A 443,126-nucleotide genomic window follows, 5' to 3' on the forward strand; every position below is an offset into this window, starting at 1 on the left:
AATGGTTAGAAGTAAAGAACATGAGGAACACCCAGAAAAAGAGACTGAAAAGAAGTAATCAACAAGAACAGGAGTTAGCAAATTGTATACTTTAAACATGTACAGTTTATTCATATCAATTGTACCTCGATAAAGTGTTTAAGAAAGACTGGCAAGGGAGAAAGTACAGACAGGTGGTAATAGAGACAGCTCTTTTGAGGACTCAAACTACACAAGGAAAGGGAGAAATGGAGTTGTGCCTGGAAAGGCACGGGAATGTCAAGGTTTTAAGATGGGAGACATTACAGCATGCTTGTTCACTGATAGCAATAACCCAGTAGGGAGGGAAAATTGATAATACTGTAGAGAGAGGGGACAACTGAAGAAGCAGTATCCTTCAAAGGGCCAGAGGACATGGGATCAACACATGCAGGGGTTTGGCCTTAGGCAGGAGGGAAAACAGGAAGTGTGGGCACAGGTGCAAGGGTGGATGTGGTGTGGGAGTTTGGGGAAGGATTTTTTTTTTTTTAAGATTTATTATGTATTTATTTATTTTCAGCTGCATCAGGTCTTAGTTGCGGCACATGGGATCTTCGTTGAGGCATGCAGGATCTTTCGTTGTAGTGTGCGGGCTCTTCACTGTGGCACGCAGGCTTCTCTCTAGTTGTGGTGTGCAGGTTTTCTCTTCTCTAGTTGTGGCACACAGGTTCCAGAGCGCGTGGGCTCTGTAGTTTGTAGCACACGGGCTCTCTAGTTGAGGCACACGAGCTCAGTAGTTGTGGCACACAGGCTTAATTGCCCTGTGGCATGTGGGATTTTAGTTCCCTGACCAGGGATCGAACCTGCATCCCCTGCACTGTAAGGCGGATTCTTTACCACTGGACCACCAGGGACGTCCCAGGGAAGGATTCTTTTGATTTCTCAGTAAAATCAAAAGTAAGATCATCAGCCAAGAATGAAGAAGGGCAAGAGGTTTTGGAGATTTGAGAGGGAAATGTGTGAAATCGTTGTATTGGAGTGTAGGAGAGAGGGCAAACCTAGGGAAACAGCACTGAAGGCCCACTAGAAGAATGAATTTTCTAGTGAGACCAGTCTGTATGGTTGGACACTTTTCTTCATTCACATGTACTTGGGAAGTAGGTCTTGTTCCTTCAGATTCCTATCCATCAGAGGTTCTTGCTGGCCTTCATCAAAACAGCCTCTGCTCTGCTGCTCACTTGCTCTATCTCCTTACTCTTACACTTAGTGTTTTATATGCTGGTTTGTTTCTTGCCCACCCTTGCTATGTGTCTATACTTAGAACAATGCCTGGTACACAGTAGGTGTTGAAGGCACAAAGTCTGAGGGCTTCTCCTCTTCCCCACAAAAAGATTCCACCTATATACACCCTACATCTCGGCCAGTTTCTCCTGTTGGCCCCTTACACTTCTCCACCTTGCTGTGTCCTGGGAGACTGTACAATTACATCTATGGGCAACTTGCTTTCTGGCTTTGGTTGGGGCCAGTGGGGACCACTGGCCGGAGAGTGAGGTCACAGAGTTTATTCTCTTGCCTCATTCCCTGTGGTCACCTCAGGCTGGCTGCATATATCAACTGAAGGTCAAAAATTGGCTGTCTCTCCTTCCCTTCTCTCCCCTCACCCCTTCAGGGAGAGGAGTGGTAACACTTCTATTACTAGCCTCTGATAGGCTAACCTTTTGTGGTTTCCTTACACCCTGCTCTGGCCTATGTAAATAATCCTTTTATTAAATCCCCTTGGAATTATCCTAATTTGTGTGTGCCATCTGTTTCCTGCTGGAACTCTGACAGGACCCCTATCTGTAAATAATGATTTTAATAACTCTCTGAATTCCATTAGTGCCTTGCTACTCAAATGTGGCCAAGGGCCAGCAGCATACCATCACCTGGGAGCTTATAAGAAATTCAGAATCTCAGGCCCCACCCCAGACCTACCAATTCAGGATTAGCACTTTTAAATGATTCCCTGGTGATTCCTACACACGTTAAATCTAAGCAGCAGACATTAGAGTATTCTGAGTTTTACTGAAGCTCTTTTGGGTACAAAAAACCCAACTCACTCAGACTACCTCAGACAATAGGGTCTTTCATCCCAGGCAGTGAAGGAGACAGACTTGAACAGAAATCTAGGAATAGGACCCAGGAGAATGTGAAGGCTCATGGAGATGAGGGCCCAGAGAGTCAGCTTGGACCTTGGAGACTCAGCAAGGAGTCTGCAGGTCTTTACTGCTCTGGACCAGGTGCAATACTCTCCATGCATGCTTCACATTCCATGACCAACTAGATCCCTCACCATATACTCTTTATCTTTTTGCCAGAGTTCTAGTTCACTTGTAGCTTTGACTGACTTCTAATCTGAGCTCACTTATGCCCATGATGTGCTCTTGGTCTGTCTCATAACCTTATGTTGCTGACTACCTAAATTTCAGTTTCAGAGAATAAGAACATTATCTGCCCAATTTGTCCGTTTGGGCAGAGCTTTTTGCACTAGCTCTCTCACAGGTTAATGGCTAGCCTTTGGGTTAGCTGCCAATTCCTGATTCAGCAGGTGCTGGGTAATATGGTATAAAACCTGTCTGCTCTGGCCTGATCAGCAGGGGCTGTGGAAGAAAATCACACTATGATTACATGTCTAGTTAAAAATGGTCTTAAAAAATATGAAACAGGCTTTTCAAGACTTGGTTGCAGGCTCTTTCCCCTTTACCTGTACCACCACCCCCAGCCCCACCTTCTTCCCCACACTTCCCAGGAACATCTGCATCCTCTGGTGGAGTCTGACAGTCACGGAGACAACCTTCATGTTCAGGATATTTCAAACGTTGTATAACAAAATGAACTACATTTAATTAAACTTACCCATTTTTTATAGCCCCAAACAAATCTAAAATGCCATTAAGCTTATGAGAGCTTGTGAGAGGGCAGTCCTCCAAAGCACTCTGCTGCTGAGTGCATCTGCTCAGAGACTTACACATCTTAGGGATCGTTTTACATGAGTGAGTCTGATGAATGGCCTGCCTCAGTTAAGCATCAAGCAAGAATTGGTCTTCGGGTCGCAGGCCAAGAAACTACCCATATCCTCCATCCTTCCTGTACTCCAGTAACAGCTTTCTCATTCAAAGAGCAGTCTTCCTTTTCCTGCCTGCTCTTTTCATAATGCACTGAAATTATGAATTTTCTTCTCTTTTTCCCTTTACTACATGACAGCAGGGGAGGGGACTGCTCTATTTCTCTTAAGTACAGGGCCTGGCATACAGTAGTTGTTGTATTAACATTTATTGAATGAATGAATGAATGCTTTTGCTCATTGGTTAAGTGCTTCTCTCACCTTTTCCTGTGAAGAACCCCAAGTCTCAGTGAATTTCTTGCTCCACAGGACTTGGGCGGGGGGCTGTAGGTCTGTTTCACATGTCTTCTCACCTTGTGCCCAGCCTGAAGCAGTATCCTCTCTGGTCCATGCTGGTCTCAAGGTAGAAGACATGAGTGTAAGAGGGCTGATGGAAGCATCAGAGCACCTTAAAGCCTCTGCTTATAACACGCACATAGTCACTTCCACCACACTTCGCGGGCTAAAGTCAGTCACAGGCCCAAGCACAACGTGAGCAGAGTGGGAAACTCATGCTTCTCCAAGGGAGGGAGGGGATGGAGCTGCTGTCTGCTGAACAACAATGCCCAAGCTTTCTATCCGCACTATTCCCATGTTCTAATTCATTTTCAAATCAGCAAACTAAAATCCCCCACAACGTATATATTAAGTCAGGATCCATTCAGTTCCAGGAACAAAATACAATTCAAAGTAGTTTATGCAAAAAAGAAACTTACTGACCCATAATTAGGAAGTACAAGGAGCAGATACAGTTGAAGCCAAAGGGTTCAAATGATGCCATCAGGACTCTCTCTCCATCTCTCCACTCTGCTCACCTCACGGTGTTGGTCTTATTATTCTTTCCAGCCTCTCAGAAGCAGCCTCCATTTGACCAGAGAAAATTGCTGCCAAAGGTCCCAGATCGACATCCTCCCTTTTTAGGAATTCCCCATGGGTAAGGAATTTTTCTTTCATATTCTGTACTTTACTCTCAAGGAAGGAGTCTTTCTGTCCTTACCTGAGTATTATACCCATGTCTGGGCCAATCTCTGAGTCTAGGAAATAGCTTGGCCAGTCAGATTTAGGTCATGCGCCCCCAACTCCACCACAGCTAAAACAGTAACAATTTAGTCTACCGAAATATATATTTGTCACCTGAGTTTTCAAATAGCACTATTCTGATGTTTTAACCAGTTTTCAAATTTCAGCAAACTAAAGTTCCTTACAATGTATGTATTAGTCAGGATCCATTCAGGTCTAGGGACAGAATACAGCTCAAACTAGTTTATGAACCAAAGGCCTTGCAGTATATTTATTCAATGCTTACATAGATAGAGTAAAAAATAAGTAAAAATTCCTTATTTGGATTAGAAAAAACAAAATCTAAAACTGCACAGAGTGATTTCAATGGTAAACCTTTAGTTTTTTTTTTTTAATTAATTAATTATTTTTGGCTGTGTTGGGTCTTCATTGCTGTGTGCAGGGGCTACTCTTCGTTGCAGTGCATAGGCTTCTCGTTGCGGTGGCCTCTCTTGTTGCGGAGCATGGGCTCTAGGTGCATGGGCTTCAGCAGTTGTGGCGTCTGGGCTTAGTTGCACCACGGCATGTGGCATGTTCCTGGACCAGGGCTCACACCTGTGTTGCCTGCATTGGCAGGCAGATTCTTAACCACTGCACCACCAGGGAAGGCCAAACCTTTAGTTTATATACTCTTGCATCTTTTTGCCCTTTGAAAATATTCAAGAGATCCTGTACCAGCAACCTTAATTTCAAAATCATCCCAGGTTGTTATACCCCAAAATTCCTTTCTCATCTGTTTTCTCCATTATAGTCATTCTTGCCCATTATAGCCATTTCATCCAGTTCTCATTTCCACCATTTTATATCCTTCCCACCAGAGGTAACAGAGCAATGCACTACCACACACTTTCAAAAACTGTCCTGGTGTTTTACTGTCCATTCATTAATTCAAAAAGCCTTTATTGAACCTATTATAGGGCAGGTGCTGTGTCTGGCTCTGGGGATACACAGGAGGGATAAAACACATTCCTTATGCTCTCAAGAAACTTGTCTTACAACAAGGGCAAAAGGCTTATAAACAAATGTCTGCAACATTACATAATAAGCACTGCAACAGAAGTAAGAAACATGCCAGATCAATGCTATGAAGAGAATTCTGACAACATGGAAGATTGGCCTAGAAAAATGTGAGGCAGGAAGCACAATGACCAGTTAGGAGATCACTGCAGAAATCTGAGCAGGTCATGATGAGAATCTAACTCTGCCTGAAAGCAGAAGCTGTGAAGACAGAGAAGAAACAATGGAGATAAGAGAGTCATTATGAAGAAGAATCAACAGAACCATCAAAGTGAAGGGTGGGGAAAGGGAGAAGCTGAGGAGTCGTCAAGTTTCTCATTTTGAGGACTAAAAGATGCTGGTGTTGCTCATGAAGATACCAAGCAAGAAAGTAGGAGAAACTTTTCAGAGACAAATATGGACTTAGGCTGAGATGGAAGCAATTATGGATATTCCCTTCCTTGGATTCATGAATCATTTGTACCAGTAAGCAAAAATTATTTTTGTCTGTGCATGGAGTGGAAAGGGAGAGAATAAGGAGAAGGTGACAAATCTATGATCAAATCAGTGGTGTCAGGCCAAGGCACAGATTTCTTTCCCTGTGAAGAATTTGCCAGTTACTTATAACCAAAAGAGGCTCTGTCTTATTCTACTCATTATCAGGAACTGGCTCTGGGCAGGGATCTGTGGTACCTGCTGAAAAAGGCACTTGTAGAAGACTTACAGCATACTAGGTGCTAACAGATCTGGTTTTAGATCACAAAGTCTTCAGAGTCAGGATTTCTATTTATAAATGGCTACCAACTCTGCAAGTGTAAATTAAATGATATCTTTAGGAAGGCTAATTTAAGAATATGAAAGATTCACTGTTTCAGGAATTGGCCAAGCATTTTAATCTTAAGAAACTTCCCTTGAGAATGCTCTCATATTTCTGGATACAATGAAAGTATTAATATTTTATTTTACAGGAAATATGTTTATTATTGATCATGGCAAGTAAAAAATATTCATTTTTTCTCAGGGTTGGTCCATCATACCCATCATACTCTCTCTCTGAGCAATTCTGTTTAATATTACAGAGAAACTTCTGTATGGTAAGCAAAACAGGAATTTCCAACAATGAAACAAGGTCTCTAGAACTTGCCAGTAAAACAAAGGAAGCATTTCCAATGATAAGATGTAGGAACCCATGGATAAAATCTAACAGAGCACAGGCTGGAAAATGGGATCAGGAAATTTTATAATCCACCGTCACTGTGAGTTTGCTCTGGGATGGTGCAAGCATGGCCTGTGAAAGGCGCTCAGAGGTATGATAGCTCCTGTCTGAAGGACGGGTCCTTTGGGCATGGGACTCATGTTACCTAAGTGCCCCAAAGCCAACTGTTTTTTCAACTTCTTGCCCACATAATCATGACTAGAGGTTTCAAGGAGAAGACAAGAGCAAGTACTATTTAGCTTTGACTTTTGAGCAGATGTAACACCAGCTCTTCATCCTCGGCTAAAGACAGGCCTGTATCCAAAGGCTCTGAGGTTTCCCACTTGGTCTTCTTTCTGTCATGACTTGTGGGTCCCATGTCTTCCACTTCACTGTTGTTCTTCTTCCTCATTGCCTGCTTCCTCTTGGTATCACTGGTGGGAACAAATCCAATGATTTACTTTATAAATAAATAAATCCATTATTATGAAGTCAAACACTTAAAATAGAACAAAATTACCAATAACAGATACTTGGTAAAGTGATATTATTCAAGAGGGAAAGAAGCTATAACAACATCAGGCTATCTGTGTCATAGTAACTACCTTCCCATTAACAGATGTGGGGAAGGGGCCTATCATATACCAGGCACTGTGCAGGGTACATTGTATACACTGTGTCATCCAATCCTCACAGTAATTCTAGGAAGCTCTGGATATATCATTCACAATATGAGGACACCAGTTGGCCCACATTCTGGCTCCAGAGTGGCTCCAATCTGCGCTTGTCCTGTCACATCGAACCGTCTCTATATAGTTAGGTTATCATTTAGGTAGCAGTAATATCTGTTGTGATATACAGATCATGAATAAAACAGAACCTGAAATGTTAAGTTACAAATTACTTAAGACATCAAGTAAATCTGCCCCATTTAAATCTGTATCTAAGACTCACAAATGGTCTGAAGAAAACATAAACATTACTGCAGTATTCGGCACACACTTGAGGCACAGACCATAAAAATAAAACTAATTTCTGAAGGTAGAGAAAATCACTTCATACATTAAAATCAGAAGAAAAAGCAAAACACCCTCAAGGCATTTTAACGTACCATCATCATGTTCAAAGATGACCGAATTATTGGATACAAGTTTAAAACAAAATTAAAAATCCATCTAGTAGCAATGGCAGTAGCAACTATTTATTAAGGGCTTACCAAGGGTCTGGCACTGTGCTACATGCTTTACATAGCTTACAACATTTATCTTCATGACAATCCTTGGTGTGGTGAGCACTGGCCTCATTCTACAATGAGGTTAAAAGAAGTTAAATGACTGAACCCAGATTATGCACATGGAATTCAAACCCAGAGGTGAATTACTCTAAATTCAGCCCCAAAGCCAGACAATTGAAAGCAAAATGTATTCCAAGCATAGGATGTATTCCAAAAGAGAATAAATTGCTCAAGTTACAATGGACTCTATTATGCCTTAAGAAGATAGTGGGGATATCAAAGTGAATGTGCCTAATCAGCATATCCAGTTCTGACCAGCCTGAAGCAAAACTGTAAATTATTTCCCCATTCACCTCCCAGAAATGCCCAGTACTCTGACTCAGCAGCCATTCTCTCTCACCACTGGAGGAAAGACAAACTATGAGGTTACTTAAAGCTACAAATAATCATATTTTAAAAGGGTGGGTATGTACCTACAGAGGTGAACACGAAAGAGTTCCCTATAATGGGAATTCAGTCAGTAAAGAAAGTTACTCTTAGTGGAAAGAGGACTTTAAAAAAAAGTACTGAGTCCTAATCTGCTTGATTATGGCCAGTATGGTGCCAATTCCACTGGGCTAGAGTACCATGATTTATTTGGAACAAGTTAATACTGATTTTTGCCCTGCCTGTATTTCAAGTGCATCTAAGAGCAGCTCATCAGAAGCAGCCTAATTAGTGGGCTTTACTAATGCCTCATTTCTTAATGTGCTCCTGCACACTATATTCTGTGCAGGAAATAGCTGGTTCAGATACTAAAAAAAAAGACGGAAAATTTATGTAGATGGAAAATATTTTCAGAATTAGCAGCACTGCTGCTTTGTGGACCAGTTCAAATTTTAAAAAGATATTTTATACTACTTTCCATAGCAAAAAAAGTGGTAATTGGTAGAACAAATTAATTATTAAATAATGATTTAGATATTCTACAGGTAACTTACTAAAAAAGGAGAAAATGTTATGAATCTAGAAAACATTTGATTTCCCAAAAAGGGAATAATGTCATAAATCTGGTAAACATTTAGTCAGAATATGGTCAAAATTTGGTATCTTCAGAAAAGGACTCTTGGGGGGGACCTTCAAGATGGCGGAGGAGTAAGACATGGAGATCACCTTCCTCCCCACAAATACATCAGAAATACATCTACACGTGGAACAACTCCTACAGAACACCTACTGACACTGGCAGAAGACCTCTGACTTCCAGAAAGGCAAGAAACTCCCCATATACCTGGGTACGGCAAAAGGAAAAAGAAAAAACAGAGACAAAAGAATAGGGACAGGGCCTGCACCTCTGGGATGGAGCTGTGAAGGAGGAAAAGTTTCCACACATTAAGAAGTCTCTTCACTCATGGAGACGGTGGAGGGAGAACGGGGTGGGAGAAGCTTCAGAGCCACGGAGGAGAGCTTAGCAACAGGGGTAGAGAAGGAAAAGCGGAGAGATTCCGGCACACAGGATCAGTGCCAGCCAGCACTTACCAACCTGAGAGGCTTGTGTGCTCACCAGCCAGGGCGGGGGTGAGTGGGGCCGGGAGCTGAGGCTTGGGTTTCCGAGGTCAGGCCCCAGGGAGAGGACTGGGGTTGGCTGTGTGAACACAGCCTGAAGGAGGCTAGTGTGCCACAGCTAGCTGGGAGGGAGTCTGGGAAAAAGTCTGGAAATGCCTAAGAGGGAAGAGACCATTGTTTCAGGGTATGTGAAGAGAGGGGATTCAGAGCACCGCCTAAATGAGCTCCAGAGATGGGCACAAGCCGTGGTTATCAGCTTGGACCCCAGAGACAGCCATGAAGCGCTAAGGCTGCTGCCACTGCCACCAACAATCCTGTGTCCAAGCACAGGTCACTATCCACACCCCTCCACCGGGAGCCTATGCAGCCCATCACTACCAGGGTCCTGTGATCTAGGGACAACTTCCCCGGGAGAACACATGGCACTCCTCAGGCTGTTGCAACGTCATGCTGGCCTCTGCCACCGCAGGCTCGCTCCGCATTCCAATTATGACCACCGTACCCATCCCTCCTCCTGGCCTGAGTGAGCCACAGCCCCTAATCAGCAGCTGCGTTAATCGCCTCCTGGCTGGGCAGGAAACAGATACCTGAGGGAGACCTACATGCAGAGGTGTGGACAAAACAAAGCTGAACCCCAGGACTGTGCGAACAAAGAAGAGAAAGGGAAATTTCTCCATGCAGCCTCAGAAGCAGCAGATTAAATCCCCACAATCCACTTGATGTACCCTGCATCGGCTGAATATCTGAATAGACAACGAATCGTCCCAAAATTGAGGCGGTAGACTTTAGGAGCAACTGTACACTTGGGGTTTGCTGTCTGTGACTGATGTGTTTCTGATATTTATGTTTATCTTAGTTTAGTTTTTAGAGCTTGTTATCATTGGTGGATTTGTTTATTGGTTTGGCTGCTCTCTATTTTCTGAATTATTATTTTCTTTATGTTAATAATTTTTAAATATTTTCTTATCATTTTTTTATTTTTTATCTTTCTTTTCTTCTCCCTTTTCTTCTGAGCCGTGTGGCCGACAGGGTCTTGGTGCTCCAGCCTGGTGTCAGGCCTGAGCCTCTGAGATGGGATAGCCAAGTTCAGGACACTGGACCACCAGAGACCTCCCGGCCCGAGTAATATCAATTGGCAAGAGCTCTCCCAGAGATATCCATCTCAGTGCTAAGACCAGCCTCACCCAATGGCCAGCAGTTGGATGCCCCATGCCAAACAACTAGTAAGAAAGGAACACAACCCCATCGATTAGCAGAGAGGCTGCCTATAATCATACTAAATTGACAGACACCCCAAAACACACCACCGGATGCGACCCTGCCCACCAGACAGACAAGATCAAGACTCACCCACCAGAACACAGGCACCAGTCCCCTACACCAGGAAGCCTACACAATCCACTGAACCAACCTCATCCATTGGGGGCAGACACCAAAAAACAACATGAACTACAAAACTGCAGCCTGTGAAAAGGAGAACACAAACACAGTAAGTTAAACAAAATGAGAAGACAGAGAAATATGCAGCAGATGAAGGAGTAAAGTAAAAACCGACCAGACCAACAAATGAAGAGGAAATAGGCAGCCTACCTGAAAAAGAATTCAGAGTAATGATAGTAAAGATGATCCAAAATCTTGGAAATAGAATGGAGAAAATACAAAAAGCATTTAACAAGGACCTAGAACTAAAGAGCAAACAATGATGAACAACAAAATAAATGAAATTAAAAATTCTCTAGAAGGATTTAATAGCAGAATAACTGAGGCAGAAGAACGGATAAGTGACCCAGAAGATAAAATAGTGGGAATAACTGGCACAGAGAAGAACAAAGAAAAAAGAATGAAAAGAATTGAGGACAGTCTCAGAGACATCTGGGGGAAAAAGAAACACACCAACATTCGAATTATAGGGGTCCCAGAAGAAGAGAAAAAGGGTGTGAGAAAATGTTTGAAGAGATTATAGTTGAAAATTTCCCTAACAAGGAAATAGTCAGTCAAGTCCAGGAAGCACAGAGAGCCCCATACAGGATAAATCCAAGGAAAAACACACCAAGACACATATTAATCACACTACCAAAAATTAAATACAAAGAACAAATATTAAAAACAGCAAGGGAAAAGAAACAAATAACATACAAGGGAATCCCCATAAGGTTAGCAGCTGATCTTTCAGGAGAAACTCTGCAAGCCAGAAGGGAGTGGCAGGACATATTTAAAGTGATGAAAGGGAAAAACCTCCAACCAAGATTACTCTACATGGCAAGAATCTCATTCAGATTTGAAGGAGAAATTAAAATCTTTAGAGACAAGAAAAAGTTAAGAGAATTCACCACCACCAAACCAGCTTTACAACAAATGCTAAAGGAACTTCTCTAGGCAGGAAACACAAGACAAGGAAAAGACCTACAAAAACAAACCCAAATCAATTAAGAAAATGGTAATAGGAACATACATATCGATAATGACCTTAAATGCAAATGGATAAAAACCTCCAACCAAAAGACATAGACTGGAAGAATGGATACAAAAACAATACCCGTATATATGCTGTCTACAAGAGACTCACTTCAGACCTAGGGACACATTCAGACTGAAAGTGAGAGGACGGAAAGAGATATTCCATGCATGCAAATCAAAAGAAAGCTGGAGTAGCAAGTCTCATATCAGACAAAATAGAGTTTAAAATAAGGACTATTAACTACTACAAGAGACAAAGAAGAACGCTACACAATGATCAAGGGATCAATCCAAGAAGAAGACATAACAACTGTAAATATTTATGCACCCAACATAGGAGCACCTCAATACATAAGGGAAATGCTAACAGCCGTAAAGGGGAAATCAAAAGGAACACAATAATAGTAGGGGATTTAACACCCCACTTTCACCAATGGACAGATCATCCAAAATGAAAATAAATAAGGAAACACAAGCTTAAAATGACACATTAGACAAGATGGACTTAAATGATATTAATAGGACATTCCATCCAAAAACAACAGAATACACTTTCTCAAGTGCTCATGGAACATTCTCCAGGATAGATCATATCTTGTGTAACAAGTCAAGCTTTGGTAAATTTAAGAAAACTGAAATCGTACCAAGTATCCTTTCTGACTACAACACTATGAGACTGGATATCAATTACAGGAAAAAAACTGTAAAAATTGCAAACACATGGAGGCTAAACATACGCTACTAAATAACCAAGAGATCACTGAAGGAATCAAAGAGGAAATAAAAAATACCTAGAAATAAATGACAATGAAAACACGACAACCCAAAACCTATGGGATGCAGTAAAAGCAGTTCTAAGAGGGAAGTTTATAGCAATACAATACTACCTCAAGAAACAAGAAACATCTCAACTAAACAACATAATCTTACACCTAAAGCAATAAGAGAAATAAGAAAAAAAAACCCTCAAAGTTAGCAGGAGGAAAGAAATCATAAAGATCAGATGAGAAATAAATGAAAAAGAAATGAAGAAAATAATAGTAAAGATCAATAAAAGTAAAAGCTGGTTCTTTGAGAAGTTAAACAAAATTGATAAACAATTAGCCAGACTCATCAAGAACAAAAGGGAGAAGACTCAAATCAATAGAATTAGAAATGAAAGAGAAGTAACAACTGAAACTGCAGAAATGCAAAGGATCATGAGAGATTAATACCAGCCAACTACATGCCAATAAACTGGACAACCTGGAAGAAATGCACAAATTCTTAGAAAAGTACAACCTTCCAAGACTGAAACAGTTAGAAATAGAAAATATAAACAGATCAAACACAAGCACTGAAATTGAAACTGTGATTTAAAATCTTCCAACAAACAAAAGCCCAGGACCAGATGGCTTCAGAGGGGAACTCTGTCAAACAGTTAGAGAAGAGTTAACACCTATACTTCTCAAACTCTTCCAAAAAATAGCAGAGGGAGGAAACTCCCAAACTCATTCTATGAGGCCACCATCACCCTGATACCAAAACCAGACAAAGATGTCACACAAAAAGAAAACTACAGGCCAATATCACTGATGAACATAGATGCAAAAATCCACAACAAAATACTAGCAAACAGAATCCAATAACGCATTAAAAGGATCATACACCACGATCAAGTGGGATTTATCCCAGGACTGCGTGGATTTTTCAACATATGCAAATCAATGTGATACACCATATTAAAAAACTGAAGGATAAAAACCATATGATAATCTCAATAGACGCAGAAAAAGCTTTTGATAAAATTCAACACCCATTTATGATAAAAACTCTCCAGAAAGTGGACATAGAGGGAACCTACCTCAACATAATAAAGGCCATATATGACAAATACACAGCCAACATCGTTCTCAATGGTGAAAAGCTGAAACCATTTACTCTAAGATCAGGAAAAAGACAAGGTTGCCCACTCTCACTACTATTATTCAACATAGTTTTGGAAGTTTTAGCCACAGCAAGCAGAGAAGAAAAAGAAATAAAAGGAATCCAAATCAGAAAAGAAGAAGTAAAACTGTCACTGTTTGCAGATGACATGACACTATACATAGAGAATCCTAAAGATGCTACCAGAAAACTACTAGAGCTAATCAATGAATTTGGTAAAGTAGCAGGATACAAAGTTAATGCACAGAAAGCTCTTGCATTCCTATACACTAATGACAAAAAATCTGAAAGAAATTAAGGAAACAACCCCATTTACCACTGCAACAAAAAGAATAAAATATGTAGAGATAAATCTACCTAAGGAGACAAGAGACATGTATGCAGAAAACCTATAAGACACTGATGAAAGAAATTAAAGATGATACAAACAGATGGAGAGATATACCATGTTCTTGGATTGGAAGAATCAACATTGTGAAAATGACTATACTGCCCAAAGCAATCTACAGATTCAATGCAACCCCTATCAAACTACCAATGGCATTTTTCACAGAACTAGAACAAAACATTTCACAATTTGTGTGGAAACACAAAACATCCTGAGTAGTCAGAGCAATCTTGAGAAAGAAAAATGGAGTTGGATGAATGTCTCCCTGACTTCAGACTGTACTACAAAGCTACAGTAATCAAGACAGTATGGTACTGACACAAAAACAGAAATATAAAACAGGAATGTTCAATGGAACAGGATAGAAAGCCCAGAGATAAACCCACACACATACAGTCACCTTATCTTTGATAAAGGAGGAAAGAATATACAATTGAGAAAAAAGAGCCTCTTCAATAAGTGGTGTTGGGAAAACTGGACAACTTCATGTAAAAGAATGAATTAGAACACTTCCTAACACCACACACAAAAATAAACTCAAAATGGATTAAAGACCTAAATGTAATGCCAGACACGATAAAACTCTTAGAGGAAAACACAGGCAGAACTCTCTGTGACAATAAATCACAGCAAGATCCCTTTTGACTCACTTCCTAGAGTAATGGAAATAAAAACAAAAATAAACAAATGGGACCTAATGAACCTTAAAAGCTTTTGCACAGCAAAGGAAACTACAAACAAGATGAAAAGACAACTCTCAGAATGGGAGAAAATATTTGCAAACGAACCAACTGATAAAGGATTAATCTCCAAAATATAAAAGCAGCTCATGCAGCTCAATATGAAAACAGCAAACAACCCAATCCAAAAATGGGCAGAAGACCTAAATAGACATTTCTCCAAAGAAGATATACAGATTGCCAACAAACACATGAAAGGATGCTCAACATCACTAATTATTAGAGAAATGCAAATCAAAACTACAAGGAGATATCACCTCACACCGGTCAGAATGGCCATCATCAAAATATCTACAAACAATAAATGCTGGAGAGGGTGTAGTGAAAAGGGAACCCTCTTGCACTGCTGGTGGGAATGTAAATTGATACAGCCACTATGTAGGACACTATGGAGGTTCTTTAAAAAACTAAACATAGAGCTACCATATGACCCAGCAATCCTACTACTGGGCATATACCCTGAGAAAACCATAATCCAAAAAGTAATATACCACCATTTTCATTACAGCAGTATTTACAATAGCCAGGACACGGAAGCAGCTTAAGTGCCCATTGACAGATGAATGGATAAATAAGATGTGGCACATATATATAATGGAATATTACTCAGCCATAAAAAGAAATGAAACTGAGTTATCTGTAGCGAGATGGATGGACCTGGAGTCTGTGATACAGAGTGAAGTAAGTCAGAAAGAGAAAAACAAATACCATATGCTAACACATATATGGAATCTAAAAAAAAAAAAAGGTTCTGATGAATCTAGAGGCAGGAAAGGAATAAAGACACCGACCTAGAGAATGGACTTGAGAACACAGGGAGGAGGAAGGGTAAGCTGGGATGAAGTTAGAGAGTGGCACTGACATATATACACTAAGAAATGCAAAATAGTTAGTGGGAAGCAGCTGCATAGCACAGGGAGATCAGCTCAGTGCTTTGTGATCACCTAGAGGGGTGGGATAAGGAGGGTGGGAGGGAGACGCAAGAGGGAGGGGATATGGGGATATATGTATATGTATAGCTGATTCACTTTGTTATACAGCAGAAACTAACAACACTGTAAAGCAACTATACTCCAAGAAAGATGTGAGAAGAAAAAAAAACCAAACAAAACATGACAGCTACTTCAACTTAAAAAAAAAAATAATAATAATAATAATAAAAAGAAAAGGGCTCTTCTATAAATGGTGTGGCACCAGAGGGTGATGTCAGCAACATGGCTAAATGAGATATCCTCACTCATGTTCCCTCCCAACCACAATTTGGCATCCGTCCATGGACAAAAGTGCCTTTGTGGGAGCTGTGGGATCTAGCACTATTACACTAAGAGGCCGGGGAAGACTCTGACTCAATCATGTGTTGGGTAAGAGGTATACAACAGACCTGTCCCAGCTGTGAACCCTGCAGTGGCCCACAAACCACCACTGCAGTCCCTCTTGGCAGTGGAATAACAATATTTATATAATCAGCCACACATAAGTGAGCCTTTATGGAAGTCCAGGTCTCCCGTGGAGAAGTTCCAGCATACCAATGCAGCAAAAAAACACGAGTTTGGACACACTGGAGATGGTAAATGGAACAGTTTGACTTTATTCATATCAACCCTCCCCCAAGGTGGCACAGTTCAGGGCCAAGAAAGATCTTCTTGGCCTGTGATTTTTCCTGTGGGGGAAAGTGAGAACATATGAGTGAGTGAGTGCCTGGCTTCCCCAACTATACAAAACTTCCTCCCCATTTCTCTCTCACCCTATCCAGAGTACTAAATAATGAGCTGCATGGGGTGGGGACTGAGTGGGGACGAGGCTAGAAGAGTGGCAGATAGGACTCTCAGAGGTAATTAAAAGGACATGAATCCTACTAACTACACCATGAATTCCTTCAAGAAGCCCATCCATGAACTGCTGGAGATGCCCTGCATGTAGATCCCTCCAACTGGCCCATGGGCACCCCTAGGGCTCCATGGGCCTCACCCACACCCCTGTCCACCCTGTATCCAGCTCCCTGTAAGTGCTCCTGATGTTGGTGGTGAGAGTGAGCTTTGGCAGAGAGCTAGTGAGCATGACCCAAACCTGCAGGTCAGGGAGAGGCCACAAGCTCCAGCTTTAGTATCACCCATGGGAAAACAAAAGGGAAGCTATCAGTATGCATCCTGGTGCATTGCAGAATGAAGAGAAGGTACACAAGCTTAAGAATTCTCCTACAAAAGGGAGCAAGAAGCACAGAGCAGGCATATCTATACAAAGTCTGAGAAAGCCTCAGAATCCCTAGGAGGGCTGACAAAAGGTATTCTCTCCTGAAGGCAGTTAATAAAGACTGGAGAAGTTGACTGCTACTGCAAATGTGACGACAGCAACACAAAACCCGAAACATAAAAAATCAAGGAGGGCTTCCCTGGTGGCGCAGTGGTTGGGAGTCCGCCTGCTGATGCAGGGGACGCAGGTTCGTGCTCCGGTCTGGGAAGATCCCACATGCCGCGGAGTGGCTGGGCCCGTGAGCCATGACCGCTGAGCCTGCGCGTCCGGAGTCTGTGCTCCGCAACGGGAGAGGCCACAGCAGTGAGAGGCCCCCGTAACGCAAAAAATAAATAAATAAATAAATAAATCAAGGAAACATGACACCACCAAAGGATCACAATAATCTTCCAAAAACCTATCACAAAGACATGAAGATCTATAATTTACTGGATAAGGAATTCAAAATAGCTGTTTTAAGGAAGCTCAATGAGGTACAAGAAAACACAGAAAGAAAATTCAAGAAAATCAGGAAAACAGTACACAAACAAAGTAAGAAATTCAACAAAGAGACAGAAATCATTAAAAAGTACCAAACAGAAACTCTGGAATCGAAAAATACAATGAATGAAATGAAAATCTCAAAAGAGAGAATCAACAGCAAATGGATCAAAGAGAAGAAAGCATCTGTGAGTTAGAAGACAGGAATTTTGACATTATCTAGTCAGGGGAGAACAAAAAAATAATAATAAAAAGAGTGAGGAAAGCCTGTGTGATCTATGGTAAATTCTCAAAGGAAACAACTTGTGAATTATTGGAATCCCAGAGGAAAAGGAGGAAGAAGGGGTAAGAAAACTTACTGAAAGAAATCACAGCTGAGAAATTCCCTAATCTGTGTAAAGATATGGATACCCAAGTTCATGAAGCCCATGGGTATCCAAACAAACTCAACTTAAAGAGATCTCCTCCAAGACATATTATAACAAAACTGTCAAAAATCAGAGAAAAAGACTGAATCTTAAAAGCAACAAGAGAAAAGAAACTTGCAGCTTACAAGGGAGTTCCCATAAGACTATTAGCATATTTCTCAGCAGAAACTTTACAGGCCAACAAAGAATGTGATGATATAAACAAAAGTGTTGAAAGGAAAAAAACCTGCCAACCAAGAATGCAGTCATCCCCCACAATTCGCGGGGAGTTAGTTTTCAGGCCCCCCTTCTTCCCCCTTCCAGTGATACCAAAATCTGCAGATGCTCAAGTACCTATATGAAATGGTGTAGTATTTGCATGTAACCTAGTCACATCCTCCCATATGCTTTAAATCATTCCTAGACTACTTTTAATCCCTAATAAAATGTAAATGCTATGTAAACAGTTGCTGGTGCATGGCAAATTAAGATTTTGGTTTTTGGAACTTTCTGGAATTTTTTTTCCTTGAGTATTTTCGATTCACAGTTGTTTGAATGTGGATGTGGAACCCACTGATACAAAGGGCTGACTGTACTCTATCTGGTAATGTTGTCCTTCAGAAAGGAAGGAGAGAGAAAGAGTATCACAGACAAACAAAAGCTGAAGGAATCCATCACCACTAGACCTGCCTTAACAACAACAAATAAAAAATGCTGAAAGGAGTTCAAGTTAAATCAAAGGACACTATTTAGTAGATGAAAATATCCAAGACACTGGGTAAAGGTAAGTATACAGTTAAATTCAAAATATGCTACTACTGTAATATGGTGGCATGTTCAACATTTAACTCTAGTATAAAGGTTAAAGGGCTACAGTATTAAAAAATAACTATAGTTACAATACTGGTTAATAACTACACAATATAAAAGGAGGTAAATTGTGATATCAAAAGCATAAGAAGAGGGGAGTAAAAGGGTAGAGGTGTTGTATGTGATTAAAATAAGCTGTTATCAGTGTAAAATAGACTATTACCTATCTATAAGATGTCTTCCATAAGCTTCATGGGAACCACAAAGCAAAAACCTACAGCAGGTTCACAAAACATAAAGAGAAAGGAATCAAAGCATACCACTCTAAGAAATCATCAATTCACAATGGAAGGTAGCAAGAGAAGGAAAAAAGGAACAAGGGAACAACAAACAGCCAGAAAACAATACAATGGCATTAGTAATTCCTTACCAATCAATAATTATTCTAAATGTAAATGGATTAAATTTTCCAATCAAAAGGCATAGATTGGTGGCATAGATAAGACCCAACTATACGCTGCCTACCAGAAGCTCAATTCACCTTTAAGAACACATAGTCTCAAAATGAAGGCCTGGAAATATTAAAATGAAGGGCTGGAGAAAAGATATTCCATGCAAGTAGAAACCAAAAGAGAACAAAGGTAGCTACTTATATCAGACAAAATATACTTTAAGCTAAAAATGGTAACAAGAGACAAACAAAATCATTATATAATGACAAAGAGGTCAATTCATTAAGATATAACAATATATAATACACATATATAATATGTGTATGTGTATATATATATAACAATAATAAATACACACAGACCAAACACTGGGGCACCACAAGATATTAAATATTAACAGATCTGAAGACAGAAATAGACAACAATACAATAAGAGAAGGGGACTTTAGTATACCACTTTTAACAATGGCTAGATCATCCAGACAAAAAAAAAAATCAGTAAGGAAATATTGGATTGGAACTACACTTTAGAGCAAAGAGACTGAACAAAAATATACAGGACATTCGGCCCAACAGCAAAGGAATACACATTTTTCTCAAGCACACTCAGAACATTCTTCAGAAAGACTATATGATAAGTCACAAAACAAATCTTAGCAATTTAAGGAGACTGAAATCATACCAAGTATTTTTATCAACCACATGGTATGAAATTAGAAATTAATTATAAGAAAACTGAAAAATTCACAGTATGTGGAAATTAAAAAACACAGTCCTGAACAACCAATGGGTCAAAGAAGAAATAAAAAGAGAAATCAAAAAACATCTCAGGGCTTCCCTGGTGGTGCAGTGGTTGGGAGTCCGCCTGCCGATGCAGGGGAACGCAGGTTCATGCCCCCATCTGGGAGGATCCCACATGCCGCAGAGCGGCTGGGTCCGTGAGCCATGGCTGCTGAGCCTGCACGTCCGGAGCCTGTGCTCCGCAACGGGAGAGGCCACAACAGTGAGATGCCCAGGTACCGCAAAAAAAAAAAAACCTCAGAAAGCAGCAGAATACACTTTCTTCTCAACTGCACACAGAACATTCTCCAGGATAGATCACATCTTGGGTCACAAATCAAGCCTCAGTAAATTTAAGAAAACTGAAATCATGCATGTTTTCCAACCACAAAGCTATGAGATTAGAAATCAATTACAGGAAAAAAAATGTAAAAAACACAACACAAGGAGACTAAAAAATATATTACTAAATAATCACTGGATCACTGAAGAAATCAAAGAGAAAATCAAAAAATACCTAGATACAAAGGACAATGAAAACACGATGACTGAACCTATGGGATGCAGCAACAGCAGTTCTTACAGGGAAATTTATAGCAATACCATCTTCCCTCAAGAAAGAAAAAAAATCTCAAATAAACAACATAGCCTTACCCCTAAGGCATTTAGAGAAAGAAGAAGAAATAAAACCCAAAATTAGTAGAAGGAAAGAAATCATAAAGATCAGAGCAGAAATAAATGAGAGATGAAGAAAACAAGAGCAAAGACCAATGAAACCAGAAGCTGGTCCTTTGAGAAGAAAAAAAAATTGATAAACCTTTAGCCAGACTCATCAAGAAAAAAAGAGAGATGATTTAAATCAATAAAATTAGAATAAAAAAGAGAAGTTACAATGGACACCACAGAAATACAAAGCATCATAAAAGACTACTACAAGCAACTATACACCAACAGACAACCTAGAAGAAATGGACAAATTCTTAGAAAGGTAAAACATTCCAAGACTGAACCAGGAAGAAATAGAAAATATAAACAGACCAATTACAAGTACTGAAATTGAAACTGTGATTAAAAACCTTCCAAGAAACAGAAGTCCAGGAACAGATGGCTTCACAGGAGAATTCTATCAAACATTTAGAGAGGAGTTAACACCTACCCTTCTCAAACTCTTCCAAAAAATTGCAGAGGAAGAAACACTCCCAAACTCATTCTACGAGTCCACCATCACCCAGATACCAAAACCAGACAAAAATATTACAAAAAAAGACAATTACAGACAAACATCACTGATGAACATAGACGCAAAATTCCTCAACAAAATGCTAGCAAACCAAATCCAACAACACATTAAAAGGATCATCATGAAAGATTGGTTAAAGATGGCGGAGCAGAATGATGTATGCTCACTCTCTCTTGCAAGAGCACCAGAATCACAACTAACTGCTGAACAGTCATCAACAGGGAGACACTGGAACTCACTAAAAAAGATACCCTACATCCAAAGACAAAGGAGAAGCCACAATGAGATGGTAGGGGGGGGCGCAATCACAATAAAATCAAATCCTATAACTGCTGAGTGGGTGACTCACAGACTGGAGAACACTTATACCACAGAAGTCCACCCACTGGAGTGAAGGTTCTGAGCCCCACGTCAGGCTTCCCAATCTGGGGGTACGGAAACGGGAGGAGGAATTCATAGAGAATCAGACTTTGAAGGCTAGTGGGATTTGATTGCAGGACTCCGACAGGACTGGGGGAAACAGAGACTCCACTCTTGGTGGGCACACACAAAGTAGTGTGCGCATCGGGATGCAGGGGAAGGATCAGTGACCCCATAGGAGACTGAACCAGACTTACCTGCTAGTGTTGGAGGGTCTCCTGCAGAGGCGGGGTGTGGCTGTGCCTCACCGTGAGGACAAGGACACTGGCAGTAGAAGTTCTGGGTAGTACTCCTTGGCGGGAGCCCTCCCAGAGTCTGCCATTAGCCCCACCAAAGAGCCCAGGCAGCTTCCAGTGTTGGGTTGTCTCAGGCCACACAACCAACAGGGAGGGAACACAGCCCCACCCGTCAGCAGTCAAGCGGATTAAAGTTTTACTGAGCTCCGCCCACCAGAGCAACAGCCAGCTCTACCCACCACAAGTCCCTCCCATCAGGAAACTTGCACAAGCCTCTTAGCCTCATCCACCAGAGCAACAGTCAGCTCTACCCACCACAAGTCCCTCCCAGCAGGAAACTTGCACAAGCCTCTTAGCCTCATCCACCAGAGGGCAGACAGCAGAAGCAAGAAGAACTACAATCCTGCAGCCTGTGGAACAACAACCACATTCACAGAAACATAAACAAGATGAAAAGGCAGAGGGCTATGTACCAGATGAAGGATCAAGATAAAACCCCAGAAAAACAACTAAATGAAGGGGAGATAGGCAACCTTCCGGAAAAAGAATTCAGAATAATGATAGTGAAGATAATCCACGACCTCAGAAAAAGAATGGAGGCAAAAATCGAGAAGATGCAAGAAATGTTTAACAAAGACCTAGAAGAATGAAAGAACAATCAAACAGAGATGAACAATACAATAACTGAAATGAAAAATACACTAGAAGGAATCAATAGCAGAATAACTGAGGGAGAAGAACGGATAAGTGAACTGGAAGACAGAATGGTGGAATTCATTGCTGTGGAATAGAATAAAGTAAAAAGAATGAAACAAATGAAGACAGCCTAAGAGACCTCTGGGACAACATTAAATGCAACAACATTTGCATTACAGGGGTCCCAGAAGGAGGAGAGAGAAAGGACCCGAGAAAATATTTCAAGAGATTACAGTGGAAAACTCTCCTAACATGGGAAAGGAAATAGCCACTCAAGTCCAGGAAGCACAGAGAGTCCCAGGCAGGATAAACCCAAGGAGAAACACACCGAAACACATAGTAATCAAATTGACAAAAACTAAAGACAAAGAGAAGTTACTGAAAGAAACAAGGGAAAAAGGAAAAATAACATACAAGGGATCTCCCATAAGGTTAACAGCTTATTTCTCAGCAAAAATTCTAAAAGCCAGAAGGGAGTGGTATGATATATTTAAAGTGATGAAAGGGAAGAACCTACAACCAAGATTACTCTACCTGGCAAGGATCTCATTCAGATTTGCCAGAGAAATCAAAAGCTTCACAAACAAGTGAAAGCTAAGAGAATTCAGCACCACCAAACCAGTGCTACAGCAAATGCTAAAGGAACTTCTATAAGGGGGAAACACAAGAGAAGAAAAGGACCTACAAAAACAAACTCATAACAATTAAGAAAATGGTAATAGGAACACACATATCGATAATTACCTTAAACAAGAATGGATTAAATGCTCCAACCAAAAGACACAGGCTTGCAAAATGGACACAAAAACAAGACCCATATATATATATGTTGTCTTCAAGAGACCCACTTCAGACCTATGACACATACAGACTAAAAGTGAGGGGATGGAAAAAGATATTCCATGTAAATGGTAATCAAAAGAAAGCTGGAGTAGCAATTCTCATATCAGATAAAATAGACTTGAAAGTAAAGAATGTTACAAGAGACAAGGAAGGACACTACATAATGATCAAGGGATCAATCCAAGAAGAAGATATAACAATTATAAATATATATGCACCCAACATAGGAGTACCTCAATACATAAGGCAACTGCTAACAGCTATAAAAGAGGAAATCGACAGTAACACAGTAATAGTGGGGGACTTTAACACCTCACTTACACCAGTGGACAGATCATCCAAACAGAAAATTAATAAGGAAATAGAAGCTTTAAATGACACAATAGACCAGATAGATTTACTTGATATTTATAGCACATTCCATCCAAAAACAGCAGATTACACTTTCTTCTCAAGTGCACACGGAACATTCTCCAGGATAGATCACATCTTAGGTCACAAATCAAGCCTCAGTAAATTTAAGAAAATTGAAATCTTATCAAGCATCTTTTCTGACCACAACGCTATGAGACGAGAAATGAATTACAGGTAAAAAAACGTAAAAAACACAAACACATGGAGGCTAAACAATACGTTACTAAATAACCAAGACATCACTGAAGAAATCAAAGAGGAACTCAAAAAATACCTAGGGACAAATGACAATGAAAACACAATGATCCAAAGCCTATGGGATGCAGCAAAAGCAGTTCTAAGGGGGAAGTTTATGGCAATACAAGCCTACCTCAAGAAAGAAGAAAAATCCCAAATAAACAATCTAACCTTACACCAAAAGGAACTAGAGAAAAAAGAACAAACAAAACCCAAACTTAGTAGAAGGAAAGAAATCATAAAGATCAGAAAAGAAATAAATGAAATAGAAACAAAAAAACAATAGGAAAGATCAATAAAACTAAAAGCTGGTTCTTTGAGAAGATAAACAAAATTGATAGCCAGACTCATCAAGAAAAAGAGGGAGAGGACTCAAATCAATAAAATTAGAAATGAAAAAGGAGAAGTTACATCAGACACCACAGAAATACAAAGCATCCTAAGAGACTACTACAAGCTACTCTATGCCAATAAAATGGACAACCTGGAAGAAATGGACAAATTCTTAGAAAGGTATAACCTTCCAAGACTGAACCAGGAAGAAATAGAAAATACAAACAGACCAATCACAAGTACTGAAATTGAAAGTGTGATTAAAAATGTTCCGACAAACAAAAGTCCAGGACCAGATGGCTTTACAGGTGAATTCTATCAAATATTTAGAGAAGAGATAACACCCAATCTTCTCAAACTCTTCCAAAACATTGCAGAGGAAGGACACTCCCAAACTCATTCTATGAGGCCACCATCATCCTGATACCCAAACCAGACAAAGATACTACAAAAAAAGAAAATTACAAACCAATATCACTGATGAATATAGATGCAAAATCCTCAACAAAATACTAGCAAACAGAATCCAACAACACATTAAAAGGATCATATACCATGATCAAGTGGGATTTATCCCAGGGATTCAAGGATTACTCAATATATGGAAATCAATCAATGTGATACACCATATTAACAAATTGAAGAATAAAAACCATATGATCACCTCAATAGATGCAGAAAAAGCTTTGACAAAATTCAACACCCATTTATGATAAAAACTCTCCAGAAAGTGGGCACAGAGGGAACTCACCTCAACATAATAAAGGCCACATATGACAAACCCACAGCAAACATCATTCTCAATGGTGAAAAACTGAAAGCATTTCTTCTAGGATCAGGAACAAGACAAGGATGTCCACTCTCACCACTATTATTCAACATAGTTTTGGAAGTTCTAGCCACGGCAATCAGAGAAGAAAAAGAAATACAAATTGGAAAAGAAGTAAAACTGTCACTGTTTGCAGATGACATGACACCATACACAGAGAATCCTAAAGATGTCACCAGGAAACTAGTAGTGTTAATCAATGAATTTGGTAATGTGGCAGGATACAAAATTAATGCACAGAAATCTCTTGCATTCCTATACATTAATGATGAAAACTCTGAAAGAGAAATTAATGAAACACTCCCATTTACCACTGCAACAAAAGGAATAAAATACCTAGGAATAAACCTATCTAGGGAGACAAAAACCTGTATGCAGAAAACTATAAGACACTGATGAAAGAAATCAAAGATGACACAAACAGATGGAGAGATATACCATGTTTTTGGATTGGAAGAATCCTAAATGCCCATTGACAGGTGAATGGATAAAGAAGATGTGCTACATATATACAATGGAATATTACTCAGCCATAAAAAGGAATGAAATTGGGTCATCTGTAGAGATGTGGGTTGATCTAGAGACTGTCATACAGAGTGAAGTAAGTCAGAAAGAGAAAAACAAATATTGTATATTAATGCATATATGTGGAACCTAGAGAAATGGTACAGATGAACCGGATTGCAGGGCAGAAATAGAGACACAGATGTAGAGAACAAACGTATGGACACCAAGGGGGGAAAGTGGCTGGGGATGTGATGGTGGTGTGATGAATTGGGAGATTGGGATTGACATATATACACTAATATGTATAAAATGGATAACTAATAAGAACCTGATGTATAAAAAAATAAATAAAATTCAAACAAAAAAGGATCATCATGATCAAGTGGAATTTACCCCAGGGATGCAAGGATTTTTTTAATGTCCACAAATCAATCAGTGTGATACACCACATCAACAAACCGAAGAATAAAAACCATATGATCATTTGAATAGATGCAGGAAAAGTTTTTGACAAAATTCAACACCCTTTTATGATAAAAACTCTCCAGAAAGTGGACACATAGGGAACCTAACTCAACATAATAAAGGCCATATATGAAAAACCCAAAGCAAACATCATTCTCAATGGTGAAAAACTGAAATCATTTCCTTCAAGATCAGGAACAAGACAAGTATTTCCACAATTGCCACTATTATTCAAAATAGTTTTGGAAGTCCTAGCCATGGCAATCAGAGAGGAAAAAAGAAATAAAAGGAATCCAAATTGGAAACGAAGAAGTAAATTGCCAGTGTTTGCAGATGATATGATACTATACAAAGAAAACCCTAAAGATGCTAACAGAAAACTACTAGAGCTAATCAATGTATTCGGTAAAGTTGCAGGATACGAAATTAATACACAGAAATCTGTTGCATTCCTATACACTAACAACGAAATATGAGAAAGAGAAATCAAGGAAACAATCCCTTTTACCACTGCAACAAAAAGAATAAATTACCTAGGAATAAACCTACCTAAGGAGGCAAAAGACCTGTACTTAGAAAACTATAAGATACTGGTGAAAGAAATCAAAGATGACACAAACAGATAGAGAGATATACCATGTTTTTGGATTGGAAGAATCAATATTGTGAAAATGACTATACTGCCCAAAGCAGCCTACAGATTCAGTGCAATCCCTATCAAATTACCAGTGGCATGTTTCACAGAACTAGAACAAAAAAATTTTAGAATTTGTATGGAAACACGAAAGACCATGAATCGCCAAAGCAATCTTGAGAGAGAAAAACGAAGCTGGAGGAATCAGGCTCCCTGATTTCAGACTGTGTTATAAGGCTACAGTAATCAAAACAATATGGTACTGGCACAAAAACAGATCAATGGAAACAGGATAGAAAATCCAGAGATAAACCCATGCACCTATGGTCACCTAATCTATGACAAAGAAGGCAAGAATATACAATGAAGGGGACTTCCCTGCTGGTCCAGTGCTTAAGACTTCACCTTCCAATGCAGGGGTTGTGGATTCGATCCCTGGTCATGGAGCTAAGATCCCACATGCCTTGAAGCCAAGAAACCAAAACATAAAATGGAAGCAGTATTGTAACAAATTCAATAAAGACTTGAAAGAATATATAATGGAGGAAAGACAGTCTCTTCAATAAGTGGTGCTGGGAAAACTGGGCAGCTACATGGAAAAGAATGAAATTAGAACACTCCCAAACACCATACACAAAAATAAACTCAAAATGGATTAAAGACCTAAATGTAAGACCGGATACTATGAAACTCTTACAGGAAAACACAGGCAGAACACTCTTTGACATAAATTGAAGCAAGATCTTTTTCGATACACCTCCTAGAGTAATGGAAATAAAAACAAACAAATGGGACCTAATGAAACTTAAAAGCTTTTGCACAGCAAAGGAAACCATAAACAAAATGAAAAGACAACCCTCAAAATGGGAGAAAATATTTGCAAACGAAGCAACCATCTAGGTATTAATCTCCAAAATATACAAACAGCTCATGCAGCTCAATATCAAAACAAACAATCCAATCAAAAAATGGGCAGAAGATCTAAATAGACATTTCTCCAAAGAAGACATACAGATGGTTAAAGAGCACATGAAAAGATGCTCAACATCACTAATTATTAGAGAAATGCAAATCAAAACTACAATGAGGTATCACCTCACACCAGTCAAGAATGGCCATCATCAAAAAATCTACAAACAATAAATGTTGGAGAGGGTGTGGAGAAAAGGGAACCCTCTTGCACTGTTGGTGGGAGTGTAAATTGACACAGCTACTATGGAGAACAGTACGGAGGTTCCTTAGAAAACTAAAAATAGAACTACCATATGACCCAGCAATCCCACTACTGGGCATATACCCTGAGAAAACCATAATTCAAAAGGAGTCATGTACCACAATGTTCATTGCAGCACTATTTACAATAGCCAGACATGGAAGCAACCTAAGTGTCCACTGACGGATGAGACAGATGAATGGATAAAGAAGATGTGGCACATATATACGATTGAATATTACTCAGCCATAAAAGAAATGAAATTGAGTTATTTGTAGTGAGGTGGATGGACCTAGAGTCTGTCATACAGAGTGAAGTAAGTCAGAAAGAGAAAAACAAATATCATATGCTAACACATATATATGGAATCTAAAAAAAAAAAAAAGGTCATGAAGAACCTAGGGGCAAGACGGGAATAAAGATGCAGACCTACTAGAGAATGGACTTGAGGATACGGGGAAGAGGAAGGGTAAGATGGGACAAAGTGACAGAGTAGCATGTACATATATACACTACCAAATGTAAAATAGATAGCTAGTGGGAGCAGCCCCATAGCACAGGGAGATCAGCTCTGTGCTTTGTGACCACCTGGATGGGTGGGATAGGGAGGGTGGGAGGGAGGGAGATGCAAGAGGGAAGAGATATGGGGATATATGTATATGTATAACTGATTCACTTTGTTATAAAGCAGAAACTAACAGCACTATAAAGCAGTTATACTCTAATAAAGATGTTAAAAAAAAAAGTCATTCAATAAATGCCTACTCATCTGACAGACAGAAATCATGACCTTGTTGAAGGTTCTTCTGAGTCCTGAGAGGTACCGTTACTGCAATGAAGAAGGCAATGTTACATCAGACCTTGCTTTGGGAAAACTCCCACAGCACTCAGTCCGGTCAGTGGGTTCACAGGCGCCAGGCTACTAACCAATCCCGTTTTTAATAGCACAAGTTCCCAGTGTTCTAAATTTTGGCTTTGCATATGTTTTTCAAAATTATATAAATGGTCATGTTAAGGCTAAATTTAGTAATTCATTTTTCCAAACACATGACTTCTGTTGAGTTAACACCCAGTCAGCGGACAGTTAAAATTTTACCATTACTACAGCTTCCATGAGATGTAACGGGCAATCATCTAACTTTTAAGTACTTACAGATTCTCTACTACCTCCCTAATGGTATCTTAGTTTCCTCTTCCTTTGTCACCATTACTTAACTATCTATATTTCTAGGTTCCATCCTTGGCCCTTTACTATTCTCATTTTACATATTCATTCTGAGTATTCTCATGCAGTTCAGTATTTCAACTAACTTCCATAGTGCTAATGACTTATAAAGTATGCATCTTTATAGCCTAGAGTTCTTTCCTGACCACGAGGATCAGCATATTCAGCTGGATCCTGGAAATCTCTATCTGCATTTGCAAAGGCACCGCAAACTCAACATGCCCCTAACTACTACATGTTTTCCCCAGATCTATTCTTCCTCCTATGTTTTCCTTCTGGGTGAACAGTAATACCCCTACTAAAAGCCTGGAAGTCATCCTTTAACCACTTCTTCTTCACATCCTTAATTTAATTGATCATTTCTTCACTAATCTCTCTCAAACCCAACTAAGTCTTTCTAGTGCCTCTGTAACTATTTGTTATTCGTTCCCCTCCTGACTCAGCTCTGAGAAGCCTCCCCAGACCATCCTAGTCTAGGTTAAGTGCCCTCTTAGGTGCCCCCTAGCACTATGCACTCCTCCATTACACCCTACAAAATGCTGTACTAAGACTGTCTATTTTACTTATCTGCTTCATCGATTAGATTCCAAATTCCTTGAGGACAAAAACTGTCTTATTCTTTGCAGTCACATTGCCCCCTATAGTATCCATAGGCTCAATAAATACTTCTTAAATAAATGATGAATAAACCCACTAGGCTAAGCTTCTATACTGCTAAATATCTGACTGGCCCACTCTATTATCATACAAAGTTAGGTAATCTCTAACTAAAACCACATTCTTACTTTCTTTGTGAGTGAGTATATAAGTGGACACTAAAATCTGTACTGCATTTTTTTTTCAAATCGCATATCATTAATCCCAAAGAAATCCAGAAGATCAAAGCTACAGTGAAAATTAAAACATTAATGGCATAAGGAAAATAATATTAGAAAGAAGCACCCAATAACCTCAGACTCAATAAGAAATGAAACAATACTTCAATATTACAGAAGGAGTATAACTTGCCATTTTGATTCAACAAAAAAGAGTAATTTTGATTTTCTTTGAAACAATACATGTAACTTCTCTGGACTGTACATCTCATAACGTAAAGAACATCTTTTCCCCCCAGCATGTTTAATGTTGAAATGTCTGCCTTTTAAAATCAGTTACTTAACAGGTAGTTTTACAAAAATTCTGGTATGGAAGAAAGTGGCTTCGGAGTCAGACCTGACTGACTCAAATGTTAGCAAATGCCTAAAACTTGGGAAAACTGCTTAACTTCATGGAGTGTGAATTTCCTAATTTGTAAAATGTGATTAATATCTACCTCATGCCAGATAAGTGATATATGCATAGTAAATGCATTATAAATATTAATTATAGTATCTCCAAATCCCCTTGACGGGAACTAACTTCTCTCTTTTTTATTAAAGTATAGTCGATTTACAATATTATGTTAGTTTCAGGTGTACAACATAGTAATTCAATATTTTTATAGACAGTACTCTATGTAAAGTTACTATAAGATAACAGCTATATTTCCCTGTATTGGACAATATATCTTTGTTTCTTTATTTATATTATACCTGGTAGTTTGTATCTCTTAATCTCAAACCCCTATCCTGACCCTCCCCCCTGCCCTCTCCCCACTGGTAACCAATAGTGGTAACCATTAGTTTGTTTTCTTTATCTGGGTCCATTTCTGTTTTCTTATATACATTCATTTGTTTTCTTTTTTAGATTCCACATATAAGTGATAACATACAGTTTGTTTCTTTCTCTAACTTATTTCACTAAGCATAATACTCTCTAGGTCTATCCATGTTGTTGCAAATGGCATTATTTCATTCTTTTTTATGGCTGAGTAATATTCCACTGTATATATATTCAAAAAGAGTTGATACACCATCAACACATTATAACCTAAATAATTAAGCATAAAAATACATTCAAGTTTTCTCCTCTTATCCCCAATGAATGACATGGTGCTTTAACTCATAACTTGAATTACCTTTCCAGTCTTCAATTGGAGTAATCAGTCCATCTTAACGTCACTCTCCTGTTCTCATAAACTTCATGCTAGCATACACCTTTCTAATGAGTTGCCACTTTACGGACTAGAATAGCAGCTGCTTCTTATCCTCATCACCTTCCATGAAACCAATCAGAATCATAGTCGGTATAGACACATGGTTGAAGGATGATGGAATGAAAAAAAGCCAAGGAATCTCCTCTGGCAGGAATATACATAATTATATAGAGTCGCTATTAGGGTAACTATTTAAATTAAATATTAATTATTCATTTAATATTAATATTAATTTAAATATTTAAATTTTAATAATTGTCCAAGCAATTCATGGTTAGAATGTTAGGATGAATGATTCCTTCTTTCCTAAAGAGAAGGCTTTCAATAATTCTTCAGGTCTCACTTCAGAGTAGTTTTTCCTAACCACTTTATATAAAATAAAGCAAACTCTCCCAATTACTCTCTAGTTACCCTACATTTACCACTTTCATGGCCCTTATCACCATCTCTTCTCTTTACATTCCCTCACTGGAATATAAGCTTTATGAGGGCTGGGATCTAGTATCTCTATTGCTCTATGCCAAGCACACAGTAAACTTTCAGTGTGTTTAATTCCTGAATAATGGAAACGTTGAGGAAGAAGAACAGACAAGTGAAGACATTTCCCACATTCCAATTTGGTAATATGGACTCTTTATCCATATATTGAATAGGATATGTTAATGACATTATTTTCATACATCACTTCAACCTAGTCTGTAGGATAGCTTTGCAGACTGTTTTGAAGATAGGGCCTGCCATGTTGTGTATCTGAGGCTTAATGAATGACTCTGATGAGGAAAAGGAAAGCTGATATCCCAGAAGACATTTAATTCTATTCTTGTAAATGCATATACTCATTTACAAACTCCTGCTACAGTTTTGTTTTTAGTAAATAAAATGATTATCATATATTAATGACTCTACTACATATCATACTCTGCTTTCTTTTTACCCTAGTTAGATCTTCATGGTAACCTTGCAAGGTAAGAATTATCATCTGATAAAGACTGATGAAGAAAACTGAGGGTCAGAGAGGTTAAGTAACTTAACTTGTCCATGGTCCACAACTTGTAAAACAAAGTAACATTCAAATTTAGGTCTGTCTATCTGACTCCAAAAGTCACAATTATCCCGCAGGGCGAAGTAGCCTGCCTTTGTTCTAACAGACTTCATTTCACAAAACTCCTACTTCTCCACATGTTGCCAAGTTTAGGATACGGAATGTAGATCCATATTCCCAAACTATATGTGGTGGTGCATGTGGGCAAGTCATTCAGTCTCTGGGTTCATAGAACCATAGTACAGATGCATCTGAGACCATTCTTCCAGGAACAGACATACTTTAAATTCCTATGTATTGATACAGAAACGCAAAAGGAGAGAGCCTGATTCCTTGATATAATATTTTTCCATGTAGAGGAAACTACCAAGTCTTATTTGGCTTGATTTTTACAAATTCTCTCTCTGGCCCTTAGGAAGCTTTAGTCAACAGTCTTAACAGATGTAGAAAGGGATGGGACATTCCAACAAGAAGAATGTAACCATTAGTACCTGCCATGAATAGGAAGACTACTAATTGTTAAACAGCATACTTTAAATAAATGATGTGTGAATAAACTCCAATACAAGACATCAGAATGTCCTCTGTAACCTGGAAACCACATTCCCTGGGCTACAAGGGTGCTGAATTTGGAACTGTTGCTCCAAGTCTCAAGAATGTTCCAAATGCTGTCTGATATGATTGTGGCCAAGGCACTACAGAAGATTGGCTGGGAAAACTTTTCGACTTCTTCCCTGGTGTATGCAGGGTTTTATAGAAACAAAGTGTAATGGAGTGAGCACTAAACTTCCAAGGACACTGGGGCAAGCAGTTCCAATAATTAAGTTACAAAATGGCCACCAGAATCACCAGGGATTCTGTAAGCCTGATACTGGAAGACTGTGCAGCCAGAAAGCGTCATGATGCCATATGTTAGAGCTCCTTACTTCTGTACTGGCTGCCTTTGTTCATGCACAATTAAGGCTGTGCAAGTTGGTGTGTGCTACATCATAAAATGGAGGACCAACATCACCGTACAAGCCTGTTAAGAAATCTAACAAATGCCAGAACAAGGGGCTGCTGGAAGAAAGCACACTCCCTTTACTACAGTGTCTGTGCAGCTTTCAACCTCATGCTGTTTTCTCATTCTTTTTTGGAATGCAAAGGAAAGAAATCAGGTGAAATTGCAGACTGAGAAAGCTGCAAGGAAGCTGAGGACTGAGGTGGAGAGCGGAGTATTCACTCACACAGAAACCCTTGGGTGTCCTTTTACAACATGCTGCCAAACTGTGTGTGGAAAGCTACCAAGAGTTCAGCATCTGCATGTCCAGTTTGTGCCCCTATTGTATAAAACTCTCCTTCTTGCATTCATATCAGTAAATGTAGCTTGGACTTTTAAAGAATTTTAAGCTAATAATAAATGACCCTGGGATTGTTAAAAAATTCTCAGAGATCTCTATACCTACCCTTAAGTACTGGCACTCTGGTATTCAAATACGTTGTGCCAAAGACTTTCCCCTTATCATAAATTTTCATTTACAAGGCCACGGCAACAGTCCTAATGAAGATTAATTACTGCAGTACATTCCATAAAATCTGCCCAATTTTCTTCTGATGGTGAAGGCTATCGCATATAGAAATGGAACTGAAAATGTATCATGTCCTTAATGTCTCTTTTCTAGCTGCTTGGTACTAGAAACGGATCTGTAAAAACAATTTAGTCAAAGAAAAGATTGACTGGCTCAGCATTCATTACAAACACAACTGCAAGAGCAGATGATATCCTCTTAGATCAGAATTCTAATAATCAGAAAAGGTTGGGGATTGTGAGAAGGCAACAGTACACAAGGGACTGCAATCACACTACTGATCCATGTACATGTTTCCTTCTAAAAAACACAAACATCATTTGGGATGGGCAAAAAGTTTTGACTCCCCCAATCTCTATTTTTTTGGTTTATAAGCCCACTTAAGAATTTGATGAAAATTCGTGACGCTTTTTCCAGATAAAGGCACGGGAGTGTCTGCTACATGCACACCCAAACCATCATTTTGCATACAATTTCAAGATGTTTGAGATTCCCCTAAAGTTCATCCATAGAGTTCAGGTTAAGAACTTCTGCTCTGCAGCAATTTAGAAGACATACATGATTTCTCTTCTCCCAGATTAAAAAAAAATATTTAAACACTCATACAAGTTGGGTTTATGTTATGGATTTTTCTTGCTACTAATCTGTATGTAAAATATTTCTGCTCCCCAAAAGCACAACAGCTTTTCTCCTCAAACTACTTTCACTGATTAGTTTTTAATATTCAAGATCATCACCTACCCAATCATGTCCCCAATGTTCTAGCTATCTGGCAAAATTAAGTTTTACAGTTTAGACTAACTCATCATTAGTCCTTCAAATGATTTCAAGAGAGAGAAAACCCAATGTTCAACAAAGTTATCCATTAAAGAATTACTTATAATAGCAAAAACAAAAGAAAACAAAACCAAACAACTAAGCATGAGTATGACCTAAAATTCTAAAAGAGGAATGGATAAAGAAATTATGACATAACTAAATAACGTAATATAGTCATTAGGTATTAATGCATTCTACATGAAGCAATGTGAAGTAAAAAAAAAAAAAAGGGTGGTGTCATTCCCAAGGATGGTCCTGAAAAGTGTCATTTTCAACAGTCTTTTTGGTGAAAGCAAAGTCAACATGCACCATACTCAGGGCAGCAGCCAAGAGAACCCTACTAGGTGTTTCATCTACTAGGTGAACCTACTAGGTGGTTCACCTTGGCCTCATGGCATCCTGAGCCATTCATCCATCTTCTTAGAGATCCTAGTATTTCTGAAACATGACAAACCCAGCACTATCATTGAGTGACAGTTATTCAATGGGTGGCTAAATGACAGAGGGGTAGAAAGCACAGGGCAAAACCTGAGGCTGCAAGTAAGGTCAAGCTGAGAGCTTCCTAAACCTCAAATTTCTCAAAATGTGTTTTCCCCATCCCAACCCTCACCCCAGAAGATAATGCCTTCCTTCCTCAATAGGTAGCAACCTTTCCCCTAAGAGTCCCAAGACAAATAGTACTGCCTTCCCACTCCTCTCCCACCTGCCCCACTCCCCCCTCCCTGCTACCCCAACAATCTGCCTTGGAAGTTTGTCCATTCATGCTTTACATCACACAGGATATGCTTTTGTTTTGTTTTAGGGCAACGGCAAAAGGGGGAAAGACAAAAGGAACACAATTTAAAGAAAGTCAAGTAAATTAACTCTTCTTGTTATTCACAATTCATGTTAAGTGCTGATAAAAGCTCTATGAACTTTGATAGGTCATGAACTTTGTATTTCACAAAGGAGAAGAGATGATTGAGATTTTCTCTTCAAAGCTGCTAGGCATATTGGAATCAGAGATAAATCTCCTGAAGTTAAAAAAAAAAATAAAAGGAAAGAATGGCAGGCACACAATAAAGTCAATATATCACTGAGCTGAGCCAACTTCTTTCCATATCTACCACCCACAACGAGATTCACCAATGAACACGGGTTCAAGTAAGTGAAAACAATAGCCAATCCTATTTAACAATCACCTAGACTCTGAGTAAAAAAAAAATCCCTTAAAAAAATCATTCCCCTATATTTAGCGCCAACTATGCCACCAATTAATATAAAGTACATAATGTGTCATACTCAGCTCCAACCAAAACCAGTTAAGACAGGAAAATGCTTTCTGGGAATTTTCCTTCCCCCAAAATTTATCTTTAATGCATACGTATTTCTTTTCCAGGTGAAAAGTCTTCCATGTATTACAAAGCTGACTGTAAAGTCACAGAAGAGTAGTTGCTGGGCAAAATTTACGGAAGAGTTGTCACAGAACACTAGGAGAAACCATACAGATTAAAGTGGTTCATCTCCTTCATGTAAGAGATAACTTTCAAAGATGGGCAAGTTCACTCAAAAACATAAAACCAGTATAAAACAGATTTTTAAAACAAAACAAAACCCCCAAACAAATGGAAAACCAGACAAAAATCCTTGATCAGCCTTTTGATTCAGAGCTGTGTCAGGCTAGGCAAAAAGAACAGCTAATTATATTAGATGTGAAAATTTACCCTGTACAGGAAAAGGTACCAATCCATATAGAGCTTTTCATGTCTAAAATATGCCAACAGTCTCAGTACAAATTACACGTGAGTGGTCTTATACCACCTAGAATAATCTACCAAATACCCCACCATATAACAATTCTTTATAAAGCAATCTGCCTTAGTCAGAGACTGTGTTCTGTGAAGAAAAGATTGATACAACGCAGTAACAGTCTAACCATAACCTTTTTCTTTCCCTTTTTTGCTTGAAAAAGGTTAAGATTAAAAATATTGAAAACTTAATTTGACTGGATAATGATTATCTGGAACATCCAGCTGCTTCTTTTTCATCGTATTCAATACTTCGCAAATTTTCACATCATTAGCAATTCACATGAAGATGGCCATAAACCAAACATGATGAATGCTACTAGATATACAAAAATTAATCTTATATTACATGTTCAGGACCAAATCTCTCTCAGTTTGTGAGGCACAGCTAAAAGGAACACTTTTATTGAAAGAAGAGTTTAACTGGAATATGGTTAGACACTTGTCTCACTTCAAAGGCCATATTCTTTAGAAGGGCAATTTACCCTTCTCCCTGCTCTCTTACAACTTAAACTTACTTCAGGTTTAGCTTAGCCATCACTCCCTTCAGGAAGCTGTTTCTGGTTTGCCAAGCCCAAGCGTTAGGCACATCACTTTCGTGCTCATCCAACCCTCTCCCCACCACCTCCCGCAGTGCACAAATCACAGTACTTAACCACCATGTTGTTTTGTAATTGCTTGTTTATCCATCTGTAACCTCCACTGAACTAAAAGTTCTGTGAAAGCAAGAAAGGTATTTTTCTTGCTTAATGTTTTATCCTCTCTACCTGCACTATGCCTGGCACAGGATAGGTACTAAAAAAATTCTCAGTTGAAAGAATGGATGGAGGAAATGTGACAAGAAGCCAGAGACTACAGATCAAGGAGATATTTTTTAACTCTTAAATAATCAGAATGTGATTTAAATAATGCAGAAAGTTGCTTCTCCAGCTCTTGGCACCACATATAGAAGCTAGTAAAATACGTTTATTGTGAAAGCAGTATAGCTCTACCATATGGACTATTTGGGAGATTAAGAAATGAAAAATCACTTAGAAGCACAAAGATAATTACATGCTATATTTGAGGTCTTATGTCCTCAAAAGGTATGAAAGTCTGTATCAAAACTCACTGGAGACAAGAACACATGATTCTGTGTAGTTCCCAGCAGACCAATGAATTCTCTGATGTCACAAAGTCCACTGCAACAAAGAGCTAGGTTTCCTCCTAAATTTTCTGTCTATTTTAATAACAATAATAATAACAACAAACCCCAATATCTTGTATTAACTCTACCTATGCTAGTTCCATAGAAGGAATCAGAAATGAAAACCACAGAGTAAAACACAGCATGGACCAATTTATAAGATGGAAGAAGATGAGAAAAGAAAGCAGAGAGCATCAAAGCAAGCTCTCCCTTCTATACCTACTTTCAAAAATAGCACACAAAAGCTTAGAGCTTCCAATGGAATTCAGGCATCTGCTGCTGGCTAACCAGCTAACATTCCTTCTGTACGATGGGTAGACTACCCACTCCCCCTATTTCATAGCTCTGTTTCTAAGGATAAATGGAGCTATTAATGGCAGGATTATTAAAGTTCCTTAAAAGGAACTCAGGGTCATATAATTTTCATTGTCCCTGGGACCATATTATAAGCAAGATATCTCTTTTTGTCATGCTAACTTAAAGAAGTTGGATCTTATATATGAGAATCTCTTTTGAATCTCAGTGTTAGAGATGACAATTCTGATAATTCTACAGAGGGTTAAGGAAGGTTTAAATTCTACTGTGGCTATATACTGAGCTGAGGAGGAGGACAGAGGTACAAACTCTTTAAAATCCTATCAGACTTCCCTGAGGAGGAATTATTGACCCCAAGTTCAGTCGTTCTCCAATAAATCTGGCTCTCTTTTGCCTATTTCCTACTGACTAAGTGTCTTTCCATGTAGAGAGACAAATGTGTTACCTGTGCTGAATATCTATGGGTGTCACCAAAGTGAAGGAAAAAGAAACATAGAAAGGAAACGTTCAAAGAAATTAGCTCATACTAGTTAGTTTGGGACTAATAGCCAGTTTCTAATTGGTATAACCAGTCCTATACAAATTCATATCTGAAAATGCTAAATTAATATCCAGAGAATAGCCTACTGGCAGAGTGAGGATGACCAAGAGGCTGGAATACTAGCTGTCCTACAATTATTGAGCAGAAGCCAGAAACAGTGCACCAAATAAAACCTATGAACAAGCCAGGAAGATCCTCTAAAGCTAACATCACAAAATCTTAGCATTTGGTCATGTCCATGCGCGGCAAAGAAAAAAAGATGTAGCAGAACTGGAACAATATAGGAAGATAGAATTGGTGCTATTATTATACACAGCAGAAGCAATTACTACTGTCAAAATTCTAGTGTACGTGAATTTACTTGTGAATACCTCTTCTTATCCAAAACAATGTGGTTTTAGTTTACATGTATCTTTATTCATTGCCACTGAGGTAATTTCAAGAGAGAAGGGAACATTAGAGTATAAATAGAAACTTCACATGTAGACTATTACTTGTAACTTACCCTAAATACTACCTTCTAGTCCAGGAATGGAAAACAGGTTTTATCTTGTGTACCAATCCCGATTGATTGATGGACCCTGTTTGAGAAGGACTGCTAGGACTAAATGGAAAGGAATACAGACAAAGCCTATCCTGGATGAGGGATGGGGCAATTAAGCACTAGTAATACATTCTGCCATCCTGGGTCTAGTCCATTGGTTCTTAACTGTGAGAGATTTTGCTCCCCAAAGGATACCTGGCAATGTCTGAAGATACTTCTGGTTATCCCAACTGGGGAGGTGCTAGTGGTAGAGGATGATGCTAAACAGTCTACAACCACCTCAAACTCTCCAAAACAAAAAAATCATCTGGGCCAGAATGCCAATAATGCTGAGGTAGGGAAACCATGGTCCAGTCAAATCTATCCTATGGTTAGTCCATGGATCAGGTCTTCAGCCAAATAACATTACATTTGTCTTGAGGTAGTTTTCCTGAGCTACCTCTCCTAATGCCATAGTAATTCTATATAACTTGTCTGGAGGATTAGAACCAGAGGATCAATTTGATTCAGGCAGATCACACTGACCTGTCCCTAACTTGTATTGTGATCACAGACAAATTATTTTATCCCTTGAAGCCGTGGCTTTTTCATCTATAAGAGGAGGGGGTTGGACTAGATAATCACTGCACTCATACAAAGACAAAACTGCCAGGAAGCCCCTAAATGCACTAAAGGAATAAAGCCCTTGTTGATATTCTTTTCTACAACAAGATAATTTTTCTTCAGCCTAAGACAAGTTTATCAATTCCTTTCAATCTCTAATGTAGTTATCAGTTATGCCTTAACTTAAAACTATTTTAATTTTCATGTAATGCTTAAATATTTCCCATCTGAACGCTTGTCACTGAGTTAAGATGCTTTGGCATCTGTCAAGGTATTACTACCATCTTGTGCATCACCATTACACTATCGGAACTTGGCTTCTTCCAGTTCTCCAACCATCTATTCTGTCATCTCTGGTATCATTTAAGCTATTAGGACCAATTATATAGTTGCTTATCATTATGCTTCTCTCTTTTACTCTATAAATCTCCTTCATCAATCTATTAATCAATACAAGTATTTCAGGGCCTTTTTCTGTGCCTATGACATTAATGCTGGGGAGATGAGTAAAGGCTGGAGCTGAAAGTACTGGTATAAAAAGACAGATTTTCTAGCTACAAAGCATTTACAAGCTCATTAAGAGAATGAAACATGAAACTATTTGAGAACAAGTCATATTAACTAGGTGGTAGCAGGGAAATGTCACTATGAGGGTAAGAGATGCCAAAAGAATGAAATGAAATGTCTGCTGTACGTAGATTAAGGACGACCCAGAAACTATCATGAAAAATGTTAGAAAAAAATCCTTATGAATCAGATACAGAAGGATTGCTGACATCTTACCAGTGATTTCAAAGGTTGGCTCTCTATGTTTTAAAGGTATGTTAGACAGACGTGGAAAATATGGCCAAATAACAAACTGTAAGAATTAAAGTTCCCTTCAGAAAGTAAAATTACACAGAGCATTTGGAAGTTAATGATATAAAGTTATACATGTTAAGTTAGATCACATCTATCAAAATGGAGATCCCATAAACTACTCTGAAACAGGGACATTTATATAAGAATAAAAAGGGCAACAAACAACCATACTGACAGTTCAACACGGTCTGGACATGTGTACCAAGAAACTTTCTGAAGTAGAATATGCATATTTACTCTTAGAGGTCAATTTCTAAAGATTAGAATTATGCCTTGGACCTAAATTATTTAACCCTTATCATTTAAATATTTTTTCTAAATCCTAATAAATTATTTTCACCTGTGGTGCTTCTTGTGGTAGTAAAGCTATTACGTCCATTACCTAGTTGTCCAACAGCAAATGTCTCAAGTTTCTGGCATCACATGGGAAGACTGCATTTTGGATAAGTCATTTTCACTATTATAAAATAATACTATGTTTAAATGAGCACAATATTAAAATGAAGAGTAACTCTGAAATGATCTCTCTACAGCATTTTTCTCTTAAGGGGATAATCTTTTTGAGACCTTTTCATAATGTTCTTAGTTAAAACTGGATTATAGCTCTCTGTGGCCTATTTTTTCAACTCCAAACTTTTCAGACTAGCACTTGAGGGGTTCCAACAAGCTTCCTCTCCCCTTCAACCATATTAACTGCATCCATCATTAGTACCTCCCCCTTGTGCCTAAATAGGCTCATTGATTTAGTTCAATCATGAACCACGCAGTTCAATATTCTCAACTTTTAAATCAACAGAGTCTCAATTTAATCTAATACATAGTACTCTGAAAACAAGTGCTGAGCAAGTCATTCAATTCATTACATTTCATCTATTTTTGGCATGGCAGCAAGTAAGTCCACATTAAAATGAACAGATTCTAATTTGAGAGAATTTGTCAAAGGCTGTTTATGTACGAGTTTCCATTATTTTATGTGTTTCTTACTTAATTTTACATCAAAGAATGTGAAAGTATAACTGCCCTTTTAAAAAATTCAGGAAAAATTTTTAACAACAATCTCAACAGTGAATCAAAATAAAATCTTACCTCTGTTTGCACTAAATATACCCTAGTGCATCAAATACTTAAGCATAAAAGATTCAGAAAGAGAGAGACAAGAAGAGAATAGACCAAGAAAAAGATACAACTCTCATATAACCCATATATCTGTTAACAGGAATTAACAGAAACAGTAGAAGGGCCCCTAAAATGACGAGAAGAGCATGAGATGTTTGTCTCCACACATCTTTTGAAGTTATTAAAAGGAGAAGACCCATATTCTTAAGGCCACCAACGGTAGAAACATACCTAATTTTATTTTCCATATCTTCATTATCTGATTCTTCGGAGCTTCTGTACTTATCTGGATCTGGAAGTGTGCTTGGATCAAATCCATCATTATCATCAGTACTCCAATCCAGAAAGGCTTCTTCGTCATCTTTAGCCTAAGAAAACACAAGGGAAATTGTGGTTTAAGAAAACAGCTCATAAATAATCAGGTCTTATTTCTAGCCCCAAATAAATACCCCTAACTGAGATCCTCAAATTAGAAGCCTTTTATTCTGGCAAAAGCCTCTATGTGACTTTCAGAACCATAATCATTTGCACTGAGAAAGAAAACCCATGTCATTTCAAAAGTAAAACAAAATATGGTTCAAAAAGTAAATCACTATTAAGTCCCTTAAACACAATATGGGACAAATTTGACAGTTTAATTACTTCCATGTAACTCAACTATCAAAGAAATAAAGTGTAAAATAAATTTGTTTTAGTGCTCCTGTCCACTACGCAAGTTTCAAAACTACCAAAAATATTAGGTAAAAATGTAAAAGGCCAGAAGAGAGAGTACAGAAATATCTGTCTGATAATTTTTTGACCGCAATAAGTCTTAAAACAACAATCAGGTCTGTATAAGCTCACTAATAGTGAGGGGCCTTCTAAATTCGAATTAAGTACAAAGTCACTAAGAACAATTAAAAAATAAGATGGAATACCAAGATACAGAAAGTTGGGAACTATCCACTTTCATGCAAGTAGGTAGGTATTTAGGCTTTTTTACTTTTGTTTTGTGAGGGTTTATTTTTGTCAAAGAACAAAGTAATGCAATGTTAAAATAAATTTACTACACATTTATGTAATGAACATCCCTTATAACAAGTTTATTTCTGGCAGATTGGTTTTGTCACCTGGTAGGTAAGAAATACAAACAAACATTGTCACATGCATTTAACAGATTATAAGCAGTAAGCAGGACTAAAAAACAATTCTGGATGAATTTCTCTTAGTTACCCACTTTATAATTCTTTTTCACACCATATGAGACAAACTTCAATGATTCTTTGATTTCAAATGATTAATGCTGTTTCCCAGAAACTGAATAACAACTCAGCATAGCATAGCAACTGACTGTGCAGCCCTCTACTGAAGTCTGCTTACACTCTTTGTACAGCTCTCCCTTGATAACCTCAAAACATAGCCAAAGAAGGAAGAAGTAAAGAAAATAAGGATTAGTCACAACTGCAAAAGTCCTTTATTGCTTTCTTGGTAAAATTCCCTGCTAAAAATAAAAGGTCTGGAAACAAATATCAGAAGGGAAGAAGAAAAGGCTGCCATCAGAGGCAGTAAGCAGTACAACTCAACAGCATACTACTATATGGTCCACTTGAAAATAATCAAGGATGTCAACAAAAATTGAATGTCATCATATACTGAAGAACACTAATCTCCCAGGCTACAAGATATTTCCAATTTTCCAGTCTGGTGCTCTCAAAGGAATCTGTTATCTAAAGGTGGAGCCAGAGAATTACCAAAGTAATTCTCAAGCTTTTTTGGTCCCATGGCACCTTTACATTTAAATACATGAAGGACTCCAAAGAGCTCCTGTTAAGGTGGATTATATCTATTGCCATTTAATGTATTAGAAGTTGAAACTCAGAATTTTTTAAAAATTCATGAATTTAAAAGTAATAATAAACTCTACATTATTATATATTAACATATATGGTAACATAAATAGTGTTTTTATGAAAATAGCTACTATTTCCAAAACAAAAGGACTCTGTTTTACATTTTTACAAATTTCTTTAATGTCTGGCTCAGAAGAAGATACCCTGAGGCTCATATCTGCTTCTGCATTCAATGCATTGTTCTGGTTGAAATATACGAAGAAAATCCAGTCTCTCAGAGATAGGTAGTTAGGAAAGGGAAAAGTAATTTAACAGCCTTTGTAGAGAAGTGCAGTTACTCTCCTTTGATACTACAATAAACACTGATGAGTGGAAGTTTCTTAAAAAGTAGTTACAATGTGGAATCTGAAGCCATTATCAATAAACTTTCTGTACTCTGTTAACATGAAAATCCATTGGTCTACTTTGCACTTTGAATGGATCTTTTATCAGTGGATGATTTCATAACACTGTGCACCGGTCATGTGGAAAATACTGGTTCACTAAATTATGCATATCTTCCTTATGTGGATCTTCAAATATTAACACATCTCATTATACAATATTTTTAAAAATCATATTTCTTAATATCATGGTCAATATCATTTTAAATGTCTTTCAAAATATTGGGAAGCTACTGGTAGATATGTTTTCTAAAATTCTAATTTTTTCTTAGAAGCTTGAATTTTTTCATTAGCGAGAAATAATTTCAGTTTTTTCTTTGAAGTGTAGTAATAAGTGTCGTTTTCCTCTGGCTGCTTTCAAAATTTTCTCTTATCATATAGCAGTTAGACTATCATGTGTCTAAGAATGGTTTTCTTTGTATTCGTCTTTCTTGGGGCTCTGCAAGCTTCTTGGATCTATCAATGCTTTTCAGTAAATTTGGGAAGTCTTTGGCTATGATTTCTTCAAATATTTTTATGCCTCTTTCTTACCATTCCTTCCATGATTGCAAGAACATGTATAATGGACTACTTCACAGTTCTCTCAGTTTTGTTCATTTTTCTTCAATCTTTTTTCTTTCTGTTCTTTGCACGGGGTTATTTCTACTGGGTCCTCGGGTTTGCTGTTGCTTTCTTCTGACAATTCCAAACTGTTTTTCAGCCTGCCTGGCAAAAATTTTACAATAATTGTGCTTTCAGGCAGGTCTAATACCACACTTGTTTTTGTTTTGTTTAAATATAGTTTCCATTGCTCTGGGGAGGTTACTTATCTGTTTATTTAACCTATAATTTTCTTTTAATTCTTTTAACATACTTAAAATAGCTACATTGAAATCTATGTTAAATTCAAATCTGGGCTAACAAGAGTTTCTATTGACTACTTCTTCTTGGCCATGCATCGCAATTTCCTGCTTCACTACATGTTTCATATTTTTGTAGAAAACTAGACACTTTAGATAATATATTATAGAAAAACTGAATTCTGTTAGGTTTTTCTGAGGATTATTAGATTTCTATTCTAATAGACAATTACCTTGCCTGGATTCAAACTGCAAACTCTCTCTAACCCATGGTACTCAGCTACTTATATCTCATCTCTGTTTTGTTCTTATGGCTTCCAACTGCTGTTTTTTTAGCCTGGTTTCCTATGAGTCTTCCCTCAGCCTGTGAAATGTGACACTCAGCCAAGGATTTAGGCAGAGTTGGGCTCCCTGCTCTGTGATTTCCTTGCTTCTTGGGTTTTCCCCTAATCTCCAGTTGCTCTGTTGGCTCTGAGATCTGTACTCTGATATGTCAAGCAGAATACTTCAATTAATTGTATTTTAACACCTAGAATCATTTAATATTCTCCTTTAACCTTTACTATAAAGCAAGTGGCCTTCACAAAATAAGTACAATATAATACAAAATAAATTAGAAAGTGAGTTAGTATAAACACCTTAACTCAATATTCCACTATACATGTTTATCTATTTGAAGGAAAATACAAATTCAAAATGATGAAAACTTACTTTTAAATGGATAAAAAACATTATCTGGATTTGTATTACTATGACTCTCTTGTAATTGACAACATTCAGGTCTTGCTATTTCCTGATCTATAAGATGATCCCACTGTTGATGCCATACCATATTGTCTGTGCTGCATTATACTCCTCAATTCATGACAATGACAAATAAATTTAAGGTGGCAATCACTCCTTTCAGAAACACAATTTCAACCTACTAAAACTGTAGAGATGATGGAGAAAGACATTTTCATATTGATCTTTTTTGTCTTTTAGTTCATTCTTCGAAGGGTTAGAAACATATAACTATAAAAATGTATAATATCTGTATTAAAAAGTATAATGTGCCTCTATTAATGCCTTTAATCTATTAAAAATTTTAAAAACACTATCATCTACAACAAACACAAAGCATAAATAAAAATGACTAAGTAAAGAGGGTATTGCCATAATGAAAACATTCTGGAGAAAAGTACTGAGTTTATCGTTCGGGCAAGGTCTAGTTTAGAAGTATGCTCTTTCTAGTTAGATAAGGTGGTAAAGAAAAGGGACACTGGACATCTTAGCTGCTCTGTCTCTCTCTATCCTTGTGACTTCATGAACCATTTAAAAGCTAATTTATAAATATGGCACCATCCTCACTTTTCTCTCTCTCTGGACTCATTTTCATGAGAGACAGCACAAATACTATGATATACCTATCACCTTCCAAATGATTGTGACATATCAGTGTGTTAGAACATCATGGCTGGAAACTCACTGCTCTAAGTAAAAGGGAACCATTTAAGTATTTTAGCAGAAGACTAAACTTGTATCTTACAGATGCTGCACCCTGGCAGCAATGGGAAGGGTGGTTGGAGGGTATAAGATTTGAAGGTAGGATATCAGTTTAAAAACTACAATAATCCAGGTGAGGAAAGGGATTCAATGAAGGAAGTGGCAGGGGAGATGGAAGTGGGGAACAGGTATGAGAGATGTTAAGGAGGGAGAACCAACTAGAGTCTGTGGACTACATGGGTATATGGTACATTTCAGAGAATCATTATGTTCATAAGCATAGTTGTACATGATAAACATGGTCTAAGGAAGTTTAATAAGTATTATGAAGACGCTTTACAAAAATGCCTTCCTTCAATAAGTTTTTATTAAGAAGACATGTGACAGACATACTACTAGGTATTGGGGATGTAGCAGTGAATAAGACAGAGTCCCTGCCCTGATGATAAAATGAACTGTTCTAGGATAGTTATCCACATAAGCACTAAAATGAAAGCCATGTTCTTCTATTTCTGCGGAGCAGCCACTAACGAATGAATCGACTCCACTAGCCCTGCTAAATGCTTAACATCTGGTATAATGCAGCCTTCAACTTATGGATCCTGGCTGTCAACATGCCTCTTTCTCTTCAGGTACTTCCAGATTGGAAGCTGCAACCACTCCTCCCTCACTGACTAATCATTCTCTCATTTTTCTCTACCCTCCCAGTCCTACGGTCACACCCACACTCCTGTCTTAAGGTTCTGAGAAATTTTAGAAAAAAAGTAGTTCATATACACTAAGAGATCAGGGTCACCTCTATGAACTGGCTGTTCCTGAAATACAGTTTCAGAACCTCTGAGAAAAATATTTCACCAAAAATAGGAATACTTTTCCTAAAATACACACTTGGAAGACTCAGTTATTAAGTAGGGCAGATGAAAATATCCAAAAAAGAAATTTAACCCAACTAGCTTATATTTTGCTTTCAGTTTTGATGATGAGAAGAAATACAGATGAGAAGTGGCATTCTTCTACAACAAATTTATGAAGTGCTCTGACATACATTATCTTACTTCATCTTCAAACTCTATGAAGTAGGAAGAAAAAGAATTATTGTTCCCATTTTCAAAATTGAGACAATGTAAGTCAGATGACTAAATAGCTTAACAAGGTCACACAAATATGTACATATGCTAGGTCTTCTCCTACATCATCCTGAATCTCAACTTTCACCATTAAAGCTTTGAATTTGCTACTTGTACAATTATTTCTTCAGAATCAATAATATTTTATAAGCTTCATAAAACATATGGGGGTGCTTTCTGTGTCACCTTGTATGTGACCATCCCTACTTTCATGACCCTTGCTCCCAAGCCTCTCTTCTCTGTTGTGTGGAATATTGTACCAGCTTCCTAATGAGTCTCCCTGCAACCATTCTTCTTCTCATCACTCCAATTCTCTGTGTTGTCATTAGAATTTTTTTTTAATAAGTTTCAAATCTGATCATGTCTATCACCTGCTTACAAGCTTTGAAGCCACACTTTCAGATCCTGGAACAAGTCAAGCCCCTTCCCACCTCAGAGTCTGCATTACTGCTACTTCTCTACTGCAATCTTCTTCTACTTCCTTTTGCCTGGTTTGTAGTGTTTTCTGACACTAAACATGTGGTTTCTCTTCAACACTAAGTCTTCAAAGTCAAATGAGTGTCTATCAATTCAATTTAATTCCGACACTATGCAGAGTTAGCATAGACCCCAGGGGTAAAGGGCTCAGTCCCACAAGACTCCATACTCCAGATGCCAGCTGCAAAATGCAGTTGCCAAGCTACTTGCCATTCTACCTGGCCGACTACAAATTCAGGGATTCTCACGATCCCCTCCTCAGGTTTGATAATTCTCTAGAACTCAGGAAAGTGCTTTACTTATGATTACCAGTTTATTTATTTAAAGGGTATAAATTAGGAACAGCCAGATGGAAGAGATGCACAGGACAAGGTATGCAGTGGGGATGGGGTGCAGAGCTTCCATGTCTTCTACAGGAGGGTCACCTTCCCAGCACATCAACACATTCACCAATCTGGAAGGTCTCAGAATCTTGTTGTTCAAGAGTTCTTATAACTCAATTTCCAGGCCCAACCTCCTCCCAGGAAGGGGGATGGGGCTAATCACACGCTTAGTCTTTCTGGTGACCAGTCCCCACCCTGAAGCTATCTAGACATCCCACCCTGAGTCACCTCATTAGCATAAATTCAAGTGTGTTCAACAGGGGCTTCTTATGAACAACGAAACACTTCCATCACTCAGGAAATTCCATGGGTTAAAACCTCTGACTTCATTGTCAGGAACCAGGGACAAAGACCAAATATATATTCTTATTATACCAAACCTGGTTAACTTCAAGTAATCAGGTCTCAGATTAAACATTTCTAAACATCACTCCCTTAGTAAAACATCCTGTAGATTTCTCTTCAGTGCTATACCTAGAGTGAATTCATTATTTGTTTAATGTCTGCATCCTTTCTTAGGCAGTAAGTTTCATGAGAGTAGAGGCCAGGTCCTGTTATCATTATTGAAATAGATTTCTAGGGCTAAGATGGAGCTGATCCTGCCTGGGGTGCCACATCAGCAAACCAAAACTTAGACAACTTCCGTGTCCCTATAAATGTCCACTTGACCAGAAATGCTGTATGTCCTGTCAGCCAATCCCCAAACGCCAAGCCAACTCTGGGTCTTCTCACTCCAAACAAGGTTGATTAATGTGGCCCCAATCAATCAGATATCTTCAATTTTTCTCTTCTTTGTTCTTTATCCTATAAAAGCCTCCTGTCTTCTGCCCCATTTTGCAGTTCTCCAAAAGGAAACTGTCCACTTCATGAAATGTTAAAGTCTGTATCACCTAAACTATCTTCTTTAAACATTTTTAACATTGCTCACTACTGTAGTCATAAAGCACAGAGCAGGTCCTCAAATATTTGAGAAATAGATACTTAATGTGAAAATATTAAAGTGGAATACAATACTATTAAATATTTATTATTATTTATTAAATACTGAGTATAAACAATAAAAAATATATAAGTACTTATTATTGATAAGGGTTTAACACTAGAAATCCGATCATATGAAATTTAGATCTGATCATAAGATTTCTATTAATAACTGTCAACCACTTAATTTCCATCTCAGATTTCTCAAGTATAAAATTTACAGTATTTAGGTTTAAGGAAGCTTGTAAAGATTTTAATTAATTGCAGATGCTTGGAAAATATGCAATCAGCACCTTAATGGGAAAACAAATGAGTAGTCAGTAAAGAAAAATGAAGTGTGCAATACGCCTATAAAATAACAAATAAGTTATGTTTAAAATTCCCTCTAGAGAATCATGCAAGAAAACTTCATGTAAGAGTCTGTATACACACTGAGGGTTTATACATACACAAAGAATCTAATTATTTCTATACATATGGACTTATGTATGATCAAATTCATGACCATTACATGAATTTGAATTTCATTCAAAAAATATAGAAACCTCAAGCACTCCCTTCAGCTTGAATTAATAATCATTTGCTGAGTGCTTAGTATATTTAGCCCATAATGGGTGTGCAAAAGTGAATGAGTTAGGGTCTTACTTCTGAGAAGTTTAAAACTTTAGAATATTGTATAAAATTCCTCTGGTAGACAGGCAACAGAATATATCTTGTATACCTCATTGTTTCTCTAAAAGAGGTATAAATGTATGCTTAAATATGCTTCTACACATGCTATATTTCCCTTATCTCTTTTTCTTTCTGAGAGCATTCACAACTACAGCAAAAGCAAAAACAAAAGTGAAATTCTAATGTTAAAATTGAGTGAGCACAAAATATCTCAATAAGAAGTGTAACTGGGACTTCCCTGGCAGTCCAGTGGTGAAGACTTCGCCTTCCAATGAAGGGCATGCAGGTTTGATCCCTGGTAGGGGAGCTAAGATCCCACGTGGCTTGCAGCCAAAAAACCAAAAACATAAAACAGAAGCAATACTGTAACAAATTCAATAAAGACTTTTAAAATGGTCCACATCAAAAAAAAAAAAAAGACCGATTAAGCAAACTCTATAAATCAGGGGTCCCCAACCCCTGGTTGGTGGACTGGTGGTGATCTGTGGCCTGTTAGGAACTAGGCTGAACAGCAGGAGGTGAGCGGTGGGAGAGCAAGGAAAGCTTCACTGGCCGCTCCCCATTGCTCCCATTACCGCCTGACCCCCACCCCGTGGAAAAACTGTCTTCCGCGAAACCGGTCCCTGGTGCCAAAAAGGTTGGGGACCGCTGCTATAAATTACAACATTAACTAAACAATAAATGATTCTTTAAAAAAAAAAAAGGGTAACACTCTTGAAGCTGTATTAAAATTAAAAACAAAGTTATATAACTCCAGAACATCTCTGAGAAATGGAGAGGAGGGTTGATGTGAAGTGAAGGAGAACAGATTATTTCCTTGTACTATACAGAAAGTAAAGGATCATCCCTTAGTGCCACAGTAAATTTTGTTAGGCCAAAGATCTTAAATGTTTATAAAGTAAAAGAGAATGAGACAATTTCAACCACTCTACTAAGGAATAGAGGTGGAAGCCACATTGCATGAAATGGATTAAGGAGTGAATGGGCATTCTTGCTAGTCAGTCAGTGTTTGTTAGTGAGGAAATCAATTCAGTCTAAATATAGAGAATTATCTTTATTGCCTTTCTGTTTACCATATAGCATTCATAGAAATAAGCTTTAAGAATTGTATTTAAATTTTAGTTATTTAATTCCACTTAGGATTTTTTTAATGATTTTTTAAATTTTTATTTTTTTATTTTATTTATCTTTGGCTGTGGTGGGTCTTCGTTGCTGCGCGCAGGCTTTCTCTAGTTGTGGCGAACTGGGGCTACTCCTCATTGCGGTGCGCGGGCTTCTCATTGTGGTGGCTTCTCTTTTGCGGAGCACGGGCTCTAGGCACATGGGCTTCCGTAGTTGTGGCTCGCAGGCTCTAGAGCGCAGGCTCAGTAGTTGTGGCACACGGGCTTCATTGCTCTGCGGCATGTGGGAACTTCCCAGACCAGGGCTCGAACCCGTGTCCCCTGCATTGGCAGGCGGATTCTTAACCACTGCGCCACCAGGGAAGCCCCCACTTAGGATTTTTAAAAAGGAACCTCTCCATATTGTATGAATTAAAAGCAGAATGTCAGCTTTGGCCCCTCAAAATTTCACAAGGAGGGGAAATTCCAAAATTCATGATAAACTGTTTCTGATCCTGACAAAGAATATAAAGATTGTGAAGAAAAGAAAATTTTACAGAAAAATGAGGTATTCAAAATACATTCTGTTCTCATTAATAAAGCTTCAAAACAACTTTCTAAGAAAGCATTGGGAAGATAAAAAAATTCTGATTGCTATATACAGCCAACCATTTTCGATAGTTAAAGAGAGACTGATTTCTGAGATTTACCCAAGCTATAAATCCCAGGTACAAACTTAGAGAAGAAATTATTGAGAACATTTTTTATGAGTTATGAGCATAAAAAGATTAATGTTATTATTAAATGTGCCTGCTGAAAATGAGCATCTACCTACTAAGGTAAATGGGCAGAACTAAACCCAAGAGCAGCTGACAGAGCTGAGAAATTACTGTTCCTCCACCATAATGCTAAATTGTAATAGCCTGATTTCCCCTTCACTTTTTAATAATAATGTTATCATACTAATTAAAATATTTTTGAATATTTTCAGTTTATTTCTGTCTCCTAGAAATTTATTCCATAATGGTGACGTTTGGGTTTAGCTGAATACTGATTTAGTGATATAATACAACAGGACTAATAAAACAATGCATAGAAAAACAACTCAATGATGGCATCTAAACACTCTGGAGAGTGTATTACAAGCACTCTTACACCTCTTAAAACAGAGCCAATTAACTGTTCAAGCATTAGTACATTGGTCCCAGTATGCACTCTTTTTAATTACCCAGGTCGAAGCTTGCCTCTGTCAATCAGAGGATATATTCCAAACCTCGCTAAACATAAACTAAAAATTACTTAAAATTCCATCTTTCTCTTATTTTGAAATTGACCAAAATAGTCATGATCTGAATTGTAGGCCAGAGCATAAATGCCAACTACAAACCCAAAGTTCTACAAAGTTTCTATATAGAAGAAATTTCCACTTAAAAAAAAAAAAAAAAAGGAAGACAGTAATCATTTAATATTCTTTACAGCAGTAAACAAAAGTCTTTTCTTCTTCAAAAATGGAAATGAATTATAAATTGCTCCCAAGTTCCCTTAAAATTCCACAATCACTACTTAATTGAAAAGTCACAGAGTTGTCCTTTATTGGAAGTTTTATTTCTTTTAATGACAAAGTATTTTACAAAAGAGTATGTCTAAATGAGCAAAACACCATTTTCCAAAATGTTCTACATTTTGAATCCTATTAACTTGTTATTTCCCCCATGACACTTTGGCAACCAAATAATTGAGTTTTCACTTTAAAAAACTAATAAACCACTGCTAAGATAAGTAGATCTGTCGGAGATAAATCTACTCCAGTAGTCAAGTTTTTACTCCATTTCAGGCTTCTATTTTCAAATTTAGTTGAAATGAATTACACATTAAAACTAGAAAAATCATGATCTGCAGCACATAATAAACAATGGCTTACAATCATGAAAAGATTAACTCTCATTTAAGTTGTTTAAATACATTTTTAAAAGTTTACAAAAGAATATCTTAAGTGCCTTATATTATAGAAAGGCTGAATTACCATCAATTTCCTACATCTTTGCCACCTTCACCTTAAAGGAAATAAAAATATACAATGAAATTTCAAGTTCACTTACTATTTCCTAATTCTTACTCTTCCTATCTATAAAACTTCTCAGCACCAACCTAGTACCTCCTCTGCTAAAACATGACGTGTAGTCACAGTGTATTATTATCCTCATGCTCTCACAAATTTTCTTTAACTAAGAAATCAACTAGCTCATGATTTTAATAGCCAAATTAAAATTTAAAATACAAAATTAAAGTTCACTTGTGCAGTGAAAACTTTCAAATGCTGAAATTCTCTATTCTATTTCCTTACAGTTTGCCATACAGTCATTTATAAGTGAGTTTGAATAGAGGCACAATTAAGATAATCAATTTTCCATTCAGCAAGACAAAAGCAAAGAAATGTTTTGTTTACAAAGGAGAAACATACTTTGAGGAAATCACATCTAACTCATCCACTACATAAATCTGCATGAAATTTCTTACCTTCTATTACTTTCCCTCTTTGGAAAAAAATAGCTAATCTTGCATATCAATCTCTTTAATATTCTATTTAGCAATCAATGCTTCCCTGGTAAGAAACTAACAAAAAGCAATTTTTGTATATCATTTCAGATGTTGGGCTAAGATTAAATCACCTATCCATATATAATTATTTATAGATAGAGCTGAAACTACAATCTCTAGTGACCATATATCTGAAAGACAGTTTGTTTTGTGCAGCTTTCCAAAAGAATAAGGTAGGCAAATAAGCTAAGAAAAAAAAAGAAAACACAAACATTTTGGTGCATTTTCTAAAGGTTAAAGCAGTATAATTGGAAAGCCCATTATTTAAAGGTTAAATTTTAAAGATAAAAATAATGTCTAGAAGACAAATGTTTAATGAATGAACAAATGAATGAATGAATGAAAATTGTATTAAAATTTCACAGTTTACAGATAAGGAAATAGGATTAGATAATTTAAATATAGTCAGTGGTAGAGCCAGAACCCAAACCTTTGGGTTACAATACAAAATTAACCTAAAATCTTTCAAAAAAAGATAATTTAAACAAGTATCTCCCACCTTCATCCATAATCTGAACTACCAAGTCAGTGATGTTAATAATAATCTTCAAATCAACATAAATCCTAAACAATCCCTATACAAGAAGCATTATACAAATTTATGAACTCTCATGTGCACTTTGTCTTTTCTTTCCTTTCTTCAGCAAGTATTTATAGATTATTTACATAAGCCAGTTTAGTGAATGAAAGACTTCTAAATTGTAAAGCATCGGCTCATAGAGTTACTTTATTTGTGTGCACACACATATACAAATCTAAAAGAACAGAGAAGATTTCACAGAATAGATTCAAAATAGTCTTGAGAATGAGTCAGAATTTATAGGACAAAGGGAAAGAGAGAGGGGCAGGAAACAACACGGGGGTTTCAGGACCATGAAAGATGGGACAACAGTGGGTGCCAAAGCTAGAAAAGTAGACAAGAGCCAGCTTGGGAAGGGCCTTGAACGTATGCTAAGGAAATCTGGACTTAATTCTATGGGCCCAACACTATTAACATTTTTTAAAATAGGATTTTTTTTAAACCATTAAAAAAAATGCCTAGATTCCTCCATCCTCATTTCCCCCCATAATGATAGTAATTATTATTTTTGAGAATATATGCAATGACCAAAATTACTATAAATTGAGACCCTTTTAAAATGTATATTTTTACTAATGCTAATAGCAACTATATGTATGTTCAAATTAGTAGATCATATGTATGAGAATTATTCAGTTCAGGGTTTTTAATTGAGGTATTTTTTTTAAAATGCTGGCTGCACAGGCATTACTACAAGATGATGCAAATGAAGGTGACATCAACAGATGAGGTTAAAAATATAAAATTTCAAAAAATATATATATATAAAATTTCTTTAAAGGCAAAGGAAATGTAACCACATCTGTTCTGACTACTACAGAAAGCACCAGATGAGGCAACATACTCCCAGATACAGATGCAGGCTTCCCAGGCCTCCAAAGGTCTGTCTGGAGACATGCAGAAGATACTGGTAACATTTGAACAGATTGCAGATACTGCCAGGTATGAGAACCATATCTTTGCTAATTTTATAGGGGTTTTTATATCATCCTGGTAACTCTTCACCTCTCTGCCCCATACCCTCCCTCAAAATGTTCTGGAAATTTCTGGCTCCATACCTGCTGTTCGCCAAATTCAAGTAATTAGTAGCATAATCTTGGGCGTAAATTACTGCAACACTGGGTGATTAGAATTGTATAGTTGTAGAATGCTTTAGTAGACAGGTTTTGGGGCCTACCTGAGTTTCATTCCAGAGCCACAGTATGAAGTATAAGGTCAGGAGTAATGACATTATGAAAGGGACTGATTCGCAATTGTGCTTTGAGGTAGGAAAGTTCAGAATTGCAACACTTTTCTTCAAAGTCTACTTTTCCTCTGGAGAGTGGTTAAACTATCCACACAGCCATATATCTGAAAAGGTCCACAATGGAAAGCTCCAAATATTAAAGCCATGCTTTTTGCAAATACAAGCATTGACTAGATAGACAGACTTACTTACCTGCCAGTCATTCCTGACTTTACTGCCTACATTATAATCTCGGCCTTGTGCAGGCCCCTGTGAAGGATGCAGAAGGAGAATGAAACACGATGCCTGAAGAATGTTGGTGGCACAGGCACCAGTATAGGATGCTGATGTGAATAAAGGGAGCCACCAACAGACAAGCTTAGAAACATAAAAATTTCTCAGAATACTTAAAAATCTATCTCAAGAAAGCTGGCCGAAAACATAATTCCTGATCACCACAAAAGATGGGTGATAAAGAGTTGACACTATTGTACAGTGAGTATAACTGCTACAGAAGTCAAAGAAGGAATTCCAAGAGGGCTGGAACACACAGGGAAGGCTTCATGGAAGATGGGAAATGGATATGAGACTGAACTTTGAATAATGGGAGGATATCAGAAAGATAAGTGAACACACACACATACACGGAAATGTCACTAAACATGGGCACAGTTGGGGGAAGGCTGAAGTAGAGAGGATGCATGTTGGAGGGGACGGCAGAACAGGTGATATCTAGCAGTTCAGAGCTAAACCTTAACCTTAGTTACAGCAGGTATAAGCTGTGCATCTAAGTTTTCATCCCCAGTGTCACCTTCTGGGCTCTTTATTTCTGTATTTCCAAGGTTCCTCATTTCTAAATGTATTTATCCATTATTTTATCATAAGTAGTCTCAAGGGCTTCCCCAATCCTCTGTGGAATGGAACTTGGTATAATAAATTTGGGATGGAATTATAGGGTAAGGTCAGACTACGGAGAATCTGGAATGTTGAAAGAGTAGTTTAATGAATGAGGACGTCTACATGGGTTCTTAAACAGAGAAGTGGCATTTTTTTTTAAATGTGGTATTTGAAAAATTCATTCTAGCAATAAGCATCATGCTGAAGCAATTAAAATATTTTTTTAATTTTTTTTTTTAAAAAGGGGCAGGAGTAGGCAAGGGTGTTGCAGCGCTACAGGTACCAGGCGACAATCAGAAGACACTGAGAACAAAGCGGCAGCTCCAGAAGAGCTGAGGGCATTTGCAACATATTGTCCTCAGATCCTACACAGGCTGCACTTGTCGTTCCCAACAAGCCACTTGTAGGCGGAATGGACAGTGTCTCTCTCAGCTGCGGTTTATCATAGTGATATGGATTGACAGCTCCTGAAATGATGTCCTATTTCTATCAAATTATATTTAACCTTGTAGAGGACACAGTAAATTTACCAAATACTCAGAATAGTGAAATTCTCAAGGAAGGAATTTCTTTAAGGCAGCCATGCATCTATACTTTAGCAAATATTTAAGATCTATTGGTCTGTTCTGTACTGTCTGATCCTATGTCAAGTTTCATATATTTTTATCTTTTTAAGGAGATTCAATACATCTTTTTGAAAATCTCTGCTACAAAAGAAATAACACTGCTATTCCTTAACCTATTTAATTATTGAAAACTTCTATTTACCTAAGATTTGGTATGTTATACATAGAATTTTCGTTATAATGCCTCAAAATGTCAGAACGATCACTTATATTTACGATGTGCCTATACAAACCAAACAAGAAAAAAAATTTCTTCTTTCTCAAGCTTCTCATTTTCATTTTTGGCTGTGCTGAAACTGTGAGTTTGCTCTTTAATTCTCGTTTACTTGTCTCATAGCAACCATAAGCACACACAATAAATTACTAGTTATAACTAAATAACCTTTTCAAGGTTTCTTTATATATTGGTACAATTCAAGTTATTCTAATACAGGCTTCAGAATTTAGTGTCTTTTTTTGGGGGGGGGATTCATTTCTGGTTGCACTGGGTCTTTGTTGCTGCACACGGGCTTTCTCTAGTTGCGGGGAGCAGGGGCCACTCTTCCTTGAGGTAAACAGGCGTCTCACTGTGGTGGCTTCTCTTGGTGCGGAGCACTGGCTCTAAGAGCACGGGCTTCAGTAGTTGTGGCTCACGGGCTCTAGAGCACAGGCTCAGTAGTTGTGGCGCACAGGCTTAGTTGCTCCGCGGCATGTGGGATCTTCCCGAACCAGGGCTCGAACCCGTGTCCCCTGCACTGGCAGGCGGATTCTTAACCACTGTGCCACGAGGGAAGTCCCTAGTGTCTTTTCTATGGTCAACTGTGTTGTGGCTCAAATTTTATCAGCTGGAAGTACTTTGAAGTCATAAAAAAACTAAAACCTCCATTATTCAAACACAACTGGAACTTTCAATTAAGTAGAAATTGGGGACAGTGGACTTTTAGGTGAAAGAAGCAGTATGTGTTATGGGTCACTACAGATTCAACTCCATCTCTTGTCATTTTGATGCTGACAGGTTATGTAATCATAATAAAAAGTGAGGAAGATAACCTGGATATATTGTAAAATACTGAATTATTAAGGAAAGGTAATACCTATAAGAATTCTGACATCTATATAATCAATATACAGTTTACAAAGCACATTTTTTATGTTAACTCAATTCTCAAACAAATCTATTTGATGGGCTTTTATTTCTATTTTATAGACAAGGTACGTAAGACTTAGAGACCTTAAATATCTTGGCCTAAGGCCATAATGCTGGTGAACAGCAGAATCTGGACTAGAATTGGGTCTAACTACATATTCTATGTTCTTATCACTATATCATAACATCTTATGGTTCAGAAAATTAGACTTAAACCATAGAGATGAACACCAAGAAAATCTACTGGTTAGGCATCAAAACTATTTTTTAAGGGGAGAGGGGAGAGTGGTTGATAAATCTTGTCAAATATTCAACATCTATATCTCACTTCTAGTCTATTACCAGTATATATAGCATGTCCAACTTCCTCAGTAAAATGCTTTTGTTTAAATGAACTTAACCAAACTAGGAAAGTACACAGAGATTTTGCAGCATAAAGCCTAATCTAGAACAGCTGTATAGTCTTTCACAAATCTGTGAGTGCATACTGCACTTATGCAGAGCATACACAGAGACAGTCAAGACATGATAATATTAACAGCTATATTTGATTACAGAAGTGAAATGGCATATAAACTTTGCAACCAGAAAACAGTATATTTTACTTATACCATCACTTGGGTTTTTGCATAATAAATAAAAGAGTCGAGTGGCTTCTTTGGTCAACATAACTCAAGGCTAAGAGGGTGGAGGTATATAAATTAAATATGTGTAAGTACTTCCAGATAATTGAAACCATGCATGGTTCTGCAGATATGTTATTAGTAAATTCATGTTAGTTAGAATTTGATAGTATTGTTACCCCTTATTTGAATTTAATGACATTCCATAAAAACAGATGATTTTTACAGTTCAGGGCCTATAATACAAAGGGCTTGGTATCTTTATTTTCTAATCATTATCCCTCTGCTAAGAAGATTTGTCCATAAAGTGACTGACAGGGCTATTAAAACCCATGAGTCATAATCTTAAAAATAAGACGTATAAGCATAAAAAACACTATCTCAAACAAAGCAATATCTATTTCCTCTGAGAGAAAAAGTTATAAAAACCAAGAGTAATTTAGTAGCTAGAAAGTTAGGGGGGTGGGTGGTAGAAAGAACATTAATATATTTTTAACCAGTGTTTTTAGCTGACTATGATTTTCAGGTTATTTCAGATGAGATTTTATCCTTTGCATCAAGAGAATTCACGAGTGATCTGCTCAGAGCCTAACAAACTTGCTGTACCACAATCAGTTTTTCTTAAGAAAATTTTTTTAAAAATCAATGACAAAACTAGAACAAAACAAAAACAAGAATGCTTTTCTAAGCAACTGATTTGCCATACAGAGAAAAATATAAATGAGAGAAATATATATCTCTAAGGTTTTAAGAAATACTTCGACATTTTTCTATTTTGGAAATAAGTACTTAATTCTAAAGATTAATTAGTTCTTTGGTGATTAATAGCCTTGACTTTTGCATTGGGTAAAGCAATATATTACATAATACCCATGTACAATATAGCAGTAAACTCAGAAGCTTAAAATTACAAACAAGAAACTAATCTTCAATTTCTCTATCAAAATTAATATTTGCTATTTGTAGGTATTTCCAAAACTATAACACATCTTAGCAACTAGTATTGCATTTCTAATATTTCCAAGCAATATATCATTTCCCAAGAATTATATGTTTAATAAAAAAAGAAAGGAGAATGGTGATTAAGAGTAGCCCAGAAGATAAAATATGGAAACATTTCGTTAAGCTGAAACAGTGGTAAGAACCGGATAACCTTCAAATGTCCAGTACAGCATGTGCATCTTCTTCATGTACTGAATTAGTTTTATGTGGCTAATGGAATGATGTTTGCTAGTAAACAATAAAAACAACAAAAAATAAGAACACAGATTGAAAGAAAGATCAACTTAATTACTCAGTGGTTAAAAACTGAAAAACGTTTGTTTGATCTGTCTTGAGAAAACATCTCTCTTAGCTACCATCTTGTGGTTTTGATTTGTTTCATTCCAAATAAATAAAAGCTACTTTGTTACTGGTGTCTGACACTCTGATGTCACTGATATTTTCAGATGTCAAAAGAAGCAAAGCAGTGCTTAAATAGCGTTCAAATGATGATGGATTTTCCATGGCAAAATTCAGTAGTCCTCTCAAAAGAGCCCAGATTTTAAGGAGCTAGAAGCGTTTCACTTCCTGTTCACTAGAACATGAAGACAGAGAGACAGAAAAAGGGAGAAGGAGAGGGAGACTCAGAGAGACAGAAAGAGGGAAGGAAGGGGAGGAGAGGAGAGAGGTAAGAAGAGGGAGAGGAGGAAAGAGAGGAGGAAAGAAGAGGGGGAAGAGATAGAAAGGAAAACCATATGGGGATTTGGGGAAAGAATTATCGGAAGAGGGACCATCAAGTGTAAAGGCTCAGAGGCAGCAATGAGCTTGGTGAGTTCAAGGAACTCCTACCTATCGTTTTACCCAAATCAACTGCCATAAACTATGGTGGGGAAGGCCTGAGAGGTACAAATTTAGCAGAAACAAAAACAGAGATTTGTAAGTCAACAGTTTAGCTTGCATTTTCAACTCAAAATATCTTGCCTTTCCAGCTTTTCATCTAACTGCATTGGGTGGCATTAGTTAAACTTTTTCGAAGTACAATAGGTTTCAAAATTGTTGGAAGAATGGATTATCCTTGTCATTGGGTCTGTTTCAAAAATGATTTACTACTACTCTCTCTTTCTTTCACGGGGGACAGAAGAGAATACCTTTGGAATTGCCCATAAATGAAGATGATATGGGCAATTCCAAAGGTATTAGAACACATCACATAACATGCTCTTGTGCTTTCCCAGGATTGGAGACCATTTAAATTCTTTTCATTCCCTTTGGTTTGTTAATCTTAAAAGCTTATCAATTTCCTTGTTCAGCATTAAAGTAAAATAGTATGTTTAATCATCATAAATTTGAAATGCCTAACAGCCACCCAAATATTAAGTAGGCAGTTAAATATACAAGTCAGGACCTCAGGAGAGAGGTGAAGGCTAAAGATACAAATTTAGGATTCATAACATTGGAATGATTTGGGTGTTTTTGGCTGAAACTGTTTTTTTTTTTTTTTTAGAAGATGTTGGGGGTAGGAGTTTTTATTAATTAATTAATTGATTTTTGCTGTGTTGGGTCTTCGTTTCTGTACGAGGGCTTTCTCTAGTTGTGGCAAGTGGGGGCCACTCTTCATCACGGTGCGCGGGCTTCTCACTATCGCGGCCTCTGTTGTTGCGGAGCACAGGCTCCAGACGCGCAGGCTCAGTAGTTGTGGCTCACGGGCTTAGTTGCTCCGCGGCATGTGGGATCCTCCCAGACCAGGGCTCGAACCCGTGTCCCCTGCATTAGCAGGCAGAATCTCAACCACTGCGCCACCAGGGAAGCCCGAAACTGTTTTATTTATTTTTCAGGGGATGGGGATTAGATTAAATTGCAACAGGTTGAGTCAGTGCAAAGTAGCACAAACAGTAATGAGAGACTTTTAAATTGGTTCATGCAAAAAATTGTTTGTGGAATGATATTTAAAGTGCTGAGAATGAATGAGACCATCTGAGGATGAGCGAAGACAAAGAAAAGAGGTTCATGGACTGTGTTCAGAGGCATTCCAACAACTAGGAGTCCAGGAGTAAAAGGGAAGTTAGTAAAAGAGAGGCTTCCAGGGAGATTTTCAGAACCTGACAGTCTTAAAGTTTAGTAAAGAAAGGTTTTAAGAAGGAGAAAATGAACAAGTGGGTCAAGTACTGAGAGGTCCAGTAAAATGAAGACTGGGAACCAACCACTTGCTTGTTAAGATGGAAGTTGATGATAATTATGAAAAGAAAAATTTCAGTGAAGTGGAAGTAGTACACCCTGAGCAAGGAGACTGGAGAGATGAAGAACAAGGAAATGGTAACAGAAGCATAAAAAATTCTGTGGAGTTTTACTATCAAGGGAAATTGACAAAAATGTGACACAACTAAGTGCATCCAATATGTGACAAAACTAAGGGAGAATGCAAAATCTAGGAAAGGATGTTTTCCCCCTTATGATGAAAGATATAACATGTTTCTATGCTAATAAGAATGATCTGGTAAAGAGAAAGAAATTGATGTTACAGAAGAGACATGGAAAAATTCAAGAACAAAGTTCTTGAGTAGAAGGGAAGGGATGAGATCCAGAGCCCAAGTAGAGGCTGGCCTTGGATTGGAGATGGGACAATTTATTCATGGTAACAGATGGAAAGTCACAGATGCAGGAAGGAATATTACATAATATAAAATAACCTCTTGGATTATTACTATTTTCTCAGTAGTAATCTGAGAGAGTCTGTCAGTGATTGATCTTTTTCTGTGTGAATCTTTAAAAGCAATCATCATAGGCATATGTTCTATAGAAAAGAGGAGTAGCCAAGAACTGGGTTCAAGATCTGGTTCTACCAATTCACCACCTAAATAACACCCGCCAAATCTTCTTTCTCATCTGTATTATAATACCTCAGTTGCCCAACTTACCTTATGGAGTGTTGTGAATTCGAGTACAAACTATTTTGAAGTTATTTAGAAACAGCAGTAAGTGTTACAAATGTACATAGTGATCTGGCATGGGCTGTAGAAAATTTACATAGGAATACTTAGCAACTGATGTGGGCAGTATCTTGAGATTCTGAATGTTGTTTAAGATAGATACTTCTGTATTAGAAATTCCCATAATCACAGACTGTTTAAGTTGGAAGGCAGTATATTGAAGTGGTCAAATTATGAGTTTTAGAAGCAGGTGGTGCGTGGGTAGGGGTTGGTTGAATACCAGCTCTTCCACTACTAAGGGCTAATTACTTAATCTCTACTAGACCTCAGTTTCTTCTTGAAATGAGGTAGGGTGATAGCAGGACCTGCCTCATTGCACATTTGTGTAAGTATTCAAGATGTGTTAGCAACTGGTTGTTACCAAAAATAATTTAGGTCAACCTCCTTCTAGAAGAAAGGAGGTCACAGAATTGGGGGATGGGAATCTTCCCTAAGGTCACAGTCATGCAGCCCACTACTACAGAGTTGGAACATTTATTTCTTCAGTGCTCACTCTTCTAGACAACACCACTTACAATAAAGCAAACCTTAAGAAGGTGTCATATGCATATATTACCACAGAGGTAAAACACTCCAAAATTATTTGTATCATGTTACCTTCCAAGCCTATGTGTTCTCTGAAAGCAAAGAAGAAAACAGCATGTATCATACCCAGAATTTCATTCCATTATAGACTGATCTGAAAGGCAAAAAACTATTGATTTTCCTGTGAATCTCATAATTCCTAATATTACAGAGAAAGTAAAGTCTTGAAGTATAATCACTGCTCTTTTGAGTCATATAGGTAAAAAGTTATTTTCGGGCTTTCCTGGTGGCGCAGTGGTTGAGAGTCCGCCTGCCGATGCAGGGGACACGGGTTCGTGCCCCGGTCCGGGAAGATCCCACATGCCGCGGAGCGGCTGGGCCCGTGAGCCATGGCCGCTGAGACTGCGCGCCCGGAGCCTGTGCTCCGCAACGGGAGAGGCCACAACAGTGAGAGGCCGGCGTAGCGCAAAAAAAAAAAAAAAAAAAAAAAAAGTTATTTTCAATTCCCTTTGGTATTCCAACCAAAAATAATTAGCAACCTGCTGAGCTATAATTCAAGTTTTAATGCAAACTAGCACAATGTGTCCTTAAACAGAGAGCATATCAGAAAAAAAAAGAAAAAGCCCACAGTATATCCACCCACGCTTTTTTAAAACCAGTGTTTAGGATTTTAATGTAATCATTATTTTAAATGGTAGGAGCAACAAAGAGGAATTAATGCAGAGAAAGTCATTACAGAATTTTAGATGTGAAAGAAACATTTTAAAAATAAATGAGGGGGGGCTTCCCTGGTGGCGCCACGGTTAAGAATCTGCCTGTCAACGCAAGGGACACGGGTTTGATCCCTGATCCAGGAAGATCCCACATGCCGTGGAGTAACTAAGACCATGTGCCATAACTACTGAGCCTGCGCTCTAGAGCCCACATGCCACAACCGCTGAGCCCGTGTATCACAACTACTGAAGCCTATGCACCTAGAGCCCATGCTCTGCAACAAGAGAAGCCACCACAGTGAGAAGCCTGTGCACCACAACGAAGAGTAGCCCCTGCTTCTCACAACTAGAGAAAGCCCGTGCACAGCAACGAAGACCCAACACAGCCAAAAAAATAAAATAAATAAATGTTTTTAAAAAGTTAATTTTAAAATAAATAAAAATAAATGAGGAAATGTTAAAGACCCAGAGATTTTAAATGATTTGTTCAAGGTCATGTCACTGTCCCAGAACAAGCAAGAAGCATGGTGTCCTAATTCCAGACTACTGTTCAGAATCCTTTTTCATTATAATACTTTTGTACAATATTAGCTAAAACGCATTTTCTGTTATTTCCTAAAGTACTAAAAGAAATAAAATCAAGGTTAACAGACATACAAGAAACTTAAAAATCTGACCTCCCATCTATCAATGAAAAACGACAAATTTTTAAACTCTACATAATGGCTTAAGAGCGTGTTTCATGATACCTTATTATCTATACAATTGAGGATTAACTGCTTATATATGGATGTCACCATGAAATTATAATGAGGTTTTTAAATGTAGTCAAACAGACTGCTAAACTCCTTGTTTCACCCCAATCCTCATGGACTACGTACTTGCTCTTACTTAACCACTGCCTCCAGTTCTGGGTGAAATGCAGAATTAGAACATGAATGGAGCACCCTGAGATCATAATGGCTGAGAATAATCTTCAAACATTAGCACAAAAATTGGGTCCATTTCTACCTGCTCCCAGATTTTAAAAAATGGGATGGGAGGCAACCCAGCAATCCCACTACTGGGCATATACCCTGAGAAAACCACAATTCAAAAAGAGTCATGTACCAAAATGTTCATTGCAGCTCTATTTACAACAACCAGGACATGGAAGCAACCTAAGTGTCCATCAACAGATGAACTGATAAAGAAGATGTGACACATATATACAATGGAATATTACTCAGCCATAAAGAGGAACGAAACTGACTTGTTTGTAGTGAGGTGGATGGACTTAGAGACTGTCATACAGAGTGAAGTAAGTCCGAAAGAGATAAACAAATACCGTATGTTAACACATACATATAGAGTCTAAAAAAAAAAAAATACATATAGAATCTAAAAAAAAAAAAATATATAGAATCTAAAAAAAAAAAAAAGGTCATGAAGAACCTAGGGGCAAGATGGGAATAAAGATGCAGACCTACTAGAGAATGGACTTGAGGATACGGGGAGGGGGAAGGGTAAGCTGTGACAAAGTGAGAGAGTGGCATGGACATATATACACTACCAAACGTAAGGTAGATAGCTAGTGGGAAGCAGCCGCATAGCACAGGGAGATCAGTTCGGTGCTTTGTGACCACCTAGAGGGGTGGGATAGGGAGGGTGGGAGGGAGGGAGAGGCAAGAGGGAAGAGATATGGGAACATATGTATATGTATAGCTGATCCACTTTGTTATAAAGCAGAAAGTGACACACCATTGTAAAGCAATTATACTCCAATAAAGATGCTAAAAAAAATGGGATGGGAGGGGGCAGATTGTAAGCAACTACTACTATGGAGGATAATATAGAAAAGCAAGAAAATGACTTCAGAGAATTCTTGAATAACTGGGAGTGATTATTTCATCTAGTTTAGAGAGGATGGATGCTTTTAGGTTTCTTTTTCCCCCATAATTCATAATTATTCCATGGTTAAGCAACACTCATGATGCTCAATTCTCTACCGGGAAGTAAACGGAGTTAATAAAAATAAATTCGTTTTAGACCTGACAATTTGACCACTTGTTAGTGAATCTCCTAAAGGTTTACTCTTGAAGGATATGCTACCACAGGATAAAACAACATTTGGGAACTCTACATAGACTTTACTTATCTAAGATGTGTCCCTTATTATCATAAAAGGACTACTTTATATTACTTAATTGAAAGCATTAACACTGTCCAAATAATAACCCTGTTGTGAGACAGAGACAGAGAAAGGAGAGAAATGTTCCCAACAGCTTTATGAGAAAGCAGGAAGCCTTTGGTTGGGAGGCTGCCCTAGATGACATTTTGTTATAACCTAAATAAAACGTAAGAAAATAAAACCTGGTATAGCTAATACAGTAGGGGTTAAATGACAATCAGCTAGAGAAAGAGTTCTGAAATTAGACAAACCCCAGTTCAAACACCAACTCTCTGGGTTGTATAACTTCATTTAAATGATTTAATCTCTCTGAAGCTATTTCCTCTTCTGTCAAATTGGTATGGTTTCTAGGATGTCCTACGTTTGGAGAAAGAATTAAATGAGATAGTGCATAGGGAGCCCCTGGCCCACACAGTACACATATTTCATTTTCCTTTCTCTCCCCCTTCCTCACCATATTTAAAACAGGCAAAGATATCTGTAAAGTAAGGTCTTTATGGATCAGGCAAGTCTTTGGAAATGAAGTTAAGGCCTGAAATGTTGAGAAAAGTGAGTAGCCCTCAGATTAGGAAGTTGGGGGAGGGGGAAAACCACAAAACAAAATGAAAATAGTTCATGAGGGATAGCCAGATTTCTAAGTAGGAGCTTTAACTTTAACTAATAAGCAAAAGAAAAAAAAAAATGAAGATTCTTAAACAACAGACTAATACAGTGAGAGCAGCATTTTGGTAGGAGGAGTTTGACAGAACTATGCGAGGCTGGTTGGTGAAGGGGGTATCACAGGGCTGCTATGAGCTGCACGACTCCAAAAGGCATCATTAGCACTATATTGTATGTGAATCATACCTCCTAGAAAATAATTCTAAGAGTCTGGAGCCATTTAGAAAGTTTTTGTAGCAGTATAGTTTGCTACAACAGAAATCTCAAATTGGAGTGGATGGCAATGGGAAAGAAGACTAGAAAAGAAACATCCATCAGACTTAAGGAAGAAAGCACTGGGTAGTTCTGATAAATCCTTTGAGAATAAAATTAATGAATGAAACGCCAGGATAAATAAAAGGCTGTTTACAAAAAGAAAAAAATAAAAAATAAAATAAATAAAATAAATAAAATAAAATTAATGAATGTTCTCCATACCTGAAAACAACTCATAGAATCCTTGTTTCTAACAAGCAGGTGTTTAAAAAACTTGTTTGTTGGTGCTTCTAACCTGTTTGTAATTAATGAAGATAGACAATATTTAAACAACTCATCGAAAAATGATCCTAACAAGCAGAAACAAAAAGTTGCAGCAAAGAGCTAATTATTTATAGTTCTGCTCTCTAACAAGCAAAAACAACCTTTTCTCCTCTCTATCTAGCATAGGAGGATTTATTCAGAATATAAACTCTGATTCTGTAATACCCACAGTATAATATATTAAAATATCACACATGCGTAGAACTTAAAACGCTCTTAAGGGCTTCCCTGGTGGCGCAGTGGTTGGGAGTCCGCCTGCCGATGCAGGGGACGTGGGTTCATGCCCCGGTCTGGGAGGGTCCCACGTGCCGCGGAGCGGCTGGGCCCGTGAGCCATGGCCGCTGAGCCTGCGCGTCCGGGGCCTGTTCTCTGCAACGGGAGAGGCCACAGCAGTGAGAGGCCCGCGTACCACAAAAAAAAAAAAAAAAACGCTGTTAAGAAGGCATCCAATTCAATCCTTTCCCAGAAAAGATGGTGCCTAACCCCCTTCCCTGGAAATTTTCAGAGATTCCGCAGCTCTTGTGGTAAGGCTTTTCAAGGCATCTAACCTAATACCTTCCGACAAGAGCTTAGGCCCACAGACTCTCTTCCTGTACTAAAAGAAAATGGAGTCTATCATAATCATCTGAAAACTATACTTGTATATATTGCTGACTGTTTTTAAATCTTCCCAAAGTCTTTTCTCCTCTAGGTTAGGCCCTCTTAATTCCTTTGACCTTCTTTTATATCTTTATAAAAATAAGGTATATTTTCCCAGATTGTTTTATCTCAAATATCAGGCTTGCCATTATAATCACACTAAGTTCCTCATCTTTAATTCACATCTAAGGTTTCTATGCCAAACTGATCTATGAAAAAGAAATTTCCACGAAGCCAACCTTCCCACAGAAAGCAGCCATGAAGCCTAACAGCTATCCCATCTTGTAGGAGAGAGGAAACTACCATTAAGCTACCAGTTAGACTAACTATTTACAGAGCTTTCTTCAGGATAAAATACTGACTCCTTTTTGATGCTGTAAAATTTTGTGCTCACAATTCATGTGGTACATCAAGAAAGTGAGAGTTTAAAGAGCACTTCAAAAATGATTAACGGGAAGTTTTAAACACTTAATACACATGGCTTAGTTCAGAAAAAGCAAAAAGGTACATAAGAGTCCATCTATAAATATAGTGGTAGTGATAAAAATAAACTTCTTTCCCTCAGGTCAAAAAAAAAAAAAAAAAAAACCAATGTAAAAATGCTCTAAGCTGCATAAGGAAATTTGAATGTCAATATAAAAAAAGACCATGATACCATGGTAGAAGAAAGTTCTTCCCAGAAAAATAGTTAGAAGAACCACCTGGGCATAGCTTTGATTAAGTGCTTAAAGAATCAGGGAGTTCTACATCTATCTGGAGTCTGGACCAGATGACCAATGCTATCGTTCTAAAATATAAATCAGGTTATGTCAGAGTTTTCCTGTTTAAAACTCTACCAGGTTCACTGTTAACTACAGCTCAACCCTGAAGTGTGATGTTACTTCCTTTTCCCAGAATGCCTGTATTTTCTTTCTTCATAGCAAAGCTTACAGTTTTTTTTTATTATTATCCAACTAAAATGATACTGTCGTTTGAATACATCTGCTATCACACTTACTAGATAATACACTAATAATCTGTTTATACATTGAGCTTCCACAAAGAGAGAACCCCTTGAAGATTAAGATGAAGCCTAATTAATGTTCATATATCCAACGCAATGCTGTTATGGACTAACTTGTGCCTCCCCCACAAATTCATATATTTGAAGCCCTAACCCTCAATGTGACTATATTTGGAGATAGGGCCTTAAATGAGGTAATTAAGGTTAAATGAGGTAAAAATTAAGGTTAAATGAGGTCATGGGGCTCTAATCTAATAGGACACAGGCGTCCTTACATGAGGAGGAAGACACACCAGAAATTTCTTTCCCAGCATGCAAGAACAGAGGAAAGGCCATGTGAGGACACAGTGAGAAGGCAGCTATCCACAAGCCTGGAAGAGAGGCCTTACCAGAAACCAATCCTGACAGCATCTTGATCTTGGACTTCTAGCTTCCAGAACCATGAGAAAATAAATTTCTGTTGTTTAAGCTACCCAGTCTGTGATATTTTGTTATGGCAGCCTGAGCTGACTAATACCAAGAAAGTATTTTGGTCAAGAGTGTTTTTAAAAGCTAGTCTTAAATAATCCACAAATTAGTAAATTCCCTTCAATTACTGGCACATATTTTCTGGACAACATGTCAAAGTTGGAAAAGTATGCAATTATACCCGTAAAATCTTGGTCTTGACATGTGTAAGCCACAACAAAACATTTTGATATGGTAACCTTGAAATAAGGGACATTCTGACAAGGCTAATTTAATAAAGCCAGGTCAGAATGACCCCAATAGAAGGCAAAATCAATTTTTTTTATTAACAAGTATTATGTGCAGAGATAGTGATGATTCTTAATCTATTCCTGCCTGTCACCTATCCAGAGCTGGCAAGAGTGGTAACATTAGGAGGTGGTCACTGTTACCTATTTTACTGTCATAACTCAATAATAAAAACAGGGAAAGTACAGGATGTTGTTTATCTTTTTTGTACTTCACCATGTCTCTATATCAAACAGCCAGCCAAATGTTACATAACCATGTGCTTCTAAAGCCTACTGCAATTCTTATTACATGATCTTTCATCAGTAGGAGCGATGCTGAAGTTATTATTTTAGGAAGATCATATTATTTATGAATATGGTTCCTTCACAGGTATTTGAAGAGGAATCCAAGCTAGAGTATAAGCTAAATGTTGTTCATGTAAATAGGAAGCTGTTTATCTTTGGAATAATACAGCAAATTAATTAAACTCAGTGTTTAGAAGACTTAGAAAATTCTAATGGGAAAATTTTTTTCTATCCTTAATTCCAGTTAATGCTGAACATGGAACTCTATGAAAGCTATAATAAAAGCAAAAGTATTTCAGTTCTATTTAGAGGCTCTCCTCGCTTTATAAGTCAGTAAACTGAAGTTAGAGCAGTTAAGTGATTTGCCCAAGTTCACAGACCTATGAAGTTTTTGAATTAGGATGAAAAAACAAGTGTTTGTCAACAACCCCCAAGTTTTTTGCACTAAAACATGGCTCTGGCAACCAACTGACAAAGAAAGGCGAGTATTTACCCAGTCCTCAAGATAGAGAATCCCTTTGTAACAGTGTGCCAAATGAAGACATTCATCAGAAAAAAAAAGTGAAGTGAGACATTAGAGGAAGCTTTGTCATAAGACTTGAGGAGCTACTCTGGAAAAAAAGGGAGAATGATTTTCAAGTAATCAATAATTTCATTCCAAAAGGAAAACTGAAATATCACATTAGGGGAAGAAAGCAAGAAAAGAGAATCAGCGTAGAGCTCATTCTCCAGTGAAATAGTAGCTGACCAAGAGAAAGTGGTAAAAAAGCATAAAAAAACTTTCTGTAGCAGTCGTGTGATATACATCTATATCCACATAGCAATTTATAGAAAAGTTTGACATGCAATATGAAGTACTGAGACAACTCGTTCTTTATAATAGAATGTATCAGTGCATCTGACTTCCAGGGAGTAACAAACAAACACGAATTTCTGCCCAATCCACCTCTTCATTTTTTGCTTTTAAACTTTTCCATATCTGAAGTTGGAAAAATTATTACACTGTCTCATAAAAAAATTTCTTGTCCTGTATACAAATCCAATATGCCTAATTCTGAATAACATGGAGGTTCAAAAACAGCCAAAACTGGTATTTTACCTTAGAAATTATTTTCAAATAATAAGTAGAGAGAAAGAGAAAAAAAGCTTTCCATTAAATATCTTCCTTTTTCTGAAATAAAGGAGGACAGGAAGAGAGGATAAGAAGAGGGAGGGAAGAAGTGAAAAAGGAATCACCAAGGTACAAATAGAAGCAAGATAAAGAAAAAGAAACATTAGCTAGCATCATCTGGCAGTGCCTTAATAAGCTTCCTGGATGTAAAATTTATTTTCCTTGGGCTAGACTGTTTCACTTCAAATGATCAAATGAACTCTGCCAAATTTGGAAAGCTACAACAAATGGCAAATCAAATGGGAACTGCATTTTTTTCTATTTTCCAGCTATCAAGACAAAACTCTCCAAGGCAGGGAGTTATACAGGTATCTTCCACAGGATTCCTATGGTAATGTTTGTCTACCCAGGATCCTGAGTCCAGATCATCAACTGTATGCCTTTTACAAATCAAATGTGGACAATATAAATTTACCTTCAGAAGGCACTTCGCATCTCCTCCAAATCAACCATGCATAGCCAACAGCCAACTCCCCCTTCATCGTTAGTAACATAATAAATACCTAACACAAATTTTGCTTTATACAAATATTTTAGAAACCCAGTGAAGTTCTCTATGGTAACTATGCTGTAACAACAGACTGTGACTGAGATTTAGATATAATATGAAATCTCTTCTGGTCACTAAAATGAAATTCCACCTGTGCTGTCTATACCCAAAAGCATTACATAGCTTTAAAGAACTACAGCTACACATCACTTACTAGACTTCCTAGAACAATGTCTAGGTAAAAAACAAAACAGAAGACAAATGGTGCTGAGGATTTTCAAAGAATCATGAAAATAAAACAACCATACAGGTTACTTACATTCAAGTTTGCACATGCTTTAACCTAAACATTCTTTTGAAAAATTAAATACAGTAGTATGTAAAAACAGTCACAGGGAACAAGATTTCATCCACTTATGCTTTTCACAATGGGAGCTAGACAGTCTTGAGATTTATGGGAAAAAAGCAATCTTAGAAATATATTAAATTTTTGAATGTTCCAGAATATTTTGATGTTTATGATAACAACATGACAAGTGTTGGCCTTTTGCTCTTTTAGCTCATGGCTACCTCTCCAAAAAACGAGGAAAGTTTTTTGAGGTCAACTGGACTACCATTATTGAACCAAAAATCCCCTTTACAACAAAGGGGACTTTTATTTGGACACAAGTAGTGGTGGTAGTAGTATAACTTTTAACTGAAATTTCTCTAAAAAATTGTGATGAAATCTGCCATATTTTAACATCCATACAATAGCTGACGTGACTTTCCACAATAATATAAATAAATAAATAAATAAATAAATAAATAAATAAATAAGATGCATTTATTCTCTTCTGAAGAAGTGTGGTATGAAAGGGAAATAATTTGTGGAGAAACTCTTAGATGTCAAGCAATAACAGGTACTTCATAAATGTTATCTTATTATTTCTTTCAATAATTCTAGGATTTAGGTATCGATAGCCCCATGTGGCAGATGAAAAACTTAGAGAGTTTAAGAAACTTGTTCAAGATCACATACCTAGTAAATAATGAGATGGGTTTTAATCCAGGTCTGTATGACTCAAAAGTCAATGCTATTTTCCTTTCCTAAGTATTTTCTCAGCCAAGTTGAATATCTACAGTTCCTCTGCAACCATTCTTAATATCTCATGGCTCCAAAGTCCTCTAACCATTTTGTCCACTGATGTGGCATAGAGGGAAAAGAGGTTTGGAGGATAGAGATTTACCTGTTACATAACTTGTGCATTTTAGACAAATCACTTAACCTCTCTGATGCTCAGGCTCCTCATCTGATGAAAGAAAATAAAAACTGTCAGGTAAGACACAGTGCCAGTAGGAAGGTACCCTCAAAAGAAACTAAAAATGAATGAAAATAAGATAGTCTTCTAAGAGTCAAATGACAAAAATCAACATAAAGTAAATCAGAACAGAGCTATACAAACATGCCTATCAAAAGAAACTAAAAATGAATGAAAATAAGATAGTCTTCTAAGAGTCAAATGACAAAAATCAACATAAAATAAATCAGAACAGTGCTATACAAACATGCCTATTTAGTATCATTGAAAATTATTAGATTGAACCATGTGAAAGTTCTGTTGTTGTCAATGAAAGATTATCAGATATCAGTAATTTTTAAAGATTCAACCGATATTTAACCTCTCCAGGGCTCAATTTTCCTCATGTGCAGAACTGGGAGAACAACATTACTTACACATCATAGATTTGCTGAGAACATTACATTATATGATCTAGTGCAGATAAAGACTTGAGTCATTGAGTGGGGCTCTCTGAATCTAATAGGCTATATGAAAATAAACAGGAAAACTCATAGACCACCATTTGTCATCTCCAACCTCACCAACCACCTCCAGTTCCTACGAATACAACAGTAATTCCTATCCACCACCTTATTGGGAAGGCTAGTAGTGAGAAGCTAACCAACAGAGGTATGCCATGTGAAAGCGTTCCAGGAACTGGAAAACCAATGCGGACCTTAGCCACTGTTGTTACAGGTAACATCTGGCAGAATGCTAACTCTGGATATTCCCTGTGGAAATACTCTCTAATTGCTCTTCTGGCCACCTGGTCATTTATCCTGGAAATAAAGACTCTTTCAGCCACCTGGTCATGCATACTAGAATGTTACAGGCACTATTCTGCATCTGTGCACTTAATACATCAGCAGTTTCAAAAGGCATTCTGATGTGAGCTTAAAATCTGGAACAAAAAATCTCTTGCTGAGAGACCCTTCTGAGTTTAGAATCCCTGAAACTGTTCTATAATGACAGATAAGAGAGCCACAGGGAGTTCTAAAATTGGGATTGGAAGTACCTTCAGGGGCTTCCCTGGTGGCACAGTGGTTAAGAATCCACCTGCCAATGCAGGGGAAATGGGTTCGAGCCCTGGTCCACGAAGATCCCACATGCCGCGGAGCAACTAAGCCTGTGTGCCACAACTACTAAGCCTGCGCTCTAGAGCCCGAGTGCCACAACTACTGAACCCGTGTGCCACAGCTACTGAAGCCCACATATCTAGAGCCCGTGCTCCACAACAAGAGAAGCCACAGCAATGAGAAGCCTGCGCACCTCAACGAAGAGCAGCCCCCACTCGCCACAACTAGAAGAAAGTCCATGCACAGCAATGAAGATCCAATGCAGGCAAAAATAAATAAAATAAAATAAATAAAACATTAAAAAAAAAGATGAAGTATCTGCAATTTTTTTAAAGCTTCTGACCCATTCAGGCCCTCTGGTTTCCACCAGGATCTGCACTTTCAAACCATGACTCATTAAGCTCTCAGTGGAGACAAAGGCCTAAGGTACAAGAAGTCAAAAATTTTAAATACGTGCATTAAAACTTTAGAAAATATCTGTGTGGCAACAGACAACTAGCATAAATTGACCAAAATCAGCCAGTCTCTTTTCCTTTTAATCAGAATTAAAATGATGTACATAGTAATGAATCTTCCTTGAAACTTTATGTCCTTTCTTGATTTAGAGTTATTCCTTGAAATAAGCAAAACTACTTGCCCTAAACCTCTGGCTAAGAAACAACCTTTTATTGATTAACTTTAGTTGTGCTAATTTTACATGCATTACCTCACTTAACCCCCAAACAGTGCTATGAAATAGGTACTATTATTGACTTCATTTTAGAAATGGGGAATCAGTTCAATAAGTTGCCAAAGAATTCAAACCCCGGCATTCTGATTCCAGGCCCAGCCCTCTTTACCACTCTGCTCTACTGCCTTCAATAAAGGAACTGAGCTTAAGTACTGTACAATACTTTATTAATTTAGGCCCATTGCTTTCACATTGAGAGTTTTTTTTAAAAGTCCAACTGAAATTAACTGTTTAGCTATTAAGTAAGGCTGGATTTCTTAGGATGTTAAAAAGGTTTGAGCTACTAAACAAAGGAAACCATCTTCAAGCACCTTCAAATATCTCAGAGTACCTATTCTTAAATCCACTATCAGTCTTATAGACAGCTCTCTGCTACAGAACATGTTGTGTGCCTCCTCTGATCCCTCTCCAAGTAGAATCAACACAATTATGAGCTTTTGGGTGTCTTGATAGGCCTCAGAAGTTCTCTCATTCAAACTCCTATGTTGGGTAGGAGTTCCTAGCTTCATTGAGAATGGTGTCTGAAAGTGAGGGATACAACACTTTCCCCTTATGAGAGCACTCATTTCATTTCTCAACAGTTCTAATTGTCATGAAGTTCTTCCACAGGCAACCTTTATCACATACAGTATTTTTTTTAATTTCTTTTTCAAAAGCCATGTCATCTTCAATTAATCAACAACTTGCTGCACTTCCTGTGGCTGTAAAACATGTGGACTTTTTCTACTGCTGTGAAAACACAGTACTATCACCTAAATCAATACCCCTTCTGACTCTTAGCAATCTTGCAGGTTAAATAGAATGTACCGTTCTTCAGGAGGTCAGGCAAGCACACCTACTAACTGTGGACAGCTAGAACATTTAACAGAAATAGACCCTTTGGAGTTATTTGAATGAAATACAGCTCAGGTACTGTTTGATCCCATTTAGTTCAATACCCAGAAAAATAAAAGATGAATAAAGTAACTTATTTGGGATTGGTGCTGTATAATCTGTTTTGATAAAACTATACTGACAACTAACCTTTCTTATGAGGCAGCTTTGTATCATGGACAAAATATTTAAGTGAATGTTGTGCGTCAAACAAAATGCACAGGCAGTGTAGACGTCAGAGGGTATTAAGTCTGGATTCCCCTTCCTGGCCCATCAATCATTTAACCTCTTTGGAAACAGGTTTTATGAAAGGAATTTGAAATTCTTTATAAAGGAAAAAGAGAAGCATAGCCAGACCACAAAAGAGTTTGTCCCAAAAGGGAGGTGTTCTCTGGTAAATAAAAGTTTTCATGGTTGGAACACCCAGGACAATGTTATAAGACAAAGAAAACCATAGACTTGGAGGGAAAAAAATAGTTCTATAATGGTTCACTCCTATATAAAGGGGATATTCAGTCAGTCAGGAGGATAAAAACATATCTCTCTGACCTATCAGGTACTTCAAGTCTAGAGATCTAAAGCTGAAGTGAAAAGGAAGAAGGGAACAGAGACTGTAAGTTTTTTTCCAGGGGGATTGAAACAACACACACTAATCCCTGACAAACACCATGCTATTCAGGAACAGCGTGTCAAGTTTTCCTCAAATTTAACCTTCTGACAGTTCAAACACCCTTGTCTACCTATTTAGAAGAACAATACACCATGGCTCAATTTTCCAACCAAAAAAATGGCCACTTAGTCCAAACTTAAATACCAACGCAATGCTAACACAAGATGACAAGGCAAAATATCATGGTAACCTTCCAGTGATACATGAAACAGTTAAAGAATTGCATAAATCCTCAGGATGATTTCGCTATGAATTACGCCCATGATGTTTACCCTACAAACATGTACTCACAGAATTCATTCTAGGCCTCCTTCTGAGCAGTGGCTCCTGGTCTTAAATCACAATATAGGTCATATTTAATGAGGGCAATTCCTAGTTTTCAGAGCCTTTACAGTATGGGGGTAGAAGGGACGGGAGAGTGAGAGACTGAATGGGAAGGAGAATGAGAGAGAAAGAGAAATGGGTAAGAGAGTTGATAGGAGAAATTAGCATCCATATACTTTAGATAAACAACACACTGGAATTTGCACCAGAAAACACTGCTGAAGGGAAATACTGTCAAGTATTTCCACAAATTCAAACACACACACCCTACTAGACACCACTGAGTACAATTAACTTATAAGTTCTTCTAAAAGAAACAGAATGGTAATAGTGCCAAAAATAACAGAAGTCAGTTGAGAAGCTAGCACACTAAACCAAAATGGACTCATATTTTTGCCATCTAAACAAGTTTGTTTTACAAACCAAAGCTGTCTAAACCTGGGGAGAATATTATCTCAAAGTATCCCTAGTTTTGCGCAACTCAAATACTTTTCAGAGGCTACACCCCATCCCTCTACCCACTACGCTAACTTATGTAAGTGCTAATTTTAAGGAAATTAAAACTTAAGGTATGTTTTCTTAAGTGTCTTACGCTTATACCAATTTGCTTTTTTCTGAAAGAGCTGAACATAGTGAAGAAACTTCTTATTTTATAGACACTAAAATAGAACACAATGATCTTAAAGGATATTCAGTGCAAATAACCACTTAATGGAAAATCAATTATGTAAAATTAAGTTGACTTTGATTGCAATTAATCATCAATCTTTTATATATTTGTGATTTATTTTGTTGGTATTCAGAGGAACATTTGACAAGATGAGTTTTCAAGAGCACACTGTGCAAAAGTAAGAATCAAGATAACTGCAAAATAGTTACCTCACAGTACAAATTCAGAATGTTGCAATGGATGTACTGTAGTAAACCACTACTATTACTCCAATCATTTGTTAACTCAAAATTTCTTAGTACTTCACTGAAACTCTGTTATACATAAACAGGGGAGACCTATCATCAAAGCTCAACTTTTTTTCTTTAATTACTGGGACTAGTAGGAGGAGGATGAAGTGGGGTTGTAGGCAAGTGGATGGATAGTGCAAGGAAAACTGAAATTTATTTTAAATTCTAGAATAGTGGAGGGGAAAGATTACCCCCCCACCTCAGTGCTAAAGTGACGAGTAGAGTATCCTGGAAAGGAAAGGGGAGAGATGAAACAAAATGTGGCATGACTTTACAACTCATATTTTCTACCAGCAGGAGATTGTTTCCAGAGTCCCAAGCCCCCTTAGAGCTCAGGATGCCCTTTCACGTAGGTTAGGGTAAAGGCATCTTTGAGTTATAATGAAGGAGACTTGGGTTTGCCCAAGACAGCCTTAGGTTTGCCCAGGGCCAGCTGTCCAGGTGCAGTTATTCATTCCACTTATTTTCACTCTCTAAAGTATCCTGTTTGTATGGTACTTTATATGGTCACCCTCATCAACCCCAGTGTATGACATCTTTTCTATGGAAAAAACATGCTCCAGCTTACAACTGAACTTGGAGACATAAAGTGTACCATCAGAGATTTAATAATTCCTATTTGGCTCAATAACACTGCTTTCTACGTGCCCCCCCCAACCTTATTTTGTTTGGTTTTACTGTTTTTCCTCTAAAATGACCGTGAAATATCCACAAAGTTATTGTGCCTTCCAATAAATAGCATGCTATAATTATGCTACATCATGTTTTATAAGTGTAACAGTGAAAATAAGTAACTTCATTAAAGAGTTACTATTTCATTCACTCATTTAATACTGAGTGCCTACTATTTGCTGGGTACACTAGTCTAGGCACTGGTGATACACTTGTCATGGAGTTTGCATTCTACCTGGAATAAGACAAGAAACAACAGTATCTTTTTTTTTTTGGCCGTGCCACGTGGCATGCGGGATCTTAGTTCCCCAACCAGGGATCAAAACTGTACCCCCTGCAGTGGAGGCACAGAGTCTTAACCACTGGACGGCATGGGAAGTCCCAATGAGTATATTTTTATGTACTGTCTGGTAGAGGGAAGTACTCTGGAGAAAATTAAATCAGAGTAAGAGAGAGCAGGGTGGGAGGAGATGAGAGGAGTAAGGAAGCAAATCACATAGCTATCTGAGGTACAAAGGGCAAAGGACATAATCAGCTGATTTGAGGAAAAATAAGGAGGGCCTGATGTTAAAGGAGTTAGCGGCAAAACAGTGGAAGATCAGAGAAGGAGCTGAGAGCTAGATCATATATGTAGGACTTTGTAGTTCTGATTATGAATAAGATAGGGAAGCCCTTTTTGGGTTGGTTCTGAACAGGGAGTGATAATAATGTGACTTATTTTTTTTTAACTGAGAAGAATTTATTTATCTATCTATCTATCTATCTATCTATCTATTTATTTAGGCCACGCATGAGGGATCTTAGTTCCCTGACCAGGGATCAAACCCGTGCCCCCTGCATTGGGAGCACCGAGTCTTAACCAGTGGACTACCAGGGAAGACCCTGTGACTTACTTTTAAAGGCTCATTCTGGCTACTATATTAAGAATAAACTGAGGTGGGGGAGAGAGGCAGGAAGGGTAAAAGAAGGGAGACAAGTAGACTACTTAGAACGCTATTACAATTAACAGTCCATGCTAGAGATGATGGTGACTTGGATCAAAGTGATAGTAGTGAGGGTGTTAAAAAGTGGTTGGGTCTGGATTTACTAAGAAAGTTTTCATTTTTAAACTACTTTAGATTTACAGAAAATTTTCTAACGCAGTACAGAGTTCCCATATAATCCTCACCCAGGTTTCCCCAATTGTTAACATCTTGTGGTATATTTGTCACAACTAAGAAACCAACACCGGCATATTACTATTAACTAAAATCTAGACTTAATTACTATTAACTAAACTTATTAGACTGTAACCAATTTTCCTGGATCTATTTTTCAGGTGAAGTCAACAAGATTTACTGACAAATTGTGATGGAGTATAAAAATGAGAAGTCAAGGATGTCTCTAAGGTTTCACCTGAGCAACTGGAAGGATGGAGTTGTCATTTCCTGGGATGAGGAAGACCATGGGAAGAACAAATTTGGGAGAAAAAAATCTGAAGTTTGAATTTGTCTATGTTAAGTTTGAGACTCCCACTAAAAATCCAAGTGAAGATTTCCATATGCAGTTGATTATATGAACAGAGGTTTCAAGGAAGAGTAACATATTAGTTTGAGAGAGATTTTAAAAATAGAATTGCAGGAACTTGATGCTTAATTGCATATAATGAGTACAAAAAGCTAAAAATTCCCAGGTTTCTAGGCAAGAAAAAAACAGGTAAATGATGATACAGAAGTTTTTCAATTTTAGCCTTCTCTTAATTAATATCCACGTTTTACCATAATTCTCTATAATGAAGCTAAAAACTCTGAACTGTCAAAATGTCAGTAATAACCTTTTAACCATTTTACATAAAGTATTATTCTTAAAAAACAGTATATCATACTTTTCTTGGTAAAAGAAAAATTCTTTTGGCAATTTATAGATCAAAAAAGGACAAAAGTGAGATTTTGAAGTTTACCTGTATACAAATATATTTAAGCATTCATTTCTTCATTCTTTCATTTCAGACTGATATTGAATCTGCAGTCTGTTCAGAGTGAAATTTGGAGCAAGACTTATTTTTTAAATGACTTTCAGAGGGGTAAGGAATCCAAATAAATAAGATGTTAATGAAAGTTTATCAATAAAAATACAGATTAATCTATAACAAAAAGGAAGAATTCAGGAATATCTGTAACAATTCACAAATAGCAAAAGACCTGCTGACATGTCTTATTCCAAATGATATGTTTCTGAAGTTTAAATATCAGTATTTCTAGATTTGAACATTAAACAGTGAAAAATGCCTTCTCAATTCAGTTCCCTCCAAAGAGAAAATGAATGATGAAAACTATCATAGGCCATGACAGAGCATAATGGCAATTTTATACCCTGCCCTTGCTGGGTAAATGGGCTGGAATTTTACAATATAACCAAAAAACTATCTTACAAAAGACAAAATCAGAGTTAAGGATGTATGCATATGACTTTCTACATAAAAATAAATTCTTCAAGCAATTATTTGGGTTTTCCTTGAATTCTGCATCTGACCCCTCCCCTTCATTTCCATCACTGTCATTTCCTCTTGCCCAGATATTTGAAAAGGCCTGTTAGCTATAAGCTTTTTCTCCTGCTCACTGATCTAGCAGTCAGAAAAATTGAGCTTAATTCCTAACTGTGGCTTTAAACTTGAGAAAGGGCCTTACCTCTTTAAACCTCAGTTTCTTCATCTGCATAAAGGCGATACATCTCTCTTCTTATCTACTTCTCAAGGTTATTAATGGGAACAAGTTAAATAACGGATGTGAAAGTTATTTATAAACTATAAGGAGCTCTGTTAGGGTATGATCTTCATATTCCTGAGGCAAAGACATAATCATATTATCACCTTGACACAAATTCTTCAAGGACTTTATGTTGCCCATGAGAGATAAGTTCCTTGGCCTGGCACTAAAGAACATCTGCAATCTAACCACAATATCCCTCTGGCTTTACCTCCTCATAAAATAATCTACTTTCAAGTCACATTACACCAGTGTTTATCAGATTGCACATCTTAACTCATTAGTGAACCAGGAAGTCACTGAGTGGACTGTGACTATAATTTTTTAAAAGAAAACAAAATAGAAAATTCTGTGTATGACACATAGTAAGTATTGTTTTGTGAAATTTATCTTTCAATGTTGTTTATACACGTTACTAGGAAGAAATGTAAAACGTGTTTCTTACTCTAGGGTCTAGACCAAAAAAGTGTGGAAAACCCTATAGTGAGCTACTCACTCTTCCACAACCATAACTTCATGATCTTCAATCATCTAGTCTTGCACCCAGACTGCCCTTCTACCTAAACTTTCTGGGTCTTTTTTCCTTATCTGAAAAATGGAGGTAACACAAACAGCCATCTCACAGTGCTACTACGAGCAACAGATCAAAGTCCCTTGTTAAAAGGTATTGAGGCACCAAGAGCTTTTCTCTGCCCTTGCTTCTTTCCTGACTGTAAAGCCCGATGACAAGGTAAATAAGTAATGTCAGTAGGCTTAAACACTGGAGGCAAAAGAAAAATGAATCCAGTGAATACCAAGTTGTAATATCTATAAAATTAGGAGTTTCCTATTACCTTGGGTCCCAAGCTACTATTCATATGAAAGAGGTCTTTAAGTCAAACCATATATGAAGGGCTGCCTGAAGACAGAAAATAACAATATTTCCTTGATGTCTGAGGGCAAAAATTACAACCATCAGTACTGTAACAGAGTGGTGCCTTCTGGGTCTACTGAGATTCCTGAGGACTCTGTCCTAATACTACTGTGCTTTCAATAATGAGGTCTGTTTTATTAATAATTTTGCTATACATTTTCCTTATCTCATTTGACTGATGATAGAGGACAGGCCTTAAACAAACTACCTGTTCTAATTTGCTGTTTATCCTCTGTAGCCTCATAACCCACCAAATCATATTTGTCAGGACTGTGACTAAAATGCACATCAATGTGTAATGGCTGCAGACCTTCCCTGGAGGCAGACTGCATGTGCTCAGTGCCCAGATGTTGTGACTTCTACGTTGACTGCTCAGAGACTTTTGTTCGCTTCCTGGTTCTTGACTCTAGTCATCAGTTTTCAAATAAGTAAGGTACTGTATCAAGGATGAATTAGATTTCAATTTTTTAAATTAATTATGTGCTTAAATTTATACTTCACCTCCTAAGAAGAATCGAATCAAAGTTCCAAATTTCTACTCACACTGCTCAATATATGTATATACAAAACTACTAACACATGAGCTGACACATAAACACACATCCCTACATCTGCTCCCAACTCTTCACGGCTCTCTACCACCCACTAATAAAGGGCACTCTACTTATTAGAACATTCAAGGCCCTCTATGTCCAACCCCAACTTGTACTGCTCCGCTTTGAGAACCTCTACCCCTCAGAAAAAATTCTGCTGCTAATAACTTGTAACTTAATTCTCCCTTGCTTCTTTTTGATGCCAACTGGGTACATTCAACCCCACTTATTGTCAATATGGTTGTTCTATGGTCCATTACAATTAAAGAACTTTCAGGAAGACTTATTTGATTTATGCTTCAAGGCTTGACTCAATGGCCCCCTTTCCTGCAATCCTCTCTTTTTTGCATTCTACAAGTAAAAAATAATCTCTTCAACTTCTGAATTGTTTGTACCTTGTATCATTCATGGGTGGTGCTGCTACTACAGTTATGTCCATTATTTTATCTCTTTTACTAGATCTGCCTTCTAGAACAGAAGTTAAATGTAAGAATTTAGACCTAGATAGTCACTTACTGAATGTGAGTCCTTGGACAAATTTATTCAATTTCTCTAAGCCTCTGGTCCCTCCTATCAAATTGTGTTGAGAATACCTACATGTGAGTACTACTAAATAAAATGCCTTAGCATAGTGTACAGTACATAATAGTTTAATACTGGTAGCTATTAAAAATGGCTCTCTGTTTCAGATCTTTGTACTCCCTAAAGCAGTCAGTACCTGGTACCACCTTTGGGTACCAAGTTTTGGAAACCTTAGGGTAATCTTTGACTCATCTCTCCCAGCCTCCTCAGGCCCAATCAGTTATCGTTCTTTGATACCTATATTTCTTGAATACCTTGAATAAAATGTCCTTTCCTCACTAGCCTTCCTAGCCCTCCAATCCAACCACACAATGCAAACAAAACTAATCTTGGTAAGATCACACTGACATTCTAATTACCAGATGGTGTCTGTTTTCAGTTCTCATCCTAGTTTATCTCTTCCTAGCATTTAGCACTTTTGACTAGGTCCTACTTTAAATTCTCTCTCCATACTTCCTAAACCAATATACCAATTTTCCTTCCTCTCCTATCTTTCTGATAATATCTTCTCAATTGTCCTACCTGCCCCTGAAATGTTGCTGTTCCCCAGGATTTGTGACCTGGCTCTTGCTCTGTCATCCTCTCTCTGGAGTCAGACCATCTATAGCTTGGAATCTTGAATCGCTGTAGACAAAGAGGTGTACAACCCTCTATGCTAAAATTTCTTCATCTGTTAAATGGGCATAATAATATTATTGCCTATAATTTCAAGGGCTGAAATTTGTACACTAAAATAAATTTTTAAAAATTCATGGAAAATACTTACAATAGTATCTGACACATGGAAAGCACCATATAAACGGTTTTTTTCCCCTTTGTCTTCAACCATTATATTTGTAGACAATTCACAAAACTTCTCTATCATAGCATTCATTATATTGTGCTAATTACAAATTTCTTCCACTAGATTTATAGTTCCTTAAGAGCAGGTTAATTCTATCTTGGAGTTATAAAGGCTAATACATAGTAGGCACTCAAGAAATGTGCACAGAATAAGTGCATAAATCTTTCTAGGATCATCCTACTGCTTATGTTGGACCCCTCCTTTAATCTTCAGTGCATACCCCACATTCCTGAATCAGCCTAGATCTTTAACTAAGCATTTGGGATCGTCTATGATCTACCAACTTTCTCCAGCTCTAGCTCCTGTTACTCCTCTTGCATACCAGTAAATAGACCCTCCAAAATCAGATGCTTCCCCAAAGCCCCCAAAATGCCAATCAAATCTTTTAAACTGGAATGGTTATGGTCTCTTGCTGTATTTCTAACACTGGTGACCATACTACACAGAATAGACAACACACCTGCAAGTAATATTTGGAAGGTTAGAAAGGATCTAAAAATGACAGAAAATATTTTATCAGCTCTTGAATAAAAAAGGAAATCAAGTAGTAGCTGAAAGGGGCCATACAGAACATCTAGTCCAAGACAACTGCTCATGCCAGGTTACAAACTGACTCAAGAGACTGAGCTTGCATTTATCCACGTATTTCTAGTAGAACGACATTCTACCAAACCAAAAAATGGAAAAGGCTTATTATTAGCACCTGAGGGTTGTAAGCAAGTAAAGGTGCATATCTGGATTTAGACCACTGGCTCTTAATAGGGTGGTGGTAGTATCTTAATTATATACACATATACTGCATGAATACATGCAAATAAACCCTCTTCCCCAGAGATTCTGATGGGAGGAAGGTGAGGAGGGAAGAAGCTAGATATGTGCATTCTGAGACATCTTTCAGTAATCTGGATTCAACACACTCCAGTCCTGATTTAACCACTGGTTTAGATCCTGGGTAGTTCAGAATTTAGGCAGAAGTGTGTCTAAAAAGGCAACATATAGTAACATTAGAGTGATTCACAGCTTACCAAGCCCTTACACATTTATTATCTTCACAAGAGGCTGACAATGCAGGCAACATCACTGCTGTTCTTCTACAGAAGAGGAACTGAGGCTCAGGGGAAAGATGATTGCCATGGATTCCAAAACTTACTAGCAAGAACTGAACCTGACTCTTCTATTTCCAAATCTCATGCTCTTTTGGGAGAGCTCTAACCACCTGGTAGTTAATGATAAAAGCTGACCTTAAACCCCAAATCTATAATCTAACATTACTGATGAATTTACAGTGCAGACTACAGTATCAGTCAATCTTAATTTTTTTCTTTTACTTAGAGATGACTCAGTATTTTTCTCCCTTCTTTCACTTTCTATTATCCTCAAAGGAACACCACAAAAATACCATGTAACAGCTGTATGGAGAAGGGCAAAAATCTTAGGGTTGGATGTATGCCAGGAGGCAGCAATCAACAGCAGTTGTGTTTACAATTTAGATAAGACTCATGTTAAAAGCAATTCAATGACAGCTGAAGCTCTCCGACAATATTCTACTTTTCAAAAAAAGCTGCACTAATATAAACAAATGGATTAAGATTGAGAGTATATATCATTTCCAACTGAACGAAATGAGATGACTTTACAAAATCAAAATCAAATGTGTCTGTAGTAAAGGGAAAAACTGATGTATACAGCTAAAAATCAAGATTAGTAAAATAAAACAATTGTTCTTAATTCTAGCAGTGATTATCTTACAGTTCAAAGACAGACAAGCAATATGTTTCTTGATACAGGAACTTTTGGATCATGCATACACTATTTCTGCAGCATTTTACAACTTAACAGTTGAGATGGAATTGCAAGAAATTTACTCCCTCAAGTAAAGATAAAATGAGGCTATATTAACAGAAAGAGTCTACTTCCTCCTCATGAACACTGTAAGCTCTTACTACTGGATCAGGTACATGACAGATGTTCAGCAAGTACCTGTCAAATTGATGTTTATCTGAAGGTAGCAAAAGGAAAGAAGTAAATACTTAATTCACATAAGACATGCATGGATAATCAGAGTCTAGGGCAAGAACAAGATAAACTAAATGAAAAAAGCCTACTCATGGGAAGATAATCACTTCTTTGATTAGGATCCTTCAAGTTCTGAATATTTCTCAATTTCTGTGTCAGTTATTATTTCAATTTATGAAGTTACAGTAATTACACATAGGGACCATTCATACTAATGTCTGTTTCATTACCCTTGTGTTCCCTATTCTAAATAAAGTCCAATTCAATAGCTCTTACTACCATCTCAGAGGGTATGAACAGTAGAAACCTATACAACATTCTAAGGCCACAAAACCACCTCATAAATTTAGTGTAGAAACCAGAAAATTCACTGGCATAGAAAGGTTTCAAATCTCTGAGCAGCACAATGATTACTGTGCCTCTTTTAGAAAATATGCATTTTATTTTTTAATTTGCATGAGAATTAAAAGAACATTGATTTTCTCATTTGGGAGAAAGTGTATATTAAGTTTTAGGGGGTAAAATATCATACTTCTCAGAACAAGGGGATTTTTAAAAGAAATGTGCATTTGAGGAATATAAATTATTTTCTTTCATAGCTTTCATAAAACATGGATGACCCTAGGGACTAAGGTTCTTAATACTTCTAGAGTTACAAGAGTTACCTATAATACCCTGTATATTCCTAAATCCAAAAATTAAAACATCTAGGTTAAAAATACATATAGAGATCCAGTCTACCACTTCATTTTTTAAAAGAACCTTTTTTAAATTGAAGTATGACATAAATTCAGGAACGTGCAGAAATCATAAGCATACAGCTTGATGAATTTTCACAGAGAACACCCCCAAGTATCCACCACACAAAATAAGAAATCAGAACACTCCCAAGTTCTCTAGAAACCTGCCCTCATGCTCATTTCCAGCAACAACCCGTATTTTCCCCCAAAGGTAATCCCACCACCCTGACTCTTATCCCAAACGTTAGTTTTACTTAAAAAAAAAAAAAAAAAAAAAAAAACTTTATGTAAATAGAATACTATAGTATTTACTCTTTTGTGTCTGGCTTCTTTCACTCAATATTTGAAATCTGTCCTTACTATTGCGTGTAGCAATAACTCTTTCAAAACTATATACAGTTGACCCTTGAACAACACAGGTTTGAACTATGTGGGTCCACTTATATGTGAATTTTTTTCAATGAATACATATGACAGTACTACATGATCATGGTTAGTTGAATCTGCAGATGAGGTACTACAAACACAGAGGGTCAACTGTGAAATTATACTTGGATTTTCCACTGCGTGGGGGTTGGCACCACTAACTCCCATGATGTTCAAGGGGCAACTGTAATATTTAATTGTATTAAACACAAAACTTATCCATTCTACACTTTGAGTTATTTCCAAATCTGATGACTATAAATAGTGCTGCTTTATGAACATCTTTTGGTAAACATGTAGGCATTTCTCTTGGGTATATACCTAGGAGAGGAAGTGGGGGACACAGGGTAGGTATACATTCAGCTTAGTAGACATCACCAAACATTTTTCCCAAGTAGTTAAACTGCTAAAAAGGAAAAGTAAAGCTTATAGAATTATAGTGATTTTGTACCAAAATATACAGTGAGTTAGGAAAAGAAACAGAGATAAATTCAAGGTCTCATAATGTAATATTACTCCCTTCTGAACACTGCAGATAATGCTCAAGGCCATCAGGGTGAGAAGATATATTAATGTAAAATCTGAAGGAAAGAAAAAGAATGAACTCCTAAATAATACCAAAAGCATATCAGGTCCTGACACAGAAACCTGAGGTTTCTTTTTTTTAACCTACTAATTAGGTACATGACCTTAACCAAGTCACCTACCTAGCTTCTCCACAGTAAAGCTTTTCAACTGTCAGATAACTATAATGGCTTCTACTTATTACATAAATTGATTAATCAAGTGTGATAATCTTGATAAAAGCACTTTGAAAAGGATAAATGCTATGTGACATTACAGAAAATTTATATATATTGTCTATAAACAACAAATTCTAGAGTTCTCATCAAGTAAAGAATCTTTGAACCCTATAATATATATCAATAATAGTTAATAGGCAAAAGAAAAAATATTCCTGTACAAAATATTGCAGACATCTGGCTACATCTTTACCCAAAGCGAGAAAACACAGCAAACAGGAAATCATTTAATGTTGCTGATAATAACTGCAATAATAAGAGTAATAAAATTAGCTAAACAGAGCTCTATAGTTATAACACATTTCATATATAATTCTTTAGAGGATTGAAAAAAAAGATGTCAATGAGAAAAATAAGTCTTCTCAACAAAATTTCTGGTATATTTGATTACCTAAAGGAACAAATTCTTCTAGCCACTAACTTTTCTCTTTAGAACACTGGCTTACGGTGCTCTCCAACAGAAGTTATTATAACTTAAAGAAGGGGCAATACTCAACGCGCCTTACGCCGGGCGCCAGAAAAGGCCCTTACAAGGGCCATATCTCTTGTGCCTGTGGCCACCAGCTTCCCTGCACATTTGGAGCCATCCCGTGATCCAAGCAGTCATACCACCTCTGTGCCCTGTCCTCACTGGGGCACACCCAACAGCTCCAGGGCAGCCTCAGAACCAGACTCTGTGGGTGAACCACATGCAGAGGTTGGGATAAAACCAAAGCTGAACCCCAGGGATGGGATGACTAAGGAAGAAGATCGAAAATCTTTCCGTCAGCTGTACAAGCTGCAGGTTGAATCCCACGATCAGCTAGGTAGACCCTGCATCTATGGTATATATGAGTAGACAATGAGTGTTCCCACAAATGAAAACGGTCTAGCTCTGGCAGCTGTGGACTTTGGGGCCAAGCCCACACAGGAACTGGGCCAGATCAGAGTCTGAGTGGTTCCCAAAGGGCCCACAGCAGGTCCAGAGACCAGTCCAGAGGCAAACGAGGGTCTCTTGGGGAGGCGGAGGTGGGCTGTGGCTCACGGTGTGTGCAAAGACACCTACCCCAGGGAAACAATTACTACTATTAATTTTATTGTGTTTTGATTCATTCTGTTGCTGGTTCTGGCTGTTTTTTTGGTTTTCTTTTCTTTACCTTATTTGTTTGTTGTTGTTTTAGTTTTTTTTTTTTTTTTCATTTGGAATCTTCATGTTTCACAGCATTTTTTATTTTTACTTTTTTAATATATTTCTATTTTTATTTTGCTTTTCTCTTATTCTGTGTTTTTTTTTTTTTTTTTTTTTGTGGAACGCGGCCCTCTCACTGTTGTGGCCCCTCCCATTGCGGAGCACAGGCTCCGGATGCGCAGGCTCAGCGGCCATGGCTCACGGGCCCAGCCGCTCCGAGGCATGTGGGATCTTCCCGGACCGGGGCACAAACCCGTGTCCCCTGCATCGGCAGGCGGACTCTCTACCACTGCGCCACGAGGGAAGCCCTTTTAACTTTTAAATCTTCATGACTAGAAGAGGACAATTCTCTTACAGTGAACACTGGAAGTAGCTCTTAAATAACCCAAGATGGTTAAAAGTTCAAACCTAGTAATCCCCTTCTTCATTATCACCAAAGAAAGAAAGAGAGGGAAAAAAAAATTCAAAAACCACTCCATTAATCTCCAAGCAACCAAACCAACACTAGAATTACAATAAAAGCTACTTGGGTTTTCATTGCTAACTCAAATAGATATTAAAGGGAAAAAGCAGGCCTTCTAAAAGACTCAATGTTTATTTAAGAAGTAGAAGGACAGCTTAATGGGTCTTATTATATATAGCACTAAAATAAGGTATTATTTGAATAGTTTGCTTAGAGGAACTGAATGACTTCACTTAGGACACCACTGAATAAGTGATTGTATCAGTGCAGCAAACGGTGCCCTGGAAGAGTTCGGACCCTTCAAATGGGAGAGCAATTTACTTCCAGGGAGCACCTTTGCTTTCACTGGGAATTGGGACCATAAACAAACTTACATTTCCATTATCTTGTTTTTAATTTTATCAAAAGCTGTTTGGTTTGAAATAAACAATCCTCTAGAGCCCTTGAAATCCTAAACATATTAAGAACAAAGGAAGAGACCAGTTAAATATTTCAGCGTTATAAAATGCCAAAAAAGAAAAAAGGTGGGGGGCAGGTAGAAGGTTTATATGAAATATGTGGAATAAGGAGGTATTTCTCCACAAATTACAAAATACTAGTTTGGTGTCAGTCAATAAAGCACTGCTAAAAGGGAATAAATGCAAAGGCTGAAGACCTAGAAAAGTTGTGAATGACCATTACCAACATTTATCAATGTCTATTTGTAGCTCTACAAGGAGAGATAATCCTTTAGCAGATAAGCCTGTAGTAAGACATACTTTTTGTTACATATTTTGGCTCAGATCAAGGGGTCACCCAGCAATCGAGACACAGACTGCTTTCCAGTCTTAGTGTGGCGTTCTCTCCTTACTCAAGGTATTTGCTATTAGTAATTTTCTATGAATAGTTGTTAGCCTATGTACCATAGATCAGGGTTTTTTTTTTTTTTTTTTTTTTTTTTTTTTGCATTACACGGGCCTCTCACTGTTGTGGCCTCTCCCGTTGCGGAGCACAGGCTCCGGACGCGCAGGCTCAGCGGCCATGGCTCACGGGCCCAGCCGCTCCGCGGCATGTGGGATCCTCCCGGACTGGGGCACGAACCCACGTTCCCTGCATCGGCAGGCGGACTCTCAACCACTGCGCCACCAGGGAAGCCCCAGGGTTGTTTTTTAAAGAAAAAAAAATAGAAATAAAAGAGGTAAAAAGTAACATACAGAAACTGCATGGTGCAATAAGAATAACAGGAAATGAGGATTCAGGGAGCCTGAGTACACACAGCGGTTCTGCCATCAGAGAAGCCAGTGATGATGTTAAGTCATTTACTTGCTTTTAGCTTTAATTTATTTGGGTACTTTAAAAATAACAAGTATGAATGGATGTATGTATTTAAGTAGAACCATTATTTCAAACAAAAGTTTCCCTGGAAGCTTCAGTATACATAGAGAAACAAAGGGGGCTACTCTTATTGAAGACAAAATGGGAGCCTGGAGTCCTGCCCAAATAACCCTCCTGTATCCTGGGGGGGCGGGGAGGGGGGCTGGTATACCTCTGCAGAACCCCTAGGCTACTCAGTGCACTATTTAAAACTGCCGGAATAGATGAGTGGATGTTTCCATTCTTACATTTCATGGACCAGGAAAAGTTCAAAAAGATTTCGAAAGAATATAATATCAAAATAAATAAATTTAGCTTTGCTTTATGAAACTATTGCCAGCCAGAGAGAAAGATATTATAAACCAGCTTTAGGAAACACCTCCAGACCATCTCTCAGGTATATTCAGGTTCTAAAATTATACAACTTCTTCTACTCTTATCGTGAAACAACTAACCAAAACCACTTTACCTAAAACTATCTCCTAAGACTACTATTCATTAAGTACATTAATAAAGTGCCCCAGAGTCACTAAAATTTTTAAAAGCAATAAAACAGAAAGAGAAAATCAAGTTAAAATTTACAGTGGCTACATAACATCAACCTCAAAACATACATCATTTTAATTATTTTCAAAAAATTCCCCCCATGCCTAAAAAATAAAAACTATAAGCATCATCTGTAATATAAAGTCCAAGCAATGCTTAACTTTCCCATGTTTAAGTGCCTCTGAGCTGTTTCCCACTCTTTGCTCCTTCACACTCAGTGTTCAGTTTTATCAACCACATACTTTATTTCTTTACATTTCTGTAAAATCCTTCCAGCCACCAGAGGTTGGTACAAGCACTTGAGACCATCAAAGTAACATGAGGAAATTCGCTAGATAATGAGGTAAAGCTGTATTTCTAGGATTATGTAACCTCCCTGAATCCAAAAAGTAATGTGGTCTATTCATCATTGCTACAACTACTTTTTCAGATCTGTTTAAAATTTCTAACTTATAAGAACACACAACATCCCATTAGTTAAGGTAAAAGTCAAATATTCTTTAGCAGTTCAAATATTTCAATGCTAAGGAAAGTTTTGATACCCAAAGACCTCTCTCTCTCAAATCACTAGACATTGGGTACCCTGAAAACTTTCTTAGGAGTTTCAACTTCACATTTCTCTCCAACTCCTGACACTGCACATAATATATTCTAGGCAGATCTTAGATCTATCTTTCAACAAAAAGTTGCATCAGCTTTCTGAGAGGTCCGTTCCAACTTTATTTTATTGCACTCCAACTTCAAAGCAATTTTTCTTAGGAATACTTACTGTGTATTGGGAAGAGATAACCTCCAAGCATCATTTATAAAATTGAGAATTCACAATATCTTTAAACCTTCTCTTTTCTGGGAAATAAAGATAATACTATCAACTTTTATTCTAACATATTTTTCCAATTTTTAAAGCAATACTCTGTCTTCTATGTTCCTCCTCCTATAACATGATGTTTGCTAAATGAAGCACAAAACAAGGTAGAAAACTGTTCTGTGAGTCTCCCTTTCTCACACTTCCAGTTTCTATGCACTGATTTCTTGAAATAGGTATAAATGTGTAAGAAAACACCTCCGGTGCTATAGTAAGTCTGCGAACACCACTTTCTTTCACCACTAAGGTATCTTTTAGATATAGGTTCAGAGACTGAAGCATGCTCTGGATTGAAGCTGACCAGAAGGCCTCAGAAGGCAACAGCTTCAAGTCACACAATGACTATGTTTAGACATATTAAAGAGAAGACAAAGTTTACTCTAAAACTAAGACATATCCATAATTTAAAGCGTGCATGTGCATACACACACAAACAATTGGAAAACCTGATAATTCATCTCATATATTTCTTTTTAGCTATCACAGAACTCTGGGCCATCACCTCTTTACAGAGTCCCTCCAACATCTTCTGGGTCTGTTTCCAAAGGGGCACCTGAAAAGCTGTAAGAGCCTCCATCCTCTGTCTCTTTCATTTGAAAAGAAGCTGGGTGCAAAAAGGTTAGCCCAAGCTAATTCCTTGGCCTCCATGAGTCAGCCTGAATCTGTCACTGCTGTCAGTCCTTGGTGTGCTGAGGAATATTCGAGTCCTGGATACAACCCATCCTCTCATCTCTCTGCTAATATCACTCTTATAAGAGGAAATCCAAAAAAGAGGGAATATGTGTATATCTATAGCTGATTCATTTTGCTGTATGGTAGAAACTAACACAACATTGTAAAGCAACTATACTCCAAAAAAAATTAATTAAAAAAAAAAAAAGAGGGCTGCTGCCTCTGAGCACTCACACAGGGCTGTGAAATGGAGGCAGCTCGACTATTCAGAGCAATACTAAAACATCACCTCTGTCTATTGAAAGCTCCTGGCTGAGCAGCAAAGCCATGTCAGCTGTTCTTTTCTTTGTTCCCAGTACAGTCCTTAGCACTTATACAGAAATGAGACAACCTCTTGACAAAGAAGTCCTCCTCCTTTCCTAGACATCAGGAAACAAAACACACATGATAAAACAGGGGAAGCGGTCTGGAGTGGAGGGATGGGCTTGGCTTGAAGAGTTCAATTTAGAGGTCTACCCCAGTGGCAAAACCTAACTTTGATGGCCTTTACGGCTTTTCATTTCCCAGTTGGCACAGTATCAGAACCAAATACATACAGCAACTTATAGGGAAATAAAAGAAGAGGCACAAGAGGCAGGCTCAAGGGTGAGAGCAATTTCTTTCTTACAGCTTAAACCACTACAAAAGATGAAGCATACAGTATCAACAAGTATAAAAAATAAACCAGATTTAGTAATATACACAAATATGCACAAATCACAAAAAGGAAATACAGGGTTTTCTTTTGGCTCCAAACTGTATTGATACCTTTCATTTTATAATTTCATGTGCAGAAAGAAATGAGAGCTTCTTAGTAAAATAAAATGATTTATTTTTATGCTGAACACACAATACTCATAAATATCAACTGCTTTCATTAAAGTTAAGATTTCCTTCTTAAATTTAAATTTTTCCCTCTATAGTCCCTGAGATCTCATTTCCATGCCATAACAGCTCACATCTGCATTTTAAAAGCAAATGCGGAATCCACCACCTGATTTAGCAGTTAGGCTGCACACACTGTAGCTCTCGTTTTAGGGCACCTTTGAAGACAAAGTGATATTTAATACTGAATATAAGCAGTCTTTTCATCTTACACTGAAGAGTAATTGCTTCCCACTTCAGAACTATAGCATGAGTTATGATCTCTGACTTGCTCTCTAAGTGCTTTGGTCAGCATAGAAAAAAATGACAAAGAACATTACGGCTTTACTCAAGGGAGTCGGATCTTTTCTAACTGCTAAGAAGAAATGATGGCTCGTCAGGCATAGCACAATGAGATACAGCATGAGAAATGACATACATTTCTGTGCCCTGGTTCTAGGAAATCATTTCTACTAAATGTCCTCAGAATGCAGAAGCTGAACCTTCCTTGGTGTCAAACACACCAGATAAAAATTTTAGCTGCACATGGATGATGGTGTTTACAATTGTACATATATTTGAAAGAAACTGTACATATACACTTGCTGAAAATTTTTGTTTACAGAATACAGTGAAGGTGGGAGATACAGAGTGCTTTCCCCTAGGTTCTAGGAGTTGAAGCAACCAATACTTTCAGGGTTATCTGTTAGCAAGTTGGGTTCACATAGGCTGTCTCTCTAGTCTGAAGATGACATAGAATAAAATCCTATCAGGCCTGGCCCACAGAGTCAACCATCTCCTATACTCAATACACACAAAACATAATGGAAAAAGATGGTGAAGGTAGGAGGGCAAAGCCCAACAAACAAATTACCGTATGTATTTTTCATCCTGCACCACAGAGGAAACAAATGAATATGAGAAAGAAAATGATACACATACACGGACTTAAATCCAATTCAAATGACATGATGTATAAATAAATATAAATTGCATCTGGAAAAGAAGAGTATTTAAATTCCATTCAATGTTACAAACATTCTTCTCATTAAAATATAAACCCTTACCTTTGCTTGTTTCTTACTGGCTTCTCTTCTGGCTTCCCTTTCTTTCAGTCTTTTCTCCTGCAGGAAGAGGGGGAAAATTAATAAGTTTTCATAATCATTAAGTATGTGTCAAACAGATCTGGAATCAAATTACAGTTCGACCATTTACTAGCTGTGCAGTTTTGGGCAACTTATTCGCTACCTCTCATTTTCTCCTCTAAACATGGAGATAACAGGAGCACACATTTCATAAAGTTGGTATAAGAACTATATATAACAACATAAATGCTTATTAGCACAATGTCTGACATATGACTGGTTCACAGTGTTGGCTATTAAAATAAAAAGGAAGAAATGCAGTAATGATTATTTCCCTTTTCCTCTAAAAGCAGAATTTATAAAGGATATGAAATCCTCATCCTTGGGGTTCTTAGAAAAGTGGCAGTATTTTTCTCAAAAAAAAAACAATGGAAGATTATTCTTATAAGCACCTTATTTTACTGAACTGTTTTATAATTTCCCCATTAGTTTTCCAATGATCATAAAACAGGCAGAAAATGCAGCACTAATGTTTTCAAAATAAGAAAAATAAATATGCTTATTAATAAAATTCAAAACAACAAAATAAAGCTAAAGTTGAAAAGACTTTTGTTTTAAATAAAACACTTCTTTTCCTCTTCAAAAAATAAAGTGGTAAAACAATATAGAGGCTAGTCTCAATCCAGAATTCATAGCTAACTATTTTAAATTTAATGAACTACTAGATCAATGTAAAAAGTGAATAAACAGCAAATAATTCTTTCATGAAGTAATGTGAAACTGCGAGCATGATTCACTCTTACGTTAAATATCCACTAACATGAGAATTAACAATTTTTTCAGTCTGGACAATCTATCATTATCACTATGCTTCATACATAGCTTTCTCCAGATTGAAGAACCAATTCTAATACATACTCTAGAGACAGACCTGAGGCTGCTCTGTTGCTCACAGTTTTGAGAAGGGCAAGAAACTGCTACAATCCACACTATACACCCTATCTAGGTTTACAGACTTCTTTTTAATAAAGTGAGAACATAAATGTTAAAAGTTTCAAAGGGGGTTAAGTACTAATTAATGCAAAGAGGAGGGGAGTCCAGAGAACTTATAGATTCAGTTTTTATACCTTCAGATTGCACAGCAGGAAAGCTAAATTCTAAGTGAAACTAACAAAAATTCAAATTCAAATGGCAACTGTTCATGTGTCATACCCCTGAATAATGCATGATGTTAAATTATTCTTTTCTGTGATTATTATTCTTTTTCTACACTAGTTTTGGAGAAAATGGATTACTTTGACTTCCAAATAAAACATACAACTAAAAGGGCACGTAAAACTTAAACAATGTGCAATTATACAGAGAAACATTCTAAAGATTATTTGGAAGTTCTAGGATCAAGGTCAGGAGAAAAGGAAAGATGAAGAAATCAAAACTAAGAACGTGTTGTTAAACACATTCTTTTCATTGTCAAAGAGCTTAGTAAGTGAGAGACTGATCTCAAAACATGGGTCTCCGTATGCCAAGTCTAGTGCCTTTTTTTGGATACATTCTAAAAAAAATTAAAAGTCAGGATTTGGAGAATTTAACAGGTGTGACTTTAATAACAGAAAAAAATAAACTTACTATTATTTTACCAAGCAGCCAATGAATGCAATAGTTATTAAGATACTATACATGAATTGGTTCTCTAATGAGCTTATGAGAGTTGTTCTGCCACTAAAGTGAAATAATATCAGTGTGTCCTCATTTGTGGGAGGGGGGAAAAAGTTAATGGATGGCAGTTTGTAAACATCTGCACCCAAATTCTTCACAAAAGTTGGCACCAATTACTGATTCTCTATGAGTATTAGCAGACTACAAAATAAATGAAAGTAGCAAAATAATATTAAAGAAAAAAATTTTAAACCACTGACCATAATTATGCTTAGTTTGAGAGGTGGCTTTAGTTTGTGGATGAATGTATTTGTGATTTTCTCTCTCTTCTCTCTTTCACACATACACAATTTAGTTTCATTTTCCACACAAAGTTTTCATGTATGGAAAGTAAAATTAAGCAGAACAGTATTTTATGTTAGTCTACAAAGATCACAGTAACTTTTGAGTGCTGCACTGCTTAAACTAATTTTAAAGCTACATAAAATGTCAAATAACTAGAGAGTGATAAAACTGTACTTTTATACATATGCATCTGTTCATTAGCACATTATTGCTATTGTTATTTTCTTAATAACAGTAGAAGTACTGAATTATTAAAGATCAGCAGTGTGCTAAGCATTTTACATATATTTTTAATTCTATGTAACAAAACTTTTGAGGTATTATCATTCCCATCTTATAGATGAAAAAATTGAAGATCAAAGTGATGAAGTAACTTTCCTGATGTCACACAGCCAGTGTGATAGAGCTGAGACTAAAATTGGGTCTATGGAGTCAACACCATATGGAGTCAACTCCCTCAACTCCAGCACACATCTACACCTCTTCTCTCCTCCATGAGAAAGTTTACGCAGCTTTGTTAGATGAATAGTTTTTATCTTAACAACATGTTTCAGCCAAATGTTGCATTTCCTTTTATTATTAATAATGGTCGGCTACAGTATGGGTCTTTCATCCTGAGAGCACTTTTTTCCTGATAGCATTTTATGTACACTATTTAATTAATTTTTGCCTGTTTCCTGTCCAGAAAAAAACAGATAATTAACCACATTTAACAGTCACACAAATTGTTGTTGTATTTATTCAGTAACTGACCTTCACCCAACACAATAGAGCATCTGAAAATGGCACTTCAAAGTTCCAAAGAATAACCTCAATATGTTCACATCAGACAAACTCTCTAAACAAGTAAACGCAATCTCTTTTTTGGGGCTTTTCGTCTAGCCACTTTAATCAGAGCAGAAAAAAAAATAGTAACAAATTTCTACTACTATTGAACACCAATATTGACTCATTATAGTCAATGAAGAATATTTTAAATTTCAAAATTTAAATTGGCTATCAGAGTTCACATGTGCATGCAAGTAGAATAATTTTTCCTTTTAAGATTTCTGTCACAAGTCTCAGGTGGATGAGGGATATTCAAAACCTGTAAAATATGAAATGAACATGACCAGGACATGAAAATGAAGTATAATAAAAAGAACAAAGTTTTAATATTGGGTGACACAAAAAGAAAATTAGAAAACTTCTTTTTCTTATCTTAAAAAGCTATATTAGCACTCTATCTGAAAAGAGGAAAGAGTGAACATTAGTCTTTAAACAGAGGAGAATAGGAAATAGAATTATGGTAATCCAAAATTTGGGAAACGGATATAGGGAAGAAAGTACAATTTCTTCTTTTGCTAAGGCAGGAAAAGGGTTCTTTTCTTAAAAGAAGAGTATGTGGGGGCTTCCCTGGTGGCGTAGTGGTTGAGAATCTGCCTGCTAATGCAGGGGACACGGGTTGGAGCCCTGGTCTGGGAGGATCCCACATGCCGCGGAGCAACTAGGCCCGTGAGCCACAACTACTGAGCCTGCGCGTCTGGAGCCTGTGCTCCGCAACAAGAGAGGCCGCCATAGTGAGAAGCCCGCGCACCGCGATGAAGAGTGGCCCCCGCTTGCCACGACTAGAGAAAGCCCTCGCACAGAAACGAAGACGCGACACAGCAAAAATAAATAAATTAATTAATAAACTCCTACCCCCAACGTCTTCTTAAAAAAAAAAAAGAAGAGTATGTGAATCATAGATGGTATAAATGACAAGACATAAAAATAAAAGGTTGAATTACAATGACTAGGGGAAAAACATAATTGAATTTTATTAGATTCAGTAACCAAGGTTCCTCACCCCCCCACACACACTTAATTTTAGGTGGTTTAAATGCTTTAAATCCTTTCTTTTCCTATTTCATTTTTTAGGATTGGTACCAAAAGGTATTTTATGCCAACAAAAAGATGGCATAATTTTATGTTTAGTTCTGCCATGCTACAAATGATGAAGTATAAGAAGATCATGAAATTCAATAATAAAAATCAAATTCAAAAGAAAACAGAAAAATTACATTTCAAGGTACAAAATACTCCTTTATAGACGTTACTATATGTCTTTTGGCTTCTCACACACTACAGGTCCTTAGCTTCCAGAAAAGAAAGTACCATGAAATATGAATTTCAACATCAGTCAGGACTATGTATTTAAACCATTTTCATTCCATGGTGCTTGGAAATCTGTAGATTTGGAAATCAATATTTTTCAGGAGGTGGTGGAAGCATACAACTTATCTGAATGAGTCACAGGCAACTGTGTCAGTTTGGTAAGGAATGGAGTTCCCAGCTGTCACATAAAGAAGTAGGAGACATCGATCCTCATTTCAGTATTACAGGCACCTCTTTTTCAGGGCAGAAAACTGGCTCAACAAAAGTGAGTAAAAGAATGATTACAAGGATTTTTGGCCCTGAAGATACCTCCTGCCCTCCAAGAACAAAATCCCAGTAAGCCTAAATCCCTCCTGGGAACGAAGAACACAACAAGGTTCTCTGATCTGTTACCTGTTCTACAGAGTTTCATCTGAACAACATAAAAAATTGGGCTTCCATATATAAATCTATAACAACTACAGTAAGGATATGAAGACAGGGAGAAAAACAAATTTACACAGAAACACCGATTCACTAATCAGTTCCTTCAAACATTTGCTAAACTACTATGTTCCAGGTCCCATGGTGGGGTCTGGGTATATAGGGATGGGCAAAACAGACACAGCCTAGCTTCCCCACATCTTTGTAGTCTATGACCTAATCTTGTCAGATCCCTGAATTCCATTAGCACCAAACTCTGCCCCTGCTCCTCAACCTCTCCAGCTACTGACCATCAATCTAACAACCACCCCACCTCTTAAACAACATATGGTGTTTTTTTTTAAAAAAAAAAATCCACAAAACGAAGAACTTAACAATAAAAATAGAGATAATAAACAGGTCAAAGACTTGCCACAAAGTGGATAAGACCTATATAACCTTGAGTATTTATCTCATTTGGATGCTGGATATGAAAAAAGGCCCAAATACTCAGATGTTGGACTATCACAAGATGCTACAAGCTCATGAGAATACGAAGAGAAACCTCCCAGGTAGACATCTCTAAATTATAGGCAAAGGTTCTATAGTAATAGGCTGGTTCCTTTTTTATAATAAATCCGGTTGTGATGGTAGTAGGAAGGGAACAGGTAATAGGATGGTTGTTCAAGAAGAGAATCTCCTTTCCTCCCCTATAAATAAGCTTTATTCATAAAGTGAATTTTAGAATTAAGTATGGGATACATATCCCCCCCATGATGACATTTCTGACATTAGTAAAATTTCATAAGCTCGTATGAGCTAGACCAGTCTCTGACAATGCCTTAGACGCTTAAATGGCCATACCTATTTAAAAATGGATTATGGTACTAGTAACTATATAGCTATGCAATGAACATTCAGGGAAAGGTAATGTTAGTATGTGGTCCTAAACTAAACTACTAACCACAATGCTTATTTTACTCTAAATTTATTTGAGACCAAAGACCTTGCTCTGGAAACATGAACAATTTCTATCATGTGTCATTCCTTCTTCAAAATCCTTGTCTCCAGCTGTCATCCTCTACCTTTTGATTCATTGCTTCAGAGTTATCCTGTTGTAAGAGAATGGCTACTGGTATGAGATAGGTAGCAGCTACATAGTTAAAAACGGTGTGTAGAGAAACAAAGACCTTGGTAAGAGTCCCAGGGCTACTATTTTTAAGCTTTTATAAGCTGTGGGGCCTTGGACAAATTACTCGACCCTTATAAGTCTTAGTTTTATCATCAGTAAAATGAGGTTAACCCACTTATATCAGAAGTTAATTGTTAGCATATAATACGACACATAAAATATGCTTAGTGCAGGGCCCAGTTAACTAACTGCTACTTGCTATTGTCCTTCTTAACGTTCTTGTTATTATTATTCCTAACATGCCTGATTACAGCTTCCCTCCTTCTTGACTATACTAATAAATTTATGTTTAAGATACCTGGATTCCATGCCAACTCAATTCTGTGTAAACAACAACAAAACAAAACAGACTTTCTAAAAAGTCCCTTTAATTCTTTCTTAACTTTCTAATATTCATGCTAGTAATTAAGTAGAACCCAGAGCAACTTTGCAAACAGTCCAGAGACACATTATGACATGTCACCTAAATATACAATCCAAAATGAATAAAGCACTCAAAGCAAATTTCAAAGAAATGAAAAAGAATCTCATAATGAATTGCTTCTCTCCACTCTCAGCTGTTAACAGCAGATATTATCACACTAAACACAAGCTATCTTCCAGAGCTAAGAATGATGACATACACCACAGAGCGGATTTTCATTCCATTTAAGTAAAAATCTTTCAGTGATATGATCCATGGCCCATCTTTCACAGTTCTGACTGAACACAGTTTCTGTGCAAAAGCAGCGCTTTCGCCTTTACAACTTAGTAATTTACTAATGGTTTTATATGTAAAAATATAGCTTTTGCTACAATTTTACTTCTGATAAATAGTTTCAAGAGGTTTAGCAAAGAAAACAGTAACAGGCCTAATTAAGTATAGTTACTTATAAATTGCCAGGGAAAGAGAAAGACCAGAATGGTCTCAGAAGAAAATTATGCTTAATGACTACAATGAAGACTCATGAAGAGAAACAAAGCTATGGACTGGGTGATCCAAAGCAGTTATGCAAGGGCTCCTGAAGTCCCCAGAGCAAGTGGCTAAGTTCCAGCAAGAGGACAGCTGAGTTCCACTCGCAGTGATGCCATAAACTGTACTGCCTTTATTTTTTCTTTTGCTTTTTTTTTTTTTTTTTTGGCTATAAACTAGTTAAAATTCTATAGTTCAGTTTCTAAATCTTTAGGACAAAGATATTTACTTGAGTCACAGTAGAAATTACACAGACTTCAGAATTTGGTACATGAAAAATGAGTCAAGGACAGGTGTTATAGCATGGAGGAAAAACAGGTGGGAATAAATGAATAGCTGAGACCTACAATACAAAGACTGAGTGCATATTAGAAGCTATGGTGTGAGGCTGTTAATTTTAAACAGCAGGAACAAACAACTACTTTGAAACAGAATCATTAAGACTAATGATTATATATATTCACTTATATATAACATATATTAACTATCTTATCCTAATAAACCAAAAATATAATCATGAAATACAATTATTATAAACATGCTGAAAGATTTTTAAGCTCATAAAATCTTCTAAAAGTGATACATATTTTTAAAAATATAATATGTGTCATAATATGTATCAAATACAGAATTATGTTATAGATTTTATGGAGTTTTCTTTTCATATGTAAAGGTCTTTCAGGCACATTCCTCATTCATAATTTTGTGTTAAGAAAAAAATATGATTTCAAAACCAATAATGTGTTCAGGTAATGCAATTAAAATAAAATAAACTGTGCAGGATTAAGAATATATTTACTTTTTAAGGTAAAATTTTAGTAACCATTGGAAAAATAAGTGAACAAGAAGGAAGCCTTATCATCAAGCATGGAACCCGACCGGTCAGCAGGGAAAAATGACAAATTAAAATTCCATTTTTCAGACAGGAAAGGATCATTTTATTCTCACATCTTACCTATACACACAGAGCCAGAGGATCTCTCTGATCACTTGGTATTAACCCCCATTCTCACTCCCTCATTTTTCAGAACAGGAAAGTGCAATCCAAACTGGTGACTGGTGATCCCCAAATGGACTAGGTAATGCTAGACTCAGGGTTCAAATGCAAGTATTCCAACTTGTTATAGCACAATACTCTTTCCACCAAACATTATGCCAAATGTTAAAACTTGCCATTTAAAAAAGATATTCCATATGCCTTCTGGGTAGAAATCCGGTCCATTGCAGCTTGGTAAATAACTGATTTGAGCACCTGTATCGTATCGTATGTATGCTATTGTAATAAACATACTAAGTGCTCACAAACATGAAATTTTCACTCATTTAATACACAAATACTTATATGTGTTTAAATAATAACTTTACTGATGAAAATACCAAGAAATGAATCATATTTGTGCCAGGTAGCATTTACATTAAAGGTGAATAGAGAGAAGACTATTTTGGTTACTTCTTTGTGCTCTTTTAAGGCTACATAATATTTTCAACCTCCAATATAGAAAGTATGCCATGGGCCACCTTGTGCAGTATATACTTATTTTATATAAAACAACAAGCTTTGACTTGTTTTAAAAAGACCTTATACCTATTTTAGTTATAGAGAACTGGTTCAAAACCAGTAGCATGGAAAATTCTTGTGATTTCTCTCACAATTGTGTCAGCCCCAAACTGCTCTGTTCAACCTTGCTGTGAGACAATCACAGTGATAGTTTTAAAATCATATGCTATGTTTTAACAATGGTACAAAGGAAAGAAAATGATTTACATAAAATCTCAAAAATAAGTGAAAATGAAATAGTATAGAACAATCTACAGTATACTACCTTTCATGTGACAAAAAGAGAAAGCAAGAATATGTATTTCTATTTACTAGTCTTTGCATAAAGAAACTATAAGGATACATTAATAATTAATAAAAAGTTACCATGACAGGTATGGGCAGACAAGACTTCTGAATGTTACCTTTTTTATCTCTCTTGATTTTAGAAAAATGTAAAGATATTATTCATTTCAAAAATTTTAATGTAAAAAAATTGGGGCACAAAAATCTTCTGTGTGGTGACAGAATGTCCATAGTTAACTATGATTTAACTATAATAATCTTCCTGAGGATAGAGGAACCCATGTATTTTAAATATTCCATCTTCACTGCCTAAGGCAGAGCTTAGCACACAAACACTGTGTAACAAATATACAACAGTCAATTTGAAATTAAGTTCCTGAATTTTTCAGAAACAATATTCTACAACCTGGATACAGTAGTAACTTCCACACATTGGGAAAAGGGGTGAAAGGGAAGATAAGAAAGGGGAAGCAGGTTCAGGGGGGATTGGGGGAGGCTTTATTTTATGTAAATTCTCCATATTTCTTTTACTGCTGGCTACAATTTAAAGGTAAAATGTTCTTATGTTGGATACATACTCTAAGAAGACTATAAGCAGAAACACGGCAAAGCTGCTGACACTTAAAAAAAATTTTAGTAACAAATTATTAACACCAAATTTCCATTTAAAGTACTGTACTAAAAGCAGCAATACAGGAAATGTTTAGTTCTCTCAATAACAAATACCCCAAAACTGCAACCAGTATATTTCAGGTTCATTTGTTCTCCATATTTCTGGAACGTATTTCCCACCATTCGTTTCCATCCTTGAAAGCTATCTTCAATATCTATGTTTTCTTATTTATTAAATGCTACTGGGAAGCTGTATCAAATCTTAAAGAAATGAGAATTGCTGCTCTATTAAAAAAAAAAGTTTACTGGGTTATTAAGTACTAACAAGGTCAAACAGGAGTCAAAAACTATGAGAACCTTCCTCAGGATACAGTTAATAATGTCCATATCCAAAGGCTTAAAAAAATTTTTTTTTAATATTGGGTTGGCCAAAAAGTTTGTTCTGGTTCTTCTGTAACGTCTTATGGAAAAACTGGAACAAGCTTTTTGGCCAGCCCAACATTATAGCAGTGATTCTTGCATATGATACTGTGTTACCCTGAGATCATTCATTGTCTCTCAAGGGCATGCTGCAGAAACTTCTTAAAAAATGTAAATCTGTTTTCGTTCATTAACTGATTCATTTACCTAGTGAAATGTCCACTTTTAAATAGTATGAAAGGACAGTAATATCATGAGTGACCAGAATGGAGTAACCCTTTCTGTTTCAATGGTAGCTAAAAACTGCCAAGTTTAAGGCCAATGCCTTAAAGGGCATATGCCTAAGTAGAAGCACTCCCTCCCTCTCACAAGGTTTCCTTATTTTTTTTCTTAATATAGTAAATTTAATCTAGTATCTATTACCAAGTAATTGCTTATGGAAAGAAATTTAACTATTAAGTTGAAACTGGAAACAACACTAATGTTGCTCAAATGGGTGAAACGTGAAACAAACTATGCTTCATCCACACCACGAAACACTACTCAGTAACAGAAAGAATGGGGTGTTGAGTGAAAAAACCCAATCTTAAAAGGCTACAAACTACACAGTTTCATTTATATAACACTCCTGAAATGACAAAGTTATAGAAATGGAGCACACAGGATCTCTATTACTTCTAACTACTACGTGTGCAACTACAATTATCTCCAAATTAAAACTTTATTTGAAAAAAAAATCACTATAATTTGGGTCGCCTCAACCAAAAGCAGATTTAGGTGACATTCTCAGAAACTAGTTAATATACAAAGACTCCACCAGCAGAAGGGAAAAGAAGGACTAGAGAAAACAACAAAATAGCCACAGAAAAATAAGGTTAAAGAAAACAATAAAGTAACTTAGTTACTAAAGAATATCTAATGAACATGTACATATATTTAGGACATATTAAATTACACTCAGTATTAATTCAAGATGGAAAGCTTACCCGATGCTTTGCCTTAATTTTCTTCCTATATTCTTCTTTGTCAAATTTGTCCTCTTCTTGAAGCCTTTCCTTTGCTTTATCTAAGTTGATACCACCAGCATCGTCCTCTTCCTCAGTATCCTTGGAGACAGACTTCTGCACTTGTGGCCACTGCTGAACCAACTGCAGAGAGGAAAAAGGTGAGTATGGGGTAGGAGACAAGGAATAGTAACAGAACACCACTTTCCTTTGTATAATGATACATACTTTCTGCCTTACAACCTACATTTCTTAAACTTTCTAATAAGCTTTATAATAAAAGTGAGCAAGTCACAGAAAAGGCTTTCCCAGTCAGGATAAAGTAATGCTGCCATAACTCATGAGAGCAGGATTAAAGGAAATTTTCATTAAATAATTTGGAGGAGAAGGTAATTGCTTCAACATCACTTCAGTGTTCTTAGTATGCTATACTCCACCAACTCAGCTCCAAATGACCCGCACAGGGCGGTGGCCAGGCTGGCCAGAGTGCAGCCCCACCACTGCCATGGCACCTTGGTGTACCTCCTGTAACACCTCTCTCACCACACTGGGTTGTTTTACTTTCCTGTAAATTAATCACTAATCTCCTTGAGGGCAGCCATATGCCTTATTCATGTGTCCTCAGAACCCAACACATTATCTGGCACACATGAGATGCTCAAAATTGACTGAGGAATCACATATCAGCTGATGATACCGCACATACAAACTGAAAGAACTAACTTAAGTGTAAAGGAGAAAGTTAGTTTGGGTTTCACAAGCCTGCTCAGATCTACACAATTTTACACAAACTTTTTATGTTAGGAACAAGGTGACAAAGAAGTCAGAGCACTGATCTGGGAGTCAGGAGACCTGTCTGAATGTCCTGGCTTTTTCACTAGCCCAGTGCATAATCCTGAATGAATTACTTAATCTCTGGACATCTGTGTCATTACCTGAAAAATAAGGGTTGTTTGACTTAATAATCTTCCAGGCCTAACACGGTAAAATTCTCGACAGTTTAGACAAAAACAATTTTCTCATTTTGCCTAATAACTGGTCGCCAGGAGGACTTAAGCAGCTGCCAGTTTTTGAAAGACTGATGATTAAAGGGCAGGCAAATGGAAGTTGCAGGCACACACATCACAGGTATTAGTGCCTCCTCTCACTCCTGTCACCACCACATTGTTCAAGATGAGATTCCGACAGAGTTGCAGCTTGAAGCAACGAACAAGGGTCACAAATGCATGAGTAGCCATGCTAGCAGTCACTGGCACTGAGGAAGCAGTGACAGGGATGAGCTGGGACGGTTAAGAACACCATCCACTGCTCTGACTCTTCACTCCTTTTTCTATCAGAGTGAAAAAAATTCATCCCTCTGTGGGTTGAACAAATGGTAGCATTTCTTTCAGAGTTTTAGATCAGAAGTTTCAGTGCAGCGGCTCCCAGCCACACAGAGCTCCTATCAGCAATAAATTTACATTGAAACATTTTACAGTTAAGGATTTACACTCAACTTGAAGCTAATGGGTATAATATGTACAGTGAAAGTTAGTGGCACAGTAAGGAACCTCATTATGCTAACAGCACTCATCTTTTACAGTGAGCATCGATGTTTAATACTACAACTAACTATTTTCTGGTCTAGCCTGTTTCTCAGGTGCTGACTGACCTCTTCTCAGTAATTTCACAAAGATTCATATTTTCCAATTATACAGGCTTCCTCTGCAACTTCAACACGCTGAATTACATTCTATTTTGTTAGTTTTCGTATGGTTTATACACCATTTTACTCCGTATTACTAGTGCAAATTTGGGCTTCTAAAACAAAGCCCTCTTCCCCGAAGTAACATGCAAATCTTTGTTAACTTCAGAATTAAAAGGAAACACACTCCACTGAATATAGACTGTGCAGGAAGCATTTTTATTAATAATGATGAAATATCTGATGTGATACATTACAGTCAGTATAAAAAGCTCTGTTATTTTACTGGGGTATTAGAACAGACGTTTTCTGAGGGCTTACTATTTGTTAGGCACTATTCTAAGTGCAGAGGACAGAGTAGTAAACATAGCCAACAAATACCTTCCCTCATGTAGCTTTTCTCAACCCAGTGAAATAGAAATACCTTCCCTCATCCCACTGGAATGGAAGAAATGGACAACCACCGAATAAATACAGAATGTAAAGTCTCATAATAAGTGCTATGAAGAAAAAATAAACATAGGGCAAGGGAAATGAGATCATGGTGGACGTGGGGTGCTGAGTGCTGTATCAGAATGAACGGGGAAACCCGTAGGTTGGTGAGAGTGAAACAGAGATGATATTCAGAAGATCCTGCCATAATCACTGACTCTAGCCATCACTCCTTAGGTGAGTCACTTGACATTCTAGATATATTTCCTCTTTAAAGATGAAGATATTATTATCTAATAGAGTGATCTTTCATGAGCTATCTGTGAGTGGTAACCCCTTTCCTACTCTATTGGGATGTATTTACACTAAGACCAGGTAATGGTGAAATGAAAAACAGGCACCTATATGTCCGAGGTTATTTTAAAGCAGGGAATTCCTTCCCACAGCAGGCCAGTAAGTAAAAACATGCCAATATGGCATCTAAAATTGAGGAAACACAGAGCAGAGGCTTTCCAGAGTCAAGCAAAAGAAGCTGCGGCCAGTACTTGTATGACTATCCTTGAGCATTTTCCCATAGAGCATGTTAACAGATGGACCCCATGACATGAAAGTCTTATCTATAAAAACAGGATTTGGAAAGTCCAAAACCAACTCTGTTGTTATTACCAGAAAGTATCCCAGCTTACTGTCAGAAAGTCATTCCTGCCTACAGATGTAGAGCTGACCAATTACCTACAGTAACAATGAAAGGAATTGCCCGAGTGCTTTAGAGAAACATTATTTTTCTTATTAAAGAATGGCAAGTCAGCAGGAGAGTCAAACTCTTTCTAATACTTGGAATGTACCTCAGAAATGAAGCATTTACAGAATCTTACCTCTCCTTCATCAGTAAACGTTATTTTCTTATTTACTTTAAAATTTCTCTTCATTACTTTTTTTGCTTCTGCAACCTTGGTCACTTTTTTCTCCACACTGGATTTAGAAGGTTCTTTCTTCTGTGTGAGAATATACAAAAAAACACAGATGATTAGGTAAATGGCTGTTTTATATTAACAATTTAACACTGGCAATACACTTTCCAAAACTGAGTGTGTTTATTGCTCCTTGGCTAATGAGAAGCACCAAAACTGCTGTCCAGAAATAAAATTATTAGACTTATTAACTAATGACCCCCCCCAGTGCTAAAGGGGTTTAAGTTTGAATGTGAATGTGAGACGTAAATAACCTTAAATTTCTTCTGTTACTAAAACTGTGCTATCCCACAAACTACATAATAATGTGATAAATGGACATGTAAGATAAAGCAAGCTATCTTCCAGCTAAAAACAGCACATTTTAAAAATAGCTCTAACTTCCAAGTACACACTTAAAATTTTAGACTAGGAAAATGTTTCCCTGGAAAGCAAAATGACTCCAATACATTGTTTGTGACTCAACAATCTTCCTCCCATTGCAGTAATGCACTATACGAATACTGGAAAACATCCTATGATAACTAAGCTGTGTTCAAAGATGAGATGGAGTTAAGAGTTCTTGAACAGGAAGTTTGTCAACCAAAATAAGTTTCTCCCTGTAGTATACCTTGTGAACACAGGGCACTAATATGACTTCCTTCCACCCAGTCATTCCTCCTATACCTCTTTTACCCTGCAAACACCACCAATACAACCACCAGGCTGGAGTCTATGTTACTGACTCCTACTGGATCTTCTTGGTTTTATGGCTAGGCTGATTCTCAAGGATCCTGGGTTAGCTGATACTCTGTCACCAACCCTCAGCTTATGATAGAGAAAATGCTGATCAAACAGTGCAAATCTGAGAGAATCATCATGATGTAAAAATAACAATTAAACAGGAGTAAGTTATCACTTAAATAAAGCACAAAAAATACTGAGGAGCAACAGGAGCAAACTTTCTGGGGGTGATGATAATGGTCTACATCTCGATAGGAGTTTGAGTTACACAGGTGTATACACTTGTCAAAATTCATCAAATGTTACACTTAAAATTGGTGCATTTCATTGTATATAAATTTCTACCTCAAAGAAGAATCCTGTAAACAATACTGAACTTTAAGTTAATGCCAGGCAAGCTGAAGTATATGGAAGAAAGTGTAATGATATTAACAACTTACTCAGAAATGCATTAAATAAAAAAAGGATAATGAATGGATTGATGGGAAATTACACGAGAAAGGAAATATGACAAAAAGTTAACTATAGAATATGAGTGATGGATATTTTGGTATCCAAAGTACAGTTTTTCAACTTTTCTGTATGTTTGAAATTTACTGCTATAAAATACAAAAGCCCAGTCCTAGGAACAAGAGAAACAGTCAAAATAGCAAAGAGACCAAAAACTGTCAGAATAAAATAATAGTCAGTCAGAAGAATCAATCCTGCAGAGTGAAACCTTCGAGTGATGTGGGTCTACATCAAGAGCTTTAGGGAACTCCATGATACTACAGAAATTACGTAACAAAATTTGGGGGTATTTGCATCTCCGCAGTTTTATGATTATCATGGTTTCTAAAAGGGCTCTGTGATCTCCCCCTCCTCCCCACAAAAAAAAGGTTAAATTGTTTGTTTGTTTGTTTGTTTTAGGGAAGCCACTGAAAGAAGGAACAGAAATGTCAATATGGGTGAGAAGACATGTTTATTGTAATTTCCTAATAGGCTGTGGCTTTGCTCTGATACTCTAGAATTAATCCTCACTCATTCAAATATGCACTGTTACCAAAACACAAGATATCATAGTACAAACTGCCCCAGCAGTGAAAGACCCTCAATGAACCTAACTCTAACAATGGGGGGAAAAAACATTAAACATTAACTATTTAATCACAGATGTAGTAAGTGCACAGAAAAAATACAGAGGATGAATAAATCTTTAATAGGGTGCCTGCCCTAGCTAGTCTAGGGTGAGGAGAGGAAGTCAAAGAAAACTTCCTTTTGAGTGACAGATGTCTGAATGGAGTAGCAAACACCCAAACACTGCTGCATTACTGACACACTGGTGATGAACAAGTACCTTCTGTGTGTCCACTGATGGTGTATCTCACATATGGCTTATCTCACATATGGCTTATAAGAAAGTTTTAGTTCAATGTCATTCTTTTGAATATTAATTTTAGCAGGTAACACATGCTTATTTATTCTGTAAAGGATATTCAGTTAAAAAGCTGCATTTATGGGCTTCCCTGGTGGCGCAGTGGTTGAGAATCTGCCTGCCAATGCAGGAGACACAGGTTCGAGCCCTGGTCTGGGAAGATCCCATATGCTGCGGAGCAGCTAGGCCTGTGAGCCACAACTACCGAGCCTGCGCATCTGGAGCCTGTGCTCCGCAACAAGAGAAGCCGCAATAGTGAGAGGCCCACACACCGCAATGAAGAGTGGCCCCCGCTTGCTGCAACTGGAGAAAGCCCTCGCACAGAAACGAAGACCCAACACAGCCAAAAATAAATAAATAAAAATAAAGAATTATTCTAAAAAAAAAAAAAGCTGCATTTATGTCCTCTTCGGCTATCTCAGTTTATGCCCCAAGAAGCAAGCACTGCTACTAGCTTTTTCTGTACCCTTCCAGAGACATTCTACCCACATTCAGGTACATATAAAGAGCAACAAGTTACTAAAAGAGCCCTCCCTGCAATGAACAGTCTTGTATTTACATCTTCATATACATGTGTATTTATCTATCTAGGATACATTTCTAAAACTTAAAGCACTTGGTCAAAGAGTATGTGTATTTAAATTTTGGAAGGTATTTCCGGAGAAGTTATACAAATTTATAACCCAATCAAAAATCTGAGAGTAACTGCTTCTCCTTATCTATTCAAACAAAGTATTGGTTTGGCCAAAGAGTTCTGTAAGATCTTAGGGAAAAACCCAAACAAACTTTTTGGCCAGCCCAATATAATATTAGGCTTTATGTTTACCAGTCAACTAGGTGAAAAAATAGTATCTCAGCGAAGTTTTAATTTGAATTTGTATTTTAAACATAGCAGAACATCTCTGCAAAGGCATTTATTTTTCAGTGCACTGTATATATTCTTTGCCAGCATTCTTAATGAATTCCTGGAATTTCATTTATTAATTTGAGAAATTTCTTCATTGGTTAAAGATGCTTCAATACTTTCTCCCACTTCATCATTTATGTCTATACTTCTGCCATATAGGGTAATATTATTTTGTTTTGCTTTGTTTTTGGCTTTTGCCAAGCATATATTTTTAATTTTTATAAAATTAATTTTTTTAAATAATAAAATTTTCTGGGTTTTCTAGGTTTGTGCCATACTTAATACTTTTCCAACTAAAAGACTTTTTAAAAATGAATTTAACTCCTTAAAATGCAGGTCTTACTTAAGTTTCAACACTGTCTCTTGAACAAGGGGGAAAGTACTCATTAATATTTTACATTTCCATACATTGTCACAAAAAAATATAAATTATACCTATTGCTAGGCAAGAGTTATATTTTGACTATAAGCCTTTATATTATTGGTATAAGAATGAAATTTGCAGCAGTCAGAAAGTATAATGAAAGATTTCCTGACAAGACATAAAACATCAAAATGCAATTTTCATTTCTATTTGCACTTCTTCCACAACATGTATGCTATACTTTAAAATAAAATGCCAAGGGCTTCCCTGGTGGCGCAGTGGTTGAGAGTCCGCCTGCTGATGCAGGGGACACGGGGTTGTGCCCCGGTCCGGGAGGATCCCACATGCCGCGGAGCGGCTGGGCCCGTGAGCCATGGCCACTGAGCCTGCACGTCCGGAGCCTGTGCTCCGCAACGGGAGAGGCCACAACAGTGAGAGGCCCGCGTACCGCAAAAAAAAATAAAATAAAAAAATAAAATAAATAAAATAAAATAAAATAAAATAGCAAGAGGAAAAATGTCATAAAATACAAAGCTGATAAAGCATTCTCGATAGTGATAGCTGCAGCAGGTTGCCATGAATAACTTGGAAGATAAAAGAACAACGAGAACAGTTACAAACACAATAACAGTTCCTATCAAAGGGGCCACGTTAGTTAATATTGGCTACAAGAAGATTCAAAATACAATCAATGAAAAAAACCTACCTTAGTGTAAACATTACTAGATACCATAGAGGATAAAATAAAAGTATTATTGCAAAACGATGAAAAACAAAACCATAAGGAGATGAAAGTTAAAATTAAAGGGAAAGATACTCCAAAGAAATCATATTTTTATCTTTCCCTAAAGTAGCTCCATGTGTGTCAGTGAATAATTAATAGTTTATAATAGAAACTGTATGTAAAAGTGAATAAAACCAACAAAAATAAAGAACTATCAATCCTGGTAGGAACCTTAGAGGATACCTATTATGCCCTCATATTAAAGATAAGGGCCTTTTGTAACATTTATAAACACTGTTGCCCCAAAGTCCAAATGTCGTTAACTTGAGATATTTCTGCTGCCTAAATAACCAAACCCTACTAGAACTTGTTTATTACTTTTTTCTTAAAAAAAAGCAAAACTGCCTGCCATGTAAACTTAATCCTTAATCATTTTATATTTGCTGAACTACAATGATTCACAAATTTTAATTTTACAGTATAAAATAAGGATGTACTATTTGACAATCTATTTTAAAGCTATCTAAACTTCTCTGATGATGAGTGATGTTGAGCACATTTTCATGTACTTATTGCCTATTTGTATATCTTCTTTGGAAAAAAGTCTATTCAGGTTGTTTGCCCATTTTAAAATATGGTTATTTGGTTTTTCGTTTTTAAGTTGTATGAGTTCCTTATATATCTAAGATATTAACCCTTTATCAGATACATCATCTGTAAATATTTTCTCCCATTCTATAGATTGCCTTTTTAACTTGTTTCCTTTGCTGTGTAGAGCTTTTTAGTTTGATGCAGTCCCTTTGCTTATTTCAGCTTTTGTTGCCAATGCTTTTGGCATCTTAACCAAAAGTTCATTGCTAAGAATATTCTATTCAAATTGCAAGACCCCAACCCTACCTCCTTTCTGATGAGAATCATAGCTGTTATAGAATTTATTTGTATGAGATACTTGTCTCATTACTTGATATTGACACTTCATAAACTATATCTAAAAGATTGCCTAAATGATTCATTCTACAAATCCTTCCAAATTTTTAAATTTTATAAATAATGTGTGTTTATTCTAAACACAAAATCATATAGATGAGAGCCTACATAGCCCAACAAAGTTCCTCATTTATTTTAAGCTTAGATCAGTCCTTGTATATTAAGGAGCTTAATATACAATTAAGTCCATCTTATATTAAGAAGCAAACCATAAGTAAATGTTAATCTTTCTCTTTCTCTATTCTGTATGGTCAATAAGGCCATGCACTACTAATTTCACTGTAGTCTGTGAACTCCAATTTCAATGTATAAAGTAATGAGAATGGTTACTGAGCACTACAATATATTAAGCAGCAATGACAAAATTTTTTTTTTTCCTTTTTTTTTTTTTTTTTTGCGGTATGTGGGCCTCTCACTGTTGTGGCCTCTCCCGTTGCAGAGCACAGGCTCCGGACACGCAGGCTCAATGGCCATGGCTCATGGGCCAAGCCGCTCCGCGGCATGTGGGATCCTCCCAGACCGGGGCACGAACCCGTGTCCCCTGCATCGGCAGGCGGACTCTCAACCACTGCGCCACCAGGGAAGCCCCTGACAAAATATTTATTATGAAATATTTGTGATTCCTTTTTTAAAAAAGATATATAATAAACTCAAACTGGCCTTGGTACCTAGTTAGTTAAGCCAATTTTGACAGGGCATTTAAAGACATTTAAGAGATGCTGATGCCAACCTCCCAAACTCCCAAGACAAGGTAATCACTGCTACTGGTGGTAATAAACTAAGTTAAAAGACTTGGGGCAGCATTTATAAAACTACTAGAAACAATATGACACTAAGGTATACTCTCTTGGGGAAAGCAACTAAGCTGTCTACTTCTCTACCAGCTTCCACGGTTCCAGTGTCGGCCATTTTTCTAAATTGGTTAACGCCGGTAAATCACAAGACATAAATGGGATATATCGTAACTGAGAGAGAAATAATAAACATCACTACCACGTCCAGTCCAAGCCATGTTCACAACTACACATACATCAAGTTTCCAAGCTCTGCCTTCTGTTGTATACAAAAGTTAGCTAAGCAAAAAGTACCAAATGAAAGGTCAAAGGCCAGCCTACATGTACACATGTCAACAAAATGTGCTTGGATTATGTCCAGTCATTTAAAATTGGATATTCTTAAAAATACACCATTTATAAAACAGTGTTATGCAAAGCCATATAATGGTGATTTTAAAATATTGGCATTATTAAATACAGAACCTGGAAGGATGAAAAGGCCAAAATCACCTAGAAAAATAACACTGCATGAACCTGTATATGTAAAAGTTAAGAGGTTTTCAAGATCACACAACAATACCAGCAAGGTTAGGGCTGGAACTCTAAATCCTGGGGTAGAGGGATGGGCAAAATAAAGGGGATTAAGAGGTAAGAACTTCCAGCTATAAAATACATAAGTCGCAGGATGTAATGTACAACATAGGAAATATAGCCAATAATACTGTAATAACTTTTTTTTTAATTTTGACAGATGGTAACCAGACTTACTGTGGTGACCACTTCGTTATATATAAAAATACTGAATCACTATGTTGTACACCTGACACTAATATAATATTGTAAATCAATTATACTTAAAAACAACGAAAATAAAACCTATATTGATCACCAAAAAAAACAACCCCCAAAACCTAGTCTGTGATCTTACCTTAATACCACATATAACTAATAAAATATCTTAGAAACATCTCAGAGACCACACTTTCCTCTGAGAATCATAATTTTCCTAAACGATACTCAGAAACTCCATAAAATGGAAATCAAAAGCTGGCCAACAACGAACAATTTTCTTTAAAACGCAAAGAATTTCTCAAGGAATGCATTTTAAAAGTGTTTTTCTTTTTTTTTCTTTTTTTAATGGCAGGACCAGATATATGACTAAATCTGACCTCTATTTTTTTTAAAATCTCTCAAAAGCGTAACATCTAGAAAAAAGTATTCTGCCTCTCAATGTGCTTTTTTTTCCGGTAAATTGCATGCTGAGCGTGCAGTGATTAATATAATTTCCATCTACCCTCTTTAGCACTTAAACATTTTAAAAAGTTTGACAGCGACTGAAAGGTGTTGACAAATTCTTGCTCATTTGTTTATTTTTCTCCTACCTTAGAATGAGTCCCTGTTATTTCACTAGTAAATCTGTAACACTAAAATGTAATATTCTGGACTACCACTTACTAAAAACTACTGTAAACCACACTTCCCAAAGAAGTAAAATGAAATTTTTGCTAAGCTCCAAACTCCTTATGCTACACAGCCAAGCAACACTTTTTATTTTTTTAAATCACTCTTCTTCCTACTGTCCCATCCACAAACTAGAAAATGTAGGAGCTATCAATATGCTTGATGCACAGCAAAGGAAAGCATAAACAAAATGAAAAGACAACCTACAGACTGGCAGAAAGTATGTGCAAACGATGTAACTGACAAGGGCTTAATTTCCAAAATATACAAACAGTTCATACAACTCAGTAACAAAAACACAAAAAACCCAATCAGAAATATGGACATAAGACTTAAATAGACATTTCTCCAAAGAAAACATACAGATGGCCAAAAGGTACATGAAAAGATGCTCAACATTGCTAATTATTAGAGAAATGCAAATCAAAACTACAATGAGACATTCAACCTTACACTGGTCAGAATGGCCATCATCAAAAAGTCTACAAATAGGACTTCCCTGGTGGCGCAGTGGTTGAGAGGCCGCCTGCCGATGCTAGGGGACACGGGTTCGTGCCCCGGTCCGGGAAGATCCCACATGCCGCAGAGCGGCTGGGCCCGTGAGCCATGGCCGCTGAGCCTGCGTGTCCGGAGCCTGTGCTCCGCAACGGGAGAGGCCACAACAGTGAGAGGCCCGTATACCACAAAAAAAAAAAAAAAAAAAAAAAAAGTCTACAAATAATAAATGCTGGAGAGGGTGTGGAAAAGTGGGAACCCTCCTACACTGTTGGTGGGAATGTAAATTGGTGCAGCCACTATGGAGCACAGTATGAAGCCTCCTTAAAAAACTAAAATAGAGTTACCATATGATCCAGCAATCTCACTCCTGGGCATATATCCGGAGAAAAACATAAATTGAAAAGATACATGCACCGCAATGTTCATTGCAGCACTACTTAGAATAGCCAAGACATGGAAGCAACCTAAATGTCCATCAGTGGATGAACAGGTAAAGAAGACGTTGTGTGTGTGTATGTACATATATATATACATACACACACACAAATATATATACACACAATGGAATATGACTCAGCCATAGAAAAGAATGAAATAATGCCATTTGCAGCAACATAGATGAACTAAAGATTATCATACTAAGTGAAATAAGTCAGAGAAAGACAAGTATCACTTATATGTGGAATCTAAAAAAAAAAGATACAAATGAACTTATTTATAAAACAGAAATAGACTCACAGACATAGAAAACACTTACGGTTACCAAAGGGGAAGGGTGGGGGATAAATTAGGAGTTTGGGATTAGCAGATATAAACTACTCTATATAAAATATATAAACAATAAGGTCCTACTGTATAGCACAAAGAACTATATTCAATATCTTATAATAAACCGTAACAGAAAAGAATATGAAAAAAAATATTTATATACACACGCATATGTATAACTGAATCACTCTGCTGTACACCAGAAACTAACACAACATCGTAAATTAACTATACTTCAATTTTTTAAAAAATGCTTGAAATTCTCCCACAAAAGGAAAGTTTAATTTAAGATTCAACACTGGCTGTCTTTTGAGACCTTTTCTCACTTTCTTCCCTCGGTCTTCTGGTGATTATCTTTCATGGTTTTTCTTACACTCTACTTCTATTTTTAAGAAATTCTGCTACTTCTATTTTACTCCTCTTAGATACCACACCAAACTCCCAGAGGATATGGACTTTGTCTTACTCATTGTTCAATTCCTAGAGTAAGTGCCTAACACTGTACCTGGGCAAACCAATAATTATTTGTGAAGCTGAGCTGAGACTGGTCAAATCTAGACCAATTTTTGTTGGGAGCAACATTCATTCAAAGACTCTGAAATGCATTCTTCTGTTACCTATTCTGACATTAACTTACTTAAATAGCATAAAAATAAACAAACATGTAATATTTCACATTTGACACTTATTAGTTGAGAAAATGGATTCACTGACTCTGGACAATAAAGTATGATGCAGGAAGTAGAACTGTCTGTAAATGCAGTCAGGAGTCACTCCGGGTGCCCAGTCAGTGAGCTGGAATCACTCCTTCATTCCCTTCTCCCAGCAGGAGAGGCTGTGTGACCTCACTCAGCTTTAGACAAAGCCAGAGCTTCTTCCCTTAGCAGGGCAAACCCAACTTCCCATGGGCCCCAGGTCTCCACATGCTGGACAGATGAATTTCTTAGATGACTGCAGGCATCCACACTATTCTGTCTGATTCCCAAGTAGTCTGTGTGACAATTCACATATGAGGTTGATCTACCACGTATTCTAATACGTCAGAGAGAAAAATATATAGGACAGGATACCTTCACTAGAATAAATACCTATGCTTTATATTGAGCAGACTGTCAAACCTCTGGCATCCCACTGTGTGGAATAATAAAAGGATGGGAAACCCATGCCTTACCTTCTTCTTGCTGATCCTGGCTTTTCCCCATAAAATGTCACCTGTTCCCAATAAAGCCTATTCCTTAATCCATGCCATGATATTGTGAAATTTGTCCTAAGCTCTGATGCATGACAAGTGCCAATCCAGATGGACTTACCAGCAGATCAGAAGGGCACTAAACTTTTCTTTGAGAATTTTATAGAACAGCAGCTAATTAGAGATGCCATCTCCCAAGTACCATGCTAGATGTTTTACATTTCACTTACTCCTCACAACTTCCCTTTTGAGGTATTTCCTGCATCTTACAGGTGATGAAACTGACAATAAAATAAGTTTAACAATTATCCTGCTAAAAGAGATAGAGGGAGGTTCTAAACACAGACCCATCAAACTCAAATTTTATAATCTCAAACACTGAAGCTCATGCTCTTCTCAGGACTCTACAATGTCACTGATTAAAAAAACTTTAGAAACATTGTTTGTAGGAAACTTTAGTCTACTTTCCAAATGCTGGAGCCCGTAACCTCTCTCAGGGATTGAAATACTATTTCTACTTGAACAAATCCTTTGATGGCAAATTCACTAAATAAAGAAAACGTGTGTTGCACTGGGCACCTATTGCTATCTTTCCTACGTATTTTTAAAAGAATAAATTACATTAATAGAAAACAGCAAGGAAAATTACTCTTCTTACTAAATAATTAATGTAGTTTCCAAACCACATAAGCAATTAATATTGGTCAAAATCCCAATCTAAATGCTTTTTTCAAAGTTCCACTGTTACCCTTTAGAGGTCTCTTCTGGTAATGAAAACAAAGACAAATTGAATTTTCTTATGTCAATCTAGGAAAAAGAAAATAGTAATTACAGATAGAGGTGAAATAAAGTTGGGGGGTGGTAGAGAGCTAATAAGAGTTCTGTGACAAGAGTCAGGGAAGACTGGGGACAAAATAGACAACATGTATGGAACAATATAGACAAGAAAAAGGACAGCTGTGCAGAGTCAAGACAGTTACAGAAATAAAAGGAGACAATCTGAAAACAAAATCACAAGAAAGGAAGAAACAAGGGAAAGGAAAAGCTTTGAGAAAACAAATTCCTCTCACGATTTAGTGATGTGTTGCAAAAACACTGCACCATACAGCCAATTCACTTTTTTCCCCTAACAGACACCTAACCAAACTATCAACTCTAAATAGGGAAAACATACTGACAGGATGCATAACTGTCTTCCATCTCCCAAATATTCTCTTCCTTACACCAAAAGAAAGCCTGAGATATAAGAATAGAAGTGGTAAGTTCAAAAGAAAAGAGTACATTAAAACATGAAATGAATCTTTAGAACTCAGTGTGGTTATTTCCAAGTTAGTATGCTACCACTGACCAATACTATTTATAACATATCCTAAACCGGTTCTTCTCCAAAAACTTGAATTATTTAAATCATACAATAATTTGAAGGATTTGGTTCAATCATTAATAACTCAGTGATGATCATAATAAAAGATTTACCTAAAACTAATTTCAAATACATTCAATTTCAATCTAATCAAGTAAACAGGCTGAAGTGATGGGAATTTTCTCTATTAAAATGCAATTAATTCTCCACTCATGTATTAAGAATTCTGGAGTCAGCATATTATGAAGCTCACTAATAATTTGCTTCATTAGTTCTGAATCTAAGATGTTAGAGTCAAAACTTCCTAATAAAGACCACAAACTATCACAGAGTAACTTGATCAAAATAGTACTATTATCAGCTATTTATTTGAGCACCTACACTAAGCCTTGTTCAATGGAAGGCACAGCATCTGGATAATTTTTAACTTGCTTTGGAATGGACTAACCATTTTAAGAACAGTAAGTTGTAATTCACTGCTTTGTCAGAAATCAGCTGCCATACCTTGACAATCATGTTAAAGCAAGCTCCACCACCTTACTCAGAGAAGCATGCATGCATGTTTTTTTTGGCGGAGGAAGGCACAGAGGGAGGGAGCAAATATGAATGTGTCTGAGTAACTTATCAGTTTTTAGAGAGGTGCTTTCCCTGAACTTACCCTGGCATCATCTCTCCAGTTACTTAAGATAGGTATTGAGGGCTTCCCTGGTGGCGCAGTGGTTGAGCATCTGCCTGCTAATGCAGGGGACACGGGTTCGAGCCCTGGTCTGGGAGAATCCCACATGCCGCAGAGCAACTAGGCCCGTGAGCCACGACGACTGAGCCTGCGCGTTTGGAGCCTGTGCTCCTGCAACAAGAGAGGCCGCGATAGTGAGAGGCCTGCGCACCGCGATGAAGAGTGACCCCCACTTGCCACAACTAGAGAAAGTCCTCACACAGAAACGAAGACCCAACACAGCCAAAAACAAATAAATTAATAAACTCCTACCAACAACATCTTCTAAAAAAAAAAAAAAAAAGATAGGTATTGAAAATTGCCATAAAAAATTTATTACTTTATGTACTGTAGGACAGTTGTTGAATTGCAAGGAAAAGCTGTGTTTCTCTAAAGTAGAAGAATGTTTTCTCCATATGGAAAAAGTGTTCTTCTTTTCATTTTGGCACTTAAGACCTCAGAGCCAAATTCCTGATCCATATTAAAAATCAGGTAAAACCTTGCATGACCTGCATATTTAATTTCCCACCAGTCATTTCTATTCTATCTATATTTTGCATGCCTGATGTTTTCTACTTTATGACACTTAGAAGTATTTTTTAAGCCACTTCAAATTCCTTGTGGGATTAGGAGGGATAAAATATAATTAAAAGGAATAAAGGAAGCTCAGTTATTTATACATCAAACACTGACTAAGTACCTATTATATCCCAAGTCCTATCCTAGGCACTTAGGCTATAGTGAAGCTTGGATTCTAGTCGGAAAACACAGACACACACATACACACAAACACACACAGACACACACACACACTAATATGTCAAGGAGCTATTTACGAGCTAGAAACAAAGGCAGAGTAAGGGGCTAGAAGTGACTGAGTAGAATGGAGAAATTTCAGACAGAGAAGGCCTCTCTGAAGAGGGGACACCTGAGCAACTATCATAAGGATGTGAAAGAGGAAGTCGTCAGTAATCGACATAAGCTTTGCAGGTAGAGGAAACAATAAGTGCTGAAGGCCCACAAGCAGAAATGAGTTTATTATTTTCAAGAAACAAAAAATTCCGAGTGACCAGACAAGAGTGAGCAAGATGGAGGGTGATAAGAGAGGTAATCAGAGACAAAGGAAGATCTCTGATAGGCAAGGCCTTGTAGGACACTACAGTCACAAGGAGACTGATTTTACCCTGAATATGACAGAATGAATACAAGTTTCGAGCAAGAAAGAGGACATGATCTAGTTTACTCTTTTTTTATCCACCCCCCCACCCCACTGTGAAGATACCAAATTGTATAGAAGCAAGGGGGGACAAAGAAAAAACAAGAAAACCAATTAGAAAATTAATCTATCAGTCTACATGCAAGATCACAGATGGTTTGAATCAGAGTAGTAAGTGAAGAACATGGTAGAGTCTGGATATATTTTGAAGGAAGAGAAACAACACTTGCCAGAAGAGTAGATGTGGGAGGATTCAGGGATAACTCCTAGGTTCTTAGACTGAGTGACTGATTGACTGGTGTTAAATATCCAAAAGATATTAAACACCTAGTTAAAAGGAGTTTAAGTGAAGCAGAAGAGGTTCAGGACATGTATTTGGATTCATCGACAAATCCAAACGTCTAGGTTTGCCTAGAGAATGTATTTAGGTGGAGACCAGCTTAAGGCAGAGTCTTGGGGCACTCCCTCATTTAAAGATGGGGGAACCAGCAAAGAAAACCAAATAAACTAAGCAAATAAATAAGATTAAATTTTTGTAATTTTAAAGTGGAAAGTAACAAGCTTACTCCTTTTGACCTCATCTTCATGCTATAAGGGAGGGAATGACAAATCAGTTCACTACCATTCAGATTCAAATTAATAAGGAAAAGGAATAAAGCTGAGCCCAAAGAAATCTCATTATTTAAAGAGTTGTTTGATTGATGGTCCCGATTTTACAACCATTAAAGCAATTAATAAGCCCATTTTACAGAAGGACATCCAGGTCTTCTGAACATCCTAGAAACATTTTATGTCTGTCTCCCAGGGAGCTTTTGGATCATTAATAGTACTCATTTTTTTTTTTAAATCTAGTTCATCCAAAAACAATGGTAAGGTTCCATCTTACTTACATTGTCCATTATTTTATTATAAACTACCTCCCAGAATCATGCTAAGGGAAACTCATATAAATTTATCTAATGATTAATTGAGAGCTTCCTAATGTCAAATTAGATTTTGCCTCCCAAATCTAGTAGGGTGCACAGAGTATGGAAAGGTAACATGTACTGTTATTCATGAAGTTAATAGCTAGCTTGTTTTATTTTAATAACAGTGTTGTATTTTAAAAATCACCAACAAAGAAATTTGTTAATTTTTTATTCTTAATAAATATGTACAGGGATAAGAGAGTAACTCTACAAGAGCTACACAAAGACTTAATTATATACACTTATTGTGTGACCCAGCCTAGACCCAGCCAGCCAGCATTCACACAAGCATGTTAAAGGGGTGAACATTTTCTACAGTTAAGTCTAACAAATTAACAAAAAGATGAAAACTGGGTTTCTCTGGTGGCGCAGTGGTTGAGAGTCCGCCTGCCGATGCAGGGGACGCGGGTTCGTGCCCCGGTCCGGGAAGATCCCACATGCCGTGGAGCGGCTGGGCCTGTGAGCCATGGCCGCTGAGCCTGCGCGTCCGGAGCCTGTGCTCTGCAACGGGGGAGGCCACAACAGTGAGAGGCCCGCATAACACACACACACACACACACAAAAGATGAAAACTGACCCCAAAAACCTGCTTTATTATTAAGTCAGTATAAAGATTAAGCACATAAATTTTGGAACTACTTATTACTATGTCCAAGTCCTAGCTCTATCATTTACTAGCTCAAGATTTTTTAACCTCCCAATCTTCAACTTCCTCATCTGTAAAATAGGAACGACAATGTATTTTCGATAGGGCTACCTTCAGGATTAATTAGTAAATATGTCTTCACTCATCTAGTCTACTAACCTCAAAATTCATCAACCAGCTCTGATCACAGATGTGTCCTCCTACTCTGGTCTACCTCCTCTCATCATCCTACTGAGAATGGCATCTGGCTTTGACTGTCTGACCACCGAGCTGTTACTCTTTCAACTTCACTATGGTATCTTGCCACCTTATACTCTCTCATATATGCTACTGCAGACCTGGCCCCTATTTTCAATTTTAGCTCCCTTAAGTAGAAAGCCACCTACCATAAATCTGGCCAAAAATAAACCAGTCACAAGCTTGAACCTCTTGTTCCTCTACTAACACTTATTAGCAGTATTCAAGAAAATAAAGAAAATAATTTGTGTCCAATGTTAACTTAGAAACATTGACAAACATGTCATCTTTGTTTTTTCTAAACCCTGGCTTACATGTAACAAAAAGATGAATACTAATATCAAAAGACCAGCTAAAGTTTAACCTTTATACACATTATCTAATCTAGGTATAAGAGAAAATTATAAATCACTATTAATTCACTGCCAAGATAGGAAAGGTGGTTTTAAATGTGTAATATTTAGACTTCCAGTTCTGGCAACATTGTAGAAGCTCTCACACCATAAATATCTAGCAACACTGATAAAATATAACTAAATAGCTTTTCAATAATTAAATATATTGCTAATTTAGCAAGAAAAAATCCCCCAAGTCAGAAAAGGAAAAGGAAATTGGGTAGTCCTCAGGTACACTATCAACCCAAAAAAACCCCACAAATGCTATGGAACTGAGTATTACACTCACACTTGGCAGAAGAGATGCAGGAAATGAGAACAACCAATCTGCTATGAAACTCTCAAATGGCTGTATGCTCTGTGAAAGAAGGACCAGAAAAAAATACTGCTGGGGGCCCAAAAAGACAACAAGGAAGTTTAGATCAATTCAGGCTCTGAGCTCTGGGTACAAGAAAGAGACTAAGGGGAGGGAGATGAGTAAAAAATCCTAGAATAAAATAAAAAACCCAAGGTGGATTGCCCAAATTTACACCACCAGAAACCCCCAGGTTAATAAACAAAAAATAGTTTACATTTAAGTTCAGAATTTTGGGAAATCTGTAAAAGAGTAAGTGATGAGTAGCTCTATGAAATATTTAAGCTTATGATAAAGGAAAATATGCATATCAATGGAATGGAACAGAAAGTCCAAAAATAGAACCAAAATATATAAAGGTTTTCACATAGAATAAAGGTGGCACATTAAATCAGTGCAGGGCTTCCCTGGTGGCACAGTGGTTGAGAGTCCTCCTGCCGATGCAGGGGACACGGGTTCGTGCCCCGGTCCGGGAAGATCCCACATGCCGCGGAGCAGCTGGGCCCGTAAGCCATGGCCCCTGAACCTGCGCGTCCGGAGCCTGTGCTCCGCAACGGGAGAGGCCACAACAGTGAGAGGCCCACGTACCACAAAAAAAAAAAAAAAAAAAAAAAAATCAACGCAAAAGACAGACTTCAACAAATGGTGTTAGAACAAAATAGCTATCTAGAAAAAACAGTTTATTTTTTCCACACTTCACACCTTACAAAAGAATATATTCCAAGTGGATCAAAAACTTATATGCACAAAATTAAACCATAAAAGTACTGGAATAAATGCTGGGAGAAGTCTTTTATAACCTTAGAGCAGTGAAGGTTCTTTTCAACTTTGACATGAAACTCAGAAGTCACAAAAGACAAAATTGGCAAACTCAACTACATAAAAAATTTTTAAAACATGATCCAAAGTCAGAAAAACAAAAGATAGTCTAATCTGGAAAACAAAAACAAACCAAGAACAAAAAAAAAGCAAACTACTTGCAACTCATTAGATCCAAGCAAAGGTCAAATTTTCCCAATATAAAGAGCTAATACAAAAGAGTAAGAAAAAAGATCAACCTCCCAGTAAGACAAAAGATATGGATAGTTCCCAGAAAATGCAATACAAATGGCTCACTCATGATATGAGAAATGTAAATGAAAACTTCACAGAGATACCATTTATCTCCTGTGTAACTGGGAAAGATCAAATACTTGAAAAGATGCTGTGTTAGGAGAAAAAGTGGTATCATATATTACAAACAGAAATGTGAAATAGCCCCATTTATAGTATCTATCAAAAATTTAAACTTATGGACCCTTTGATTTAGTAATTTCACTTCTGGGAATTTATTCCATAGTTTATTTTTAAATGAAGAGAAACACACACTCAAATATTTTCTATATCAGTAAGGAAGAAAATACATATGGTTTTGGCTGGTTGTCTGTTTTCTAAAACATATATTATGAATTTTATAACAACTTAAGAACAACTTGGGAAATCTGTTCATAAACAGAGCAAATGTTTGCTCATGGCATTTTTATGACTTTTCATTATTATAATTTTAGAAGTATTCATTTTACATCTTTTCACACATGCTATAATCCATTTAGTCAACAGTTACTGAGAAACATATACAAGTAGATAAAGGGTGGTAATACCTAAGAACTACAAAAATGTAACTCAGTGTTGACTATTATCATGTACTTATAAATCAATGTAAGTAATAAGCTTACATGTCTATTTCATCAAAAATGAAGTATACTAAAATTCTCATTCACGTGCAGTTTTCTGAGAGATATAACACTATAAAAAGAATATTTAGGGAATTTACTTTTGAAAAGCAAAAATCAATTGAAAACAAAGGCAGCTAATTAATTGGCTACATAGGATATCAAACACAGCAAGATTTGATGATGTTATGTGGCAAACCTCATTTCAAAGGCATAATATCTGTGTATTAGTGATTTGCTTAATAAACCCTGAAAGATAACTGGATTTTGGAAAATATCTTATTTATTGATTTTGTTGTCCATTCCTCAAATTTTATCTAGTGTGTTAGGCAAAGCCTCTTGCAACAAGGCAATTAATGAGCAGATTAGTTGCAGCCATGACTGCAAAATGATCAATGATTTTACTAGAAGAAAAACAGAAACACAGTAACATGCTTACCTTTAACTAGTACCAGTATAAAAATTTTAGGATAAGTGAACATTATCAAAAAACATGAGGATCTTCTACATATATACAATTAAAATATATACAAAAAGAGTACAGCAAATGTGTATCAAAAATTGCCCATCTTATTAATTACCAGCTCTCCCTTTATCACACTTATAGTCAATTTCCCTTCCAGAAGTATCCTTTGCTCTATTAGTCCTAGCTAACTAAAATTCAGTAGGATCACTTGTCATTTCTAGGGCATAAAGGCAATGGGAAACTGGTGGACAGTTAATGAGAAAATATAACTGGGTGCTAAATAGATCCATACTGTCTTCTGAGGATTCCTTCCCCCTCACTGAAAGAGAAAACACATTCTATCTGCTCTCTAAGGTAACATCAACAATATGTCTAAGACATTTTTTTGTTTTGTTTTGAGTAAAAAACAGTATACAAATAATTACATTATAATATTTAAATTTAATTATGTGCTATATGCCAGATCATGGTAGAAGATGGTGAATAATGTTTTAGTGTGTTTCCTTTTTAAAAATAAATCCTAAAGGATGGGGGTAAAATCAGAGAAAGTCCAGCAAGGAGGCAGCATAAGGGCTCCTTTCCTAGAATATCCTTCCTTAGCCTCTATAATTTTAAAAGTCCAGTGCAAGGTCCACCTATGCCATGAAGCTGTCTCTTGCCCAATCCAACAGGATGATCTTTGATGAATTCCTACTACCATATAATTTAGCACTTAATTTTATAAGCTCTTGTATCATTTGCTAATTTTTACACATACTACCTATCACCACAATATAATCACAATATAATCATGTGAAGTGTGACAGGTTGAAAGTATATATAACCACAGCCACCGCCACCATCCCAACATAGACATACACCACACTGGCACAATGCTGAGTACGAAAAAGATGGCAACATAACTTACATAGTATAGATCAAGTGACCAAACTACTGACTTAGTCAACAAAATCTAGTGACCTCTTGTAGAAGGTGAACAGACAAAAATATCTTGTAAAATATATTTTGTTCACCTTTTTTGTACAAAGTGAACAAAATGGACAAAAACATCTCCCTTGGATATTACAGTCCATTGGAGACAGACAAAGAATAATGACTGGAAGGTATAAGTGCTATGGGAAAAAATACACAGCAGGGTAAAGGAGGAATGGCACGTGTGTGGTATGTGTGTTTGAGGGAGGTGGGGATCAGGGGTTGGTGGTTGTTAAAATTCCCAGAGCATCTAGCCATGCATTTGTGTGTGTGTGTGCACACATACACACACGTGCACGCATTATCACTCAAGTGTGGAAAAAATGCAAAATAAGACAAAGCACAAATTCCATGGAAAAGTGAAAGTTTGTACTTAAGAAGTTTATACTTTAATTGGAGCTTAGTGTCCCCAATTTAGAGATGTGGTCCACATCAGTCAATTCTAAACAATGAAAGTTAGCACAACTCAGAACACCATCTCCACTTCTCAATCAACCTGTCCTCCCTTATCGCCCCCCAAAACACACACACACACACACACACACACACACACACACACACACACACACCAGCCCTCCAAGCCAAACTTATAAATCATCTATAAATGCAACTGGGTAAAGTACATCCTACTCTTCTCCACATAGGTGGTCATCACTGCTCTCATAACTCATGTTATAAAACAAGATCAAGGAGCTTCCCTGGTGGCGCAGTGGTTGAGAGTTTGCCTGCCAATGCAGGGGACGCGGGTTCGTGCCCCAGTCTGGGAGGATCCCACGTGCCGCGGAGTGGCTGGGCCCGTGAGCCATGGCCACTGAGTCTGAGCGTCCGGAGCCTGTGCTCCGCAACGGGAGAGGCCACAACAGTGAGAGGCCCGTGTACCGCAAAAAAAAAAAAAAAATGTGAATTTAATCCAGAAATCTTTAAAATTAAAGCAGCTCATACTGGCATAAATAAACTGAGGTTGCAGAGGCAGGACACTGAGAAATTTGATATCTTTTATTTTAATCTATAGCCAAAATTAAAGGTCACTGTTCTAAGTCATTAAATTCATGATATCAACTGAGCAATGTAAAACAAGGCCTAGTATTAAGTAGGAGAAAAAATAAGAAAAGGTGAAAAAATTCAATGGAACAAATCTCATTACCCATTTAAATAACTGAGTAAGTTGAAGCAAAAAAAGAAACCCTAACGTTATTATGAAATCTAAAAATATAACATATTGCTGCTTTCCGAGAACATATAAATCTAAAAAAAATTATCCTCTATACATGTCTAAATAATTATTTTAATGAGACTTTTATTCAACCTAATAAGAAACTTATCATTTATGTCTGCATTGTTTGCTACTTCAAACAAAAGCAACTAACTATATTAAAAGTTTGATGACAATTCTGAAATCTTAATGAATAAAATGTGGAGAGAAAGAAATTCTGGCCTCTACTATGGAGGCTCAAATATATGTAGGTACGTCTTTGGAATGCTAGGGCACACAGACTGCAGGGCTTCGTGAGACAGACCTCATCCTTAGCTTGCACACAGTCTCGTCAAAGCAGAAACCATGCTTCAACAAAGTGCCAATCACAGTAATGGTCGAGCTTCAACACTGTCTAATCTAATCCCAGCATGAACATATTATATATAAGCAATAAAATGTACCATTTTTAATCACTCAAGGTTTACTTATCACCCATTTATTTACATCTTGCCTGCAGCAGAATGATCTGAAAGTGACTCTCCATGATCCCAACTCTGGTGTTCATGCCTTTGTGTAATCCCGTCTCCTTCAGCGTAAGCAGGACCTATGACTTTCTTCTAGTCAACAGAATATGGCAAAGGTAATGAGATATCACTCCCATGATTGTGTTACATTATATAAGCCTCCGTCTTACCAGCAGACTGGAGCTACAGACTCCCCTTGCAGGCTTAGTGAGGTAAGCAGCCACACTGGAGAAGCCCACATGGAAGGAGCTGTAGGCAGCCTCTAGGAAGTAAGGGTGATCACCACCCAGCCAATGGCCAACCAAAATCTGGGGCCTACATCATACAGCTGCCAAAGCCAAAGAAATTGTGCCAACAACTTGAATGAGCCCAGAATAGGATTCTTCTCCATTCAGGTTCCTAAATGAGAATGTAGACTGGCCAATACCTTGACTGCAGCCTTGTGAGACCCTGAGCAGAGAACCAGCTAAACTGTACCCAGACTCCAGAGCCACAAAAAAAAATGAGATAATAAATGTGTATTGTTTTAAGCTGCTAAATTTGTGGAAATTTGTTATGTAGCAATAGAAAACTAATGCACTGCCTTAGAACAGCTCGCTAATTTGATTTCATTTTTATTTCTTTGATGTACTTGGACTTAACACAACATACAATGCCCTCAATAAATGCCTACTGAATTAACTGTGAGAGTTTGATCTTTTTGGCCAACTTATATTTCAATTCTGTGGTAAAACAGGCAAAAAAAAAAAAGCTCACAAATGAGAAAAGATAGAAATTGCCTTGAAGAGACCCATTAGCAATGCCTTACTCTAAAAAGAGATGAGAAACTACAGAACTCAAAAGTGAGAAAATATCCCCAAAATGCAATTATTTCATGTGATCCTCACAGGTTAGCAAAAGGAAAACACAGTCCAGGGGCAACAACCAACGATATTTATTTCCAACACATGAGCATTTGCTTTATCTCTCAGTTTCTATTACCTAGAGATTACTTTATAAGCAAAAGATCATTTAAAATCAAAAACTTTCTGCTGAAATTAATATCTGAAATTTACTTACCTAAAAATATAAAAGAATGAGCATATAAAAATATATATTAAGTATATTTTATATGACTTCAAAATATAACTTTTATTTACATAATATATGCCTCAGAGATATAATGTGAACAGCAATGATAAAGAAAAACAGATCCTTAAAGGTTCTAAAATACTGCTCCTTGGTAATATTATTCATCTGGGTGGAAATGACCCTGAGTAACAAAGGTAGCAGAAAAACTTTCAATATTGAACCAAATTGGATAGATTGAAAGAATGCTGCTGGCAAAGAATCATTTGTTTGAAAAGAAAGAAAGAAAAAGCAGAGGAAACTGAAATAAACAGCCAAAAGAAAAAGAAAAGGTTGGTGGAGACCGCATGTGTCTGTAATAACAGAGTATCAGTTCTATAGAATAAATTTAAATTTGATTGGCTTTTCTAAGAACTATATTTTTTACTTTTTCTTAAATGCTGGATTTATAAAAATGATACGGACATCAATTTTATAGGTTGCTTCTGCTGACAGTACTTAGGAGCTGTATTTATATCTGAATCTGAGGGAGTGATATAATTAAATTTCAAGCCTAGAAAGATAAATTCATGAGACAAGTATCCTAAGTTAGCACTTTCTCATTCAAAAATTCACCTTGTTAATGAGGGGGGAGGGGTAATTTCCACTAAAGTGCACATATAAAAATAAAAGCATATACCTGTCTCTTTCCATGCAATGTAAGCAACTAACTCTAGGGATCTTTTAATTATCTTTTAAAAAATCTCATAAAGTTTCAGAAAATTACAAAAGAAAAACAACTTATTCTAAGCAATACAGAACCAGACTTGAGATAATGACATCTCCCTGAAGAGAAATAAAATGCTGCTGTCTTGTAAACATAAACTTTGTATAAGAAATCAGATACTTCTGGTACACAAATAAAAATGGATTAATAAAAATTTGAAAGAAATTCAAATGATGAAATGTGATGAATTGGGAGATTGGGATTGGCATACACTAATATGTATAAAATGGATAACTAATAAGAACCCGCTGTATAAAAAAATAAATAAAATTCAAAAAAATTTTGAAAGATTGCTTTAAAGAATTAAAAAAAAAACCTGGCATCTTTCGAGTAACAGTATTATTGCATTTAGTAAATTTTATATCACATTAATGCACGATTACTTGGATGTTCCAGACTTACCCACACACATTTCTGAGTTTTCTGAACAGAGAAGTGATGGGTTCCACTTCATCAGGCCACACAGTACTCAGTTCACACTGATTCTATTTTTTTGTTTGTTTTGACTACAAATACACCTACTAGAACAGTGTCATGTTGAGAATTTCTATAATTTTCTTTGTCAAGCTTCCTATAGCTCCCTTTTAATTAACAGTTATCTCTGAATAATAAGATTCTCAAGATCACCATTCTAACATTAATGATGATAAAAGAATGTTGATAGTTGATAGCATATATTTGGTTAATGGCACAAGCTCAGGGGTAAAAAGGACCTGGATTTGAATTCTAACTTTGCCATTTACTAGTTATGTTTTCATTTAGCAGTGTCTAGCACATTTAAAAAAATACTCAAATTTTTCATGAGGAAGAGGGTTTTCAAGGTTGGATGCATTATAAAGGGGCAAGAAGAATATGGAGAATGTATTCAAGCAGGAGAAAATGGGAGCTGGCTTAATGATACCCTATCAACCAAACACAGAAAGTAATGCCACTTCACATTTGTTCCATACAGGCTATATAAATATTACTGTGTATGTTTTTATTTGATTTTCACAACAAGAGAAAACTGAGGCTATAAGAAGTTAAGAACAAATTCAGGAAACAGAACATAATATAGTCAGGATTCACAGGTCTTCTGACATCTTAGTCCACTAGTGATGTGGTTTTCTCCACACATGCCAAGCTACTTCCAATCTTGGAATGGTTTAACATTTCACCAATTCAGACACTTTGAAAACATGTTTCTAATCAACCTCAAAAAAGCACACTTATCTCAAGCTTTAAGGAGAGGAGGAAGACAACACAACAGGACAGAAACCTACTGCTGATTCTACGGCAGTTAACAAAAGAGTGAATGTGTCCTATCAATCTTCATAGGCTAGGCAGGTAAGGAGACATGAAGACAAATTTTTTGTTTTATTCTAATACTGTTAGAAAACTTTGGTCTAGTTTAATATTTGCTTGACAAAAATGGAAACAATCACACTCTGGCAAAGAACCCATTCTGACACTCCAAAGTACATAATCTAACAACTACAGGGTCTTTTCCATGAAGAGAAGCTGTACTGTCATTATCCTCCAAAGTCTGAGAGAGAATTGATACCTCAGCATTGTCTGTGGTTCTGCCAATTCGAAGGATTAACTCTTTTGTTCTTGATGAACATAGCATATACTTGACAAAATGACATCAAATAACAACCAATATCTATTTCCAGCTCTACATACTGGACAGATAGGGGTGCAAAAAGAATGGAGGGAAATTACCATCTGGATGAGAAATCAATTCATAGAGCAAACACTCAAAGGGTAAGTAAAGTAATGTATAGTGAAAATTATCAACTGAGAAAATGGAAATAGAAAACACAAATTATAAATACTACAAAAGCAACATTATTATTCAAATAAAATTAAGCAAAAGCATCATTTCATACAATTTTCCGTGTAGCTGTCAATTAATCAATGGGTTTAATTTCTTCTAAATCTGACACTAGAGATTCCAAAAATCCATACCAACAGGAGCACTTAGCTCTATTTAAGCAGGCAAAGCATCCACAAGGAACAAGAAAATTGCTGAAGTGTGATATATAGACAAGTAGAGAATAGGGTAGCAAATATTAAGGTGCTCATTTAAGAAAGAAAGCAAATACAAAAATAAGTTTGAAAAGGGAATGAAGAACGTGGAGTATAGTCATGCTGAAAAAAATGAAGCTAAACTACTTTAAGGAAGTCAATATAATCCTCAGCATCTGTATCTATCTATATTCACTAAAATTTATTGAACATCGACACTATAGCAGGCATGGTGTCACGTACTGGGGTGTGAGAATATATAAGACAGACTGTTCTGTAGATGTCCAGCCTAAATGGAAAAGCTGACAAAAAATAACATATACTATACAAACAAATAATTCTAATATGACAAATGTTTCAAAGGAGTGTAAAATTTATGCAAGGGCAATAGAAGGAAACAAACTCAGACTACACCTTTTTTAGTGGGGGTCTCAAAAGAAAATTAATTCCTAATGCCCTAAAGTATCCATTGAAGGTAATAAATTAACTTTGTTCTTATACATCTAGAATGATAATATTCATACACCATCTTTACTTTTTTTCATACACCATCTTTAAAAAAACAGAAACAGTCATTCAAATCATTGAGTTCTGAGGTTCAGATAAGAAACCCTGGCAGAGAGACTTCCCTGGTGGTGCAGTCGTTAAGAATCCGCCTGCCAATGCAAGGGACACGGGTTCAAGCCCTAGTGCGGGAAGATCCCATATGCCGTGGAGCAACTAAGCCCGTGCGTCACAACTACTGACCCTGTGCACCACAACTACTGAAGCCCGTGCGCCTAGAGCCTGTGCTCCATAACAGAAGCCACCGCAATGAGAAGCCCGCGCACTGCAAAGAAGAGTAGCCCCCGCTCGCCGCAACCAGAGAAAGCCCGTGTGCAGAAACGAAGGGTCAACGCAGCTTAATTCATTCATTAAAAAAAAAAAAAGGAAACCCTGGCAGACAAAGGCTTCCATCAAATAGGGAGATTTCACCAGATACAGAGAAACAAGAATTGGGTATCCCAAGCAGGGAGAATCTTATTTGCTAGGCCAAGGAAAAGGTATGCCACATTTGGAGAATTCTAAGTCGTTTCGTTGAGATGAAGGCAGGGATGAAAGTGAGAAGGGAGAGAACTGGAGTCTGACAAGAAATAGGACATGGACTTAGTTTTGCACCAGCCTGTAAAACACTTAGTAGCTAAAGATTTTGGAATTCACATATAGAAAAAGACAGGGGCATACTCTGGAGGTATAAAGTGATCAGATTTGTCCCAAAAAACTTCTTAGGATGGTTCTGGTTCAAGGAGTCTTTCAGAAGACTATCATATTTGCTACACAGTAAGTAGAAAAAAAAAGTTCTGTCCAAATTGAAGACCGAACTTTTCTACATTGAAGACTGTTTTATTATATAACAAGAAAAGTAAACTTTGTCATGCACACACTTACCAATGACTAAGAGAACTCTAAAGAAACAACTGATTTTTCAGGTCATCTGGCTTATCATGAGTCCAAAAAGACATAACATTAATTTTAACAGATCTTCAGTGAAAGAACAAAAACAAAAAACATGTATCGCAAAGACTGCGAAGAAAAGATGATTCCTAAGACAGCAGATACATTATTGAATCAGTATGTCTATTAATTAGAAATAAACTTGGTCTGAGATGGGATTTTACTTAAAAAAATTTACGAAAACCCAGGCACTACTGAATACCTACAGGAAACTCAGTAAATGGGAAACAAGACTGGGGGGAGGGGGGTGATAAAATTTCTCCTCCACCCTCTCCCAGATGGGCCTAAGAATTAGACTGACACAAGACACATTAACAGGAGAAAAGCACACAAATTTTATTTAGTAATTCTTTTGTGTATCTGAAAGCCTTCACAAGGAAAATAAAGACCCAAAGAAGCAGTTAGGGCCAAAAGCTTATATGTGTGGTTGGATAAAGAGGAGTAAATTGTGAAGACTAACAAGACAAAGGGTTTGGGCTAGAGCAGTTAATTGTGGAAAAGTGACTAGGAAGATAAGGATTAGTAACAAGGTTTGTTTGTACAGATTGTTCCCAGCCTCTATTCCCCATCTCTAGTAGTAAGAATGTTTTCCTTTCACCTGATATCCAGAAGGCACCTTTTATATGAGAGTTTACCTCTTGCTTTCAAGAAGAAAAAGAAAGGTTAGAATGGCCTTCTTGCATCTGCTGTTTATGTGCCTTTGACTCAGAATAATCCTTATGCCCCAGTGGAATATTTGGGGGTGGCATATTCTGCTACCCTACACAAGTAGGGTAAGCAAAGTTGAAACTTTCAGAAGCCCCACAATGTTCCCCCCACCAGCCTACCTTCTAACTATAGTAATTCTTCTCACATATTTAATATTCTAACATCTTCAATCCCCTTCCCATAAAAAATCCTGCTCCTAAAAAGGGATCTGATATTCAGCCTTAAAAAGGAAGGAAACTTTGACACATGCTCCAACATGGATGAATTTAAAGACATTACGCTAAGTGAAATAAGCCAGCCTCAAAAAGACAAATACTGTATAATTCTACTTATATGAGAAATCTAGATTAGTCAAATTCATAGAAACAAAGTATAAAGATGGCTGCCAAGGGCTGGAGGGATGAGAAAAACTGGTGTTACTACTTAATAAATAGAGTTTCAGTTTCGCAATATGAAAAAGTTTTGGGGACTGGTTGCACAACAGTGTGAATATACTTAACAATACTGAACTGTATACTTGAAAGCAGTTAAGATGGGAAATTTCATGTGTGTTTTAAAATATTACTAAAATATTTTTAAAAATTGAGAATGAAATGGTGAATAACTGAGGATGAGTCCATGTCCCAAGGCAGTGAAACCAAATAAATCATTTACTGGGGATGAAGAGTTTAGAGTATTTTATTCTGTGAAAGTTTGGGGGCAAAAGAATGATATAATTGCAATGTTTTTAGCAAGATTAAAATGACATCAATATATTAAAATATATCAGATGGAAATGAGAGCTGGAAGGAGGGAGTCAAGAAAAACTGTTTAGAAAAATTGAAAGAAATAACATTTTAGGGATCAGTTCAAAGATGAAGTTGCTAAGATTTCTAGCATGGGTAAGAGGAAGGATGTAGCCTCAGTCTGCTCCCTTGGGATCTTTATTAAGGAGCGGCTGAGCAAGCAGATAAAGGTACAGTAAACTGCACAAGATCAGCCTCCAGGCCATTTATCAGAAATCAAAGAATTGCTTTATTGATTTACACCTTTCTTCATCTAAAAATATCTGAAAAGGTCACCAAATAACCACTGTTCTGTTACTCGCTGTTGGCCAAGCACAATGGAAGTATTCCAGAATTTGAGCTGCTGTGATAATGATACACCTCTCTTTACAAATCACATGATAGATGAAATTCTGAAAGATTTTATAAACAAAATTGTGGTAACTCCAGTCACATGTTAAATGTACTAAGTAAGCCCATATTTACTAGATAGAGCTTTATTTCCTAGAGTGGCTCTTTTCGTAATAGAAATCATTTATTTATTCTGTTAAATCCTAGTACGGATTCCCTTGCGTTCATCTCCACTGCAGCATGGGAGAAAGACTTGAAGTGAGGTTAAAATAAAGCTCTAAATCAGATAAATGTACTAAAAGAGCCCTTCTCCTTTTATATACCAAAAGAAAATGAGACCGGAATTACCTAAAGCATGTGAATCATAATAAAAATGTAAATATTTAAAACACATTATAGAGACAATTTTTTATTTAAAAAAGGCTAAATTCTCCATCCAAATAATGAGAATTCTCTTTATGCTTTTTTGTTTTAACGTACTATTGAATTCTATATGAGGCAGTTACCAGAACACTAAATCAACTTATGCTAACTTCCAAGATCTTTATTCACTATTACTGAGTCCAATTTAAATTAAGATTCTGTCAAAATGACAAAGATGAATAACAATAGTTGTCCCAAAAAGCATATTCACCTGGGAGGTGAAGGGGTAAAACACAAGTACACATTCAATTAGAACAGAAGGGATCTGTACTATAACGGTTATGAGGAATAAGGATAGTTCTGCCATCATAAAACAAAAAACATAAAAACAATGTCTTTATTGAAAATCAATAAACCCAAAATGAGCTCTTTGAAAGGTCAGTAAAATTGACAAGGAAAAAAGAGAGTAAACACAATTCACAATATCAAGAATAAAAGAACATCACTACAGATCATATAGACATTAAAAGGCTAATAAGACAATATTACTAAGAATTCCATATCAACAAATTCAGTAACTTAAATGGAATGGACAAATTTCTTGAAAGATACAAACTACTGAAGGTCATCCGAGAAAAAAATAGATAACCTGAATAGCCCTATATTTATTAGAGAAAAAGAATTCGTAGTTTAAAAACCTACCCACAAAGAAAATTCATAAGTCCAGATGGCTTCACTGGTGAGTTATACCAAACATGTAAGAAATAGATAACAATGCTGCATAAACTTGTGTAAAATACGGAAGAAGAAACAGGCTCCAAATCATTCTGTGAGTCAAGCATTACCCTAATACCCAAATTAGACAAAGGTATTACAAAAAAAGAAAACTAAAGACCAATGTTTCTCATAAACCCAGAAGTAAAAATCCTCAACAGGATATTTGCAAATTGAATGAAGCAATATATAAAAAGAATCATGGTCATGAGAGGTCTATTCCAGGAATGCAAAGCTGGTTTAACATTCAAAAATCAATACAACAGGGCTTCCCTGGTGGCGCAGTGGTTGAGAGTCCGCCTGCCGATGCAGGGGACACGGGTTCGTGCCCCGGTCTGGGAAGATCCCACATGCCGCGGAGCGGCTGGGCCCGTGAGCCATGGCCACTGAGCCTGTGCTCCGGAGCCTGTGCTCCGCAAGGGGAGAGGCCACAACAGTGAGAGGCCCGCCTACCGCAAAAAAAAAAAAAAAAAAAAAAAAAAAAAATCAATACAACATATTAACAGACTAAAATACCCCTGCCACCACCAAAGGAACCAAATGATTGTCTTAATGAAAGCAAAAAAGGTATTTGACAAAATTCAATATCCATTCATGATAAAAACTGGGAATAAAAGGAAAAGGAAATCCTTCAACTTGATAAATAATATCTGTAAAAATCCTAGAGATGACATCCTACTTAACGCTGAGATACTGAATGTTTTATCTCTAAGATCAGAAAGAATGCTGTCATCACTTTTAGTCAACATTGTACTAGAGTTCTTAGCCAATGCAACAAGGCAAGAAAAAGAAATAAAAGGCATACAGATTGGTAAGAATGAAGAAACACTGCCCTTATTCAAAGACTGCAAGACTTTCAATGTAAAAATTCCTAGGAAATCTACAAAAAGCTACTAAAAGTAATAAGTGAGTTAGCAAGGTCACAGGATATACGGTCAATATAAAAAGCATGTTTTATTTACATATAAAAGTAATACACACTGGAAATAGAAATTTTTTTAAATACCAATTATAACAGGACCAAAGAGAAATTTAGGGATGTGAGTCAATTGCAGCATACCTGGAATTAGCCCGAGTTGTTCTGCTAAAGTAAAAATGCACCTGTATGGTGCTGATCCCTGTCAAGACATGAAATGTGTGGCTTGATAGTGTTGCTTTGTACTGATGGGTTTAAGGTAAGTTTCAGGGTAGTTTGTATCAGACTGTCAACAATGTTTACTGATAAGTGAGATTTGGTGATTTGCATCTGGTCTTAGTGAAACACCACTGAGGGCTCTAACTTGGGGCTGGTTATGAGAAAGACTATGCCTACATGACCAGCAGAGTATAAGGAGTACCAGCCTAGACTCCATTAGGGGTTACATGGTTCTGTGCACACATCAGTGGCACCTGATCTGAGAGAAAAAGTGTGTCCATGTGATCAACAAAGAGGACAGTCAGAGGTCATGCCTAGCCCTTCTAAAGCTCTTGCAATGAGGGAACCTCTGGCTGCAACACATATCCTTAATGTTCTAATCCTGTTGCTATACTGAATCCTTTCCCTGCAATAAATTTCTAATTTTGGACCCTTTGAGTGTTCTTTAGTAACTGAACCCTATCTGGAATGCCACCATTAGTGCAAAGAATAAATTTAACAAAACGTGTGCAAAACTTATACACTGAAAACTACTAAACACTGCTAAAAGAACTAAGTAAATGGATATGCAAAATGAGAAAAAATACTATTTTAAAGATGTTACTGTCAGTAAATTAATCAATATATTCAATCCAATCCCCATTCTAGCAAACCTTTTCATAGTAATTAAAAGCTTATTATAAAATCTATATGGAAATGCAAAGAACCTGGAACAGTTAGAACATCTTTGAAAAAAGAACAAATGTTAGAAAACTTAACACTTAATGATTTCAAGGTTGACTATAAAGCTACAGTAATCAAAAGAGTATAATATTGGCACAAGGATAGACAGATAATCAAGGGAAGAGAACACATACTCCAGAAACAAACCCATATGAATATGGTCAATTGATTTTCAAGAAAGGTGCCAAGATATTTCAATGAGAAAAAGATGGTCTTTTTAACAAATGTTGTTGAAAATATATATATATATAGGCAAAGTTTTTGTTTGTTTGTTTGTTTAGATAAAACACAAAAGACATGAACCACATAATAAAAAACTGATAAACTGTACTTTGACGAAAATTATAAACTTTGTGCTTCAAAGGACACCATCAAGAAAGTGAAAAGACAACCCACGGAACAGGAGGAAATATTTACAAACTATATATCTGATAGGAAACATATCCAAAATATATAAAAAATCTTAAAACTAAGTATTAAAGAGATAAACAACCCAATCTTTTTTTACATGGCAGAATGACTTGAATAGATACTTTATCAAAGAAGATATAGAAATAGCAAACACACAAGGATGTCAACACGACTAGTCATTAGGGCTATGCAAATTAAAACAGCAATAAAATGCCTTTACACCCATGAGAATGGCTGAACTTAAAAAAAAAAAAAGACAGCAAGAACTAGCAAAAACACAGGGCAACTAAAACTCTCATACATTGCTGGAAAAACTACTTTGGAAAACAGGCAGGTTAAAAAATTAAGCATGTACTACCATATAACCCAGCAATTCCACTCTTTACTAGTGAAAACTGATGTCTACAAAAAGACTTATACTTGACTATTCATAACAGGTATATTTATAACAGCCAAAAACTAGCACAGAAACAAATTTTCCATTCTGAAAAAGGCAAAACTCTAATAATAGAAAGCAGATCACCAGTTACCAGGGACTAAGGATAGTGACAGAAGACTGAATGCAAAGGTATACAAGAGAACTTTGTAAAGTGATGTAACTGTTCTATTTTGATTGTGTTACTCTGAAAAGACTGCAAAAATTTGTCAAAATTCATTGAATTGTATACTGAACATTATTGAAATTTATGTACCTTATACTTCATCAAAGGTGATTTTAAAAAGAAAAACCTAGTCACTTTAAATACAAGTAACCTTCTTTTTCCCCCCATGATTTTCCAATATAGGCGGACTTGGCAGGGATGGCTCAGTCCTGCTCCACAAAGGTCAGCTTGGGTGGCTTAACTGGGGGAAGGATCCACTTCTAAGATCACTCACAGGGCAGGAAGATGGTGGGAGGTGGAAGCTTAGCAAGGGCTGCAGGGAAGGTTTTGGCTGGGCTCTCATCCACATCATGGTGACTTCGGTTCCAATACTAAGTATCCCAAAGGTACAGGCAGAAGCCCTATCACTCTTTATGACCTAGTCTAGGCGGTCACATTAGTGTCTCTTCCACCACAGTCAGAAGCCTGCCCAGATTCTAGTGAAGGGACACAGACCCCACCTCTTCACGGGAGGAGTATCAACGTCACAGTATAAAGCAGAGTATGTGAAATGGGAAATATTTTTATGACTATCTTGGAAAAGACAATCTAACACACTGACTTTTTATTCTGTAGGTAAGTGGTAGATAGGGCAATGTAAAAACATGATCCTATCTAAATTTTAGGATGATAACTCCAGAAGCACTATTATGGATAAAGTAAAACAGAGAGACTGAAAAACATATGGGGAGCAAAGGGAAGGAGAGTGAGGACCTTTTAAGATGGTAATTCGGAGTCAAAAGCAAAGGAGACCCTCAAGTGGCAGAATGTCTGTGAGCAAGAAAGAAGAGAAAACATGCTTGCCAGAGACGCTATACGAATACAAGTGAAATGTCTTGGCTGGAAAATGGTAACGTCATTAAGCAACACAAAGTTTAGAACGGATAATAACAAATTCTGTTCTGGCACATGTTGGCAGAGGTAGAATGTATCTGAAAATTTAAAAACAAGAGCACATGTTATATAACCCATGAAGAAGAGACTCAATTCTGATTGATCAAGAGTTGACTACAATCCTTAGACAAAGCAACACAGATCATTACTTTATATTTACTTAAAAGATAGATATTTATCTACACACCAAATGCCAGAAAGTATGCTTTAATACTCTTGCTTCCTTCCTAGCCAAAACATTTTCTTTGTAGTTCACTGGGTTAATAAAACTGCCTATCTGAAGATTTGTCTCTAAGGCAAGGGGTAGGAACAATTTACATAGCTTTTTTAAGTGATAATAACGATCAAACATGAATTCAAAACATATTATTTGTTTTTTACACTTTAAATAAATCATATGCAGCATGGCAGACAATATTGGCCTAATTCTTCTCCATTATTCCTTGCTAAAAGAACTCCTGTTTTCTTCAGCTATCAAATGGCCATAAACTTCACGGTAGCTGGGATTATAATCCCCAGGGTTAATCTTATTTGGTGTAACTCTGTTCTCAGTCCTAGAAAGCTGCAGGATAGAATCATCTGGGAACTTTTAAATGGACTAATGACTGGACTCCCTCACTTCCCCATAGTGATTCTCATTTAACTGGTCTGGAGTAACAGTGTCTTTTTAATCATTAGGGGACAAGTCTGAGGACAAAAGTCAACTCAGTATTAACTAAGAGCAGAAAGATAGAAAGAACCTTGATTTTGAAAACTTTGTTGAATTAACTGACAACAGAACTGTCTTTCATCCAGGTTTCTCATTATGTAATTAACAATTCTACTCATTTTTTAAGCCATTTCTGGTTGTATTTCCTGTTTCTTGCCATGAAAAGTATCCTACAGGCTACGCCTGGCAATACAATTTTCAGGATAAAAAAGTTTAGCTTTATAAACAGGAAGCAGAACTCCAGTCATTCTGCTGACAAAGGACAAGCTAATTTTACAGGAGCCAGCAAAAAATGATGTCATTTTACTGAAAAGATCTTCTCAAAGCTTATAAAATACATCTAATTTTGAATATTTGAACAGATTGTGCCTGCTCAATTGCATCTTCAAATGACTAGAGTTTCCTCTTTGAAACTGAATGATACAGTAGTATAAAATGTCAACTTGCACATATATTTTTCACAAGTATTTTAAGAGCTATCTCCCAGATATACCTATAATATTAGTCTGAAATGAATAAGGACATTCACAAAAACAAGAATGAAACAATACACAGATGACATTTCCTTCTTTGTTCTGCTCATCAATTCAAACTACCTAAACACAGTAAAAGCAACTGCTACCAAGCTTATGCTGCTGGTGTATACTCAACTTTGGCTCTGATTTAAGGTACAAAAGGAGAAAGCACCTGATTTGAAGAATTCTGCATTTCTTCTCTGAGAGAACACGTAACGGTGGATCATGGGCAGTGCTACGGAAAGGGCTCCGTGGAGGCATGGCAAAGGACAAGAAGTGGGTCCCTGTCACCAAACTAAGCTGCCTGGCCAAGGATATGAAGTAAAGTCCCTGGAGGGGATCTCTTTCTTCTCCTTGCGCTTCACAGCATCTGAGATCACTGACTTTTTTCAGGTATGTCCCCTCAAGGTTTTGAAGATTATGCCCATGCAAAAGCAGACCTCTGCTGGCCAGTGGACCAGGTTTAAGGCATTTGTCACCACTGGGGTTTACTACAGACCTACTGGTCTGGGTGTTAAGCACTCCATGGAGGTAGCCACTGCCATCCTCGGGGCTAGAGTCCAGGCCAGGCTCTTCATCACCCCGTGTGGCAAGGCTACTGGGGACACAAGATCAGCAAGCCCTAACCATCCCTTGCAAGGTGACTAGCCGTTGTGGCTCTATGCAGGTGCTCCTCATCCTCACCCCCAGGGGCACTGGCATCATCTAGGCCCCTATACCCAAGAAGCTGCTGCAGACGGTACTGAGGATGGCTAGAATGCTCCCTGGCAACTTCACCAAAGCTGCTTTTGATGTCATCTCCAAACCTACAGCTGTATCCCTAAGTCTCTACAGAGACCACTTTCACCAAGTCTCCCTATCAGGAATTCACTGACCATCTCAAAAAGACCCAAACTAGAGTCTCCCTGCAGAGGACCCAGGCTCCAACTGTGGTCACCAAATAGCTTTTATACCAGAAAAGTAAAGTGAATTAAACCTGTTTAAAAAAATAAAGGATTCTCTCCCTAAATTCACTTCTGAGTCAATTATTTAAACTTTTCTTCATTTCGTTCTCAAGGGAATGTGGACAGCTTGTCACTCCCGAAGCTCACCTCTCCCCCGTACCCTGGATTGGATCCTCCCACCCACCCTGAACCTGCTGCTCTCCACTGTCCCCACTGTCTTCCATAAGGTACAGGGCTCCTTGTCTTAGGCCTTGAATTATGTTCACACCTTCCACTTCTTACACACAGTATAAGACTCTGCACCTTATATTCCTTGCCCTGCCAGCTACGGCCTCCACTCCCACCCATGCCTTTACAGTCAACATCAACTGTGGCCACTTATCTCTTCATTTATCAACCCGCTTCAATATGGCTTCCACCTCTACTACTTGATTAAAATTGCTCTGGGAAAGGTCACCAATTATTGCCTCATTGCTAAAATTAATGACCCTTTTTGAGGGTCATTCTTTCTTGATTATTTTTAAGCTTCCATTAAAGCCAAACTGTGTTAGGCACTAGATGTCCAAGATTGATTAAAACAGTCCCTATCTTAAAAAGCTCAGTCTAATGAGAGAAATAGTCACAGAGATGATTTTAATACCTGGTAAATAATTTCAATGACAGAAGCCTATACATGATAGAGGGAAATCACAGGGAACAGGAGCTAGTAACAGTTTCAAAGAAGCAATGAACAATCGAAGTTTTACAGGTTTAACAGGAATTCATAATGTTGTAGACACTGAAAAAGGATACTTCAGACAGAGTATATATGTGTGAAAACTAGAGAAATGACCTTAACTCAGGCAGCATCAGTGAGCAGGAAGGAAGGGATGGATCTAGGAGAAATTAATTAACCTGTCAGGAAAAATTTGATATCACTGATTACTCTTCCTTTCTTGATACTCTTTCTGGCTTTCCTCCCATCCCACTCTTTTGTGGGATTCTTTTTCTATTCCTAAGTGTCTGTCTCCATCTCCCTCACACTTCAAATGCTCTCAAGAAGATTTGATCCCAGCCTCCTACTGGTTGGTAGACACTGAAAACTGGGTCACTATAAAAAGTTTTCATTTGCAACTTTAATGATGTACTGATGAGAAAAAGAATATTCAGTTCTCTCCACAGGATTAGTCAAATTAACTGCTTTCATAAAAGTAACGTCCAAACAAACATAGAAGTTATGAGGATAATATAGTGCATGAATAGTGGCCTCAGGTACACTACCGTAGATTAATAAAATGTATAGAACAGAAGCAAGCAGAAAGTGATCCTGGGACAACGAAACTGCAGAATTTGTGGTTTAGAAATAATCTAACTAGAATTTAATTGCAGATGAGAAAAACTGATGATACAAATTTTAACCATATCCAGGTTTTTAAAAACGATTGCAGAATGAATTAATGGGAGAAGAATTCTAGGCTTGTGCTTTCTCTGAAGAATGTGGGTGAGTCCTCTACATCCAAATTCAAATCTGAAAATCTTCTGCAGAATCACCTGTAAGAATCACAATTCCTAAGCAGAAACCTAAGAAACCTAAGAAAAAAGATGGTTTCTAAGGTAACCAAGCCCCATATACACACCATACATGATCCAATGTATCAAAGTCATCACCTGAGCTTGACAGAAATTAATTGGAAGAGCTGATGTGTTATATTTGTGCCCTAAGGCTGCAACCCTTTAAACAAATGGACTCCATGTTCCACATTAGCTGAAGAAAGAAAATGCACCTTTGTGAAGGTCAAAGAAAATGCACCTTTGTGCATTTTCAAGAAGGAAATGCACCATTGTGAAGGTCAAAGAGGAAAATGTGAGAATAATCTCTTCTGATGACTGTGCTCTTAACTCCCAATGGCCAATGGAAACAAAATCCTTATGACGTTACAGAAGCAACTTTTAAAAACTTTTGAAGAGATATTAAAAATAGAACAATTCAGTTGTCCTATTCATACTCTCTTGCTAATTTTATTTCTACCCTGAAAAAAAAAGTCTGAAAATTATTCATTCAAAAAAGGAAACAAACATTCGGGAGAGATTATTCTTTGGTTTGCAACTTGAACTACACTTTTAGAACATCTAATAACTGCAGCTCAGAGTCTTTGCTTCCCTTTTAAAAGAAAGCCATTTTAATTACACATTGATAGAACCATTTTGGAAAACAAAACAAAAACCCTCTTTCTTCTTTTACCCTCTACGGGTAAGAAGAGAGAAGAGAAGGGGTCAGTAGGAATGCAGTTAATCTCTTCATGAAGCTCAGTATCATAAATACCATTTGGTATATATCACAAACAATAATGTTATGCAAAGTTTTTTTTCTTCATTCAATCCAATTCCACTAAATGAGCTTATTTGTAAGTGGATCAGCTGTTACCACATTGTAAACTGCATTTAAAATTATTTTCTTTCCTCTTGAGAATTTCATTTAATAGGCTTATGTAAATTAAGGACCTGTATTTATTGCCCCATTCAAATAAAAAGAGAGCAAGTTGTCAATAACAAACATTCTGCAACAATATAACCCAGGCATCTACATTAATAAAATGCTTGAATGGAATGCTAAGACTATGTTATTTCAATGAGTTGTAATACAATAGCATCCACTGGGACACAGAGACAAGACAAGTACATTTATGGAGGATGTGGTAAACTAGGAAAATTACAAATCCAACTAGCACTTGATAAAGACCTCCAATAAAAAGCTTTTCAGATTATTCAAATGACAGCTACACTGGAAACAAACCAGATAATATAGTCTGCTGGCCTGAACAAACATACTAGACCTAAGCCGAAGCACAGAGGGAAAGAAAGTGTCCAGAAACCACCCCTCTAGGTCATCTCAAAAGATTTCCTTTTGATGCACAAACTAAGGAGGATAGGACAATTATATCTTTTGGAGACCTGATTCAGAACCAAATATGTATGCGGTAGTATTATCAAGTCTGTTCTTTCATCTTTAACTTCAGCTATGCTGTCCTGTGCTCTGCATTTTGTAGTTGTCCCTCCTTGTGTCATTAGTTACACAGAAGACCTATTAAAGAAAGCAATCCAACTGTAAATTGGCATTTTACTATCGGAAAGCAAGATGGCAAAACACATCAACAGCTATCATCATAATCCTTATCTCTTCATCTACCATTAAGTAACCTCTCTTTTCCCAGTGCTTTCTATAAGCTTTATAATTTAATGCTCAAACAACCACAAAGGACAGACTTTCTTAACTTTTCACATAAGATGAAAATAAGGCTCCAACAGGTTAAATTGCCACAGTCTCACAGCTAGTAAGTAGCATAGCAGAATGTGAACTCACATATCCCTCCAAAGGCTTTATTTCCTCTAATCTCTTTAACCTAGGAACTCTACCCCAAATTTATCCTAAGTAAATAAATCAATAAAACCAAAACACAGACTCATAAAAGATATTTTTGCTCTTTATAGCAAAAATAAAAAACAACCAAATAGCTAACATTAGGAGAATGGTACTTCAACATAATGAAATATTGTATAACTAACATGAAGACTATATAAATAATGTTTAAAGAAAAGGAAACCCTGAAATTAATATGGAGAGTTTTAGCTCCCGCAATGGTAAAATACTTTGTAACCTACCAGCACTCCCACAGATGGCAAATATAACCTCCAATCAAAATATGTAAAACAACACTTTGAAGGCACTGGAGGGCAACCAAAATCAAGTAGGAACTGAATAGGATTACCAAGAAAGAAGGGAATCTTGCTGGGTGAAATCCCTATTGTATTAGCTTTCAATTGTTGCAAAACAAATTACCACAAACTTAGCCATTGAAAATAGCATCATGGAGCTTGTGACCAAGATGGCGGAGTAGAAGGACGTGCTCTCACTCCCTCTTGTGAGAACACAACTAGCTCACAACTAGCTCACAACACAACTAGCTGCTGGACAATCAACGACAGGAAGACACTGGAACTCACTAAAAAGATATCCCACATCCAAAGACAAAGGAGAAGCCACAATGAGAAGGTAGGAGGGGTGCAATCACAGTAAAATCAAATCCCATAACTGCTGGGTGGGTAACTCGCAGACTGGAGAACACTTATACCACAGAAGTCCACCCACTGGAGTGAAGATTCTGAGCCCCACGTCAGGATTCCCAACCTGGGGGTCCTGCAATGGGAGGAGGAATTCATAGAAAATCAGACTTTGAAGGCTAGCACGGTTTGATTGCAGTACTGACTTCGACAGGACTGGGGGAAACAGATACTCCACCCTTGGAGGGCACACACTAATTTGTGTGTGCACTGGGACACAGGGGAAGGAGCAGTGACAACAGGGGAGACTGAACCAGACCTACCTGCTAGTGTTGGAGGGTCTCCTGCAGAAGCGGGGGGTGGCTGTGGCTCACCAGGGGTACAAGGACACTGGCAGCAGAAGTTCTGGGAAGTACTCCTTGGCTTGAGCCCTTCCAGAGTCCACCATTAACCCCAACAAACAGCTCAGGTAGGCTCCAGTGTTGGGTTGCCTCAGGTCACACAACCAACAGGGAGGGAACCCAGCCACACCCATCAGCAGAAAGCAGATTAAAGTTTCACTGAGCTCTGCCCACCAGAGCAACAGCCAGCTCTACCCACCACCAGTGCCTCCCATCAGGAAACTTGCACAAGCCTCTTAGATAGCCTCATCCACCAGAGGGCAGACAGCAGAAGCAAGAAGAACTACAACCCTGCAGCCTGTGGAACAAAAACCACATTCACAGAAAGACAGACAAGATGAAAAGGCAGAGGGCTATGTACCAGATGAAGGAACAAGATAAAACCCCAGAAAAACAACTAAATGAAGTGGAGATAGGCAATCTTCCAGAAAAAGAATTCAGAATAATGATAGTGAAGATGATCCAGGACCTCGGAAAAAGATTGGAGGCAAAGATCAAGAGGATGCAAGAAATGTTTAACAAAGACCTAGAAGAATTAAAGAACTAACAAACAGAGATGAACAATACAATAACTGAAATGAAAAATACACTAGAAGGAATCAATAGCAGAATAACAAAAGCAAGGCAGAAGAACGGATAAGTGACCTGGAAGACAGAATGGTGGAATTCACTGCTACAGAACAGAATAAAGAAAAAAGAATAAAAAGAAATGAAGACAGCCTAAGAGACCTCTGGGATAACATTAAATGCAACAACATTCGCATTATAGGGGTCCCAGAAGGAGAAGAGACAGAGAAAGGACCGGAGAAAAGATTTTAAGAGATAAGAGTTGAAAACTTCCCTAACATGGGAAAGGAAATAGCCACCCAAGTCCAGGAAGCGCAGAGAGTCCCATACAGGATAAACTCAGGGAGAAACACGCGAGACACACAGTAATCAAACTGGCAAAAATTAAAGACAAAGAAAAATTATTGAAAGCAGCAAGGGAAAAACAACAAATAACGTACAAGGGAACTCCCATAAGGTTAACAGCTGATTTCTCAGCAGAAACTCTACAAGTCACAAGGGAGTGGCACGACATACTTAAAGTGATGAAAGGGAAGAACCTACAACCAAGATTACTCTACCTGGCAAGGATCTCATTCAGATTTGATGGAGAAATCAAAAGCTTTACAGACAAGAAAAAGCTAAGAGAATTCAGCACCACCAAGCCAGCTATACAACAAATGCTACAGGAACTTCTCTAAGTGGGAAACACAAAAGAAGAAAAGGACCTACAAAAACAAATCTAAAACAATTAAGAAAATGTTCATAGGAACATACATATCAATAACTACCTTAAACGTGAATGGATTAAATGCTCCAACCAAAGGACACAGGCTTGCTGAATGCATACAAAAACAAGACCCATATATATGCTGTCTACAAGAGACCCACTTCAGAACTAGGGACACATACAGACTGAAAGTGAGGGGATGGAAAAAGACATTCCATGCAAATGAAAATCCAAAGAAAGCTGAACTAGCAATACTCATATCAGACAAAATAGACCTTAAAAAAAAGAATGTTACAAGAGACAAGGAAGGACACTACATAATGATCAAGGGATCAATCCAAGAAGATATAACAATTATACATATATATGCACCCAACATAGGAGCACCTCAATAAATAATGCAACTGTTAACAACTATATAAGAGGAAATCGACAGTAACACAATAATAGTGGGGGACTTTAACACCTCACTTACACCAATGGACAGATCATCCAAAATGAAAATAAATAAGGAAACAGAAGCTTTAAATGACACAACAGACCGGATAGATTTAATTGATATTTATAGGACACTCCATCCAAAAACAGCAGATTACACTTTCTTCTCAAGTGTGCACGGAACATTCTCCAGGATAGATCACATCATGGGTCCCAAACCAAGGCTCAGTAAATTTAAAAACACTGAAATCATATCAAGCATCTTTTCTGACCACAACACTATGAGATTAGAAATGAATTACAGGGAAAAAAATGTAAAAAACACAAACACATGGAGGCTAAACAATACGTTACTAAATAACCAAGAGATCACTGAGAATATCAAAAAGAAAATCCAAAAATACCTAGAGACAAATGACAATGAAAACACGATGACTCAAAACCAATGGGATGGGGCTTCCCTGGTGGCGCAGTGGTTGAGAGTCCGCCTGCCGATGCAGGGGACACGGGTTTGTGCCCCGGTCTGGGAAGATCCCACATACCGCGGAGCGGCTGGGCCCGTGAGCCATGGCCGCTGAGCCTGCGCGTCCGGAGCCTGTGCTCCGCAACGGGAGAGGCCACAACAGTGAGAGGCCCGCGTACCGCAAAAAAAAAAAACAAAAAACAATGGGATGGGGGCTTCCCTGGTGGCACCATGGTTGGGAGTCCACCTGCCGATGCAGGGGACATGGGTTCGTGCCCCGGCCAGGAAGATCCCTATTAAAAAAAAAAAAAAAAAACCTATGGGATGGAGCAAAAGCAGTTCTAAGAGGGAAGTTTATAGCTATACAAGCCTACCTCAAGAAACAAGAAAAATCTCAAATACTCTAACCTTACACCTAAAGGAACTAGAGAAAGAAGAACAAACAAAACCCAAAGTTAGCAGAAGGAAAGAAATCATAAAGATCAGAGCAGAAATAAATGAAATAGAAGCAAAGAAAACAATAGCAAAGATCAATAAAACTAAAAATTGGTTCTTTGAGAAGATAAACAAAATTGATAAAGCATTAGCCAGACTCATCAAGAAAAAGATGGAGAGGACTCAAATCAATAAAATTAGAAATGAAAAAGGAGAAGTTACAACAGACACCACAGAAATACAAAGCATCCTAAGAGACTACTACAAGCAACCCTATGCCAATAAAATGGACAACCTGGAAGAAATGGACAAATTCTTAGAAAAGTATAACCTTCCAAGACTGAACCAGGAAGAAACAGAAAATATGAACAGACCAATCACAAGTAATGAAATTGAAACTGTGATTAAAAATCTTCCAACAAACAAAAGCCCAGGACCAGATGGCTTCACAGGTGAATTCTATCAAACATTTAGAGAAGAGCTAACACCCATCCTTCTCAAACCCTTCAAAAAAACTGTGGAAGAAGGAACACTCCCAAACTCATTCTATGAGCCCACCATCACCCTGATACCAAAACCAGGCAAAGATACTACAAGAAAAGAAAATTACAGACCAATATCACTCATGAATATAGATGCAAAAATCCTCAACAAAATACAAGCAAACAGGATCCAACAACACATTAAAAGGATCATACACCATGATCAAGTGGGATTTATCCCAGGGATGCCAGGATTCTTCAATATATGCAAATCAATCAATGTGATACACCATATTAAAAAACTGAAGAAGAAAAACCATATGATTATTTCAATAGATGCAGAAAAAGCTTTTGACAAAATTCAACACCCATTTATGATAAAAACTCTCCAGAAAGTGGGCACAGAGGGAATCTACCTCAACATAATAAAGGCCATATATGACAAACCACAGCACACATCATTCTCAATGGTGAAAAACTGAAAGCATTTCCTCTAAGATCAGGAACAAGACAAGGATGTCCACTCTCCCCACTATTATTCAACATAGTTTGGGAAGTCCTAGCCATGGCAATCAGAGAAGAAAAAGAAATAAAAGGAATACAAATTGGAAAAGAAAAAGTAAAACTGTCACTGTTTGCAGATGCCATGATACTATACATAGAGAACCCTAAAGATGCCACCAGAAAACTACTAGAGCTAATCAATGAATTTGGTAAAGTTATAGGATACAAAATTAATGCACAGAAATCTCTTGCATTCCTATATAGTAATGATGAAAAATCTGCAAGAGAAATTAAGGGAACACTCCCATTTACCATTGCAACCAAAAGAATAAAATACCTAGGAATAAACCTACCTAGGGAGACAAAAGACCTGTATGAAGAAAACCATAAGACACTGATGAAGTTAAAGATGATACCAACAGATGGAGAGATATACCATGTTCCTGGATCTGAAGAATCAATATTTTGAAAATTACTGTACTACCCAAAGCAATCTATAGATTCAATGCAATCCCTATCAAATTACCAATGGCATTTTTTACAGAACTAGAACAAACCATCTTAATTTGTATGGAGACACAAAAGACCCCAAATAGCCAAAGCAGTCTTGAGGGAAAAAAACAGAGCTGGAGGAATCAGACTCCCTGACTTCAGACTATACTACAAAGCTACAGTAATCAAGACAATATGGTACTGGCACAAAAACAGAAACATAGATCAATGGAACAAGATAGAAAGCCCAGAGATAAACCCACGCACCTATGGTCAACTAATCTATGACAAAGGAGGCAAGGATATACAATGGAGAAATGACAGTCTCTTCAGTAAGTGGTGCTGGGAAAACTGGATAGCTACATGTAAAAGAATGAAATTAGAACACTCCCTAACACCATACACAAAAATAAACTCAAAATGGTTTACAGACCTAAATGTAAGACCGGACACTATAAAACTCTTAAAGGAAAACATAGGAAGGACACTCTTTGGCATAAAACACAGCAAGATCTTTTTTGATCCACTTCCTAGAGTAATGGAAATAAAAACAAAAATAAACAAATGGGACCTAAAGAAACTTAAAAGTTTTTGTACAGCAAAGGAAACTATAAACAAGACGAAAAGACAACCCTCAGAATGGGAGAAAATATTTGCAAACGAATCAACAGAGAAAGGTAAATCGCCAAAATATATAAACAGCTCATGCAGCTCAATATTAAAAAAACAAACAACCCAATCAAAAAATGGGCAGAAGACCTAAATAGACATTTCTCCAAAGAAGACATACAGATGGCCAAGAAGCATATGAAAAGCTGCTCAACATCACTAATTATTAGAGAAATACAAATCAAAACTACAATGAGTTATCACCTCACACCAGTCAGAATGGGCATCCTCAGAAAATCTACAAACAACAAATGCTGGAGAGGGTGTGGAGAAAAGGGAACCCTCTTGCACTGTTGGTGGGAATGTAAATTGATACAGCTACTATGGAGAACAGTATGGAGGTTCCTTAAAAAACTAAAAATAGAATTACCATATGACCCAGCAATCCCATTACTGGGTATATACCCAGAGAAAACCATAATTCAAAAAGACACATGCACCCCGATGTTCACTGCAGCACTATTTACAATAGCCAGGTCATGGAAGCAACTTAAATGCCTGTCGACAGATGAATGGATAAAGAAGATGTGGTACATATATACAATGGAATATTACTCAGCCATAAAAAGGAACGAAATTGAGTCATTTGTTGAGACGTGGATGAATCCAGAGACTGTCATACAGAGTGAAGTAAGTGAGAAAGAGAAAAACAAATACCGTATATTAATGCATATAAGTGGAACCTAGAAAAATGGTGCAGATGAACTGGTTTGCGGGGCAGGGATTGAGGCACAGATGTAGAGAAAAAACGGATGGACACCAAGGGGGGAAAGCCATGGTGGGGTGGGGGTGGGGGTGTGATGAACTGGGTGATTGGTATTGACATGTATACACTGATATGTATAAAATTAATGACGAATAAGAACGTGCTGTATAAAAAATCAAATCAAATTAAATTAAAAAAAATAGCATCCATTAGATAGTTCACAATTCAGCAAGTCAGAAATCTAGCCAGCATGACTAAGGTCTCTGTTTAGTCACAAGACTGAAATCAAGATGTTGGCTCAGCCAAGTTCTCGCCTGGAACCTCTGGAGAAAAATCTGCTTCCAAGCTCACAAAGTCTTCTGGCAGAATATAGTTCCTTGTGGTTATAGGACTGAGGTCCCTGTTTCCTTGATGGCTGTCAGCTAGGAATTTCTCTCAATTCCTTAAGACTGCATTCTCATGTGGCCCCCATCATCTTTAAGCCAGCAATAGTGTGTCAAATCCTTCCTGTGCTTTGAATTTCTGAGTTCCTCTTCTGCCACCATGCAGAAAAAACTCTAATTTTAAAGGATCTCATGTGAGTAGTGAGCGCCCCACCGCAAGATAACCTCCCGATCTTAAGGTCAACTGTGCTATATAACATAACATCATCACAGAGATGATGTCTCAACATATTCACAGGCACCAGGGATTAGTGTGTGGAGTCTTGAGGGGCCATTTTTAGCATTCTCCCTACCATACCCACTCACATGGCTTTTTCTCTGAGGGGACTCCCAGTCCACTCAGTATGGACTGCTAACACTAAAGCAGAAAGCCACTATCTATTAGTCTGAAGAGTCAGAACATATACCTCAGGCCCAGAGAGTCTAGAAATTAAGAAGAGAAATCCCAAAGCAGAGGGAGTCACAGAGATAGCTCATATATCTAAGTATAATTCTTCTAAAAACCTTGGTTGACAGCTGAAATGCACATGTTTAGTGACAAAACTCCTAGAAACTTAAGGAGAAACAACAGCTGGAAGACAGAAAGAGCTGAGTAGAGATCCAGCTGCTGTTCACTGAAAAAGACAAAATTTGGAGTCTCAGTCCCACCAAATTAGGTAAGTTTGGTATATACCTTGATCTTTCCACTGAAACTCCAGAAAGGATCCAGGACTAAGGAATGTGCCCCAAAACTAAGGATGAAACCAAAACAGAACTTCCTTAAAAAGGCCAAACATGAAGCCTCCACAAGTTCAAGGGGGTCTGTCAAAAACTTAACCACCTAGTAGAACAAAACACCCTTCAGAAGAAGATAACAAAATTCATAGCTTCTACAACACAGCATCTGGATGTACAATAATATACAATTTAAAAAAAAATTAGACATGAAAAAAATAGAAAAATGTGGCTCACAGTCAAGAGAAAAACAATCAATAGAGACAAATCCACAAATGATCCAGATACTGGAATTAATAAATAAGAATTTTCTATAACAAATATATAAAAGAGTCTACATAAAAAGGTAGACTTAGTGGGTAAAAAATGGATATTTCAATAGAGAATGAAATAATCAAAAAAAATCAAATGGAAAAGCAGAAATCCCAGATTTTGAAAAACAAATGTATAAAATAAAAAATTTATCAGATAGAACTGACAGAAAATTGGACACAATAGCAAAAAGAATCAATGCCTCTTAAGACAGGTAAACTGATATTATCCAAAAACAATTTTGATTAAATTGACAAGTAACCAGAAAACAAAACCAATTAAAACTAATACAAGAAGAAAAAAATCTGAATATCCCTATATCTACTAAAGAAACTAAATTCAGAATTTAAAATTTTCCCACAAAAATTTTCCAAGCACTGCTGGCTTCACTGGCGAATTCTATCTATCATTTAAGGATAAAATAATAACAACCTTAACAACATCAAACTTCTCTCATGAGGCAAACATAACCCTGACACCAACACCTGCTAAAGACATTATAAAACAAAATTAAAGACCAATATTACTCATGAACATCGATGTAAAAATTCTTTTAAAATATTAGCAAACTGAACCAAGCAATATATAAAAAGGACAGTACAGAATGACTAATTTGGGTCTAGCCCAGAAATGCAAAATCCATTAATGTAATTCACCACATTAACTGAATCAGGAACAAAAAGTGTATATTATCTTAATAGAAATAAAAAATATGCATGACTAAATTATGCCCAGTCATAATTTTAAAAAGAAAAGCACTCAGAAAACTAGGAAAAGAAGAGAACTTTATCAATTTGATGAAAGACAGCTATGATGTAGGTAACCAGACATTTGCTTAACTTCCTAGCTCTATCTCCTTTATGAGGTATCTCCTACCTGATAAAGTTAGTATGTCCATGACCTTTATGCTTACAGTAAAAATGATCCCTGTTGGTAGTCTGCATCTGGACTGACAGAACTACTAATAATCTGATAGGAAGTATAAATTCAAGCTTCTTTGTAATGGATATGTCCTTTGCAAGGACCATGTAAAAGATACCTATGGAGTTACAAAAAGACAGCAGCTCCCGAGGGGCATGAAACTCCTAACCTAGTATGGCTCCCCCAACCACTCAGTGGGGATCTTGTCTTCTTGCACCTGAAATCTCACCTAGGGTGGGGAGCAGTGGAGGGGACTGAATTCCAAGATTAACAAGACACTGAAGCCCAGTATGGCAATCACAGTTTTACTTCCCTTTCCGATATTTAGATGAACCCAAGACAAACTTTGGAGAGGCAAAATGGAATAAACAGTCTACACTCTACATCTATTTAACGGTGAAATATTAAATGCATTTGCCCAAAATCAGGGAAAAGGCAAGAATGTCTGCTCTCACGACTTCTGTTCAACATTATATTGGAAGTCCTAGCCATTGCAGTAGGCAGGAAAAATGAATAAAAGCGCAGTAATTGAAAAGGAAAAATTAAAACTTCTATTCTCAGAAGACAGAATTGTTTATGCAGAAAATCCTAAAGAATCTACCAAAAAAGAAACCTTAACAGAAATAACATGTAAATTTACCAATTTTACAAGATAAAAAATCAAAGCACCAACTGTATTCGTTTGTTGTACTAGCAACAATATAAATTTTTTTTCAAATAACAGTTACATATTATCAAAAATATCACAAAATACTTAAAAAGAAATTTACAATAGGGGAAGCATTGTAAAGGAAGGATTTTCAGGGCAGTGAAAATATTCTGTATGATACTATAATGGTAGATGAATGTCATTACACATTGGTCCAGACCCATAGAATGTACGACACCCAAAGTATACCCTAATGTAAAGTGTGTCCTTTGGGCAATTACAATGTGTCAATTTAGGCATCAGTTTTAACAAATATATCCCCCTGGGGTAGTCTACCCATGTGGGGGATAAGGGGATACATAGGAAATATTTGTACCTTCCTCTCAATTTTGTCGTGAACCTAAAACTACTCTAAAAAAATAAAGTCTTAAAAACAAATCATAAAATACTTTAAGGGAAACACAAAACTTTTTCAGAACTGTAAGAGAAAATTCTAAAACAACGATGTCAGCAATTAAAGCTCTGAAGAAACAAATGGAGAGAGAATTCATGCTTGTGAATTGGAAGATTCAATATTATTAATATTAATATATCAATTCTCCTCAAACTGATCAATGCCATCATCATTAAAATTCTAACATGTTTATAATAGAAACTAATAGGCATATTCTAAAATTTATATGCAAATTCAAAAGACTTAGAATAGGCAAAATAATATTGAAGAAAAATAAAATTGAAGGGCTTACATCATACCTATTTCCATGACTTACTATAAAACTACAGTAATTAAGGCAGTGTGATATTGGCAATAAGCATAGATACAGATTAAACAGAGAAGAATAGAAAGTTCAACAATGGACCCACAAAATAGATCAACTGAGTTTAGGCAGAAGACAAAGTAATTTATTGGGGAAAGAATAGTCTTTTGAAGAAATGGTCTGTAAGATCTGAAAATCTATAAGGAAATAAATATATATTGATCCCCACCTCATACCATATATTTTAAAAATCCATTCCAATAGAATATAAAACCTAAAACTATAAAGCTTCTAGACCAGGGGTCCCCAACCCCCAGGCCGCGGACTGCTACCGGTCCACAGCCTGTCAGGAACCAGGCTGCACAGCAGGAGGTGAGCAGCCAGCGAGCAAAGCTTCATCTGCCGTTCCACATCACTCGCATTACTGCCTGAACCACCACCACCACAGCTCCACCAGTCCGCAGAAAAATTGTCTTCAATGAAACTGGCCCCTGGTGCCAAAAAGGCTGGGAACTGCTGTTCTAGATGATAACCAAGAAGAGTATCTTTGTGATATCTTCGTAAAAGCAAAGCCTTCATAGGGCACAGAAAGCACTAGCCCATAAAAAGAAATAAAAGTAATAAACTAGACTCAAGTTGAAAGATACCATTAAGAAAGTAAAAGGAAAGCTACAGACCAAGAGAAAATATATGCAAGAGGTATGTCTGGAAAAGGATTTTGAACAAGATTATGTAAAAAATCCAGTTTTTCCATTGGACACGAACTGAAGAGAAAGTTTTGCAAAAGGTATAGAACACTTAGGTTGATTTCCATGTCTTTGGCTATTGTAAATAATGCTACAGTAAACATCAGAGTACAGATATCTCTTCAAGGTAGTATTTCATTTCCTTCAGATATATACCAAGAAGTGGAATTGCTGGATCACACGGTAGTTCTAATTTTAATTTTTTGAGGAATCTCCACATTGTACTCCATGGTGGTTATACCAATTTATAATACATTCCCACCAACAGTGCACAAGGGTTTTCTTTTCTCCATATCCTCACCAGCATGTTATCTCTTATCTTTTTGATAACAGCCATTCTAACAGATTTGAGATGACATCTTACGGTGGTTCTGATTTGCATGTTCCTAATGATTAGTGATACTGAGCACATTTTCATGTACCTATTGGCCATCTGTATGTCTTCTTTGAAAAAAAAACAAGTCTATTCAAGTCTTCTGCCCATTTGTATGTCTTCTTTGAAAAAAAAGTCTATTCAAGTCTTCTGCCCACTTTTTGAATCAGATTGTTTGACTTTTTGCTATTTACCTCTATGAGTTCCTTGAATATCTTGGATGTTATAATTCCTTAACAGATATATGGTTTGCAAATATTTTCTCCCATTCCATAAGCTACCTTTACATTTGTTGTTGGTTTTTTTTTTTTTTTTTTTGCGATACATGGGCCTCTCACCGCTGTGGCCTCTCCCATTGCAGAGCACAGGCTCCGGACACGCAGGCTCAGCGGCCATGGCCCACGGGCCCAGCCGCTCCTCAGCATGCGGGATCCTCCCGGACCGGGGCACGAGCCCACGTCCCCTGCATCGGCAGGCGGACTCTCAACCACTGCACCACCAGGGAAGCCCTGTTGTTGGTTTTGTTGTTGCTTGTTTGTTTTGTTGTGCAGAAGCTTTTCTGTTTAATGTAATCACACCTGTGTATTTTTGGGGTTTTTTGCCTGTGTTGTCATGCCATAACCTGTGTTTTCTTCTAGGAGTTTTATGGTTTCAAGTCTTAAATTTAAATCTTTAATCCATTTCAAGTTAATTTTTGTAAGTGGTGTAAGTTAGGGGCCCAGTTTCATTCTTTTGCATGTGGATATCCAGTTTTCCCAGCACCATTTATTGAAGAGACTACACTTCCATTTCCGTTTGTATGCTTTTGCACAGCAAAGGAAACCATAAATGAAATGAAAAGACAACCCACAGAATGGGAGAAAATATTTGCAAATGATGCAACCAACAAGGGATTAGTCTCCAAAATTTATAAACAGTTCACGTGGCTCAATATCAAAAAAACAAACAACCCAATCAAAAAATGGGCAGGGAATTCCCTGTCGGTCCAGTGGTTAGGACTGTGCACTTTCACCTGGGGCCCGGGTTCAATCCCTGGTCAGGGAACTAAGATCCCACAAGCCACGTGGTGCAGCCAATAAAAAATAAAATAAAATGTTAACTCGTCAAGGAAAAGAAAGGGCAGAAGACCGAAAATAGACATTTCTGCAAAGAAGACATACAGATGGCCAAGAGGCACATGCAAAGATGCTAAACATCTTTGCTAATTATTAGAGAAGTGCAAATGAAAACTACAATGAGCTATCACCTCACACCAGTCAGAATGGCCATCGTCAAGAAATCCACCAACAATAAATGCTGGAGAGGGTGGATAAAAGGAAACCCTCCTACACTGTTGGTAGGAATGTAAATTGGTACAGCCACTATGGAGAACAGTATGGATGTTGTTTAAGAAACTAAAAATAGGGCTACCATATGACCCAGCAATCCCAATCCTGGGCATATATGCAGAGAAAAACATAGTTCAAAAGGATACATGCACCTCAGTGTTCACTGTAGCACTGTTTACAGTAGCCAGGACATGGAAGCAACCTAAATGTCCATCGACAGATGAATGGAAAAAGAAGATGCGATACATATATACAACAGAATACTTATTACTCAGCCATTAAAAAGAATGAAATAATGCCATTTGTAGCAACATGGATGGACCTAGAGATTATCATACTAAGTGAAGTCAGTCAGAGAAAGACAAATATCATATGGTATCACATATGCAGAATCTAAAAAAAAAAATTAATACAAAGGAACTTATTTACAAAACAGAAACACACACAGACTTAGAGAACTAACTTATGGTTACCAGGGAGGAAGGATGGGGGGGAGAGTTAGATTGGGAGTTTGGGATTGACACGTACACACTGCTATGTTTAAAACAGATAACCAACAAGGACCTACTGTATAGCATAAGGAACACAGCTTAATATTCTGTAATAACCTAAATGGGAAAAGTATTTGAAAAAGAATAGATATATGTATATGTATAACTGTATCACTTTGCTGTACACCTGAAACTAATACAACATTGTTAACCAACTATGCTCCAATATAAAATAAAAATTTTTTAAACAATAAATAAAAATAAATAAATAAATAAGAACAACAAAACACAGTGGTTTATATTCCCAGGAAATCTGGATAATAGAATCATGTGATAGAGACTGAAATAAGTTTAAAATTTGTTAAACATATGAGAAGAAATAAACATAAGAAAAAAGTATATTTTTAAGGGTAGATTAGAAAAGAATCAAATATAACTTACTGGAATAAAAACTGGGCACTGAAATTTAAGCTTCAGTGGTTGGGCTAAACAGTAAATTAGATACAGATATAGATAGCAGAGAGGGATTCGAAGATAAATCTGAGCAATTAAACAGAAGGCAGCACAGAGATATAGGAATGGAAAATATGAAAAGGAGATTACAAGACATGCAGAACAAAATAAAAAGACAACATATGTTAACTTGGAGTTTCAAACAAGAAAATAATATTGAAAATTTTCCAGTATTGACAAAAGAGGCAAATCCTAAGATACAGGAAGTATGAATCCCAATCAGTGAACCCCCAGAAAAAATCAGAGGAGTCAAACTACTACAGAAGGATGACAATTAGACTAACACCAGCAACAGCACAAGCTGGAAGACAGTAGGATAATATCCTCAGGCTAACAAGGGTAACTATCATACCCAACCAAACTAACATTTACAGAAGAAATATTTACTACTATCACGTCCTCACTGAAATAAGTACTAAGTGGTATTTTGAGAGAAAATTAAATCAAAAAGAAGAAAATGGGGCACAAGAAAGACATCAGCAAATAAATAAATGTGCAAGTATAAATAATAAGTATTGCTACCCAAGAGGGAGAGTAACAATTAATGTTGGAGGCTTAAACTATGCAAAACTAAAATACTGAACATAGTAACATTGGAGTTGGAAAGGTGAAAAGTTAAAGTGTTCCAAAGGTCTCACACTGTACAAGAGGAGGGCAGAGAAAATGGTTAGCTTTATTTTTTTTTAATTTGTGTCAGATCAGCCTAATTCTTTTTATTTTTATTTTTATTTTTATTTTTGGCAGTGTTGGGTCTTTGTTGCTGCGCATGGGCTTTCTTTAGTTGCTGCAAGTGGGGGCTACTCTTCGTTGTGGTGTGCAGGCTTCTCATTGCAGTGGCTTCTCTTGTTGTGGAGCACGGGCTCTAGGCGCATGGGCTTCAGCAGTTGTGGCATGCAGGCTCAGTAGTTGTGGCTCGCAGGCTCTAGAGCGCAGGTTCAGTAGTTGTGGCGCACGGGCTTAGTTGCTCCGTGGCATGTGGGATCTTCCCAGACCAGGGATTGAACCCATGTCCTCTGCATTGGCAGGCGGATTCTTAACCACTGCACCACCAGGGAAGCCCCAAAATGGTTAACTTTAGACTTAGTTAAATTAAGTACGTGTTTATCCTATCAAGGGAAACCAAAAGTTTGAATGTTTAAGATAACCAGGTACATGTAACAAACTAAAATATACGACAGTATGCTGAAAGCCAACAAATATGTGTGGATACTAATATAAACCCCTCTGTGTTTCACAAACTCCCACTCTTCCTCAGAGTATTTCACACATTGTATATAACAAGTGCCCACTTGACATATGAGACAATGAGAGTGCCATTTTCGATCCATATAATATTGCAAAAACTTAGATTAATATTTTCTTCTTGTACCCCAATGAATCATCCTGCTCTTTACTTTGCCAAGGTAGAGATATATTCCCAGGATTCTACAGTAGGGACAGCTTCCCCAGATAAAATACTCCTTGACATAATAAACCGTGAATTAATTAAGCAAAGAACGGGTTAAGTGAAGTGTGTTCCAAAGAGATGTAAGAGCATGAGTAAAAGCCAAAGGGATAAAACATCATGGTTTGTGTAGGAAAACTAAAAACAGTTTGAAATTTGCAGTTCTGAACTGCTAGGGCACAAAGCTCATCTCCCTGGCATTCACTTCTAAAAACCAACAGGAGACATCCTTATCTCTAATGCAGGAGATAAAGCTGCCAGTGGATCCCAGTCTCTTTTCCACCTTCCTCTCCTCACAGTAATCAGTGTCCTGTACTCACCATATGTTATCAAATTGAAGATGCCTAAATTGGAAAGTAGACAGGGTTTTACTGCTTGGCCCCAAAGGAACATGAAATCTGAGTTCCATCTTATTGCACAAAATGAATTTCCATTGCACAGACGCACTTTTACAACGCCTTTTCTCAGAATGTATCTCAGTATAATACAAGTAATCAAGATAGTGACTTTCAATAAGTAGTAATACAATTCCATAGACTGCTGAAAGCATATATAGACTATTGGTGATACATAAGATGAGGTCCATATTGCTTAGTGCCTAATACTGCTTTCCCTTTCACTCTCCAAAATGAAAGCTAAAACAGCTGGCACCCCAAAAGTGGAAGTAAGATTCTCTTGCCCCAACAACTGCTTAGTAGACATCAGGCAATTAGCACCCATTACTTAATAAAGAGTTCACAAGTAATTAAGTTTTCCATACTCTTGAAGTCAAACTGAAGCTTTTAATCAACAAACAACTCAGATCCTAATGGTTGCACACCAGCCTAGCCAATTAATTACTCTGTACCAACCTTCTTAAATTGTATTCAGTTGTTTATTTATGTATTTGTTCACTCAGTCAGTCATTCAATTAGTCAATGAGTGTTAACTATGTACTGGGGTTGGGGGGAGGATTTCCCTGGCAGTCCAGTGGTTAAGACTCTGCACTGCCAATGCAGGGAATGCAGGTTCCATCATCCCTGGTCGGGAACTAAGATCCCACATGGCATGCAGCTCGGCCAAAAAAAAAAAAGAAAACTAGGCATTGGTGTTGCCATCTTGTGATGAAAACAGATGTTCCTTCCCAATACGACATAACACTTCCCCAGCTTGTTACTATTTAATCTCAAGAACCATGACTTTCATTAACTAAAATTCTCTTCATATTGTTTTGTTTAAAATTCTGAGTAATACAAATAAGACGCACACCCAAGTACCTATAACGTAAGTTTGCTCCAAATCTAAACAATTGGGATAAGAAAACACACACTTACACAGTAGGTGTTCAACAAATGTCTGTTAATATCAATTATGATCATAAAAAAGATAAAATACACAGTAATTAGCTTGCAATGGTTTTCAAGCAAGTGTCCAAAGTCACATGTGTGTAAAGTGCTACTTTTATCTAGATTATGTACTTGAATGAGGTAAGAAATTTTTTTAAATCCTACACTACCTTTGTTTCTATTTTAACTGTCATCATGAAAAGAAATTACAGATTTGTCATTATGAAGGAATAATCAGGACTATGTAATATTAGATACATGGTACTAAATGTATTAATTTACTTCTTTTTGACAAATACTGCTGGGTTCTGTGAGGGATACAAAGGCAAACAAGACATATTGATAGTTCTGCCCTCATAAGCTTATAATCTAGTGGAGGAAAAAAGATACAAAGATAACAGAAACAAAGGAAAATACAATCAAACTATAAATGTAGAGGTCCATGTATTATTATATTGAGGAAAATACCCAATTCAAAATCATTTTTTAAGTAAAGCTTTAAGTAAGTAACATCAATTAAATTTAAGTAAGGCTGTGCTGAAGTTAAGCATACAACTGTGGCTTCTCACTGATCACTAAATTTTGTAGGCACCTATGATTCAATACTCCAACTAATTAATAAGAAACTATTTAAATTTCCTTAAAACATGGTCAAATTCATCAACAACTTAAGGTTCTTTACAGCAACACCTAGCCCAATCTTCCACTCCATTCAAAACCCTCTCAGTGTATATAAAGGCAAAAGCACACAATTAAATGATTGTTGAATTACAGAGTTGACTTAATAGAAAATCTCACCTATTTAGGCACAGATCATCATTTTGTGATGCTCACATGAAAAATAAAGTATAAGAACAAATGTCAAAGATCATGGTTAGTAATATATTTTACAATGCAGAAGTGAATTGGCATCTATAAAATACAGAATGACTCCTGGATTTAATATGAGGTTGTCAAATTTCTCAAACTGCAGTCAAAATATTTTATTTCCTTTAGACAGCTAAAGTGAAACTATAGCTTACAAATATTTTTCTAGGCTTAACTTAAAGACAGAGCACCAAATTTACTTAAAAACTAATAGCACCTTGTCAACATTTCTAAAAGAGTGGTAATTTTCTAAAGCTACAGTATACAAAACTTGAATGCTAGTGTTTTTTTTATCCATATTCGAAGACTATGACTAACTGTATATAGGTTATTCAATGAAGGGACAATATGAGGATGTAGCATAAAACCAAAGCAGTCTACTTTTTAAATTCAGTAGCACTGTAGCTCTTTTGACACTTCCACTGACTTTAAGTAACAGATTGTTAAATTCATTGCCTCAGAGTCTCAGAGTCAAGGTACAAATCTACTTTGTGGAACTGGCAAAGTATTATAACTGTAGATTTCTCCATCTTTCAGGTCTACTAAGAAATTTTGCTTTCTTCAAAATATTTTAAATTACTCTGAAGGTCAATTACAATCTTTTTTTTTTTTTTTAGCCCAAGGAATATTTTTTTTTAATTTTTTATTAGTTTCTGCTTTATAACAAAGTGAATCAGTCATACATATACATCTGTTCCCACATCCCTTCCCTCATGCATCTCCCTCCCTCCCACCCTCCCCATCCCACCAATTACAATCTTGCATGAATGTTAATATCTTATGAAAAACAAGGAAACGAAAATAAAAATTTAAATTGCAATCCAAGTAGTTTTTTTTATTTGCATGTCCTATCTGATAGAATATATTATTAAAGAACATGCTTTTTATTCCAAAGCTAATAGAATGAATTTTAGGTTTAACTTTATGTTGTTATTTATACTAGAATCACCATAAATATGACAGTTCAAACGTCATTTAATCTAAGTACTTATTCATTGTTTATAATCAATTTTCAAATCATTATGGATTTTTAAGAGACAAAGTCAAGGAAAGCATACTAAAAAATGTATCCCATGCCCTATCTCAGTCCACTACAAATTAAACTTTTTATTTCTTATATTCATAGTATCAAGGTAGTTTTTTTGTTCTTTTCCCAAGCTTTGTTTTTGTTGTTTTGCTCATTGAGTGTCCTCCTAATTTACAATGTCTCCCTGCAAACATAGTGAAATTGATCTGTGTTGTGAAATTTTTAAAAACTAACTTCAGTATCCTATTTCTCTCTTCTCTCCCACACCAAAATGAATTAGCAACCCTTGTAAACGTCTCTCTCACTCTTCATCTTGTGTTCTACTTGGCTAAACAAAAAATTCCCTGGTAGGGGCGGGGGGCTTCCCTGGTGGCGCAGTGGTTGAGAGTCTGCCTGCCGATGCAGGGGACGCGGGTTCGTGCCCCGGTCCAGGAGGATCCCACATGCCGCAGAGCGGCTGGGCCCGTGCGCCACGTCCGCTGAGCTTGCGCGTCCGGAGCCTGCGCTCCGCAACGGGAAAGGCCGCAACAGTGAAAGACCCGCGTACCGCAAATAAAAAATAAATAAATAAATCCCTGGAAGGGATGATATTCCTTTGATGTTGTGTTTGACTCTTCCATAAAATTGAAAGAGGCAAACTTCATTTTGCTGCTCATCTAACACAATATATATTGCCCTGCAAAAGCAGTTCTCAAACATGAGTGTGGAGTTATGAAGATGCACTAAAATACAAAGTTTTTTATTCAAAACCTACCACAAGCTTTAGATGTTTTGCCTTCAAAACAAAAATGGTTTATTTCCACAATTCTCATAATTTTCACTCTTCTCTTTTTACTTAGTCAATAAAGTAATAAAAGCACCATATTTTCAATGGTTAATATTTATCAATTTCTACTTTCTGCAAATTTGAATGAGGAAATACAGCATATTCTCTTTGAATATCAGCTATTCTTATATAAAATTTTAAACCTGTTCAATGCAGTATTACTAAGTAGAGAATGTTTGTTGAGAATGGAAACCCTTTGCTTTTTACAATACATACATTTTGAGCAGAGTCAAATATTTTCTCTCCCATTTATTCCTTTATATCCACAATTAAAATAGAACCTACTATCCAATGATTCACAACTCAATTTAAAAATTCAATTTTAAAAGTCTACTGTCCTTCATGGGGAGGGGGAAGGGTAAGCTGGGACCAAGTGAGAGAGTGGCACTGACATGTATACACTACCAAATGTAAAACAGATAGCTAGTGGGAAGCAGCCGCATAGCACAGGGAGATCAGCTCAGTGTTTTGTGACCACCTAGAGGGGTGGGATAGGGAAGGTAGGAGGGAGACGCAAGAGGGAGGGGATATGGGGATATATGTATACGTACAGCTGATTCACTTTCCTTTACAGCAGAAATTAACACATTGTAAAGCAGTTATACTCCAATAAAGATGTTAAAAAAAATAAAGTCTGCTGTCCTTATACCAAATGACTTTGGCTATATCAAAGCACAACAATAAAACATTTCAAAAATACAAAGCTTTCTAGCCCATTTAAAAGTGAAGCTAAATAAATTCAACACTGGAAAAAGCATGGTGCTCACCAATACAGAAAATCCTTAATACGTGTGCATTGCCAAGTGTTCAGCATCCCCCATATCTCTAATCAGTCTTGTTTATTAACACATTGTTTCTAGTAATAGAATGCCTTATGGATACTTTTTTTTAATGTTTAACTTACTATGGATTCTTGTGAAACCAAGTGGAGAGAGACTAGGTAAAGATAAACCCAAGTGCAGATGACCTTCATAAAGGGCTGTGAAATTAGACATCAGTGCCATCCCCCTTCATCAGAGGAACTATCAACTTCTCAATATAACTGCTACAGTGCAGTCCAGTCTGGCAGCAGTGGAACTGAAACCAGAGGAAGAACAGCACTAGTCCCCTCTTTGAATCTGTTAACCGAGCACCTGCTCTGCCTGTCATGGCGATTTTTATCAAGGACACCCAGCTCCTGCTCTACCTTAGGCATGCACTACGGTGAAGGAATCAATGTGTTCAAGAACACAGAGGCAGCAAAAGATAAGAGAGAACAGGATCCATATGTATCACAGTTATTTTCTGACTAGAATTTATTTCTTTGAGGCATGATACTGAAACTCAAAGATACTTTAATGGGAATCAAATCATTCTATACGCAAGGAAAGAAAGCCGGCAGAACCTATTTTCAACATTTTAAGGAATCACACTGTTCTAAGAAAGGGAAAAGGAAAGGAATGTTCACTGGCAGCCAAATAGACAGTGTTCTCCATGGGAAGGTGGAATAAAATAATGTATAAAATGAGAGTAGAAATGCATGTAATTTTTGTATACATGTCCCCAAAAAATGAGACCACTGATATAGACATTACTTTGCTTTCTTCTGACTTTAATCAGGATCATTTACTTACCTCCAACAAGATAAGATCTGCCTTACCCACACGAGACCAATTTAAAGGTATTTTGAGAATTTCTGTCTCACACGGCCTTTAATTTAGTAATCAAGCTCCATTAGTCTAGAAGACCTCCAGTTGACCAGTAGGTTATGTCTTGCTTTCAGAAACTCCTGCCTAGGTTTTCAATCTTTGTTCCCCAGTTTTTAAGTCTGGGCTCCTGAACTAGACTGATAATACCCAATTCCCATCATAACTGTGATACCAGAAATGGAAAAGGATATATTTATTATCCTGAATCCCTGGTTTGTTTGTGTGCTTGCTTGTTTTCACAAAAACAGTATAAATGAACCATACTGTTTGCCTGGCAACACAACCCTGATAAAGGGGAAAGCAACTCAAAGAGGAATAACTACCCATTCTATTGAGTTTTGTTACCTAAATAGGGACTGCTGATATATTTCCACCTCACTGGTACACATCTGTCTTATATATTTGAGCATCTCACTCCACAACAAGTAAACCAAATAAAAATATCCCCGAGCATCGGAAATTTAGAGCAAGGAAGGAAGCTAAGAGATTATCTAGTCCAACCCTCTTCTGTCTTCTAAGAGTGAAAACAGAAATTAAGAGTCAAGTTTAAAACCTTAAATACCAATTTGATCAAGGTCAACAACAAAGTTTATGAACTGAAACTGGTATGCAAATCATACTTTGAGTAGTATTGCTTTAGAACAAAACAGACAATACTTTGGGGATTCCTAGTTTCTTTATCTTGCTACCAAAGATGCTCTGAGAATATCTGTCAAAAAGCAGAACACACTACAATTCTAAATAAGTCCCTGTATTTGTCAATCTAGCAATCCTATTCAGAAAATGAAATGAACTAGATTTAAAGTGATCCACACTGACTTCTAACATTCATTCCTTTTTTTACCCTATGTTGCTCACATCTATTTAATAAGATCTAGAATTTTCACTAAAGATGAAGGCTAGCTTGCCAGTTTTTTCACTGCCAGAATCTACCTCAATTTTTAAAAAAAATTTATTCACTCTGTGCCATTCTTCTAATTTCTAGCACTTTTAAAAAAATAAATTCTCAAGTATTATTCAGTGACTATGAATATACCAACAATTCTCTTTAAAAGCCAAGCATATAATTCAGTGATGCCAAAAACAACAATGCCTTCATTGTTTTAGGGAGAGGTGAATGGTATTGGGGCGGAGGGTGGGGGGCGGTGTGTGTGAAAAGAAATCCATGTACCACTCATATCTAGAAAATGGCAAGTTCCTGGAATAATACATTAATCCAAATGCTTAAGTATTTAAGTTTAGTTCAGTTGAAATCAGTTGAAATGGAAATATGTGGTAAATGAATGGAAACAAGGGTCATAAACTTAGGAGAAAGGCAGGCATTTTTAGACCAGTTTAGGTTTAAACTCACCAAATTAGACTATTCTTTAACTTTAAATAAAACTTTTTATCACAATAAAACAGTGTATTAAAACTGACTTCCAGAATTGTCCAAATTATTTTTTAACGTGATTTAAATTTTTTTCACATTTTTTTAACTGTCAAGTTTTCACTGGTTAAGTTTATCCAAAATACTAAACTTTCATTTTAGAACTGAGTTTGTACTTATACACCAGAGTGCCCCAAAATTGATCCAGGTTCACCAGGATGCCTTTCTCTAAGCCCCAATGGCTTATAACGTCCCTTCCCTTGCCCATAATTCTTCATTTAAATATATGCAGGCCTTCTTTTAATAATTTATGAAAACTAGGAACAGCAGGTTCAATCCAAAAGAAAGATTATTGTTCTAATCCAACTGAGAAACCCCAGTGAACAATAAACATCAATCATACACATTCTTAATGAGAGCAATGTCAAACTTTGATTTTTCACATTTCCATTACTACATAAAATATTACATACATTTACTTAATGATTTATTACACATTATCTTATTTTCCATTCTTAGTAAATCTGCCAAGGTACTAACATATTATTCTTCCACAAAATGGATATTCAAATTTCCTGCAATACACACACCTCTCCACACTAACAGTAAGTTTCACTTCTAATTACAAGATACTTCCTCTCTCTGATGGTCCTTCCTTAGGCTAAGCCAAATGGAAGAGGCCAAAAGATACACAAGTTGAAGCAAAAACAACAACACTACGGCTACTGAAATGTCTTACAAGAAGAAAAGATCTGGATTTATACTTGACTCTTTCTCTAAAACACTAACCTCCCTGATATAGTGGTCCGTACATGTTTTCTGAGTTTCCCAATGAACACAGAAGCAATACATGGTAATCTCTCTCTCTTTTTTTTTTTTTGGCCGCTTCGCAGAGCATGTGGGATCTTAGTTCCCCAACTAGGGATTGAACCCATGCCCCCTACAGTGGAAGCGTGGAGTCAACCACTGGACCACCAGGGAAGTCCCGATACATGGTAATCTCTTGATCACTGAGGACAGAGAGTAACAGGGAAATATAAATAGCAATCTCACCAGCCAGAAGTAACAGCATTGTAAATCAAAGAAATTTTATATTAGAGGGGATCGGAAGTCCAAAAGCTCTTTAAAAGTTAACATTAACAGACATTTAGAAAGAAAAGTCCACAATCAAAGAGGACTTTAATCCCACTTCAGTTATTGCCATGCAAAAAGGCCAACAAAAAACTGGAGAGAAGCTGCCTCTAAACTACTATTCTCCAAAAGGAGAGGAAGAGAAAAACACAAGCACATAAAATAACAATTTTCCTGACAGAATCAAAATACAATCAGGCTTTCTATACATCTTCCCTGCTTTGAGTATTCAACACAGTGGAAGAGATCTGCTGGCTCATTCCTTCTTGAAGGATGCTCATACTGTTGCCACAATAGGGAAAGAGGAAACAGAAAACCAACCAGGTCCTTAGAGGTCTTATCACCCTCCAAAATAAAAGCTTTCTGAAATGATGAGAGTTTGAAAATTGTTTTCATTTTACACCTTGCATTTGTTTCATTTTTTCTACAGGTGCTGATAAAGCACTACGTGTGAGTTAGGTTTTGTCACACAGCTAGAATTCCAACAGCATGTGCTTAGGTGACTGAATTACTTTGTTTATTCAATCTCCTACTCCCAAAGATTTTTCACATCATTTCAAAGATGATTTAGGTGAAAAGCCCTGCCAATCATAGAAAGTAACCATCAAAACGATCCATGAGAAAGAATTACATGGCAAAAGTTAAAATCAAACTTAAAACTCCTTTTTGAGACCAGCATAAAAGGAGATTTTTCCTATTCCTAAACTCTAGACTTCTACTTCAACAAGTCATTCATCTGTAAGTTAATGGGATACAGTCAGGATAAGGTAACCACCTTTCCTGTTACAGGCCCCAAACCCTTTTTTTAAAAAAAACAATACTATGTTGTACTTTAATAAAAACATATCCTAAATCAAATCTGAATGTGATTTCATAGTTGTACAAATAAATTTATTACCTGTAATCCTAAAAGATCAATTTAAGAACATTCTCACATGAATTAACATGAAAGCATACAGGAACTTTAACAAGTTTGGGGTTTTTTTTAATACATCCAATGTAGTAATCATTTAAAAATGTATAAAAATATAACAAGTAGAAACATTTTAGAATCTATGTCCTTCTGTCTCTCCGCTAGTTTTCACATGTCCACCCACAACCATCCCCGCCAGCTCACCCATCAAACTCACCAAGTCATCTAATGAGCTGTGCCAGTTTCCTGCAGAGATCTACTTCATGAACAACAGAACATAGCCCAATTAAAACGCAGCCCGGTACACAAAACAATTCTTAAAGCTTAAACAAACCCTTACTTAATGATAAGAAAAACCAACCTTCACACATACCACACAGATAACGTTAACGAAAAGGAAAACGTAAAAGTGAAAGTTCCAGATTCAAGCAAAGTAAACAACAACCAATGAGAAACATAAGACTCAAAAGACGCACCCGCTACTCACACATCCAAGTTATCTCTTGCACAGTCGGATAATCATATTTTTTTTGCAGTGAATCAGGGCAGGCAATCTCTCTAAATACATCAAAACTCTTTCTTTTGCAGACAAAATCAGCTATGCAGTGAAATGGAAAGAGGCTAGGCCAAGCATCCTCCACACAAAAATACCTGCTTTTTTGGCACAGCATGAATGCCTGGAAAATTCCTTCATTACCTTGTAATTTTGTAATAACACTGATTCCTGATAAAATATGACATCTGGAATAAGTATCTTAAATCAAAAGTCTTACTGCCACATCCTAATCTGAGCTATTGGAATAAAGAAATGTATGGAAAATCTCAGTCATGAGCTATTAACTGATGAAGAAAAAAGATGCAGGATGATGGTAATAAACCAAGTTCTGCTGACTTTAGTTTTGGAGTCATCAAAGCAGCCCTGAGACTGATGTAGTAGAAAAAGAGGTCTCAATTAACTAGAAATTCGCTGTAAGAACTTAAAATGTTGCATTTTTAGTTCAATGACAATCTAAAATGCTTAGTTTACATTCTGGATCAACTGGATGATGATCCTACAACCAAATCTAACATCTGAGTTCACTGGAGTCCTGACAACCGTACTGGCACGAAGCAGAAATGCTGGGACTGCAGGAGCAAAGGTAGAGAAGTTGGAGCAGAGTAGGAGCACTGACTCATCACACAACCCCTGCGCTCATGACTAACTCAAAACAGTATCACCCAGCTCATAAAATGAATGCTGTTTACTTGAAGTGCACTGGTTTTTAGCTTTGTTTTTTATTTTGTTTTGGTTTTACAGGTATATGAGAGCTCTAAGTATAAGGAACTTAGACACAGTTTTTTGTTAAGTTGTATCGTAATCAAATAATTTAAGGAAACAATTATATAGCACCTAAAAGATAAAGAAGTTAATTTTTATTGCATTATTTATAATTACTTTTATTAACCATCTAATACCAATCTTCAATAATGCAAGTCAACATGGTTGAGGGAAGAACTAAAAAGATCATGTGGATTATACTTTAACAGCATTACTAGAACTGGTATGTTTGTTAGTAAAGGCAATATATATATATATACACACACACACACACACACACACACACACATATATGTATATACGCACACACAAATAAATATACAAAATAAATATAAAACAAGCAATATTTCCTATTTTCCTTTCGGCTACCTTAAAGGCATCTTAGAGACACAATTATGACTTAACTAGAACAACTGAGTGGGATTTTATAGTCAGTCCCTGTGGTAGGTAGAAAAACACCATCCTCCCCCCCAAAAATATATGTCCATGTGCTAATCCCTCCAACCTATGAATCTATTACATTATATGGCAAAGGGAAATTAAGGTTGTAATTGGAATTAAGGTTGCTAATCAGCTGATCTTAAAATGGGGAGATTATCCTGGATTATCGAGGTGAGTCCAATATAATCACAAGGATCCTTAAAAGCGGGAGGAGGCAAAGAGGTCAGAGCAATGTGATGTGAGAAGAACTCAACCCACTGTTGCCGACTTTGAAGACAGAGAAAGAAGGCAGGAAGCGAAGGAACATGGGCAGCCTCTCTATAATCGAAAGGGCAAGGAAACGAACTCACTCCTAGAGCCTCCAGAAAGGAACACAGCCCTGCTGACACCTTGTTTTTAGCCCAATGAGGCCCATGTAAGACTTCTGAACAGAACTGTAAGAAAACAAATTTTTGTTGCTTTAAAGCCACTAAGTTTGTAATAACTTGTTAAAGCTGCTACAGGAAAGTAGTACAATCCCATTATTCCATTTTCCCCATGCTATATATATCTCTTGTCCTGACATTTTACAAAATCCAAAAGTTTCATTTTTTAAGTTTATTTCACTGTTTAATATGTATTTCCTGTGAGCTATTTCAAATCCTTTAAAGGCTGAGATGGTAAAAATTTTTTAAATAAATGATACAACATTGTCAAACGTCCAGAATACCCACAGTACATGAACTTGCAGTAGGTGCTGAGGATACAAAAAATGTATTATAGATTCACCCCTCGCTTACTTACCATGAACCAGATTTTCTGCCAGATGGTAGCTATTTTCTCTTTGGAGCCATTTGATGAAACTGAACAGGGAGATGACTGGTTAGGAGGCTTAGGAAGAGTAAAAATTTGATGTTGTCACTATGCGTAAGAGGAGGCGGAAAGAGCAAAGCCCAGCTGAGGTTGTTGTCACAACCCAGGTCCAGGCGTGGGGAAGGTGGACGGTCAGGTGAATTCCGGTATGAAGTCTGCTGGGCAGATGAGTTAGAAAGACAAGAATGCAATGGCATTAAAGGTACTGAAAGAAACAAAGCAAAAAAGAAAAAGTTCAATCGATCACAAATTAGAAAGCATACAGGAAGGAAATACAGGGAGCTAAGGCTGACAAATGGCAAGAAAATGTACTGACTTGGGGGCTAGAGATCAGGGAAAAGCCAGAAAACAAGAAGAGGACAAATAACAGATTATAAGGGCTGGAAGGTTAAGAAATCAGGGTCAGAGAGTATGACAGTTTCCAACAGGGCAATGGACAGATGGTTCCAGAAGGAACTAAAAAGTCAAAGATCTTGGTCAAATCTAGGCATAATAAAATCACAAGCCTATAAAGAGAAGCTTGATTACTAAGGTTGACACCGAGGAAGATAACCATGCTTTTTCAGGAAACCCCTGGGTGGGTCAGGCATTCTTGGCCACAGAACTCTTGGCTATTTGGATCCAGGCATTTCGATGAGTATGGAAATTATCATAATAAATAAAAAGAGCGTCATGTGCACACATCTGCTCCCAAATCCCATAAACAGTATTTAAAATTATAAAAATACAGTTACCAGTAAATATTTTTATCTGGATAATTATATAAAACTATAATTAACAGGTGTAGCTTACGTTACACAGACAAGAACACAAAAGGCAGAAACTGAGTTTCTAGAAATCAAATGATTTTGATATGCAAAATGAATCCTGGAAAAGAGAACAAACATTTCTTCTATAGAGACAGGAAAAGAGGAAGAGATGGAAATAAAGGTGAATGCAGACAGGCTGATGTTTTGGTTTAAAGAATTCTCTGTGGGGAGAGATGGGAGAGTTCTGTGATTGGGTTGGTGAAATTACACCTGAAATGAACGAGTGAAACCATAGACCACGGGCTCCAAAAAGTCATCCAGCTTCCAAGACAGCACCTTCCTCAGCAGTCTTACCCTCTATCAAAATATAGATCCGGACTAAAATCAAATGCTCTGTTATCTGCTGTATTTTTCAGATAGTTCCTAAGTCAAGAGAGATAATGTGTGTGGGTATGCTTTAGGAATTACAAGAGAAGATAATTCTACTTAATAAATGACTTTACAACACTTTCCTTCAATTAAGACCAAAAGAATCTGAAAGCAAGGTATGAGTAGACGGATGTTGATTGTAATTTCCAAAACATAAGAACTGCGTTTTTCTCACTGTAGGAATAGCCAAAAAAAAAGCCTAATGGCCATCACAAGCCATCAAGAAAGCAAAAATAGATACTCTGAAAACATCATGAGAATACTACCTTACTGGTTTTAGACAAGCTGCTCGGAAAGGAACTTCCAAAAGTAAGCAACCTGAAGTCTGCAGAAAATTATTCACAGCTCTAACTTATCTGTAGCTCAAAGAGCAAAACTAAAAAGATATTATAGGAACAAGGTTACTAGTTTCAGGACTATGTAAACCAAAGATCGGGTAAAGTCCGTAATATCCTAAATCAACAGACAAATCCAACTATACACAGTGAAGTGAGTAAATTAACTTGAGTGAAAATACAGGGTCAATTTCAATTTACCCCTCATCAATTCTGCAGCCTATTCTCAAGACTACTATAAATTTGAACTTCATTATGCTTGCAATATGATTAAAGCAGATGAAGAATGCAATTTGATCTCAGTGAGTTTGACATCCAGATGCATGAGGTCCACAGCACTAATGAATTCTCTATGTAAGAATCACCCAGTCCAATGAACAATTGGGTTGAATTTTATGAAGTCAATATATGAAAAATAAACAAGGATTAACCAAAAGAAATCACATTCAATAAAATTTACCACAAACTAACCTTCCTGTGGTTTGGACAAATATCTTTAAAGAAGAAAACTGTAGCAGCACTAACAAAATCATTGTATCCAGAGGCTAAGTATGAGGGAAGGTGCAAACGTCTGACATGATGTATGATCTTGGAATTGTTCCTTTTACCATTATATTTCAGATTTTAAAGAAAAAAAAAAACCTGTAGTGAAAACAGCTAACATTTATTTACCGAGCACCTGCCGATCACTAGACACGTTACCTAATGAATTCTTAGAACAAGCCTTTGAGCTAGTACTATTATTAGCCCTACTTTCCAGAAAGGAAACTAAAGGGAAGAGAAGTAATATTCCCCAAGTCACAAAATTGACAAGTGGCTAAAGCAAGACCTGAACTCACAAAGTTTTACTCCAAAGTCAATGTTGTTAATCATTCCACTATACTGTCTCATAAAAGGTAAGCTTCTCCATGGAAACATTAAAAAAAAAAAATCAAATCTGAGTAAAGAGAAACAACTATTCATAAAATATCTGCAAGATCAACTCACTCAGGGGTAAGCAAACTTTCTCTGTGAAGGGTCAGATAATAAATATTTCAGGTTTTATGGCCCACATGGCCTCTGTCATAACTACACAACTACTCATCTCTGCTACTGCAGCCAGAAAGTAACCATAAACAAATGAGCTCTGCTGTGTTCCAATAAAATTTATTTTAAAAGTTAAATTTTATTTACAAACACAGGTAATAGGCCAGATTTATCTCAGGGGCGGTAGTTTGCCAACCCAGGCTAGTTCATAAGCAGGAGATTTTAAAAGTTTCAGTAGACATTTTTTTTCTTTTTTTTTTTTTCAGTAGACTTATGACTCCTATATAAATCAATTACAGAAAAAAATCTGCACAGACGCTATAAGAAGTAACATCAGGACCTTCTCAAGGGCAAGTAGTTTTATTTGCAGAAAGATTTGTATTTTTAATTACATTGTTAAAATGCACTGTTTTAGTGTTTAGTGCAGCTTTTCTCTTTGCAGCCTCTCATGGACACTTCTAGGTTTTTCTAAATCCCCAGGGGGAGGCAGCACCTCCTGCCAAGAACAGGTTTTATAAAGCCACAGCCATTTGCACCAGGGCTGCTGCACAGCCTACATTTGTTCCTGGCCCACATTTACTCCCCATCAATAGCATCTGTACTGTTAGGGTTGGGGTCATAACATTCAGCCAACAAAATCTGATTTCCTGAACAGTAAAGGCAGGAAGCATGAGACTGCATTTCAGTAGAGTATGCAAATTAAACAGATATAAATGCATCACGCTGAAAATTCAACCTTTGCTGATGCTGACTTTCTAGTTTTTAACTGCTATCCTCCTGGCTACTCACCCAGTTAGGTACAGGGAATAGAACCATGAACAAGGTTTGCCCTCTGTTCTCATAGATCCCCCAGGCTAACTGAAGTTAGGAACAAGAAAATGGAATTTCTTTGATCCTTCTCTCACCCACCTTACTCTTATCTTACCTCTCACCTACAGCTAAAGGTTGCACCGTATCTTCAATTACTCCCCTTCCTCTCCGATTCCTAACATTGCCTCTCGAATTTAACTTTTACCCACCTATTATTTATTTAGTTTACAAATGTTTTCCATCACTTACACCTTTTAGTAAAAACATTTTAAATATGTACCCAATACACATTTTAACTTAAAAAATTTGTGTATGAATATATGTAGGTGTATATAAAATCAAATTATACAAGAAAAGTATAAAGGATTAGATAAGCAAATACAGGTTCTAATATTTTCTTCCTATATCCCAATGTTTCATCAAGCACATTCTACATGGAAGCTAGATTATGGCCATAGGTTCCAAACTTGGCACTACTAAAATAATCCTTGTAAAGTGAATGATATACTCAAACATATTAATGTATAAAACACTATGAGAACAGTGATGAAGGTATGGTTCATTCAGCTTGAACAACCCACCAGGGAAAGCATACAGTGAAGGTCATACTAAGACTGGGCCTTTAAAGTCATACTGTGTACTAGGAACAGTAAATAGTTCAGTGATATGATACATCCCAGCAAGAACAGCAGCGTCAAATGTGAACAAAAAAACAAGCCTGTATAGAGTCTATTACTTCACTACAACATAAATCAGCATCAAAACTAACTTTGTTAGAAACAAAATTTTTAATGAATGAGAATAGTTGTCAACACTGAATTTAAAAGGTAAACTGAGAGACTGATGTCTTGTATTGACTTTTAGGGAAAAGGCAGCCAAAAATAAATGTAACATATAAATATGTTACTTTATACATACACATACACACACACACACACACCCCATTCTGCATTCAGCATTTTACATTCATAAGGCATCTCAAGAAAAGTCTAAGAAATTTCAAGTCACTAAACCTCTTAATACTCCTATAAAAGCAAGTACTATCTGGCTCAGAATAATACTAAATCTAAAATTAAGCTCAATTATTTGATAACTCACTAATATAAAACTTTACTAAATATTTGCAAATTAATTCCAGGAGAATACTTTTGCTTAATTGTCCTGCATTCAGTATTTCCAATTTTTCATGATGCTTTTCACTTTCCAAATGAGAACACACCATAGGAACTACACATCTTACATGCTTACTCTAGCTTCCAACTTTGCTCTGAACCAGTTATTTATAGGAATCAATGCACAGAGAATCCTTTGCACTCATGATATATAAAAAAGTGTAACCACTAAAAACGTGACAGGTGGGGAATGGTTGGGCATTTCGAAGTAGCTTTAACACTTGTAAGTGCAATATGTAATAATACAGTACTGTTGCTTCCTTTTGGAATGTTTATCCATGTTGTAGTGGATGACTCCACTTTGTAGGTTTGTTTGTTTGTTTGTGAACAATCTAAATTTTAGGATGCCTCTGTTCTTTTTTTTTTTTAAACATCTTTACTGGAGTATAATTGTTTTACAATGTTGTATTAGTTTCTGCTGTATAACAAAGTGAATCAGCTATATGTATACATATATCCCCATATCCCCTCCCTCTTGCATCTCCCTCCCACCCTCCCTATCCCACCCCTCTAGGTGGTCACAAAGCACTGAGCTGATCTCCCTGTGCTATGTGGCTGCTTCCCACTAGCTATCTGTTTTACATTTGGTAGTGTATACATGTCAGTGCCACTCTCTCACTTTGTCCCAGCTTACCCTTCCCCCTCCCCGTGAAGGACAGTAGACTTTTAAAACCGAAAATTAAAAAACAGTGGCTCTATTTAGATAGACTTTTTCCAACCAAGGATAAGTGCGGAAGTAGTTATGCAAGGTTTGTGCCTTATGATTAAGACATAAATTTTTAATGAGCATTCCAGCTGTGCTGTTAGTCCATCTATAAAAAAAATTAAACAAATTTGGTTTGTACAAATTATTACGCATTATGAAGTCTCCTTTCTGAAATAAAGACTGCTAATAGTCACTGGTAATCGATATGAAACACATTTCTAGTTGATGTAAAGAGCTATACGTTTTCTAACATTATAGTTTGGCTACCAGAATTCAATATAGCAAATATTTATTTAGTACCTACTGTGCCAGGCCTCAAGGGACAAAAATGGAACTTTTGTGACATTCACTGTCTAGTAGTGACTCAAAATCTGGCATCAAAAACCAACACTGAATTGCCTAGGAAATATAAAAATTAAGGTGCTACTGCTCAAAATGGCAAAATGTTAGGCTATGTTTATAGTTTAGTGCTGGGAAAAATACTGTCTTGTAATTTTCTACCAATTCTATTTTAGAAGTGTATATAATATGAATATGACAAATACAAAACCATTTCAAATAGATATCACAAGTTTTCACCACTGTGATCATTCCACAGTGAATGAATATGACATGGCATATGATAATCCAATCTGGCTGTTAGACCAGAACAACAAAAACTGTTCCAACTGAGTCATGATATTCACCAGCTACCTACTCATTCATAAGCACACCAAGATGGATCCATGCTAGTGATGCAAAACATGCATCACATGCATCACTAGTTACTAGATAAAACACTACTGGATGTTCATGCTATCAGTGGTGACAGCTGTGAATTTAACCAAAGCTCTACATAAATTACTTGGTGAGCCACCTCTACCCAATTCATGCTACAAGAGAGAAAGTAAAGAGAGCAGCAGAAATAGGTGGCAGAAACCCAAAGCACTGCCATGCTGAAGGCAGCATTAGGACACCTTTACTTGTTTTTTCTATCTTGTGTTGAGTACACATCAAGAGCAAGAAGCAAATCAGCACGTTTAATCTTAGATTAAATTTGAAGGCCCTGCACAAATGTACTTCTAACACCTCCACATAAAAACTAGTCACTGCAAGCGAGTAGAAAAGTTGTTGCCTGGGGTTGGGAGATGAGGGAAAGAGGGAAAGGCTGGTAAAAGGATACAAACATTCAGTTATAAGATGAAGGTCTAAGAATCTAATGTATAACATGGTGACCACAGTTAATAACACTATGTCATGTAACTGAAATTTCCTAAGAGAGCAGAATTTAAATGTACACACACACACACAGGTGAGGTGATAGATGTGTTAATTTACTCTGTGAGAAGAATCCTTTCACAATATATATGTGTATCAAATCATCACACTATTGATGAAAGAAAGTTTGACATACTGAAGTATGGGGAGGTCATTCTGGCTTACTCATGATTTAACTTGAATTTTATGCTAACTAAAACAACCTGTCTGTAGCCTATCAAACATATATCTGCTTTAATTATTAAAGAAATGGGTGCACTGACCAAAAGTAAAGAATGTCCATGTTAAAAATAAAGATTAAATGCCTCCCTTCTTGAGAGGCCAACGCTGGTTCTCCTTTGATGATAAGACTCCCTTCCCAGCTGCCAAGGCCCTACCGACTTGCCGTGTACACGCTGATCTTTTTTTTTTTTTTAAACCTTGAAGGAAGGTATCCCTGACTTGTTCGATGTTCTTTGTGCTGAAAACCATGCTTCTCCAGAGCAGTTCCTCAGAGTTATCTGAGAGGATGTCTCCCAGGCTATTGTCCTCAGTTTGGCTCAAACAAAACTTAAGTCAAAATAAACATCTGGTTGAAATTCTAGACTTCTAAATGATCATTAAACACTTAGCTTCAGCGTAATTTCTTTCATGATAAGTCAATTTTATTAATAAAATTTTACACATTAAATGTGATTCAGCCACAATTTACTTCACACTGTAGTACATACTCTATATATACTGACATTTACAGAAAAAAATTATAGCAGTGACAACTCCAAGAAGCATGAGGAAGAAAACCAAGCATTTAAAGGAAGCGTCTAATAAAATTACATGGTTTCTCTCTTTCAAGAATAACAAAAGAGAATCAGTTCTTTGACCTTTAAGCATCAAGAGAACTTTTAAATTTGGCCTAATAAAACATGCAACCTTTCAGTAAGCTAACAAACTATTGAAGAGTGAAATAAATACGGCAGTAATCCCCCATTCCTGGAATAAAGATTCTCATCATTAACAGTGTAAACACTGTTAGTACGATAATTATAAGAATTACAGTACACCGTAACATATCACTATTTCATAAATTGTATATAATAATGGATGGAATTCTATTTCCTTTACCATTCTGGCCTTTAAAAATATCTACATGATTATATCTCAATAAAGCTAAGGAAAAAATCCAGATACAGATTTCAATATTCATATGTAACCCATTCTGTGTTCCTGTGTATTTCTACCCCACTATTTAAAATGCATATTCATATCAATATTAGCAATGAGAAGACAAAAACAGGTAATTAGCAAGGATACTCACTATCTTCAGGCTTTGAATGGATTGGGTTTCCCAGTATTTGGGGTCTTCCTATGTTTTACTGATTCCTATTTTAATTCAGTTGTAATCAAAGTGCATACTCAGTAGGAATTCAAACCTTTTAAATATATTGATGCTTATTTTATGACATAGTATACAATGTATTATGAAAACACCATGTGAACTGGAAACAAATAAATACTCTACAGTTGTTGGATGTATTGTCCTAAAATATCAGTTAGGCCTAGGTAGTTGACAGTATTATCCAGATACATTCTCAATGTTTTCATATGTCTATTGTTTTTTTTAAATCTAGTTGCTCTATCATTTGCTGACAAAGCAGAGTTAAATGGCCTTAAAATGATTTGGAGCTCTCCTTCTCTGGCTCTCTCTTCCAGAGGTCTCCTCTCACTCTGAGGGCCATAATTGCCCTAGCCCCACTCTTTTCCTCAGGCCAGTAAGACTGCATACTTCCTATGAGAGTTTTTCCCACTTTGTTACTGTGGCCCATCCTTAGGACAGAGGGGCCACAATAGAAAATCCACCCTGTGTCAGCCAGTCCTTTCTTGACTCCCCTCTAAAATCTGCTTACTTTTGCTCTCTCTCGAGTCTTAAGTTTTTGTTTTGTCCAAAACTTATGATTCTTAACTGCAGGAGGATCAGTCTATCAGACGCTTACTATACCTACACCATAGAAGCCCCTATGCAGACTTAAACTGTTTTTCAATGTTACTTTATGTGTGTGTGCGCGCAGGCTCGTGTGTGTGCATATGTGTTTCTGTCCGAAACCTAATAATGGACTCAGTGTACCCCAAGGTCTCAGGAAGGCCAAAATCCATAAAAAGTTTGATAGGATGAATTCCATGACTCAACTCTGGAGTCATAGTATATATAGCAAGAGGAAGATCATTAATAGTACTGATTAGATGTGCCTTTAATTAAAACAATTCTGATGGCTATGTTAGAGGATGGATTTGAGAAAGGAGATCGGTTAGGGGACTAATTTAACAGTCCAAAGGAAAGAATAGGGAGAGGATAGTGGTAAGCATGAAGAGGATGGGGACTGAGTCAAAGAAATTAGAAAGTATACAGGTAAGTAAGTAAGTTACCCAGAAATCAAAAGGAATGTCAGGGTAGAAGTCACAAACATTTTGCCCCCCCAGTATTATGCCATTTACACTTCTCTCCATGTTTCTTACATTCACTGCTATCACCTCAGTCTACCTAGAAATGGGAAGTAAGTATTGATCCTGTCAAAACTCTTCCATACCATATTAAAAGTGGGCCTCACTATTCAATCACCACATTCTGGCCCATTGAGCCAAACTGAATTTATCATTCTTTTCAATATAGAGATCCAGGTTGCCAACACCAACTTACCAGTTAGCATATAATAGGACACCAATCTACTATCCTTGATTTATATTTTGATCAGACTGATCTACCGAAAATGATTTATATATAATCAGACTAAACAAAAATATGTTAAATGATCCTTATTTACACTATCAAGATCAAATTCATATACTAAGCCTCCTAATCTAGCACAACCTACCTATCCAAATTTAGCTATGATTCCTTTACATGTACCTTCACAACTCCACCCAGTCCCCTTTCACAACATGAAATGTACATTTCTATCTGCAAGGCTTTGTTTATGCTATCACCTTGCTAAAAAATCCTTATAATCACAATTGTAGCTAAATTCTTTTCTTCAAGACTCAATTCAAGTTCCACCCTCACAGGTCCTTGCACTATTTCCCTCCAAAATATTTCTATAACACACCTAAGCTAACAGGTATTGTTAATCATCTTTTAATGCCTATGTTCTGTATACTCAACCAAACTAAAACAACATGGGTATAAGCAACTCACTGGTCATCAGGGAAATGCAAGTCAAATCCACAGTGAAATACCATTTCACATCCAGGAGGATGGCTATAATCAAAAAGATAGATGATAACAAGTGCTATTGAAGATATGGGAGGACTGGAGCTCTCGTACACCGTTAGTGGTACAATCACTCTGGAAAACAGACTTGCAAAAGGTTAAACGTTCTTGCTGTATGACCTAGCAACTGCAATCCTAGGTATATACCCAACAGAAATGAATACTTAGGTTCACACAAAAATTTGTACACGAATGTTCATAGCAGCATCATTCATAATTGCCAGAAGGTGGACACTGATGAAGGGATAAACAAAATGTGGTGTATCTATGCAGTGGAATATTATTCAGCCAGAAAAAGGAATGAAGTACTGATACATGTAACAATATGAATGAAGCTTAAAAACATTATCTCAAGTGAAAGAAGCCAGTCACAAAAGATCACATATATGATTCCATTTACACAGACTATCCAAAATAAGCAAACCTGTAGAGATAGAAAATATATTAGTGGTTGCTTATGGCTGAGGAAAAATGGGGGCTTGAGGAGTAACAGCTAAAGGGTGTGGGATTTCCTCAGAGGTAATGAAATATTCTATGATTGTGATGATTGTTGGACAACTCTGGAAACATACCAAAAGCTACTGAGTTGTACAACTTAAATAGATGAATTTTATAACACATGAATTATATCTCAATAAAGCTGTTATCAAAAAAGAGGGGATATGAGAGACATGCTGAAAGTCTTCCACTGAGAAGGGAATAACATGATGCATTAATTTCCAACATATCTAACCATATATCAGGTTTTCAAGGTCTAGAAGAGTTCAGTATCTGATTTAGTTATTTTCTTCTCACTGATAAAAATCACAATTATGCTAACTGTAATACTTAATAATTAAGACTACTCAGAGAATTGTAAAAAGGAAGACCAACTTTCAGAAGTCATGTTTTAAGATGAATCTGCACCAACTTTCCTTTACTTGATACTATGATCATATTTATATTTAAACTGCAGTAGTGGTCATAGTAGTGAACTTGGATAATACAAAAACATATAAACAGAATCACTCTTGACTTGCCTCATGGTTCCTGCAAAGCTCTTCTACTCTTCCAAAACTAATGACCCAAACTACTGCCCCCAACTCCGCTCATACCCCTTCCCTCTTTCTCCACCTATCAGATCCAACACAGCCTTTAGTACTAATCAAGTCCCACCTACTCAGAAAGATCTCTAAGACTCTAGCCCAAATTCAAAACATTTTACTTAGGTAAATATTTTACATTATCCTTTTTACATAGCTATCTTATATTGTTTTTTCATATAACATTTCCACATAAATGTCCTATATCTCCTCAACTCTGTAACTGTCCTGAGAGCTGACAAGTCTAATTGTTGCATATTTGGTACAGTAACATGTCCACATTAAGTGAGTAAAACAAACAAACACTTGATTAACTACAGGGGTAAACTGTGGCAGAAGATATTTAAGGCCAAATGACACAAACAATCCCAAATGCTCAGACTAACCCACTATCCCTAAAGGTTCAGTACTTTTATTCTTTCAATAGACTTTTGGGTCTGGGAACTATGAATTATTTCAGTGAAAGTAGGAATAAATAAATCCCTGAAGTGGCTATGGGTGTTTTTTACAGAGACCTCAACAGAATAAGACAGAAGCTGGTGTTCTAAGCAGTCTAGCAGGGTCTTTCAACCTGAGAAAACCAGAAACATAAATAGCCTCATTAAATGATTGTTTCTTGGCACATGCTAAGGCTCTACATTTCACACAATATGTGCAACTCAATACACACGGACACTACTGGAAAAATGTTTCCCCAGCTGCAATGAAACTACTCTTTCCCTCAACTTCTAATCTGAGGAATTCCTAGAAAACTATATAAAGCCATTCAAAATGATACTAATGAGGATATAATTAAGTATAAATGAATTGTAGATCTGAATTTGAAAAAACTTATGAATCATTATTCTCCTTTATACTGCTAAATACACTTTTTGCAGGAACATATAAACCCAACACAGATCTGCCAAAACAATTCTGTCATTTCTGGTTTAAAATAACTAGGTAATTTTGATTATTGTGCTTACTCATGTCTCAAAAGAGACAGCACAAGTACTGTCTAGTAGTGCTTAAATTGCTTCTCCAAGCTTCTTAAGCGTGGGGACACCAGGACTCAAGTGGTGCTGCAAATGGAGGAGCGTCTGTGCCAGCACTGAGAAACAGGAAGCCTGCCTCCACCTGCCTCTGCTAAGGTTAAGTCTAGGCTGAAGAAGTACACAACGGTGGGAAAGAGTCTTGCAAACTCTCCTGGAAATAGTGATTTAAACACACACTCTGCTCAAAACTATATACCCATCTAGACCTAAAACAACCCACTGATGGACAGCATTAGGATCAAACTGATCTCTACAAGTAAACTCACTATAAAATAAAATTACTGGCTGTTCAACATAAGAAGTTAGTTTTTCTAAAATATTTTCTCAACCATCTTTAGAAAAAGGTGAATAGCCAAAATATCACTTAAATTTTTATTTTTCTCTAGAACAACAGAGGACCACAGCAAGAAAACAGGTCCTAGAGATCAAAATAACCAATATGCAAAGAAAAGGATATGGATGAATTAAAGTCAGACTTAGGAAAGATTTCACACAAGGTATTTACTCTGTACCTAACCCAGCTTTTCTAATCCAACACAAGGGTCCTACCTAAGATTAACCCATTCAGGCAACAAATATTTTCTGACCCCCTTGTGTTCCCAGTACATTTTTCTATCAAATGGTACAGTCTCAAACTGGGGTAAGAAATCTGATTAAACAGACAAAAGATTAACCAGATTTGAATTTAAAAGGCTCTACTTGTTTATTTATTTATTCATTCTTATCATTCAACAAACAGCTACTAAAAACCTATTACAACGACAGGCAACCCTGACAGATATAAAGACACAAAAATGAATTAATATATATTCCCTGCCTCCATAAAGGTACATCATACGGTGGGGAAAACAAACAATGTGACAGTGCAGCATGCTCAGTGCTATGAGAGCAGGAGGCACACTCTGGAGCACCTGACTTGGTCCCAGGAAACATAACTACCCACTATTTTAGGCCTTATCAAATAAAAGCAACAGTTCTCACATGGAGGAATCTGTGTCTCTGGAATTCATGTTGATCATTTAAACTAGTTTTTCTACATTCTGATTTGGGAGAAACACACCAAAACAGAACCAGAAGGAAACAGTTCTGATTCTGCTGCTACCAAGCACTGAGAGATAATCATCTATGGGTCGCTCATGTTTCTGCACATCTTAAATCAGTTACTTTTCCAGATTATCTTTCAAGGATGTCAACATAGCATACAGCCTTAGAAGACAGAGATAGTATCTCCCCTGGGGGCAATTAACAGACTTCCTCCTGACCAGGTTAATAGAGACAATGTCTCCCTCTGGGTGAAGGCTGGGCAGGTTTGCTAGCAGTCTTCTTCCTAGCTCTGACACAAACCTACCCTGTGGACAGCTCCAACCTGGGGACACCTCCGCATGGCCCCTGTGGAACTTCAGAGGCAGGGGAACCAATGCAAACTTGAAGCTCATGCGGCCAGCTGTCCCATGAGTTGTCTAGCAACATATATCAAAATATGGCAGGCTAACTCATGGCAAGAAGAGTAGAATCTCAGACTCTTCATGGTTCTTGAAACCTAGAAATAATTTTTCTCTTTTCAGTAAAAGAATAAGAAAAGCCAAATTGACCTGCAACTTCCACCACAGAACAGGGCTAGTTAATGGGAGATGCGGAAAGGAAGAGAGGAAGAGTAACCCAGTATACCACATTTAATCCTGTAACTATAAATCCATTATAAATCTGGTTAGCTAAGCTGGTGTTAGCAGACAGGCTGGAAATTAGATAGGTAGGTAGGCTCCAGGACACTGATGCCATAGTCTTGGGCAGTATGTGAAGGGGGACAGTTAGAAATAGACTACTATTTCTAAAAACACCCACTGGACACCACTACTTTGTTCAAGTTATTAAAGAAAATTGTTCAATAGCTATTAAAACATGTACTACTAAGTATGCTTGAAATTGAGTCAACCTAAAAACACTTAATGGAAAACAGTAAGGAGAAAATAAGATTCACTAAAAGCCAGCTTTTCAGGTTTCTTAAAAAAAAAAAAAAAAAGTTCAGTCTCATAAGATTTGGGTGGGGAATAGAGATAGAGAACCTAATAGAAATTTACCTACTCTTTGATTTGTAAAGTTCTACTTTATGGAATGTCAGCAGACAGGAAAAACAGTCCAGATAGATCAAAAAATGCAAAAAAAACCAGTGCTGAACCAAACCACAGGAGAGAACATTATTCAGCAAGTTCTTACTGTTTCTGGAATATGCAACCATTTCCTACAACAAACATTCTGAAATTAGTATACCTCCAAAATTAGGTATCACAGCAAGGAAGAAAGCATTCCTCTGCTCTGTTGCTTCCTATGACATAAACCAGCAGACATGAAAATGTGTGCAGATGGAAGAATTATTCTAATTGTGATCACACAAAAGAAATAATGGGAAATATGCCATTTTAATTTAGAAAACAAACTCAGGTAGGAATTATTATTTGGAGGTAGGCTCTATTTTGACTGCCACTGAGAAATTAATTGATTTGTTTATTCCACCAATGTGAGGGGTGGGGAGGGAACAGACCAACAGTAAGAAAATTTTATCAAGAGCGATTATCCCTGAAAATATGAGCCGCATCCTTTATGTGCTCTCAGAAAAGTTGCAATATGTGACTTCTATCACATTTGCCAAATGCTTAGGATTTTCTTCATATATTCCAGGGACGTTTACAGTGCCCAGTATAGTAAGGCACTTGTTTCTGGAGCTTAAAATTAATGCACTGTAAGAATCACCACTGTATTGGCTTTATTAGAACTGTAACAAAATATCACCCTGTTTTCAATCATTTATTATGCCAAATAAAAACCAGCAGATTCTCTGCCCAACAGTATATCAGGTCTGTCTGTCACCTCTATTCTAACAGCCAGCAAGCAAGCTAAAAGAAGAAAAGAAAGGAAAAACAAACCAAAAACAGCAACAGAGTTCTTGGGGAGCAAATGTCCAGAGATTGATGGTCTGCCTCTTGCTTAATAGAGATAAATTTTTTATTCTATGGCAAAACACTCCCAGCTTGAAAAATAAATAAAAAATTTTAACTTCAGTTTATTAAAACTTCATCGTAGATGTTTCTAATTATGATTTGTTTAGGAAGAGCTACACTATTGTTTTCTTTTATTTTGATACTAAGGATGAAAGTGCTGTCAATGAATGCCACAGGAGAGGCTCATTGAAAGAAAATGACCCCACACTAGAAACAAGCATTCAGTGTCTACCATGTAAAAGATGCTGCAGAGAATGCAGCTACAAGCAAGAAGTGCTGGGATTTCCCTGGTGGTCCAGTGGTTGAGAATCCGTCTTGCAATGCAGTGGACGCCAGTTGGATCCCTGGTAAGGGAACTAAGATCTCACATGCCGAGGGGCAACTAAGCCCGCGCACCACAACTATGGAGCCCGAGTGTTGCAAATACAGAGCCCACGCGCTCTGCAGCCCATGCACCACAACTAGAGAGAAGCCGGCGCACAGCAACGAAGAGCCCACGTGCCGCAAATATGACCTGACACAGCCAAAAAATAAATGTTATTACCTGCTCTCAAGGAGATACATCTTACTACACATTTCTCTGTATAGTCAATGTGCCTACCAAAAGCCCATTTACCAATCATTTCTCCCTCTTAATCTTTCCTTGTTTAAAGTGCACAACTTAAACAAAGAACTAATACCAAAAAGGGCCAAGGAACACTCATATGCCAACTGTGGTGGTATCCTTTACGGGGCCAAATCCCATTCATCAAAAATAACCCAAAAGGCATGGAAGGGTTAAAGAGAAACTACACAGTTTTCTAAATGACAAACAGTATGTTCCATTCATTAAACATCATTCATTACACAGATACAAACACCCCACAACACTGTATACTATTATGGCCACACAAACAGAAGAAATGAGGAGAAACAAAAAAAAAGAATACAGAAAGAGGCTTTATGATCAAATAGTAAAAGAGAAAATAATCATCTAACCCAGAGAGAGAAAGAGAAGGCAGCAAAAAAGGTAGAGAAAGAAAAGAGCCAAGAAAACATTCATTTCACTTTTTTAGTAATTTTTCTTTATTTTATAACATTATTGTTGTGTGATGAATTGGAAATTAAAATGCTAGCCCTTCAGCAAACATAGCTTGAGAAGCACTGCCCTAAAGACTTTAAAATTTTAAACAATCATGAAATCACTATGCTAATCTTATACTTATTTTGTAAGTATGTAATTTATGCTTAGACTTTACTTTTACTGAAAAATAGGCCTTTCTTAATATACAGGCATCCCTGTTCCCACTGAACTTCACTGAAGTGCCACTGCTCTGACCAATTTACTTGCTAGCGCCTGCTCCCAAGAGGGTCTGAATTCTCCTTCCATTCCCCTACCAGGCCTAGCTTTCAAGTGCAATTAACCAACTGGCTATTCACAACACATGCTCAGGGTACCAGCAAAACTGGAGTATTTTAAGAAAAAATGTTTCTGAAATAACATATTCCAACAAAAGCAATGAAGTAGTCATCATGGAAAAAATAATAACTTGAGGACTCTGTTTTAAAATGTAGTACTCTTTTTGTTTCAAATTACATATGGGCAGAGGAAGCACCATAATCTTAAGTGCTTAAAACATCTAAAGGTCTTAATCTAGCAACAGTAGAAGAGTGCCTTACACACTCTCAGGGAGGTGCCTCTCACCATCCTACTATTTGAAATGCTACACCCCACCCCCTTACCGTGCTTCATTTTTCCCACAGCACATGTTTATAGTTTTTGTCCATCTCCCCTCACTAGAACATAAAACTCCATGAGGAGAGGGAATGGTGATGTTTCAATGCCTGGCACATGGCAGGTATGCAGTAAATATTTGCTGAAGGAGTGAATTTTTTTTTTATCTCATTAATGCTTCATTTAACAAGGCTTTATTTCACCTAAAATAGAAACTTTCATGATAGAAACAAAGCTTCACATCAAAGCAAATGTGATTTAACTCTGCCTGTCACCACCAGATGGCACTAGCTTCAACTGCTGCCTTGGACTTAAGACACAACATGGATTTTTGAAGCTGTGTTTCAAAAACATACACTGAAAAGAACAAAGTCAAAAGTGAAATACATTTGGACAAATTTAAGAGTTGGAAAGAAACCTGAACAGTTAAATCCACTGTCACCACAAAGACAGTCCTCCCATTAAAAAGCTTTAGGTAAATATACATATACTGATGGCTTAGACTCAAGAACAAAGGATCTCACAAAGAGCATATTGGAACTAACCTGTTCATAAGCAGAAAACCTGGCATATTAGTCTAAATTCTCTATAGTTATATTTGTTTTATATATATATATATATATATATATATACACACACACACACACACACACACATACACACACACACACACGTACACAAGCACCTGTTGATGACTTTGAAAAGCTCCTCATTTCTGATTACCCTAACAGTCAAGTTCAAGGGCAACTTATATGACCCGCTTCAAGAATAGCCTGTCCTACTTCAAATTTCTGTCATTACCTCCACTTTACCTTAAAATGAAGATAAGCATACCCTGATAAATGTAGTTCCTGAAATTCAGGCTATAAAAGTAGGTCATGAGAAAATCCAGTACTAGTCAGCAGTTCCTTTAAACATTGAATATGTATAAAACTAGGAAATGAAGAGAAACAAGTTGAAATATTTTTGAAACAATAATGATGCAGCATGTGAAAGAATAAACATCAAGCCAAAAACTTTTAGCTTTCCATTGAGAATTTACATCCTTAGGAAATCATTTGCATACAAAACTCAAATAGGGGAGAAAAATATATATATACATATACATAGCAACTCAGTATGTACATTTAAGCTTCAAGTCACACAGTAACTATTCCTTCTGAATTAGAATGAAGCTTACAAGAATTAAGCACAGGATGCAAAAAATAAAATAAAATAAAAGCACCTGTAAGAAGACAAAAGAACATATATACCAACTCTATTTGAGCTACTCAACATTTAAGATTGTGTTCCACTTCATGGTACCAAAAAAATTGAGAATAAAGTTCCTTGACTCCTAGGTTTTATTTTAAAGAGTTTTCCCTTCTGTTTAATTCAACAGCAATATATAAGACCCTTGCATACAAAGGTTATGACCATCTCAGGAATCACCAAGAGAAATGGAAATTAAGACATTCAAGTAGGTATATTATGAAGAGCCAAAAAGAAAAGTACTAGCAAAATAGACAATTGGAATCTGGAGGTCAGTGGGATAAGTAAGTAAAGAAAGACTTCAAGGAAGAGGCAAGCTCAGCCCTGAATCTTGAAAGATAAGATGTGAAAGGCTGGAGTGGTGAGAATATCCTAGGAAGGAATCCCTTCAGTGTAAGTGGAAACTCACACTGGGAAGAATGCACTGGACTGGTAGTTTAACAGGGAAGGGGCTAGCTTACAAAGCCCAACTGAAAAGGATGAAATGAAGGGAGGCGTGGAAGGTCAACCACATGAAAAAAATAGATCTGAGAGAGGTTCACAGGAAGATGACTCAGAAGAACAACATTTGGGACCCATTACGAGGCTTATCCCACACGCCAAGGCTGACGTGAAAACGGTGTGGAACAGAACAGTGGTAGTGCTGGTGGGAAGTAAAGAGGAACACTAAAAGTAGAGAGCACTGAAGTAAAGAAGAACTGCTAAAACGTAGAAATGACAGGAATCGAAAAAAGCACAGTCAAAAGAATCGATGAGCCTGGGCACAACGAATTCCAGTTCTGCCACTTCACCAACTGTGGGACATTAGGCAAGCAACAGAACTTTTCAAAGCCTCTGTTAATTAACCCACAAAATAGGGATAATACTGTGCAAGGTTGTGGAGAGTTTAAGCAATGAGATGCAATACTCAAAGGCATGACAGATTATAGAAAACCAAAAGATGTTCATCATTTCCTGATCTTCTTCTACAAAAACACAGTTGTCTGCAAGAAATTTCTGGAAATAAGTTAACATGGTTCATTCCCATTTTTAATTTAAATAATTATGGGGCTAAAAAAAACAGCTAAATCAGCACTCTCCTAAAGCAGCTCATCAGCATGCCCAATCACTCCCCAAACAGGGGCATTACTTTCTCTAATGCCATTTTTTAAAAATTTTTATTGGAGTATAGCTGATTTACAAAGTTATATTAGTTTCTGCTGTACAGCAAAGTGAATCAGCTATATATATACATATACCCACTCTTTTTAGATTCTTTTCCCATATAGGTCATTACAGAGTTTTCAGGAGAGTTCCCTGTGCTATACAGTAGGTCCTTATTAGTTATCAATTTTATACACAGTAGTGTGTATATGTCAATCCCAATCTCCGAGTTTATCCCCCCTTCCCTTCCCCTGCTGGTAACCATAAGATTACTACATCTGTGACTCTATTTCTGTTTTGTAAATAAGTTCGTTTGGACCATTTTTTTAGATTCCACATATAAGCAATATTGTATGATATTTGTCTTTCTCTGTCTGACTTACTTCACTCAGTGTGATAATCTCTAGGTCCATCCATGTTGCTGCAAATGGCATTATTTCATTCTTTTTTATGGCTAAGTAATATTCCATTGTATATATGTACCACATCTTCTTTATCCATTCCTGTCAATGGTCTAATGTCCATTTTTAAATCAACAGTCTTAAACATATAAACAATATCCATAACCTAGTATCTTCTATATAATATCTTCTAGAGGTATACTGCACAGTATTAATATCCACAAGAATACTGCCAGTTAACTGGACAGAGAACTCCACCCAGAAAAATATTCATATAATAATGAATTTCATTTAATGACTCCACATGAAATATCTACTACTAACATCATTTTTAGTTTTATTTATAACCAATCGATTCATTTCCACAGGGCACTGTGCTTGCCTAGTTATGATCTGATTATACCAAATTATAAGTTCTCCTTAAATACCTGGCTATGACATCACCTGACCTGTGGTATCAGTGTAGACCTTATCACTCTCCAGATCATTGCAGGACACTGAAAATGTGAAAACTGCTCTATCAACTATGCTAAAATCAAAAAGTAGTCTTGTTTCCTGATACTACACCTGGAATAAATAAAATACATCACTTTTCCTCTCTACAATGCGACCTGATTCAGAAAAAGCCTTTATTTTTCAGAACTACCTCGGACACTGCCTAGCCATTGCACTGGCAAAGTTCTATCAACCCTTTACCTGTATGTTCCTATTATACTTCATCAAGTAGAAATAATAGCTAATTTTAACCATGCTCCTTCTACATACACAAACTGTGCTGGTTGCTTTCTATCTCTAAGCATCACAATAACTCTGCCAGGTAGTAACTTTACAGAGATGGACACTAAGCCTCAGAAAGGCTAACTACTGAAACTAAACATCATACCAGAAATAGCTCCCACACTAAACTCACACTTCTTGTGAGTAAACTTCTTGTGGCCATGGTTTTGCTCATTCTGTACTCTCTGTTTAGAATGCTTTTTCCCCTTCCTATTAACTCATATCCATTCTTTAAGGCTCAACTTCTCTCAGGATGTCTTCTCTACTGTGGTGCCAATGTTAACACTTTAAAACATTTGGTTTCAAGAATCAATAAATGAACAGAAATCTAAGATTCTGTACTGAAATTTTGGTTTAATGGTCTGCTATGTTAACCAAAGTATAAGCTCTGAAATGTACTAAGAACCTAGCACAGCCCCTGGCACCTTGTAGGCACTCAGTAATCACTGCTGTGAGGAGAAAAAAAATGAAAGCGAGAAGGGAGTGAAAGGGAAAAGGAGAGGAGACAAGAGGCAGAAAAATCCCAGCTCCCAAGTATCGGAATCTTGATGCAGAACTTCTAATATATTTATAAGAGAATACTCATAAGCAACAATTTAATAATAAAATTACCTAACCTATGTTTTACCACCAACAGTGAGTTCTTAAAATACTAAGAATTTTGTGCCAAAATATAAAATTAAAATGTAAACAGAATACAGATTCAGCTCTAAGGACAAAGAATAATTTATGAGTATCATTCAAATCTTAACGAAGACTGATGTACGTTTACTGTTGAGAAAGCTCTAAAAGGACACTTGCTGAGCTAAAATAGAATCCACCTATCAGTCTCATTTCTAAACAACTGTAAAATATGAGAGAGAAAAGTATTTGCTTAGAGATTTCATTCTCATATTTAAGAACATGTTTTAAAATCATTTTCAATTTCAACATTTTAATTATATATTCACGCTCTTCTCTAACACTGTCTCTCTGGAAGCTAACTTTCTAGAAACCCAACAGCCAAGAAAGCAAGGCAAAACAAAAGTCCCTTCCCTATGGTGGGAGGTCAACCAAACTTCTCTTACTACCGTAGTGCCTAATCAGCCCAAGTGTGCTCTCTCCCGCCCATTTCTTTCATGGCTCCATCACTCATGACTCCCTCTCCAACGCTAAGGAGATCTGTTTCTCTGTCAATGCCTTAAACCTGTCATATGGAAAAGAACTGTGACAGGGCAGTCTTTCAGAATATATCACTTGCTCCTGGCACTCAGTACCTCTCTTCTCCATTTATGCCCAAGTTTAAAGAGGTAAACTTATCAATTCTGTATTCAAAGTGTCTGCACAAATGGGTTGCCCAAAATTATCTACAGTGCTGTCAATTACACTGGCACTACCCATTTACAGAAAGTAAACCACACACAAATGACGGTAGGCAACAGGATAAACAAGAAAGAGAATGTGATCTGACATCGGGGATAGATTGGAGTACTAACTCCACCACTGTAACCTTGGAAAAGTCACTTAAAAGTCTCTGAAATTTTAAATAATAGCATCTGCCTTTCCTGTCATGAGGATAAAATGAATACTTGCAAGGAAAGCACTGGTATATGGTAAAATACCAAAAAATATATTATTTTATTAATGATAATGATATGATAAACAAATTCCATGTAATCTGTAATCCAATGTGTTCCCACTGACTCCACGTCTCAGTTGAGTTCTACAACTGCTCAGAGGGAGCAAGAAATGAGGAAAAAGATAACAAGACAAAGAGAACAGCCTGTGATAGAGGTAATGAAACCAGTTCCCTTGCATGCCTGGTATGCTGTCCCTAAAGAAAATTCTAAAACAGGAGCAACAAAAATATTTGAACAAAGGCAGCAGTGTCTGAAAAAGTTTTGGGTTGGCCAAAAAGTTCGTCCAGGTTTTTCTGTAAGATGTTGCGGAAAAACCCAAACGAACTTTTCGGCGAACCCAATACTTAATCTCTCAAGAAGAAAAGATTCATTTATATATGTAAATGATAATATTATTTCCCATTTTGTGTAAAGTTTGTTTGGTTTTCTTTACTTTACCAGGTCTGTCCTTAAAAACAGGTAGTAAAAGAAAAAAGCAGCTTCCGGTAAGTGATGGCTGCAATGCAATACGAAAATATAAATTGCCAAAACAAAGGCTAAATAGGAAAGTCAAGTTGAGAGTATGGATACAAAACCACACTCAAAACCAAATGCCTTGAAAACATGATAAAGAACAACAACAACAACAAAATCATGATCTGATAACAAATAAGTATTGATTTTGAAAATTCAAAGGCAAATAACAGGTAAAGTTGACAAGCCTTTCTATTTCTATTTCAGCTAAAGAGCCAATAATTTTAACTCTACTTTTTGTGTATAGTACTAGGAAATGTGCAGGAAGATACAGAAAAACATTCCTTTATTGGCTTCTTAAAAATCCTGTAACTGCCCCAAAAGTTCCCTCACATTTGACACAAACACCATAATACTTCCAATTTGTTATGGTTTAAAAAAAAAAAAAAAAATCAGGTATTTTAAAGATAGAACTTTTTATAGTATGCTATGCAAACTTATCTTAGTTAACAGAATTTTACATCATTACTATTAGATATTTTTATTTACTATCTAAATTACAAAGCTTGGCCTGCACAGCTATATCATTCAAGTCAAATAAATAAGTCATTTCTGCTCATGTTTATAGAAAATTCAACAATACCTTCTGAATTATTGTAAGTCAATCAGGCAAATCATACTTAGTTTCAAAATATAGATTTCAGGGCTTCCCCGGTGGCGCAGTGGTTGAGAGTCCGCCTGTCGATGCAGGGGACACGGGTTCGTACCCCGGTCCGGGAAGATCCCACATGCCATGGAGCGGCTGGGCCCGTGAGCCATGGCCGCTGAGCCTGCGCGTCCGGAGCCTGTGCTCCGCAACGGGGGAGGCCACAACAGTGAGAGGCCCAAGTACCACAAAAAAAAAATAAATAAATAGTAAGAGATGGCTCTAACAAAATATGTGGTAAGACGCACATGCTTAAAATTATTAAAAAATGCTAAAAGATATTAAAGAAGGCCTAGATAAATGGAAAGATATGTCATATATTGAATTGGAAGAGTCAATATTGTTAATTTTCCCCAAATAGATTTATAGATTCAATGCAATCTCAATGAAAATATGCAAAGACTTTCTGTAAATATTAACTAGCTGATTCAAAAACTTACAGGGAAATGCAGTGGTCTAAAAATGCTCAAAATTTTTTTAAATATCAAGTTGGAAGACTAACACTATCTGACTTGAGATTTACCATAAAGCTATACTAATCGACACCGGTGTAATTTATGAAAGGGTAACTGTATAAAACCAAGTGAGTCAACACAGAGACCTACACATACATGGTCAACTAACTTTCAACAAAGAGTCAAGGTAACTAGAATGGAAAAAGGACAGTAATTTCAGAAAACAGTACTGGTTCAACTGGACATCCACATCGGGGGAGGGAGGCATTGGAACCTCGACCCTTACCTCACACCATACACAAAAATTAAATTGAAATGAACACTAGTCCTAAACTCAAGTGCTAAAACTATAAAAAGTCCAGAAGAAAACATAAGAGAAAACCTAAATCAGACTTCAAAAAAACAGATTATTGGTCAAGATATGATTAGAGTGAGAATACCTAGATTCAAACTCCAACTTTGTCAATAATTAATTGTGCACCTCATTATTTTATTATCTCTGTATCTCCGTTTTTTCCCTCTTACTTGTATAGAGTACTTACCTATAGGGTTATTCAAGGACCAAATGAGATAATGTTTAGAAAATGCCTAATACATAAAGTACTCAGTAAGTATGTTTGCTACTTTTAAAATTTTTATTTAGTTACTTAAAAAAACACCTATCCAGGGCTTCCCTGGTGGCACAGTGGTTAAGAATCCGCCTGCCAATGCAGGGGACACGGGTTCAAGCCCTGGTCTGGGAAGACCCCACATGCGGTGGAGCAACTAGGCCCGTGAGCCACAACTACTGAGCCTGCGCTCTAGAGCCCATGCGCCACATCTACTGAAGCCCGTGTGCTCTAGAGCCCGTGCTCCGCAACAAGAGAAGCCACTGCAATGAGAAGCCCACGCTCGTTGCAACTAGAGAAAGCTGCACACAGCAATGAAGATCCAACACAGCCAAAAATAATAATTAATTAATTAATTTTAAAAAACACCTATCCAAGTTTCATAGTTCAAAATTTAATATTTCCTATTGTGACTCTTAGAATTGTATAAAGAATAAGAGTTCAGGTTCATTTTTCATTCAATTCTCTCCAAAGAAATGATCAAGAATAAGGCATACAAAATTAAAACGAAAATAAGGGAAGGGTGGAGAAACATTTACTGTGCACCTATAAGCACCCCAGGAAACAGGTGCTTTACCTTGATTATCTCTTTCATTCCTCCTAGCAGGTGCCTAGTGAGAAACAAAGGACCTATGTGAAACTTAATAAACCTTCATAAGCGGCCTTTAAATAGAAGTGCTGGCTTTCTTTTTAAGATTCTGGATTGGTGCCCAAAACCAAATGTCTCATTAAAAGTTTAGAGAGATTGAATTGTTATAAGGAATATTTATAATTATTTAAATCAGAAAGTAGTATACTAAGAATCACAATGAAGGATCCTCACATCATAAACCACGAAACCCCATCACCTTATTACTTAATCTTATAATCATGAAACTGGCTACTTTTTAAAACATGCATCAGAAAACCAATAAATGAAAAGATTAAAGCTGTCAACCTCTTAGAAGTCCCAAAGTTATGAAAAATGAGAATTCTTAAGCACCTATTCAATCGTTAAAGATGGAGAAGGAGGGAGAGTTCACAGCAAAGAAAATCATTCTACCAATTTCTCCTGGTTATTTTCCCATAGCTCCCCAAAGGCAACAGGCAGCACGTGGTAAGCAGTGGTAGGAAATAATAGAAGATCCTCCACTAGGGGTAAACTTACCTGTAATGTTTTATTCTCTTTAAGATCCAACCCAAACACATTGTGCCTCTTCACCTTAAAGAAGTCAGCATTGAGGCCATCGTCCTCCTCGTCATCATCTCTGTCCAAGAACTGCACAGGAACTTCTTTGTTCTTCTGTGACTCTTTGCTGCTAGGGACAGACTGAGGTTGAGACCCTTTTGTCTTTCCCGGTTTCTCTTCCATTTCTTCTTCACATTCTTTCTCTTCCTCCTCTTCATCACTAACACCACTAGCCAGTCTGTACCCTGTCCCTTCTGGTATTTTCCCACCTTTCTGGAAAATAGATATTTTCTCATTGAAGTAGGCTCTAAATTCTTCCACTTCATCATTGGTGAGGGAGAGAGTCCTTGGCTCAATTACTTGATTATCTTGACTCACTACCAGTTCTCTGTTGGGTTGTTTTTGCATTCGCTGAAGAAATCTTACCCGTGGCGCCACAGCAAGACCAAGAGACCTTAAATATGAGCAAATGAAAACAGTTATCTCAGCACACTGATGGTGTGTTTATGAGTTTATTATGAAATGGTTTCTCAGGAGTTGAGATTTTTGGAACTTTTTTTTAAGAAAATGTTCCTCAGAGATACAACTCAATCTTGACACGTTAGGTGATCTAAAAGATAATGAATACCTGTCAGAAAATATTGGAGATACCCCATTTTCCATTAAGATGGTAACACAGTTAACAAAGTAAAGAGCATGAGACCAGAAACAAGGGAACAGTTCAACTACTAAATCTGCCTATTTCCAGTATAACTCTCTCAGCCTCAGCTTTCTCAAATGTGAGATAACAATAACTACCAGGCCTATCTCACAGTTGTTATAAATATCTGATGTACTAACTATATGAAAATACTTTGTAAAATATAAATACTAAAGCTGGAAAAGACATGACCATGAAAGAACAAAACACAGTTCTCTGCAATGAATGAACTCAAGTATTATCATCCTCCCTTCTAACACACATAATGTGGCACAATCACTTCTATAAAAATGGATTTTTATACTTGAGACCAAAAAAGAAAAAAAAATCTTATTTTCTCCTTCTAAGATCAAGATTTACTTTATGGTCAGGTCTTTCCCAGCTTCTAAGTTCCCACAGATGAATTGAAAAGAAACTCTTAAAGCAAGGCCTGCTATAATAAAAAGCTAACATTAGAAAATGGACCAACTGCCTTTTTCCTGTAAGACACAATTCACAGAAACTGAGAGGTGTGGTTGTAAAACCTGGATTCATAAATAGAACTGTTGAGTTTAAAATCCTGGCTCTGTCACCTATTAGCTATATGATCAAAGGACATTATTAAACCTCTCTATACCTCAGTTCTCTCATTTGCCAAATGGAATGACAAGAGTATCTACATTATAGGGTCATTATAAAAATAAAATGAGTTCACAGAGGCAATGCATCTAAAACAGTGCCTAGCACACAGGCAGCCACTACTGAGCACTTGTCATTATTACTGTTATAGCGGATACAGTTAGGATCACAAACTCAATACGCATCAGAGCATTTCTCTCAATGTATTACAGTTACATTTACACGTCTTTCTCTGCTACTAAACTTGGACTTCCTTTAAGGTAGAAGTACATAACCATACAGCTATAATTTTTTTTTTTTCTTTTGCAGTACGCGGGCCTCTCACTGTTGTGGCCTCTCCCATTGCGGAGCACAGGCTCCGGACGTGCAGGCTCAGCGGCCATGGCTCACGGGCCTAGCCGCTCCGCGGCATGTGGGATCCTCCCGGACCGGGGCACGAACCCGTGTCCCCTGCATTGGCAGGCGGACTCTCAACCACTGCACCACCAGGGAAGCCCCACATCTATAATTTTAATGCCTAGCTCAATGAACTAGACATATTAGGTATTTAAAACATATTTCTTTAATATTCAAAAAAGCATTTTACTAATATAAATAAATAAATAAAACATATTTCTTCAGTAAAATCGTTTTTTAAAACTTTATTTTATTCTACACACATAGCACTGTTTTAGGTATCAAAGGCTTCTAAAGGAAATTATAGATCAAGGAAATTATACATCTAAAATCCACAAAAATTAAATTAAAACACCAAGTTAAACTGTACCAGTAATTTAGGCTCAGAATTTAACTTTCTGCTTCCCTAAGCATCACCAACAAAGAGCAAAGGTCTTCAACGGTAAACAGATGAGATTTACTGGCATCTGTGGCAACAAAATGTCCTCTAAGTATGGCCCTGCAGCATTAAAAGACCTGTGCCTCTCCTGTTTGCTAATATCTCAGCTATGTCAATGAGAAAACCAGGAAACCAGGATAGAACTTCATGAAGCACAAAAATCAGCTAATAACCTAAACCATGAATCATATTCAGAAATTTTAAAATTCGTAAAGAGATAAGCAAACAAAAACATGTTATCCATGGCATGTGATTTTCCATCCATTACCTAAACAAAAAGTCAGTGACCTTACTTTGTTATCTAGCAAATTAAATGGCTCTAAAATGTTACAACTGACAAATTACCTGTTATAATGAACTTGCAATCTAACATGAAGAATGGAAAACAGCAGCTCACTCGGATACAAGTTTTTATTAGACTCAACTTAAAGGTAAAGGTACTCGAATTCCTGGAAAGCAGGCCAAATACACAGACCTTGCTTTGAAAGTACATATTTCATCACAGACTAGGAGATTTCAATCTGACATTCAAAGTATGAGTAACCTTAAAGGTGCTTCTATAGGATTCTGTCAATGCTTTTCCCACAGGTGGGACCCCACTGAAAAACAGATGCTCCTCCTTTATACCTGAAAAGGTTAGGAAAAAAAATCCTTCAACTACTAAGCCAAAACAAGACCAAGAGTTCCGTTTTCATATAATAGTAACCACAATTACGAAAGACAGACACTTTGCCATGGTAACTGTGAGCACCTGTAAGAAACACCAAGACACAAAGAATATCCAGGCAATAAGCAGCATGGGAAACCAATCTCCAATCTAAAAGAAGGGAAGAACTGACAAAGAGACTTGCATCCAAAGCATAAAAAGAACTACAGTAAACCAAGCCAGCTTTTTAGAAAACAAGAGGGCTATAGACATTTAAAGATGTCAAAGAATGCTTGTCAATTGCTCTCCATCTCCTTTAAGCCCAAACTACAGCAAACTGCCAGTGTAACTTTCAGGAATTCATACTTACAAGTAAGAAACTTCTTCCTGACTGAAATTCCTGACTGAACTGAATGCTCAACCAGTTTTCTACAGTTTATATAATCTTTTTCTCTGCAAATCTTCAACAGATTCTTTTAAGGTAAGGCACAGTGGTTTAAACTAAGACTCTCAAAACCAGGTTTCAAACAAATTCCCTCTAACTTTAAGGATTCACAAACAAAACTATAATATGAATACTTACAGGGCATATTCAGGTATAGGTAACTTGCTCACATCAAATATTTCTTTATTCTTCATCAGATACACTGAACGTATGTAAGAGACAAAACACTGTAAACATAAAAGGTTGAAGTGTAAGATATATACTAGTCAGAAATGGAAAATGAATTTTAACTGAGATAAAAAAATTAATCAAAGGGATAAATTCAACAGTAGTGAAAAACCTCAAAAATAGCTGAGTATATGTCATCCCACAAAAACAAAAAAACCTACCTTTTTCGAATTGTAATATTAGAAAAGATTTTAAATTTGGTTTCATCAAGCCAACTCAACGTTAAGACATAACCTTCTCAAAAAGCTATTCTAGAAGTTAATACCATTCAGGTGCATTAATAGGGAAAAACACAGGCTTTGGAATAATACAGTTGAAATCTGAGCTCCACATCTTACTAGCTGAGCAAGTTTCTCATTTCTCTGTCAGTTTCCTCATCTATCAAACATAATATAACAGAGTGTTATGAGAATTAAATGAGAAAATGCATGTAGAATACTCGGCATTTCTTCTGGAATACATTAAGTCCCAATGAATACCAGTTATAAGTAATAATTATTACTTGAAAACATCCTTTGACTACTACAACAAAATAAAATTTTACTGTACTTATATTAAGCTTAATAAAATCATAACAGGAAAAGTTTATTCCTAAAGCTTTTTCTTTTTTATTATAATTTCAAGTAATTAATTGTCATAATTTCAAGTAATCTGTCATTAACTTGTAATATTTTTCTTCTGTGTTAAAAAAAAAAAAGAAAGTAAGTAAACTATCTTTATACCAAGAGCTATTACAAACTAAAAAGTAAACATGGTCCTGGATCCTCTGTCAGTCTGTAAAATAAACAGGCAGCAAAGATGGTGAAACACATGTAAGCAGGAGTTTTATTTTTTGATTTTAAAATTAATTTTTGTAAAGTATATTTAATTCCCATTTCTATATTTCTGAAACTTCACATTTTCTCTAACTTTACACTAATCCTTTCTTCAAACAATTTACACTTATCTTCAAACCATTTTCCCTGTCTCCACAGGCATTAAAATGAATAATTCAAGGATAATTTTTTCCCCTACAATCCTCTACAAGAAATCATCCCAGCTGCTTATTGTTTTTGTTCTATCCAGATTATAATCAAAAGCTAGAAAATCGCTTCTATGAAATTAGATAGCTTGCTGCAGCTGACAACAGTTAGCCGTTCTGCTAAACCATGCGTGACACCCAGTAAATCACATCATTTATTTCAATGTGCTTTTCTATAATCTTATTCTGGAAGGCTCATTTGTTATACACAGAAACCAGTGAAACGACATCCTTCCAGTGTTTCATATTTCCTGATTCATAATAGAATGTCCTAAGTATGCACAAAGTCATGACATCAGAATTCATGTATATTATTTTCAAATGTGCATACTATTTCCAAAGCTTCCAGAAGATTTAACTCCTAGCTTAAAGTATGTCTGCTAGGCAAAACATGCACATAAATGTTTCCATGCCTAAAGATATGCCCAAAAACTAAGAAAAAAAAAATCTGTTTAAAGACCCTTTTCATTAGATTTCAGGTGAAGTGAGCTTACAGAAGTTTAACTACGCACAGTTCATTATTTGGTTCTCTTATACTTTGGAATTAACTTCTCCTGATGTATCATGGAAGTTCTGAAGAAAGACCTGGATTTAAATCTTAGGTCTGCCACTTAATAGCTACGTCACCCTGGACAATTTTTAATTTCCTCAGCTCCTATTTTCCCATCTATAAAGTCAAATCTATATCACCTACCTCGCAGGTTGTTGGCAAGATTAGATAACACAATGCATATCAAACTATCATGTAAAAAAAAAAACCAAACTGTCATGTAATCGGGTCATGCTGCAACTAAGTGCCTAGCACATACTAAGCATCTGAATTTTAGCTTTCATCACTAATGTTGGTATTTTAAGCACAGTGACAATAATTTGATAAAATATAACCTAAGTTAATTTTTTAAACATAAGATCTTCTCTTTAAATAAAACTTCTTTGCTTAGAATATCCAGTTTCAAAACCATCACACAAAAGACTGACTACTGACTTTCTGCTCAGGCTCCTCTGTCTACTGAGGATGCCCTTTCCATGCCTCCTCTTTATTTTCTTCCTCCAATCTCTGAATTCCTACTCTTCAACTCGTTGTTGAGTTATGGGAGATGCAGATGTAGATATCCTATGTAGATCTCGTAACTAAAATATAAGTAAACAAGTGCTGAAAATGAAGAACTTCATAACAGGGACTCAAATATTTGTCAATTCAAAGATTGGACAGCTGTAAGCACAACGCAAAATAATTTCACATCTTCCTTTTCTAAAGAATCTACCGCTGGGTACTCTAAGAACTAAAAAATAAGTATAACTAAAAGTGACAATTCTTTGTGCATTTGCTAATCAAGAGGATTTCTAAGTCCAAAAAAAGCAGTTTGGGAACACTGTCATACTTATAGATTAAAATCTCATTCCTAAAGAGAATTTACCAAGAGTGCTATGCTTTCTAGAAATTTAATCTAATATAAGATGTTAATTTTACAGTGAAGAAAGTGCAGTCAGAAGTTAATAATAACTTAACTGAAGAAATCAAAAGTTGAAAACTTTATCAAGTATATTAGAAATCCAGCCATTGTGCACTTAAAAATCATTGAGGATTTTCTATATGTCTGACAAGATTATGGACAAATAGACATTTTTCCAAGTTACTATAAGAAATATATACTTTTAGCACTTCCCTGGTGGTCCAGTGATTAAGACTCCACGCTTCCACTGCAAGGGACACGGGTTCACTCCCTGGTTGGGGAACCAAGATCCCACATGCCACGCTGTGCAGCCAAAAATTTTTTTAAAAAAAAGAAATACAGAATTTTTTCAAAGTTAAAGAATAAGTTAAACTTACCTGAACTTTATACTACCTGAATATATGAAGCATAACTATGCAACCTAGAAGTAGTAGAAAATGATACAGCGTAACTTTATTATATGCTCTATTCCACTGAAGGTATCAAATTCAAAAATGACTTACCCTTTGAGCTCTTTCTTTTAAATCTTGATCTTGAGCTAAAAACGATTCCAATTTTTTCTGAATGTCTGTAAGTTTTTCTGGATTGATTCTTTTGTAACAAAAAGATAAAGATTAAACTAAGACATCTCAATTTTAGAAACTGAAAACAGTACACAGCATTTTCTATTTTCCTCAGTATTTTTTAAATCTATAACATTATTTCTCATCTATGACCCAGATTAGACTGAAATTACACTAGACAGAAATTTGACTCTGCATATTTTGAATAATGCAGGAAAAAGAAATGTAAAATTGACATTTTCTCTAAACAACCCATGCTGAGTGAGTGAAAGATTAGGTTAACACCACAATTAGCAATGTTCACTTCTTAAGTCTTTAAGGATAGAAAGTAGCCTCTTGTGGGAGGTGGATCATCAATGAAATGGAATAAATGAAAGCAAACGTCATTTTTATACGATTTCCGTTTTCAGTCAAATACCATAAAACAAAAGTCAAATAATAAACAAGTAGCCAAGGATATAAATATTGTTTTCCTTAACTAGAAATCAGGCATAACATAATAGAATGGTTACTTAAATCTGCCCGGGTTTAGAATGAAAATTACAGGAAAGGATGTAATTCTTACAAGCATCCATTCTAGGTTTCACAAAGGAAATTCCACTTGTTTCCTTGATTTTAGACTGAACAATTTTGTTCCTGAAAAGCTGGAGTGGTAATAGGTGGTGGCAGATGAGGTGTTTTTTACTTTTTTTAATTGTAGAAAATATCAAAATATACAAAGGTAGAAAACTTTCACTCAGCCTCAACAACTATCAACTCACACCCAATCTTGTTTCATCTAAACTCTTATCCACTCCTCCACCACATCTAACCACCCTCCCAAGTTATTTTCCTCCAAATGAAAGCAGGGTGTTTCAAGGGCCCCAATATAAGTGAGACTACAATCAATTCTGCTGACACTCAATCTAAACATCTTCAATGACAGGAGAGGACAATCCTCTGAAATAGACAGACAACCCCAAAAATAAGTTCATCCAAGAGGTTTAATCCTTTCAACCATCAATGCCTCCTGATGCTAACAAGGTCTCTTTTTCATCTTGTTTTCTCCGATGACAGTCTTCTAAAAAAGTTGTTAAAAACAAAGCAAACAAAAAGTCCAAAATCATACAGCAGAAAAGCTTAGAGGGAGGAAGGAATTAGGTATACATAATTAGGCATAATAATTTCATGCCTTCATTTTTCTAACAATAATATCAAGACAGCAAATAGTTCTTACTTGATTTCCTTCACAGGCACTTTCTTCTGAAGAAGCTGCTGCACCATCCCTTTTTCTTCTGAGGGAAGCAAAATTAATAGAGCTTCACCATCCTCTTTGTACCTAAACAAAACACAAACAAAATCCCTTCCACATTAATGCAATCTGCACTTTACATTTTAACAGTTTGATCAACAGGTAACACGAAAGCAAGTTCACCAAATTAGTAAATATTAGGAATACCATTTTTTTAACATCTGTGACAACAGAAAACTAGGGCTCTTGAACACCTTTTTCAAAATCCATCACTAGTTACAATTCCCATTGATTTTTAGGCTATACCACAGTAGAAGAGACAAATCAATTAAGAAGAATTTCTTAAATAACGGTCTACCTATAGCAAGGAGACAATTTCTCATTCAAGTCACAAGACTGCTGTAATAAAATTAATCATTTAATAAACATGGCTCCCAATACATTAAGGAAATCTAATCATCTTCCCGGAAATTTTTCTTCTACCTTGGGAATAACATGGTTCCGAGTTCAGAGGCATCAGTTATAAGGGGATCTCTGCTCCACTGGAAAACTTACTACCTCTAATCCATGATTTCTCTTCCTTCACCTAGTATACGTGCACCATCAAAAATTTCTATGTAAGTGGGCCATAAGGCACCCCATAGTTACTTAAGCTTCTTGTGCTACTTATATACAGATTTCCTTGACACCTTAGATATTACATGCAAGCAGTAAGACAGAATAGAATCAGGTATTTGTAGAAATTTCTTAAAGTCACAAAAGAAAAAGTAATCTCAAAGCATTCTCTTCAGGGTTCATGCTATAAATATGAGGGGCAAATAAATTTTTATAGTTAACCAAATAAACTATTTACTGAGAAACTTTGTGCCAGGTATAAATTGTGAAGAACACAAATAAATAGAAGATGAATATCCCTGCCTTCAGTGATCCAACAATATGGTTACCAGAAAAGACAAACTCACACAAAAGCAATAGACTCAAAAAACAGTCCCAAAATGGTAAATCACCAAGTGTCAAAGGATAACCACTGGCAATGAAGCGCCATGAACTCAGAAGTGAAAGGAGGACACTAAGGGTTAGCCAGAGAAAAAGAGAAACATGTCACAGCAGATGGAATTTGAGGTGGGCCTTAGAAATGGATACAAAGGGAAAAGCTGAGGTATTCCAAAGAGGATAAATGGCATGAACAAAGGAGTGGGAACCAGAAAATACAAGACAAACACAGAGCAAACTAAAGACAGGAGAAGTTCAACCGAAGCCAGTGTATGTAAGTGCACAGCAGGAAAGATTGCCAGAAGGTACATGAGAGTCTGGTTTTAGAGGACCTTGGATAAGTCTCTAGAGAGACCAACTACCACTGTATATAAGCAGACCTTTATCACTGTACACTGGAGGAAAACTGACTTTGTTGACTTATTGTCAATCCAAAGACTGAAGAGCAATTTTTACCTCACATGTTGATTTCAAAATTCTATTCCTACACAAAAGGGTAAAAAAACTCCAGTGTAATACCATTACAAAAGTATGTGTGTTTATATATTTTTATGTATACCCAGACACACAGAAAAGTATGAAATAAAACATCAAAAGTATTAAAAGGTTTAAGTTAATTCATAAATTTAAAAAAATTAAGGGGCTACTATATACCAGTCACTGAAATAGAGTGATAAAACAGATACAGTTCTGGCTGTCACAGAGCTTACAGACTATTAGGGATAGACATAAAACCCGTAATAACAACAAAGTGATATGACTGCTACAGTAGACAGTAGACATACGGGAAGCTACAAGAACACATAACACAGAGCTCTACACAATGTGCTCTAGGAATTTAAAAAAAAAAAAAAAAAAAAAAACTGCCCTGAGAAAATGACATCTAAGAGCTGAGATTTAAAGAACAATTAGGAATTAGTCAACCGTTAGGGGAGAGTCAAGTTTTCCAGGGGAAAAACAGCATTTGAGAGAGTCCAGTGGGTAGTTTTGGCTACTTCGTGCTTGTTTGTTTTTTCCATGTTTTCTAAATGCTTCTGTATTAAACAGGGAGATGAGAGTAATTAAGCATACATTTACTCCTTTTACAAAGAATCTGTTTCACAACTGAAAAACTTCTTCCCTGTATTTTAATACAGGCTAGTATGACTCAAATGTTTCATCTTAATTTACTATGAAGAAATATGAATTGAAAGCATTTCCCCTAAGCACTGTTGGACTAAACTATCTGTGAGCAGAAATTATTAGTCTATAAAGTAGTGAGGTACCTGAACAAACAAGATATCTGAGAGACATCGCAACTACTGAAATTCTAAAATTTTACCAAGGACAGGGTGAAGGTCAAAGAGGACACAGATCAGTTAATACTGACTCACTATGTATGCACTTACCAAATACCCTCAAAGCAGCCCGACTCTTGAGGTAAAATCAGTTACCTTCATAAGTAAAAAAGCTTATTTCATGTGGTACAAAGAAAAACAATTAGGTATAAGGGAGATTAGTGGGTTGAAGGATAACAAACGCTTCTAACATCCTACATCCAAATTCAGAGATGGAGAGAGAAAATAGAAAGGCTTCCAAAGTCTACTTAGGCCAGAGCTGCAGCAAAGGGGTAACGAGAAATCTCTAGGATATCAAAAAGGAATCCAATGAAGATCTCGATCTTCAGACTGACTCATAACTAACCATCTACATCTATCTTATCTACCCATTCATGCATCCAGGGATAATCTAGGAGGATAAGTCACGAGTAAAGTCACAAAGGGGCCATATTCAAACCTTTAACAGAATATACCTAAGAGAATATACACATAAAAGGCTAAGGTTAAGACAGACTGCAACACTTAAATTTAGAAGAAAAACATTCCCAAAGGAAAATGGAAAAACATGTCCAAAGTCGAATCCCACAAAGCAAGCATCTTTTAATAAAGATCATCACTGGTTATTTTACCTATTTTACATCACACACATCTTTTCCCAGAAACAACGTAAAGCACAAATTATCTCCCACATACCAACACCCAAAATTTTCCAGTAAGCTTTTATTTCAAAAAGAAAAGCACTTTTAAAAAAGCATAAGCGCGTTTGCCCCCCTTTTTTAAAAATGCTTACAAGAATAATCTATTTACCCATGAGCTAGCTTTTATATTTCCAAAGCAATATCCAAGACCCAAGGCTAAATATATGCATAGAGAAATAAATGTTCTTCATAAGACCTACATTTTAAAGTTCTATATATTTAGACAGATTATTTTAAGAAACACTGTAGGCATCAAAAAAAAAAAAAAAAGCCCTGCATCTGAAACAAAACAAAGTCTCATTTTTACCATCAGTGTTAATACCATGTTACATTTATGTAACTCTTCAGAATTTATGATAAGCTTCATTTTACATTAATTTGCCAATCTTAAAAGCAAGCAACCAATAGAGGAAGCAAATAAAAAAGTTCCTGAAAGGCCAAGAAATTGGCCTAAATAAATAAATAATTAGCTGATGACTACACTTTCAATTCCATACTCCTTTTCAACTATACCAGAATTCTGTCCGGAAAGAAGCATCCTCAATAGATTGACCATAACTGTCTGATATCAGGAAACTTACTTCTATACCCTACAGCTCACTTGTATCTCTAGCTAAATTAGGAGATCCAGACCACTGACTCTTGGATCCCAATGGTGATTCTTCCATTGAAATAACCTTGAAACAGTATGGCCAGAGAAAGGGAAAAAGGCCTTGCCATTCTGGCAATAGTTTGCCTTCTACCCAAGAACCATTAATCCTCCAATTCAGATTCCTCAACACAAACTCCATTCTAGTTGAGTCTTTAAATGGCCCTTAAACCTTGCTCACTCCTACCTTCAACAACTGCTGCAGCAGGATCTGACAGTGTTCACAACTGCCACTCAGTTCTCCCAGCCTGGTTCTCCAGGTTATCAATCAGGTTATAAAAGAATGTTTATAATGATTCAACTTTTGTAATTTAAAAATATATATATACAAACATACACAAAAAAGAAATTTTTCTAGGTGGTAGAATTTGGGTGGTTTAACTGTTTTGCCCATTGTCTCAAATTTGTATAATAAATAAGCATTTCTTTTGTAATAAAACACAAGTTATTAAAAACAAGTAAAAACTTTATAAGCTTTAAAAATCTACATCTTTTATATAACTCTTACCTTGTTTAACACATCCTAGTACTACCAATATTAGTGTATTCTCTTATCTTGACCATTAAATTAACATGTATGAATTTGACTTTCAGACCTAACATATATCGTATGTACCTAAAAGCTGGTGACTAAATATTTGGTGGGTGAAAAAATGTGAACAAACCACTAGAAGTTGCACTAGCAGATCAAATACTGGATTTGGAATCAACAGAACTGATTTCAAGTCCCAGTTCTACTATTCATTAGCTTTATAACCTTGGACAATGAGTCACTTTATCACTATATATTGCATTTTCTTATTTATAAATTATGCAGTTTGAATGAGATGATCTAGGTCTCTTTAGGACCTTAATTCTACACCTGTGGCTGTATTAATATACTAGTCATTGTTCACAATACAAGTATGATCAAGAGGTGGAGAAATGGAGACAACTGTTGGTCACACTCTGCTATTCCACAGCCCTTCTCTCTTTTGTCCCTGCCCTCTGTCTGCTTCTATTCTCCCTATGCCTTAGCCTTACCTGTGGCAACCAGCCCCAAGAGTTCCTATCACTATGGGAGGACAGTACAGTCAGCCATACAGAGGCAGACAGACAGCCATAAGAATCAGAGTCCAATTGTTCTGCTTCTCCTGCACAACGTGGTATAAAGCAGAGCTTATTCCAGGATCTAAAGATACTACACTAGATTTAAAAAAGAAAAAGACAGACTGGGAAATATTCCAGGAAAGATGAAGTCATCTGCAGCCTAAGATCTCAGAAATACAAACAGGTATACCACATAGGCTCAACAGTTTGACAAATGAGGTTCACCATAAAACAACTGGAAAGAAACCAAGCTGGCTAACATGCGTTGCATGGAAAGCTTCTAGCAAACTGAGTAAGTATAAGGATTTATGAAGTTCACAGGGTAAGGGTAGAAATCATTAAACTCTGTCAACTCTGTCCCCAGAAACAATTTTTTTTTGAAAAAGACTAAAGTTTTAATAGATTAAAAATAGGGCTTCCCTGATGGCGCAGTGGTTGAGAGTCCGCCTGCCGATGCAGGGGACACGGGTTCGTGCCCGGGTTTGGGAAGATCCCACATGCCGCGGAGCGGCTGGGCCCGTGAGCCATGGTCATTGAGCCTGCGCGTCCAGAGCCTGTGCTCCGCAACGGGAGAGGCCACAACGGTGAGAGGCCCGCGTACCGCAAAAACAAAAATAAATAAATAAAAAAATAAAAAGAAAACCTATACAAAAGTGGTACTGATACTACCTAAAATTATACTTTTAGGAACCTGAGAGATATGATCAATCCCATTTTATAAGAGAAAAAACTGAGGCTTAAAGAGGTTAAGAACACAAGGTCCAAGGGTACATAGCCATCAGGTCCAAACCTAAACTTCTTGACTTTTAAGGACAGTGTTTGATCAACTATGGGATATCTGTCTCTCACAGTCCAAATAAAGAAGGAAAATGCATATATTTTTAGTTTATCCTCATGACCATGAATGGCAGCAAACTTAAATAGAACTATCTACTTTCCTTCTCCAAGTACCTGCCTTTCAGACATTCTAGAAGCCCTGCATGGAAGCAACGGCCACTAGACTTCATTAAATGAAAATGGCTAGTTTGGGGCACACTGACAAGAACATGAGCTGCAGAGTCAGAAAGACCCAGGTATAAATCCCAGCCATGGTACTTCCTGAGTGATCTTAGATACATTTTACCTCACAATCTCTGAGAAACAGTTTTTAATAAGAAGACCTCTCTCATAAGGTTATTATAAAGGCTAAATGAGTTCATTCATATGCACCCAGCTATGTGTTAGGAAGTGAATGGCTAAGCCACAACCCATCATTCACTGTGGAGGTGCAGAAGGGGGCAGGGAAGAAGCTACCCTGGCCAAAAAAAAAAGTGATATAGTCAAACCTCCTCGTAAACATACCGATGACAAGCCTCCTGGGAAACAAACATGGTAGATCTGCTGGCATGAGAGTCCTCATCTATGAGATACTAAGACGATGTACCAGGTTTGTTTACAGCCTATGCATTTAAGGAGTAGGTCTCTGGGGTCAGCTTTGTAACTACACCAGTGGCCCATCTGTGTAAATGATAAACCTCATATATCACTTAGAGACTCTGAGGTTAATCTGAGCCACAGCACACCCTGATGTGGCAAGAATGCACCTGTGGAGCTGTAATGGAGGTCCCAGACCTCTTCCTGCTTCACCTATACCGCATGATTACCTTTGTACTTGAAATTACATACTAGTGAAGTTTGACATTAGGTGTGGTAGGCAGCTTCTAAATTACTGGCTCCCAATACAGAAAGTTCCCTACACACAAATCTTCAAGTTGCGAACTTTCAAAGATGCGAACGTGCATTCGCATGTCCAATCATGTAAGTTAGTTCATGTGTCTGGCGTACATTGTCATGTGCATGCATCCTCTACAAGTGGTTGTGCTTTTGTGTACTTTACTGTACAGTACTGTATAGAGTACAGTAATACTGTACAGTTTCGTTATTTCGAGCTAGATCTGCAAGAGGATGACTTCATTGAACCCTTTGCTGTACAACATGAGGAGCTTACTAATGAAGACCTGATGGAATTGGAGGCCCAGAGAAAGGACCAAGAGAGAAAAGAGGAAGAAGAAGTAACTGAAGAACCAAAGAGATTCACGACGCAGGAAATGGCAAGGGGATTTTCTTTATTTGAGGAGGCACTGATAAGTTTTTCAGGCATAGGACCCTAACGTAGAATGGTACACAAAGGTTGCAGCAGCTGTTCAGAATGCAATCCAGTGCTACCAAGTCATCTATGATGAGAAAAAAAGAGCTACTATCCAGACATCACTGGATTGTTTTTTCAAGAGGGTAGAGAGAGTTGAATCCAACAAGGAACCAGAATCTGTGCCATCAGCGTCAGGCGTGAGTGAAACTGCAGCTTGCCCTCAGTCTCCCACTGCTGACAATCCTTCAGCTCTACCATCTCTCACCTCCTCTCCCTCCTCCAGTCAGTAACTCTTCTTGCCTGTTCACTCGATGCAAGCCCCTGGATGCCAGCTGTTGTACTATACTGTTGTACTCTTCAAGGTACTGTACTGTAAGATTTAAATGTTTTCTTTATTTTTTGTGTTTGTTTTTTATGTATTATTTGTGTGAAAAGTATTATAAACCTATTACAGTACAGTACTATATAGCCGATTGTGTTGGTTGGGTACCTAGGCTAACTTTGTTGGACTTACAAATTGGACTTATGAACACGCTCTCAGAACAGAACTCGTTTGTATGTAGGGGACTTAACTGTAAGCTGGGCCTCCTAGCCAAGATGAAGTGTTGACACTGCTCTTGGCAATGATTTTTTGTGTGTGACACCGAAAGCAAAGGCAACAAAAGCAAAAACAAACAAGTGGGACTACATCAAAATAAAAAGCTCCTGCACAGAAAAGGAAACCATCGACAAAATAAAAAGGCAACCTACTGAATGGGAGAAAATATTTGCAAACCATATATCTGTTAAGTTCTAAAATATTCAAGCAGGCTTCCCTGGTGGCGCAGTGGTTAAGAATCCGCCTGCCAATGCAGGGGACATGGGTTGAAGCGCTGGTCAGGGAAGATCCCACATGCTGTGGAGCAACTAAGCCCATGCACCACAACTACTGAGCCGGTGCTCTAGAGCCTGCCAGCCACAGCTACTGAGCCTTGAGTGCCATAACTACTGAAGCCCACGTGCCTAGAGCCCGTGCTCTGCAACGACAGAAGCCACCGCAATGAGAAGCCTGCGCACCACAACGAAGAGTAGCCCCCACTCGCCACAACTAGAGAAAAGCCCGCACGCAGCAACGAAGACCCAACACAGCCATAAATAAATAAATAAATTTATTTATTTTAAAAACCAAAATAAAATAAAATAAAATATTCAAGGAATTCACACAATAGCAAAAACCAAAGAATCTCATTCAAAAAATGGGCAGAAGACTTGAGTAGACATTTTTTTCAAAGAAGACATACAAATGGTCAACAGGTACATGAAAAGGTTCTTAACGTCACTAATCATCAGAGAAATGCAAATCAAAACCACTATAAGATATCACCTCACACCTTTCAGAATAGCTATTATACAAAAGATTGGAAATGACAAGTGTTGGCAAGGATGTGGACAAAAGGGAACCCTTGTGCACTGTTGGTGGGAATGTAAATTGGCGCAGTCAGTATAGAAAACAGTATGGAGGTTCCTCAAAAAAATTAAAAACAGAATTACCATGTAATCCAGCAATTCCACTTCTGGGTATTTATCCAAAGAAAAGAAAAACAATAACTCAAAAAGATATACGCACCCCCATGTTCACTGCAGCATTATTTACAATTGCCAAGATACGGAAGCAACCTAAGTGTCCACCAATGGATGAATGGATAAAGAAGATGTAGCATATATATACAATGGAATATTATCTGGCGTTAAAAAGAATGAAATTTTGCCATTTGCAACAACATGAAAGGACCTTAAGGGCATTACACTATAGAAAATATGTCAGGAGCCAGGTGGGGCAAAAATAGATTTAAAAACATAAGTGAAATAAGTCAGAGAAAGACAAATACTGTATGATCTCACTTATATGTGGAATCTAAAAACAAACAAACAAAAAACCAAGCTCATAGATACAGAGAACAGACTGGTGGTTGCCAGGGGCAGGGAATAGACAAAATGGGAGAAGGGGAACAAAATTCCAGTTATAAACTAAGTCATGTGGATGTAATGTACAGCACAGTGACTACAGCTAATAATACTGTACTGTATATTTGAAAGTTGCTAAGAGAGTAGACCTTAAAAGTTCTCATCACAAGAAAAAAAAATTCTGTAACTATGTATGGTAACAGATTAGACTTATTTTGATGATCATTTTGCAAAATATACAAATACTGAATTGTTATGTTGTACACCTGAAACTAATATAATGTTGTGTGTCAATTATTAAAAAAAAAAATGGAGGCTGACTTCTGAGTCCAGGTCATAAAAGACATTGCTACTTCCACCATACTCCTTCTTCCCCTCTCATTTGCTCTCTCTGATGAGGCCAGCTGCCACATTGTGAGAAGCCCTCTGAAGAGGAGGACCGCATGGAAGGAACTGAAAGACACCTCTGACCAACAGCCAGCAAGAGAATGAATCCTGTCAACAAGCACACGCATGAGCTTGGAAAGAGACCAACCCCCCGTTGAGCCTTAAAGTACCTGTGACACCTTGATTTGCAACCTTGTGACAGACCAAGAGCCAGAGGACCCAGATGAGCCACACCTGAATTCCTAACCCACAGATACCATGAGATTGGTTCTTGCTTCAAGCCACTAAGTTGTGGGGTAATTCATTACACCACAATAGATAATTTATGTTATCTCTGATTCATGAGTCTGATTTGAGAAGCTAATTGTGTTATCTCAAGTGCCTCCTCGGTTCCAGACCCTGTTCTAAGTGCTCTGGAACCATCAATTAAGTAGACAAACTCCTTTGCCTTTACGGAGCTTACACTCTAATGAAGAGAAAAAGAAAAAAACAATAAATAAAATAAGTAAATGCTCTAGTATATTTGAAGGTGATAAGTGCTATGGAAAAAAGATAATATAGAGCAAGGTGAGGAGGAGTGGTAGGGGCAGTGTAAAGAAAGGCAGCCATGTGGATACTTGAGGGAAAAGCATTCCAGTGGAAGAAACTTAATATAAAGGCTTTGAGGCAAAAATATGCCTGGCATGCAGGAGAAATAGCAAGACCAGTGTGGAGAACAAGCAGAGAATAACAGGAAATAAGATTGGAGGGGGGTTGAGTAGCATAGGCCCAGTAGGTCACTGGCTTTTACTCTGAGTGAAATGGGGAGCCATCAGAGTAGTCCCATGATCTGAGTTGTTTTTTTAAAGGATCATTCTGTCTGCTGTATTGAGAATAGACAGGAGAGCAGGGGGGAAGTGCTAGGAAATAAGAGACTCCTAAGAAATATCAGCCCCCTTATCTACCTCTCTAGCTATAGTGGTCATACTCTACCCCAGCTCAATGCTTTTTGATGCAAAATAAAGCATTGGTTTTGCCTTTTTGCTTTAAATCCTAGATAACAACAAAGGCAGAAGGCCATGTGAGGAAGCACCAGCCTCTATCTAGGAGGAGCTGAGTAAAGTTAGCATCTTCAGTCAACGAAGGAATCAAAGTAATAAGAATTTTCGCTAGCAAAGACTGTTCCTATCTTATACGTAAGATATACACAGTATGTTTCAGTAAATTAATGCTCATGGAAATTGTCTTTTCACTTTTATTATTTCAATTTACAAATCAATTGAAGACACTATTTAAAAAATTCTCATTATCTATTCCATAAAGTACTAGTATTTAACACAAACAAACCATGAACTCTGCACAGTTTATCACATTAGAAATTTTAACTACTTCCCATCTTCATATTTGCTGTTTTTAATCTAAACTGATGCAAGCCAGCGTGCAATGCAAAGAACTGGCCTCTGCTGCCCCCTACTGGAATCACATTTTGCTACCTAAATCTCCCACAAACAAAATCTGAGATCCACAAAATACAGCCAGGCAAATAAGGCTCGGTTGAAATACTGCTGGAATTTTACCACTACTCTGGAAAGCCAAGCAGTTATATATATAAAGTCCCAACTCTTATATATAAACTCCCAACTGTTTAAATATACACAGTTATATATAAGCTCCCATCTTCCACCCACAGACCCCTACTGCCCAAATAAAAGCATTTTAAAAATTAGGAGTATCTGATATGTAAGGACTTTCCATTCCCAAATCCTTCTTATTTTCAACTGGACATTTTTATAAGAAATAGAAGAGCTTGGTTTTATGAGTACTAAAAACTACAAGCCCTAAAGACATTCGCTTTTAAGTGGTAGAATGTATCACAGAACACGGCTTTTAAAAACGATATTCATATTCCTTGCCTCACTTGTCTCCTAAACGAGATCATTTTGTTAAAAGGGGTGTGGATAGTTAAGAAAACAGAAATTTCTCCCAATTGCTAAAGATCAAAAGAATTTTAAACAGGTGAATAAATTAAAACAGATAAAGCACTTAAGGCAACAAGTACCTAAACCACCCTTTATTTTTAGCTAAAACATAGAAAGGAAAAAAACAGATTCCCCAAACCTTAGCTATTTTGCCACAAAGCAGTGAATTCATTTCTCAATATTCATATAGTATAGTTCACTTCCAAAAGCAAACACTATCTGGCAACCTAGTTTTAATTCCAGCATATACACAGGATTTTAATTAGTTTCAAGCTTTAATTTAGCTTTTATTCAATTCAATTATCCAGTCTGATGGCCCACAAAATTTCTAATTATCTCTAAGCCCATTAATGGTAACTTTTAACTTTTTGCAGTTTTTTTTTTATTAGACTGACAAAGAAAAAATAAGCATTACATATCCTAAACCTTTCCACTAACTATACATCTAAAATAGTCAATTCAAAATACTTTTAACTGGTTACAAAGGGTCAAACAGGCTTGTACTTTAAAAGTTAATGACCATATTAGAAACTACATTATAATAGTTTTTCCAATTGGTATTCTCTCTTCAAACACAATAATTGTGATGTTGTACCTCCTCTTCACCTCCAGTCATTAAAACCAATTTAATGCTTACCATGGCATGTTCAACTACGTTAAGATTTTTAACGACTTCTCCAGGAACCAAGCACCCTGAAATATTTCCCCTTCTTGAAACTTTTCCTGATACACTGAGATGTCAAATAATCTTCATCTAGGATGAATAATTTTAAAATACTGCTAAATGTATTCTATAAAGGAATCAGTTTAACCTGTCCATGCCCACACCATTGGCACATCTAAACAGCCTGTCTGGCCTGGTCCAATACACTAATGAGAGATGATATCCACCAACCTCCCCTATCCAGAGGCCCACAGGGCCATGAAGTGCAAATGTTTGCATAGATACATGTACAAATTCATACATGCTACACATTTACTGAGGAGAATTAAACAGTGGTGAAATATTAATTCCACCAAGCACTACTAATGACTTCTCTAAATATCTCACTAGGAAAGACAATCCAAACGTGTACCCAACACAAAGACCACTGATGCACCATGTACCTTCTTACAAAATGGAAGACAAAGCTGCTGTTCTACTTATGTCCCATTTACTTAGATCCCACTAGAAACCAAAAGGTTACCAGTCTAAAGACAAGTCTGTCTGAATGTACAATGAAATCATACACAGAGCCTAGTTCTAACTCTACTACTTGCTCAAATTATACAATTAATTACAATAAAAAAGACTTTTAAATCCTCTAGTACAATCCTACTGTTAAATAGTTTTATCTTTCACTATTGTACTATTCTCTCCTTTCCTTCTTCATGCTGGTCAAAAGAAATGCTTTTAATTTAAATGAGTACATTTTGATCATAGCCCATGTTTAACAGCCCACAGGGTAAATCTGAATCAATCGAAAAATGTTTAAACATTAAAACAGTTTATGAAAATTAGAAAATTATAGAAAGAAGGAGCTCTATATCTTGTTAGGCGGTAGAACAGGAAAAACCTCCACTTCAACCGAAACAACAAAATTGACCAAATACAAACAAAAAAAGTTTTTCCCTTTAAAGCCATCCAAGAACAGTAGATACAAAGAAATTTAAGAGACTCAACTCCAAAGGGACTTCCTAGATAAGCAAAGGATAGAGGACACATTCAAATTTGAGGCCACTGGTTGAAATGGGTGCAGGGCAGGTAGAAAAGCAAGCCTGCTGGCGAATGACAGACTTTGCTTAGATGAGGATTTCTTTTTTTTTTTTTTTTAAGATTTATTTATTATTTATTTATTTTATTTATTTTTGGCTGCATCAGGTCTTTTAGTTGCGACATGCGGAATCTTCGTTGAGGCATGTGGGATCTTTCGTTGTGGCACACAGGCTCTTCGTTGCAGTGCACAGACTCTTTGTCGCGGTGCGCGGGCTTCTCTCTAGTTGCAGAGTGTGGGTTTTTTCTCTTCTCTAGTTGTGGCGCACAAGCTCCAGGGTGCGTGGGCTCTGTAGTGTGCAGCACGCAGGCTCTCTAGTCGAGGGGCACGCAAGCTCAGCAGTTGTGGCACGTGGGCTTAGTTGCCCCATGGCATGTGGGATCTTACTTCCCTGATCAGGGATCGAACACATGCCCCCTGCATTGCAAGGCGAATTCTTTACCACTGGACCACCAAGGAAGTCCCTAGATGAGGATTTAAATCTTGGGTCTTAAAGATCCTGCCATCCCTGGGAACTCATTAAATAGAAGTTGGTGGCTTAATAATCAGAAGTAACTTGGTCCATTTAAACCAACAGTTGGTGTCTCTTCCAGCATTAATGTCTCACTGACATCCATATTATAAATACTCATGCAGTTTTGATGAGAAAGAAAATGTAAAACCAAAGAGATAGTCCATCATAACCAATCACAACCTTATTGTGATTATATTTAGGTTGTTTCCAGTTTTCTTTTTTAAACAAAATATACCCACATTTGAAGAACCTCATATTTGAATCTATGTGAGGTAAAAATGCCTGTTAATAAGCTCACACCTCAAAAACCTACAGAAATCTCTGAAAGAAAACTTCCCTTTAGTTAGTAAGGGGGTTTATGTGACTCAGAAAGATTATAACCTCTCAGGAGACAAAAATGTCTATTTCTCTTTGCATGTGTAAACCTAAGAGAGTTGCCATGTGTTCTCATGACTGCAACAAAATTAGAGATAGGAGTAAATATCAATCACATTCTACTGAAATTATGCATTTTATTGTCTGTATTCCCTCCAGGTTTCAAGATGAACGAGGTCAGGAATCATGTCTGTTTTGCTCGTTTTATCTCCTACTATGTACAATGCCTGGCACTTAATATGTATTTGTTAAATCCATATAGAACAAATGAATGAGTGAATCCAGATTACTTTCAGCTCTAACGTCTTTATGATTTTCTATTTTATGGTTTTATTATATGAATCTATGGTTCTTTGGTTCAACAATTTTAAGCAAAATGTATTTTAAACATATACCAGTAGTATTCAATAGAACTTTTCACAATGATGAAAATGTTCTATACCTGCTCTGTTCAAGATGTGGTATTAGCAGTTTAAATGTGACTAGTGTGACTGAGAAACTGTATCTTTATTTTAATTTAATTTTACTTAATTGAAATTTAAATAGCCACATGTTGCAAGTGGCTGCAATACTGCATGGCACACAGACCATTCCTTAACTTTAGGGAACAATGTTTTACAGCTGACTAGGGGCTCAGTGTTTGGAGATGCTTATGGAAAGAATCACATTTTACGATATGGACACATAGAACTCTTGTATTTTCTAGTAGTCCCTCCCTCAAAAAAAAATTATCAAGAGTAGATGGGATCTGAGTCTGAGTTAAAATACAGAAAGATATATTATATAGCACATAGTTAACAGAGGAAGAAATATCTTGTATCAGGTTGCCTCCCAAGAACTTGTATCTGCCAATCAAAACTGAACCCAACTGTTTCTCCTCTGTGAAGTTTTCTTCTCTACTTCCGCAGGAGCTCCATAAAACTTCTGTCAATACCTCTAAGACTGTATATGCCTCTACTATAGACTGTTTTCAAGGTACTAGAACGTCCTTAATGGAATGGACACTATATCTTATTTTCATGCAGAAGCTCACACCAGGCCTAATCCAGTACCTCACACGTGGTTGGTCTTTCACAAATGGTTACTTAGTGAAAAAGAATGAAATCCGGGGTCAAAAGATCTGAATTCTAGTCCTGTTTCTGCCATATACTTAGTGATTTGGGGTCTAACACTTAATTGGTTATTTCCAATTCTTAAACATTACAAATGTCAGTAAAATGAACACCTTTATAGAAACTTTATTAAGATCAATTTCTGGACATGGAATTACTGAAGCAAAAGGAAGAACTCTAAGGCTTTTGATAAGTACTAACAAATATTACCCAGAAAGATGCTAACATTTATAATTCTACCTGCAGCACACATCTCCCAACTTCACTGCAACCTCAACAGCTATGACGTAGCATGTTATCCTTTTCATTCATTCATGTATCTTTCTATGCCCTTTTCTCCCAAATGACTGACTTTGCTATATTCTTTTCCAAATAGCTCCCCCACATTCATGAGCAAACACAGGATACTTTTACTGGGGGTGGGGGGAGGTGAAAAGGGAGTATTTGGGAGTGGCCTCCAGCAATGCCTCTAATTCCCACACTAGAAAAAAGGAAAAGAGAAATCTATGACTCAAAACCACCTAGTCTCTTGTTAGAACCTATAACAGCGAAGGTAAGAGCACAGATCTAGACTACAGGAGTCAGACTGCCTTGGTTCAAATCCTGGCTCTATGGCTTTTCAAACAAAATGTTTAACTGCTCAAAACACTCAAGTTTTGTCATCTGAAAACAGAGACTGAATAAATAGTCTTATACCTCATCAAAGAGATGATGTTCAGTGAGCAGTTCTAATGAAAAGCTTAGTAAGGGAAGAAAGTTAAAACAAAAACACTAAAAGAAAATTTTCATGGATTTTTCTCAGCCCTCATCATCAAGTATCGGCCATAATGACTTAGCAAGAGCTGTCCACTTGCTAGCAACCAACGTCACAAAAATGTCAAACCAGCAGTCACTTACCTGAATTCCTCCATTCTTTGTACACAGTTCAGAAAGCACGCTTTTTTGCTTAGATAAAACCAAAAGCAAAGAAATGGGCCAGCACACCTACCTGGCAGTTCTACCTGCTCTGTGAATATATGTGTTGGCATCCTCTGGACAATCAAACTGAAGAACCCAATTCACAGCTGGGAAATCTGTACAGAAGGAATATCAAGTTGAAAAACCAGTTCCAAGATCTTCCTGCTGCACTATTTTTTATAATATTGTTTGCTAGGGCTTTCCATCACATCAAACTGATAGATATCATCTGTGGACACTATTAAAAATAAAATTAACTGCATGAACCGAGAGATAATAAACACTTCTCTTCTTTGACAAACTGAACTAAAATTAATGACAGTGTTTGAATGTGAAGATTATTTTGTATCTGACAGAGGAGACAGACTGCTTTGTGTCAGATAATGAAATATCCTGATAGTTAATAACCTAAAAGAACCACTTCTCATGAGCTCCCAGTGAACTATGAAACTGGTTTATAAATTTTAATGAAAATTTACTTTTCCTGCTATTTCCATCTCCATTCAAATTAATGATGTCTTTTTAAATCCCTCTCCCCATTTCCTAGCAATAATTACTTCATATTTATTTCTGGCTGCAAAAGTTTCCATTCATTCCCAGAGATCCTGGTCTCAACAACTTAAGAGAACTACCTTTAGTCATTTACGGATTTTGCCATAAGGATTTCAGATCAATGTCTAGCACAGAGAAAAAAGCTAAGGGAGGGAGGGAGGGAGGGAGGAAGGAAAAAGAAAAAGAGAAAGAAAAAGAGAAAGATTTGGGAAGATAATGATACCTATGGATACCTATGAGCATAAAAACTATGAGCAAGTTATACAAGCTATTCAAAAGGGTTGAATCTATTTAAATGGGCATAACCCAAGAAAAACAGAAAAAAAGATATTTAGAACAATTCTCTCCCTTGGGACTTGAAGTAACCAGGTACCTCAGAAGGCAAGGATATATTTCAGGGTTGTAAAAAGGAAGATAGGTTGAAAGTAGCACTCAGATCCTCAGGTTCCCTCCAGGATCCTATACACTGGGTCTCCTGAAGAAAAGCGAAAGTCTTATTCTCGAGAAAGGCTTCAAGCCAAGACACCAGAGACAGTGGAAAAAAGAGGCACCAGAGCCAGAGTGAAAACACGGGTACTGAGTGTAAGTCTGAATGCTGACTGGGAGCCCTCTATGTCTACTTCCTTGCTAGGCTTCTAGACAGCCAGCAGCAAGCTTAATCCTTCTGCTCAAGAGGTTGAAGTATTCTTATCTGGAGAGACTGAATGTTCAAAAAGAATATACTTTAACATCTTAGTCCTCCACAAGATGACCAACTCCGTCTAAATCCCCTCGCAATGAAGGCGGTTAGTCAACAAGCCTCATCCACATACAAATCACTTCAAATAAGCTTCTTGATGCCTCACTGTTACATATAATAAAAGACAGTCAATTGCAGACAATCAGGAAAAGTCTCAAAAATGAAAAGACAGATAAAAGAGTAAAAATGAAACTCAACAGAAACAATGTAAAGAAAACTTTAACCTAGTATCTTCAGAGAGCTAAAACACTGCATTCATCAAATAAGAGTAAGAGGCTATAAAAAAGGAACTCTTGGTGCTTCATTAAAATTTTAATCAGAAAAGTTGAAATATAAAATCAAGAAATCCCCCAGAAATAACAAGAAAAAGACAATGAAATGGCAACAGAAGAAACAGGAAAACTAGAGGATTTATCAAAGAGGTCAAATACTCTTCCAGAAAGAGAAAATAAGGGGGGAATGAGAAAATGTTATAAAAAAGGTATGAGAAAGGAAACAAGCTAAGTACACAAATTCCCCATTAGTAAGCAGTAATTACATACTCAAAACAAATACTGAATATTTATTTAATCAAATCACCAAAGAAGCAATTTAGAAGTATATTTCCTGCAACTGAAAGACATGAGTCCCTATTGAGTGCTGCTCAATACTGAAGGTATTCAAGTTTAAAATTTAATAGAATTAATAACTCAATCTTTCCTCATTGCACTGGACACATTTTAAGTGGTCAATTGTCACATGTAGCTAGTAGCTATAGTATTAGACAGTGCAGACATAGAACATTTCAGTGATCAAAGAAAATTCTATTGAATACTGCTGGTCTAGATTGAAAAAATATACTGAATGCGCCTATACAACAAATGGGACCTCACACTAAGGCACATTATCATAAAATTTCAGGACTCCATAGATAAATAGAAAATACTAAGAACAGCCAGAAAAAGAAAAGGGGGCTACAAAAAACAGAATCAGAAAGGCAAAGGTCTTTTCAACATAATACTGACTACTGTAAGACAATGGAGCACTATCTGCAAAGTTCTAAGAGAAAATTATTTCAACCCAGATTTCTATTCTCAATACAACTATCATTCAAGAAGAGGACATTATGGGCTTCCCTGGTGGCGCAGTGGTTGGGAGTCCGCCTGCCGGTGCGGGGGACGCGGGTTCGTGCCCCAGTCTGGGAGGTTCCCACATGCGGCGGAGCAGCTGGGCCCATGAGCCATGGCCGCTGAGCCTGCGCGTCTGGAGCCTGTGCTCCGTGGCGGGAGAGGCCACAACAGTGAGAGGTCCATGTACCGCCAAAAAAAAAAAAAAAAAAAGAATAGGACATTATCAGATATGCAACAATTCAAAAAATGTACCTCCCATGCACTCTTACTTAGGAAGCTATTAAAGAATGAGCTTTAGTTTAAAAGACAATAATAATAATAAATCAAGAAAGAGGAAGGGGACTTCCCTGGTGGTGCAGTGGTTAAGAATCCACCTGCCAATGCAGGGGACAAGGGTTCAATCCCTGGTCTGAGAAGATCCCACATGCTGCAGAGCAACTAAGCCCGTGAGCCACAACTACTGAAGCCTGTGCGCCTAGAGCCTGTGCTCCGCAACAAGAGATACCACCACAGTGAGAAGCCCGTGCACTGCAACGAAGAGTAGCCCCCATTTGCCACAACTAGAGAAAGCCCACGTGCAGCAATGAAGACCCAAATGAAAAGTCTCACGATGACAAACGTGCATCAGGCTTATGGAGCAACCAGTCCAGATTAGAGCTGAAGACTTTTAAAAGGCTGCAACAAGGAGATCCCAAGGGAAAAAGAAACAGACTGTGTTTGAACTATTAGGAAACTAGGAATGTGACATCTGCTGGAATATCTGAGGAAAGTTAGAACAGGAAACACAAAACTAATTTTAACTCAATCATTAACTTGATATAAGAAATGTAGTTAGAAATATGAAGCTAAATACCAAGAGAAATAATGGCTTCTGGAGAGTAAGGAGGGGTAAAGTACGGCTTGCTATGTCTCATAACTCACTTTTACCCATATCGCATATTATTCATTAAGAAATAAAACTGAGAAAAATTAAGAATAAAGTTTAAAAAAGATACTAGTGTACTCTAAAGAAGTTCCTGGACATACTATGAGATACGCTACATAAATACACTGGAACTTTATACATTAACATGGAAAGCCTTGGAAAGCAAATCATAGACTGGTATGTATAATATTATTTTATACACTTCATAAACACATAATACTATATATTGCTCATGAACACATTCATATAAGCTTTTTAAAATAAACTAGAAGAGATTCTTGACATTTTTTGTGCCATAGTTACAACCTATGAACCCCTTCTCAGAATATTTTTAAACGCATTAAGTAAAACATATAGGAGTATAAGAGAAAGCAATTATAATGAAACAAACATTTTATTGAATTTTTTATATAGCAATGTATATGCTTATTTACTAACGTATTAAATAACACAACCTAGCTGTATATCTAATAACTACCATAATATCAAAATAGTACTAAGTGTGAACAATATTCCAAGATATCTACAGAAACTGTAATGTAAAATGATACTATGATTTTCAATTGATGCCAAAGTTACAGGTACTACCACAACAGTTCGCTGCTTACATTTATAATTGAAGGAAATGCTAAATCTCAGTAAAGGTTACTGAATATATGTAATTTTTTCCCCATCTAAGTTCACAGACACCCTGAATTCTATCACAGACAAGAAGTGAAGAGCCTTCAATTAAAAGGTTACCTACCAACTATGACAGTAAATATGTCTAGGGAAAGGAGAAGAGGGAAAATAGTGAGACTGGGAAAGGGTACAAAAAGGATTTCAACTACATCTACTAAATATTTGGTTTCTTTAACAAACGGCAAGGAAAATATGACAAAACAGTAATATCTGTTCATTGTGATATATCAATATACAGAATACATGTTATATATGCAATATAATTAATTGCTTATTTTGACCTAAACTATTTTAGGTTCAAAAATCGGGAGGGGAAGGGTGGAATCAGAGTGTAATATAAGTAGATACAAACATAACTAAAATGTTTCAAAACGGTACATTCAAAACAGTGATGAGGAGCAGGGGCTGGGGCAGGGTAGCTGGAATGAGTTATTGTGGAGCTGGAGAAAACAGCGTAGAGAGTTTTAAAAACATGCATACTTAACTACTGCTGCCAGTCACGTGGGAATGAACTTTATGATGACTGAGATATGCTTTAAAATACTCCCAGCGTGATGGAAGACAGGAGCTAAGTGGGTGGTCATGAGAAAGATAACTGCTCAAACTGGGTAATATGTATATGAGGGTACTTTAGACTCAATCTCTGTGTATGTTTAAAATTTACCATAATAATTAATGCAATAAAATTAGGTGTTTGAAGAATTCAAATTACCACTTATTTATCCTTATCTTTTGTTCTTGCCTCTAAACTAGTTAGCCTCTGTAATTACTTCCATACCCCATCCCACCCCCACAAAGCCATCAGTTGTATGATATTATAATGGCGTTTTGAACGTTTAAACACATTAAATGTAATGATTTTAAAATAAAAATTAGAATGGTTGGAGAAAAGATGTACTTCACTGATTTTTCTTGTTAAGTAAGTTATAGTATTTGTCAAAGTTTCCAATTTTCAAAGAAACAGTTTTTTTTTCACATCTTTAAATTTTTAATTCTCCTTTGATCCTGTAGGCTCCTCGGATTCTATGATGTAATTATTATCATGAAACAATAAGAGCACAAGAAGATGAAGACATTACAAAAATTTTCACTGACATATCCTTAGTGTTAGTCATCCCAGTTATCAATTTACTTAATTTTCTTTTATAAAATAAGAAAGCCCAATTATTTGAGTCAAACTATTTGAATTACTGGAATACACCCATTTATAAGCCCATGATCACAGAACATTTTCTCAAAAAAAGTTTTCTTACCCAGTCCCCTGGCTGCAAGATCAGTAGCAAAGAGTACTGCAGCTCTCTTGCCAACAAATTCATTATAGACTTCCATTCTTCTCATCTGCTGCTGTCGACCATGCAGGGCAAGGATAGAAATGCCAGGACGCAGCCGGCAGAATACTTGGTACAGATACTGAACCTAGGCATTTACAGAAAAATGATTTTGGTAGTACTTCTGTGTAGCAGCAGGAAGTAAGCTTGCAAGATGAACAGAAAAATGCATTACAGAGCACAGGTTCATCAATTAAAGTACAGAGCACAGAAAGGGAAATGTAGTCTAGAGCTGTGGTCTTCAAACAAAGCTGTGGTCTTTGAACATTTTTGCTCACATTATTTCCTAAAAGAATTTTGAAAAAAATATGCCCTCCTTACATTTTTAAGTTAGTATTTGACATTTTTCCAAATTTAAGTGGTTGCAAAGAATGTAATTTCTGGTATATTTAAATATATTTTAAAATAAAGACTTACCTCTTATAAATGTATCCAACTGATTCTAAATAGCACAGCAATATGATATCCACCACCAGCTATTTAAAAATGTATAAAAATAACGGGGAAGGCTACGCATGTGTGGGGCAGGACCCCTCGATTTTGCTGAGAACCTAAGACTGCTCTAAAACAAAGTCTTTAAAAAAGGAAGATTACTAACAAAATGTGAGGAACCTCTTCCTTAACAGAAAAATTTTACATCATTTCTTTTCTTCCTTGAATTCATATTTCTATTTCCTGACCTCACAGAATTTTATCTTGTTTTATGCTCGAAAGTCTCTTATTGATCACTTTATCACAATTTGTGATTTTCTACAACAAAACTATGTATATGTAAGTTTTAATTTTAATTTCCTATAGCCGTAAAGCTGCATTAAAAATTCTCAGACTCAGCTACTATTACAATTATTAGTACAGAACTGGCCGAAACAAAAAAATGTTAAAATTTGATTAAAAAAACTGTTAAACATAAAAAGTAAAATTCTATTATAAATATCTCTCTTAATATATGAGACTAGTAGAGCTGTTGCTTTAGTTTTATTTTTCTTTAGTTTACGTACTTATAAATGAATACCACTGGTTGCTATACTGAGGCAGAGTACAGCATCATTTTATTCCTATTTCTCTAACACAGGTGTTAAGAAAATCTCTTCATGAAAATATAGAAAATGGACTGGAAGGGACCTTAACTTTTTGAACTCCTATAAAATATGTCAAAAACATGATGATAGATTACAAATAATTTTATCTATCAGCTAATAACTCCATTAAGTCTTCCTTCGGATTTTGTTGAAAGTAAAGAATGGGAAACCAGCTAAATTGCAAAATGACTTGTTACTCCAAAATTAAAGTTATTCACTTTCTAAAACAATATTCTAGTGCTAGGAAGGTTCTCTGATCCTGAGACAATGCACCAGTAACACTAGGGATAGAGGGACTCCTGCCTTTCCTTTGTAAAGTTTTTAAAAGGGCTAACATGAAAGCGGAGATGAGAAAGGAGAGCCCACAGACCAGACCACAGATGTACTCTCAGGCAACCCAATCTCAGAAAAGCATATACGGAAATTGAAGAACTATTAAAATGGAAGATCAACCAAGAGGCTAAGAGAAAGTTAAGCACGGTTTAAACTGCACTGTAGCATGATGGGTGGTGAGAAGTGTGGTAAAACTAATGAGAACTGTCAACAGATTGAATATGAGTTGAAGACAAGCAAGAATTAAGGATTCGGTCATTTAATGAGATGGGGAAGAGTTAGAGGGAGCAGAACTTAGGGATAGGAAATCTTAAAACTGCTTTTCCTATGTTAAATTTAAGATGCCCTCTAGACACCCAACTGGAAATATCTAGTAGTCAAGTGGGTAAACAAGTCTGGGGCTCAGAAAAGAAGACAGGGCTTAGGATGTAGATTTGGCAGTTGTTAGAATACAGATGGCATTTAAAGCCATGGAACTAAAGAGGTACAGAAAGAGTATAGCTCAAGAAAGGGCAGAGTATACTTCGCCCACTGTGAAGAGGAAAAGCAGAGTATTACAGAGTAAAAACTTTAAACATTAACTCTTAAAATTATTTCCTTTTACACAGATACGAAAAGCTGAGATTAGAGACAGCTTGGTCCTCTATTCTATGTGGAGCCTCAGGGAAATGCCAGGACTCCAGAGAATAACTGGCTTCACGGAATGCCTAGACCTTCACTATCGGTCCTGGTCAGCTTCACTGACTCCCTGCATCCAGCCTGACCACAGAAAGGTCTCCTTAAGACTGGGGACCTGATGTGGAACACATGCAACCAAGTGACACCTGAGAAGCTTATCCAAGACCTAAGAGAGGAAAAAGACTGACAGAGAGAAGGACTTTCTGCCTGGCCTGAGATGACATTGCCTAAAATAAAAATTATCTCAAGCCTTAGGAGGTGTTACGCACTGTGTCCCATCACATTTTATATGTTGAAATCCTAACCCCAGCACTTCAGAATGTGGCTGTATTTGGAAATGGGGTCTTTGAAGAGGTAATTAAGGTTAAACGAGGTCATATGGGTGGACCCTAATTCATTATGAATGATGTCCTTATAAGAAGAGGGTATTTGGGCACAGACAGGCACAGAGGGAAGCCATGGGAAGACACAGGGAGAACAAAGCCATCTACAAGGCAAGGAGAGAGGTTTCAGAGGGAAATGACTCTCTGTACTTTGCTGTGGTGGCCCTAGCATGCTAACACTGCAGGGAGAAATCCAGCTGTATTTCATGCCCCTCTGTGTTTGAGGATGAAGCTTTGTACCTTCTACAAAAAGAAGCAGGAGGAGAAAGAAAAGGAGGACAATGAGAACAATTATCATTCACTGAGCTCTTAGTCTATCCTGGGGCACGTGTAAGCCCTTTCTATGTGTATTGCTTTTCTGTCGCTGTCTAATGAATTATCACAAACATGGTGACTTCCAGCTCCCATTCATGATCCCCCAGTTTCTGTAGATCAGGAATCTGGGCACAGTGGAAGTAAGTTCCCTACTCAGGGTCTCACAGGCTGAAATGAAAGCGTCAGTGGGCTGAGGTCTCATCTGAGGCTTGCAATTCTCTTCCAAGTTCATGTAGTTGTTGGAAGAGTGCAGTCTGTTGCCTCTGTGTCATCAAAGTCCTTGCTCTCTTGTGTTCTGTCAGCCAGGGACCATGTTCAGCTGACAGAGCCCCACTCTCAGATCCTTGCCCAGGAACCCTCCCTAAGACTGTCCATAACGTGTCTGCTTTCTTCAAGGCCCACAGAAGAGTGTCTGCTGCTCACCTGATCAGGTCAGGCCCCCCTAAGATACCTCTTTTTTTTTTTTTCTTTTGCGGTACGCGGGCCTCTCTCTGTTGTGGCCTCTCCCGCTGCGGAGCACAGGCTCCGGACGCGCAGGCTCAGCAGCCATGGCTCACGGGCCCAGCCACTCCGCAGCATGTGGGATCCTCCCAGACCGGGGCACGAACCCGCGTCCCCTGCATCGGCAGGCGGACTCTCAACCACTGTGCCACCAGGGAAGCCCCAGATACCTCTCTTTTGATTAAAGAGATTTTGATTGAAGAGATTAAAGAGATTTTGATTATCTCTTTCTTTAGAAGATATAAAATTCTAAAAATCTAAAAGAAGTCCTAAAAAATCTGAAGTCATTCTTTACATGGAAAAATAATGAGGTTCTGTGCTTTCCCCAAAAAACAGACCACTACTTATCTTCCCCATAAGCTGGAGGAAAACTCACTGCATATTTATCATGCTAAGCTATTGGCAAAAGCTATAAATCTAGAATCAACCTACTATATACCAACAACTATATGTCATGAGGAAATCTGAAATATAGAAGAAAAGTGACACACAAAATCAACCACAGTTTCTTCTCTTTAAGGGAAAAGACCAAGTTTTCTTATACATCACTAAATCCCCTACTTATAAGCATATGACTAGTGTTTAAGAAATGCTGATAAACTAAATAAAGATATAAACAAAACACTACAGAATGATAGAGGAAGGTGCAGTTCATTGTCACAAGGGGGTTGGGGAGTGTCAGAAAAGGACTTTCAGGTATAACATTTGAGCTTAATCTTAAAGGATATTAAATGTTCCTCCAGAATTAGGATGGAGGGATGCAGGGAGATCAGCATGAACAAAGATACGGAGGCATGGAAATAAATGGCATATTCAGATCGGTATTCACGGAGGGTAAGGCAGACATGAGGTTATAAAGACCTCTAGGTTAGTCTAGCCATTCAATTGTTGGTTCTACCAATATTTACTGAGGACCACTATGTCCTAAGTATTGTGCTAGGTGCTAACAATACTGAAGTAAACACGGACAGTTCCTGCCCTTCCTGATTGAGCTCACAGTCTCATCCATGGGCTCCTTTAAAAATGAAGACGCCAAGATTTTCATTACTACAAATCCCTCCACATTTAGCACTGTATTTATTAAAATAGACAAATAGCATTTTCTAATGGAAATCTGATATTTTAAAAGGGACAATTCAAAACGAATAACTTAAGAAAAATAAACACTAGGTACCTCTTTACAACTGGAGAAAAATACAATACTTTTCTTCTTCAGGTGGCTTCTCAAAAAGGAATACAGCACACTTATTTTTTGCTGCAGCTCACAGACTATGTAGTTCTGTTCCAAAGTGGCAGGGGTGCTTATGGAAATAAGAGGGAAAATGTTAAAAATATGCCGTGTTGGTAACTTTGAAATCCAGACCAAAAAAGAAAACAAATGTTAACAGTGGCATGCCTCTCAAGCAGATTTTTCAGACACACACACATACATACATACATACCCCCAAAAACAACCTCTCTCCTGTCCCTTAGGAAATGAATACAACACATGACCAAAATACAAACAAAATCCCTTATAGATTATGTATCAAAAATATACATGCAAACAGGGGTCACCTCTGCAAGAGTAGGGTCAAGGATCAACTTAAGGGCATGACGGAACTTGCTGGGCAGATGGTACTGTTCTACTTCTTAGCAGGGCCTTGGGCTACAGAGACATACACATTTACCAAAACTCAGTAAATGTACTCTTAATTTGTTCGTTTATTCGCATTGTATGTAAATCTTACATCAAAAAAAAAATCTCTATACAAATACTGAACTCTAGTTAGTGATACATGTACTAAAATATTTAGGGGAAGTGTACAGATGTCTGCAAATTACTTTGAAATGCATCAAAAATAAGATGGATTGATATACAGAGGGATGGGTATAGGGTTTTCACTGCAAAATTCCTTCAATTGTGCTGCGTGTTTGAAATTTCTCATAATAAAAATGTTGGAGAGAAACATACATGCATTTACTCTTTGAACTAATAAACCTACTTTAAGGATTCTGTTCCAAAAAATAATCTGGTAAAAACACAAAAAGATACAGTATTATTTACAAAGAAAAAAAAAAAAGATGGAAATCAACCCATATGTAGTAGAAAACTTGTGTAATGAACTATTGTACACAATAATGTATCATGCAACTGCAAAAAAAGGAATGAGGAATATATATAGTGCTATGGTGTGATCTCTAGGGCATATTGTTAAGTAAAAGAAGCAAAGAAGAATAGTACATAAAATTTGGTACCATTTATCAGAATGAAGGTATATATACATTCATGCACACACAGGCAACCCTGTGGGTGTGTCTGTTTGTATAAAGAGGAAAAAAAAGAGCAACATATAGCAATATCAAGGAAACACACTGGTGTACTTCTTCTACGTATACTCTGATATACAACTCAGAAAGATTCAATCCTGGTTTTTCTGGTCCTTTGTAATTTGAGAGTAAATATTCTTTTATGCCTTAAAATATTCTCGACCATAATCTCTCAGGATATATTAACCAAACCGTTAAGTTGCTAAAGGGGAAAATTCAATAACAATATTAAACAAAATTCACAATAGCATCTGCTTTTTATAGTGCTTCTGGTGAATTTGAAATTACAGAGTACTGCAGTCATTATCATATAACCCCCAGTTTTGTAAATTATGTTGCTAAATACCTGTCCTCCAGTATGTTTTCTGATAGTCACATTTTTTTACAAATGATGGAACTGCTTTCTAGAATCATTTATGAAATAAACAGTTTTTGCATTCATTTTTTTCTAACTAACTCCATGTTCTACAGATAATGACCAACTATTATCTACAGAAACTGGGAACAGGGATAATATGTACAATTAATTTACATTTTAGAGACCACCTAATGATTGAAAAATTAGTGTCAGGTAAAGACAAAAACAGGCAGAAAGGAAACAGCAAAGAGAACAAAGAATAAAATCAAAAGACCTAGACAGTCTTTAGATTATGAAATTAATTGTACCAAGAATTTCAAGAGCTGTCTCGACACAAATTTACAAACAAAAAACCAGTGTCTACTCAATGGTAAGCCAAGGAGGAAACTGTACCTCAAATATCTCTTGCTATCCCATTCCTAAGGAGTTCTTGATAACCAAAGCTACCAGAACTCAAGATTCTCCGAAGTTTATCCACTAGGATCACCTGGAAGCACAGAATCTAGCCTCTTCTCAAGCTTTTTTTAATCCTAGACATCTATTGGTTGAACAAGGTCAAGGTGGGCCTTAATGCCCATATTCCCTGTATTTAAAGACTTTCCAAGAGGATAACCCAATTTGTTTTCTCAATATATTTCTTTTTAGACTAATATTTCACAGCAAGAAATGAAAGTTAAGATAGAGATAATGGTAGAGGTGAGTCCATATTGAGATCTTCAATTTAAATTCACTGGAAAACATTTCTGGAAGTCAAGTATGTCCAGTCTGCATGTATGTGCGTATGACTCATACCAAACATACGTACACTTCCAGCATTCATAATATCTAAATATACTTTAAAACATATTTCCCCCAACCCATTTACACCTCTCTCTCTCTCTCTCTCACACACACACACATGCACACACCTTTTACTGTCACATAGACACACATACCTTACTTTCCAGTTTTAGTGAGACCAACACAAAACATTGCTGGAATGTTTCAAACAGAAAGGTATTTTGCTAAATATTAATGCAGTTGATAAAATGTGTTCCATGACACATTAGTCCTGCATAATACAGCTAAAAAGAATGATTCTGTAACAAAATAATTTCGGTAAATGCAGGAAGCTTTATTCATCTCTCACTGCTTTGAAGAATCACAATGTCCAAGAAAATATTAAAGGTTCTGAGAAGTCTTGAAGAACACTGCTTTACCTTAACTCAATATTTGCTATTTATCTATCTAGGTATGCATTTCCCCACCTCACCCCTATTTTATGGGGGGATTTGTTCCCCACACCACATTTTGGAAAATATTGCATTAGAATAGTCACACATTTAAAGGTGCATAGAGAATTTAAATAATTTTTACCAATATACTTACTATGCTTTGCATATTTAATCAACAATATAAAATAATGTTTTATTTCCTAGAAAAGTAGTATTAATTTGAAATGTCAAATTCTTAATCTAAAAAGAGAGAACACTGATTGTGATTGAATCAAATATCGTTTCAAATAGTACATACCTGTATTTTGCTTTTTCATGAACCCAAACATACTCAGGGTTTTTCAAACTCAAGCGTGCAAGGTCCTTTACAGATTTGGTTTGTGTAGCTGAGAAAAGCAAAGTCTGACGTTTCTTGGGAAGGTTTTCAATAATAGCATTCATGGTATCAGCAAAGCCCATATCCAAGATTCTATCTGCTTCATCAAGAACTAAAAAGAGAGATGCAAGTTGAACAACAATACTTAAGAGACACGTTAGGCTAAATGCGATATGGTATTCTGCACTGGATTCTAGAACAGAAAAAGGAAATTCGTGGAAAAACTGGTGAAATCGAAAAAAAGTCTGTATATTAAATAAATATGCCAATGTTAATCACTTAGTTTTGGCAAAGGTACCAAAGTTATGTAAGATGTTACACTGGGGGAAACTGAGGGACAGAAGCGCATAGAGAAACGTTCTGTACTGTCACTGCAACTTTCCCATAAATCTAGAATTATTCCGAAATTGATTTAAAAAAATACACATTAGGTAACATCCTAAGTAGATGCACCTTAAAAGATAACTCTTAGCAGTGTCAAATACTGAGGTGTCTAATTTCATACAGAAAAGAGGGCTTATCTCTTTCTATTTTGATTTTAAAAAGGTCTCAGTGAAAACGGTAATTCAAAAAGTTACATGAAGCAGAAACTAACACACCATTGTAAAGCAATTATACTCCAATAAAGATGTTAAAAAAAAAGAAAAAGTTACACGTACCACAATGCTCACTGCAGCACTACTGACAATAGCCAGGACATGGAAGCAACCTAAATATCCATCAACAAATGAATGGATAAAGATGTGGCACATATATACAATGGAATATTACTCAGCCATAAAAAGGAATGAAATTGAGTTATTTGTAGTGAGGTGGATGGACCTAGAGTCTGTCATACAGAGTGAAGTAAGTCAGAAAAAGAAAAGCAAATGCCGTATGCTAACGCACACATATGGAATCTTAGAAAACAGTACTGATGAACCTAGTGGCAGGGCAAGAATAAAGGTGAAAATGTAGAGAACAAACTTGAGGACATGGGGCAGAGGAAGGGGAAACTGGGACGAAGTGAGAGAGTGGCACTGACATATATACACTACCAAATGTAAAATAGATAGCTAGTGGGAAGCTGCTGCATAGCACAGGGAGATCAGCTCGATGCTTTGTGACCACCTAGAGGGGTGGGATAGGGAGGGTGGGAGGGAGGCTCGAGAGAGGGGATATGGGGATATATGTATACATGTAGCTGATTCACTTTGTTATACAGCAGAAACTAACACAACATTGTAAAGCAATTATACTCCAATAAAGATATAAAAAAAAGAAAGTCTGAGTTGTACTCTCTGGATTTAGAACCATATGCCAAAAAATTGCTTCAAGTTATTTCTCAGATTTTTAGTCACAATATTTATTCAATAAAATATTTCTATCATTAAAATTTATGAGCGCTCACTCCTAAGCCTGAGATTTTTTTCATTAGAGATATATTAGACTCACCTAATATCTGGAGATTGGTAGCATGAAAACATATCGTTTCATCCATGTGTTGAAGAAGCCGACCCGGTGTGCAAACAAGTATATTTATGTTATTGATCCTCTCAGCTTCGTGTTTCAGATCCTGAAAACAGTTGTTTCTTTTGATTACACAGACCCATCACTGAGCAGCCTGTATACCAAAACTATACAAGCCATCTGCATGTGGCATTTCATCATAGCAATGTAAATACTCTAGAAATAAATGTAATTTCTCCCTTCTATTTTTATAGCACATCCAAATTTCTGGGCTAAACCAAAGTCCTTAGTGAAGACCTAAAGAGTTCAGAGCCCCTCTAGATTCTTAATCATATCTGGGATTTTGAAGCCAAGAAAAATATATGACTGCTCCAAGTCTTTATTTCCTCCTGTGTCTGCCAGAACCTACTTAAAAACTAGAATTATACCCATTCTTTTAAGTCAGAACCCAGGGGCACTGAACAGGCTCTCTGACACCACTCACTGCACTTCATGGACTGAAAACAAGAGCTGAGTTCTCCACATTCTAGAATATCTCTCCTCAAAACAAGAGCCACAGAATGTTAGTTGTTAAAGCTGGGTGATAGGTCCATGAGTATGTGAGGGCTTGTGATACTCTTCCTTTTTTTGTGCATGTTTGCATATAACTTCAAGAACTCCTCACAATCTATAAGAGACTCTAGCCAAGACAAGTAGTCCAGGTAAACCAGAAGAAAAAGAAGTGGAGCAGCAGGCTTTACTATAACCTAAAATAAACACTCCTCAAAACTACCTTCTACCTTCCTTTCTTCTGCTGCTGACCCAGCAATATTCTGAATTATTCAACCTCCTAGATACTTTATTGAAAGGAACTAGTCTACATACTGAAATGTACCTTTTCCAATGAATATTAACAAACAGATTTACAGGCTAATTAGAATTAATTAGTCTCAGAGAATCTGATCAATCCAGATACCCTGACAAAACAGACTTTCTGGACCTGCAAAACTGACAAACATATTCTGGATGATAGTGACCACACCAGGATGCTGCCACCTCCTGTCTAGGGGGCCAGCCTCTGTTTAGATGATATCTCTACCTCTTCCCGGTCAACCGCCACAGTGCTCCAACATAAATAAGTTATAGAAGGAAAGAAGGACAAGGACAAAAAGACAAACCTTTCCGCCAATGATGAGGCCAGCTGAGAAGTCATGATTCTTCCCTACTTTTCGGAGAACCTCAAAGGTCTGATAGGCCAGTTCTCTTGTAGGTGATATAATCAGAACCCCCAGCCCATCTGTTGGGGTCCACTGCAGACGATACAAGCCTTCCAGCACCTCAAAAAAGAACAAATTCATGTTCAATAAGTCATTTAGAGAGGCAACTTTTTGACTCCTGAGTCAACCTTGCCCCCCCAAATCAAAGGCACCTTCCAAGCAGAAAGCATTACCTGTCATGAGTCTTAATCAGAAAGAAGAAACTGTTTGCTTTGTTTTTTCTTTTTCTTCTATCCACCAGAAGCATCCTCCCCCAAGTCATAGAGGAAAAGAAGCCCCATGGCAGTGCAGTTGCTACCAGAGACATGCCATGAGGAGATGGCAATCAGTGAAAGGTCTGTATAGCCCACAGTTCATTAAAACAGATTTCAGAAAAATATTTGTCACCATTTTCTGAACAGAAACCACATTAAAATAAACTCTGTGTAACTGCCGTAGTTATACAGTGACTGAATTTTCTAGTTGTAGAAAGATGTTGTTATAAAAACTAGAATTTAAGAGAAAAATGGTTTTTTAACACTTGGAACAAAAAAATCAAATGTGATTTTTCTGAGCTGATTATTTAGCAGGAATTAAAAATTACAAGACCAACTGCATAACAGATATAAGTGAATTCCTAAGAGGCTCTACTGTTTTACTGCTATAAAAGATAGATATCAATGTCCTGGAAAATTCTCAGTGAATGGCCCAATTTCCTTAAAGTGAGCAATTTCAGCTTTATCCTAAACAGGTGGCAAATATAAATGCGATTGGCAGGTTTACAAGGGTTGAGTACAGAAACAGCCTTCCCTGCCATGCCACCGGGCTCATTGCAGAGAAGAACCATTCTGACCTGCCACCCTGGAACACCCCACATCCTTCAGGAATTCAGGCTTGTCGGCACACGATAATTCATTCATTTAATAAGTTATTGAGTGCCCATCATGTGCAAGGTGCTGTGCTAGGACATGGGGGATACAATAGAGAACAAGACAGATGTGGCACCAGTCTGATAAAGCTTGCATTCTAGCCAGGGAAACCCAACATGAAACAACTCTTCACACAATTATTTCTATCTAGGCACAGAATGTTTTAAAATCATATAACAAAGGATCTGACCCAACATGAAAAAACTACTTACTGGAACAAGGAAAGCCAAAGTCTTGCCAGATCCAGTTTTGGCAGCTCCAAGGACATCTTTACCTTGCAATGCCAACCCAATGGTCTGCTTCTGTATCTCAGTTACCAAACGGTACTGCGCTTCTTGCAAACCTGCCAGTATGGACAGGAAGAAAACGACACTTTAGAGCATCCCTGTAGAACAGTACTATGGGCTGAATTGTGCACCCCCTCGATCCCAGAATTCACATGTTGAACCCCTAACCCCCAGTACTTAGAATGTGACTGTGTTCAGACACAGGTGATTAAAGAGGTGATTAAGTTAAAATGAGTCCATTAGGGTGGGCCCAAGTCCAATCTGACTGATGTCTTTATAGGAAGGGAAAATTTGGACATAAAAACAAACACTAGGGGTGTGAGTACACAGCGGGACAACTACTTTGAGAGGCAGCAGAGGGCAACCATCTGTAAGCCAAGGAGAGAGGCCTGGAACATATCCTTCCATCATGACCCTCAGAGGAAACCACCCCTGCCAGCACCTTTATCTTAGACTTCTGGCCTCCAGAACAATGAGAAAATAAATTTGTTGTTTAAGCCACGTAGTCTGTGTTATTTTGTTCTGGTGGCACTAGCAAATCAATACAAAAGGTGACACATTTTTGTTTGTTCTCTTGCTTATTTTAAACATTTTAATTATTCAGAGGCCCTGGCACCTTGGTTTTTTACTACTGTTTTTTTTTTAACCAGTCCAGAAAGAATGAGAATGACAAATTGGTAAAACTTAAATTAATATTGTTTCTTGCTATAGGTTTTCATGATATCAAAATAAGATTTTTTTTGAATTTTATTTTATTTTTTTATATAGCATGTTTTCTTTTGTTTTGTTTTTGGGTTTTTTTTGGCGGTACGCAGGCCTCTCACTGTTGTGGCCTCTCCCGTTGCGGAGCACAGGCTCCGGACGCGCATGGCTCACGGGCCCAGCCACTCCACGGCATGTGGGATCCTCCCAGACCGGGGCACAAACCCGTGTCCCCTGCATCGGCAGGCGGACCCTCAACCACTGCACCACCAGGGAAGCCCGCATGTTCTTATTAGTTATCTATTTGATACATATTAGTGTATATATGTCAATCCCAATCTCCCAATTCATCACACCACTACCAACACCACCACCCCCCGCTTTCCCCCCCTTGGTGTCCATATGTTTCTTCTCTACATCTGTGTCTCTATTTCTGCCTTGCAAACTGGTTCATCTGTACCATTTTTCTAGGTTCCACATATATGTGTTAATATATGATATTTTTCTCTTTCTGACTTACTTCACTCTGTATAATAGTCTCTAGGTCCATCTACGTCTCTACCAATGACCCACTTTCTTTCCTTTTTATGGCTGAGTAATATACCACTGTATATATGAACCACATCTTCTTTATCCGTTCATCTGTCAATGGGCATTCAGGTTGCTTCCATGACCTGGCTATTGTAAACAGTGCTGCAATGAACACTGGGGTGCATGTGTCTTTTTGAATTATGGTTTTCTCTGGGTATATGCCCAGTAGTGGTACTGCTGGGTCATATGGTAATTCCATTTTTAGTTTTTTAAGGAACCTCCATACTGTTTTCTATAGTGGCTGTATCAATTTACATTCCCACCAACAGTGAAAGAGGGTTCCCTTTTCTCCACACCCTCTCCACACGCTCTCACATTTGTTGTTTGTAGATTTTCTGATGATGCCCATTCTAACTGGTGTGAAATGATACCTCACTGTAGTTTTGATTTGCATTTCTCTAATAATTAGTGAGGTTGAGCAGCTTTTCATGTGCCCCTTGGCCATCTGTACGTCTTCTTTGGAGAAATGTCTATTTAGGTTTTCTGCCCATTTTTTGATTGGGTTGTTTGTTTTTTTAATATTGAGCTGCCTGAGCTGTTTATATATTTTGGAGATTAATCCTTTGTCCGTTGATTCATTTTCAAATATTTTCTCCCACTCTGAGGGTTGTCTCTTCGTCTTCTTTATAGTTTCCTTTGCTACGCAAAAGCTTTTAAATTTCATTAGGTCCCACAAAATAAGACTTTTTTCAGGTTAAACTTTCTCTAAACATTTTTCCATTTAAAAAAAGCATCAAGAAATCCAACAATATGTCCCAAGATCACCATGAACCTACCTTTCAGTGTTTTTTTGGACAAAGGGAAATCTGAAAATCTTGTAATTTCATTTACATTTATCTGAAAAGTAAAAGGGGACTATGTGAGATAAGGCAAAATAACATACTGCATAATTCACTTGTTTTACAACAAAACTAATTTTTGTCTACATTGTGCTGCCTAGCACATCCTTGGTACTGCAGGATTGAATTCAATCATCACTTCTAAGTAAAAACTATCATTCCTTCTGAAAAGAAATATGCCTTGAAGAAGCTATCATCAAAAATATAACTCTGGGGCTTCCCTGGTGGTGCAGTGGTTGAGAGTCCGCCTGCCAATGCAGGGGATACGGGTTCGTGCCCCGGTCCGGGAAGATCCCACATGCCGCGCAGCAGCTGGGCCCGTGAGCCATGGCCGCTGAGCCTGCACGTCCAGAGCCTGTGCTCCACAACGGGAGAGGCCACAACAGTGAAAGGCCCGCGTACCGCAAAAAAAAAAAAAAAATATATATATATATATATATTTATATATATATCTCTGTAACCATTTCAACTGGTTAAAAAAAAAAACTTCATTCACTCAACACACACACACACACACACACCCCTACCTTCAATATCTTCGAACACCTCTAAAATGTTAATAATACAGTAAGCCATCATCACATCAATTTTAGGAAGAAAATTTCCCTTCATCCCATCCTTCAAAGAATATCAGTCTAGGAAGTAAAGGGCAAAATGACTATAAACCACAGACCACGATGACAAAACTTCTCTTTACACACTTTGGAGACTAACTTGAAGTTAGGTGCAGAAATATATCTTGCTAGCACAAACCTTTCAAACCCAACCTGACAACTACTCGTTTGGGGGTATACTGGAGGAGGGGTATTATTTAACAATAACCAGGGAAAGTGTCTCTGTCATGATCTGAAGTCACAAAAAGTAACATTTTGCCCTTTAACTTTACATTACCTAAATGCTCATCACTGATGTTCTTCATTAGCATAAACCCAATTTTCTGAATTTCATTTTGGATGCTCAGGAGAATTATTTTATCATAGTTGCTGAAAGTAGGAACTACTCAGATCTGGGAATGTGCTGCCAAATTATTCATGATTTGCAAAAGGGGAAAGCTGCATTTGTAAGGTTCATTTATTAAAATTACACTCCAGGCAGTAAAGGGATGACAGCTTGCATTTCATTTTAGTCTACAGATTCTTAACGTGGTCCAGACAGGGTTATTCTCTGGCCTCAAATGATGAAAACATAATTATTAAAACATTGCCTTAATCCGTACAACTCATTCCAGATAATACTGGAGAGGAGGCAGAATCAGTGTACGAACAGTAGAAGGAGAAAACTTTATTCAAATAATATCCTGTCCTATCAAGGAACCTAAATTAGGAGGTAAATAATCTCCCAAACCAGACATTAAAATCAGGTGCAGTCCACCCTGCATTTGTGGTATTATCAGCTAAAAATCTGTTTTCACAGCAAGTAGAATGCTTACAGGAGCTAGACGGGCAACACACTCTTTAATCCCCATCATAGATACAGCCCACAGGCAAAGTGGGCTACTCAGACAAAAGAGTGCATATCTTTCTAAAGTCTATCAACCTCCTAAAGGGAAAGTCTGGAAGAAACAAACTATTCCAGTACTCTACCAGCCATTACAACATAAAACTGCACACTATACGCTTAGAAAGAGGTCACCAAAGAAACAAAAAGGACATTTTTTACTCCACTGATGTCTAGAACAAGGGTCAGCAGACTATGGCCCACAGGCCCAATCTTTTCCTCCCTGTTTTTGTAAATACAGTTATACTGGAGCACAACTACAACCATTCATTTACATACTGTCTATGTAGTTGTGCCAGAGACCATATGGCCCACAAAACTTACATTCACTATCTTAATATTCACAACTACAACCATTCATTTACATACTGTCTATGTAGTTGTGACAGAGACCATCTGGCCCACAAAACTTAATATTCACTATCTTAATATTCACAGAAAAAGTCTGCCCACCATGTTCTAGAAGACTGTCAATTATAGTCCAAGGAACACTAGGAAGCCACAGCAGAAGATGGCTATGGTTCCTACAAAAAAAATAAAACTCTCTTTCCCCTTCCCTTCATCCTTTTCTTTTCTTAGAAAAAAATCACTCTTAGAAAAATCATAACATCTCTATCAATCAAAACCTCTAAAAATCTGTATCATCATTCTTCTGAAATCAAAGAACAGATGTTTCAGTGACGGCACTTATTAAGAACGTCCCAGCGTTGGTGGAGAAGTTAGAGGGGCAGAGGAAAGGAGAACAGGGTGGATATTACTTAACCACTCTCTTATACTTCTTCCAACTGTCTTTTTTCCACAAATGTGAATGATGCTTTTACATCCCAAAGCAGGGAGGAAAAAGTATTTAAAACTTCCTAGAATGCTCCACCTATTGCAATCAAGAGAAGAAAAGCAATCTACTTCCAATTATACCAGACCAAATTCCGATTAAGGAAAAAACAAAATCAGATTAGAAAGCAGAGTTCCTAAATAGCAGAGCTGATTACAATAAAAAATCTAAATGAATCCTAGGTGCAGAGAGCTTGAGTCATTCAGCAAGTGAAAACCATTACTAAACAAATAGTTCAACATTTCTCCATAAGCTGCAATCCCCAGCTCTCCATCAGCCCCTCTAGAACACACACCCTACATAGTGGCCTTAGAAATAAGCCACCCAGAGTTCCCACTTGGGGAAGAGAGCTGACTGATAAATGCCAGCTGTCACCGCTCTAGAGCCACCACTGAAGAAGCCATGCCTGCCTGGCCTGCACCCAGTCAATGACCAAGCACAGCAGCAGTACCCATTCCCGCAGGACAGGGGATTCCTCTAATGCGTAACTTTGGTTTGAGGACATCCTATCAGGTTTCTGAAAACAGTGTTGCAGCCTGCGCGCTTCCTACCCCCTCCTCCTTCCGTCCTCTTTCCTTTCCCTCCCTATTCCTGTTCCCTCTCCTTTACCTTTACAGACACTTTCCCCCAATAAATTCCAATTCACTCAACCCCATCTTGGCATCTGCCTCTCAGAGGACCCAAGATCTAGGCTACACCAACAGTCTAGCCTCCAGACCCTTTACAGTTTGGATATATTCTCTAATTGTCCCCAGAAACTCACCACTGCTTCTAGATAAAGCTTTTAAAGGCAGCCTCTATATAAGTTTCCTACTGTTGCTGTAAACAAATTACCAAGAACAGTGGCTTAAACCAATATAAATTTATTACTTACAATTCTGGAAGTCAGAAGTCCAAAACCAGTCTCACTCAACTAAAATCGAGGTGTGGGGAGGGCTGCATTCTTTTGGGTAACTTTAGGAGAGAATCCATTTCCTTTCTTTTTCCAGCTTCTAGAGGTTGCCCACATTCCTTGGCTTATGGTCCCCTCCCATCTTCAAAACCAGCCAGCATGGACAGTCAAGTCTCTCACTTCACAGTGCTCCGACACTGACTCTTCTGCCTCCCTCCTCCACACTTAAGGGCCCTTGGATGATTACACTGGGTCCACTTGGATAATCCAGATCAACCAACACATTTCAAAGTCAGCTGATTAGCAACCTGAATTACCCCTTGCCATGTAACTTATTCACAGCTCTGAGGATCAGGATGCTGACATCTTTAGGAGGTCATTATTCTACCTACTACAGCCTCCAAAGCCATTCAGTCTACTGTCAACCCTCTTCTTCAACCTCATCTGAAGCCAGTTCTGGAACACATATCACACTCCAAGGAGTATGTCCCCCTCAAAGAACACCATGTATTTTCACATCTTTTTGTTATCTCCTCTTGTTGCTCCCTCCACCTACAATGTCCTTGCCAATCTTTTCCACCTGGAGAACACATCATTCAAGAACTGGCTCCACTCATGGCTACCACACACTGCTGTACAGTTCATGTCCTACCCAAAGGCATCTGGTAAGGCTGAGGTGTGGGAGCTGAAATCCAGCCCACTTTCAGCTCCACCAGCCAGGCCTGAGGCTGCAACCACCAGGAAGAAGGGTAGCGTGCCCAGAGGAAAAACCTTTCTCTAAGTCATCTGGCCAGAAAGGGCTCTGCACAGAATAACTCAACCTTTTTCCCTTGATTACACCATCCTCTAACTCCAGAGCACTGCACATATTTACTAGCATTACATCTGTCAAAATATATCAACCCCACCCCACCGCCCTTGAGATACAGACAGGTATTTTTTTTCCACCTATTTTTACCTAAGCCTCAACAACAACCTGTCAAAATGTTCCAAAATGTCTCTGAATCAAATTGTTCAGTATTTCACCAGTGAGGCTACTGAGCACCACCTGTGTACTGTCCACTGTAATAAAACTTCTGTGCACAAATTCTACCATCTGAGAAGCCATATGGTAGGGTCTGGCCCTTTTTACATACAATCTGCTCTGACTGTATTCTAGTATTGCTAGCCATGGCAACTGATTCCATACTGCATTTATTTCTTAACAAAATCTTAAGAAAATATTTCAAAAACTTAAAAACAAACAAACAAAAAACAGAACAATACTTAGCAGGAAAAAAATGTTCCTTCAACTTAGTGAAAAGATTGGGATTTAAACATTGTGCAACACAGTAAAGCATGGTGGTCTGGAGCCCTGGCATCAGACCTATACCTCCTGGATTAGAACTTTTCCCCTTACTATCAATAGCATTTTCACTTCCTGTTTAATGTAGTGCAAATTACTTACCCTTGCTGTGTCTTAAAGTTTCCTCACTTATATAATGGCAACTATCTCATAGGGTTGTTTGTTGTGAGGATATGGCAAATCAACATGTATAAAAGCTTGATAAATGTTAGCAATTATTATTAAAACAAGAGACCAAAAAGAACAGACCCACGTTACCGATCAGAATAAAGCCACCTGGAAAAGGTCAGTGTGCATCAAACATCTAAACACTAAAGGTCTTCTCAAGGACAAGCACTGTGGGACCCATCTTTGGGGAGAGCAAAGCAAGTATATCATCAATGGCCTAGTGGTAGAGTTGACAAAGAAGTTAAAGCCAGTCATCACAGCCTGCTGATGACTGCTATAATAAAGGCATATACAAAACGCTACGGACACACAGCAGCCCTAACCCTACCTGGGGAGGTCAGGAAGAGAAGTTGGAGGTAAATCTTGGAGGATGAGTAGGTGTCCCTAAGGTTGGGGAAATGGGACTGCTCACTGCAAGCAGTGGAAACATCAAGTACCAGGACAAGAAGCATCAAGGAGCATGGCCAATTCACAAAAGTGCAGGTTGTTCTTTCATGTGTGCCTACCACATACCACTTGGTTTATATACATCACCTCATTTTAGCCTTACAACACTCTGGGTGGTTAATAATCTCTGTTGAACAAAGAAACTGAGACACAGGGACATAAAGAAATTGGGCGAGTCAACACCTGAACTGAGTGAGATTTAAACCAGGTCTGCCTGACCACAAATAACTTACTCTTTCGCTGGACTAGAACACGCTGACACATTGACGTGTTTGACCACTTTCCTGAAAATAACTGTGAGCCAAGGAAGGGTTTTAATCAGGAGTAAAACAATTGGATCTCATCTTGGAAAGAAGCATTCCAGCAAATATGAAGGATAGATTAGAAGGCAGTAAGGCCTAAGGGACAAATCCCACCACCTGTTTTAGTAACTGAAGTTTTGTTATGCCCATTTAAGTATTTCCATGGCAAGCTTTTGTGTTACAATGGCAGAGATGAGTAGTTCCACCCTTACAACCTGCAAAGCTAAAACCATTTACTGTCCTGTCCTTTACAGGAAAAGTCTGCTGACCCATGTTACAAGCAATAGCTACTGTAGAAACCCAGGCAAGAGATGATGGAGCCTGAACTAAGGCATGGCACTGGGGATGGAGAAGCATTTGAGAAATTTAAGAAGCAGAGTTAATCACCACTGTGACTAACTGAATGTAACAGTGGTAAGACAGAGGCCTCTAGGGTTACTCCTAGGGTTCTAGCTCAGCAGTCTGCTTAGGTGGTGGGGCTAGGATGGGGTAGCCTAAATAATGGTCCCCAAATATGCCCATATCCTTATCTCCGGAACTGTGGATATTATCTTACATGACAAAAGAGACTTTGCACAGTGATTAAAGATCGTGAGATGGGGAGATTATCCTCAATTATTTGAGTAAACCCTAAATGTGATCAAAAGTACCCTTACAAAAAAAGGATAGGGGTAGATTTGACATAGAACAGGAGAAGGCAGTGTATCCATGGAGGCACAGACTGGAGTAATGCAGCCACAGGCCAAGGAATACATCCACCAGAAGCTAGAAGAAGCAAGAAACAGAATTTCCCCTAGAGCCTCTAGAGGGAGTGTGTCCCCACTGACACCTTGATTTCAGCCCAGTGAAACTGATTTCAGACTTCTGGCTTACAGAACTGTGAGAGAATAAATTCCTGTTGTTTTTAGACACCAGATTTGTGGTAATTTGCCATGGTGGCAATACGGAAATAATATACAGGATTGTGAATTTAGAAGAAAAAGATAATGAACTCAGTTTTAGATCTGCAGCGTTTAAGGTATCCTATGACACAAATAAAGACATCTAGCACAGTCAGAAAAAAAAAAAAAAAAAAGGATATGAACTCAGAACAGCTCTGGGTAGAATGCAAGAAGGAAGAGTCACAAGAATAAACCTTGGGATTACACAAGACAAGAGAACAGAGTGAGAAAAAGCAAGGGATGAGGCTCTCCTCCGGAAGCAATTCCAGTCAGATGCAGAAGAGCCCAAAATGCAATCTGACAGTAATTTACCTTACAGTGGCTTCTTGAGGTATACAGCAGCAGTAGTAATGTAACACGTAATATATGGAATATTTATGCGTCAGGCATTGTGCAGAATACTTTACATGCATTCTTACTAACTGCCCATAACTTACAAGGCAGATATTATTATGCCTTTTAAAGACAAGAGAAGCAAATAACTTGCCCAAAGTCACTCATCGGGCAACCAAAAGCCAGAATCAAATCATCATCATCTTAACTTAAAAGCCCAAAACAAACTCTAAGCTCCATCTAACCTTACTTTTGATCTAAGCGTTGTTTAAAGAAAAGCTATACCAGCATGACACGTGATGACTTTAATTCCACATATATCCCATATGTTAAATCCCCGATTATACTGCACTAGAAGGGGGCAATCACTGAAAGGCTAAGTGAGGTGGGTGAAGGCCAACAGACGTGGAATTTAGGAGGAAGGAAAAGAAGGGGTACTGGCAGCCACAAGGAGCGTGAGCTTGGAAGAGATCAAGAAGACAAAATGATAACCACGGGATAACTACTACATTCATCTGGGAACCTCAGCTACGTTGTGGGATGGCAGGTACCAGAAACAGACCATGAGTCCAGCTTTTCTATAGCAATTCTTGGATGGGGACATGAAACATGTATAAAAAATAAGCATAGGAAGGATGGTGATGAGAGATGCAAGACTAGCATAACGAATCAGAAAGACGTGAGGCTAGGTTCCAGACAAGTTTCTTACCCTCTTGGAGCCTCAATGTTCTCATCTGTAAAATGGAAATAAGACCCAATGCCTCGGATCAAATCAAATAATTAATGGGAAGCACATGGTGAGTGGCTTAAAATATGTCATTATTTACCATTACTGTTGTATTATTTTTATGAATATTTCTATACCTATTATAGCAATTAATCTCCCTATGCTTAAGTACCACTGCATTTCCATCATTTTATCAAGACAAGTGTGGTGAGCAGAAGAACGGCCTGGACGGTCAGGAGGCCTGGGTTGTGGCACCCAGCAGCCCACCTGTGGCCTCCACAGGGCCCCGGGTGGCACCTCTCACCCCACTCCCTTCTCCGGGACTAACGGCTTGCTCCCCAGGCAGGGTACCAGTGACAGGTCGGCCCCCTCGTCTGTGCAGCCCAGCGCGGCAGGGACATGTAGCCCCGTAGCCGGCCCGCGCTCCCTCCCCGGCGCCGGCCTCACCTTCTCCAAGTTCTGCGTGAGGCGGCTGATAACCTCGCGCTCGACCTGCCACTCGGGCTTCTTCAGCTGCTTCCTCAACTGTTTTTTTTGGCTCTGCTTGTGGCTGTGTTTCTTCTTCCAACGATTGAAGCTCCGCACCGGGTCGGGCCGAGCTCCTGGACCCTGAGAGGCAGAAGTTTTGCCCATCGCGGCGGTGGCGACAGCCCACACGGTGCCCAAACACGAGATCACGCCAGGAGGACGTACGGCACTGAGACGACGAGGAACCAGCGTGGGTAAAAGAGGACGACTGCGCGTGCGCGAAACCACGACCCGCCCCCGGGCTTTCGAAACGTGGGCACGCGCGGTGTTCACAGCTAGAAAAACGTGGGCGGTGATTGGCGACTCCGAATCCGCAGAGCGGAGCGGAGCAGGCTCGGGGGAAACGGAAATGGCGCAATCTGAGGAAGTGGGCGAGGTTGAGTGGCTCCTAAAGCACGCCGGCGCTTTAAATAGGCGCATGCGCGCTGGTTGCTGTTACTATGGTGAGGTCGTACAACTTAACACTTGAAAGGCCATTACTTTTCTCTGGGTTTCCCTTCGCGAACCGCGCTAACACCGCTGCGCGCCCTTCCAACCCCCGCCACACACACACACACACACACACACACACACACACACACCAACCCCCGCCACACACACACACACACACACACACACACACACACACACACACACCCATCTGTGAATTATAATTGTGATCCTCGTTTTGCATGTTTCAGCCCAGGGAGCCGAATGGTTTACCCCAAAATCAAACAGCTAGTTAACAACTTCTGATTTCTGTCCACTGCAGGGTACCTCCGTAGGAATAAAAATGAATATTCTGTATTCTTCTTATGTCCTTCTGGGTTTTCCCCTTTTTCTAGCCCATCAGACTGTAGCTGCAGCAGTAGGGAACTGGAGCAGAGTCAAATTGAATTGCCTTAAAAGGCTATCATGAAGACAAAATAAGTAAAAATAAAGAATTAAAAGAAAAGTTATTTGCAAGTTGGCCGTTTAAGTGAATTGGCTTTCAGTGAATTGGTTTTTCTGGTACATTTACCTAGAGCACAAATATACACTAGAGAGGGTTGAGGACAGAGTTGTGGCAAGGAAAACAGGGAAATTAAGTTCAAAGTTCACATGCAGAGTATCTGGACCCTCAAATTCCCCTTCCAACCCCACAAAGCCAGATGAATGCCCCAACCACGAGCCCATTCCCTAAACAGAGGATGGAGGGTGAGGGAGTGGGGGAGCAGGTGAACTGGAAAATCTCCACACTCAGAGTCACTAGATGTGGTAGAGAGTAAAGCTCAATATGGGGAGGTTATATAAAAGTACATATACATCCACTAAAAGTTAAAAATAGAACTACCACAAGATCTAGCAATTCTACTTCTGGATATACACATAAAAGAATTGAAAGCACGGTCTGAAAGAGACCTGCATTCCCATGTTCATAGCAGCATTATTCACAATAGCTAAAACGTGGAAGCAACCCAAGCGTCCATCCACAAATGGTGGATAAACAAAATGCGGTATATGCATACAATGGAATATTATTCATCCTTAAGAATGAAAGAAATTCTGACAATGCTACAACATAGATGAACCTTGAAGACATGAGGCTAAATGAGGTAAGACAGTCACAAAAAGACAAATACCATCTGATTCCACTTATATAAGGTACCTAAAGTAGTCAGATTTATAGAGATGGAAAGTAAAACGGTGGTTGCCAGGGGCTAGGGGGAGGTGAAATGGGGAATTGCTGTTTAGGGGGTAGAGAGTTTCAGTTTTGTAAGATGAAAAGCGTTCTGGAGGTTGGTTGCACAAGGATGTGAATATACTTAATGCCACTGAACTATACACTTTAAACTGGTTTAAATGGCAAATTTTATATGTACTTTACCACAATTTTTTTAATTATTTTAACTTTTTAAGGGTATATACAGAACAATGAGGTTCTCAACTCTAATTCTCACTTTTCTCCTAAATCTGAAGCAGCCAAGCATATACATGCCTCAGGCAAAAAAACTGGACCGTTTGTCTCTCGGGAAGCCGACTGGCATAAGAGAAAGACCTGGATATGATGGCATTTAGGCAGCGACCAAATAAATGGCAAGTTATTGACCTCCCCCGGCTCTTCAGTGAAACCTACCAATTAATAAGCCCTTCCAAACACTTGTTTCTGATCAGCCTTACTCAAATATGAAATAATAAGCAAACACCACCAAACATTTGAGGAAATCCTTTAACTAAAAAGTTGGAAGCTAAAACTAACAAATGAATGCAAAGAGCAAAATAAATCTTCAAAAATTAATATTTTTAGAAAGGTAAGACATGGTATCCATGTGTAAGAACAGAAACTATTCAGAGAATTAAATACAACTCAATGGAAATCATTTTGTTCATTATATATATCAAATTTTTGACATAAAATAAGAAAATTCGAAGCTTAATCATAATAAAAAACTCAATATCACATTCCAAAGTCACTAATGGATTTAATGATTTGTAATAAAAATAATTCACATCCTGATTGGATAAAATAACATTTTTATGATGGTTTCAATGCTTATTTACTCCAATAACCTGTTTTCTGTAGAAATGACCCCGAGACAGATGTTCAGTGACATTGAGGACATTAAATAGTTGTTAATACATTTTAATTTTCAGACTACATCCTCCACTACCAGCCAATATTCAAAAAGCTCCTGGGAATTCCCTGGTGGTCCAGTGGTTAAGACCCTGAGCTCCCAATGGAGGGGGCCCAAGTTCGATCCCTGGTCAGGGAACTAGATCCCTCATGCCGCAACTAAAGATCCCACATGCCGCAAAGAAGATCTCGCACGCAGCAACGAAGATCCCGCATGCTGCAACGAAGATCCGGCGCAGCCAATAAATAAATAAATACTTAAAAAAAAAAAGACCCCTAAAGGGCTAAAAAGATTTGGAAATATGCCTGGTAACTATTACTACAAATACAGGCAAAATTTCAGTGGAGGCAGGGGCTTTATTAAAATTTAGGGGGAGAAGGATGTAATATCAGTTCCTCATACATTATAACCCATTTAATATTATTCATCATTAGTTTCTATTTTAATTTTTACATAGTTGTGGTTGTTCATCATCAAAATTCTTCAAATTACGTATGTCTCTAAAATTTGAAAAGACCATTATATGCTTTCTGTATTTTAAAACTGTTTTTTAAAGATTATCTTATCTGCAAAAGCATAGAAGCAATGATACCCAGTAGTGATGAGCCCAACTGCCACCCAGATCTTGGTCTGTAAATATCCTTTTTTCCAATCAAATGAATCAGAGCTCTTTGGAGAAATAACTAATTCCAGGGATGGGGCAGGAAAATTACAGGATGAGCCTAGCATGTCTTGAGGCGCCAAAAATTTTTTAAAAAGAGTTCAAAGAATGATGGGAATAGAGGGCACAGTTCTATTTATTGACCTAGGTGCTAGTCATAAGAATGTTGTCCTCGTAATACTTCATAAGTTCTATAATTGTTTTATATAGTTTTCTATAAATATGTTATATTTTCAATAAAAATGGTTTAAAATATAAAATGTCCACACCAAAAGAGGCATACCAAAATAGTGCTGAGAAAATACATTTAAACCTAGGTATTTTCAAAAGTATATCTTTGGCTAGCATTCTAACCTTTATCCAGAAAATTTAGCTTTTAAAATATCGATAATTTAGGGCTTCCCTGGTGGCGCAGTGGTTGAGAGTCCACCTGCCGATGCAGGGGACACGGGTTCGTGCCCCGGTCCGGGAAGATCCCACATGCCGCGGAGCGACCAGGCCCGTGAGCCATGGCTGCTGAGCCTGCGCGTCGGGAACCTGTGCTCCACTACGGGAGAGGCCACAACAGTGAGAGGCCCACGTACCACAAAAATAAAATAAAATAAAATAAAATAAAATATCGATAATTTATAAAAGAGCATTGTTTATTGCCTCTAATTGAGTTTTAGTGACAGGATGACCTCAACTGGACTTTCACGTCGTTTATTTTTATAATGACTTCAAAATTAATATTTTAATACCCTTCCATGTTTCAGTGAACTAAAAGATAGATGTATAGTTCTTAGATGATATGAAAATTTCAAATGTATAAAAAAAAGATTTTTGCTGTGTTTTTCACCATTAAGTTTGAAGAACGTACAATAGGGATATGGAATTCTCTAGAATTACTTTTTGAGAATCTTCCTGTCAAAATCCATTTGGCTTTTCATTTACAAAATTGTGACACTATCATATCTCTGACTTCCAAGATATTAATAATAGTAGTAGTAGTATATTAATAATAATATCATTATTACTGCTGAAATTATTATTATTTGAACCAAATTTTTTTCCAAATATCAACCTATGAACCAGAAGTTACGTTTTTTTCTTAAGGATAGATCATTTTCAATTTGCCGTAACATCTTCACCTCAAAACTGTAGCATTTCAAACTTCAGTCAAGTAACAGTATTCTTTTTCACTGTCACAATTTCTACACTGCTGTCAGAAGCTTTTTTGGCATTTACTTTGAATTCAGCCTTCAGGGAAGCTTTACTTTGACCAACATGCTCTCATCATGGAGAGTATCATTACAAATCACAAAGATCTCTTCCCTTCACATGATTTTGGTTTCTGTTCTGTGTTTATAAGTAGCCCACTAGATATGTAGATCTGATAATTCTCCAGTTGTGTCATTTGGTGAGCAAAATCTATGTTCATATACAGAAAGAGTGGATTTTAGAAATCCACAAATCTAACAGTAATTGTTATCTCTTTTACATGGGTTCTATGAAGGTTATAACAAAAACAATTGAGCAATATTTAGCATATCTTGCCTTCTTCAAATAATCTCACGTAATGCATCTGCTATTGTGTTAATTATTTGGTTTTATATTTTACCCTCTAAGTATAGTCTCTATTCCACAGCACCAACAGTTGCATATATACTTTTCAAATCCAATTTCAATTTTGAATACTTAACATTTTGCTGATGTGCTTTTTCATTCTCTTTATCATTTCTAGGAACATATGATAAATGCGAGCCTTTGCATCCATTTGCATTTTTTTTCATTCTTTGATAACTTTTGATAAAAACATTCCTTCAAGGTACAATAAACAGAACCTAGTAAGTTTTCACTCTTTGAAAGAGTTTGCATTTTTTACAAAGTTTCCAAAACTTCCACGTGTGCTGTTTTTTATTGTTTAATTTTAGATTTCTTGCTTGTCACAGATAATTTCCAAGAAGAATGACCTATTCTTTAATATTCAAGTTATATGGCCATGTACCTGAGTTGGAAGAAAATACATGGGTACAAATGTATATTTCATTTTTTCTCTTCCAGTTTTTATTTCAATTCATGCGTCCTGATTGATATGGAGGTAAGTAAATTCCCACCCTGCTCTCAGTTCCACATTCTATGAAAATACTATTTTTTCCAGTACTGTATCCCCCCTATATTTTCTCAATTAACCAAATAATATTATTTCACTTTCCTCTATAATAGCTTCCTCTTTTTGTTTCCTGGTTCTATTAATATTTAAAATTATGTTTCTGATATCTAGTAAGAAATTATATGAGCTTTGTATTTTATCTCAAGATTTGTGAAAATTTAAAACAATATATACCCAAAAAAGCTGCTAAATTTCAACACTGATTATTTTTGCCTAATGACATTTTATAAGAACAAGGAAGAAGGGCTTCCCTGGTGGTGCAGTGGTTGAGAGTCTGCCTGCTAATGCAGAGGACATGGGTTCGTGCCCTGGGCCAGGAAGATCCCACATGCCGTGGAGCGACTGGGCCCGTGAGCCATGGCCGCTGAGCCTGCGCGTCCGGAGCCTGTGCTCCACAACGGGAGAGGCCACAACAGTGAGAGGCCCGCGTACCGCAAAAAAAAAAAAAAAAAAAAAAGAACAAGGAAGCATGTACCCTTGTATAATCACCTAATGCTTACCTAGGAATTGCTAAATTATTGTTATATAACATGTACTTTGGGGATCTTACTTATTTTGACTGCAGAATAAGAGGATCACCCCATTTTTTTAAACAAATCTGATAGTTTTAACAAATAACAAATGTTGGCAAGGATGTGGGGAAAAGGGAACCTTTGTACAGCGTTGGTGAGAATGTAAATTGGTACAGCTGGAAAACATTATGGAGGTTTCTCAAAAAACTAAAAATAATGAGGGAAGGGATGTGGGAACAGATGTATATGTATGACTGATTCACTTTGTTATAAAGCAGAAACTAATAAAAAAAAACCAAAAATAGAACTACCATATGACCCAGCAATTCCACTTCTGGGTGTACATCTGAAAAAAAAAAACAACCACTAATTCAAAAAGATCCATGCAACCCAATGTTCATAGTAGCATTATTTACAATTGCCAAGATATGGCAGCAAGCTAAGTGTCCATCAACAGATGAATGGATAAAGAAGATGTGTCATACACACACACACACACACACACACACACACACACACACACAATGGAATACTACTCAGCCATAAAAAAGAATGAAATTTGCAGCAAGATGGATGGACTTGGAGGGCATTATGCTAAGTGAAATAAGTCAGACAGAGAAAGACAAATACTGTATGATATAACTTATATGTGGAATCTAAAAAGCACTACAAACCAGTGAATGTAACAAAAAAGAAGCAGACTCACAGATACAGAGAACAAACTAGTGGTTACCAGTGGGGAGAAGGAAGGAGGGAGGGGCAATATAGGACAGGCGATTAAGAGGTACGAACTATCAATATTAGGTATAAAATAAGCTATAAGTACAACATAGGGAATATAGCCAACATTATATAATAACTGTAAATGGAGTATAACCGTTAAAAATTGTGACTCATTATATTGTATACCTATAATTTATATAACATTGTACATGAACTATACTTCAATTTTAAAAACCTGATAGTTTTACTATGTTATGTTTTAGAGTCAACTGCTACCAGTCAATTTTTTCCCAGGCACAGAAAGGATCTCTTCAATATTAGTTCTTTCTTTAAGTTTTTCTGCTCTCTATAATGTAACTGCCTCATACATTGCTACTGAAATTAAATATATTTAATTTCAAGAGAGTCCCATAGCAGCTGAATAACTTGGCCTAAGAAGCTAAAAGATGATTCTTAAGATAAGTCCTCTTGTCATGTAAAAAAGGCAAATAATTTATGGTAAATCAATTCAATTGTATGTCAACTTTTTTATTGAAAAGGAAATTAATAACCCTACAACAAAGTATATGTTTATTCAAATAAAGAAATCCCTCTTTTTCTCTTTATGCCTTATAAATATCATCAGTCTGAAGTCATTCTTAGGACACAATACCTCTATGGAATTTTAGAGGTTGCAGCTTAGGTTGGTTCCATCTTCTTTAACTCACATCCTCTAAAACCTGGCAGAGCCAACATGCAGCCACTTTAATCCCAGAGAACCAGAGTGTATGTAACATCTCTGAAATTTTCAACAACAAAAATATATTTGCCTAATTGGCTAGAACACATAAACTAGAAGGTCAAGAGGGTGGCCACCACAGCTGTTGTGTTTCTAACCTCTGCCAGGAGTCATGAAGCAATTAGTTTGTCTCTGCATGCATTTGTTCATTCATTTATCTAATTTTTGTGGGTGCCTACAGTGTACTGGATGGACATTGTTAAGCCTCAAGAATACAAAATGAATAAGAAATTGTCCTTGCCTCAAGGAGTTTATAACCTAGTATGATAGTCTCTGAAATTAGCTTCCTGAGAATCACAAAGGGAGTTTTTTTAGAAAATAGTGTTTCCTCAGTTTTACCCAAAAACATTCTGATTCTGCAAGTATGAAACGGAAACTAGGTAATCTGATGTGATCAGCCAGATCAATTGGTCTGCACATTGTTTTTTGGGAACCTCTGGTCTAATAGATTATAATTAATCATAATAATTGAAGCTGATTATAATTAATTATATAATTTGAATCAGTCCAGTTTAATGCCACTAAAATTACACAATAATAAAACTATGAAAGATTAACATATGAAAAGGAAATAGAAACGAATAAAGTCTCCATATGCCCTTGAATCACATTTGAACCATAGATAATACTACCAAGCCTAACAAAACCATCTCCACTCATGGAAGTTATCAGTAAAAATTAGCTCTCACCATAAAGATTCTGATAAAGAGGTCTACTAGTAAAAATATTTGAAAACTCAAGCCCTAATCATTTGTCTGAGATAAACTAAACCACTACCACTTTTTTCACTTAGTAAGGAATTGAACTTACAGTTAGTTCTTTTTAGTTGGTCATGGCCAGCAGGTGGCAGTTCAGGATAATGTACTCTCTTTCCCTTGGGATTAGACCAATTCAATCTGAGTTTTTAGAGCCACCAAGCAGTTGGTTTTCCTGTCAGTTTACCTGCCTTGTAACCATCAGCTTTTAGAACATGGCCTACAATTAGTACTCCTCAAATTCTCTGGAATACTTATGAATTCTTCCTTCCATCACATTATTTTCAAATAAAAGTAACTGCCAACATTTATTGAGCATCTAGTAAGTGTTATGTATTGCTAGATTCATAACATACATTATCTCTAAACCTTACACAGCCCATTTTTCAGATGAGATAACTGAAGCTTAGAAAGATTAAATAATATGCCCAGGGTCACCGACCTAGTAAATGACAGCACTGGATATTGTATCCCAGTTTGGCACTGAAAAAATTTTTATAATTTCCATCTGTTTTATCACTAGACAGCTTTCATCTATCCTGTTCTAGGAAGAAGTAAGAGCTTCATAAATAGTAGTTTATCTTCACCTGGAACTAATCTTATTATTTCTAACATGAACTGACTTTGGTTATTTAAGATGATCTCAAATCTAATTGTCCACTACTTATGTACTATTTCCATATATTTCTACGTCTTGCATAGATTAAATAAGAATCTTTATCAGGAGATTACCGGTTCACCTCTGACACATAGAGAGTTTGGACAGGGTAACTCGCATCCTACAACAACAACAAAAAAGCTGAACAAAGTGAAATCAATTACATTTCTTGGAACCGTGAGAAAACTGAGTTTGCAGGGCAAACTGCCACCCTGAAATCTGAAATACAGACAAACCCAAACACTCACAGCCAAGATCTGCCTAACCAAAGCAGAAGCTGCTGGAGCCATAAATAGGTAGGAATACTTGGATCATAATTTCGGTGAATTGTTGGACTTTGAATACAGATTAGCATAAGTAGGAGCCACAGTCTCAGGGTGGGTGGGTGGGAGAGAAGGACAGAGGAGGTGGCCTATCCCACCACGTTCTCAAAGTAAAGATCTGAGGGCTTCCCTAGTGGCGCAGTGGTTGAGAGTCCGCATGCCAATGCAGGGGACATGGATTCATTCCCCAGTCCGGGAGGATCCCACATGCCACGGAGCAGCTGGGCCTGTGAGCCATGGCCACTGAGCCTGTGCGTCTGGAGGCTGTGCTCCACAATGGGAGAGGCCACAACAGTGAGAGGCCTGCGTACCGCAAAAAAATAAAATAAAGATCTGAGAAAAATGCCCTTGTGTCCAGGGTGAGGGCTTAGAATAATTATTATGAAATATTCCCAAAGGCTTCTCCATGATAAAGGCCTACCCTCCAGGAGAAACAACTTTACCAGAGCCTTGTCCCAGATTCATGAGGGAAGGACATTCCTCTCACTCCAGCCCTTCCAGTCTTCCTGTCTTACCTAAAGTGAGGGAAGGACTATCTAAGAATAAATACTTGTGAAAATCACAGGCAAGAGACAAAGACCCAATAAAAGATTGACATTGAATTGGAAAATTATAGACCCTCCCCCTCCCCTACACTTTACCACCACTCCAGGAAGGCTCCAATGTAATAGTAGTGGGTTATAACTGAAAAAATCTGCAATACACAGGCTCTCTCTAAGGAGAAGAACTTAGGGAAGCCCAAGGTCAATAGAAGATATAAAACCAAGAACACTAGAGGAATCTGAAGCCTCTGGCACCTATAGCTACAGCAAACATTAAACAAAGCTCAACTCCTAGCCAGACTACCATAAACTCTCACACACCTCAGTTCCTAGTACCTAATACAGTGTACCAGGCTTCTGACAAAAAATTGAAAAGACACATCAATATACAAGAAAAAAGTCCAAAGAGGCAAAGCAAGCATCAGAACCAAACTTAGATATGAAGCAGATATTGGAAGTATTAGAAAAGGAATTTAAAATAACTATGACTAATATGTTAAAGGCTCTAATGTAAAAAGTAGACAACATGCAAGAACAGATAAATAATGTAAGTAGACAGAAAGATATTTTAAGAAAGAATCAGAAGGAAATGACAGAAAGAAATTTTAAGAAAGAATCAGAAGGAAATGATAGAAATCAAAAACGTTGTAACAGAAACTTTTTAAAAAATGTCTTTGATGGGTTTACCAGCAGATTTGACTGGTAAAGAATCAGTTAACTTGAAGGAAAGAATCAGTTAACTTGAAGATAGGTCAATAAAAACTCTCCATGCTGAACTGAATAGAGAAAAAATTGACAACCAGAAAAGTGAATTTAAAAACTGTCAGATAATTTTAAACATATAACATATGAACAAATGGAATGCCAGAAGGAGAAGAAAGAGAGAATAATAGAAATAGAAATATATGAAGTAATAATGGCAACAAACTTTCCAAAATTAATCACCCCAAACCACAGATCTAGGAAGCTTAGAGTTACAAAGTAGAATAAATACCAAAACCAAATAAACTACATGTAGGCATATGTAATCAAACTCAGAAAACCAAAGACAAAGAGAAAATTCTCAAAGAAGTCCAAGGAAAAAAGAAATACACTTTTCGTGTAGTGGAACAGGATAAGAATTACAGCTTCCAATTAGAAATCTTGTAAGCAAGAAGAGAGTTGGATGAAATACTTAAAATGTTGAAATAAAAATAAAATATATAAATAATTCTTTAAACTCAATGATAAGAAAATATCCCAATTTTGTAAATGGGCAAAAGATCTGCTCTGACATCCCATATAAGAAAACATAGAGAGGAAATTCAAGATGGCAGAGGAATAAGATGTGCAGATAAGCTTCCTCCCCACAAACACATCAAAAATACATCTACATGCGGAACATCTCCTACAGAACACCTACTGAATGTTGGCAGAAGACCTCAGACTTCTGAAAAGGCAAGAAACTCCCCACGTACCAGGCCATGTGGCTGACGGGGTCCTGGTGCTCTGGCTGGTTGTCAGGCCAGAGCCTCGGAGGTGGGAGAGCCGAGTTCAAGACATTGGACCACCAGAGACCTCCTGGCCCCACATAATATCAATCGGCGAGAGCGCTCACAGAGATCTCTGTCTCAATGCTGAAACCCAGCTCCGCTCAACAACCAGCAAGTTACAGTGCTGGACACCCCATGCCAAACAACTAGTAAGATAGGAACACACCCCACCCATTATCAGAGGGGCCGCCTAAAATCATAATAAGTTCACAGACCCCCCAAAACACACCACCAGATGCGCTCCTGCCACCAGAAAGACAGATCCAGCCTCATCCACCAGAACACAGGCACCAGTCCCCTACACCAGGAAGCCTACCCAACCCACTGCACCGAACTTAGCCTCTGGAGGCAGACACCAAAAACAACAGGCACTACGAACATGCAGCCTGTGAAACAGAGATTCCATAAACAGTAAGTTAAGCAAAATGAGAAGACAGAGAAATAACAAATAAAGAGGAAATGGGCAGTCTACATGAAAAAGAATTCAGAGTAATGATAGTAAAGATGATACAAAATCTTGCAAATAGAATGGAGAAAATACAAGAAATGTTTAAGAAGGACGTAGAAGAACTAAAGAGCAATCAAACAATGATGAACAACACAATAAAAAATTAAATTAAAAATTCTCTAGAAGGAATCAAGAGCAGAATAACTGAGGCAGAAGAACGGATAAGTGACCTGGAAGATAAAATAATGGAAATAATTACTGCAGAGCAGAATAAAGAAAAAAGAATGAAAAGAACTGAGGACACTCTCAGAGACCTCCGGGACAACATTAAATGCACCATCATTCATATTATAGGGGTCCCAAAAGAAGAAGAGAAAAAGAAAGGGACTGAGAAATATTCCATGAGATTATAGTTGAAAAATGCCCAAACATGGGAAAGGAAATTGTCAATCAAGTCCAGGAAACTCAGAGAGCCCCATACAGGATAAATCCAAGGAGAAACACGCCAAGACACATATCAATCAAACTATCAAAAATTAAATACAAAGAAAAAATATTAAAAGCAACAAGGGAAAAACAACAAATAACATACAAAGGGATCTCCATAAGGTTAACAGCTGATCTTTCAGCAGAAACTCTGCAAGCCAGAAGGGAGTGGCAAGACATATTTAAAGTGATGAAAGGGAAAAACCTACAACCAAGATTACTCTACCCAGCAAGGATCTCATTCAGATTTGACAGAGAAACTAAAACCTTTACAGACAAGAAAAAGCTAAGAGAATTCAGCACCACAAAACCAGCTTTACAACAAATGCTAAAGGAACTTCTCTAGGCAGGAAACACAAGGGAAGGAAAAGACCTACAATAACAAACCCAAAACAAGAAAATGGTACTAGGAACATACATATTGATAATTACCTAAAATGTGAATGGATTAAATGCTCCAACCAAAAGACACAGACTGGCTGAATGGATACAAAAACAGGACCCATATATATGCTGTCTCCGAGAGACCCACTTCAGACCTAGGGACACATACAGACTGAAAGTGAGTGCAAATGGAAATCAAATGAAAGCTGGAGTAGCAATTCTCATATCAGACAAAACTGACTTTAAATAAAGACTATTACAAGAGACAAAGGTGGACACTACATAATGATCAAGGGATCAATCAAGAAGAAGATATAACAATTGTAAATATTTATGCACCCAGCATAGGAGCACCTCAATACATAAGGCAAATGCTAATAGCCATAAAAGGTGAAATCGACAGTGACACAATAACAGTAGGGGACTTTAACACCCCACTTTCAACAATGGACAGATCAACCAAAATGAAAATAAATAAGGAAACACAAGGTTTAAATGACACATTAAACAAGATGGACTTAATTGATATTTATAGGACATTCCATCCAAAAACAACAGAATACACTTTCTTCTCAAGTACTCATGGAAATTCTCCAGGGTAGATCATATCCTGGGTCACAAATCAAGCCTTGGTAAAGAAAAAAAATGGAAATCATATCAAGTATCTTTTCCCACCACAATGCTATGAGACTAGATGTCAATTACAGGAAAAAAACTGTAAAAAATACAAACACATGGAGGCTCAACAGTACACTACTAAATAACCAAGAGATCACTGAAGAAGTCAAAGAGGAAATCACAAAATACCTAGAAATAAATGACAATGAAAACACAACAATCCAAAACCTATGGGATGCAGCAAAAGCAGTTCTAAGAGGGAAGATTATAGCAATACAATCCTACCTCAAGAAACAAGAAAAATCTCAAACAAACAACTTAACCTTATACCTAAAGCAATTACAGAAAGAATAACAAAAAAACCCCAAAGTTAGCAGAAGGAAAAAAATCATAAAGATCAGATCAGAAATAAATAAAAAAGAAAGGAAGGACACGATAGAAAAGATAAAAGCTGTTTCTTTGGTAAGAAGCATTAGCCAAACTCATCAAGAAAAAAAGGGAGAAGACTCAAATCAACAGAATTAGAAATGGAAAAGGAGAAGTAACAACTGACACTGCAGAGATACCAAGGATCATGAGAGATTACTGCAATCAACTAAATGCCAATAAAATGGACAACATGGAAGAAATGGACAAATTGTTAGAAATGCACAATCTTCTGAGACTGAACCGGGAGTATATAGAAAATATAAACAGACCAATCACAAGCACTGAAATTGAAATTGTGATCAAAAATCTTCCAACAAACAAAAGCCCAAGACCATAATGATTCACAGGCAAATTCTATCAAACATTTAGAGAAGAGCTAACAACTATCCTTCTCAAACTCTTCCAAAATATAGCAGAGGGAGGAACACTCCCAGACTCATTCTATGAGGCCACTATCACCCTGGTACCAAAACCAGACAAAGATGTCACAAAGAAAGAAAACTACAGGCCAATATCACTGATGCACATAGATGCAAAAATCCTCAGCATAATACTAGCAAACGGAATCCAACAGCACATTAAAAGGATCATACACCATGATCAAGTGGGGTTTATCCCAGGAATGCAAGGAGACTTCAATATATGCAAATCAATCAATGTGATACACCATATTAACAAATTGAAGGATAAAAACCATATGCTCATCACAATAGATGCAGAAAAAGCTTTTGACAAAATTCAACACCCATTTATGATAAAAATCCTCCAGAAAGTAGGCATAGAGGGAAGTTACCTCAACATAATAAAGGCCATATATGACAAACCCACAGCCAACATCGTTCTCAATGGTGAAAAACTGAAAACATTTCCACTAAGATAGGGAACAAGACAAGGTTGCCCACGCTCACCACTATAATTCAACATAGTTTTGGAAGTTTTAGCCATAGCAAGAAGAAAAAGAAATAAAAGGAATACAAATTGGAAAAGAAAAAGTAAAACTGTCACTGTTTGCAGATGACATGATACTATATATAGAGAATCCTAAAGATGCTACCAGAAAACTACTAGAGCTAATCAATGAATTTGGTAAAGTAGCAGGATACAAAATTAATTCACAGAAATATCTTGCATTCCTATACACTAATGATGAAAAATCTGAAAGAGAAATTAAGGAAACACTCCCATTTACCATTACAACAAAAAGAATAAAATACCTAGGAACAAACCTACCTAAGGAGACAAAAGACCTATATGCAGAAAACTATAAGACACTGATGAGGAAATTAAAGATGATACAAACAGATGGAGAAATATACCATGTTCTTGGATTGGAAGAATCAATAATGTGAAAATGACTATACCACCCAAAGAAATCTACAGATTCATTGCAAACCCTATCAAACTACCAATGGCATTTTTCACAGAACTAGAACAAAACATTTCACAATTTGTATGGAAACACAAAAGACCCCGAATAGCCAAAGTAATCTTGAGAAAGAAAAACAGAGCTGGAGGAATCAGGCTCCCTGACTTCAGACTATACTACAAAGCTACAGTAATCAAGACAGTATGGTACTGGCACAAAAACAGAAAGATAGATCAAAGGAACAGGATAAAAAACCCAGAGATAAACCCATGCACATATGGTCACCTTATCTTTGATAAAGGAGGCCAGAATATACAATGCAGAAAAGACAGCCTCTTCAATAAGTGGTGCTGGGAAAACTGGACAGCTATATGGAACAGAATGAAATTAGAACACTCCTTAACACCATACACAAAAATAAACTCAAAATGGATTAAAGACCTAAATGTAAGGCCAGACACTATAAAACTCTTAGAGGAAAACATAGGCAGAACACTTTATGACATAAATCACAGCAAGATCCTTTTTGACCCACCTCCTAGAGAAATGGAAATAAAATGAAAAATAAACAAATAGGACCTAATGAAATTTAAAAGCTTTTGCACAGCAAAGGAAACCATAAACAAAACAAAAGGACAACCCTCAGTGTGGGAGAAAATATTTGCAAATGAAGCAACTGACAAAGGATTAATCTCCAAAATATACAAGCAGCTCATGCAGCTCAATATCAAAAAAACAAACAACCCAATCCAAAAACGGGCAGAAGACCTATATAGACATTTCTCCAAAGAAGATATACAGATTGCCAACAAACACATGAAAGGATACTCAACATCACTAATCATTAGAGAAACGCAAATCAAAACTGCAATGAGGTATCACCTCACACTGGTCAGAATGGCAATCATCAAAAAATCTAGAAACAATAAATGCTGGAGAGGGTGTGGAGAAAAGGGAATCCTCTTGCCCTGTTGATAGGAATGTAAACTGATACAGCCACTATGGAGAACAGTATGGAGGTTCCTTACAAAACTAAAAAATAGAACTACCATAAGACCCAGCAATCTCACTACTGGGCATATACCCTGAGAAACCATAATTCAAAAAGAATCATGTGCCACAATGTTCACTGCAGCTCTATTTACAATAGCCAGGACATGGAAGCAACCTAAGTGTCTATCGACATATGAATGGATAAAGAAGTTGTGGCACATATATACAATGGAATATTAGCCATAAAAAGAAACAGATTGAGTTATTTGTAATGAGGTGGATGGACCTAGAGTCTGCCATACAGAGTGAAGTAAGTCAGAAAAAGAAAAACATATACTGTATGCTAACACATATATATGGAATCTAAAAAAGAAAAGAATGGTTCTGAAGAACCTAGGGGCAGGACAGGAATAAAGACTCAGTCTTAGAGAATCAACTTGAGGACATGGGGAGTGGGAAGGGTAAGCTGGGATGAAGTGAGAGAGTGGCATGGACATATATACACTACCAAACATAAAATAGATAGCTAGTGGGAAGCAGCCACATAGCACAGAGAGATCAGCTTAGTGCTTTGTGACCACCTAGAGGGGTGGGATAGGGAGATTGGAAGGGAGATGCATCGGGAGGGAATATGAGGATATATGTATACATATAGCTGATTCACTTTGTTATACAGCAGAAACTAATACAACAATGTAAAGCAATTCTACTATAATAAAGATGTTAAAAAAAAGATGTAAGATACAAAAAGGCATATGAAAAGATGCTCAACATCATTTATCATTAAGGAATTGCAAATTAAAACAGCAATGGGATACCACTATACACCTATTAAAATGGCCCAAATCTAAGAAAACTGAAAATACCAACTGTCGGGGAAGATGCAGTAGGGACTCATTCATTGCTGTTGGGAGTGCAAAATGGTACAGCTACTTTGGAAGACAGCTTCTGATAAAACTAAATGTTGTCTTACCATGTAATCTAGAAATTGTGCTCCTAGCAATCTACCCAACTGAGTTGAAAACTTATGTCTACACAAATACCTGCACGTAAATGTTTAGTCTTGTTTATAATAGCCAAAAACTAGAAGCAATCAAGATATCTTTCAATAGGTGCCTGGATAAGCAAACTGGTACATCCATGCAACGGAATGCTATTCAACAATAAAGAGAAATGGGCTATCAAGTCATAACAAGACATGGAAGAATCTTAAATGCATGTGACTGTGTATGTGAAAGAAGGCAGTCTGAAAAGGCTACATACTATATCATCTCAATTTTTCAAAACCCGTAGAACTTTGAAGCACAAAGAGTAAATGTCAAAAGTATGCAGAAAGGGGCTTCCCTGGTGACGCAGTGGTTGAGAGTCCGCCTGCCAATGCAGGGGACACGGGTTCGTACCCCGGTCCGGGAAGATCCCACATGCCGTGGAGCGGCTGGTTCCGTGAGCCATGGCCGCTGAGCCTGCGCGTCCGGAGCCTGTGCTCCGCAACGGGAGAGGCCACAACAGTGAGAGGCCCGCGTAGCGCAAAAAAAAAAAAAAAAAAAAAAAGTATGCAAAAAAAAATTGGGAGGCAGAGGGATTCCAGATGGACTGCAGAATGTGACAAAAGAATCTAAATGTATCACAAATGTTTGAAACAACCTCACTGAAGAGTGTAGGTGGAATAGGTCAGTGTTCACATCTCCTTGCTCTGTCAGTTGAGAAGCCCTAGAAGTAAGGACACTCCAATAGTACATCTAGTGCCCAGATCTTTGTTTCTAATACCATTTTCCAACAAAAGTAACCAGGGCTCTTTGGAGAAATGGCGATTCTTGGAGTGAGGCAAAAAATAGACAAGATGAGCCTGGAGCATCTTGTAGGATCAGAAAGTAAGGAAGTGCTCAAAACACAAAACAAACCCCAGAATGATGGGGTATATCAAAGGGATACAGGAGCTAACCAAAAGAGCTACCAGTAGTCAAAGCTGGAAAAATTTGAGCAAAAAGAAATAAAGTAGTGTTGGATGGTAACCCAAAGTATAAAATAAATATTCACAAGTCCTTTCTGATATAAACAAATGATTGATTGAATAAATAAATAAATACAGGAGAATAGACAAATCTCCCATGCAGAAGAATGATAAATAATTTATGTAGGTACTTACCCTTAGGGTGATGGAGCATAACTCTCCACTTCTTAAATCTGCACTGTGCATGGTGACTTTCTTCCAAAGAGTACAGTACAGAAAAGGAGGGAAAAGAGTAACTTTACAGTAGAGAAACCTGATAAACACTGCCTCAGCCAGGTGATCAAGATTAACAGCAACAGTGATAAATCACATTAATAGTAGGTATCTTTGATATGATGTGATGAGAATGGCATTTTACTCCTATGCTCTTCCTCCTAAAGATGCATAGTCTTAGTCCAACCATGAGAAAAACATCAGTAAAATCCAAAATGAGGAATAGCCTGTAAAATATTTGACCAGTACTCCTCAAAACTGTCAAGGTCATCAAAAACAAGGAAAGTCTGAGACAGTCTCTCAGACACAGCCAAGAGGAACTTAAGGAGACATCAAAACTAATTGTAATGTGGTATCCTAGATGGGATCCTGTAATAGAAAAAGGAAGTTAGACATACACTGAGGAAATTTGAATAATTTGGAGTTTAGTTAATATTGTTTTATTAATTTTGACAAATATACCATAATATGTTAATAGTGGAAACTGAGTATGGTATATATAAAAACTCTGTGTGCTATCTTCACAATAATTCTGTAAATCTAAAACTGTTCTAAAACTAAAAGTTTATTTTAAAAGCCTTTATCAGAATTTGCATGTGCATCAGTAAATTATCCTAAATATCTCAAGGTAATAATACTACAATTGAACCTCTGAGATGGAATTTTTAAGCTGCATAGAAAAGGACCCATTCTAGATGCAAAGATGCAAGCTAGCAAAAGTTTGCATGTCTGCATTGTTAGTGTTTTTTGCTAGTCATCTGCAATACAAACAAACAAACAAACAGAAACTATCATTAGTTATACAAGTTATGTTTTAATTTCTACTGCCTGCTGATGTCCATGACTTAAACTGAAGAGCTTAGTGAGAGCTAGAAATTATGGGCCTAAAACTGTCAAGTGCCCATATGCCTTTAACAAAAGACATAATCAAAAAGCTTGTTCCCCACCACCCACTGCCCACCCCAACCCTAACAAAGTTTCACAGTATTTATATGGTCATTTATCATACTAGCCTACATGGCTTTTTATTCCATTTTCATTATTTCCATGGCTTAAGGTGAAAAGTTATGATTCTCCAAATTCCCTTTTATTATGGTCAAATTATTTGTCTGAATGACACTTTTCTCTCTGAAGCTTAAGTTTATAAAATTCCATAAAATTCTGATACTGGCACGGTCTAGATTTTCTAGATTTTTCTCTAAGGGAACTAACTGGACTTGAACTTTTTTGAGCCACTGATGCTGATATTCCAGAAGAAGGATGACTCTGCTGACTTTCTTCCTGCATTCAGTGAGTTGGAAGACAAGGACTCCCTCCTGACTCATTCCCTGCCCTTCTAGAACATGAGAAATGCTCACCTTTGATCATCTGAACGTCACTTAAAAACCTGCTTGGGTTGTTGAGGCTTACCTCAATGTTCTGATGGGGGATTGTGGATGAGGATCACTGATTCTTTAAGAAAAAGAGTCACCTTAAAAGAGAATGACACCTAAGAACTGTCACAACAGCTCAAATCATGTGATATCAAGTTATGTTGATTATTGACGTGAAGTGATGCCTTGAGCCAGATTCTTTTTCAGAGAGCCCAGGACAAGAGACTTCTGGATACTGGGGCCACTGCAATATTTACAATAGTCTTATGAAGGACCACAAGATGAATATAGATTCTATTTAGAGTGTATATATAATGCAAAAAATAAAAACATATCCTAGCACATTTTTGAAAAGACATTTTCCAAAGTTCTGAGAATGTTGCCTCAACATATGCTAGGAGTATGTAGAATAGCTCACATCCAAGTACACTTTCTCTGTTACCACAGGAACAGTACAGGAGCCTAGAGGAAGAACTGTCTTCTGCTACTAGGAATCCATGTCCAAGGCACTCATGTTCCTGGAAGAGACCAATTACAGGAAATGTTAAGAGTTTACCCAAAGTGCTCTCTTAGGAATTAGGGACTATTATAATTTCATTTGAAGATGATCTGAGTTTGAGTTCTGCCTTTTTGTTCAATGTTTATATGATATTAGCTGAGCACTTAACTTCTCTGAGTCTCATAGAAACCCTAAAAACTACTTCATGGGATTTAGGATTAAATGAGGTGATAGAAATCAGTGGTCAATAAAACAAATTAATTGCTTATGCTAAATCTAATGTGAACCCTTCTGAATATAATAAAAAAGAGCACTCTTTTCTTTTGAGAGAAGGGGAAATGACCTTGATTAAACTATGAAGAGTTTTATTTTGTTTTATTGAGAGAGGAAGGGCATGTGAGAGGGCATCAGCTGTCCCCCTCTCTGCTGAGACTCTGAGAATACAAAAGAAATAGAAAGCAGGTTTTTCCATATTTAATTATTTCCCTTGCCCTGCATGCTACCTTAGGGCCTTCCTCGGAGGCAAGGAAGCTGAGAAATTGAGTTTGAGTCTCCCCACATCATGGACAAGATAATACACAGGAGTTTGCAGAGAGCATTCAGCTCTATAAACTTGACTTCTCCCTTGCTTCCTTTTTTCTGGCCTATGCCCCCTTCTCCTTATCTCTCAAATATCTCTTCTCTGGGAATGCTCTCTTGGAGGAAGGAGGAACACTGAGAAGAAGAGTAGTAGTTGAAAAACCTTGGCTGGTAGCCTCACACTTTGGACATGGCTGTGTAGACACCTCACAGCCTATGGGCCCTGATGCAAGACATCAACTGAGTCAGCTTCATTTTTATCATTGGTGAATATGAAAGATACATAAATAATAGTTTTAATTAAAAATATTAGTATCTTGATTCACCCATTGCATCTATTTACTCAAATGGTAAAAATGTACCTTTTGCTATAAAACAGAAAAATGAAGACAATCTTAAACATCTCATTGAATACAAGGTCTTTGAAATAGTCACACATAACAAGTTCACTAAACAAATAGTGCTTGTACTTAAATCCAGTGAACACAGAAGGGGTCAAAGACAAGCTAAGAAAGAATAAATCTCATCCTCCTTCAAAGATGTTGTAAACAAGCAAAATACTGGGCTGGCTAAAAAGTTCGTTCGGGGTTTTTATAACATCTTACGGAAAAACCAGAACAAACTTTTTGGCCAAACCAATATGAATGTGATAGTATTGAAAGTAAAACAGGTGACTTTGTATTGGAGTCTCCATTTACATATGATAAAACTTAAGATCTTGGAGAGGAACCAGAAATATTTTATTTGGAAAGACCAAATAAAAAATAATTACAGATAGATTTCAATGAAATATAGACCATGTGGGAGGGAGAACTTAAGTAGCTCAAAAGGAGCTTCTCAAATTTATGAAGTAAGAGATGAAATTATTTAAGGATAAAAGCATGAAAGACAATGTAACCTTACCAAGATCACTTTAACTGACAAAGACTTTAGTAAGAACTGCCTCAGCATAAACACAAACATCTAATATGTCCAAGTAAGAAAGCCAACAGCTACCAAAACCTGCCTACAAAATAGCAGAGCTGCAGTCCAGACCACATACTCAGTCTAGCTCCACTGTTTTAATCACTACACTCTGTGCCTCGTTGTCAGATAAAGCATACTTGAGTTTATATGTGTCATGTAGTTAACAGAATGATCTAACCTCTCTAAACCTTGGTTTTCCTCATCTGTGAAATGGGGACACAGGTTCTAATACCTGGGGATTTCGTGAACATTAAATGAGATAATGCCTAAAGCTGCTTAGTTTGTGCTTCAAACATGAGTACTGTTAGTTGCTGTCACTGCTGTTCTGTTTTTACTGCTTTCCTATCTTCTGAATATTAACATTGTTATTTTGTGAGGTACTTTTTAATAAAAGTCTGATATATGTGATAAACATAAAAATTTTAAAACTATTTTAATAACTGTACTGTATACCTCATTGTAAGATACTTCACAAGGTTTATGCTGTTCTGAAGAACATTTTTCTCTATTGATCCATATATGTTGATCTTGTGTCCGGTAACCCTGCTGAATACTCTTATTAGTTCTAAAAGTTTGTAGACTTTCTTGGAAGCTTTTATGTGTCAATATCAACAAGTAGGGTCACAGAAGTTTTCCCTAAGAAGCACTATTTCATCTGAGTCATAAATGAGCACTAGAAATTAGACACAGAAGGACATGTATGAGGAAAGGCTCCAACCTCCTACAGCTCCATGGCACTTCTGTTAACCTCTCTGCTCCCTTGGGACTATTTCCACTCATAAATATCTCCCTCCCACTGTGTACTGTTGCATAGAGGGATTCTTCCCATCTTTGTCTCTTACATCCACAGGGTCATCTCTCTTGCCCCCTCCAAAGCTGATCTCATCTCTGCTTTCTGCCTGCTGTTTGGAAATTCTTTGTTTCCAGTTTCACTCTCACCTGGGCTTCAAACTCTCCACAGAGGTCCCAGCTGGACCAGTGTCTCACACCTCTTGGGAAGACAGGCCAGACAGCAAACACAGTAGACCAACATCGAACTGCTTAACTGGAAGTGGTAAAACTGGAGAAGATGGGGCTTTATGTTTTAGAAATGTTGCTTTAGTTGCAATGTGGAGAGTGGATTCAAGATGAGCAGGACCAGAAGTAGGGACATGGCTAGGAGCTGTTAAAAACAAGACAACAGTCCCAAAATGGAGTTGCTTGTGCTAAGCCCAATGTCAACAAACTAGAGTTAATTATAGTTTCTGCTCTCCCAGAAATGGAAATTTAAACCAGTCAATCAGGAATCACCTGATCAGCAGTAGTTAAGTAATCTGTCTCATAGTCCCCTGGCATCCCCTAAAGGAAAGTAACTTTGCAATAACCAACCCACTTTTTTCTTAGTATAATTTCCTTGTTCCCACTCCCTTCTGCCTATAAAAGTTTTTCATTTTGTACAGCTTCTTGGAGCTCCTTTCTATCTGATAGACTGGATGCTGTCCAATTCAAATCTATTTTTGCTCCAATAAGCTTAAAATTTTTAATATGTCTCAGTTTATCTTTTAATGGAGGCTATTGCAGTAAAAACCAGACATGACATAAAAAGGCTATGATCAAGGAGAGTGGCTGTAGGGAAGTCTTTTGGATATAAAATCAGCAGATTTGGAGATGAATTTGATATGGGATTTGAGAAAAAAATTAAGGATGAAGCTCAGGGTTCCAATGTGAGTGATTGGGTAAAATGATGGTGTCACTAACTAAGTTGGAAACATTAAGGAAAAGGTTTGTGGATGATGATCATAAGTTCAGTCTTGGTCTCATTGAATCAGGGGTGCTCAATGGGCCATCCAAGGGCTATGTCCAGAAGTCAGTGGTTATAACAGTCTGAAGTCATAGACTGGAGGGAGGATTTGGAAGCCATCATAGAGTGATGGTATTGACAGAGGAGGGCTCACAGAGAAGCACTTCTGGAGAAAGATAGCCTTAGGGAAAAGTTAACATTTAAGAGATACACCTAGTTCCTAATTTTAGTCCCCAAATTCAAGTATGCAAGGCATAGGTGACAGGATAATATTTCGAGATACTGACCCTACCTTTCATTTCTTGTACTCCAATCCCTATGCCAGCATAAGCAATTAGGGCATTCTACATTTACTATCTACACGAAAAGCTGGCACCTCAGAACACAAAAATAAGAGTTAAATTCTGGATTTTGAGTTTCCAAAACAAATGTCCAGACCTAAGACAAAAGGTTTGGGAGAGGACATGGAGAGTCAGGGTCATTTCTCTCACTCAAGCTCCCAAGAATAGCTAGCTGCCCCGGGAGAGGAGAAAGGAGAGGTTAGTAGGAGGGCTCAGGCTCCTGTGGGCCCTCCCCAAGGCTGAGGAGGATCCCTGACACTCCCCACCCAACACTTAGCTAAACTGCAGGGATCTGATCTGAAGAGGCCTGGGCTTACTTTCCAAAGGGAAGAGGAGCTGATTCATTCCTAAACCTGAAATTGGCTTAGCATCTTCAGGTATGAACTCCCTAAAGAGATTTTTACCCACTTAACTGCTAAAATCCTATAAATTTTTTATATCATCAAATAGAAAAGTTATCTGGAAGTGAAAATTTATATAAGGTTGCCCCAAAACAAATTTTTTTCAGAGGCTTTATTATAATGACCATACATCTCACAAAAACTTCATTTTTCTGGCCCATTTGCTCATCTCTTTTTTTACTCTCTCTTTTTGTCCATGTAATTTTAAGATTCCTTCTTTATTGTAGCTGCTGGTTCAGCTCAGAGGACATAGGACCAATATATTTTTGTGAATAACTATTCCAAACTCTGTTGCTGGAAATAACACCCTGCACAAGGAACAGTCTATACCAGGATTTGGCAAACTACAGCCCTTGGGCAAAATCCAGCCCACTTAAGGTTTTTACATTTTTAGTGATCAAAAAAAATCAAAGAATCAGATTTCATGACACAAGAATATTACATGAAATCCAGGTTTCAGTGTCCATAAATAAAGTTTTGGAAAACAGTCGTGGTTATCTTTTTATATATGGTCTATTGTTACTTTCATGGTATAAGGGAAGAGCATGAAATTATAACAGGAGGCATCTTGCTCAGTGAGCCAAAAATGTTCATTATCTGGCTCATTATAGAAAAGATTTGCTCACCCTAGTCTATGTCTCTGTCATCATTTTCTTTTACTTTGAAAATCTGCTCTGCCTCAAGACCTTAGAAAGAAAAAAAATCATGTTTAAAGTCAACTTTCAAAAGAAGTGTCCAAATATACTAATCCATTTGTTTTCTGATTTTGTCTAAATTGAATTTTTAACCTTATATAATAACACAGGTAAAAGAATTCAAAGATTCTAAGATTACACAATAGAAATCTACAATAAGAATCTGATAAACTAGCCAGTGAATTATTCATAATTATTCATTTCTTTTTCTCTTTCCATTTTGGTATAACAGAAAGTGGAAGTTATTAACTAAAATTAATAATTTGGTTATCTGTGCTCTCCTCAATTCTTATTCACTTAATTGAAATGAGGAAAATACAAAAAGGTTTAAGATGTAATATGTAATACTTGCTCTTAATGACCTTCAGTCAAGCAGGGTGTGATGATGTGTATATAGAAAGAAAGCTGCATAATTTATAATATGATGCATTTCAAATGTACCACACAAGCAACGAAGTCTTGAGAAAGATGTGATCCAGCTTTGGGAAAATTTTATTAAAAATTTAGGATTTGGGGGACTTCCCTGGTAGCACAGTGGTTAGGAATCGCCTGCCAAGGCAGGGGACATGGGTTCGAGCCCTGGTCTGGGAAGATTCCACATGCCACGGAGCAACTAAGCCCATAGGCCACAACTACTGAGCCTGCGCCCTAGAGCCCGCGAGCCACAACTACTGAGCCCGTGTGACACAACTACTGAAGCCTGCGTGCCTAGAGCCGTGCTCTGCAACAAGAGAAGCCACCACAATGAGAAGCCCAAGCACTGCAACGAAGAGTAGCCCCCGCTCGCTGCAACTAGAGAAAGCCCACACACAGCAACGAAGACCCAACGCAGCCAAAAATAAATAAATAAATAATAAAAACCCTTCCTCCGAAAGCCATCAGGGAGTTTGGGTCAAAAAAAAAAAATTAGGGTTTTTATCTGAATCTTTGAGGAAGGGATAGGATTGAAATGGTTAAGGGCCGAAAAGATGAGAAAGAAGAAAAGGATGGAAGCATTTCATGTGGTAGGGCAAGGTCTGGGCGAGAAGGTCTGTTGGTAGGAAAGCATAAGATATTTCAAGAGATAATAAGTACATTTTGCTGCACAAGAATTCGTGGAAGCAGGAATCTCACACTCAAATGCCTATAGATAACAAACTGGTAAGATAAATCTTGAAGTGGGCTGGTGGGGACTTCAGAAAACTAGAGAGCCCCTGGCTGGACTAAGGATCCTGAGAGTTGGACATACCCCTGGCTGGTACAGGTCTTTTAATGCAATCTCCAAAAGAGCAAGGCAGAACCTAGGTCCACAAAACAGGATGTTCTCTGCCCCAGCTGAGTGATCCCCTCCCTCACCAGTGTACCCTCAGACCAGAGAAACATAGCTTGAAAGCAACATCCAGCTCCCAAACTGAAGCATGGATGGAAGAGAACAAACTGATCCCATTAGGGGAGAAGACAATTCACTCACACTCTGTCAGACTAGATAAGATTTCAAGACATAGCTGCCTATGTTAAACATAATCAATGTTAAAAGAAATCGCCTGGCAACCACACAAATATAATGTGGCCCAAAAAAGGAGCAAAGGAAGGGAATAATGAAAGATGGCATTCAAAAGACAGATGAAAAATAAAGTCTAATAATAGAATAAATGGGGAAAAGCCACAGAAGTAGATTCCTTGAATGTACTTTGTGTTGCAGAAGAATTTAAAATAAAAATACAAATTCAATAAACAAGAGCTTGAAAAGGGGTGATAAAAAAAACAGTTTGAGATGAAATAAGAGATTGCCAAACTAGGGAAACAAATTGAGAAGCCAAATAACACTGTTACAGAAATAATAAACAACTTAGAACTTGATTGGAATAAAGTATATTTGGTTGAAAATTTAGTTAATGGCATAGAAGGAAGGCATGGGATAATTACAACGAATTCAGACAAAATAGAAGATGAAAACAATTTGAGATATGGTGATTGACATAGAGGGTGAGAATGATCAAAATAATTGTTGCCCCTCAAGTAGAGAACCCAACAAATAAAAAAACAACAAAAATGTTTTCAGAGGTTTGATATAAAAAAATTCCTTGAGATGAAAGAAAAACCAGGTCTGTTGATGGAAAGGGTACATAATATACAGGAAAAAATGACACAGACCTGTTAATGTTAAGTACTACCTTTGTCAAATTACTGGATTTAAAGGATTAAGAATTAATTCTTTGGGCCATCAGGCAGGAAAAATAACTCACAAAGACGAGAACTCACACAATATCTGTGCTAGAAGAGATTGGAAAATTTTTAACAAAATTCTGAGGAAGAGAAAGTATTCTTCTTCGGGAAGGCCCAGACTATTATAATACAAGTTTTTGTTCAATTTAAAGTCAAGAGGTAGACATTCTCAAATATGAGAGAATTCCAGGAATGTGGAGAATATCCATGAGTTGTTCTTGCAAAGGGGGGGAATAAAATACCTTCAACCAAAGCATGAGTTAAATAGAAGATACTTAGAGGGAGAAATCATTGTAAAAAAAACCCTCATATTGACTTTTTTTTTTTTTTTTTTTTTTTTTGCCGTGTGCGGGCCTCTCACTTTGTGGCCTCTCCCGTTGTGGAGCACAGGCTCCGGACGCGCAGGCTCAGCGGCCATGGCTCACGGGCCCAGCCGCCCCGCGGCATGTGGGATCCCCCAGACCGGGGCATGAACCTGTGTCCCCTGCATCGGCAGGCAGACTCTCAACCACTGCGCCACCAGGGAAGCCCCCTCATATTGATTATTGATCAACTTATACAAAGACTAAAACTAAAAACTGAGAAATCATTGTTATAGAAAAAAAGAAATATTATCAGCAACAAAAATTAGGGGTTTGGAGAATGGGACGTTGAAAGAAGTGTGAGGGTACAAATCACATCAATAGTCATAGGAAGAAGTAAATGTCAAATCGAGTCACTCTCTCCACAAAGCCTTTCAAAAGCTCACCATTTCACTCAGGAAAAAACAAAGTTCTTGCCATGGTTTACCAAGTTGTGTTACCCCCAAACCTCGTGTCTTAGTACTGCTGCACTCTTCTCCAGCGCCTTTGGCCATCTTGCTATCTTTTTTTAAAACTTCCTCTATTAGTCAGAGTTTCCAGAGAAAGAAAACCAATAAAGTGTGTGTCTATAGAAAGAGATTTATTTTAAGGAATTGGCTCATGCGATTATGGAAACTGGTGAGTCCAAAATCTGCAAGGTGGGCCAGCAGGCTTGAGCCCCAGGGAAGAGCTGATATTGCAGGCCAAGTCTGAGACGATTTGCTGCAGAGTTCCCTCTCGCCGGGGGAAGTCAGCAACTGATTGGATGTGGATATAAGAGCAGGCAAACTGTTTTACTCAAAAGACCATGGATTTAAATGTTAACCTTATCAAAAACAGAAACATCCAGAACAACGTTTGACTAAATATCTGGGCAATGTGGACCAGCCAAGCTGACACATAAAATCGACCGTCACACTTGCCTTAGTACCTTGTCACTGGCTACTTCCTCCTCCTGGAACATTCGTTGGACCCCAGCTATGAGACCTATTCTGATCATACTGTTTAAAACAACAACAACCCCCAACTCCTGAGTCCCTTTAGCCTGCTCCAATTTTCCCACTGTGTTTCTTACCCTCTCACCCTACAACACACTATATAATGTACTTAATTATTGTGATTATTGTTTATTTTTGACTTGATCGTTTTGTTACCTAACCAAACTTGGGTCCACTTACCCTCACTCAGTAAAGCCAATCTATCGCCGCCCAGTTGTGGTGAAGGAAAGTGCAGCATTTATTGCAGGTGCCAAGCAAGGAGTACAGGTGGGCGGCTAACGCTCAAAAGACCTGAACTCCCTGATGGATTTCAGGGAGGTGTTTTTAAAGGTAAGATGGGGGAGAGAGTCACAGGGTGCATGATCAGCTCATGCACAGTTCTCTGGTTGATGGTGAGGTAACAGGGTGGTTAATATCATCAGTTAATATCATCAGGGTGGTTAATATCATCAGTCCTCAGGCTCCAGTGGTGTGGGGGCTATGTGCTCATGGTGATCGTGCAATGTAGCTGCTTCTTTCTAGTGGGGGTTTTAGCATCTGCAAAACAACTCAGGATTGTGCATTAGACATTATGTCCTTCAGGGAGGAGCAAAGATTCCACAACTGCTACATGGCTGATCTATTGTTTAAACTGTTAACCAGTTTTCCTGGCCCAACTGCTTATTTTTGTTACTACATGTTTGCATTCTTTCAATCATTAATTCTTGAGCCAGCCTTTTGTGACTCAGGGGAGGCCTGGGAGACTAAAGCTTTTCTACAAACAAGAGGCAGGCAGAGGACATTGGGGGAGGGGGGGCATCTGTCCTGGGAAGGCCCCATAGGGTCCTGCTTGGTTATACTTTCCCCCCAGGTGGAATGCAAACTCTGTGAATTTAGGGGTATTTGTTTATTTGTTCACTGCTTAGAGCGGTGCTTGGCAGATAGTAGATGCTCAAATATTTATCGAATGAATGAAAATTGGAAGTTTTTAAAATAATGGTTAAATTATTTAAGGATTTTATCATTTCTTAACTTTTCAGTGAACTTTAACTTTAGAAGTTACCATCTCTTACTATGAAAAAACTCATCTGAAGTTCAATGATTTCTTAAACTTTTAAAATTTTCTTCTTTTATATTCATAAAATGAAATTTTGTACTTTTCATTGAAAAAGTTATATGTAATCTGGTATACACCACCTTTTAACCAAGTGATCAAGGTTACAAAGCACCAGTAAGAAGTCATTTTGTTATCATGTACCTTAATATGATGCAATAAGAATACTTCATCTTTGTGGTATTCTTCCCCCAAACTCATATTCCCTTGTCTAATTATGAGAAAACATCAACCTCAAAATGAGGGATGTTCTACAAAATATATGACCAGTACTCTTCAAAAGTGTCAAAGTCATGAAAAACAAAGATTAAGGCATTATCAGATTGAAGGGGACTAAGGAGACATGATGACTACAGGCAACATGGGATCCTGGATAGATAAGAGACATTAACGGAAAAACTGGGGACCCCTGAATAAAGTCAATAGTCTAATTAATAGTATCGTACTAGTATTAACTTCTTAGTTTTGATAAATATAATGTAAACTTTAACTTTAGGGAAAACTGGGTAAAAAGGAAATACAGGAACTCTGTACTATATTTGCAACTTTTCCATTAATCTATAATTATGCTTTTTTACAAGTTTCAAAAGTAATATGTATATCATGATCATATTCTTAGAAAACTATTTTAAGCTATTCACCTATATTTTAATCCATCCCTCTATTTTTATATAGAGATAGATACTTAAAATAATGGTCACTCAACGTCACACTGTTATTTATTGACTGCTGGGATTTTTAGTTCATTACATTTCTTTGTACTTTTCCTTATTGCTTAATATTTAAAATTATTTTTGATCAACAGTAATAGAAGCACTAACATGTAATGACCACTTACTATGAGCTAGAACTTCTGGGATTAGAACTTCATACGTTATTTTGCAACCCAGTAACCCATGAGATGAGTGTGGTTAATGTTTTATTATTAGAATTTTATTTCCTATCAGTTAAATATTGAATATATCATAGTAGTAAAAGTCAGAGTTCTACAAGGTGTACTGTGAGGAGTCTCTTCTCCCCACATACATTTCTAATTTTTTCATTCCCCAGAAGCAGCCATTTTAAACTTTTATAGCTGTTTCTATTAGTATTTCCCTATATATTTCTTTCCCCCAAAACATGCTTATACAGCTAATGCTTAATTTTTAGTTTTAGATGTTATCTCTTTAATTTCTACCATGGAAGATGAAGATCTTTAAAGTTGCTCCCCTTTTAACTATGCATATAATTTTGTTAGGTCAATATTCTGTGTTTCCACTATTATGTCCATATAAATATAATTCACAGATAAACCATGAGTTTAACCTTCCTGGTAAAACTTGCTCTTTCCCCTAAAATTAATAATTGGGTTCTTTCTTACATTGACTTTCAACTAAGGGTACCAACCACCTCCAATTCCAGGCTTTCTGCAGTTCTGCAGTGTGAAGCAACTTGCCTCTTGGCTTCCTTGACTTCATAGTTTTTTACCTTTCTTGCTTCTGCTAAGCCAGTTAACACTGGTCTGTATGCTTTCCAGCCTCCAAAATTTTTTGCTCAATTTTTGTTTCTGGATTTTTTTTTGTCCTGGTGGATTTTTGGCTATGTTAAATAGTATTTCAGGAGAGAGTAAAGGTAAAGGAATGTATTCAATCCACTCTCTAATAAAACTATATTGTTGAATATTTTAAATATAATGAGCTGTATCATTTTTATGAAAACAATATGTTTTATGAATAAAAAGTTATTTAGTTGAAAAGAAAAAATATTCCTTTACATCTTCCTGTAATCCTCTCAGAGTTAAGGTCAAGTTTCTCAACATGTCATGGGAGACCCCTTCTGAACTGGTCCTCTCTCTACACGCCCTCACCTACCACCTCAGCAGGACCACTGGAGGAGAAACCATGGGCCAGATCTTTCAGGTTATCCATGAGATAGATGAGAATTCACTTTACCAATGCTACTGCTGCCCATAATTTCTCTGTGCCTGTCTTCTTTTTTGTAAGATAGGAACCATGCATGACATTTATCTCATTGAATATGTTTTATCAGATCAGGCCAGGAAATCTATGCTACATTGTGAAAAGTGGCCTTTTTAGAAAAAGGCTTCTATAGAAACACTAAAGTATTGTTAACTGGGTAGCTTACCTTAAGTCTTATCTAGATGACAGAGTTTCCAGTTCTTTATACTGACATAAGTGTTTCATCGCTCACTGTGGTTTAAGTTGAATTGCCGGTTCCCCACCCACTGTGTCAAAACAAAAGCAACTTAAAAGGAGAAGGCAAGGGACAGAGCATAGACTTTGAAACCGCATAATCTTAAATGTCATTTAAGTTTCAATCTTTATCCTTTCCTGCTTAATGGAAGCAGAGATTCATAACGTGAGGTTCTTCTTCTCAAACATTTCAAATGAATCTAAAAGAACCAGTCAAATGAGAGCTGCTCAATTCTTAAAGGGTAAAAGTTGCTATTTAGCCATAGAACAACTTCACTGCTGTTTGAACATTTGTACTTATAATGTTACTGAACAGGAAGGACATGGAAACTGAGCTCTCCATGGATTTATGTCAATGTAAACCTTGCACCCAGAAAGCATGCTAGACGCACTGTGTCGATTCTTGAGGTGTGTCTTTCACAATAATCTCAATTACACCATGAAAATTATCTATAATACACAAGACCCACCTCAAATGAAAAACTTTCTGATGAGACAATGAATATACATTGGCTTGTTTGCTTAGGACAAGCCTATAACCACAATGAAAATGAGCCTGCTACTAGGAAAAAATTAGAACACCCATGAGTTAAGAAGGCAAATGTTATCAAGCAGATCTTTCAAGCTGGTGGTCTTGAACCCTTGGGAACCTTGAACACAGGTCTTTAAAATTTCGTATTTTCATTTCAATGATAGTCTAAAAAAATTAATATAAGCACTATAAGGCTAATATTTTTTAAATATTAAGCAGGTAATATTTTTGTTTTCCTAATTAATCATGTTCCCCAGTACCCTACTATCATTCATGCTAAGCCAGATGGAAGCCCCAGGGAAGAAGGTACAAACTAGAAGAAAATTCCATAAATGGGGAGGATATGATAGAAGGCAAAGTAATCCTACTTCAAGATTAGGAAGGGAAGCAGAAACCCTCTGGAAAGGGAAGGAGATGGAAGAAATGGGGCAAGAGGTCAGAAACTATTGTGTCCTTCTCATTGATCTCCCAAACCTCACTCCTCCCTGTTCCTTTCTTCTCCATTCAAATTGCTTCTTCCTGGAGTAAATCCTTTTAGCAAGGATCTGTGAGTGGTAAGTTTTCTTACTTTTGTCTTGAAATATATTTATTTTACCTTATTTTAGCCTTCCAACTGAATGATAATTTAGCTGGGGATAGAATTCTAAGTTGACAGATTTGAAACTTCTATTCGATTAACTCTGAACTTGTTCAGTTCTGTTGGAGTCTATTGTCATTTTAACTAATGTTCACTTTTAGTGTAATTTTTTTAAAAATCCCTGGTTGTTTTAATATTTTCTTTTATTTAAGTGTTCTGTAATTCTTTGTCCTGAGCATTCATGTCTTTCATTATTTCAAGAAAATTCTCAGTCATTATCTTTTGAAACACTGCCTCCCTTTCACTGTCCAGTCTCTCCTTGGAAATTCCTATTAGATAGACGTTGGACATCTCTCTTTTTTCTTCCATGTCTCTTAAACTCTCTTTCATGTTTTCCATTTCTTTTTTTTATTATTTATTGGAGTATAATTGCTTTACAATGGTGTGTTAGTTTCTGCTTTATAACAAAGTGAATCAGTTATACATATATATATGTTCCCATATCTCTTCCCTCTTGTGTCTCCCTCCCTCCCACTCTCCATTTCTTTAATAAATCCTTTGAGATTCACATACTGTATACGTTTCCTGAGATCTATCTCTTAGGTCATGAATTCTCTATTTAGGGAATTAAGGTTTCAAGTTACAACTATATTTTTCAATTTTTATTTTTAGAAGTTCTGTTTCTTAAAGCTTGCCTTTTATAGTATATCATTTTCCTATGCCTTCTATTTTTTCTTATCTCTTAAACTATTTTAAACATTTGTATTTTGTAGTGCTGTAAGCTGAAGTTTGGGTGAGGGACGTTTTGAGAATGTATCAATCCGCTGTTTATTGAATCTGATAACTTTCACACATGGTGAATTGTTTCCTCCTTTGTTTTGTAATTTTAAAAATGGGAGTTTATATGGGCTTCCCTGGTGGCGCAGTGGTTGGGAGTCCACCTGCCGATGCAGGGGATGTGGGTTCGTGCCCTGATCTGGGAGGATCCCACATGCCGCGGAGCGGCTGGGCTCGTGAGCCATGGCTGCTGAGCCTGTGCGTCCGGAGCCTGTCCTCCACGACGGGAGAGGCCACAGCAGTGAGAGGCCCGCGTACCGCAAAAAAAAAAAAAAAAAAAAAAAAAGTGAGTTTATCTTCAGTGGGAATTTTTTTCAGTGAAGACTTGGATTTGGAAGTACTCTCCAAAGTAGCTTATTTGTTTATTTGATTTTTGTTTTTTCCAGGCTGCTGAGTGGTATCACCAACGGGGACAAGTTTTTACATTAACTTTTTCATTTCGGGAGTGGGTGCAGGGCAGTTTTTCCTGGACCATGCTGGAAGTTCCAAACCTATACATGGAGAAAACCTGGGATTTTTGATTTGGTTTTTTTTTGGTTTTTTTCATACCTAAAGACCTAAGCATTGACAAATTCCCTTTGAATCTCCCTGAGACAGTGGGGAGAGTTTTTCTAGTCCTTCTTTCACAGAGATACATCCCTTTCAGTGTCCCTGCATAGGTTTAAAATCCATGTCCCTAAATAATAGTGTTAATTTCTAAGTGTGAAAATTACCTCTGCTCACCAGGGCCACTATATGGTGAGCTATGTGTTCAAAGTAGTACTCATGTTTAACTCTTTTACCAAAGTCAAACTTCTTTTTTTGGAGAGATAGTTCAAAATTAAAAGACATTTCATAGAAAGGTCAATCCACCGAGACTTTCATTTGTTTGTAGAAAGCAATGTGATGCAAGGGAGTTATGAACAACTTTGATTGTTATAGGCCAATGAGAAAAAAAAACACAAGAAGCAAATATAATACATGAATGATGTGTTCAATCCAAGTGGAGCCTTCATGTATAAATTAGGGAAAGTTTTACAAGTGGTACAAATAAAGACAAGTGGTGGAATAATTGAACTGTCATCACACAGCAAATGCTATAAAGGGCATGTCATCATAAAAGAGCAGTGTGTTACATAAATTCCATCTTTGTACACAGATGCTATCAAGAGTTCATGACCATTATGTGTAGTGGTAAACATGCAAAGAAGTGTTTCTTTTTTTTTCTTGAATTTTATTTTATTCATTTTTTTTCACACAGCAGGTTTTATTAGTTATCCATTTTTTTTTTTTTTAATAGTGTTTATTTTTACTTGTTGACAGTTTGCTTTATCTATTTATTTATTTTTGGCTGTGTTGGGTCTTCGTTTCTGTGCGAGGGCTTTCTCTAGTTGTGGAGAGCGGGGGCCACTCTTCATCGCGGTGCGCGGGCCTCTCACTATCGCGGCCTCTCTTGTTGCGGAGCACAGGCTCCAGACGCGCAGGCTCAGTAATTTTGGCTCACGGGCCCAGTTGCTCCGCGGCATGTGGGATCTTCCCAGACCGGGGCACGAACCCGTGTCCCCTGCATCGGCAGGCAGACTCTCAACCACTGCGCCACCAGGGAAGCCCCTAGTTATCCATTTTATACATATTAGTGTATACATGTCAATCCCAATCTCCCAATTCATTACACCACCACCACCACCCTGGCCACTTTCCCCCTTGGTGTCCATACATTTGTTCTCTAGATCTGTGTCTCAATTTCAAACCAGTTCATCTGGACCAGTTTTCTAGGTTCCTCATATATGCATTAATACATGATATTTGTTTTTCTCTTTCTGATTTACTTCACTCTTATGACAGCCTCTACATCTATCCATGTTTCTACAAATGACCCAATTTTGTTCTTTTTATGGCAAAGTAATATTCCATTGTATATGTGTACCACATCTTCTTTATCCATTCATCTGTTGATGGGCATTTAGGTTGCTTCCATGACCTGGCTATTGTAAATAGTGCTGCAATGAACATTGGAGTACAAGACTCTTTTTTTTTTTTTTTCTTTTTCGTTTTGCGTGGTACGCAGGCCTCCCACTGCTGTGGCCTCTCCCATTGCGGAGCACAGGCTCTGGATGTGCAGGCTCAGCGGCCATGGCTCACGGGACCAGCTGCTCTGCAGCATGTGGGATCCTCCTGCACCGGGGCACGAACCCATGTCCCCTGCATCGGCAGGTGGACTCTCAACCACTGGGCCACCTGGGAAGCCCCATGACTCTTTTTGAATTATGGTTTTCTCTGGGTATGTGCCCAGTAGTGGGATTGCTGGGTCATAGGGTAATTCTATTTTTAGGTTTTTTAAGGAATGTCCATGCTGTTCTCCATAGTGGTTGTATCAATTTACATTCCCACCAACAGTGCAAGAGGGTTCCCTTTTCTCCACACCCTATCCAGCATTTGTTGTTTGTAGATTTTCTGATGATGCCCATTCTGACTGGGCTGAAGTGATACCTCATTGTAGTTTTGATTTGCATTTCTCTAATAATTAGTGATGTTGAGCAGCTTTTCATGTGCTTCTTGAGCATCTGTATGTCTTTGGAGAAATACCTATTTAGGTCTTCTGCCCATTTTAGGATTGGGTTGTTTGTTTTTTTAATATTGAGATGCATGAGCTGTTTATATATTTTGGAGATTAATTCTTTGTCCACTGATTTGTTTGCAAATATTTTCTCCCATTCTGAGGGTTGTCTTTTTGTCTTGTTTGTAGTTTCCTTTGCCTTGCAAAAGCTTTTAAGTTTCATTAAGTCCCATTTGCTTATTTTTGTTTTTATTTCCATTACTCTAGGAGGTGGATCAAAAACGATCTTGCTGTGATTTATGTCAGAGTGTTCTTCCTATGCTTTCCTCTAAGAGTTTTATAGTGTCCGGTCTTACATTTCGAATCCATTTTGAGTTCATTTTTGTGTATGGTGTTAGGGAGTGCTCTAATTTCATTCTTTTACATGTCCAGTTTTCCCAGCACCACTTATTGAAGAGACTGTCTTTTCTCCATTGTATATCCTTGCCTCCTTTGTCATAGATTAGTTGACCATAGATGTATGGGTTCATCCCTGGGTTTTCTGTCCTGTTCCATTGATCTATATTTCTGTTTTTGTGCCAATACGATTTATCTTGTTTTCTGTAGCTTTGTAGTATAGTCTGAAGTCAGGGAGTCTGATACCTCCAGCTCCGATTTTTGCCCACAAGACTGCTTTGGCTATTCCGGGTCTTTTCTGTCTTCATACAAATTTTAAGATTTTTCTGTTCTAGTTCTGTAAAAAATGACACTGGTAATTTGATAGGGATTGCACTGAATCTGTAGATTGCTTTGCGTAGTATAGTTATTTTCACATTATCGATTCTTCCAATCCAAGAACATGGTATATCTCTAAATCTGTTTGTATCATCTTTAAATTCTTTCATCAGTGTCTTACAGTTTTATGCATACAGGTCTTTTGTCTCCCTAGGTAGGATTCTTCCTAGGTATTTTATTCTTTTTGTTGCAGTGGTAAATGGGAGTGTTTCCTTAATTTCTCTTTCAGATTTTTCATCATTAGTATATAGGAATGCAAGAGATTTCTGTGTATTAATTTTGTATCCTGCAACTTTACCAAATTCACTGATTAGCTCTAGTAGTTTTCTGGTGGCATCTTTAGGATTCTCTATGTATAGTATCATGTCATCTGCAAACAGTGACAGTTTTACTTCTTCTTTTCCAATTTGTATTCTTTTATTTCTTTTTCTTCTCTGATTGCCGTGGCTAGGACTTCCAAAACTATGTTGAATAATAGTAGTGAGAGTGGACATCCTTGTCTTCTCCTGATCTTTGAGGAAATACTTTCAGTTTTTCACCATTGAGAATGATGTTTGCTGTGGGTTTGTCATATATGGCCTTTATTATGTTGAGGTAGTTTCCCTCTATGTCCACTTTCTGGAGAGTTTTTATCATAAATGAGTGTTGAATTTTGTCAAAAGCTTTTTCTGCATCTATTGAGATGATCATATGGTTTTTCTTCTTCACTTTGTTAATGTGGTGTATCACATTGATTGATTTGCATATACTGAAGAATCGTTGCATTCCTGGGATAAATCATACTTAATCATGGTGTATGATCCTTTTAATGTGTTGTTGGATTCTGTTTGCTAGTATTTTGTTGAGGATTTTTGCATCTATATTCATCAGTGGTATTGGTCTGTAATTTTCTTTTTTTGTAGCATATTTGTCTGGTTTTGGTATCAGGGTGATGGTGGCCTCATACAATGAGTTTGGGAGTGTTCCTTCCTCTGCAATTTTTTGGAAGATTTTGAGACGGATGGGTGTTATCTCGTCTATAAATGCTTGTTAGAATTCACCTGTGAAGCCATCTGGTCCTGGACTTTTGTTTGTTGGAAGATTTTTGATCACAGCTTCAACTTCATTACTTGTGATTGGTCTGTTCATATTTTCTGTTTCTTCCTGGTTCAGTCTTGGAAGGTTATATTTTTCAAAGAATTTGTCCATTTATTTCCGTGTTGTCCATTTTATTGGCAAAGAGTTCCTTGTAGTTGTCTCTTAGGATGCTTTGTATTTCTGTGGTTTCTGTTGTAACTTCTCTGTTTTAATTTCTAATTTAATTGATTTGAGTCTTCTCCCTCTTTTTCTTGATGAGTCTGGCTAATGGTTTATCAATTTTGTTTATCTTCTCAAAGAACCAGTTTTTAATTTTATTGATCTTTGCTATTGTTTTCTTTGTTTCTATTTCATTTATTTCTGCTCTGACCTTTATAATTTCTTTCCTTCTACTAACTTTGGGTTTTGTTTGTTCTTCTTTCTCTAGTTCCTTTAGGTGTAAGGTTAGATTGTTTATTTGAGATTTTTCTTGTTTCATGAGGTAGGCTTGTACTGCTATAAACTTCCCTCTTAGGACTGCTTTTGCTGCATCCCATAGGTTTTGGATCATCGTGTTTTTGTTGTAATTTGTCTCTAGGTATTTTTTGATTTCCTCAGTGATCTCTTGGTTATTTAGTAATGTATTGTTTAGCCTCCATGTTTTTGTGTTTTTTACAGTTTTTTTCCCTGTAATTCATTTCTAATCTCATAATGTAGTGGTCAGAAAAGATGCTTGATAGGATTTCAATTTTCTTAAATTTACTCAGGCTTGATTTGTGACCCAAGATGTGATCTATCCTGGAGAATGTTCGCTGTGCACTTGAGAAGAAAGTGTAATCTGCTCTTTTTAGATGGAATGTCCTATAAATATCAATTAAATCTATCTGGTCTATTGTGTCATTTAAAGCTTGTGTTTCCTTCTTTATTAATTTTCTGTTTGGATGATCTGTCCATTGGTGTAAGTGAGGTGTTAAAGTCCCCCACTATTATTGTGTTACTCTCAATTTCCTCTTTTATAGCTGTTAGCAGTTGCCTTATTTTTTGTGGTTCTCCTATGTTGGGTGCATATATATTTGCAATTGTTATATCTTCTTCTTGGATTGATCCCTTGATCATTATGTAGTGTCCTTCCTTGTCTCTTGTAATATTCTTTATTTTAAACTCTATTTTATCTTATATGAGTATTGCTGCTCCAGCTTTCTTTTGATTTCATCTGCATGGAATATCTTTTTCCATCCCCTCACTTTCAGTCTGTATGCATCCCTAGCTCTGAAGTGGGTCTCTTGTAGACAGCATATATATGGGTCTTGTTTTTGTATCCATTCAGTGAGCCTGTGTCTTTTGGTTGGAGCATGTAATCCACTTACATTTAAGGTAGTTATCGATATATATGTTCCTATGACCATTTTCTTAATTGTTTTGGGTTTGTTTTTGTAGGTCCTTTTCTTCACTTGTGTTTCTCACTTAGAGAAGTTCCTTTAGCATTTGTTGTAGAGCTGGTTTGGTGGTGGTGAATTCTCTTAGCTTTTGCTTGTCTGTAAAGCTTTTGATTTCTCCATTGAGTCTGAATGAGATCCTTGCCAGGTAGAGTAATCTTGGTTGTAGGTTCTTCCCTTTCATCACTTTAAATATAGCATGCCACTCCCTTCTGGTTTGTAGAGTTTCTGCTGAGAAATCAGCTGTTCACCTTATGGGAGATACCTTGTATGTTATTTGTCATTTTTCCCTTGTTCCTTTCAATAATTTTTTTTTGTCTTTAACTTTTGTTAGTTTGATTTCTGTGTGTCTCAGCATGTTTCTCCTTGGGTTTCTCCTGCCTGGGACTCTCTGCATTTCCTGGACTCCGGTGGCTATTTCCTTTCCCATGTTAGGAACGTTTTTGACTATAATCTCTTCAAATATTTCCTCAGGTCCTTTCTCTCTCTCTTCTCCTTCTGGGACCCCTAAAATGTGAACGTTGTTGCATTTAATGTTTTCCCAAGGTCTCTTAGGCTGTCTTCATTTCTTTTCATTCTTTTTCTTTATTCTGTTCTGCAGCAGTGAATTCCACCATTCTCTCTTCCAGGTCACTTACCTGTTCTTCTGCCTCAGTTATTTTGCTATTGATTCCTTCTAGTGTATTTTTCATTTCAGTTATTGTATTGTTCATCTCTGTTTGTTTGTTATTTAATCCTTCTAGGTGTTTGTACTTTAATTCTTCTAGGTCTCTGTTAAACATTTCTTGCATCTTCTCGATCTTTTCCTCCATTCTTTTTCCGAGGTCCTGGATCATCTTCACTATCATTATTCTGAATTCTTTTTCTGGAAGGATTCCTATCTCCACTTCATTTAGTTGTTTCTCTTGGGTTTTATTTTGTTCCTTCATCTGGTATATATCCCTCTTCCTTTTCATCTTGTCTATCTTTCTGTGAATGTGTTTTTTATTCCACAGGCTGCAGGATTGTAGTTCTTCTTGCTTCTGCTGACTGTCCTCTGGTGGATAAGGCTATCTAAGAGGCTTGTGCAAGTTTCCTGATGGGAGGGACTGGTGGTGGGTAGAGGTGGGTATTGCTCTGGTAGACAGAGCTCAGTAAAACTTTAATATGCTTGTCTGCTGATGGGTGTGGCTGGGTTCCTTCCCTGTTGGTTGTTTGGCCTGAGGCGACCCAACACTGGAGTCTACCCAGCTCTTGCTGGGGATAACGGTGGACTCTGGGAGGGCTCATGCCAAGGAGTACTTCTCAGAACTTCTGCTGACAGTGTCCTTGTACTCACAGTGAGCCACAGCCTCCCACCCCCGCCTCTGCAGGAGACCCCCGCAAACTCATTCTATAAGGCCACCATCACCCTGATACCAAAACCAGACAAAAATGCTACAAAAAATGAAAATTACAGGCCAATATCACTGACGAATATAGTTGCAAAAATCCTCGACAAAATACTAGCAAACAGAATCCAGAAGCACATTAAAAGGATCATACACCATGACCAATTGGGATTTCTCCCAGTGATGCAAGGATTCTTCAATATACGCAAATCAATCACTCTGATACACCATACGAACAAATTGAAGAAGAACCATATGATCATCTCAATAGATGCAGTAAAAACTTTTGACAAAATTCAACACCTTTTATGATAAAAAAAATCTCCAGAAAGTGGACATAGAGGGAACCTACCTCAACATAATAAAGGCCATATATGACAAACCCACAGCAAACATCATTCTCAATGGTGAAAAACTGAAAGCATTTCCACTAAGATCAGGAACAAGACAAGGATGTCCACTCTCACCACTATTATTCAACATAGTTTGGGAAATCCTAGCCACGGCAATCAGAGAAGAAAAAGAAATAAAAGAATACAAATTGGAAAAGAAGAAGTAAAACTGTCACTGTTTGCAGATGACATGATACTATACATAGAGAATCCTAAAGATGCCACCAGAAAACTACTAGAGCTAATCAGTGAATTTGGTAAAGTTGCAGGATACAAAATTAATACACAGAAATCTCTTGCATTCCTATATACTAATGATGAAAAATCTGAAAGAGAAATTAAGGAAACACTCCCATTTACCATTGCAAAAAAAAGAATAAAATACCTAGGAAGAATCCTACCTAGGGAGACAAAAGACCTGTATGCATAAAACTGTAAGACACTGATGAAAGAAATTAAAGATGATACAAACAGATTTAGAGATATACCATGTTCTTGGATTGGAAGAATCAATAATGTGAAAATGACTATACTACCCAAAGTAATGTACAGATTCAAGGCAATCCCTATCAAATTACCAGTGTCATTTTTTACAGAACTAGAAGAAATAATCTTAAAATTTGTATGGAGACAGAAAGGACCTGGAATAGCCAAAGCAGTCTTGTGGGCAAAAATTGGAGCTGGAGGTATCAGACTCCCTGACTTCAGACTATACTAAAAAGCTACAGTAATCAAGACAAATAGTACTGGCACAAAAACAGAAATATAGATCAATGGAACAGGACAGAAAACCCAGAGATAAACCCACACATCTATGGTCAACTAATCTATGACAAAGGAGGCAAGGATATACAATGGAGAAAAGACAGTCTCTTCAATAAGTGGTGCTCGGAAAACTGGACATGTAAAAGAATGAAATTAGAGCACTCCCTAACACCACACACAAAAATAAACTCAAAATGGATTTGAGACCTAAATGTAAGGCCAGACACTATAAAACTCTTGGAAGAAAACGTAGGAAGAACACTCTTTGACATAAATCACAGCAAGATCGTTTTTGATCCACCTCCTAGAGTAATGGAAATAAAAACAAAAATAAGCAAATGGGACTTAATGAAACTTAAAAGCTTTTGCAAGGCAAAGGAAACTACAAATAAGATGAAAAGACAACCCTCAGAATGAGAGAAAATATTTGCAAATGAAGCAGCTGACAAAGGATTAATCTTCAAAATTTACAAGCAGCTCATGCAGCTCAATATCAAAAAAACAAACAACCCAATCCAAAAATGGGCAGCATACCTAAATAGACATTTCTCCAAAGAAGACATACAGATTGCCAACAAGCACATGAAAGGATGCTCAACATCACTAATTATTAGAGAAATGCAAATCAAAACTACAATGAGGTATCACCTCAGCCCAGTCAGAATGGGCATCATCAGAAAATCTACAAACAACAAATGCTGGATAGGGTGTGGAGGAAAGGGAACCCTCCTGCAGTGTTGGTGGGAATGTAAATTGATACAGCTACTATGGAGAACAGTAGAGGTTCTCTAAAAAACTAAAAATGGAATTACTATATGACCCAGCAATCCCAATACTGGGCATGTACCCAGAGAAAACCATAATTCAAAAAGACACATACACCCTAATGTTCATTGCAACACTATTTACTATAGCCAGGTTATGGAAGCAAGCTAATTCCCATCGACAGACAAATGGATAAAGAAAATGTGGTACACATATAGAATGGAATATTACCCAGCCATAAAAAAGAATGAAACTGAGTCATTTTAGAGATGTGGACGGCTCTACAGACTGTCATACAGAGTGAAGTAAGTCAGATAGAGAAAAACAAATATCGTCTATTAATGCATATATGTGGAACCTAGAAAAATGGTACAGATGAACCAGTTTGCAGGGCCGAAATTGAGACACAGATGTAGAGAACAAACATATGGACACCAAGGGGGGAAAGCGGCAGGGGTGGTGGTGTGGTGTGATGAATTGCGAGATTGGGATTGTCATATATACACTAATACATATAAAGTGGATAACTAATAAGAGCCTGCTGTATAAAAAAATAAATAAAATTCCAAAAAAATAAAAATTAGTTCCAGGTGCTATGGTAAAGGTCTGTATGGGTAGAGTGAGGCTTGAGAGAGTGTGTCATCAGGCAGGGATGAATCCCGTGGAGAGGGTCAGGAAAGTGTCCATATGCAAAGTGAGCTGAGCCTTTAGAATGAAACTCTTGTCTTTAAAAGGTTTAAAATCAACAAGTTTACAATCTCATTAGAGAGTCCAAATTTAAAATACATGAAAAAATAGTGAATAATTTGGCCTTAAGCTGTGTGGGACTGATTAACAGATCTAAAAGCTTTTGGGGAAGTAGGGCAGGTAAGTTGGAGTGGGTGCATAGGGAAGGGGTAAAGGAAGTAAAGTTGAGCCAAGCCTTAAAATGAGCAGGATATAGATAAATACAGTGGAGTAGATGGGTGAGCACAAGGCAAGGAAAGAGTCTAAGCAGAGAGAGACCATAATGAAACCAACCGACTGGGGCAGGTTTGGAGGGATAACAGGGTCAGATCAAGATGGGGCTTTAGAAGTAGGCAGTTTGGGAATTGACGTAGAAGGTGATGTCCTTTCTCACATATTCCTGATTCTAGAGGAGTGGGAGAGGGAGGGTGGGAGGGAGACACAAGAGGGAGGGTATATGGGGATATATGTATACGTATAGCTGATTCACTTTGTTATACAGCAGCAACTAACACAACAATGTAAAGCAATTACACTCTAATAAAGATGTTAATAAAAAAGATCATTGCTCTCTATCCAGCTGCTACTATTAAAAAGCAGACTGATGAGTATCTCTCTAGCTGGGAGGCTGGGCAGGAGGTTGTCGGGTTTACCAAATACTGATGAAAATGGCTGCTTGGAGCTGGCTGAAGGAGCCTGTAAAACAACCCGTTGAGAATTATTTTTACTTTAAAAGCACTAAGTTTATAACCCCACAGAAAGTGCCTGGGTGGTTTCCAGGGCAACCCCAATGCTTTATAAATTTCTCAGTATAAAACTTCAATATAAAAATTTCTCAGTCATATTCCCCTTTGTGCCATAACCCAGGGCTGAAACGTGCCTGGGTGCTGATGGCCAGGGCGGTCATTCAAGGTTCTGAACACAGCCTCTATTTCTGTCTCCCCTTTGCTCTGGCCATCTTATCTAGTCTCAGGATTTGGGCAATCATCTTTAAGCAGATGACTTCCTAATCTACTTCTCCATCTGTGTGTCAAGAATTTCTGGTCCCACATTTTTCACTTTTGCTCAGTACCTCCATGTGGATAAATTGCAGGTACCTCAAACTCTTTATGTCTAAAACGGAACTCCTAATCTTTTTACAAGCCCTATGCTTGTCCTATAATCAAAAAGACTACTCTCCTTTCAGACACTTCTCTTGAAACCTTGCATCATCTTTGTGCCTCTTTCTTTCTTAACTCATATCTAATGAGTTACCAACTCCAGCCAATATCTTTGGACTCCAAGCCTCTTTTCTATTCCCAATTCCACTGCTTTAGTTCTGGTCCTCCTTCTCCTTTCTCCTGCATCAGCTTTCCAACCCAACAGTGCCCCTTGCGACCATCCTCACTCTACTCTTTCTTACCTACTGCTGCCAGAATCGTCATCCCAATATTCAGCTTCAAGTTTATCGTTGTCATCCTTAAAACCTGTGTTGACTCCTTACACAGTGGAGTCCAGATTCTTACACAGTGGAGTCTAGATTCTTCAGCATGGCATTCATAGTCAGGGCTCAGCCTTATTTACTCTTTCCATGTCCTATGCCCTACCTCAGTGGTTTTTCAACCTTTTTAATTATTGTCCCCCAAGGTGTCTTTTAAGGGTTTTATTTTTTTCTTAATCGTCCCTCTCATGAAATTTTAATGCCATAGGTATACTGTCTGTTTATACACTGGGTGTATATCCATACTTTCCATTTAAAAAGTAAGATGTTTTTACCCTCCAAGAACCAATTTTTGCTCCAGCAGGGGCAACATTGCCCCTATTTAGAATTCATACTCTAGCCAAAACACATCTTTTACCAATCCCTGAATATGCCCCTGTATTTCCTAGCTTCCAAGTTTTTACTCACTTTGGCCATTAGCCAGAAGAGTAGAGGGATTATGAGAAGATTCCTAGAGTGTACTTCTGCTACTCAGTGCACTGCTCCCCTTGCCTAGAATAGACTCACACATCTCCTCCCACTATCCGCTCTTTCTTCCTATTGAAATATGACTCTTCATGTTGCAACCCAAGTACCATTTCCTCCCCCTGAAGCACTCAGCTGGAACTAACTTCTTCCTTCTGTGCTCTAATAGAACTTACTTTATACATCCATTATGTTCTTCTTTGTTAGGTAGTCATTTTTCTATTTGTGTTCTCTCCTTCACTGTACTATAAACTTCCTAAAGACAAGGACTATCTTCTTCACAGTGCCTAGTGCTTTCATATAGTAGGCACCATTATATGTTATTTGAAACCAGTTCACTGCTACACCGGGAACAAAATAAGAGCCTACCTGTGTACACATTTAAAAAGTTCCATATGTACGCTGAATAAATGAACACACTAAAGAGTAGAAAAAATGGACATCATAAACAAGACACATTCCTAAACCATCATTAACACAGAGATTATTTATAAAGAAGTTCTGTGTGTTGTACAACATTGGTGAACTGAATTAATTCCTGCTTCATAGAAATAACAGATGCTCACAGAAGTTATTTAAAGCCTACCTGCCTAGACATGTCTTAAATAAGTATGATCAAGGTAAGCAGAGGATCCAAAGGCCAAAACATAATAGCCATTTTTGACAAATGTTTTTGTTGCAGATACAAAATCTTTATTGTGCTTATTCACTATGAAAAGAGATGATACATGTGGAAGCACATTTTAACTGTTAGTAACAATCACCACTACATAAGATGTGACCAAATTAAGGCTATGGGACAATAAAGTTGATCTGACGAAGCTATTTTTGTGTGCAAAGTGAAGCCAAAAGAAACAAAATGTTTTCTGAAAAAGGCTGGATAATTTTTATTTCAATCCTATCAATCTTTTAATGCATTTAAGTGCTGAGGAATCGTTCAGTGGAAATGGACAGAGTTCTGTTTTAACAGTGTTACTCAATTTTTTCTTTTTGGATGACCACAACAAAAGCAACAATGATTGCAATTACCAAACACGAAACACACTCATACTATGTCATAATATTGACATTCAGTCCAGTAATCCTCCACTGTAACAGCTCCTTTACTTTACAGTGAAAATTGATTTGTATGTTTTTTGCCTCTGAGTCCTTGTGGAATTTTTTTTTTAATTCAAACAGAAAGTCACAAAAATTATAATCATCCTCATCAGTTCACTCAGTCCCATGTAATTAATTTTTTTTATCTTGATCTTTGGTTAGCACTTTATGAATTCATGAGTTTTCTATTAGAGTTCTGAAAATGCTTATTCATTCAGTTCAGCAGTATAGTCAGTTACCAGAAACCTGTACTTGTCAGAGGCTTTTCCATGAATCCCTTGAGGATGAAACCCTGTTACAGGAACATTTTTGCAAAAGCATCAGAGTATACCCAGAACTGTCTGTAAATGACGAAAGACTTAAAAACGACCACGATTAAAGATTTGATGAACGTTCATAATAATGCAATTGACAAGGAAATTTAGTTATTTCTGAGTTATACATTTTAAAGTACGAATAATTTTTTAAATGTATATTTATAAATATATTTAGAAATTTCCATCATATCTTGGAATAGTACTTTCTAGGGAAAGCTATTTCTGTGGTTTCATAGGATTACATTCTGCCTTAGAGGATTAGGTGTTTTAAAGTGGCACTTTTATTACTTCCCTGAAACAGTTTATTAAGAAGATTATCAAATCTTACAGAAAACTACAAACAGGTGCTTCTTACCATCCTTTGGTCATGTCTTCTGTTAAAATACCATAAACGGCTTTGTGTTTGTTTGATTTTTCTGAAGTCCGAGAATGACTTCTGTGGACAGTGAGTTGGGGGTATCTGAGGGATGGGAGAGTCAGCAAATAATTTATTTCCAAGGATACACTAAATTCAGCCTTGGGGCCTGGTCCGCCTACAGCCAGCTGTATAATAAGTTCAATCCTTCCGGGTCTTTCTAACAGGGTAACGCTTCTGCCAGTTCCAAAGCTCCTAAGCGCAATTCTATTTCCTAGGGGCTCTTCTTTGGAAAGGAGGATTAGTCGTGAAACTGTCTCCTTTTCACTCCTGCTAGTCAAGTTCAAGTTTTGTGGGCAAACACCAGCCAAAATAAATACGCTAGAGCCAATACTGAAGCCTCTGCTTCACTTACGGGCAAAATTACGTAGGATCATCTAACAAGCCTGAGAGGGGGTGGGGGAGGGAAGGGAGGAGCGTGGAAGGCGCCGCCCCTTTGGAATGGGATTGGTTCCCTCTCTCCCTTCAGCCGTTCATTTTGCATCTCGGTTGGATAGGCTGAGAGAAATATGTCACTGAGGTGTTTTCAAAATGAGCCCTGTAGGTGTGGGCTGTTCCCTAGGTTTGTGGTTTTAGATTTTCAAACGGGCGGACTTATCATTGGCTATAGGATCAAGTTCCTGAAACTGGTCTTCTATAGCTTGAAAAATATTGTAACCGGAAGCGCCAAGGAGCTTAAGCGTAATTCACACACAGTAGAGGATATGACGAAAGTTCCTCAGGGGTTTGATTTCAGTTTCCTAAATGAAGAAGAAGCCAGGAAGATCCTTCAGGTGCTGGAAAGAAATGAGGAGCTACAGAGGGCAGAGAAGGACAGGATCAGGTACAGAGCTAATTCCTTTTTCCCCTGGGTCTGGGGCACAGTGGGGGGCGTCCGCGTCGTCGCCCGAGCCCGGCGTGAGCGGAGGAAGGGGACGAACTTTTGTGGGGCACCTGTCCGAGGCTCGGGGACGCTCAGCATCCGCCCGGAGCGCGCGGCCTGGCAGGGGGAACTCTGCAGTGAGTCTCTCTTGAGAACGTTGGGAGGCGCTGCTGGTGCAGACACGGCCTTCCGGGCAGGCTCAGGTCCCGCAGCGTAGGGCGCGCCCCTGCCCTCGCCGCGCGGGAGCGTGCCTTCGCGCGTTTCTTCTCAGAGTGGGTCCTGCGCGGCGGCTCCTGCCCCAGACCGGGACACGTGGGCGGCAATCGCCGCAGGGGGTCCAGGCTGGGTGGCGGGTCTCTCAGGTGTCTCCTAGGCCGCCACGTGGCGCGGGCCAGGTGGGCCCATGAAATGGGGTGGGGAGCGCTGTCCTGCCCCGCGCGCATGGTCGTCCACTCTCGCCCAACACACTCTTCCTCTGCCCCTGAGAAACCTCCTTCTCCACCGGACTCGGGCAGTCAGCGAGGCCCGGGAGACCTGGCACCTCACTGGAGGCCAAGTGTTTCCCACCCCAAGGGCTGGAGTTCGAGGAACTTGCCAAAGTGTGTGGAGTGAACCCAGCTGGGACTGGGCCGCGTGGGGTGTCTAGAATGGTTCGATCCCCTTGCGTGTGGCTCTAGGGGAAGAAGTTGCTGCGGAATTTCCCCCTTGACCTTACTGTACAGTGTTGTAGGTGAGGGATTAGTTACCAGGGAATGAAATCCAGAGATCATTGCCTGAGATGTAAAGTAACCAGTTTTTCTGCTGGGGAAGTGTGGGATAAGTCCTGGAATGAATTAAAGACTTTCTCACCAATTCTGGAATAAACCCACCCAAGGCCTTCTCCAGTGGACTGTGGAAGAAAATTTAGGGCATCACTCTCAGACCAGAAAGTGTGGCACTGATGGAATTTAGAAAGCCATTTTGTTTATGAACAACTTCTTGGTGATCTAAGTTCTATGGTTCCACTTCCTTCCAGGCATCCCACTTACCCCCCACCCCCCAATCCCCCAGTGAAAAAACCTCCAAAGATACTCTTCACATAGGGAAACCCTAGCTGGTTTTGTAGAAGCGATTAAAATACACTGGGCCCAAAGCCCTGTCTTCTCTCCCCACCCCCCACCCCCAGATATGACTCTTGTGGGGAGAAATGAATATTTGAAGTTTGAGGATGTGTATTTCACACCATCATACACTGCCTTTAGAAAAATAGGCTCCATCATTTCTTCAAACTATGCAGAAATGTGCCCTCATGAGCACAGTATGTCCACACCCACATACACCCAGGAGCATGTGCCCACACGTATGCACGTGCAGTGTACACAGGCACACCCAATGTTGGGAAGGAGAGCTTTAGAATTGCATGCTTGCCTTGTTGTGTTTTCTCTGTAGCAGCTCATGGTGCCCGTGGCAGCTGACTTTAGGGGGAACTACACTTAGGTGGCAAAGTCCATTGGGCTAGGCCTTAGAAGGAAGGCTAAAACACATTTTACGATTTCATGGCACTCATATCCTAACTGGAGCATCAGCAAAAAAAGCCATAATGCTAAGACAAAAATCAATACTGTTATATGATAGGAATATTGGCATTATCAGAGAGGAAATTTAAAATAATTAAGATTATTTACTCAGGCACAGCCTTTTTTTCTGCTTTGTTTTTTTAAAAAATCTGTTTCATAAAGGTCTGAAGCAGAAAAAAAATCAATACTGTTAACTATTAAACAAATTTTGAAAAATAATTACCCCAACAATTTTTTAAATGTCACCACTAAAATATAAAAATAATTTAAGGAAAGCAGACACTTGAGCCAAATGCTCAAGGCAATTATTTCTAGTACTTTATTTTCCCCTGGTTGATTCCTGTGTCTCACTATCAAATACCTGTCCATGGGATTACTCTGCTCACCAACTCACATGCATTGGTTTTAGAAGCAGATACTGGCATGCAGAAAAGCCCTGAGATGACATGCCAACTTAGCTTTTCTGTTCATTTTTGATCATCGTATTTTCCTAATCAAGTCAAGACACGTGACTTATAAATCAAGAGTATTATTTGAGAAAAAATACAACAGTGCTGTCTAAGAGACTCTCAGAGGCCTTTTTACTATACTGAGAAACAGTCTTCAGATCTCTTAATTAGGACAAAAAGGGAAGGGACTAAATGCAGAAGCTTGGAAGGTTTGCTGGTTAGGGCCTATCTATGATAGGCTTGAGCTGTCTACAAGACAACTAAGAAGAAGTATCCTACAGTTAGAAATATAGAACTACAGTATCATGCAAGGCCAGAGGTGTCCAGAGGTGGCTGTTAACGGCACAGAACTAGTTGAGTTCACCATGCAGGAGACCATAGCCCCACCTGTAGAAATGAGCTTCCCCCGATCTTCCTTCATCAGTACCAGAACTCTCTGGCTCCAGCTTACTGGGCAAGTATTAACATTAAATATTATAAAGTTTCCAATATGTGAAGAGTTTACTAAGATTTTTAAGAAAAACACCAAGATTCAAACTGATGAATAAGCAAAGATAGAAAGAAATCATTCACACTAGAAGATATCCAAACAGTAAACAAAACATATGGGAAAATGTTCACCCTAACAGTAATTAAAAAAAAAAAGAAAGAAAGAATATCAAAGTAACCTCAAGATATCATACTGCACCTTTAAAAATAACTGAAAAGACTTGGTGAGGGTTGAAGTGAAATGGATAGATTCTGCATATCGTTAGTGGCATTGTAAGTTGAATATCATCCTTTTGGTGAACAATACTGCAACACCTGTGAAGATATGACTTGCCCTTGACCCAGTCATCCAATTCTTGAATGTTACTCATTTGTAGGAGATTGAGGTGGAGAAAATGACCACACCAACATTTATTAAGTGCTGCCTTTTTAAGTAATAATAGTAATTACTGTGATAATAATAATTGCTAACATTTATTTGTCCCTTACTGTATACTAGGCACTGTATTAAACATGTTATATCTAATTAATCCTCTCAATAACCTCGTTAGGTACACACTTTAATTTCCATTCCACAGAGAAGGAAACAGCTTAAAAATTTTGAGTATCTTGTTCAAGTTAAGCAGCAGAGCTAGAATTCAAATCCAGATCCATCTCAAAATTATTTTACCCATCAGCATTGACTAATCCTCACAACCATCCCTTGGGGTAAGTATTATTAATGACTTTGTACAGAAGAGAAACTGAAATTTAGCAAGGTTAAGGAACTTGCCCAAGGTCACACAGCTCGTAAGTGGCAGAACTAGAATTTGAACCCAAATCTATCTGGCTCTAAAAACCTGTATTCTTTCCACTATACCATATTTTTCCCTGAGGAAACAATTTGGTAGAGGAAAAATAAGACATATACTCTCAGATATTGCAGTGTTACCTATAATAGCAAAATAGTGGAAAATTTCAAATCTAAGTAAAAGTGCAGTCATTACAAAGGACAATTATGAAGACATCATTATGTCCCATCCAATATGATATTTTAGTTCTATATTTCTGACTACCTTGGTTTTGTAGACACCTCAAGCTTGTCGTGGATGCAGCTGTGGAAAAATGTGTACGAGGCACTGTTCTGTGAAAAAGCAGAACACAAAATAGTGCTTATGTTATTATTTCACTTTCTTCTGGGCATCTGGGCATGTGCATAGCAACTAGAAGAAAATAGCAAAAATCTGTGCTTCTCCTTTCCATGAATCTCTAGGGCCTGCTGCAGCTCCTGGCCCATGGTGAACAGTCAGTAAATGTTTGCTGAAAGGCATGGGCTTGTCTTGACAGCTGGGGGCTGGGCTCTCCTGCCCTCAAACCCAACTCTGCCAAGATGGGAAATCAGACCTGGGGGTAAGGATGCTTGGTAGTCTGGGCAGGAATGCTGGGCACATGCTTCCTCCTAAGGCTCTGGGAAGGCAGATGAGGGGAAAGGTGTAGAATTTCATGGCTAACAGGAGAGGGAGACCCGGGTCACAAGGTTTCTGTCTGTATAGGCCCCCTGTAAATACTTGATGAAGGAATTAATGGTCTGCACTGGCTGGAGTCAGAGGCTTCTGCTGTCCCAACTTCTCTTCCCATTTCTCAGTCTCTGTTTGTTTCACCTTCTTCTCATCCCTCAATACCCTCTGCCCAGTTACATGGGATTTCTCCCTCCTTTGAACCCTGTAATGGACTATAATCACTCTGTTACATTTATCCTCTTCTGTCCTGTCAGTCTGGGATCTGAGCTACAGAGATGCTCTGAGAGCCAGTTAAAGAAATGGAAATACTTAAATTCCAATCTGTCAGTTACGCTTCTTTTTGGATTGTGGAAAGGATTTTGCCTGGAAGTATTCACGTGGGTGTGACTTTTTAGGCCTTGTACAGTCTGTGGTTTTAGCTGCAGTGAAGAGAAATGGCTGAGAGTTTGAATCATGATTGGCAGGTGAAAAATTTCCCCTTACTACTTCTGTCACACCTTGGAGGAAATATATATGTGTGTGTGTCTACATATATATACACAAATACTAGAGATGATAGATAAATAGATAGATAGATAGATAGATGGAATAAAATCTGAAAAGCATCTTACTTTTTACAAGTCTTTGAAAAACACAACTGCCTACCTATCACCCCCACCACCCCATCTCATAAGTGTGACTGAAATAGAAAGTACCAAGAGATTATATCAACTAGTCAAGCTCACAGAAGAGATATCAATAAATCAAAAATGTTTATTTTTCCTATTGCAGAAAACTTATAAAGTATAAGATGTTACAGCACCAGGTGTACTTAAGTTGAAAAATGGCATGTCTAGATTTAGACTATCTTTGCTCAGTGGCAAGATTGCATCCCAGGAGAGTTTTCTAGAACTTAGCTGTTTCGATTGATTTACACTAGTGTACTTGAGCTGTGGCTCAGTCCTGAGGGGGACTGTGTATATCAAAGTAGTGAAGTGATCGGTAGCTGGTGGAAACTGCAACATCCTGCAGAGATTAAAAGCCAGATACACAAGTCTCCTGTCACTCCTAGGCTTTCTGCCTGCCCGCTTCTCTTCCAGCTGGTGAAATTTGCCTCTGGCTAGGATAGGCTTTCAAGAAACTTTGTATGCTTATTCATTGGGCATCTACTCTGTGCCAGATACTGTGTTGGCCCTGAGGATACAGCAAAGAAATTCTGCCCCAAATGGCTTTAGTCTGAAAGTTTTTGGTTGGTGGCAAGTCCTCTAAGATGAAGACTTCATATAAATGTAGCTTGCCCTCATGGAGCCCTGCGTGGCTGGGGAAGGGACTGTGAGAACTGCCTGGAGGTCACAAGAGTGCCCTATAGGCTGGAGTGTTCTGATAATATAGCAAGGAATGGGATCAATATCATGGATCTCTGAGACTTCTGCACTTTTCAGTAACATCCAATTTAGTTAATTCCTTTAAACTGAGGGAAGAGCTTTCTCTCAGACAAATTCTCCTGGCTAGTTACTCCTTGGATTGGTCTCCATGGGCAATACATGTGGAACTACTATAATATTATAGTTACATATCCCAAGGTTGGGGATTATTGTCCTCATTAGGTTTTGTGACATTATTATAACTCTTTTAGCTCTTAAAGTTAGTTTTTATCCTCATCCTAATCTGATAAAGCAGGTATTTTTTTTCAAAAGATAACAACAACAACAACAGTAATAATAGCTCTTATTTATTGAGCACTTGCTCTGTGCTAAACTCTTCATGTGGGTTATCTCCTTTAATTATTTCTACAACAATCTGATGAATTAAGGGATATTTTTAATCCCCATTCCACAGAGAAGGTTTAGGGAGGATAAGTAACTTGAGCGAGATTATATTGCTAAGAAGCACTGGATTTGTGAACTCCATCAGCACTTAATCATTGTGCAGTGTTACCTCCTACAATGAAGCTGAAGTGATTACCCTCACATTGCCCATCTAGCTTGTAATAGGACCAGCACTGAGTTGTTTTCACTTTAGAGCTCTTGCTATTCACTGACCATGAAAATAGAAAACATACAATTCTAGGTAACGTGCCCTTACTAAAAATTGGGAGTATAGGGGCTTCCCTGGTGGCGCAGTGGTAGAGAGTCCGCCTGCCGATGCAGGGGACACGGGTTTGTGCCCCGGTCCGGGAGGATCCCACATGCCGCGGAGCGGCTGGGCCAGTGAGCCATGGCCGCTGAGCCTGTGCGTCCGGAGCCTGTGCTCTGCAACGGGAGAGGCCACAACAGTGAGAGGCCCACGTACCGCAAAAAAAAAAAAAAAAAAAAATTGGGAGAATTATTATTAAGGTAAAGGACATAATGGATATTGGGGGACCACTAATAGTATTCGCCATATATAGGAAAAATTGCAGGTAACTGTTGTCGAGGAAAATAATCAATAAACAATCTATAATAGGAATAGAAAAGAGTTTTACTTGAGCCAATCTGAGGACTATAGCCCAGAAGACAGCCTCTCAGGTTACTCTGAAGAACTTATCTGGAGAAGCATGGTTTTCAACACAGTTTTATATCTTGTCAGAACAAAGAACATCAAACAAGTCATGGATACATTCCTTTGAGGTTTAAAAAAAAAAAACAGATCAGCACATACACAGTGAGTCAGTATAGCCTTGGCACCTGGGAAGGGAGTCTTATCATCAAAGGAGAACCAGCATTGGTGTCCCAGGAGGGGAGGCATTTAATCTTTACTTTTAACATGGACATTCTTTACTTCTGGTCACTGTGCCCTTTTCTTTAATAATTAAAGCAGATGTACAATGTATGTACACACAGGCTGTTTTAGTTAGCACAAAATTCAAGTTTACTCATGTATAAGCCAGAATGACTTCCCTGTACCTCAATATGTGAAATTTTCTTTTATCACTGTTTGTTTTTTTAAAAAAGCATATATGTATTTTGTAAGGATATACTCTAAATTATTAAGGTGGTTATCTCTTGGATGTGATATTTAAAGGAACTCTAACCATTTACTATTATTTTATTCCTTAAAATTATCACGGATTTTTTTTTTTTTTTTGCGGTACGCGGGCCTCTCACTGTTGTGGCCTCTCCCGTTGCGTAGCACAGGCTCCGGACGCGCAGGCTCCGCGGCCATGGCTCACGGGCCCAGCCGCTCTGTGGCATGTGGGATCTTCCCGAACCGGGGCACGAACCCACGTCCCCTGCATCGGCAGACGGACTCTCAACCACTGCGCCACCAGGGAAGCCCCACGGATTATTTTTTAATGATTATTTCTTTTGATAATAAATAAATGCAAAATAACTCTCTTTTTCCTTCATAAATATGACTTTTAAAATATTTGTCTTAAAATATCTGAATATTTTTCTGCCCTTTTCTTTATAATATTTTATACATTTTGTAATGTTAATGTATTTATGGGTAAGTTGGTTTCTCTACATCAATCTCAAGTTCTTTGTGGTCAAGGATTATCTTAGGGATGGAGAGCCTCACACACCTAGTAGGTACTCAGTTCCTAATTAAGTGGACTTTAACTAACTTCTGTGAGGGAGTACAAAGTGAGGGAGGGATAGATCTGGGGAAACCATATGAAGGACAAAGAAGGTCAGATTAAGGTTAATCAGAAAATATTTTTCTTCCTGTTAGCACATTTGGGTTTTAAAACTGAGAACGAGTTGGCTAAGAGCCTCGCTGAAGCAATTCAGATCTGTTTTTCTGCAGTTACTTACTGCACAGGCCATAATATTGAGAGCCTAGGCTCACTTCAGGAGTGAGCTCAGGAATATTTCCTTATTGGCATTGCCAATAGCCCTAATTAAAGGCTGTACTCAAAATATCAACTTGGCATACCACAGGAGCCAGCTTCCTTATTCCTCTGTGTGTTAGACTTTCTAACGATGAAAGAGGAAATTAGGGGCTACAGTGATCACCAAACTCCCCACTTTCCAAAGAAAAGTTGTGGTGTTTTATATTTATATCAAGTTTGCCTTGGTTTCAATTTTAAAACAATGCATTTAATGGCAGTTGAAGGAGGGAAGGGTCTGATCTGGGGTGGGGAGAGAGTAACCTGGCAACCACTGCTCTGTTCTCCAGATCTGTTGAAAAGATCTGTCCTCCAGGTATCAAGAAGGGCCATGCTCCCTCTGAAGGCACTTGGGAAGAATCTGTTCCAGGCCTCTCCTAACTTCTGGTAGTTCCTGGGCTGGTGGCAGTGTAACTCGTCTTCACATGGCATTCTCCCTGTGTGCATGTCTGCCTCTGCTGTCCAAATTTTGTCCTTTCCATAAGGACACCAATCATACTGAATTAGAGCCCACCCTAATGACCTCATTTTATCTTGATTACCTTTGTAAAGACCCTATCCCCAAATAGGGTCATGTTCTTAGGTACTAGGGGTTAGGACCCCAACATATCTTTTTTGGAGGACACAATTTAATACATAACAGTAAGGCTGGTTCAATGTTTTAAAATAAATTACCGTAAACCACTATATCAACAGTCTAAAGAAGAAAAACACATGATCACATCAGTTGATGCACAAAAAGCCATGATAAAACCTCTTGGCGGGCTTCCCTGGTGGCCCAGTGGTTGAGAGTCCGCCTGCCGATGCAGGGGACACGGGTTCGTGCCCCAGTCCGGGAAGATCCCACATGCCGCGGAGCGGCTGGGCCCGTGAGCTGTGGCCGCTGAGCCTGCGCGTCCGGAGCCTGTGCTCCGCAACGGGAGAGGCCACAACAGTGAGAGGCCCGCGTACCACAAAACAGAAAAACAAACAAAAAAAAACAAACCAAACTCTTGGCAAGGAAGAAATAGAACCTAATAAAAGGTATCTACAAAAAACTTATAGCTAGGGCTTCCCTGGTGGCGCAGTGGTTGAGAATCTGCCTGCCAATGCAGGGGACACGGGTTCGAGCCCTGCTCTGGGAAGATCCCACATGCCGCGGAGCAACTAGGCCCACGAGCCACAACTACTGAGCCTGCGCGTCTGGAGCCTGTGCTCCACAATGAGAGGCCGCGACAGTGAGAGGCCCGCGCACCGCGATGAAGAGTGGCCCCCACTTGCCGCAACTAGAGAAAGCCCTCGCACAGAAACGAAGACCCAACACAGCCAAAAAAAAAAACAAAAACTTATAGCTAACATCATATTTAATGGTGAAAGACTGCTTTTCCCTTAAGATTGAGAACAAGACAAGGATGTACAATCAATCCTTCTGTTCCTATTTAACATCATACTTGAGGTCCTAGCAAGGCAAAGAAATGAAAGGTATACATATCAGAAAGGAAGAAATAAAACTATCCCTATTTGCAGATGACATGATTGTCTACAAAGAAAATCTCCCCCCAAAAACTACCAAAAAATTCCTAGAACTAATAAGTGAATTTAGCAAGGTGGTAGAATACAAGATTAATACACAGAAATCTACTGTTTTTCCATATAATAACAATGAAAGTTAGAAATCTAATTTTAAAAAAATTTTATGAAAAAACGGGAACTGAATGGACAAAACAATTTTGAAAAAAAGAAGAAAATTGAAAGAATCACACTACTTGATTTTAAGACTTACTATAACATCACAGTAATCAAGCTATCATAGTAGTTGTGAAGGGAAAAACATATAGTTTAATGGAACAGAATATAGTCCAGAAATAGACCCCCAAAATATAGCCAATTGATTTTTTTGCAAAGGTATGAAAGCAGTTCAATGAAGGATAGTCTTTTCAACAAAGGGTGTTGGGATATTTGGGCACAAGGCTAGAAACATTTTAATCACCCCCATATTAAACATTAAATAGTTACTCTTCGAAAGACAGATACCATATGATATCACTTATATGTGGAATCTAAAATTTGACACAAATGAACTTATCTACGAAACAGAAACAGACTCACAGACATAGAGAACAGACTTGTTGGTTGCCAAGAGGGAGAGGGGTCGGGGAGGGATGGGTTGGGAGTTTGATATTAGCAGCTGCAAACTATTATATATAGAATGGATAAACAAGGTCCTACTGTATAGCACAGGCAACTATATTCAATATCCTGTGGTAAACCATAATGAAAAAAATATGAAAAAGAATATATATATGTGTGTGTGTATATATATATATATATAAAACTGAATCACTTTGCTGTACAGCAGAAATTAACACAACACTGTAAGTCTACTGTACTTCAATAAAATACATTTTTTAAAAAGTTACTCTTCATTCCTGCCTCCCTCCAATGCTGGCAACCACCAATCAGCTTTCTGTCTATACGCATCTGCCTATTCTGACTGTTTCATGTAAATGGAACCTTTCATAGAATACATAACCTTTTGTGTCTGCTTTGCTTAGCATAATGCTTTGAGGTTTATCTACTTTGTAGCATGTGTCTGTACTTCATTGTCTTTTATGACTGAACGATATTGCATTGTATGTACATACCACCATTGGTTTATCCATTCTTCATAAACATTTGGGTTGTTTCCACCTTTTGGCTATTGTGACTAGTGTTGCTATGAACATTTATCTACAAGGATTTTGAGTACCTGTTCCCAGTTCTTTTGGGTATATACCCAGGAGTGGAATTACTGTGACATTTGGTGTTTCTGGGTTTAACTTTCTAGGAATCATCAAAACTGTTTTCATCCACACTCACTTTCTTTTTTTCTTTTTTTTTTTTTTTGTGGTACGCGGGCCTCTCACTGTTGTGGCCTCTCCCGTTGCGGAGCACAGGCTCCGGACGCGCAGGCTCAGCGGCCATGGCCCACGGGCCCAGCTGCTCTGCAGCCTGTGGGATCCTCCCGGATCGGGGCACGAACCCGTGTCCCCTGCATCGGCAGGCAGACTCTCAACCACTGCGCCACCAGGGAAGCCCTGTCTTGTATTTTATGTGTGGTCCTCTTCCTTTCTTCCAGATGCCATAAAGTAGATAAGCATGACTTTTGGATCATGCACACTTGAGGGCAGGTCTGAGTTGCTGAATCCCTGTGTTTGCACTTGAGTCTACACTTTGCAGTCCCCTTCAGGATCACCGAAGGCCAAATGAGAACTCTGTCTGCTGAAAGTTGTCCCCAAAGTAGCTGGTGTTGGGTACTTCACTCCTCAGAGTAGAAAAATCACTGGGGCTTGCTGAGGGGACTGCTAACAGTGGCCTTCCCTGGGGGGGAGTATGTCAGGAGGGTCTGGCCACCCCTCCACTTGGCCTGCTTGCTAGTGCCTCTTCTTCCTCAAGGACATCAGTTTCTTCCCTATTCTCAGCAACCCCCAACCTCACACCCCACCAAACATTCTTAGTTGTGGGTTAGGCTGTAGCACCGGCTCCACCAAAGACAACAGGAAAGGCCAGTAAATTAGGTCATGTCTGTCCACAGCTGTTTAATTGCTCTGCCGCTGCCATCCAGGCAAAACTTTAAAAGGTTTATGAGTAACATATTCCCTCCAGGGTAGCTGTCTCCACCTTCAAAGCCACATGCACCACCCCTCACCTAGCTCTGCCTGGCACCTCGTACACCCAGTTCCCCTGAACTCTGGCTCCAGCTGCTTCCCCAGCTTTTTTCACTTCCTCCGTGTGTCAGCATGTAACCACTTGTTCCAGGCCTCCCAGATCCTTAAGCAGAGTTGAAGGGGAACAAAATGATACGTAAATGTTAATTTTTTTATTATAAACAATCTTCATGTGTCTAAAAGCCAACTAAGTGTTGTAAGTGTCACAGTTTCCAAACAGTGCTGCAAAACAATTACAGTTTTATCATCAAAGTGATTAAAATGTTTTTCTCTTCTTAGCTCATCTGAGCTTCATCTCTGAGGTACTATAGGCCCTCCTAGGTGGCAACCCCTAAAGATGGAAGATTCTACACCTCCAGGGGCCTGGGTCTCTTGGGGAGGTAAGCCAGGTCCTCACTACTCCTTTGGCTTCCTTCCTGGGAGGTAGGTCATCATCAGGAGTTTTTTGTTTTTTTGTTTTTTTGGTTTTTTTGCGGTACGCGGGCCTCTCACTGCTGTGGCCTCTCCCATTGTGGAGCACAGGCTCCGGACGCGCAGGCTCAGCGGCCATGGCTCACGGGCCCAGCCGCTCTGCGGCATGCGGGATCTTCCCAGACCGGGGCACGAACCCGTGTCCCCTGCATCGGCAGGTGGACTCTCAACCACTGCGCCACCAGGGAAGCCCAGGAGTTTTTTTTATTGTAGGTCAATCAACCATCAAAGTTACGTGTTGGAGGTAGCATTGCAATTTCACCTCTTTCTCTTGGACCTGCCAGATATGACAAGCTTCTCCATTTGCAGCATTAAGGCAACTGTCTTGGGAACCTGTCACTGCCTCAGGACCCTCCTCACATCACCTCACAGCATCAGGGGTCAGAGTCGGTTACCTCTGTGTTCCTCTTGAGAGTGAAAGCCCCATAGGGTAGATTTTTTTTCCAGTATATTGACTCAACAACACTTCTGTTAGGTAACAAACACTCATTTATTCACAGATGAGATCCTACCATGATCTTAGTACCAGAGATACTAAAATGCTCTCCACAATCTCTCAGTGTAGTGAAGGAGATGGATTTGAAAACAGTATATTCACTGTAATGTGGCAGGTGATAAGGTAGTTGCACACAGGGACACAGAGATCATTTAACCCCATGTGTGGTCTCAGGGAAGACTTGCAGGAGGAGATAAGTCACAAAGATGTGAAAGACCCTGGTGGAGTTGCAGCACCATTAGCAGTGGCTAGCACTGGAATACAGAGTGAGAGCCAATGACCTGCAAGAGACGGCTTGGTACAAACTGGGGGTGAGGAGGTGCCATTGAAATCCTTAGCAACAGAGTGACAGTGTCACATGTGCTTCTTAGGTGGATGGCTCTGTATGAAGGGTGAAGCCCAGATTAGAAGACAGATATGTTTAGGGGCCTTGACTAGGGATGAAGAGAAGGGGAAAGATTCAAGAAATATTTGCAGGACTTAGTTAAATTAGCAGGACTTAGTGGCTGATTGGCTGGAGGAAGAGGGGGAAGGAGTGTTCATATGAACTTAGGTTTCTGGCTTTGATGGGTTTTTGGTATTTGACCTACTGTTTACACTGAAACTGGTAGATTCAAGTGGACTCTACACTTTGTGAGTCCCAGGTGAGGTAATATATATGAATATTAAAGGACATCAATTCCTCCATCCATCAACTTCTAAACATTTAAAAATTACGTTATTGGGTTTCCCTGGTGGTGCAGTGGTTGAGAGTCTGCCTGCCGATGCAGGGGACACGGGTTCGTGCCCCGGTCCGGGAAGATCGCACATGCCGCAGAGTGGCTGGGCCCGTGAGCCATGGCTGCTGAGCCTGTGAGTCCGGAGCCTGTGCTCCGCAGCCGGAGAGGCCCGCATACCGCAAAAAAAAAAAAAAAAAAAAAAAATTACGTTATCTCTTGATGAATGTTATCTCTTAGCAGTTAAGTTCGTTTTAGGCCTGACACTGGGATTGGGGGTGAAGGGAGGAGTAAGCAGATCTCAAAGCAGAATTCTGACCAGGGAGATTGAAGCTTGTTCCCCAGCTCCAGGCGGCCTGGTAAAGGACATCTGGGGAGAAGCGGAAAGCAGCCACCTGACAGGAGAGGAGGGGACTGATTGGCCCACAGGAACCGCCTGCAAGAGGAAACTGCAGAGGGTTTCATTTCCTCCCTTTCATCTCTGGACTTCTGTCAGGAGCTTTATCTCTCTCCTATTATAAGCAAAAATAATTAAGACCAACTGATCATTCAAACACCTGTTCCCCCTTCCAAAGAAAAAGCAAGACATTTCATTTCAAGTGGCTGTTTCCCTCTGAAGTGGCAGTGAGCTGCTCTTCAGCAGCACCCTTCTCTTCATTCCGGGCTCAGCAGAAGTGTATTTCACCTTCAGCAAGTGGGGGATGCCCTCTTCTGTGTGCCCTGCCCACCAGCCTAGGGCATTGGGGATCTTGTCCAGAAGCTTGTCCAGAGTCACTGAAGAGAGAGGCAAAGCCATCATTCTACCTTGTGCTACTCAGCACCCATCAGGTAAGATGCTGTGCACCAGGATGAAGCCCCCAGCGAACCACTGGCCCTGGTATTTCAGAATTTGCCTGAATATGTTGAACGCATACCTCTAGGTTCAAAGCAGCGAGGCTGAGAATGGTATCTTCAGTAGGAACGATGATAAAGGAAAAAGGTACACCTTTCCAAGTTTAACATGATGGTAGAGTACTTAAATCCCAACATGTTTGAGGATCAAGATTAGTGATATTTTCATCTTTATTAAAATAAGAAATCATTGACATATTTTGAGGACCTCCTATTTTTTTATGGGCTATGCAAACTTCTATGGTATATGCAAACTTCTACGGTAAATGCAAAGTGCAGAACCCAAGAAATTTATAATCTATTTGGGTGGACAGTTGAAAATTTAAATAATATTATAAGGTTACACATGACTAAGTACCTAATGGGTAGTACAGACAGTAGGATTTTGGAATGACAGTAAGATGGATGGTAGCTGAAGTTATTAGGAAAGACTTCATAAAGAAACTGGCCTCGAAGGGCGGTTGGATGTGGATAAGTGGAAGGTGGGTAAAGGGAGAATGACTTCCAAGTATGGCTTGTTAACACTTCCATTGAATCAAGTCTATATAACACACTTATTGAACTTTAATTTCTAGTTAGAATATGTAAATCTTCAATTCAGGAAGGCTATTCATGTCAGTATTGGGAACTAAAGTCCTAAGGAAAAGAGCTAGTGTTTATTTATTGTGGGAAAACTGCTGGCTTACTGGAGCATTCCGTCAACTGAATTGTTTCCCTCATCCTCCCCAGAGATCTATTCACCCTCGGTAACTTCTGCTAAATGTTCACTAATTTTTAGCAATCTTTCACATAGAGAATGAGATTTAGGCTAGCTGTTTATATTTTTTTCTGCAAATGATAAATAGCAGAGCAGCACAAAATCATTTTGATAAAATAGAAATTCACTGTGTCTTAAAGGGTTATGTGGCACTTTTCTCCATATCTCAGGCTTTCAATTGAATCTGCTGAGTCAGGGAGCAGTCACCAGCTGTGTGAGTGATAGGCATGTGGCCGCAAAAAGAAATCTTTGGCTTCCCCTCCAAGCCCTGTTCTTTTTTTTTTTTTGTGGTACGCGGGCCTCTCACTGCTGTGGCCTCTCCCGTTGCGGAGCACAGGTTCCGGACGCACAGGCTCAGCAGCCATGGCTCACGGGCCCAGCCGCTCCGCGGCATATGGGATCCTCCCAGACCGGGGCACGAACCCGTATCCCCTGCATCGGCAGGTGGACTCTCAACCACTGCGCCACCAGGGAGGCCCCAAGCCCTGTTCTTTACATAAGAGCATAGGAGCCTCCAGAAGACTTGCATGATCTTAGTGTTGAAATTTCTGTGTATATTTCTGTGCACCAAAGAATTGAGAGAATTTCAGAGTTTCTGGGATCCTTATTTATATAACTCAGTGACCAGGACAGTATTGAAAATATTAATGGATAATGGTTGACCTCCACGAGTAAATTTGGACAACTTTTCTTGACGCAAGGCCAGCAAATATAAACTTCCTATGACCATTTAAAATAAAAGCAAAATGAAGTTCTTCACTCTCCTACTTCGCTTCCTTTGTTCAGATTACTCTCTGCCAATGATGGCCTGCATGCATCCCCCCTCTGTGCACGCATGCACACACACGCATACACACACGCCCACACAGACACACACAGACACACACACACCCTGTACCTACTTTCCAAACCATTCCACCATTCACTGGGGATAAGCATCACTAGTGAGGAACAATGGTGGATTCAGACTCTGAGCTAACAAGGCTTATCTCCTCGTCTTTAAGACCCATCTTCAGGAATGTTTTCCCAACCCATAGCCAGAATTAATCTTAAAGCAAGAGTCTTGGTTTTCTTTTCTTTTTTTTTTTTTTTCAACAGGAAAGCCTGTTTTTGTTTTTACTGGAGGCTCAGGTGGCACGGGACAGTTCATAAAATGGCTTCAGAGGTAGGGGGTAGTGGGGAAACAAAAATTAAACTGGGATGGGAAAGAAAAACAATCAGGAGGAGGTAAGAGCTGGCTGTTTCCTTCTCAGCCTCATTTAGGGGAGAGAGTTGGTGCCTCTGAACAATAAGGATGGATCCCTTCCTTTAACCCTTGGTAAGGGAGAGAAAAAAAAGCAAAAGGCTGTTGCTTTGGCCCTCCTGAGTCTCAGGGAAAAAGAGGAAAAGCCGGTGTTTTGATGTCACGAATTGTGGGAAAGCGGGGAGGGAGGTGCTGGGTAGGATCCAGGTCAGTTGGAAAAACTGGCAGATACCAGATTGTGGCTCTGGGTGTCCTTTGAGTTGGAATCACTCCAGTATGGTGGTTGGGGGGTCCCCACTGTTGATGGGGGCTGAGGTCTCCAGGCTGTGGGCTGCCTGGGTCCAGGGGCCTGCTGCCGTCTCTGCTGGACGTAGGGGCAGTTTTGTGGGCGCTGGGGCTCAGGCCGGGAACAGTCAGTGGGGCCTTGGCTGGGCTTGGTAAGAGTCTCGGTTTTCTATTATGTGATTGATATAATAAGAAATATATATGGTTTTGGTCTTCATCCCAAGTTCCTGGCACAGAACGTCTAAGCCCCTTAATATATCCTGAGTGGGAGGGGTAAGAGGAGTATCTTTTGTTATTCATTATAAGCCCCTTTCAACCACCTGAGTTTACATTAATGCGGTGACTCTTGGAGAATGGGGCTGGTTGCCAGAGGAACCAATCATGTGGTTAGAGGGCTGGATCTTTTTTAAAAAATATGTATTTATGTATTTATTTTGGGTGCACTGGGCTCCAAGTTGCTGCACGCGGACTCCTTAGTTGCAGCATGCATGCAGCATTTAGTTCCCCAACCAGGGATCGAACCTGGGCCCCCTGCACTGGGAGCATTGAGTCTTATGCACTGGACCACCAGGGAAGTCCCAATGTCAACTGATCTTTGACAAGGGGTGCCAAGAATACACGAAGTACAAAGGATAATCTGTTCAACAAATGATGCTGGGAAAACTGGATATCCACATACAAAAGAATGATATTGGACCCTTGCCTTACCGCATGCACAAATATCAACTCAAAAGGCTTACACATAAGACTGGAAACTGTAAAAGTAGAAGAAAACATAGAATAAAGTCTTTGACTTTCTTTTTTTGTTTGTTTGTTTTTATAAATCCTACCAAGCAAATTCTCCTTACTGGTCTTCTCACAATTCAGTTGAGTATGTGGAATCACTTGCTTTCATGCCTCAGCTAAAACTGAGACAGGCTGGGTCTCAGTGTAACATCCTGTTACCCCTGCTTTAAAATGCTCTGTGGACATAGGCACACACAGCAGTATCTCTGGTTGTGGGGATTATGAGTGACTTTTTTTTTCAAGCTTTTCTGCAATTTTCAAGTCTTCTGTACTGAGTGTAACTTCACTTTAGTAATTAGAAAAAAAATGAACTTAAAAATTGTACAATAGCAAATCAAAGTCAGTTTTGTTGACATTAGAAATTTCCTGTCCCAACCCTGAAGAATTCCCTTGTAAAAATATTTCTACATGTAGCTATGGCTGGCTGTTTTCATTATGCCCTTTCAGATGACACAGAACATGCTCTAGTTTACCTCAAGTGATGGGTGGCACTCTATTGTAAGTCTGCAGTGGGGAATTAAAGAAACAATAGCCTCAGCTTGCACAACCAGTCCTTGGGAATGAGAACAGTGATCACAACATAGCAACATTCTGGTGCCAATCAACCAGGCTGGTAATCTACCAGACTTGTGGCTCAACTACTTTGCTCTGCTTTTCACTGTTCACTTCCATGGCCATGGTTGATTTTCTTCTTGCAACTTTCCTTTCTGCTTCAGGGCTTCTGCCTATTCCAGACTCTGTTGCCTTATGGCTTCTACTTCTGGTACTGCTTAATGCCTTCTCAATGTGTCTCTCAGCCACTGTGTCACTTTAGTGTGTCTTACTTGTCATAATGATTTCAAGACATGTCAAGAGGAAGGATATGATTAAGTTGTTAATCACTCTCCAAAATAGAGCACATCAGTTAGGCAGCATTCTTTTTTTTTTTTGAATATCATTTTATTGTTTGAATTTTATTTTATTTTTTTATACAGCCGGTTCTTATTAGTTATCCATTTTATACATATTAGTGTATATATATGTCAATCCCAATCTCCCAGTTCATCCCACCACCACCATCCCCACCCCCCTTTGGTGTCCATACGTTTGTTCTCTATATCTGTGTCTCTATTTGTCTCTATTGCAAACCAGTTCATCTGTACCATTTTTCTAGATTCCACATATATGCGTTAATATACGATATTTGTTTTTCTCTTTCTGACTTACTTCACTCTGTATGACAGACTCTAGGTCCATCCACATCTCCACAAATGACCCAATTTCGTTCCTTTTTATGGTTGAGTAATATTCCATTGTATATATGTACCACATCTTCTTTACCCGTTCATCTGTCAATGGCATTTAGGTTGCTTCCATGACCTGGCTATTGTAAATAGTGCTGCAATGAACATTGAGGTGTATGTTTTTTTTTGAATTATGGTTTTCTCTGGGTATATGCCCAATAGTGGGATTGCTGGGTCATATGGTAATCCTACTTTTAGTTTTTTAAGGAACCTCCATACTGTTCTCCATGGTGGCTGTATCAATTTCCATTCCCACCCAACAACAGTGCAAGAGGGTTCCCTTTTCTCCATACCCTCTCCAGCATTTGTTGTTTGTAGATTTTCTGATGATGTCCATTCTAACCAGTGTGAGGTGATACTTCATGGTAGTTTTGGTTTACATTTCTCTAATAATTAGTGATGTTGAGTAGGCAGCATTCTTGCTCATGTTTAGCTTTTGGGTCAATCATGAATCCCTGGTTCAGTTGATTAGGGTCAGGAATGTGAAAAATTTTGGATCACATAACCCAAAGCATAGCAACTACCCATGACTATTTTGCTAGTGGAATATGCTCCCAACACATCATGGACTGCCCGTATGCTAGAAAAGCGGTCCATGTCTTTCAGACAGACCTACCACCATGTTTAATTCATTATCTCTATGGTTTAAGTGAGTCCTATTTTTGGATATCAGTAAAGGGGCCAGAATTTACAAAACAAAACAAGATGGAGAGAATCAGATATCCAGATTTATTTTTCTATGCTATACATTACTTCATCACATCCTACCTGAAAGAAAACAAACATTTTTGCAAGCAAATCCAAAGTGATTCAAAACCAAATAATGACTTTTAAAATTTAATGTCATTGTTAATAAACAATAGACCACACCCATCTACAATACCAAGTAAACAGTTCTTTTCATTTCCACTTTTCTTCTGTAAAATACACCTGGCATTACTACTTCATTACAACTGACATTTCTTCTCATTTTTGAGAAATGGTTGATTGTTTACAGATTGAGTACAATTCCGTACCTCTTCTCGATGCACTGAGACATATTCATGTAAAGTACATAATAGCCTCTGATGTTACATTATCATTTTTATTGTGTAACAAAGCTTCATTTAGGACTTTTTTCCAAAGAGCCATTGAGACTTTATGATAAAGCAGTTAATACATTATGAAGAATGATCACAATCTTTTTTGTTATTGAGAAAGAAAAATTTAGATACTAGAATCTGAAAGTTAAAATGATAGTAAGTAATAATGCATAACAACAATCTTGCCAGTAAAATATCTTTTATATGTGTTAAGTTTCCATAAGTAAGTTACATAATTTGGAGTAAAGACAAGCATTTGTACTGCTGGCATTACTTCATTTCACCCCAGGTACTGATTTTGTTATAGAATTATTCTAGGAGTGCTTAAGAGTATGTTTGGGTAAATAAATGTAACTACATCTAGAGACAAAACTTAATAAGCTCTTCTGGATGAGATAATACCATATGAAACCAGTTTGGAATAACTGATCAGAAGAGTAATAATTATCATTAATACCATTTAGCAGAGGGATTCAAGGGGAAATGTTCAAAGCAAGCCCTTTGGGATGTGATTCTGCAGTAATTTCTGATGAGGTGGAATGTTGCCTTGTCAGGTCAGTAGATGGCAAGAAGCCCTTTAAAAAAAACCCAAGCTGATCATTGTGAGGCAAGTTTGCTAGAGAGCACTTGGAAAAGCAGCAGCCCTTTGGATAAGGATTACTTCAAGGGTTAACTCTTTTTGAAAATGTATTGCAAATTGTAATCCAAACCAATGAGCTTTAACTGATGTCTACGTCAAACTTTCTTTGAATCGTGAAGTGGGTAATGGTTTGCAAGCCATGGACTTTCTGAACCTCCATTATCCCTGATGGAAACCCAGAGGCAGTACATTCATGGTGGTGGCATTTAGGAAACCTCAAGCATTTTCTCAGCGTTCTGTGTCCCAAAGCAAAGACTAAATAGCCATTTGAGAACTATCTTTCTTTCTCCCTCGGCTTACATATTTGGTCAGTGTTTAGGTAGGGGTGTGGCAGAGGGAGTCTCATATTACAACATTAAGTTCCTTAAAGTTAAAGCTACTTCCAAAATGTTGGATTTGAGTTGATTTTCTAACATCTTTAAGTTTTCATGATACAGAGAATGAATTAGTTAAGTACGATAATTGTGGGTATTGAGACAGTGAAGACAATATAGTCTTGTGACCTTTCTGCCTGGACCTGGAATGAAACTATGGGGGCATCACTTTCTTTCAACCTTGTGGAATTGCCTAGGCTCCTCTGAGAACATTTCTCTTTCTGTATTTTTTTCCTGTCAGGACATGTTATAAGAATTAACATTGAATTGCGTGAATATGCGAAAAAAAAAACCAAACATGCTCTGCATTCTTATTCATGAAAATAAAAGAGGAATGCACCACATTTGCGTGAGAACAGTTGTCTTGCTACCTAACTCTATATAACTAACAGTGTAGAGAGTGTGGTCAGAATTTTGCATGTAGTTGTCTTTGAGAAGAAGCCATGAATAGTATAAGAAACAAATCCAAGATGTTGAGGTAATATACTTTATCTATTGATCAAAACTTATTGGTTCTAACCTGCCTTGCAGTTGTCCTAGTAATATAACAGCCTTACAAGAAACATTCATATCCAATTCTGTAGCTCTGAGCAGCTTCCCTACACTTGCAAAAACCCTAGCATTCAACTTGAATTAACTAACCCTTGCCTTACAAGTTTCAGTGGAAGATGTCTAAGCATCTGTGTAAAGAGAATAAGTGAGAAGCAAAAGCTAAAATCTCTAGTTTTTAATTTTCTTGTATTCCTTTGTTGGGTTATTCAACAAATATTTAGTCACTGTTTGCTGTGTGTTCAGAATGTCTGGCACTCTGCTTAAGAAGCTGGCAATCCAGTGATGAGACATCCAGTGTGAAAAAAAGTTCAGAGACAAGTGAGCATTGAATAATTCAGGCTCTGGAAAACAATCTGGGAATAACTGTACTCACTCAACACATGTTATCATGCTGGGTAGTGGGATCTGAGGCTAGGTAGAAGCCTAACTCTTTCACTTACCACTGTATAACCACAGGTAAGATTTTTCACACTTCATGGTTTCAACTCCTTTTACTGTAAAATGAGTATAATAATACCTACCTCGCTGGGCACCCATAGTGATTAAATGAGATAATGCATGTGGAAGCACCTATCACAGTGGCTGTTACACAACATATGCTTAACATTTAATTCCAGGTGCACGTCCCTCTGCAGGGAATGATGTGCTGTGACAGGGTGCAAGGTTCCCATAACATTCAGCAGCATCATGAAGGTACTAGATATAACATGAAATATTGTCTTCATCTTCCATAAAGTTATTGTCAGTTTGACAATAAATCCTCTTCTAGTTGTTTTATTTTAATCATGTGATGGATCCAGAGGGAAGAAGCAGAAAGAAAGAGTGAAGGGGGTGAAAGGGCAATTGACACATGAGTACAATATGAATAATTGGGACTTTTCAGGCTGAAATACAGAGGCCCAAGGGAGACAGAGTTGGAATCTTATGAACTCTCAGAGCTAAATATGGCTTTGTTCACCATGGCTTGAAATATTAGGGTATACCCCTTGAAATATTAGCAAAAGCAATCTTAGCATGATAAAATGCAGGAAAGCACCCTTGAGAACATCTAGTTCAAATCCTTCATATTATAGATGAAGAAATTCTGGTCCATAGAGAAGAGTTTCCCGAGTTCTTACTCAGTTGTTCATCAAGGGCTTACTGATCCCCTACTCGATATCAGACATCATTCCAGAAGACAGGGCAGGCAAGGTCTTTGCTCTTATGGATTATATTTTAATCAATAAAAAAGTAAATAAATGAAGAAGATGATTTCATGTGATGATAAATGAGATGAAGAAAAGTAAACCAATTAGTTTGATAGAAAGTGACTGTAGTTCTGGAGGGTCATGGAAGACCTCTCTAAGGATGTGACATTTTAGCTAAGGCCTAAATGATACAAAGGAATGGCCGTGAGACAAATAGGGAAGAGCATTCCAGGTGGAGAAAACAGCAAGTGCAAAGCCCAGTGGAACCAGATTGGCTTGCTGGAGGAACAGAAAGAAGGCCAAGTGCTGAGTGGTGGGGAGAGGAGTATGAGAAAAGTGACAGAAAAGGCAGAGAGCCAGATTCTGTACAGACTTGAAGACCAATGGAGTTTGGACTTCTAAGCATGATTGGAAGCTCCTGGAGAGATTTAAGCAGGGGAGTGGAATGCATAATGTAACTAACTTTTTAAAAATGTCACTCTGGCTGCTGTGCGGAGCCTGGATGGAAGGGAGGTCAGAGTGGAAGCAGGCAGAGAAGTAGGGAGTTCCAGTGTTTGTCCAGGTGAGAGATGGTGGTGGCTTGGGCCACGGAGGTGGCCATGGAAATACTGCTACTTGCTAGACTACAAATTCCAGGAAGGCTTGGAGCTGTCTCTTTTGTGCACTTTTATATTCCAAGCTTCCAAAACTGTGCCTGGAACGTAATACCCACTCAAAAAATATTAGTTGAATAAATGAGTGAATAGTTACTTTCTGAAGTCAGACTTGAATCAGGTTTAAGATAAGTAAAAGTGTAAGTTCTTCTCAGTTCATGTATGTTTGCCTTAATAGAGTTTAAAACAGTAAATGTCCTTTAGACCTTCTACTAAAATCGGTGCAATATTCTTAGCAAATCATGGCCCAAACCCTGGCATCAGCCAATGCATTCAGTGCAGTGTGAGGGCCAGTCCAGTGACGTCAATAAGTCTTACCCAGCGCCCCCCCAACCCCCAGCCCCCCGCCGCTGTCTTGAGCACGGCATTTAGTCTGTGTTTGTGGAATCTGTAATGCAAGGTTTGGTTTTCTCACAATCCTGCTATTAATTTAAGTGCAACTTGGAGATCCAAGAGGGGTAGGTGGCCCATGATAAATAATTGATGCTTTTGAGTTTCTTTACAGGAAAAGGAAAAGCCTAAGGGTAATTCTCTTTACTGCCTGCCATCTACCTCTGTTGAGGAAGGTGATACACAAGTTCCATTCCCCACTCTCTGTCCATCCACCCCTTTACTGCCTGTTCTGTCATTTTGCAGATCACACTCACTTAGCATTTCATTTGTGCCAGAACAGGTATATGGGCCTTACATGTATTAACTCACTTAATCCTCACAAAAACCCCATGAGGTATTGTTATTACCCTTATCCCTACTTTATAGATGAGAAAACAGAGACACAGAGAGTTTTAAATCACACAGTTAATAAAGATCAGGGACAGCATTCAAACCAGTCAGTCTGACATTAATTTACCCTCTCAGTATTTTAATTTCCTCATTGGTAGAGTGAAATAAAATATCTACCTCACAGAGTTCTTGTAAAGATTAAATTAATTAATATAAGTAATCATGCCTGGTCTAGAATTAGCATCATATAAATCTTAGTTATGACTAGCTTTCCAGTATTATTCCTATGGAGAAATTACGTTTCACATACTTGATTTTTTGTGTGTGCAGGGTCACCTCTCTCACTTATGTCAAATACTGACTGAGTTGCTTCGCAGCGATGAATGTAGAACTCATTCATTACCCCAAAAGTTGAGCAAATATGTATTGATTGATCCTGGGTCAGAGACCGTGCTAGGCCCTGGGGCACCAAGAGAAATGAGACACAATACCTGTCCTCAAGGAGCTGACAGAGAGTGAAACCAACAGGAACATGACAAGCAATTCAATACAGTTTGGCAAATATAGAGGTGACAATGGATGTTTTCCCAGGTGGTTTGGGTAAAAGATATAAATAGATTAAGAAAGAAATAAGACAAACCTAAGAAGACAGAAAGCCCTGAGGCCAGATGAGGGGCTGGCACTTAAACTCTTAGTTTGGCCTTGGTGTGTACAGCTCTTTTCTATGGCACCTTCCTTAGAATGATTAATCAGTAAGAAATGACTCGCTGTGATCTGAACCAGTACAGGAAGTATACATCCTTCATGTTACTTAGATTATTTTTTCCTTTCGTTGTGACTTTGTGTCACATGAGAATAAGCATTCAAGAAGATTACACAGGTCAATTTCTTTTTTTATATATTTATTTTTGGCTGTGTTGGGTCTTCGTTTCTGTGCGAGGGTTTTCTCTAGTTGTGGCAAGTGGGGGCCACTCTTCATCGCCGGTGCGCGGGCCTCTCACTGTTGCGGCCTTTCTTGTTGCGGAGCACAGGCTCCAGACGCACAGGCTCAGTAGTTGCGGCCCACGGGCTTAGTTGCTCCGCGGCATGTGGGACCTTCCCGGACCAGGGCTCGAACCCGTGTCCCCTGCATTGGCAGGCAGATTCTCAACCACTGTGCCACCAGGGAAGCCCAGGTCAATTTTTTAAATATAGAAAAGGTTGTCTTTTATTTTAGTTTGGTTCAATCACAGCCATTCAGGGAGATTAAATGGGCTTTATTATCTAGCTTGGCTTGAATGCTGGTGCCACTATTTCCTGCCACTCTTTGTTTTTGTTGTCTCCTGCTTGCATCACTTCCTTATCTGAGCTTCCCTTCCTCTAGACTTCCTTCTATGGTTTAACTTTACTATGATCAAAAGAACACATTTTTTCCATACACCTGCTTGCTTTTTTCTAATCTCTGCCCATTCTGAGTCTTGGCTATGGGCTGAGCCAAAAAATAGCCTCTGATATCAGGGGCCATGGCTGTCAAAAAACAATCTTTTCAGAAGAGCAAACAGGGAGAGGAGAGGCCAGGCCCTGGATTGTAAAGCTGCTGTTACAACCACTGAACAAGGGCTTTTGCATTCTTTACTTTGCCTCTTCCTGGCTGAGAACTCACAGTAGTTGTCCTAAAGCTTTCCCTAGAGCATGAGTGATAAGAAATCTGGACCTGGAAGTATCACCTTTCTGGAGCAGGAAAATGAAAGGGCAACACTTTCCCAAGATGGTGAGTTTCCTTGGGGTTTCAGGGTTTGGAAGGTCCTTGCTTGGACAGACTGATCCTGTGTCTGCTATGACACTAACTCAGTGTTTACTCTCTGACTTGGACACAGTTCCCACCCTGTGCACTCATTTGTGCTTTTCTGTGTGTTGTGGTTGCTAGGCAATATAAAACAAAAATGTATTTGAATTCCTGTGTGGGAAGAAAACTTTAATGCTGCTTTGATCTCCTACAATTCAAATGACAAATCCACTTTTACAGGATTCAGTGTAATTGAACAATTCATTCTGGGATTTACTGATGACTGAACCTGTGAGACTAGGATAGGGTGGGGGACTTGGGGAATATTTGGCAAGAGGTCCTTGAAGGCAAGAGTAGATGACTGATAGAGATCAGGATGCTTAGCTGCCTGGAAGGCAGAATAAGGTGTAATAAGATGAGTCATGTACCGGAAGGTCAGCTAAGCAAACTGGTAAGTGTACAGAAACCAAGGAAATAAGAAAAGTGGAGAAAAAAATGTGAATTGAGATGAAAGGGAGGTGAGAACAGCCAAAAGAGGAATTGATGCCCTTGGCAAGAGGAGATGATAAGGGAACAATTTTGAGAAATTTGAGATTTTTCTTACAAGAAAATGGAAGCTGTAGTTCCTGTTTTCTGGTCTGGGGAATTTGTTTGCTTTCAACATTTGTCTGACTGTTCTCAATCACATTTGAATACTCATTGTCACCTTTTTAATTGGGAAAAATCACTTTGAGCTTATATCAATTGCATTGTTTATTAATGGGGTTAATAGTACCCAGAGACAGTGAGGTAGGTCATGAGGCCATGGACTTTCGAATGAGGCATGAGTTCCCATCCCAGTTCTCCAGCTCCAGCCTGCTGGCCTCTGTAAATGAGGACAGCAATACCTGTGCAGCGTTGTGAGGATTATGACTGCAGAATCCTGGGAGAGGGTGAGTGCTCAATATATAGCATCTTCCCTTATTATTTGTTATTGCTATTATTTCACCTGAAGACAGGGAGATTGACCTGATTATGCTTTAAACCCCTTTTCAGTTTTTATAAGATTTCTCAATGATTTAATTCTGATGTGAGAATGATGAGTCTTTTCACCATACATTTTGTTTATTTATTTATTTTTGGCTGTGTTGGGTCTTCGTTGCTGCAGGTGGGCTTTCTCTCTAGTTGCAGCGAGCAAGGGCTACTCTTTGTTGTGATGCACAAGCTTCTCACTGCAGTGGCTTCTCTTGTTGCTGAGCATGGGCTCTAGGTGCACGGGCTTCAGTAGTTGTGGCTCACGGGCTCTAGAGCACAGGCTCAGTAGTTGTGGCGCACAGGCTTAGTTGCTCTGCGGCATGTGGGGTCTTCCCAGACCAGGGATCGAACCCATGTCCCCTGCATTGACAGGTGGATTCTTTAACCACTGCACCACCAGGGAAGTCCTGACCGTACATTTTGGTCAGGACTTCTCATCATTTACTGAGAAGATTTACTGAGAAGATATCTCCCAGATAATCTCATCTGTGTCCATTTTTAAAAATTGTGCATCACAAACTATCCCAAAGCCTAAAGGCTTAAAATGACTTCAATGTATTAGCTCACAATTCTAAGGGACAGCCGTTTGTTCTGGGCTCAGCTGGGTTGTTCTCCTAGTCTTGCCTGGGATCACTCATTTGGCTCCAGTCGTCTGGCAGCTGGATGGCATCTGGATGGTCTAAGAAAGCTTCACTCACATCTCTGGCAATTGGTGATAGCACTCCGCTGGGTCCTCCTCTGCACATGAACACATCCTTCAGGAGGCTAGCCCTGGCTTCTTCAGACCAGAGAATCAAGATTCCGAGAGGGAGAGGGCAGGAGCTGCAAGGCTTCTTGAGGCCTAGGCTCAGAAGCCTCAGAATTTCACTTTATCATTTTCAATTGGTCTAAGCAAGCACAAGGCCAGCCCAGATTCAAGGAGGCAGAGGAGGAACAAAGTCACTCCATGAAGGAGTATACCTTCTGCCATGAAAGGAACCATGGACGCCTGCTTTGTAAACAACCTACCGTGTCTTTAACTCTCTTTCACAGATGACAAAAACAAAGCCAAGGGAGTTAAATATTTGGCCAAGATCACCAGCTAGAACCTGACCCTCATTCAGTGCTCTTTCTACTATTTGATGGCAGCTCAAGAACAGGCCAGAGTTTGGTTCTCAGGGAGCAGACAAGTGGGGCCAAAGACTAGAAGATAAAGAGACAACTGTGTATCATTTACCGAGTGCATTCTCAGTGGTTAGTACATAATTAGTCATCAAAATAGAGACGAGGACAGAGACCTGCTCAGAAAAAGGTGGACAAAGAAAAGTGAGTAGCAAAGGTCGGCAAGGGCACAGTGGGGGTGTACAAGGAAGATGGGGAGATGGGTTCATTACTCAAGGATGGAAAACAAAGGAAAAGAAATTTAACATAGAAGGAGGAACCTCAGAGGACAGACTCATTCAGCAGGCGCTAGAATGGAAAAAGACAGCACACGGCAGACTAAGATTCCTGTGAATGAAGAAAGAGCATTTTGACTTGGAGCAGAGGGTTGGGACTACGGCCCAGCAAGAAAAGACCTGATTTAGTTTAGTCAAGTTAATCAGCCTAGGGGCAGAACAAATTACATGTATAGACAGCAGTCCCTTGTGATATGTTGAGTCAAGCTGCACTAATGAAGCAAATAATCTGTGTACTGGTGATTTGTCTATATGTATGTTGTATGTCCTTTGTAACCTTGAGGTTATTCTCTTGGGTATAAAGTGGACTGTGTGCTCTAAATGACTGGCTGAATATATAACAAACCAAAAGAGATGAGGAAGAGCCCCGTACAGGCTGGCCATGAACTTGGTTCAACTCCATTTGCAAGCAACTGTTATCTCTCTCAGACTAAGGCTAGCTGAAACTTAAAATACTGTCTTTTTAAGTTTCACACATCAAGATACCCCTGCTTTATGTTCAGGTTTTTTTTTTTTTCTTTTTTGATGATGTTGAGCTAATTTGATGTGTTTTTTTTTAAGTAAATAAATGAGTTTTAACCACTGGTTTTACAATTGGTGTGCTCCTTTTAGTACAAGAAGCTCAGTCAACCATTACAAGTATACAGACTGTATTTTATAGTGCACAGGGCTTATGGGTATATAAAGCTTAAGGCAGTAAATTACTGATGCCTAGAGTAATACCTAGAGTAGACTTTTATGTCATTCATAGTTTCCCTTCCTGGGTTATCCTTACTTCAAGGGCCAGAACTATTTATGTTTACTTATTTAGTAATACGTACACACAATGCTATTTTTTACTACCTTACCCTTGAATTTTCTCACTCTTGGCTGTACATGTTCACCCACTTCCCTGACAACCTTGGAATACTTCTGCTTTAAAAGCCACTGGATTTCTTCAAAATCTTGCCCTTTCATGTATCTACATATAACCACTATATGGTTTTATATATAGTGACAGTAGTTAATAGCACTGTATTGAATATTTCAAAGTTGCTAAGAGAGTAGAGATCTTAAAAGTCCTCATCACAAGAAAAAAAGTTTGTAACTATGTGTGGTGACGGATGTTAACTAGACTTATTGTGGTGATCATTTCACAGTATATACAAACATTGAATCATTATGTTGTACCCCTGAAACTAATGTAAAATTTAAAAAAGTTTTTAAAATTAAATAATAATGTCAATTATACCTCAATAAATTGAGGCATAAGACATTTCATTTCTCATTGTCTTCAGGAGACAAATATTAGCATAAACTAGAGATTAATTTTGTTTTAATCTCCTCTACTCAGAATGAGGTTTATATGGCTCAACATTCAAAATTTAATCAGAATAGAAGAAACCTGGGGAAAATAACTAAAGCAAATAAGAAAAATAGTTCATATTTTTATTAAACATGCCACATTCCAGTGCAAAACTCTGAGGCATTGATTTATAAATTTATCAACTGTACAATTGCCAAAATACAACATATAATTAGTAAACAGACATATGGGAAAGTGTTCAAACTTCACTTATCAAAGAAATGTAGCATTTTTTTTAAGAAAACAAAAATTCTTAAAAAATAGCCGCCCACAATTCTAAACATGTACCTTGCAAGTATTAAATTCAGAAAATAAAAATACTCAAAATAATAATATTTAGTCTTCCAAGGATGCCCACTGGCAGTCTTGTACGTTGCTGGCATGAGTAATATTGCTACAGCCATTTTGAGAAGCACTTTGGTAGTGGTAGAAAGAGTCACAAAAACATTTTGACTCTTTGGTCCTATAATCCTACTTCAGTATCTGTCAGGGGTACTGTAAAAATAGAAAATGTGCAGTGATGTTCATTAAGCAATACTTATAAGGGAAAATCACAATGTTCTGCACCAGAGGAATAGTAAATAAATTATGGAAATCCTAGTAGTTGGAGTATTATGCAAATATTTAACGATTGCTCCAAAGATAAGTAATGTTGAAGGTGTCTTATATATAACCTTTTTGAAGATTATACATGCATTATGTGAATGAATGGCATCTTCTATGCACCTATGGAAATTAGGAATTGAGGAATCTTCCTTGATATATCTCTGTCCCTAACCCTCCAAAGTCATTTAATCATTTGGTGGACAATTTCACCCGCTAAGTAGCTCTGAATACTTTCTACTTTTCTTCCACTTCATCACCACCATCCATGTCCAAGCAAACACCTCTCTCTCTCCTACACCCTATAAGTACCCTGACCACTCTCTCTTGTTCCCCACTGGAATCTTTTCTCCACCTGCTGCTAGGATGATCTTTTGTAAAAAAAATTTATTGAGGTATAATTGACATTATTATTTAATTTTAAAAACTTTTTTTTATTTTACAACATTAGTTTCAGGGGTACAACATAATGATTCAATGTTTGTATATACTGTGAAATGATCACCACAATAAGTCTAGTTAACATCCGTCACCACACATAGTTACAAACTTTTTTTCTTGTGATGAGGACTTTTAGGATCTCTACTCTCTTAGCAACTTTGAAATATTCAATACAGTGCTATTAACTACTGTCACTATGCGTACATTACATCCCCATGACTTAATTAGTTTATAACTGGAAGTTTGTACCTTTTGACCCCCTTTACCCATTTGTCCCATTTCTGTCACCCACTCCCCTCACACCTCTGGCAATCACCAATCTTTTCTCTGTATCTATCAACTTGTTTTTGTTGTTTAAATTTCACATAAAAGTGAGGTCATATCGTGTTTGTCTTTCTCTGACTTATTTCAATTAGCATAATGCCCTCAAGGTCCATCCATGTTGTCGCAAATGGCATTTCATTCTTTTTATGGCTGAGTAGTATTCCATTATATATATATGTATGTATAAAGCCACATCTTCTTTATCCATTCATTCATTGATGGACACTTAGGTTGTATCCATATCTTGGCTATTGAAAATAATACTGCAGTGAATACAGGAGTGCACATATGTTTTTGAATTAGTGTTCTCATTTTCTTCAGATAAATACCCAGTAGTGGGATTGCTGGGTCATATGGTGGTTCTATTTTTAGTTTTTTAAGGAACCTCCATACTGTTCTCCATAGGGACTGCACCAAGCTGCATTCCCACAAACAGTATATGAGGGCTCCCTTTTCTCCACATCTTTGCTAACATGTTATTTCTTGTCTTTTTGATAATAGCCATTCTGACAGGTATGAAGTGATAGCTCATTGTGGTTTTATTTGCATTTCACTGATAATTAGTGATATTGAGTATATTTTCATGTGCCTGTTGGCCATCTGTCTGTCTTCTTTGGAAAAATGTCTATTCAGAGCCTCTGCCCAAATCAGATAGTTTGCTTTTTTGCCATTGAGTTTTATGAGTTATTTATATATTTTGATAATTAACCCCTCATCAGATAATATGATTTGCAAATACTTTCTCCCATTCAGTAGGTTACCTTTTCATTTTGTTGGGTTCCTTTGCTGTGCAGAAGCTTTTTAGCCTAGGATGATCTTTTAAAAGTACAAATCTGATGTGTCATGCTCCTGCCCAGTCATCAGTGCTTTCTCGTTGCTCCAAGACTAAAGGTCCAACTGCTTAACCCAAGCCCCAGTGTTGCATGATCTAGCAGCTGCCTTTCTGCTCTCCCCTTCAGTTATTCTTCTCCACTGCCACATCCCAGCCAGGCCAGCCTCGTTTCAGTTCCTTGCTTCTTGCCTTGGGGGCACTTACTCTATAGCTGCTACCCCTCTGCCTGGAAAGCTCTCTCCCAGAACCGTCTACCCACTACCTTTTGCTTCATCCTTCAGGCCGTATGTCATCTACTTAGGGAAATATTTGCTTCTGCCTCATATAAGCAGGGCCCCTTGTTATATGCTCTCATAACACCTGTTTAATTTTTTTATTGTTTGCCCCCACTCCTACCCCAGCAGAATGTAAATTCCATGAGGGCAAGGACTTGACTCGTTCACTGCTCATTGCCCAGAGTTCAAACGTGTTGAATGAAGAAATCATACTTAACACTCTTTGTTATCTTATATTTGTATAATTATTGGACTCATATCTGTCTCTCTCATTAGGCGGTAAGCTCTCTAGGATAGTAGCTATATCAGCTCTTGCCATTGTATCCCTGCATCTTCTCTGCAGGAGGCTTTCCACAAGTATATATTTAATACATTTTATTACAACCATGTGAAAAGTGCAGAGGAAAAGATCACATCAAAAGGGCAGTACTGATTGCATTAGGATTGTGAAAATATGACTGATTTTTTCTCTATCTACAAGAAACATTACAATGTAAAATGATAATATAAATAACTCACATTAAAAAGAAACATATATTGTACTTATTGAATAAACATAATTTTACAAAAATTAAAAGTGGAATTGATACCTGTAATTACTCTGTTCTAAGAGACCAGGTGTTTGATTTTTTTCCCTAGTGTGTCTAAATGGGTGCATCATTTTCACACAGCTATAAGCATAGATAAAATGTTGTACTTTGTTTTTTCTGCTTCATGTTATGTCACATGCCACATTGCCTGAGTAATTATTTTTAGCAACTGCATAATGTTCAGTTAAATTCATGTATTTTGTGGGGGATGGGGAGTGGGAGGGTATTTCTTTAAGATACATGTCCTAGAGTAGAATTCACACTGTCTGAGTATTCACATAGTGGTACAGATTTCTGACTTCATTGGCCAAATGTTGAAAAGAAACAGGTAGTGATGGGCTTCCCTGGTGGCGCAGTGGTTGAGAGTCCGCCTGCCGATGCAGGGGACACGGGTTCGTGCCCCGGTCCGGGAAGATCCCACATGCTGCAGAGCGGCTGGGCCCGTGAGCCATGGCCGCTGAGCCTGCGTGTCCGGAGCCTGTGCTCCGCAACGGGGGAGGCCACAACAGTGAGAGGCCCGTGTACCGCAAAAAAAAAAAAAAAAAAAGAAAGAAACAGGCAGTGATGGATTTGAGTGCAAGTGTGGAATGAGTGCTTGAGGTGAAATTAAATGAAGTGTGATTATTTTAAAAGAGAGTCAATGTTATATGGAGGCTTTAGAAAAAAATAATAAAGTTACGTTTATTAGAGAGTTACTAAGTCGGGTAGCTTGACCTCTGAAATGAGAAGGATGTGTTGAGAAGTGGGCAGGGATGCTGCTGAATGTTGGGGTCTGATAATTAGGAAGGGTTTTTGAGGAACTAGAGGTGATGTACAAATGTGGCACATTAGGGAATTTCCTGGAGGTCCAGTGGTTAGGGCTTAGCAATTTCACTGCCTGGGGCCCAGGTTCGATCCCTGGCTGGGAAACTAAGATCCTGCAAGCTGCGAGGTGTGGCCCCCTCAAAAAAAAAAAAAATATATATATATATATGTATATGTATATGACATTAATAAATGAGGTAGTAATAAGTTGGAGACAGCCAGTACTGGTTAGAAGCAGGTACTTGTGGTCTCTTAGTCTGTTAGTAAGAATAGTAGCAATAGAGACAGGAGTGACCAGGTGTCAGAGGGACGGCAATGGCAAAATGGGAGGCACCAATGCAAATTATGTGGACTAGACATGATAACTGTTGCGTAATGCTTTTCAAAATGCAAGTCTGGGCAGAATGGCCTCTGGCTTCCCTCTTGATTATTTTATAAAATGACAGTATCATAGCCCCAAGCAGGAGCCTGACTTACAATCATCACAGTTCGTTGCCTTTAACCCCAAATTCGCCATTCTGCAGCTGTCTTGCTCACCACTTTCTTAGGAATACAAACTCTCTAACACTTGTGCTTCACAGAGGACCCTGGATAAAGGGCAACTGCAGAGTCACATGAACTTCTTTCCAAAACAGCAGAACTTCTCGAGCTTGGGGCCCAACAACAAGCCTGGCTTTTTCATCAGAGCTTTGTCAAGCTGACCACTTGATGAAATTTGTCATTATGTTCTTCAGACTCCCCTTTCTGCTTTATTTGCCTCAGTCCAGGGCAGTCTCCCTCTGGATTAAATATTCTCTCATTTCCAAACAGTTCTAGGGTCCTCCTGAAATGGAGCAAATGATCGGCTTTAAAAATAAAAAATCACAACTGATGATTTAACTAAGGACTTAGAGCAGCATTTTCATTTGAAAGAAGACTAAGCAGGTAAGGGCGGGGGAGAAGGAAAAAGAAATAATGATAGGATTTCAGTTCTGGCATTCTGGAAGTGTGGGTCAGACACATTTGTGCTTTGGATGACCTTTCCTATCCATCTCAAATCACACTGCCCTTAACTACTGAGCATTAGCCATGTCCTCATTCATGGGCTTTTGTGTTTATGTGTTTAAAGAATTACATTATCTAAGACCGTTACATTCAACAATTTCTTTTCTGCATATAAGCTTTTCTCTTTGACCACTGAATGGGCAAGTAAGGACCCTATCTGTTATATTCACCATTGAATCCCCATTGCCTTCACGGGACCTGTTACATAAGCATAGCTCAATAAACATCTAATCATTAATGAGTGAATGAATGAGTAATCAGAACTAGAATATTCTAGTTTCCCCATGTCATTAAAATATCTATCATTCAGTTGCATTATTAGGTCAGGTTTGCACAATGCTCAACCCACATTGTCCTCAGCAACTTGATTATTTCAACTACTAGCAGACACTTTTAGATTGTCATCGAATTTATGTGATTACAGCCAAAATACATCCATGGTGGTGAAGAGGAAACTCCGACTAGAGCCAATTTTTCCCCTGGACTTATAGTTTATGCAACTCCTCCACTAGGTAAAGTTTGACCCATCACATGAGTTTGCACTTCATGCGAAGAAATTTAAAGCATGCATTGATATTTTTGTTTTATTTCAGCAAACTCCAGAAGACAAAGAGGGATATCAGATGGCTTCAAGGAGTAACTGGTAAATGGTTTGAAGAAGTTCAAAGGAAAAAGTTTTGCAATGAAACAGATGTTAGCCAAATGTTAAAACAACCAGTTACATACAGACTGAGAAAGGGGATGGCAGAAAATGGTGAGCTCTTAGGGCACCTCATTGTAGATAAAGGCTCAGTGGGATCTCCAATTTAACCAATCCACATTCAGGACTATTTTTAAATCATAAGGGGCAAAATTCACAATAAAAAGAGTGAACTGAAAATGGACTGTACTGTCTTGAGGGTATGTTTTTAGAGTCAGGCAAGATAGCACAATGGTTAAGAACACAGGCATCAGTATCAAAAAGGGCCTGGATTCAAATCTCCACTCTGTATGTCTCTATATTCTCTATTCTATCAGAATTCATGTGACTCTGTTCAAGTTACTTATTCTTATTCTCTATAAGCCTCAATTTTCTCATCTTTAAATGGGTATGATAATACCTACTTCACAAGGTGGTTGTGAGAATTAAATAAAATAATACGTATAAAGTACTGAACTCTAATACAGTAAGCATGTAAATACATGGGATGATGATGCACAAGGAGGGGGAGACAGAGGAAGGGAGGGAAAGGAGAACAGGACATGAGGGGGGTTAGGAGGGGGAAGGTGGTAGAGAAGCTGCCACCCTTCTGGTACTTTGGTAACTTAAACCCCATAAATCAACTCAAACAAATGCCTTCCTTGGACATTCTAACTTTGTGACTACCATCATGTCTCTCACCTTCACCAATGGCTTATTTTTTAATCTGTAAATGAGGATAATAAAAACTGCTTTCTCAGGACTATTTGGGAATAACGAAGCGCATTAGAAATTTTAAGTAGTGGAACAGTGTAAAGTATCTCTCTACTGATAGAGTCACATTGACTGCTTTTGTTATATGTTACTAACATTAGTAACATTGAGAAACATGTAACAATATATCTAAACATATATTGGAAATATTTTGCAACTCCCATAAAAAAGAAATCTATCTAAAAAGTTCACAATTCAGATTTTTAGATTAACCCCATATATACCATGATGAATTTCCCCTTACCTTGAATTCCTCATTTAAAAACTCAGCATGTCCAGAAGTATTACAGCATGATGGAACTGGTATATGTTGAGCATGCCTTAGAATTTTTAATACTCATATATAATATCATATATTATCTATACATATATATTATACATATTTATATTACATGCATACCCACATATAAACCGTATATGTAGCAAATACATGTGCACAGAGATTTTAATGGGAATAAGGAGCACTCTAAAGGGCTTAATTACCTTTTCCTTTACTTTCTTTGATATGAAAAGTCACGTAGTCTATCACTATGTTTTTGTTTGTTTGTTTGTTTGTTTGTTTTTGTGGTACGCGGGCCTCTCACTGTTGTGGCCTCTCCCGTTGCGGAGCACAGGCTCCGGTCGCGCAGGCTCAGCGGCCATGGCTCACGGGCCCAACCACTCCGCGGCATGTGGGATCCTCCCAGACTGGGGCACGAACCCGTGCCCCCTGCATCGGCAGGTGGACTCTCAACCACTGCGCCCCCAGGGAAGCCCTATCACTATGTTTTTAAAGCACCAAAATAAAAATTTCTGAAGGATAGGGTAGTTAAGAGCAGCACGAGAACCGGATGAGGTCCCTAACACACTACCTTTGGCTTTGGATTGTCCTGGGGAAAACACATTGAGAAAGTGTCCCAGCTGGTATGAGGGGAAGGACATCCTGCAGAGCTGCAGGCCCCAGCACCTACTGAAAGACTCCCCACTCTTAGTGAGGCTTCTCCACTCAGCAGAACCAAGAGGCACAGGGCGCCCCCTAGTCCCGAGGTCTTCATGTGGGGATGCCTGCGATTCTAGACTGCATGGGTGGGGGTGTTAGTTCTCCAAGAGTATTCACCTGGAAATATTAATCATGCAAAATTTTTACAATTTTCTTTTAGATCCTATGGAATTACAAACATCAAGATCTAAAAATATACCTAATCAAAGAAACCCAACATCCGTTCCTTCTCGGCTGAGCTTCAGATCATCATTTGCTTCCCTGTTCTCATTCAGAAAATCCAGAAAGGAGACTTTAAAGCTTCAACCGCTGGGAGAGAAAGAGTGAGTTAAACTCAGCTCCTGTGACAGCTCATTAGTTATCTGATACCAGAGCCCACCAGCCTGTTTTGTGTTCAGAATGTTTAATGTTCTTAGAATTTAATTTCAGATAGTAACAAAGGAAACAGGGCTGAGCCCTCAAAGGGACAAAGTCCTTATGAAACTTTGAAACTGGGCTCATCTGAAATCCAACTTCTAACCAACTGCACAGGTCTCAGGAGGTGGACATGGTGAATGATGGATTAAATGTTGAGAAATAATTATTGACAGTTTCTCCACTGCTCCAAGAGCCTGGTCTTTGCCCTGGTCAGGAAGATACATTTAAATTGAAACTACTCCTTACTTGGGGAGTATGTGTGTCAGGAGAATTGCAGTATAAAGAGTAAATGAGCATAAATGAGATGAGCAAAGAGTAGAGAAAAACTGAATTATGAAATGGAGAAAAAATATATTACCATCATTTAAAATATTGAGGACAGCCATTCTTCTGTAGTTGCTTGGAATTTAAACTTAAGGTGAAGGAGAGGAAACTCTGAGAGCAGTGGAGATATTGTTCCAGATGGTTCCCAGTTGAGAACTGTGTAAATGCGTTCATCTTGACTCATTACGCTGTTGGATTGTTTTGTGAAAAACAAGCAAGGCTTTGCTTACATGCAATTTGCTGACTGCTAAATATTTTCAGCATGTCTTCCTGGTTGAAAAGCTTCCCACCCTCTTAAGGTGTTGGCTTGGCACATGATGTGTTCCATGTGTGCCATTAAGAGTGCATTGCAGCTCTAAATAAAAGGTGTTGGAGGTCACTCTTGCTGAAAAACAGCAGGCAGCAAGCAGCTTGGTGAAGTATGCAATGAGGCTCCTGACTCGAGGAGCTCTTGGGGGAATGGAAGGTTTTTGCTTCCAGCTTTCACCTGAGGCTGTTTTTGTCTTTGAGGAAATAGTGAAGAGCTGAACAAAATGTAGATTCATGTGATCGTTTCTACCAGAATCACTTACGAGGAAATACTCTTCAAATAGTGAGTAGCTTTTCTTTGTAAAAAATGTTTTAAACACTAGTAATTCTCTTATTTGGGAATTAAAAATTGAGGAGTATTTCCTTTATAGGAAATATTATTTTTAAGGAGAAAAGAAATATTCCTAATGTGTAGTGTGGCTGAGACTTATGATGTAATTTGTGTTTTAGGTAATTTTCTTCAAGGCAGAGTTTTATTGTAGCTGAACAATCTAACATTAGTAAACTAGGAAAAGTTGAGGAAACTGTTAACTCTATTGACAAGTTATTTCCAAGCTTATATTGTAAGTTGCTGCCAAAGTGGATCAAAGAAGATGAAAGATCTATAATCTTCATTCTGGGTATCATGTATTTTAGTTTAGTTTTTCAATTTGGAAAAAATGAAACTCTTGCAAAATTCTGTTTAGCGATTGTTCTTCTTAAATATCACAATGACTTGTAGCTGTCTTTTAGCCAAACACAGGATACAAAAATGAAACAAATTTTATCCTTTAAGCATGTGTGTGTGTTACAGTTTTCAGAATTTGCCATCTTTAAATACATTTTATGTTCAAACCATAAGTGGGAATAATTGTGCTGGTGCAAAATGTAATGAAGGCACTGTTTTGTGCTCCTAATAGGTTTCAGAAGATAAAACATGAAAATATGCCCTTTTTATTTTTAAATATGAACATGACCTAAATATCTGGATCTAAATCCTGAATCTGAATGTGTGTGCTGGGGGAAGGGTGTTTTTTTGTTTTTGTTTTTTTGTTGTTGTTGTTGTGTTGGGGTTTTTTTGTGGTACGCGGGCCTCTCGCTGTTGTGGCCTCTCCCGTTGCGGAGCACAGGCTCCGGACGCGCAGGCTCCGGACGCGCAGGCTCAGTGGCCATGGCCCACGGTCCCAGCCGCTCCGCGGCATGTGGGATCCTCCCGGACCGGGGCACAAACCCGTGTCCCCTGCATTGGCAGGCGGACTCCCAACCACTGCGCCACCAGGGAAGCCCGGGAAGGGTGTTTTTAAGGGAGCATAGTACTATGGTAGGACTATAAATTGTGTGTCATACATTCCGAGGGGCCCTTTATTCTTAAGTAGAGCTTTTTTCCTTCGGCAGTTCTGATTTTTTTCAAAATACAGAATCAAGCTTCAGCATACAGACTCTGGTTCAGGAGCTCCTCCTTGCCTATAAGCGCAGTGGGAGGAACTGACAAAGAGCCCCAGAGGGGAGCACAGTCATCCTGTGCGAGGCAGGTTTCTACTTGCTGAAGCCATCAAGACTCAACTTTGTCACACTCTGTCCTCTGGAGGACAAGTCAGCAAAGCAATTTAAGAGGATCTTCTGCAAATCACAGAAAGAAAGCCAACCCCTAGAAAGCCATGGGAACATAGTGACTTCATTAATTAATAAAAAGGCAAAAAGTTTTGCTATTTCTGATTCAAATATGACTACTGAAGTTTCTCCTCCCAAATTTATGTACTTCCCAAATTATCCCCTTATTATTTTAATCCTATTTGTAAATGATTGAACTGTACTCTCTATGACTCTACCACAACCCCAGGAACAAAGAAAATTTTCCATTAATGTTTTAATTCATTTATTGCTAGCCAAAAATTCAAGAAAACATACATATACAATTGTACCTTGGTATCTGCGGGGGATTGGTTCTGGGAACCTCCTGCGGATACCAAAACCCACAGGTGCTCAAGTATCTTATACAAAGTGTACGGTTAGCCCTCCATAGCCACAGATTCAGCCAACCAGGGTTCCATCCGCGGTTAGCTGAATCTGCAGAACCTGTGGACACTGAGGGCTGACTGGATTGTGTATCTTTCTCCTAATATTTCCCTGTAAGTTATGTTTCCTTGTGTCTTGTTTTGGGGTGTTTATTGCCTGAGATATGGTGCTCAGTCCCTGCCACAGAATTTCAGTAACTCCATCACCTCCACATAGTTCAGCAAGTACCTAATAGCTTATCATGAGCTTATCATGAGCTTATAAATGCAGCCTTCCTGGCTGCCCAGCAGTATCTGCAGTTACTTTTTCTTATTCCAGACCCCCGGTTATTCCACTGATGCACCCCTCACTGTGAATAGGTGATGTGCCACCCTCTGTTCCATGCACCAACACACTCCACAATGAAGTCGTCCCTGCAAAGGGGCCCCTTCACGTCTACACACATTCTTAAAGCTATGAAGCCATGTGCCACCAATTCATGATGGCGATTTTAGAGATGTTGATTGTTTTCCCCTCTACACTTTCCTTTGTTGTAGTCCCAAGGACTAGGGCAAAGTGGAAGTACAAGAGAACTAGTTCATAAGACTCATGAGTAACATGTACAGTTAAATTTAAGTTGGCTTCTTTCCTTTGAAGACCATCACAGTGTATAGCATACAGTAAGTACTCACCACACAGCTGTGATTATAGCGTGACAGCTGCTCTCCTGGAGTGAGGGTATGCCTGCCCACTACCCTGTTCCTTTCGGATGATTTTTTTACCTGAGGATGCAGAGTTTTGGTGGGTGCCCAAATTTACCTGATCTATCATAGGATGTACACATCCTAGGCAGTCCAGTTTACATAAGCAAAAGGTCAAATGCTATTTTGGAAAGTTTAAAAGGCAGATTATTGTTTTCCCTGGATTCTGTTTTCTGTCTGTCTGTCTCTCTCACTCTTCCTTTTTCTCTCTTTCCAAATGTTTTTGGAAACGTGCTGCCTTCCTTTTTCCTGCTAAGTGACTAGGCTTCAGTTGGAGGACACAGGAATGTAAGACACCTAGATCAAAGGAGAGATCAGAGTAAGCAAAATCCTTCTCTGGAAATTCTTCTTCAGTGATCCCAGGTGTGGTGTCCACAGATAAACAGTAGGATTGTGGTGACAAGAGGGAGAAGCATGACAAAGGGAGTGGTTCCCATTATTAGAATTTCATCAGCATTTTAAAACAATGACAGATAACCAGGCCCTAGCCTTGAGATTCTGATTCAGGTCTGAAGTGGAGTACTTTATTTATTTTTAATTCCCTAGGATATTTGGATGCTCATCCAGGTTTGGGAGCCATGGTGGCAGAGCTTCCTACCCCCATTATGGCAAGGGCCATCAGAATTCCTGGCATGGTACTAATGGCTGAGGTGATAGCTTCTCTTTCATTTGTTTATCAAAGTCCTGCTCTGGATCAGATACTGTGTTTAGTGCTGGAGATAAAATCGTGAAAATAAGGCAAAGTCGTCCCCACCTGGAGGACTTCAGAATCTAGTAGGCAACACCAGATGACTGCGTGTGGTTGGGCAGAACTCTAGGAAGTGCTGATCACATCGCAATCATCATGGATTTATTCGTATATTCATTATGGCCGTTTTCTGGCAAATGTCAGTAAGGATCTTGAGGAAGGGCTGCTCTTTAGAAGACACACAGGGGTGACCTCTGAGTGACAGCCTGGGTGACAGCCGAGTACACGGATGATTGTGGTATCGTATGGTGAGTGCTGTGGTGGATGCATGGTATTCCTGCCATGAGAACATTATAGGAGAAGCAGTTAATTCAGACTGGAGGATACAGAAGCATTCCTGGAAAAAGAGAGCCGATTTCTTTTTTTTTTTTGCTTTACGCGGGCCCCTCACTGTTGTGGCCTCTCCCGTTGGGGAGCACAGGCTCCGGACGCACAGGCTCAGCGGCCATGGCTCACGGGCCCAGACGCTCCGCGGCATGTGGGATCTTCCCGGATTGGGGCACGAACCCGTGTCCCCTGCATCGGCAGGCGGACTCTCAACCACTGCGCCACCAGGGAAGCCCAAGAGAGCCAATTTCTGAAGGACACATAGGACTGAGCGAGGCAATTAAGAGTTAGGAGGTTGCGCTGGGCAGAAAGAATGGTTCAGCAAAGATGCAGAGACTGGAAACAAGCAAGAACTCATCTAGGTCATTGAGGTTCAGTGACCAAGTATGAGGAGAGACTGATAAGAGGTGGGGTTCGAGCAGCTGGCAAAGGCCGGAACATAGGAACCTTATACATGCAATGCTAAGGAGCTTGGACTTGATCCTTTAGACAGCAGGGAGCCCTTAATCACTTTTTCTAAAAATACCATTCTTTTCCTTATTATATATATTATATATGTATATGTATTCATATATAAAACAGATAAAATCACCCCCCACCCACTGACCTGGACAAACACTAATTATTTTGGTATATATCCTGCGTGTGTGCATATTGTATATATATTTTTTTCATTAAACAGAGAAGTGACATAATGAGATTTTCATTTTAGAAAAATCACTTTAGCACAGTGGTTCTCAAGCAGGGGCAATTTTGCACCCCAAAAGCCACTTGACAATGTCTAAAGACATTTCTGGTTTTCATAACTGAAGGGTGGGTGCTATTGGCATCTAGTGGGTAGGGGTCAGAGATGTTGCTAAACATCATATAACGCATGTGACAAACCACTACACTGAAGAAATGCCAGTAGTACCAAGGCTGAGAAACTGCTCTACCTATAGCTGGTGAAGTGGGAGTATATGTGAGAGATCTTTAAGGTATGGCTCAGTAGGACTTGTAAGCAAATGCAGGTGAGATAGCTTACAATCTCTTGAAATCACCAAGTCCAGAGGTGAGGCATAGCTTTTGTGATTGCACTGTTGTTTTTATTCACTCTACAAGTGGAAGCCTTTCACATCAGAAACATAAATTAACTTGAAGGCGGGCCTGGAAGTGACCATGGAGACTCTGGGCCTCCAAGCCTCCTGAGTCCTATACGCTGCCTGCAACCTAAATCCACACGGCCTTGCACACTGTCAGGGAACATGCATCCTCCCACTCACAGCACACCCTCCCACTCGGTGACACTCTGTCTCAGCTGTGCCACCTGCTACCCTCAGAAACTGATTCATGCCTCTGCTCCCTTCACTCCAAATCAGACCAGGGGCCTGGCTGAGCTGATGAGAGTGCTGGGCTGCACAGCGACACCATGAAGCCGGCAGCTCCGCAGGGCTCTGGAAAGAATCTTCACAATCTGGACATTCTCTTGGCTCCAGGCAAATTGAATTCCTTGCCAGTTCCCCGCCTCGCTTACTCTCTTACATCTCAGGCTTGTGCTCCTGCTGTTCTTTTCCTCTCATACCTGTTCGACCACCACCTTCTCTCCCTGTTGCCGTCCCGTTTATCTCGGCAAGTGCTCACCGGCCCCTCTGCATTTTCAGCATATTTTACTTAAGCCTCTGTATTGTCCTTTTCACATTGTGGCTTGCACTTTGGCTCTTTATGTATCTAATCTTTCCTATCATAAAGCGTCTCAGAGAACAGGGTCTCTATCTCAGGCATATTTATTTCCTCCAAAGCCCTCAAAATAGTGCCTAGCATGTAGAAGGCTTGCAAGCTCAATAAAGCTGTATGAAAAGGAAGCATATGAATATAAACAGTATTTCAACTTCTAAATATTATTAGTATAGAGCTGGTATTTCAAAATAATACGAAAAAAAATTTAATTTTAATTTCTGTTTAAATTTTGCGCTAAACTATAAAATACATGTTGGTATCTTTTAAATATAAAATTGCTTGGCCTCCCAGGTTTTATGCTTAACTTTCAAGAACCATGAAGCAACTAGGAGTTTGAATAAGGAAAACTGCATCTTGCCACTTTCAATTGATCTGACCTAGAGTCTCAGTTTGTTTAATTCTTGATTCCATCTTGCTGTTCTCTTAGCGAAGGAGAGGACTTGATTTCATACAAGACCTCTGAGTCATTATGGTCTATTAACTCTTAAGCTGCAATTCAGGCAGCGTACCCTGGCATAGGGTTATAGATTTTAAAAAATCAAAATTTATCTCAATTTTGGACCTATGTCTTTAAAATTTTTCACCTTCTACTGAATTTTAGAGAAGCAACATAAATAGTAAAAGCATAATTGTTCTCCTTCAAGATGATTTCATAATAAATAAGGCATATTTATAAAAATAAGCATCCTGAAGTCATCTTTATAAGGTTTGCTTTTTAAAAAATTCCCTTAAGAATTGTTGAGTCTGGTTCTGACTTACTCTCTCTTTAAAATAAAAATGTACAGAAGCAGAAAATCTGTTTCCCATTTACAAGAAAATTCTGTGTGCCATACTGATCAAGAATGAGAGCTCTAGATTCAGTCAGCCTGTGGCCGGCTCTGAGCTCAGCCACTATGTACCTTGTATAGTGTCTTCTAACTTCTCTGATCTGTAAAATGAGAGTTGTCATAGTATCCACTTGACAAGAGTGATGTATTTAAATGAGATAACATGCCTATAGAGCACGAGAATACTGCCTGACACACAGTAAACACTCAACAAATATAACTGTTTTGTAATTAAGTCTTCATGCTATGTTCAAGTACAAATCCACTATTATGTAATTTTTCTTGGCTACCTGAGTGACAAAGATGTAAAACATTGATCCTAAGCAAGAATAGGAAAATGTTTCTGAAAGATTTTTCAACAGTGCACTAAGAAATGTCTCCCTACTAAGCATCAGAAATATATCTTCTCAAGATATCAAGATATAATAGCAAACATGCTATTGATTTTCCAAAAGTTAGGCACTTCTTCAAAGAAGTTATTTCAAATTCTTTTCACAGATGTGACGACCACATACCTCCTGTGTCTGTGAGGGGAACTGCTTTGGTAAGTAACCAAAGAACTAAAGGTTATGCTGAAGAACTCAGAATTAATGTAATTCCTGATTGGCTACCTACTTAAATAGAATTCTCATTGGCGCAGTTTGAAATTTCCTTGAGAAGCTTAGATTTCTCCTACAGAGTTCAAAGTTTCCCAGCTGTGATCTGTTTCCAGTTGGCTGTGGTACTAAAATACTCAAACAGCAGGCTGTGCCAGGAGGAGTGAGGCCATTGTGTGTCCACAGAGACTGTCGTTAGCACCTCTGATATTTTACCACGTGTCAGTCCTGTACAGCCCTAAAATGTTCGACAGAGGAAGAATTTATTTGGGGATAGCAGAGGAATTGCAATTTGGGGCGTGCAAACTGTAGCGAGCTGCAGGCAAGTCTGCTGAGGGTTTGGGGTAGGCTGTATTTGGGCAGGGAATGTAAAGAGGGGAGAGTTCAGTTTGAGGCTGTCAAAATCAATGGAGACCAGCTTTGAAAATTTCCAAATAAACTTCAAACCAGTGTGGGTCTGCGCTAGACCTATTCTGGGCAACATCATCATTTGTATTCAAAGAGGAAGCCACTGATAGGTGAGATGCATTTGGACAGAACAGGTTCACATGAGGGGACTGACCCAACAGGACCTCCACTTAAAGGGCTTAAATTTAAATTTATCTCTGTGTTCACATGCTTATAAGATTGAGAAGCTTTAAGTTTTCTGTTTCTTACTTTTTTGCTGTCATGACTTTTGATCTACACACACTTGTGTCTTCCTGTGTAACTCATATGGTTTGGCGATGAAAGAAAGATGGAGTTTTGGAAGGTACCTAAGAGTGCAGGAGGAAGGTAGAGGCATTTCTCAATTGATGGCCCTTAGTACTAATATCTACCTTTCTCTCTCTTCTTTTTTCAAAAAGCATGAGATAGAATTCTGGTGAGGAGTGCATATAAACAGAGGTTCTTTACTTCACAAACAAAAGTGAGCCTCCTTTCTTCTTCAGAGTAATGCTACTTCTTTCTAGGTAACATTGAGCCCTATCTCTCTCCTTTATATTCTTGAGCCCCAACCATGACACCAGCAGCAGCAACTGCTACATTCTGATGGAGAACTTGCTATCATCCAGGTACTTGACATGGGTCACTTCATTTCATCCCCAGAGGTAATCTATGAAGTACGTACTATTATTATTCCCATTTAAAGATGAAGAAACTGAGGTTCAGAGAATTTAAAGATCATGCTCAAGGTCACACTGGAAAATGGTATAATCAGGACTGAAAAACCCGGGTCTCTGTTAACTCGGTAGCCAGAAGTCAAAAATGCCTACAGCTCCAACAGCCCCAAAGCCCTGTTTGTTTATGAGCCCCAGTTGCTTGCTACCTGCAGACTCTCCTTTAACTGAGCAGTGGACTGAACTGGCACACATGCAGCTTTGTTCTCTAAAAGGACAGAGCCCTACTTCAGGACGCTTCTGTGCTCTTGCTTTTCCTCAGAGAAGTGCTCAGAGCTAACCCTCCTTTCCCATTTAAGAGCCATGGGGTCTGAAACAAATGAGGAACATAAAAAGAAATGTGAGCACCTAGAAGTTATAAAACAGGAGAGCTAATCTGGAATACTTGGGATTTGAAAGTCCAGTCTGAGGATTAGTAGATATCCTTCTTTGGCACTCTTAATTGCTGCTTGCCTTAAACCATTTTACTGCTCAGAGCATGTCAATCTAAAAAAGTAAGAACTGGGAATATAAATGAAACTCAAGCCGATGATTGTAGCTCCCAGTTAATAACTATTATAAAAAGTAGAAGAGAGAAAATAATGAAACTATTGTTGAAGACAAGGGTTTTGTATAACATGTAGATCCCCATTATTTATCCATGAAAGTCCTATCCCCTTAACCTGCAGAGAGCTGGAATTTGGCCTTTGATGCCACAGGGATTCTTGCCAAGATTTAAGATAATGAACTTCCTCTCACTTGGTTGGTAGCGTAGCAGGAATGGTACAAGGGGGATTCCAACATTTTGTAGGAGGTTGTACTACATTCTTGGATGACCTTCCATTCAAAGAGAAGGAAGCTGGGACTTCCCTGGGGTCCAGTGGTTAAGACTTCGTGCTCCCAATGCAGGGGGCCCGGGTTCGATCCCTGGTCAGGGAACTTGATCCCATATGCATGCACAACTAACAGTTTGCATGCCACAACTAAGAGCCTGCATGCCACAACTAAAAGATCCCACGTACCGCAACTAAGACCCAGCACAGCCAAATAAATAAATAAATAAATATTTTTTTAAAAAAGAGAGAGAAGGAAGCTGCTATTTATACATATACATCAGGGACTTCCCTCTTGGCACAGTGGTTAGGAATCTGCCTGCCAATGCAGGGGACATGGGTTTGATCCCTGGTCCGGGAAGATCCCACATGCTGCGGAGCAACTAAGCCCGTGCGCCATAACTATTGAGCCTGTGCTCTAGAGCCCGCATGCCACAACTACTGAAGCCCGTGCGCCTAGAGCCCCGTGCTCTGCAACAAAGAGAAGCCACCGCAATGAGAAGCCCGTGCACCACAACGAAGAGTAGCCCCCGCTCGCTGCAACTAGAGAAAGCCTGCGCACAGCAACGAAGACTCAATGCAGCCAAAAATAAATAAATAAGTATACATTTACATCAGCTTAAAAGAAGCAAAGGGTTTCAGAAAACAAAATTTTTAGAGCTAGAAAGTGTGAAAGAATTTCAGTCTAAAATGGAACCAGAGGATACATTGCGTAAAATGGAAAATCTGACACATGTTCCCTGAGGATGACAAAACTTAAGGACCGAGAAACTGATTTCCCATAAATGCCTGATTTACAGAAAACTGATAATAATATTGGAATTTTCTTAAATGACAGGGAATTGGTCAGGGATTGCCTCCTATCAACCTTGCAAAGTTTTGCTTATGGTTTCCAGAGGCATGAACAAAATTATCCGGGTCAGGTTGGCCTCACAAAATAAGCTGAACTGAGCTTTGTTTGTATGACTGGACTGGTTTTGTCTGCTCAGGAAATTTTCAAAGCTGGTCTCCATTTGTGTGGTTTTTTTTAAACATCTTTATTGGAGTATAATTGCTTTACAATGGTGTGTTAGTTTCTGCTTTATAACAAAGTGAATCAGCCATACATATATATATATATCCTCATATCTCCTCCCTCTTGCGTCTCCTTCCCACCCTCCCTATCCCCCCTTCAGGTGGTCACAAAGCTCCGAGCTGATCTCCCTGTGCTATGCGGCTGCTTCCCACTAGCTATCTATTTTCCATTTGGTAGTATATATAAGTCTGTTTTAACAGACTCGAATTGAACTCTCCCCTCTTTACATTCCCTGCCCAAATTCAGCCTATCCCAAACCCTCAGCAGACTTGCCTGCAGCTCGCTACAGTTTGTGTGTTCCAAATTGCAAGTCCTCTGCTATTGCTAAATAAACTCATCTCTCGATCTTGCCTCAGTTTACCCTTTTATTTAGGTTGACAAGAGAAACTTAGAGATCTTCTAGCTCAGAGTTTCTCTCTACTTCAGCACTTCTGACATCTTGGGCTGAATAATTCTTTGCTGTGGGGCCTCTCCTGTGAACTGTAGGATGTTTAGTGGCATCCTACTAGATGCCAGTAGTTCTCCTCCACTAAATTGTGACAATCAAAACTATCTCCAGAAATTGCCAAATGTTCCGTGAGGAGCAAATTGACCCCAGTTGAGAACCATCTCCTTAAAGGCGAGGAATCCAAAATCAAAGTAGCCGCCATCTCCGAGAATAGACAAACTGTATGGCCTTGGCCACTTGGTCACCCCTTATTTCTGAACAAATTCTGACTGGGTCTGCTCTTAGATGATATGCCAGCTCTGTACCCCTAGAAACATACCTCCAATGTGGCATAACCAGACTAGGCTGGTGTGAGCTCCCTAAGACTGGGACTATGCCTGCTCACCTGTGTATCCCCACTTCCTGGCACAACATGAGTACTCAGAAACTGAAAGAAGAAATGAATGTGTGGTTTTAAGCCACAAGGTGCAATGCTGGATTTGACCTTTGCAGGAAAACAGATGCAGAATAAATTCAAGAACACCTTGAAAAATTAACTTGTTGACTTTATCAAGGCATTTGATAACATCCATGAGCTTCAGCTTCAGTTCCAACAGCTGTTCTACAGGTTTGGCTACCCTAGAAGTTCTCAGATAGTCTGAGGTTACTCTGTGACAGAGGTTTGTTTGTCTAATCATATCAGAATTGCAGATGTTATCAGTAGAGTTAATTGGGGTTGGAAAAATGGCCTTATTTTGCTCAGCATATTCTGTGTACCATGTTTAAGAATGTAACTGAGACCCTAAAGCCAGCATTTTGAGACTCTGGCCTCTAATCCTGTAGGACACTTTTCTAACTCATTACGCTACAAGCACCTGCAGGAGTCCTCCAGGAAATTCTCTGTAACCACAGAAGACTAGTAATGGCTAACGATGAGGAATTACTAAGTGCTAAACACCATTCTAAAGTGTTTTATAACTATTAATTCATTTAATCCTCGCAGCAACACTATGAGATGAGTGTTGTTGTTGCGTTGTTGTCTTTTTTTTTCATTATTCCAAGAAAGAAACTAAGGTACAGAACAGAAACGTTAAGCAACTTGCCCAAAGTTGTACAGCTTTTAAGAGAGAGAACCAGAATTTGGACTTGTTTAGTATTCATGTGCTTAACCATTATGCTTTCCTACCTCAGACATGCTATATTGAGTCAATATTGTAAATATTCAGTGTCTCAATTTCTGTAATAATCTTCACTAAAAATCTTATATATGTAATTTTCTACCTTGGTATATTGAAAATCAATCCATAACTGTGTGCGTGGAGGGTATGGAATGTTTAAAAGCAAGGTTCCCGTCTTCAGAGAGTTTACGACCTAATTGAAGAAATGTACATTAGTAAAATAAAAATAGAAAGCAATGTAGTGGAGAAAATAGGATTAGAGATCAGACCATATGAGAGTCAGTAGCCAGTGTCACCTTTTATCATTCCTGTGACTTGAGTAAGGTACTTAACTGAGACTCCGTTTTTTCATCTGCAAAGTGAAAATCCCTACCTATTTCACAAGTTTGTTCTAAGGATCAAATGAGAGAAGATATTTTTGAAGTATATTGAAAACTGAATAAATGAGTAATTTTGCTCAATTATAAGATAGTATCAAAAGAGTGTACAAAAATGTATTGGAGAAGTTCAGACGTGGGAAATATTATTGTGGGAAGCATCGTCTTTGAATTCAGTTCAGTAAATATGAGTCAATCTCTTATATGCTGATGCTATGCAAGGTGCTCAGGATACAAAGTAGAGTACTTTGCTTTCTTAGTTAGTTTAGAATTTGGTCCACTTCCAGGGTTTTATTCATGTGTCTGTGAATCCCTGGTTTCCTAGATCAGAGTGGGGACTAGAATGTGTGAGAGGGTAAGGGAGGAAGGGTAGAAGTCGAGTGATAAAGTAAAAGTGGAGAGAATGTAAACAAATTTGATAAGAAATAAAATGTATGATACCAGAGGTGCATAAAGACTACTGTGGTAATTCATTATTCCTGCAAGAATTGGAGAAGGACCAACAGAGAGGGTGATATAGGAACTGGACTCCGAAGGATGAGCTGATATTTTCCAGAAGAAGAGGAGAAAGAGCAAAGATCAGGAGCAGAGACACGGAGTCCTCAGAAGAAGTGCACAGCATTTTAGAGGACTGTGTGTAGAGAGCTTGGAGCATGGGGATTAAAGTTAGTTGGGGAAGAAAGGCTTAAATCAAAAATTGGAAAAGGATTTTGACACTATTTTGCTGCACGGAGGTGTTTGGGCCTCATCCTCTAGGCCAGTTTTGGGAAATAGGCTTCATCTTTTATGATAACGTTACGGCACAGAATATTCTTTGGAGGAAGATTCGGAGTCCAAGACTGACCCCTGACTGAGGATCTGTGTGTGCTCTGAGCCGCAGAAGGATTTATCTCTCTTAGCCATATAATATCTCCATGTGTTGGAAACATCCTTAATATGTTAGGTGAATAAGGGTGGGCTTGAAGCAGAAGATCTGTGCAGAAATATAAACAAAGGATGTTATATTCACAGTCTCTTGGTAGAAACCCTTCCCGCCTAGAGAGGTTCATCTCTTCACCTGAGTGTTCAGTTCATGTCTTTGCATTTCATTATAAATTCATTATAAAGGAATGTGATCCAGGAGGCCAAAAAGAATGTACTCTGGTCTACATAGAGGAAATCTGAAGTTTATTTGAATGTTGAAATGGTTGGGAGACAATGATGCTTACTATTCTCTTAAATGTATCTACTCTGCACCAACTACCAAAACTGCAGGTTTGGGAAGAATGGGCTTATAAGGTTCATGGCTAATTGTTATTAGCACAAATAAAGACTTGGAGAGACAGTAGGTAGGACACAAAAGAGAACACCTCGATGCACTGTAGATAGAAAAGTGTAACTGTAACTGATCTGATTTTTCAAATGATTAGTTTCTAGTTTTATTACCTCCAATTATATCCCTATAGTTATATTGTGCTTCTAATATTTGTTTACTTCTGAATTTAACATGAGTGTGTTAAATTATATCCAATAACCAATAAATTATCATTGGATTATTTTTCTTATTACTATATCTCCTCTGTATGTATTCAATTACAGCTTACCCAGAGAACTGAAAATGACAAGTCAATGAAATTTGGGCAGGGCTTCTGTAAGAAATTACTGACCTAGATCTTGAGAATGAAAACAAACAGGTATAAAAATACTAGATTATGATGAATGCAAGGATTAAGAGAACCTAGGCTTTAGAATTGGACAGACCTGTGTTGGAGAAGTTAAAAAGCTGGAGCTTTAAAAAGATTAGAGATTTGGCCTTAAGCATTCAAGATGAGATTAAATGTGATAGTGAACATCAAATAAAAAGAGAAAAATTGGGGAAGAGAAGGATTCAAGCAGCAAGAACTGGGTAGAAAGTGAACTGAAAATAAAGCAATTGGAATGGGAAGTGGCCTTGTGCAGGGATGCAGGCAGGATGAGTTAAAGTGGAGTCATGAGTGGCAGAGCCAGTTTGACAGAGGAAATGCAAATGGAGTTTTGGCAAAAGGAAGTGGAGGTGTGGGAGTGGATAATTCCCCAAGGTTGTAAAGACAAATTAAAACTTAAAAGTAGAGCAGTGATGGATTTAATGAAATCAAGATAAAATTTGCTAGTAAAGAACTCTACATGATTCTCCTAAATCCTATAAAACTAGCAAAGGTTTAAAAAAAATTATAAGGTCATGCTTTTCAGCACCTTTTTTTCAGAATGATTAATCAGCTCCTTATGTGTATCTGGGAGGTTCTACCATTCTACATGATTTCCGTGGATAGAAATACTTTTTTTCCCTAAATCCATCAAGTTTACAAATCTTAAGATCCACTGCAAGTTTCAGCTAACCGCCTCTTGAGAGAAAATAGGTACAGTGTTAAGAAATCTAAAATTACAGCCACTGGGGCCAGAGATACAACATTCCCCACTCAGGAGAGGTCAATTTCTTTCCTATTTTCCAGGAACCTCCTTAAGATTTTTGTAGTGCTATGTAAATTTGTAGGAATCTTTTGCAGGGAGAGGCTCATACTAAAAGGAATTAATGTAGGTATGGAGAAGTTTGTGATCACTTGCAAATTGCAAAAGCAACAAAACATTACAACTAGAGAAATAAATGTTAGGAAAATTTATTTGCTGTCTTTAGACTAGGACCTTTAAGCTTGGGACATTTTTGTGGGAACATGTTGGCTGGGGAAGTTCCAGAAATAATATTACATTTTCTATTTTAAAATTAGCAGGCAAAAATATACAATTCACCTCTGGAAAATCAACCCATTGACAGTGCGTTTGTCCCCAAGCCAGCAGGCATGAGGGAGGAAAGTAGCATGCCTCCGTGGGATGCTTCACTGCTAGAGGATGAGTTTTTCCAAGGTAAGTCTATGCATTGAATTGCCTTTGGAATTCCCAGTACTAAAGGAAAGCAAATAATAATTACAGTCTGTATTAAAGTGCTCAAAATGTATCAAACCCTGTACTTCATTTTTGAAGTCCCTCTCGTTTACCTTACCTGAAGAGTATGTGGTTACATGCTATTAACACAAATATTAAAGAATCATTTTTATTTATTTATTTATTTATTTATTTATTTATTTATTTATTTATTGCTGTGTTGGGTCTTTGTTGCTCTGTGCAGACTTTCTCTAGTTGTGGTGAGCGGGGGCTACGTCTTCTTTGTGGTGCGTGGGCTTTTAGGCGTGCGGGCTTCAGTAGTTGTGGCACATGGGCTCTAGAGCACAGGCTCAGTAGTTGTGGTGCACAGGCTTAGTTGCTCCGCGGCATGTGGGATCTTCTCAGACCAGGACTCGAACCCATGTCCCCTGCATTGGCAGGCGGATTTGTAACCACTGCACCACCAGGGAAGTCCCTAAAGAATCTTATATTTAAATATAATCTAAGCAAATATTCTTGGATCAAGGCCTGATAAATCTATGGAAAGGTAATAATGTTTAATATTTAAACTCAGGTAAAAAGGAAAAAATATGTCTTTAGGAAATATATCTATAAAGTTTACTGACCTTAATAGACTTATATTGTTCCTGATTAGGACCTGAATGCACTGTGATGAAATCTGATTGTTGTTAAACAATTAACCTTGTACAATAGATGACAATAAAGACTAAAACAGGTTCCAAAAGTACTATATACACATGGACCTTATTATACAAGCATAGCTCACCTTGACATAGTTTATTCTATATAAAATAAGCTTAGCCATTTGAAAAGTGAAGTCAGAAATCATTCACTAGCTTCACCTTGAGGAACTAAATTCAATTTGCAAGGGCAATGATGTCACCTCAGCCCTATAGTTAGGACAGGTAGTGTGATCATTGAGAGACATCCAGCTGGTTGCTTAACAACTTTCAGTAAGATGGTTACTGGCGGAGAACTTGCTTCAGAGAAAAGAGACCCAGAGGAAAACTTCTGTTCCAAAACAAAGGTTTTGCTAGTAGAGGAGAGCTACTTTTTATGAAATGAAAAAAAAAAAAAAATGACTTGACCTCTCTGAAAATAAAAAGGAGAAGCAGAACAGGAATTTTTTTGACCTCAAGAGTAGTGAGTCAAATAGCAGTATTAATTTGGGAATGAAAGTGACTTTGAATAATTTAAAGTCCCGTGATACTGATGTTAAGAGTGGTTATCTCTGGGAAGAAGGACTCCAGGTGATTTTACCTCTTTTGTTATACTTTCCTGTATTTACCATACATTGCTTTTGTAGTCAGCAAAAGACTTTATTTAAGGAGGAAGAAAAAACTATGAACAGCTTGAAAGGGAAAACAGAAATCAAAGAGATTTCATTATAATTTGCTTTAAAGACAGATTTATGTAGTTTTCTTTTCTTTTTGCCCTGCCTTATATTTTGGCATTGCTTGATTATTTTACTTGTGGATGTAGGAAACAAATTATTTCAGGGACAGGAGAAAAATAATTTTTTTCATTAAAACATTGAGGAATGTTTACCCTGAGGTATTCCTTAGTTACAGATCTTTAATGCTCAAGACTAGTTCTTTTGCTGCCTATGCGAACTTAATAGTACCAACTTACAAATAAAATAGCATAGAGAAAATTCAGAGCAGATATCAAAAACCCCTTCAGCAACTGTCCTAACATAATTGGTATATTATAAGTACGTCTCACTTACATTCACTCAGATACCGATATACCTCACTTTCCCTGTCATTGAAGAGTTAAAATTACATTTTTTTTTTTCTTGCTGTACGTGGGCCTCTCACTGTCGTGGCCTCTCCCGTTGTGGAGCACAGGCTCCAGACGCACAGGCTCAGCGGCCATGGCTCACGGGCCTAGCCGCTCCGTGGCATGTGGGATCTTCCCGGACCGGGGCACAAACCCGTGTCCCCTGCATCGGCAGGTGGACTCTCAACCACTGCGCCACAAGGGAAGCCCCTAAAATTACAATTTTTAATGACAAATTTTAATTAACCAAAGAGAGCGCACCATTTTATGTAACTCAGAAGGATAGATTTCTGTAAACCAAAAAGTTCTTCAGCAATTTTAATAATCCCATAACTTATTTCTCATGTCAGATTTTATTTTTTTAATGACAATTTACTCATTTTTATTGTAACATGAATATGATAAAATATATCTATTACCATCCAAATAAGTATGTTAATAAATTGGATGCTCAACTTTTGGCAGTAATGTGCAACTAAGTACAACTAAGAACTCATGTTATTTATAGACTTTCATATCTTTTACAATCCCCTGAGGTAAACATAATTGGAAACATTATAGCTACCTAGTGACACAAAAGATTCACTAGAAACCATGATTCAAATTTATGATTAGGGGAAAAAATGTGGCTTTTATGTTCTTAAGGCATTTTGGAAGGTCAACTTTGAAAATGTGTGATTTGAAAAAGTGTGAAAATGAAAAAGAAACTTCCATTACAGGCTTGTAAAAGTCAAACTATCTTAAAGACATAATCAAAATTAATGTCATAACATTTATGGTGACATGATCTAAAAATTATAAGGGATTATGTTTCTTCAAGCAGAGACTTCAACAACTCAAAATATTATTAGACTGTAAAATCTTATGCAAAAAAATGATGCATATTCTCCTTTTAGTTTTAGATGATTTGGATGGAAAACTGGCTCAGGAACAGTCTCCAAGCTCACTGAATGCCAGAACACCTCTCAACTATGGATCAAGAACACAGTTCAGTCGTTTTTACTCCAGTGGGAATAAACACCGTAATATCACAGCAAGGCACAAAAATTGCTGTAATGAAACTTCTAATATGTCTATCTATGATGTCTTAAGACCAGGAACCCCTAAGGAAGGTTTTAAAACCTTTTCTCCTAGAACAAGGACAATCTGTGATATGTACAGGACAAGGGAACCCAGAGTCCTAAAAGAAGATTATGTGCAAAAGAATATTTTTGGTAGTATTTCTCTGTATTTTGACAGCAGACAACAATCAGTCTCACCAGCTACAGGGTATTTCACAGCAAGAAGCTTACCTTTTTCAGCCACAACTCAGAACAAGACTGGGTTTATACCACCAAGCCACCAACAGAGCCCAAAGAGAACTCCTTTATCATCTATTATATGGAATAGATCAGATTCCTCTAGAGATAGGCAGAACCAGGAAGAGTTCCTGAGGGCACCATCACCAACGGAAACTGACCTTGCTGACCAGTATATGTATCCCAGGTGTTTTCAGGAGGATAGGAGATATGAATTTTACCATCCACAGAGTGTTCACCAAAGTGTTGGTTTAAATGCCCCCATGAATAATGCAATGAGTGCTGACCCATATGAGAACTCAGAGAATATGCCATTCTACCATGAAGATAACCCATTTACTAGGTCTTTCCTTTGCAATACCTCTGGATGGAGCAGGGAACAGAGATTTGGACAAAGTCCTTTTTGGGGCCAACAGGAAGAACATTCTTCCTGGTCTGACTTTCATCAAAGCAGGAAACCATTCACTTCTTCTGACAGAGACTTTGAAATGATCTCCATTGAAGCAAATAGTGCATTGTCAGCTGGTCATTTTCATAGTGTTCCTTCTCAACACTGGGGGTCATTTTCTCCTAGGTACAGGACAAGTATTTCCAGAAACCAAGAGAAGCCACATCCCTCACAGTTTGATTCTCAGTCATCCACACTGGAGAGCATGGAGGTGTCACAAGTTAATAGGAACCAGTCTACACATTTCAGTGCACCAAATGTTTGCCCCATGTCTGGTTCAAGCTATCATATCAACTCTGGTGGGTTAGAATATCAACAGGACAGTTCTCCTATGGAACTACAAATAAACAAAGAACCTTACTCATTTGGAATTGCTCAAACTCTAGCATCCTCATTCAAAACTACCTTCCCACAGATTCCTGATGGGAATTCCAGAGAGAATCCTCAGAGTCCCAACTTTCAGAATCCCACAGTCACTTTGCAGAAAATTAAGCCTGCTTCTCTTCCAATCAGAAACTATACAGAAGTCACTGGGACCAACAGTGATTCAGTTGATTCTCCACCTCTGACTGAAAGCCAACCCACTATCTTGGTCACAGAAGTGAAAAATGAGAAAGACTTGAATGGATCTGTTTTGGAAAAAGACAAACAACTAAACAAGATAGACCAGACAAACATGACAGGTGAAATACCCCAACTTGTTTCACAGACAGTAATTTCTAACCCTTTACCTGATTTTCAAAATCTCCTCTCCCAGGACTCAGCCAAGAGCAACACATTTGTTTCTAATGCATCTATAACAATAAGATCAAAAAGTTTGCCTGGAGTCATCTCCAGGAGAGATATCTCCAAAATTCATAAAGCCAATGAACTTAAAAAATATAAGAGTTATACTGGGAACAGAAAACTTGGCTCAGCAACTTCCCTTCCTTTCATTCAGAAAAGCAGAACAACATCACCTTTTCTCAGACCAAATCAAGGTTGTCACCAGGAATTAACAGTAAGAAATAAAGATATTTCAAACATTGTTAAAAATAACCACGGGAGTCCTGAACGTACTGATAATCAAAATGCACAGTCTCCAGAAGAGCCTGCTGTTTTAGATACCAAGGAAGAACCATGTACCACAACTTACTCTACCAACAGTAGCAAGTCACCTGCTGGCCACAATATGCCATGTGATTCTTTAGATCTGTCATCAGGTACACTACCAGATTCCTCACCATCAAATGATTCTTACCTTGATGCTCTGGTGATTCCTTCTACTACAGGGTTCTCCTGGGGTTGTCCTTCAAGCAAAGATCTATCTCTGGGAGAAAGAGAAGAAAAAGACAATGATTGCAAGAACCAAAATAGTCAGTTTTCCCTAAGCCTCTCAGAAAACCAAAAGAGTAATGTTAATTGTATGCCTGTACATAATGAAGTGGTTGATGTTGTCAAATGCCATTCACATCCTCCTTTCAGGGATGGAAAGGGAAAAGGAAAAATAAGACAACGTATATCCTATACCGAAAAATTAAGCAAAATGGAAAGTAGATCAATACCTACAAGTGACAGCAGTAACCTCATTGAGGAAACTGAAAGCAATTCCAAGCCTCCTGAGCTTCACACAATTTATTGTACCTTACCAAGAAAATCAGCCAGTTTTCTCATCAGTGACAGGAAGTCTGAAAGTAAGATAGTTCCTTCTTCGTTTAGGAATGAGCCACTTGCATTCCAAATCAAAAATGATGCGGAAGATCCAGTAGGGAAGTACACATCAAACAAATTCAGTCCCAGTTCTTGTGAGTCAGAGAGCAAATATTCCGGAATAGTTTCAGACTCAGTCTCAGTACCACCTGAAGCCACAGAGGGGATGACAAATATGACAAACACTGGATCTGCTTCTGTTAGAAAAGGACCGCTTGAAGTCCTCATAAAGAAAGCTGTGTCATGTCCCTCAGGGTTTCAATATGCCTCAACTGGAAGAGATGAAAGAGAAAAAGGTTTAGTCTCAGATACAGATGCTTCTACTATAACACTAAAGCCTTGGGAGAGACTCATTAACCCTCTGGGAAGTGACTCATCTGTTTGGGAGTGTTCTTTCAGCAAAAGACACCACCAGAAGGAATACTTTCAAGAATGCACTGAAAAGAATGGTAGAATTTCTGCCTCCAGGACAGGTATATTTTCCCATCCAAATGAACACCCTTTACCTTTTTCTGCAGATTTGTCAGGCAAAGAAAGTGGGAAAACATTACATAAATTTAAGACTACTAGTATGTTTTCTGTTTCTGGTGATGAAGATAATGTGAAATGCCTTGAGGTGATTTCAATATATTATACTCTACCAAGGAAACACAGAAAAAAGTTCTGTAACCTTCAAAAGTATACACAAAATATCGATTCACTTACAGAATCAACTAAAGTGGGGACTAAAACATCTCCTAATGCTTTAGAAAAAGACAAACTAAATTGTTCTACACAAGAGCAGTCAGGAACACCTTCATCTAAAGATCTAAAGATGCAGGTCAGCTCTGTTCAGGAGAATAGCCATCTTTCTCACACCACTGAAAACATGACTGGTTTACAATTACCAAGTTTTGGGTCCTCAGAACCTACATTACAGGAAATTGCTTCTATTGAAGCAGATGTTTCTCTTCATAAAGGAGAACCTAAATCTAGAGAGATTTCCCCACACAACTTAGCTAAAACACCTTTATGTGATTCACAAAGCAAGAAAGAGAAAGGGAAAATATTGCGAAGTGAAACCCTGTATACTTCACTAATGCTTCAGGGAAAAAAAGTTACAGGAGAGAAATCTGAAAATTGTCAGCAATCCACTAAATCAGGTAACAGTGGTTTTTCTAACCTCCCAGCCCATTCAGAAGAGAATGTTGAAAATTCCCAAATCATTGGAAGTTCTGGGGAGTGTACAAGTAGTGCTGTAGCCATTACAGCTACTGGAAGTCTTCAGAAAGATATAACAGGCATAGTTATAGATGATAGCTCCAATGGATTGCAGCCTGGGGAAGTAAGAGGGGAAATTAGAAAAGATTTCCCAAAAAACCCTGATAAACCACTTTCTGACTCAGAAAGCCAAGTCTTTGCTCTTACTCCAGCCTTGCATAAACTACAGCTTGATGAGAAGACTTGTTCAAGTGAACAAGATTCAGACAGTTTGCAGTCTAAACCCAGAGAACTACCTCAAAGAAGTCAGGAGGTAAATATGACAGAGAGCAAGGCTAAAGATGAAATGCAGGAGTTGGCATGGAATCAACCTTCACTTCCTGAAGGAAGTAATACAAGTAAAAAAAGCTTGGATGATCTAGAAAAAGGGGAAAAGAGATCTTCGGTTAAACACAGATTGGCAGTTATGTCCAAAGCAAGCAGAAAATTTCCAGCTGAAGATTTATACCCCAGAAGACATGTAACTACTATCTTTCCTCAAAGTGGGAACAGTTCTGGCTTCAGCACCTTATCCCTTGGCACACCAGAGTGCAACCCACACTCCCCTGTGCCTACGTTAAAGTCCACAGAATCCACAGATGAAAGCAGGTTAAGTAATGATGGAGTAAATGTGGAGAAATCCGAGGACCCTCTCCAGGTTACTGCAATAACCAACAGAGAAACTTCTACACACTTAAGCAATCAGAAGTCTAACAATATTTCACAGCCACATCATAATGAGTTTAAAAAAATCTCAGAATCACAACTAAAGTATGAGAATTCTAAGGATGTAACAGTAGCTCAGATTTTGGAAGGAGAGTCAGAAGCCCTGGCCCAACCCTCACTGATCAGCCTCAGGGAAGCAGACTTCCCTGACCATCAGAGGGGGCTGAACCCTCCTTTTCAATTGGAGCCTGCAGAGAAATCTACAGTAAGCATGCCACTGGCCAGTTTTCAGCAACAACAAAGGAGTGCTTCATCTCTGGAGTGGGAACCTGAGCCACACCCCTATCGTTCAAAGAGTTTAAAAAGCATCAATGTGCACGGAGCTCTACTACGAACAAGTCATCCTCCAAAAGTCAGAGAGCGTTATTTTTCTGAAAGTACTTCTATTGACAATGCCCTGAGTCAACTGACCCTTGGGAATGAATTCTCTAACAACAGTGGGTACAGTCGAAGATTCAAATCTTTTTCTGAACTTCCCTCCTGTGATGAAAATGAAAGTTGGGCTTTGTACAACAGCAGGCCAAAAATGGGTCCTAGGTCTGCAACATCTATATCCAGACCTATTGACTATGGGATATTTGGGAAAGAACAGCAGCTGGCTTTCTTGGAGAATGTGAAGAGGTCACTCACACAAGGAAGATTATGGAAACCAAGTTTTCTTAAGAACCCTGGCTTCCTGAAAGATGATGTAGTTAACCCTTCTAACCCAACAAAGTCATCAAGTTCTAATTCTCCTAGTAAGCAGATGCCAGAAGATGGCTCATCTCTAAGTGCACCACTTAATATCTATGAAGATGATCCAGTAGACTCAGATTGTGACACAGACACAACCACGGATGATGAATACTACCTGGATGAAAATGACAAAGAGTCAGAACTGTGAGGCTTTTTCTATAAAATGTATAACATTTTCACCAGAAGTTTGTAATGTAAGTAAAGTGCAAATATGTATGTCTACGGAAAGGACAGACATTAGAAAAAAAAAAAAATCTAGTCTGGGCAGTTCCTGCTCTGAAACAATCCAAATTCTCTTTTTTTCCCCCTCCACACCCTATATATAGACTTCCTGAATTCTAGAGCAATGAATTCTTGTTTAGAGGGATTCTCTGCTGTTTTCTTCCTCTGTATATACCCTTGGCCTTCTGCCACTCAGCCCAAACTTAATCTCTAATTCACTGTCCAGTTCTGGTTTTCTGCTCTATTTTCCCCCTAACTTTCTTATACCTTTCATGGTGATTTACAACTTTAATATCCCAGCACAACAGCAAAACGAAGATTTGAATCTTCGACTGTACCCACTGTGGTCTTGCCTCTTCAATACCTTATTCATAGCATTAAATAAAATGTAGGGTGATAACAATGGAGTAAGTATTATTATCCTGTCTGACTCATCAACATTTAGGAGGTTTAGAGTTTGGGTTTTTTGGGGTTTTTTTTCTTTTGAACAAAGATAAGGGCATATCTATAAGGACATCCTGTTTTATCCATAGTGGAGCCAGGGAGACACATATTTGAAGTGCTTGTTGAGATAATAGGTGAAGAGGTGAATCCCTAGTAAGCCAAAGAACATTAATACTCCTAGGAATTCCTTTGAAATAGTTTATAGGCTGGTACAGAGGGTGGCTTTGCCACAGAATTTCTGCTTAGGAAGGGAACATAACTGAGGGGTAGAGATAAGCATGCATCCCTTCATGAGACTGACATCCTTACCGCAGCTCTCTCAGCAACTGTTCCTTTCTTTTTCCATTTCTCCAGAACCATCCATTTAAAATTTTTCTTTATTTGCAGGATAGAACACTTTTTTCCATGTGAGACATTTTAGTTGCAAGTGGTAGCCTTGGTCAAGTCCCTAAAGTACTACCAAGTCAGATCTGACACCTTGGGGTTCACAGGCTTCTTTGCCAGATCATTTACCAGACCTTGGAAATTAGAAGGCAGAACTTCTAAGGGCTCGTCACTATGATTCCTTTAATAATTTATCTAGACTAAATAACTTGTCACACCCACTGATAACTTGGCTTTCCTACCTCTTTATTTGCCATGCGGAATTTTTGGGGTTTTCTCTCCTCCTAATCAGCATAAAGACCAATAAATAGGTGGCAGTGAAGCTAATCTGCTAGAACTACAGAAATCATGCCATCCTGGATCTTAGTACTGTGAGGGTCAACATGAATGGATTTCATCTTATTTGGTTTATATTTGCTTCCTGGCCTCATTTTAGTTTCCATTTTTCTCACCTAGTCTGTTTCATCCATATAAATTGAGGATAATGATAGGTGTTGGGGAAGTATACAGAAATTTGGAACTGATAGAAATGCTAGGAAGGACTATATTATTATTATCCTCCTAACCATTGCCTTGCCTAGAAGCAAAATGCCAGAGCTAGTTTGCATTGTTCCCATGAAACTCAAAACTAAGGAAAATGAGGTAATTACATGAAAGCTATTTCTTCAATCTATAAATTGTCTTAAACTTCAAGCTCTGGCCAACCCTGACCTCAAAGAGACTGACAGTAGAATTCTAAATCAACTGTTCTAAACGTTTCCATTTAAATTTGTATGGTGAAGAATAAATAACAGTTTATTCTTTGTTTCATGTATGTTTGTAAATTCTACCTTTTTCTATTTATCTGATTATTTAAATAAAATTCATAAACCATGACCTATGTTTTCTATTTAATTTTAAAATATTCAAAGTTAATATTTTAATATTAAGATTCTTGGTTTTTTAAATGATCATTTACCGATCCATTTCAGTAAATATTCTGAGTCTACACGTATGTTACAAAAGGTGAGATGAAGTTAGCTTATTTTTCACTGAATTTAGCCTATATCAACAGTTAGGTAAGTTAAGGTCAGGCTAAACAACTACTTTGGGACCCTGCTTCTCTGTACTAGAATCTACCATCTGAATTCAAAGGTCATTGATGGCCAGTGCTCACTTGCACTATTTGTAATGTTTGCTTGTTGGTCTGGCTCAAAAGTCAAGCAAACAGAAAATTCATGAAAATAACACCTTCTATAATTTTATACCTTTATAAAACACTTCGTTAAAGAAGTATAGCAAATGTCTATGTATTTTAACATACAAACTGCTGCTTTTTAATATTCATTTTTGGTATAGCTATAGTAATTTATAATAGTCATTTTTATACTCATAATTCATTTTCTAAAATATATAATCATCATTAAAGTAAGTAGTCACATAAGTGGAGTAAATAATGAGGGAATCAATACTAATAAGTACCTGGTAAATTATTAACTTGTTTAAATAATAGACTTCTATAGCCATAAATTTTACATGTAAAGTCCATTTAAAATAGGGCTTAATGAGATTATTTTAATTTTTAGAGACTTCCCTCTAAATAATTTACCCCCTTATATTGTAAATACATCGCTGTTAATAAAACTCCAACTGCTACTAACAAGGTTTTGGCTGATGATAGGCTAATAAAAGCTGCTTTGTGTAGGAGGTACATGTGTGCCTGTACTTGAGGTGGTGAAAGAAAGTCCACTTACGTTATGGTAAAGCTAGGTATCAAACTGGAATATCCGCACCTCCATAAAAGTAATATACTCCATTGAATGCCAGAGGGTTAAAGAGGCCTTTTTGCTAAGAGTTTATTGTTAATAATAGTAAAAATGCTTCAGAATAACCCATTTAAATGTACAGTGTAAATATGTAAATACTTTACTTTGAGGCTCTTTGTGACTGGCACTTCTGTGTTTCTGAAACATGTAATAAGCCTTAAGCACTTTTGTTTAAAATGTTGTCAAATAATCCAATAATCCTTTTATGTACTTGTTCTCAAACCTGTTCTCTAGATATGAAATGTGTTACAAGACAAGGTACAAATTTGAAACAATGCCTGTGTTGAAATAAATGATTTAAATAGATACATTATTTGACATGGTTTTTATTCCCATCCTCAAATGATTATTTTTAAGTGTGAAAGTTTCAGGAAGAATACAAAAAAGAAAAGGGGAGGTGGAGTGTGGTGGACAAAAGTATTCAAATAAATCTTTCTGGTGGCTATTGAATAAGATCAGCCATATGAGTGGTTTTAGAAAACAATGATTCCTCCTCTCTTCTCCTTCCACTTGTACCAAAAAGCAACCAACCAACAAGTGGAGATCAATGTACCTGGCTGCAAAAGAGAGGGGGAATGAAGAGGGTCTGACATTTCTCTCTGAGAGTTCCCACACTTATAAAGGAAGAGGAAGCCCCGTGGAGTCAGGCCATCTACTGCCCAGTAGTACTTATGAAAGATAAGCAGAACTTTCCAGTTGAAATGTAAGACATGCAATGTTAATTCCTGCTAAACAAATTAGTAGATTTGTACTTATCTTTTATCTTTCTAGAAAAGGAACCCAAGGCCATCTCTCTACCAAAGACAGGAGAGTGTCATCATCTTGAATATGAGCAGTATTTTATTCAAAATATTTTTACTGTCCTTTATTAAAATTTAAAATACATTAGATCAGCTAGGATTTTTAGTTGTAGACAATCTCTAGGTGGTTCAAATAGAAAAGGATTTATTAAAGCATATATACTTTGCTCAGAAACACATTGGTAGGGCTCAGGAGATAAACATTAGGCTGAAATTCTAGGTCCAATTCCTAAAACCATGCCATAGATTATTGGACTGCCATGGGAGCTTCTGTCCTTGTTATGACCAGGAAGATGCAGAATCAGGATGTTGGCTTAATCATATTTATTTGCCCCAGAAACCACTCCAATAGAAATAAAAAGCACTAATATGCATAGAGTTACACATAATAATTTGTATTGCTACAATGTTTGTTGCGGCAAAAACCAGAAACAAAGTGAATACCTAATAAGAAGTGACTGAATATATTATGAACACCCACATACGTAATATGATGAAACCATTAAAAAAATAAGATATAACTATACAAGTTGACTTAGAAGAATTTGCATGAGGTACTATTGAGTGAGAAATACAAAATCTTATTTTTGTAAAGCATTAACCAAGAAACCTGCATATGCATGTGTATGTATGGAGGGCTACATACTAGGCTATTAATGTTGGTTGCTTTGTGGCCAGACTGGGGGGGGGGGGGGTGAGGTGGGTAGGTATGTTCAAGAACAGCAGAAAAGAGAGAGAAGAGGTAGCAAAGACCCCTCCAAAATAGAAACTATAAATATACATACACACACATGGGTATACATAGGAATCTATGTGTGTGTGTAATTATGATTGTATTTACGCACTTAGAATGTTTTATCAGTGGGTGTACAGATAAAAAATGAGAGACAATTTTTTAAAAAGATTTACTATCCAGGAGAATAATAAGTTATTTTCTTTTAGAAAATTAATATTTGTACTACAGTCTGTGAAAAATTGTGGGGTTTTTTTTTCAGTTGTATTGAGATATAATTGAGATATAGCACTGTATAAGTTTAAAGTGTACAGCATAATGACATGACTTACCTATATTGCCAAATGATTGTCACAATAAGTTTATTAACATTCATCATCTCGTACAGATACAAAAAGAAGGCGGGGTAGAAGAAGAAGAAAATTGTTTTTTTCCTTGTGTTGAGAACTTTTAGGAAACGTTGTGTTTTAATAAAATAAATGCTAGCACTAATTTTCCCTCTGAGCCCATGCTTTGTATCCCATCCATCTTTTCCAGATTATGTTGTCATTGCAGTCTAGAGTAAACTCAGAATTACTTCTAGAAATGCTTTGGAGGTATGCAGTGGTTGCTGATATGATTGTCTTCCCAGTAGACACTTTTTTCTTTCCTCTGGCAATTCCATTATCCAACTGACACCCCATCACCACCACAACCACCACCACCACCACATGTTCACTGTGGAAGAATCAATGTTCTTACAAGACCCTAAGAGTCTGAGCAGGATTGATTGGTTCAGGAATGAGTGCCTGATTCAGACTGAACCAATGAGTAGTGTGTTCTAGGAGGAAATACACCTGTATTCTGATTCTAAATGCAAGTTAATATTTAAACCAGTTGTCTCATAATCTAAAATCCACCCTTGGAACTGTAATGTATGGAAAGGCAGGCACTGAGTTTATATCCCCAGCACCTTGCAGAATGCATGACAAAAGGTGGGTGCTGAATAAATATTACTGAAATAATAAAAAATAATTTTTGATGAATTTTTATGAGATCTAAGCTTGTCTAAGCCCAAGTAAGGTTTTTATTAATAACATTGAAAATTAGACAATTCTCTAATGTTAAAAGATGAATTTATTATAATGACACAGGGATATCCCAGAAACCAAGGGCAGAGATGCTGCTTATGAACTGTACCAAGCCTCTATAGTGCACTGTATAGAAAACCCAGAGAGTTTTCTACATTTCTCCTCCATTTTCAGTCTAAAAGGCAAAAAACATGACGTTTACATTGCCTCTGTTTAAGAGAATAGTTACAAATTGAAATCTCTTAACCCTGATTTTAAACTCCCAAGGAAAAGATTCCGACTGGTTCAGTATGAGGCAGGTCCTAAACTATGGACCAGTCAACTATGGCCATGGGTTAAAGTCATTTTTCACAAAGCCTCACTTAACTCTGGATTGTGTAGTATATTTTTAAAAAAGAGGAACAGTTTCTAGAAAAGGTAGAAAATGATGAACTGAGTGAATAATCAATAGCTGTGAATTTTACATAGCTTTAATGTGAAGACTCCAGGGGCCAGTGCAATTCATAAAAGCATACATATTGAAGGTTGACCTTCCAGAGTCACACACAGACTGTAATTCTAGGTGTCTGAGATTGGAACTCAATATATAGATGAATGTGAAAGGGAACAGAAAACTTCTTGAAGTGTGTCATTTATTTCAATTTTTGTGCATGACTTTTCTCCTGCCTGGAATGCCCTTCTCCCCCTCTTCCTGCGGCAAATTCTTATTTGACCTTCATGAGTCAGCATACATGTCATCTCTTTCAGAAAGCATCTCAGTTCTCCCAAGGTTGGGTTAACTGGGCCTCATATGGTGTACTTATGTTGGTAGAGGCAATCTGCCATGGGCCCTGGACATACCTGAACATTTTTGCTGGGTATGCCAAGAATGTAAGTTCTTGACTATTATTTACCCATGGTGTAAAGGTACAGGGTGTGTTTGCAGCAAGCATCCTAGAGGGATGAGAAAACATCTCCCCACTGACAAAGAACAGACTTAATTCCCCTTAGTCTGAAAATGGTAAGCGTCTGAATTTAGAGTGTAACTCTTGTAATGCAACTCACTTCAGGCATCCAGGACAGGCCTTTTGCATTGTCCCCACAGGACTTTTGGGGATGGGGGCGTGGAGAGAGTGTATTCGTTTGCTAGGGCCACCATAACAAAATTCCACAGACTGATTGGCTTAAATGGCAGGATTTATTTTCTCACAGTTCTGGAGACTAGAAGTCTAAGATCAAATTTGATTTCTCCTGACTCCTCTCTCCTTGGATTGCAGATGGCTACCTTCTCACTGCATCCTCACATGGTCTGTCTCCTGTAACCAAGAACTCCTGGTGTCTCTCTGTGTGCCCAAATTTCCTCTTCTTACTAGGATACCAGTTAGATTGGATTAGGGCCCACCCTAATGACTTACTTTTAACTTAATCATCTCTTTAAAGGTCCTGTCTCCAAATACAGTGATATTTTGAGGTACTGGGGTACCTCTACATATTTGAGGTACCTCTACATATGAATTATGGAGGAACTCATTTCAGCCTATAACAAGGGATATGGGGATCCAACACAAACCAAAACAAGCTCTGGTTACTGCTTTTACAATGAATAATATTGTTCTTTGTCTCTGACCCAGGAGTCTTGTGTCTTTTGACAGCTTCCATGAAACAGTAACAGACTAACTGATTAGCTTGTAAATAGGGTAAAATCTCAGACACTATACAGTTCTTGACACCCATGTTTTAGCACCTATAACACTATTTACATTTCCTCTTCATCTTTTCTCTCCACTAAACCACAGGAGCTGTGAAGTCGAAGTGTAATGTGTAAAACATAGTAGGCATGGAATAAATGTTTGTTGAGTGAATGATATTTGATTTATTATAAAGAATCTAGTCAAGGCATTGGTTGATCTGAAGAGATATACTTTTTAAGATATGGGTTAGGATGAGAAAGAAAACAGGTTGCTACAGATTCAGTAGAGCTAAACAAGTGTTCAGATACAATATATAGCTTCCTTGATCTGTTCTCAAAAATGGTGTTACCACGTGTTATCTAATTTATTAGGCCATATTTTTTTTAACATCTTTATTGGAGCATAATTGCTTTACAATGGTGTTTCTGCTTTAAAAAAAAAGTGAATCAGGTATACATATACATATATCCCCATGTCTCCTCCCTCTTGCATCTCCCTCCCACCCTCCTTATCCCACCCCTCTAGGTGGTCACAAAGCACCAAGCTGATCTCCCTGTGCTACGTGGCTGCTTCCCACTAGCTATCTATTTTACATTTGACAGTGTATATAAGTCCATGCCACTCTCCACTTCGTCCCAGCTTACTCTTCCCCCTCCCCATGTCCTCAAGTCCATGCTCTATGTCTACGTCTTTTTTTTTTTTTTTTTTTTTTGCGGTACACGGGCCTCTCACTGTTGTGGCCTCTCCCGTTGCGGAGCACAGGCTCTGGATGCACAGTCTCAGCGGCCATGGCTCACGGGCCCAGCCACTCCACGGCATGTGGGATCTTCCCGGACCGGGGCACGAACCCGTGTCCCCTGCATCGGCAGGCGGACTCCCAACCACTGCTCCACCAGGGAAGCCCTATGTCTACGTCTCTATTCCTGTCCTGCCGCTAGTTCTTCAGAACCATTTTTTTTTTTTTTAGATTCCATATATATGTGCTATCATATGGTATTTATTTTTCTCTTTCTGACTTACTTCACTCTGTATGACAGACTCTAGGTCCATCCACCTCACTACAAATAAATCAATTTCGTTTCTATTTATGGCTGAGTAATATTCCATTGTATATATGTGCCACATCTTCTTTATCCATTCATCTGTCGATGGACACTTAGGTGGCTTCCATGTCCTGGCTATTGTAAATAGAGCTGCAATGAATATTGTGGTGCATGACTCTTTTTGAATTATGATCTTCTCAGGGTTTATGCCCAGTAGTGGGATTGCTGGGTCATATGGTAGTTCTATTTGTAGTCTTTTAAGGAACCTCCATACTGTTCTCCATAGTGGCTGTTTCAATTTACATTACCACCAACAGTGCAAGAGGGTTCCGTTTTCTCCACACCCTCTCTAGCATTTATTGTTTGTAGATTTTTTGATGATGGCCATCCTGACTGGTGTGAGGTGATACCTCATTGTGGGTTTGATTTGCATTTCTCTAATGATTAGTGATGCTGATCATCCTTTCATGTGTTTGTTGGCCATCTGTATATCTTTTTGGAGAAATATCTATTTAGGTCTTCTGCCCATTTTTGGATTGGGTTGCTTGTTTTTTTGATATCGAGCTGCATGAGCTGCTTGTAAATTTTGGAGATTAATCCATTGTCAGTTGCTTCATTTGCACATATTTTCTCCCATTCTGAGGGTTGTCTTTTCACCTTGTTTATGGTTTCCTTTGCTGTGCAAAAGCTCTTAAGTTTCATTAGGTCCCATTTGTTTATTTTTGGTTTTATTTCCATTTCTCTAGAAGGTGGGTCAAAAACGATCTTGCTGTGATTTATGTCATAGGGTGTTCAGCCTATGTTTTCCTCCAAGAGTTTTATAGTGTCCAGTCTTACATTTAGGTCTTTAATCCATTTTGAGTTTATTTTTGTGTATGGTGTTAGGGAGTGTTCTAATTTCATTCTTTTCCATGTAGCTGTCCAGCTTTCCCAGCACGACTTATTGAAGAGGCTGTCTTTTCTCCATTGTATATTCTTGCCTCCTTTGTCAAAAATAAGGTGACATATGTGCGTGGGTTTATCTCTGGGCTTTCTATCCTGTTCCATTGATCTATATTTCTGTTTTTGTGCCAGTAGCATACTGTCTTGATTACTGTAGCTTTGTAGTACAGCCTGAAGTCAGGGAGCCTGATTCCTCCAGCTCCATTTTTCTTTCTCAATATTGCTTTGGCTACTCAGGGTCTTTTGTGTTTCCACACAAATTGTGAAATGTTTTGTTCTACTTCTGTGAAAAATGCCATTCGTAGTTTGATAGGGATTGCATTGAATCTGTAGATTGCTTTGGGTAGTATAGTCATTTTCACAATGTTGATTCTTCCAATCCAAGAACATGGTATATCTCTCCATCTGTATCATCTTAAATTTCTTTCGTCAGTGTCTTATAGTTTTCTGCATACAGGTCTTTTCTCTCCTTAGGTAGGTTTATTGCTGGGTATTTTATTCTTTTTGTTGCAATGGTAAATGGGAGTGTTTCCTTAATTTCTCTTTCAGATTTTTCATCATTAGTGTATAGGAATGTAAGAGATTTCTGTGCATTAATTTTGTATCCTGCAACTTTACCAAATTCATTGATTAGCTCTGGTAGTTTTCTGGGAACATCTTTAGGATTCTCTTTGTATAGTATCATGTCATCTGCAAACAGTGACAGCTTTACTTCTTCTATTCCGATTTGGATTCCTTTTATTTCTTTTTCTTCTCTGATTGCTGTGGCTAAAACTTCCAATACTATGTTGAATAAGAGGGGTGAGAGTGGACAACCTTGTCTTGTTCCTGATCTTAGAGGAAACGGTTTCAGATTTTCACCATTGATAACGATGTTTGCTGTGGGTTTGTCATATATGGCCTTTATTATGTTGAGGTAGGTTCCCTCTATGCCTACTTTCTGGAGGATTTTTATCATAAATGGTGCTGAATTTTGTCAAAAGCTTTTTCTGCATCTATTGAGATGATCATATGGTTTTTATCCTTCAATTTGTTAATATGGTGTATCACAGTGATTGATTTTCGTATATTGAAGAATCCTTGCATTCCTGGAATAAAGCCCACTTGATCGTGTTGTATGATCCTTTTAATGTACTGTTGGATTCTGTTTGCTAGTATTTTGTTGAGGATATTTGCATCTATGTTCATCAGTGATATTGGCCTGTAGTTTTCTTTACTTGTGACATTTTTGTCTGGTTTTGGTATCAGGGTGATGGTGGCCTCATAGAATGAGTTTGGGAGTGTTCCTCCCTCTGCTATATTTTGGAAGAGTTTGAGAAGGATAGGTGTTAGCTCTTCTCTAAATATTTGATAGAATTCCCCTGTGAAGCCATCTGGTCCTGGGTTTTTGTTTGTTGGAAGATTTTTAATCACAGTCTCAAATTCAGTGCTTGTGATTGGTCTGTTTATATTTTCTATTTCTTCCTGGTTCAGTCTCAGAAGGTTGTGCTTTTCTAAGAATTTGTCCGTTTCTTCCAGGTTGTCTATTTTATTGGCATAGAGTTGCTTGTAGTAATCTCTCATGATCCTTTGTATTTCTACAGTGTCAGCTCTTACTTCTCCTTTTCCATATCTAATTCTATTGATTTGAGTCTTCTCCCTTTTTTTCTCGATGAGTCTGGCTAATGGTTTATCATAATGGTTTATCAATTTTGTTTTCTTCTCAAAGAACCAGCTTTTAGTTTTATTGAAATTTGCTATTGTTTCCTTCATTTCTTTTTCATTTATTTCTGCTCTGATCTTTATGATTTCTTTCCTTCTGCTAACTTTGGGGTTTTTTGTTCTTCTTTCTCTAATTGCTTTGGGTGTAAGGTTAGGTTGTTTATTTCAGATGTTTCTTGTTTCTTGAGGTACGATTGTATTGCTATAAACTTCCCTCTTAGAACTGCTTTTGCTGCATCCCATAGGTTTTGGGTCATTGTGTTTTCATTGTCATTTGTTTCTAGGTTTTTTCTGATTTCCTCTTTGATTTCTTCAGTGATCTCTTGGCTATTTAGTACTGTATTGTTTAGCCTCCATGTGTTTGTATTTTTTACAGATTTTTTCCTGTAAGTGATATCTAGTCTCATAGCGTTTTGGTCAGAAAAGATACTTGATACGATTTCATTTTTTTCTAATTTACCAAGGCTTGATTTGTGACCCAAGATATGATCTATCCTGGAGAATGTTCCATGAGCACTTGAGAAGAAACTGTATTCCGTTGTTTTTGGATGGAATGTTTTTAGGCCATATTCTACTATCATCCAGTACCAGCTAACCCTCAGATTATTTCTCTGAATAAAAAATTTAATATTTATTTTGAAAGAATGCAAACTCAATGTGTTCCAAACAACTTTTTAAGCGATAGCTAGAGCAGAGTAAATCTTTCAATTTAAAGTATGCAGACACTCCCACAAAATAAAATTTAGCAGTGAAAGTAATGCCAAGTAATGCTACACTTTAGCCCTGCAATTTATCAGTGCTTTACTATCGGTTTCTGAAAATTTTTCTGAAGTACAAAGAACACTATCTACAAACTCTGCTCAGCATTATTAAAATAGGCCAAGAGAAGTGGGGAAAATATGGTAAAGATTTTGCCCTGGTAAACCTTGGTCATAGCAGGAATGCTGAGCAGCCCAAGGGCCTGATTCCGGTGACTCTGGATTAAGAAACTTATCAGAAGGATGCAGTCTCTGTTCCAGGGACTTCCCTGGTGGCACAGTGGTTAAGAATCCACTGCCAATGTAGGGGACAGGGGTTCGATCCCTGGTCTGGGAAGATCCCACATGCCATGGAGCAGCTAAGCCTGTGCACCACAACTACTGAGCCTGGGCTCTAGAGCCCGGCAGCAACAACTACTGAGCCTGTGTGCTGCAACTACTGAAGCCTGCGTTCCTAGAGCCCATGCTCCACAACAAGAGAAGTCACTACAATGAGAAGCCTGCGCACTGCAACGAAGAGTAGCCCCCGCTCGCCACAACTAGAGAAAGCCTGCGTGCAGCAATGAAGACCCAATGCAGCCATAAATAAATAAATAAATAACTTTATTTTAAAAATAGAAAGAAAGAAATCCTGTGTCCATACCGGTACGTGAATTTTCCCTGGCTCACCCAGCCTGCGAAGAACTTTTATTTCCTTTGAATAGATTAAAACCATAAACAGATAAAAGAAGGAAAAATAATTAACTAATATAGATAAAATGGTCCGAAAAGAGAGGCAGACAGTGGCTTCCCGCTAATAGGGCCCGTGCCAGTCTCTTCCCAGATCCAACTTTCAGCATCTGAGGAGTAATCAAGACCAATCATTCCTCATCAATTACAGGGGACAGCAGCTTCTGACTTTGAGGTGACGCTCACCCACCAGCCTCAACCGTGAGTTCTGCTACTCCAGTACCCAGCTCCTGGCTCCTCGCTTGAGGCTTGGCCCAAACTCAGTGGATGCTCAGCAAACACTTGTTGAAAGAAGGGAAGTTAGGGTTAGGGGATTAGGGAGAATGGAGAGAGTCACAGTCCAGTGAGGGAGACTGCTGAGCAGAAAACAAACAAGAGATAGGTAATAAAATTTGGTGATGTGAACAAAAGGGCTGGGAGATTTGGGCGTGTAGGGGATCAGGGGAGTGATATTTGCTCAGCGTCTTGTAAACCCAGTGAAATTCCTTGTTTGAAGGCATTTCCCTAAACTCTTCAAAGCTGTTCTCCGCTGGGCCTTTTCTCTGGTCCCCTAGCAATCACCACTGTGTTTGCGTCCTTCAAAAGACGGTTTCCACTAAACAGGTGCCAAACTCCAGCAACCAGAGGTGGGGGCCGGGTACAGCCTCAAGCACCCTGGTCTCAGTGTCCGCCCCTCGACCCTGGTCCTCAACCCTGCGCGGCTGGGGGTGGGGGGTGGGGGAAGTGACGAGTCCATCGCGGACCCCCGGCACCGCCCGACGCAGTAGCCTGCGGCGCGCCCTCGCGTTCCGGCCGGAAGGGGGCCGGAGGCGGGACGGCGGGCGGCGGCGCACAGCCCGCCCCGGGGTGGGCCCAGCTCCGGCCCGCCGCGCTCCCGTCCCCTCCCCGCCGCAGCCGAGCTGGACCGCAGCGGCCCGGAGACCATGCGCCGCCTCCCGCTGGTTCCACTGCTACCGCTGCAGCTCGCCCTGCTCGTGGCCGCGGGGGCCCCCGAGGCTCCGGTCAGCGCGCCGCGGAGCCTGGTGTGGGGGCCCGGGCTGCGGGCGGGCGTCGTTTTGCCCGTCCGCTATTTCTACCTGCAGGCCGTCAACTCGGAGGGCCAAAACCTCACTCGCTCGCCCCCAGGTAGCGTTCGGCCGCGGGCCTCCCTCGCTCCGCTGCCCGCTCCCCTCCGTCCCCGCCGCGCGTCCCCGCCGCGACCGCGCCTCTCGGGAATCCGCTCGCCGCCGGCGTGGCGTCCTTCCCCCGAGTCCGGTCACTTCCTCTTCTCTCCCCATCCCCGGACCCGAAGGCGGGAGGCAGTTGCAACAAGAGTCTGCTGAATGAATAAATGAACTCCGAGGGCCCTTCCTTAGTTAACGTGCAAGGACTGACATTCCGAATGGATGGCGCCCAGGGTGTTAATGAATGCAGTGTGAGTCTCAAGTTGGAGATGGACTTTCCACCCCTGACTAGTCTGATCTGTTACAGCTTGCAGGGAGTGCCTTCACGTGTTGAGTCATCAAGCCCCCAAATCGATCGGGTTACACTGTTTAGGCCTAATGGGTTTGAAACAGCTCCCTCCCACACAAAGGAAATATCAGAGCAGTAGGCAGAAAGGAGGCAGTTTTGCAGACTAGGTTATTTTCTTAGAGTTTTGAGTTCTTGAAAGCAGATTGCAGGAATTAGCGAAACTCAGAGCGCATTAGGTTTTACCTCTACCGAGGGTGGATATCGTCCTGAATCCCTTCTGCCCAGTCATCCTCTCACGTTCTCTTTAATATCTTACCTTTACAACATCTACAACTTGTCCCGCTAGTTTCAAGTTGTTGCCAGTCAGGATTTGATAATTTATGTCTAAATTATGTCTTGCTAACTGGCACCCTGTTTTATCAACAAAGAGACAATCAGAATACCCAGTGCCCCTTCCGCTGCCGGTGGAAAACTGAGTACTTTTTTTTTTTTCAGTTTTAGAAAGACTCTCCATGGCTCTAAGGATCGGAAGAAAAGATTCTTAAACCCAGATTCAGTCTTTCACCATGGGGTGTATTTTCTTCTTTTTAGTTTTCTAAAATTAATTTTATAATGTTGTAAATGGGGGAGGACTTTAGAAAGAAAAGAAGATGGAAAACTAAGGAAAAAATTAATTTATACATGAAAAAGGAAAGTTACATGATCCAAAAGGAAATACTGTTAATCTTACTTTTAATGAAAGAACTATAAATTCAAATAAAATTCCATTTTTTAATCTAAAAATAATGGCAAAAAAAATTTTAAGTGGTAATACTCAAAGCTGCTAATGATACACTCTCAGAAAATGACCTTCATCCTCTGCTGGTGGGAGCACAATTGGTCAAATGTTTCTGGAAAGTAATTTTCTCAACATATGAAGAGTCTTAAACATTTACAAACCTAATGTGCAAAAATGAGTTTCAACAGTTAGAAAATGTAATTTAAAAAAATATATATCATTTATGAAAAATGTCCATGCCCTTTTGAAACTGATAGGTGTCGTTTCAGGGGGCTCCAAGGAGCCTGGTCCTTTATGTCTCAACACAGAAAGAATTCAGCAAAAGGCAAAGTGATAGATAAGAAGTGATTAATAAGAATAGAACACTTGTGAGGCTTAGGAGTGGGCAGGCAAGCGTTGCTCTCCCCTGAGTGCTTAGTGGGTTACAGTTTTATAATCAAAGGAAGACAGGGAACGGGGAGAAGACCTTCTTTGTCTCTCTTGGGTAGATGTCACATTTCCATAAATGATTGTTTTTTTGTGTGTGCACAGAGCATGTGCTGGGGGTCATTAACTTGATGACACCACTAGGCAGGTTGTAGGCCTTATTCTCAGCTATTCTTTTATTGTTTTTAAGGCATCGGGCAAAAAGCATGTTTTGGGGGTCATTAACTTACTGAACTCACTGGGCAGGATGTAGGTCTCATGCTACTATTGTTTTATTGTTTTGGGGCATGTCTCGTGCTTCTGTTGCATGATTTTGTTGCTAATCAAGTTAGCTTGATTTTGTTGTTAAGCAAGCCAATCTGGCTTTGATGCTAAGCAACTTGTTCTGCTTTATGAGTCAAGCAAGCCCACATTGTTTCAGGATTTTCCCATTACTTTCTTGAGTGATCATTAATCTTACTGTGGTCTCCCAAAGCCCCCGAAATTTCCCTCTCTATCTACAGTCCCCTAATGGGGTTTCTAAGCTAACGATTTGACTATCCTACTCAATCCCTTGTGACCTTGAATGAGGAAAAAAAATGATTTATATCTTTATTTTCACTAATGTCTGACTTAGATTATTTCCTTCTATTATGAATGTAGGCAGAACCTGTTGACACTGTTATATTCCCAGCATCTAACATAATACCTGGCAGAGTTGCTCAGTAAATATTGTAGAAGAAAAGAAAGAAGGGGTGGAGAGAGGGTGGTTGGAGTATGTCAAGATGGCAGGATACAAGTACTCATTTTCTCCTCAGTCATCCTCTACCTTCATCAGTAATGATATCTTCATAAACTTATCTTACCTCCTAGTTGTGTAGCACTTCAGTGTTTTGAACTGTGCCCTGTTTAATTTGCTCTCCTTCAGCATCCTGTGAGGTAGGAAGGGTAGATACTATTCTCTTCACTTTTCCTATAAGAAACCAGGTTAGTGAAAATCAATGTCTTTCCTGTGGCCCCACAGTGGATAAGGATCAGAGTCAAAACCAGATACCCAACCCTTTCAATATCTAGTTCAATGGTCTTTCCCTTTTATCAAATCACTGGTAATATGATCACTGTGAACCAGTTTTCACTAAGATCCTATAGAGTATCCATGGTAAGCAGGCAGCCAGACATTTGGGAGGATTTCCATGTAGCTTCAAGGTGTAACAAGTTGGCCTTCAGGGATTCTGTTCCCTTGGCCAGATGGAGTCAACACTTTTGTTGCAGCTGTAGAGAGCCTTAATAAAATTCCTAAATAACAAGGGAGGTGCTGACTCCATTGCACCAGGAATGTCAGAGGTTATTTCTCCAACTATGAATTTTGGGAACCTATATGTTAACATTACACAATGTGACAAGTTGGATTCAGAATGGGCTTTGAAAGAAGAAAGATTCAAGCTGTGTGCAAATTTTGGCTCTGCTACTCATAGGTATGAGACCTTGGGCAAGGTATATACTTAAATTCTTCAAGGGAGCCTTGGCTTCCTGATCTGTAAAATGGGGTGACAAATACGTTCCTCACAAGTTCTTGGAGGACATAAATAAGAGAAAATGCATATGAAAATCTCAAGCTCAGGGACTGGCACAGTCCCCCTGGCTAAGTAAGTGAATTTTTTTAAAAATGTGTTCTTTCCATATCAAAAGTCTGCAAAATTTCTGATTCTAGTGATGAAAGGCTTTGATACTGCCAACCTCCTTTTGTCTCCTTTAGTCACTGCATTCTCATTCAGTTAGCTATCTTTCCTAAAGAAGTGTGGATTTGTGGAATAGAAAAGCTCAAGCTGAGCTTGATTCTGTTCCATTATATTAGCCCCCAGGGCAAATGAGAATTCACATTCCTTCTATCTGAAGCAACTTGAAATGGCATTCTTCTCATTTTCTCTTTTATGATGTTGGAATTGCTTATTTCTATTTTAGTGTGATCAATTTAAAATAATGAAGTGGTTTTTGGGGTTTTTTTTGCGGTACGCGGGCCTCTCACTCTTGTGGCCTCTCACTCTTGTGGCCTCTCCCGTTGCGGAGAATAGTCTCCGGACGCGCAGGCTCAGCGGCCATGGCTCACGGGCCCAGCCGCTCCGTGGCATATGGGATCCTCCCGCACCGGGGCACGAACCCATGTCCCCTGCATCGGCAGGCGGACTCTCAACCACTACGCCACCAGGGCAGCCCCAATGAAGTGTTTTGGAAATAGTTTTCATTTGTAAATCCAGCTCCTTCCAAAATATCACATAGTCATTAATATGCTTGTCTTATATCTGTTTTGTTTATTTAAAAATCATAAACTTATGGAGAATAGCACTGTTTGATAGGAGATAAGAAGACTTTTCTGTCCTGTTTCCAGTCTGGGGAGAGAATGGTGGAAATGGCTTTTTAGTCTCCAGACTCTGACTTCCTGATTTTCAGTCTACCATACCACATTGCCTTTCTGAAACTTAAGCGGGAAATAACGTAAAGCAATAACTTACGTGTTTCATTAAGCATTTCAGGTAATTGACCAACATTTATAATAATTTCACATTAAGTTATTACTTTTTTAATATAAATCCCTTACATTTATCTGTTATAGTTCATTTTTTTAGCAGATGTCTTTCATAATTTTATCACACTTTCAAGCATCCTAAAATGAATGTGTTTGGTACTTAATTATGTAGTAGCAATATGCCAGATACTACATTACTATTACTAAATTGAAGAGACTGAGAAACATTTTTTTCTGACCCACAAGAAAAAATAAAACCCTTGAAGATCAAAAAAAGTAGAAACATCACTCACTAGATTTAGAAGCTAAGAATAGGAGAAACAAACTTTTTTCTTCAGTAATTTCAAAAATATATGTTAAATATGCTTAATACAATAAAATTAAAAAATAAAGCAACTATACTCTGATAAAAATTAATTTAAGAAAACAAAAAATATGCTTAATATTTGAATATTATGAAATATGATAGTGTGAGATGAAAGACTATTTGATCACAAATTATTGTTTACTAGGACTGTGTATTTCAGAGGATTCGCCACTTTTATTTTTAACAATTCCTTTGATAGGTGATTAACTGTGGTTAAGACATTAACTGATCTTTATTCTTAAAGCTTCTGAGGATCAGATCTGTACTGAGTGCAGGTATGTCCACTGTACTCTCTGAAGAAAGAAGTCCCAACATTTATTCCTGCAACAGTATTGTTTCAAAGCCTGAAAAGTCAGCTAATATACTGCAAAAAGAGAAGGGAAAGTTTGCTAACTAGGTATTGTCTATCCTGGAACAGAAAACCCACAGAATTCTGGATTTGAAAAGGTTGTTAGATCATCCTAGTATAACTGTTTCATTTCAACTTGAGGAAACAAATTTATAGAAGTAAACTCTAGTATTTACAAAGGTATGTGAGTTTGTGTGTACGTATGAGTGTGTTGCATTTGTGCAGAGTCTAGTAAATAGCTATAATCTCTCTCTACTTAAGGAAATGGGCTTGGAAGTATAGCTTGAAATTTGGGTTAATAAAAGGGAAATTTCTTCAGAATTGAGGTTTATTAGGTATTAAAAAGCTTGTGCATACTTTACAAAGAGTAAGTTAGATTGCCTTAGAGCTATGTCATCCTAAAAGTTTATGGATTTTTAACTACCTGGGCTTTTAAACCTACCCAAAAGAGAAAAGATCAAATAGGCAAAAAATTAATCTCTTCCTTGTTTTTTTAAGAATAATTTTATTCAATGATTTTGTTCACTCAATAAATCTTATTGAATGACTAAGGAATCAAATGTTGAATCAGATCCTTGGTTTTGAGACATAAATCAAACGTAGTTCCTGGCCTCAAGGATCTTCCAAACTAAAATAATTTTGTTTACCATTGATAGTACTGAAAAAATAACTTCTGCGTAAAGACACTTACCCAATAATTAGTAAAACAAAATAACCATGAAAGAGTAGAATTACTTATAATTTTTTTTTCTTTCAGGCCAAACACTATTCAAAGTAGTAATCAAATCTCTCTCACCTAAAGAGTTAGCTCGGATTCACGTCCCTAAACCTTTGGACAGGAATGATGGGACATTTTTGATGCGATATAGGATGTATGAAACTGTCAGTGAAGGGCTGAAGATAGAGGTCCTTTATGGTGATGAACATGTCGCTCAGTCTCCCTATATTTTGAAAGGTAAGTAATTATTACATAAACCAGAGCCAGCCTTATGAGTAGACTCCATGGCTTTCAGAATGCGTTATGATGACCTTAAAGTCATGTGCAACAGGGTAAACATTATATATGTATCTTCTGGAGCTCAATTTAACTTGATATTTTAAGGGAGAGAAAAACTAAGTAATTTAAAGCGATTTAAATGACAAACAAAAAAATCTTGTGTGTTTACCGGGGTAGTTACCATTTTTAGTACTCTTCATTCTTTTGCATAGATACATATTTTCATCTAGTACCATTTGCCTTCTACCTAAAGGATTCCCATTAGGTTTTCTTTTAATGTGAGAACGCTGATGATTAGTTCTTCCAGCTTTTGGATATCTGAAAAAGTCTTTATTTTGCCTTTATTTTTGAAAGACAGATGTCTTTCAAAAATTATAGGTTGACAGTTTTTTTTATCTTTTAGTACTTGAAATATACTGTTCCACTGTCTTCTCACTTGCATTATTTCCCATGATAAATCTTCCATCATCTGTATCTTTGATCCTCTGCTAAAGGTTTTCTCTTTATCAGTTTTTTTGAGCAATTTGATTATTATGTGCTTTGGTGTAGGTTTCTTCATGTTTCTTGTGCTTGGGATTTGTGGATCTTTGGGTTTATAGCTTTCATTAAATCCAGAAAAAATTTGGCCATTATTTCTTCAAATATTTTTTCTGTTCTACCCCAGCTCTCCTCCAAGAATTCTAATTACCCATACATTAAACTTGAAATTATCCCACGGCTCAATTATGCTCTTTTCATTTAAAAATATGTTTTTTCTCCATTTCGTTTTGTATAGTTTCTTTTGCTATATCTTTAAGTTCACTAATCTTTTCTTCTATAATACCCAATTTGTCATTAATTCCATCCAGTGTATTCTTCACTGCTTGATGCTTTCTCATCTTCTTGAGCTTTTCTCTAGGATGCAGTTAAGTTATTTGGAATTAGTTTGATCCTTCAAATTTTCTTTTACAATTTATTAGGCAGGCCCAGAGCCATGTTTAGTCTAGGGCTAATTATTCCTTACTACTCAGCAATACATCTCTGCATACTCTATCCAACCTCTGTGAATTAGAATGCTTTCCAGTCTGGCTTGTATGAATAGGCACTATTCCCAGCTCTGTATGAACAATGGGTATTGTTGCCTCTAATCCTTATGGATGGTCCTTTCTCTGCCTTGGATAGTTTCCTCAAACATGTATATTGGTCAGTATGCCTTAAATATTTGAAGGAACCTTGTACAGATCTCTGGAGTCCTCTCTGTGCAGTGAGTATGTCCTACAACTTTTAGCTGCCTTGATCTCACTGGACTTTCAGCTCTTGTCTCCTCAACTCAGTGAGACTGCTGGTCTCTGTCTGGATTCCTCCTCCATGTTCCGCAACCTAGAAACTCCCTTAGGCAGTAAGCTTTAGGAACTGTAGGGTTTACCTCATTTGTTTCTCATCTCTCAAACTCATTGTCCATTGCCTGATGTCCAATGTCTTAAAAAAAATGTTATTTCATATATTTTATCTGTTTTTTGGTAGTTTCATGTAGGAGGGTAAATTGGTCCCTATTACTTGCCTGAAGTAGAAATTCTCAAGAAAATTGAATAACTTTAAAAAATTATTTTTATATTAAAATACATATGGATATATTTTGAAATAATATATAAATTCTGCCTGAATTCTTTTTTAAATGAGTCTTCAGAATAGTTTTATACTTATGTCTGGCCACTTTAAAATTATACTGCAAGATGCCCTTAGGTTTCATATTTCCTCTTTGAGATGTGCTGATGGAGGTAGTTTTAGGGACTCAGAGGAAGAGACCTTATCTTGTCTTAAAAAATCACCACCCCTACTACATAATCATGCCTGAAAAGTAATACATTCTCTTTTTCCTTGTTAAAAGGTAAGTTGTTTTATGCTCATCAGCCATTTATAACTCATTAGAAATAAATTTTTCAATAAATTGACTGAGAGTAGGTTATATTGGGAGAGAGCATATGCTATACTAGGTTATCTAGGGTGGGGTGAAAGGGGGATAGAAGGTGAGAGCACAAGACTCTGACATTACTACTTTTACCACTGATTTGTTTAGGGCAGATTATCCCTGTCTGGATAATCTTAGAATTTACCAAGAAGTCATCCCATGCTCACAGCAGGGGCAGAAACAACTTCCTGTGTTGCAGTGCATGTTAACGGAACTTGGCATTGTATGTGTTTTGCTTTCCTTAGGACCAGTGTACCATGAGTACTGTGAGTGTCCAGAAGAGGATCCTCAGGCCTGGCAGAAAACTCTGTCTTGTCCACCCAAGGAGCCACAGATTGCAAAAGATTTTGCTTCTTTCCCCAGCATCAATCTCCAGCAGATGCTAAACGAAGTTCCAAAAAGGTTTGGGGATGAGAGGGGTGCTATTGTTCATTACACGATTCTCAGTAACCTAATCTACCGGAGATCTTTAGGGAAATACACAGACTTCAAAATGTTCTCAGATGAGATTTTGCTGTCACTGGCAAGAAAGGTATGAGAATGAATTCATTGATTCTAAAAATAGTTTAATTATTTATTTGTAACATTTAATTCTCAGAATAATAATGGTAAAGAATGGAAATGGATTCCAGGCTTGAAAATGTGCATCTGTCTGCCACCTGAGTGTGCATAAGTTCTTCACCTTTATGGATATCTCTTTCCTTTAATATTTAAGTTAAATGGCTTGAGCCCCCATCCCAGGTAAGTAGGCCATATAGTGCTCTCCCGAGGTTTCTGTGAACTCCCAGACATTTACAGCTGCAAGGTGACTTCTTCAAGTTCCCCAATCCTGCTGAATACTCCTTGCATTCAGATCTCACTTTCTACAGCAATTTTCTTCTTGTCACCTCAAAATAAGTTGAACTGAGGACACATTTTCCTTGTTTTATCCTAAGTGCACTGCACACTTTATTGAATGTTGGGGTAACAGAGAGAGGTTATTTTGTGCCAATGCAGAGTAAGCAAAACAAAACAAAAATCCTAACATTTAAAAATAGACATCCCTGTGTTAATCAGACTCTCAGTCATCCTTGCCTCTGGGAATTTCTCACTGACTGTCCTTGATCTTCAAGTCTTGGCTTCTTACTAAATATGACTGGGGCTTCTGTCTTTCAAAAGACTTCTCCACATCCCCAGCAACTCCTCCCCCAATCCCTCTATTCGGCCCCTCTTTCCACATTTGCCAAATTCCTATCAATTCCTCTTAAGCAGAGCCATTCAAACTGCCTTTTGTTCTTTCTTGTTCCTCATTATGCAGAGTAAAGGATGAGGATGGGCATTTTTTACCTTTCTCACCCAGAAAGACCATCAAGGTAGTTTTCTAAATCAAAAGCCAGCTTTCCTGATGTGAGTTATACAATTTCCCAAGCACATGGAATGTAGGGCTGCAATCAGTTCTTATTTTAAATAGCAGTTGCCTCCTACTCCCCATCAGCCCACTGAATGAGCATATGAGCCTATTATGGGCATCTGATCCTAAAGGCGGTTCTTTCTTCCTGGGCTACCATCAGTCCACTCTGCCCTGTATTTCTGTATCTTGTACTCATGTGGTTTTTAACTAGGAATGATTTTGCCCCTTAGAGGAATTTGGCAATGCCTAGGGACATTTTTGGTTGTCGCAACTGGGGAGTTGCTACTAGCATCTGGTGGGTAGAGGCCAGGGATTCTGCTAATCATTCTACAGTGCACAGGACAGCCCCCACAGGAAAGAATTATCCACACCAAAATATCAATAGTGCCAAGATTGAGAAATCCTGCTTTACAGTGGGAACTTCTTATGTGGAGCTTACTAATGAGCTGCTAAATGATAACAGGGAAGCACTAAGGTGAATAGACATAGCCCTTTGCCCTTCCCTTTTGTTCTTTGCCCAGTGACTGAAAGGAGATCTACGATAAGTGAGACTCACCTCTGGTCTTTGAACAGCTCACTTTAGTGGAACTTGTTTTTGTTATTCAGAAGTGAGGATGGGATGTAAATACAAACAAGTAATTGTACCACAACATGATAGGCCCATAAGAAAAGTAGGTACCCAGGGTTAAAATGTCTGAGGAAGGCGAGTCATAGAGGAGGTAACAGTAGCTCTGAGTGTGAAGGATGAGAAAGGAGACTGCCAAGTGAAGAAGTAGCAGAAGGGCATTCTAGGTGAAGAGAATTACATAGTAAAGTGTGTGGCATTTTCAGAGAGTAACTAAAGTTTTCTGGTACACGGGCAGATGTAAGATGGATTCAGAGCTAAGCTGGAGTAAGAGAGTGGGGCCTGAATTCCAGCCAGAGAGTTTAGACCTTGTCCTATAGGCTTAAATTTCTGTTAAGCTTAATAGTAACATTAATTTGGGTTTTAGAAATTTGGACAGTAATGTGGAGAGCAGATTAGAGTGGGGAGAGGCTAGAATCAGAACATCTAGTAAGGGACAACTGTTGCAACAATCTAGGTAAGAGATGATAAAGGCCTAAACTAAGACATTGACCATGGAGATAGAAATGGATAGCAGATTCCAGAAACAAACATAGATGTTATAAAAAGGCTTGATAGTGAAGGAAAACGAGGGCTTGGGTCTCACTTTGTAGATTCTCACTTAAGCAGCTGGCAGAAAAGGTGCTTGAAGCCACTCATTCACACCTTTCTACACAGTTTCCATATCTATAATACACAACAGTTTTAAATGCCACCTCTGAGCAGAGGTAACTAACTCCTGCTCAAGTGAATTGTCATGTACAATCCTCACCCTTGATTTTCTGATACTACTGAAGACAGAGAGGCATCCTTCTCTCTTCTACTATTTTCAAATTTCAGTTTTATCAGAAATATTTTTAAAGCCAAAGAACTGAAGCATTTAGTACCAAAGACTGAGGTCTTCCCAGCACTGATAAGCATTCTTTTGTTTATTTAGGTCCTTCTCCCAGATTTAGAATTTTATGTTAATCTTGGAGACTGGCCTTTGGAGCATCGAAAAGTCAATGAAACCCCTGGCCCTTTACCTATCATTTCATGGTGTGGCTCTCTGGATTCACAAGATGTTATCCTTCCAACATATGACATCACCCACTCCACACTTGAAGCTATGAGGGGTGTTACAAATGATCTTCTCTCTATTCAGGGAAATACAGGTAAAAGTCATTCTCTAAGAAAAAGCTTAGATGTAAGAAAGGTGAAAGGAATGTTCAATCAGAGAGAGTATGTGTATATATTTAAATAACCATTGTTCTTATTTTCTAGCCAGGAAAAAAGAAAAACAGCACTCTAAACTCTAAAGCGGTTTTTGTTTAGGATTCTTCTAATCCAGAAATTAAAGATATGTGGATTCGGCTAGTAATGTCCAGAACCTACTGTAACTGAGTCTCCTTTGAGTTGGTCACTTGTAAATACCATTTGAAAATATATATTTGGTAAAACTATCACTTAACTTAATTCTGACTCCAGTGCCTTTATATTGCTGGATGAAATGAGAGAGAATTCTGAAAAATATAAAATTATATTCATATGTAAGGGAATTGTGATTACAGTATAATTTGGATATTACAACCTCCAGCACTGTAAGAAATTCTCCTCTTCCCTCTTTCTGCCTCTCTTGATCCTTTACAATCTGAATTCCTTTCCTCCTATTTGATGGCCTTAGGTTTATGGTACTACACACCTTTTTATTAAACCGAACTCCCTGAGTAGAAAAAACCCTGCCTTGTCTTAATAAGTCTCTATTTCTGTTTAGAGCAGGTTAGTGGACTTATTTAGTATACAAGTCTAGAGACTCCTTGTAAACTCTCTAAAGGTAATGGGAAATGAAAACTGACCTACTTTTTATTTGATAACAGCAAATTCCTGAAAAGTATGCTAAAATAGTAAAGAGGTTGACCCCCTACAGTTTCTATGTTTTATGATTTATCCCTTAGAACACTGACAGGTGTTAACTAATGACTTCTTTTTAGAATAATAGAAAGAGAGCTAAATTAATTCTTCCAGATTATTTCCCTCCCAGGAAAGAGAGAATATAAATATATATACATAGTTAAGTTATACAAAACTTATTTGCACTTCACAACATATTAGAAAAATTCTTCACTGTATTCAAAAGTGATATGCTCAAAATTCTGAGCAACCTAAGAATTAAAGATATGTGGATGTTACTTAATTCTATACTTTGTTCTAGTCACTCTAAGAACAAAAGCCTAGCTTTTTTTTTTTTTTTTGTGAAGCACAAAAGATGGAAGAAACTAATGCCTTGATGAGTGAGCCAAGTCATGGAATCTCTTTTTGCTTTGAACTTTATCCAGCATTATTATTTTGGATAATTCCTAATGTCATGCAATAGAAACTCCACTTTTTGAGTGACCTCTCACTAGTACACGAAAGGATAAAATTACAGCATATTTTTCAAAAGTAACATTTACTTTAGATGTGTTGATGATAAAAGAGCTTTAGCATCTTAAATAACAAAGGTAGATTAAAGATGATTATACTTACCATAATATAAAAATGTCAAATTCATAATTGTATTTTTTTATGGTCTCAAACCTCTAGGACCTTCCTGGATCAATAAAACAGAGAAAGCTTTCTTTAGAGGTAGAGATAGCCGAGAGGAGAGGCTCCAGTTGGTGCAGCTGTCCAAAGATAATCCACAGCTACTAGATGCAGGAATTACAGGATACTTCTTCTTCCAAGAAAAAGAAAAGGAGCTTGGAAAAGCTAAATTGATAGGTTTCTTTGACTTCTTTAAGGTATGCAATTAAGTCTTCCTGCATAGATATGAAGTGATAAACTTGTATTAAAAGTCAACCAAATAGCTGGGGTTGGGCAGATTTCTCCCATCTTGTGACCCAACACACACTTTCTTATCAGGCGTAGGGAATTATGAAACTCATGCAGTTTCTTTTTTGTTTGTTGTTGTTGTTAACTTTGTCTATCAAATAGCTCAGAACTGTATTTAATACTCAAAATATAGTACAAGGATTAACCTAGAGTTTTGGTATATTTCCCTGTTTTTCTCTTTATTGTATTTTTAAAAATAAACTGGGAATATAAATGTCTTTTACATAAAACGATCTTGTAAATAAAAAGAGTATGAATTCTATGCTAGTAAAATGGGGTTCAAGTCCTGCCTCCAGTCCTGCCTCTGCCACTAACTGTGGGGCTTTCATCTCTTAGCACCTCTCGCCTCTAATATGTGTGAGCCTGCCTAGCTCCTTCAGAGCACCGTATAAGGCTCAAAGGAGATAGAGGTGTGACAATGTGACAAAATCTGACTGGCCGGTAAAGTCCTTGGTACCAATTATTTAAGAAAAAAGTAATTACCAAATCTGTTAGTATATCCTGTTCCTCTCAGTGTTATATAATGAAGAGAGCATGGGATTTGGGCTCATAGAATAGAGGTTTATAAATATCTCTGAAACAAATTTTATCATTAATAAAAAAAAAGAGAGGGAGATGATAACATCTGCTTCACATTATTATAATTGAATGAAAAGTGACTTTAAATGTAAATCAAAGTTTATTAATCCAACAACTATGTCCGTACCGTGTCACCAGCATCACACTAGTCCTTAGTCTTCTCCAGGCTTACTGTCTCCTCAACTCTAAAACCGAACTTCGAGATAATAATGCCTTCCTTTTTTATACTAACATGGGTATAAGGAACAAATGAAATAAATGAAAGTGTAAATTGTTATCAATATTAAGCTTTACTAAATATAGAGCTTTGGAAATAGTTTTCTTACCTGGTTACAGAAATCTGAATTTCCCATTACACAGACATAGTTGAAATAGGTATTCCTATTTCCTAAAATTATTTATTATCTTTAAATGTGTTGTATTTCTTAAAATTGACCTGTTGAATGATACTTATGATTTTAATACAAAGAGAAGATGTGTGTTACAAAATAAATTATAAAACTTGTAAATACTAAAGTTGGGAAATAACTTCTTTATATTTAATGGTACAGTGTTGACAAGAAGCAGAAGTGAAACAAATGACTGTTAAAATCTTTGTTTGTTTTAATCTTTTAGTACAAGTATCAAGTGAATGTGGACGGGACTGTGGCTGCTTATAGATATCCATACCTCATGCTTGGTGACAGTTTGGTTCTGAAGCAGGACTCACCATATTATGAACATTTCTATATGGCACTAAAGCCTTGGAAACATTATGTTCCAATTAAAAGAAATCTTAGTGATCTACTAGAGAAAGTTGAATGGGCCAAGGTATGCTTTCTGCCATTTTAGTTCCTTTAGGCAATCACAAATTCACCAGTATTAGTTACACGAGTTCCACCATAACACAATTTAATTTGACATAATTTAGTCAAAAGAAACGTTATTTTGTGAAATTTTTGTTCCCTTGAAATATCTGAAGAATCAACGTCAGTACAATTTTGAATACCTTCTATCAATATGTTTGAGGATTTTTAGAAGATTTGAAGTCCAGTGTTATATAGAATATAGATTTTTCTAAAGTATCCTTATTCATGCACACATACCAAATGCAAATTACAGATTTAAAAGACCAGGGTTAAAGTGCTTTATGCACAAGAAAACATTTAAAGCAATTATGGTACCCTTTTGTTTTCCCCAGTTAGAAAAAAAGGCACAAGTTCTTTTTTTAATTAATTTTTATTGGAGTATAGTTGATTTACAATGTTATGTTAGTTTCTGCTGTACAGCAAAGTAAATCAGTTATATATATACATATATCCACTCTTTTTTAGATTCTATTCCCATATATGTCATTACAGAGTATTGAGTAGAGTCCCCTATGCTATACAGTACGTTCTTATTAGCTATCTATGTTATGTCAATCCCAGTCTCCCAATTTATCCCTGCCCCAAATCTTTCCCCCTTAGTAACTATAAGTTTGTTTTCTATATCTGTGACTCTATTTCTGTTTGGTAAATAGGTTCATTCGTACCATTTTTGTTAGATTCCACATGTAAGTGATATCATATGATATTTGTCTTTCTCTGACTTACTTCACTCAGTATGACAATCTCTAGGTCCATCCATGTCACTGCTAATGGCATTATTTTGTTCTTTTTTATGGCTGAGTGATATTCCATTGCATATATGTATCACATCTTCTTTATCCATTCCTCTCTCAATGGACATTTAGGTTGCTTCCATGTCCTGGCTATTGTAAATAGTGCTGCAGTGAACATTGTGGTGAATGTATCTTTTCGAATTATGGTTTTCTCTGGATAACAAGTTCTTAATGAATCACAAGTTTCCCATAAAATAAGAACTCTTTTTTTAAAAAAGGAAAAGTATTAAAAAGCTCTTGTGTTTTATTATGAAATTATAAAATTTATCCTTCCATTGTAAGACTTTATTTTGTTTCTGAGAAGCAATGTGGCTATGGAAATAACTGGGTGCCCCTGAGGCAGAATATTTTTGTGACCCTTTATAAAGAGTCAGAATTGCTTGCAAATGGCTTTTCCTGTGGGCAGCATGATAGAATATTAGCTATTTTCTAAAAGTATAATTAGGAATGCTGACCATTCCTGGTACTGAAGGAACAACCTGTGGGTACTAATAACTGAATTTTTTATTACAACAATAATATAGTCTTTCATAGGTACCATTTTACAACAACGTTTTGGCTCAGTACATATTTAAATGGAGCTTTTAAGAGATGTTATAAAAACTAATTCATTCTATTCTAATTGTATTTTAATATCAGGCAGAGAGGATTAGATTAGGGGAACAGATGATGAGCCCTAGAGTTCTTGGGTTGCTAGGAAAGTACCAAGAGAGTCATGATAGGGGCTGTATGTGGCTTGTTGCACTGGGTGAGGGGGGATCCAAACAGGTACGATTATTTCTATATAGCAGAGATTTCTACGAAAGTACTTTGTCTATTTCCATAACCTCATTCTCAAGTTATATTTTCATGCTTCATGTCTCCCATGCTGTTCACATTCAACCCGACATCTGTCCTACCTCACATTCACAATTAGCTTTCTTTGTGAGTCACAGGAGTAATCTTCTTTCATTGTTTCTTTTTAAACTTTTCAGGAAAATGATGAGGAAGCCAAGAAGATTGCAAAAGAAGGGCAGTTGACTGCTAGGGGTCTGCTCCAGCCCCACAGGCTTTACTGCTACTATTACAGAGTGCTACAGGTCAGTTCAGAGGATCCATCTGCTTGGTTGAGTGTCCTCAGACCAAGTGCATGGCCTGAATGCTTGCTTCCTGGAGGGGTTCAAGAGTCAGTCAGCCTGTGGAACTCTGGCTATGCTGAGGCGGCAGCCTATAGAAAGATAGCGCTAAGTCCCTTTGTGGCCTCCATATTTTTATCTCCATTCAGAATCATGAAAAACAATGCTTAGCGCCATTACAAATATAGATTAAAATCTCTGAACCTCAGAGAACATCTTTCCTCATATGGAAAATAGGAGGGTTGCACTAGAGATCATTAACATCCCTTTCTGCTCAAAATGTCTACCTCTTTGTTCTCCTTACTACTTAAGAGCCACGCTTTTGCTATCAGTACAGGATGGAAAACAAATATTTAATTTGTTGTCTAAAACAAACAAATGAAAAATACAGTTGACCCTTGAACAACATGGGTTCGAACTGTGCAGGTCCACTTACATGTGGATTTTTTTTAGTAGTAAATACTACAGTACTACACAATCCAAGGTTGGTTGAACCCACGGACATGGAACCATGCATACTGAGGAATCACATATATGGAGGGCCAGCTATAAGTTATACACAGATTTTCAGCTGTGCCGAGGGTCAGTACTCCTAACCCCGACATTGTTTAAGGGTCAGCTTTATTTATAATCTAAAACCTTAGGGCTGAATTCTGAAGTACAGATATTTACTGTACTTCCAAGAATCCAAGGATTGGTTCTTTGAATAATTAACTTGTGTTTTGCTCAGTAAAATTTAGCCAGAAGAGAAAAATAAAAAATTATGTTTTTGTTGTTAACCTAAACTTATTTTTCTGTGAGGCAGAAAAAAAAGTAAATTTCCTCAGATGCCTGAGGCTACTACCCTCTCACAGAAAAATTAAAATGATTAATTACACTATTTATTAGAAGCAGCCTTTTCCTTAAATGAGTTCTTTTCCCTCTGCTAGTCTGGCTCTAATTTTAATGATAGGAGTTTCTCCCTCTGAAATATTAATTAGGTTCATGCACACATGTCAGTATTTTGTTGGATTTGACCCAGGACCAGGAATGTACAGCTAAATGTACATGGAACCACTGAACTGAAAAATCCAATGTATAGGAATATTTCAGTCAGTGGCCAAAAAAGGAGAGACATTTCACGGGCCTGTCGCCATTTACAAAGTGTGTGTGACTACAGGCCTAAAGGGGAGGATGTGTGAAACCATCAACTTTATTGTGAGATGCTTATCATCTTTGTTCACTGATTTGAATATTCAGCAAAGTTAATTATTCATTAACACATGGAGGATGAATTTGAGAGGTGCTCTTGTTCAAGTAGGGACATCCCGTTACAAGAGGCTTCTTTCCTATACATAAAATAGTGGATGGGGCTCCTTGCTAGATTCTGAAATATTGCACTAGTGCCTATAATAACTAAAGTTAAAAGGTAACTTTAGGACTGAGATAAACCAGACCTTTGGTTTTAGTCTGAAGATACATAGCCACTAGAAACAATAGCATGAGGGGAGCGGGGAGGATTCAGTGGAATGAAGTTTGGACTAATCTTTCCATTGCCTTCAAACACATTCCAGACATACGCTGAGCGCCAGACCAGCAAACCCGAAATACGTGATGGAATGGAACTTGTTCCTCAGCCGGATGACAGTGCATCTATCTGCCAGTGCCACAGGAAAAGGCCTTTAAGAGAAGAGCTTTAAGTCAGCCCATATTCACACTCCTGTATATGCCGGCAACATCTTTCATGGCAGCATGCAGATAGAATCTAACCTGTGAAGACTGTGAAGACAGCCTGGTAGACTGTATGCAGGGGACTGCTTCTCTTGGTGGCTTCATATAATGTGGATGGATAGAGCAATATTAGAGCAAGTATTACCAAATATCCTAGGATATGAATATCTTTTGAGTAAACACTGCTATTATCAGCATCATAGTTTCTCTGAAAAGAAAACTTGGGGATCACAGTAGATAGAGAGGTTTGCCAAAATATAAATAACTCTCTATGAAACTATTTACATTGTATTTATTGGTTTGTTTCTATCCCTTGTTCACTTTCCCTCTTCCCTTTTCAATGATGAAGAAAAAATATTTTTGCTGGGCTTTTTTTACCCCCTCACTGCATAACTTCTCCTCCTACAAGCTGCTTTTGGCATTCAGTAATAGCAAGTTTCCTCTTGGAAGGTCTGATATGAATAATTAAGGAAGATGAGAATGACTCTGTTATTAAAGGTAGCTTGGAGACTATGAAGGGAAATTATTTTAAAGCTCATTCATATCTTTTTAACTAAGTTTTACCAAGGCCTGAGACAAAATTAAGGAGAGGTAGTGCCTTAAGCTAGTTAATTCCCAGTCTATCTGAGTTGGACACCCATCAAGGACAACACAGTTATTAAAGTAGATGACAGCATCCTATCAGTATCTTCATTATCTATATATTGAATAGATAAATGATAACTGTAGTCAGATAGGGATCTTTAATTCTTTTTAGTCTTTAAAAGGGATGCTTGAAAAACCTCTGCAACAAGCTGCAGGAAGCCTGGTATCTTGGGATTCACTAATAAGCTAACGACAAAAGCAAGCATCCATTCTTCACTGCACCCCTCCTCTATTTCACTGTGCTATATTGCTAAGATAAAAACTTTGGAAATTTCCTTTGCCTTTTAGGACAGGGTGAAGTCTTAAGACCCAGAAATTCATTACACACTCCTTATAATACCACCAATATGAGATTCAATTCATTAAGAACACACTCCCCAAACAAGAAATATCCACACTCCAATTTAAAAATATTTACTCTCCTAATTGAAATATTTACCTAACCTGGAAAACAATGTAACCACTTTAAAATAGTCATATCTATTCTTTACTGAACATGACTAGGGACACAGAATTTTTTCAACTAGACAAAAGCAAAAGCACATTTAGTAACAGTGTAATCAAAGCCAAGTATCCATGGAAAACACTAATACCCACCAGTTGTTCAAAACACAAGTGCACAAGTATAAAATAAAGGGCAAGCTGTACAGTGACCAGATCCTAAGGAGGAGAGGGGTGTGAGGATATGTAAGTAAATATAATAACTACATTTGTCAAAATAAGCTATCAACATTTTGTTTTTATTAATAAAATGTTGGAAACACCTTAAATAGCCATCATGAGGGAGCTAGCTAAATATATAGCTATACATCAAGGAATACAGTACAACCATTAAAAAGAATGAACTAGCTCTAAATGCACTATCATGAAAGATTTCCATGACAGTGTTCAGTGAAAAAAGCAAGTTACAGAACAACACATATAATGTGAAAACATTTATGTAAAAAAATATATCCATGTGGTTGAAAGTTTAGAAGGATATTCACCAATATCTGAGGAAAATGGAGAGAAGGGAATTTTTACTTTTTGCCTTATACCTGTCTATGATATTTAAAATGTTTTTTACTGTAAGTATGAATCAGATTGGACAATAAAAATACAAACCTAAGAAAAGAAAATAAAGGCACAAAAGATATACATAGGAAAATAAAATGGATATTTATATTTTCCATTATGCTATTTTTAAATCTACTATGTCTAGAATTTTATATCATGTGACACATTATTTACACTTTTTAAATAAAGTAAATTTTCTAAATAAAATTTTGAAACAGATAAACTTGTTTTTTAAGAAAGAGGATTGAATCACCTATAGCTTTGGTATTTCTGTAACTGGGTTGGTCTAATTTTAATTCTATTATGTCTTCATGAATAAATGGATCAAAACTTCTACCACAAACACTAAATCCCTAGTGAGTAGAAATTAATATTAAAGGAAAAGATATTTGGGCTTGACACCGTTATTTTCTGTTATTTCAGGTGCAAATACTGTTAAGTGCAGTGTCTTTGTCAGTTCACGCTACCATTATAACAAATATACCATAGACTGGGTGGCTTTGACAGCAAATATTTATTTCTCACAGTTCTGGAGGCTGGAAGTCCAAGATCAAAGTGCCAGCAGATCTGATGTCTGATGAGAGCCCACTTTCTGGTTTGTGGACTGATGCGTTCTCATTGTGTCCTCACATGGCAGAAAGCAAAGAGAGAGGAAGCAAGCTATCTCCTCTCTCTTCTTATAAGGGCACTAATCCCATCATGAGGACTCCACCCTCATGACCTAATAAGCTCTCAAAGGCTCCGTCTCCAAATACCATCACATTAGGGATGAGGGTTTCAACATATTAATTTGGGGGGTGGGGTGGGGACAAACTTTCAGTCCATAGCAGGCAGGGAGAGGAAAAATTCTCCCCTGACATAATACGGCCAAGGTTAGAATAAATATAAATTTCTTATTTGGAGGGATAGGAAATCATCCTTGTGGCAGTGAGGCATGTTTGACTTCAAATAGTTGAGGACAAAATTAACCAGACTGTAAAAATCCCTCTTTTATGCACAGAACCACAGTTTACCCTATCCCAACCACTGCTGTGCCTACCCCACACCAACCTCTTGTGGAGCCATTCCACTTACTGAGATCAAAGTTGTCTCTTGTAAGCCAAGTTCTCTCTGTAGAGCTGTGTGGAAGAAGAAGCCACACTAAACTTTACTGTGATAACCAACACAGCAACATTTCTTAGACACAAGAAAAGAAGAAGACTGGAGTTTGTTTATTCTATGGGAAGAAATAGCAAATCCTGGAAGTGTGCACAGGGAGGGTAGGGGATGGCTTATGTAGAGGGAGTTATATACAGCCAGAAGTGAGGAAAGAAAGTTAGAAAAGAAGAAATATTTTCATGAGCTACTTGTTTTGTTTCACCCCCAACTAGGTGTACTTCAATACAATTTGATGCTAACCACCCAGATTCAGTGTCAGATCCCACAGGTGTAGGGCTCACTGTTCCACAAGACTGCCTTTACAGACACCAGGCAAAAGTGAGGTCCCCAGGCTACCCACACTTCTGACCAACTGGCTGTAAATTCAGGGGTTCCCATGACCCCTCTCAGGTTCAATAATTCTCTAAAACAACTCAGAGAACCCAGGAAAATGCTATGCTTAACTACTACAGTTTCATTTTAAAGGATACCCATAGGGCATGGTCTAGAAAGGAGCACAAAGCTTTCATGCCCTCTCTCTGGGAGGCCAGGGCATGTCACCCTCATCATTGTGCTACTAATCAGGAAGCTACACTGAGCTTTGGTGTCCAGAGCTTTGGGGGGAGTCTCATTATGTAGGCATGGTCAGTGGACTAAACCACTGACCATGTGGTTGAACTCAATATCCAGCTTCCTTCCCCTCCCAGGAGTTTGGACAGCTAAAGTCCAATCCTCTAATCATGTGCTTGGTCTTTTTGGTGACCAGTCCCATTCTGAAGCTACCTAGGAGTCTCACCATTAATACCTCATTAGCATAGAAAAGACTTCTTTCTATCTCTCAGGAAATTCTAAGGTTTTCAAAACTCTCTACCAGGAACCAGAGACAAAGATCAGGTATATTTTTTATAATATCACAACACCTCTGAGAGCCTTGGAACTGAGGACTACCTAAGTCACCAGGCTTGATTCAAGGGAATGAAGTAGCAAGATCAACCTCACTCCAGAAGGTTTGGGACAAATACTTGAGTATTACAGTATGTGTTAACCAAATCCCATATAATTTAGTTCATAGTATATGATAAGGGGATGTTTGAAACAGGCACAGTGTAGTCGCTCTCTGATTTCTAAGGGTTTTTTTCCACATCTTTAATGTGAGCCAGTGGATAGCAAGAAGTAACATGCTTCAGATGACAGTGCACTAGCTAGAGAAATATAAGAGCTGTTTCCCCTTCATACCCCACCCCACCCCCATTCTTTCTCCTTCCCAAAGAGTAACAAGAACCTTCTGCCACCACCTATGTCACTGGTACCACTAGCACTGCAGCTATGGAACAAGCACTTGTCACCTACGTGGGCTGAATAAGTCCTGAAAGGAAAATGGCTTGTCTTCTGCCCATGGAGGAATTCCTAAAGAATCAGACTTTGAAGGGTAGCAGAATTTGATTGCAGGACTTCGACAGGACTGGGGGAAAACAGAGACTCCACTCTTGGAGGGCACACACAAAGTAGTGTGTGCATCGGGACCCAGGGGAAGGAGAAGTGACCCCATAGGAGACTGAAGCAGACTTACCTGTTGGTATTGGAGGGTCTCCTGCAGAGGCAGGGCGTGGCTCTGTCTCACCGTGAGGACAGGGACACTGGCAGGGGAAGTTCTAGGAAGTACTCCTTGGTATGAGCCCTCCCAGAGTCTTCCATTAGCCCCACCAAAGACCCCAGGTAGGCTCCAGTGTTGGGTCACTTCAGGCCAAACAACCAACAGGGAGGGAACCCAGCCACACCCAACAGCAGACAAGCATATTAAAGTTTTACTGAGTTCTGCCCACCAGAGCAACAGCCAGCTCTGCCCATCACCAGTCCCTCCCATCAGGAAACTTGCACAAGCCTCTTAGATAGCCTCATCCACCAGAGGGCAGACAGCAGAAGCAAGAAGAACTACAATCCTGCAGCCTGTAGAACAAAAACCACATTCACAGAAGGATAGACAAGATGAAAAGGCAGAGGGCTATGTACCAGATGAAGGAACAAGATAAAATCCCAGAAAGACAAATAAATGAAGTGGAGATAAACAACATTCCAGAAAAAGAATTCAGAATAATGATAGTGAAGATGATCCAGGACCTCGGAAAAAGAATGGAGGCAAAGATCGAGAAGATGCAAGAAATGTTAAACAAAGACTTAGAAGAATTAAAGAACAAACAAACAGAGATAAACAATACAATAACTGAAATGAAAAATACACTAGAAGGAATCAATAGCAGAATAACTGAGGCAGAAGAACGGATAAGTGAACTGGAAGACAGAATGGTGGAATTCACTGCTGTGGAACAGACTAAAGAAAAAAGGATGAAAAGAAATGAAGACAGCCTAAGAGACCTCTGGGACAACATTAAAAGGCAACAACATTCACATTGTAGGGGTCCCAGAAGAAGAGAGAGAGAAAGGACCTGAGAAAATATTTGAAGAGACTATAGTTGAAAATTCCCCTAACATAGGAAAGGAAATAGCCATGCAAGTCTGGGAAGCACAGAGAGTCCCATACAGGATAAACCCAAGGAGAAACACATGAAGACACATAGTAATCAAATTGGCAAAAATTAAAGACAAAGAAAAATTATTGAAAGCAGCAAGGGAAAACAGACAAATAACATACAAGGGAACTCCCATAAGGTTAACAGCTGATTTCTCAGCAGAAACTCTACAAGCCAGAAGGGAGTGGCATGATATACTTAAAGTGATGAAAGGGAAGAACCTACAACCAAGATTATTCTACCTGACAAGGATCTCATTCAGATTCGATGGGGAAACCAAAAGCTTTACAGACAAGAAAAAGCTAAGAGAATTCAGCACCACCAAACCAACTCTACAACAAATGCTACAGGAACTTCTCTAAGTGGGAAACACAAAAGAAGAAAAGGACCTACAAAAACAAACCCAAAACAATTAAGAAAATGGTAAGAGGAACATATATATCGATAATTACCTTAAATGTGAATGGATTAAATGCTCCAACCAACAGACACAGGCTTGCTGAATGCATACAAAAGAGACCCATATATATGCTGTCTACAAGAGACCCACTTCAGAGCTAGGGACACATACAGACTGAAAGTGAGGGGATGGAAAAAGATATTCCATGCAAATGAAATCAAAAGAAAGCTGGAGTAGCAATACTCGTATCAGATAAAATAGATTTTAAAATAAAGAATAGTACAAGAGACAAGGATGGACACTACATAATGATCAAGGGATCAATCCAAGAAGAAGATATAACAATTATAAATATATATGCACCCAACATAGGAGCACCTCAATACATAAGGCAACTGCTAACAGCTATAAAAGAGGAAATCGACAGTAACACAATAATAGTGGGGGACTTTAACACCTCACTTACACCAATGGACAGATCATCCAAACAGAAAATTAGTAAGGAAACACAAGCTTTAAATGACACAATAGACCACATAGATTTAATTGATATTTATAGGACATTCCATCCAAAAACAGCAGGTTACACTTTCTTCTCAAGTGCACACAGAACATTCTCCAGGATAGACCACATCTTGGGTCACAAATCAAGCCTCAGTAAATTTCAGAAAATTGAAATCATATCAAGCATCTTTTCTGACCACAACGCTATGAGATTAGAAATGAATTACAGGGAAAAAAACGTAAAAAACACAAACACATGGAGGCTAAACAATATGTTACTTAATAACCAAGAGATCACTGAAGAAATCAAAGAGGAAATCCAAAAATACCTAGAGACAAATGACAATGAAAACACGACGATCCAAAAGCTATGGGATGCAGCAAAAGCAGTTCAAAGAGGGAATTTTATAGCTATATAAGCCTACATCAAGAAACAAGAAAAATCTCAAATAAACAATCTAACCTTACACCTAAAGGAACTAGAGAAAGAAGAACAAACAAAACCCAAAGTTAACAGAAGGAAAGAAATCATAAAGAACAGAGCAGAAATTAAAAAAAATAGAAACAAAGAAAAGAATAGCAAAGATCAATAAAACTAAAAGCTGGTTATTTCAGAAGATAAACAAAATTGATAAACCATTAGCCAGACTCATCAAGAAAAAGAGGGAGAGGACTCAAATCAATAAAATTAGAAACAAAAGAGGAGAAGTTACAACAGACACCGCAGAAATACAAAGCATCCTAAGAGACTACTACAAGCAACTCTTTGCCAATAAAATGGACAACCTGGAAGAAATGGACAAATTCTTAGAAAGGTATAACCTTCCAAGACTGAACCAGGAAGAAATAGAAAATATGAACAGACCAATCACAAGTAATGAAATTGAAACAGTGATTAAAAATCTTCCAACAAACAAAAGTCTAGGACCAGGTGGCTTCACAGGTGAATTCTATCAAACATTTAAAGAAGAGCTAACACCCACCGTTCTCAAACTCTTGCAAAAAACTGCAGAGAAAGGAACACTCCCAAACTCATTCTACGAGGCCACCATCACCCTGATACCAAAACCAGACAAAGATACTACAAAAAAACAATATTACAGACCAATATCACTGATGAATATGGATGCAAAAATTCTGAACAAAATACTAGCAAACAGAATCCAACAACATATTAAAAGGATCATACACCATGATCAAGTGGGATTTATCCCAAGGATGCAAGGATTCAATATACTCAAATCAATCAATGTGATATACCATATTAACAAATTGGAGAAGGAAAACCATATGATCATCTCAATAGATGCAGAAAAAGCTTTTGACAAAATTCAACACCCATTTATGATTAAAAACTCTCCAGAAAGTGGGCATAGAGGGAATCTAACTCAATATAATAAAGGCCATATATGACAAACCCATAGCAAACATCATTCTCAACTATGAAAAACTGAAAGCATTTCCTCTAAGATCAGCAACAAGACAAGGATGTCCACTCTCACCACTATTATTCAACATAGTTTTGGAAGTCCTAGCCATGGCAATCAGAGAAGAAAAAGGAATACAAATTGGAAAAGAAGAAGTAAAACTGTCACTGTTTGCAGATGACATGATACTATACATAGAGAATACTAAAGATGCTACCAGAAAACTACTAGAGCTAATCAATGAATTTGGTAAAGTTGCAGGATACAAAATTAATGCATAGAAATCTCTTGCATTCCTATATACTAATGATGAAAAATCTGAAAGAGAAATTAAGGAAACACTCCCATTTACCACTGCAACAAAAAGAATAAAGTACGTACGTATAAACCTACCTAAGGAGACAAATGACCTGTATGCAGAAAACTGTAAGACACTAATGAAAGAAATTAAAGATGATACCAACAGATGGAGAGATATACCATGTTCCTGGATTGGAAGAATCAATATTTTGAAAATGACTATACTACCCAAAGCAATCTACAGATTCAATGCAATCCCTATCAAATTACCAATGGCATTTTTTACAGAACTAGAACAAAAAAATCTTAAAATTTGTATGGAGAGAAAAAAGACCCTGAATAGCCAAAGCAGTCTTGAGGGAAAAAAGCGGAGCTGGAGGAATCAGATTCCCTGACTTCAGACTATACTACAAAGCTACAGTAATCAAGACAATATGGTACTGGCACAAAAACAGAAATATAGTTCAATGGAACAACATAGAAAGCCCAGAGATAAACCCACGCACCTATGGTCAACTAATCTATGACAAAGGAGGCAAGGATATACAATGGAGAAAAGACAGTCTCTTCAATAAGTGGTACTGGGAAAACTGGACAGCTACATGTAAAAGAATGAAATTAGAACACTCCTTAACACCATACACAAAAATAAACTCAAAATGGATTAGAGACCTAAATGTAAGACTGGACACTATAAAACTCTAGAGGAAAACATAGGAAGAATACTCTGACATAAATCACAGCAAGATCTTTTTTGATCCACCTCCAAGAGTAATGGAAATAAAAACAAAAATAAACAAATGGGACCTAATGAAACTTCAAAGTGTTTGCACAGCAAAGGAAACCATAAACAAGACGAAAAGACAACCCTCAGGATGGGAGAAAAGATTTGCAAAACAAATCAACGGACAAAGGATTAATCTCCAAAATATATAAATAGCTCATACAGCTAAATATTAAAAAAAAAACCAACCCAATCCAAAAATCGGCAGAAGACCTCAATAGACATTTCTCCAAAGAAGACATACAGATGGCCAAGAAGCACATGAAAAGCTGCTCAACATCACTAATTATTAGAGAAATGCAAATCAAAACTACAATTAGGTATCACCTCACACCAGTTAGAAGGGCATCATCAGAAAATCTACAAACAACAAATGCTGGAGAGGGTAGGGAGAAATGGGAACCCTCTTGCACTGTTGGTGGGAATGTAAATTGAAACAGCCACTATGGAGAACAGTATGGAGGTTCCTTAAAAAACTAAAAATAGAATTACCATATGACCCAGCAATCCCACTACTGGGCATATACCCAGAGAAAACCATAATTCAAAAAGACACATGCACCCCAATGTTCATTGCAGCATTATTTTCAATAGGCAGGTCATGGAAGCAACCTAAATGCCCATCAACAGATTAATGGGTAAAGAAGAAGTGGTACATACATACAATGGAATATTACTTAGTCATAAAAAGGAACAGAATTGGGTCATTTGTAGAGACGTGGATGGATCTAGAGACTGTCATACAGAGTGAAGTAAGTCAGAAAGAGAAAAACAAATATCGTATATTAACGCATATATGTGGAACCTAGAAAAATGGTACAGATGAACCGGTTTGCAGGGCAGAAAGTGAGACACAGATGTAGAGAAGAAACGTATGGACACCAAGGGGGAAAGCAGCAGGGGGGTGGGGGTGGTGGTGTGATGAATTGGGAGATTGGGATTGACATGTATACACTGATGTGCATAATATGGATGACTAATAAAAATATATATTTCCCCTTCTCTTATACTAATTCAATTTATTTCCTTATCTCTTGTCTTTACATCGCTTATAAATCTTTGCCTTCTAACTGGAAAGCAAGAATATTAATTTTGTTAATATAATAGTACATACTGTATAATAATAAGAAAAAGGAGAGAGAAAAAAATAGACGAGGAGAATAAGGAAGGATATGGCGAACAGAGGGAAGGAAGGAAAGAAAGATTTTTATAAAACCACCCAGAAGTTCCTCTGAGTTCTGTTTCCTAGTAAATTGTTCTAGATTGAAGCAGGTGCATATAAATAAATAAATAGAAAAACTGATGGTTTTAATTCTTAATGATCCTTTGTGACTACTTTAAACATACTTTTTCTTTTAAAAAATTGAAATATTTTTACATGTATTAGAGCAATAGAAAAAGGTCTGAGCCTATTATTAAGGAATTACTGAATTCTTCTGGATCAGGTTAAAGGTAAAATAATAATACATGCTCAAATAGTAACCATTATAATCTTTTTATCTTTTTTAAAGTAATTCAGACTGGCACTCCATTAAAAATATGTAGGGCTTATTTTTAAAGTAATATATAAACAAAAAGTACGAATATACATAATGTTTCCATGACTATATTTTTACAGTTTATTATTCATAGCTACTGTGTATTAATGCATCAAGTAACTACATGAAAGGGAACTAAAGCTCACATCGGCTTATTCTGATTTGTGATAATAATTTTAAAGAACTCTGGAAACTCAGTGAGTCAATGAATTAGCCTATAGGGAATTTCTTCTGTACAATTCTGTATTATGTAGGTAACATTTTCTTCAGCTGTTTTTTTCCCCTAGACGATAATCTTCCTTACAAACTAATTGTATTACTTGCATGAGCATAGGAGGAAAATAGCAGAACCAGGCAGTTTCTGAGCAAGATTATTTGACATTGCAATAAGTGACAGGGCCAAGTGTGAGACATCTGGAATTCAAGCAAATCAAACTTGCTTTAGATCTGCATATTTGTATAATTTAAAGTTATCTAGGAATTCATTTAAGAGGTCATCTGTTTTCATTTAAAAATTGGTTTAGGCTTTACCAGCTAAAGAGCTTAAATTTAGAAGTAGCATTGGACTGCAGTCACGTGTCACTTATTCTTTGATCCTGCGCAGGATGTCTCAAAAAGCTAGAAGGGTCAGTTCTTTTATTTACAAACGAATAAATTAATTCAGTAGAAAGGATTTCACCACACTTCTCCAACATCTTTAAAGTCCTTGGTTGAAGCAACCGGGCGTTATAAAGTATTGAGCCCAGCTTCGCAGAAAGTCCCTTCGGTTTCCCTCCCGTCCCAAACCCTTTGCCTCAAAGCCACTGACAGCCGCTGTGAGAGCTTCTAAGAGGTCCAACCACGTTCACATTCCCCGACTTTGGATCTCCAGGACTCGGAAAGGTCGGGGACGCACCAAAGCTCGGAGCCGAGGGGCGGGGCCAAGAGGCGGGACGAACGGGGCCAAAAGCGGAACTAGATTTACGTCATTTCTGTCTGCAGCGTTACCTGGGGCACAAGTGGAGCTCAGGCCGGCGGCGATTGGCAGGTGAAGGGAATGGTGGGAATGGTGGGAATGGTGGGAATGGTGGGAATGGTGGGAATGGTGGGAATGGTGGCCCCGGAATGGTGGCCCCTCCCCCTCAGCCGGTACTGCTCCCACTCGGCTTGCCTCTGGGGCCGCTGGGTCTGAGCCTCCTCTGGTTCGGTGTGTTGCCGGCCCCAGGTCCTTGAGGTCCCCGCCCTATCCAGCCCTCTTAATTGTTTCGTTTCTCTGAAGCCCCCATTGGGCATCTAGCCTCTTGTTTAAAATCTCGGCCAGGATTAACCCCTTCCCCTGTGTTTCCTCTCCTTGCCCTCGGTGAACTCGCGTTCCTCTGGTTGAAGAGCTCCCGGCCCATCCTTCGCGCTCTCAGTGCCCCACTCACCGCGCAGATACTGTCTAGTCCACTTTCAGGCTGAGCGGGAAATACTTAACGTACCTCACGTGTTTTTCTGGACTTTTTTTCTGTTCAATTCATGAAATGGTTTTCCGTCTTTTCATTTCATTATTTAGAGATGGAAAGGGCAAAATCGTTTTTAAGGAGGAGGCTAAGCAGTCTTTTTTACCTCTTCCGCTCTTGGTATAAAGGCCCACAGAAGAAAAGGAAAAGCGAAATTACAAAATTGATAAAGATCGCGAAGCACATTTGTTTATTCAATAAAACAGTAGGGGAAACAAAATGGGAAGCATAGGTTCTAATCCCAGCAAATTAATTTTTTTTTTTTTTTTTTTTTTTTTTTTTTTTTTGTGGTACGCAGGCCTCTCACTGCTGTGGCCTCTCCCGTTGCGGAGCACAGGCTCTGGACGCGCAGGCCCAGCGGCCATGGCTCACGGGCCCAACCGCTCCGCTGTATGTGGGATCCTCCCGGACCGGGGCACGAACCCGTGTCCCCTGCATCGGCAGGCAGACTCTCAACCACTGCGCCACCAGGGAAACCCCAAGCAAATTAATTTAAATTCTATTTTCAAAGTTTTAAAGAAGTAAATGGAACTTAGATTTCAAAGACTTACCTTGTAATCTTTTTCTCATGAAGCCTGAATAGATCAGCGGAGCCATGATCTATTATAATAAAAGTTTTTGAATTGGGATAGATAAAAATCTTATCTCTGAATCTGCAAGTGGAACCCGGATGTAAAATCCTCATGACCTGAACAGTGGCTTGATAGTACTTTTTAGTATCTTAGAATTTCTGAAGTGTTTTCACATTAATTTATTTGGAGCCTCATAATAACCATGTGACATCAGTATTGTTTTTTATTTAAGGCCAGCAACTGTCCCTACCCCCTTTTCTTCTCTGGACCTTGTCGTTTTAAACTACTCGAAAGACTTTACCCTTCATAGCTAGCAACATCTTAATGTGCCTTAATGTCTCCCATATTTAAAAAAATTTCTGGAATGCATTCCCACCTTCCAGCAAATACCCCTTATCTCTGCTCCCTGACAGCACTCCAAAGAACCGTTTACATATTCACTGTCTCAGCGTTCCCACTTCCTCAACACAGGCTTTCTTCCTTGCTGCTCCAATAAGCAACTTTAGTTGGCCAAATCTAAATCTTTATCCTCCATTTACGTGACTCTCCACAACTGAGCACTTCTCTTTCTTGAAATATGTGGAACTTTATCATTCCTCAGTAATGTGAGTCATTTCTGAGTCAGGTAATAATTTTGAATACTGAAAAATATTTCATCACTATTTTGTGCTATTCATAGTGTAATGGTGATATGTGGAATTAGTCTGCATTAACATTTTCAAATGCTACTATCTTAAATCTCGACAACCAACAAAACAATAAATCAAGCCCTAATTTGTAACATTTGTCAATTTCTATAATATAAATACTCCCACACTGGCCAATTTCAAGCTACCAACATGCCTCAGGAACTGGAAAGATATGTGCAGTAATGCACCATGCTATAGTTTCCACCATACAGATACCAGTAGATAATATGCAGAGACCAGTAGTTCTCAACCTTGGGTGACTTTGCTCCCCAGGGGACATTTGGCAATGTCTGGAGATATTTTCGATTTCACAACTGTGTTACTGCATCTGGTGAGTAGAAGGCAGGGATTCTGCTAAACATCCTATTGTGCACAGAACAACCCTCACAACAAAGAACCCAGCCCAGAACATCAATGGGTCACTGTTGAGGAACCCTGCAATAAAAATAAATAACCGCAAGAAAATAAATAGTAGTAAAAAATAGTGTAAGAGAGGAAAAAATTTTTTTCTGTACTCTCAGGTTTGGTGCTTGGAGCCTGCAAATTAAACCGACAAAATACAGATTAACAGGAGAAAAGACATACAAATTTTATTTGATGTTAATATTTTAATTTTACACATATACAGGAAAGGAAGTGAAAACCCAAAGGGGAGCTTAGCCCTTGGAGCTTGTATATTATTTTAACAAAGGTGATAAATTTGTGAAGTGACAAGACAAAGGGAAAGAGATTTGGATTTCTAGAGGTGGTAAATTGTGGGAGGGTAAATATTTGGGGAAAGTTCATGGAGGGTAAGGGTTATTTAAGTAAGGCTGGTTTGTGCAGACCCATCTCAGTGCCAATGATAATGGTTATTTTGTCTCCAGTGATAATGGTTATTTTTCTCCTCCTGGTATGGGAGAGAAGAGGGGGAACACCTTCACACAGGGAAATGTATGTCCTGCTTTTAGGCAGATAAAGGGAGGATAGAGAGCTTTTCCTACATATGCTATTTCTCAATTGCCTTAAACTTAAAATAATCCTTATGCCGAAGTAGCATATTTTGTGGTGGTATATTCTGATCCCCTTCAATCGTAAAGTAATTAGTAAGCGATGAGTTTTGAGTGTGTATTACCTTTATTTTATTTAATTGTAAGCTTAAATAATTTAATTTTAAAATAATGACTGTGTTTAAAAACTAACTCACAAAATTCTCAAAAATTTAAAATTTGGCTCTACTGAACCAAGTCAGCTCTAGTACATTGCCAAACCATGCCAGTCAATTTCCCATATAATTACAGTCGCTCCTGCCTATTTCTTTCACCTCACCTCCCACTCGTCTGTCTCTTCTCTGTGCTCCAGTGGCACAGTTTTCTTCCTTTCTACCACTTCAACACACCAAACTCCTTATCTCAAGGCATTGTTATTTTTTGTTCCCTGTGCCTGGAGCCCTCTTCTACCATTTTCCCATGGCTCCCTCTTTGCATCATGAAAAGTAGTGTCTCCTAATTAGAGAGGCCTTCCTTGGCTGTTTGTACTAAAATACCCCGTGGTCATTCTTTATCCTTACTCTTTTATTTTCATTGCACATGCACTTCTTTTGGTTTCTACAGCCATAATTTAAATAACATGTTATTCTACTTATTCTTGATTTCTTTTTTTCTTATTTTTTAAATTAATTTTTATTGGAGTATAGTTGATTTACAATATTGTGTTAGTTTCTGCTAATAAAGTGAATCAAAGTGAATCAGTTATACATATACCTATATCTACTCTTTAAGATTCTTTTCCCATATACATCATTACAGAGTACTGAGTAGAGTTCCCTGTGCTATACAATAGGTTCTTGCTAGTTATCTATTTTATATATAGTAGTGTGTATATGTCAGTCTTGATTTCTTTTAGATTTGGCTATTTTCCGGTAGACTCTTAAAATATGAAATGAGAATTTAGCTCTCTTACACCAACCATATGGACATATACACACTGATCCTCTACCCTCATCTTCCTAATTAAAAAAAAAAACATGTCATAACACTAAGTAGGTTCCAAAAATTTAATTGCATTCGATATAAGGATGAGTTATTACAAAGCACACTTGACCCTGAACAACGTGGGATTAGGGTTGCTGACCACCCCCTGCAGTTGAAAATTCGAATACCACTTTGAACTCTCCCCAAACTTAACTACAGTAGCCTTACTGATAACATAAACAGATGATTAACACATATTTTGTATGTTATATGTATTATATACTGTATTGTTATAATAAAGTAAGCTAGAGAAAAGAATGTTATTAAGAAAATCGTAAGGAAGAGAAAATACATTTACAGTGCTGTACTTTATTTGTTGGTGCCATGAGTTTACATCATCTGTTTACACGATGAATTGTCCTTCTGTCATACCTTCAACATTATTGTCTTATGTGGTACAAAGCCCCATAGACATTTTATGTATTACTAACACTAGACATCAAAAATGAAGATAATGTGAAAAAAATCATATTAATCTACAGGTATAATGATTCATGCATTGATAATGAAGGGCAGAAATATGATTTATGTATGGTTGCCTAGTGCAGTTGACACGATTGCTTCACAGTAGCCTGGCCTATACACTAATGAACGAATTATAAAATTTTTATGTTGTACAGTGCTAGTCATATTCATAATACAGCACTGGAAACATTGTTAACATTTTTAAACCACTTACCTGTGATGATAGACATATTCAATTTCTCCAGTTACAGGGAGAATGAGGCACACTCTAATGGTTACTAGATTTTCATGTGAAGACACTCACACACATACATAACAGATAAGTTTATTAACTCTACAGCATGATGGTTATTTACTATTCATTAAGTGGAAAGGTATCATCATAAAGATCTTCATCCTCCTCATCTTCACGTTGAGTAGGCTGAGTAAGAGGAGGGATTCGTCTTTGCAGTCCCAGGGTGGCAGAAGCAGAAGAAATACAGGAGGTGAAAAGGGAGGTAGGAGAGGCCAGCATACTCAGTGTAACTACAGAAATAGGTCATAATTTCTGTCTGACTTTTTGCTTTTTCATTTCTCTAAAAATGTTTCTACATGGTTCTAATCCTTCTTCCACTGTTTACTTTAGTTTCAGTGCCCATAGCATAGAAGAGTCCATGTTGTAAAAAAAAGCCAAAAGCAGTCTTGAGTAATAAGAACTCTTCTGCCAGATTGTCTAAACATCAATTTGTTTTCTGGCACTGCTTCTTTTATGTTTTCTTCCTTATCACCTGGAACTGGTTCAGAAGCACTCATCTCCATCAAGTCACCTTCTAACTCCTCTGACGTGGTGTCTATTAGCCCTTGAATGTCGCAAAGATCCATATCGTGCAACCCTTTACCCCCTACCTTTTTTGCCATATCCACAATCCCTTTCATGATTTTCTTGACTGGCTCTGTAATAAATCCTGTGAGGTCATGCACAACATCTGGACACAGTTTTCTCCAGCAGGAATTTATTGTTTCAGGCTTGCTTGATGGTTTTCGTTGCTTTTTGTATAACAACGATGGCATCTTTTATGGTGTAATCCTTCTAGACTTCCACGATGGTCTCTCTATTGAGGATCTCTGATAGAGGTTGACAATCCTTTCCATAGAGTACCATGTGTAATGAGCCTTCAAGGTCCTTATTGACACCCTGATCTGGAGGCTGAATTAGAGACGTTGTGTTTTCGGGTCAAGTAGACCACTTCGATGCATTCAGTGATGAACTCATGGAGTTCTGAGTGACCAGGGGCATCCCTTATTGGCAAGGTACTTCCTGACTTCAGAGACAAAGCATTGATGGAATCAATTCAGTAAAATTGTGCTGGTTGTCTGGGTCTTCTTGTACAGCAAAAAGACTGGCAGCTGGCATTTATCTTTTCCCTTCAATTATTAAGGGTTAGCAAGTTTATAAATAAGGGCAATCCTGATCATAAACCCAACTGCATTTGTACAAAACAGTAGAGTTAGCCTATCCCTTCTTGCCTTAAATCCCGGTACTCACTTCTCTTCCTTACTAATAAATGTCCTTTGTGGCACTTTTTTTTTTTCCAGAATAGGTCACTTTCATATGCATTTAGAACCTGTTCAGGGAGATAGCCTTTCCTTTCTCTTCAGCGGGCATCTGAACTCGTCTGCTGCCTCTTAGTTGGCAGAAGCTGCTTCTCCTATTATCTTTACATTTTTAAAAGCCAAACCGTTTTCTAAAATTATCAAACCACCCTTTGCTGGCATTAAGTTCTTCAGCTTTAGATCCTTCACCTTCCTTTTGCTTTAAGTTGTCATATAATGACTTCACTTTTTCTTGAATCATATTAGAGTCTGTAGGTATGGCTTTCTTATAGCAATCCTGCCCCCACATAAAAGCTACATTTTCAATATAAGACAAAAGGTATTTCGCAAAAAGTGCAAGGTTTTCACATCTGATGGCATAGCTGCAGTGACAGCTTCATGAATTTCCTTTCCTTTCCTTTTTTTTTTTTTTACAGTGGTCCTTACACTGGATTCATTTATCTTAAAATGGCAGGCAACTGCAGCTGCAGACCTCAATCTACAGTACATATTAAGCAATTCAACTTTTTCTTGTAATGTCATGAACTCTGTTTCTTGGAACACTTCCAGCATCACTAGCAGCTCTTTGTATGGGTCCCATGGTGTTATTCAGGGTTTACATTAAACATGATAAAAAATAGGTGAGAACTGCAAGATCACTTTTCACTGTGATATGCAATTTACTGGAGAGGTGAACTGCTCACATGGAGATGATTAGTGTCACACAGCATTTTAAGCAGATTCAACACTTGAGCTCACTGCAATAGCAACAAGAGGTGGCTATGAAATTACTACACTGGTATAGTATGTTCTACAATTAATTTTATGCAGGTATGTTTAATACTGCATCTTTACATTTGTTTACTATTCTCTCAACTGCAAATGGCACCATGTTCAGTCTGTGTGTGCATTAAGTTTTGATAAATTTTAACTTTTTATAATAGATTCGTGTATATTTTACACTAGCAAATGATAAAATAGACTAGTATCTATATATATTTTATGCCGTCATGGCATACCTCTTTATTTTTTGATATTCCTTGGCTATGCAGTTCACCTATAAGTTTATTCAAACTGTTACAAATCTCCAAAAATTTTTTCCGATATATTTATTGAAAAATTTGCATGTAAATGTACCCATGAAGTACAAACCCATGTTCAAGGGTCAACTCTAATTAAATATCCAGGGTAAGCCTGCTTTGGAGTCAAGAACTAGTCACCAATCATGTTGTATCCAAATTCATGTTATTGGGGGTGGCATTATCATAGGGTATATAATTATGGGGTATTACTGTTGTTGTATCATACACTTTGGGAGGATTAATATTAATATTAACATAGTTATGGTTGTATACTTATTCATACTGAGCCATAGCAACAGCTTAGTTTTGGGGTGTTTTTCTTTTTTTTCTTTACCCCCTTTCAGGGTGACACTTAAAATATACAAGTCAGATTATGTTACTCCTCTGGTATAACCCTCCAGTAGCTTCCCATCACAGTTACAATAAAATTCTAACTTTTTACCATGGAAAGCACTATGTAATCCGTGATCCCACTACCTCTCTGCTTTTATCTCCTATCACTCTTTTTCTCTATAGTTGGCTACAGTCACACTGGCCTTCTTCCTGTTCTAGTTTCCTATTTCATTGCCTTCACACTTGCTGTTCTGTCTGCCTAAAAAGCTCTTTGGGTATGTAAATGGCTCATTCCACTTCATTCAAGTTTCTGCTTAAACAACAAAGAATTAATATAATATGTAGAATTTTTAGCCTCCTTTGTCACTTACTGTATTATTCCCTCCAATAAATATTTATTTAAAACTCTTTTAATTGGTGCATTATATTAATGAAAGGTTAAAATCTGCCTCTAATCCCCAACATTCATCATACTAAACTCAGTCTAAACAAGAGGACTAAAGCAATACTAATAACAAGATCATTAACCAAGATTAAGATCCTTATGAGTGGTGTCTGATCTATGTACAGAGGCATCAGGTATTGGTAGATTCCAGTTTATAGATTCCAGTTTCTAGAATGTTAAGCAAATGCTATTGACCCTACATGAACTGTATGTAACTAAATGTAACTCCTGGCCCTGATTCCAAGACTAAACTTTAGATCAATCTTCAGTGGTGAAGAAACTTTAAAAAATGTTATTTCCAATGTGTTGCAGACCATTGTTTTTGTAAAATAAAAATGAATTACTAGAGAAAGATAAAAAATAACAGATCTACAAACCCACTGATCATGTGTGTGTGTGTGTCTGTGCACAACAATATAAAATTGCTATAAAAGCTTCAAACTACTCTCAATTTCTTTATTCATCTCTTCTAGTAACATGTAGTTCAGAGACTGACATAGGTCTGTGGACCACACTCAAAGCAGTATAACTTTTAGAGATCCACCTACAGGAGATTTGCTCCAACCCCTTATGCCTTATCCCTCCCACACCCTATTTCTGATACCTTTTCAAGTTAAGCCTGCAGTGAATTGTTCTCCTGCTGGTAACAAACTAATTTTTTAAAACTTTTATTATTATTCAGGTAGTACATGTTAACTATAGACATAAGCGAAAAAAACATATTTTAAATTCCTCCTTAATTCTATCAGCACGGTTAACATTCATATTCATATTTGTATGTACATAGTTATGTATATACAAGACTTATCTATTTGAATGGGGGAGGGAGAAGCTAAGACAAATAGCTTATAACAGATAACTGTTTAATAAACTGCTCTTTGAAAATTGAACATCGTAATATGAAACATTTTCCATGTCAATGTGTACATTTACAGCATCACTTTTAATATTCTCACAGGATTCTGTTTTATGAAAGCATCGTAATTTATTTAACCAATTTTCTATTCAGTCAGCCAGCAAATATTATTTATTGATCACCTACTCTTGGCCTACAATTGAGAATGTTTTGGGGAAAATTATGTAATTTGCATGAACTAACACTAATGGTATCTTGTGCTATCATACACACACACACACACACACACACACACACACTCACATACGTTGCTTTATACCTTCAATCACTAAGCATTGATAACAGGGGTAAAACTCACATAAAGTTGATTATTAGAAAGCATATTAAAGACCCACAATAAATATGTCCCATTTTGTCCCAGTGGGACAAAAATGTCCCATTTATGTTTAGTTTCTCACTTTTGTAAAATCTAGAAGTTATGCACTCTCATAGAATGCTTATAGATGTAAACTGATTAACATTTTTGAGGACAATTGGCTGTGTCAAAATTTTAGTGTGCATACTCTACTCTGTTTTTATGAAGTTATGTATATCTGAGCTACATACACATCATAGAAACAAAATCACATAGTATAAAAGAATATACCAAAATAAAATCTCCTTTTCATTCCTAAATCCAGTCCCTTAGTCCCCCTGGTCCCTCCCCAGAGACAATCAGCAGTTTTCTTAGATCCCCTTTCAGAGAGAGTCAATGCAAATATATATATGCATACCTTTTCTCATAACATTTCCACTTATAAAAGTCCATCCAACAGAAATAATTGCACATGTACAAAAATATATGTATAAGGATATTCATTTTGTAATTGTAATAGCAAAAAAACAATGGAAACAATTTGAATGTCCAATAATAAAGAGTAAATAAATTATGACATATCTATACTTAGAAATACTGTGCAACTATAAAAAGAATGAGGAAGATCTATATGTATTAACATGGACAATCTCCAACATATATTGTTAAGTAAAGAAAGCAGAAAAATGTATCGTTTCATCACATTAATGCAAATAAATAATCCTCTATGGTATGTGTGTGTATGTGTATATATACATATATATAGTCCAAATTTAAATATATAAGAAAAGAGCTGGAAGAATCACACATCTATTAATAGAGATAAAGATAACCTTTGAACAGAGGACTGGACTAGAAGAAATGGGGAATGGGAGATTTTTGCTTTTTACTCTGTAGTACTATATTGTTTGAAATTTTTACTACAAGAATGTATATGTGTATTATTTACATAATAACTTTTAGAGTAGATAAATCTAGGCAATGCTATGAATAATTTTGGATTTTAAGCAGAAATGAAATGTTAAATAGGGAATGATATTTATCTGTTTTTCTAATGCTGTTTAAATATTGCCCTGTTTCTATGGTTATTCGTGAATAACCAGGTAACAGTGTTCTGTATGTTGAACAATGCAAAAGAACATGGACAGAAAAAGTAATGAATTGAAGTGACCACCATGTTTCAAAATTCAGTATAATTATTTTGCTATTTTTTCCACGCATTTGAAAATTAAAATTTTGATATGATTTTTATTTATGATAAATCTCAGCAAGGTTTACTTCTGTGTTTATCCCTTTTAATGATAGAAGTAGTGACAGTGTCCTTAAAAAGTATAAAAACTGGGCTTCCCTCGTGGCGCAGTGGTTGAGAGTCCACCTGCTGATGCAGGGGACACGGGTTCGTGCCCAGGTCCGGGAAGATCCCACATGCCACGGAGCGGCTGGGCCCGTGAGCCATGGCCGCTGAGCCTGCGCGTCCGGAGCCTGTGCTCCACAATGGGAGAGGACACAACAGTGAGAGGCCCGCGTACCAAAAAAAAAAAAAAAAAAAAAAAAAAAAATGTATAAAAACTGATTATCACACTATTCACAAAGAAATTAACAAATCTTTTAAGTACCAAATATCATTCCTACTATTATTTATGCTAATAGTTATTTATAAGTTATGAGAATGTTTATAATGTTCAGTTATGTTATTTTTTATACAGAATAATGCATGTGAATAGTTCTTATATTTGAAAATAGTTTATATTATAATAATAGATATAATATATTGAATGGTTATGATGGACCAGAAACTATACTAAATGCTTTACCTGTATCATCTGATTTAATCCTCACAATTCTATGAAGTGGGTACTATGCCTCCCCATATTTTACAGATGAGGAAACTGAAGTTGGAATAAGTTAAATAACTTTTATAAGATCACACAAATAAGTATGAGGTTGAATATGATTTAAACACTGGTCTGTCTTACTTCAGACCCAAAGATTTAACCTATATTCGCATGCCTCCTATATTATTAAACCTATTTGAAGAGAAATAAAAAAGTCACAGAGCATTTTTTTCATAGAGTGTTTTCTCCTTACTCTTAAAAGTTTCAATTTTTAAAACTCAGCAATATACACAGTTAGGAAGAAAACATCTTTAGTTTTAAGGCTCCATGTAAGTTTAAACATCAAAAGAGAAAAACAATTTAAATAAAATATGTAAATAGGTTTTTCTTCCATTTTTCCTTATAAATGACATATCTTTTAGACAGTTTTTCTGTTTGGTCTCTGTCTCTCTAAATATAATGCACATATTAGTAGATGTGTGTTATATATACAGTTCTAAATACTGCAGGACTTTGGGATTTGTAAATCCTTTTAAATTTAGCATTTTACAAGTAACGGTTCAGAATTTTTAAATTTTAAGTAAAATTATATTCACTTAGTTTGGACTATGATAAAGCATCTCAGAACCATGTTGCCACTGCAAATGTAATGAGTGACATTTATACAATGAACTATTAATAACTCTGAGATTAAGTAAAATCCATGTTTCTCTCTGTGTTCAGTATAGGGCCTTTTTTCCCCTTTTCTTTTTTTTGACCATTGGAGCCTTGTGTCCTTTATAAGCTAAACTCAGAGACTTGTGAAATTGAAAGTCTCTTTGGAGTTAATTTATTATAGTGCTTTTATTTTACAAGCAATGAAATGGAAGCCAAAAGATGTTAAGCTATTTGTCCGTGGTTATGTTAAGTAGCGCTGTGAGCTAAAACTAAAATACATCTTCAGTCTTTCAGTTCAGTAGTCTTCCTTCCCTGATTATGTGTAAGAAAACTACCAAACAACAGGTTACTTGCAAATCTTATGTATACCTTTTATTTCCTCTCATTATGTATACTGGAAAATTAATATAATTCCTGTATTAATTTATATAACCCAAATAAACAAAATTCTTGCATTACGCTTTTCTGATAGCACTGGGACAATATTGGAAAAGTTTAATTATTTGACCTACTCAATCATTCAATTTTGGATGAGATCCTTTTTAGGATAATAAATGTTTAAACATCATAAATAAGAATTTAGTTTACTCCAGTTTATTTGTGTAGTAAAATACACGTAAGATGAAATTTATCATCTTAACCATTATTAAGTGTACAGTTCAGTGGTATTAAATACATAATGTTGTGCAACTATTGCCAACATCCATCTCCAGAACTCTTTTCATCTTGAAATTCTATACCCATTAAATAATAACCCTCCATACCCCCTCCAAACTCCCGGCACCACCATTCTTTCTGTCTCTATGATTTTGACTACTATAAGTACTTCATATAAAGGGAATCATACACTATCTGAGTTTTTTTTTTTTTGCGACTATTTTTCTTTCAATTAGCATAATGTCCTCAAGGTTCATCTATGCTATATGTCCGATTTCCCTCCTTTTAATGGAAGAATAATATTCCATTTTATGTATATATTACATTTTGTTTATCCATTCATTGTTAATGGATACATGGTTTTCCACATTTAGCTATTGTTAAAAATGCTACTATGAACATGGGTGTACAGAGATCTCTCTTAGAGACCCTACTTTCAATTCTTCCAGGGAAATACCCAGATGTGAATTACTAGATCATATGGTAATTCTATTTTTAGTTTTTTGAGGAATCACCATATTTTTTTCCATAGTGGTTGTACCATTTTTTATTGCCGCTAGCAGTGCACAAGGGTTCCAGGTTCTCCACATCCTTACCAACACTTTTTTGTAGTAATCATCATAAGGGGCATGAGATGTTATCTCACTGTGGTTTTGATTTGCATTTCCCTAATGATTAATGATGTTGAGCATCCTTTCATATGATTATTGGCCATTTGTATGTCTTCTTTGGAGCAATGGCTATTCAAGTCCTTTCACATTTTAAAATCAGATTGATTGTTTTTTGTTTTTGTTGTGGTTGTTGTTGAGTTTTAGGAGTTCTCCAAGTATTATGGATATTAATCCTTTGTCAGATATATGATTTGAAAATATTTTCTCCCATTCTCTGATTTGCTTTTTTACTCTGTTAATGGTGTCTTTTGATGCACAGAATGCTTAACTTTCATGAAGTTCACTTTGTCTGTTTTTTTTTCATCTGTTGTCCTATGTTTTCTTTGAAGAGGTTTATGGTTTTAGGTCTTACATTTGTTTTTGATCCATTTTGAGTAAAATTTTGTGTATGATGATTGATAAGGGTCAAATTTCATTCTTTTGCATGTAAATATTCAGTTTTCTCAGCACCATTTATTGAAAAGACTGTCTTTTTCTCCATTGAATTATCTTGGCATCCTTGAAAAAAATCATTTCACCATATATAGGAGAGTATATTTTTGGGTTCTCTATCCTATTCCATTCATCTAATGTTTGTCCTTATGCCAGTGCCACATTGTTTTTGAATACTGTAGCTTTGCTGTAAGTTTTGAAATCAGGAAGTGTGAGTTCTCCAGCTTTTTCTTTTTCCAGATTGTTTTGACTATTCTTGGTCGCTTGAGATTCCATATAAGTTTTAGGGTGGGTTTTTCTGTTTCTGCAAAAAATGTCATTGGGATTTTGATAGAGATTGCACTGAATCTGTAGATTGTTTTGGGTAGTTTTGACATCTTAACAAAGTTAAGTTTTCCAATCCATGAACATGGGATGTATTTCCATTTATTTATGTCTTCTTTAATTTCATTCAGCAATGTTTTGTAGTTTTCAATGGACAGATCTTTCACTTCCTTGGTAAAGTTAATTCCTAAGTATTTTATTCTATTTGATGCAATTGTAAGTAGAACTGCTATTGTAATTTCCTTTCTAGATTGTTCATTGTTAGTGTATAGAAATGCAACTGATTTTTATGTGCTGACTTTGTATCCTGCTACTTTGCTGAATTCATTTACTAGTTCTAAAAGGGTTTTTGTTTTTTGGGTTTTGGGTTTTTATGGTGGAATCATTAAGGTTTTGTACATATAAGATGACGTTATCTGTGAACAGAGATAATTTTACTTCTTCCTTTCCAGTTTGGTGCCTTGTATTTCTCTCTCTTGACAAATTACTCTGACTAGAATTTTGAGTATTATGTTGAATAGAAGTGGCAAAAGTGGATATCCTTGCCTTATTCCTGATTTCAGAGTAAAAGCTTTCAGTCTTTCACCATTGAGTATAATGTACACTGTGGAATTTTCATTTATGACTTTTATGTTGAGCTAGTTTCCTTCTATTCCAAGTTTATTGAGTGTTATTATCATGAAACAGTGCTGAATTTTATCAAATGCACTTCCTGCATCAATTGAGATAATCATGTAGGTTTTTTCCTTACTTCTGTTAATGTTTTATATTATATTGATTGAATTTTTAACACAATCTAATAGGAAAAATAGATAAATAAATGAAATTAATAAAGCTTCAGTAGCCTACAGGAAATACAATACTTAATATCTGAGGTGTGGTCAGGTAAATACTCTTGAGATCCTAAGAGTATGCCTAGTAGTAGACACAGTCCCTACATCACATGTTAATTCAGATCCTGCTTGAGGCAGACATTATAGGACTTCATCTTAAGACTTCCATTACATTACTTTCTGATTTGTATATTTTTCTACTTATTGAAGACTCAGAGATTACATCTTGTTATATGACAGCTATCAGATGGGATAATCCAATGCTCTAAGTGAAAATTCATACATTTCTTTTTAAAAAAATTCAATTTATCTAAGCTAAAAAAAAGAAAACCCAAAAGTGATTAACCTATTTCACCCACCCTCCACTGTCTCTCCACCTCTGGAGGTTACCAGTCTGTTCTGTATCTATAAGCTTGGTTTTCTATTTACTTATTTTTCTGTTTTTCTTTTTTTTTAATATTTCATATATAAGAGAGATCATAAGGTATTTATACTTCTCTGTCTGACTTATTTCACTTAGCATAATGCCCTGAGGTCTGTACATGTTGTCACAAATAGCAAAATTTTCTTATTACTTTATGGCTGAGTTATATTCCATTGTGTATATATTCCACATCTTCTTTATCCATTCATCAATCTATGGGACACTCAGGTTGTTTCCATATACCACTGAACTGTTTGGCTATTGTAAATAATGCTGCAATGAACATGGGGTGTATATATCTTTTCGAGTTAGTGTTTTCATTTTCTTCAGGTAAATACCTAGAAGTAACATTGCTGGATCATATGGTAGTTATATTTTTAATTTTTTCATGAAACTTCACACTGTTTTCCATAGTGGCTGCACAAATTTACATCCCTACCAGCAGTGCATAAGGGTTCCCTTTTCTACACATCCTCACCAACACTTGTTATTCCTAGTCTTTTTTATAATAGCCATTCTAACAGGTGTAAGGTGATGTCTCATTGTGGTTTTGATTTACATTTCCCTGATGAATAAGGATGTAGAACATCTTTTCATGTACCTGTTGGCCATCTGTATGTCTTCTTTGGGAGAATGTCTATTCAGATCTTCTGCCCATTTTTAAATTGGATTGTTTGTTTTCTATTGCATTGTATGAGTTTTTAAACATATTTTGGATTTTAGCCCCTTATCGGATATATGATTTGCAAATATTTTCTCCCATTCAGTAGTTTGCCTTTTCATTTTGTTGATGGTTTCCTTTGCTGTGCAGAAGCTTTTAGTTTAATATAGTCCCACTTGTTTATTTTTGAATTTGTTGCTTTTGCTTTTGGTGTCATATTCAAAAGTCATTGCCAAAACCTATGTCAAGGAGCTTATCACCTTTGTTTTCTTCCAGGAGTTTTATGGTTCAGGTCCTATGTTCAAATTTTTAATCCATTTTGAGTTAATTTTTCTGTATGGTGTAACATAGTGGTCCAGTTTCATTCTTTTGCATGTTGCTGTCCAATTTTCCCTGCACCACTTATTGAAAAGACTCTTCTTCCCCCATTGTATATTCTTGTCTCCTTTGTCATAAATTAATTGATTATATATGTGTGGGTTTGTTTCTGTACTGTCTATTCTATTCCATTGATCTGTGTTTCTGTTCTTTTATGCCAGTACCATGCTGTTTTAATTATTATAGCTTTTAAATATTATTCAAAATCAGGGAACATGATGCCTCCAGCTTTGTTCTTCTTTCTCAAAATTGCTTTGGCTAATAGGAGTCTTTCATGGTTCCATACAAATTTTAGGATTGTTTGTTCTATTTCTGTGAAAAATACCATTGGAATTTTGATAGGGATTACATTGAATCTGTAGATTGCTTTAGGAAGTATTGACATTTTAATAATATTAATTCTTTTAACACATGAGCATGGAATGGTTTTCCATTTATTTGTGTCTTTAATGTCTTTCATTAATGTCTTGTAATTTTCAATACACAGGTCATCCATGTCCTTGGTTAAACTTTTAAAACATTTATTTATTTATTTGGCTGTGCCAGGTCTTAGTTGCGGCATGTGGCATCTTTAGCTGTGGCATGTGAACCCTTAGGTGAGGTATATGGGATCTAGCTCCCTGACCAGGGATTGAACCTGGGCCCCCTACATTGGGAGTGCAGTATCTTAGCCCATGGACCACCAGGGAAGTCTCCTCCTTAGTTAACTTTATTCTTAGATATTTTATTCTTTTTGATGCAATTGTAAATGGAATTGTTTTCTTAATTTCTCTATCTGATAGTTCATTATTAGTGTATAGAAATGCAACAAATTTTGTATGTTTGCTTTGCATCCTGCAGCTTTACTGAATTCATTTATTAGTTCTAACAGTTTTTTGGTGGAGTCTTTAGGGTTTTCTGTATATAATATCATATAATGTCATGTCATCTATGTGAAGGGACAGTGTTACTTCTTCCTCTCCAATTGGATACCTTTCATTTCTTTTTCTTGCTTAAATGCTCTGGCTAGGACTTTCAATACTATGTTGAATAAAACTGGTGACTGTGGGCATGCTTGTTTTGTTCCTGATCTTTAATGAAATGCTATCAGCATTTAACTATTGAGTGTAATGTTAGCTGTGGGCTTGGATGACCTTTATAATGTTGAGATATGTTCCCCTCTATACTGGATTTGTTGAGAGCATTGATTGATTTTTGTACCTTGAACCATCCTTGCATTCCAAGAATATATCCAGCTTGTTCATTGTGATAATAATTTTAATATGCTGCTGTATTCTGTTTGCTAGTATTTTGTTGAGGAATTTTGCATCAATGTTCATAGGGATATTGGTCTGTAGTTTTCTCTTCCTGTAGTGTCTTTGTCTGGCTTTGGTATCAGGATAAAGCTGGCCTCATAGAATGAGTTAGGAAGTGTAACCTCCTCTTCAATTTTTTGGAAAAGCTTGAGAAGGATTGGCATTTCTTCTTCTTTCAAAGTTTGCTAAAATTCACTAGTGAAGCCATCAGGTCACAAGCCTTTATTTGTCAGGAGATTTTTTATTACTGATTCAGTCTTTTTACTAGATGCAAAAAAAAGCATTTGACAAAATTCAACATCCATTCATGATAAAAACTCTCATCAAAGTGGGTATAGAGGGAAGATATATCAACATAATAAAGGTCAGTTGCATCAAACCCAGAGCAGGCACCATACTCAATGGTGAAAAGCTGAAAGCCTTCCCACTAAATTCAAGAATCAGACAAGGGTGCGCAGTCTTACCACTACTATCTAACATAGTACTGAAATCCTAGCCACAGCAATCAGACAAAAAGAAATTAAAAGTAGGGAAGAGGTAAAACTGTCACTGTTTTATTTTTTTTAACATCTTTATTGGAGTATAATTGCCTTACAATGATGTGTTAGTTTCTGCTTTATAACAAAGTGAATCAGCTACACATATACATATATCCCCATATCTCCTCCCTCTTGTGTCACCCCCCCAGCCTCGCTATCCCACGCCTATAAGTGGTCACAAAGCACCGAGTTGGTCTCCCTGTGGTATGTGGCCGCTTCCCACTAGCTATCTATTTTACATTTGGTAGCATATATAAGTCCATGCCACTCTGTCACTTTGTCCCAGCTTACCCTTCCCCTTCCCCATGTCCTCAAGTCCATTCTCTACATCTCTGTCTTTATTCCTCTCCTGCCCCTATGTTCTTTAGAACCTTTTTTTTCCTTTAGATTCCATATATATGTGTTATCATACAGTATTTGTTTTCCTCTTTCTGACTTACTTCATTCTGTATGACAGACTCTCGGTCCATCCACCTCACTACAAATAACTCAATTTTGTTTCCTTTTATGGCTGAGTAATATTCCATTGTATATATGTGCCACATCTTCTTTATCCATTCATCTGTCAATGGACACTTAGGTTGTTTCCATGTCCTGGCTATTGTAAATAGAGATGCAGTGAACACTGTGGTACATGACTCTTTTTGAATTATGGTTTTCTCAGGGTATATGCCCAGTACTGGGATTGCTGGGTCATATCAAATTCTATTTTTAGTTTTATAAGGAACCTCCATACTGTTCTTCATAGTAGCAGTATCGGTTAACATTCCCACCAACAGTGCAAGAGGGTTCCGTTTTCTCCACACTCTCTCTAGTATTTATTGTTTGGAGATTTTTTGATGATGGCCATTCTGACTCTTCTGAGGTGATACCTCACTGTAGTTTTCATTTGCATTACTCTAATGATTAGTGATGTTAAGCATTCTTTCATTTGTTTGTTGGCAATCTGTATATCTTCTTTAGAGAAATGTCTATTTAGGTCTTCTGCCCATTTTTGGATTCGGTAGTTTGTTTTTTGATATTGAGCTGCATGAGCTGCTTGTAAATTTTGGAGATTAACCCTTTGTCAGTTGCTCCAATTGCACATATTTTCTCCATTCTGAGGGTTGTCTTTTCATCTGGCTTATGGATTCCTTTGCTGTGCAAAAGCTTTTAAGTTTCATTAGGTCCTGTGTGTTTATTTTTGTTTTTATTTCCATTTCTACAGGAGGTGGGTCAAAAACGATCTTGCTGTGATTTATGTCATAGAGTGTTCTACCTATGTTTTCCTCTAAGAGTTTTATAGCTTTATAAACCTTACATTTAGGTCTTTAATCCATTTTGAGTTTATTTTTGTGTATGGTGTTACAGAGTGTTCTAAATTCATTCTTTTACATGTAGCTGTCCAGTTTTACCATCACCACTTATTGAAGAGGCTGTCTTTTCTCTATTGAATATTCTTGTCTCCTTTATCAAAAATAAGGTAACCATATGTGCGTGGGTTTATCTCTGGGCTTTCTATCCCGTTCCATTGAACTGTATTTCTGTTTTTGTTCCAGAACCATACTGTTGTGATTACTATAGCGTTGTAGTGTACTCTGAAGTCCAGGAGGCTGATTCCTCCAGCTACATTTTTCTTTCTCAATATTGCTTTGGCTATCTGGGGTCTTTGTATTTCCAAACAAATTGTGAAACCTTTTGTTCTACTTCTGTGAAAAATGTCATTGGTAGTTTGATAGGGATTGCAGTGAATCTATAGATTGCTTTGGGTAGTATAGTCATTTTCACAATGTTGATTCTTCCAATCCAAGAACATGGTATATCTCTCCAACTGTTTGTATCACCTTTATTTTCTTTCATCATTGTCTTCTACTTTTCTGCATATAGGTATTTTGTCTCCTTAGGTAGGTTTATTGCTGGGTATTTTATTCTTTTTGTTGCAATGGTAAATCGGAGTGTTTCCTTAATTTCTCTTTCAGATTTTTCATCATTAGTGTATAGAAATGCAAGAGATTTCTGTGCATTAATTTAGTATCCTGCTACTTTAACAAATTCATTGATTAGCTAGTAGTTTTCTGGTAGCATCTTTAAGATTCTCTTTGTATAGTATCATGTCTTCTGCAAACAGTGACAGCTTTACTTCTTCTTTTCTGATTTGGATTTTTTATTTCTTTCTCTTTTCTGATTGCCATGGCTAGGACTTCCAAAACTTGTTAAATAATAATGGTGAGAGGGGCAACCTTGTCTTGTTCCTGATCTTAGTGGAAATGGTTTCAGTTTTTAATCATTGAGAACAAAGTTGGCTCTGGGTTTGTCATATACAGCCTTTATTATGTTGAGGTAAGTTCCCTCTATGCCTACTTTCTGGAGGGTTTTTTTAAATCATAAATGGGTGTTGAATTTTGTCAAAAACTTTCTCTGCATTTATTGAGATGATCATATGGTTTTTCTCCTTCAATTTGTTAATATGGTGTATCACATTGATTGATTTGCATATATTGAAGTCTCCTTGCATTCCTGGGATAAACCCCACTTGATCATGGTGTAGGATCCTTTTAACATGCTGTTGGATTCTGTTTGCTTGTATTTTGTTGAGGATTTTTGAATCTATGTTCATCAGTGATATGGGCCTGTAGTTTTTTCTTTGTGACATCGTTGTATGGTTTTGGTATCAGGGTGATGGTGGCCTCGTAGAATGAGTTTGGGAGTGTTCCTCCCTCTGCTATATTTTGGAAGAGTTTGAGAAAAATAGGTGTTAGCTCTTTTCTAAATGTTTGATAGAATTCGTCTGTGAAGCCATCTGGTCCTGGGCTTTTGTTTGTTGGAAGATTTTTAATCACAGTCTCAATTTCAGTGCTTGTGATTGGTCTGTTTATATTTTCTATTTCTTCCTGCTTCAGTCTCAGAAGGTTGTGCATTTCTAAGAATTTGTCCATTTCTTCCAGGTTGTCCAATTTATTGGCATAGAGTTGCTTGTAGTAATCTCTCATGATCTTTTGTATTTCTCCAGTGTCAGTTGTTACTTCTCCTTCTTCTTTTCTAATTCTTTTGATTTGAGTCTTCTCCCTTTTTTTCTTGATAAGTCTGGCTAATTGTTTATCAATTTTTTTGATCTTCTCAAAGAACAACCTTTTCGTTTTATTGATCTTTGCTATTGTTTCCCTCATTTCTTTTTCATTTATTTCTGATCTGATCCTTATGATTTCTTTCCTTCTGCTAACTTTGGGGTTTTTTTGTTCTTCTTTCTCTAATTGCTTTTGGTAAGGTTAGGTTATTTGATATGTTTCTTGTTTCTTGATGTAGGATTGTATTGCTATAAACTTCCCTCTTAATACTCCTTTTGCTGCATCCCATAGGTATTGGCTCATCGTGTTTTCATTGTCATTTGTTTCTAGGTATTTTTTGACTTCCTCTTTGATTTCTTCAGTGAGCTCTTGGTTATTTAGTAGTGTATTGTTTAGCCTCCATGTGTTTGTATTTCTTACAGATATTTTCTTGTAATTGACATCTAGTCTCATAGCCTTGTGATTGGAAAAGATACCTGATACGATTTCAATTTTCTTAAATTTACCAAGGCTTGATCTATGACCCAAGATATGATCTATCCTGGAGAATGTTCCATGGGCACTTGAGAAGAAAGTGTATTCTGTTGTTTTTGGATGGAATGTCCTATAAATTTTAATTAAGTCCATCCTGTTTAACGTATCATTTAAAGCTTGTGTTTCCTTATTTATTTTCATTTTAGATGATCTGTCCATTGGTGAAAGTGGAGTGTTAAAGTCCCCTAGTATGATTGTGTTAATGTCCATTTCCCCTTTTATGGCTATTAGCGTTTGCCTTATGTATTGAAGTGCTCCTATGATGGGTGCATAAATATTTACAATTGTTATATATTCTTCTTGGATTGATCCCTTAATCATTATGTAGTGTCCTTCTTTGTCTCTTGTAATAGTCTTTATTTTAAAGTCTGTTTTGTCTGATATGAGTATTGCTACTCCAACTTTCTTCTAATTTCCATTTGCATGGAAATCTTTTTCCATCCCCTCACTTTCATTCTGTATGTGTCCCTAGGTCTGAAGTGGGTCTCTTGTAGACAGCATATATATGGGTCTTGTTTTTGTATCCATTCAGCTAGTCTATGTCTTTTGGTTGGAGCATTTAATCCACTTACATTTAAGGTAATTATCGATATGTATGTTCTTATTACCATTTTCTTAATTGTTTTGGGTTTGTTATTGTAGGTCTTTTCCTTCTCTTGTGTTTCCTGCCGAGGGAGGTTCCTTTAGCATTTGTTGTAAAGCTGGTTTGGTGGTGCTGAATTCTCTTAGCTTTTGCTTGTCTGTAAAGGTTTTAATTTATTCATCGAATCTGAATGAGATCCTTGCTGGGCAGAGTAATCTTGGTTGTAGGTTTTTCCCTTTCATCACGTTAAATATGTCCTGCCATTCCCTTCTGGCTTGCAGAGTTTCTGCTGAAAGATAAGCTGTTAGCCTTATGGGGATTCCCCTGTAATTTATTTGTTGCTTTTGCCTTGCTGCTGTTAATATTTTTTCTTTGTATTTAATTTTTGATAGTTTGATTAATATGTGTGTTGGTGTGTTTCTCATTGGATTTATCCTGTATAGGACTCTCTGTTCTTCCTGGACTTGATTAACTGTTTCCTTTCCCATATTTGGGACATTTTCAACTATAATCTCTTCAAATATTTTCTCATTCCCTTTCTTTTTCTCTTCTTCTTCTGGGACTCCTATAATTTGAATGTTGGTGCATTTAATATTGTCCCAGAGGTCTTTGAGACCGTCCTCAGTTCTTTCATTCTCTTTACTTTCTTCTGCTCTGTGGTATTTATTTCCACTCTTTTTTCTTACACGTCACTTATCCGTTCTTCTGCCTCAGTTATTCTGCTATTGATTCCTTCTCGAGAATTTTTAATTTCATTTATTGTGTTGTTCATCATTGTTTGTTTGCTCTTTAGTTCTTCTAGGTCCTTGTTAAATTTTCTTGTATTTTCTCCATTCTATTTCCAAGATTTTGGATCATCTTTACTATCATTACTCTGAATTCTTTTTCAGGTAGACTGCCTATTTCCTCTTCATTTGTTTGGTCTGGTGGGTTTTTACTTTGTTCCTTCATCTGCTGTGTTTTTCTCTGTCTTCTCATTTTGCTTAAGTTACTGTGTTTGGGGTCTCTTTTTTGCAGGCTGCTGGTTCGTAGTTCCCATTGTTTTTGGTGTCTGCCCCCAATGGCTAAGATTGGTTCAGTGGGTTGTGTAGGCTTCCTGGTGGAGGGGAGTAGTGGCTGTGTTCTGGTGGATGAGGCTGGATCTTGTCTTTCTTGTGGGCAGGACCACATCCGGTGGTGTGTTTTGGGTTGTCTGTAAACTTATTATGATTTTAGGCAGCCTCTGTGCTAATGGGTAGTGTTGTGTTCCTGTCTTGCTAGTTGTTTGGCATAGGGTGTGCAGCACTGTAGCTTCCTGGTCATTGAATGGAGCTGGGTCTTAGCATTGAGATGGAGATCTCTGGGAGAGCTTTCACCATTTGATATTACGTGGATCTGGGAAGTCTCTGGTGGACTAATGTCCTGAACTCGGCTCTCCCACCTCAGAGGCAGAGGCCTGACACCTGGAAGGAGCACCAAGACACTGTCAGAGCCACACGCCTCAGAAGAAAAGGGAGAAAAAAAGAAAGAAAGAAAGAAAAAAGTAAAGTAAATAAAATAAAGTTATTAAAATAAAAAATCATTATTAAAAATAAAACATATTAAAAAGTAGCAAAAAACAGAAAGAAGAGAGCAACCAAACCAAAAAACAAATCCAGCAACGATAACAAGCGCTAAAAACTATACTTAAAAAAAAAAAAAAGCAGACAGAACCCTAGTACAAATGATAAAATCAAAGCTGTACAGAAAAAATCACACAAAGAAGCATAAACATACATACTCACAAAAAGAGAAAAAGGAAAATATATATATAATGTTGCTCCCAAAGTCCACCGCCTCAATTTTGCGATGATTCATTTTCTATTCAGGTATTCCACAGATGCAGGGTACAAGTTGATTGTGGAGATTTAATCTGCTGCCCCTGAGGCTGCTGTGAGAGATTTCCCTTCCTCTTCTTTGTTCACACATCTCCTGGTGTTCAGCTTTGGATGTGGCCCTGCTGCTGCATGTAGGTCGCCTGAGGGCATCTGTTCCTCGCTCAGACAGGACGGGGTTAAAGTGCAACTGATTAAGGGGCTCTGGCTCACTCAGGCCAGGGAGAGGGAGGGGTATGGAATGCAGGGCGAGCCTGCTGTGGCAGAGGCCAGCATTACATTGCAACAGCCTGAGGCATGCCGTGTGTTCTCCCGAGAAAGTTGTCCCTGGTTCACGGGACCCTGGTAGTGGCAGGCTGCACAGGCTCCCAGGAGGGGAGGTGTGGATAGTGACCTGTGCTTGCACATAGGCTTTTTGGTGGCTGCAGCAGCAGTCTTAGCATCTCATGCCCATCTCTGGTGTCCGCGGTGATAGCCGCGGCTCACGCCCGTCTCTGAAGCTCGTTTAGGCGGTGCTCTGAATCCCCTCTCCTCGCGCACCCCGAAACAATGGTCTCCTGCCTCTTAGGCAGGTCCAGACATTTTCCCAGACTCTCTCCCGGCTAGCTGCGGCGCACTAGCCCCCTTCATGCTGTGTTCACGCTGACATCCCCAGTCCCTTCCCTGGGGTCTGACCTCCGAAACCCGAGCCTCAGCTCCCAGCCCCCAACCGACCCGGCCGGCAGGTAAGCAGACAAGCCTCTCAGGCTGTTGAGTGCTGGTTGGCGCCAATCCTCTGTGTGGGAATCTCTCCGCTTTGCCCTCTGCATACCTGGTGCTGCACTCTCCTCTGTGGCTCCGAAGCTTCCCCCCTCCGCCACCCGCAGTCTCCGCCCGCGAAGGGGCTTCCTAGTGTGTGGAAACGTTTCCTCCTTCACAGTTCCCTCCCAGTGGTTCAGGTCCCGTCCCTATTCTTTTGTCTCAGTTTTTTCTTTTTTCTTTTGCCCTACCCATGTACGTGGGGGAGTTTCTTGCCTTTTGGGAAGTCTGAGGTCTTCTGCCAGCGTTCAGTAGGTGTTTTGTAGGAGTTGTTCCACGTATCGATGTATATCTATTTGTGGGGAGGAAGGTGATCTCCATGTCTTACTCTTCTGCCATCTTGAAGGTCTCCCCAAAACTGTCACTGTTTGCCGATGACATAGAGAACCCTATAATCTCCACGCAAAAAATACTATAATAATAAATGAATTCAGCAAGGTTGCAGAATATAAGATTAGGATACAGAAATCTGTTGTGTTTCTATATACTAGTAATGAAATATCAGAAAGAGAAAGGGAAAAAGTCCATGTAAAATTGCATCCAGGGGCTTCCCTGGTGGCACAGTGGTTAAGAATCTTCCTGCCAATGCAGGGGACACAGGTTCGATCCCTGGTCCACATGCCACAGAGCAACTAAGCCTGTGTACCACAACTACTGAGCCTGCGCTCTAGAGCCCACGAGCCACAACTACTGAGCCCACGTGCCACAACTGCTGAAACCTGCAAGCCTAGAGCCTGTGCTCCACAACAAGAGAAGCCACCACAATGAGAAGCCAATGTACTGCAATGAAGAGTAGCCCCCGCTCGAAGCAACTAGAGAAAGCCCACGCACAGCACCAAAGACCCAATACTGCCAAAAATAAAAAAATAAAATTGCATCCAAAAAAAAAAAAAAAACTTAGGAATAAACATAAACCAAGGAGGTGAAAAACCTATACTCCAAAAACTATAAAACAAACAAAAAAAAACCCCAGTATATTTTAATATTCCTTGTACTAACTTCTCTCTACTTAGCTCATGTTCAGTGGATGCATTCATTTATGTGCTCAGACTAATATAAGATAGAATAGTGTTGCCAAAGGAGTCTGGACTTGGAGTCAGATTTGAATACTGGCTCTGATATATACATGTTTACTACTTACATGATCTTGAACAATTTCTTAACTTTTCCAAGTCTCAATTTTCTCATTCATAAAATGGGGATAAAAATAACTGTGACAAAAAAACTAAAAAGCTATCTTTTTAAAGAGACTTAAAAATAATGTATAAAAAGTACCTGACACAAAAGAAGATGTTAATATCACTCTTCCTTTTACCTCTTACTAGCTTTCCTTTTTCCCCTTCCCTTCTTGCATCCTATCTGCCATTAGCCACATGACTTTGTAAAGGTTACTCTTCCAGGATTTATTGCATCACCTATGAAATAATTGAGGTAGTTATCTCCAAGATCCTTTGACTCTATAATTCTATGATTCAGTGATTTAATACTTAGCTTTTCTTTGTATCACAACAGTACAACTTACTGAGAGGTGATTTTGAAATGAGCCTTCTCTGGTTAGTGTGGCTGATTAAGTTCTTTTGTTTTTTCCAGACGATGCCATCACATACAACTTGGCTTAGCAGTATTTGAATTAAATAGGATGAAAACTTGGTTTACTTTGTAAATAGTTTCACAGCAATAATATAGATTAACTGCATCCACATATTTCAAAGGATTTACATCTCCCTTCCTTTCCTCTATGTAGGTACTACACAGGAAACCTGGAGGCTAAATCAACAAATCATGAAACTCTGGGTTTAATTCACACAGCAACAAAAGGGCTAATAAGAGCTATCGAAGATGGTGGAATAGATTCTGTGATGGAATGGGAAGTGGATGAAGTGCTGAACTGGACAAACACACTCAACTCTGATGAGTAAGTACATGTTGCTATTCTTGGGGAGCGAGGGCAGGCATCAGATATGTTTCTTTCTAATATTTCCTACTCCCATGTTGAATCTTCAAAAAACAACTTGAATATTTATTATATGTCTAGAAAGAAAATAAGAAGAAATGAGGGAGAAAGATAAAAAAGGGATGATCTAAAAGTAGAAAAAAGAAAAAGATATTTGGGTGTTCTTTATTAACAGACTTTATTCTTATGCCTTAGTCTAAGTCTGCTTTACTTCTTACTTTGGGATATAGAAACAAGGCTTAGAACATGAAATTAATAATATAAAGAATTTCCTCAGCCTGTATTCACCAATCTTCCTGTGTGGGACATTAAAAAATTATAATTTTTCAGTGACATACTTCAGCCTTTGAAAACAGTTTTAGGCTATTTTGTGTGATGGAAATTTAAAAATACTTCATATAGCCATCAGGGCAATGCAAATCAAAACCACAATAAGATCCTATTTCATACCCACAAAGATAGCTATAATTAAAAAGACATATGGTACCAGTGTTGGCAAGCATGTGGAGAAATTGGAGCCCTTATATACTGCTAGTGGGAAGGTACAATGGTATAGCCATTTTGGAAAACAATCCAGCAGTTCCTCAAATGGTTAAACATAGAGTTGCCATACAAGACAGCATTTCTACTCCTCAGTATATACACAAGAGAAATGAAAACACATGTCCATAAAAACTTGTACATGAATACTCATAATATCATTATTCATAATAACAAAGAATTAGAAACAATCTATTCATCAGCTGATGGTTAAAATGTGATATACCCATACAATGGAAAATTATTTGGCAATAAAAAGAAATGCTGATCATGCTACAACACTGATGAACCTTCTTAGTAAAAGAAGCCAATAACAAAGGACCACATATTGTATGGCTCCATTTATATGAAATGTCCAGAATAGGCAAATTATATAGAGACAGAAAGTAGATTAGTGGTTGCCTAGGGCTTAGAGATTTGTGGGGATTGGGAAGTGATGTCTAAGGGGTATGAAGTTTCTTTCTGGAGTAATGAAATGTCCTAAAATTGATTGTGGTGATGGATGCACAACTCTGTGAATACACTAAAAAGCTGTACACTTTAAATGGGCAAATTTTATGGGATGTTAATTATATCTCAATAAAGCTTTAAAAATATTCACTATCTACTCAGCTACAATAAAGAATGTGAATACTGCATGGATGAAGAGGAAGGAAAAATAAAACAAAGATGGTATAAGTAAACAAACATAAGAAAAAGGAAGACATTTGGAAGAAGGAGATAAGAACATGAAATAGGAAAAATTATGTTGACCGCCACTGAAAAATAGACCAGAAAAAAGAGGCCAGAGGAAGCAGAGAAGAGAACAATGAGAAAAGGAAAGATAAGGGAAACAAAGAAAAAAGGGAAAGAATGAATAAGAAAAAAGGAAAATGAGAGAACAAGAATAATAGAAAAAAATAATTAGTAATAATAATAGAAAATAGATAATTATGGGAAGAATATATTAAAATAAAAATAAAAAGGAAAGATAAGAAGGAATAAAGAGCTAAAATATTTTTAAATAAATAGTGAAAAGATTTTATGACTCAATAACCCCAATATCTTGTCCAGACCATAGTACTGGGATTCCTTATAGACAGTACATTTGTGGTTTCTGAGGTACTGAATAAATACAGATGGTAATAATGATGCAAGAAATGACATCCAAAGAAAGGAGTCATAATGCTGTACTTTTTCCTCTCCTAAGAGGGTAAAGGAAGGAGAGAGAGGTAGGGGAGGTCCATTTTGAATGAGCTTATGAGGGCAGGATAGAGAATTCTCTCAGGCAAGCTTTTGAAATCCTGCTCTGCCTTTCCCTTATACAGTTGGCTAATTCAGCAAAGGGCCAGCTAGCTTCAGTGAAAGATTACAAAATAATCCACACCCAGTATCCTATATTCTATCACTACTGGAATACAAAAGAATAAAACAATTCAGTTCAAAGGGAAGAAATAAATGAGCACCTCAGTCTACACAAGACTTTCCCCACTATCATCCCCTAACACCCTTCTCTGGTAGGTGAAGAAGATTCCTAATGGCTTCCCTTCATGGAGAAAAGGATAAAAACAGAATAAACCAGGAAGACTTGAAGTGGTTTATTGGTATCATATACTCTATATGTAGTGGGATAAATACATCTAGCTTTGATATGGTGAGACCTAAATAGACATTTCTCCAAAGAAGATATACAGATTGCCAACAAACACATGAAAGGATGCTCAACATCACTAATTATTAGAGAAATGCAAATCAAAACCACAATGAGGTATCATCTCACAGTGGTCAGAATGGCCATCATCAAAAAATCTACAAACAATAAATGCTGGAGAGGGTGGGGAGAAAAAGGAACCCTCTTGCACTGTTGGTGGGAATGTGAATTGGTACAGCCACTATGGAGAACAGTATGGAGGTTCCTTAAAAAACTGAAAATAGAACCATATGACCCATCAATCCCACTACTGAGGAAACCGTAATTCAAAAAAGAGACATGTACCCCAATGTTTATTGCAGCACCATTTACAATAGCCAGGACCTGGAACCAGCACTATTTACAATAGCCAGGACCTGGAACCAACCTAAGTGTCCATTGACAGATGAATGGATAAAGAAGATGTGACACATATATACAATGGAATCTTAGCCATAAAAAGAAACAAAATTGAGTTATTTGCAGTGAGGTGGATGGACCTAGAGTCTGTCATACAGAGTGAAGTAAGTCAGAAAGAGAAAAACAAATACTGCATGCTAATACATATATATGGAATCTAAAAAGAACGGTTCTGATGAACCTAGGGGCAGGACAGAAATAAAGACGCAGACGTAGAGAATGGACTTGAGGACATGGGGAGGGGGAAGGGTAAACTGGGATGAAGTGAGAGAGCGGCATGGACATATATACACTACCAAACGTAAAATAGATAGCTAGTGAGAAGCAGCTGCATAGCACAGGGAGATCAGCTCGGTGCTTTGTGTCCACCTAGAGGGGTGGGATAGGGAGGGTGGGAGGGAGATGCAAGAGGGAGGGGATATGGGGATATATGTGTACATATAGCTGATTCACTTTGTTATACAGCAGAAACTAACACAACATTGTAAAGAATTGTACTCCAATAAAGATGTAAATAAATAAATAAAAATAAATAAATAATGCAGATACTTCATGTTTCCAAATTATGTACAACCTCTATCAGTTCGTTCTCTGACTTGAGCATAATTTGGCACCCACTTGGAATTGTTAGAAAGCAAGTTTTTCTACTGATCTCTAGACAACAAAAATTTCAAATGGAATCCAGCATGATTATTTGGGAATATTTCAGTAGTATTACTGACCACAGCCTACTGATTATCTCAGGCAAGACAAGAATTTGCAAAGACCTTCCCCTAGCTGAGAGCAGACATTAGGAGAGCACCTTCTTCCCAGTGTATTTATGGTCTCCACAGTCTACTTTCCTCTTAGATCTTTGTAGTTCTCTAGATATTTGTAACTGGCTTTATAATATCTTATTTGATGAGAATTTCAAAGTCATTTTTCCCTTCAGAAGAACTGGTAGCCACTAATTCCTTGGAGAGTATCTTTCAAAATCTATAAACAGTTTTTGATAGTTGGACCATTATGAATGAATGACATACATGTGTGGAACACTGATATTGAGTGATACAAACCAGTTTCTTCCCAAAGGCTTTTGTGCTAGCCCCTTGTTATGACAGGTGGATGCTCTCCTGGGAAGAAACCATGTACAACTTCAGGTGCACAGGGCAACAATATCAATTGAGTACAATATTATTATAATTTGGAAGAATGGATTGGATAGAGCCAACTTCACTCTTGGACTCAAGGACACTGATGAGTACTGTTGCAAATTCTGTAGTATCCAGAGATACATTGCTGCAGGTGCTTAGAACATAAAGCAATGCTTGCATTGCTGTTATTGAGTCACCTACAATGCCACATAGTGGCTACTCTGCCTACTGCTGGCATTCATCCTGGTGCATTTTCAGGGGTGTATTCTCTAGCGAGATGGATGTTCCTCTTCTAGGATCTTCATATTTTTCAAACTGCATGTGAAATTTAACATAACCCATTAAGTCATCAGCAGCTGGGATATCTTAAATAATTTCCTGATGTTCTATTAACCCTGTTGGTAAGAGCTCTCAGTGGGTAGTTTCTTTTTTTTTTTTTAATTTAATTTAATTTTTTTTATTAGTTTCTGCTTTATAACAAAGTGAATCAGTCATACATATACATCTGTTCCCACGTCCCTTCCCTCATGCATCTCCCTCCCTCCCACCCTCCCCATCCCACCCCTCCAGGCGGTCACAAAGCACCGAGCTGATCTCCCTGTGCTCTGCGGCTGCTTCCCACTATCTATCTACCTTACGTTTGGTAGTGTATATATGTCCATGCCTCTCTTTCGCTTTGTCACAGCTTACCCTTCCCCCTCCCCATATCCTCAAGTCCATTCTCAAGTAGGTCTGTGTCTTTATTCCCGTTTTACCCCTAGGTTCTTCATGACATTTTTTTTTTAATTCCATATATATGTGTTAGGATACGGTATTTGTCTTTCTCTTTCTGACTTACTTCACTCTGTATGACAGACTCTAGGTCTATCCACCTCATTACAAATAGCTCAGTTTCGTTTCTTTTTATGGCTGAGTAATATTCCATTGTATATATGTGCCACATCTTCTTTATCCATTCATCCGATGATGGACACTTAGATTGTTTCCAGCTCCGGGCTATTGTGAATAGAGCTGCAATGAACATTTTGGTACATGTCTCTTTTTGAATTATGGTTTTCTCAGGGTATATGCCTAGTAGTGGGATTGCTGGGTCATATGGTAGTTCTATTTTTAGTTTTTTAAGGAACCTCCATACTGTTCTCCATAGTGGCTGTACCAATTCACATTCCCACCAGCAGTGCAAGAGTGTTCCCTTTTCTCCACACCCTCTCCAGCATTTATTGCTTCTAGATTTCTTGATGATGGCCACTCTGACTGGTGTGAGATGATATCTCATTGTAGTTTTGATTTGCATTTCTCTAATGATTAATGATGTTGAGCATTCTTTCATGTGTTTGTTGGCAGTCTGTATATCTTCTTTGGAGAAATGCCTATTTAAGTCTTCTGCCCATTTTTGGATTGGGTTGTTTGTTTTTTTGCTATTGAGCTGCATGAGCTGTTTATAAATTTTGGAGATTAATCCTTTGTCAGTTGCTTCATTTGCAAATATTTTCTCCCATTCTGAGGGTTGTCTTTTGGTCTTGTTTATGGTTTCCTTTGCTGTGCAAAAGCTTTGAAGTTTCATTAGGTCCCATTTGTTTATCTTTGTTTTTAGTTCCATTTCTCTAGGAGGTGGGTCCAACAGGATCTTGCTGTGATTTATGTCATAGAGTGTTCTACCTATGTTTTCCTCTAAGAGTTTGATAGTTTCTGGCCTTACATTTAGGTCTTTAATCCATTTTGAGCTTATTTTTGTGTATGGTGTTAGGGAATGATCTAATCTCAAACTTTTACATGTCCCTGTCCAGTTTTCCCAGCACCACTTATTGAAGAGGCTGTCCTTTCTCCACTGTACATTCCTGCCTCCTTTATCAAAGATAAGTTGGCCATATGTGCGTGGGTTTATCTCTGGGCTTTCTATCCTGATCCACTGATCTATCTTTCTGTTTTTATGCCAGTACCACACTGTCTTAATTACTGTAGCTTTGTAGTATAGTCTGAAGTCAGGGAGCCTGATTCCTCCAGCTCCGTTTTTCGTTCTCAAGATTGCTTTGGCTATTCGGGGTCTTTTGTTTCTCCAAACAAATTTTGAAATTTTTTGTTCTAGTTCTGTGAAAAATGCCAGTGGTAGTTTGATAGGGATTGCATTGAATCTGTAGATTGCTTTGGGTAGTAGAGTCATTTTCACAATATTGATTCTTCCAATCCAGGAGCATGGTATATCTCTCCATCTATTTGTATCATCTTTAATTTCTTTCATCAGTGTCTTATAATTTTCTGCATACAGGTCTTTTGTCTCCTTAGGTAGGTTTATTCCTAGATATTTTATTCTTTTTGTTGCAATGGTAAATGGGAGTGTTTTCTTGATTTCATTTTCAGATTTTTCAGCATTAGTGTACAGGAATGCCAGAGATTTCTGTGCATTAATTTTGTATCCTGCTACTTTACCAAATTCATTGATTAGCTCTAGTACTTTTCCGGTAGCATCTTTAGGATTCTCTATGTATAGTATCATGTCATCTGCAAACAGTGACAGCTTTACTTCTTCTTTTCCAATTTGGATTCCTTTTATTTCCTTTTCTTCTCTGATTGCTGTGGCTAAAACTTCCAAAACTATGTTGAATAAGAGTGGTGAGAGTGGGCAGCCTTGTCTTGTTCCTGATCTTAGTGGAAATGGTTTCAGTTTTTCACCATTGAGGTCGATGTTGGCTGTGGGTTTGTCATATATGGCCTTTATTATGTTGAGGAAAGTTCCCTCTATGCCTACTTTCTGCAGGGTTTTTATCATAAATGGGTGTTGAATTTTGTCGAAAGCTTTCTCTGCATCTATTGAGATGATCATATGGTTTTTCTCCTTCAACTTGTTAATATGGTGTATCACATTGATTGATTTGCGTATATTGAAGAATCCTTGCATTCCTGGAATAAACCCCACTTGATCATGGTGTATGATCCTTTTAATGTGCTGTTGGATTCTGTTTGCTAGTATTTTGTTGAGGATTTTTGCATCTATGTTCATCAGTGATATTGGCCTGTAGTTTTCTTTCTTTGTGACATCCTTGCCTGGTTTTGGTATCAAGGTGATGGTGGCCTCGTAGAATGAGTTTGGGAGTGTTCCTTCCTCTGATATTGTTTGGAAGAGTTTGAGAAGGATGGGTGTTAGCTCTTCTCTAAATGTTTGATAGAATTCGCCTGTGAAGCCATCTGGTCCTGGGCTTTTGTTTGATGGAAGATTTTTAATCACAGTTTCAATTTCAGTGCTTGTGATTGGTCTATTCATATTTTCTATTTCTTCCTGAGTCAGTCTTGGTAGTTTGTGCATTTCTAACAATTTGTCCATTTCTTCCAGGTTGTCCATTTTATTGGCATAGAGTTGCTTATAGTAATCTCTCATGATCTTTTGTATTTCTGCAGTGTCAGTTGTTACTTCTCCTTTTTCATTTCTAATTCTACTGATTTGAGTCTTCTCCCTTCTTTTCTTGATGAGTCTGGCTAATGGTTTGTCAATTTTGTTTATCTTCTCAAAGAACCAGCTTTTAGTTTTATTGATCTTTGCTATCGTTTCCTTCATTTCTTTTTCATTTATTTCTGATCTGATCTTTATGATTTCTTTCCTTCTGCTAACTTTGGGGGTTTTTTGTTCTTCTTTCTCTAATTGCTTTAGGTGCAGGGTCAGGTTGTTTACTCGAAATGTTTCCTGTTTCTTAAGGTGGGATTGTATTGCTATAAACTTCCCCCTTAGAACTGCTTTTGCTGCGTCCCATAGGTTTTGGGTCGTCGTGTCTCCATTGTCATTTGTTTCTAGGTATTTTTTAATTTCCTCTTTGATTTCTTCAGTGATCACTTCGTTATTGAGTAGTGTATTGTTTAGCCTCCATGTGTTTGTATTTTTTACAAATCTTTTCCTGTAATTGATGTCTAGTCTCATAGCATTGTGGTCGGAAAAGATACTTGATACAATTTCAATTTTCTTAAATTTACCAAGGCTTGATTTGTGACCCAAGATATGATCTATCCTGGAGAATGTTCCATGAGCACTTGAGAAAAATGTGTATTCTGTTGTTTTTGGATGGAATGTCCTATAAATATCAATTAAGTCCATCTTGTTTAATGTATCATTTAAAGCTTGTGTTTCCTTATTTATTTTCATTTTGGATGATCTGTCCATTGGCAAAAGTGGGGTGTTAAAGTCTCCTACTATGATTGTGTTACTGTCGATTTCCCCTTTTATGGCTGTTAGTATTTGCCTTATGTATTGAGGTGCTCCTATGTTGGGTGCATAAATATTTACAATTGTTATATCTTCTTCTTGGATCGATCCCTTTATCATTATGTAGTGTCCTTCTTTGTCTCTTCTAATAGTCTTTATTTTAAAGTCTATGTTGTCTGATATAAGAATTGCTACTCCAGCTTTCTTTTGATTTCCATTTGCATGGAATATCTTTTTCCATCCCCTTACTTTAAATCTGTATGTGTCTCTAGGTCTGAAGTGGGTCTCTTGTAGACAGCATATATATGGGTCTTGTTTTTGTATCCATTCAGCCAATCTGTGTCTTTTAGTGGGAGCATTTAATCCATTTACATTTAAGGTAATTATTGATATGTATGTTTCTATTCCCATTTCCTTAATTGCTTTGGGTACGTTATTGTAGGTATATTCCTTCTATTGTGTTTCTTGCCTAGAGAAGTTCCTTTAGCATTTGTTATAAAGCTGGTTTGGTGGTGCTGAACTCTCTCAGCTTTTGCTTGTCTGTAAACGTTTTAATTTCTCCATCAAATCTGAATGAGATCCTTGCTGGGTAGAGTAATCTTGGTTGCAGGTTTCTCTCCTTCATCACTTTAGTTATGTCCTGCCACTCCCTTCTGGCTTGTAGAGTTTCTGCTGAGAGATCAGCTGTTAACCTGATGGGGATTCCCTTGTGTGTTATTTGTTGTTTTTTCCTTGCTGCTTTTAATATGATTTCTTTGTGTTTAATTTTTGACAGTTTGATTAATATGTGTCTCGGCGTATTTCTCCTTGGATTTATTCTGTATGGGACTCTCTGTGCCTCCTGGACTTGATTAACTATTTCCTTTCCCATATTCGGGAAGTTTTCAACTATAATCTCTTCAAATATTTTCTCAGTCCCTTTCTTTTTCTCTTCTTCTTCTGGAACCCCTATAATTTGAATGTTGGTGCGCTTAATGTTGTCCCAGAGGTCTCTGAGACTATCCTCTGTTCTTTTCATTCTTTTTTCTTTATTTTGCTCTGCAGCAGTTATTTCCACTATTTTATCTTCCACCTCACTTATCCGTTCTTCTGCCTCAGTTATTCTGCTATTGATCCCATCTAGAGTATTTTTCATTTCATTTATTGTGTTTTTAATCGATGCTTGATTCATCTTTAGTTCTTCTAGGTCCTTGTTAACTGTTTCTTGCATATTGTCTATTCTATTTCCAAGATTTTGGATCTTGGAAATAGAATCTTGGATCAGCTTTACTATCATTATTCTGAATTCTTTTTCAGGTAGACTGCCTATTACCTCTTCATTTGTTAGGTCTGGTAGGTTTTTATCTTGCTCCTTCACCTGCTGTGTGTTTTTCTGCTTTCTCATTTTGCTTATGTTACTGTGTTTGGGGTCTCCTTTTTGCAGGCTGCAGATTCGTAGTTCCCATTGTTTTTGGTGTCTGTCCCCCGTGGCTAAGGTTGTTTCAGTAGGTTGTGTAGGCTCCCTGGTGGGGGGGACTAATGCCTGTGTTCTGGTGGTTGAGGCTCGATCTTGTCTTTCTGGTGGACAGGTCCACATCTGGTGGTGTGTTTTGGGGTGCCTGTGGCCTTATTATGTTTTTAGGTAGCCTCTCTGCTAATGGGTGGGGTTGTGTTCCTGCCTTGCTAGTTGCTTGGCATAGGGTGACCAGCACTGTAGCTTGCTGGTCGTTGACTGAAGCTGGGTGCTGGTGTTGAGATGGAGATCCCTGGGAGATTTTCGCTGCTTGATATTATGTGGTGCTGGGAGGTCTCTTGTGGACCCGTGTCCTGAAGTTGGCTCTCCCAATTCAGAGGCACAGCACTGACTCCTGGCTGCAGCACCAAGAGCCTTTCATCCACCCGGCTCAGAATAAAAGTGAGAAAAAGTAGAAAGAAAGAATTAGTAGAAGAAAGAAAGAGAGAGGGAAAGAAAGGAAGAAGGGAAGAAAGGAAGGAAGGAAGGAAGAAAGAAAGGAGGGAGGGAGGGAGGAAGGATGGAAAGAATGAAGGAAAGAAAGGAGGGAGGGAGGGAGGAATGAAAGCAAAAGGAAGAGTGAATGGAAGAAGGGAGGGAGGGAGGGAGGAAGGAAAGAAAGAAAGACAGGAGGGAGGGAGGGAGGAAGGAAAGAAAAAGAAAGTGGAAAGAAGAAGGGTGGGAGGGAGGGATGAAAGAAAAAGAAAGAAGGAAAGGAGGAGCGGAGGGAGGGAGGGAGGAAAGGAAAGTAGGAAAAAAAGAAAGAGCAGGTAAAGTAAAATAGAATAAAGTATGAAATATAGTAGCGTTATTAAAATTAAAAAGTAATTATTGAAAAAAAACACGGACCGATAGAACCCTGGGACATATGGTGGAAGCAGAGCTATACAGAGAGAATCTTACACAGAAGATTACACATACACATTCACAAAAAGAGAGCAGGGGGAAAAATCAAAAATCTTGCTCTCCAAGTCCACCTCCTCAATTTGGGATAATTCGTTGTAAAAAGAGGAAAAGGGCGAGAAGTCTGAAATCTTGCTAAGTCCACCTCCTTAATTTGGGATAATTCGTTGTAAAAAGAGGAAAAAGGGGGGAAAGTCTTAAATCTTGTCCTCAAGGTCCACCTCCTCAATTTGAGATGATTCGCTGTCCATTCATGCACTCCACAGACGCAGGGCACATCAAATGGACCGTGGAGCTTTAATCCGCTGCCTCCGAGGCTGCACAGAGAGTTTTCCCTGTCTCTGCTCTCACAGCTCCCGGGTCTCAGCCCTGGACCTGGCCCCGCCTCTGAGCGTAGGTCGCCGTAGGGCGTCCGTTCTTCGCTCAGACAGGACGGGTTTAAAGGAGCCGCTGATTCGGGGGCTCTGGCTCACTCAGGCAGAGGGGAGGGAGGGGCGCGCAGTGTGGGGCGGGCCTGCGGTGGCAGAGGCCGGCGTGACGTTGCAGCAGCTTGTGGCGTTCCGTGCGCCCTCCCGGGAAAGCCGTCCCCGGGTCCCGGGACCCCGGCAGTGGCAGGGTGCACAGGCCCCCCGGAAGGCAGGGCGGACAGTGACCCGCGCTCGCACACAGGCCCCGCGGCGGCGGCCGGCGGCGGCGGCGGCGGCAGCCCCAGCATCCGACGCCCGTCTCCGAGGTCCGCGCCTTACCCGCGGCTCGCGCCTCTCTCCGGCGCCTCCCCAAGCAGCCCTCTTAATGCCCTCTCCTCGCGCACCAGGCAACAAAAGGGAAGAAAGTCTCTTGCCTCTCCGGTAGCTCCAGACCCTTTCCCCGGACTCCCTCCGGGCTAGCCGTGGTGCACTAACCCCCTCAGGCTCTCTTCCTGCCGCCAGCCCCAGTCCTCTCCCTGCGCTCCGACTGAAACCCGATACCCGAGCCTCAGCTCCCAGCCCCGCCCGCCCCGGCGGCCGAGCAGACAAGCCTCTCGGGCAGGTGTGTGCCTGAGGGCACCGATCCTCTGTGCAGGAATCTCTCCGCTTTGCCCTCCGCACCCCTGTTGCTGTGCTCTCCTCCGCTACTCCGAAGCTTTCCCCCTCCGCCACCTGCAGTCTCCGCCCGCGAAGGGGCTTGTAGTGTGTGGAAACCTTCCCTCCTTCACGGCTCCCTCCCACTGGTGCAGGTCCCGTCCATATCCTATTGTCTCTGTTTATTCTTTTTTTCGTTTGACCTACCCAGGTATGTGGGGAGTTTCTTGCCTTTTGGGGGGTCTGAGGTCTTCTGTCAGCGTTCAGTAGGTATTCTGTTGGAGTTGTTCCACGTGTAGATGAATTTCTGATGTATCTGTGGGGAGGAAGGTGATCTCCGCGTCTTACTCTTCCGCCATCTTCCTCCGGCTCCCTCAGTCGGTAGTTTCTATGTCTGAAGCTGCCCCTTTGATTTCTAAGACAGGTAGTTATGTTGCCTCTCTGGCTAGGGACTTTCCCCAGGCCATTAAGATGTTAAATTTATACTCCTGAGGGATCCACGGTAGAGTCCACATATACTTTACTCTGCTAGTATCTAAAAAAAAATTTCAAAAATTTCTTAGAAAGACAGATCAGCTCTATTATATAAACAGCATGATAAGGCTATAATCAGATTGTTGCTTCTATTTGTAAAGCTTTGATTTCTCATTGGCTACTGCTGTCATGTTCCTGATGAGAAGTTCTTTTTTAACAATTGAATAAATTCATATCCTGATTTCAGGTAAAGCAGGGTCAGTGATCAACCTTAAATATGGCATAAGTTTTTGCCCCAGACTGTCAGGGTTTAGCATACAATTGATCAAAGGTCCTTTATCTTGGTACCTTGAAGGTGGAATGAAAAGGGGCTTCCCTGGTAGCACAGTGGTTGAGAGTCCGCCTGCGGATGCAGGGGACGCGGGTTCGTGCCCCGGTCCGGGAAGATCCCACATGCCATGGAGCGGCTATGCCTGTGAGCCATGGCCGCTGAGCCTGCGCATCCGGAGCCTGTTCTCCGCAATGGGAGAGGCCACAACAGTGAGAGAGGCCTGCGTACCGTAAATAAATAAATAAATAAATAAATAAAGTAAAAAAAAACCCACCAAATCTGCAACCAGCTGAGTGATTACCATTTTATCTCTTAAAATTCTTGCAACTCTTTACAGTCAGGGATATTTTTTAAAAATTGCTTAAGCAATAAGAAATACTAAGTATTTACAAAGAATTATAAGTCTATAGTGAATATTCAAATACTAGGGAACATTTGGGGGTGGTTTTCAAATAACCTAATATTAAGTAAGGCAGAACAAGGTTTTCAAAATTGTCAACTGAAGGACATATTTCCCCCGTAAAACTCGTTATTTCTTTCAATACCACTCATTGGATTTGTATAAAGTATACAATGTTTTTTCTTGCAGGAATGACTTCCACATGCATTAAGGCTACTATTAAAAAAACAAAAGAGAAAAATAACAGGTGTCAGTGAGAATGTGGAAAAATCAGAACCCTTGTGCACTGTTTGTGGGAATGTAAAACACTGTAGCCACTATGGAAAACAGCATGGTGTTTCCGTCAAAAAATTCGAAATAGAATTACCATATGATCCAGTGGTTCCACTTCTGCGTACATACGCAAAAGAATTAAAAACAGAGTCCTGAAGACATATCTGTTCACCCATGCTCAATAGCAGCATTAAAGACAAATGCTTATAGTAGGAAGCTAGAGCAGTCAAATTCAGAGACAGAAAGTAGAATAGTGGTTGCCAAGGGCTGGGTGGAGGGGAGAATGGAGAGTTGTGGAATGGGTACAGAACTTCAGTTTTGCAAGGTGAAAAGAGTGCTGGAGATTGGCTGTACTACAGTGTGAATGTACTTATATCACTACTGAACTGTACACTTAAAAATGGTCAAGATGGTAAATTTTATGTTATGTGTATTTTACCACAATTTAAAAAAATAGCAAATCACGTTAACAGTAGACCAGCTATGAACACACACTTATAGCAAGGCAAGATCTACAAGTCAAATCATGACCATTTCTCTCCTGGTTTGGCAATGTGTACTGATCTTAAACTTCAACACTATATGTCAATGTTTCATGCTCTCACAATGTCTTCAGACATTGCCAAATGAGTGGGGAAGCAAAATTACCCCGAGAACCACTGCTTTAGAATCATACATTGTATATTAGTGTAAAAGTATGTATTTTTACATATTGTTGTACATTAAAAAATTATGCATGTTATACATTATGGGCAAAGTAAGGGATTTTTCAGGGAATAATTTTCATTAGATTTTCACCTTACTCACCAAATTCTGAACCTAATCTCTGTGAAAACTTTGTACTGTATTTATGCAAAATTCACTTTTTCAGAAGCTGGACAAAAAAGCCTGAAACTCTAAAGACTGAAGTTACTGATTTTTAAAAAACAATATGTGGAATGCAAACTTCAAATTTAGAATATTAGGATCTTTGTCATTTCCAGTATATATTTTCTAGACTCTAGAAATGTCGACCAGATCACTCTCTAGGCCCCCCCCCAAAAAAGAACATTCATTTGGCTTTTTGTCACAGAGTAATCAAGAAAAACTACTAGATTATTTAGAGTGAGATGGACTGGTCTGGTCCTGTGTAGCAGGCTTCTCAGTTTACACTGCATTGTAAATTGCTGTATACCCAGCACCATGCTTGGTGCACAGAACACTCAAATATTTGAATAAAATGAATGAGTCTTAGCATACATTTTCTTTAAGATTTATTTTAAAACAGGTAACAGTGTAATAAAGAAATACATTCAATAGTACTAAAAGAAAATCTACATGAAATATATAATTTCATTAAGGTACAACCAAAATATTTGAAGTGGCACATATCTCCATATTTCAAGCCAGTACACTAGCTTTCTACGTATTTAAACACTAGACTACTTTAATTTTTAAGAAGATCAAAGGTTTTCCTCTTTGCTTTTATTTGCTTTAGGTCATATTTAAATTTTTAGCATTTCTAAGTGCATATATTTTAAGTATATACTATCATGACCATGGATTTATTTACCTACTAATTTGGAAGATACTATGGGGTGGTATGATCAGCACAGAGAATAGTGGAATGAATAGTATCTCCCTTAATCTGAACACAACTGTTCAAACAGTCTGTAATTTATCTGCTTTTCTAGTAGCTTCTCTCCTTGGTTTCCACTGACCTTATGAGCAACTGACTGGTGAAGCCTAGATTCTTTTCACTTGAAAGATTTCCAAGTTAGAGATTGTCCATATTAAACTTGTACCTTCAACTTATTATATTTTGCCCTTGTACAAGTTATTTTATTTTTCCAAATTTCACTTTCCCCAGCTGTAAACTGGAATAACATCATTAATCTTGCAAAAGACACTGCATATAATGTATGTCAGGTACTCCGCATACAACAAATATTTTATCATAAATATTTAAAAAACCTAACCATTCCTCATTTGTTCCCAGTAAATTTCTATCTAAATCATTTCCAGACATTGTTCCAGCTTGTCATAATCTTTAGAATCTTATTTCTATCACCTGTGAATTAGCTATTCCTCCTAATTGTTATCTGAAAATCTGGTAAGCTTTTCAAAGCCATTAATAAGAATATCTGAATAGGACAGGAGCTTTACAGCACACCATTCAACGCTGAAGAGTAGATTAATGATGTTAATCAAAGCTCTCTGAATAACATACATCAACTAGCAAGAATTAGCTACAAATTCACTTACCTATACTATCATCTAGTTGATAATTTCTTATTCCACCCATGAAGATTTCAAGGCTTTCTTAAATAAAGACATTCTAAGTTTACTACATTCCGTTAATTCACTTTGGTATAAAAACAGGTTTCCTACTCATTCATCCTATTCATTCATCAAGGTTCAATCACCCATTTCTTAATCTCTGCAGCTGAGATGAACAGTTTCCTAAGGATGGAGGAAGGATTATATTCACCAATAGACAAATCAGTAGTTTTATTTGTTTATCTAATGACACTACGGGGACAGAAGAGTTCCATTTCTAGCTATACCCTTTCCTTCCAACAATACACACAGAACTGCTAGGTAAGGTGTAAGAAATATTTTTTAAACACATAGCAGAAGTTGTAAGAAAGGGGAAATCCTTATGGCCAAAAATTTTCAGTTTCAGAAGGAAACTAAAAACCAGAGAGGTAGATGTGTGAGCTGATATTCTAGCTGTCCTGGCAAACTTGCCAATCTCATTAACCTATGAATTTCAGCTATAATATTTATAAGAGGACTTTAAAAAGGCAGTGGGTAGTAATTAAATGCACCTCCCCTCATGTCCATAAGGTTGGGACACATTCAGGCTTACACTCTCAGTGAAAGGGGAGTCATCAGTAAAACATTCTGCTGACTAGCACAGGGAGATAATGTGGAAGAATGTCTGTCTTGGCCTGGGAGTCTTCTCTCAGTAAATTTATAGTACTCTTCAGGTCAGGAAACCCTGAAGCCAAGAAATTAAAGAAAGAGTGGTCCTCTGTCAGTGATAGCCCTGGAACTATGACATAACCAGACATAAAACTTTTCTGGGAGGAATTATTCTTAACCCAGGTCACTCAAGATTCCCATGAGAAGGTCCTGCTGAAAATAAGCTCACCTTCTAAAATCACAAAATACATGGATAAACAGCCCACCAATTACAAAAACCAACAGATACAAACAACAGAAACTTAAAAAAAAACCAACTAGACATCATGAAACAAATAATAGGCAAATCTTAAGAATGATACATACCTAGAAATGGAAAACAACTTTTGAAAGGAGAAACCCAATGAATAGTTTAAAAAGGAGATTACATAGAGACAAGAGAATTCATGAACTAGAAGACAGATATGAAGGCATCATAGAAAGATAAAGTACTGGAAACACAGAGGGCTTAAAAGATAAAGAGAATAGAATGAGAAGGTCTAATACACATTTCTAAAAAATAGTAACCGTACTGTGTCTGTGAAATTTGTTCTCCATATCATAACACCTTCATTACTCAGTAACACTGAGTGACCTTACTACTGAAAATCCAAACATATTTACCATGGTATATAGTTGGTTACAATTTTAAAGTTATTTTCTTCCTTTTATAGATTAATATTTTATCATTCATATATAACATCTGGAAAACAAGTTTTAATTAAAAGCTATATTAAAACTAGCAGTATATTTATTTGTTCTAACTCCTACTAAAGAAAAATCTGCCAGTGCTGCTGCTATACTCCTGCTGC

The 443,126-nt window shown here is 37.9% G+C and overlaps 3 protein-coding genes across 6 annotated transcripts; 2 read left to right on the top strand and 1 right to left on the bottom strand.

Moving 5' to 3' along the window:
* Positions 1 to 6,504: 6,504 nt before the first annotated feature.
* On the bottom strand, positions 6,505 to 249,524 carry DDX10 (DEAD-box helicase 10). Its single transcript, XM_079708600.1, has 18 exons — positions 249,324 to 249,524; positions 241,330 to 241,390; positions 239,186 to 239,316; positions 237,967 to 238,125; positions 236,795 to 236,915; positions 235,283 to 235,472; positions 232,277 to 232,403; positions 227,739 to 227,901; positions 222,511 to 222,595; positions 206,588 to 206,689; positions 205,312 to 205,399; positions 202,244 to 202,332; positions 198,841 to 199,315; positions 108,436 to 108,555; positions 105,427 to 105,588; positions 94,865 to 94,921; positions 41,799 to 41,935; positions 6,505 to 6,784 (listed from the first exon to the last, which is right to left on the bottom strand). Exons 1-18 carry the CDS (start codon positions 249,507 to 249,509, stop codon positions 6,607 to 6,609), a joined length of 2,631 nt encoding a protein of 876 aa, XP_079564726.1. The 5' UTR covers positions 249,510 to 249,524; the 3' UTR covers positions 6,505 to 6,606.
* Positions 249,525 to 297,195: 47,671 nt separating this feature from the next.
* EXPH5 (exophilin 5) lies at positions 297,196 to 358,020 on the top strand. Of its 2 annotated transcripts, none has more exons than XM_079707464.1 (6): positions 297,196 to 297,409; positions 332,123 to 332,283; positions 334,122 to 334,284; positions 341,863 to 341,908; positions 349,728 to 349,863; positions 352,581 to 358,020. In XM_079707464.1, the coding sequence occupies exons 1-6, from the start codon at positions 297,291 to 297,293 to the stop codon at positions 357,965 to 357,967; spliced, it is 6,012 nt and encodes a 2,003-aa protein (XP_079563590.1). In that variant the 5' UTR covers positions 297,196 to 297,290; the 3' UTR covers positions 357,968 to 358,020. The 2 variants fall into 2 exon arrangements, with proteins under 2 accessions (XP_079563590.1, XP_079563591.1); XM_079707465.1 differs by having other exon boundaries at positions 297,221 to 297,409; positions 349,731 to 349,863.
* Positions 358,021 to 371,043: 13,023 nt separating this feature from the next.
* POGLUT3 (protein O-glucosyltransferase 3) lies at positions 371,044 to 388,799 on the top strand (the record flags this gene model as incomplete). Of its 3 annotated transcripts, XM_079709088.1 has the most annotated exons (8): positions 371,044 to 371,245; positions 376,753 to 376,950; positions 379,186 to 379,472; positions 381,872 to 382,088; positions 383,497 to 383,693; positions 384,979 to 385,173; positions 386,980 to 387,084; positions 388,674 to 388,799. In XM_079709088.1, 8 exons carry the CDS (start codon positions 371,044 to 371,046, stop codon positions 388,797 to 388,799), a joined length of 1,527 nt encoding a protein of 508 aa, XP_079565214.1. The 3 variants fall into 3 exon arrangements, with proteins under 3 accessions (XP_079565214.1, XP_079565215.1, XP_079565216.1); XM_079709089.1 differs by lacking the exon at positions 386,980 to 387,084; XM_079709090.1 differs by lacking the exons at positions 381,872 to 382,088; positions 383,497 to 383,693.
* Between the last annotated feature and the right edge of the window lie 54,327 nt (positions 388,800 to 443,126).

Source organism: Hyperoodon ampullatus (genome assembly GCF_949752795.1).
Source record: "Hyperoodon ampullatus genome assembly, chromosome: 7".
Taxonomy (NCBI): Eukaryota; Metazoa; Chordata; class Mammalia; order Artiodactyla; family Ziphiidae; genus Hyperoodon; species Hyperoodon ampullatus.

Bases quoted from the DNA above. Each gene is read 5' to 3' on its own strand.
- DDX10 (XM_079708600.1), bottom strand. From the start codon at position 249,509: ATGGGCAAAACTTCTGCCTCTCAGGGTCCAGGAGCTCGGCCCGACCCG. The intron at 202,333-205,311 runs GTAAGTCATTTT...TTATGTTTACAG, and splicing joins TAAAAGAAAGAGCTCAAAGG to TGTTTTGTCTCTTACATACG. The intron at 199,316-202,243 runs GTAAGTATTCAT...CTCATATTTAAG, and splicing joins CCTATACCTGAATATGCCCT to GTCTCTTGGTCTTGCTGTGG.
- EXPH5 (XM_079707464.1), top strand. From the start codon at position 297,291: ATGACGAAAGTTCCTCAGGGGTTTGATTTCAGTTTCCTAAATGAAGAA. The intron at 297,410-332,122 runs GTACAGAGCTAA...GTTTTATTTCAG, and splicing joins GCAGAGAAGGACAGGATCAG to CAAACTCCAGAAGACAAAGA. The intron at 334,285-341,862 runs GTGAGTTAAACT...TTCTTTTCACAG, and splicing joins CAACCGCTGGGAGAGAAAGA to ATGTGACGACCACATACCTC.